Genomic DNA, 444,552 nt, shown 5'->3' on the forward strand with positions numbered 1-444,552 from the left:
AATATATTTATGTGGCATAGAAGTATAAAAGGGGAAAGATAATATGTATGGACCTTGTAAATGCAGGCTAAACAAAATCTGGTAGAAATTTGTTGTTACATGTATGAGTAAGTATGGTAAGAGCAAGCTTTAAGGACAGGTTTGATACAAATCAGAATAATGTATATTACCTAGTGCTCCATATGATGTCTTTTAGTGAGATTTTACATGTACCTTGTGAGCTTGCAAGTTGCAGAAGGTAGAACTGATTTTAATTGTGTGGAATCAAGTATTGTTTACTTGTGGCTGCTAAAATGGCTAAGATAAAAATGTGGCACATCATATCAGTCTTGTTCTATACAAGCATTTATAGTATCACTATATGGGTAGTACCAGGACAACTACTTAATATTCTGGTTGATAATTTTGACATGATTATCTATTTTCATCAAGTTGTATGAACAATAATTTACGTTATCTTTTTTTATAACACATATTAATTTTATTGCACCTTTAATCAGTTAATATAAAAATAAGGAGATGTGGTATGATTGCCAATGAGACAACTATCCGTCAAAGTTTAAATGAAGTGAATGTAAGCATTAACAAGTTTGAGCTTTTTAAAAAGCTGTGGACTGCTTCGCTTGATACGGTGCTTTTTGTCCGCAATTTGCTTTTTGTCCGCTTTTGCTTTTTGTCCGATAATTTTGCTTTTTGTCCGACACTTTTGCTTTTTGTCCGTTGCTTTTTGTCCGTTTTGCTTTTTCTCCGATAATTTTGCTTTTTGTCCGACACTTTTGCTTTTTGTCCGTTGCTTTTTGTCCGTTTTGCCTTTTTGTCCGATAATTTTGCTTTTTGTCCGACACTTTTGCTTTTTGTCCGTTGCTTTTGGTCCGTTTTGCTTTTTGTCCGCTGATTTTGAATTATGTCCGATATAAAAATTTGTATAAGTTTTGCAGGTTTCACTTTGAACTTCGAAACACCATGTCCTTTTTGGAGTTAAATACAGACCGTACTAACATTATAAATGATTTGTACATGAAATATTCGTTTCTTTGACTAGATATAAGAAGATGTGGTATGAGTGCCAATGAAACAACTCTCCATCTAGTATGATCAATATGTTCTGAATTTACCGCTCACTTACTTTTAAAATGATTCATTGGAAAAGTTTTATCTTTTGGTATATATTTCTTTTATTTCAGATGTGAAGAAGATCCGAATGCTTCAAATTTTGTATACTAAAGCTTTATGTTTCAATGACATAATTTTCAATTGTCCTTGATTTAATTTTCGTTGTTTCTTTTGTGTATAGGCTGATTGTAGGGTGCACATGTCCGACCGGTAGGTTTCAACTAACTTTTTGTCAATGTTCTATTTTTATGGTTCGGTTTTTTTTCTGATGCTTTTTAAGCAATGGGTCAATTACAATTAGCGTATGCAGGGCTTGTTATTTTTACTAGAATTTTGAACGGGGTTCATCTAACATTGACCTTATTTTCATGTGCTATTGGTCGATGCTTATTTTTCATGAGACTTTGGTGGTTTTTTTTTAATAATCTTATAGTAGACCAAGTATATTTTCTGAAATGATTGTAATGTGAACATACTATTCGCAAATAGTATGTCTAAAATTTAATACATTTTTATGGTTTATTTGTTTGTCTTAATGAGTGTGGTATCTTAGATAATAAATACAATAGGTGGACAATATTGGTTGTATTGGATGATTGCAATATATAGATGCCTTATTGCATGTAAACTGACACTGCCATTACTTTCGTCATTCATCGATCAATCATGAGTTCTCGACATAAGCTAGATTTAATTTATGTATGATTTACACATCCGACAAGAAGTGGCAATCTGACTTTGACCTCAGTTTCATAGTTCATTGGTCAATTTTAAGTATTGGTGGTTATAGGTATGTATCTCGGATAATAATTAAAACATTCATGAAAGATACCATGCAGATGTATAACTGTATTCTCCAAACTCGCGTTTCCCTACAAAGGATTCAACAGTGACGGTCGATTAAAAAAAAATATGGAACTTAGAATAATTGGTAAGATTGCCAATGAAACCACTCTCTACAAGAGACCAAATGTCTTTGATAATAGAGACTACATGACACCGTATGACACTCAACGCGGAGCAGAAATCTTCACCTCATAGACAATCAAAAACGTGAAAATCATCGGCATCATTTATAATGCATAAACCTAAAAACCGAAAAGATAGCGTTAGAATAGATATAAGAAGATGTGGTATGAGTGCTAATGAGACGACTCTCTCATCCAAGTCACAGTTTGTAAAAGTAAACCATTATAGGTCAAAGTACAGTCTTCAACACGGAGACTTGGCTCACACCGAACAGCAAGCTATAATTAAAGGGCCCCAAAAATAACATGTGTAAAACCATTCAAAGGAGAAAACGAACAGTCTTATCTAAATAAAAAACGAGAAACGAGAAACACATATGAACCACATCAACAAACGACTGAACATCAGACGTCTGTTTGACCTTGATCAATATTGTGATAGTCAAGTTTTTCAGATAATTTTACTAATCGGTCAACTTGACATATTTTGTTGACCCATTTTCTTCAAGAAATTTTGCCGAAAATATTACCAATTTTCAAATCATGATTTCTTTGATAGAGGGTTGCTGCTCACAAAGAAGCTGTTAAACCAAGAGTTCCAAGTGGTGAAGTTGAAATCACCCCCTCGTAAGTTTTACGGACGCCTTCAAGAGTTGGTTGACCGTTATGGAATATCTGTTTCACAGATGATAGCGGATATGTTTCAAATGTCTTAACTACAATCCCGTCCCCTTTTCCCTGAATGTGGCCTACCGAATTAGACTTGTTACCGGGTTTGTACTAACATGAGCAACACGATGAGTGCCACGTGTGTAGCAGGAACTGCTTTTAAAAAAGAAGATGTGGTATGATTGCCAATGAGACAACTCTCCACAAGAGACCAAATGACACAGAAATTAACAGCTATAGGTCATCGTGCGGCCTTCAACAATGAATAAAGCCCATACCGCATAGTCAGCTATAAAAGGCCCCGAAATCACAAATGTAAAACAATTCAAACGAAAAACTAACGGCCTAATTATTGTACAAAAAAATTAACGAAAAACAACAGCAACAAACACCAACCACTGAATTACAGGCTCCTGACTTGGGACAGAAAACATACATACAGAATGTGGCGGGGTTATATATGTTACTCTTTCTGAGCACCTGAGATCACCCCCAGTTTTGCTCAGTATGTTATGTTTTTTGTACTTTAATTGTGTGTGTGTTTGTGTGTTTATCTTTTTCTTTTTTAGCCATGGCGTTGTCAGTTCATTTTCGACTTCTGAGTTTCAATGCCCCCTTGGTATCCTTCGCCTCCCTCTTTAGATGGAACATTTCTGCTTGAAACCTTAGATTTTCCATTTTCCTTATCTATCTGTAAGCTTGAAACATTATGTATGGTTTTATCCTGAGAAAATGCATAGCATCCTTCAATTTCGTTCAGATTAAGAAATTTTTGCCAAAGTTGAAGGACTTGAAATAAATAATTGCTTTGTAATGTCAATTTTACATCTTTTTTGTATCGAGGCATAATTATTATCAATTAATTTGAGTTGTTTAATTTATTTTTGAATTTGTTTCAGACTAGTGATTTGTTGCCTTAGTTATGGCCCTTGAAAAAAGAAACTTTGAAAATATGTAGATACAAGTATTGTTACGATTTGCATGCATAAACTAACGAACTCGTGGTTGCAAATTCAGAAAATGCCATTAGCGTTATAAATATCGATCGATCCAGAGCTTGAGCGAGCTTTTTTCTGTGGTATGGGGTTTACTCACTGTTAAAAGCCGAGCGAAAACTGGTTTATAATGATCACACTTTTGATTATTGGCTTTACTGGATAGTCATCTAATGTACAAATATACCACACAAGTTTTACACGAAACCATTGGATTGGCATGAAATTTCTGATGTCTTCTGATTTTTTAGTCAATAAGAAGTCAAACTTTCCGCTATACGGTATTTGCATGACTGTATAGATTAAAATACAAAACAAAAGAAATTAAAAAATCTGATAAAAAGTGTTAATGGAAGAAAAATACATCTTCCTGATGTGTAAAATCACGTTAAATACATTTAGAAAAGTGTCTTTTGTACCATTTTCAGAGGTATCTTTCCTTAAAAGTCAAAACGTATAGTCAAATTGGTAAGAAAAGAATTGTGAAAATTATATTACATTAATATTTGTTCTTAAACATACAAATCCCACTTATTGTTTTAAATGTTATAAACGTTTGAATGAATTGTACAAGTAATCCATACTTTCACGACTACCCTCTGTCATTAAGGGCATACAATACAATTACAGGGGAGGTAATGGCGTTGCTAACGTAAAATGTTATTTTCGCGAGGTCAAACTGTGACATATCGGGAAATACTGGTTTTTTGTGTGATTTAAACTGATTTAACTTGAAAACGAGTACACGGACCCCTCTTTTTTAAAATTGCATTATGTTTGATTATGTATGAAGTTTATTGGTACCAATTTTAATGAAAAAGTCAACATGGATTTTTTTTAAATTTGATAAATATACCGCAAAAATGCCGTTTTTCCTCAGATCCCGAAACTTTGTTACACATTAACTATTTTCAAAGATTTGTTGAACATACTAAGAGATGAGTAAAGACGATTTTCATAATTTTTGTACAAAAAACCGCTTGTGTTTATCTGTTGAAATAAAAAAGTTAGGTGTGTCTATCAAAAGGATAGAAATGTCAAAAAAAAAACGAAACTTTGACCCCTTTTATCTCTTAAAGTAGCACATGAAGGTATATTTTAATTACATAATTGAATTGCGCAAAATGGATCTTTTATTGATAGGCCAGGGAGACACAAAGCATCAAACGCCCAGCAGGACCGATGCATTTGTCTTAAACATCTCCGATATTGATTCCGCGTGGCTTTCTAATTGACACGAGTATCCATTGGTGTTAATGGTAAAACCTTTGGAGCTATATCAGTTTGCGTGGAAATTAATAAAGAGCACGGCAACCTTTCCTTGGTGATATTTTAATGGCCGTCCGGCGTAAAAAAATATCTGTTAACCAACAACCATCTTATGTGTACCAAAAGCCGTCAGCGATGGTCACACAGACAATTTGCTACCTTCGTGGACCAAAGTCTGGCTTTTCGCGGGATCCTATTAAACATTTAGTGTTGTCACTATCATGTGCTGTAGAGATTTCGTTGCACAACATGACAGAAACATTCTTTATTAGGACTCTATGTTGATAATTCGACATTAGATGTTTCATATACCCATTGTAGCCGAAAAATGGTAATGAAACATTTTTGTTTGATATCGATCTATTGTTTGAATTGTAAATTTTCATATTCAATTTTTTTTTTTAAAGATTATCATTTTGAATATAGATTTTATTTTTGAAAAAGCAAGTGTTGGACTTTTATTGGCACTCAGTTCATGTAAGCTATCATTTTTTAAATGTGCTTATCCGAGTCCTGGACTGCATTCCAGAGGTTTCATTCGTTTACTTTTGTGTACATTTTATACAGACCAGTATTTTTTTCAATTGTTTTTACCAATATTTTAGCTGCATCTTGAACGCTCAGAACAGCGAAACAAAATTTAGATTTCAGAAATAAATAGTCTTTAGCCATTAACGAATAGCCGATGACTTTTCAAGAGTTGTTTTCGTTAAAGGACGATTCCTTTATTTTTGTTCAATTTTTGCTCTTAACGACAAAAAAAAAAGATAAAAAGAACATTACGTAAAGCATTAAGTATCACCTATAGTATTTTACAACCTTCATTGGTGGTAGTTCATATATATTTCTGCTGTTTTTTTGTATATACGTTATTGTCCTGAATAAACATCTTCATGCAATTGTGCGTTTTTGCGTTTCAGTTTTTTTATTGTGAAATTTCTTCTATCAGCCAAGACAAACTTTAAATTCGACCGTTATAAATGTTTTCGCCAGAAATCCATGTATAATCATTTAATAGCTACAAATTTAATCATTATCTAGTGCCCTAAGTTGAGGTTTTCCGAGACGCTGGGTTTGAAATGGGGTATCCCATTCAATTTATACAATATTCGGAATCTTTAAAAGATGCAGATGGGAATTTTCGGTCCTTATGAATGTGTTCGCAAGGAATTAAATTATAACTCCTTGTAGGGTCATCAAAAAGCAACTATTTAGGACCCCCTTGGATTAAAGTCAACGGGTTCGAAAATTCAGTTAAACATATGTCTTTTTTAAACATAATATTAATGGATTTGGCACACTCAAGTCTTGTCCAAAATATGATTATAATACGACACAAAGGGAGCAGGATTTGATTACCCTTCCTGAAAATCATAAATCATCACGGTTTTTTACAGGGTTCTTGTTGCTCAGATTTTATCTTTCAATGTTGTGTTTTGTGGACTGTTGTGTGTCTTGTTGTTTTTCATTTCAGTTGTGGCTTTGTTGGTATGTTTCGACCTTTTTTTAGTGTGATTGCCCCTTTGGTATCTTTCGCCTCTCTCTTATATATGATATCTTAATAATTATATATGTGTAAGCGTTCATATGCATTTATATGGATACAATGTTGAATAAAAATAGACATAATAATTAGATGAGTGAAAAAAAAGAAAGTGAAGAAATAGAAAAAAAGGGGACATAAACAGTCGAAGTAGAAGGCTAGATATAAGGACATTTGTACGTGTGAGGAGTTGGCATTCTGAGTGTTTTACACAACAAGGAATATTTTAGATCGTGTAATATAGACAAACGCTTATTCAGTCTGGTCGTAAGTTAGTCTGTCATCCTCAAACGTTTTGCAATGGTGTACCTTCTCAAATTTGTAGAATACATGGGATATTCAAAGATTTAGACGAACATGTTCGAAACTTTATAATACATGTAGTTTAGAAATTGATCAAATCAAATAGTCCATGTGTGATGGTTTCGTTATTGAAATTCTAAATATGTTTAACCGCGCTAAATATTATATATGACAATCATACAAATATAAGTCAGGAACGGGGGTTCAACCTGTTATTTAGTAGTTGTTGTTTTTGTTTCTGTATATCATATTTGTTTGTCGTATACAGTTTTGTAAAGCAATCAAGCCGTTGGTTTTTCTTGTTTGAATTGTTTAACCATTATGGTAAATGGTGTCGGCGTTTGCTGCATGTGGAAGTGCATACATTTACGACATTTTATAGCTTATACGCACAGTTTCTTCTTTCCGCTAGTGATATATAGTCACCATTTGCACTGATATACGAACGGCCGTCTGTCCGTTTTGCAACATTTTAGTGTAAAAATTTCTTTTAAGTCTGGTAATAATTTCGTCATATTTCAAACAACTTTGTTTTTTTTAAACATTACAAACATTACAAATATAACAAACAATGCTTTAATTTTTGGAACACTATCGTAAAGTTTAAGGAAAACATGTGTAGTTATTTATTGAGATAAACTGTATTAATCTTTAAATTTCGGAATTGTCTAGCAACTATTTCCAAATGGCGTACCGTTAAGACGTTCGAGGCTATTCAAGTAATAAGGAAACTTTGGTTAACACAACAGCATTGTCAGCCAAGGTGTTCATTGTTGTTTGACAAACTCGAAAAGAGGGGGGAAGTAATTAAAAGGCTACTTAGCATTTAGTAATACTTAATTTTTATAACGAAATAGATGTGCACAATATTTTAGATACAGATAGTGCATTTCTAAATATAAAACACTTTTTTAATAGAAACATTTGAAATAAATACATCAACAGTGTTTATTTTAAAATTGGTCAAGTCTGTAGTGCGGCAAAAGTAGAAGTTATTGGTTTTTTATTCTCCTCACTGAAATGCGATACTTTAAATACTAATCTGTTAATGTAATTAAGTTTTCGGTATATTTCTTATCAATAGAGTATGCATGTACCAACCAAAGAAATATGACTGTATCCCTGGTTATAACTCTTGAAAAGAGAAATAAAATCTAATCTGGAACAAGTCTCAGTTACCCAGACGGTTGGATTTTACAAATCAATATGTGATACAAGTGGAAAATATCAATGAATTAAAAAAAATATTATAATCAAACATAACTCTGTTAAAAAAATGTGTATTTACAATAAGTAGTTTTTAAGTAAACAAGTTAGTTAAGTTGTTTAAACGAGCTAGTTAATTCGTTAAAACAAGTTAGCTAAGTTGTTAGCTAAGTCGTTATAACAAGTAAGCTAAGTCGTTATAACAAGTAGGCTTAGTCGTTATAACGACTCAAAAATAAAACTCCAATCAAATAAAAACCAAAAACTGCTAATTTTCCTTAAAATTACCAATTCAGGGGCAGCAACCCCAAAACGCGTTGTCTGATTTGTCTGAAAAATTTTGGGCAGATAGATCTTGAACTGATGAACATTTTCACCCCTTGTCAGATTGGCTCTAAATGCTTTAGTTTCAGAGATATAAGCCAAAATCTACATTTTACCCCAATGTTCTATTTTTAGACATGGCGGCCATCTTGATTATTTGGGGGGTCATCGGATACTTTTTTAAAACAAGATACCCTAAGGATAATTTTGGCCATATTTGCTTAAATTTTGCCAGTAGTTTCAGAGGAGAAGATTTTTGTAAAAATCAACAACGACGGATGCCAAGTAATGAGAAAAGCTCACTTAGCCCTCTGGGCCAGGTGAGCTAAAAAAGCAAAACGGACAAAAAGCAACGGTCAAAAAGCAAAAGTGTTGGACAAAAAGAAAAATTATCGGACATAAAGCAAAACGGACAAAAAGCAACGGACAAAAAGCAAAAGTGTCGGACATAAAGCAAAATTATCGGACAAAAAGCAAAACGGACAAAAAGCAACGGACAAAAAGCAAAAATGTCGGACAAAAAGCAAAATTATCGGACAAAAAGCAAAAGCGGACAAAAAGCAAATTGAGGACAAAAAGCACCGTATCATCCGGCCTATTAGTTGAAATGACCCGAGGTAACCAACGTCAATATATGTGTTAGGTGACCAGAGTTAACCAAATTGAATACGTGTGTAATGTGACCAGGACATGATGTAAGGTGACCAGATGTAAAGATAGTCAAGAGATGTTCAAGGTGACCGGAGGTAACTAAAAAGCATACAGATGTAAGGTGACCAGGGTAACCAACGTCAATGTGAATGTAAGGTGATTAGAGGTAACAAAAATAAATATATTTAGTAGGAAATCAGAGGTAAACAAAATAAACATATTTGTTAATAAGGTGGCTAGACAAAACCGACGTTGATATCTGTGAAAGGTGACCAGAGGAAATTTTAGTCAATATCTGTGTAAGATGACCCAAGGTAACTAACATCAATATATGTGTTTGGTGACCAGAAGTAACCAAAGTGAATGATTGTGTTATGTGAGCATTATTGTAAGGTGACCAGAGGTCAACATAATGAATATATGTACAAGGTGACCAGAGGTAACCAAATTAAATGAGTATGTAATGTGACCAGAGCATCATTGTAACTGGACAAGAGGTAAACATAGTCAATATGAGAACAAGGTAACCAGAGGTTACCTAAGTCAATAAATGAACAGCGGTGTAAGGTGACCAGAGGTAACCATAGTCAATATTGGTCAGGGAACACAGTTATCGTCCCTTGATTTTCGTTGTCTACGAATATAGTCCCTAGTGTGGACAGTGTGTTACTTGCTATTTTTTTTAATACCCTTTTCCAAATTTATTTCTCCATGTTTTATGCCTCAAATAGTAAGTAGGGGGATGAAACTACACTGCCAAAAAAATTGGGTCATGAATTTTAAAGTGAAGTAGTAATTTGGTTGAACCAAAAAAGGTTACAAATTAGTATATCGGAAGCTGTCAAAAGAATTCAAGACCCCTTTAACATAAAATTGTCCATATTTTGTGTTTTCTGTAATTTTGCTATAAATTGTCCCAAAAGTAGTACACCACACTGTAAAAATATTATTGAGAAAGCGCAGGTGGGATTTTTTAAATTTCCATTTATTGTCTAAAAGAAATGCACTACAAAATAACTGTGTTCTCCGGCCTATTAGTTGAAATGACCCGAGGTAACCAACGTCAATATATGTGTTAGGTGACCAGAGTTAACCAAATTGAATACGTGTGTAATGTGACAAGGACATGATTGTAAGGTGACCAGATGTAAACATAGTCAAGAGATGTTCAAAGTGACCGGAGGTAACTAAAAAGCATACAGATGTAAGGTGACCAGGGTTACCAACGTCAATGTGAATGTAAGGTGATTAGAGGTAACAAAAATAAATATATTTAGTAGGAAATCAGAGGTAAACAAAATAAACATATTTGTTAATAAGGTGGCTAGACAAAACCGACGTTGATATCTGTGAAAGGTGACCAGAGGAAATTTTAGTCAATATCTGTGTAAGATGACCCAAGGTAACTAATATCAATATATGTGTTTGGTGATCAGAAGTAACCAAAGTGAATGATTGTGTTATGTGAGCATTATTGTAAGGTGACCAGAGGTCAACATAATGAATATATGTACAAGGTGACCAGATGTAACCAAATTAAATGAGTATGTAATGTGACCAGAGCATCATTGTAACTGGACAAGAGGTAAACATAGTCAATATGAGAACAAGGTAACCAGAGTTAACCTAAGTCAATAAATGAACAGCGGTGTAAGGTGACCAGAGGTAACCATAGTCAATATTGGTCAGGGAACACAGTTATCGTCCCTTGATTTTCGTTGTCTACGAATATAGTCCCTAGTGTGGACAGTGTGTTACTTGCTATTTTTTTTAATACCCTTTTCCAAATTTATTTCTCCATGTTTTATGCCTCAAATAGTAAGTAGGAGGATAAAACTACACTGCAAAAAAAATTGGGTCATCAATTTTAAAGTAAAGTACTAATTTGGTTCAACCAAAAAAGGTGAAAAATTAGTATATCGGAAGCTGTCAAAAGAATTCAAGACCCCTTTAACATAAAATTGTCCATATTTTGAGTTTTCTATAATTTTGCTTTAATTTGTCCCAAAAGTAGTACACCACACTGTAAAAATATTATTGAGAAAGCGCAGGTGGGATTTTTTTAATTTCCATTTATTGTCTTAAAGAAATGCACTACGAAAAAACTCTGTTCTCCGGTCTATCAGTTGAAATGACCCGAGGTAACCAACGTCAAAAATGTGTTAGGTGACCAGAGTTAACCAAATTGAATACGTGTGTAATGTGACAAGGACATGATTGTAAGGTGACCAGATGTAAACTTAGTCAAGAGATGTCCAAGGTGACCGGAGGTAACTAAAAAGCACACAGATGTAAGGTGACCAGGGTTACCAACGTCAATGTGAATGTAAGGCGATTAGAGGTAACAAAAATAAATATATTTAGTAGGAAATCAGAGGTAAACAAAATAAACATATGTGTTAATAAGGTGGCTAGACAAAACCGACGTTGAAAAAGAGAAAAGATTTTTTCTTAAAATTTCCTTTGCCAACAAAGGTCTCGATGGCGTCAACTTAGGCAATATCCTTCATCATAAATTAGTTCAGTCGAAAATACCTCCTTATTTTAAAGATCAGTCTGTACCAATTATTTCTTATACCTATACCAACCCAATTGCAACTAAAATTTTCAGTTACAAACACGTTTTGCAGGATCTCAACATTGACGACTTCAAGTCTAAACCTCCTGATTGCACCTGTGCTAGTTCCCAATTCACATATAATCCGGCTGGCCACGTTATTACCGGAGACCTCAACATTGTCGATAACACTTCCCTGCGAAATTTGTTATCCAAAGGTCCGAAATATCGTGAGCCTAAATCCATCAATTGGAAATACAACTTCAAAATACTGATGGATTCAGTCGAGGATTATGCCAGGCAATGGGCTAAACGCGAGAAAGAAGACGTAGATACTCTTTCCGAATGGATTAAGGCTGTGAGGTCGTTGATACAAATCCGAATTAAGAAACTAAATGGGCATATCAATACCCACGCTACATCAATTTTTAAAGACCCAAATGTTGCAAAACACTTGTCCTACCTCCATGACAAATATGTTGTTGTCCCCGCAGATAAAGCCCCAAACAACATCGTTTTTGTGTGTAAATATCATTACATAAACTGCTTGATAAATGAATTAGGTATTGACAATTCACTTGGAAACTCAACATATACCCTCACGACACTTACCAAAGAGGAAATCCTAGATAATCATAGGTCTGTTCTATGTTCCTTTGGAATTTCAACCAAAGACGAAGAACTGGATCTTCCATCACTGTATTGGATACCTAAACTACATAAGTGTCCTTACAAACAACGGTATATTGCTGGGTCTTCCAAGTGCTCCACGAAACCTCTTTCTAAATTATTAACATCTATTTTATCAGCAATCAAAGCCGGGCTCCAAAGTTATTGTGAAACTGCCTATTCTAGAGGTGGCGTGAATCAGATGTGGATACTAAAAAATTCCAAAGATCTTTTAGAGTACATACAATCTAAGACTCTCTCATCTTGCAATAATATTAAAACATTTGACTTTTCTACACTTTACACAAGTAATCCCCATTCCAAACTAAAAGACAAATTGAAAGAGTTGGTATTACTTTGTTTCATTAAAAAGAATGGCGAACGTAGATACAAGTATCTTGTCTTGGGGAGGGATAAGTCCTACTTTGTAAAGAATCACTCTGATTCAAACAAAAAATTCTCTGAAACTGACATTATCAAGATGCTTGATTTCTTGATTGACAACATATTTGTTACGTTTGGAGGACGTGTTTTTCAACAGACTGTCGGAATTCCAATGGGAACCAATTGTGCCCCTCTTCTTGCCGACTTGTTTCTTTATTCTTATGAGGCTGACTTCATACAGGAGCTTCTTAGGAAGAGAGATAAGAAGTTAGCAATATCCTTTAACTCTACGTTCCGCTATATAGATGATGTTCTCTCACTAAATAATACAAAATTTGGTGACTATGTTGAACGAATCTATCCCATCGAACTAGAGATAAAGGATACTACAGATACAGTTAAGTCTGCCTCATATCTTGACTTACATCTAGAAATTGACAATGAGGGTCGGTTGAAAACAAAACTTTACGACAAAAGAGATGATTTCAGCTTCCCAATTGTGAACTTTCCATTTCTATATAGCAACATTCCAGCAGCGCCTGCATACGGAGTATATATCTCCCAATTGATACGATATTCCCGGGCTTGTGTTTCCTATCATGATTTCCTTGATAGAGGATTGCTGCTCACAAGGAAGCTATTAAACCAAGAGTTCCAAATGGTGAAGTTGAAGTCATCCCTTCGTAAATTTTACGGACGCCATCACGAGTTGGTTGACCGTTATGGAATAACCGTTTCACAGATGATATCGGATATGTTCCTTATGTCGTAACTACAATACCCTTCCCTTTTCACGAATGAGACTTACCGAATTAGACTATTTACCGGATTTGTAATAACATAAGCAACTCGACGGGTGCCACATGTGGAGCAGGATCTGCTTACCCTTCCGGAGCACCTATGATCACCCCCAGTTTTTGGTGGGGTTCGTGTCGCTTAGTCTTTAGTTTTCTATGTTGTGTCATCTGTACTATTATTTGTCTGTTTGTCTTTTTATTTTTGGCCATGACGTTGTCAGTTTGTTTTCGATCTATGAGTTTGACTGTCCCTCTGGTATCTTTCGTCCCTCTTTTATATCTGTGTAAGGTGACCAGAGGAAATTTTAGTCAATACCTGTGTAAAATGACCCAAAGTAACTAACATCAATATATGTGTTTGGTGACCAGAAGTAACCAAAGTGAATGATTGTGTTATGTGAGCATTATTGTAAGGTGACCAGAGGTCAACATAATGAATATATGTACAAGGTGACCAGAGGTAACCAAATTAAATGAGTGTGTAATTTGACCAGAGCATCATTGTAACTGGACAAGAGGTAACATAGTCAATATGAGACCAAGGTGACCAGAGGTAACCTAAGTCAATATATGAACAGCGGTGTAAGGTGACCATAGGTAACCATAGTCAATATTGGTCAGGAAACACAGTTATCGTCCTTTGATTTTTGTTGTCTACGAATATAGTCCCTAGTGTGGACAGTGTGTTACTTGCTATTTTTTTTAATACCCTTTTCCAAATTTATTTCTTCATGTTTTATGCCTCAAGGTGACCAGAGGTAAACATAATCAACAGATGTCCAAGGTGACCGGAGGTAACCAAAATACATATAGATGTAAGGTGACCAGGGTAACCAACGTCAATATGTGTGTAAGGTGATTAGAGGTAACAAAAATAAATACATTTATTAGAAAATTAGAGGTAAACAAAAAAAAACAGATTTGTTGATAAGGTGTTTAGACAAAACCGACGTTTATATCTGTGTAAGGTGACCAGAGGACATTTTAGTCAATATCTGTGTAAGATGACCCAAGGTAACTAACATCAATATATGTGTTTGGTGACCAGAAGTAACCAAAGTGAATGATTGTGTTATGTGAGTATTATTGTTAGGTGACCAGAGGTCAACACAGTGAATATATGTACAAGGTGACCAGATGTAACCAAATTAAATGAGTGTGTAATGTGACCAGAACATCATTGTAACTGGACCAGAGGTAAACATAGTCAATGTGTGTCCAAGGTGACCAGAGGTAACCTAAGTCAATACATGAATAGCGGTGTAAAGTGACCAGAGGTAACCATAGTCAATGTTGTTCCGGGAACACAGTTATCTTCCCTTGATTTTCGTTGTCTACGAATAAAGTACCTAGTGTGGACAGTGTGTTACTTGCTATTTTTTTTATACCCTTTCCAAATTAATTTTTTCATGTTTTATGCCTCAAATAGCAAGTAGGGGGATGAAACTACACTGTAAAAATATTTAAGTAATGAATTTTAAAGTAAGGTAGTGATTTGGTCTAACTAAAAAAAGGTTAAAAATTAGTATATCGGAAGCTGTCAAAAGAATTCAAGACCCCTTTAACATAAAATTGTCCGTATTTTGAGTTTTCTATAATTTTGCTATAATTTGTCCCAAAAGTAGTACACCACACTGTAAAAATATTATTGAGAAAACGCAGTTTCGATTTTTTTAATTTCCATTTATTGTCTAAAGGAAATGCACTACGAAATAACTGTGTTCTCTGGCCTATTGGTTGAAATGACCCGAGGTAACCAACGTCAATATATGTGTTAGGTGACCAGAGGTAACCAAATTGAATACGTGTGTAATGTGACCCCAGGACATGATTGTAAGGTGACCAGAGGTAAACATAGTCAACAGATGTCAAAGGTGACCGGAGGTAACCAAAATACATATAGATGTAAGGTAACTAGGGTTACCAACGTCAATATGTGTGTAAGGTGATTAGAGGTAACAAAAATAAATACATTTATTAGGAAATCAGAGGTAAACAAAAAAACATATTTGTTGATAAGGTGGCTAGACAAAACCGACGTTTATATCTGTGTTAGGTGACCAGAGGACATTTTAGGCAATATCTGTGTAAGATGACCCAAGGTAACAAACATCAATATATGTGTTTGGTGACCAGAAGTAACCAAAGTGAATGATTGTGTTATGTGAGCATTATTGTAAGGTGACCAGAGGTCAACACAGTGAATATATGTACAAGGTGACCAGATGTAACCAAATTAAATGAGTGTGCAATATGACCAGAACATCATTGTAACTGGACATGAGGTAAACATAGTCAATATGTGTCCAAGGTGACCAGAGGTAACCTAAGTCAATACATGAATAGCGGTGTAAGGTGGCCAGAGGTAACCATAGTCAATGTTGGTCCGGGAACACAGTTATCTTCCCTTGATTTTCGTTGTCTACGAATAAAGTACCTAGTGTGGACAGTGTGTTACTTGCTATTTTTTTTATACCCTTTCCAAATTAATTTTTTCATGTTTTATGCCTCAAATAGCAAGTAGGGGGATGAAACTACACTGTAAAAATATTTAAGAAATGAATTTTAAAGTAAGGTAGTGATTTGGTCTAACTAAAAAAAGGTTAAAAATTAGTATCTCGGAAGCTGTCAAAAGAATTCAAGACCCCTTTAACATAAGATTGTCCATATTTTGAGTTTTCTATAATTTTGCTATAATTTGTCCCAAAAGTAGTACACCACACTGCAAAAATATTATTGAGAAAGCGCAGTTGCGATTTTTTTTATTTCCATTTATTGTCTAAAGGAAATGCACTACGAAATAACTGTGTTCTCTGGCCTATTGGTTGAAATGACACGAGGTAACCAACGTCAATATATGTGTTAGGTGACCAGAGGTAACCAAATTGAATACGTGTGTAATGTGACCCCAGGACATGATTGTAAGGTGACCAGAGGTAAACATAGTCAACAGATGTCCAAGGTGACCGGAGGTAACCAAAATACATATAGATGTAAGGTAACTAGGGTTACCAACGTCAATATGTGTGTAAGGTGATTAGAGGTAACAAAAATAAATACATTTATTAGGAAATCAGAGGTAAACAAAAAAACATATTTGTTGATAAGGTGGCTAGACAAAACCGACGTTTATATCTGTGTTAGGTGACCAGATGACATTTTAGTCAATATCTGTGTAAGATGACCCAAGGTAACAAACATCAATATATGTGTTTGGTGACCAGAAGTAACCAAAGTGAATGATTGTGTTATGTGAGCATTATTGTAAGGTGACCAGAGGTCAACACAGTGAATATATGTACAAGGTGACCAGATGTAACCAAATTAAATGAGTGTGTAATGTGACCAGAACATCATTGTAACTGGACATGAGGTAAACATAGTCAATATGTGTCCAAGGTGACCAATGGTAACCTAAGTCAATACATGAATAGCGGTGTAAGGTGGCCAGAGGTAACCATAGTCAATGTTGGTCCGGGAACACAGTTATCTTCCCTTGATTTTCGTTGTCTACGAATAAAGTACCTAGTGTGGACAGTGTGTTACTTGCTATTTTTTTTATACCCTTTCCAAATTAATTTTTTCATGTTTTATGCCTCAAATAGCAAGTAGGGGGATGAAACTACACTGTAAAAATATTTAAGAAATGAATTTTAAAGTAAGGTAGTGATTTGGTCTAACTAAAAAAAGGTTAAAAATTAGTATCTCGGAAGCTGTCAAAAGAATTCAAGACCCCTTTAACATAAGATTGTCCATATTTTGAGTTTTCTATAATTTTGCTATAATTTGTCCCAAAAGTAGTACACCACACTGCAAAAATATTATTGAGAAAGCGCAGTTGCGATTTTTTTTATTTCCATTTATTGTCTAAAGGAAATGCACTACGAAATAACTGTGTTCTCTGGCCTATTGGTTGAAATGACCCGAGGTAACCAACGTCAATATATGTGTTAGGTGACCAGAGTTAACCAAATTGAATACGTGTGTGATGTGACCCCAGGACATGATTGTAAGGTGACCAGAGGTAAACATAGTCAACAGATGTCCAAGGTGACCGGAGGTAACCAAAATACATATAGATGTAAGGTGACCAGGGTAACCAACGTCAATATGTGTGTAAGGTGATTAGAGGTAACAAAAATAAATACATTTATTAGGAAATCAGAGGTAAACAAAAAAAAAAACATATTTGTTGATAAGGTGGCTAGACAAAACCGACGTTTATATCTGTGTAAGGTGACCAGAGGACATTTTAGTCAATATCTGTGTAAGATGACCCAAGGTGACTAACATCAATATATGTGTTTGGTGACCAGAAGTAACCAAAGTGAATGATTGTGTTATGTGAGCATTATTGTAAGGTGACCAGAGGTCAACACAGTGAATATATGTACAAGGTGACCAGATGTAACCAAATTAAATGAGTGTGTAATGTGACCAGAACATCATTGTAACTGGACCAGAGGTAAACATAGTCAATATGTGTCCAAGGTGACCAGAGGTAACCTAAGTCAATACATGAATAGCGGTGTAAGGTGACCAGAGGTAACCATAGTCAATGTTGGTCCGGGAACACAGTTATCTTCCCTTGATTTTCGTTGTCTACGAATAAAGTACCTAGTGTGGACAGTGTGTTACTTGCTAATTTTTTTTATACCCTTTCCAAATTAATTTTTTCATGTTTTATGCCTCAAATAGCAAATAGGGGGATGAAACTACACTGTAAAAATATTTAAGTAATAAATTTTAAAGTAAGGTAGTGATTTGGTCTAACTAAAAAAAGGTTAAAAATTAGTATCTCGGAAGCTGTCAAAAGAATTCAAGACCCCTTTAACATAAAATTGTCCATATTTTTGAGTTTTCTATAATTTTGCTATAATCTGTCCCAAAAGTAGTACACCACACTGTAAAAATATTATTGAGAAAGCGCAGGTGCGGTTTTTTTAATTTCCATTTATTGTCTAAAGGAAATGCACTACGAAATAACTGTGTTCTCTGGCCTATTGGTTGAAATGACCCGAGGTAATCAACGTCAATATATGTGTTAGGTGACCAGAGTTAACCAAATTGAATACGTGTGTAATGTGACCCCAAGACATGATTGTAAGGTGACCAGAGGTAAACATAGTCAACAGATGTCCCAGGTGACCGGAGGTAACCAAAGTACATATAGATGTAAGGTGACCAGGGTTACCAACGTCAATATGTGTGTAAGGTGATTAGAGGTAACAAAAACAAATACATTTATAAGAAATCAGAGGTAAACAAAATAAACATATTTGTTGATAAGGTGGCTAGACAAAACCGACGTTTATATCTGTGTAAGGTGACCAGAGGACATTTTAGTCAATATCTGTGTAAGATGACCCAAGGTAACTAACATCAATATATGTGTTTGGTGACCAGAAGTAACCAAAGTGAATGATTGTGTTATGTGAGCATTATTGTAAGGTGACCAGAGGTCAACACAGTGAATATATGTGTAAGGTGACCAGATGTAACCAAATTAAATGAGTGTGTAATGTGACCAGAACATCATTGTAACTGGACCAGAGGTAAACATAGTCAATGTGTGTCCAAGATGACCAGAGGTAACCTAAGTCAATACATGAATAGCAGTGTAAGGTGACCAGAGGTAACCATAGTCAATGTTGGTCCGGGAACACAGTTATCTTCCCTTGATTTTCGTTGTCTACGAATAAAGTACCTAGTGTGGACAGTGTGTTACTTGCTAATTTTTTTTATACCCTTTCCAAATTAATTTTTTCATGTTTTATGCCTCAAATAGCAAATAGGGGGATGAAACTACACTGTAAAAATATTTAAGTAATGAATTTTAAAGTAAGGTAGTGATTTGGTCTAACTAAAAAAAGGTTAAAAATTAGTATCTCGGAAGCTGTCAAAAGAATTCAAGACCCCTTTAACATAAAATTGTCCATATTTTGAGTTTTCTATAATTTTGCTATAATCTGTCCCAAAAGTAGTACACCACACTGTAAAAATATTATTGAGAAAGCGCAGGTGCGGTTTTTTTAATTTCCATTTATTGTCTTAAGGAAATGCACTACGAAATAACTGTGTTCTCTGGCCTATTGGTTGAAATGACCCGAGGTAATCAACGTCAATATATGTGTTAGGTGACCAGAGTTAACCAAATTGAATACGTGTGTAATGTGACCCCAAGACATGATTGTAAGGTGACCAGAGGTAAACATAGTCAACAGATGTCCAAGGTGACCGGAGGTAACCAAAGTACATATAGATGTAAGGTGACCAGGGTTACCAACGTCAATATGTGTGTAAAGTGATTAGAGGTAACAAAAATAAATACATTTATAAGAAATCAGAGGTAAACAAAATAAACATATTTGTTGATAAGGTGGCTAGACAAAACCGACGTTTATATCTGTGTAAGGTGACCAGAGGAAATTTTAGCCAATATCTGTGTAAGATGACCCAAGGTTACTAACATCAATATATGTGTTTGGTGACCAGAAGTAACCAAAGTGAATGATTGTGTTATGTGAGCATTATTGTAAGGTGACCAGAGGTCAACATAGTGAATATATGTACAAGGTGACCAGATGTAACCAAATTAAATGAGTGTGTAATGTGACCAGAACATCATTGTAACTGGACTAGAGGTAACATAGTCAATATGAGACCAAGGTGACCAGAGGTAACCTAAGTCAATATACGAACAGCGGTGTAAGGTGACCATAGGTAACCATAGTCAATATTGGTCAGGAAACACAGTTATCGTCCTTTGATTTTTGTTGTCTACGAATATAGTCCCTAGTGTGGACAGTGTGTTACTTGCTAATTTTTTTTATACCCTTTCCAAATTAATTTTTTCATGTTTTATGCCTCAAATAGCAAATAGGGGGATGAAACTACACTGTAAAAATATTTAAGTAATAAATTTTAAAGTAAGGTAGTGATTTGGTCTAACTAAAAAAAGGTTAAAAATTAGTATCTCGGAAGCTGTCAAAAGAATTCAAGACCCCTTTAACATAAAATTGTCCATATTTTTGAGTTTTCTATAATTTTGCTATAATCTGTCCCAAAAGTAGTACACCACACTGTAAAAATATTATTGAGAAAGCGCAGGTGCGGTTTTTTTAATTTCCATTTATTGTCTAAAGGAAATGCACTACGAAATAACTGTGTTCTCTGGCCTATTGGTTGAAATGACCCGAGGTAATCAACGTCAATATATGTGTTAGGTGACCAGAGTTAACCAAATTGAATACGTGTGTAATGTGACCCCAAGACATGATTGTAAGGTGACCAGAGGTAAACATAGTCAACAGATGTCCCAGGTGACCGGAGGTAACCAAAGTACATATAGATGTAAGGTGACCAGGGTTACCAACGTCAATATGTGTGTAAGGTGATTAGAGGTAACAAAAACAAATACATTTATAAGAAATCAGAGGTAAACAAAATAAACATATTTGTTGATAAGGTGGCTAGACAAAACCGACGTTTATATCTGTGTAAGGTGACCAGAGGACATTTTAGTCAATATCTGTGTAAGATGACCCAAGGTAACTAACATCAATATATGTGTTTGGTGACCAGAAGTAACCAAAGTGAATGATTGTGTTATGTGAGCATTATTGTAAGGTGACCAGAGGTCAACACAGTGAATATATGTGTAAGGTGACCAGATGTAACCAAATTAAATGAGTGTGTAATGTGACCAGAACATCATTGTAACTGGACCAGAGGTAAACATAGTCAATGTGTGTCCAAGATGACCAGAGGTAACCTAAGTCAATACATGAATAGCGGTGTAAGGTGACCAGAGGTAACCATAGTCAATGTTGGTCCGGGAACACAGTTATCTTCCCTTGATTTTCGTTGTCTACGAATAAAGTACCTAGTGTGGACAGTGTGTTACTTGCTAATTTTTTTTATACCCTTTCCAAATTAATTTTTTCATGTTTTATGCCTCAAATAGCAAATAGGGGGATGAAACTACACTGTAAAAATATTTAAGTAATGAATTTTAAAGTAAGGTAGTGATTTGGTCTAACTAAAAAAAGGTTAAAAATTAGTATCTCGGAAGCTGTCAAAAGAATTCAAGACCCCTTTAACATAAAATTGTCCATATTTTGAGTTTTCTATAATTTTGCTATAATCTGTCCCAAAAGTAGTACACCACACTGTAAAAATATTATTGAGAAAGCGCAGGTGCGGTTTTTTTAATTTCCATTTATTGTCTTAAGGAAATGCACTACGAAATAACTGTGTTCTCTGGCCTATTGGTTGAAATGACCCGAGGTAATCAACGTCAATATATGTGTTAGGTGACCAGAGTTAACCAAATTGAATACGTGTGTAATGTGACCCCAAGACATGATTGTAAGGTGACCAGAGGTAAACATAGTCAACAGATGTCCCAGGTGACCGGAGGTAACCAAAGTACATATAGATGTAAGGTGACCAGGGTTACCAACGTCAATATGTGTGTAAGGTGATTAGAGGTAACAAAAATAAATACATTTATAAGAAATCAGAGGTAAACAAAATAAACATATTTGTTGATAAGGTGGCTAGACAAAACCGACGTTTATATCTGTGTAAGGTGACCAGAGGAAATTTTAGCCAATATCTGTGTAAGATGACCCAAGGTTACTAACATCAATATATGTGTTTGGTGACCAGAAGTAACCAAAGTGAATGATTGTGTTATGTGAGCATTATTGTAAGGTGACCAGAGGTCAACATAGTGAATATATGTACAAGGTGACCAGATGTAACCAAATTAAATGAGTGTGTAATGTGACCAGAACATCATTGTAACTGGACTAGAGGTAACATAGTCAATATGAGACCAAGGTGACCAGAGGTAACCTAAGTCAATATACGAACAGCGGTGTAAGGTGACCATAGGTAACCATAGTCAATATTGGTCAGGAAACACAGTTATCGTCCTTTGATTTTTGTTGTCTACGAATATAGTCCCTAGTGTGGACAGTGTGTTACTTGCTATTTTTTTTAATACCCTTTTCCAAATTTATTTCTTCATGTTTTATGCCTCAAGGTGACCAGAGGTAAACATAATCAACAGATGTCCAAGGTGACCGGAGGTAACCAAAATACATATAAATGTAAGGTGACCAGGGTAACCAACGTCAATATGTGTGTAAGGTGATTAGAGGTAACAAAAATAAATACATTTATTAGAAAATGAGAGGTAAACAAAAAAAACATATTTGTTGATAAGGTGTTTAGACAAAACCGACGTTTATATCTGTGTAAGGTGACCAGAGGACATTTTAGTCAATATCTGTGTAAGATGACCCAAGGTAACTAACATCAATATATGTGTTTGGTGACCAGAAGTAACCAAAGTGAATGATTGTGTTATGTGAGTATTATTGTTAGGTGACCAGAGGTCAACACAGTGAATATATGTACAAGGTGACCAGATGTAACCAAATTAAATGAGTGTGTAATGTGACCAGAACATCATTGTAACTGGACCAGAGGTAAACATAGTCAATGTGTGTCCAAGGTGACCAGAGGTAACCTAAGTCAATACATGAATAGCGGTGTAAAGTGACCAGAGGTAACCATAGTCAATGTTGGTCCGGGAACACAGTTATCTTCCCTTGATTTTCGTTGTCTACGAATAAAGTACCTAGTGTGGACAGTGTGTTACTTGCTATTTTTTTTATACCCTTTCCAAATTAATTTTTTCATGTTTTATGCCTCAAATAGCAAGTAGGGGGATGAAACTACACTGTAAAAATATTTAAGTAATGAATTTTAAAGTAAGGTAGTGATTTGGTCTAACTAAAAAAAGGTTAAAAATTAGTATATCGGAAGCTGTCAAAAGAATTCAAGACCCCTTTAACATAAAATTGTCCGTATTTTGAGTTTTCTATAATTTTGCTATAATTTGTCCCAAAAGTAGTACACCGCACTGAAAAAATATTATTGAGAAAACGCAGTTTCGATTTTTTTAATTTCCATTTATTGTCTAAAGGAAATGCACTACGAAATAACTGTGTTCTCTGGCCTATTGGTTGAAATGACCCGAGGTAACCAACGTCAATATATGTGTTAGGTGACCAGAGGTAACCAAATTGAATACGTGTGTAATGTGACCCCAGGACATGATTGTAAGGTGACCAGAGGTAAACATAGTCAACAGATGTCAAAGGTGACCGGAGGTAACCAAAATACATATAGATGTAAGGTAACTAGGGTTACCAACGTCAATATGTGTGTAAGGTGATTAGAGGTAACAAAAATAAATACATTTATTAGGAAATCAGAGGTAAACAAAAAAACATATTTGTTGATAAGGTGGCTAGACAAAACCGACGTTTATATCTGTGTTAGGTGACCAGAGGACATTTTAGGCAATATCTGTGTAAGATGACCCAAGGTAACAAACATCAATATATGTGTTTGGTGACCAGAAGTAACCAAAGTGAATGATTGTGTTATGTGAGCATTATTGTAAGGTGACCAGAGGTCAACACAGTGAATATATGTACAAGGTGACCAGATGTAACCAAATTAAATGAGTGTGCAATATGACCAGAACATCATTGTAACTGGACATGAGGTAAACATAGTCAATATGTGTCCAAGGTGACCAGAGGTAACCTAAGTCAATACATGAATAGCGGTGTAAGGTGGCCAGAGGTAACCATAGTCAATGTTGGTCCGGGAACACAGTTATCTTCCCTTGATTTTCGTTGTCTACGAATAAAGTACCTAGTGTGGACAGTGTGTTACTTGCTATTTTTTTTATACCCTTTCCAAATTAATTTTTTCATGTTTTATGCCTCAAATAGCAAGTAGGGGGATGAAACTACACTGTAAAAATATTTAAGTAATGAATTTTAAAGTAAGGTAGTGATTTGGTCTAACTAAAAAAAGGTTAAAAATTAGTATATCGGAAGCTGTCAAAAGAATTCAAGACCCCTTTAACATAAAATTGTCCGTATTTTGAGTTTTCTATAATTTTGCTATAATTTGTCCCAAAAGTAGTACACCGCACTGAAAAAATATTATTGAGAAAACGCAGTTTCGATTTTTTTAATTTCCATTTATTGTCTAAAGGAAATGCACTACGAAATAACTGTGTTCTCTGGCCTATTGGTTGAAATGACCCGAGGTAACCAACGTCAATATATGTGTTAGGTGACCAGAAGTAACCAAATTGAATACGTGTGTAATGTGACCCCAGGACATGATTGTAAGGTGACCAGAGGTAAACATAGTCAACAGATGTCAAAGGTGACCGGAGGTAACCAAAATACATATAGATGTAAGGTAACTAGGGTTACCAACGTCAATATGTGTGTAAGGTGATTAGAGGTAACAAAAATAAATACATTTATTAGGAAATCAGAGGTAAACAAAAAAACATATTTGTTGATAAGGTGGCTAGACAAAACCGACGTTTATATCTGTGTTAGGCGACCAGAGGACATTTTAGGCAATATCTGTGTAAGATGACCCAAGGTAACAAACATCAATATATGTGTTTGGTGACCAGAAGTAACCAAAGTGAATGATTGTGTTATGTGAGCATTATTGTAAGGTGACCAGAGGTCAACACAGTGAATATATGTACAAGGTGACCAGATGTAACCAAATTAAATGAGTGTGCAATATGACCAGAACATCATTGTAACTGGACATGAGGTAAACATAGTCAATATGTGTCCAAGGTGACCAGAGGTAACCTAAGTCAATACATGAATAGCGGTGTAAGGTGGCCAGAGGTAACCATAGTCAATGTTGGTCCGGGAACACAGTTATCTTCCCTTGATTTTCGTTGTCTACGAATAAAGTACCTAGTGTGGACAGTGTGTTACTTGCTATTTTTTTTATACCCTTTCCAAATTAATTTTTTCATGTTTTATGCCTCAAATAGCAATTAGGGGGATGAAACTACACTGTAAAAATATTTAAGAAATGAATTTTAAAGTAAGGTAGTGATTTGGTCTAACTAAAAAAAGGTTAAAAATTAGTATCTCGGAAGCTGTCAAAAGAATTCAAGACCCCTTTAACATAAGATTGTCCATATTTTGAGTTTTCTATAATTTTGCTATAATTTGTCCCAAAAGTAGTACACCACACTGCAAAAATATTATTGAGAAAGCGCAGTTGCGATTTTTTTTATTTCCATTTATTGTCTAAAGGAAATGCACTACGAAATAACTGTGTTCTCTGGCCTATTGGTTGAAATGACCCGAGGTAACCAACGTCAATATATGTGTTAGGTGACCAGAGTTAACCAAATTGAATACGTGTGTGATGTGACCCCAGGACATGATTGTAAGGTGACCAGAGGTAAACATAGTCAACAGATGTCCAAGGTGACCGGAGGTAACCAAAATACATATAGATGTAAGGTGACCAGGGTAACCAACGTCAATATGTGTGTAAGGTGATTAGAGGTAACAAAAATAAATACATTTATAAGGAAATCAGAGGTAAACAAAAAAAAAACATATTTGTTGATAAGGTGGCTAGACAAAACCGACGTTTATATCTGTGTAAGGTGACCAGAGGACATTTTAGTCAATATCTGTGTAAGATGACCCAAGGTGACTAACATTAATATATGTGTTTGGTGACCAGAAGTAACCAAAGTGAATGATTGTGTTATGTGAGCATTATTGTAAGGTGACCAGAGGTCAACACAGTGAATATATGTACAAGGTGACCAGATGTAACCAAATTAAATGAGTGTGTAATGTGACCAGAACATCATTGTAACTGGACCAGAGGTAAACATAGTCAATATGTGTCCAAGGTGACCAGAGGTAACCTAAGTCAATACATGAATAGCGGTGTAAGGTGACCAGAGGTAACCATAATCAATGTTGGTCCGGGAACACAGTTATCTTCCCTTGATTTTCGTTGTCTACGAATAAAGTACCTAGTGTGGACAGTGTGTTACTTGCTAATTTTTTTTATACCCTTTCCAAATTAATTTTTTCATGTTTTATGCCTCAAATAGCAAATAGGGGGATGAAACTACACTGTAAAAATATTTAAGTAATGAATTTTAAAGTAAGGTAGTGATTTGGTCTAACTAAAAAAAGGTTAAAAATTAGTATCTCGGAAGCTGTCAAAAGAATTCAAGACCCCTTTAACATAAAATTGTCCATATTTTGAGTTTTCTATAATTTTGCTATAATTTGTCCCAAAAGTAGTACACCACACTGCAAAAATATTATTGAGAAAGCGCAGTTGCGATTTTTTTTATTTCCATTTATTGTCTAAAGGAAATGCACTACGAAATAACTGTGTTCTCTGGCCTATTGGTTGAAATGACCCGAGGTAACCAAGTCAATATATGTGTTAGGTGACCAGAGTTAACCAAATTGAATACGTGTGTGATGTGACCCCAGGACATGATTGTAAGGTGACCAGAGGTAAACATAGTCAACAGATGTCCAAGGTGACCGGAGGTAACCAAAATACATATAGATGTAAGGTGACCAGGGTAACCAACGTCAATATGTGTGTAAGGTGATTAGAGGTAACAAAAATAAATACATTTATTAGGAAATCAGAGGTAAACAAAAAAAAAACATATTTGTTGATAAGGTGGCTAGACAAAACCGACGTTTATATCTGTGTAAGGTGACCAGAGGACATTTTAGTCAATATCTGTGTAAGATGACCCAAGGTGACTAACATCAATATATGTGTTTGGTGACCAGAAGTAACCAAAGTGAATGATTGTGTTATGTGAGCATTATTGTAAGGTGACCAGAGGTCAACACAGTGAATATATGTACAAGGTGACCAGATGTAACCAAATTAAATGAGTGTGTAATGTGACCAGAACATCATTGTAACTGGACCAGAGGTAAACATAGTCAATATGTGTCCAAGGTGACCAGAGGTAACCTAAGTTAATACATGAATAGCGGTGTAAGGTGACCAGAGGTAACCATAGTCAATGTTGGTCCGGGAACACAGTTATCTTCCCTTGATTTTCGTTGTCTACGAATAAAGTACCTAGTGTGGACAGTGTGTTACTTGCTAATTTTTTTTATACCCTTTCCAAATTAATTTTTTCATGTTTTATGCCTCAAATAGCAAATAGGGGGATGAAACTACACTGTAAAAATATTTAAGTAATGAATTTTAAAGTAAGGTAGTGATTTGGTCTAACTAAAAAAAGGTTAAAAATTAGTATCTCGGAAGCTGTCAAAAGAATTCAAGACCCCTTTAACATAAAATTGTCCATATTTTGAGTTTTCTATAATTTTGCTATAATTTGTCCCAAAAGTAGTACACCACACTGCAAAAATATTATTGAGAAAGCGCAGTTGCGATTTTTTTTATTTCCATTTATTGTCTAAAGGAAATGCACTACGAAATAACTGTGTTCTCTGGCCTATTGGTTGAAATGACCCGAGGTAACCAACGTCAATATATGTGTTAGGTGACCAGAGTTAACCAAATTGAATACGTGTGTGATGTGACCCCAGGACATGATTGTAAGGTGACCAGAGGTAAACATAGTCAACAGATGTCCAAGGTGACCGGAGGTAACCAAAATACATATAGATGTAAGGTGACCAGGGTAACCAACGTCAATATGTGTGTAAGGTGATTAGAGGTAACAAAAATAAATACATTTATTAGGAAATCAGAGGTAAACAAAAAAAAAACATATTTGTTGATAAGGTGGCTAGACAAAACCGACGTTTATATCTGTGTAAGGTGACCAGAGGACATTTTAGTCAATATCTGTGTAAGATGACCCAAGGTGACTAACATCAATATATGTGTTTGGTGACCAGAAGTAACCAAAGTGAATGATTGTGTTATGTGAGCATTATTGTAAGGTGACCAGAGGTCAACACAGTGAATATATGTACAAGGTGACCAGATGTAACCAAATTAAATGAGTGTGTAATGTGACCAGAACATCATTGTAACTGGACCAGAGGTAAACATAGTCAATATGTGTCCAAGGTGACCAGAGGTAACCTAAGTTAATACATGAATAGCGGTGTAAGGTGACCAGAGGTAACCATAGTCAATGTTGGTCCGGGAACACAGTTATCTTCCCTTGATTTTCGTTGTCTACGAATAAAGTACCTAGTGTGGACAGTGTGTTACTTGCTAATTTTTTTTATACCCTTTCCAAATTAATTTTTTCATGTTTTATGCCTCAAATAGCAAATAGGGGGATGAAACTACACTGTAAAAATATTTAAGTAATGAATTTTAAAGTAAGGTAGTGATTTGGTCTAACTAAAAAAAGGTTAAAAATTAGTATCTCGGAAGCTGTCAAAAGAATTCAAGACCCCTTTAACATAAAATTGTCCATATTTTGAGTTTTCTATAATTTTGCTATAATCTGTCCCAAAAGTAGTACACCACACTGTAAAAATATTATTGAGAAAGCGCAGGTGCGGTTTTTTTAATTTCCATTTATTGTCTTAAGGAAATGCACTACGAAATAACTGTGTTCTCTGGCCTATTGGTTGAAATGACCCGAGGTAATCAACGTCAATATATGTGTTAGGTGACCAGAGTTAACCAAATTGAATACGTGTGTAATGTGACCCCAAGACATGATTGTAAGGTGACCAGAGGTAAACATAGTCAACAGATGTCCCAGGTGACCGGAGGTAACCAAAGTACATATAGATGTAAGGTGACCAGGGTTACCAACGTCAATATGTGTGTAAGGTGATTAGAGGTAACAAAAATAAATACATTTATAAGAAATCAGAGGTAAACAAAATAAACATATTTGTTGATAAGGTGGCTAGACGAAACCGACGTTTATATCTGTGTAAGGTGACCAGAGGAAATTTTAGCCAATATCTGTGTAAGATGACCCAAGGTTACTAACATCAATATATGTGTTTGGTGACCAGAAGTAACCAAAGTGAATGATTGTGTTATGTGAGCATTATTGTAAGGTGCCCAGAGGTCAACATAGTGAATATATGTACAAGGTGACCAGATGTAACCAAATTAAATGAGTGTGTAATGTGACCAGAACATCATTGTAACTGGACTAGAGGTAAACATAGTCAAATTGTGTCCAAGGTGACCAGAGGTAACCTAAGTCAATACATGAATAGCGGTGTAAGGTGACCAGAGGTAACCATAGTCAATGTTGGTCCGGGAACACAGTTATCTTCCCTTGATTTTCGTTGTCTACGAATATAGTACCTAGTGTGGACAGTGTGTTACTTGCTATTTTTTTTATACCTTTTCCAAATTAATTTTTTCATGTTTTAAGCCTCAAATAGCATGTAGGGGGATGAAACTACACTGTAAAAATATTTAAGTAATGAATTTTAAAGTAAGGTAGTGATTTGGTCCAACTAAAAAAGGTTAAAAATTAGTATCTCGGAAGCTGTCAAAAGAATGCAAGACCCCTTTATTGTAAAATTGTCCATATTTTGAGTTTTCTATAATTTTGCTATAATTTGTCCCAAAAGTAGTACACCACACTGTAAAAATATTATTGAGAAAGCGCAGGTTCTCTGTCCTATTGGTTGAAATGACCCGAGGTAACCAACGTCAATATATGTGTTAGGTGACCAGAGTTAACCAAATTGAATACGTGTGTAATGTGACCCCAGGACATGATTGTAAGGTGACCAGAGGTAAACATAGTCAACGGATGTCCAAGGTGACCGGAGGTAACCAAAGTACATATAGATGTAAGGTGACCAGGGTTACCAACGTCAATATGTGTGTAAGGTGATTAGAGGTAACAAAAATAAATACATTTATTAGAAAATCAGAGGTAAACAAAATAAACATATTTGTTGATAAGGTGGCTAGACAAAACCGACGTTTATATCTGTGTAAGGTGACCAGAGGAAATTTTAGTCAATATCTGTGTAAGATGACCGAAGGTAACTAACATCAATATATGTGTTTGATGACCAGAAGTAACCAAAGTGAATGATTGTGTTATGTGAGCATTATTGTAAGGTGACCAGAGGTCAACATAGTGAATATATGTACTATAAGGTGACCAGATGTAACCATATTAAATGAGTGTGTAATGTGACCAGAACATCATTGTATCTGGACCAGAGGTAAACATATTCAATATGTGTCCAAGGTGACCAGAGGTAACCTAAGTCAATACATGAATAGCGGTGTAAGGTGACCAGAGGTAACCATAGTCAATGTTGGTCCGGGAACACAGTTATCTTCCCTTGATTTTCGTTGTCTACGAAAAAAGTAAAATCACAAAAATACTGAACTCCGAGGAAAATTCAATATAGTACCTAGTGTGGACAGTGTGTTACTTGCTATTTTTTTTATACCCTTTCCAAATTAATTTTTTCATGTTTTATGCCTCAAATAGCATGTAGGGGGATGAAACTACACTGTAAAAATATTTAAGTAATGAATTTTAAAGTAAGGTAGTGATTTGGTCCAACTAAAAAAGGTTAAAAATTAGTATCTCGAAAGCTGACAAAAAAATTCAAGACCCCTTTAACATAAAATTGTCCATATTTTGAGTTTTCTATAATTTTGCTATAATTTGTCCCAAAAGTAGTACACCACACTGTAAAAATATTATTGAGAAAGCGCAGGTGCGATTTTTTTAATTTCCATTTATTGTCTAAAAGAAATGCACTACGAAATAACTGTGTTCTCTGTCCTATTGGTTGAAATGACCCGAGGTAACCAACGTCAATATATGTGTTAGGTGACCAGAGTTAACCAAATTGAATACGTGTGTAATGTGACCCCAGGACATGATTGTAAGGTGACCAGAGGTAAACATAGTCAACAGATGTCCAAGGTGACCGGAGGTAACCAAAGTACATATAGATGTAAGGTGACCAGGGTCACCAACGTCAATATGTGTGTAAGGTGATTAGAGGTAACAAAAATAAATACATTTATTAGAAAATCAGAGGTAAACAAAATAAACATATTTGTTGATAAGGTGGCTAGACAAAACCGACGTTTATATCTGTGTAAGGTGACCAGAGGAAATTTTAGTCAATATCTGTGTAAGATGACCGAAGGTAACTAACATCAATATATGTGTTTGGTGACCAGAAGTAACCAAAGTGAATGATTGTGTTATGTGAGCATTATTGTAAGGTGACCAGAGGTCAACATAGTGAATATATGTACTATTAGTGACCAGATGTAACCAAATTAAATGAGTGTGTAATGTGACCAGAACATCATTGTAACTGGACCAGAGGTAAACATAGTCAATATGTGTCCAAGGTGACCAGAGGTAACCTAAGTCAATACATGAATAGCGGTGTAAGGTGACCAGAGGTAACCATAGTCAATGTTGGTCCGGGAACACAGTTATCTTCCCTTGATTTTCGTTGTCTACGAATATAGTACCTAGTGTGGACAGTGTGTTACTTGCTATTTTTTTTATACCTTTTCCAAATTAATTTTTTCATGTTTTAAGCCTCAAATAGCATGTAGGGGGATGAAACTACACTGTAAAAATATTTAAGTAATGAATTTTAAAGTAAGGTAGTGATTTGGTCCAACTAAAAAAGGTTAAAAATTAGTATCTCGGAAGCTGTCAAAAGAATGCAAGACCCCTTTATTGTAAAATTGTCCATATTTTGAGTTTTCTATAATTTTGCTATAATTTGTCCCAAAAGTAGTACACCACACTGTAAAAATATTATTGAGAAAGCGCAGGTTCTCTGTCCTGTTGGTTGAAATGACCCGAGGTAACCAACGTCAATATATGTGTTAGGTGACCAGAGTTAACCAAATTGAATACGTGTGTAATGTGACCCCAGGACATGATTGTAAGGTGACCAGAGGTAAACATAGTCAACAGATGTCCAAGGTGACCGGAGGTAACCAAAGTACATATATATGTAAGGTGACCAGGGTTACCAACGTCAATATGTGTGTAAGGTGATTAGAGGTAACAAAAATAAATACATTTATTAGAAAATCAGAGGTAAACAAAATAAACATATTTGTTGATAAGGTGGCTAGACAAAACCGACGTTTATATCTGTGTAAGGTGACCAGAGGAAATTTTAGTCAATATCTGTGTAAGATGACCGAAGGTAACTAACATCAATATATGTGTTTGGTGACCAGAAGTAACCAAAGTGAATGATTGTGTTATGTGAGCATTATTGTAAGGTGACCAGAGGTCAACATAGTGAATATATGTACTATAAGGTGACCAGATGTAACCATATTAAATGAGTGTGTAATGTGACCAGAACATCATTGTAACTGGACCAGAGGTAAACATATTCAATATGTGTCCAAGGTGACCAGAGGTAACCTAAGTCAATACATGAATAGCGGTGTAAGGTGACCAGAGGTAACCATAGTCAATGTTGGTCCGGGAACACAGTTATCTTCCCTTGATTTTCGTTGTCTACGAATATAGTACCTAGTGTGGACAGTGTGTTACTTGCTATTTTTTTTATACCTTTTCCAAATTAATTTTTTCATGTTTTAAGCCTCAAATAGCATGTAGGGGGATGAAACTACACTGTAAAAATATTTAAGTAATGAATTTTAAAGTAAGGTAGTGATTTGGTCCAACTAAAAAAGGTTAAAAATTAGTATCTCGGAAGCTGTCAAAAGAATGCAAGACCCCTTTATTGTAAAATTGTCCATATTTTGAGTTTTCTATAATTTTGCTATAATTTGTCCCAAAAGTAGTACACCACACTGTAAAAATATTATTGAGAAAGCGCAGGTTCTCTGTCCTATTGGTTGAAATGACCCGAGGTAACCAACGTCAATATATGTGTTAGGTGACCAGAGTTAACCAAATTGAATACGTGTGTAATGTGACCCCAGGACATGATTGTAAGGTGACCAGAGGTAAACATAGTCAACAGATGTCCAAGGTGACCGGAGGTAACCAAAGTACATATATATGTAAGGTGACCAGGGTTACCAACGTCAATATGTGTGTAAGGTGATTAGAGGTAACAAAAATAAATACATTTATTAGAAAATCAGAGGTAAACAAAATAAACATATTTGTTGATAAGGTGGCTAGACAAAACCGACGTTTATATCTGTGTAAGGTGACCAGAGGAAATTTTAGTCAATATCTGTGTAAGATGACCGAAGGTAACTAACATCAATATATGTGTTTGGTGACCAGAAGTAACCAAAGTGAATGATTGTGTTATGTGAGCATTATTGTAAGGTGACCAGAGGTCAACATAGTGAATATATGTACTATAAGGTGACCAGATGTAACCATATTAAATGAGTGTGTAATGTGACCAGAACATCATTGTAACTGGACCAGAGGTAAACATATTCAATATGTGTCCAAGGTGACCAGAGGTAACCTAAGTCAATACATGAATAGCGGTGTAAGGTGACCAGAGGTAACCATAGTCAATGTTGGTCCGGGAACACAGTTATCTTCCCTTGATTTTCGTTGTCTACGAATATAGTACCTAGTGTGGACAGTGTGTTACTTGCTATTTTTTTTATACCTTTTCCAAATTAATTTTTTCATGTTTTAAGCCTCAAATAGCATGTAGGGGGATGAAACTACACTGTAAAAATATTTAAGTAATGAATTTTAAAGTAAGGTAGTGATTTGGTCCAACTAAAAAAGGTTAAAAATTAGTATCTCGGAAGCTGTCAAAAGAATGCAAGACCCCTTTATTGTAAAATTGTCCATATTTTGAGTTTTCTATAATTTTGCTATAATTTGTCCCAAAAGTAGTACACCACACTGTAAAAATATTATTGAGAAAGCGCAGGTTCTCTGTCCTATTGGTTGAAATGACCCGAGGTAACCAACGTCAATATATGTGTTAGGTGACCAGAGTTAACCAAATTGAATACGTGTGTAATGTGACCCCAGGACATGATTGTAAGGTGACCAGAGGTAAACATAGTCAACAGATGTCCAAGGTGACCGGAGGTAACCAAAGTACATATAGATGTAAGGTGACCAGGGTTACCAACGTCAATATGTGTGTAAGGTGATTAGAGGTAACAAAAATAAATACATTTATTAGAAAATCAGAGGTAAACAAAATAAACATATTTGTTGATAAGGTGGCTAGACAAAACCGACGTTTATATCTGTGTAAGGTGACCAGAGGAAATTTTAGTCAATATCTGTGTAAGATGACCGAAGGTAACTAACATCAATATATGTGTTTGGTGACCAGAAGTAACCAAAGTGAATGATTGTGTTATGTGAGCATTATTGTAAGGTGACCAGAGGTCAACATAGTGAATATATGTACTATAAGGTGACCAGATGTAACCATATTAAATGAGTGTGTAATGTGACCAGAACATCATTGTAACTGGACCAGAGGTAAACATATTCAATATGTGTCCAAGGTGACCAGAGGTAACCTAAGTCAATACATGAATAGCGGTGTAAGGTGACCAGAGGTAACCATAGTCAATGTTGGTCCGGGAACACAGTTATCTTCCCTTGATTTTCGTTGTCTACGAATATAGTACCTAGTGTGGACAGTGTGTTACTTGCTATTTTTTTTATAACTTTTCCAAATTAATTTTTTCATGTTTTAAGCCTCAAATAGCATGTAGGGGGATGAAACTACACTGTAAAAATATTTAAGTAATGAATTTTAAAGTAAGGTAGTGATTTGGTCCAACTAAAAAAGGTTAAAAATTAGTATCTCGGAAGCTGTCAAAAGAATGCAAGACCCCTTCATTGTAAAATTGGCCATATTTTGAGTTTTCTATAATTTTGCTATAATTTGTCCCAAAAGTAGTACACCACACTGTAAAAATATTATTGAGAAAGCGCAGGTGCGATTTTTTTAATTTCCATTTATTGTCTAAAAGAAATGCACTACGAAATAACTGTGTTCTCTGTCCTATTGGTTGAAATGACCCGAGGTAACCAACGTCAATATATGTGTTAGGTGACCAGAGTTAACCAAATTGAATATGTGTGTAATGTGACCCCAGGACATGATTGTAAGGTGACCAGAGGTAAACATAGTCAACAGATGTCCAAGGTGACCGGAGGTAACCAAAGTACATATAGATGTAAGGTGACCAGGGTTACCAACGTCAATATGTGTGTAAGGTGATTAGAGGTAACAAAAATAAATACATTTATTAGAAAATCAGAGGTAAACAAAATAAACATATTTGTTGATGAGGTGAATCGACAAAACCGACGTTTATATCTGTGTAAGGTGACCAGAGGAAATTATAGTCAATATCTGTGTAAGATGACCGAAGGTAACTAACATCAATATATGTGTTTGGTGACCAGAAGTAACCAAAGTGAATGATTGTGTTATGTGAGCATTATTGTAAGGTGACCAGAGGTCAAACTAGTGAATATATGTACTATAAGGTGACCAGATGTAACCAAATTAAATGAGTGTGTAATGTGACCAGAGCATCATTGTAACTGGACCAGAGGTAAACATAGTCAATAGGTGTCCAAGGTGACCAGAGGTAACCTAAGTCAATACATGAATAGCGGTGTAAGGTGACCAGAGGTAACCATAGTCAATGTTGGTCCGGGAACACAGTTATCTTCCCTTGATTTTCGTTGTCTACGAATATAGTACCTAGTGTGGACAGTGTGTTACTTGCTATTTTTTTATACCCTTTCCAAATTAATTTTTTCATGTTTTATGCCTCAAATAGCATGTAGGGGGATGAAACTACACTGTAAAAATATTTAAGTAATGAATTTTAAAGTAAGGTAGTGATTTGGTCCAACTAAAAAAGGTTAAAAATTAGTATCTCGAAAGCTGACAAAAAAATTCAAGACCCCTTTAACATAAAATTGTCCATATTTTGAGTTTTCTATAATTTTGCTATAATTTGTCCCAAAAGTAGTACACCACACTGTAAAAATATTATTGAGAAAGCGCAGGTGCGATTTTTTTAATTTCCATTTATTGTCTAAAAGAAATGCACTACGAAATAACTGTGTTCTCTGTCCTATTGGTTGAAATGACCCGAGGTAACCAACGTCAATATATGTGTTAGGTGACCAGAGTTAACCAAATTGAATACGTGTGTAATGTGACCCCAGGCCATGATTGTAAGGTGACCAGAGGTAAACATAGTCAACAGATGTCCAAGGTGACCGGAGGTAACCAAAGTACATATAGATGTAAGGTGACCAGGGTCACCAACGTCAATATGTGTGTAAGGTGATTAGAGGTAACAAAAATAAATACATTTATTAGAAAATCAGAGGTAAACAAAATAAACATATTTGTTGATAAGGTGGCCAGACAAAACCGACGTTTATATCTGTGTAAGGTGACCAGAGGAAATTTTAGTCAATATCTGTGTAAGATGACCGAAGGTAACTAACATCAATATATGTGTTTGGTGACCAGAAGTAACCAAAGTGAATGATTGTGTTATGTGAGCATTATTGTAAGGTGACCAGAGGTCAACATAGTGAATATATGTACTATTAGTGACCAGATGTAACCAAATTAAATGAGTGTGTAATGTGACCAGAACATCATTGTAACTGGACCAGAGGTAAACATAGTCAATATGTGTCCAAGGTGACCAGAGGTAACCTAAGTCAATACATGAATAGCGGTGTAAGGTGACCAGAGGTAACCATAGTCAATGTTGGTCCGGGAACACAGTTATCTTCCCTTGATTTTCGTTGTCTACGAATATAGTACCTAGTGTGGACAGTGTGTTACTTGCTATTTTTTTTATACCCTTTCCAAATTAATTTTTTCATGTTTTATGCCTCAAATAGCATGTAGGGGGATGAAATTACACTGTAAAAATATTACGTAATGAATTTTAAAGTTAGGTAGTGATTTGGTCCAACTAAAAAAGGTTAAAAATTAGTATCTCGGAAGCTGTCAAAAGAATTCAAGACCCCTTTAACGTAAAATTCCTTAATATTAGTTAAATATTTTATTAGCAGCAGGTTTCAGTAATTTGTTTGCAATAATATTAAGCCTTTGGGTTGCATCACAGGTTAATTTGCGTGGGAAGGTGGCATTTCTTAATATGTTTCATTTGAAGGTTTATAAACTTGTTATTTACGTTTAATTATCAAAAAAAGAAATTAAAGGAAAAGAAAAGAAAAGATAAATAAAATATAAATATAAAAAAAAAAAAAAAATACATGGTAGTACATACACTAATGTACGTATGCATGTTTCTTTAATTTAAATCACTGCCTCAATACTAATTAACAGGCATGTGCAGTTTCAAGTTTAGATGTGTGTGATGTCACCACAAATACTAGTAAGGTGTTTAAGATTTTAAATTCTAAGCAAGACCATTGCGTGTTTTATTACAAGTCATGTCAATGGACGTGAAGCAAAGGGATCTGATGATCAATTAAGCTAATTGAAAATTATTTCTTGATAAATATGTGATTTATTTGTGTAAATTAGTTCATTTAAGTGGAGTGGTGTATATATGATCATAAATCTATATAAAAAAAAGCATGCCTAAAGGAAACGGTTATGAGAAACTCGATATGTTGCTCTCTTGATCTGATATGACGTTTATCGGAATCATTTTTTCCTTCTCATTTCAATAACAGGGCAAAATTTCCCTTTTTTTTCCTGCTATTTTGCACAAATTATTGTTAAACGAGAAAAAAAATGTTTTTCGTAAACATGTCGGTTTTTCTTTTTGTAAGTCTCAGATAACTAGACCTAAATAGCATCATCCGCCAAACACCTGATATGACAGAATGTCTCCATTAACGACCAAATGTTACCCATTTATATATTCATGTCGGACTTGTCAGCATATATACGCATATGATGTCATTACCACAATGACGTCATTATGGTTTTCGCCTATGATATTTTCGCTAACACGAATTATTAGTGTTACGTCTTTAATTTTAAAGAATCACGAAATAATGATAATATTCTTTTAATTTTTCTGTCCAAGCACTTGTTTGGTTAATTCGAATTACAATATAGAAAGTGTCCACTACAGTTTAATTCGAATTGAAGCGAATTAACTAATTTGCATTAACGAAAACGCATTTCTAATGCGAATTGGATAATGCGAATTAGCCAATTCGAATTCGATTCGAATTGAAAAAAGATGAGTGTGTGAACGGGATTAGCGAATTCGATTCGAATTTGATTCGATTCGAATTTGATTCGAATTTAATGTACGTGTGAACGAGGCATTAAATTCACTACATGGATCAATTACTGCATATGCTAGAATCTTTTGTGACTTCATGTTGTTTTTCAAAATATATTTGATTTTTCTATTCACTTGATGATAAAATTTACAAATGTAATGTGTAATTCAATGCATTACTTTGAAAAAGTAATTGTAATTTAATGCATTACTTTGATAAATGCATGTAATTGTAATTTAATGCATGGTTTTATCAAAGTAATTGTAATATAATGCATTACATTGCAATGTAATTCGCCCCATGCCTGCTAAATACACCATAAAAACCAATTATACCAAACATGTTTCTATAGCTACACCATCTAACATTATAGTTTGATCTTACTCTACCATAAAAACCAATTTCACCAAGCATGTTTCAATAGATAGACCATCTTACATCATAGTTCCATCTAAATACACCATAAAAACCAATTATACCAAACATGTTTTTTATAGATACACCATCTAACATCATAGTATTATCTTACTACACCATACAAACCAATCATACCAAGGATGTTTCAATAAATACACAATCTAACATCATAGTACTATCTTACTACACCATAAAAACCAATTATACCAAACATGTTTCTATAGATACACTATCTAACATCATAGTTTTATCTTACTCCACCATACAAAATAATTATACCAAGCATGTTTCAATAGATAGACCATCTTACATCATTGTTCCATCTAAATACAAAATAAAACCAATTATACCAAACATGTTTCTATAGATACACCATCTAACATCATAGTTTTAACTTACTCTACCATAAAAACCAATTATACCAAACATGTTTCAATAATAGACAATCTAACATCATAGTATTATCTTACTCCACCATAAAAACCAATTATACCAAACATGTTTCTATGGATACACCATCTAACATCATAGATAAAATTCATTTTTGGATAGCTGAAGATTAATATAGCCTTCAAAAGGGTTTATAGGAACATCTAGTTTGTGTAATGCATGTATTATGGGCTGTTTTCTGTATGACAGTCCGTATTTTCATATCCATACCAGACATCAATCCGGCAATTATTGCATTGTTTTTTTCTAACTTTTTGTCGCACGAACTTTGTGATTAAATTTGACGAAAAAATGAGGCGAAAGACACCCAATTTTTATTTGATCATTTGGTAGTCCAAATAATTATGACGTCTTGCAAGGCTATTTGAATTTTTTTCTGTGACGCCTTCCTACGACATTTGGTAGATCAACAGTTTCCGAAAAGGTATTACTCATTGGCATTGAAATTGTAGTTTAAACCAAATTTTGGGGGAATATGTGACATTTTCATGTCGTAGGAAGGCGTCAGAGAAAAAAATTAAAATAGCCTTGCAAGACGTCATAATTATTTGGACTAATCATTTGGTAGATTAATGTCAACAGTTTCAGAAAAGGTATTACTCATAGGCATTGAAATTCTAGTTTAAACCAAATTTTTGGGGAATATGTGACATTTCCATGCCCCTTTTTGCAATATTTTTTGATAAATAAATGCAGAATGATGCCATGGATACACAAAAAAAGGAATTATTTTTCACCATTTTAACTTTTGAAAATCAAGTTTATGGAAGATACTGATTACATACATATGCACATGTATGACACAAACAGTTTGGCTTAATGTATTAGGGAGCTACCATTTGATTTTTTGGGGGGGGGATGCTAGGATGAAATTTGAAAAAAGGCAGGACAGGAGTTTTGAGTTAAAAAAAAAGGCAGGATGAGCAACTTGGCAAAAAAAGGCTGGATGACAATTTATGTAAAAAAAAATCAGGATAAACTAATAAAAAAAAAAGCAGGACCGGATAGAGTGAAAAATAATAAGGAAGGACAGAGATTATACAACTAAAAAAAATGGTGTACCAATCTGGGTTTCTTTTTTGATGTTTTGACTTTCATAACTATATTTGCTATGACTACTTAATTAGTGGTCACTCATTCCAGGATGTACTTCGATTTCACTAACAAGTCCTGGATTGATTGTCATGAGTAGGTCTAGTGTATTTTGTCCTCTAGTTGGTTCATTTACCATTTGGTTCATGTCGTTATTTGAGATTTCAATTAGCTTTTCATTTAATGCTTTTCCATACTGTGTGTTAGGGTTTACAGTGGTTATTTGCCAGTTGATATGTGGCAGATTAAATTTAATCTCCTCCAAGTATGACATTTGGTAGGTTTTGGTTTGGTCCATGATGCAGTTAATAGATTTTTCAAGTTCTTCAAGTTTTTCTATGTCACTGCATGGCTGCCTATAGAAGGTACCTATGTATAGGTTAGTCACGGCAAAGACATTAGTCAAGGCAAAGTCGATGTTGGTCAGGTCAAGTTTTTTTTATCCTTTATATAATATTATTTTTCCAATTTTTGTTAATAATTATTAAATATATGTCATTATCTTGCTTGGTTTCAAATTTGAAATTCAATCCTTTCAATAATTAAAAAAAAAAGTATGTAGCCGTTTCATATCGGTCAGGACATTAGTCAGCAAAAGAAAGAAATTGGCCGGTCAGGTCAAGTTTTCGGACTCTTAAAAATATTTTTTTTTTAAATTTTGTTCTTGTATTTATTAAATTAATGTTGTCATCTTGCTTTTTTCCAAATTCAAAGTCAATCCTTTTGAAAATTAAAATAATATTTAGCAGTTTCATTTCGGTCAGGACATTAATCAGTACAAAGTCGAAGTTGGTCAGGTCAAGTTTTCTAACTCTTTAAATATCTTTGTTTAAATTTTGTTCTTGTATTTAGGGAGCTACCATTTGATTTTTAGTGGGGGGGGGGGGGGGGGGGGGGGGGGCTAGGATAAAAAATTTTGTCCTGCCTATTTATTTTTACCTCTATATTCGGTCCTGCCTTTTTATTTTTCACTCTATTCGGTCCTGCCTTTTTTTTTTTTAGTTTATCCTGACTTTTTTTTACATTGATTGTCATCCTGCCTATTTTTTTTGCAAATACATGTAATCTCATCCTGCCTTTTTTTTACTCAAAACTCCTGTCCTGGCTTTTTTTTTCAAATTTCATCCTAGCTCCCCCCCCCTCCCCAAATAAAAATCAAATGGTAGCTCCCTTATTAGAAAAATGTTGTCATCTTGCTTGGTCCCAAATTTAAAGTAAATCAAATCCTTTCAATAATAAAAAAAGTAATAAGAATATCGGTCAGGACAATCGTAAGGACATAGTCAGGGCATTAGCTATATATACAACTTCCAAGCAATAGTCATCCGCAGCGCACGCATACATTTTTTCATAAATTGCATAAAACGCTGTTTAAAACGAGCTGTTGTATTAACTTTAACGATTCAATTTTAATCTAACGACAATTTGTAGCCATTTGACCATTCTGCTGAAAGTGCATACATGCGAACTACTTTGTTCACGTTTTCCAAGTTGACGACCGCCAGCGTACAAACCATACAGGTATGATTATTACTTATTTTAAACGAAATAACTGTTTTAAATCATTGCATATGACTGAATTCAATTGCATAGATGTTAGGTCTGATTGCCAGTGGACTATTATACAAAATTCCCGTTTCTTGATAGCAAAATGTACCAGAAATTTAAAAAAGGCATTTCAAACAAGTATCATACTTTATTCTAGCTGCGGTACCATACATAACTTTATTCATGGACAGAGAATAGAGTTTGATGGATATTAAAAATTGTACCCCTCAACCGATGGTCACGCTAATGTGCGATGGTCTACGCTAAAGTACGATGGTGTCTTACGCTAAAGTGCGATGGTTGTTTGTTTGCTAAAGTACGATGGTATTTCACGCTAAAGTGCGATGGAACAATAGGGTAAGGTTCGAGGGCTTAAAACATTCAGTAAAGTGCATGAATGTTAAAAATAAGTCTTTTTGTAAAAGCTAGTATGCTAAGGTATAGCATATGTAATAGGCTTTATGATTGACCGGTAGGCTTTAAAGTGATTGTTTCTAAATTTAGAAGACCGACCACGTAATCATTGCTAAAAAAGTAATTTATGTGTCACAAAATACTGTATTTCTTGTTAAATGATTTTTTAACAATTTCTTTCGTATAAAATATTTGGATAATTGGTGTAGCTTGTCGCTGAATGATGCATTTATGAATCTTTTATTAGGTAGTTCTACATTGTAAGTCATTGTAAATTACAAATACAAAATGCGTTCATTGTCGGAATAAGTAAGTTAGCATTTATTGATACAAGACTTCAAGCTTAAATGCGAGAAAAATGAGATATTCGCCGAGCTTTCTCCTTTTTTTCACAAATACATGTCATATTATCCTACACTGAACAAGCTATGTTTTAGCCGACAATTTACAATTTACGCTAAAAAAACATGTACCTTTATTTTACCGACGTTACTTTTCAATAAAATCGACTGACAATATTTTAATGGGGACAGCAAAGTAAACTGCAACGTAAACAAATCATATGATTTAAATGTATCCGTTCGCTTCCAATAGAAGCAGGATACAGGATACCTATGCGTATACTATTTTGTATCTATATAGTAAAATGGTCGACTGCAGGACACAAGTCCTTCTTCCAGCACCCCAAAAAACATACTTGCTTCAGCCGACAAAGCACGGTTAGGTCTGAAATTAAGTCATGGACATATGATTTAAAAGTTGATAATCAAATATTCTTAATTTATCTTCCGGCATATTCATTTTTGGTTTGTGTAAACGACTGTTAACGTCATAATCCAACTACGTTTCTTACGTCTATACTTTCGCGGACCATCGGACTTTAGCGTATGGAGGCATCGCACTTTAGCGCACACCATCGCACTTTAGCGTGACCATTGCACTTTAGCGTCCCCATCGCACTTTAGAGTCCTACATATAGAATAAGAATATAAGAATAAGAATATTTTATTTCCAATTAAAGGGCCCCATAAAGAGCTTTCATCACATTACATACAAGTACATAAGATTAGATATAAATTAGAGACATATAAGAAAACAACATCGTTTAATACTATTAAAAAATGCTATAAAAGGCCAGGACAAAACCAGATAATATAGTATACAATCTTTGAAATATACCATTCAAAATCATATACCACTCAAAATATGTGTATTTGTGGCTAATTTGCATTTATTATCTTTGAACTTCTTCTTCTCTCAAGATTTTTAGATAAATACTTTCCCAAACATTTATACATATTTAAATTTTCTTTTGTAAATAGCCATGAAAACTTTGAAAAATTGTCTAAAGATTGAAAATTATTACAAGTTAGAGAAATTTCAGTAAAAAACTCATTTCTGTTATCAACATATAGTGGACATTCAGTCACAAAGTGTATCTCATCTTCAACTTTTTTTAATGTACAGTATAAACATTTTCTAAGTGTTCTATTCACATAAATTTTGGCATATCTATCAGTCTCAATCCTTAATGGATGAGCGCTTCTTCTAATCTTACAGATTGATTGCCTTAATCTAAAATCTTTTAGATCCAAATATTTTTCAAAACAAAATAGAGTTTTAAAGGAAAAATAGGCATTAAGTTAACCTTGATCTGATTGTAAAATTTTATTTCTATTTATATATATTTACAAAAATGTATAATCACCCATTTTCTTACAATGTACATGTACATGTAGGAAGTTCATAAGAAAAAGCACAGATATCATAATGAATGAATTTATTTGTAATTTGCATATATGCATATATATATATAATTCAATTTAAAAGTAAGCCTAGTTTAAACTCCACATTAGTTATTAATCAAATGAATGTACTAATCTAATGATATTTCTTAGAATATTGAATACCAATCATGCACAGTGTTCTGCATGTAGGTAATTTAAGCATAGAACTTAAGAGAGGCACAGTTTTAGGATGATCATGAAGGACACCTAAGACTGGTATTTTGTCTGAAAGGGAACATGTTTATATATTAAAAATTAATATTGTAACAAATGAATAAATTATTGTGTTTTTGCTGAATTTATGCTATTTTGGTCTCACCGTCTGTAAAAAACTTTTTCCAGTGGTTAAAATAATTCTTTTCCCTTTGATACATGCAGTATACATGTAGGCTGAAGTTAGACACAGAAAAATGCAGAGGGGAACTGCACCCCTCTTTTGTTGGCCAGCTCCATATAGAGCTGATTCTGATGATAGATAATTATTTTTTACGGTTTCGTGTTACTGATTATCATTACACTGTCACAACATGAGGTGCCAGGAGATAAGAAGTTAACAATTAAATTTCTAACAGATAGGATATGTAGTATTTTACCTTTTGGTGAGTTTAGTCATTTAGTTTTGATGAAATGCCTTGAAGATAATTATATATATATATATGCATTTGTTTGCACCTGTCCTAAGTCAGGAATCTGATGTTCAGTAGTTGTCGTTTGTTGATGTGGTTCATAAGTGTTTCTCGTTTCTCGTTTTTTATATAGATTAGACCGTTGGTTTTCCCGTTTGAATGGTTTTACACTAGTATTTTTTTGGGCCCTTTATAGCTTACTGTTCGGTGTGAGCCAAGGCTCCGTGTTGAAGACCGTACTGTGACCTATAATGGTTTACTTTTATAAATTTTGACTTGGATGGAGAGTTGTCTCATTGGCACTCATACCACATCTTCTTATATCTATAGAACATCAGTTTTTTTTTCAAAAATAAGACTTGTGAATTTATTTTTATAGTGTATATTAAGTAGTTTAAAAAATATGACATGTGCAGGGATCTGACAGCCTAGCTAGGTTTTATGAAAAAAAGAAGGTTATCTCTTACAGGTTAAGAAACTGCATTCTTTGAAATATGTCCAGTTAATATCTTTATAGGACCATGCAGGACCAGCTTTAACCCATGTCAAAATTCCCATAATTTTATGTAATAGCCCACGAGGGCCATGATCTATGGCTGGGTCCTTATTAACATGTAATATATTTATACTCAAAACAGTATTGCTGTTAAATGCTGGTCTTGACCCTTCAAAAATTCTTCAAGAAACCATAAAGGGGGCTACTAAAATGAAAAAGCAATTTAAATTTTCCAATTATAAATAAATGAGAAAGTAATTGAAATTTTCACGTCTAATATAGGGAATAACAAATCTGTCCCTCAATTACCGGTATGATAAAATTTAAAGTAATGGGGGAAAGAATTGGGTCCACATTCCTGTCAAGGGTAAGGTACATGTACACCTGAAGAAATTGAGCTACAAAAATCTTCAAATTGTGGTTTGATTGATAGACATTGACAAAATATAGGAGAATTATAATTTTATATGTATCATGTTACAGGCTATTATGTAATTATATTTAAGAAATAGATGATTTTCCTTTAATAGTTTGAGCAGATATTTAGTTTAAACTTCATAATATTGACTGCAAAGATGTTTCATATGTCAGACAGCAATATACTGGCAGTCTTATTCCATTTTTTTTTCATTAAAAGTACAGTTTACCTTCATTTATTATCATTTTAACTGTACAAAGTGTGCTTAATTTGATACCGAACAAACAAAATGATGCAGTTTTGGACCATGAAATATAGTCATCAATAAAACTGATTATTTCTGTACTAAGCTAGATATATAGTCTTAGTTTTGTACCTGAAAGTCAGTTTGATTGTAATGTGCAATTTTATATGAGACTGTCAATGAGAAATCAGCTAATTTTGATATTTTTTGTCAATATTTAGAGAGTGTGTTTCATATTCTAAATATGAAAATAAGCTGTTTTTTGCAAGACATGCTGATCTGACTCTTTTATTCATAATATATTCAATTTTGTCTATAGCATATTTATTGTTTCTATAGCAACGCACCAAAATTTTATCATATTGTAAAAGTCTAATACACTGTTCCATAAGGTTTTCGTGCAAATATTGAATTCTGTCACTGATCATGTGTATGCATTTTACTAGTTCATTTGTATTCTTCACATATATCTATTTGTGATTTTCCTTTCCTTGAGTTGAAGTTGAAGAGAAATGGAGATTTGAGCCACTGTAAACATACATCGAAAATATCTCTGCATATCTCGGAAGCTAAAATTAAGTTTTTGGTGCCTATAATACATAGAAAATGCTTTTATATATATAACATTTCCTTTATCAAAAAGTTATTTTAGAGCTGAAAAATTGAATGGGTTGAAGAAAAATTATTTTGAGACTTCATTGGTCAAAATTAAATACTAGCTGAAAATATGCTCTTTTTGGTGGCCTCCTGTTTCTGGCTATAAAATGCACATAACAAATCTTAGACAGACATGACAGACACATGTTTGATTTTATTGAACATATATCAAATCTCAGATATGGTATTTTGAATTTGTATGCATAGTAAGTAAGTAAATAAGTAAATTTTATTTAAAGTCAGCTTATATATATATATACAAAATAACAGACAAAACATGAGCTCTGGTGAGCTCTTTAACCGACTACATTTGTATCACATAAAAAATCATGCAGCTTCATGCAAATACTAATAAATAAAAATAAAAAAGCATGCAAATATAACGAAAGCATATTAATTTTGATTTCTGAGCCTCCAGAGTCAATACTCATGCGGCAAACACCTCTATGTGCATTGAATAGGGGAACCATCAATTCACTTGAATACCATAAAATACTAACAAACTAAAAAGCATAAAATCAATGAATAAAATAAATTAAGCACTGGCATTTAATTATGATAGCAGATATATATAATAACACATAAAAAGCAGAGCAAAAGGCCATCAATAAAAAGAAAGAAAGAAATTTCAGCTATGAGACAGCACTGGATGGAAACAGCACGAGCTGCATATCGCTATTGTAATTGTCATGTGAAAGGTGATGATAGGTATCATTTCTTGAATAGCTAAGAAAATGTCCAAATTTAAGTTTTTGAATTATTTCTTCTAGAATGGTGTTTCTTCTATGCATGCTACAAATTAATTTTCTTTGAATGAATCTCTAAAATACTTTGTGAAATATACTTTAAGCTTTTAAAATATATTCTATTGAAGTTGTAAAGGGAGATAAGATCATTCTTATTTTTGGATGAACTATTATCATTCATAAAGTCATGCAGTATAATAAATTTATTAATTAATTAATTTTTTCTTCTAGAATGGACATATTATATGGAACTGTAACACAGAGAAGCTGACTTAAAAGAAATATACTTTGTATGTTGTGTACTGATAGAGACTGCCAGAGTGAAGGACCTTTATACATGTTGTAATTCAAACAATTATCATAGACACAGGAAGTAAAAATACATATCTTTTATTGTTTTTTTTTATGTCAATCTTAAAAGTCAATCTATGGACAAAGGTCCTAGTCAAAATCTAGACAGGAGGCCTGGTCCCTTTTACAGAGCTACATTTATGGTTAATTCAGACTCAACTCCAAATTTTGTCTTATTTTGGGCCCTCTATCCCCCAATTTTTCATATTCCTTGATCCACATCTGGTCAGCCTGATTAAAAATATGAAAATAAGGAGATGTGGTATGATTGCCAATGAGCCAACTATCTACCAAAATTCAAATGAAGTGGATGTAAGCAATTATAGACAACTGTGTGGCCTTCAACAATGAGAAATAATCCCACATCATATAGTCTGCTATAAAAGGCCTAAAATGAAAAATATGAAACAATGCAATTGAGAGTTCAGTTCAAAGCCTAGCATATGTTATTGAACCAGAATACATTTTAAAAATACATGGAAATCTCTACTGAGTTTTAGGTGTTTAGGTCAAACGTAAACAACGTGAAATGGCATGGACAATCTTCTTTTAATAATGTGCCATTAATTTGTTAATACGCTAATAAAGAATAGACTCAGTTTGTCAGATGCTATAAGCAACTGGCTAACTATATTTGGCGTATTGTATGGTATGATTGTTAGGTGTACATGTCTGTCTGGCAGGGTTCATCAGACCTTGACTTTATGTATACGTATATTTGATATTGTTAGGTTTATGCGATACTTGTAGTACAACATTCATATTACAGACTTTTAACAAAAGTCCAGTCATGATAAGTAAAGCAGACAAAAAAAATCAGCATGTGCGCTCTTCTTTTTTATATTTAACATTTAATGATATGATGGTTGGGCATCACTCGAAATAAAAAAAAACACATGGTGTGTATACTGTAAAGGCCTTGTCATAGTATATTAGAATGGTTGGGATATGAACAGTTTCCAATATATTTATTAACGATTTACAATATAGAGGATGGACAAATACCTATGGTGCTCTAGAAAGGTCTGTTCATTGCAATTGAGAACATAATTATATGGTTTAGATGTCGGAATTCGAACCATTTTAGAGATATCTAACAATTTATAATGCGAGGGGACGGTGCATGAACCTTCTACCTGGAATCAAACTGTTATGGCTGCATTGGCATACAGAAAAAACATGGCTTTGAGATGAACATGAAAAGTTCATAAAATCAATCATAAGACAAAATGAGCAAAACAAATCGGTGAATAGTAATGAAATTGGCCAAATGTTTCACACATTTTTGTAACACAATTCTTTTTGACTAGCTTGTTGGAACCAAAACACATCAACATTGACCACCACCATACCTAATACATAAAAACGTCTGAACATTGTGATGTTAAAAAGCTAAATTTCATCTTCCTTGTGACAAGTCCGCAATAATTGGTAAATAGATTCATTACAAAAATAATCAGATACGGTATGATTGCCAACTCGACATTTAGACCAAATTGGGATGTGAGCAACTCAGATTCGGACCCAGGATTTTGAAAAATAGTGGGCCCACAGGACCCAAAACTAGACAAAATTTGTAGTTGAACCAGTATAAAGTCTGGATTAACCATAAATAAAGTTCTATAAAGGGCGTGCACCCCGGTCCACCCTAAATCCGCCCCTCCAACTGCATGTAAGATCATTACATAGTGTATGATGGTAACTGTATGACATTTTAACTATACCAGATTCATAATTTGATTCATCTCGATTTACAGTAGAAACAAGTAAAATGTGCATACCGGAAAATGATACCTTTTTATATATCATTACACGATAAACCCCAACCTACATTAAAATCAATATGTGTGTAATTTAATTACGCATCCAGTGGTCATATTGCCGGCTAACATGTTTAACCCCGCCACATTATGTATGTGTCTGTCCCGAGTCAGGAGCCTGTAATTCAGTGGTTGTCGTTTGTTGCTGTATATCATATTTGTTTTTCGTTCATTATTTTGTACATAAATCAGGCCGTTTTCGGCTGGTTTGAAGAGTTTTACATTTGTCATTTCGGGGCCTTTTTATGCTGATTAAACGATATGGGTTTTGCTCATTGTTGATTGCCGTACGGTGACCAATAGTTGTTAATTTCTGTGTCATTTGGTCTCTTATGGAGAGTTGTCTTATTGGCAATCATATCACATCTTCATAAGCAATATTGCCGTTAGATATATGTGGACAAGCATCTTTGCCATATATACATGTATCACTTCAAACTAAAAATTTCCCCATATAAATATTTAGTAATGCATGCATGCAGATTGTCTATACATTCACCATATGAAGAGACTTATTTCATGATAATGGAAAACCGCATCGGTGGTCTCTTGGTAGCGTGTCCACCTCGGGGTCGTGTGTTCAAATCCCGTCTGGGTCAAACAAAAGACTTAAACATTGGTATTTGCTGCTTCTCCGCTAAGCACGCGGTAAGAGCAAAGACTGATCTGGTCGGAGTCAGAATAATGTGTCCGGGTAAGGTGACATTGTCTTCCTGATGACTTTTGCTTTGTGTACTAGCACGTTAAAAATCCGGCTCAGTGTGTCGGTCAAGTACAAAGCAAGGTAAATATTCATATCACATTATTATGTTCTCGTCTTGAATAACTAAGCACATTAATTTGCGGCGGACATTCAGCAGCCATCCATCATCATCATCTTGATAATTAACAAAACAAAGGGGACAAGATCTGTCATTTGAGACAGATGCTTAACGATTTTTTGGTTGAACTAGTTTTGATTGATTGATAATTAGTGTTTAACGTCCAGCGATGAATAGTACATATAGTTGTTCACTTCTGTATCATTTGGTCTCCGGTAGATAGTTGTCTCAATGGCAATCATATCACATCTTTTTATTTTTATATTAAGGAAGACCACATGTTAATTCCATATGAAAATTTCCTGCTATTGTATTTGACTCATAAGATGTATATATATGAAAAACACTGTCCAACTTTTTGGACTAACGAAGCCATGCTTTATTTCTAAATCATAAATAGTTAGTTTGCTGAGATATTGTCAAACATGCAGTAAACTGTACATAATCATAGGGCAGTATAGTTAGACAGTACTGACACTTCCCTCCCGTACGGCAAATCATATCCCAAGTTAGAATATTTTAGCAGTGGTTATAGTAAGTAAATCTACTAACGTTTTTAGCCTGCATATTTATTATCTATACGGTGAGTTTTACAGAAACACTATAAGCTCTGGAAAGATGTTAACGGTGTGTTGACATGAAAAAGTGGCATCTAATCGTAGGAAAAGTTTTCGCAATATTCACCTGCATCGAGGCAACAACACACACATATATGATATATATATATATATATATATATAACCCATGAAAGGGGCATTAGATTTCAAAGACATGTTCACGGATAAGACTCTTAGTTATTTCTCAAATTTAATTAAGACAGTGGCTATTTTGCCGGCTCTGATTAAAATATCTTAATTAAAGCTGACAAAAGAGCATATTTCTTTAGGAATAGCTATTTTGCCGGCGCCGACAACATAGCGAATTTATTTTTTTGCCGGTTCTTTGAATGAACTTTATTATATATTTTTGTAAAGTATTACGAAAATGTGCATTGTCAAACATAAAAGAATTAGATTATTATACTCATATATGTAGTCAAATAAGATAACAGTAACAATATTTGAGAAACATATAATCGTTTAAAAAACGTTATCAGTCAAAGTAAGCATCCAATTCTAGCAAGAAGTTATATCAAAACATGTAGTTGAAACTACTTCTAAAATCAATCACAGTCTAATGCTACATGTATGCATAAGAGTAAAATCTCAGATCTTTTAAGGATGTATTCTTCTGACGTTTCAGTCTCGTTGAAATCTCGTTCTGGAATTAATTCCAAAACTTGTGATACAAGAAGAAAATATCAATGAATTTAAAAAATATTATAATCAAACTTAATTCTGTGAAAAAATTGTGTATTTACAATACGTAGTTTTTGAGTAATAAAATTTTCAAATTTTATAACCAATCAAGTCAGTCTCATTAGCCAAAATTTTGACAAAATGGGTGAGGGGTACAAGAAATGATTTTACCAGATGCATGTACATCCGATTTCAATTTTTTTCTTTTCAAATTTCTTAGATATGTATTTTTTCAATCATTTATAACAAAGAAGTTGAAATAATATGCTTTTGTTCAAAAGGGAAAAATCCCAAATTTACAAAATTGACAACATGGTAAATTTGACACGAAAAAGCAACAAAATTTTATAAAACTTTCTTATATTAACACCTACCCATAGTTTTTTTAAGTAAAATTTATTCGGATTGGTCCACTTCATCTTTAGTGAAAGTATGAAAAAAAGTTTAATTGTGAAACTGAGATTTTTTTCATGATAATAGCCCCAAAATGGCTAAAAACTGATGAAAAATGATTGGGTACTTTCAAATGGCTGTAGCCAAAAAAGAAATGCACCACCATATGATTTTTTCTTCACCAATTATTTTTTTACAGTCATATAAACCCAAAAATCAGGTTAAGAAAAAAGTTTAATTCTAGAAATGTTTGGCTCCTCAGAGGTGTACATCCTTAACTGTATGGTGTAATAAAAAAAAAAACAGTTACAAATCTCATTGTATATAAATTTGATAAAACATTATACAGTCTACCTTGGCAAAATCAGAGACATATAATACAATATGTCTCTGGCAAAATAAATCACAATTATAGCTATAAAATAAATAAATAAATGATTAAATTGAATTTGCCTTTGAAATAATAGGCAGTTCTCTGAATGGCATATCTGTAAACAAGTTTTATTTTTTTCTGGTTAATTTTGATAAAAAATTATAATGTTTATTTTTCAAAATATTAACTAGGGGGAAATCCAGTCGTATGGTAGATTTTTTCAGGTCTTTTCGTTTCCACTTGCAGGTTCGATTTTTGACATAAAGAAAATGGTTTTTTTTCTTTTCATTTTAATAATACATTTAACTCTACATTTGATAAAATGCAAACTTGAAGAAAATATATTGAAAAGTAAAAAAAGGTAATTGAAATTTGAATAAATCGAATCGTATATTTTCAGCGTCAATTCATTTCTTTTTGCTTTTTGGGTCTTTGACTACGTTCTGCAAGATCTTGCACATGTGAGTTCAACTGTACGGCTGATGGCAAGGGTGTTAACCGCAGGACTTCGGGAAAGTCCGGAGAGCCGACAACCTTGCTTCGGAAGTTGTAGCTATATAGTGTAACCCATATTTGGTCACGTGATAAAAATGGCAGGGTGTTTACACGAAGTGGCGTTGCAGTTTCTTTTAAAAACAGACGACAGTGTGCCCTCCAGGAAATTTTCCAATGTGAAGATATTAGACTGCAATGCCAAAGGGAAAAGCAGTTTTTCAAAGGCATATGTTACATATAGTTCGGGATTTGGCACTCCACTGTTCGTATTTTGGCAAGATTCCATTTGCAGAATAATGGAAATGAAAATAATAGAGGATGCAAAGATCAGAGACGACAGGATCTTCGAGGATCTTATCAATTTTCTTGGAGATGGTAACCATTTACATTTGCACACTTGTTTTTAAATTCTTTAACATGTTTGGGACTACCCAAATCGGAAGCTCAAATAATTATGATCATGACGTCTACAGCCTGACCATCATTACAGCTGTACAGTAGAACAGGTCAGGAATAACCATTAATTGGTGGATGATACCTCAATTCAGGTATAATCCACCATTTTGTATATAGTGAGATAGACCAATTGAGGTATAATGCAGTTTTTGGAAAGTTTGCTTTAGCTTGCAATATACTTTCCTAGGCCAGGGATATGTCTCTGCCTAGGCTAAGGCATCGGCCTCAAACCGGAAGTTGGACAGACTATCGCAAGTGTTCTACTCCTAGATAATGTAGTACTAAGTGTTTGAATTCGCGGGGAGTACAATAATCTGGGTTTCAGGGGTTTCCTCCTGTCCTCCGGTTGAAGAGAAAATAAATACAGTGTTTAAAATATTTCATGAATGAACATTTTTCGACGCTATTTTACGTAGGGTATTTATATTGGTAAATAATAATTTTTAACGTTTCAAAACAAATTAATAAAATTATATTTAAACTTGAAGTTCTTTAATAAACCAGTAATAAAAACTGAAAACTATTGAATTTATAAATTTGGCAATTATTCAAAATTAAAACAAATAACTTTACGTAAATATAAAATTATGAACCTGTTAAAGGGAGACAATACACACACAGATTCAATAAACTTTTTATACACCCGTTTACGGGACGTATTATGGTATACCGTTGTACGTCCGTCTGTCCGTCGTCAACATGTCGGACATTAACTCAAAAACCCCTTAACCAATTTGCTTAAAACTTTGGTGAATTGTTTATATCTATTGACGTGAGCTCCCTTTGGTTTTTTTATAAATTTTAGATTTTACGTTTCCGAGTAAGGCCAAAATAAATAAATGGTGTGTTTCCGGTTTCCCGACCCTACCTCCGTTTCCGACGCCGACTCTAAACATTTTATTGACAAAAATAAAATAAAAATTCAAAATCCGGATTTGTCAGTCTGTCCGGATCCGATTATTCGTTTAGAATACTATAGATCTTCAAAGCTTTTGATAATAACGACCAATATTGATAAGTAAAGCGTTTCAAGGACCAAGATTTTAAATAAACAAGCATGGCTTTTTGGCAACCGTGTAGCGTATTAGCTGTCAAATATGCGAAATGTGATCACATGCACGCAAAATATAATGACATCGAATCCGGATAATTACGATATGATGAATCTTTTTGAAGAACATCAAGCGGACCTATAGACGAAAAAAATACGAAGTTGACGCACTTTGTTCAACTTCTTTGAACAGCCTTTACAAGCGAGATTTTTTAAATATTTGTATATATAATGAAGTGTATTCAGTGTATATACATATATTAACTAAATCTCGTCTTGTACCTGTGCTTCTTTGGACCCGCGGCAACAGTCAGAATCGTTTCAGGTTGGACAGACTGTAACTGTCGGTAAATTGACTAACAATTTTATAGTAAAAACTGCTAAAATCAATCCAGCTTTTGTTGTAAAACATGCTCTTACGAATGTTGTACAGAATTGTGCCCAGGACGCAACATAAACGGCTGTTAATGCTTTTTAGTTTATGATGGCAAGGGAACAGACAATGTGGAACGAGAAAGATGAAACTTCAGAAGCTTTCCCCAGTAGGCAGACATGGTGTATGATTCATATTCATTTATAAATGAATCTGCCCCAGCACCATGTCTACTTTTATTCTTTTTTATTTCTCTGGCTGGTCCCATAACAATTTATACAAGAAAAGGGAAAAAATCCTGTCATATTTACATCTGCAATTTATTTGACCAGTAGATTAATGAGGTACCTTCACGACGAATTGTCACGAAATAGAAGTTCCAAATGGAAAAAGTGTTCTGGAATATTATTTCCACTGGAATAAATATTACAGTATATGTTCCTAACGGAATTAATGGTATAGAATATTTGTTCCAACAGGAACAGATATTATGACATTGGTTATAACAAAGTTTCCAGTGGAACTTCTGTTAGGCAGAACAATCATATGTACACAGAATAACGCTAAAAAATCTTGCCAAACGACGTTAACGGTAATTTTTGGTGCATGACGATTAAATGTACACTTTCTTTTAGACGGTAAAAAAATTGACTGATTTTGACGAATCACGTAAATTTTTTTCCAAAAAAACGGTAACGATAATTATCTGAGACCTATAGTATACAAATCCTTGCTCTGAAAAATCAGGATAAGGATATTTTGATGAATTAAGGTAAAATTTTAACCAATTTGACGCTAACGGTAGCCAAAAATGACCATTTGACGCCTGACGGTAACAGGCATTACTACCATCATTAATAAGACAAAGATTTCACATGCTCACTCTTCTCAAAACCTGGAATTTTAATATTGTCAGAACCACCCAATCTTCAATCACCATCACATTTTGTCCAACATCAAAACACCAATGTATATTAAATAAAGAGGGTGCAAGGGCAGATTATTAACCCTAAAAAAATCATAATTATCTGCTGCTTAGCATCGGTTCACAGTTTTTTCAAGGGGTACGAATCTGCTTCCATATGTATACCCTGTGTGACATTTACATTTTTAGGTTCAACGAGGATCAACATAATAACATACCATGCCAGATTTTTCACTGCCATTTTTGGTTTAAGATAATTAATCGTGAAGAACATACACTTTTCTTTTTACGACCAATGAAATGCATAAAATTTTCATTAAAGTTTATTTTCATATTTCTGACGCAGAATTAAAACAGAAAATTAAAAAAGCTGTAGATTTAATTACTTTTCTAAATATCAGAGAAGCCCGCACACCAAACTATTTGATTTGGAACTTTTTTCTGCTGTCGACCCATCAATAAAAAAAAAAAAAATGTTTTCATAAAATAAAATGTTTTACCTACCTACCCTACCTAATTTTTTTGAAGATGAAATAGGAAACACACTATTAATTTATTTTGGCCTAATGGGGTTTTATTCATTAAAAAAAAGGTGATTTTCCAGTTTTAGGACAATAACTCAAGAATGCTTTCACCAACTTGCAAGAAATTTTGGTTAATTGTTTATATCTTATGACATGAGCTCCCTTTGGATTTTTATAAATTTTAGATTTTACATTTCTGAGTTATGGGGTTTTATTCATAAAAAAAAGGGTGATTTTCCAGGTTTCGGACAATAACTCAAAAATGCTTTCAGCAGTTTTCATGAAACTTTGATGAATTGTTTATATCTATTGATGTAAGCTCCCTTTAGAATTTTATAAATTTTAGATTTTACATTTCCGAATTATGGGGTTTATTCTTTAAAAAAGGGGGGATTTTTCAGTTTTCAGACAAAAACTCAAAAATGCTTTCAGCAATTCGTATGAAACTTTGGTGAATTGTTTATATCTATTGATGTAAGCTCCCTTTAGAATTTTATAATTTTTATTTGTTTATAGTCAATAGATTTACTAAATATTGCGCAACAGCACAGTGTATTGCACAACAGCAAGAAATCTTTAATTGAATATAAATTCAATTCATATAACCAACTTCAAGTTCTTTGACTACATTTATTCAGAAACCTATAATAGATGTATGTCAAATATTTAATTACAATCCAAATTCAGACCTGTGTCAAGCTTGAATATTGTGTCCATTTTTGCCCCAACTGTTCAGGGTTAGACCTCTGCGGGCGTATCCAGCTGCGCTCAGCGAAGCAGTTTATTCGAATTGGAACACAATACAAAGGAATGTCACTCTTGCATATATATACAAATGACACAACAAAAGAATTAATTAACACAGCATTTGTGCTCCACCTTCAATGAAGATTCTAAATTATCAATATAACCAAAAGATGTTAATCTATAGGATAGTCACAGCTAACGAATGCTAATGCAGTGAAGTATATTTGTTTGAAATTTTTGCAGGGTTTCACGCTTATATATTGCCGAGTTTTGGAAGCTTCTATGGGCCATTTGATATCATCGGAAACAATATTCTTGGAACGTCTCGAAAAGTTTCGATCATTTATAGGTAGACTAGTTGTTTATGTCATTGATACGGTCCCTCTATGGAAAGGCTACCAAGTGACATTGTATAGTTCAACAATCGAAGTTCATCTGTAGATTGTAATATTAAAAAAAAATAAAAACTACATTTAGATTGAGTTAAAAAGTCATTTAAATATTTAACACCTATTTGCCTTTTGGCAGGACATATGCGTTTGTAATAATGCGAAATAATCAGAATGTTTATTAAATATCAAGTATAATGATAACGCAATTATATAATTCATGCTTTGAGACGGCCCCTTGGCGCGGCGCGTTGTGTATCAGACCAAGAAAATATTCATTAACATTATTAACAATGATTAAGTATAAACTAAGACCTAATTCGTCATTAATAGAATATAATGTATAATGTTATATATAGAAAAACAAAACAAAAATAAAACATAAAGAGACAACAATTGTGACACTTATAACAAACAATAGACAAAACAACCACTTCAATATTATGCAATTATTCCCACTGATGAATTTCTAATCAAAATACATTTGTCTATATATAAAAGAAATCTGTTGAGAACATCAGCCTCTGAACAGTTCATTAAATATCTAAATTTATGAAAATTATCTAAATTACAAAAACACGGTATAATATTAACAATGCCATCATTAAACTTTTTCCTCTCGTCTTGTTAGAGGTTACATTCACATATAAAATGAAACTCATCTTCAATTTTGTTATCAATACAATAAAATTGAGAATGGAAATGGGGAATGTGTCAAAGAGACAACTACCTGACCATAGAGCAGACAACAGCATGTTTACACATTATTTGATCCAAAGGCATATTATTATATCTGCCTTTTTCAATGTGTAAATTGTGGTTAGAAATTCTTAATTTACATAACTGTCTAATATATTGTTTTGAGATATTCAACTTAGTATAAGTCTCAGGTTTATATTCCTTTTTTAACTTGTAATATGTGCATAATTTGTTTTGGTTTTCGCCTGACAAACATGAGAAAAAATATTTTCCATATCTTTATTGTAATATCTTTTTCACTGCAGATATGAGTTTTCCTTCTGACAGTGTTCCTTTATTATTCCAGACATGGTCAAAACCAATGAATTTTAGAAACTGAAAAATGTGTTTATTGAAGGTACATGGAAAGGTACAATCAACATCTTCGATTGACTTATATGCTAATTTTGAAAAATTCAAAAGAGGGTCTTTATACAGATATATCCAGTATATAAGAGATTGCAAAATAACAAATATAGAGATTGGATAACGACCAAGTTCTGCCATACTGGCAATATTAGAAGCATATTTAGTTGCACCAAGTACAAATTTACAATATCGAATGTGAACCTTTTCAGGTGCAAAATTTAAAAAAGTTTTTTCTAAATCATCATTTGAACCTGGTGTTAATCTTAATGTACGAACCCCACAATTCACTTCCATAAAGAAGGACTGGTTTTACCGTTTAACACAGGAGTCAAAAAGTTTTAAGAGCAAAGGTGTATTATTATGTGTACAATGAAATTTACGTTTAATCATGAAAATTGCTTTAAGGGCTTTCTTACTGAGATTTTCAACTGCAGTACTGAAAGTATCCTTTTCAATAGTCGTCTGGCGCGAAAAGGACGATAACTCAATTTTAGAATTTAATATTTTCGGAGACGGTCAATTTCCGGAATTCCATGCTTTATCATCACATTTTTTTTCTTTGGCCGTCGATGACGACATTATTGCTGCATTCCTTGACAATAAGGTATATTTAACAAGACAATATTATCAATGTATTATCGTGGTATCAATATATGTAAGCAATGTTAGATACCTGAATTTATTGTTATTTTGGCAAGGACAATTCATCACTTCCCCTGAAAACATGATTTTGTACAGGTTCACTTATCGGTATCTCCGGGCGGCAAAGCAGATCAATTTCCTGATGATTTTTACTACAGCATTCTGATTTTTATTAATCATGTTAATTGCTACATATTACCGCTTTTTTTAAATCAATTTTTGTTTATATTATCAACAAATAAGAGTAACATACTAGGTCGAGTTTCGTAGTGTATAGTTTGTTCCAAACCAGTGTTTGTTTCTCGTACAGGTTTGCAGTTGTTTATTAACAATAAAGTTGTTGCAACTAATACACATGTTATCTTCAGTGTGTTTTTTTTCTAATTAGTAGTTGTTTATAAAAACAAATTGTTTCTAAATACATTTAGCAGATATAATTATCATGTAATTGTTATTTCCCTTGTTTAAAAATAGAAATTGCGTGTTTCTATATTAAACGATTTACATGGCACTTATTCAATACATATTTGTTAAATTGAATAGATATTGCTATTTTGAATTCATTTGTTAAAGATATTTATTTAGCAATAGGTTCTAAAGTTTAGTATTTGCATCCTTGCTAATCATTTCTAACCTTTGTTGAAAGACTTACTTATTTTATATAACTTGTTTTGGAATAATACTATCGAATTAAATTTTTAAATCACTAAAAGGCGCTATGTAGGGCTGACTAGGCGAAGGATATTTAGCCAGTCATGGTGGTTCTAAATTTCCATCATCATCAATGAATTGTGAATGTCTGTGGACTGATGTTCAGTCCAACCATGGGAAGCTGTGCTCTTCCAAAATCTCCGTAGGAGGTTAGTGCATCTGCCATATGCGTTCTTAAAACGGATAATTATTGCAGTCATTCAATGCTCCATTTCTCTACTTTTGGTCTACATGATACAAATTGTACTTAATTGAATAAATTTTATATTGTTTTCATTGTTTATTTTTTGTTTTTTTTCTATTATTTAGATAGCGGTATTACATTAGGCAGCAATCGTCTTCTTATTTATCAGTTCACAAACTAGAACAAGCTGTGGTCCGCATCCCCTGCAGAATTGCTCCTTCTACATACATGACCCCAACCCTTTTTCTTTTATGGCTTTTTGATTTTTACATAGTATGTTGTTCTCAGTTACAAATAAATCTAATCTGTTGCATAAGATCTTTACAAACAACTTACTTAGACAACTAGATATTGCTTTACCTCTGTAGTTACTTTGATCTCTAACGTCTCCTGTTTTAAAAAGAGGTTCAATCATACTTTCTGTCCAACTACTAGGAAATAAAGTTGATTTCAAAATGATATTGAAAAGTTTGCAAATACAATTCAACATATTCACACTAGAATGTTTAGATCAGATAATGTGTAGTCAGATCTCATACACATTCTGTGTATGAGATCTGACTGTCCAAGTCTTAATAGACACAAAATCTTGTTTTAAACACTGACTAATAATACTACACATATGTATGTTTGCATCTTAAGAAATTTTGTCAGATATACATTTAAAGCAAAACTTATTTGCATTTACATGATTAATTAGTATTTCTGGTTTATGGATCAAATACTATTTTGCCTATCCTGTACTGCATTTACTTTGAAAGTTTATATTACAGGGACCAATAGAAGACATCTTATGAAAGTCAGTAGTGCAGGGTCAGAGTCTGAACTTCAGTCTATTTTGGCACATCACTTATTTGCACCCTTAGCATCATCTACCAGATACATATTAGATGAAGCTAAAACATATTCGGAACAATGCCCGGCATGCAAGAAGAAATTAAACTTAGGTGACACTTCACTTGGTTAGTACATTCTTAATTATTTTATCATTGTTTATATCAAGGTTTCATACAGTCACATGACAGTCATAACAGTAGGGATCAATCATTTCTATTTTAAAATTTGTCAAGAACAGCTTGTACAACAAATCTGCTGACAGAAGCAGTTCTACCCAGGAACACTTTTTGGAAGATCTAACTTAGGACAGTTTTGGACAATGGACAATTCTAAGCTAGAACAGATTCTTACAGTTCAATATTTGCAGGTGAAATTTATGAGGGCTAAGTTGTATGATATTGAAGAAAGTACCAATCTCCACAACCATAAGAGAATTTAAAAACTATTTAAATATACCGTAAATTGGGTTATTTTGGTTGTAGTTTTATTTTGGTTTATTTGGTGCCTCCAATGAAAGTGCCAAAATTAAACACACGAAAATAAAGCAAACATTAAAAATTGAAACGCCAAAATCGCGTACCGGTACGACAATGTGTAATGCTAATTGTTTGGGAAAATATTTTATGTTATTTTATCTTCCTACAATTCTATACATAGCCAAATCTGCAAATAAATACCTGGAATACTTTGACAACAACACTATATAATTTTTACTTTATTGTCAATTTTCTAAAATTGTTAAGAAAACACAATATGAATTTTTATTCACACATGTCATAAATATGCCAGGCTATTGGTGATTAGACGCCGTTATGTATAGGTAATTAGAATATCAAACTCCTTGTAATCCTTTATCTTCAATTAATTAACATGTACTGCCAGAGGCATAAGGATTAAAATTTAAATCCTTGATCGTCAATAGATTAACATGTACTGCAATAGAGATGATTAAAATTTATTTCATATGATATTTGTAAAAAATAAATAATCTATTTAAAAAGTGATTTTAATGTTTAAGATTTTATTTCATATTTTCTTTCAGCTTTGAACCACGATATAAGGAATTATTTGCAATTGCATCCGTATCCGATGCATTCCTTAAATTAACTTTGTCGTGTTTCTAGTTTGAGAAATTCAATGATATGTTGTCAATAAACAGGTAAATAAAGGCAAATATGAATGAGCTTGCTCACTACTGTTGTTCTAAAATTAAACATATCAATTGGACGAAGCACCAAAATTACACACACCAAAATAAAACACATGCCTTTTGAGAGAAAACCGCCAAAATATCTCGACGCCAACATTTCCCAATTTACGGTAGCTCTTATGCAGGGAAGGCCAGAGCTCCAGATAAGAATTCACAAATTGGGGTTTTTACCCATCATTTTTTATGTAATTGGGTGATAAAGTTTTTTAATTGCATTATCAATTCCGATTCACCCCTCAAGCAAATATCAAATTGGGTTTTTCACCACCAAGCTCCTTAATGTATTGGGTTTTTTCATCAACACAATATTGAATATTTAGGCATGTTATAATCACATTATATCAACCCAAGATGTTTTTCCATCTTTATATGTTTCTTTCTTTGTATATGTGCTAGCTGTTTTGTTTGGTTTATTCACTTGACGAGCAATTGTACGTTTGATTTGTGTCCCGTTTATAACGTTCTGCCAGTTTTGTATTTTCTTGCAACTTATATAAACTGCAGCTGGTATCAATAGTTGGACAGTAACTAATTACCTTTCTAGATCCCATATGATATCCTACAGTTTATTTGGGGTAGGTGTGGCTTAGTGTTAAGATTTTTAGGTGCTGTAAGAATGTTTTGCCAGTCCTTCCACCTATTTGCCAGATCTACTTTTTAATAAAAATAATAAGTAGGTCCCAGATTTATGATATACCCCAAAACCTTGACCAGGTTTAAAGGGTGGTTTAATTACGGACACCACATTCAACTTCAATATACAAATAATTCTGCAACATTAAATAAATAAATAACACTTGCCAATAAGACAGCTATCTTAAGCATACAGAACAATTAGACCAAAATAAAGAAAGTGTCAAGCTGCATTGACGTAAAAAAAGGATATGTGTATTCACTCATCAACTAAAAATGAAAAAAATAATATATAAACTAAAATTATACCTGAATGTTTTTGTTTAATTTAATTAACATAAATCTGGGTTAAGTTGTCCCTTATTAGAACTTTTGGTTTCCGATGCTTTCCAACTACATATCATGTCATAATTAATTTGGCCTTTCACTTTTTATACGCCCGTTTACGGGACGTATTATGGTATACCGTTGTCCGTCTGTCCGTCCGTCGGTCTGTCTGTCCGTCTGTCGTCAACATGTCGGACATAAACTCAAAAACGCTTTATCTAATTTGCATAAAACTTTGGTGAATTGTTCATATCTATTGACATGAGCTCCGTTTCGTTTTTCATAAATTTTAGATTTTACGTTTCCGAGTTATGGGGTTTTATTCATTAAAAAAAGGGGGATTTTCCAGTTTTCGGACAATAAATCAAGAATGCTCTCAGCAGTTCTTATGAAACTTTGGTGAATTGTTTATATCTATTGACATGAGCTCCCTTTCGATTTTTATATAGTTTAGATTTTACGTTTCCGAGTTACAGGGTTTTATTCATAAAAAAAGGGGGATTTTCCAGTTTTCAGACAAAAAATCAAAAATGCTTTCAGCAGTTCTCATGAAACTTTGGTGAATTGTTTATATCTGTTGATGTAAGCTCCCTTTAGATTTTTATAAATTTTACATTTTACATTTCTGAGTTGTGGGGTTTTATTCATTAAAAAAGGGGGGATTTTCCAGTTTTCGGACAATAACTCAAAAATGCTGTCAGCAATTCTCATGAAACTTTGGTGATTTGTTTATATCTATTGATGTAAGCTCCCTTTACATTTTCATAAATTTCTAATATGAAATTGAGAATAAATTGAACTTTATTTGTTTATAGTCTGACAACAGATTTACTAAGTATTGCGCAACAGCACAGTGTATTGCACAACAGCAAGAAATCTTTCATTGAATATAAATTCAATTCATATAACCAATTTCAAGTTCTTTGACTACATTTATTCAGAAACTTATATTATGTCAAATATTTAATTACAATCCAAATTCAGACCTGTATCAAGCTTGAATATTATGTCCATTTTTGCTCCAACTGTTCAGGGTTGGACCTCTGCGGGCGTATCCAGCTGCGCTCAGTGAAGCAGTTTATTCCAACTGATTTTGTTCTTGAAGAAACCCCGTGTTTATCGTTCTAGCAATGTTCTCGTTAAGGTACGCAAACATGCCCGTGCGTTCGACGGACGCTTCAGAAAACACTAGATGAGTCTTGTTATCATCATAACTTGTCCTCAGCTATCAAAAAGAAGCTGAAAACATGCTTCTATTCAATATTTTTACCGGACATTTACTTTCGTTTTAATTCATTGTATGTTATGATAAGTCCAGAGCAATTCGAAAAAAATATGAAAACATGACAAATGCTAATTGGATAAACGCAGAGAAGATCGAAATGTTTTCATTAACACGTGTACCTTTTGAGCAACGGAAAATTCCAACAGGGACCCATTTCAGCTACTTGATGCAGGCTCTATGTTTAGAACGAAAGGAAATTTCCAATTATAAATATTATAAAAATAGATTTACGCGAAGATTGTAATTAGATAAGGGTAAATAACGCAAACGATAGCAAATAAAAGCGTTAAGAACTCATGGTTTTGGCATATAATTTGGTTTTCCTTTGAATTAATTGGGTTATTGAACCCTGCAATGGGCAATTGCATTGGGTTTTTAATCATTTGTATTGCGTGATCACGCAAATACGCAGCTTATCTGGATCTCTGGAAGGCATTTTGTGTATTCTTTCTTACTTGGAATATGACTAATATTAAGTTATGGTATACATGATCTTTTAGCCTCTAATTAATTTTTAGGACATGCAGACTATTGGCATGGGCACAGTGACATTCTTATTGGTAAAAGTGCTGTGAAAGTTGGAAAGGATTTGGAGGATGCTGATGCCACAGAAAAAAGTGCTGATGAAAGTATGGGTGAACCATCACATAAATATATGAGAAGAAGTAATAGACTGCAGAGACTTGGATCATCTGGAGATGCTGCTGATTCAGATGGAGATTCAGATTGCAGTTCTTTATCAGTTGAAGTAAAGTTACATTTGAACGAACAAGGGACTCATTTACCCCAAGTCTTTTCTCAAACTATAACAAATGCATTTTTTGAAGCTTCAGAAAACCCACAACTGTCAGATATGTTTATTCCTTCGTTTTTTGCAACACCAGAAGTTGTTAGTATTCATATGTATAATTGCGAGAGAGATAGGTTGTACACATCTGAAAATATGAAAATCTGGTCTGGAGAAAATTATAATATTGGCACAATAGTTTGCATATGGTTAGCCCTGCACTTTGAGAGATTTCAGAACAAAGTTCCTGAAGAAGAATTCACTATGAGAAATGTTCCAAAGGCAAATTTTCAGACGTTTGTTGGGGATTTATTGCCCATATATGAGAAAAATCTGACAAAACCTTTGAAGAATCCTAAAAAAAGAAATTCAACTAAGGTTGACTTTGATATGAAATTTTTATTGGTTGTATCAGAGTATTCACAAAAAATGTCTGAGAAATTGCAAAAGATGGAAAGTCTGTATGAAAAGAAGCTACAAGAGTCGGATGATTCTCAAGAAATTCCTTTTTAAGATAAAGATACATGTTAGTTACAACGTAACTGTGACTAAATACAGAATTTTTCATATTATATATTTTGTATAGTCATGATAGTTGTAAACTCACCAGATTCTTGAGTGACATCATTGGATCAGCCAAAAGGTCAAGTTTGATATTGACAACTATCATTCCTGCCTTTCAGGTGTTAAGGCTTTAAAATTAATTTCTATAACAATGACACTTATATGATTAATATAAATATAAACCAGGTTTTTGTCGAGCCTGCGACTTTTGTCGCAGAAAGCTCTACATAGGGATAGTGATCCGGCGGCAGCGTTAGCTAACTTCTTAAAAGCTTAATATTTTAGAAGGTGGAAGACCTGGATGCTCCATACTTTGTATATAGATGCCTTATGTTACGAAGTTTCCGTCTGTCACATGTCCATTGTCCTTGACCTCATTTTCATGGTTCAGTGACTACTTGAAAAAAAAGTTGTGATTTTTTGTAATGTTAATTTCTCTCTTATTATGAATAATAGGATAACTATATTTGGTATGTGCGTACCTATCAAGGTCCTTATGCTCTTCAGACAGTTTTCACTTGACCTCGACCTCATTTCATGGATCAGTGAACAAGGTTAAGTTTTGGTGGTCAAGTCCATATCTCAGATACTATAAGCAATAGGTCTAGTATATTTGGTTTATGGAAGGATTGTAAGGTGTACATGTTCAACTGGCAAGTGTCATCTGACTTTGACCTCATTTTCATGGTTCAGTGGTCAAAGTTAAGTTTTTGAGTTTTGGTCTTTTTTCTTATATACTATATGCAATAAGTCAACTATATTTTGTGTATGGAAATATTCTATGATGTACATGTCAGTCTCGCAGGTTTTATTTGACCTTGACCTCATTTTCATGGTTCATTGCTCAGTGTTAAGTTTATGTGGATCAGTCTGTTTTTATTCTTAAACTATAAGCAATAGGTCAGCTATATTTGTTGTATGGAAGGATTGTAAGCTGTTCATGTCTGCCTGGCATGGTTCATCTGACCTTGACCTCATTTTCACGATTACTGTGGATTCATTTATTTTCGTGGGTATTAATTTTCATGGATTGAGGAAAACTTGTGTTTTTGTGGATATTTGATTTCGTGGTTTTGCCAATCTCATCATACAAAGCCTATAGAAAATTTGTTATTCGTTGATCATTTGAATTTGTTGTTCACCTGTACCCACGAAACCCACGAAAAATTACTATCCAACAAATAATAATGAATCCACAGTAATTGGTCAATGTTTAGTTTTCTTGGTTAAGCCTGTTTCTTAGAAACTATAAGCAATAGGTCAACTATATTTAGTGTATTGAATGATTGTAAGGTGTACAAGTATTTCTCGTTTGGTGTATATGACCTTGACTTCATTTTCTTGGATCATGTTAAGTTTATGTTATAGTTGTAGTAAAGCTTTCATTTAGGACTGTCCACATAATATCAATGGTTATAAGTAAAGAAGGCCAGACATTTCAGCGTGTGCACTCTTGTCTGTCAATTTGACGGCCTCATGTTTCCAATTTTGTCAGTGCTACTGGCAGTTATTAAACTGATTTTTGTTGAGCCTGCGACTTTTGTTGCAAAAGCGAGACATAACTTTTTTTAGTAACAAACAGTGTTTCACTAGTTTTGTGATTTATTTTTCTAAATAATACCTTATACAATGAAAAAGTCAAAATATTCACAGTGAATTTTGTCTGAAAAGTTGAAAAATGGGTAATTTTTGGAAAAGTTGACCTTAGCCGAATTCAATAATTATTTCTATGTCCCTTTTGGTCACATAAATGTACCACCTAACATTTCTACATATTTAGCTCACCTGGTCCATTGAGCCAAGTGAGCTTTTCTCATCACTTGAAGTCTGTTGTCCTTGTCCATTGTTGTCGTCTGTTAACTTTTACAAAAATCTTCTCCTCTGAAACTACTGGGCCAAATTTAACCAAACTTGGCCACAATCATTATTGGGGTATTAAGTTTAAAAAATGTGTCTGATGACCCTGCCTGCCAACCAACATGGCTGCCATGGCTAAAAATAGAATAATGGATAAAAATGCAAGTTTTGTATATTATTTTGAAAACCGTTATGAATAGAGAAAATCTGACAGAGCTAAAATGATCAGATGTTGAGCTCTATCAGTTGTCCTTAAACGTCAAATCTTATAGGAGTTATTGCCCTTTGATGACAAATTTTACCATTTTCTTAATAGATACAGAGGAACATTAATTTACAAAAATGATCAGCAATAGAAGTTCTACAAATAAGTTCACACATTGTCGAAATCGTCAGCCGACTCCTTATTAGACTTATTGCCCTTTGATGATGAATTTTACCATTTTTTTTTTGCGTTTTTGTCTAATATCTTAAAAATTATTATAGATAGATAGAAACTTAAATATTCAAAAATGATCAGCAAGACAAGATCTACAATTAAGACAATATAGAGGAAATTGTCCAATGCCTCCTTGGATTTATTGCCCTCTATAATTAATGACGATTTTTATCATTTTTACTTTTAGGGGTTTTTGCCTTACATGATAAAAATTATAATAGATTAATAGACATTTTAAATCCCAAAATGATCAGCAAATCAAGATCTACATACAAGACACATTTCGCTGTGCATATATAGGTTGTAGGCTGTCACTCTTTATAGGAGTGATTGCCCAGCCCCTTAAATAAGGATTTGTTTACCCTCTTTTGTCACATGTTTGTGTTTTGAGCAAAAACTAAAGAAGATATAGAAAAACTAATCAAGAGAAACTAAACAGACTAAATGATCAGCAATACAAGATTAGCAATACAAGATCAACAAAACAGATTTTCATCATGAATTCTATTCTTGTCTACTATGTTGGAGAGTGTCCTTTGTTGAATATGCACATAGACCAAGGTGAGTGACACAGGCTCTTTAGAGGCTCTGGTTATACATGTGTACATCCCTGGGTTTCAAATGAGCAATCTTCATGAAGGTTAATGAAGTTGTGAGGTACAGTGGGCAACTGAAAATCGTTTGCATGCAATAACTAATGAGCGATTCAATCAATGTTTTTCAAATCCTAAAAATATTGTTACTGATGACAAAATGTAGGTCAAGTTTTAAAATTATTGACAATTTTCATTTTTCTATTTAGGAGTTATTTTCCATGTTGTAATTATGGGAAAACTGGAATGAATGTTGATTCTGTGCAATAACTTACATGTATGAACATTTTGATTAATGTTTTTCCAATTTTTAATATATTGTTACTGATGACAAAATGAATGTCAAGTTTGATATTGATGAACTTCAATCTTGCCTTTCAGTATGTTCAAGAGTTAAAATTCTTTGATATATTTTTGCATGTCAAAAGAGCCTGAAAGAGCCTTCAAAATACTCTCTTTTTCCGGGATTTTTTTCATGTTTGTTGTTCAAGAGTTGCAAGACTTTAACCGTCAGATTTAGCATTCTTAGCTCTCCGGGGCCCGAAGGGCCCCATGTGAGCTTATGCCATCACTTGGCGTCCGTCGTCGTAAACTATTTCAAAAATCTTCTTCTCTGAAACTACTGGGCCAAATACCTTCAAACTTAAACTAAATGTTCCTTAGGGTATCTAGTTTATAAATTGTATCCGAAGTTTTGATCCATCGACAAACATGGCCACCATGGCTAAAAATAGAACATAGGGGTCAAATGCAGTTTTTGGCTTATATCTTAAAAACTAAAGCTTTTAGAGCAAATCTGACATGAGGTAAAATTGTTCAATTGGTCAAGATCTATCAGCCCTGAAATTTTCAGACGAATCGAACAACCCATTGTTGGGTTGCTGCCACTAAATTGGTAGTTTTAGGTAAATTTTGCAGTTTTTTGTTATCTTGAATATTATTATAGGTAAACAGCAATAATGTTCAGCAAAGTAAGATCTACAAAAAAGTTAATGAGACCATAATTGTCAATTGACCCTTTAAGGAGTTATTGCCCTTTAAAGACAATTTTACACAATTTGTTCATCAAGTTTGCCAACATTTAAAAATCTTCTCCTCTGAAATACAGGTGAGCGATTCAGGCTCTTGAGAGCCTCTTGTTAAGATAAGTTTTCACATGTTGTACACTAACTTTAGTATGCTTTCAAAGACATGGCTTCCATGCACAATATTTACATATTACTTTACACTAATCTTTTCCTCCAATGGTATAACTTAAAATTGTGAATATTTAATCTCACTTTTGTGAACCTGTTATTCACATTTAATACATGAATATTGTATACAGTTATCATTTGTTCATTTTATACTTAGATTGACACTTACTTTTGCTTGCTTTTGTACATAAATCATATTTTCTTCAACATTTACTCTTTAAATTTTTAGCATATCATCTAGGTTTAAAAAGGGTTTTGTACACCATATCCAGATTTCGACAATTACTGTCTCTTCTGTGATGTTAGGAATCGAAATGGTATTTGGAAAGCCATACAATTTACCTCAATTTAGGATAAGTGAAGAGACATTAATTGTCGAAATCCGGATATGGTATACAAAACCCTTTGCATATTTTGTTTGCCGTATATCATCTTTTCCGCAAGTTTATTGTTTTCTGTGTAGCATTAAATTTATAATTAAGATCCATTTATTACATTGGTGATCTGTTTATTTGGCAATCGCCAATGGCAGTCAGCAGGGTTTAAGAACATTTGTTGTTCGACCTGTTAGTTAAATGCGTTTTGTTTAAATATACTTTTTCACTTTTTTGGTCTTTTGGAAAATGTTGTTTGTGCTGTATTTAGACCCTTCCAACAAGAAATTTGTTTTGCATGCACACGTATAAAAATTGCGGTTTTAATCCAACGCAAACATAGGTTTGAACGTTGTTTTCAATTTAGACTTGTTTATATTTTTCGTTTGGGCTTGTATTATATTTGCCTTCGGGTTTATATGATCTGTTCATCCTATTTTGACTCCTCAAAATTCAAGAGTCTATCCTAAATTGAGGTAAGTTGTATGGCTTTCCAAATACCGTTTTGATTCCTAACATCACTGAAGAGACATTAATTGTCGAAATCCAGATATGGTGTACAAAACCCTTTGCAGTGTTCCAGCTAGGTAGTTTTCACAGGGCGGTCCGCCCGCCCTTTCCCGAGTGCCGCCCTGTGCCCTTTTTCTGATGCCCTGTGCCCTTTTTAAGAAGCCCTGCCCTTTTTCGTAAGTCCATGCCTTTATTGCCGTAATATTTTGATGAAAATACAATTATTCTACCTGTATTCATATTTATGACAAGTTTATGACCCTCAGCTAATTAACATTTACAGCAGGTGTAATAAGTTGTGATTACAGATAATCCGCTTATCGACATCGGATGGGTCATTAATCCGTTAATTAAGTCTCCAAACGAAGTTTGGGAAGACTTATTGTTTTTGCTCAGTTCTTATTAGGTCTTTCCACTTTTCTGTGGAAAGACCTATTGTATTTGTTCTGATTATTAGGTCTTTCCACTTTTTTGTGGAAAGACCTATTGTATTTGTTCTGATTATCATTATTTTTTTATTTTTTTTCTTCCGCCTAATTTTGTTCTTGCGATAAATATTTGTTTCACAATATGTTGCTTAGATATTTCTCATATTGTATGGTATAGTTTATGCGCTTTTAAATTTCACCCTGCTAAGACGAACAATTTTCTTTGTAAGAGTTATCTCCTTATTCACTGTTTATCAAGTGTGTGCATCTCCTTCGTAGCAAAAAAAGATATCGACAAAATTCTTTTTCTAAATTGTTCGTTACATCCTCAGGAATTTTTGACTAATTTGGATCGAAGCGATTCGATGAAATTTTATAGGAGTTATCTACCTTTATGAAATAAATTTGTCGTTATGTTTTTGTAACTCATAAACCGTAAGCCGTATAAACCTATAGTATTTTTATTTGAGGTCCTTGGGGCCTAACTTAGAAAATGAGGTCAAGGTCAAAGGTCAAGGTCATGTTTTCAATTTTGTCTTTTGCTTGTTTTTGCATTTTATCTGATATTTTTAACGTTAAATATAAAAGAACTAGTGCAAAATGTTTGTTGTATTGTGATGAAGATATGATACATTCTTCTGAAACAATCCAGTGACATCTTATAGGAGTTATTGCCCCTGAAATGTTTTATTTTAAGGTAAATTGATTATTACTTCAGATAGGTACATGATATTTAAAGCAATACGGTCTTTTAGAAAATGTTAAGTGACATGTGACCTTGGAAAATATCAACCGGAAGTGACCTGGAGTCAACCGGAAGTAGTCATTTTTGCACTTATTTTATGTAAAAATACATAGAAAATATATATTTTTTGAATGGTCATACATTAACCTATCATTTGAGACAGGAAGTGACATTTTAAAACCGGAAGTAGCATATTATCTCCCTTATTACAGGCTTAAGTTTATACAAACTATATATTTTTGGAATCAGTGTGAATAAAGCTATCGAATGAGACTGGAAGTGACATTTACTAAAACGGAAGTAGCCAATTATCTCCCTTTTTACGGGCAAAAGTATATATAAACCATTTATTTTTGGAATCAGTGTAAATAAATCTATCATATGAGATTGGAAGTGACATTTTCTAAACCGGATGTTGACAATTATCTCCCTTATTTCAGGCAAAAGTATATAGAAACCATATGTTTATTGAATCAGTATGAAGAAACCTATGATTGGACGCCAATACTAGCTTTGAGTAAACCGGAATTACCTTCTCATCAATTATTTAGAAAATTGATGTGGAAAGACCTTCAATTGTTCTTTGAACAATTGGTTTTTATACGACCGCAAAAATTGAAAATTTTTTGGTCGTATATTGGTATGACGTTGGCGTCGTCGTCGTCGTCGTCCGGCGTCGTCCGAAGACACATTGGTTTTCGCACTCTAACTTTAGTTTAAGTGAATGGATCTCCATGAAATTTTACCATAAGGTTCAATACCATGAAAGGAAGGTTGGGATTGATTTTGGGGGTTATGGTACCAACAGTTAAGGAATTAGGGGCCAAAAAGGGGCCAACAATAAGCATTTTTGTAACTTCCAGACAATAACTTGTGTGTAAGTGTATGGATCTCTCTGACATTGTACCACAACGTTCCAAATCACAAAGGGAAGGCTGTAATTGATTTTGGGGGTAATTGCCTCAAAATGTTAGGAATTAGGGGCCAAAAAAGGGGCAAAAAACAAGCATTTTTCTAGTTTCATGACAATAACTTGTGTGTAAGTGTTTGGATATTTCTGAAATTGTACTACAAGGTTCCATATCACAAAGGGAAAGCTGGAATTGAGTTTGGGGGTAATTGCCCGAAACGTTTAGGAATTGGGGGCCAAAAAGGGGCCAAAAATAAGCATTTTTCTAGTTTCCAGACAATAACTTGTGTTCAAGTGTATGGATCTCTCTGAAATTGTACTGCAAGGTACCATACCACAAAGGGAAGGCTGAGATTGAGTTTGGGGGTGATGAATCATAAGGGGGTTCAAAAAATTTGGGGGGGGGATTTTTTTTTTTCTTTTTTTTTTCTTTTTTTCCTTTTTTTTTTCTTTTAAAATTTTCCATTTTAAGTTGGTTATTTCTGATTTATATTTAAAAGCAAATAATAATGATATGGTAGGAGATACACACCAAACAGGATGTGTAAATTATTATATAATAAGTATTGTGCAATAGCAAGAAATTTTCAATTGCACAGTATTGCACAATAGCAAGAAATCTTCAATTGCACAGTATTGCGCAATAGCAAGAAATCTTCAATTGCACAGTATTGCGCAATAGCAAGAAATATCCAATAGCACAATATTGCGCAATAGCAAGAAATTGTCAATTGTACAGTATTGCACAATAGCAAGAAATAATCAATTGCACAGTATTGTGCAAAAGAAGATACTTCGTATAAATTGCTTTCTTGAATTCTTGGGGTTCTTTAATATGCTGAATCTAACCGTGTATTAAGTTTTTGGATTTTGGGCCCCGTTTTTAAATTGGTCCACATTGAGGTCCAAAGGGTCCAAAATTTAACTTTGTTTGATTTCATCAAAAATTGAATTATTGGGGTTCTTTGATATGCCGAATCTAACCGTGTATTTAGATTCTTAATTTTTGGATCTGTTTTCAAATTGGTCTACATAAAGGTCCAAAGGGTCCAAAATTAAACTTAGTTTGATTTCAACAAAAATTGAATATAAGGGGTTCTTTGATATGCTGAATCTAACCATGTATTTAGATTTTTGATTATGGGCCCAGTTTTCAAGTTGGTCCAAATCGGGGTCCAAAATTAAACTTTGTTTGATTTCAACAAAAATTGAATATATGGGGTTCTTTGATATGCTGAATCTAACCATGTATTTAGATTTTTGATTATGGGCCCAGTTTTCAAGTTGGTCCAAATCGGGGTCCAAAATTAAACTTTGTTTGATTTCAACAAAAATTGAATATATGGGGTTCTTTGATATGCTGAATCTAACCATGTATTTAGATTTTTGATTGTTGGGCCCCGTTATCAACTTTGTCCACATTGAGATCAAAAGGGTCCAAAATTAAACTTTGTTTGATTTCATCAAAAATTGAATATATGGGGTTCTTTGATATGCTGAATCTAACCATGTATTTAGATTTTTGATTATGGGCCCAGTTTTCAAGTTGGTCCAAATCGGGGTCCAAAATTAAACTTTGTTTGATTTAAACAAAAATTGAATATATGGGGTTGTTTGATATGCTGAATCTAACCATGTATTTAGATTTTTGATTATGGGCCCAGTTTTCAAGTTGGTCCAAATCGGGGTCCAAAATTAAACTTTGTTTGATTTAAACAAAAATTGAATATATGGGGTTCTGTAATATGCTGAATCTAACCGTGTATTAAGTTTTTGGATTTTGGGCCCCGTTTTTAAATTGGTCCACATTGAAGTCCAAAGGGTCCAAAATTTAACTTTGTTTGATTTCATCAAAAATTGAATTATTGGGGTTCTTTGATATGCCGAATCTAACCGTGTATTTAGATTCTTAATTTTTGGTTCCGTTTTCAAATTGGTCTACATAAAGGTCCAAAGGGTCCAAAATTAAACTTAGTTTGATTTTAACAAAAATTGAATTTTTAGGGTTCTTTGATATGCTGAATCTAAACATGTATTTAGATTTTTGATTATGGGCCCAGTTTTCAAGTTGGTCCAAATCGGGGTCCAAAATTAAACTTTGTTTGATTTCAACAAAAATTGAATATATGGGGTTCTTTGATATGCTGAATCTTACCATGTATTTAGATTTTTGATTATGGGCCCTGTTATCATTTTTGTCCACATTGAGATCAAAAGGGTCCAAAATTAAACTTTGTTTGATTTCATCAAAAATTGAATTCTTGGGGTTCTTTGATATGCTGAATCTAACCATGTATTTAGATTTTGGATATTAGACCATAATAGGTGAATGTCCAATTTAAAATTTTTAAGTTCTTAGACCACATTCATTCTGTGTCAGAAACCTATGCTGTGTCAAATATTTAATCACAATCCAAATTCAGAGCTGTATCAAGCTTGAATGTTGTGTCCATACTTGCCCCAACTGTTCAGGGTTCGACCTCTGCGGTCGTATCAAGCTGCGCCCTGTGGAGCATTTTATTAATTATTATTATTATTTTCTTCCACCAAATTTTGTTCTCACGTAAAATTTTTGTTTCGCAAGATGTCGCTTAGATATTTCTTATATAGTATCATACAGTTTATGCGCATTTTATTTCACCCATTCTAAGCTGAACAATTTTCTTTGTAGGAGTTATCTCCCCGAACACTGTTTTCTTTGTGACTGCGTCTCCTCCGTAACCGTAAAAGAAAGCGACAAATTTATTTTATAAAATTGCTCGTTATATCCTTTGCATGATTTGTCTTATTTGACCGAAGCGATATGAATATTCCATATGAGAGTTATTTCCCCTTATGCATTTGATATAAGTGATATGCATTTCTATCTTGTAAACCGTAAGTGATAGAGACCTAGGATCTTTTGATTTGAGGTCCTTGATCCAAAAATAAGAAAATTAGGTCAAGGTCAGAGGTCAAGGTCATATTTTAAATTTTGATTTTGACTTATTTTCAATTCTTTTCAAAAACCGTATAAGATATCGACAACATATTTTTACTAAATTGTAAGTTGCGACATGTCGTAACACATAAATTTTGATTAAAAGGGTAAGCTAACATTAAATTGGAGTTTTCTCCCCTCTTTTATTAAAAGTTAAGCATATAGTGATATAACTCATTAACCATATATAATTAAGACCTATAGTCTTTTGATTTCAAGCCCTTGGTTTATGACCTTGAAATTGAGCTCAAGGTCATAGGTAAAATTGACGTTCTAGATTTTGACCTTTGCTTTTACCTCATGTGTATACAAGATAAAGCCATGGTACTTTTTGCATTACGTGGCAAGCCACTTGACTATGGAAAAGCCAACCGGAAGTGACCTGGTGTAAACCGGAAGTAGCTATTTTTTGTACTTATTTAATGTAAAAGTATATTTTTGAAATCAGTATCAAGTAAACTATCAAATAAAACCGGAAGTGACATTTTTCAAACCGGAAGTAACAATTTATCTCCCTTATTTAGAAACAAATGTATAGAAACCATATATTTTTGGAATCAGTGTCAATAAGCTATCATTTGACGCTGGATATGATATATCTAACTGAGTTTTAATATTTCAATATCAAAATTGATCTTTATGGGTGGAAAGACCTTCAATTTTTTTTTTTAATTATTATTATTATTATTCTTCTTCTTCCTCATCCGCCGCTTTTAAATTTGAACTTGTCTGCACCCGTTCTCCAAAACTACTTGTCAGATTAACTTAGGGTTTCACAATATGTGAGACTAATATGTCTAGTGGTGCAATCAGGGTTTTGTTTGTGCAATGGGGTTTATAAAGGGGTACTTTGAGGGGCAAAAAGAAAAGAGGCTTTTACTATAGAACCCTATGGGATTTTATTTTTAAAAATTTTCAAATGATTATAAATTGAAAACCGTTTGTGATAGACACAATCTTTTTAATTGAAAATGTTCTAAATGATAAAGCCCATTAAATGAAATACAGGGTTAGTCCCCAGGGGTCATCCCGACCCCCTGCCATTTGAGAAAGTTCTAATATTTTGTAAATGGTCAAGATCCCCACCCCTAAACCATATATATTCTGTTTTGTCATGATAAAGCACATCAAATGTAATACAGGGTTAGTCCCCAGGGGTCACCCCAACCCCATGCCATTTAAGAAAGATCTAATATCTTGTAAGTGGTCAAGATCCCCACCCCTAAACCATATATATTCTGGTTTGTCATGCTAAGATAGTTTGAATGATATACAGGGTTAGTCCAAGGGGTCATCCCAACCCCCTGCCATTTGAGAAAGTTCTAATATCTTGTAAATGGTCGAGATCCCCACCCCTAAACCATATATATTCTGGTTTGTCATGATAAAGCACATCAAATGAAATCCAGGGGTCACCCCCACCCCATGCCATTTAAAAAAGTTCTAATATCTTGTAAGTGGTCAAGATCCCCACCCCTAAACCATATATATTCTGGTTTGTCATGCTAAGATTGTTTGAGTGATATACAGGGTTAGTCCCCAGGGGTCATCCCGACCCCCTGCCATTTGAGAAAGTTCTAATATTTTGTAAATGGTCGAGATCCCCACCCCTAAACCATATATATTCTGGTTTGTCATGATAAAGCACATCAAATGAAATACAGGGTTAGTCCCCAGGGGTCACCCCCACCCCCTGCCATTTAAGAAAGTTCTAATATCTTGTAAGTGGTCCAGATCCCCACCCCTAAACCATATATATTCTGGTTTGTCATGCTAAGATGGTTTGAATGATATACAGGGTTAGTCCCCAGGGACATCCCGACCCCCTGCCATTTGAGAAAGTTCTAATATCTTGTAAATAGTTGAGATCCCCACCCCTAAACCATATATATTCCTATTCGTCATGTCTCGAACATTTGAATGACGTATACAGTCAGTCCCCAGGGGTTCTCCCCACCCCCAATGTTCTAATATCTTGTAAATGGTCGAGATCCCCACCCGTAAACCATATATATTCCTGTTTGTCATGTCTCGAACATTTGAATGATGTATAGGGTCAGTCCCCCCACCCCTAAACCATATATATTTCTGTTCGTCATGTCTCAAACATTTGAATGACGTATAGGGTCAGTCCCCAGGGGTTCCCCCCACCCCCAATGTTCTAGTATCTTGTAAATGGTCAAGATCCCCACCCCTAAACCATATACATTCCTGTTCGTCATGTCTCGAACATTTGAATGATGTATAGGGTCAGTCCCCAGGGGTTCCCCCCACCCCCAATGTTCTAGTATCTTGTAAATGGTCGAGATCCCCACCCCTAAACCATATATATTCTGGTTTGTCATGCCAAGATGATTTGAATGATATACAGGGTTAGTCCCCAGGCATCACTAATGCATATAACTTTACTGGACCAAACCAATTTTCACTGGACTTTGCCCAATGTCAGGCGACCCTGGGAATTACGAATTATGGGAGCCTCGTTTGGGAGACTTCGTAACAGCATCCTGTTACAATCATTTCTTGTTAAACTTTATAATTGACCATTGTAATCATGGTAATAATTTTTCTCATTAAATTCGGTCAGTCAGCATTTCAATTTCAATATTTCTCAAAAGATGACAATTTGCGTTTGATGTATCCATAGACCGTCTGTTGTTTATGTGTCAAAGATCTTTTTTTTTAAATTGATCTTTTAAACTAGTTTTAATCCAGAAGAAAGTAAAAACAATGCTTGACTGTACCTTTCATTGAATATCTATATCCAAATTAAATTAATTAAAGTTGTAATCCATGATCACAAATTGACTACTTTGTTTACATTTGTTGAAAGCCATGTGCTTTTTTGGCGGGAAAATTTGGAAAAAACCTTTAAGAAGATAAAGTTACATTTCATTGTTATTTATAGACAGTAAGATTTTCATTTTGATTAACTGCTAAGATTATTTCAATAAAAATGAATACTTTCTTGGGGTGAAACTGATAATACTTTAATACTCTACATCTAGGGGTGTGTAAAATGGAAAAAAAAGGGGGGATTTTTTATATATATTACAAATATAAGTTTAACAGTCTGAAAAGACATGGTAAAATGGATTTTAATTCTGAAAAACTCAATGTGGTTTATTATAATTCATTTATTATTTCTATCATAATCAGAAACACTGGGCTACATTTTTTTTGTACATGTATTAGGCATTTCAAACATATATAATTGCCTTTATAAGAACATTCAAGACTATTAATAAGTATGTACCTGTAGTAAAAATACCCTGGTAGAGCATTAAAATTTCTACTGCGCCCTTGGAAAAAAGTTTTGGGATCCAGGTTGGCCCCTGGAGAAAATTTAAGGTATTGTTCCTGACTGTATTGCAGATCTAGTGTAGTATTTTAACTGACATGCACAATTCATTTAAATAATCTTTTGTAAAAATAATTCTACAAAACGTCTCTGCGCTCTGCATTGCAACTTAACCTTAGACCTACCATGCATCAAAAATGTTCTAGGGAAGACTGAGCTAGTAATATACGTCCTTGCATGGTCCCTTTAATACTGTTACCCAAAATAAGGTTGATTTTCATTTAGCGTAAAAGTGACTTAACCCCCTCAAAACTCCTAGCTGAAACCCCTGCAGTTAACATTATGTATATATATACAAGTCTAAATTGAAAACAACGTTCAAACCTATGATTGCGTTGGATAAAAACCGCAATTTTTATACGTGTGCATGCAAAACAAATTTCTTTGTAGAGGGGTCTAAATACAGCACAAACAACATTTTCCAAAAGACCAAATGAGTGAAAAAGTATATTTTAACAAAACGCATTTGACTAGCAGGTCGAACAACTGATGTTCTTAAATCCTGCTGACTGCCATTGGCGATTGCCAAATAAACGGATCACAAGATATTACCAAACCAGAAAACAATAAACTTGTATATATATACCGGTATATGTAATTTTCCTGGGGTCTATTTTCAATACTGAATATCTCCTTTGTCATAAACATAATTTTCATTGTTTAACAAATGATTTGATATAAGCTTTAACCTTTAATTTTCCCAAAATATTGAATAAGTTTTAATGGCCATTTACACACTGTATCACAGTAAAAACTGACTAGATAGAGAAAATGTCTTTTGGAGTAACGTCAGGTATTTGCACTCTTTTTACACATTGTACATTTTTAGAATCTGTATATCATTCTGTAAATATTGAAAAAAAAACATTTCTCAATGTAATGCTTGTTCTATATGTTAAGGCTTCAGGAATGTGATCAATTTAAATTATTTTTAAAACTTTGTACAAATACTTTATTTATGAACTTTACTTATCAGATTATGTGATTGAAGTATGAAATTTTTAAGTTTTTATCTTGTTTACATTCACCCATTTATTCATTTATACATGTGTATATGACATCAGCTTATTTTACAGCATTCGTGTTCTTACCAATAGAATTTTTCCATATTGCTGACTTCATTCTGGAGTATATATATTTTGCACATCCTGGTACTCAGTCAAGTAAGAGCAACTTTAAAAAGTAAGATCAAGCTTACTATCTGTACAATTGAGGGGAAAAGTTTCCTGTGTTGTTTTCTATACAAGACAAAATCATCGGAAAACAGTAAACTTTCTCCCCAAATTGCACCGATTATATATTTGATTTTACTTCTTTTTGTTGATCTTACTCGACGGAGTACTAGGATGTCTAACCATTGGTTAGGTTACCTGTCAAAACATTATATAATCTTGAGTCAAAAGTCAGTACTATCATGACTATGAAAAAAGTCTATTGAATCTAAATCAATTAATAATGAAATTTTATTCAATTTTTTTGTATATACATTAAATAATCATAAATGAGTTTAAAGGTTATTTTTTTACATTTATTTATCTTGCCTTATTATTATTTTGATCAGTTCTATCACTATTGTACATATGTATTAGCTTAATGTATGCGTACAATTTAAAGTTAATTACTATTATTAAAATTGTGTGGGAAATTGCTGTCTCTTTGCTTCTCTTGGATGTCCCTGTTAAACATACACGAGAATAATGTGCTTACAATTTGTAAACATATAATGAGATTGTTGAAAATTGTAGTTTGAATACCTCAATTCTGTTCATGGTGGTAAATATCAGAATTTCTATAAAATGTGCCTGTTCTGTTAGATTGAAAAATAAGCTTTGAATTACTAAGAAAAATGTTCAACAAGTAGAACAAGTGCGTGCTTTTTTTGACTTGCACAATTTACATCTCCCTTTTAAACCAATTATTGATCATCTTGAATCACTTTAATAGTGTAAAAGTACAAACGCAAATACTATCTGCAAGAAAATTTTAAGAAATTTTATATCGTCATTCCGAAATCATTTCCTAGTTTACAATCAAATTAATACATCAAGTTTCCATTCAGAATCAAAAGTTGCATGGTGCATGGTCTATTACTATGGCATTTGCAATATTAGTTCATTTAAATCATTTCAGTTTTAAACTATTGCCTTCCACAAATCTTTATTCAACATTTTACAAACGCGGATACAAAACGACTTGTTATTGATGCCGAAAATCATAGATCTGTGTTGTGAGTTCTGAATTGAATTTCACTGAGAAAAACTAACACCATTTTTTAACAAAATTACCAAAATAGCAAGAAACCAACTTAGGAACCTTCTGACCGAAAATACTTTGACGTTATTAGGACAGCTGAATTTAATCATCCTTGACTAAGACGAGCCAAAGTTGACATTGGAATTGATGAATATGTTGTTACATTAATAAATATTAGTCATTCAATAACAAAACCTGGTGGGTGTCCCAGAATCTGAAACTATTCTAAGGTACAGCCACATCAAATTTTGCGGTTGTATAATGGTATGACGTCATCGTTTTGTCCAAAGACACTTGGTTTCTTGACAATAACTTGAGTGTAAGTGTATGGATATCTATGGAATTGTACCACAAGGTTCCATACCACAAAAGGAAGGTTTGGGATTGATTATAGGGGTTATGACCTAAACCGTTCAGTAATTAGGGGCCAAAAAACTTAGATTTTCTGTTTTCCAGACAATAATTTGAGTATAAGTCAATGGATCTCTATGAAATTGTATTGATAGGTTTAGGAAAATGGGACCAAAAACAATACTTTTCTAATACTTATAAGAATTAATTATTTCTCGAACAATTTCAATGTGGTTTACTTCAAAGTGTTGAATTCTTAGGGTTCTTTAATATGTTGAATCTAACCGTGTATTTAGATTTTGGATTGAAGGCCCCATATTTAAATTGGTCCACATTGAGGTCCAAAGGGTCCAAATTTAAACTCTTTGATTTCATCAAAAAATTGAATTATTGGGGTTCTTTGATATGAAATGAATAATCAAACCAAGAATTTAGATTTTTAACTTTGGTCCTGTTTTAAAATTGGTTTATACGTTTATTTTGTTTACCTCTGATTTCCTATTAAATATATTTATTTTTGTCACCTATAATCAGCTTACACTCATATTGACGTTGGTAACCCTAGTCACCTTACATCTATATGTACCTTGGTTACCTCCGGTCACCTAGGACATCTTTTGACCATGTTTACCTCTGTTCACCTTACGATCATGTCCTGGTCACAATACACACGTATTCAATTTGGTTAACTCTGGTCACCTAACACATATATTGACGTTGATTACCTCGGGTCATTTCAACTAGTAGACCGGAGAATACAGTTATTTCTTAGTGCTTCTTTTAGACATTAAATGGAAATTAAAAAAATCCCACCTGCGCTTTCTCAATAATATTTTTACAGTGTGGTGTACTACTTTTGGGACAAATTATAGCAAAATTATAGAAAACTCAAAATATGGACAATTTTATGTTAAAGGGGTCTTGAATTCTTTGAACAGCCTCCGAGATACTAATTTTTAACCTTTTTTAGTTGGACCAAATCACTACTTTACTTAAAAATTCAAGTGGAGTTTCATCCCCCTAATTGCTATTTGAGGCATTAAACATGAAGAAATAATTTTGGAAAGGGTATAAAAAAAATAGCAAGTAACACACTGTCAACACTAGAAACTATATTCGTAGACAACGAAAATAAAGGGACGATAACTGTGTTCCCGGACCAATATTTACTATGGTTACCTCTGGTCACCTTTCACCGCTGTTCATATATTGACTTAGGTTACCTCTGGTCACCTTGGACACATATTGACTATGTTTACCTCTGGTCCAGTAACAATGATGCTCTGGTCACATTACACTCATTTAATTTGGTTACCTCTGGTTACTTGGACATATATTCACTATGTATAACATTATACCATGCATCTTTCAATAGATAGACAATTAAACAACAAAGTACTATCTTACCACACCATAAAAAAAGCCAATTGTACCAAACATGTTTCTATAGATACAGCATCTAACATCATAGTTCTATCTTACTACACCATAAAAACCAATTATACCAAATATGTTTTCATAGTTATAAAAAAGAAGATGTGGTATGATTGCAAATGAGACAACTCTCCACAAGAGACCAAATGACACAGAAATTAACAACTATAGGTCACCGTATGGCCTTCAACGATGAGCAAATCTCATATCGCACAGTCAGCTATAAAAGGCCCTAAAAGGACAATGTAATACATTTCAAACGAGAAAACTAACGGCCTAATTTATGTACAAAAAAATGAACGAAAAACAAATATGTAACACATAAACAAACGACAACCACTGAATTACAGGCCTATGACTTGGGACAGGCACATACATAAAGTTAGACCATTAAACATCATAGCACTATTTTACTACACCTTAAAAAACAATTATACCAAGCATGTTTCTATAGATACACCATCTTACATCATAGTTTTATCTTACTACACCATAAAAACAATTATACCAAGCATGTTTCAATAGATAGACAATTAATCAACAGAGTACTATCTTACTATACCATAAAAACCAATTATACCAAGCATGTTTCAATATATAGACAATATAACATCATAGTACTATCTTACTACATCATAAAAACAAATTATACCAAACATGTTTCTATAGATGCACCATCTAACAACATATTACTATCTTAGTACACCATTAAATAAAGGCAACAGTAGTATACCGCTGTTTGAAACTCATAAATCGATAGAGATAAAAACAAATCCGGGTTACAAACTAAAACTGAGGGAAACGCATCAAATATAAGAGAAGAACAACGACACAACATTAAAATGTACCACACACAGAAACGAACTATAATATAACAATGGCCATTTTCCTGACTTGGTACAGGACATTTTAAGAAAAAAATGGTGGGTTGAACCTGGTTTTGTGGGATGCCAAATCTCCCGCTTTTATGGCAACGTCAAACACAACACCAATACGACAACATCACATGACAGGACCACAATAAAAATAAATGGGATAACATATAGCTAGGACAAAGAAACACACGAATAATAGCTAACGAAAGGTACTAGGCTTAAAATTCAATACGCCAGACGTGCATCTCGTCCACACAAGACCAACCAGTGACATTTACACCAAGCATGTTTCTATAGATACACCATCTAGCATCATAGTTCTATCTCACTACACCATAAAAACCAAGTATACCAAGCATGTTTCAATATATAGATCAATTAACAACATAGTACTATTTTACTACACCATAAAAACCAATTATACCAAATATGTTTCTATAGATACACCATCTTACATCATAGTTTTATCTTATTACACCATAAAAATCAATTATACCAAGCATGTTTCAATAGATAGACAATATAACATCAAAGTACTATCTTACTATATCATAAAAACCATTCATACCAAACATGCTTCTATAGATACACCATCTAACAACATAATACTATTTTACTACACCATTAAAAACAATTACACCAATCATGTTTCTATAGATACACCATTTAACATCATAGCACTATTTTACTACACCATAAAAACAAATTTTATCAAGCATGTTTCTATAGATACACCATCTTACATCATAGTTTTATCTTACTACACCATAAAAACCAACTATACCAAGCATGTTTCAATAGATAGACAATTAAACAACATAGTACTATCTTACTACACTATAAAAAAAAATTATACAAAACCTGTTTCAATAGATAGACAAATAAACAACATAGTATTATGTTACTACACCATAAAAACCATTTATACCAAGCATATTTCAATAGATAGACCATTTAACATCATAGTACTATTTTACTACACCATAAAAACCAATTATAACAAGCAAGTTAAAATAGATAGACAATATAACAGCATAGTACTATCTTACTATACCATAAAAACCAATTAAAACAAGCAAGTTAAAATAGATAGACAATATAACATCATAGTACTATCTTACTACACTATAAAAACCAATTATACCAAGCTTGTTTCAATAGTTAGACAATTTAAAATCATAGTACTATTTTATTACACCATAAAAACCAATTATACCAAGCATGTTTCTATAGATACACCATCTTACAACCTAGTGTTATCTTACTACACCATAATAACAATTGGTACAGGACATTTTAAGAAAAAAAATGGTGGGTTGAACCTGGTTTTGTGGCATGCCAAACCTCCCGCTTTTATGGCAACGTATAACACAACACCAAAACGACAACATCACATGACAGGACCACAATACAAACAAATGGGAGAACATATAGGACAAAGAAACACACGAATAATAGCTAACAAAAGGTACTAGGCTTAAAATTCAATACGCCAGACGTGCGTCTCGTCCACACAAGACCATGTTGTCAGTTTGTTTTCGATCTATGAGATTGACTGTCCCTCTGGTATCTGACGTCCCTCTTTTATACCAAGCATGTTTTAATATATAGACAATATAACATCATAGTACTATCTTACTACATAAAAAAAACCAATTATACCAAACATATTTCTATAGATACTCCATCTAACAACATAGTACTATCTTAATACACCATTAAAAATAATTACACTAATCATGTTTCTATAAATAAACCAACAAACATCATAGTCGTCTCTTACTACACCTTAAACACCAAGGATGTTTCAATAAAAAGACAATCTAACATCATAGTACTATCTTACTACACCATAAAAACCAATTATACCAAGCATGTTTAAATAGATAAAGAATATAACATCACAGAACTATCTAACTACACCATAAAAACAACTTATACCAAGGATGTTTCAAAAGATAGACAATATAACATCATAGTATTATCTTACTACAACATAAAAACCAATTATACCAAACATGTTTCTATAGAAACACCATCTAACAACATAGTACTATCTTACTACACCATTAAAAATAATTACACCAAGCATGTTTCTATAGATACACCATCTAACATCACAGTACTATCTTACTACACCATAAAAACCAATTATACCAAGCATTTTTCAATAGATAGGCCATTCAACATCATAGTACTATTTTACTACACAATAAAAACCAATCATATTAAGCATGCTTAAATAGATAGACAATTAAACAACATAATACTATCTTCCTACATCATAAAAACCAATTATAACAAGTATGTTTCTATAGATACACCGCCTAACATCATAGTATTATCTTACTGCACCTTACAAACCAATTATACCAAGGATGTTTCAAGATAAAGGCAATCTCACATCATAGTACTATCTTACTACACCATAAAAACCAACTATACCCAGCATAGTTCATTAGATAAGACAATTTAACATCATGGTACTATCTTACTACACCATAAAAACCAATAATACCAAACATGTTTCAATAGAAAGACCATCTTTTATCATAGAACTATCTTATTCCACCAGAAAAAAAAAACATTATTCCAAACAAGTTTCAATAGATAGACCATCTAACAACATAGTACTATCTTACTACACAATAAAATAAAATAATTATACCAAGCATGTTTCTATAGATACACCATCTAACATCATAGTATTATCTTACTACACCATAAAAACGAATTATAACAAGCACGTTTCTATAGATACACCGCCTAACATCATAGTATTATCTTACTGCACCTTACAAACCAATTATTTCAATCATGTTTCAATAGATAGACAATATAACATCATAGTACTATCTTACTACACCATAAAAACCAATTATAGCGAGCTCGTTTCAATAGTTAGACCATTTAACATCATAGTACTATTTTACTACACCATAAAAACCAACATGAGAATAAACAATTATACCAAACATGTTTCTATAGATATACCATCTAACAACATAGTACTATTTTACTACACCATTAAAAACGATTACACCAAGCATATTTCAATGCACAACATAGTACAATCTTACTACACCATAAAAACCAATTTTACCAGACATGTTTCTATAGATACACCATCTAACAACATAGTACTATCTGACTACACAAAACCAAATACACCAAGCATGTTTCTATAGTTACACCATCTAACATCATAGTATTATCTTACTACACCATAAAAACCAATTATACCATGGATGTTTCAATAAAAAGACAATCTAACATAGTAGTTCTATTTTACTATATCATAAAAACCAATTATACCATACATGTTTAAATAGATAGACAATATAATATCATAGTACTATCTTACTACACCATAAAAACCAATTATACCATGGATGTTTCAATAAAAAGAAAATCTAACATATTAGTTCTATCTTACTATATCATAAAAACCAATTATACCATACATGTTTAAATAGATAGACAATATAATATCATAGTACTATCTTACTACACCATAAAAACCAATTATACCAAGGATGTTTCAATCAAAAGACAATCTAACATCATAGTACTATCTTACTACACCATAAAAACCAATTATACCAAGCAAGTTAAAATAGATAGACCATATAGCATCATAGAACTATCTTACTACACCGTAAAAACCAATTATACCATGCATGTTTCAGATAAACCATTTAACATCATAGTACTATCTTACTACACCATAGAAACCAATAATACAAAGCATGTATACACCATCTAACTTCATAGTACTATCTTACTACACCATAAACACCAATTATAACAAGCATGTTTCAATAGTTAGACCATTTAACATCATAGTACTATTTTACTACACCATAAAAACCAACATGAGAATAAACAATTATAACAAACATGTTTCTATAGATAGACCATATAACATCATTGCATTATCTTACTTCATTATAAAAGCCAATCATACCAAACATGTTTCTATAGATACACCATCTAACAACATAGTACTATTTTACTACACCATTAAAAACGATTACACCAAGCATATTTCAATGCATAGACAATTAAACAACATAGTACAATCTTACTACACCATAAAAACCAATTTTACCAAATATGTTTCTATAGATACACCATCTAACAACATAGTACTATCTGACTACACAAAACCAAATACACCAAGCATGTTTCTATAGTTACACCATCTAACATCATAGTATTATCTTACTACACCATAAAAACCAATTAAACCATGGATGTTTCAATAAAAAGACAATCTAACATAGTAGTTCTATCTTACTATATCATAAAAACCAATTATACCATACATGTTTAAATAGATAGACAATATAATATCATAGTACTATCTTACTACACCATAAAAACCAATTATACCAAGGATGTTTCAATAAAAAGACAATCTAACATCATAGTACTATCTTACTACACCTTAAAAACCAATTATACCAAGCAAGTTAAAATAGATAGACCATATAACATCATAGAACTATCTTACTACACCGTAAAAACCAATTATACCATGCATGTTTCAGATAAACCATTTAACATCATAGTACTATCTTACTACACCATAGAAACCAATAATACCAAGCATGTATACACCATCTAACTTCATAGTACTATCTTACTACACCATAAACACCAATTATGCCAAGCATGTTTCAATAGTTAGATCATTTAACATCATAGTATTATTTTACTACACCATAAAAACCAACATAAAAAAAAAAAATTATACCAAACATGTTTCTATAGATAAACAATATCACATCATTGCACTATCTTACTACATCATAAAAGCCAATCATACCAAAAATGTTTCTACAGATACACCATCTAACAACATAGTACTATTTTACTACATCATTAAAAACAATTACACCAATCATGTTTCAATAAACAATTAAACAACAAAGGACCAATCTTACTACACCATTAAAAAACCAATTATATCAAGCATGATTCAATAGATAGACAATGAAACAACATAGTACTATCTTTCTACACTATATTAAACCAATTATACCAAGGATATTTCAATAGATACACAATTAAACAACATAGTACAATCTTATTACACCATAAAAACCACGTTTACCAGACATGTTTCTATAGACACACCATCTAACAACATAGTACTATCTTACTACACAAAACCAAATACACCAAGCATGTTTCTATAGTTACACCATTTAACATCATAGTATAATCTTACTACACTTTAAATATCAATTATACCAAGGATGTTTCAATAAAAAGACAATCTAACATCATAGTACTATCTTACTAAATCATAAAAACCAATTATACCAAGCATGTTTAAATAGATAGACATTATAACATCATAGTGCTATCTTACTACACCATAAAAACCAATAATACCAAGGATGTTTCAATAAAAAGACAATCTAACATATTAGTTCTATCTTACTATATCATAAAAACCAATTATACCATACATGTTTAAATAGATAGACAATATAATATCATAGTACTATCTTACTACACCATAAAAACCAATAATACCAAGGATGTTTCAATAAAAAGACAATCTAACATCATAGTACTATCTTACTACACCATAAAACCCAATTATACCAAGCAAGTTAAAATAGATAGGCGATATAACATCATAGAACTATCTTACTACACCATAAAAACCAATTATACCATGCATGTTTCAGATAAACCATTTAACATCATAGTACTATCTTACTACACCATAGAAACCAATAATACCAAGCATGTTTTTATAGATACACCATCTAACTTCATAGTACTATCTTACTACACCATAAACACCAATTATACCAAGCATGTTTCAATAGTTAGACCATTTAACATCATACTACTATTTTACTACACCATAAAAACAAACATAAAAAAAACCAATTATACCAAACATGTTTCTATAGATAAACAATATCACATCATTGCACTATCTTACTTCATCATAAAAGCCAATCATACCAAAAATGTTTCTATAGATACACCATCTAACAACATAGTACTATTTTACTACATCATTAAAAACAATTACACCAATCGTGTTTCAATAGACAATTAAACAACAAAGTACTATCTTACTTCACCATTAAAAAACCAATTATATCAACCATGATTCAATAGGTAGACAAAATAAACAACATAGTACTATCTTACTACACCTTATTAAACCAATTATACCAAGCATATTTCAATAGATACACAATTAAACAACATAGTGCAATTTTACTACACCATAAAAACCAATTTTACCAAACATGTTTCTATAGACACACCATCTAACAACATAGTACTATCTTACTACACAAAACCAAATACACCAAGCATGTTTCTATAGATACACCATCTTACATCATAGTTTTATCCTACTACACCTTTAAAACCAATCATACCAAGCATGTGTCAATATATAGACAATAAACAGCATAGTACTATCTTACTACACCATTAAAACCAATTATACCAAGCATGTTTCAATAGATAGACAATGAAACAACACAGTAAAATCTTACTACACCATAAAAACCAATTTTACCAAACATGATTCTATAGATACACCATCTAACAACATAGTACTATCTGACTACACAAAACCAAATACACCAAGCATGTTTCTATAGTTACACCATCTAACATCATAGTATTATCTTACTACACCATAAAAATCAATTATACCAAGGATGTTTCAATAAAAAGACAATCTAACATCATAGTACTATCTTACTTTATCATAAAAACCAATTATACCAAGCATGTTTAAATAGATAGACAATATAACATCATAGTACTATCTTACTACACCATAAAAACCAATTATACCATGTATGTTTAAATAGATAGACATTATAACATCATAGTTCTATCTTACTACACCATAAAAACCAATTATAGCAAGCATGTTTAAATATATAAACAATATAACATTATAGTACTATCTCACTTCACCATAAAAACCAATTTTACCAAGCATGTTTAAATAGATAGACAATATAACATCATAGTACTATCTTACTACACCATAAAAACCAATTATACCAAGCATGTTTAAATCGATAGACAATATAAACATCATAGTACTATCTTACTACACCATAAAAACCAACTATACCAAGCATGTTTAAATAGATAGACAATATAACATCATAGTACTATCTTACAACACCATAAAACCAATTATACCAAGCAAATTAAAATAGATAGACAATATAATATCATAGTACTATCTTACTACACCATAAAAACCAATTATACCAAGGATGTTTCAATAAAAAGACAATCTAACATCATAGTACTATCTTACTACACCATAAACACCAATTTTACCAAGCAGGTTAAAATAGATAGACAATATAACATCATAGAACTATCTTAATACACCATAAAAACCAATTATACCAAACATGTTTCTATAGATAAACAATATAACATCATTGCACTATCTTACTACATCATAAAAGCCAATCATACCAACAATGTTTCTATAGATACACCATCTAACAACATAGTACTATTTTACTACATCATTAAAAACAATTACACCAATCATGTTTCAATAAACAATTAAACAACATAGTACTATCTTACTACACCATTAAAAAACCAATTATATCAAGCATGATTCAATAGATAGAAAATTAAACAACAAAGTACTATCTTTCTACACCATATTAAACCAATTATACCAAGCATATTTCAATAGATACACAATTAAACAACATAGTACAATCTTACTACACCATAAAAACCAATTTTACCAAACATGTTTCTATAGACACACCATCTAACAACATAGTACTATCTTACTACACAAAACCAAATACACCAAGCATGTTTCTATAGATACACCATCTTACATCATAGTTTTATCCTACTACACCTTTAAAACCAATCATACCAAGCATGTGTCAATATATAGACAATAAAACAACATAGTACTATCTTTCTACACCATATTAAACCAATAATACCAATCATATTTCACTAGATAGACAATGAAACAACACAGTAAAATCTTACTACACCATAAAAACCAATTTTACCAACACGATTCTATAGATACACCATCTAACAACATAGTACTATCTTACTACACAAAACCAAATACACCAAGCATGATTCTATAGTTACACCATCTAACATCATAGTATTATCTTACTACACCATAAAAATCAATTATACCAAGGATGTTTCAATAAAAAGACAATCTAACATCATAGTACTATCTTACTTTATCATAAAATCCAATTATACCAAGCATGTTTAAATAGATAGACAATATAACATCATAGTACTCTCTTACTACACCATAAAAACCAATTATACCATGTATGTTTAAATAGATAGACAATATAACATCATAGTACTATCTTACTACACCATAAAAACCAATTATACCATGTATGTTTAAATAGATAGACATTATAACATCATAGTACTATCTTACTACACCATAAAAACCAATTATACCAAGCATGTTTAAATAGATAGACAATATAACATCATAGTACTATCTTACTACACCATAAAAACCAATTTTACCAAGCATGTTTAAATAGATAGACAATATAACATCATAGTACTATCTTACTACACCATAAAACCAATTATACCAAGCAAATTAAAATAGATAGACAATATAATATCATAGTACTATCTTACTACACCATAAAAACCAATTATACCAAGCATGTTTCAATAGATAAACCATCTTACATCATAGTGTTATCTTACTACACCATAATAACAATTATACCAAGCCAGGGATGGGCACGATTACTGACAAATGTAATCGATTACTTGGGGGATTTTTGTGTATTCGATTAATAATCGATTACTCTGATTTTTGTATAAAATCGATTGCAATCGATTACATAATCAAAAGTAATTACATTACTTTTCGATTACTGTCAATTACATGCTTCAAAATTACAAAAGAATAATAAAGAAAGTTAAACACAAATATGTTGTTCAACGTATGTATAGGGGAAATTTGGAACTTTATAAAAACAGCATTTAAAGCATTGTTTTCAAATTTTAAGTTGAGAGTTGTTTTCTAGATGGAAGCTCTCACTGAGGATCCGAAATATTAAAAAATTCTTGAAATTTTGGTTTTCAACAGGAGTGAGTGGTGATAAAGTTCTTGCAATGACATCACATGGATTCAGTCACTTGTTATTTTCTCCATATTTTGCAATTTTTTGCTGCAATACTGACTTAAGTTAGGTATTTTGTATTTACTCATTTTTAACTATATTTGAATATAGCTCATTACAATGTTGGAAGTTTCCTCTGAAAAAATATAAAAAAAAGTAGAATAATTAATTGTTCAGCTAATTTCAAAGATGTAAATTTATAATTAATACATGCATGCATTAATCCTGTTGTTTGGATAACCTCCCTAATTACAGGTTATAAAACTGCCAATGGAGAACATTTTATAACCTGGGGCAATATAATGTAAATCTGTTCTTAATAAGACATAATTGAAATCAAAACAAAGTTGGCATCTCATTGATTAGAAGTCCTTGATCATCTGATTAGTAAAGACAAGAAGTTTGTTGAGAATTTTTTATGCTCTATTAAAAATTATAAACAATATGTATTTTTAGTGTCAAAATGGGATACATGTATCTATTTCTGAACAAGAATTTCAATGCATAGCCATTGGTACATTGTCAAAAGGATTTTGTATACTTTCTAATTTTTTATATCATAATATTATGAAGAATCAACTGTTTATCTATTCTAGCTAAAATTCCAACTCTTATTGATAAATACGCTTTAATGTCAATGTAGTACAGAACTTAACATAAGACTCATTTATTATTTTAATCTATTTTCTTTTTTCAAAATAAAAGGTCTTTAAATTATTGAAAAGCAATGAAGACAGTAAAGTCAATTGTTTCAAAAGCTGGATATACAGTAAAATTTGGTGGGAGATCTGGTTGATCATAATCCAGCTTGAGACAATAGATACAAATTAGGCATTTGATAGACTCTGAAGTCTTATTAATACATTCTATTTTATATGTACTATAAAGTGAATACATACATATTTTCATTTGAAATAGGTTATATTTCATCAAACTATTTTACTAAAGTAATCAAAATGTAATCGAAAAGTAATCGATGATTACATCATCAGTTTTGCTGTAATCGATTAAATTACGATTACATGTAATCGAAAATGTCTTCGATTACAGATTACTGTCCATTACTGGAAAAAATGTAATCAATTGCAATCGATTACGATTACAGATTACGATTACCCCATCCCTGTACCAAGCATGTTTCAACAGATAGACAATATAACATCATAGTACTATCTTACTACATAAAAGAAACAATTATACCAAACATGTTTCTATAGATACACCATCTAACAACATAGTACTTTCTTACTACACCATTATAAACAATTACACCAAACATGTTTCTAAAGATAAGTTTCAATAGTTAAACCATTTAACATCATAGTACTATTTTACTACACCATAAAATCCAATTATACCATACATGTTTCAATAGATAGACCATTTAACATCATAGTACTATTTTACTACACCATAAAAAACAATTATACCAAGCATGTTTCTATAGATACACCATCTTACATCATAGTTTTATCTTACTACACCATAATAACAATTATACCAAGCATGTTTTAATATATAGACAATATAACATCATAGTATAGCTAACTACATAAACCAAAAAATAAAATATACCAAACATGTTTCTATAGATACACCATCTAAAACTGCAAACTTTGAATAAAATAAAAAAATCATTCTTTGAAAATTATTTTCAATTTGAAACAAATTTCCTCACTAGTTCCAATGTAATAAGGTACTGTCCTGGCAGATTTGTTTTACTTAGAGAAATGATTAAAAAATAAATTTATAGATTTTTTTTAATGATTTAGTCCTATTAATATAAAAAAAGTATGCCAGACAATGGTAATAAAGATACTATTTCATTTATAATTGAAAAATTACGTTGATTTCCGCCATTTATACACTAACATAGTTGGCTACTGTCCTGGCAGATTTTTTTTTATGTTTACAAAATAAAAGTTCATAAAATTTTATATTTTCATAGAGCCGATAATTCAAATTTTCGAATGAACACAAATTTTCTTGCCAGACATGCATTTTGAAGAAAATATTACAATTTATCCATTGATTTGGAGCGAATTTCAACAAAATTTCTGACGCAAAAGGCTACTGTCCTGGCAGATTTTTTTTGTGTTAATGAAATAAAAGTTCATATAATTTTATATTTTCATAAAGCTTATATTTTAAACTTTCCAATGAACCAAAATTTGCTTACCAGACATTCATTTCGAAGAAGATATTCAACTTTATTTATAGATTTTTGGAATGATTATTCCTTAAACTTTATAATCGCATAAAAATATTATGCCAGACAGTTGTTTTGGAGAAATTATTTCAATTATAAGTAAATTTTTCTCAGCAATTTCAGCCATTTTTTTTCTTCAAATTTAACTGTCCTGGCAGATTTTTTTTATATTATTAATTTTTTATTTTATTTTTTTTTACAAATAATGTAAGTAAAGGTTATTTATTATACAAATTAAATTTTAACAATATGTTGAGTAAAACAAAAGTTACAGATGAAAACGTATCAAAAATAACTGTCCTGGTTTTATCTGTCCTGTATGTATGTATGTACTTCGAGATTCCGTCAGTGTAGACGCACCCCTTGATTGACTGCAAGGGTACAGCGGATCCATGTACACTCCCTAAGGATTAATGGAGATGTGTCCTTTACAATATTAACCCACCACCAGAACAATCCCAACCCCAACACCACCCAAGGGAGCGTGAAGGACACCGGGAAGTCTGTTATTATGGTGGAGGTAGCGGGGGCTTCTCGGCGGGAACAGACAACCCGAAGAGATTTCAGAAGATTGATCTCCAGGTCAAGCTGGGAACAACTTTGACCTACCTAGGCCCCCGAAGTATCCAATCTAGTTTAAACTCCGGTCTGGATACCAGAGATGTGTGTGGGAGGGTGAAAATCACCCTACTGATGTACTGAAAATTCGACGTCTCGAGTGAGAATCGAACTCGGGACCTTCAGCACTGTAGCCATCGGTCTTAACCATTAGACCACGAACCCTCACGACCTTCCCCCCTTGTTGTGGTAATTAGTTAGACCGCGACCTCTAGCTATAACGTGTAAACTGAATGTTAATGGTGATAGTTTAAACTGGTGACAGAGAAAACTTTTTTAGATTTTACTAGTGGTTTTTAGTGGAAACGAAGTGAAAATCTTATTGGTGGTGGTGCAACATCGTCTTCTTCTATTTGGTGACCTGTCAAACAAACTGTACATTGTGTTATTGAAATATAAACAATCAAGTTAGTTCACTGCCCTATCTACATGTAAAGGAAAATGGCCGACTTTTAGATCTGGTTTTAACTTTTACAGAATTCTATATTTTAATCACAAGTTCCGACAAACTTTTATTACGTTTTATCAAGAACCGTTTTTAGTGTTTTAAAGATCATAAAATTTTTAGCTGCATTTTATCCAAATTTGTTCTTAGCCGAATCAAGTGAATTTATATTAGACAACACATACTTTTAAATATTGACAATATAGTTTTAACGTGATAAAATATATTACATCTACCAGAGAAGCAGGAAGTGCATAGTATTTAAAATTGAGCAAACAACAACAAACAGTGCATGAGATAGAGATAGTGAAAGACAATTGATCCACATATAATATCCTCTATAATACATATAGCACCTTATATTCATCAGGGCATTGGCAAATTGTTAACACCATACATATATAATATATATAAAGCCTGCTTACGCAAAATCACAGAAATAGAATCAACTTAGTATTAATTCAATATAGTCATAGTAGCTTATGCATCAGGACCCCTCTACTAATATCATCACTCATCATTAAAATTCACAGAGGTATTTTAAAGAACAAGTGAAGCATAGTAGTCAATACATCATAGTGCAAACACTTCAAAATATCAGAGAAACTGAACAATTAGAATACTATACATCAATTAATCATAGTGTATAATCAGTGAAATTGAACTGTAAAGAATATTATAATTAACAAGATGGATACAAACATGCAGGTAGATCGAACACGACGTAGTCTACGAATTGCAGACAGAAATGAGCCGAATACAACTCAGACTCGCATTGAAACAAAACAATATGAACTGAAACAGAGAAGGGCAATTAGAAAACAGCTAGACTTATGTAACCTTACGTCTAATATAATGCACATAAATAAACTGGGAAATCATATTTATACCATGAATACAAGTACATACAAACTAGTTATATTCAGTCAAAATTATAAAGTACTTTGAAGAGCTACAAAATGAGCCAAATCACCAATATAGAGCTACAGTAACAAACAGGACTGATAAAAAAGGGGTCACCGTGGAACATAAGATCCAAATCCACACTAAAACCGCAACCCAAAGAAAAGGTACACTCAGATACTGTATCATGCTTTACCACACAACAGCAAAATTCATGGTAAATGGGCGACACCCTCATCTGTTCTTGGAAGACCATAACAGAATTACTCAAGAAATACAGAATGATCCAACATACCGATCACTTGCATATAGAACAAGACAACAGCTTGAAGCAGAACTCAGCAACATAACAGAAAATATGCAATCAAGAATTGAAACAAATAATGGTTCAACTGATATTGACGAACAAAGACAGCAATGTCAGCCAATTTTAAACCTAAACCTGAATCAGTCAAACAACCAAGGGTGGGTACAAGATAACCTGTTAGATAGTTCAATAGAATTAGAACAAACCATGGATTGCCTGGATAACAGTTTAACCATCGCAAAAGAGACAAACAATCAAGATGTACCAACAATGCAACATATCTGCACAAAAGATGATGAAGTATGGACTTGTCCAATCTGCACTATGGAGGCAAACAGGAACACCATTGAATGCATATCATGTCTTAACTGGTTTCATTTTGCATGTGAGAAACTCAAAGAAAAAGAAATAAAGCAATTTACAGAGAATGACCAACTGGAATTTATTTGCAGCAGCTGCAAACAACTGTATGATAACATGATAGATGGATTTTTCCTACCAAGATCTGATGAATGTACAGATTTGGAAGAAAATACAAGAGACATAGACACAAATGTAATACCTAGGGAATGTCATGAACTCAACTCAACGAATGAAGACTCAGATGCAAACCCAACAAGTAAATCTAACACAGAGATACCCAACAGCCCAACGACATAGGAACTGCATAAGAAATGTAACCAAAGAACACAACACAGAAGCTCAGAGGCAAACATAGTTGAAAACATTGAAATAGACGAAGATGAAACAATTCTAAAAGTCGTCGCAAAACAAAAGACAGCCAAGATCTATGACAAAAGTCCGCAACGGGAGAGTACAGAGTCTAAAATAGATGAAAACATGGTAATAAATGAAGATGAAACAACTCTCAAAGCGGTTGCAAGTAAACAAACAGTAGTGAAAAAGAAGGCTAAGAAAACAAATAACATACAAGATACTACGCAAATCAACATCATAGATGGAACCAACACAACAGGAATTCAAGAAGAAAACAGAGCGAATAGTAGTTTTAACCAATCAAATCCAGCTGTGGGTAACCAAGCTATCTCTCAACAAACCCAGAAACCAAAGAAGCAGAAAAAACCCTTCAAGCTCAATGACACAGAACAGCAATTAGCAGCATGTCGAGCTGAAATAGCTAGATTAGAAGATCTAAACAATGAAAAGGATAAAACCCTTGCAACAATGCGAATACGACTAATGGCTGCAGACGATATACCACAACAGAAATCCAACCAACAAAGCCCTGAGCTGAACAACTTGATCATGCAAAACCAACTCAAGATTGAACGAGTACTTCTTGCAGTGGAACAACTAAGACTTGACTTCAGAAACATGGAAGATAAACAAAACAAAATATCTGAAGATCCCACAGACATACAAAGCTGTTACGAATGCCAAACAAATGCTAGAAACTCTAACACCCACATAGAAAATCAAGTCAATGTTGTAAAAACAGCCATAGACAGAGTGGACCAGGATGTAGCACAAAACAAACGAAATGAAGATATACGTGTAATTAATGAAACTCGTAAAGGGGAACCAGAGACACAACTTGAAGTGAACATAGGAACTAAAGAAAGGGTAAAAACAAGAAAGAGAAATACTCCAAATAAGGAAATTAAGTCGAAGGAGAAACAAAAACCCTCACAGCCAACCATCAACACAATCCAGCCAATTTGTAATGTATCTGGGAACAACACTTCAGAAACAGTATACAACGAGGATATAGATCAAATTAAAAACCAGCAAGACCCTTATGAAAATATGTTGGCTGCATCCATACAGACAAAGGCCAATAATCAACAAGCAAACAATGAGCAAAATAACCACCAGCAACCAGACTCAAAAACAAATAAGGAAGCAGAAGGTAGAATAACTCCGGTCTCTTTTTTAGGACATGGCCGAGCCAAAATCACCCTGGGGATACTGGTAGACCTACTGACAGGAACACCACTGATAATGAACCATCAGAACCGAGCAATAAAGATCCAGCAGAGGTACAACTATGTATACCAACACCAAACGACAAGGAAATAATAAAATCGGCAGTCTGAATACACAGAATGTAAGAGGCAATGTTATTTACATACAGAACACACTGAAAAGGGTGAAGATCCTCTTCATTCAAGAACATTGGCTATTTAAATTCGAAAAGGAGGAATTTAAAACACTTTTCCCAAATCATGACACATATGCAAGATTTTCAGATGAAGAAGACGAAATTTCCCATGCATCAAGAATAAGAGGTTTCGGCGGTGTTGCTATCCTATGGGACAACAGCATAAGCACATTTATAAAGCGCCTACCAGATGGTAACCAAAGAATAGTAGCGATACAAATCGAAGCCAAACCTAAGCCAATATGCTTAATAAATGTATATCTACCAAGCAGAGGAAAAGATCAAGCCAAAACAAAATACATGGAAGTACTAGATAGTCTAAGAGAAATGATCATAAAATATAGAGACACCCACCTTCTGATAATCGGTGGTGATATGAACGGCTCTCTCTTTCGGAAACCTGAAAACGATCACGACAAAGCACTAAAATCCTTCATGGCTGAACAGGATCTGATCATTCCAAAGCAAAATCCAGAAACAGCAACTTTCTTTCACCATGACGGCAAGACCTCCGCAACAATTGATTACTTCATTACACCAAGAAATCAAACAGCAGAGTCAATTGGAGATATACAAAATATGGGACTACAACCTCTTAACACATCTGACCACAGCCGAATCATGGGTAAAATCAAAGTAGAGAAGTTGGCAAAAACACCCAAAACCATACCCAACCAAATAACATTCAAAAAGCCAAAATGGGATAAATGTGACAAGCAAGTATACAACCAAACAATTGAAGAGCTGCTTGAAACGAACAAGGCACCTGTACATTGTAAATTTGACATTGCACTAGATGTAATGCACCTGACAAATGTTCTACATGAAGCAGGAACTGCATCCATTCCAAAATACAATGCTCAAAAACAGAATGTCACAAGAACAAAAGGTGGTGGGGCATGGAACTACGAAATAGAGGAAGCATCAAAGGCGGCAAAAATTGCATACCACAAGTGGAAAACAACTGGTTCACAAAGAAACCCCAACAACCAACTATATCAAGATATGAAAAGTAAGAAAAAGAAATTTAGACAACTCCAGCGACAAGCACAATCCAGAATAAGAAAACCAAATACAATAATATTATGGAATCTCAAGAATTCAACCAAAAACTTTTTTACAAACTCATCAAAGAACAAAGAACAACAAGACATGGAGAAACAGACGTAATCATTGTAGATGACGAAATACTGGATGATGATGACAAAATTCTAAATGGCTTGAAAAACACTTTGAAACTTTGGCAACACCCATGGACAACGATGAATATGACAAAGATGTACAACATTTGATAAATATTGATTGCCTACTCATTGAGGAACTTATCAAAGGCCAACAATCCAAACAACTTATCCTAAAAGTAAATGATAATGTGACCAGAAAAGCCGTACAGAAACTGTCCAACGGAAAAGCTCCAGACCACCTTGGCTTAACTGCAGAACATCTAAAGTATGGGGGTGAAACCGCGATCACATATATAACATCTATCATCTTGAACATCATCACATACTGCTATATCCCAGAAATCTACAGACAGGCTTGTTAACTCCAGTATTAAAGAAGGACAAAGACTCTAAACTGCTTGGTAACTACAGAGGTATTGCAGTTACTCCAGTACTGAGTAAGATACTTGAAACTGTTCTCCAAGATGACATAAATGATGAACTCAAAGCCACACAAAGTAGATTACAGCGGGAGTTTACAGAAGAGACTTCACCTGTTAATGCTGGGCTGGTAGTAACAGAAGGTATTAATGAAGCCTGTGACCAAAACATCTCTGCTGAAGTGGTAACCCTTGACGCAGAAAAGGCATTCGATAAACTCGACCACCAAATACTCCTCAGAAAAGTATTCCACTCTGGAATTAAGGATACAAGATGGTTACTCATTAAGCTGCTACAAACAGAAGCTAATACCAAGGTCAAATGGAAAGGCAACCTGAGCAAAATATTCCAGTCCAGACAAGGCATTAGACAGGGAGCAAAACTTTCCCCATCCCTGTATAAAAGATACAACAATCAACTTCTTCAAACCTTACAACTACATGATGCTGGGGCAAAAATTGGAACAACATTTATTGGGGCACCTACAGTAGCTGATGACATTGCTCTGATTGCTTTCAACCCTATAGATCTACAGTGTGCTCTGAATATAGTGAACGACTCAACCAAAATAGACAAAGTCACAATAAACTCCTCCAAAAGCGATGCAGTGATCTTTAACACCAAAAGAGGAAGGGAGCCACAGGAATGGAAAATTGGAAACGAAACAATAGCAGAAGTCCAGGAAACAACTCATATTGGGATAGTGAGAAATGCCAACAAGAAAAATGATATCGAAAGCAGAATAGAGAAAGGACGACGTACAATGTATGCCTTACTAGGAGCTGGCTTACACGGGGAAAATGGTATCAATCCTGTAGTAACGAATAAAATATTTACAACATTTAGCAGGCCCAGAATAACATATGGACTTGAAGTAGTAAAATTACAGCAGAAAGAACTCAACGCTTTGGAAATCTACGAGCGGAAACTACTGAAACAGATCCAAGGGCTCCCTGACAGATGCGCTAACGTTGCAGTGTATGCTTTACTAGGGACAACTCCAATTACAGTCCATATAGAGCGAAACTCCTTGACCACCTTTTTCAACATTGCTTCACACCCAGAGTTTATAGAACATGAGATTGCCAGACGTCAGTTAGCAATGAAGGATGAAACAAGTAACAGCTGGTTTACACATATAAGGATCATCCTACAGAAATATAGCCTTCCAACAGCATTCGAAATTATGAACAATCCACCAAGTAAAACCCTATGGAAGAAGCAAATCGATTCAGTTATCAACAAATACTGGGAATAGTCCTGGAGAGATGAGATTGAACAGAAAAAATTATTAAAATATCTGAACCTACAAGAACTGGCTACCAAACATCCGCACAAAATCTGGAAAACAACTCAGAACAACATCAGGGACATCTCAAAAACCACAATCAAAGCTCGCCTTCTCACAGGTACCTATACTCTCCAAGCTGATCGCAAAAGATTCAATCAACATGCAGTGTCTGAAACCTGCCTTCTTTGTAAAACACACACTGAGGACAGATGCCATTTCATCCTTAAATGCACAGTACTAGAGTCACCACGTTCAAAGCATTTAGCTCTACTAAAGCAGCTTTTGGCTAGGAAAATCAGCACTGACACAGCAGAATAGATATTTAACGACGAAGAGCTTCTCATGCACTGTATACTGGACTGCTCAATGTTAACCAGAATGGGTTATATACATGTAGAAATACAAAGTGACATTATCAGAGACATTGAAGAAATCAGCAGAAATTTAATTTATGAATTGTACAATCTTAGGGCAGTGAACCTTAATAAATTATAATAACAATCTGTGTGAGACAATAGTTTAGACAAAGGAACTTTTAGTGATATATTTAATTTTTTTTTTTCGAACACCACCACCAATCTTTTCAATTGGTAACCTTATACCTGTTTACAACAGGGTGCTCCGAAGTCAACGGAGGAATTTACCAGCACAACAACAACAACAGGTGGCGTTGTAACACAAAGACTAACGATGTCGAAAGATTTGATAATTCAATTTAAGGAGGAATTTACAAAAGGTTTTCGCAGATTTCTCTATGATTATATTAAACAAGAGTTTGATCACCTTATTATACGAAATTGCAACGGCACTGGGCCGTGGTCTTTCAGCGACGCAACGGTTGAATATGTTAAAGGAAAAACATTTCCTGTACATGTGTGGTTTAGAAGTGTTTATTTGGAACTTGCCCGCAAATTGTTGATTCCAGAGAGCATATTTACAATAGAGGAGAAGCGAATGTTCAAGTGTTTCATCGAAGCCAGTGAGTATTATTATATATAACACGGGCCGTCATTTCGGACATAAAAATGGCGGACAAAAAACAGCTGTGATAACGTCTTTGATTATCTTATATAAATAATGATGTACATATGGAGATCTATATAACAGTATACATGCTATAGTTCTGACAAAAACTCATAGTGTTGAAATCTCGTTGTATAGTTGTATAGGTAGATAGACCGTTGCACTTCGATAGCAAATATTTAATATCTCAAATGTTGTCTCACCTTGTCTGAGTCAAAGCAAGACATACATGTCATGTACATTATAGGTATGTGGCCACGTCAACAATGACCAATGTATTAGTTTGTGATAAGGTCTAGTTTATGTTGAACCACTAGTGGTAGGTCAGTGATATTTGGTATATACAGTAATTATTAGCTTTCCATGGAGATTATTTGGCTTGTCCCCTTAGTCATGGTCTATTGACTTTAAAACTTTTGCTTAGTTTAAATGGATTATTTTGTGATTAGATATAGTTAATGGTGAACCACTGGTGGTAGATCAATGATACTTAGTATAGTTGTATTAGCATTTACAGCACATCTCATTTCAATGGAGATTATTTGGCCCTGCCCCTCAGTCAGGGATCTCCATGGATGAAAATTTAACGATGGAGGAACTTTCACCATGACAAAACCCCGTCTATGGCGTGGCGTGATCTTAAGTGTTACATTCCTCCATTTCTATGTAAGGAATGGTGAACAGACTGATCTATTGCGTATTATATTTATTTCATTATAGAATAACCAATATTTTCATTAATTGTCATTTGTAATGTTCAATTCCAGTGCCAAGTTTCCTTGGCTCCCCCTTAGTCAAGAATGACCACAAGCTGTCTTTATTAAGGTTCCCAAGTCGTTTTCTTACTATTTTGGTATTTGTTTGGGACTTAAAAATTCGGGGGGATCTTATTTTCACTGTCAAATTCAGAAGTCATGAACTGGTATCAACGATTTGCAGCATCAACAACAAGAAGTTTCATACCCGTTTTGTAAAAAGTGAAAGATTTGGAGGGCAAACGTTTAAAACTTTTTTAGTGGTTTTGAATTGCAAAATTCATAGTAATATACCGGATGTATCAATTTGATTGTTAACTGCAAAATGAATTCAGAATTACGATATGAAATTGCTTCAGATTATCAAGTTGCAGTTAATGTTCATGTATTTACTTTTCAACTTGTAAAGTGATTCAATATTATCGATAATTGCTGTACTCGTGTTATTTGGCATTAAATTATGTTCTGTTTTATGTCTTATTTTGTACTCGTTTAAAAAGGGGATGCTGATTTCGTAAGTCAATATAAAAGCATGTGTTCAACTTGTTTAACTAATTTCTTTGTCACTGGTTTAAAATTTATTTTTTAATCAATTTATATATGGCCGCCAAAAAAATTTTGCGGTCGTATATTGGTATGACGTTGGCGTCGGCATCGTCGTCGTCCGAAGACACACATTGGTTTTCCCACTCTAACTTTAGTTTAAGTGAATGGATCTCTATGAAATTTTACCTTAAGGTTCAATACCACAAAAGGAAGGTTGGGATTGATTTTGGGGGTTACGGTACCAACAGTTAAGGAATAAGAGGCCAAAAATAAGCATTTTTGTAACTTCCAGACATAACTTGTGTGTTAGTGTATGGATCTCTCTGACATTGTACCACAAGGGATTAATTTAGGGGGTAATTGCCTCAAAATTTTAGGAATTGGGGGCCAAAAAAAGGGCAAAAAACAAGCATTTTTCTAGTTTCATGACAATAATTTGTGTGTAAGTGTATGGATCTTTCTGAAATTGTACTACCAGGTTCCATATCACAAAGGAAAAGCTGGAAATGAGTTTGGGGGTAATTGCCCAAAACAGTTAGGAATAAGGAGCCAAAAATAAGCATTTTTCTAGTTTCCAGATAATAAATTGTGTTCAAGTGTATGGATCTCTCTGAAATTGTATGAAAGGTACCATACCACAAAGGGAAGGCTGGGATGGATTTTGGGGGGTAATTCCCTCAAAATTTTAGGAATTAGGGGCCATAAAAGGGCAAAAAAACAAGCATTTTTCTAGTTTCAGGACAATAACTTGTGTGTAAGTGTATGGATCTTTATGAAATTGTACTGCAAGGTTCCATATCACAAAGGGAAAGCTGGGTTTGAGTTTGGGGGTAATTGCCCTTAACGTTTAGGAATTTGGGGCCAAAAAGGGGCCAAAAAACAAGGATTTTTTTAGTTTCCAGACAAAAACTTGTGTTCAAGTGTATGGATCTCTCTGAAATTGTACTGCAAGGTACCATACCACAAAGGGAAGGCTGGGATTGAGTTTGGGGGTGATGAATCATAAGGGGGTTCAAAAAATTTGGGGGGGGGATTTTACTTTCCTTTTTTTCCTTTAAAATTTTCCATTTTAAATTGGTTATTTCTGATTTATATATAAAAGCAAATAATAATGATATGGTTTGAATAGGTAAATTAAATTTTTTTAAGTTCTTAGACCACATTCATCATGTTCATTCTGTGTCAGAAACCTATGCTGTGTCAAATATTTAATTACAATCCAAATTCAGTACTGTATCAAGCTTGAATGTTGTGTCCATACTTGCCCCAACTGTTCAGGGTTCGACCTCTGCCGTCGTATCAAGCTGCGCCCCAGAGGAGCATTTGATTTAAACTTAATTTTAATTTTTAACCACAAAACACAGATCAAGTTTGAATTTTGGTGGCGTCACTTTTACCGGTCTAGAGTAATGCCCCTTTACAAGTGGAAAATTGCTTAATTTTTATACGACCACAAAAAAATTTTGTGGTCGTATATTGGTGACGCTGGCGTCGTCCGAAGACACATTGGTTTTCGCACTTTAACTTTAGTTTAAGTAAATGGATCTTTATGGAATTTTACCATAAGGTTCAATACCACAAAAGGAAGGCTGGGATTGATTTTGGGGGTTATGGTACCAACAGTTAAGGAATAAGGGGCCAAAAAGGGACCAAAAAGAAGCATTTTGTAACTTCAAGACATAATTTGTGTGTTAGTGTATGGATCTCTCTGACATTGTACCACAAGGTTCCATATCACAAAGGGAATGCTGGAATTGATTTTGGGGGTAATTGCCGCAAAATTTTAGGAATAAAGGGCCAAAACAGGGGCAAAAAACAAGCATTTGTCTAGTTTCATGACAATAACTTGTGTGTTAGTGTATGGATCTTTCTAAAATTGTACTACAAGGTTCCGTATCACAAAGGGAAAGCTGGAATTGTGTTTGGGGGTAATTCCCAAAAACGTTTAGGAATAAGGGGCCAAAAAAGGGGCAAAAATATGCATTTTTCTAGTTTCCAGACAATAAATTGTGTTCAAGTGTATGGATCTCTCTGAAATTGTATGAAAGGTACCATACCACAAAGGGAAGGCTGGGATGGATTTTGGGGGGTAATTCCCTCAAAATTTTAGGAATTAGGGGCCATAAAAGGGCAAAAAAACAAGCATTTTTCTAGTTTCAGGACAATAACTTGTGTGTAAGTGTATGGATCTTTATGAAATTGTACTGCAAGGTTCCACATCACAAATGGAAAGCTGGGTTTGAGTTTGGGGGTAATTGCGCTTAACGTTTAGGAATTTGGGGCCAAAAAGGGGCCAAAAAACAAGGATTTTTTTAGTTTCCAGACAATAACTTGTGTTCAAGTGTATGGATCTCTCTGAAATTGTACTGCAAGGTACCATACCACAAAGGGAAGGCTGGGATTGAGTTTGGGGGTGATGAATCATAAGGGGGTTCAAAAAATTTGGGGGGGGGGGTTTTTACTTTCCATTTTTTTCTTTAAAATTTTCCATTTTAAATTGGTTATTTCTGATTTATATATAAAAGCAAATAATAATGATATGGTTTGAATAGGTAAATTAAAATTTTTTAAGTTCTTAGACCACATTCATTCTGTGTCAGAAACCTATGCTGTGTCAAATATTTAATTACAATCCAAATTCAGTACTGTATCAAGCTTGAATGTTGTGTCCATACTTGCCCCAACTGTTCAGGGTTCGACCTCTGCTGTCGTATCAAGCTGCGCCCCAGAGGAGCATTTGATTTAAACTTAATTTTAATTTTTAACCACAAAACACAGATCAAGTTTGAATTTTGGTGGCGTCACTTTTACCGTTCTAGAGTAATGCCCCTTTACAAGTGGAAAATTGCTTAATTATTATACGACCACAAAAAAATTTTGTGGTCGTATATTGGTATGACGCTGGCGTCGTCCGAAGACACATTGGTTTTCGCACTTTAACTTTAGTTTAAGTAAATGGATCTTTATGGAATTTTACCATAAGGTTCAATACCACAAAAGGAAGGCTGGGATTGATTTTGGGGGTTATGGTACCAACAGTTAAGGAATTAGGGGCCAAAAAGGGACCAAAAATAAGCATTTTTGTAACTTCAAGACATAACTTGTGTGTTAGTGTATGGATCTCTCTGACATTGTACCAAAAGGTTCCATATCACAAAGGGAATGCTGGAATTGATTTTGGGGGTAATTGCCGCAAAATTTTAGGAATAAAGGGCCAAAACAGGGGCAAAAAAACAAGCATTTGTCTAGTTTCATGACAATAACATGTGTGTTAATGTATGGATCTTTCTAAAATTGTACTACAAGGTTACGTATCACAAAGGGAAAGCTGGAATTGTGTTTGGGGGTAATTGCCCAAAACGTTTCGGAATAAGGGGCCAAAAAAGGGGCAAAAATAAGCATTTTTCTAGTTTCCAGACAATAAATTGTGTTCAAGTGTATGGATCTCTCTGAAATTGTATGAAAGGTAACATACTACAAAGGGAAGGCTGGGATGGATTTTGGGGGTAATTGCCTCAAAATTTTAGGAATAAGGGACCAAAAAAGGGGCAAAAACAAGCATTTTTCTAGTTTGAAGACAATAACTTGTGTGTTAGTGTATGGATCTTTCTGAAATTGTACTACAAGGTTCCATATTACAAAGGGAAAGCTGGAATTGAGTTTGGGGGTAATTGCCCAAAACGTTGAGGAAAAAGGGGCCAAAAATAAGCATTTTTTTCTAGTTTCCAGAGAATAACTTGTGTTCAAGTTTATGGATCTCTCTTAAATTGTACTGCAAGGTACCATACCACAAAGGGAAGGCTGGGATTGATTTTGGGGGTAATTGCCTCAAAATTTCAGGAATTAAGGGCAAAAAACAAGCATTTTTCTAGTTTAAGGACCATTACTTGTGTGTAAGTGTATGGATCTTTATGAAATTGTACTACAAGGTTCCATATCACATAGGGAAAGCTGGGTTAGAGTTTGGGGGTAATTGCCCTAAATGTTTAGGAATTTGAGGCCAAAAAGGGTCCAAAAAACAAGCATTTTTTTATTTTCCAGACAATAACTTGTGTTCAAGTGTATGGATCACTCTGAAATTGTACTGCAAGGTAGCATACAACAAAGGGAAGGCTGGGATTGAGTTTGGGGGTGATTAATCATAAGGGGGTTCCCCTTTTTTTTTCTTTATAATTTTCCATTTTTAATTGGTTATTTCTGATTTATATATAAAAGCAAAATAACAAGGCCACACCAATTTGATTTTTAGTTCTTCGGACAAAAGCTCCAAAAAATATGGGAAGAGCGAGCGAAATTTTTTTGATTGTATTTATTTCTTGAAAATGAGTTTTGTTGAGGCGGGTGCTCTACAAGCACTACAAAAGTCTAAAAGTCTGAAAAGACCAGTTTTTGTCTTAATTTGCATGAACTTTTACTCGACATTCTCCAAAAGTATGACTTGTGTCTTAATTTTTCTTGACAAATTCTCATTTATATTAAATTTGTATGAAATTTACTCGACATATTCTCGACATTCTGAATATGGTCTTAAAATTTCTTGACAAATTCTTGACATTTGAATACTGTCTTGAAATTTCTCGACATATTCTCGACATTCTAATTTTTTCTCAGTATGGCTTGATATATTCTGAACATTTTGAATCGTGTCTTAAATTTACTTGACAGTTCTGAGTTTTACAAATCATGACCAATATTCATGATATAACTTTAATCTTTATTTCTCTTTATTAATATACTGTTGTTTCAAGTTACACTTCTTTACAACAAAAATAAAAGTTGGGCATGTAAAATAATTGAAAATTTGGGTATATAAATATTTTAACAAATGCAAATATGGCTATAATCTAAAGTATAAAATAATTCAAATGTGGGTGTGTTGATATAAAACAATTTCAATGTGGGTTTTTAAATCATTACAAATTTTGATTCCTAAATCTTATAAATTAAATGATTCAAACCAATCATACTGTAGACATATTTCATTCTACATTCATAATATTCAATGTTGATATGGTAAATAATTATTATACCAAAATGTGGTTTTTATATAAATAGCAAATTATGATATACAAATCATTCATTTAACAGAAGAAAAATTTGTGTAATGTCATCTGTTGGAATATATTAAGTATTACACATGGACAGGATGTTCCCCATAAAATTAAGGTATTCCACACCCCAGAGTACACGCAACTGTCAAATAGAAGTTATTGCTTTACCTGTAATCAGCCATACAACTTATCAGTTGACCGACCATGCCACTACACTTTAAAAAGTTTGTTGATAGGTGAAAATGAAAATCATCTTTTTGATGAAAAAAAATTGAATTGAAATGGATTTTCTTCATCAAAATTATGAAGTTAATTATTTTAATATAAAAACAAATTGATAAACCCAAAGATTAAAAGAAAATTATTATCTACTCCAGGAATAATAAAAAAAATGTATTTATAATGGGTCCCATCAATGATTTCTATAGAAATCATCGGTCTTATGAAATGGTTCTCAAACAGAAATGCATAATATAGATCTAAACATTTTTTTCTTTTCAGGAAGGAGTTATCACAAATATTTATTTTTGATAAAAAATTATAAAATTCAACACTCAAATTTGAATAAAAAATGTTTTTGGGTTGTTCTAAAAAATGAATAAGGTTTTTGAATCAAGATGGGAACAAATTCTTTGACCTAAACGAAAGCCCCCCCCTCTTTTTTTAGCCACACAAACCCAAAAGATGAATTGTGGGGTCCAAAAGAAATACAAGACACCTATTTTAGTAAAGCAAATTTGACTGGCAGTTTTGCGAACGGCAAAAATCTAAATGCTGTTTGTCAATACCTTCGACTTATATTCCAAGTGAAAACAATTACTTAAATGTTTAATAAAAATAAATCAAAATTAAACTACATGGGGGATTATTCAGGGTATTCCAACTTAGTTGCACCAAAAGGGTATCTTACTTTACCAAATTAATCCTTGATTCTACAAAGTTTAGTTTAGCCATAATAAAAAGGAGTATATAACAGCAATACAATGTCATAAACAGTGCAGAATAAGTCTGTTCACATTACAGGCGAAATTTATACTGTTGAGATAGTGTCAAGACATATTTAAGACTGTCAAGAATGTGTCGAGACATATTCAGACATTATTTAGAATGTCAAGAATATGTCGAGACATACTCAGACATTATTAAGAATGTCAAGAATATGTCAAGACAGATCGAGACAAATTTAAGACAGTCAAGAATTGGTCGAGACTAATCCAGACTCTTATCAGATGATACAGGAAGTGTCGAGAAATTTTAAGACAATGTTCATACTGTCAAGACACTTGTCAAGAAAAATCAAGAACCTTATTAGACAAATTCATACTATGTCAAGAATTTTTAAAAATTATTCAGACAAATTAAGAATGTCGAGTAAAAATTCATGCAAATTCAGACAAAAACTGGTCTTTTCAGACTTTTTGACTTTTGTAGTGAAGTGGAGCGAGCGGTATAATTTTTTTTTTAAATTGTGCGATTTAGAATATTTGTACATGTTAAAACTGGGTTACTTCAAAGAAAAAGGAGGATAAACATGCTCTTATGCATATAAGTTGATGTATTTGTGCCTGTAGTACAGTCTGTACCATACCCAACTTTTTGGTTCGCTTTGGTTTAGTATAATTTTGATTATTTTCGTCAAATAAGCTTTGACTGCGTGAATTTTCATTTAAATTCATACATGTGTATATATTAAGGAAGCATATCAGATGCAGTTTAGCAAGAGGAATTATGTTAGTTAGGTAAATGAAATGTGTTGAATACAATTCAAATATGTGTATGTATTCCAAAAAAATGCCCTTGAAAAATATTAAATATCTTTTGGTATAGTTTATTGGCTGCTTGACATCCAGTTGGAACTATTTATCCATAATAGGATCAACATAATGAGTGAGGTGAATATTTCAACAACATCCTGAGTAAGATAATTATATTGCTATGCATGTTGATCTCAATGTATTAAAACATTTAATCCCGCTGCAAATGTTTGCACCTGTCCTAAGTCAGGAATCTGATGTACAGTAGTGTCTGTTTATGTAGTTCATACGTGTTTCTCGTTTCTCGTTTTTATATAGATTAGACAGCTGGTTTTCCCGTTTGCATGGTTTTACACTAGTAATTTTTGGGGCCCTTTATAGCTTGCTGTTCGGTGTGAGCCAAGGCTCCGTGTTGAAGGCCGTACCTTGACCTATAATGGTTTACTTTTATAAATTGTTACTTGGATGGAGAGTTGTCTCATTGGCACTCATACCACATCTTCCTATATCTATTCCCTTAAAATACATTTAACCACATTCACATGCATTATTCTGACTTAGAAAAATACTTTTTCCTTTTGCCCCTGAAACCCGTAATGTATTTCAAACTGGAAGTGGTTGCACCAATAACACATCCCTAATTATTATTAGCATGCTAATCCCAATACCACCACTTTGGTCTCGAATGTTGGAACTCTTAAATTTTTCCTTACAAAAGAGTTTGATTGCATGTCAATAGACTAACAAGGGGATATGGGGTTTTCATTAAAATAAGATAAATCTGTCATTTTTCAAAAATTCATGTGAATTTAATATTAATTTCATCCAAGACAAATAGCTCTAGATATCTATGCCTGTTGTAGTCCGAGATTACTCTGATGTCCAACGGCTGTTTTGCCAGACAAGCTGGGGCCGTGGGACAACAGCCCCCCATCTTGTCTGGCAAACAGATGTTGGACGTCGGAGTAATCTCGGACTATGTTTGTTGAAACAATGATCGGGGATGACAATGGTTCTAACAAGAACTGATGTGATCATGGTCATCTAAACGAACGATTTTTATACGACCGCAAAAATTAAAAATTTTTTGGTCGTATATTGGTATGACGTTGGCGTCGTCGTCGTCGTCGTCGTCTGGCGTCGTCCGGCGTCGTCCGAAGACACATTGGTTTTCGCACTCTAACTTTAGTTTAAGTGAATGGATCTCCATGAAATTTTACCATAAGGTTCAATACCACGAAAGGAAGGTTGGGATTGATTTTGGGGGTTATGGTACCAACAGTTAAGGAATTAGGGGCCAAAAAGGGGCCAAAAATAAGCATTTTTGTAACTTCCAGACAATAACTTGTGTGTAAGTGTATGGATCTCTCTGACATTGTACCACAAGATTCCATATCACAAAGGGAAGGCTGTAATTGATTTTGGGGGTAATTGCCTCCAAATTTTAGGAATTAGGGGCCAAAAAAGGTGCAAAAAACAAGCATTTTTCTAGTTTCATGACAATAACTTGTGTGTAAGTGTTTAGATATTTCTGAAATTGTACTACAAGGTTCCATATCACAAAGGGAAAGCTGGAATTGAGTTTGGGGGTAATTGCCCCAAACGTTTAGGAATTGGGGGCCAAAAAGGGGCCAAAAATAAGCATTTTTCTAGTTTCCAGACAATAACTTGTGTTTAAGTGTATAGATCTCTCTGAAATTGTACTGCAAGGTACCATACCACAAAGGGAAGGCTGGAATTGAGTTTGGGGGTGATGAATCATAGGGGGGTTCATAAAATTTGGGGGGGGGGATTTTTTTTTTCTTTTTTTCCTTTTTTTTTTCTTTTAAAATTTTCCATTTTAAGTTGGTTATTTCTGATTAATATTTAAAAGCAAATAATAATGATATGGTAGGAGATACACACCAAACAGGATGTGTAAATTATTATATAATAAGTATTGTGCAATAGCAAGAAATCTTCAATTGCACAGTATTGCGCAATAGCAAGAAATCTTCAATTGCACAGTATTGCGCAATAGCAAGAAATATCCAATAGCACAATATTGCGCAATAGCAAGAAATTGTCAATTGCACAGTATTGTGCAAAAGAAGATACTTCGTATAAATAGCTTATTTCTTGATCAATTTCAATGGGGTTTTATTCTTGAATTCTTGGGGTTCTTTAATATGCTGAATCTAATCGTGTATTAAGTTTTTGGATTTTGGGCCCCGTTTTTAAATTGGTCCACATTGAGGTCCAAAGGGTCCAAAATTTAACTTTGTTTGATTTCATCAAAAATTGAATTATTGGGGTTCTTTGATATGCCGAATCTAACCGTGTATTTAGATTCTTAATTTTTGGTTCCGTTTTCAAATTGGTCTACATTAAGGTCCAAAGGGTCCAAAATTAAACTTAGTTTGATTTTAACAAAAATTGAATTTTTAGTGTTCTTTGATATGCTGAATCTAAACATGTATTTAGATTTTTGATTATGGGCCCAGTTTTCAAGTTGGTCCAAATCGGGGTCCAAAATTAAACTTTGTTTGATTTCAACAAAAATTGAATATATGGGATTCTTTGATATGCTGAATCTAACCATGTATTTAGATTTTTGATTTTTGGGCCCCGTTATCAACTTTGTCCACATTGAGGTCAAAAGGGTCCAAAATTAAACTTTGTTTGATTTCATCAAAAATTGAATTCTTGGGGTTCTTTGATATGCTGAATCTAACCATGTATTTAGATTTTGGATATTGGACCATAATAGGTGAATGTCCAATTTAAAATTTTTAAGTTCTTAGACCACATTCATTCTGTGTCAGAAACCTATGCTGTGTCAAATATTTAATCACAATCCAAATTCAGAGCTGTATCAAGCTTGAATGTTGTGTCCATACTTGCCCCAACTGTTCAGGGTTCGACCTCTGCGGTCGTATCAAGCTGCGCCCTGCGGAGCATTTTATTTATTTTTGTCTCCTAGAACAGGTAAGACGAAATGCATTTCAAATAACTGTGTGTTTAATAACTACGTGTCCTCGGCAATGATCTGACACAACTTCATGTTGGCATCCCGATTTTTGACCTTTTATTTACAAATCGATTTATCACACGAGCGTTTGAATCGCTCGGAGCAATATATGCACGAGAAAAACGTCTAAGAGAAAAAAAAATGTCAAGGATAAACTAATTTTGGAGCGGCATGCGGCCCAAAAATTGGCGGAAGCGGTAATTATTTTTTTTTCTTGAAAAGTCAATTTCTCCAAAACAGGAGCGGGAAAATCCAAAGAACTATTAATCAAATTGGTGTGGCCTTAAATGATATGGTTTGAATAGGTAAATTAAAATTTTTTAAGTTCTTGGACCACATTCATTCTGAGTAGAGAACCACTGAATGGATTAAACCAAACATTGCATGAATGTTCCTTATGAGATGCTGACCAAATGTTGTTACTTTGAAGCCGATCCATCGTCCAAGATGGCCGCCAGCGGGGGACTTGTTTAACATAGGACCCTATGGACAATACATACAAATGTCTTCTTTTAGAGAACCACTGAATGGAATGAAACCAAACATGGCATGAATGTTCATTATGAGGTGCTGACCAAGTTTTGTTACTTTGAAGCCAATCCATTATCCAAGATGGTCGCCAGAGTTTAACAAAGGACCCTACGGACAATACATACAGATGTCTTCTTTTAGAGAACCACTGAATGGAATGAAACCAAACATGGCATGAATGTTCCTTATGAGGTGCTGACCAAGTGTTGTAACTTTGTAGCCGATCCATCATCCAAGATGGCCGCCAGAGAGGGACTTAGTTTAACATAGGACCTTATGGGAAATACATACAAATGTCTTCTTTTAGGGAACCACTTAATGGAATGAAATAAAATAAAGCATGAATGTTTCTTATGAGGTGCTGACCAAGTGTTGTAACTTTGTAGCCGATCCATTATCCAAGATGGCTGCCAGCAGGGGACTTCATTTAACATAGGACCCTATGGTCAATACATACAAATGTCTTCTTTTAGAGAACCACAGAATGGAATGAAACCAAATATGGCATGAATGTTTCTTATGAGGTGCTGACCAAGTGTTGCTACTTTGTTGCCGATCCATAATCCAAGATGGCCGCCAGGGGGGGGGGGCTTAGTTTAACATAGGACCCTATGGACAATACATACAAATGTCTTCTTTTAGAGAACCACTGAATGGAATGAAATAATACATGACAAGAATGTTCCTTATGAGGTGCTTACCAAATGTTGTAACTTTGTAGGCGATCCATAATCCAAGATGGCCACCAGCGGGGACTTACATGTTGTTTAACATAGGACCCTATGGACAATACATACAAATGTCTTCTTTTAGAGAACCACTGAATGGAATGAAACCAAACATGGCATGAATGTTCCTTATGAGGTGCTGACCAAGTGTTGTTACTTTGAAGCCAATCCATCATCCAAGATGGTCGCCAGTGGGGGACTTAGTTTAACACAGGACCCTATGGGAAATACATACAAGTGTCTTCTTTTAGAGAACCACTAAATGGAATGAAATAAAACATGACATGAATGTTCCTAATGAGGTGCTGGCCAAGTGTTATTACTTTGTAGCCAATCAAATTCAACCAAGATGGCTGCCAACGATAGAATAAGTTTAACAAAGGACCCTACGGGAAATATATACAAATGGCTTCTTCTAGAAAACCGCTTAATGGATTGAAATGAAACATGGTACGAATGTTTCTTTTGAGGTGCTGACCAAGTGTTGTTACTTTGTAGCTGATTTGTCATCCAAGATAGCTGCCAGCAGGGGGAGTAAGTTTAACATAAGACCCTATGGAAAATACATACAAATGCTTCTTCTAGAGGAGCACTGAATGGAATGAAACTAAACATGGCATAAATGTTCCTTATGAGGTGCTGATGAACATGTGAAGAACTTAATACATTTATCTTTATAGATTGAGATCTACTGTAAACTGCAAAAATATCAAGAAAAGAAGATCCACACATAAGTCAACATGAGCAATATTGTCTATTGACATCTTGTTGAAGATATTGTCCTTAAAAAGTCATTTCTACAGTTTCAATGAATTTATTGGTAATTTCTGTAAACTTTACAAAAGTCTTCTGCTTTTGATTTAATTACGGGGCCAAAATTAAACAAAATTTGGTCTCAATCATTATTAGGGTATCTGTTATGTTTTAATCTATTTTTACGTGATTTCCAAAACCAAAGTAGAATCAGGTGAGAGACACGGGCTCTTGAGAGCCTCTAGTTTATTTTTTTTATCCTTTAACAATGAAGTTGAGCCTGATATATTTCAATCACAGAAAAATCAAAGTGTCAGTGAGTTGTCCTAACCTCTGCAGATTAGAATAGACATGTGGAATCTCTTTGTGCATCTTTAACCTCTAGACTTTTGTCTCCTCAAATTCAATTACCTCTACCATGTCTAATGTATGTGACTTTTTTTTTACATTACACTATATTGCTACATGTACATGTATATAATACAGTATTAAAGAAAATTTATACTTTCGTTCTGGAGGAAAATGACAGCTTAAGTAATATTGATAGACGAATGCCAAGTGATGACTTGAGACCTACATGACATGTAAGCACATAGGAGACGATGAATGCCAAGTGACGCCCCTAACACATTGTATGTGATCCTGGATACTACTGTGCTTTATGATTACCTCAAGACCTGTAACTTAAATTTGGAGATCCTCTTATATAATAGTTTCTTCAAGTGTTGCTCTTTAACCCTGGAACAGCTGGTGCCAAATTATACTCAACATAAACATGTACATGTATATACAACATGGGACCAAACGCTACAGTCTCTCAACTTGTCTTTAAGATGAAGAACCACAATTACTGACCATATAAAAACCAGAACCAGACAAATGACTAAACCTGACGCAAGTACTTCGACAAATTGATAAGGCTGTTGATAACAAAGGCTTGATAAAGTTTCACTTTTATTATATAATATAAGTTTGCCCTTTGGGAGTCAGTATCTCAGCTGGGAAAATTTTGCTCCAGGCCCTGTCGACGACTCTTGGTATAGTGGGTAGCCAAGCCCCGTGGACATGGACACTCCGCCAATCAACTGGAACGCAGAGGGTTCCAAAAGGGGATGAAGCGATGCTTCATCTCCTAGCAGGGTGCTACGAAAAGGGGTTGAATTGACGGTGGAGAGATGAAAAGTAGTTAATTACTTGGGGATAAGAAGAGAAATTAACCAGTGGTGAATTTCGTAATGGTCATTTATTTATAAAACACCACTGGGTTGCTGAGAACTGTTCCCACATTCAGTGCAATATTGAAAGTGGTAGTTTGGGGTGGATGGTGGGTGAAATTGAAAACTTATTCCTATAGAGTAATCGTCCTTTGTATTCAACAGCAAAATCAAAAGTGAGAAGCTGGCAGCCTGCAATTGTAATCTGAGAACCTAATCCCTGATATCAGACAGACCAAATTAGGCATGACCTTTGACCTTATAATGGAATCGACTGCCCCATCTCATGGAAGAAACCATCCCGTCTGAATAAACAACACTTATACTCTGCATAAGTTACAACAAAAAAATTATCAGAGAATGTCAATTCACTAGTTTTATGTATCCATGACTAAACACATATTAGCTGATTTGAAGAAAATTCCAATTTTTTTTTCTTCAGATAAACATCAACAGTGTCTTGCACAGTTACTTGAAACAGAGGTCAAAATCAAAGAAGAAAAGATCAAGTGCCTTCTGGCCATGCACTACTTCAAACCATTGGCTCTGAATGGTGAATATGTTGTCGATAGTTGCCATGGATATAAAAAATGTGAATTGTGTAATGAGCCAGTCAATGCTGATCAAAAACTGACCTCCTTAGGTAAGTGTAGAAAATTTGTCTACATGTAGTATGTGTATTGTATAATTCCAAATGTCAAAGGGAGCTTTTTGCTGATTACCCTACTGAAAATGAGTACGGGATTCCACTGGATTTCCAGTGAAATTACACTGGTATTCAGTGGAAAAAAATATTCCGATGGAATCCCATTAGAATTTCATCCAAAACATCTGGAATATTTTTCACACTGTAATTCCAATGGAAAATCAGTGAAATTTCCAATGAAACTTCCAAAGATTTTCCAATTAATTTCCAGTGGAATATTATTGTTTATATTTCAGTGGAGTTTTGATTTAATGCAAATATTCCAGTGGAATTTTGGACTTAGAAATTTAAAGGAATATATACTTCTAATTTAAATTTTTCAAATAATTAAGAGCATGATTATTATATAAAGGATTTAAGTTGTAACATATAATTTGCTGGCCTGATAAGAAATTAGATATTATAATCATGATAATATATGGGATGTAATGAATATTTCATAAACCTACATATATACATGTATATGAAACATTTGTTCAAAAAATGTTACATGGTTAAATGTAATATGAAATCACTTGCCTAGTAACAAATGAAAATAATCATTTGGTCTGAAAGACCCCCCCCCCCCCCCCCCATATAAAATAAGTAAAATTGTAGCTCCTCAGATGTAGGGTGAATATAATGCATCACCATATAGCCTATGAGTATGACACATTGAAAGGATACATTTTAACTATTAAGAAATAAAATTAAATGTGCAATAATCAGATAATATAAATAAAGAAATGAATATTTTATATCAAATTGGGTTGAGAATAAGATTCTGTTTGATTTTACGAACAAAAACAATTAAGATTCTTTTTGAAAAATGTGCATGGCTCTTAAAAGGGCCGTTTTAAACAGATCTGTAGCAGAAATTATCTTCAGACTGTACGAATTGTTAGGATAACTCCGTTTTTTTCTTCAAGTGACCGTACTGGCAACTGCCCTGCACTACAGTCTACATGTATACAATAATATAATTATTTCTCCTTTGACTTCATCATGTTCATTAACTGTTACTGGTCTACTGTTCTTTTGAGAAAAGTAAAGTGAACGGCTTTCATTTTCCACATTGTTCTATAAACTGTTTCGGTATCTTAACTTTGTCGGTGTGATGAATTTTTCATCATTTTCATGTCCTGAACTCGGCACTGGAACTCGGGTCATATAAGTTAATCTATAGAAACATTTCACATATAATCCGCTCCAATCAATTGTTCGCTATATGTCAGTGTTTTGGCATAATTTGAGCAGAAAATTCGTGAAACTGTAGTCTTTAATGTTGTTTTTCAACACACATGTTTACATTCATGGAAGCTGCCATTTTTTTCTACCAGACTATATATATAACCGCTGATTTGATTGGATAACTCTATTTCCGGGATTTCCGATCGGCCAATCAGATAGTCGTTATCATTAATACACGGAATGTGTTCAAATTTGAAACTAAAAATATTGTACGAGTATGTATCCTGTCCAGCATTGTCCAGCTGTGGTTACATTAATCATGTTAATAATAATTAATACTCAACAACCTTCGATAAATAAAGAAATAGACATTAAAGGCAGAACATTTAGGTATGACATTAGCTGTTGAACCAAGAATTTACGATGAGACGATGTGCTGATGTAGGGCAGACGTACAGCAGATACAGGTAATTTTTAAGAGATTTTACATTTGATTTTTACATCATGAATATTTTTAATTAAAATTTAAAAAAAAGATATACACCCCCTTTAGTTTCATTCATGGGCTCTGTTAGTTCACACTTTGAGAATGACCATTTGGTGTTCTGAAAAGGGGGAGGTGGGAATGTAATAATAATTTTATTATTCAATATTGATTTACATTGTGTGCCTTCACAATCAAGGAAAGATGTTTACAGTTTACTACACAATGTCAGGCACATTCAACTTAATTTTGTCATGTTCTGATTTGGATGGACATGCAACACAAAAAATCCCTAAAGGTTATAATATTGTGTTTTAGAGTCTTTATACTTAACTGAAAGAAGCTTCTTAATTATATATGTACATTGTATGATAAATATCAGTAATATATGATGCATACAGGTCGTGACCAGAATTAAAAATTATTAATAAAATGTTTTTACATTTTTTTTTAGGTTGTCCATATATTAAAAGGGATTGATCATGGTGAAGGTACAAAGCTGCAAAAATGATGACTGTGCATCGATCAATATCCACTCAATAATATGAAAACACGATGAAAACAAACGAACCAGCAGCAGAAAAGAAATTTGAGTATAAGATTATTGAAAGGTACTTATTGAATTATTTTTTCATCCTTCCCACACTTGAAATAAAAATACATTAATCATGTTAATCATTCACATCTATAAGCTGTAAACACATCTCAAAAACATTGATCTGATCATCATGCACAATGGTTAATCATGGCTATTATGTGAACAAAATGAGGTGTCTGGTATGCTTCAACCAGATAGTAAACCAACAACAAACACAACACAAAGGGAAAGATAATATGAGGCTAAATAAAAATATATGCATGGTTCCAATTACCTAACCAACCTTTTTTTTTAGTCTTAACAATAGCCTACCCTAAAGATTTTTTTGTCATTTTTCAGTAAGTACTGTTTAAGTCAGAATGTTGCTCCCATAGACATGATAGACTCAATGTAAAAAGAAACCATAAAATAAAAAAATTCTTACCTACCCTAATTTTTTTTTAAATGTAACTGGAACCACACATACTATTTTATTTGGCTTTGAGAGACACCTGATCCATGAACAATAAAAGTCTATTTTGATAAAAAGAGATGTGTGTTATAAGTCTGAGAGACAGCAACCCAACAACTATAGCCAAAGATATCTAGAGAACACATAGTCTTCAACAATAGACATACATGTGTCAGTCTTCAACAATAGACATACATGTGTCTAAATTGCTCTAAGTGTATAAATGTTGTGAATAAATTACACACAAACACAAATAAAATATGCCAGTAACATATATTTTTGAATAATTGCAGACTGGAGCATGGTATTGTAATGTTATTTTAATTCAAAATTCTATGCATGTTATGATGTATGATTTTTTTTCTTTCACATTAATCAATGAAGACTTAATGGAACAGGATTGGAATGCAGAAACTTTGGACTTAATTCATGAATAATATCAATGGATGATGAAGAAAACTGACCAAACTGACAAAGTATTTCGTATGCATGTAAACTGGACATTTTTGTTTGTTTAATGCACAATAAACAAATTTGTAAAATTGAAAATTAAAACCATTTGTGAAAGATTTCAAGAGGACCAAAAGTTACCATGGATTTATGAATGATTTAACCAGAAAAATGATTTACATGTACAATTAAGTAAATACATCTTTGACTAAAAAATGATAATTTGTCAACGTTAATATTTTAAAGAGGTTGATCTTTTCGTTTAAAAGGTCTTAAATGTGGATGATGTATAAACTGTTGTAATTTCTTTAATTGTTGACTTGCATTAAAATGGTTATTGTCTTATTTCAAGTTTTCTTATTAATTCATTCAAAAATAAGCAGTGCATGCAAAATGATATCTAACATTTCAGTGGAATTGTCAATTTCCATTGAAATATCACTGGTTTTCTTTGGTTGATTGTTACAATTTCCAATGGAATTACCACTGGTATCCCAGTTGAAATCAATAAATGTCCAGTGGGAAAACAATGGTATTCCAACAAAGTTTTCACTGGTATTCCAATGGAATTTCCACTGTATCCCACTCGAGTATTCACCGGAATCCCACTGGATATTCCACTGGATATTCCACTGATATCCCAATGGAAAACAATGAATGTCCAATGAAAATCCCGACCAAATTTCCCAGTGGTAATACAGTGGTATTCCAATGGAACTCTGATGGAACTCCACTGGTATTTTCAGTGAAATCCCACTTTACATTTTCAGTAGGGTAGTTTGTAGAAAGAAATAGTTTCCTTCTGATGGGGACAAAAATAGTAAATGTCAAGATATTTTGGGTTGTAAGATTTTTTTGGGTGAAATTATAGTTTGTTGTGATAAATCATAAATCCCACAGTTTTCAAGCAGGAATGTTTTTTTTTTTTATTGTTTGCGGTGATATTACATGTATTATGGCAGTCAGGGGTACTACTTGTACCATTTATTTTAATTCACTTAAAGAAGTAAATAATAATATACTTATATAAGTAAATTTGTTATATTCATATTTTCTTATAAGGTTTGAAAAATCTCCCCTTAATTTTCTCAAAAAATTTCCTTGTATAAATAATTTATTTTTCTATGGTTAGCTCATAATTTTTTATTAGAGTTCAATGTTTCATCTCATTAATTCAACAGAGAAACTAATTGCACTCAGCACATACTTACAACTTCTCGTCCAATCAGATTTCTTGAATTTGCCTTCTTATTTTCTTAGTACATACTTTTTCCGTGTACTAAGTAACTATGCATGAATGACCACAAGGGTAAGATTTCATTGTATCTTAATCAAGGTATTAAAACAAAAATTGCCCCTGGCCATTTTGAAGTAAAATACTGTGTTCCAAATTAAATAAAATAGTTTTTTATTAGTTTTCCCATTGATTTTTAAATACCCTAGCCTGCTATTAAAATCTTTAGATCCAAAAAATGTTTTTGACAATTGCAAGTTTCTTTCATTTAAATAAAGAGTAACAATTATGGTTCTTTATATTGGTATAAGAAGATGTGGTATTTTATACCTTGATTAACATGATTAAAGTACAATGCTATCTTAAAATTGTGATAATTTATCATCCATGCAATTACTTTGTACACAAAATAAAGTGTGTACTATGAAACCTTGAGAAGAATTAAGGTAACTTGGTGATGGTTTTTAGCTCACCTGGCCCAAAGGGCCAAGTGAGCTTTTCTCATCAGTTGGCGTCCGTCGTCGTCCATCGTCCGTTAACTTTTACAAAAATCTTCTCCTCTGAAACTACTTGGCCAAATTTAACCAAACTTGGCCACAATCATCATTGGGGTATCTGGTTTAAAAAGGTGTCTGGTGACCTGGCCAACCAACCAAGATGGCCGCCATGGCTAAAAATAGAACATAGGGGAAAAATGTAGATTTTGGCTTATATCTCTGAAACCAAAGCATTTAGATCAAATCTGACATGGGGGCAAAATTGTTTATCAGGTCAAGATCTATCTGCCCTGAAATTTTCAGATGAATCGGACAATCCGTTGTTGGGTTGCTGCCCCTGAATTGGTAATTTTAAGGAAATTTTGCCGTTTTTTGGTTATTATCTTGAATATTATTATAGATAGAGATAAACTGTAAACAGCAATAATGTTCAGCAAAGTAAGATCTACAAATAAGTCAACATGACCAAAATGGTCAGTTGACCCCTTAAGGAGTTATTGCCCTTTATAGTCAATTTTTAACCATTTTTCGTAAATTTTTGTAATCTTTTACAAAAATCTTCTCCTCTGAAACTACTAAGACAAATTTAACCAAACTTGTCCACAATCATGATTAGGGTATCTAGTTTAAAAAATGTGTTCGATGACCCTGCCCACGAACCAAGATGGCTGACATGGCTAAAAAATAGTACATAGGGTAAAATGCAGTTTTTATACGACCGCAAAAAGCGGTCGTATATTGGTATGACGTCGTCGTCCGAAGACACATTGGTTTTCGCACTTTAACTTTAGTTTAAGTGAATGGATCTCTTTGAAATTCTACCATAAGGTTCAATACCACAAAAGGAAGGTGGGGATTTTGGGGGTTATGGTACCAACAGTTAAGGAATTAGGGGCCAAAAAGGGGCCAAAAATAAGCATTTTCTAGTTTCCAGACAATAACTATGGAACGGTGTATGGATCTCTGAAATTATACTACAAGTTTCCATACCACAAAGAGATTGTTAGGATTTGCTTTGGGGGGTTATGGCTCAAACCGTGTAGGAATTAGGGGCAAAAAAGGGGGAAAAACAAGGTTGTCCTGGTTAATGGACAAATACTTTAGTACAAAACATAATTTAAAGCAGTGTAAGGGAGATAAATCAAATACATCATTGAAATTATCTCCCTTACACTATTTTAAAATTATGTATAAAGTAATGGTTAATGAACAATTAAGATAATTTAAAACAGTGTAAGGGAGGTAATCCAAATACAACGTTTTGGTTACTTCCCTTACACTGCTTTTAAATTATGTTTAAAGAAATGCATATTTATAAAGGAAGACCAGTAAAAATATCTGCAAATGTTGCATCTTTTTTTTTTACAAATAATCCATATGAAAGATTTGACACTATATTTTAAATACACCAGTTTCACATTTAACTGCGCATGTCTAATCTAATTAGCCAAACTATGAAATCACGCGATAATTACCGAGAGTTCATCAACTGGGGGCGTACGGTTGATGAGCAGTGACCATGCAGATTTGGAAAAAATATTCATCTGATTAAGTGTTTGTGTTTACAGTCCAAGCAACATGAGCATCATTTGAATCAAAGTATAAAAAATTATATCGACGAGACAACTTTATTAACAATGACACATTAAAAGATTTAAAACGGACTACTGCTGTGTTGTTGGTTGCAGTAATATACAATCTGATATGCCGCCCGGCTTTAATTGTACATTTAATTGTCACGAATTCACGCTGAGGTTAATCACTTAACGGAAAGAATAAATTAGATAAATAAGCGGGGCTCACTTCATATACATAGTATTAGGTCATAAATTAATTAAAACCTTAGCCATGTGGAATCCTCGTTTTACCTTGTACAATCTCACCAGGTGACAATTGATAAAAATGTACCCTTTTCTATAGATATATAGATAGATAGTTTATTAACGTCTCACCACTAATATACACATACAATATTTACATATATCATAAAAACATAAATAGATAGTAATGCCATTCTTAAAAGAAAATATGAGAGACCAAAGGTAAAATTTCATCAAACAATAAAGGACTTTATAAAACTATGTACTTATCATGCTTATTAAAATTTCTAAAACAAATTACGAAAACTAGTCTTACAATTATCGATATAAAAAACGTCTCCTTCTGTCTGAAATAGATTTGCAGGTTTTGGCACATTTGTAAATAACATTAACGTTTTGGCATCCCAGCACAAAAGACATACAGTTACTGCAAAAGGGCGACCATTTGATTAGTTTATTCAACTTTTGTACACAATTTATTTCCTTCATTTTGTGTTGCAGATTATTCTTTTCCTTCCTGCCTTGGTCATAATTATTAGTAATTAACTCCTACTAGAATATTAGTTTTCTAAAATCATCCCGACCCCCTCAAAATCAAATGGTCATCCCCCTAATACAGATGTTTAAAATGTTAACCCTGGTACCTAATCTACACTGAGATATCATGGCCAGTACGGTTAATGCCACTGGGAATATTTTAATAATTTAGTGGAGGGTCATTCAGCAGTTTGATCTTATTTTATGTCAAAGCGTGTTAAATACAGGATATTCAATTACTTTTAATGGCATGAAAACTGATAAAGTTGAAAATATGTAGAACATTACTCTGGCCGCTCGCACTGACCTCTGCATAAACGAGGTCGATCGTGAACATAGCTTAGAAATTAAAATGACATTGAATAGATATAAGAAGATGTGGTACAAAAATGTTTGAGTGCCAATGAGACAACTCTCCATCCAAGTCACAATTTGTAAAAGTAAACCATTATAGGTCAAATTACGGTCTTCAACACCGAATCAAAAAATAAATGCAATTGAATGCATTGTATTATAGTGTGATGATTGAAAATTGAAAATAAACCGGTATTTCTGATACGTTTTTATACGACCGCAAAAATTAAAAATTTTTTGGTCGTATATTGGTATGATGTTGGCGTCGTCGTCGTCCGGCGTCAATCCGAAGACACATTGGTTTTCGCACTCTAACTTTAGTTTTAAGTGAATGGATCTCCATGAAATTTTACCATCAGGTTCAATACCACGAAAGGAAGGTTGGGATTGATTTTGGGGGTTATGGTACCAACATTTAAGGAATTAGGGGCCAAAAAGGGGCCAAAAATAAGCATTTTTGTAACTTCCAGACAATAACTTGTGTGTAAGTGTATGGATCTCTCTGACATTGTACCACAAGGTTCCATATCACAAAGGAAAGGCTGTAATTGATTTTCGGTGTAATTGCCTCAAAATTTTAGGAATTACGGGCCAAAAAAGGGGCAAAAAACAAGCATTTTTCTAGTTTCATGACAATAACTTGTGTGTAAGTGTTTGGATATTTCTGAAATTGTACTACAAGGTTCCATATCACAGGGGAAAGCTGGAATTGAGTTTGGGGGTAATTGCCCGAAACGTTTAGGAATTGGGGGCCAAAAAGGGGCCAAAAATAAGCATTATTCTAGTTTCCAGACAATAACTTGTGTTCAAGTGTATGGATCTCTCTGAAATTGTACTGCAAGGTACCATACCACAAAGGGAAGGCTGGGATTGAGTTTGGGGGTGATGAATCATAAGGGGGTTCAAAAAATTTGTGGGGGGGGATTTTTTTTTACTTTTTTTTTCTTTTTTTCCTTTTTTTTTTCTTTTTAAATTTTCCATTTTAAGTTGGTTATTTCTGATTAATATTTAAAAGCAAATAATAATGATATGGTAGGAGATAAACACCAAACAGGATGTGTAAATTATTATATAATAAGTATTGTGCAATAGCAAGAAATTTTCAATTGCACAGTATTGCACAATAGCAAGAAATCTTCAATTGCACAGTATTGCGCAATAGCAAGAAATCTTCAATTGCACAGTATTGCGCAATAGCAAGAAATATCCAATAGCACAATATTGCGCAATAGCAAGAAATTGTCAATTGTACAGTATTGCGCAATAGCAAGAAATATTCAATTGCACAGTATTGTGCAAAAGAAGATACTTCGTATAAATTGCTTATTTCTTGATCAATTTCAATGGGGTTTTATTCTTGAATTCTTGGGGTTCTTTAATATGCTGAATCTAACCGTGTATTAAGTTTTTGGATTTTGGGCCCCGTTTTTAAATTGGTCCACATTGAGGTCCAAAGGGTCCAAAATTTAACTTTGTTTGATTTCATCAAAAATTGAATTATTGGGGTTCTTTGATATGCCGAATCTAACCGTGTATTTAGATTCTTAATTTTTGGTTCCGTTTTCAAATTGGTCTACATTAAGGTCCAAAGGGTCCAAAATTAAACTTAGTTTGATTTTAACAAAAATTGAATTTTTAGGGTTCTTTGATATGCTGAATCTAAACATGTATTTAGATTTTTGATTATGGGCCCAGTTTTCAAGTTGGTCCAATCGGGGTCCAAAATTAAACTTTGTTTGATTTCAACAAAAATTGAATATATGGGGTTCTTTGCTGTGTCAGAAACCTATGCTGTGTCAAATATTTAATCACAATCCAAATTCAGAGCTGTATCAAGCTTGAATGTTGTGTCCATACTTACCCCAACTGTTCAGGGTTCGACCTCTGCGGTCGTATCAAGCTGCGCCCTGCGGAGCATTTTATTTAAAACTGCCTTATATCACACTTCATTATCATGACCGTCTAAAGCATCACTGACGCAGAAATATTTGAAACAAATGTACATACAAATAAGAAGATGTGGTATGAGTGCCAATGAGACAACTCTCAATCCAAGTCACAATGTATAAAAAGTAAACAGTTATAGGTCAAAGTACGGTCTTCAACACGGAGCCAGGACCCTGTCTACTACATAATATATATTACAGTTAACAGGAAAGTGTTCTATTTTATGTTATATGGGGATTGTCATCGATGTTAAACAGGATAACACGCATAGTGACTCATTTTTATACGACCGCAAAAAAATTTTGTGGTCGTATATTGGTATGACGTTGGCGTCGTCGTCGTCGTCGTCGTCGTCCGGCGTCGTCGTCCGAATACACAATGGTTTTCGCACTCTAACTTTTGTTTAAGTGAATGGATCTCTATGAAATTTTACCATAAGGTTCAATACCACAATAGGAAGGTGGGGATTGATTTTGGGGGTTATGGTACCAACAGTTAAATAATTAGGGGCCAAAAAGGGGCCGAAAATAAGCATTTTTGTAACTTCCAGACATAACTTGTGTGTTATTGTATGGATCTCTTTGACATTGTACTACAAGATTCCATATCACAAAGGGTCGATGATGGGATTGATTTTGGGGTTAATTTCCTCGAAATTTTAGGAATAAGGGGCCAAAAGGGGGCAAAAAACAAGCATTTTTCTAGTTTCATGACAATAACTTGTGTGTAAGTGTATGGATCTTTCTGAAATTTTACTACAAGGTTCCATTTTGCAAAGGGAAAGCTGGAATTGAGTTTTGTGGTAATTGCCCAAAACGTTTAGTAATAAGGGGCCTAAAAAGGGGTGAAAAATAAGCATTTTTTAGTTTCTAGACAATAACTTGTGTTCAAGTGTATGGATCTCTCTAAAATTGTATTACAAGGTACCATACCACAAAGGCAAGGCTGTTATTGAGCTTGGTTTGGGGGGGAAGGGGGGGGGGTCAAAAAAGGGGTAATTATTTTTTTTCGTTTAAGGAATAAGGGGAAAAAAGGTTAAAAAACTAGGGTTTCCATTTTAATAGACAAATAATTGAGTAAAGAACATTATTTAAAAGCAGTGTAAGGTTGGTAATTCAAACTCATTTAAATATCTCACCTGCACTATGTTTGAATTATGTAAATTGGAAATTTGCCAATTATTTTAGTATAATAAACTTCATTGGAAATTTGCCAATATAAAATTTTGCTGATGAAGGTTTTTTGTTTACCTTTAGTCTGACTATGATGTCATTTTCTATTTTAATAGCCTTATGATGTAGTTAAATTTTTTTTAATACTTTTATGATGTATTTTAATGCGCTTTTATGGTTGCAAATTTATTGTTTTAATATAACAAACTCCATTGGAAATTTACCAATAGTTTGTTTATTTTTAGCTATGACTATGATGTCATTTTCTATTTAATTTTAAGGTTACAAATTAATTTCAGTTTTAAATATTATTGTAAAATGTTTGCCCAAAACATTTATTAATAAGTGGCCAAAAAAGGGGGCAAAAATAAGCATTTTTTTAGTTTCCAGACATTAACTTGTGTTCAAGTGTATGGATTTCTCTGAAATTGTACTTAAAGGTACCATACCACAAAGGGAAGTGGGTCAAAAAATTTTGGGGGGGGGGGGGGGGGATTTTTTTTCCTTTTTTTTTTCTTTAAAATTTTCCATTTTAAGTTGGTTAATTCTGATCACAAAGAGAAAGTTGGAATTGAGTTTGGGGGATAATTGCTCAAATGTTTAGGAATAAAGGGCTAAAAAAGGGGTTAAAAATAAGCATTTTTTTTTAGTTTCCAACAATTAATTGTGTTTAAGTAATTGGATCTCTGTGAAATTGTACTGCAAGGTACCATACCACAAACTGAAGGCTGGGATTGAGTTTGGGGGGGGCGTGATGTGTGAAAATTTTCCACTTAAAGTTGGTTAATTATTTCTGATTTAGATATAAAAGCAAATAATAATGATGTGGTTTGATTTTATCAAAAACTTAAATTGAAGTTATGTATATTGTAAATTTAGGTTACATTGGAATTTAAGAATTGGCTTTGGGGTAGGGTTATGGCTCAAACCTTTAAATAATAAGGGAAAAAAAGGTGAAAAACAAGGGTTTCCAGGTTAATAGACAAATAAGTACAAAACATTATTTAAAAGCAGTGTAAGGTTGGTAATTCAAACTCATTTAAATATCTCACTTACACTGCTTTTAAATTATGTAAATTGGAAATTTGCCAATAACTTTATTGTTAATAAATGCATTGGAAATTTGCCAACAATTTTAGTATAATAAACTTCATTGGAAATTTGCCAATATAAAATTTTGCTGATGAAGGTTTTTTGTTTACCTTTAGCCTTGACTATGAAGTCATTTTCTTTTTTTATAGCCTTATGATGTAGTTGAATTATTTAATACTTTTATGGTGTTTAAATGGGGTTTTATGGTTGCAAATTTATTGTTTTAGTTTAATAAACTCCATTTAAAATTTGGTAATAAAAAAAATTTTTGTTTATTTTTAGCTATGATTATGATGTCATTTTCTATTTTACTTTTATGGTTGCAAAGAAATTTTTATTTTTAGATATTACTGTTAAATGATGCTGATTAAGGTTTTTGCTATGTTTAGCCATGACTATGATGTCATTTTCTATTTTAATATCTGTCATGATGTATTTAAATGGGCTTTTATGGTTACAAAGGAATTTTATTTTTAGATATTACTGTAAAATGTTGCTGATTAAGGATTTTGTTTATTTTTAGCCATGACTATGATGTCATTTTCTATTTTAATACCTTTATTATGTAATTTCCATTTTTAGATATTACTGTTAAATGATGCTGATTGAGGGTTTGAATGCTGGGATTGATTTTGGGGGTAATTGCCTCCAAATTTTAGGAATTAGGGGGCAAAAAACAAGCATTTTTCTAGTTTCATGACAATAACTTGTGTGTAAGTGTATGGATATTTATGAAATTGTACTACAAGTTTCCATATCACAAAGGGAAAGCTGGAATTGAGTTTGGGGGTACTTGCCCAAAACGTTTAGGAATACGGGGCCAAAAATAAGCATTTTTCTAGTTTCCAGACAATAACTTGTGTTCAAGTGTATGGATCTCTCTGAAATTGTACTGCAAGGTACCATACCACAAAGGGAAGGCTGGGATTGTTTTTGGGGGTAATTGTCTCAAAATGTTAGGAATTAGGGGCCATAAAGGGGCAAAAAAACAAGCATTTTTCTAGTTTCAGGACAATAACTTGTGTGTAAGTGTATGGATCTTTATGACATTGTACTGCAAGGTTCCATATCACAAAGGGAAAGCTTGGTTTGAGTTTGGGGGTAATTGCCCTAAACTTTTAGGAATTTGGGGCCAAAAAGGTGCAAAAAACCCAAGCATTTTTCTAGTTTCCAGACAATAATTTGTGTTCAAGTGTATGGATCTCTCTGAAATTGTACTGCAAGGTACCATACCACAAAGGGAAGACTGGGATTGAGTTTGGGGGTGATGAATCATAAGGGGGTTTCAAAAAATTTGGGGGGGGGATTTTTTTTTCCTTTTTTTTCTTTAAAATTTTCCATTTTAAATTGGTTATTTCTGATTTATATATAAAAGCAAATAATAATGATATGGTTTGAATAGGTAAATTAAAAAAATTTAAGTTCTTAGACTACTTTCATTCTGTGTGAGAAACCTATGCTGTGTCAAATATTTAATTACAATCCAAATTCAGTGCTGTATCAAGCTTGAATGTTGTGTCCATACTTGCCCCAACTGTTCAGGGTTCGACCTCTGCGGTCGTATCAAGCTGCGCCCCAGCGGAGCATTTTATTTTCTGTTGTTATTCTGAAAGCATTTTATAAGAGCTATCTTCTCACATTTTATTTTTAAATTCCATCATTCATTTTATCTTTAGATATTCATACAATGATACCTTAAAGATTTTCTCTGTATAATCCATACAATATTTTGCGCTGGTGGATAGTTGTCACGTTTGCAATCATACCACATTTTTATACGACGCAAAAAAAATTTTTGTGGTCGTATATTGGTATGACGTTGGCGTCGTCGTCGTCTGGCGTCGTCCGAAGACACATTGGTTTTCGCACTCTAACTTTAGTTTAAGGGAATGGATCTCTATGAAATTTTACCATAAGGTTCAATACCACAAAAGGAAGGTTGGGATTGATTTTGGGGGTTATGGTACCAACAGTAAAGGAATTAGGGGCCAAAAAGGGGCCAAAAATAAGCATTTTTGTAACTTCCAGACATAACTTGTGTGTAAGTGTATGGATCTTTCTGAAATTGTACTACAAGGTTCCATATCACAAATGAAAAGCTGGAATTGAATTTGGGGGTAATTGCCGAAACTCTTAGGAATTGGGGGCCAAAAAGGGGCCAAAAATAAGCATTTTTCTAGTTTCCAGACAATAACTTGTGTTCAAGTGTATGGATCTCTCTGAAATTGTACTGCAAGGTACCATACCACAAAGGGAAGGCTGGGATTGATGATGGGGGTTATTGCCTCAATATTTTAGGAATTAGGGGCCAAAAAGGGGCAAAAACCAAGCATTTTTATAGTTTCAGGACAATAACTTGTGTGTAAGTGTATGGATCTTTCTGAAATTGTAGTACAAGGTTCCATATCACAAAAGGAAAGCTAGAATTGAGTTTGGGGGTAATTGCCCAAAACGTTTAGGAAAAAGGGGCCAAAAAGGGGCCAAAAAAACACATTTTTCTAGTTTCCAGACAATAACTTGTGTTCAAGTGTATGGATCTCTCTGAAATTGTACTGCAAGGTACCATACCACAAAGGGAAGGCTGGTATTGAGTTTGGGGGTGATGAATCATAAGGGGGTTCAAAAAATTTGGGGGGGGGGGTTTCTTTTAAAATTTTCCATTTTAAGTTGGTTATTTTTGATTTATATTTAAAAGCAAATAATAATGATATGGTAGGAGATACACACCAAACAGGATGTGTAAATTATTATATAATAAGTATTGTGCAATAGCAAGAAATTTTCAATTGCACAGTATTGCACAATAGCAAGAAATCTTCAATTGCACGGTATTGCGCAATAGCAAGAAATCTTCAATTGCACAGTATTGCGCAATAGCAAGAAATATCCAATAGCACAATATTGCGCCATAGCAAGAAATTGTCAATTGTACAGTATTGCGCAATAGCAAGAAATATTTAATTGTACAGTATTGTGCAAAAGAAGATACTTCGTATAAATTGCTTATTTCTTGACCAATTTCAATGGGGTTTTATTCTTGAATTCTTGGGGTTCTTTAATATGCTGAATCTAACCGTGTATTTAGTTTTTGGATTTTGGGCCCCGTTTTTAAATTGGTCCACATTGAGGTCCAAAGGGTCCAAAATTAAACTTTGTTTGATTTCATCAAAAATTGAATTATTGGGGTTCTTTGATATGCCGAATCTAACCGTGTATTTAGATTCTTAATTTTTGGTTCAGTTTTCAAATTGGTCTACATTAAGGTCCAAAGGGTCCAAAATAAAACTTAGTTTGATTTTAACAAAAATTGAATTCTTAGGGTTCTTTGATATGTTGAATCTAAACATATATTTAGATTTTTGATTATGGGCCCAGTTTTCAAGTTGGTCCAAATAGGGGTCCAAAATTAAACTTTGTTTGATTTCAACAAAAATTGAATACATAGGGTTCTTTGATATGCTGAATCTAACCATGTATTTAGATTTTTGATTTTTGGGCCCCGTTATCAACTTTGTCCACATTGAGGTCAAAAGGGTCCAAAATTAAACTTTGTTTGATTTCATCAAAAATTGAATTCTTGGGGTTCTTTGATATGCTGAATCTAACCATGTATTTAGATTTTGGATATTGGACCATAATAGGTGAATGTCCAATTTAAAATTTTTAAGTTCTTAGACCACATTCATTCTGTGTCAGAAACCTATGCTGTGTCAAATATTTAATCACAATCCAAAGTCAAAGCTGTATCAAGCTTGAATGTTGTGTCCATACTTGCCCCAACTGTGCAGGGTTCGACCTCTGCGGTCGTATCAAGCTGCGCCCTGCGGAGCATTTTATTTTATTTTAAATTTATGTTATTCTCTGTATAAAAGGTCAAACTATTTATTCTGAATATATAAAATAAACGATTATTGATATATCGTAAAATTTTAAAAATAATCTCCAGCATACACCACGAGAGAGAGAGAGATGTGTATAATTGGTTTATTTATTATTATGTTGCATATATCAGAGTCAATTTAATGTAGCCCCCTGTCACGTATGATATCGTTAATTATCGCGGGATTTAAACGCAAACGCGCATAAGATTTCGAGATCAGCTTTGATTAGTCGCTTATGTGAAACTGGTCTATTCTATTATAAAATAGATTAAGTTAGCACTATGGTAAATTTAAATGGGTAATTATGGTTGCAAATTCCATTGGAAATTTGAATTGAGATTATGACCATATCTTGGGGGAAAGAATTTTTTGGAGGAAAAAAGGGGGGGGGGTAAAAAGAAATTGTGGGGGGGGGGGTCAATTTTTTCTCATTTCAGATTTCAGAAAATTTCAAATATTGAAAAATTTCAAGAAGTTATCTTTAATTACACAGTATGGCGCATTAGATTTCTAAAATCTTTGACCGCATTTATTTATTTGTTATGCCGAATCTAACCGTGTATTTAGATTTTTAATTTTGGGTCCAGTTTTCAAATTGGTCTACATTAAGGTCCAAAGGGTCCAAAATTAAACCTTGTTTGATTTTAACAAAAATTGAATATATGGGGTTCTTTGATATGCTGAATCTAAACATGTATTTAGATTTTTATACGACCGCAAAAAATTTTTTGTGATTGTATATTGGAATGACGTTGGCGTCGTCGTCGTCATCCGAAGACACATTGGTTTTCGCACTCTAACTTTAGTTTAAGTGAATGGATCTCTATGAAATTTTATGGGGGTTATGGTACCAACAGTAAAGGAATTAGGGGACAAAAATAAGCATTTTTGTAACTTCCAGACATAACTTGTGTGTTAGTGTATGGATTTCTCTGACATTGTACCACAAGGTTCCATATCACAAAGGGAATGCTGGGATTGATTTTGGGGGTAATTGCCTCAAAATTTAAGGAAAAAGGGGCAAAAAACAAGCATTTTTCTAGTTTCATGACAATAACTTGTGTGTAAGTGTATGGATCTTTCTGAAATTGTACTACAAGGTTCCATATCACAAAGGGAAAGCTGGAATTAAGTTTGGGGGTAATTGTCGAAACGTTAAGGAATTGGGGGCCAAAAATAAGCATTTTTCTAGTTTCCAGACAATAACTTGTGTTCAAGTGTATGGATCTCTCTGAAATTGTACTGCAAGGTACCATACCACAAATTGAAGGCTGGGATTGAGTTTGGGGGTGATGAATCATAAGGGAGTTCAAAAAATTTTGGGGGGGGGGGGGGCGGGTTTTTTTTTTCTTTTTTTTTCTTTTTTTCCTTTTTTTTTTCTTTAAAATTTTCCATTTTAAGTTGGTTATTTCTGATTAATATTTAAAAGCAAATAATAATGATATGGTAGGAGATACACACCAAACAGGATGTGTAAATTATTATATAATAAGTATTGTGCAATAGCAAGAAATCTTCAATTGCACAGTATTGCGCAATAGCAAGAAATCTTCAATTGCACAGTTTTGCGCAATAGCAAGAAATATCCAATAGCACAATATTGGGCAATAGCAAGAAATTGTCAATTGTACAGTATTGCGTAATAGCAAGAAATATTTAATTGCACAGTATTGTGCAAAATCTTGACCAATTTCAATGGGGTTTATTCTTGAATTCTTGGGGTTCTTTAATATGCTGAATCTAACCGTGTATTTAGTTTTTGGATTTTGGGCCCCGTTTTTAAATTGGTCCACATTGAGGTCCAAAGGGTCCAAAATTAAACTTTGTTTGATTTCATCAAGAATTGAATTATTGGGGTTCTTTGATATGCCAAATCTAACCGTGTAGTTAGATTCTTAATTTTTGATTCCGTTTTCAAATTGGTCTACATTAAGGTCCAAAGGGTCCAAAATTAAACTTAGTTTGATTTTAACAAAAATTGAATACTTAGGGTTCTTTGATATGCTGAATCTAAACATGTATTTAGATTTTTGATTATGGGCCCAGTTTTCAAGTTGGTCCAAATCGAAAATTGAATTCTTGGGGTTCTTTGATATGCTGAATCTAACCATGTATTTAGATTTTGGATATTGGACCAAGCTTGAATGTTGTGTCCATACTTGCCCCAACTGTTCAGGGTTCGACCTCTGCGGTCGTATCAAGCTGCGCCCTGCAGAGCATTTTATTGATTTTTGGCCCAGTTTTCAAGTTGGTCCAAATTGGGGTCCAAAATTAAACTTTGTTTGATTTCAACAAAAATTGAATATATGGGGTTCTTTGATATGCTGAATCTTACAATGTATTTAGATTTTTTATTTGTGACCCCACTATCAAATTGGTTCATATTGAGGTCAAAAGGGTCCAAAATTAAACTTCGTTTGATTTCATCAAAAATTGAATTATTGGGGTTCTTTGATATGCCAAATCTAACAGTGTATTTAGATTTTAAATTTTGGGTCCTGTTTTTGAAATTGGTCTACATTAAGGTCCAAAGGGTCCAAAATTAAACTTAGTTTGATTTTAACAAAAATTGAATTATTGGGGTTCTTTGATATGCTGAATCTAAACATGTGTTTAGATCCATGTTTAGATTTTTGATTATGGGCCCAGTTTTCAAGCTGGTCCAAGTTGGGGTCCAAAATTAAACTTTGTTTGATTTCAACAAAAATTGAATATATGGGGTTCTTTGATATGCTGAATCTAACCATGTATTTTGATTTTTGAGATTGGACCATAATAGGTAAATTAAAAAAAATCAAGTTCTTAGACCACATTCTTTCTGTGTCAGAAACCTATGCTGTGTCAAATATTTAATCACAATCCAAATTCAGAGCTGTATCAAGCTTGAATGTTGTGTTCATACTTGCCCCAACTGTTCAGGGTTCAACCTCTATGGTTGTATCAAGCTGTGCCCAGCGTAGCATTTTATTGTTCTTTATTTGAATCACATGTATGTACAGTTTTTGTTTTTTGATTGAATATGAAACGTATAGAAAGTGACTCTAAAATGAAGGTATTTTTAATATATAATTATATATATTTCCATATTTGAAATTAAGACACATTTATCTTTCAACTGTTTTGTACCAGGCAATTTTTTTGTTAAATTGGTTTCTGTTCTCTAACTTTAGTTTGCCTCAACCAAATGTTATGAAACTTATACACAATGCTTAATACCACAGACACAGGTCAAGTTTGAATTTTGGTGGTGTCACTTTTACTGTTCCAGAGTTATGCCCCTTTACAAATGGAAAAATTGCTGAAATATTCGTTTCTGTTCTCTAACTTTAGTTTGCCTCAGCCAAATGTTATGAAACTTATGCACACTGCTAATTACCACAAAACACAGATCAAGTTCAAATTTTGGTGGCGTCACATTTACCGTTCTAGAGTTATGCCCCTTTACAAATGGAAAAATTGCTGAATTTTTTGTTTCCGTTCTCTAACTGAAGTTTGCCTCAACTAAATGTTATGAAACGTATACACAATGCTTATTACCACAGAACTCAGATCAAGTACAACTTTGGGTAGCGTCACTTTTACAGTTCTTGAGTTTTGTTCCTTTATAATGTTATATGCAAGCGGGGGCATCATCTGTGTCCCATGGACACATTTCCCATTTATTTAAAACATGGTTCTGTAAGAAATACACTAGTATAGGGAATATCTGAATTTTTCAGAATACTTATAAAGTTTAATGTATTTGTCACTTAACTTATTAAGCTAAAGTTTACTCATTGGTGTCTCTTCTTTCTTAAAGGAAATAGTTTGGTATGGCATGGACGAGCTGATATATTTGTTACAAAAAGTGTTGTTAAAATTGAGCTAGAAGAAGCACTTGATAGCCTGAGCCTGAGAGAAGATGAAGACGAGAAAGGTGTTGAAGATAGTAAATATTCAAGCATGGTCGAGGTTAAAACTGAGGAATCCAAAGTTGAAGTCAAAACACTATCACAAGCAATTGCAGAAGCAATCGTAAATGCCTTTTGTGAATCAAGGAGAGATGAGACATTGTTTGACAAATTTATTCCCTCATTCTTGGCAACAGAAAAAAATATTAGAATAATTCTGTATAACTGTAAGTTTGATAAACTTCTTCTAAGTACTGAATTTCCAATTTGGGAAGGTAAGCAACTGAATACCAAAACAATGATGCAAGTGTGGCTAACAATTAATTTTGTGGAGAAGATGAATAATCTGCCCTATGCTTTGGATAAAACACAAGAATCTAAGTTCAGAGAGGTTGTTGGAGAAGCTTATGAAATATACTTGAAAAGCGTGACAAGACCAACCTCAAAATTAGAGCCTAGAGATGCAGTACATATGGAGTTAGAAAAAGCAGACCTTGAATTAATATTGGACACTAATTTGGAATTTTTTAAGGTGTATGAAAGCCTGTCTGAATCTAGATCCTGATCTACATCTTTGTGTGTATATTTGAAATAGCATGATGGTCTCCTATTTGGAACATTGTTTTAAACAGATATATAACAGATATATCAGCAATTAGTGTATTACTATAAATAAGGAATTATTTGAATCTGGAATAATTTTGGAAAATTGATTAGAAATGAATAATGAAAACTAACCCGGCTAAGGTTTTTTTATACGACGCAAACAAATTTGTGTTCGTATATATATTGGTATGACGTTGGCGTCATCGTCGTCATCCGAAGACACATTGGTTTTCGCACTCTAACTTTAGTTTAAGTAAATGGATCTCTATGAAATTTTACCATAAGGTTCAATACCACTAAAGGAAGGTTGGGATTGATTTTGGGAGTTAGGGTACCAACAGTTAAGGAATTAGGGGCCAAAAATAAGCATTTTTGTAACTTCCAGACATAACTTGTGTGTTAGTGTATGGATCTCTCTGACATTGTACCACAAGGTTCCATATCACAAAGGGAATGCTGGGATTGATTTTGGGGGTAATATTGCCTCAAAATTTTAGGAATTAGGGGGCAAAAAACAAGCATTTTTCTAGTTTCATGACAATAACTTGTGTGTAAGTGTATGGATCTTTCTGAAATTGTACTACAAGGTTTCATATCACAAAGGGAAAGCTGGGATTGATTTTGGGGGTAATTGCCTCAAAATTTTAGGAATTAGGGGCCAAAAATAAGCATTTTTCTAGTTTCCAGAAAATAACTTGTGTTCAAGTGTATGGATCTCTCTGAAATTGTACTGCAAGGTACCATACAACAAAGGGAAGGCTGGGATTGATTTTGGGGGTAATTGCCTCAAAATTTTAGGAATTAGGGGCCAAAAAGGGGCAAAAAACAAGCATTTTTCTAGTTTCAGGACAATAACTTGTGTGTAAGTGTATGGATCTTTATGAAATTGTACTACAAGGTTCCATATCACTAAGGGAAAGCTGGGTTTGAGTTTGGGGGTAGTTTCCCTAAACGTTTAGGAATTTGGGGCCAAAAAGGGGCCAAAAAACAAGCATTTTTCTAGTTTCCAGACAATAACTTGTGTTCAAGTGTATGGATCTCTCTGAAATTGTACTGCAAGGTACCGTACCACAAAGGGAAGGCTGGGATTGAGTTTGGGGGTGATGAATCATAAGGTGGTTCAAAAAATTTGGGGGGGATTATTTATTTTTTTAGCTCACCTAGCCGAAGGGCCAAGTGAGCTTTTCTCATCACTTGGTATCTGTCGTCCGTCGTCGTTAGCTTTTTACAAAAATCTTCTCCTCTGAAACCACTGGGCTAAATTTAACCAAACTTGGCCACAATTATCATTAGGGTATCTTGTTTAAAAAATGTGTCCAATGACCCCCGCCAACCAACCAAGATGGCCACCATGGCTAAAAATAGAACTTAGGGGTAAAATGTAGATTTTGGCTTGTATCTCTGAAACCAAAGCATTTAGAGTAAATCTGACATAGGATAAAACTAATTATCAGGTCAAGATCTATCTGCCCTGAAATTTTCAGACAAATCTGACAACCTGTTGTTGGGTTGCTGCCCCTGAATTGGTAATTTTAAGGAAATTTTGCAGTTTTTGGTTATTATCTTGAATATTATTATAGATAAGAGATAGACTGTAAACAGCAATAATGTTCAGCAAAGTAAGATCTACAAATAAGTTGTCATGACCAAAATTGTCAGTTGACCCCTTTAGGAGTTATTGCCCTTAATAGTCAATTTTTAACAATTTTTTGTAATCTTTTACAAAAATCTTCTTCTCTGAAACTACTGAGACAAATTTAACCATACTTGGCCATAATCATTATTAGGGTATCTAGTTTAAAAAATTTGTCCAATGACCCTGCCTTCCAACCATCATGGCCGACTTGGTTAAAAATAGAACATAGGGGTAAAATGCAGTTTTTGGTTTATATCTCTTAAACTAAAGCATTTAGAGCAAATCTGACAGGTGGCAAAAATGTTCATCAGATTTAGATTTATCTGCCCTGAAAATTTTTAGACGAATCCCACAACCCGTTGTTGGGTTGCTGCCCCTGAGTTAGTAATTTTACAAAAATTTTGCAGTTTTTATACGACCGCAAAAAAATTTTTGTGGTCGTATATTGGTATGACGTTGGCGTCGTCGTCCGGCGTCGTCATCCGAAGACACAATAGTTTTCGCACTCTAACTTTAGTTTAAGTGAATGGATCTCAATGAAATTTTACCATAAGGTTCAATCCCACAAAAGGAAGGTGGGGATTGATTTTGGGGGTTATGGTACCAACAGTTAAGGAATTAGGGTCCAAAAAGGGGCCAAAAATAAGTATTTTTGTAACTTCCAGACATAACTTGTGTGTAAGTGTATGGATCTCTCTGACATTGTACCACAAGGTTCCATATCATGAAGGGAATGCTGGGATTGATTTTGGGGGTAATTGCCTCCAAATTTTAGGAATTAGGGGCCAACAAGGGGCAAAAAACAAGCATTTTTCTAGTTTCATGACAATAACGTGTGTGTAAGTGAATGGATCTCTCTGACCTTGTTTCACAAGGTTCCATATCACAAAGGGAATGCTGGGATTGATTTTGGGGGTAATTGCCTTCAAATGTTAGGAATTAGGGGCCAAAAAGGGGAAAAAAACAAGCATTTTTCTAGTTTCATGACTATAACTTGTGTGTAAGTGTATGGATCTTTATGAAATTTTACTACAAGGTTCCATATCACAAAGGGAAAGCTGGAATTGAGTTTGGGGGTAATTGCCCAAAAAGTTTAGGAATAAGGGGCCAAAAATAAGCATTTTTATACGCCCGTTTACGGGACGTATTATGGTATACCTCTGTCCGTCTGTCTGTCCGTCCGTCTGTCCGTCCTTCGTCAACATGTCGGACATTAACTCAAAAACGCTTTAACCAATTTGCATAAAACTTTGGTGAATTGTTTGTATCTATTGACGTGAGCTCCCTTTCGTTTTTTATAAATTTTAGATTTTACGTTTCCGAGTTATGGGGTTTTGTTCATTAAAAAAAGGGGGATTTTCCAGTTTTCGGACAATAACTCAAGAATGCTTTCACCAACTTGCAAGAAATTGTGGTGAATTGTTTATATCTATTGACATGAGCTCCCTTTCAATTTTTATGTATTTTAGATTTTACGTTTCCGAGTTACAGGGTTTTATTCATAGAAAAAGGGGGATTTTCCAGTTTTCGAACAAAAAATCAAAAATGCTTTCAGCAGTTAGTATGAAACTTTGGTGAATTGTTTATATCTATTGATGTAAGCTCCGTTTAGAATTTTATAAATTTTACATTTTACATTTCTGAGTTATGGGGTTTTATTCATTAAAAAAGGGGGGATTTTTCAGTTTTCAGACAATAACTCAAAAATGCTGACAGCAATTCTCATGAAACTTTGGTGAATTGTTTATATCTATTGATGTAAGCTCCCTTTACATTTTCATAAATTTCTAAATTGACATTGAGAATTAATTGAACTTTATTTGTTTATAGTCTGACAACAGATTTACTAAGTATTGCACAACAGCACAGTGTATTGCACAACAGCAAGAAATCTTTAATTGAATATAAATTCAATTCATATAACCAATTTCAAGTTCTTAGACTACATTTATTCAGAAACCTATAATATGTCAAATATTTAATACAATCCAAATTCAGACCTGTATCAAGCTTGAATATTGTGTCCATTTTTGCCCCAACTGTTCAGGGTTGGACCTTAGGGCGTATCCATCTGCGCTCAGCGAAGCAGTTTATTCTAGTTTCCAGACAATAACTTGTGTTCAAGTGTATGGATCTCTCTGAAATTTTACTGCAAAGTACCATACCACAAAGGGAAGGCTGGGATTGATTTTTGGGGTAATTCCCTCAAAATGTTAGGAATTAGGGGCCATAAAAGGGCAAAAAAAACAAGCATTTTTCTAGTTTCAGGACAATAACTTGTGTGTAAGTGTATGGATCTTTATGAAATTGTACTGCAAGGTTCCATATCACAAAGGGAAAGCTGGAATTGAGTTCGGGGGTAATTGCCTTAAGCGTTTAGGAATTTGGGGCCAAAAAGGGGCCAAAAAACAAGCATTTTTCTAGTTTCCAGACAATAACTTGTGTTCAAGTGTATGGATCTCTCTGAAATTGTACTGCAAGGTACCATACCACAAAGGGAAGGCTGAGATTGAGTTTGGGGGTGATGAATCATAAGGGGGTTCAAAAAATTTGGGGGGGTGATTTTTTTTCCCTTTTTAGCTCACCTGACCTGAAAGGTCAAGTGAGCTTTTCTCATCACTTGGCGTCTGTCGTCCGTCGTCCGTCGTCCGTAAACTTTTACAAAAATCTTCTCCTCTGTAACTACTGGGCCAAATTTGACCAAACTTGGCCACAATCATCATTGGGGTATCTAGTTTAAAAAATGTGTCCGGTGACCCCCGCCAACCAACCAAGATGGCCGCCATGGCTAAAAATAGAACATAGGGGTAAAATGTAGATTTTGGCTTATATCTCTGAAACCAAAGCATTTAGAGCAAATCTGACAAGGTGGTAAAATTGTTTATCAGGTCAAGATCTATCTGCCCTGAAATTTTCAGATGAATCGGACAACCCGTTGTTGGGTTGCTGCCCCTGAATTGGTAATTTTAAGGAAATTTTGCCGTTTTTGGTTATTATCTTGAACATTATTATAGATAGAGATAAACTGTAAACAGCAATAATGTTCAGCAAAGTAAGATCTACAAATAAGTCAACTTGACCAAAATGGTCATTTGACCCCTTAAGGAGTTATTGCCCTTTATAGTCAATTTTTAACCATTTTTCATAAATTTTTGTAATCTTTTACAAAAATCTTCTCCTCTGAAACTACTAAGACAAATTTAACCAAACTTGTCCACAATCATCATTAGGGTATCTAGTTTAAAAAATGTGTCCGATGACCCCGCCCGCGAACCAAGATGGCAGACATGGCTAAAAAATTGTACATAGGGTAAAATGCAGTTTTTGGCTCATATCTCTGAAACCAAAGCATTAAGAGCAAATCTGATGAGGATAAAATTGTTCATTAGGTCAAGATCTATCTGCTCTGAAATTCTGAAATTTTCAGACCAATCAGGCAACCCCTTGTTGGGTTGCTGCCCCTGAATTGGTAATTTTAAGGAAATTTTGCAGTTTTTGGTTATTATCTTGAACATTATTATAGATAGAGATAAACTGTAAACAGCAATAATGTTCAGTAAAGTAAGATCTACAAATAAGTCAACTTGACCAAAATGGTCAGTTGACCCCTTAAGGAGTTATTGCCCTTTATAGTCAATTTTTAACCATTTTTCGTAATTTTTTGTAATTTTTTACAAAAATCTTCTCCTCTGAAACCACTAAGACAAATTTAACCAAAGTTGTCCACAATCATCATTAGGGTATCTAGTTTAAAAAATGTGTCCGATGACCCCGCCCGCGAACCAAGATGGACGACATGGCTAAAAAATAGTACATAGGGTAAAATGCAGTTTTTGGCTCATATCTCTGAAACCAAAGCATTTAGAGCAAATCTGATGAGGAAAAAATTGTTCATTAGGTCAAGATCTATCTGTCCTGAAATTTTCAGACCAATCAGGCAACCCGTTGTTGGGTTGCTGCCCCTGAATTGGTAATTTTAAGAAAATTTTGCAGGTTTTGGTTATTATCTTGAATATTGTTATAGATAGAGATAAACTGTTAACAGCAATAATGTACAGCAAAGTTAGATCTACAAATAAGGCAACATGACCAAAATTGTCAATTGACCCCTTAAGGAGTTATTGCCCTTTATAGTCAATTTTTTACAATTTTCATAAATTTTGTAAATTTTTGTAAATTTTTACAAAGTATTTTCCACTGTAACTACCGGGCCAAGTTCATTATAGATAGAGATCTACAAATAAGGCAACATGACCAAAATTGTCAATTGACCCCTTAAGGAGTTATTGCCCTTTATAGTCAATTTTTTACAATTTTCATAAATTTTGTAAATTTTTGTAAATTTTTACAAAGTATTTTCCACTGTAACTACCGGGCCAAGTTCATTATAGATAGAGATAATAAGTAAGGAGCAAGAATGTTCAGTAAAGTAAGATCTACAAACACATCACCATCACCAAAACACAATTTTGTCATGAATCCATCTGTGTCCTTTGTTTAATCTGCACATAGACCAAGGTGAGCGACACAGGCTCTTTAGAGCCTCTAGTTTTTCTTTAAAATTTACCATTTTAAATTGGTTATTTCTGATTTATAAATAAAAGCAAATAATAATGATATGGTTTGAATAGGTAAATTAAAAAATTTTAAGTTCTTAGACCACTTTCATTCTGTGTCAGAAACCTATGCTGTGTCAAATATTTAATTACAATCCAAATTCAGAGCTGTATCAAGCTTGAATGTAGTGTCCATACTTGCCCCAACTGTTCAGGTATCGACCTCTGCGGTCGTATCAAGCTGCGCCCCAGCGGAGCATTTTATTTGTTATTATCTTAAATATCATTTTAATATCTAATATCTAATACTATTAATTATGATTTTAACCTTATTTTACATGATTTCCAAAGCATCAGTAAATACAGGTGAGTGACACAGGCTCTTGAGAGCCTCTAGTTTTTTTCTTTAAAATTTTCCATTTAAATTGGTTATTTCTGATTTACAATGTATATATAAAAGCAAATAATAATGATATGGTTTGAATAGGTAAATTAAATTTTTTTTGAGTTCATGGACCACATTCATTCTGTGTCAGAAACTTGTGCTGTGTCAAATATTTAATCACAATCCAAATTCAGTGCTGTATCAAGGTTGAATGTTGTGTCCATACTTGCCCCAACTGTTCAGGGTTCGACCTCTGCGGTCGTATCAAGCTGCCCCCAGCAGAGCATTTTATTTTAGTTCATACTATAAATATCAGTGAAAGTTGGGTTAGTTTTCATCATACATTTCTCATCAATTCTCTAGAATTCAAAATTATTCAAGATTCAATAAATTCCTTGTTTATAAGCATGATTAGGGAGCTACTATTTGATTTTTATGGTAGGGGAGAGGGTGGTAGGAAGAAATTTGAAAAAAAGGCAGGACGTGAGTTTTGAATTAAAAAAAAAGGTAGGTTGACAATTTATGTAAAAAAAGTCAGGATAAACTAATAAAAAAAAAAGGAAGGACTGAATAGAGTGAACAATAAAAAGGATTACAACTAAAAAATGTAGCCCCCCCCCCCACCCCCATAAAAATCCAATGGTGACTCCCTTAGTGAATTAAGCCCCAATACAAATTTTGGTTGCATCCTAGGTACATATGATTGCTTTTATCTAGAAGTTTGACCTTAAAGGTCACCTATTCATAATATAGATATGTTAATCTTGAAAAGGTGCCATTTTACCTGATTTTGATTTCAGCATGCTTGGAATGGTGTAATTCTTTGATAAAGAATTATATAATCTTTACACTGCATAAATCCTAAACTCAGTAATGGAATATTATAGTTGAAGGACATGAAGGAAAAGAACTAATTTGGAATATTATAGTTAAAGGAAATGAACTGTCTAATTACATATATATTCTGAGTTTCTTCATATGTAAGACCAGGACTTCCAAAAAATATTCGAGCCAGCCAGACATTTTTTATACGCCCGTTTACGGGACGTATTATGGTATACCGTTGTCCGTCCGTCTGTCCGTCCGTCGTCAACATGTCGGACATTAACTCAAAAATGCTTTAACCACTTTGCATAAAACTTTGGTGAATTGTTTATATCTATTGACGTGAGCTCCCTTTCATTTTTTATAAAATTTAGATTTTACGTTTCCAAGTTATGGGGTTTTATTCATTAAAAAAAGGGGGATTTTCCAGTTTTCGGACAATAAGTCAAGAATGCTTTCACCGACTTGCTAGAAATTGTGGTGAATTGTTTATATCTATTGACATGAGCTCCCTTTCGATTTTTATAAATTTTAGATTTTACATTTCCGAGTTACAGGGTTTTATTCATAAAAAAAGGGGGGATTTTCCAGTCTTCAGACAAAAACTCTAAAATGCTTTCAGCAATTCTTATGAAACTTTGGTGAATTGTTTGTTTGTATTGATGTAAGCTCCCTTTAGAATTTTATAAATTTTACATTTTACATTTCTGAGTTATGGGGTTTTATTCATTAAAAAAAGGGGTGATTTTCCAGTTTTCGAACAATAACTCAAAAATGCTGTCACCAATTCTCATGAAACTTTGGTGAATTGTTTATATCTATTGTTGTAAGCTCCCTTTTTATTTTCATAAATTTCTAATATGACATTGAGAATTAATTGAACTTTATTAGTTTATAGTCTGACAACAGGTTTACTAAGTATTGCACAACAGCAAGAAATCTTTAATTGCATATTCAATTCATATAACCAATTTCAAGATCTTTGACTACATTTATTCAGAAACCTATAATATGTCAAATATATAATTACAATCCAAATTCAGACCTGAATCAAGCTTGAATATTGTGTCCATTTTTGCCCCAACTGTTCAGGGTTGGACCTCTGCGGGCGTATCTAGCTGCGCTCAGCGAAGCAGTTTATTGTCAATTTCAATCCCTTGAGACTTAGTAACAAAAGGCAAGCATTTTAAGCAGTTGGACATCATAGAAAGAATGACTGACACAAAAACGATTTTAAACTTGACTTTTGATATAAGTTAGATAATCTGACGTAAACTGTTCAATTGACGGTGCATCATTCGAACTGTGCAAACCTCAGCGTACTAATATCTGCCATAGACACTTTATTTGTGGAAAATTATGCTGGCAACAACTTTGCTTTCGATTTTAAAAAACACATTTTTCTAATACCTGATGTGGCCAATGGTAAAACATGGACCAAAGACGGATATACGTATACAAATCCATGTATGTTTACAAAGCACAATTGAGTTTAACTAGCTCTTTCCACATTATTTCTTCAGGAATATGCTCAAAATGAATGTTAGATAAAGGTATCAAAAATAATTTTAGCATTTTTGAAAAATTCGGATATGTAATTAAACCCCACACCTGTGCACATGCGCACATGTGTACTAGTTCAAACAATGTGGTTCTGAAGTTTTTTTGCTTACAACCTTTACAACCTTTTTAATTTTTCCTAAAATTATGTTCATATACTTATTTCTGATAATTTAAATCTTTTTGACTAAATTAACTAGATTCAAATCACTGAAATTTAAAAAAAAAAACTTTTATTAAATAAATAGACTGATCAATGTCCGGTACAAAATAGTTTACCTGTTGCATGTAAATTATGACCTTATCGATTTAAATATGTTTTTCTGATAGTCTCAATCTGTTTTACTAAAGATTAGTTCAATTTCAAACAGGAATGTTTTTCGTTTAAATAAATAGTAACCTCCAAAAAGATCCATTGATGTCCATCACAAATAAGTTTACCTCACACATGTGATCACAGGTAAATCTCACCTGTTAGATACTTAATTAACCTTGATTGTAATGAGAGGGGATTATAGTAGGGCTTGTTTATACAGTACTGTCACTTTAATGACCGGAAATGTGTGGCTGTTTAAGGCACAAGGTCAATTCAAAATGGTTGATTTTTCTAAAATGGCAAACCTACATAGGATGTCCGTATCATGCTTGGCCCAGTCGGACAATGTCAGATAAATTTACATTTGTCCGGCAAATAGGACCGTTTTCAAGGCCTTGAGTAAGACTCAGATCAACATCCAGTCTCTAATCTTTGTATGTTTCTTAAATCTATGTCCAAATCTGATGTCATAATAAGATAAGATTCCAAATCAACTGCCAATTGTATGCCCCGCTAATCCACTTCTCTTTTGTTGTTCTCAAATCAACTTCCATATTTCACTATAATCAACCCTGTTCAAGACTTACTGGATGTTAGATGATGTATATATAGAAACATGCTTGGTGTAATTGTTTTTAATGGTGTAGTAAGATAGTACTATGTTGTTAGATGGTGTATCTATAGAAATATGTTTGGTATGATTGGTTTTTATGATGTAGTAAGATAGTACTATAATGTTATATTGTCTATCTATTGAAACATGCTTGTTATAATTGGTTTTTGTCTCGCCTTGACGGAGTCAAAAAGCGGGACATAGGTATGCTGTTTCCGGCGTCGGCGTCAACAATGTATAAGTTTGTGATTAGGTCTAGTTTATGGTGAACCACTAGTGGTAGGTCAATGATATTTGGTATGCAGTTGTATAAGCATTGGCACATCTCATTACCATGGAGATTATTTGGCCACGCCCCCTCACTCATGGTTTATTGACTTTGAAACTTTGCTTAGTTTACATGTATTAGTTTGTGATTAGGTCAGTTTCCGGTGAACCACTAGTGGTAGGTCAATGATATTTGGTATGCAGTTGTATAAGCATTGGCATATCTTATTTCCATGGAGATTATTTGGCCACACCCCCTCTGTCATGGTCTATTGACTTTGACATTTTTGCTTAGTTTTCATGTATTAGTTTGTGATTAGGTCAGTTTCTGGTGAACCACTAGTGGTAGGTCAATGATATTTTGTATACAGTTGTATAAGCATTATCTCATTTCCATGGAGATTATTTGGCCATGCCCCCTCTGTCATGGTCTATTGACTTTTAATTTTTTGCTTGGTTTTCATGTATTAGTTTGTGATTAGATCAGTTTAAGGGGAACTGTTAGTGTTAGGTCAATGATAATTGGTATGCAGTTGTATAATCATTAGCAGATCTCATTTCCATGGAGTATATTTGGTCCTTACCCCCTCAGTCACGGTCTATTGACTTTTAAACTTTTTCTTAGTTTACATGTATTAGTTTGTGATTAGGTCAGTTTAAGATGAACCATTAATCTTAAGTCATTGATATTTGGTATGCAAAAGTATTGGTATCTGCAAGTTTCGTTTCCACTGAGATTATATAACCCCACCTCCTCATTATGGTTTATTGACTTTGAAACTTTTGCATAGTTTACAAGTTAATGTTTGTGTTTAGGTTTGTTTAAAGAGAACGACACATGAAAAGTCAATGGTATTTGGTATGCAGTTGTATTAGCATTGGCACATCTGATTTCCATGGATATTGTTTTGCCCTGTACCTTCAGTCATGGTTCATTAACTTTAAATATTTGCATAACTTACATGTTAAAGTATTGCTATTTTAATTTCAACATATATGCATTATCAAAATAACAAATAGGCGAGACATATCTTTGTGTTAACAGTTTATTATGGTGTAGTAAGATAGTACTATGGTGTTATATTGTCTATCTATTTAAACATGCTTGGTATAATTGGTTTTTATGGTGTAGTAAGATAGTACTAATATCCCCCTCCCCCTTTTTCCATTTTACACACCCCTAGATGTAGAGTATTAAAGTATTATCAGTTTCACCCCAAGAAAGTATTCATTTTTAATGAAATAATCTTAGCAGTTAATCAAAATGAAAATCTTACTGTTTATAAATAACAATGAAATGTTCACTGTTTCTTGTTAAAGGGGTTTTCCGAATTTTCCCGCCTAAAAAGCACATGGCCTTCAACAAATGTAAACAAAGCAGTCAATTTGTGATCATGGATTACAGCTTTAAGTAATTATACCCCACGCAATGAGTTGCGGAGGGTATAATGTTTTTGACCCGTCTGTCTGTCTGTCTGTCCATCTGTCCGTCCATCAGTCCGTCAGTCCTGTTTCTTGAACTTAAGCAAAAAAGGGGAAATGAAAAAAGGGGGAGGGTAATAATGCAGAGATGGATTGGTACACCACTTAAAACTTGTTTTGTATTCACATCAAATAAGTGTGTAAATAAATTAAATATATATAAATTGAACACATCTTTCAATATTTAAACTTTGACAGTTTCACAGGATCATATTTTTGTGTCACTTTCAGCTATTCATTTCTGTAACTAATAAATTGGGTATCTGAATCCCAAATATATTTCAAACATACATGGTGGTATTCCTGACACAAATTTCATTCTATAAGGATCTAAAATAGTGTTCTGCAATTCTGAATAAGACACGAATCTGTTTTAGATTATTTTTATCTATGGTCAAGGGAACTTAATTACCATGGTTACAGATACAATAAGTTTCATACCCAGTCACTACACTTGTTTAATCTCTAACAGCAGGGATGCTTACAAGAGGTGGTAATATATTAAATGGATTAATTAACAAAATTAGAAGTGCAATCTGATATCTCCTAAATTTAATGATGAAGTCTGGGGTTTATCCTACAACTGTATTTATATTATGCTGAGTAATAGGTCAGAATTTGTTGTGCTAAACTTAATGCAAGTACATCATTGACTCTCACCCTTCAAACAGTTTTGTATTTTCCATCTGTGCACTAATATAATGAGGAGTTGCAAATAAACATTTCATATAGCGTTTTATGCCAGTAAATGATATATACATGTAATATTTGAGGTATTTATTCCTTTAATAAATGAATTATACATATTTTTATAGATTGATCATTTTGCTCAATTATCAATGGCACAATTGTATATATTTCAAAATATTAAAATGATATTTTTATATAGCACCACAAATTATTTATATGTATCACTTATTTTTTTTAAATATATTTTGTACAGTTTGATTTTTTTTAAATATATTTTGTACAGTTTGATTTATTTGAAATAAATTTTATTCAGAGGCATCATTATGTTGTTAAAAAAGAAATTATATACATGTAGGTTGGCTCTCCTAATCGCTGATAAAAAAGATATCAAAGTGGCAATATAAAACCATGACTACAGGAAAGCCAGATAATACTATGGCCAAAGAATAAAATACAACGAACAGACAAACAAGAGTCTAAAAATCTGCCTGATATTCAGTGATTGTCTTTTTGCATAAATACCAAAGGATGTTTTGAAAGATGTCTTATGTATATTAAAAAAGAAATATGTATGATTTCCAAAGAGACAACACTCTCCCAGAGAGCAAAAGAAATGTAAGTTAGGAACAATAGTTCAACACATGGCCTTCAACAATGAGCAAAACCCATACTGCAAAGCAAGCTATAAACGGCTTGACGTATTACTGTGATATTCATTTCTCTTGTCTATAATTCATTGGTATGATTGGGTTTTATAAATGTGTAGTGAAGTTGAAAAGAAAGGACATGATGTATAAATTCATAACACAAAATCACTACACCTAAATACACAAACCAAAAGCGATGATGTTATATGGTGTATCTATCTACCGTGCCACCTTAACTGGTATATATATGATGTACACTAAATTGATTAAGATATTTTTTTTACCTATTCAATTTGTAAGTTTGTCAATAAAAAGTTGATTAAGGGCAACTAGAATAAGAACAGCCCTTAAATTCCACCCCTGGGAGTGAAAATTGCTGATTCAGAAAATTTTGCCTGATCTGTAGGTAATAATGTCAAAATTTACCTAGAAAGTACAGCTTTATAATTTTAATGTAACTGGCAATAGATTTTTAATCATAAATGCACGCTTTAACTTTTCGCAGTGTCTGGAATTTGAGACGTGACATATTTTAATTGCCTGTACATCCTATAATTTTCACCAAATAAATAAAGCGCATAATTTTTAATTTTTTTCCACACAAGTACAGCTATACTAGTTTTCTTCAGGTCTAATTTGTAGTTCTGTGGTAACACGACACCAGTATGAGCTTTTTGGGGACCAGTTAGTGGTTAAGGGGTCCTTACTTATTCAATTAGCTCTCATATTTAGCTGAAATAGAGTTAGCATTAGGGGTTTCTTTACATTGATAAGACATTTTTTTTATGCACAAAGAATGTCATTATCATTGTATGTCAGATAGATTAGAGAGTTTATTCATTTTCTATGCAAATGTCATTAATTGTTTTGATTTTCTGACCCTGAAAAGCACAAAAAAGGTAAATTGATTATGTAAGGGGACATAATTTAACTTAATGAATACATGAGAAAGAGACAAACAGCCAACATAGAGATATATTCTAGTACATGTATTGTCAAAAAGATTTTAGAATAATAGTTTACTGCCATCTAAAGAGTCTTGTGATGAATCTAAGGCATGCTGTAAAATGTGGAATGGACTTTACTATCTTTTTTCATGATTTTGTAATTGTACTGTTTCTTTCAGTCAGATTAACTAGAAATAGAGTTAGCAATCCAATAATTCCTCCTGAATCACCATGTTTTACTTCTGTGCTGATTTGAAACATTATATACAGTATTTGGTTTTTGTTCACTCCTAAGTAAAAGTGGTAAGATGAAAAAAAAGTGAAAATCTGCCAGCTGGGGTAGGGGTATAATCTTTTATTTTTTTTGGTAAGAAATAGGTGCAGACTAGTATTCTTTATTGTAATATGTTTCCTAGTAAGAAGTCTATGCATCATAGGTGTCATGACTGGTTTCAAGTTTGTGATGTCTTTGTTAACTGGTATATATATGATGTACACTAAATTAATTAAGATATTTATTTACCTATTCAATTTGTAATAAATTGAGAATGGAAATGGGGAATATGTCAAAGAGACAACAACCGACCAAAGAGCAGATAACAGCCGAAGGCCACTGATGGGTCTTAACGCAGCGAGAAAATCCCACACCTGGAGGGGGTCCACAGCTGGCCTTTAAAATTATGTACTGGTTCAGTGAAAATGGACGTCACACTAAACTCCAAAACATATAAAGGAACTAAAATTTAAAAAAAATACAAGACTTACAAAGGCCAGATGCTCCTGAATTGGGACAGGCGCAACAATGCGGCGGGGTTAAACATGACCTCTAGCCAATGTAGAATAAAGAAACAAATAGCAATACGCACAGTAAAACTCAGTTCAAAAGAAGTCCGAGTCCGATGTCAGAATAGGTAACAAAAGAAACTAAGCAAAATGACAATGATACATAAATTAACAAAGGACTACTAGCAGTTACTGTCATGCCAGCTTCAGACCTCAATTTAACTGATCGAAAGATTATGTCTTCATCATATGAAAATCAGGTACAATCTCTTCCGTTAGGGTTTTAGCATCATACCATCATAAAATATATGAGAAGAACATAACCCATATCATGCCATCAACTGGTTTTAGAATAAATGTGTTTATTACCGATGCAAAGACCCTATGAGTGAATCAATATTAATACCAAAATATGAAATCCTCTATGACCTGACAACAGTATCGTAACTATATCCCTTCCGAATAAGTCTGTTTAAAGGTTTGGTTAGCTTTTGAGGTGAATGTCGACATTTTTGTGCTTTGTAAAGAATATTACCATGTAAGTAGTACAACAATCATATATCTATCAGTAGACAGGTAGCCATTCAGGTTAAACAAACACACATCATCATCTAAAATCATACATAAATAAATCAGATCATATACACGCAAAAAACAAAAAAACATTACTAAGAAAAAATAGGAAGTCATTTTCAATTCTGAGAACGGGAAAATTTAGTTATAATTTTACTCGCAAAACTGACATGTACTTTTATACTGGTATATATTCATTAAGAAAAAACAAAAAGTTTAAACAAGATTGTCAGTTGAAAAAGTACCGAATCAAGTGATATAATAGAAATATATACATTTAAAATTTAAAATGTAGATTAGTTTATTATTTGTAATATAATAAAGTGTGGGATCATTTAACGGGATTTTGTGTTAATTTGTTTACATTACCCATGTATAGGTCGGATTTAATAATGAGGATAAGATCTTCAATTAATCCATTACTAAGCTTTTGTTTTATAGAGACGGCCCTAAGAGTATTTTAGATATTTTCGAAATGATCGGAAATCGACAATTTTGTTATGTTATTTTTTTGTTTTTTTTTTGTTAGCATACTTTAATACAAGGATACCAAATGAATAGTCTAGAAGTTTTAAGCATACTTTCAAGGAAAGTTTTTATATACATAAGAGACATTTAAAAAGGAAAAAAAAACATTAACAACCGTTGAAGACATATAAAGTCAAGTTTTTTTATTGTCATTGGTTACTTTACAATATTGTCTTGGTCTTCAGCATGGCTGCGGCTGTTGTCATTGTTGGAACAATCTGGACTTTGTTCTTGATTCTGACGATCTGTGCTTCTTTCAAGATTTTTGATATCATCATAGTTTGTGATAAGCTTTTTGCTGCTGTTCTCATTTTTTTTGGCAAAGATACGACCGTCGGATGTCCAATACGTATAAATTGTGCGGTCATACTTGAGATTTGCAAGATGTTGTGTGAGACCAGTCCTATATTGAGTTAAGTTTTCGGTGATAAAAATACCATCTGCATCACCTTTCAAAGCTTTCTTGTTGAAGTATACACTGCTTCTATTGCGATAAGACAAAAATCTCACTATAACCTGTGATTTACCCTTTTTTGCCTTCCCAATAACATGACTTCTACTAATGTCGTCCAGAGTTAGATGCAAGCCTAATTTGGTATTGCAGATATCTAAAATGATATCGTCAGTGTTGACTGGATGGATGATTTTTCCTTCAGCATCGACGGGCACGCGGATGTTATGGAAACGCAAACTTGTAAGACGTGAATATTGTTCTTGGTTTTCCAGTCTGGTTTCCAAGTCGGCTATTTTTTTGTAGAGAGCGTCAATATCTGAATCAAGTTCTTTCATTGTGTTTGCGTGTTGTTTAACTTGACCATCTACTTTGTCGATCAACTGTTTGCATACTTTTTGTTTAGTTATATCCATTATTTGACTATGATTTTCAATTGTCTCGGCTATTGGTTTTACTTGTTTATCGACACATTTTTTCACTTCATCTTCAATCATGGAGGAAAAAGTTTCTCCTATTTTTTCAGCAAGAAAAGGAACTATTTTATTTATAACATCTGAACTAGATAAGGCCTCTAAAACTTTGTCTGCCATCGTTTTTCTTGATGCAGGTTCTTTTTTTGTCACGGTCCTGGAAATCACCAATTGAATTTCGACGTCTTATTTGTCGTGTTGTCTGTTTTTGTGTTCCGGGAAGGAATTCAGGACTTAGAAGTTCTTTTCTTTTATTTGAAGTTTTTGTGTTTGTAGGACTCAGAGAAATGGCAGGTTGCGAACTTGTAATCATAAATTCTGAACTGAGTTCAATGTTTTGATCCATGGGGGCAGCCATATTGTTGTGATTTATTTGTTTGTTGACAATGGAACTGTCTCAATTAATGTCTACAAATACTATTTTTTGTCACTAAGCTTATCTGAAGTCATGCAATAGTCTTTCTATAGTTAGTGCATACAATTTTTGCAGTTTTAGTTTTAGTTATCCATTGCATTTTTCCCATTCGACAAGAGATATCTTTTACACGTCCATCTGTCTTAGCGCATGCTCATAAGTCTCATTCTGTAGGTGCTGTCTCAAGTCAGGAGCCTGCATGTAATTCAGTGGTTGTCGTTTGTTACTTATATTATATTTGTTTTTCGTTCTGATGGAGAGATGTCTCATTGACAATCATACTTCATCTTCTATTATTTTCATATTACCAGAGTAGTACTCGCTTTGAAATCCCAGTAAAAAATCTCTAAACTGTAACTTACTGGGTCTGCTCGAACTCCAAACATACACGAGACATTTCCTCTCTCTGGAGTATGCTCATTTTCCTGGGTATTTTGCTCCGACTACAGAACTACTGCAAGTCATACCCTCATTTTCTATTATATTACTTAAGTCAGATTTGTTGTTTGTTTTACAATTGATAGTTTTCTAAAACATTTGATTACAGTTAAGATTTTACATTATCGATAATGATTTGCCTATGCTAGAATACATTATATTTGCTACAATTAAGGTTTTACATGATGACTAGCTAGGTCAGCATATTTAGCACTAATTTAATTACTATTATTAACCGGATTTTCGAAGGAAAAATCGGTTATTAAAATGGTGACATACGGCGGGCGGCTGGGCGGATCTACGGCGGCTGCCAAACAGCTTGTCAGCAGAATAACAAGAAAACGTTTTAACATTTTTTTTTCAAATTTAAATATGTTGTTTCCTGGGACTTAATGAAGGTCTGTATAAAATTTTAAGATTTAAGTGTATCTCCTTTGTGAGTAATCGCCATTTTTAATATCCAAAAGTAGAATTTTTTAAATATTTTACTCTTGTTATCATGTTATGATTTGTCTTATCTCAGAATAAAAATTGGAATGACAGATTTATTTGAAAATTATCTATTTCCTAAGTGGTAATGATTATAAGCTATATCATTAGACATTTTGAATATTATTACATTGTTAATTATGTTAGAGTACTATGTTGAACAACCATAGTTCTGTTCAATTAGATATTAGAAATATTTTAGCATATGATAATTATAATGATTTATTTTCATTATTAATTAGATCTTGGAAATATTTTAGCATATGATAATCATTGGAGTGACAGATTTATTTGAAATATAGGGGAAGTCCATGGGGGTCACCCCGCCCCCCTTCTTTTTGATAACTTGTAAATGGTCTAGATCCCCACCCATAAACCACATATATTCTTGAATGGGACAATAAAACAAATCAAATGAAATACAGGGGAAGTACATTGGGGTAACCCCCCAACCCCTTCTGCTTAAGAAATTGTAAACGGTTGAGATCCCCACCCCTAAACCATATATATTCCTGTATGGGACAATTAAACAAATCAAATGAAATTTAGGGGAAGTCCACGAGGGTAAACCCCACCCCCTTCTTTTTGAAAACTTGTAAACGGTTGAGATCCCCACCCCTAAACCATATATAATCTTTTATGGGACAATAAAACAAATCAAATGAAATGAAAGGTGAGTCCCCTGGGGTAACCCCCACCCCCTATTTTTTTAAAACTTGTAAACAAAGATCTCCACCCTGAAACAATTTTTCTTCTTGTATATTACAATAAAACAAATCAATGAAATAAAAGTCGAGTCCCCTGGGGTCTTTTTTGTGATTGAGTTATTTTCCTTTGAACAGAAATTGTTAATTATATGCATTAAGTTTGATTGCACTAAGCCTTTATAGATAATTTTCACCTGTTTATAAATCCTGTAATCAGTTTACTAAACATATGGTTATGTCTTATCTTGAGTGACAGATTTATTTGAAAATTTTCTGTTTTCTAATTGTTGATGATTAAAAGCTATATAGTAGAAAAATATAGTTAGAAATTTACTGTTCATTATTAGACATTTTGAAGATAATTACAGATAATTTTTATAGATTTTTAAAAGACATTGTATTAATGATAAATAGATTTTTTTTTTCTTTACTTTGGTAAATTGTAAATTGTTTTTTTATTCTGTAAAAACTAATTTTCTGAATGCTATATATATTTTTTGGATCAGGTGAACTCCTTTTAAAACTTAGCTTAGATTGTCTTTTAATAAACATATATTTAGATTTCTGATTTTGGGCCTAGTTTTCAAGTTGGTCCAAATTAGGGTTCAAAATTAAACTGTGTTAGATTTCAACATAAATTGAATATATATAGGGTTCTTTGAAATGCTGAATCTAAACCTGTATTTATTTTCCTCTTTAGTTAGATAATACCACATCGAGGTACTAAGGGTCCTAAATTAAACTTTGGTTAATCAACAATTGAATTCTTGGGTTCTTTGATATGCTGATTTTAACAATGTTTGAGTGTTAAATCATATCTAATTTAAGAGAACTTAGTCATCACTGGTTGTTGTTATTATACTATTGATTATAATTTGAAAAATTACATCATATCTAATTTTATAGAACTTAGTCATCACTTTATTCATTATAATCATATCTATTTATCAAGTTTGAGTTATTTCCTTTTGCACAGAAAATATATGGATAAAATTAAATTGTGTTTCATTTCAACTTAAATTAAATATATATAGGGTTCTTTCAAATGCTGATGCTGTGTCAAATATTCAACCACAATCCAAATTCAGAGCAGTTTTAAGCTTAAATGAAGTGTCCATACTTGCTCAACTGTTCAGGGTTTGACCTCTGCAGGAAAATCCGGTTTGCTGTCACTCTGACAGCCTCTTGTATTAAATTTTTATGATTAAACTAACATTAAATTCTTACATATCACTCTAATTATTAAATTCTTACATATTACTCTAATTATTAAATTCCTACATATCACTCTAATTATATCTTGTTATAAAATGTATGTCTTTAAATATTTTACCTCAATTTACCATCATTATATATGTATCAAAGGATGATGTAGGACACATTATATACTGTAGGTACCCTGGTAGATGTCTCATAGGAGAGTGTAGGACACATTATATACTGTAGGTACCCGGGTAGATTATTGAAGAGTGAAGAACACATTATATACTGTAGGTACCCTGGTAGATATATCATAGGAGGGTGTAGGACACCTTATATACTATAGGTACCCTGGTAGATGTATCATAGGTGTAGTACACATTATATACTATAGGTACCCGGGTAGATTATCATACGAGGGTGTAGGACACATAATATACTATAGGTATCTGGGTAGATGTGTCCTAGGGGGATGTAGGACACATACTATACTGTGGTCACCCTGGTAGATGTATCATAGGTGTAATTACCGGGTAGAAGTATCATACGAGAGTGTAGGACAAATAATATATTGTGGGTACCCTGATAGGTGTATCATAAGTATAGGACACCTTATACACTGGAGGTACCCTGATAATTGTATCATGGATGTTGGACACATTATATAATGTAGGTACTATGATGGATGTGTCAAAAGAGGGTGAAGAAAACATTATATATTGTAGGTACCCTAATGAATGTATCATATGTGTAAGGCAAAGGCGGATTTAGGGTGGGGGGGCGGTGGCCCGGGCCCCCTCTTTTGCGGGAAAAATTTGGTTGATTATATAGGGAATCACTGAAGCGTGATTGAGCGGGGCCCCTCTTAGGCAGTCAGTGAGCCCCCTCTTCTGAAAATTTCTGGACCCGCCACTGTAAGGCACATTATATACTGTAGGTACAATGATGGGTGTTAGACAAATTATATACGGTAGATACCCTGATAGATGTGTCATAGGTGTAAGACACTTTATATACTGTAGGTAGCCTAATGAATGTATCATATGTGTAAAGCAAATTATATACTGTAGGTACAATGATGGGTACATCATAGGTGTATGGCACATTATATACTGTAGGTACAATGATGGGTACATCATAGGTGTAGGGCACATTATATACTGTAGGTACCAGGATAGGTGTAGGACACATTGTACACTTTAGGTACCTTGGTAGATGTATCGTTGGTGTAAGACACATTTTATACTGTAGCTCCCCTGGTAGATGTATCATAGGTGAAGGACACTTTATATATTGTAGGTACCCTAATGAATGTATCATATGTGTAGGGCACATTATATACTGTAGGTACCCTGATGGATGTATCATATGTGAAGGGCACATTATATACTGTAGGAACCATAGGTTTAGGGCACATTATATGCTGTAGGTACCATGATAGATGTATCATAGGTTAAGGACACATTATATATTGAAGGTACCCTAATGAATGTATCATACGTGTAGGGCACATTATATACTGTGGGTACAATGATGAGTACATCATAGGTGTAGGGCAAATTATAAACTGTAGGTACCTTGGTAGATGTATCATAGGTGAAGGACACATTATATATTGTAGGTACCATGATAGATGTATCATAGGTGTAGGACACATTATATACTGTAGGTACTCTGATAGATGTATCTTAGGAGGTTGTAGGACACACTATATACTGTAAGTACCCTGGTAGATGTATCATAGGTTAAGGACAAATTATTTACTGTAGGTACCCTGATGGGTATCACAGTAAGGTGTAGGGCACATTATATATTATAGGTACCCCGATGGGTGTATCATAGGTGTAGGGCACGTTTTACCCGGGTAGATGTATCATAGGGTGTAGGACACATTATATACTGTAGTTACCCTGGTGGATGTATCATAGGTGTATGACACATTATATGCTGTAGGTATCCTGATGGATGTATCATAGGTGTAGGACACATAATGTACTGTACTTTCCCGATGGATGTATCATAGGTGTAGGACACATTATATACTGTAGATACCCTGATAGATGCATCATAGTAGAGTGTATGAAATATTATGATGGGTGTATCATAGGAAGGTTATGGCACATTATATACTGTAGCTACCCTGATTGGTGAATTACAAGTGTAGGACACATTATATATTGTAGGTAACCTCATGGATGTATCATGGGTGTAGGACACATTATATATTGTAGGTACCCTATTGTTGAGAACACCAAATAAGAGGCTAAGTTGTCTTTTGTGAATTTCTGCATTAAGCGGAAGAGCTCCAAGAAGTAGGTATACTGATGCACATGCTGTCCCTTTAGGAAGTGACTGTATTTTTCTTGCATTTCTTCTCTATTAAGTGATAAAAGTACGATGTCATCAGCACAAGTAGGACATCCGACATAATTGTTGCCTATATGAGTACCTAAATTTCGTTTTTGCAGATCGAGAAGCAGTTCATTTATGTAGATCTTATATAGGTGAGAAGATAGCACACCTCCTTGTCGCCCTGGTGTATATCAAAACTTGTACTAGTTTCTCCTTTCCATGTTACTGTTGATGTTACACCACTGTATAGCTCCTCAATAATGTTCCACAAATTCAGATTTATTCCGTAATGATATAGCCTGTCCATCAGTATTTCGTGACATGCCTCCGAAAGTATAAGGGCTGCCATGTTTGGAGATAATCCTTGTGTAAAACCAAATCGTATAATTTTCAGGTCTACTCAGGTCTTATCATGTCAACGTTTAGGTCTTTAGGTGGCACGGTAGTATTTCCTGGCCCATAGGGATGATGATAGCCTGTTTAGAATTTTCAACACTTTTTAACACTGCCCAAAATTCTACATACACAGTTAACTGAAGTACTTTCATTTTAACATTTAGAAATGAATTTGAATATGTATCATGACCGTTTACTTTTTTTTTGCCATCTTTATAAACCTAAGGCCACTAGTGCTTTTAGGTCTTTTATCATGCAGTGAATACAAAATTAAAAAAAAATCTCAAAAACTCAATTTCCCCTGTATGTAAAATTATTTCATATTTTTTCTACACCTGATTCATCGCTTAGTTTGGGAAAGTATGTTCAGTAGATACTGTATTTTTTGTCCAATCACACTGTTCAGATACATTGACTTAAGTACACAAAAGAGCAACCTAAATTCCGGAATGCAAATACTACCGTGCCACCTTTACAAACACATCACAAACTTGAAACCAGTCATGCCACCTATGATGCACAGACTTCTTACTAGGAAACATATTACAATAAAGAATACTAGTCTTTAAAAATATTTAAGTAATGAATTTTAAAGTAAGGTAGTGATTTGGTCCAACTAAAAAAGGTTAAAAATTAGTATCTCGGAAGCTGTCAAAAGAATTCAAGACCCCTTTAACATAAAATTGTCCATATTTTGAGTTTTCTATAATTTTGCTATAATTTGTCCCAAAAGTAGTACACCACACTGTAAAAATATTATTGAGAAAGCGCAGGTGCGATTTTTTTAATTTCCATTTATTGTCTAAAAGAAATGCACTACGAAATAACTGTGTTCTCTGTCCTATTGGTTGAAATGACCCGAGGTAACCAACGTCAATATATGTGTTAGGTGACCAGAGTTAACCAAATTGAATATGTGTGTAATGTGACCCCAGGACATGATTGTAAGGTGACCAGAGGTAAACATAGTCAACAGATGTCCAAGGTGACCGGAAGTAACCAAAGTACATATAGATGTAAGGTGACCAGGGTTACCAACGTCAATATGTGTGTAAGGTGATTAGAGGTAAAAAAAGTAAATACATTTATTAGAAAATCAGAGGTAAACAAAATAAACATATTTGTTGATAAGGTGGCTAGACAAAACCGACGTTTATATCTGTGTAAGGTGACCAGAGGAAATTATAGTCAATATCTGTGTAAGATGACCGAAGGTAACTAACATCAATATATGTGTTTGGTGACCAGAAGTAACCAAAGTGAATGATTGTGTTATGTGAGCATTATTGTAAGGTGACCAGAGGTCAACATAGTGAATATATGTACTATAAGGTGACCAGATGTAACCAAATTGAATGAGTGTGTAATGTGACCAGAACATCATTGTAACTGGACCATAGGTAAACATAGTCAATATGTGTCCAAGGTGACCAAAGGTAATCTAAGTCAATACATGAATAGCGGTGTAAGGTGACCAGAGGTAACCATAGTAAATGTTGGTCCGGGAACACAGTTATCTTCCCTTGATTTTCGTTCTCTACGAATATAGTACCTAGTGTGGACAGTGTGTTACTTGCTATTTTTTTTAAACCCTTTCCAAAATAATTTTTTCATATTTTATGCCTCAAATAGCATGTAGGGGGATGAAACTACACTGTGAAAATATTTAAGTAATGAATTTTAAAGTAAGGTAGTGATTTGGTCCAACTAAAAAAGGTTAAAAATTAGTATCTCTGAAGCTGTCAAAAGAATTCAAGACCCCTTTAACATAAAATTGTCCATATTTTGAGTTTTCTATAATTTTGCTATAATTTGTCCCAAAAGTAGTACACCACACTGTAAAAATATTATTGAGAAAGCGCAGGTGCGATTTTTTTAATTTCCATTTATTGTCTAAAAGAAATGCACTACGAAATAACTGTGTTCTCTGTCCTATTGGTTGAAATGACCCGAGGTAACCAACGTCAATATATGTGTTAGGTGACCAGAGTTAACCAAATTGAATATGTGTGTAATGTGACCCCAGGACATGATTGTAAGGTGACCAGAGGTAAACATAGTCAACAGATGTCCAAGGTGACCGGAAGTAACCAAAGTACATATAGATGTAAGGTGACCAGGGTTACCAACGTCAATATGTGTGTAAGGTGATAAGAGGTAAAAAAAGTAAATACATTTATTAGAAAATCAGAGGTAAACAAAATAAACATATTTGTTGATAAGGTGGCTAGACAAAACCGACGTTTATATCTGTGTAAGGTGACCAGAGGAAATTATAGTCAATATCTGTGTAAGATGACCGAAGGTAACTAACATCAATATATGTGTTTGGTGACCAGAAGTAACCAAAGTGAATGATTGTGTTATGTGAGCATTATTGTAAGGTGACCAGAGGTCAACATAGTGAATATATGTACTATAAGGTGACCAGATGTAACCAAATTGAATGAGTGTGTAATGTGACCAGAACATCATTGTAACTGGACTAAGAGGTAAACATAGTCAATATGTGTCCAAGGTGACCAAAGGTAATCTAAGTCAATACATGAATAGCGGTGTAAGGTGACCAGAGGTAACCATAGTAAATGTTGGTCCGGGAACACAGTTATCTTCCCTTGATTTTCGTTGTCTACGAATATAGTACCTAGTGTGGACAGTGTGTTACTTGCTATTTTTTTTATACCCTTTCCAAAATAATTTTTTCATGTTTTATGCCTCAAATAGCATGTAGGGGGATGAAATTACACTGTAAAAATATTTAAGTAATGAATTTTAAAGTAAGGTAGTGATTTGGTCCAACTAAAAAAGGTTAAAAATTAGTATCTCTGAAGCTGTCAAAAGAATTCAAGACCCCTTTAACATAAAATTGTCCATATTTTGAGTTTTCTATAATTTTGCTATAATTTGTCCCAAAAGTAGTACACCACACTGTAAAAATATTATTGAGAAAGCGCAGGTGCGATTTTTTTAATTTCCATTTATTGTCTAAAAGAAATGCACTACGAAATAACTGTGTTCTCTGTCCTATTGGTTGAAATGACCCGAGGTAACCAACGTCAATATATGTGTTAGGTGACCAGAGTTAACCAAATTGAATATGTGTGTAATGTGACCCCAGGACATGATTGTAAGGTGACCAGAGGTAAACATAGTCAACAGATGTCCAAGGTGACTGGAGGTAACCAAAGTACATATAGATGTAAGGTGACCAGGGTTACCAACGTCAATATGTGTGTAAGGTGATTAGAGGTAACAAAAATAAATACATTTATTAGAAAATCAGAGGTAAACAAAATAAACATATTTGTTGATAAGGTGGCTAGACAAAACCGACGTTTATATCTGTGTAAGGTGACCAGAGGAAATTATAGTCAATATCTGTGTTAGATGACCCAAGGTAACTAACATCAATATATGTGTTTGGTGACCAGAAGTAACCAAAGTGAATGATTGTGTTATGTGAGCATTATTGTAAGGTGACCAGAGGTCAACATAGTGAATATATGTACTATAAGGTGACCAGATGTAACCAAATTAAATGAGTGTGTAATGTGACCAGAACATCATTGTAACTGGACTAAGAGGTAAACATAGTCAATATGTGTCCAAGGTGACCAGAGGTAACCTAAGTCAATACATGAATAGCGGTGTAAGGTGACCAGAGGTAACCATAGTCAATGTTGGTCCGGGAACACAGTTATCTTCCCTTGATTTTCGTTGTCTACGAATATAGTACCTAGTGTGGACAGTGTGTTACTTGCTATTTTTTTTAAACCCTTTCCAAAATAATTTTTTCATGTTTTATGCCTCAAATAGCATGTAGGGGGATGAAACTACACTGTAAAAATATTTAAGTAATGAAATTTAAAGTAAGGTAGTGATTTGGTCCAACTAAAAAAGGTTAAAAATTAGTATCTCGGAAGCTGTCAAAAGAATTCAAGACCCCTTTAACATAAAATTTTCCATATTTTGAGTTTTCTATAATTTTGCTATAATTTGTCCCAAAAGTAGTACACCACACTGTAAAAATATTATTGAGAAAGCGCAGGTGCGATTTTTTTAATTTCCATTTATTGTCTAAAAGAAATGCACTACGAAATAACTGTGTTCTGTGTCCTATTGGTTGAAAAGACCCGAGGTAACCAACGTCAATATATGTGTTAGGTGACCAGAGTTAACCAAATTGAATATGTGTGTAATGTGACCCCAGGACATGATTGTAAGGTGACCAGAGGTAAACATAGTCAACAGATGTCCAAGGTGGCCGGAGGTAACCAAAGTACATATAGATGTAAGGTGACCAGGGTTACCAACGTCAATATGTGTGTAAGGTGATTAGAGGTAACAAAAATAAATACATTTATTAATAAATTAGAGGTAAACAAAATAAACATATTTGTTGATAAGGTGGCTAGACAAAACCGACGTTGATATCTGTGTAAGGTGACCAGAGGAAATTATAGTCAATATCTGTGTAGGATGACCGAAGGTAACTAACATCAATATATGTGTTTGGTGACCAGAAGTTACCAAAGTGAATGATTGTGTTATGTAAGCATTATTGTAAGGTGACCAGAGGTCAACATAGTGAATATATGTACTATAAAGTGACCAGATGTAACCAAATTAAATGAGTGTGTAATGTGACCAGAACATCATTGTAACTGGACCAGAGGTAAACATAGTCAATATGTGTCCAAGGTGACCAGAGGTAACCTAAGTCAATACATGAATAGCGGTGTAAGGTGACCAGAGGTAACCATAGTCAATGTTGGTCCGGGAACACAGTTATCTTCCCTTGATTTTCGTTGTCTACGAATATAGTACCTAGTGTGGACAGTTTGTTACTTGCTATTTTTTTATACCCTTTCCAAAATAATTTTTTCATATTTTATGCCTCAAATAGCATGTAGGGGGATGAAACTACACTGTGAAAATATTTAAGTAATGAATTTTAAAGTAAGGTAGTGATTTGGTCCAACTAAAAAAGGTTAAAAATTAGTATCTCGGAAGCTGTCAAAAGAATTCAAGACCCCTGTAACATAAAATTGTCCATATTTTGAGTTTTCTATAATTTTGCTATAATTTGTCCCAAAAGTAGTACACCACACTGTAAAAATATTATTGAGAAAGCGCAGGTGCGATTTTTTTAATTTCCATTTATTGTCTAAAAGAAATGCACTACGAAATAACTGTGTTCTCTGTCCTATTGGTTGAAATGACCCGAGGTAACCAACGTCAATATATGTGTTAGGTGACCAGAGTTAACCAAATTGAATATGTGTGTAATGTGACCCCAGGACATGATTGTAAGGTGACCAGAGGTAAACATAGTCAACAGATGTCCAAGGTGACCGGAAGTAACCAAAGTACATATAGATGTAAGGTGACCAGGGTTACCAACGTCAATATGTGTGTAAGGTGATTAGAGGTAACAAAAATAAATACATTTATTAGAAAATCAGAGGTAAACAAAATAAACATATTTGTTGATAAGGTGGCTAGACAAAACCGACGTTTATATCTGTGTAAGGTGACCAGAGGAAATTATAGTCAATATCTGTGTAAGATGACCCAAGGTAACTAACATCAATATATGTGTTTGCTGACCAGAAGTAACCAAAGTGAATGATTGTGTTATGTGAGCATTATTGTAAGGTGACCAGAGGTCAACATAGTGAATATATGTACTATAAGGTGACCAGATGTAACCAAATTAAATGAGTGTGTAATGTGACCAGAACATCATTGTAACTGGACTAAGAGGTAAACATAGTCAATATGTGTCCAAGGTGACCAGAGGTAACCTAAGTCAATACATGAATAGCGGTGTAAGGTGACCAGAGGTAACCATAGTCAATGTTGGTCCGGGAACACAGTTATCTTCCCTTGATTTTCGTTCTCTACGAATATAGTACCTAGTGTGGACAGTGTGTTACTTGCTATTTTTTTTAAACCCTTTCCAAAATAATTTTTTCATGTTTTATGCCTCAAATAGCATGTAGGGGGATGAAACTACACTGTAAAAATATTTAAGTAATGAAATTTAAAGTAAGGTAGTGATTTGGTCCAACTAAAAAAGGTTAAAAATTAGTATCTCGGAAGCTGTCAAAAGAATTCAAGACCCCTTTAACATAAAATTGTCCATATTTTGAGTTTTCTATAATTTTGCTATAATTTGTCCCAAAAGTAGTACACCACACTGCAAAAATATTATTGAGAAAGCGCAGGTGCGATTTTTTTAATTTCCATTTATTGTCTAAAAGAAATGCACTACGAAATAACTGTGTTCTCTGTCCTATTGGTTGAAAAGACCCGAGGTAACCAACGTCAATATATGTGTTAGGTGACCAGAGTTAACCAAATTGAATATGTGTGTAATGTGACCCCAGGACATGATTGTAAGGTGACCAGAGGTAAACATAGTCAACAGATGTCCAAGGTGACCGGAGGTAACCAAAGTACATATAGATGTAAGGTGACCAGGGTTACCAACGTCAATATGTGTGTAAGGTGATTAGAGGTAACAAAAATAAATACATTTATTAATAAATCAGAGGTAAACAAAATAAACATATTTGTTGATAAGGTGGCTAGACAAAACCGACGTTGATATCTGTGTAAGGTGACCAGAGGAAATTATAGTCAATATCTGTGTAGGATGACCGAAGGTAACTAACATCAATATATGTGTTTGGTGACCAGAAGTTACCAAAGTGAATGATTGTGTTATGTGAGCATTATTGTAAGGTGACCAGAGGTCAACATAGTGAATATATGTACTATAAAGTGACCAGATGTAACCAAATTAAATGAGTGTGTAATGTGACCAGAACATCATTGTAACTGGACCAGAGGTAAACATAGTCAATATGTGTCCAAGGTGACCAAAGGTAACCTAAGTCAATACATGAATAGCGGTGTAAGGTGACCAGAGGTAACCATAGTCAATGTTGGTCCGGGAACACAGTTATCTTCCCTTGATTTTCGTTGTCTACGAATATAGTACCTAGTGTGGACAGTGTGTTACTTGCATTTTTTTTAAACCCTTTCCAAAATAATTTTTTCATATTTTATGCCTCAAATAGCATGTAGGGGGATGAAACTACACTGTAAAAATATTTAAGTAATGAATTTTAAAGTAAGGTAGTGATTTGGTCCAATTAAAAAAGGTTAAAAATTAGTATCTCTGAAGCTGTCAAAAGAATTCAAGACCCCTTTAACATAAAATTGTCCATATTTTGAGTTTTCTATAATTTTGCTATAATTTGTCCCAAAAGTAGTACACCACACTGTAAAAATATTATTGAGAAAGCGCAGGTGCGATTTTTTTAATTTCCATTTATTGTCTAAAAGAAATGCACTACGAAATAACTGTGTTCTCTGTCCTATTGGTTGAAATGACCCGAGGTAACCAACGTCAATATATGTGTTAGGTGACCAGAGTTAACCAAATTGAATATGTGTGTAATGTGACCCCAGGACATGATTGTAAGGTGACCAGAGGTAAACATAGTCAACAGATGTCCAAGGTGACCGGAAGTAACCAAAGTACATATAGATGTAAGGTGACCAGGGTTACCAACGTCAATATGTGTGTAAGGTGATTAGAGGTAAAAAAAGTAAATACATTTATTAGAAAATCATAGGTAAACAAAATAAACATATTTGTTGATAAGGTGGCTAGACAAAACCGACGTTTATATCTGTGTAAGGTGACCAGAGGAAATTATAGTCAATATCTGTGTAAGATGACCCAAGGTAACTAACATCAATATATGTGTTTGGTGACCAGAAGTAACCAAAGTGAATGATTGTGTTATGTGAGCATTATTGTAAGGTGACCAGAGGTCAACATAGTGAATATATGTACTATAAGGTGACCAGATGTAACCAAATTAAATGAGTGTGTAATGTGACCAGAACATCATTGTAACTGGACTTAGAGGTAAACATAGTCAATATGTGTCCAAGGTGACCAGAGGTAACCTAAGTCAATACATGAATAGCGGTGTAAGGTGACCAGAGGTAACCATAGTCAATGTTGGTCCGGGAACACAGTTATCTTCCCTTGATTTTCGTTGTCTACGAATATAGTACCTAGTGTGGACAGTGTGTTACTTGCTATTTTTTTTAAACCCTTTCCAAAATAATTTTTTCATGTTTTATGCCTCAAATAGCATGTAGGGGGATGAAACTACACTGTAAAAATATTTAAGTAATGAAATTTAAAGTAAGGTAGTGATTTGGTCCAACTAAAAAAGGTTAAAAATTAGTATCTCGGAAGCTGTCAAAAGAATTCAAGACCCCTTTAACATAAAATTGTCCATATTTTGAGTTTTCTATAATTTTGCTATAATTTGTCCCAAAAGTAGTACACCACACTGTAAAAATATTATTGAGAAAGCGCAGGTGCGATTTTTTTAATTTCCATTTATTGTCTAAAAGAAATGCACTACGAAATAACTGTGTTCTCTGTCCTATTGGTTGAAAAGACCCGAGGTAACCAACGTCAATATATGTGTTAGGTGACCAGAGTTAACCAAATTGAATATGTGTGTAATGTGACCCCAGGACATGATTGTAAGGTGACCAGAGGTAAACATAGTCAACAGATGTCCAAGGTGGCCGGAGGTAACCAAAGTACATATAGATGTAAGGTGACCAGGGTTACCAACGTCAATATGTGTGTAAGGTGATTAGAGGTAACAAAAATAAATACATTTATTAATAAATCAGAGGTAAACAAAATAAACATATTTGTTGATAAGGTGGCTAGACAAAACCGACGTTGATATCTGTGTAAGGTGACCAGAGGAAATTATAGTCAATATCTGTGTAGGATGACCGAAGGTAACTAACATCAATATATGTGTTTGGTGACCAAAAGTTACCAAAGTGAATGATTGTGTTATGTAAGCATTATTGTAAGGTGACCAGAGGTCAACATAGTGAATATATGTACTATAAAGTGACCAGATGTAACCAAATTAAATGAGTGTGTAATGTGACCAGAACATCATTGTAACTGGACCAGAGGTAAACATAGTCAATATGTGTCCAAGGTGACCAGAGGTAACCTAAGTCAATACATGAATAGCGGTGTAAGGTGACCAGAGGTAACCATAGTCAATGTTGGTCCGGGAACACAGTTATCTTCCCTTGATTTTCGTTGTCTACGAATATAGTACCTAGTGTGGACAGTTTGTTACTTGCTATTTTTTTATACCCTTTCCAAAATAATTTTTTCATATTTTATGCCTCAAATAGCATGTAGGGGGATGAAATTACACTGTGAAAATATTTAAGTAATGAATTTTAAAGTAAGGTAGTGATTTGGTCCAACTAAAAAAGGTTAAAAATTAGTATCTCGGAAGCTGTCAAAAGAATTCAAGACCCCTGTAACATAAAATTGTCCATATTTTGAGTTTTCTATAATTTTGCTATAATTAGTCCCAAAAGTAGTACACCACACTGTAAAAATATTATTGAGAAAGCGCAGGTGCGATTTTTTTAATTTCCATTTATTGTCTAAAAGAAATGCACTACGAAATAACTGTGTTCTCTGTCCTATTGGTTGAAATGACCCGAGGTAACCAACGTCAATATATGTGTTAGGTGACCAGAGTTAACCAAATTGAATATGTGTGTAATGTGACCCCAGGACATGATTGTAAGGTGACCAGAGGTAAACATAGTCAACAGATGTCCAAGGTGACCGGAAGTAACCAAAGTACATATAGATGTAAGGTGACCAGGGTTACCAACGTCAATATGTGTGTAAGGTGATTAGAGGTAAAAAAAGAAAATACATTTATTAGAAAATCATAGGTAAACAAAATAAACATATTTGTTGATTAGGTGGCTAGACAAAACCGACGTTTATATCTGTGTAAGGTGACCAGAGGAAATTATAGTCAATATCTGTGTAAGATGACCGAAGGTAACTAACATCAATATATGTGTTTGGTGACCAGAAGTTACCAAAGTGAATGATTGTGTTATGTGAGCATTATTGTAAGGTGACCAGAGGTCAACATAGTGAATAAATGTACTATAAAGTGACCAGATGTAACCAAATTAAATGAGTGTGTAATGTGACCAGAACATCATTGTAACTGGACTAAGAGGTAAACATAGTCAATATGTGTCCAAGGTGACCAGAGGTAACCTAAGTCAATACATGAATAGCGGTGTAAGGTGACCAGAGGTAACCATAGTCAATGTTGGTCCGGGAACACAGTTATCTTCCCTTGATTTTCGTTGTCTACGAATATAGTACCTAGTGTGGACAGTGTGTTACTTGCTATTTTTTTTATACCCTTTCCAAAATAATTTTTTCATATTTTATGCCTCAAATAGCATGTAGGGGGATGAAACTACACTGTAAAAATATTTAAGTAATGAATTTTAAAGTAAGGTAGTGATTTGGTCCAACTAAAAAAGGTTAAAAATTAGTATCTCTGAAGCTGTCAAAAGAATTCAAGACCCCTTTAACATAAAATTGTCCATATTTTGAGTTTTCTATAATTTTGCTATAATTTGTCCCAAAAGTAGTACACCACACTGTAAAAATATTATTGAGAAAGCGCAGGTGCGATTTTTTTAATTTCCATTTATTGTCTAAAAGAAATGCACTACGAAATAACTGTGTTCTCTGTCCTATTGGTTGAAATGACCCGAGGTAACCAACGTCAATATATGTGTTAGGTGACCAGAGTTAACCAAATTGAATATGTGTGTAATGTGACCCCAGGACATGATTGTAAGGTGACCAGAGGTAAACATAGTCAACAGATGTCCAAGGTGACCGGAAGTAACCAAAGTACATATAGATGTAAGGTGACCAGGGTTACCAACGTCAATATGTGTGTAAGGTGATTAGAGGTAAAAAAAGAAAATACATTTATTAGAAAATCATAGGTAAACAAAATAAACATATTTGTTGATTAGGTGGCTAGACAAAACCGACGTTTATATCTGTGTAAGGTGACCAGAGGAAATTATAGTCAATATCTGTGTAAGATGACCCAAGGTAACTAACATCAATATATGTGTTTGGTGACCAGAAGTAACCAAAGTGAATGATTGTGTTATGTGAACATTATTGTAAGGTGACCAGAGGTCAACATAGTGAATATATGTACTATAAGGTGACCAGATGTAACCAAATTAAATGAGTGTGTAATGTGACCAGAACATCATTGTAACTGGACCAGAGGTAAACATAGTCAATATGTGTCCAAGGTGACCAGAGGTAACCTAAGTCAATACATGAATAGCGGTGTAAGGTGACCAGAGGTAACCATAGTCAATGTTGGTCCGGGAACACAGTTATCTTCCCTTGATTTTCGTTGTCTACGAATATAGTAACTAGTGTGGACAGTGTGTTACTTGCTATTTTTTTTATACCCTTTCCAAATTAATTTTTTCATATTTTATGCCTCAAATAGCATGTAGGGGGATGAAATTACACTGTAAAAATATTTAAGTAATGAATTTTAAAGTAAGGTAGTGATTTGGTCCAACTAAAAAAGGTTAAAAATTAGTATCTCGGAAGCTGTCAAAAGAATTCAAGACCCCTTTAACATAAAATTGTCCATATTTTGAGTTTTCTATAATTTTGCTATAATTTGTCCCAAAAGTAGTTCACCACACTGTAAAAATATTATTGAGAAAGCGCAGGTGCGATTTTTTTAATTTCCATTTATTGTCTAAAAGAAATGCACTACGAAATAACTGTGTTCTCTGTCCTATTGGTTGAAATGACCCGAGGTAACCAACGTCAATATATGTGTTAGGTGACCAGAGTTAACCAAATTGAATATGTGTGTAATGTGACCCCAGGACATGATTGTAAGGTGACCAGAGGTAAACATAGTCAACAGATGTCCAAGGTGACCGGAAGTAACCAAAGTACATATAGATGTAAGGTGACCAGGGTTACCAACGTCAATATGTGTGTAAGGTGATTAGAGGTAAAAAAAGTAAATACATTTATTAGAAAATCAGAGGTAAACAAAATAAACATATTTGTTGATAAGGTGGCTAGACAAAACCGACGTTTATATCTGTGTAAGGTGACCAGAGGAAATTATAGTCAATATCTGTGTAAGATGACCCAAGGTAACTAACATCAATATATGTGTTTGGTGACCAGAAGTAACCAAAGTGAATGATTGTGTTATGTGAGCATTATTGTAAGGTGACCAGAGGTCAACATAGTGAATATATGTACTATAAGGTGACCAGATGTAACCAAATTAAATGAGTGTGTAATGTGACCAGAACATCATTGTAACTGGACTTAGAGGTAAACATAGTCAATATGTGTCCAAGGTGACCAGAGGTAACCTAAGTCAATACATGAATAGCGGTGTAAGGTGACCAGAGGTAACCATAGTCAATGTTGGTCCGGGAACACAGTTATCTTCCCTTGATTTTCGTTGTCTACGAATATAGTACCTAGTGTGGACAGTGTGTTACTTGCTATTTTTTTTAAACCCTTTCCAAAATAATTTTTTCATGTTTTATGCCTCAAATAGCATGTAGGGGGATGAAACTACACTGTAAAAATATTTAAGTAATGAAATTTAAAGTAAGGTAGTGATTTGGTCCAACTAAAAAAGGTTAAAAATTAGTATCTCGGAAGCTGTCAAAAGAATTCAAGACCCCTTTAACATAAAATTTTCCATATTTTGAGTTTTCTATAATTTTGCTATAATTTGTCCCAAAAGTAGTACACCACACTGTAAAAATATTATTGAGAAAGCGCAGGTGCGATTTTTTTAATTTCCATTTATTGTGTAAAAGAAATGCACTACGAAATAACTGTGTTCTCTGTCCTATTGGTTGAAAAGACCCGAGGTAACCAACGTCAATATATGTGTTAGGTGACCAGAGTTAACCAAATTGAATATGTGTGTAATGTGACCCCAGGACATGATTGTAAGGTGACCAGAGGTAAACATAGTCAACAGATGTCCAAGGTGGCCGGAGGTAACCAAAGTACATATAGATGTAAGGTGACCAGGGTTACCAACGTCAATATGTCTGTAAGGTGATTAGAGGTAACAAAAATAAATACATTTATTAATAAATTAGAGGTAAACAAAATAAACATATTTGTTGATAAGGTGGCTAGACAAAACCGACGTTGATATCTGTGTAAGGTGACCAGAGGAAATTATAGTCAATATCTGTGTAGGATGACCGAAGGTAACTAACATCAATATATGTGTTTGGTGACCAGAAGTTACCAAAGTGAATGATTGTGTTATGTAAGCATTATTGTAAGGTGACCAGAGGTCAACATAGTGAATATATGTACTATAAAGTGACCAGATGTAACCAAATTAAATGAGTGTGTAATGTGACCAGAACATCATTGTAACTGGACCAGAGGTAAACATAGTCAATATGTGTCCAAGGTGACCAGAGGTAACCTAAGTCAATACATGAATAGCGGTGTAAGGTGACCAGAGGTAACCATAGTCAATGTTGGTCCGGGAACACAGTTATCTTCCCTTGATTTTCGTTGTCTACGAATATAGTACCTAGTGTGGACAGTTTGTTACTTGCTATTTTTTTATACCCTTTCCAAAATAATTTTTTCATATTTTATGCCTCAAATAGCATGTAGGGGGATGAAACTACACTGTGAAAATATTTAAGTAATGAATTTTAAAGTAAGGTAGTGATTTGGTCCAACTAAAAAAGGTTAAAAATTAGTATCTCGGAAGCTGTCAAAAGAATTCAAGACCCCTGTAACATAAAATTGTCCATATTTTGAGTTTTCTATAATTTTGCTATAATTAGTCCCAAAAGGTGACCAGGGTTACCAACGTCAATATGTGTGTAAGGTGATTAGAGGTAACAAAAATAAATACATTTATTAGAAAATCAGAGGTAAACAAAATAAACATATTTGTTGATAAGGTGGCTAGACAAAACCGACGTTTATATCTGTGTAAGGTGACCAGAGGAAATTATAGTCAATATCTGTGTAAGATGACCCAAGGTAACTAACATCAATATATGTGTTTGGTGACCAGAAGTAACCAAAGTGAATGATTGTGTTATATGAGCATTATTGTAAGGTGACCAGAGGTCAACATAGTGAATATATGTACTATAAGGTGACCAGATGTAACCAAATTAAATGAGTGTGTAATGTGACCAGAACATCATTGTAACTGGACCAGAGGTAAACATAGTCAATATGTGTCCAAGGTGACCAGAGGTAACCTAAGTCAATACATGAATAGCGGTGTAAGGTGACCAGAGGTAACCATAGTCAATGTTGGTCCGGGAACACAGTTATCTTCCCTTGATTTTCGTTGTCTACGAATATAGTACCTAGTGTGGACAGTGTGTTACTTGCTATTTTTTTATACCCTTTCCAAAATAATTTTTTCATGTTTTATGCCTCAAATAGCATGTAGGGGGATGAAACTACACTGTAAAAATATTTAAGTAATGAAATTTAAAGTAAGGTAGTGATTTGGTCCAACTAAAAAAGGTTAAAAATTAGTATCTCTGAAGCTGTCAAAAGAATTCAAGACCCCTTTAACATAAAATTTTCCATATTTTGAGTTTTCTATAATTTTGCTATAATTTGTCCCAAAAGTAGTACACCACACTGTAAAAATATTATTGAGAAAGCGCAGGTGCGATTTTTTTAATTTCCATTTATTGTCTAAAAGAAATGCACTACGAAATAACTGTGTTCTCTGTCCTATTGGTTGAAAAGACCCGAGGTAACCAACGTCAATATATGTGTTAGGTGACCAGAGTTAACCAAATTGAATATGTGTGTAATGTGACCCCAGGACATGATTGTAAGGTGACCAGAGGTAAACATAGTCAACAGATGTCCAAGGTGGCCGGAGGTAACCAAAGTACATATAGATGTAAGGTGACCAGGGTTACCAACGTCAATATGTGTGTAAGGTGATTAGAGGTAACAAAAATAAATACATTTATTAGAAAATCAGAGGTAAACAAAATAAACATATTTGTTGATAAGGTGGCTAGACAAAACCGACGTTTATATCTGTGTAAGGTGACCAGAGGAAATTATAGTCAATATCTGTGTAAGATGACCCAAGGTAACTAACATCAATATATGTGTTTGGTGACCAGAAGTAACCAAAGTGAATGATTGTGTTATATGAGCATTATTGTAAGGTGACCAGAGGTCAACATAGTGAATATATGTACTATAAGGTGACCAGATGTAACCAAATTAAATGAGTGTGTAATGTGACCAGAACATCATTGTAACTGGACCAGAGGTAAACATAGTCAATATGTGTCCAAGGTGACCAGAGGTAACCTAAGTCAATACATGAATAGCGGTGTAAGGTGACCAGAGGTAACCATAGTCAATGTTGGTCCGGGAACACAGTTATCTTCCCTTGATTTTCGTTCTCTACGAATATAGTACCTAGTGTGGACAGTGTGTTACTTGCTATTTTTTTTAAACCCTTTCCAAAATAATTTTTTCATGTTTTATGCCTCAAATAGCATGTAGGGGGATGAAACTACACTGTAAAAATATTTAAGTAATGAAATTTAAAGTAAGGTAGTGATTTGGTCCAACTAAAAAAGGTTAAAAATTAGTATCTCGGAAGCTGTCAAAAGAATTCAAGACCCCTTTAACATAAAATTTTCCATATTTTGAGTTTTCTATAATTTTGCTATAATTTGTCCCAAAAGTAGTACACCACACTGTAAAAATATTATTGAGAAAGCGCAGGTGCGATTTTTTTAATTTCCATTTATTGTCTAAAAGAAATGCACTACGAAATAACTGTGTTCTCTGTCCTATTGGTTGAAAAGACCCGAGGTAACCAACGTCAATATATGTGTTAGGTGACCAGAGTTAACCAAATTGAATATGTGTGTAATGTGACCCCAGGACATGATTGTAAGGTGACCAGAGGTAAACATAGTCAACAGATGTCCAAGGTGGCCGGAGGTAACCAAAGTACATATAGATGTAAGGTGACCAGGGTTACCAACGTCAATATGTCTGTAAGGTGATTAGAGGTAACAAAAATAAATACATTTATTAATAAATTAGAGGTAAACAAAATAAACATATTTGTTGATAAGGTGGCTAGACAAAACCGACGTTGATATCTGTGTAAGGTGACCAGAGGAAATTATAGTCAATATCTGTGTAGGATGACCGAAGGTAACTAACATCAATATATGTGTTTGGTGACCAGAAGTTACCAAAGTGAATGATTGTGTTATGTAAGCATTATTGTAAGGTGACCAGAGGTCAACATAGTGAATATATGTACTATAAAGTGACCAGATGTAACCAAATTAAATGAGTGTGTAATGTGACCAGAACATCATTGTAACTGGACCAGAGGTAAACATAGTCAATATGTGTCCAAGGTGACCAGAGGTAACCTAAGTCAATACATGAATAGCGGTGTAAGGTGACCAGAGGTAACCATAGTCAATGTTGGTCCGGGAACACAGTTATCTTCCCTTGATTTTCGTTGTCTACGAATATAGTACCTAGTGTGGACAGTTTGTTACTTGCTATTTTTTTATACCCTTTCCAAAATAATTTTTTCATATTTTATGCCTCAAATAGCATGTAGGGGGATGAAACTACACTGTGAAAACATTTAAGTAATGAATTTTAAAGTAAGGTAGTGATTTGGTCCAACTAAAAAAGGTTAAAAATTAGTATCTCGGAAGCTGTCAAAAGAATTCAAGACCCCTGTAACATAAAATTTTCCATATTTTGAGTTTTCTATAATTTTGCTATAATTAGTCCCAAAAGGTGACCAGGGTTACCAACGTCAATATGTGTGTAAGGTGATTAGAGGTAACAAAAATAAATACATTTATTAGAAAATCAGAGGTAAACAAAATAAACATATTTGTTGATAAGGTGGCTAGACAAAACCGACGTTTATATCTGTGTAAGGTGACCAGAGGAAATTATAGTCAATATCTGTGTAAGATGACCCAAGGTAACTAACATCAATATATGTGTTTGGTGACCAGAAGTAACCAAAGTGAATGATTGTGTTATATGAGCATTATTGTAAGGTGACCAGAGGTCAACATAGTGAATATATGTACTATAAGGTGACCAGATGTAACCAAATTAAATGAGTGTGTAATGTGACCAGAACATCATTGTAACTGGACCAGAGGTAAACATAGTCAATATGTGTCCAAGGTGACCAGAGGTAACCTAAGTCAATACATGAATAGCGGTGTAAGGTGACCAGAGGTAACCATAGTCAATGTTGGTCCGGGAACACAGTTATCTTCCCTTGATTTTCGTTGTCTACGAATATAGTACCTAGTGTGGACAGTGTGTTACTTGCTATTTTTTTATACCCTTTCCAAAATAATTTTTTCATGTTTTATGCCTCAAATAGCATGTAGGGGGATGAAACTACACTGTAAAAATATTTAAGTAATGAAATTTAAAGTAAGGTAGTGATTTGGTCCAACTAAAAAAGGTTAAAAATTAGTATCTCTGAAGCTGTCAAAAGAATTCAAGACCCCTTTAACATAAAATTTTCCATATTTTGAGTTTTCTATAATTTTGCTATAATTTGTCCCAAAAGTAGTACACCACACTGTAAAAATATTATTGAGAAAGCGCAGGTGCGATTTTTTTAATTTCCATTTATTGTCTAAAAGAAATGCACTACGAAATAACTGTGTTCTCTGTCCTATTGGTTGAAAAGACCCGAGGTAACCAACGTCAATATATGTGTTAGGTGACCAGAGTTAACCAAATTGAATATGTGTGTAATGTGACCCCAGGACATGATTGTAAGGTGACCAGAGGTAAACATAGTCAACAGATGTCCAAGGTGGCCGGAGGTAACCAAAGTACATATAGATGTAAGGTGACCAGGGTTACCAACGTCAATATGTGTGTAAGGTGATTAGAGGTAACAAAAATAAATACATTTATTAGAAAATCAGAGGTAAACAAAATAAACATATTTGTTGATAAGGTGGCTAGACAAAACCGACGTTTATATCTGTGTAAGGTGACCAGAGGAAATTATAGTCAATATCTGTGTAAGATGACCCAAGGTAACTAACATCAATATATGTGTTTGGTGACCAGAAGTAACCAAAGTGAATGATTGTGTTATATGAGCATTATTGTAAGGTGACCAGAGGTCAACATAGTGAATATATGTACTATAAGGTGACCAGATGTAACCAAATTAAATGAGTGTGTAATGTGACCAGAACATCATTGTAACTGGACCAGAGGTAAACATAGTCAATATGTGTCCAAGGTGACCAGAGGTAACCTAAGTCAATACATGAATAGCGGTGTAAGGTGACCAGAGGTAACCATAGTCAATGTTGGTCCGGGAACACAGTTATCTTCCCTTGATTTTCGTTCTCTACGAATATAGTACCTAGTGTGGACAGTGTGTTACTTGCTATTTTTTTTAAACCCTTTCCAAAATAATTTTTTCATGTTTTATGCCTCAAATAGCATGTAGGGGGATGAAACTACACTGTAAAAATATTTAAGTAATGAAATTTAAAGTAAGGTAGTGATTTGGTCCAACTAAAAAAGGTTAAAAATTAGTATCTCGGAAGCTGTCAAAAGAATTCAAGACCCCTTTAACATAAAATTTTCCATATTTTGAGTTTTCTATAATTTTGCTATAATTTGTCCCAAAAGTAGTACACCACACTGTAAAAATATTATTGAGAAAGCGCAGGTGCGATTTTTTTAATTTCCATTTATTGTCTAAAAGAAATGCACTACGAAATAACTGTGTTCTCTGTCCTATTGGTTGAAAAGACCCGAGGTAACCAACGTCAATATATGTGTTAGGTGACCAGAGTTAACCAAATTGAATATGTGTGTAATGTGACCCCAGGACATGATTGTAAGGTGACCAGAGGTAAACATAGTCAACAGATGTCCAAGGTGGCCGGAGGTAACCAAAGTACATATAGATGTAAGGTGACCAGGGTTACCAACGTCAATATGTCTGTAAGGTGATTAGAGGTAACAAAAATAAATACATTTATTAATAAATTAGAGGTAAACAAAATAAACATATTTGTTGATAAGGTGGCTAGACAAAACCGACGTTGATATCTGTGTAAGGTGACCAGAGGAAATTATAGTCAATATCTGTGTAGGATGACCGAAGGTAACTAACATCAATATATGTGTTTGGTGACCAGAAGTTACCAAAGTGAATGATTGTGTTATGTAAGCATTATTGTAAGGTGACCAGAGGTCAACATAGTGAATATATGTACTATAAAGTGACCAGATGTAACCAAATTAAATGAGTGTGTAATGTGACCAGAACATCATTGTAACTGGACCAGAGGTAAACATAGTCAATATGTGTCCAAGGTGACCAGAGGTAACCTAAGTCAATACATGAATAGCGGTGTAAGGTGACCAGAGGTAACCATAGTCAATGTTGGTCCGGGAACACAGTTATCTTCCCTTGATTTTCGTTGTCTACGAATATAGTACCTAGTGTGGACAGTTTGTTACTTGCTATTTTTTTATACCCTTTCCAAAATATTTTTTTCATATTTTATGCCTCAAATAGCATGTAGGGGGATGAAACTACACTGTGAAAATATTTAAGTAATGAATTTTAAAGTAAGGTAGTGATTTGGTCCAACTAAAAAAGGTTAAAAATTAGTATCTCGGAAGCTGTCAAAAGAATTCAAGACCCCTGTAACATAAAATTGTCCATATTTTGAGTTTTCTATAATTTTGCTATAATTAGTCCCAAAAGGTGACCAGGGTTACCAACGTCAATATGTGTGTAAGGTGATTAGAGGTAACAAAAATAAATACATTTATTAGAAAATCAGAGGTAAACAAAATAAACATATTTGTTGATAAGGTGGCTAGACAAAACCGACGTTTATATCTGTGTAAGGTGACCAGAGGAAATTATAGTCAATATCTGTGTAAGATGACCCAAGGTAACTAACATCAATATATGTGTTTGGTGACCAGAAGTAACCAAAGTGAATGATTGTGTTATATGAGCATTATTGTAAGGTGACCAGAGGTCAACATAGTGAATATATGTACTATAAGGTGACCAGATGTAACCAAATTAAATGAGTGTGTAATGTGACCAGAACATCATTGTAACTGGACCAGAGGTAAACATAGTCAATATGTGTCCAAGGTGACCAGAGGTAACCTAAGTCAATACATGAATAGCGGTGTAAGGTGACCAGAGGTAACCATAGTCAATGTTGGTCCGGGAACACAGTTATCTTCCCTTGATTTTCGTTCTCTACGAATATAGTACCTAGTGTGGACAGTGTGTTACTTGCTATTTTTTTTAAACCCTTTCCAAAATAATTTTTTCATGTTTTATGCCTCAAATAGCATGTAGGGGGATGAAACTACACTGTAAAAATATTTAAGTAATGAAATTTAAAGTAAGGTAGTGATTTGGTCCAACTAAAAAAGGTTAAAAATTAGTATCTCGGAAGCTGTCAAAAGAATTCAAGACCCCTTTAACATAAAATTGTCCATATTTTGAGTTTTCTATAATTTTGCTATAATTTGTCCCAAAAGTAGTACACCACACTGTAAAAATATTATTGAGAAAGCGCAGGTGCGATTTTTTTAATTTCCATTTATTGTCTAAAAGAAATGCACTACGAAATAACTGTGTTCTCTGTCCTATTGGTTGAAAAGACCCGAGGTAACCAACGTCAATATATGTGTTAGGTGACCAGAGTTAACCAAATTGAATATGTGTGTAATGTGACCCCAGGACATGATTGTAAGGTGACCAGAGGTAAACATAGTCAACAGATGTCCAAGGTGGCCGGAGGTAACCAAAGTACATATAGATGTAAGGTGACCAGGGTTACCAACGTCAATATGTGTGTAAGGTGATTAGAGGTAACAAAAATAAATACATTTATTAGAAAATCAGAGGTAAACAAAATAAACATATTTGTTGATAAGGTGGCTAGACAAAACCGACGTTTATATCTGTGTAAGGTGACCAGAGGAAATTATAGTCAATATCTGTGTAAGATGACCCAAGGTAACTAACATCAATATATGTGTTTGGTGACCAGAAGTAACCAAAGTGAATGATTGTGTTATATGAGCATTATTGTAAGGTGACCAGAGGTCAACATAGTGAATATATGTACTATAAGGTGACCAGATGTAACCAAATTAAATGAGTGTGTAATGTGACCAGAACATCATTGTAACTGGACCAGAGGTAAACATAGTCAATATGTGTCCAAGGTGACCAGAGGTAACCTAAGTCAATACATGAATAGCGGTGTAAGGTGACCAGAGGTAACCATAGTCAATGTTGGTCCGGGAACACAGTTATCTTCCCTTGATTTTCGTTCTCTACGAATATAGTACCTAGTGTGGACAGTGTGTTACTTGCTATTTTTTTTAAACCCTTTCCAAAATAATTTTTTCATGTTTTATGCCTCAAATAGCATGTAGGGGGATGAAACTACACTGTAAAAATATTTAAGTAATGAAATTTAAAGTAAGGTAGTGATTTGGTCCAACTAAAAAAGGTTAAAAATTAGTATCTCGGAAGCTGTCAAAAGAATTCAAGACCCCTTTAACATAAAATTGTCCATATTTTGAGTTTTCTATAATTTTGCTATAATCTGTCCCAAAAGTAGTACACCACACTGTAAAAATATTATTGAGAAAGCGCAGGTGCGATTTTTTTAATTTCCATTTATTGTCTAAAAGAAATGCACTACGAAATAACTGTGTTCTCTGTCCTATTGGTTGAAAAGACCCGAGGTAACCAACGTCAATATATGTGTTAGGTGACCAGAGTTAACCAAATTGAATATGTGTGTAATGTGACCCCAGGACATGATTGTAAGGTGACCAGAGGTAAACATAGTCAACAGATGTCCAAGGTGACCGGAAGTAACCAAAGTACATATAGATGTAAGGTGATCAGGGTTACCAACGTCAATATGTGTGTAAGGTGATTAGAGGTAAAAAAAGTAAATACATTTATTAGAAAATCAGAGGTAAACAAAATAAACATATTTGTTGATAAGGTGGCTAGACAAAACCGACGTTTATATCTGTGTAAGGTGACCAGAGGAAATTATAGTCAATATCTGTGTAAGATGACCCAAGGTAACTAACATCAATATATGTGTTTGGTGACCAGAAGTAACCAAAGTGAATGATTGTGTTATGTGAGCATTATTGTAAGGTGACCAGAGGTCAACATAGTGAATATATGTACTATAAGGTGACCAGATGTAACCAAATTAAATGAGTGTGTAATGTGACCAGAACATCATTGTAACTGGACTTAGAGGTAAACATAGTCAATATGTGTCCAAGGTGACCAGAGGTAACCTAAGTCAATACATGAATAGCGGTATAAGGTGACCAGAGGTAACCATAGTCAATGTTGGTCCGGGAACACAGTTATCTTCCCTTGATTTTCATTGTCTACGAATATAGTACCTAGTGTGGACAGTGTGTTACTTGCTATTTTTTTTATACCCTTTCCAAATTAATTTTTTCATATTTTATGCCTCAAATAGCATGTAGGGGGATGAAATTACACTGTAAAAATATTTAAGTAATGAATTTTAAAGTAAGGTAGTGATTTGGTCCAACTAAAAAAGGTTAAAAATTAGTATCTCGGAAGCTGTCAAAAGAATTCAAGACCCCTTTAACATAAAATTGTCCATATTTTGAGTTTTCTATAATTTTGCTATAATTTGTCCCAAAAGTAGTTCACCACACTGTAAAAATATTATTGAGAAAGCGCAGGTGCGATTTTTTTAATTTCCATTTATTGTCTAAAAGAAATGCACTACGAAATAACTGTGTTCTCTGTCCTATTGGTTGAAATGACCCGAGGTAACCAACGTCAATATATGTGTTAGGTGACCAGAGTTAACCAAATTGAATATGTGTGTAATGTGACCCCAGGACATGATTGTAAGGTGACCAGAGGTAAACATAGTCAACAGATGTCCAAGGTGACCGGAAGTAACCAAAGTACATATAGATGTAAGGTGACCAGGGTTACCAACGTCAATATGTGTGTAAGGTGATTAGAGGTAAAAAAAGTAAATACATTTATTAGAAAATCAGAGGTAAACAAAATAAACATATTTGTTGATAAGGTGGCTAGACAAAACCGACGTTTATATCTGTGTAAGGTGACCAGAGGAAATTATAGTCAATATCTGTGTAAGATGACCCAAGGTAACTAACATCAATATATGTGTTTGGTGACCAGAAGTAACCAAAGTGAATGATTGTGTTATGTGAGCATTATTGTAAGGTGACCAGAGGTCAACATAGTGAATATATGTACTATAAGGTGACCAGATGTAACCAAATTAAATGAGTGTGTAATGTGACCAGAACATCATTGTAACTGGACTAAGAGGTAAACATAGTCAATATGTGTCCAAGGTGACCAGAGGTAACCTAAGTCAATACATGAATAGCGGTGTAAGGTGACCAGAGGTAACCATAGTCAATGTTGGTCCGGGAACACAGTTATCTTCCCTTGATTTTCGTTGTCTACGAATATAGTACCTAGTGTGGACAGTGTGTTACTTGCTATTTTTTTTATACCCTTTCCAAATTAATTTTTTCATATTTTATGCATCAAATAGCATGTAGGGGGATGAAATTACACTGTAAAAATATTTAAGTAATGAATTTTAAAGTAAGGGAGTGATTTGGTCCAACTAAAAAAGGTTAAAAATTAGTATCTCGGAAGCTGTCAAAAGAATTCAAGACCCCTTTAACATAAAATTGTCCATATTTTGAGTTTTCTATAATTTTGCTATAATTTGTCTCAAAAGTAGTTCACCACACTGTAAAAATATTATTGAGAAAGCGCAGGTGCGATTTTTTTAATTTCCATTTATTGTCTAAAAGAAATGCACTACGAAATAACTGTGTTCTCTGTCCTATTGGTTGAAATGACCCGAGGTAACCAACGTCAATATATGTGTTAGGTGACCAGAGTTAACCAAATTGAATATGTGTGTAATGTGACCCCAGGACATGATTGTAAGGTGACCAGAGGTAAACATAGTCAACAGATGTCCAAGGTGACCGGAAGTAACCAAAGTACATATAGATGTAAGGTGACCAGGGTTACCAACGTCAATATGTGTGTAAGGTGATTAGAGGTAAAAAAAGTAAATACATTTATTAGAAAATCAGAGGTAAACAAAATAAACATATTTGTTGATAAGGTGGCTAGACAAAACCGACGTTTATATCTGTGTAAGGTGACCAGAGGAAATTATAGTCAATATCTGTGTAAGATGACCCAAGGTAACTAACATCAATATATGTGTTTGGTGACCAGAAGTAACCAAAGTGAATGATTGTGTTATGTGAGCATTATTGTAAGGTGACCAGAGGTCAACATAGTGAATATATGTACTATAAGGTGACCAGATGTAACCAAATTAAATGAGTGTGTAATGTGACCAGAACATCATTGTAACTGGACTTAGAGGTAAACATAGTCAATATGTGTCCAAGGTGACCAGAGGTAACCTAAGTCAATACATGAATAGCGGTGTAAGGTGACCAGAGGTAACCATAGTCAATGTTGGTCCGGGAACACAGTTATCTTCCCTTGATTTTCGTTGTCTACGAATATAGTACCTAGTGTGGACAGTGTGTTACTTGCTATTTTTTTTATACCCTTTCCAAATTAATTTTTTCATATTTTATGCCTCAAATAGCATGTAGGGGGATGAAATTACACTGTAAAAATATTTAAGTAATGAATTTTAAAGTAAGGTAGTGATTTGGTCTAACTAAAAAAAGGTTAAAAATTAGTATCTCGGAAGCTGTCAAAAGAATTCAAGACCCCTTTAACATAAAATTGTCCATATTTTGAGTTTTCTATAATTTTGCTATAATTTGTCCCAAAAGTAGTACACCACACTGCAAAAATATTATTGAGAAAGCGCAGTTGCGATTTTTTTTATTTCCATTTATTGTCTAAAGGAAATGCACTACGAAATAACTGTGTTCTCTGGCCTATTGGTTGAAATGACCCGAGGTAACCAACGTCAATATATGTGTTAGGTGACCAGAGTTAACCAAATTGAATACGTGTGTGATGTGACCCCAGGACATGATTGTAAGGTGACCAGAGGTAAACATAGTCAACAGATGTCCAAGGTGACCGGAGGTAACCAAAATACATATAGATGTAAGGTGACCAGGGTAACCAACGTCAATATGTGTGTAAGGTGATTAGAGGTAACAAAAATAAATACATTTATTAGGAAATCAGAGGTAAACAAAAAAAAAACATATTTGTTGATAAGGTGGCTAGACAAAACCGACGTTTATATCTGTGTAAGGTGACCAGAGGACATTTTAGTCAATATCTGTGTAAGATGACCCAAGGTGACTAACATCAATATATGTGTTTGGTGACCAGAAGTAACCAAAGTGAATGATTGTGTTATGTGAGCATTATTGTAAGGTGACCAGAGGTCAACACAGTGAATATATGTACAAGGTGACCAGATGTAACCAAATTAAATGAGTGTGTAATGTGACCAGAACATCATTGTAACTGGACCAGAGGTAAACATAGTCAATATGTGTCCAAGGTGACCAGAGGTAACCTAAGTTAATACATGAATAGCGGTGTAAGGTGACCAGAGGTAACCATAGTCAATGTTGGTCCGGGAACACAGTTATCTTCCCTTGATTTTCGTTGTCTACGAATAAAGTACCTAGTGTGGACAGTGTGTTACTTGCTAATTTTTTTTATACCCTTTCCAAATTAATTTTTTCATGTTTTATGCCTCAAATAGCAAATAGGGGGATGAAACTACACTGTAAAAATATTTAAGTAATGAATTTTAAAGTAAGGTAGTGATTTGGTCTAACTAAAAAAAGGTTAAAAATTAGTATCTCGGAAGCTGTCAAAAGAATTCAAGACCCCTTTAACATAAAATTGTCCATATTTTGAGTTTTCTATAATTTTGCTATAATCTGTCCCAAAAGTAGTACACCACACTGTAAAAATATTATTGAGAAAGCGCAGGTGCGGTTTTTTTAATTTCCATTTATTGTCTTAAGGAAATGCACTACGAAATAACTGTGTTCTCTGGCCTATTGGTTGAAATGACCCGAGGTAATCAACGTCAATATATGTGTTAGGTGACCAGAGTTAACCAAATTGAATACGTGTGTAATGTGACCCCAAGACATGATTGTAAGGTGACCAGAGGTAAACATAGTCAACAGATGTCCCAGGTGACCGGAGGTAACCAAAGTACATATAGATGTAAGGTGACCAGGGTTACCAACGTCAATATGTGTGTAAGGTGATTAGAGGTAACAAAAATAAATACATTTATAAGAAATCAGAGGTAAACAAAATAAACATATTTGTTGATAAGGTGGCTAGACAAAACCGACGTTTATATCTGTGTAAGGTGACCAGAGGAAATTTTAGCCAATATCTGTGTAAGATGACCCAAGGTTACTAACATCAATATATGTGTTTGGTGACCAGAAGTAACCAAAGTGAATGATTGTGTTATGTGAGCATTATTGTAAGGTGCCCAGAGGTCAACATAGTGAATATATGTACAAGGTGACCAGATGTAACCAAATTAAATGAGTGTGTAATGTGACCAGAACATCATTGTAACTGGACTAGAGGTAAACATAGTCAAATTGTGTCCAAGGTGACCAGAGGTAACCTAAGTCAATACATGAATAGCGGTGTAAGGTGACCAGAGGTAACCATAGTCAATGTTGGTCCGGGAACACAGTTATCTTCCCTTGATTTTCGTTGTCTACGAATAAAGTACCTAGTGTGGACAGTGTGTTACTTGCTATTTTTTTTATATCCTTTCCAAATTAATTTTTTCATGTTTTATGCCTCAAATAGCAAGTAGGGGGATGAAACTACACTGTAAAAATATTTAAGTAATGAATTTTAAAGTAAGGTAGTAATTTGGTCTAACTAAAAAAAGGTTAAAAAATAGTATCTCGGAAGCTGTCAAAAGAATTCAAGACCCCTTTAACATAAGATTGTCCATATTTTGAGTTTTCTATAATTTTGCTATAATTTGCGATTTTTTTTATTTCCATTTATTGTCCAAAGGAAATGCACTCCGAAATAACTGTGTTCTCTGGCCTATTGGTTGAAATGACCCGAGGTAACCAACGTCAATATATGTGTTAGGTGACCAGAGTTAACCAAATTGAATACGTGTGTGATGTGACCCCAGGACATGATTGTAAGGTGACCAGAGGTAAACATAATCAACAGATGCCCAAGGTGACCGGAGGTAACCAAAATACATATAGATGTAAGGTGACCAGGGTAACCAACGTCAATATGTGTGTAAGGTGATTAGAGGTAACAAAAATAAATACATATATTAGAAAATTAGAGGTAAACAAAAAAAACATATTTGTTGATAAGGTGTTTAGACAAAACCGACGTTTATATCTGTGTAAGGTGACCAGAGGACATTTTAGTCAATATCTGTGTAAGATGACCCAAGGTAACTAACATCAATATATGTGTTTGGTGACCAGAAGTAACCAAAGTGAATGATTGTGTTATGTGAGCATTATTGTTAGGTGACCAGAGGTCAACACAGTGAATATATGTACAAGGTGACCAGATGTAACCAAATTAAATGAGTGTGTAATGTGACCAGAACATCATTGTAACTGGACCAGAGGTAAACATAGTCAATGTGTGTCCAAGGTGACCAGAGGTAACCTAAGTCAATACATGAATAGCGGTGTAAGGTGACCAGAGGTAACCATAGTCAATGTTGGTCCGGGAACACAGTTATCTTCCCTTGATTTTCGTTGTCTACGAATAAAGTACCTAGTGTGGACAGTGTGTTACTTGCTATTTTTTTTTAACCCTTTCCAAATTTATTTTTTCATGTTTTATGCCTCAAATAGCAAATAGGGGGATGAAACTACACTGTAAAAATATTTAAGTAATGAATTTTAAAGTAAGGTAGTGATTTGGTCTAACTAAAAAAAGGTTAAAAATTAGTATCTCGGAAGCTGTCAAAAGAATTCAAGACCCCTTTAACATAAAATTGTCCATATTTTGAGTTTTCTATAATTTTGCTATAATCTGTCCCAAAAGTAGTACACCACACTGTAAAAATATTATTGAGAAAGCGCAGGTGCGGTTTTTTTAATTTCCATTTATTGTCTTAAGGAAATGCACTACGAAATAACTGTGTTCTCTGGCCTATTGGTTGAAATGACCCGAGGTAATCAACGTCAATATATGTGTTAGGTGACCAGAGTTAACCAAATTGAATACGTGTGTAATGTGACCCCAAGACATGATTGTAAGGTGACCAGAGGTAAACATAGTCAACAGATGTCCCAGGTGACCGGAGGTAACCAAAGTACATATAGATGTAAGGTGACCAGGGTTACCAACGTCAATATGTGTGTAAGGTGATTAGAGGTAACAAAAATAAATACATTTATAAGAAATCAGAGGTAAACAAAATAAACATATTTGTTGATAAGGTGGCTAGACAAAACCGACGTTTATATCTGTGTAAGGTGACCAGAGGAAATTTTAGCCAATATCTGTGTAAGATGACCCAAGGTTACTAACATCAATATATGTGTTTGGTGACCAGAAGTAACCAAAGTGAATGATTGTGTTATGTGAGCATTATTGTAAGGTGCCCAGAGGTCAACATAGTGAATATATGTACAAGGTGACCAGATGTAACCAAATTAAATGAGTGTGTAATGTGACCAGAACATCATTGTAACTGGACTAGAGGTAAACATAGTCAAATTGTGTCCAAGGTGACCAGAGGTAACCTAAGTCAATACATGAATAGCGGTGTAAGGTGACCAGAGGTAACCATAGTCAATGTTGGTCCGGGAACACAGTTATCTTCCCTTGATTTTCGTTGTCTACGAATAAAGTACCTAGTGTGGACAGTGTGTTACTTGCTATTTTTTTTATATCCTTTCCAAATTAATTTTTTCATGTTTTATGCCTCAAATAGCAAGTAGGGGGATGAAACTACACTGTAAAAATATTTAAGTAATGAATTTTAAAGTAAGGTAGTAATTTGGTCTAACTAAAAAAAGGTTAAAAATTAGTATCTCGGAAGCTGTCAAAAGAATTCAAGACCCCTTTAACATAAGATTGTCCATATTTTGAGTTTTCTATAATTTTGCTATAATTTGCGATTTTTTTTATTTCCATTTATTGTCCAAAGGAAATGCACTCCGAAATAACTGTGTTCTCTGGCCTATTGGTTGAAATGACCCGAGGTAACCAACGTCAATATATGTGTTAGGTGACCAGAGTTAACCAAATTGAATACGTGTGTGATGTGACCCCAGGACATGATTGTAAGGTGACCAGAGGTAAACATAATCAACAGATGTCCAAGGTGACCGGAGGTAACCAAAATACATATAGATGTAAGGTGACCAGGGTAACCAACGTCAATATGTGTGTAAGGTGATTAGAGGTAACAAAAATAAATACATTTATTAGAAAATTAGAGGTAAACAAAAAAAACATATTTGTTGATAAGGTGTTTAGACAAAACCGACGTTTATATCTGTGTAAGGTGACCAGAGGACATTTTAGTCAATATCTGTGTAAGATGACCCAAGGTAACTAACATCAATATATGTGTTTGGTGACCAGAAGTAACCAAAGTGAATGATTGTGTTATGTGAGCATTATTGTAAGGTGCCCAGAGGTCAACATAGTGAATATATGTACAAGGTGACCAGATGTAACCAAATTAAATGAGTGTGTAATGTGACCAGAACATCATTGTAACTGGACTAGAGGTAAACATAGTCAAATTGTGTCCAAGGTGACCAGAGGTAACCTAAGTCAATACATGAATAGCGGTGTAAGGTGACCAGAGGTAACCATAGTCAATGTTGGTCCGGGAACACAGTTATCTTCCCTTGATTTTCGTTGTCTACGAATAAAGTACCTAGTGTGGACAGTGTGTTACTTGCTATTTTTTTTATATCCTTTCCAAATTAATTTTTTCATGTTTTATGCCTCAAATAGCAAGTAGGGGGATGAAACTACACTGTAAAAATATTTAAGTAATGAATTTTAAAGTAAGGTAGTAATTTGGTCTAACTAAAAAAAGGTTAAAAATTAGTATCTCGGAAGCTGTCAAAAGAATTCAAGACCCCTTTAACATAAGATTGTCCATATTTTGAGTTTTCTATAATTTTGCTATAATTTGTCCCAAAAGTAGTACACCACACTGTAAAAATATTATTGAGAAAACACAGTTGCGATTTTTTTTATTTCCATTTATTGTCTAAAGGAAATGCACTACGAAATAACTGTGTTCTCTGGCCTATTGGTTGAAATGACCCGAGGTAACCAACGTCAATATATGTGTTAGGTGACCAGTGTTAACCAAATTGAATACGTGTGTGATGTGACCCCAGGTCATGATTGTAAGGTGACCAGAGGTGAACATAGTCAACAGATGTCCAAGGTGACCGGAGGTAACCAAAATACATATAGATGTAAGGTGACTAGGGTTACCAAAGTCAATATGTGTGTAAGGTGATTAGAGGTAACAAAAATAAATACATTTATTAGGAAATCAGAGGTAAACAAAAAAAAACATATTTGTTGATAAGGTGGCTAGACAAAACCGACGTTTATATCTGTGTAAGGTGACCAGAGGACTTTTTAGTCAATATCTGTGTAAGATGACCCAAGGTAACTAACATCAATATATGTGTTTGGTGACCAGAAGTAACCAAAGTGAATGATTGTGTTATGTGAGCATTATTGTAAGATGACCAGAGGTCAACATAGTGAATATATGTACAAGGTGACCAGATGTAACCAAATTAAATGAGTGTGTAATGTGACCAGAACATCATTGTAACTGGACCAGAGGTAAACATAGTCAATATGTGTCCAAGGTGACCAGAGGTAACCTAAGTCAATACATGAATAGCGGTGTAAGGTGACCAGAGGTAACCATAGTCAATGTTGGTCCGGGAACACAGTTATCTTCCCTTGATTTTCGTTGTCTACGAATAAAGTACCTAGTGTGGACAGTGTGTTACTTGCTATTTTTTTTATACCCTTTCCAAATTAATTTTTTCATGTTTTATGCCTCAAATAGCAAGTAGGGGGATCAAACTACACTGTAAAAATATTTAAGTAATGAATTTTAAAGTAAGGTAGTGATTTGGTCTAACTAAAAAAAGGTTAAAAATTAGTATATCGGAAGCTGTCAAAAGAATTCAAGACCCCTTTAACATAAAATTGTCCATATTTTGAGTTTTCTATAATTTTGCTATAATTTGTCCCAAAAGTAGTACACCACACTGTAAAAATATTATTGAGAAAACACAGTTGCGATTTTTTTTATTTCCATTTATTGTCTAAAGAAAATGCACTACGAAATAACTGTGTTCTCTGGCCTATTGGTTGAAATGACCCGAGGTAACCAACGTCAATATATGTGTTAGGTGACCAGTGTTAACCAAAGTGAATGATTGTGTTATGTGAGCATTATTGTAAGGTGACCAGAGGTCAACATATTGAATATATGTACAAGGTGACCAGATGTAACCAAATTAAATGAGTGTGTAATGTGACCAGAACATCATTGTAACTGGACTAGAGGTAAACATAGTCAAATTGTGTCCAAGGTGACCAGAGGTAACCTAAGTCAATACATGAATAGCGGTGTAAGGTGACCAGAGGTAACCATAGTCAATGTTGGTCCGGGAACACAGTTATCTTCCCTTGATTTTCGTTGTCTACGAATAAAGTACCTAGTGTGGACAGTGTGTTACTTGCTATTTTTTTTATATCCTTTCCAAATTAATTTTTTCATGTTTTATGCCTCAAATAGCAAGTAGGGGGATGAAACTACACTGTAAAAATATTTAAGTAATGAATTTTAAAGTAAGGTAGTAATTTGGTCTAACTAAAAAAAGGTTAAAAATTAGTATCTCGGAAGCTGTCAAAAGAATTCAAGACCCCTTTAACATAAGATTGTCCATATTTTGAGTTTTCTATAATTTTGCTATAATTTGCGATTTTTTTTATTTCCATTTATTGTCCAAAGGAAATGCACTCCGAAATAACTGTGTTCTCTGGCCTATTGGTTGAAATGACCCGAGGTAACCAACGTCAATATATGTGTTAGGTGACCAGAGTTAACCAAATTGAATACGTGTGTGATGTGACCCCAGGACATGATTGTAAGGTGACCAGAGGTGAACATAATCAACAGATGTCCAAGGTGACCGGAGGTAACCAAAATACATATAGATGTAAGGTGACCAGGGTAACCAACGTCAATATGTGTGTAAGGTGATTAGAGGTAACAAAAATAAATACATTTATTAGAAAATTAGAGGTAAACAAAAAAAACATATTTGTTGATAAGGTGTTTAGACAAAACCGACGTTTATATCTGTGTAAGGTGACCAGAGGACATTTTAGTCAATATCTGTGTAAGATGACCCAAGGTAACTAACATCAATATATGTGTTTGGTGACCAGAAGTAACCAAAGTGAATGATTGTGTTATGTGAGCATTATTGTTAGGTGACCAGAGGTCAACACAGTGAATATATGTACAAGGTGACCAGATTTAACCAAATTAAATGAGTGTGTAATGTGACCAGAACATCATTGTAACTGGACCAGAGGTAAACATAGTCAATGTGTGTCCAAGGTGACCAGAGGTAACCTAAGTCAATACATGAATAGCGGTGTAAGGTGACCAGAGGTAACCATAGTCAATGTTGGTCCGGGAACACAGTTATCTTCCCTTGATTTTCGTTGTCTACGAATAAAGTACCTAGTGTGGACAGTGTGTTACTTGCTATTTTTTTTTAACCCTTTCCAAATTTATTTTTTCATGTTTTATGCCTCAAATAGCAAGTAGGGGGATGAAACTACACTGTAAAAATATTTAAGTAATGAATTTTAAAGTAAGGTAGTGATTTGGTCTAACTAAAAAAAGGTTAAAAATTAGTATATCGGAAGCTGTCAAAAGAATTCAAGACCCCTTTAACATAAAATTGTCCATATTTTGAGTTTTCTATAATTTTGCTATAATTTGTCCCAAAAGTAGTACACCACACTGTAAAAATATTATTGAGAAAACACAGTTGCGATTTTTTTTATTTCCATTTATTGTCTAAAGGAAATGCACTACGAAATAACTGTGTTCTCTGGCCTATTGGTTGAAATGACCCGAGGTAACCAACGTCAATATATGTGTTAGGTGACCAGTGTTAACCAAATTGAATACGTGTGTGATGTGACCCCAGGTCATGATTGTAAGGTGACCAGAGGTAAACATAGTCAACAGATGTCCAAGGTGACCGGAGGTAACCAAAATACATATAGATGTAAGGTGACTAGGGTTACCAACGTCAATATGTGTGTAAGGTGATTAGAGGTAACAAAAATAAATACATTTATTAGGAAATCAGAGGTAAACAAAAAAAAACATATTTGTTGATAAGGTGGCTAGACAAAACCGACGTTTATATCTGTGTAAGGTGACCAGAGGACTTTTTAGTCAATATCTGTGTAAGATGACCCAAGGTAACTAACATCAATATATGTGTTTGGTGACCAGAAGTAACCAAAGTGAATGATTGTGTTATGTGAGCATTATTGTAAGATGACCAGAGGTCAACATAGTGAATATATGTACAAGGTGACCAGATGTAACCAAATTAAATGAGTGTGTAATGTGACCAGAACATCATTGTAACTGGACCAGAGGTAAACATAGTCAATATGTGTCCAAGGTGACCAGAGGTAACCTAAGTCAATACATGAATAGCGGTGTAAGGTGACCAGAGGTAACCATAGTCAATGTTGGTCCGGGAACACAGTTATCTTCCCTTGATTTTCGTTGTCTACGAATAAAGTACCTAGTGTGGACAGTGTGTTACTTGCTATTTTTTTATACCCTTTCCAAATTAATTTTTTCATGTTTTATGCCTCAAATAGCAAGTAGGGGGATCAAACTACACTGTAAAAATATTTAAGTAATGAATTTTAAAGTAAGGTAGTGATTTGGTCTAACTAAAAAAAGGTTAAAAATTAGTATCTCGGAAGCTGTCAAAAGAATTCAAGACCCCTTTAACATAAAATTGTCCATATTTTGAGTTTTCTATAATTTTGCTATAATTTGTCCCAAAAGTAGTACACCACACTGTAAAAATATTATTGAGAAAACACAGTTGCGATTTTTTTTATTTCCATTTATTGTCTAAAGGAAATGCACTACGAAATAACTGTGTTCTCTGGCCTATTGGTTGAAATGACCCGAGGTAACCAACGTCAATATATGTGTTAGGTGACCAGTGTTAACCAAAGTGAATGATTGTGTTATGTGAGCATTATTGTAAGGTGACCAGAGGTCAACATATTGAATATATGTACAAGGTGACCAGATGTAACCAAATTAAATGAGTGTGTAATGTGACCAGAACATCATTGTAACTGGACTACAGGTAAACATAGTCAAATTGTGTCCAAGGTGACCAGAGGTAACCTAAGTCAATACATGAATAGCGGTGTAAGGTGACCAGAGGTAACCATAGTCAATGTTGGTCCGGGAACACAGTTATCTTCCCTTGATTTTCGTTGTCTACGAATAAAGTACCTAGTGTGGACAGTGTGTTACTTGCTATTTTTTTTATATCCTTTCCAAATTAATTTTTTCATGTTTTATGCCTCAAATAGCAAGTAGGGGGATGAAACTACACTGTAAAAATATTTGAGTAATGAATTTTAAAGTAAGGTAGTAATTTGGTCTAACTAAAAAAAGGTTAAAAATTAGTATCTCGGAAGCTGTCAAAAGAATTCAAGACCCCTTTAACATAAGATTGTCCATATTTTGAGTTTTCTATAATTTTGCTATAATTTGCGATTTTTTTTATTTCCATTTATTGTCCAAAGGAAATGCACTCCGAAATAACTGTGTTCTCTGGCCTATTGGTTGAAATGACCCGAGGTAACCAACGTCAATATATGTGTTAGGTGACCAGAGTTAACCAAATTGAATACGTGTGTGATGTGACCCTAGGACTTGATTGTAAGGTGACCAGAGGTAAACATAATCAACAGATGTCCAAGGTGACCGGAGGTAACCAAAATACATATAGATGTAAGGTGACCAGGGTAACCAACGTCAATATGTGTGTAAGGTGATTAGAGGTAACAAAAATAAATACATTTATTAGAAAATTAGAGGTAAACAAAAAAAACATATTTGTTGATAAGGTGTTTAGACAAAACCGACGTTTATATCTGTGTAAGGTGACCAGAGGACATTTTAGTCAATATCTGTGTAAGATGACCCAAGGTAACTAACATCAATATATGTGTTTGGTGACCAGAAGTAACCAAAGTGAATGATTGTGTTATGTGAGCATTATTGTTAGGTGACCAGAGGTCAACACAGTGAATATATGTACAAGGTGACCAGATGTAACCAAATTAAATGAGTGTGTAATGTGACCAGAACATCATTGTAACTGGACCAGAGGTAAACATAGTCAATATGTGTCCAAGGTGACCAGAGGTAACCTAAGTCAATACATGAATAGCGGTGTAAGGTGACCAGAGGTAACCATAGTCAATGTTGGTCCGGGAACACAGTTATCTTCCCTTGATTTTCGTTGTCTACGAATAAAGTACCTAGTGTGGACAGTGTGTTACTTGCTATTTTTTTTATACCCTTTCCAAATTAATTTTTTCATGTTTTATGCCTCAAATAGCAAGTAGGGGGATGAAACTACACTGTAAAAATATTTAAGTAATGAATTTTAAAGTAAGGTAGTGATTTGGTCTAACTAAAAAAAGGTTAAAAATTAGTATATCGGAAGCTGTCAAAAGAATTCAAGACCCCTTTAACATAAAATTGTCCATATTTTGAGTTTTCTATAATTTTGCTATAATTTGTCCCAAAAGTAGTACACCACACTGTAAAAATATTATTGAGAAAACACAGTTGCGATTTTTTTTATTTCCATTTATTGTCTAAAGGAAATGCACTACGAAATAACTGTGTTCTCTGGCCTATTGGTTGAAATGACCCGAGGTAACCAACGTCAATATATGTGTTAGGTGACCAGTGTTAACCAAAGTGAATGATTGTGTTATGTGAGCATTATTGTAAGGTGACCAGAGGTCAACATATTGAATATATGTACAAGGTGACCAGATGTAACCAAATTAAATGAGTGTGTAATGTGACCAGAACATCATTGTAACTGGACTAGAGGTAAACATAGTCAAATTGTGTCCAAGGTGACCAGAGGTAACCTAAGTCAATACATGAATAGCGGTGTAAGGTGACCAGAGGTAACCATAGTCAATGTTGGTCCGGGAACACAGTTATCTTCCCTTGATTTTCGTTGTCTACGAATAAAGTACCTAGTGTGGACAGTGTGTTACTTGCTATTTTTTTTATATCCTTTCCAAATTAATTTTTTCATGTTTTATGCCTCAAATAGCAAGTAGGGGGATGAAACTACACTGTAAAAATATTTGAGTAATGAATTTTAAAGTAAGGTAGTAATTTGGTCTAACTAAAAAAAGGTTAAAAATTAGTATCTCGGAAGCTGTCAAAAGAATTCAAGACCCCTTTAACATAAGATTGTCCATATTTTGAGTTTTCTATAAGTTTGCTATAATTTGCGATTTTTTTTATTTCCATTTATTGTCCAAAGGAAATGCACTCCGAAATAACTGTGTTCTCTGGCCTATTGGTTGAAATGACCCGAGGTAACCAACGTCAATATATGTGTTAGGTGACCAGAGTTAACCAAATTGAATACGTGTGTGATGTGACCCTAGGACTTGATTGTAAGGTGACCAGAGGTAAACATAATCAACAGATGTCCAAGGTGACCGGAGGTAACCAAAATACATATAGATGTAAGGTGACCAGGGTAACCAACGTCAATATGTGTGTAAGGTGATTAGAGGTAACAAAAATAAATACATTTATTAGAAAATTAGAGGTAAACAAAAAAAACATATTTGTTGATAAGGTGTTTAGACAAAACCGACGTTTATATCTGTGTAAGGTGACCAGAGGACATTTTAGTCAATATCTGTGTAAGATGACCCAAGGTAACTAACATCAATATATGTGTTTGGTGACCAGAAGTAACCAAAGTGAATGATTGTGTTATGTGAGCATTATTGTTAGGTGACCAGAGGTCAACACAGTGAATATATGTACAAGGTGACCAGATGTAACCAAATTAAATGAGTGTGTAATGTGACCAGAACATCATTGTAACTGGACCAGAGGTAAACATAGTCAATATGTGTCCAAGGTGACCAGAGGTAACCTAAGTCAATACATGAATAGCGGTGTAAGGTGACCAGAGGTAACCATAGTCAATGTTGGTCCGGGAACACAGTTATCTTCCCTTGATTTTCGTTGTCTACGAATAAAGTACCTAGTGTGGACAGTGTGTTACTTGCTATTTTTTTTATACCCTTTCCAAATTAATTTTTTCATGTTTTATGCCTCAAATAGCAAGAAGGGGGATGAAACTACACTGTAAAAATATTTAAGTAATGAATTTTAAAGTAAGGTAGTGATTTGGTCTAACTAAAAAAAGGTTAAAAATTAGTATATCGGAAGCTGTCAAAAGAATTCAAGACCCCTTTAACATAAAATTGTCCATATTTTGAGTTTTCTATAATTTTGCTATAATTTGTCCCAAAAGTAGTACACCACACTGTAAAAATATTATTGAGAAAACACAGTTGCGATTTTTTTTATTTCCATTTATTGTCTAAAGGAAATGCACTACGAAATAACTGTGTTCTCTGGCCTATTGGTTGAAATGACCCGAGGTAACCAACGTCAATATATGTGTTAGGTGACTAGTGTTAACCAAATTGAATACGTTTGTGATGTGACCCCAGGTCATGATTGTAAGGTGACCAGAGGTAAACATAGTCAACAGATGTCCAAGGTGACCGGAGGTAACCAAAATACATATAGATGTAAGGTGACTAGGGTTACCAACGTCAATATGTGTGTAAGGTGATTAGAGGTAACAAAAATAAATACATTTATTAGGAAATCAGAGGTAAACAAAAAAAACATATTTGTTGATAAGGTGGCTAGACAAAACCGACGTTTATATCTGTGTAAGGTGACCAGAGGACTTTTTAGTCAATATCTGTGTAAGATGACCCAAGGTAACTAACATCAATATATGTGTTTGGTGACCAGAAGTAACCAAAGTGAATGATTGTGTTATGTGAGCATTATTGTAAGGTGACCAGAGGTCAACACAGTGAATATATGTACAAGGTGACCAGATGTAACCAAATTAAATGAGTGTGTAATGTGACCAGAACATCATTGTAACTGGACCAGAGGTAAACATAGTCAATATGTGTCCAAGGTGACCAGAGGTAACCTAAGTCAATACATGAATAGCGGTGTAAGGTGACCAGAGGTAACCATAGTCAATGTTGGTCCGGGAACACAGTTATCTTCCCTTGATTTTCGTTGTCTATGAATAAAGTACCTAGTGTGGACAGTGTGTTACTTGCTATTTTTTTTATACCCTTTCCAAATTAATTTTTTCATGTTTTATGCCTCAAATAGCAAGTAGGGGGATGAAACTACACTGTAAAAATATTTAAGTAATGAATTTTAAAGTAAGGTAGTGATTTGGTCTAACTAAAAAAAGGTTAAAAATTAGTATCTCGGAAGCTGTCAAAAGAATTCAAGACCCCTTTAACATAAAATTGTCCATATTTTGAGTTTTCTATAATTTTGCTATAATTTGTCCCAAAAGTAGTACACCACACTGTAAAAATATTATTGAGAAAACACAGTTGCGATTTTTTTTATTTCCATTTATTGTCTAAAGGAAATGCACTACGAAATAACTGTGTTCTCTGGCCTATTGGTTGAAATGACCCGAGGTAACCAACGTCAAAATATGTGTTAGGTGACCAGAGGTAACCAAATTGAATACGTGTGTAATGTGACCCCAGGACATGATTGTAAGGTGACCAGAGGTAAACATAGTCAACAGATGTCCAAGGTGACCGGAGGTAACCAAAATACATATAGATGTAAAGTAACTAGGGTTACCAACGTCAATATGTGTGTAAGGTGATTAGAGGTAACAAAAATAAATACATTTATTAGGAAATCAGAGGTAAACAAAAAAACATATTTGTTGATAAGGTGGCTAGACAAAACCGACGTTTATATCTGTGTAAGGTGACCAGAGGACATTTAAGTCAATATCTGTGTAAGATGACCCAAGGTAACAAACATCAATATATGTGTTTCGTGACCAGAAGTAACCAAAGTGAATGATTGTGTTATGTGAGCATTATTGTAAGGTGACCAGGAGTCAACACAGTGAATATATGTACAAGGTGACCAGATGTAACCAAATTAAATGAGTGTGTAATATGACCAGAACATCATTGTAACTGGACATGAGGTAAACATAGTCAATATGTGTCCAAGGTGACCAGAGGTAACCTAAGTCAATACATGAATAGCGGTGTAAGGTGGCCAGAGGTAACCATAGTCAATGTTGGTCCGGGAACACAGTTATCTTCCCTTGATTTTCGTTGTCTACGAATATAGTACCTAGTGTGGACAGTGTGTTACTTGCTATTTTTTTTTATACCCTTTCCAAATTAATTTTTTCATGTTTTATGCCTCAAATAGCATGTAGGGGGATGAAACTACACTGTAAAAATATTTAAGTAATGAATTTTAAAGTAAGGTAGTGATTTGGTCTAACTAAAAAAAGGTTAAAAATTAGTATATCGGAAGCTGTCAAAAGAATTCAAGACCCCTTTAACATAAAATTGTCCATATTTTGAGTTTTCTATAATTTTGCTATAATTTGTCCCAAAAGTAGTACACCACACTGTAAAAATATTATTGAGAAAACACAGTTGCGATTTTTTTTATTTCCATTTATTGTCTAAAGGAAATGCACTACGAAATAACTGTGTTCTCTGGCCTATTGGTTGAAATGACCCGAGGTAACCAACGTCAATATATGTGTTAGGTGACCAGTGTTAACCAAATTGAATACGTGTGTGATGTGACCCCAGGACATGATTGTAAGGTGACCAGAGGTAAACATAGTCAACAGATGTCCAAGGTGACCGGAGGTAACCAAAATACATATAGATGTAAGGTGACTAGGGTTACCAACGTCAATATGTGTGTAAGGTGATTAGAGGTAACAAAAATAAATACATTTATTAGGAAATCAGAGGTAAACAAAAAAAAACATATTTGTTGATAAGGTGGCTAGACAAAACCGACGTTTATATCTGTGTAAGGTGACCAGAGGACATTTTAGTCAATATCTGTGTAAGATGACCCAAGGTAACTAACATCAATATATGTGTTTGGTGACCAGAAGTAACCAAAGTGAATGATTGTGTTATGTGAGCATTATTGTAAGGTGACCAGAGGTCAACACAGTGAATATATGTACAAGGTGACCAGATGTAACCAAATTAAATGAGTGTGTAATGTGACCAGAACATCATTGTAACTGGACCAGAGGATTAAAAATTATTTACTAGAAGTTGATTCCCTGAAATTAACATTTTTATGTTAAAATTACCTGATTGACCAAATAAATATAATTTTGGTCTCTCAACTGCTGATTGGATATTAATGTGTTTCTTGTATGGATACTTTTCCATATATTCCTTGTCGGTTAAAAAATTGGCTGGATCGTGTAGCCACGAGACCATAAAACAAATATACGAGTGATTTAAGATGTCACTGTGGTCATGACAAATTTTAACATATCTTGTTCTCTCTATGCTTCTTAATTTATGTATTGCATCTTCTTTTATTTCAGGTTGACATTCTCCGACTCTTTCATAGCGATGTTTCAAGTCTTCTGTGGACAGATTGTCGTAATCCTGGTCAGTGTGGTAGTTTAAAATTCCCATTTGAAGATGATCCTGAAGAGCAGACTTTCTGATGTGTGCCAGTGGAACTCTCCGTCCATAGATATCCTGCTCAACCTCAACTAAAGAGCCACTACTGCTGATTTTTGTTGTTGTAATATGTTTTGGAGCAACTTCCTCTCCAATGTAAATATCTCCAGATTGTAACTTTTTCTTGATTTCATCTTTCAGTTGTTTTGCTGGTCTTGGAGTTGGTATCGTGATTTTTGTTGTTTTCATGTTTATAATTTTCTTGGCTCTTCGGACTCGTCTGTGGTACATGTTTAAATGTCCAGTGAATATAGTAGTGTCAATATTGTTGACCTTTGCGAACTCTTGAAGAATTTGTCCTGCATTTGATGGAAATTTGTCATTAATTTTGATGTTGTACTGACGAGCCAACTGGGTCCAGTTAACATAAGACCCTTTTGGCTTTGAGTTTAGGAGTTGTAGAAATCCTTGTTTGTCAAAAATGTAGTTTTCAAATTTGCCATGATGTTTTTTTGGTTTTCGTTGGTTTTTTGCTGTGTTTGTCTTGTGAACACGCTGGTTTGCCATCTGTTTTGTTTCAAAACAACTTGACATTCTGTCTCTGTTATATTGTTTGTATGATTTTCCAGAAGCTAAAAAACTATACACATCATTACCACCATCAGTGATTGATTCAGTGAATTTATTTCTGGACTCTACAATGCTTTTATTGATCTCTTTTTTTCTGTCTTGAGGTGTTGGAACATCAGACATTGAAACCGATATTGATTTGTTAAATGAAATATTCATTTCTTTTTCTACTACTGGCTGAATCATATTGACAAATTTTTTAACTATGTTAAGCCCTTTTGTTTTATTCTCCTTGACAGCCTTTGGTGAAGTTATGTTTATAAGGGTTTTGGTAGCATTGCTGCATAATGCACTCAATTCAATGGTTTTAAGTGGAGCAGACTTGTGCAGTTTGGATATGTGTCCATGGACGGTATTGCAGGGATTGCAATCCTCAAGTGTATGCTCTTTCTTTTCCTTTCCTGATAGTTTATTCCACTTTTTGAAAGAGAAGTACTCTACAATTTTCTTTTGTTCTCCTGTTTTGTTTTTTTCGATCCAGTATTTTTTGTTGGTTATGTACTCCTGTAGTCGAGGTATTTTGATTTGAAAAGATTCAAAGTTAATTTGCATTTTTGGATAATTTTCCATAAAATGATGATAGTTTTCATATCTCTCCCTAAGACTTAAATTGCTGCTTATTCTTGGAGGATTTTTGCATTCAACATTTTTTCTCCATGCCTCGATAGTTGACAAGTCTTTTGTGTCTCTTGAAATTATGATTTTTCCAAAATTGCAGAAATTCATTTTGTCATGTCATTATTACTGTTTATGGTCCAATATTATTTCACTGAAATAATTGCAATATGTGTATACTTGAGATATTTTTCCAAATAAGATAACTGTTTTGCATTTAGATTATTTTCTTAAGCTCCGATGGCATCAATTAGTGATTTGATGGTTGCAAATTAAGTTAAATTGCGACGCATTAGCAGAGCCAGTTAACGGGTATTTGCGACCATCAAATCACCAATTGATGCTGTCAAGAGCTTAAAATACAATATTGTTATCTCCTTTCTTGTGAAACAGACAGAAAACAACGTCAAATCATACATTTAAAATCTGTCGTACGTTTTCATAGCATATATTGCGAATTGATGCCATGAAAATTGGTGACGTTATCCAATCAAAATGAACGTTACAAATGATGTTGCAAATTTTTTTTTGTCTAGCTCAATGAGGGGCTGGGTGAAAGGATTAGGTAACCGTGAAACCAACTTTGGAAAAAACCTAAAATGCAATTTAGTTATCTAAATTCTAATGCAATTACTGTATAAGCTTAATATTTGATTAAAAATTACTTAAACTACTGTAAAAAGAATGTGACATCTTGCATTTAGGCTTTTAAAAAATCATGAAGATATATGTTCAAGTTGAGCTTTTTTTTTATATTTTACCTTTTTTTTGTATGCATGTATATATTTATAATTAAATTAGATTTTACCTTTTTAATACGGCAACTTATTCAGTTACACTTATGTAACATAATTTGAATTGAGTGCTATATTGCATTGAAATTGCATTAGAATTTGATAGCATTGTATTCTTTACTGAAACTTGAAAGGAATTTTTCAGGGCAATGAACAAACCAAAGGCAAGGGAAGTCTTGATTATAAATTTGAGTGATTTGTCTTCTCAAAATACTTTGAGCAACCCAACATGGATTTCCTTTGGTAAACAATTTTGTACGGGCATGTTCTTTTGTTACAAGATGATTGTATAGTTTTAAAAATGGTACTTTTTATAAGAGAATATTATTTTTAGGTTTTTATAGAAATGGAAGTATTTTTTTACTGTACATGCATGATACTTTGGACAAATGTATTCCATGTTGCAAAGACTACGGAACTTGTATTTTTTTTTCACCTTAGTTAATTATTAATATATATATATATATATATACTGTTCAAATTATACATTGAATTGAATTTTAGATTGGTACACACTATGAATAACTCTTATGTTCTTTGTTTACAGGGTTATTATTGCAATTTTGAAGATCGAAATATATTAAGTGATTCCATATTATTTGTTTTGGGGATACCAATTTTCCTGGTTAAAGTTTAAAACATGAAATAAATTGTTTAACGATGAACAAAATTTTTAGTAAACTTGTGTAGTTATGCCCCCCTTGTAGCGGAGGGGGCATTAAGTTTTACCCTTGTCCATACGTATGTCCCATAATTGGTTTCCGTTCTCTAACTTTAGTTTGCCTCAACCAAATTTTATGAAACTTGTACACAATGCTTATTACCACAAAACACAGATCATGTTTGGATTTGGGTAGGGTCACTTTTACCATTCTAGAGTTATGCCCCTTTACAAAAGGAAATTGCTGAATTTTCGTTCCCATTCTCTAACTTTAGTTTTCCTCAACCAAATGTTATTTTGGGAAATGCCACTTTTACCATTCTTGAGTTATGCCCCTTTATAAATGGAAAAATTGCCGAATTTTAAGTTTCTGTTCTCTAACTTTGAATTGTCTGAACCAAATGTTATGAAACTTATACACAATACTTTATATTACCACAAAACATAGATCGAGTTTGTATTTTGGTAGCCTCACTTTTACTGTTCTAAATTATGCCCCTTTACAAATGAAAAAATTGCCAAATTGTCACTTTTACTGTTGTTGAGTTATGTCATATAATATTATATTGGTGAGGGCATCATCCGTGTCCCATGCACATTCCCCGTTTATTTTTAATAGGCCTTTTGTCAGAAATATTAAAGAATTGAATACCGGTAACTAAGGTATTTTTTTTCAAATCTGACAGCCAAAAAACTTAATTGCATTATATAGGATATTTGTTCTCGTATATTGTGTTTATAAAAAAAATTTATTATCCACTTGTATTTCGTATTATATTTTATTTCATATACAACTTTATTTTATATACTGTCGAGAATATTTTGTAAAAATTCTGATCATTGATGCATATAAAATGATAATTACTACGTTTGTGTGTATCCTTTAAAGCTGTATTTACACTTTATTTTACTTGGTATTGAATTTATATATTGATGTACTTGCACCATTGAGTTTTTGTCTGTAAATATTCTGTTATGGGTTTCATTTATTAATTTTCTTGATTTCATTTAATAAAGTTCAAGCTATTTGCTTCTGGTATTGTTAGATTTCTTGTTGCAGACTTTGGATGGGTTGCAAAAAATGTGTATGGACAGCAAATGAGCAATACAATGAATGAAATCAACATTGACCAAAAAAATATATGCATGAAATCTAAAATTTGTCTGCTCACGTGTTTCTACCAAGAGTTCAAAAGGAACTAGGATCAATTTGTATATATAAACGGTTTTCTAAAAAATCATATTTTGGTGAAAAGAAGATGCTGTAGTTGAAGTGTTTTCTAGAAATCTGGTTTCATATATTTATAGTACTTATTTGTACTTGGACATCCTTCGCTTTGATTTTTTGGCTAGAGTTTTCCTGATGAAGATAAAACCAGAAAAGCGTTTTGGATAAATCAAATTTATATTTCAATTTTTGGTTTATATGGTATTATCAGACTTGTATACTTATTTATTCAATATGTCTCGGATAGTATTAATCCCAAAAACAAACATGTGGTGTGAAACATGATCTACAGATTTTCAGAGTAGGTGTGGATTCCAAATTGTTGGCTGCCAGTTTACCCAATATGACATTCCCTTCGCCTTATTAACTATTGGAGAATTTGATAGTTGAATCACCAGAACTAGTCCGTCTTATTTACTGTTGTGAATTTGACAAAAAGAAAATAAGTGGAATAGATTTATTTTTCCTGTTGGTACAGTCTGGGGTACAGTCCTACCTTTACAAATTTATGCATTAATTACATTACTTAATTAGTATTTCATTAGATTTTAACAAGACGCGTGACATTTTTTTTTGGGGGGGGGGGGGGGGGAGGGGTAATTTTGACAAATGCTTTGCGACTCAACAGGTGGCTTAAATTTGAGTTGCTGATTGTAAAATTTGCACTAATTTGTCGGCTTGATATTCGAATTGCAAGGAATTAAAGCCTTGGTTTTTTGTTGGAAAAAAAAGGTTGAGATACAAGGAGTTTAACTTGTTGTAAGATGTCATTACCATGGTTAAATCATACAATAAATTTTAGAAAAATAACTCCAGTATACACATTGATTCAATTCATATTTAGATAGGCGGGGTATTTGATGATGATGGATTTTTTTCCAACTTGAATTGAAATATGAACGTCATCATCTTCATTATATTCTTCTGGTAATGGCTCATTTTCAACCAGGGGTGACTTGAGAAAATAATCACTGAGCTTGATGGATATATGGGTTTGAAGCAGTATAAATGTTCATATATATTTATTACAGAAAAGCAGACTGTCACTATTAAAGTAAGTAAACAAGAAAAATTAAAAAACGGAACACTTTTTCTATTTATTTAATCCTGTCTCCCCTTTTTGGATTGTGGCACGTTCCATTTATAATTCTAGTATAATTTGTAAAAAAATATAATTTGTTTAAAATGTTGCCCCGTTATTTCTTTACATTTTTATTAAGATTTTACTCTTTCAAATCAAATAAAAAAATTAGTGTTATACATTGAATTTGCCGCCCATTAAAGTTTTATTTTCACAACATCGGAAATGGAACGTACACAGGATCCGCAATTATCTTCTTGGTCATCTCCGTGCTTTATTTGAATCATCTGAAAAGATAAACAAAACGAGCATACAAATATTGAAAAGTGCAGGTGCTTAACCTCACAGTAGCTATTACTTTTAAAAGTGTATCGATTTAGAATAGGATAGGGATTAATAAAAGTTCTGCCACTTAATTTTAAAAGATATAACAATGTGTTTAAAACCCCCCAAACTAGTGCCGTAGCGTATAGAATGATACATTTTCAAGTTAAAATTAGAAATTTAAGGCTAATGATATAAAAACAAAGTAAGTGGCAGTATTTTTCTTCGATTATAGTTCATTGTCTTTGCATCGGTTGTGCATTTGTTTACAGAAAGTGCTCTCTTGCACCTGCACTTTGAGGTTTGAGAAATTGTTGGAGATATTTATAGACCTGGGTGTCACGTGACTACTTTCACTTTAGGAAATTAAAAATGGCATTCTATGACATATTCGGGATATGTTAGATCGCAAAAATTACGTATAAGCAATATTGTTAAAGTCATTATGAGGTTTTTTTATACTGGGATAAATTTGCTAGATTAAGTATAAAATGCAAGGTATATTTCAAAAAAATGCCTTAACACCGCTGCGTGATGGTAATGCTCGTCAATATTCATCAAAGTTGAGTGTATGTAGATTGAATTGGTCTGCATTTAAGATGCAGTCGATGTGTACCTCAAGTACAAAATGCCTGTCAAAAGTATTGATGGTTATACACATCAATATTCATCAGAGTTGGGTGTATCTAGATTGAATTGGTCTGTACTTGAGGTACAGTTGATGTGTACCTCAAGTAGACAGAGCCTGTCGAATGTTTTGATGGTTATACACATCAATATTCTTCAGAGTTGGATGTTTCTAGACTGAATAGGTCTGTACTTGAGGTACAGTTCATATATACCTCAAGTAGACAAAGCCTATCAAAAGATTAACTGGTAACACACATTAGTATTCATCAGTGTTGGTTGTTTGTAGATTGAATTGGTCTGTACTTGAGGCACATTTGATGTATACCTCAAGTAGACAAAGCCTCTTAAAACTTTTAATGGTAAGAGGCATTCGTATTCATCAGGGTTAGTTGTATTTAGATCCAATCGGTCTGTTTGAGAGATACAAATGATGTGCACTTTATGTAGACAAAGCCTTTACAAAGTTTTAATGGTAATATAATTAGTATTTATTATATTTGGTTGTATGTAGATTGTATAATTTGTACCTGAGGAAGAGTTGATGTTTACCTCAAGCAGACAAAGCTAGTCTAAAGTTTTGATGGTAATACATATCAATATTCATTATATTTGAATGTGAGTAGATTGAATTGGTCTTAACTTGGGGTACAGTTGATGTGTACCTCAAATAGACAAAGCCTGTCGAAAGTTTTGATGGTAATACACATCAATATTCATCAGTATTGGTTACATGTAGGATGATTTTTTCTGTACTTGATGTGCAGCTGATATGTAGCAAGTAGACAATTCTAAAGATTAAAACGTAACACTCATAAGTATTCATTAGGATTGGTTGTATGTAGATTCAATCGGTCTGTACTTGAGGGAAGTTGATGTGCACCTCAAGTAGACAAAGCCTTTCGAACATTTTGATGGTAACACACATTAGTATTCATGAGGGTTGGTTGTACGTATATTGAATTGATCTGTACTTGAGGAATAGTTGATGTGGACGTCGAGTAGACAAAGCCTGTCAAAAGTTTGAATGGTAATACACGTCAATATTCATCAAAGTTGGGTGTATGTAGATTTAATTGGCCTGCATTTGAGGTGCAGTTGATGTGTACCTCAAGTACACAATGCCTGTCGAAAGTTTTGATGGTTATACACATCAATATTCATCAGAAGTGGGTGTATCTAGATTGAATTGGTCTGTACTTGAGGTACAGTAGATATGTACCGCAAGTAGACAATTCTCAAGATTAAATGGTAACACACATAAGTATTCATTAGGGTTGGTTGTATGTAGATTTAATCGTTCTGTACTTGAGGTACAGTTGATGTATACCTCAAATAGACAAGTTTTTCGAACATTTTGATTTTAACACACATTAGTTTTCATCAGGGTTGGTTGTTTGTATACTGAATTGGTCTGTACTTGAGGAACAGTTGATGTGTACGTCGAGTAGACAAAGCTTGTGGAATGTTTTGATGGTTATACACATTAATATTCATTAGAGTTGGGTGTATCGAGGTTGAATTGGTCTGTACTTGAGGTACAGTTGATGTGTACCTCAAGTAGACAGAGCCTGTTGAAAGCTTTGATGGTTATACACATCAATATTCTTCAGAGTTGTTTGTATCTAGACTGAATTGGTCTATACTTGAGGTACAGTTGATGTATACCTCAAGTAAACAAAGCCTGTCAAAAGATTTAATGGTAACAGACATAAGTATTCATCAGGGTTAGTTGTATTCAGATCCAATCGGTCTGTACAAGAGATACAAATGATATGCACTTCATTTAGACAAAGCCTCTACAAAGTTTTGATGGTAATATAATTAGCTTTTATTATATTTGGTTGTATGTAGATTGAAAAGTCTGTAATTGAGGTACAATTGATGTTTACCTCAAGGAGACAAAGCCGTTCCAAAGTTTTGATGGCAATACATATCAATATTCATTATATTTGAATATATGTAGATTGAATTGGTCTTAACTTGAGGTTCAATTGATTGATCAGTTGGTGCAGTTGATATGTACTGCTAATACAAAATTCTAAAGATTAAAAGGTAACACTCATAAGTTTGCATTAGGATCGGTTGTGTGTAGGTCATTTGGTCTGTACTTGAGGTGCAGTTGATGTGTACCTCAAGTAGACAATGCCTGTCGAAAGTTTTAATGGTTATACACATCAATATTCTTCAGAGTTGGGTGTATCTAGACTAAATTGGTCTGTACTTGAGGCACAGTTGATGTATTCCTCAAGAAGACAAAGCCTCTCAAAAGTTTTGATGGTAATACACATCAATATTCATTATATTTGAAGGTGTGTAGATTGCATTGGTCTTAACTTGAGGTACAATTGATGTGTATCTCAAGTAGACAAAGCCCGTCGTAAGGTTTGATGGTAATACACATCAATATTCATCAGTATTGGGGACGTCGAGTAGACAAAGCCTGTTGAAAGTTTGGATGGTAATACACGACAATATTCATCAGTATTGGTTACATGTAGGATGAATTTATCTGTACTTGATGTGCAGTTGATATGTAGCAAGTAGACAATTCTAAAGATTAAAAGGTAACACTCATAAGTATTCATTAGGGTTGGTTGCATGTTGATTCAATCGGTCTGCACTTGAGGCACAGTTGATGTTCACCTCAAGTAGAAAAAGCCTTTCGAACATTTTGATGATAACACACATTAGTATTCATCAGGGTTGGTTGTACGTATATTGAAGTTGTCTGTACTTGAGGTACAGTTGATGTGGGCCTCGAGTAGACAAAGCCTGTAGAAAGTTTGGATGGTAATACACGACAATATTCACCAAAGTGGGGTGTATATAGATTGAATTGGTCTGCATTTCAGGTGCAGTTGATGTGTACCTCAAGTACACAATACCTGTCGAAAGTTTTGATGGTAATACACATCAATATTCATTATATTTGAATGCATGTAGATTCAATTGTTTTCAACTTGAGGTACAATTGATGTGTACCTCAATTAGACAAAGCCAGTAGAAAGTGTTGATTGTAATACACATCAATATTCATCAGAGTTGGATGTGTATAGATTGAATTGATCTGTACTTGATGTACAGTTCATTTATACCTCAAGTAGACAAAGCCTAACGAAAGATTAAATGGTAACACACAGTTGTGATGGTTATACACATCAATATTCATCAGAGTTTGGTGTATGTAGGTTGAATTGATCTGTACTTGAGGTACAGTTGATGTGTACCTGAAGTAGACAAAGCCTTTCGAACATTTTGATAGTTACACACATTAGTATTCATCAGGGTTCGTTGTATGTAGATTCAATCGTTCTGTACTTGAGTTACAGTTGATGTATACCTCAAGTAGACACAGCCGGTCGAAAGTTTTGATGGTAATACACATCAATATTCATTATATTTGAATGCATGTAGATTGAATTGGTCTTAACTCGAGGTGCAATTGATGTGCAGCTCAATTAGACAAAGCCTGTCGAAAGTGTTGATGGTAATACACATCAAGATGCATCAAGAGTTGGGTGTATGTAGATTGTATTGGTCTGTACTTGAGGTACAGTTCATTTATACCTCAAGTAGACAAAGCCTAACGAAAGATTAAATGGTAACACACATTAGTATTCATCAGTGTTGGTTGTATGAAGATTCAATCGGTCTGTACTTGAGGTACAGTTGATGTATACCAAAAAGAGACAAAGCTTTTCGAACATTTTGATTTGAACACACATAAGAATTCATCAGGGTTGGTTTTATGTATACTGAATTGGTCTGTACTTGAAATACAGCTGATGTGTACGTCGAGTAGACAAAGTTTGTGATGTAAATACACATTAATATTCATTAGAGTTGGGGGTCTAGATTGCATTGGTCTGTACTTGAGGACCAGTTGATGTGAACCTCAAGTAGACAGAGCCTGTCGAATTTTTTTTATTGTTATACACATCACTATTCTTCCGATTTGGATGTACCTAGACTGAATTGGTCTGTATTTAAGGCACAGTTGATGTATACCTCAAGTAAACAAAGCCTCTCAAAAGTTTTGATGGTAATAGACATTAGTGTTCATTAGGCTTGGTTGTATGTAGATCCAGTCAGTCTGTACTTGAGATACAAATGATGTGCACTTCATGTAGACAAAGACTCTACAAAGTTTTGATGGTAATATTATTACTTTTCATTATATTTGGTTGTATGTAGATTGAATAATCTGTACTTGAGGTACAATTGATGTTTACCTCAAGTAGACAAAGCCGGTTGAAAGTTTTGATGGTAATACACATCAATATTCTTTTTATTTGAATGCATGTAGATTCAATTGGTCTTAACTTGAGGTACAATTGATGTGTACCTCAATTAGACTAAGCCTGTCGAAAGTGTTGATGGTAATACACATCAATATTCATCAGAGTTGGGTGTATGTAGATTGAATTGTTCTGTACTTGAAGTACATTTCATTTATACCTCAAGTAGACAAAGCCTTACGAAAGATTAAATTGTAACACACATTAGTATTCATCAGTGTTGGTTGTATGAAGATTCAATCGGTCTGTACTTGAGGTACAGTTGATGTGTACCTCAAGTAGACAAAGCCTTTTAAACATTTTGATGGTAACACACATTTGTATTCATCAGGGTTCGTTGTATGTACGTTGATTTGGTCTGTATTTGAGGTACAGTTGATGATTACCTCAAGTAGACAAATCTTTTCGAACATTTTGATGGTAACACACATTAGTATTTATCAGGGTTGGTTGTATGTATACTGAATTGGTCTGTATTTGAGGTACAGCTGATGTGTACGTCGAGTAGACAAAGCTTGTGGAAAGTTAGGATGGTAATACACGTCAATATTCATCAAATAAGGTGTATGTAGATTGAATTGGTCTGCATTTCAGGTGCAGTCGATGTTTACCTCAAGTACACAATGGCTGTCGAAAGTATTGATGGTTATACACATCAATATTCATCAGAGTTGGGTGTATCTAGATTGAATTGGTCTGTACTTGCCATACAGTTGATGTGTACCTCAAATAGACAAAGCCTGACGAACGTTTTGATGGTAGTACACATAAATATTCACCAGTATTGGTTACATGTAGAATGAATTGGTCAGTACTTGAGGTACAGTTGATATGTACGTCGAGCAGACAAAGCCTGTGGAAAGTTAGGATGGTAATACACGTCAATATTCTTCAAATAAGGTGTATGTAGATTGAATTGGTCTGCATTTCAGGTGCAGTCGATGTTTACCTCAAGTACACAATGCCTATCGAAAGTATTGATTGATATACACATCAATATTCATCAGAGTTGGGTGTATCTAGATTGAATTGGTCTGTTCTTGCGATACAGTTGATGTGTACCTCAAGTAGACAGAGCCTGTCGAAAGTTTGATGGTTATACACATCAATATTCTTCAGAGTTTGATGTATCTAGACTAAATCGGTCTGTACGTGAGGTACAGTTCATGTATACCTCAAGTAGACAAAGCCTATCGAAAGATTAAATGGTAACACACATTAGTATTCATCAGTTTTGGTTGCTTGTAGATTGAATTGGTCTGTACTTTAGGCACAGTTGATGTGTACGTCGAGTAGACAAAGCCTGTCGAAGATTTGGATGTTATTACAAGTTAATATTTATTAAAGTTTGGTGTATGTTGATTGAATTGGTCTGAACTTGAGGTACAGTTGATTTGTACCTCAAGTAGTCAAAGCCTGTCGAAAGTTTTTATTGTAATACACATCAATATTCATCAGTATTTGTTGCATGAAGGTTGAATTTGTCTGTACTTGATATGCAGTAGATATGTACAGCAAGTAGACAATTCCAAAGACTAAAAGGTAACACTCATAAGTTAGCATTAGCGTCGGTTGTATGTAGATTCAATCGGTCAGTACTTGAGGTACAGTTGATGTGTACCTCAAGTAGACAATGCCTGTCTAAAGTTTTGATGGTTATACACATCAATATTCATCAGAGTTGGGTGTATCTAGATTGAATTGGTCTGTTCTTGAGGTACAGTTGATGTGTACCACCTCAAGATAACAAAGCCTGTCGAATGTTTTTCTGGATAAAAACATCAATATCTTTAAGAGATGGCTGTATCTAGACTAAATTGGTCTGTACTTGAGGCACAATTGATGTATACCTCAAGTAGACAAAGCCTCTCAAAAGTTTTAATGGTAAAAGACATTAGTATTCATCAGGCTTGGTTGTATGTAGATCCAATCGGTCTGTACTTGAGATACAAATGATGTGCACTTCATGTAGACAAAGATTCTACAAAGTTTTGATGGTAATATTATCACTTTTCATTATATTTGGTTGTATGTAGATTGAATAATCTGTACTACAGGTACAATTGATGTTTACCTCAAGTAGACGAAGCCGGTCGAAAGTTTTGATGGTAATACACATCAATATTCATTATATTTAAATGCATGTAGATTGAATTGGTCTTAATTTGAGGTACAATTGATTTGTACCTCAATTAGACAAAGGCTGTCGAAAGTGTTGATGGAAATACACATCAATATTTATCAGAGTTGGGTGTATGTAGATTGAATTGGTCTGTACTTGATGTACAGTTCATTTTTACCTCAAGTAGACAAAACCTAATGAAAGATTAAATGGTAACACACATTAGTATTCATCAGGGTTCGTTGTATGTACATTGAATTGATCTGTACATGATGTATACCGCAAGTAGACAATTCTCAAGATTAAATGGTAACACACATTAGTTTTCATTAGGGTTGGATGTATGTAGATTCAATCGCTCTACTCTTGAGGTACAGTTGATGTATACCTGAAGTAGACAAAGTCTTTCCAACATTTTGATTTTATCACACATTAGTATTCATCAGGGTTGGTTGTAGGTATATTAAATTGGTCTGTACTGGAGGTACAGTTGATGTGTACGTCGATTAGATAAAGCCTGTGGAAAGTGTTGATGGTAATTCTCCTCCATATTCATCAAAGTTGGGTGTATGTAGATTGAATAGGTCTGCATTTAAGATGCAGTCGATGTGTACCTCAAGTACAAAATGCCTGTCAAAAGTATTGATGGTTATACACATCAATATTCATCAGAGTTGGGTGTATCTAGATTGAATTGGTCTGTTCTTGAGGTACAGTTGATGTGTACCTCAAGTAGACAGAGCCTGTCGAATGTTTTGATGGTTATACACATCAATATTCTTCAGAGTTGGATGTCTCTAGGATGAATAGGTCTGTACTTGAGGTACAGTTCATGTATACCTCAAGTATACAAAGTCTATCAAAAGATTAACTGGTAACACACAATAGTATTCATCAGTGTTGGTTGTTTGTAGATTGAATTGGTCTGTACTTGAGACACAGTTGATGTATACCTCAAGTAGACAAAGCCTCTCTAAACTTTTAATGGTAACAGGCATTAGTAATCATCAGGCTTAGTTGTATTTAGATCCAATCGGTCTGTACAAGAGATACAAATGATGTGCACTTTATGTAGACAAAGCCTCTGCAAAGTTTGATGGTATTATAATCAGTTTTTATTATATTTGGTTGTATGTATATTGAATAACCTGTACTTGAGGTACAAGTGATGTTTACCTCAAGTACACAATGCCTGTTGAAAGTTTTGAGGGTTATACACATCAATATTCATCAAAGTTGGGTGTATCTAAATTGAATTGGTCTGTACTTGAGGTACAGTTGATGTGTACCTCAAGTAGACAATGCCTGTCGAAATTTTTGATGGTTATACACATTAATATTTATCAGAGTTTGGTGTATGTGGGTTGAATTGATCTGTACTTGAGGTACAGTTGATATGTACCGCCAGTAGACAATTCTCAAGATTAAATGGTAACAAACATAAGTATCATTAGGTTAGTTGTATTTAGACCCAACCGGTCTGTACAAGAGATACAAATGATGTGCACTTTATGTAGACAAAGCCTCTACAAAGTTTTAATGGTAATATAATTAGTATTTATTATATTTGGTTGTATGTAGATTGAATAATCTGTACTTGAGGTAGAGTTGATGTTTACCTCAAGTAGACAAAGCCGGTCTTAAGTTTTGATGGTAATACATATCAATATTCATTATATTTGAATGTGTGTAGATTGAATTGGTCTTAACTTGAGGTACAGTTGATGTGTACCTCAAATAGACAAAGCCTGTCGAAAGTTTTGATGGTAATACACATCAATATTCATCAGTATTGGTTACATGTAGGATGATTTTTTCTGTACTTGATGTACAGCAAGTAGACAATTCTAAAGATTAAAACGTAGCACTCATAAGTATTAATTAGGATTAGTTGTATGTATATTCAGTCATTCTGCACTTGAGGCACAGTTATTGTGCACCTCAAGTAGAGAAAGCCTTTCTAACATTTTTATGGTAACACACATAAGTATTCATCAGGGTTGGTTGTACGTATATTGAATTGATCTGTACTTGAGGTATAGTTGATGTGGACATCGAGTAGACAAAGCCTATCGAAAGTTTGGATAGTAAAACACGTCAATATTCATCAAAGTTGAGTGTATGTAGATTTAATTGGTCTGCATTTGAGGTGCAGTTGATGTGTACCTCAAGTACACAATGCCTGTCCAAAGTTTTGATGGTTATACACATCAATATTCATTAGAATTTGGTGTATCTAGATTTAATTGGTCTGTACTTGAGATACAGTAGATATGTACAGCAAGTAGACAATTCTCAAGAATAAATGGTAACACACATAAGTATTCATTAGGATTGGTTGTGTGTAGATTTAATCGTTCTGTTCTTGAGGTACAGTTGATGTATACCTCAAATAGACAAAGTTTTTCGAACATTTTGATTTTAACACACATTAGTTTTCATCAGGGTTGGTTGTATGTATACTGAATTGCTCTGTTCTTGAGGTACAGTTGATGTGTACGTCGAGTAGACAAAGCTTGTGGAATGTTTTGATGGTTATACACATTAATATTCATTAGAGTTGGGTGTATCGAGGTTGAATTGGTCTGTACTTGAGGTACAGTTGATGTGTACCTCAAGTAGATAGAGCCTGTTGAAAGTTTTGGTGGTGATACACATCAATATTCTTCAGAGTTGTTTGTACCTAGACTGAATTGGTCTATACTTGAGGTACAGTTGATGTATACCTCAAGTAAACAAAGCCTGTCAAAAGATTTAATGGTAACAGACATAAGAATTAATCAGGGTTAGTTTTATTTAGATCCAATCGGTATGTACAAGAGATACAAATGATGTGCACTTCATTTAGACAAAGCCTCTACAAAGTTTTGATGGTAATATAATTAGCTTTTATCATATTTGGTTGTATGTAGATTGAATAGTCTGTAATGGAGGTACAATTGATGTTTACCTCAAGGATACAAAGCCGTTCCAAAGTTTTGATGGCAATACATATCAATATTCATTATATTTGAATATATGTAGATTGAATTGGTCTTAATTTGAGGTACAATTGATGTGTCCATCAAGTAGAGAAGGCCTGTCGAACTTTTTGATGGTAATACACATCAATATTCATCATAGTTGGTTGTATGTAGGTTGAATTGATCTGTACATGAGGTACAGTTGATATGTACTGCAAGTAGACAATTCTCAAGATTCAATGGTAACACACATAAGTATTCATTAGGGTTGGTTGTATGTAGATTCAATCGCTCTGTACTTGAGGTACAGTTGATGTTTTACTCAATTAGACAAAGACTTTCGAACTTTTTGATTTTAACACTCATTAATTAGTATTCATCAGGGTTGGTTGTATATTAATATTGAATTGGTCTGTACTTGAGGTACAGTTGATGTGTACGTCGAGTAGAAAAAGCCTGTGGAGAGTTTAGATGGTAATACACGTCAATATTCATCAAAGTTGGGTGTATATAGACTGAATTGGTCTGCATTTCAGGTGCAGTCGATGTGTACCTCAAGTACACAATGCCTGCCGAAAGTATTGATGGTTATACACATCAATATTCATTAGAGTTGGGTGTATCTAGATTGAATTGGTCTGTACTTGAGGTACAGTTGATGTGTACCTCAAGTAGACAGAGCCTGTCGAATGTTTTGATGGTTATACACATCAATATTCTTCAGAGTTGGATGTATCTAGCCTGAATAGTTCTGTACTTGAGGTACCTTTCATGTATACCTCAAGTACACAAAGCCTATCGAAAGATTAAATGGTAACACACATTAATATTCATCAGTGTTGGTTTTTTGTAGATTGAATTGGTCTGCTGAATGTTTTGATGGTTATACACATCAATATTCTTCGGAGTTGTTTGTATCTAGACTGAATTGGCCTATACTTGAGGTACAATTGATGTGTACCTCAATTTGACAAGGCCTGTCGAAAGTTTTGATGGTAAGACACATCAATATTCATCAGTATTTGTTGTATGTAAATTGAATTTGTCTGTACTTGATGTGCAGTTGATATGTACAGCAAGTAGACAATGCTAAAGATTAAAAGGTAACACTCATAAGTATTCATTAGGGTTGGGTGTATGTAGATTGAATTGGTCTGTACTTGAGGTACAGTTCATGTATACGTAAAGTACACTAAGCTTATCGAAAGATTAAATTGTAACACACATTAGTATTCATCAGTGTTGGTTGTTTGTAGATTGAATTGGTGTCTACTTGAGGCACTTTTGATGAATACCTCAAGTTGACAAAGCCTCTTAAAATTTTAATGGTAACAGACATTAGTATTCATCAGGGTTAGTTGTATTTAGATCCAATCGGTCTGTACTTGAGATACAAATGATGTGTATTTCATGTAGACAAAGCTTTTACAAAGTTTTGATGGTAATATAATTAAGTTGTTTAAAATATTTGGTTGTATGTTGATTGAATAATCTGTACTTGAGGTACAATTGATGTTACCTCAAGTTGACAAAGCCGGTTGAAAGTTTTGATGGTAATACACATCAATATTCATTATATTTAAAAATATGTAGATTGATATGGTCTGTACTTGAGGTACAGTTCATCTATTCCTCAAGTAGATACAGCCTATAGAAAGATTAAATGGTAACACACATTAGTATTCATCGAGTTGGTTGTATGTAGATTCAATTGATCTGTACTTGAGGTGCAGTTGATGTGTACCTCAAGTAGACAAAGCTTTTCGAACATTTTGATGGTAACACACATTAGTATTCATCAGGGTTGGTTGTATGTACATTGAATTGGTCTGTACTTGAGGTACAGTTGATATGTTCCTTATGTCGTTACTACAATACCCTCCCTTTTCACGAATGTGACTTACCGAATTAGACTATTTACCGGATTTGTAATAACATAAGCAACACGACGGGGACAACATGTGGAGCAGGATCTGCTTACCCTTCCAGAGAACCTGAGATCACCCCAAGTTTTTGGTAGGGTTCGTGTTGCTTAGTCTTTGGTTTTCTATGTTGTGTCATCTGTACTATTATTTTTCTGGTTGTCTTCTTATTTTTGGCCATGGCGTTGTCAGTTTGTTTTCGATGTATTTGTTTGACTGTCCCGCTGGTATCTGTCGTCCCTCTTTCAAGTAGACAATACCTGTCGAAAGTTTTTATGGTTATACACATCAATATTGATCAGAGTTAGGTGTATGTAGATTGAATTGCTCTGCACTTGAGGTACAGTTCATGTATACCTCAAGGAGACAAAGCCTATCGATAGATTAAATGGTAGCACACATTAGTATTCATCAGGGTTGGTTGTATTAAATTGAGAATGGAAATGGGGAATGTGTCAAAGAGACAACAACCCGACCATAGAACAGACAACAGCAGAAGGTCACCAACAGGTCTTCAATGCAGCGAGAAATTCCCGCACCCGGAGGCGTCCTTCAGCTGGCCCCTTAACAAATATGTACATTGTAGCGGTGTGTACTTGAGGTACAGTTGATGTGTACCTCAAGTAGACAATGCCTGTCGAAAGTTTTCATGGTTATACACATCAATATTCATCAGAGAGTTGGGTGTATATAGGTTGAATTTATCTGTACATGAGGTACAGTTGATATGTACCGCAAGAAGGCAATTCTCAAGATTAAATGGTAACACACATACGTATTCATTAGCGTTGGTTGTATGTAGATTCAATCGTTCTGTACTTGAGGTACAGTTGATGTATACCTCTAGTAGACACATCCGGTCGAAAGTTTTGATGGTAATACACATCAATATTCATTATATTTGAATGCGTGTAGACTGAATTGGTCTTAACTCGAGGTACAATTGATGTGTACCTCAATTAGACAAAGCCTGTCGACAGTGTTGATGGTAATACACATCAAGATTCATCAGAGTTGGGTGTATGTAGATTGAATTGGTCTGTACTTAAGGTACAGTTCATTTATACCTCAAGTAGACAAAGCCTAACAAAAGATTATATGGTAACACACATAAGTATTCATCAGTGTTGGTTGTATGAAGATTCAATCGGTCTGTACTTGAGGTACAGTTGATGTATACTTCAAATAGACAAAGCTTTTGAACATTTTGATTTGAAAACATATTACTAATCATCAGGGTTGGTTGTATGTATACTGAATTGGTCTGTACTTAAGGTACAGCTGATGTGTACGTCGAATAGACAAAGCTTGTGGAAAGTTTTGATGTTAATACACATTAATATTCATTAGAGTAGGGTGTATCTAGATTGAATTGGTCTGTACTTGAGGTACAGTTGATGTATACCTCAAGTAGACAAAGCCTCTCAAAACTTTAAATGGTAACAGACATAAGTATTCATCAGGGTTAGTTGTTTTTAGATCCTATCGGTCTGTACAAGAGATAAAAATTATGTGCACTTCATATAGACAAAGACTACAAAGTGTTGATGGTAATATAATTAGTTTTTATCATATTTGGTTGTATGTAGATTGAATAATCTGTACTTGAGGTACAAATGATGTTTACTTCAAGTAGTCAAATCCTGTCGAAATTTTTGATTGTAATACACATCAATATTCATCAGTATCGGTTGCATGTAGGTTGAATTTGTCTGTACTTGAAGTGCAGTTGATATGTACAGCAAGTACAAAATTCTAAAGATTAAAAGTTAACACTCATAAGTTTGCATTAGGGTCGGTTGTGTGTAGATATTGGTCTGTACTTGAGGTACAGTTGATGTGTACCTCAAGTAGACAAAGCCTTTCAAACATTTTGATGGTAACACACATTAGTATTCATCAGGGTTCGTTGTATGTACATTGAATTGGTCTGTATTTGAGGTACATTTGATGTGTACCTCAAGTAGACAATGCTTGTCGAAAGTTTTGATGGTTATACACATCAATATTCATCAGAATTGGGTGAATGTAGGTTGAAATGATCAGTACATGAGGTACATTTGATATGTACCGCAAGTAGGCAATTCTCAAGATTAAATGGTAACACACATAAGTATTCATTTGCGTTGGTTGTATGTAGATTCAATCGTTCTTTACTTGAGGTACAGTTGATGTTTATCTCAAATAGACAAAGCATTTCGAACATTTTGATTTTAACACACATTAATATTCATCAGGGTTGGTTGTATGTATACTGAATTGGTCTGTATTTGAGGTAAAGATGATGTGTACCTCAAGTAGACAGAGCATGTTGAATGTTTTGATGGTTATACACATCAATATTCTTCAGAGTTCTTTGTATCTGGACTGAATTGGTCTGCGCTTGAGGTACAGTCCATGTGTACCTCAATTTGACAAGGCCTGTCGAAAGTTTTGATGGTAAGACACATCAATATTCATCAGTATTTGTTGTATGTAAATTGAATTTGTCTGTACTTGATGTGCAGTTGATATGTACAGCAAGTAGACAATGCTAAAGATTAAAAGGTAACACTCATAAGTATTCATTAGGGTTGGGTGTATGTAGATTGAATTGGTCTGTACTTGAGGTACAGTTCATGTATACGTAAAGTACACTAAGCTTATCGAAAGATTAAATTGTAACACACATTAGTATTCATCAGTGTTGGTTGTTTGTAGATTGAATTGGTGTCTACTTGAGGCACTTTTGATGAATACCTCAAGTTGACAAAGCCTCTTAAAATTTTAATGGTAACAGACATTAGTATTCATCAGGGTTAGTTGTATTTAGATCCAATCGGTCTGTACTTGAGATACAAATGATGTGTATTTCATGTAGACAAAGCTTTTACAAAGTTTTGATGGTAATATAATTAAGTTGTTTAAAATATTTGGTTGTATGTTGATTGAATAATCTGTACTTGAGGTACAATTGATGTTACCTCAAGTTGACAAAGCCGGTTGAAAGTTTTGATGGTAATACACATCAATATTCATTATATTTAAAAATATGTAGATTGATTAGGTCTGTACTTGAGGTACAGTTCATCTATTCCTCAAGTAGATACAGCCTATAGAAAGATTAAATGGTAACACACATTAGTATTCATCGAGTTGGTTGTATGTAGATTCAATTGATCTGTACTTGAGGTGCAGTTGATGTGTACCTCAAGTAGACAAAGCTTTTCGAACATTTTGATGGTAACACACATTAGTATTCATCAGGGTTGGTTGTATGTACATTGAATTGGTCTGTACTTGAGGTACAGTTGATATGTTCCTTATGTCGTTACTACAATACCCTCCCTTTTCACGAATGTGACTTACCGAATTAGACTATTTACCGGATTTGTAATAACATAAGCAACACGACGGGGACAACATGTGGAGCAGGATCTGCTTACCCTTCCAGAGAACCTGAGATCACCCCAAGTTTTTGGTAGGGTTCGTGTTGCTTAGTCTTTGGTTTTCTATGTTGTGTCATCTGTACTATTATTTTTCTGGTTGTCTTCTTATTTTTGGCCATGGCGTTGTCAGTTTGTTTTCGATGTATTTGTTTGACTGTCCCGCTGGTATCTGTCGTCCCTCTTTCAAGTAGACAATACCTGTCGAAAGTTTTTATGGTTATACACATCAATATTGATCAGAGTTAGGTGTATGTAGATTGAATTGCTCTGCACTTGAGGTACAGTTCATGTATACCTCAAGGAGACAAAGCCTATCGATAGATTAAATGGTAGCACACATTAGTATTCATCAGGGTTGGTTGTATTAAATTGAGAATGGAAATGGGGAATGTGTCAAAGAGACAACAACCCGACCATAGAACAGACAACAGCAGAAGGTCACCAACAGGTCTTCAATGCAGCGAGAAATTCCCGCACCCGGAGGCGTCCTTCAGCTGGCCCCTTAACAAATATGTACATTGTAGCGGTGTGTACTTGAGGTACAGTTGATGTGTACCTCAAGTAGACAATGCCTGTCGAAAGTTTTCATGGTTATACACATCAATATTCATCAGAGAGTTGGGTGTATATAGGTTGAATTTATCTGTACATGAGGTACAGTTGATATGTACCGCAAGAAGGCAATTCTCAAGATTAAATGGTAACACACATACGTATTCATTAGCGTTGGTTGTATGTAGATTCAATCGTTCTGTACTTGAGGTACAGTTGATGTATACCTCTAGTAGACACATCCGGTCGAAAGTTTTGATGGTAATACACATCAATATTCATTATATTTGAATGCGTGTAGACTGAATTGGTCTTAACTCGAGGTACAATTGATGTGTACCTCAATTAGACAAAGCCTGTCGACAGTGTTGATGGTAATACACATCAAGATTCATCAGAGTTGGGTGTATGTAGATTGAATTGGTCTGTACTTAAGGTACAGTTCATTTATACCTCAAGTAGACAAAGCCTAACAAAAGATTATATGGTAACACACATAAGTATTCATCAGTGTTGGTTGTATGAAGATTCAATCGGTCTGTACTTGAGGTACAGTTGATGTATACTTCAAATAGACAAAGCTTTTGAACATTTTGATTTGAAAACATATTACTAATCATCAGGGTTGGTTGTATGTATACTGAATTGGTCTGTACTTAAGGTACAGCTGATGTGTACGTCGAATAGACAAAGCTTGTGGAAAGTTTTGATGTTAATACACATTAATATTCATTAGAGTAGGGTGTATCTAGATTGAATTGGTCTGTACTTGAGGTACAGTTGATGTATACCTCAAGTAGACAAAGCCTCTCAAAACTTTAAATGGTAACAGACATAAGTATTCATCAGGGTTAGTTGTTTTTAGATCCTATCGGTCTGTACAAGAGATAAAAATTATGTGCACTTCATATAGACAAAGACTACAAAGTGTTGATGGTAATATAATTAGTTTTTATCATATTTGGTTGTATGTAGATTGAATAATCTGTACTTGAGGTACAAATGATGTTTACTTCAAGTAGTCAAATCCTGTCGAAATTTTTGATTGTAATACACATCAATATTCATCAGTATCGGTTGCATGTAGGTTGAATTTGTCTGTACTTGAAGTGCAGTTGATATGTACAGCAAGTACAAAATTCTAAAGATTAAAAGTTAACACTCATAAGTTTGCATTAGGGTCGGTTGTGTGTAGATATTGGTCTGTACTTGAGGTACAGTTGATGTGTACCTCAAGTAGACAAAGCCTTTCAAACATTTTGATGGTAACACACATTAGTATTCATCAGGGTTCGTTGTATGTACATTGAATTGGTCTGTATTTGAGGTACATTTGATGTGTACCTCAAGTAGACAATGCTTGTCGAAAGTTTTGATGGTTATACACATCAATATTCATCAGAATTGGGTGAATGTAGGTTGAAATGATCAGTACATGAGGTACATTTGATATGTACCGCAAGTAGGCAATTCTCAAGATTAAATGGTAACACACATAAGTATTCATTTGCGTTGGTTGTATGTAGATTCAATCGTTCTTTACTTGAGGTACAGTTGATGTTTATCTCAAATAGACAAAGCATTTCGAACATTTTGATTTTAACACACATTAATATTCATCAGGGTTGGTTGTATGTATACTGAATTGGTCTGTATTTGAGGTAAAGATGATGTGTACCTCAAGTAGACAGAGCATGTTGAATGTTTTGATGGTTATACACATCAATATTCTTCAGAGTTCTTTGTATCTGGACTGAATTGGTCTGCGCTTGAGGTACAGTCCATGTATACCTCAAGTAGACAAAGCCTATCAAAAGATTAACTGGTAACACATATTAAGATTCATCAGTGTTAGTTGTTTGTAGATTGAATTGGTCTGGACTTGAGGCACAGTTGATGTATACCTCAAGTAGACAAAGCCTCTCAAATCTTTTAATGGTAACAGACATTAGTATTCATCAGGGTTAGTTGTATTTAGATCCAATCGGTCTGTTTAAGAGATAAAATTTATGTGCACTTCATGCAGACAAAGCCTCTACAAAATTTTGATTTTAATATAATTAGTTTTTATCATATTTGGTTGTATGTAGATTGAATAATCTGTACTTGAGGTACAGTTGATATGTACCTCAAGTAGTCAAATCCTGTCAAAAGTTTTGATTGTAATACACATCAATATTCATCAGTATCGGTTGCATGTAGGTTGAATTTGTCTGTACTTGAAGGGCAGTTGAAATGTAAAGCAAGTACAAAATTCTAAAGATTAAAAAGTAACACTCATAAGTTTGCATTAGGGTCGGTTGTGTGTTGATCCATTGGTCTTTACTTGAGGTATAGTTGATGTGTACCTCAAGTAGACAATGCCTGTCGAAAGTTTTAATGGTTATGCACATCAATATTCTTCAGAGTTGGGTGTATCTAGACTAAATTGGTCTGTACTTGAGGCACAGTTGATGTATTCCTCAAGTAGACAAAGCCTCTCAAAAGCTTTAATGATAACAGACATAAGTATTCATTAGACTTGGTTGTATGTAGATTGAATAATCTGTACTTGAGGTACAATTGATGTTTACCTTAAGTAGACAAAGCCGGGCGAAAGTTTTGATGGTAATACACATCAATATTCATTATATTTGAATTCATGTAGATTCAATTGGTCTTAACTTGAGGTACAATTGATGTGTACCTCAATAAGACAAAGCCTGTCGAAAGTGTTGATGGTAATACACATCAATATTCATCAGAGTTGGGTGTATGTAGATTGAATTGGTCTGTACTTGAGGTACAGTTCATTTATACCTCAAGTAGACAAAGCCTAACGAAAGATTAAATGGTAACACACATAAGTATTTATCAGTGTTGGTTGTATGAAGATTCAATCGGTCTGTACTTGAGGTACAGTTGATGTGTACCTCAAGTAGACAAACCTTATCGAACATTTTGATGGTAACACACATTAGTATTCATCAGGGTTCGTTGTATGTATATTGAATTGGTCTGTATTTGAGGTACAGTTGATGTGTACCTCAAGTAGACAATGCTTGTCGAAAGTTTTGATGGTTATACACATCAATATTCATCATAGCTGGGTGAATGTAGGTTGAATTGATCTGTACATGAGGTACAGTTGATATGTACCGCAAGTAGGCAATTCTCAAGATTAAATGGTAACACACATAAGTATTCATTAGCGTTGGTTGTATGTAGATTCAATCGTTCTGTACTTGAGGTACAGTTGATGTATACCTCAAATAGACAAAGCTTTTCTAACATTTTGATTTTAACACAAATTAGTATTCATCAGGGTTGGTTGTATGTATACTGAATTGGTCTGTACTTGAGGTACAGCTGATGTGTGAGGCATAGTTGATGTTCACCTCAAGTAGACAAAGCCTTTCGAACATTTTGATGGTAACACACATTAGTATTCATCAGGGTTGGTTGTACGTATATTGAAGTTGTCTGTACTTGAGGTACAGTTGATGTGGACGTCGAGTAGACAAAGCCTGTAGAAAGTTTAGATGGTAATACACGACAATATTCACCAAAGTTGGGTGTATCTAGATTGAATTGGTCTGTACTTGAGATACAGTTAATGTATACCTCAAGTAAACAAAGCCTCTCAAAAGTTTTAATGGTTACAAACATTAGTATTCATTAGGCTTGGTTGTTTGTAGATCCGATCGGTCTGTACTTGAGATACAAATGATGTGCACTTCATGTAGACAAAGACTCTACAAATATTTGATGGTAATATTATTACTTTTCATAATATTCGGTTGTATGTAGATTGAATAATCTGTACTTGAGGTACAATTGATGTTTACCTTAAGTAGACAAAGCCGGTCGAAAGTTTTGATGGTAATACACATCAATATTCATTATATTTGAATTCATGTAGATTCAATTGGTCTTAACTTGAGGTACAATTGATGTGTACCTCAATAAGACAAAGCCTGTCGAAAGTGTTGATGGTAATACACATCAATATTCATCAGAGTTGGGTGTATGTAGATTGAATTGGTCTGTACTTGAGGTACAGTTCATTTATACCTCAAGTAGACAAAGCCTAACGAAAGATTAAATGGTAACACACATTAGTATTTATCAGTGTTGGTTGTATGAAGATTCAATCGGTCTGTACTTGAGGTACAGTTGATGTGTACCTCAAGTAGACAAACCTTATCGAACATTTTGATGGTAATACACATTAATATTCATTAGAGTTTGGTGTATCTAGATTGAATTGGTCTGTACTTGAGGTACACTTGATATGTACTGCAAGTAGACAATTCTCAAGATTAAATGGTAACACACATAAGTATTCATTAGGGTTGGTTGTATATTGATTCAATCGCTCTGTACAAGAGATACAAATGATGTGCACTTCATTTACACAAAGCCTCTACAAAGTTTTGATGGTAATATAATTAGCTTTTATCATATTTGGTTGTATGTAGATTGAATAGTCTGTAATTGAGGTACAATTGATGTGTCCCTCAATTAGACAAGGCCTGTCGAAAGTTTTGATGGTAATACAAATCAATATTCATCATAGTTGAGTGTATGTAGGTTGAATTAATCTGTACATGAGGTACAGTTGATATGTACTGCAAGTAGACAATTCTCAAGATTGAATGGTAACACACATAAGTATTCGTTAGGGTTGGTTGTATATTGATTCAATCGCTCTGTACTTGAGGTACAGTTGATGTATAACTCAATTAGACAAAGCCTTTAGAACATTTTGATTTTAACACACATAAGTATTCATCAGGGTTGGTTGTATGTATATTGAATTGGTCTGTACTTGAGGTACAGTTGATAAGTACGTCGAGTAGAAAAAGCCTGTAGAAAGTTTGGATGGTAATACACGTCAATATTCATCAAAGTTGGGTGTATGAAGACTGAATTGGTCTGCATTTCAGGTGCAGTCGATGTGTACCTCAAGTACACAATGCCTGTCGAAAGTATTGATGGTTATACACATAAATATAAATCAGAGTTGTGTGTATCTAGATTGAATTGGTCTGTACTTGAGGTACAGTTGATGTATAGCTCAATTAGACAAAGCCTTTCGAACATTTTGATTTTAACACACATTAGTATTCATCAGGGTTGGTTGTATGTATATTGAATAGGTCTGTACTTGAGGTACAGTTCATGTATACCTCAAGTAGACAAAGCCTATCGAAAGATTAAATGGTAACGCACATTAGTATTCATCAGTGTAGGTTGTATGTAGATTGAATTGGTTTGTACTTGAGGCACAGTTCATGTATACGTCAAGTACACAAAGCCTATCGAAAGATCAAATGGTAACACACATAAGTATTCATCAGTGTTGGTTGTTTGTAGATTGAATTATACTGCTGAATGTTTTAATGGTTATACACATCAATATTCTTCAGAGTTGTTTGTATCTAGACTGAATTGGTCTATACTTGAGGTACAGTTAATGTATACCTCAAGAAGACAAAGCCTCTCAAAAGTTTTGATGGTAATACACATCAATATTCATTATATTTGAATGTATGTAGATTGAATTGTCTTAACTTGATTTACAATTGATGTGTCCCTCAATTAGACAAGGCCTGTCGAAAGTTTTGATGGTAATACACATCAATATTCATCAGTATTGGTTGTATGTAAGTTGAATTTGTCTGTACTTGATGTGCAGTTGATATGTACAGCAAGTAGACAATTCCAAAGATTAAAAGGTAACACTCATAAGTATTCATTAGGGTTAGGTGTATGTAGATTGAATTGGTCCGTACTTGAGATACACTTCATGTATACGTCAAGTACACAAAGCCTATCGAAAGATTAAATGGTAACACACATTAGTATTCATCAGTGTTGGTTGTTTGTAGATTGAATTGGTCTCTACTTGAGGCACAGTTGATGTATACCTCAAGTAGACAAAGCCTCTTAAAATTTTAATGGTAACAGGCATTAATATTCATCAGGGTTTGTTGTATTTAGATCCAATCGGTCTGTACTTGAGATACAAATGATGTGTACTTCATGTAGACAAAGCCTTGATGAAGTTTTAATGGTAATATAATTGATTTGTTTAACATATTTGGTTGTATGCTGATTGAATAATCTGTACTTGAGGTACAATTGATGTTACCTCAAGTTGACAAAGCCGGTCGAAAGTTTTGATGGTAATACACATCAATATTCATTATATTTTAATGTATGTAGATTGAATTGGTCTGTTCTTGAGGTACAGTTCATCTATTCCTCAAGTAGACACAGCCTATAGAAAGATTAAATAGTAACACACATTAGTATTCATCAGGGTTGGTTGTATGTAGATTCAATCGATCTGTACTTGAGGTGCAGTTGATTTGTACCTCAAGTAGACAAAACTTTTCGAACATTTTGATGGTAACACACATTAGTATTCATCAGGGTTGGTTGTATGTACATTGAATTGGTCTGTACTTGAGGTACAGTTCATGTATACCTCAAGGAGACAAAGCCTATCGATAGATTAAATGGTAACACACATTAGTATTCATCAGGGTTGCTTGTATGTACATTGTAGCGGTGTGTACTTGAGGTACAGTTGATGTGTACCTCAAGTAGACAATGCCTGTCGAAAGTTTTGATGGTTATACACATCAATATTCATCAGAGAGTTGGGTGTATGTAGGTTGAATTGATCTGTACATGAGGTAAAGTTGATATGTATCGCAAGTAGACAATTCTTAAGATTAAATGTTAACTCACATAAGTATGTATAAGGGTTGGTTGTATGTAGATTCAATCACTCTGCACTTGAGGTACAGTTGATGTGTACCTCCAGTAGACAAAGCCTTTCGAACATTTTGATGGTAACACACATTAGTATTTATCAGGATTGGTTGTATGTAGATTGAATTGGTCTGTACTTGAGGTACAGTTGATGTGTACGTCGAGTTGAAAAAGCCTGTGGAATGTTTTGATTGTAATACACATTAATGTTCCATTGGTTTTGGTTTATGTACACGTAGTTGGTCTGTACTTGAGATTCAGTCGATTTGTACGTCAAGTAGAACAAACCTGTCAAAATTGTTGTTGGTAATAGACATTCCTGTTCATTAGGTTCGAGTGTATGAAAATTGAAGTGGTCTGTACTTGACGTACAAATGATGTGTGCTGCATTGAGCCAAAGCCTGTCCAAAGTTTTGATTGTAATATACATTAATATCTATTATATTAGGGTGTATTCAGATTGAATTGGTCCGTACTTGAGGTTCAGTTGATGTGTATCTCAAGTAGACAAATCCTTTCGAATGTTTCAATGCTAACATCCATTAGTATTTATCAGTATTAGTTGTATGTAGATGCAAACGGTCTGTACTTAAGATGGAGTTGATGTGTACCTCCAGTAGACAAAGCCTTTTAAAAGTTTTAGTGGTAACGCACATTAGTATTGATCGGGGTTGGTTGTATGTAGATTCAATCGGTCTGTACTCGAGGTCCAGTAGATGTGTACGTCGAGCAGAAAGAACAAGAATATCATTGTAAGACGACCAGGGTGAAGCCTAGTCAATCTCTGTGAAAGATAATCAGAGGTAATAAAAGTCAATATATGTGTAAGGTGTCCAGAGGTCACCAACGTCATAATATCTGTTAGGTGACCAGATGTAATCAAATTAAATATATGTGTAATGTGACAAGAACATCATTGTAAGGTTTCCACAAGATACCATAGTCAATATCTGTGCAAGATGACCAGAGGTAACCATATCAAATATCTGTGTAATGTGACAAGAACATCATTGTAAGGTAACCACAAGATACCATAGTTAATATCTGTGCAAGGTGACCAGAGGTAACCAAAGTCAATATGACTACAGGTAACCAACGTCAAAATATGTGTTAGGTGACCAGAGGTAACCAAATCAAATATCTGTGTAATGTGGCAAGAACATCATTGTAAGGTAACCACAAGATACCATAGTCAATATCTGTGCAAGGTAACCAGGGGTAACCAAAGTCAATATGACTAGAAGTAACCAACGTCAATATATGTGTAAGGTGACTAGAGGTAACCAAAATAAAAAATTGTGTAATCTGACCAGAGTATAATTGTAAGGTGACCAGAGGTAAACATAGTCTGTATTCTTGCAAGGTCACCAGAGATAATCAAATTAGTCTTATGCGTAAGGTGACCAGAACATCAGTGTAAGGTAACCAGAAGTTACCGAAGTCAGTATATGGCACGGTGACCAGAGTTATCCAAAGTGAATTTCTGTGTTGGGTGACCAGAGGTTACCAAAGTTAATATATTGTTAGGTGACCAGAGGTAACCAAATTAAAGATTTGTGTAATGTGAACAGAATATCAGGATACGTTGAATAGAGATAACCAAAGTCAAAATATATGTATTGTGATCAGAGGTAAAGAAATCGATATCTGTGATAGGTGATCTTGTGTAACTAAAGTAAACATCCGTGTAAGTCAGGTGACCAGAGATTACCACAGTCATATCTTTCTAAAAAAAAGATTATCAATGTAAGGTGACCACGGGGAAGCATAGCCAATATCTGTCCAATGTGACTTGAGGTGCAGTTGATGTGTACGTTGAGTAGACAATGCCTGTAGAAACTTTTGATGGTAATACATATCAATATTCATCAGAGTTGGGTATATGCAGATTTATTTAGTCTGTACTTGAGGGACAATTGATGTGTATCTCAAGTAGACAAGGCCTTTCGAAAGTTTAAATCGTAAAACACATTAGTATTCATCAAGGTTTGGTTGTTCGAAGATACAATCGGTCTGTACTTGAGGTACAGTTGATGTGTACGTCGAGTAGACAAAGCCTGTCGAATGTTTTGATTGTTATACACATTAATGTTCCTTAGGTTTTGGTTAATGTAAACGTAGTTGGTCTGTTCTTGAGATTCAGCTGATTTGTACGTCAAATAGTTAAAACCTGAAAAAATTGTTGTTGGTAATAGACATTCCTGTTCATTAGTTTTTATGGTATGAAGATTTAATTGGTCTGTACTTGAGGTACAATTGATGTGTACTTCATGTAGACAAAACCTGTCAAAAGTTTTGATAGTAATATACATTAATAATTATTATATTTGGGTGTATGCAGATTCAATTGGTCTGTACTTGAGGGTCAGTTGATGTGTATCTCAAGTAGACAAAGCCTTTCGAAAGTTATAATGGTAATACACATCAATATTCATCAGAGGTGGGTGTTTGTAGATTGAATTGGCCTGTACTTGAGGTACAGTTGATGTATACGTCGAATAGAGAAAGCCGGTCGAATACTTTGATTGTAATACACATTATTGTTCTTTTGATTTTGATTCATGTATCCGTAGTAGGTCTGTACTTAAGATTCAGTTGAGTTGTCGTCAAGTAGAAAAAAAACTGTCAAAAGTGTTTTCGGTAATAGACATGCATGTTCATTAGGTTCGAGTGTATGAAAATTGAATTGGTCCGACTTGAGGTACAAATGATGTGTACTTCACGTAGACAAAGCCTGTCTTAAGTTTTGATGGTAATATACATTAATATTCATTATATTTGGGTGTATGTAGATTGAATTGTTCTGTACTTGAGGTGCATTTGATGTGTACCTCAGGTAGACAAAGCCTGCCGAAAGTTTTGATGATAATACACATCAATATTCATCAGAGGTGGTTGTATGTAGATTGAATTGGTCTGTACTTGAGGTACAGTTCAAGTGTACCTCAAGAAGACAAATCCTTTCGAGAGTTGTAATGGTAACACACATTAGTATTCATTGTGTTGGTCTGTACTTGAGGTACAGTTGATGTGTACCTCAAGTAGATAAAGCCTGTCGAAAAAATTGATGCTAATACACATCAATATTCATAAGAGTTGAGTGTATGTAGAGTGAATTGGCCTGTACTTGAGGTACAGTTGATGTCTACGTCGAATAGAGAAAGCCTGTCGAATGTTTTGATTGTAATACACATTATTGTTTCTTGGATTTTGGTTCATGTAAAACATAGTAGGTCTGTACTTCAGATTCAGTTGATTTGACGTCAAGTAGAAAAAAAACTGTCAAAATTGTTATTGGTTATAGACATACCTGTTCATTAGGTTCGAGTGTATGAAAATTGAGTTGGTCTGTACTTGAGGAACAAATGATGTTTACTTCATGTAGACAAAGCCTGTCCAAAGTTTTGATGGTAATATACATTAATATTCATTATATTTGGGTGTATGTAGAATGCATTGTTCTTTAGTTGAGGTGCAGTAGATGTGCACCTCAAGTAGACAAAACTTCTCGAAAATTTTGACAATAAAACACATCAATATTCATCAGAAGTGGGTGTATGTAGATTGAATTGGTTTGTACTTGAGGTACAGTTGATGTGTACCTCAGGTAGACAAAGCCTATCGTAAGTTTTGATGGTAATACACATCAATATTCATCAGAGTTGAGTGTATGTAAGTTGCATTGGTCTGTACTTGAGGTGCAAATGATGTGTACTTCATGTAGACAATGCCTGTCCAAAGTTTTGATGATAATATTCATTAATATTCATTATATCTGGGTGTATGTAGATTGAATTTGTCTGCACTTGAAGTACTGTTGATGTGTACAACAAGTGGACAAATCCATTCGAAAGTTGCAATGGTAACACACATTAGTATGCATTTGGGTTGGTTGTATGTAGATTCAATCGGTCTGTACTTGAGTTATAGTTGATGTGTATCTCGTGTAGACAAAACCTGTCGAAAGTTTTGATGCTAATACACATCAATATTCATCAAAGTTGGGTGTATGTAGATTGAATTGGTCTGTACTTGAGGTACAGTTGATGTGTACGTCGAAGCCGTTCGAATGCTTTGATTGTAATACACATTATTGTTCCTTGGATTTTGTTTCATGTAAACATAGTACGTCTGTACTTGCGATTCAGTTGATTTCACGTCAAGTAGAAAAAAACTGTCAAAATTGTTGTTAATAATAGACATGCTTGTTCATTAGGTTCGAGTGTAAGAACATTGATTTGGTCCGTACTTGAGGTACAAATGATGTGTATCTCAAGTAGACAAAGCCTTTTTAAAGTTTAAATCGTAACACACATTAGTATTCATCAAGGTTTGGTTGTTCGAAGATACAATCGGTCTGTACTTGAGGTACAGTTGATGTGTACGTCGAGTAGACAAAGCCTGTTTTGATTGTTATACACATTAATGTTCCTTAGGTTTTGGTTAATGTAAACGTAGTTGGTCTGTTCTTGAGATTCAGCTGATTTGTACGTCAAATAGTTAAAACCTGAAAAAATTGTTGTTGGTAATAGACATTCCTGTTCATTAGTTTTTATGGTATGAAGATTTAATTGGTCTGTACTTGACGTACAAATGATGTGAACTTCATGTAGACAAAACCTGTCCAAAGTTTTGATGGTAATATACATTAATAATTATTATATTTGGGTGTATGCAGATTCAATTGGTCTGTACTTGAGGGGCAGTTGATGTGTATCTCAAGAAGACAAAGCCTTTCGAAAGTTTAATGGTACTTGAGGTACAAATGATGTGTACTTCACGTAGACAAAGCCTGTCCAAATTTTTGATGTTAATAAACATTAATATTCATTATATTTGGGTGTATGTAGATTGAATTGTCCTGTACTTGAGGTGCAGTTGATGTGTACTTCATGTAGAAAAAGCATTTTTAAAGTTTTGATGGTAAAATACATTACTATTCATTATATTTAGGTGTATCTAGATTGAATTGTTCTGTACTAGAGGTCAATATTTATTAGAGTTTGGTTTATTTAAGTTGCATTGGTCTGTACTAGAGGTACATTTGATGTGTACCTCAAGTAGCCAAAGCCTGTCGAAAGTTTTGATGGTAATACACATCAATATTCATCAGCGTTGGCTGTATGTAAATTGATTTGGTCTGTACTAGAGGTACAGTTGATGTGTACCTCAAATAAACAAAGTCTGTCGAAAGTTTTGATGGTAATAGACATCAATATTCATCAGAGTTGGATGTATGTAAGTTGCATTAATCTGTACCTGAAGTGCAGTTGATGTGTACCTGAAGTAGACAAAGTTTGTCGAAAGTTTTGATGGGAATACATATCAATATTCATCAGAGTTGGGTGTATGTAAGATGCATTTTTGTCTGTACTAGAGGTACATTTGATGTGTACCTCAAGTAGACAAAGCCTATCGAAAGTCTTGAAAGTATTACACATCAATATTCATCGGAGTTGGGTGTATGTAGATTGAAATGATCTGTACTACAGGTACAGTTGATGTGAACTGCAAATTGACAAAGCCTGTCGAAAATTTGGATGGGAATACACATGAATATTCATCAGAGTTGGGTGTATGTAAGTTGCATTGATCCGTACCTGAGGTACAGTTAATGTGTACCTCAAGTAGACATAGTTTGTCCAGAGGTTTGATGGGAATACATATCAATATTCATCAGTGTTGGTTGTATTTAAGTTGCATTGGTCTGTACTAGAGGTACATTTGATGTGTACCTCAAGTAGACAAAGCCTGTCGAAAGTTTTGAAAGTAATACATATCAATATTCATCAGAGTTTGGTGTATGTAAGTTGCATTGGTCTGTACGTGAGGTGCAGTTGATGTGTACCTCAAGTAGACACATCAATATTCATCAGAGGTGGCTGTATGTAAATATGTGGTCTGTACTAGAGGTACAGTTGATGTGTACCTCAAGTAAACAAAGCCTATCAAAAGTCTTGATGGTATTACACATCAATATTCATCGGAGTTGGGTGTATGTAGATTGAAATGGTCTGTACTATAGGTAAAGTTGATGTGTACCACAAATAGACAAAGCCTGTCTAAAATTTGGATGGGAATACATATCAATATTCATCAGCGTTGGCTGTATTTAAGTTGCATTGGTCTGTACTAAAGGTACATTTGATGTGTACCTCAAGTAGACAAAGCCTGTCGAAAGTTTTGATGGTAATACATATCAATATTCATCACAGTTTGGTGTATGTAAGTTTCATTGGTGTGTACGTGAGGTGCAGTTGATGTGTACCTCAAGTAGACAAAGCCTGTCGAAAGTTTGGATGGGAATACACATCAATATTCATCAGAGTTGGGTGTATGTAAGTTGCATTGGTATGTACCTGAAGTAGACCAAGACTTAAGAAAGTTTAAATGGTAACGCACATTAGTAATCACCAGTGTTGGTTATATGTAGATTCAATCGGTCTGTACTTGAGTTAAAGTTGATGAGTACGTCGAGTAAACAAAGCCTGTCGAAATTTTTGATTGTAATACTAGTACACATTAATGTTTCTTATGTTTTTGTTTATGTAATTATTGTTGGTCTGTACCTGATACTCAGTTGATTTGTTCGTCAAGTAGAAAAAGCATCTCCGAAGTTTTGTTGGTAATATACATTAATATTCATTATATTTTGGTGTATGTAGATTGAATTGTTCTGTACTTGAGGTGCAGTAGATGTACTACTCAAGTAGACAAAGCCTGTCCAAAGTTTTGATGATAAAACACATCAATATTCATCAGAAGTGGGAGTATGTAGATTGAATTTGTCTGTACTTTTGGTACAGTTGATGTGTACCTCAAGTAGACAACTCCTTTCGAGAGTTGTAATGATAACACACATTAGTATTCATTAGGGTTGGTTGTAAGTAGATTAAATAGCTCTGTACTTAAGGTAAAGTTGATGTGTACCTCAAGTAGACAAAGCCTGTCGAAAATTTTCATGGTAATACACATCAATATTTATCAGAGTTGGGTGTTTGTAGATTGAATTGGTCTGTACTTGATGTGCAGTTGATGTGTACTTCATGTAGACAAAGCCTGTCCAAAGTTTTGATGGTAAAATACATTAATATTTATTATATTTGGGTGTGTCTATATTGAATTGTTCTGTACTTGATGTCAATATTTGTCAGACTTGGGTGTATGTAAGTTGCATTGGTCTGTACTAGAGGTACATTTGATGTGTACCTCAAGTAGACAAAGCCTGTCGAAAGTTTTGATGGTAATACACATCAATATTCATAAGAGTTGGGTGTATGTAAATTGCATTGGTCTGTACATGAGGTGCAGTTGATGTGTACCTCAAGTAGACAAAGCTTGCCGAAAGTTTTGATGGTAATACAAATCAATATTTATCAGAGTTGGGTGTTTGTAAGTTGCATTGGTGTGTACATGACTCTTGAACTCATATAATATAAAAACCATTGTCCAGGAAAACATAGCGAGGATAGGTTCAAATGAAATATTCCAGACAATGTACACCTGATAATGATTCCATGCACCAAAAATAGTGCCTTGTTGCTTTTAATATCCAAGAGAGACACTTACCCAAGAAAACTAAGTATTGACCAATGCACAATGAAAATGAGGTCAAGGTCAAATGAAACCTGCCAGACAGACATGTTAATTTTACAATTATTCCATACAACTAATAGAGTTGATCTAGTGTGTACAGCATTTGAAAAACAGACCAAAACAAAAACAATTAACATTGACCACTGAATCATGAGGTCAAGGTCAGAGGAAACCTGCCAGACTAACATGTACACCTTTCAATCATTCCATAAATCGCATATAGTTGACCTACAGCTTATGGTATCTGTATCTGAGAAATAGACTTAATAACATAACTTTAACATTAATCACTGAATCATGAAAAGAGGTAGAGGTCAGGTAAACTGTCTGTCAGAACCCATATACCAAATATATAGAGAATTAAACTAGGAGCCAAAGAGTCTGTGTCACTAACCTTGGTCTATGTGCATATCCAAAATTGTACAGGAAGTTCAGAGATTAAAGCTAAAAGCACAAAAAAATGGTGAAAATCGTCATAAAGAGCAATAATTCGAATAAGGAGTTTTGGACAATTTCCTCCATTCCATATTTAATTGTAGATCTTGTCTTCCTGATCATTTTTTTCTAATTTAAGTTTCTATCTATCTATCATAATTTATAGGATATAAGACAAACATATATACTAAATATATAGAGAATTAAACTAGAGGCTCCAAAGAGCCTGTGTCACTAACCTTGGTCTATGTGCATATCCAAAATTCTACAGGAAAATAGACTTCATGAAAAACAATCTGTTTTGTTATCTTGTATAGCTGATCATTAAGTCTGTTCACTTTCTCTCTATCTTGTTAAGTTTTTACTCAAAACACATAAGACGGTTAAAAAAAAATCCTTATTTAAGGGCAATCACTCCTTAAAAGAGTGACAGCCTACTAACTATATCGGCAAAATTTGACTTGTTAGTATATCTTGACTTGTTGATCATTTTTGTGATTTAAAGTGTCTATTTATCTATTATAAGTTCGGAGATTAAAGCCAAAAGCACAAAAACAATGGTGAAAATCGTCATAAAGAGCAATAATTCGAATAAGGAGTTTTGGACAATTTCCTCCATTCCTGATTTAATTGAAGATCTTGTCTTCCTGATAATTTTTGCTAATTTAAGTTTCTATCTATCTATCATAACTTATAGGATATAAGACAAAAATACAAAAAATTGGTAAAAATCATCATCAAAGGCAACAACTCTATGAAGGAATTGATTTGAACGTTTCAACCATTAGACTTATTATAGAACTTGTCTTGTTGATCATTTTTGCATTCTAAAGTCTATCTTTATCTATTATAGATTACAAGATAATAGGCAAAAATGAAAAAAAATGGTAAAATTAGTCTGACAGTTTTGACATATCAGGACAATTGGTAAAGCTCAATGTTCTGAACATTTTAGCGGCTGTCAAATTTTCTCTTTTTATAGCAGTTTCAAAATAACAGACAAAACTTGCATTTTACCCCTATGTTCTATGTTTAGCCATGTTGTCCATCTTGTTCGGCAGTGGGTTCACAAGACACATTTTTAATCAGATACCCTAATGATCATTGTGGCCAAGTTTGGTTAAATTTGGCCTAGATGTTTCAGAGAGAATTTTTGAAAAGGTTAGCAGACAATGTACAAATCGTTATTAAAGGGCAATAACTTGAATAAGGAGATAGATGTAGGAGGATTACCTCCATTCCATCTTAATTAAAGATCTTGTCTAGCTGATTATTTTTGTTATTTAAGTTTCTATCTATCTATTATAATTTTTAGGATAAAAGGTTTAAAGGCAAAAAAATTGGTAAAAATCATCATCAAAGGGCAATTACTCTAAGAAGTAGTTGACTGACTATTTTCACCATTTGACTTATTTGTAGAACTTGTCTTGCTGATCATTTTTTCTGATTTTATGTTTCTCTATATCATGTAAATCTATCATAGTTTTTCAAGACAGTAGGCAAAAATGAAAAAAAAAGATAAAAATTGTCATTTAAGGGCAATAACTCCTATTAAAAGTCGTCTTACAGTTTTGACATATATGGACAATTGGTAGAGTTTAACAATTTTGTAAGTTTTGCTACTGACATATTTCTCTATTGATAATAGTTTTCAAAATAATAGACAAAACTCACATTTTACCATTATGTTCTATTTTTAGCCATGTCGACCATCTTGCTTGGTAGGCGGGGTCATAGGACACATTTTTTACTAGATACTCCAATGATGATTGTGGCAAAGTTTGGATAAATTTGGCACAGTAGTTTCAGAGGAGAAGATGTTTGTAAAAGTTAATGGATGACGACAACGATGGACGGCGGACGCCAAGTGATGAGAAAAGCTTGAGCGGCCCATTTTTTTTATCAAGCAGTTGCTGAAACATGAAAATTAGGTCCAGAAAAATGGACATATGACCATAGTGACAGACAAGTACTTTGTAACATAAAACACCTACATTCAAGGTATGAAGCATCCATGTCTTCTTACCTTCTAAAGTATAAAGCTTTATACAAATAGTTTATGCCACTGCTGCCGGATAGCAATCCTTAAGTCTTGCATGTCACAGGCATAGGGGAGACAAACTAGAGGCTCTTAAGACCCTGTGTTGCTCACATGTATCTACTGTGGTTTTGGAGATCATGTAAAATCAGTGAATATAGGTGTTAGGTGACCAGAGGTAACCAAATTAAATATTTGTGTAATTTGAACAGAAAATCAGGATACGGTGATCAGAGATAACCAAAGTCAAAATTTGTGTATTGTGATCAAAGGTGAAGAAATCGATATCTGTGATAAGTGAAATTGTGTAACTAGAGATTACCACAGCCATATCTGTCTAAAAAAACAGATTATCATTATAAGATGATCAGGGGGATACATAGCCAATATCTGTGCAAGGTACTTGAGGTACCGTTGATGTGTACGTCGAGTAGACAATGCCTGTAGAAACTTTTGAAGATAATACACATCAATATTCATCAGAGTTGGGTGTATGCAGAGTGCAATGGTCTGTACTTGAGGGGCAGTTGATGAGTATTTCAAGTAGTTAAGGCCTTTCGAAAGTTTTAATGGTAACACACATTAGTATTCATCAAGGTTTGGTTGTACGAAGATCCAATCTGTCTGTACTTGAGGTACAGTTGATGTGTACGTCGAGTACACAAAGCTTATCGAATGTTTTCATTGTAATACACATAACTGATCCTTAGGTTTTGGTTTATGTAAACGTAGTTGGTCTGTACTTAAGATTCAGTTTATTTGTACTTGTAGAAAAACCTGTCTAAATTGTTATTGGTAATAGACATTCCTGTTCATTAGGTTCGAGTGTCTGTACTTGAGGTACAAATGATGTGTACTGCATGTAGACAAAGCCTGTCCAAAGTTTTGATGGTAATATACATTAATGTTTATTATATTTGGATGTATGTAGATTGAATTGGTCTGTACTTGAGGTTCAGTTGATGTGTATCTCAAGTAGACAAATCCTTTCGAATGTTTCAATGCTAAAACACATTTGTATTCATCAGGGTTTGTTGTATGTAGATTGAATCGGTCTGTACTTGAGGTGCAGTTGATGTGTACCTCAAGTAGACAAAACCTTTCGAAAGTTTTAATGGTAACACACATTAGTAAGCATCAAGGTTTGGTTTTACGAAGATACAATCGGTCTGTACTTGAGGTACAGTTGATGTGTACGTCGAGTAAACAAAGCCTTTCAAAAGTTTTAATGGTAACACACATTAGTATTCATCGGGGTTGGTTGTATGTAGATTCATTCGGTCTGTACTCGAGGTCCAGTTGATGTGTACGTCGAGCAGAAAGAACAAGAATATCATTGTAAGATGACCAGCGTGGAGGCTAGTCAATCTCTGTGAAGGGTAATCAGAGGTAACCATAGTCAATATATGTGTAAGGTGTCCAGAAGTAACCAACGTCAAAATATGTGTTAGGTGACCAGAGGTAACCAAATCAAATATATGTGTAATGTGACAAGAACATCATTGTTAGGTAACCACAAGATACCATAGTCAATATCTGTGCAAGGTGACCAGAGGTAACCAAATCAAATATCTGTGTAATGTGACAAGAACATCATTGTAAGTTAACCACGAGATACCATAGTCAATATCTGTGCAAGGTGACCAGAGGTCACCAAAGTCAATATGACTAGAGGTAACCAACGTCAATATATGTGTAAGGTGACCAGAGGTAATCAAATTGAAAAATTGTGTAATCTGCCCACATTATAATTGTAACGTTACCAGAGGTAAACATATTCAATATCCTTGCAAAATTACCAGAGATAACCAAATAATCATATGCGTAAGGTGACCAAAACATCAGTGTAGGGTAACTAGAGGTTTCCAAAGTGAATGTATGTGTAAGGTGACCAGAGGTAACCAAATTGAATAATTGTATAATCTGACCTTATTATAATTGTAACGTGACCAGAGGTAAACATAGTCAATATCCTTGCAAGGTTACCAGAGGTAACCAAATTAATCATATGCGTAAGGTGACCAAAACATCAGTTTAAGGTAACCAGAGGTTACCAAAGTGAATGTATGTGTAAGGTGACCAGTGTCATCCAAAGTGAATTCTGTGTAGGGTGACCAGAGGTAACCAAAGTAAATATATGTGTTAGGTGACCAGAGGTAACCAAATTAGATATTTGTGTAATGTCAACAAAACATCAGGATACGGTGATCAGAGATAACTAAAGTCAAAATTTGTGTATTATGATCAGAGGTAAAGAAATCGATATCTGTGATAGGTGATATTGTGTAACTAAAGTTAACATCTGTGTAAGTAAGGTGACCAGAGATTACAACAGTCATATCTGTCTAAAAAGAACCAGATTATCATTGTAAGATGACCAGGGGGAAGCATAGCCAATATCTGTACAAGGTGACTTGAGGTACAGTTGATGTGTACGTCGAATATACAATGCCTGTAGAAACTTTTGATGGTAATACATATCAATATTCATCAGAGTTGGGTGTATGCAGATTGAACTGGTCTGTACTTGAGGGGCAGTTAATGTGTATCTCAAGTAGACAAATCCTTTGGAAAGTTTTAATGGAAACACACATTAGTTTTCATCAAAGTTTAGTTTTACGAAGATTCAATCGGTCTGTACTTGAGGTACAGTTGATGTGTACGTCGAGTAGACAAAGCCTGTCGAATGTTTTGATTGTAATACACATTAATGTTCCTTGGGTTTTGGTTTATGTAAACGTAGTTGGTCTATACTTGAGATTCAGTTGATTTGTACGTCAAGTAGAAAAAACCTGTCAAAATTGTTGTTGGTAATACACATTCCTGTTCATTAGGGTTCGAGTGTATGAAAATTAAATTGGTCTGTACCTGAGGTACAAATGATGTGTACTGCATGTAGACAAAGCCTGTCCAAAGTTTTGATGGTAATTTACATTAATATTTATCATATTTGGGTGTACGGAGATTGAATTGGTCTGTACTTGAGTTTCAGTTGATGTGTATCTCAAGTAGACAAATCCTTTCGAATGTTTCAATGCTAAAACACGTTTGTATTCATCAGGGTTAGTTGTATGTAGATTCAATCGGTCTGTACTTGAGGTGCAGTTGATGTGTACCTCAAGTAGACAAAGCCTTTCAAAAGTTTAAATGGTAACGCACATTAGTATTCATCGGGGTTGGTTGTATGTAGATTCATTCGGTCTGTACTCGAGGTCCAGATGATGTTTACGTCGAGCAGAAAGAACAAGAATATCATTGTAAGATGACCAGGGTGAAGCCTAGTCAATCTCTGTGAAAGGTAATTAGAGGTAACCAAAGTCAATATATGTGTAAGGTGTCCAGAGGTAACCAACGTCAAAATATGTGTTAGGTGACCAGAGGTAACCAAATCAAATATCTGTGTAATGTGACAAGAACATCATTGTTAGGTAACCACAAGATGCCATAGTCAATATCTGTGCAAGGTGACCAGAGGTAACTAAATCAAATATCTGTGTAATGTGACAAGAACATCATTGAAAGGTAACCACGAGATACCATTGTCAATATCTGTGCAAGGTGACCAGAGGTAACCAAAGTCAATATGACTAGAGGTAACCAACGTCAAAATATGTGTTAGGTGACCAGAGGTAACCAAATCAAATATATGTGTAATGTGACAAGAACATCATTGTTAGGTAACCACAAGATACCATAGTCAATATCTGTGCAAGGTGACCAGAGGTAACCAAATCAAATATCTGTGTAATGTGACAAGAACATCATTGTAAGTTAACCACGAGATACCATAGTCAATATCTGTGCAAGGTGACCAGAGGTCACCAAAGTCAATATCACTAGAGGTAACCAACGTCAATATATGTGTAAGGTGACCAGAGGTAATCAAATTGAAAAATTGTGTAATCTGCCCACATTATAATTGTAACGTTACCAGAGGTAAACATATTCAATATCCTTGCAAAATTACCAGAGATAACCAAATGATCATATGCGTAAGGTGACCAAAACATCAGTGTAGGGTAACTAGAGGTTTCCAAAGTGAATGTATGTGTAAGGTGACCAGAGGTAACCAAATTGAATAATTGTATAATCTGACCTTATTATAATTGTAACGTGACCAGAGGTAAACATAGTCAATAACCTTGCAAGGTTACCAGAGGTAACCAAATTAATCATATGCGTAAGGTGACCAAAACATCAGTTTAAGGTAACCAGAGGTTACCAAAGTGAATGTATGTGTAAGGTGACCAGTGTCATCCAAAGATAATTCTGTGTAGGGTGACCAGAGGTAACCAAAGTAAATATATGTGTTAGGTGACCAGAGGTAACCAAATTAGATATTTGTGTAATGTCAACAAAACATCAGGATACGGTGATCAGAGATAACCAAAGTCAAAATTTGTGTATTATGATCAGAGGTAAAGAAATCGATATCTGTGATAGGTGATATTGTGTAACTAAAGTTAACATCTGTGTAAGTAAGGTGACCAGAGATTACAACAGTCATATCTGTCTAAGAAGAACCAGATTATCATTGTAAGATGACCAGGGGGAAGCATAGCCAATATCTGTACAAGGTGACTTGAGGTACAGTTGATGTGTACGTCGAATATACAATGCCTGTAGAAACTTTTGATGGTAATACATATCAATATTCATCAGAGTTGGGTGTATGCAGATTGAACTGGTCTGTACTTGAGGGGCAGTTAATGTGTATCTCAAGTAGACAAATCCTTTGGAAAGTTTTAATGGAAACACACATTAGTTTTCATCAAAGTTTAGTTTTACGAAGATTCAATCGGTCTGTACTTGAGGTACAGTTGATGTGTACGTCGAGTAGACAAAGCCTGTCGAATGTTTTGATTGTAATACACATTAATGTTCCTTGGGTTTTGGTTTATGTAAACGTAGTTGGTCTATACTTGAGATTCAGTTGATTTGTACGTCAAGTAGAAAAAACCTGTCAAAATTGTTGTTGGTAATACACATTCCTGTTCATTAGGGTTCGAGTGTATGAAAATTGAATTGGTCTGTACTTGAGGTACAAATGATGTGTACTGCATGTAGACAAAGCCTGTCCAAAGTTTTGATGGTAATTTACATTAATATTTATCATATTTGGGTGTACGGAGATTGAACTGGTCTGTACTTGAGTTTCAGTTGATGTGTATCTCAAGTAGACAAATCCTTTCGAATGTTTCAATGCTAAAACACGTTTGTATTCATCAGGGTTAGTTGTATGTAGATTCAATCGGTCTGTACTTGAGGTGTAGTTGATGTGTACCTCAAGTAGACAAAGCCTTTCAAAAGTTTAAATGGTAACGCACATTAGTATTCATCGGGGTTGGTTGTATGTAGATTCATTCGGTCTGTACTCGAGGTCCAGTTGATGTTTACGTCGAGCAGAAAGAACAAGAATATCATTGTAAGATGACCAGGGTGAAGCCTAGTCAATCTCTGTGAAAGGTAATTAGAGGTAACCAAAGTCAATATATGTGTAAGGTGTCCAGAGGTAACCAACGTCAAAATATGTGTTAGGTGACCAGAGGTAACCAAATCAAATATCTGTGTAATGTGACAAGAACATCATTGTTAGGTAACCACAAGATGCCATAGTCAATATCTGTGCAAGGTGACCAGAGGTAACTAAATCAAATATCTGTGTAATGTGACAAGAACATCATTGAAAGGTAACCACGAGATACCATTGTCAATATCTGTGCAAGGTGACCAGAGGTAACCAAAGTCAATATGACTAGAGGTAACCAACGTCAATATATGTGTAAGGTGACCAGAGGTAACCAAATTGAACAATTGTGTAATCTGACAACATTATAATTGTAACGTGACCAGAGGTAAACATAGTCAATATCCTTGCAAAATGAAAGAACCTTAGTGAGCACGCTCACATACCTCACGTCCCCACATTGTCATTGGAGAAATAAAATAAGTGTAAGAAAAAAAAATTGTATCAGAAAAAAAAAATTGAATCATAATTTTATGTCAATATGCACATCTTCATAGTTTGTCCTTATTATCTACACAGTTTCATGAAATTCTGTTGTGTGGTTTGAGAGGAATTGCGATGACAAAAGGTTGCAGTAGTATATTGGGCAAATAAGTTCAAAGAGGCGTAACTCCTGGAAAAAAAATTGAATCGTAATTTCCTGTCGATATGCACATCTACGTAGTATGTCCTTATTATCTGAAAAGGTTTCATGAAATTCTGTTGTGTGGTTTGAGTGGAGTTGCGATGACTAAGGTTTGCAGTAGTATATTGGGCAAATAAGTTCAAAGGGGCGTAACTCATGGACAAAAAATTGAATCGTATTTTCCTGTGGATATGCACATGTACGTAGTATGTCTTTATTATCTGAAAAGGTTTCATGAAATTCTGTTGTGTGGTTTTAGAGGAGTTGCGATGACAAACTGTTGCAGTAGTACGTTAAAAAAAATAAGTTCAAAGGGGCGTAACTCCTAGAAAAAGCATTAAATCGTAATTTCCCGTCCATATGCACAACTACATAGTATGTCCTTGTTATCTAAGAAGGTTTCGTGAAATTCTGTTGTGTGGTTTGAGAGGAGTTGCGATGACAAGAAACAGGACTGACGGACTGACGGACGGACAGATGGACGGACAGACGGACAGACGGACGGACGCACGGGTCAAAAACATTATACCCTCCGCAACTCGTTGAGTGGGGTATAATTACCAGAGATAACTAAATAATCATATGCGTAAGGTGACCAAAACATCAGTGTAGGGTAACCAGAGGTTACCAAAGTCAATGTATGTGTAAGGTGACCAGAGGTAACCAAATTGAATAATTGTGTAATCTAACCACATTAAAATTGTAACGTGACCAGAGGCAAACATAGTCAATATCCTTGCAAGGTTACCAGAGGTAACCTAATTAATAATATGCGTAAGGTGACCAAAACATCAGTGTAAGGTAACCAGAGGTTACCAAAGTCAATGTATGCGTAAGGTGACCAGAGTCATCCAAAGTGAATTTTTGTGTAGGGTGACCAGAGGTAACCAAAGTAAATATATGTGTTAAGTGACCAGAGGTAACCAAATTAGATATTTGTGTAATGTGAACAAAACATCAGGATACGGTGATCAGAGATAACTAAAGTCAAAATTTGTGTATTATGTTCAGAGGTAAAGAAATCGATATCTGTGATAGGTGATATTGTGTAACTAAAGTTAACCTCTGTGTAAGTAAGGTGATCAGAGATTACCATAGTCATATCTGTTTAAAAAGAACCAGATTAACATTGTAAGATGACCAAGGGGAAGCATAGCCAATATCTATGCAAGGTGACTTGAGGTACAGTTGATGTGTACGTCGAGTATACAATGTCTGTAGAAACTTTTGACGGTAATACACATCAATATTCATCAGAGTTGGGCGTATGCAGATTGAATTGGTTTGTACTTGAGGGGCAGTTGATGTGTATCTCAAGTAGGCAAAGCCTTTCGAAAGTGTTAATGGTAACACACATTAGTATTCATCAAAGTTTGGTTGTACGAAGATACAATCTGTCTGTACTTGAGGTACAGTTGATGTGTACGTCGAGTAGACAAAGCCTGTCGAATGTGTTCATTGAAATACACATTAATATTCCTTAGGTTTTGGTTTATGTAAACGTAGTTGGTCTGTAGTTGAGATTCAGTTGATTTGTACGTCAAGAAGAAAAAACCTGTCAAAATTGTTGTTGGTAATAGACATTCCTTTTCATTAGGTTTCGAGTGTATGAAAATTGAATTGGTTGTACTTGAGGTACAAATAATGTGTACTGCATGTAGACAAAGCCTGTCCAAAGTTTTGATGGTAATATACATTAATATTAATTATATTTGGGTCTATGTAGATTGAATTGGTCTGTACTTGAGGTTCAGTTGATGTGTATCTCAAGTAGACAAATCCTTTCGAATGTTTCTATGCTAAAACACATTAATATTCATCAGGGTTAGTTGTATGTAGATTCAATCGGTCTGTACTTGAGGTGCAGTTGATGTGTACCGCAAGTAGACAAAGCTTTTCAAAAGTTTTAATGGTAACGCACATTAGTATTCATCTGGGTTGGTTATATGTAGATTCATTCGGTCTGTACTCGAGGTGCAGTTGATGTGTACGTCGAACAAAAATAACAAGAATATCATTGTAAGATAAACAGGGTGAAGGCTAGTCAATCTCTGTGAAAGGTAATCAAAGGTAACCAAAGTCAATATATGTGTAAGGTGTCACAGAGGTAACCAACGTCAAAATATGTGTTAGGTGACCAGAGGTAACCAAATCAAAAATCTGTGTAATGTGACAAGAACATCATTGTAAGGTAACCACAAGATACCATAGTCAATATCTGTGCAAGGTGACCAGAGGTAACCAAATCAAATATCTGTGTAATGTGACAAGAACATCATTGTAAGGGTACCACAAGATACCATATTCAAAATCTGTGCGAGGTGACCAGATGTAACCTAATCAAATATCTGTGTAATGTGACAAGAACAGCATTGTAAGGTAACCACAAGATACCATAGTCAATATCTGTGCAAGGTGACCAGAGGTAACCAAAGTCAATATAACTAGAGGTAACCAACGTCAATATATGTGTAAGGTGACCAGAGGTTACCAAATTGAATAATTGTGTGATCTGACCAGATTATAATTGTAACGTGACCAGAGGTAAACATAGTCAATATAAAGTAACCAGAGGTTACCAAAGTCAATGTATGTGTAAGGTGACCAGAGTTATCCAAAGTGAATTTCTGTGTACGGTGAATAGAGGTAACCAACGTCAATATATGTGTAAAGTGACCAGAGGTAACCAAATTGAATAATTGTGTAATCTGACCAAATTATAATTGTAACGTGACCAGAGGTAAACATAGTCAATATCCTTACAAGGTTACCAGAGATAACCAAATTAAGCATATGCGTAAGGTGACCAAAACATCAGTGTAAGGTAACCAGAGGTTACCAAAGTCAATGTATGTGTAAGGTGACCAGAGTCATCCAACGTGAATTTCTGTGTAGGGTGACCAGAGGTAACCAAAGTGAATATATGTGTTAGGTGACCAGAGGTAACCAAATTAAATATTTGTGTAATGTGACAAGAACATCATTGTAAGGTAACCACAAGATACCATAGTCAATATCTGTGCAAGGTGACCAGAGGTAACCAAATCAAATATCTGTGTAATGTGACAAGAACATCATTGTAAGGTAACCACAAGATACCATAGTCAATATCTGTGCAAGGTGACCAGAGGTAACCAAGGTCAATATGACTAGAGGTAACCAACGTCAATATATGTGTAAGGTGACCAGAGGTAACCAAATAAAATAATTGTGTAATCTGACCAGATTATAATTGTAACGTGACCAAAGGTAAACATAGTCAATATCCTTGCAAGGTTACCAGAGATAACCAAATAAATATTTGTGTAATTTGAACAAAACATCAGGATACGGTGATCAGAGATAACCAAAGTCAAAATTTGTGTATTGTGATCAAAGGTAAAGAAATCGATATCTGTGATAGGTGATATTGTGTAACTAAAAATATCATCTTTGTAAGTAAGGTGACCAGAGATTACCACAGTCATATCTGTCTAAAAAGAACCAGATTATTATTGTAAGATGACCAGGAGGAAACATAGCCAATATCTGTGCAAGGTACTTGAGGTACACTTGATGTGTACGTCGAGTAGACAATGCCTGTAGAAACTTTTGACGATAAAACACATCAATATTCATCAGAGTTGGGTGTATGCAGAGTGAATTGGTCTGTACTTGAGGGGCAGTTGATGAGTATCTCAAGTAGACAAAGCCTTTCGAAAGTTTTAATGGTAACACACATTAGTATTCATCAAGGTTTGGTTGTACGAAGATCCAAACTGTCTGTACTTGAGGTACAGTTGATGTGTACGTCGAGTAGACAAAGCATGTCGAATGTTTTTATTGTAATACACATTACTGATCCTTAGGTTTTGGTTTATGTAAACGTAGTTGGTCTGTATTTGAGAAACAATTGATTTGTATTTGTAGAAAAAACCTGTCAAAATTGTTGTTGGTAATAAACATTCCTGTTCATTAGGTTCGAGTGTATGAAAATTGAATTGGTCTGTACTTGAGGTACAAATAATGTGTACTGCATGTAGACAAAGCCTGTCCATTGTTTTGATGGTAATATACATTAATATTTATTATATTTGGGTGTATGTAGATTGAATTGGTCTGAACTTGAGGTTCAGTTGATGTGTATCTCAAGTAGACGGATCCTTTCGAATGTTTCAATGCTAAAACACATTAGTATTTATCAGGGTTAGTTGTATGTAGATTGAATCGGTCTGTACTTGAGGTGCAGTTGATGTGTACCTCAAGTAGACAAAGCCTTTCAAAAGTTTTAATGGTAACGCACATTAGTATTCATCGTGGTTGGTTGTATGTAGATTTATTCGGTCTGTACTCGAGAACATCATTGTACGGTAACCACAAGATACCATAGTCAATATCTGGGCAAAGCGACCAGAGGTAACCAAATCAAATATCCGTGTAATGTGACAAGAACATCATTGTAAGGTAACCACGAGATACCATAGTCAATATCTGTGCAAGGTGACCAGAGGTAACCAAAGTCAATATCACTAGAAGTAACCAACGTCAATATTGAATAATTGTGTAATCTGACCACATTATAATTGTAACGTGATCAGAGGTAAACATAGTCAATATCCTTGCAAAATTACCAGAGATAACCAAATAATCATATGCGTAAGGTGATCAAAACATCAGTGTAGGGTAACCAGAGGTAACGAAAGTCAATATGACTAGAGGTTTCCAACGTCAATATATGTGTAAGGTGACCAGAAGAAACCAAATTCAATAATTGTGTAATCTGACCAGATTATATTTGTAACGTGACCAGAGGTAAACATAGTCAATATCCTTGCAAGGTGACCAGAGGTAACCAAATTAAATATTTGTGTAATGTGAACAGAACATCGGGATACGATGATCAGAGATAACCAAAGTCAAAATTAGTGTAAGGTGACCAGAGTCATCCAAAGTGAATTTCTGTGTCAGGTGAACAGAGTTATCCAAAGTGAATTTCTGTGTACAGTGACCAGAGGTAACCAACGTCAATATATGTGTTAGGTGACCAGAGGTAACCAAATTGAATAATTGTGTTATCTGACCACATTATAATTGTAACGTGATCAGAGGTAAACATAGTCAGTATCCTTACAAGGTTACCAGAGATAACCAAATTAATAATATGCGTAAGGTGACCAAAACATCAGTGTAAGGTAACCAGAGGTTACAAAAGTCAATGTATGTGTAAGGTGACCAGAGTCATCCAAAGTGAATTTCTGTGTAGGGTGACCAGAGGTAACCAAAATGAATATATGTGTTAGGTGACCAGAGGTAACAAAATTAAATATGTGTGTAATGTGAACAAAACATCAGGATACGGTGATCAGAGATAACCAAAGTCAAAATTTGTGTATTGTGATCAGAGGTAAAGAAATCGATATCTGTGATAGGTGATATTGTGTAACTAAAGTTAACATCTGTGTAAGTAAGGTGACCAGAGATTACCACAGTCATATCTGTCTAAAAAGAACCAGATTATCATTGTAAGATGACCAGGGGGAAACATAGCCAATATCTGTGCAAGGTACTTGAGGTACCGTTGATGTGTACGTCGAGTAGACAATGCCTGTAGAAACTTTTGACGGTAATACTCATCAATATTCATCAGAGTTGGGTGTATGCAGAGTGAATTGGTCTGTACTTGAGGGGCAGTTGATTAGTATCTCAAGAAGACAAAGCCTTTAGCAAGTTTTAATGGTAACACACATTAGTATTCATCAAGGTTTGGTTGTACGAAGATCCAATCTGTCTGTACTTGAGGTACAGTTGATGTGTACGTCGAGTAGACAAAGCCTGTCGAATGTTTTCATTGTAATACACATTAATGATCCTTAGGTTTTGGTTTATGTAAACGTAGTTGGTCTGTACTTGAGAATCAGTTGATTTGTACGTCAAGAAGAAAAAACCTGTCAAAATTGTTGTTGGTAATAGACATTCCTGTTCATTAGGTTTCGAGTGTATGAAAATTGAATTGGTTGTAATTGAGGTACAAATGATGTGTAATGCATGTAGACAAAGCCTGTCCAAAGATTTGATGGTAATATACATTAATATTTATTATATTTGGGTGTATGTGGGTTGAATTAGTTTGTACTTGAGGTTCAGTTGATGCGTATCTCAAGTAGACAAATCCTTTCGAATGTTTCAATGCTAAAACACATTACTATTCATCAAGGTTAGTTGCATGTAGATTCAATCGGTCAGTACTCGAGGTCCAGTTGATGTGTACGTCGAGCAGAAAGAAAAAGAATATCATTGTAAGATGACCAGGGTGAAGCCTAGTCAATCTCTGTAAATTGGTCTGTACTTGAGATTCAGTTGATGTGTACGTCGAAAAGAAAGAACAAGAATATCATTGTAAGATGAACAGGGTGAAAGCTAGTCAATCTCTGTGAAAGGTAATCAGAGGTAATCAAAGCCAATATATGTGTAAGATGTCCAGAGGTTACCAACGTCAAAATATGTGTTAGGTGACCAGAGGTAACCAAATCAAATATCTGTGTAATGTGACAAGAACATCATTGTAAGGTAACCACAAGATACCATAGTCAATAAATGTGCAAGGTGACCAGAGGTAACCAAAGTCAATAAAACTAGTAGTAGCCAACGTCAATATATGTGTAAGGTGACCAGAGGTAACCAAATTGAATAATTGTGTAATCTGACCAGATTATAATTGTTACGTGACCAGAGGTAAACATAGTCAACATCATAGCACGGTGACCAGAGGTAACCAAATCAAATATTTGTGTAATGTGACAAGAACATCATTGTAAGGTAACGACAAGATACCATAGTCCATAAAAGTGCAAGGTGACCAGAGGTAACCAAAGTCAATAAGACTATAAGTAACCAACGTCAATATATGTGTGAGGTGACCAGAGGTAACCAAATTGAATAAATGTGTAATCTGACCAAATTATAATTGTAATGTGACCAGAGGTAAACATAGTCAATATCATTGCAAGGTTACCAGAGATAATCAAATTAATCATATGCGTAAGGTGACTAAAACATCAGTGTAAGGTAACCAGAGGTTACCAAAGTCAATGTATTTGCAAGGTGACCAGAGTTATCCAAAGTGAATTTCTGTGTAGGGTGACCAGAGGTAACCAAAGTGAATATATGTGTTAGGTGACCAGAGGTAACCAAATTAAATATTTGTGTAATGTGAACAGACCATCAGGATACGGTGATAAGAGATATCCAAAGTCAAAATTTGTGTATTGTGATCAGAGGTAAAGAAATCGATATCTGTGTTAGGTGATATTGTGTAACTAAAGTTAACATCTGTGTAAGTAAGGTGACCATAGATTACCACAGTCATATCTGTCTAAAAAGAACCAGATTATCATTGTAAGATGACCAGGGGGAAGCATAGCCAATATCTTTGCAAGGTGACTTGAGGTACAGTTGATGTGTACGTCGAGTATACAATGCCTGTAGAAACTTTTGATGGTAATAGACATTAGTATTCATCAAGGTTTGGTTGTACGAAGATACAATCTGTCTGTACTTGAGGTACAGTTGATGTTTACGTCGAGTAGACAAAGCCTGTCGACTGTTTTCATTGTAATATACATTAATGATCCTTAGGTTTTGGTTTATGTAAACGTAGTTGGTCTGTACTTAAGATTCAGTTGATTTGTACTTGTAGAAAAAAACTGTTAAAATTGTTGTTGGTAATAAACATTCCTGTTCATTAGGTTCGAGTGTATGAAAATTGAATTGGTCTGTACTTGAGGTACAAATGATGTGTACTGCATGTAGACAAAGCCTGTCCAAAGTTTTGATGGTAAAACACATTAGTATTTATCAGGGTTAGTTCTATGTAGATTCAATCGGTCTGTACTTGAGGTACAGTTGATGTGTACGTCGAGCAGAAAGAACAAGAATATCATTGTAAGATGACCAGGTTGAAGCCTAGTCAATCTCTTTCAAAGGTAATCAGAGATAACCAAAGTCAATAAATGAGTAAGGTGACCAGAGGTAACCAAATCAAATATCTGTGTAATGTGACAAGAATATCATTGTAAGGTAACCACAAGATACCATAGTCAATATATGTGCAAGGTGACCAGATGTAACCAAAGTCAATATGACTAGAGGTAACCAACGTCAATATATGTGTAAGGTGACCAGAGGTTACCAAATTGAATAATTGTGTAATCTGACCATATTATAATTGTAAGGTGACCAGAGGTAAACATAGTCAATATCCGTGCAAGTTTACCAGAGATAACCAAATTAATCATATGTTTAAGGTGACCAGAGTTATCCAAAGTCATTTATGTGTAGGGTGACAAGAGGTAACCAAAGTGAATATATGTGTTAAGTGACCAGAGGTAACCAAATTAAATATTTATGTAAGGTGAACTGAACATCAGGATACGGTGACCAGAGATAACCAAAGTCAAAATTTGTGTATTGTGATCAGAGGTTAAGAAATCGATATCTGTGAAAGGTGATATTGTGTAACTAAAGTTAACATCTGTGTAAGTAAGGTGACCAGAGATTACCACAGTCATATTTGTCTAAAAAAAAACAGATTATCATTGTAAGATGACCAGGGGGAAGCATAGCCAATATCTGTGCAAGGTGACTTGAGGTTCAGCTGATGTGTACGTCGAGTAGACAATGCCTGTAGAAACTTTTGATGGTAATACACATCAATATTCATCAGAGTTGGGTGTATGCAGATTGAATTGGTCTGTACTTGAGGGGCAGTTGATGTGTATCTCAAGTAGACAAAACCTTTCGAAAGTTTTAATGGTAACACACATTAGTATGCATCAAGGTTTGGTTGTACGAAGATACAATCGGTCTGTACTAATCTTGAGGTACAGTTGATGTGTACGTCGAGTAGACACAGCCTGTCGAATGTTTTGATTGTAATACACATTAATGTCCCTAAGTTTCGGATTATGTAAACGTAGTTGGTCTGTACTTGAGATTCGGTTAATTTGTACGTCAAGTAGAAAAAACCTGTCAGAATTGTAATTGGTAATAGACATTCCAGTTCATTAGGTTCGAGTGTATGAAAATTGAATTGGTTTGTACTTGAGGTACAAATGAAGGGTACTGCATGTAGACAAAGCATGTCCAAAGTTTTGATGGTAATATACATTAATATTTATTATATTTGGGTGTATGTAGATTGAATTGGTCTGTACTTGAGGTTCAGTTGATGTGTATCTCAAGTAGACAAATCCTTTCGAATGTTTCAATGCTATTACACATTAGTATTCATCAGGGTGAGTTGTATGAAGATTCAATCGGTCTGTACTTGAGGTGCAGTTGATGTGTACCTCAAGCAGACAAAGCCTTTCGAAAGTTTTAATGGTAACGCACATTAGTATTCATCGGGGTTGCTTGTATATTGTTTCCTTCGATCTGTACTCGAGGCCAGTTGATGTGTACGTCGAGCAGAAAGAACAATAATATCATTGTAAGATGACCAGGGTGAAGCCTAGTCAATTTCTGTCAGAGGTAACCAAAGTCAATATATGTGTAAGGTGTCCAGAGGTAACAAAAGTCAATATATGTGTAAGGTGTCCAGAGGTAACCAACGTCAAAATATGTGTAAAGGTGACAAGAGGTAACCAAATTAAATATTTGTGTAATGTGACAAGAACATCATTGTAAGGTAACCACAAGATACCATAGTCAAGATCTGTGCAAGGTGACCAGATGTAACCAAATCAAATGTCTGTGTAATGCAAAGAGAACATCATTGTAAGGTAACTACAAGATACCATAGTCAATATCTGTGCAAGGTGACCAGAGGTAACCAAAGTCAATATGATTAGAGTTAACCAACGTCAATATATGTGTAAGGTGACCAGAAGTAACTAAATTGAATAATTGTGTAATCTGACCACATTATAATTGTAACGTGACCAGACGTAAACATAGTCAATATCTTTGCAAGGTTACCAGAGATAACCAAATTAATCATATGCGTAAGGTGACTAAAACATCAGTGTAAGGTAACCAGAGGTTACCAAAGTCAATGTATGTGTAAGGTGACCAGAGTTATCCAAAGTGAATTTCTGTGTAGGGTGACCAGAGGTAATCAAAGTGAATATATGTGTAAGGTGACCAGAGGTAACCAAATTAGATATTTGTGTAATGTGAACAAAACATCAGGATACGGTGATCAGAGATAACTAAAGTCAAAATTTGTGTATTGTGATCAGAGGTAAAGAAATCGATATCTGTGATAGGTGATATTGTGTAACTAAACTTAACATCGGTGTAAGTAAGGTGACGAGAGATTACCACAGTCATATCTGTCTAAAAAGAACCAGATTATCATTGTAAGATGACCAGGGGGAAACATAGCCAATATCTGTGCAAGTTCTTGAGTGCAGTTGATGTGTACGTCGAGTAGACAATGCCTGTAGAAACTTTTGACGATAATACACATCAATATTCATCACAGTTGGGTGTATGCAGATTGAATTGGTCGAATGTTTTGATTGTAATACACATCAATGTTCCTTAGGTTTTGGTTTATGTAAACGTAGTTGGTCTATAATTGAGATTCAGTTGATTTGTACGTCAAGTAGAAAAAAACTGTCAAAATTGTTGTTGGTAATAGACATTCCTGTTCATTAGGGTTCGCGTGTATGAAAATTAAATTGGCCTGTACTTGAGGTACAAATGATATGTACTGCATGTAGACAAAGCTTGTCCAAAGTTTTGATGGTAATATACATTAATAATTTTTATATTTGGGTGTATGTAGATTGAATTGGTCTGTGCTTGAGGTTCAGTTGATGTGTATCTCAAGTAGACAAATCCTTTCGAATGTTTCAATGCTAAAACACATTAGTATTCATCAGGGTTAGTTGTATGTAGATTCAATCGGTCTGTACTTGAGGTGCAGTTGATGTGTACCTCAAGTAGAAAAAGCCTTTCAAAAGTTTTAATGGTAACACACATTAGTATTCATCGGGGTTGGTTGTATGTAGATTCATTCGGTCTGTACTCGAGGTCCATTTGATGTGTACGTCGAGCAGAAAGAACAAGAATATCATTATAAGATGACCAGGGTGAAGCCTAGTCAATCTCTGTGAAAGGTAATCAGAAGTAACTAAAGTCAATATATGTGTAAGGTGTCCAGAGGTAACCAACGTCAAAATATGTGTTAGGCGACCAGAGGTAACCAAATCAAATATCTGTGAAATGTGACAAGAACATCATTGTAAGGTAACCACAAGATACCGTAGTCAATAAGTGTGCAAGGTGACCAGAGGTAACCAAATCAAATATCTATGTAATGTGACAATAACATCATTGTAAGGTAACTACAAGATACCATAGTCAATATCTGTGCAAGGTGACCAGAGGTGACCAAAGTCAATATGACCAGAGGTGACCAACGTCAATATATATGTTAGGTGACCAGAGGTTACTAAATTGAATAGTTGTGTAATCTGACCAGATTATAATTGTCACGTGACCAGAGGTAAACATAGTCAATATCCTTGCAATGTTACCAGATATAACCAAATTAATCATATGCGTAAGGTGACCAAAACATCAGTGGAAGGAAACCAGAGGTTACAAAAGTCAATGTATGTGTAAGGTGACCAGAGGTAACCAAATTGAATAATTGTGTAATCTGACCACATTATAATTGTAACGTGACCAGAGGTAACCAAAGTCAATGTATGTGTAAGGTGAGCAGAGTCATCCAAAGTGAATTTCTGAGTAGGGTGACCAGAGGTAACCAAAGTAAATATATATGTTAGGTGACCAGAGGTAACCTAATTAGATGTTTGTTTAATGTGAACAAAACATCAGGATACGGTGATCAGAGATAACTAAAGTCAACATTTGTGTATTATGATCAGAGGTAAAGAAATCGATATTTGTGATAGGTGATATTATGTAGCTAAGTTAACATCTGTGTAAGTAAGGTGCCCAGAGATTACCACAGTCATATCTGTCTAACAAGAACCAGATTATCATTGTGAGATGACCAGGGGGAAGCATAGCCAATATCTGTGCAAGGTGACTTGAGGTACAGTTGACGTGTACGTCGAGTAAACAATGCCTGTAGAAACTTTTAATGGTATTACACATCACTGTTCATCAGATATGGGTGTATTCAGATTGAATTGGTCTGTACTTGAGGGGCAGTTGATGTATATCTCAAGTAGACATAACCTTTCGAAAGTTTAATTGGTAACACACATTAGTATTCATCAAGGTTTGGTTTTACGAAGATACAATCGGTCTGTACTTGAGGTACAGTTGATGTGTATGTCGAGTAGACAAAGCCTGTCGAATGTTTTGATTGTAATACACATTAATGTTTCTTAGGTTTTGGTTTATGTAAACGTAGTTGGTCTATAATTGAGATTCAGTTGATTTGTACGTCAAGTAGAAAAAAACTGTCAAAATTGTTGTTGGTAATAGACATTCCTGTTCATTAGGGTTCGCGTGTATGAAAATTAAATTGGCCTGTACTTGAGGTACAAATGATGTGTACTGCATGTAGACAAAGCTTGTCCAAAGTTTTGATGGTAATATACATTAATATTTATTATATTTGGGTGTATGTAGATTGAATTGGTCTGTGCTTGAGGTTTAGTTGATGTGTATCTCAAGTAGACAAATCCTTTCGAATGTTTCAATGCTAAAACACATTAGTATTCATCAGGGTTAGTTGTATGTAGATTAAATCGGTCTGTACTTGAGGTGCAGTTGATGTGTACCTCAAGTAGAAAAAGCCTTTCAAAAGTTTTAATGGTAACGCACATTAGTATTCATCGGGGTTGGTTGTATGTAGATTCATTCGGTCTGTACTCGAGGTCCATTTGATGTGTACGTCGAGCAGAAAGAACAAGAATATCATTGTAAAATGACCAGGGTGATGCCTAGTCAATCTCTGTGAAAGGTAATCAGAAGTAACTAAAGTCAATTTATGTGTAAGGTGTCCAGAGGTAACCAACGTCAAAATATGTGTTAGGCGACCAGAGGTAACCAAATCAAATATCTGTGTAATGTGACAAGAACATCATTGTAAGGTAACCACAAGATACCGTAGTCAATAATTTTGCAATGTGACCAGAGGTAACCAAATCAAATATCTGTGTAATGTGACAATAACATCATTGTAAGGTAACTACAAGATACCATAGTCAATATTTGTGCAAGGTGACCAGAGGTGACCAAAGTCAATATGACTAGAGGTGACCAACGTCCATATATGTGTTAGGTGACCAGAGGTTACCAAATTGAATAGTTGTGTAATCTGACCAGATAATAATTGTCACGTGACCAGAGGTAAACATAGTCAATATCCTTGCAAGGTTACCAGAGATAACCAAATTAATCATATGCGTAAGGTGACCAAAACATCAGTGTAAGGTATTCAGAGGTTACCAAATTCAATGTATGTGTAAGGTGACCAGAGTTATCCAAAGTGAATTTCTGTGTAGGGTAAACAGAGGTAACCAAAGTGAATATATGTGTTAAGTGACCAGAGGTAACCAAATTAAATATTTGTGTAATGTGAACAGAACATCAGGATACGGTGATCAGAGATAACCAAAGTCAAAATTTGTGTATTGTGATTAGAGGTAAAGAAATCGATATCTGTGATAGGTGTTATTGTGTAACTAAAGTTAACATCTGTGTAAGTAAGGTGACCAGAGATTACCACAGTCATATCTGTCTAAAAAGAACCAGATAATTATTGTAAAATGATCAGGGGAAGCATAGCCAATATCTATGCAAAGTGACTTGAGGTACAGTTGATGTGTACGTCGAGTAGACAATGCCTGTAGAAACTTTTGACAGTAATACACATCAATATTCATCAGAGTTGGGTGTATGCAGATTGAATTGGTCTGTACTTGAGGGGCAGTTGATGAGTATCTCATGTAGGCAAAGCCTCTCCAAAGTTTTAATGGTAACAAACATAAGTATTCATCAAGGTTTGGTTGTACGAAAATACAATCTGTCTGTACTTGAGGTACAGTTGATGTTTACGTCGAGTAGACAAAGCCTGTCGAATGTTTTCATTGTAATACACATTAATGATCCTTAGGTTTTGGTTTATGTAAACGTAGTTGGTCTGTACTTAAGATGAAGTTGATTTGTACTTGTAGAAAAAATCTGTGAGAATTGTTATTGGTAATAGACATTCCTGTTCATTAGGTTCGAGTGTATGAAAATTGAATTGGTCTGTACTTGAGGTACAAATGATGTGTACTGCATGTAGACAAAGACTGTCCTAAGTTTTAATTGTAATATACATTAATATTTATTATATTTGGGTGTATGTAGATTGAATTGGTCTGTACTTGAGATTCAGTTGATGTGTATCTCAAGTACACAAATCTTTTCGAATGTTTCAATGCTAAATCACTTTAGTATATATCAGGGTTAGTTGTATGTAGATTCAATCGGTCTGTACTTGAGGTACAGTTGATGTGTACGTCGAGCAGAAAGAACAAGAATATCATTGTAAAATGACCAGGGTGAAGCCTAGTCAATCTCTTTGAAAGGTAACCAGAGGTAACCAAAGTCAATGAATGAGTAAGGTGTCCAGAGGTAACCAACGTCAAAATATGTGTTAGGTGACCAGAGGTAACCAAATCAAATATCTGTGTAATGTGACAAGAACATCATTGTAAGGTAACCACAAGATACCATAGTCAATATATGTGCAAGGTGACCAGAAGTAACCAAAGTCAATATGATTAGAGGTAACCAACGTCAATATATGCGTAAGGTGACCAGAGGTAACCAAATTGAATAATTGTGTAATCTGACCATATTATAATTGTAAGGTGACCAGAGGTAAACATAGCCAATATCCTTGCAAGTTTACCAGAGATAACCAAATTAATCATATGTTTAAGGTGACCAGAGTTATCCAAAGTCAATTTATGTGTAGGGTAACCAGAGGTAACCAAAGTGAATATATGTGTTAGGTGACCAGAGGTCACCAAATTAAATGTTTGTGTAATGTGAACAAAACATCAGGATACGGTGACCAGAGTTACCAAAGTCAAAATTTGTGTATTGTGATCAAAGGTAAAGAAATCGATATCTGTCATAGGTGATATTGTGTTACTAAAGTTAACATCTGTGTAAGTAAGGTGACCAGAGATTACCACAGTCATATATGTCTAAAAAGAACCAGATTATCATTGTGAGATGACCAAGAAGAAGCCTAGCCAATATCTGTGCAATGTGACTTGAGGTACAGTTGATTTGTACTTCGAGTAGACACTGCCTGTAGAAACTTTTGATGGTAATACACATCAATATTCATCAGAGTTGGGTGTATGCAGATTGAATTGGTCTGTACTTGAGGGGCAGTTGATGTGTATCTCAAGTAGACAAAGCCTTTTGAAAGTTTTAATGGTAACACACATTAGTATTCATCAAGGTTTGGTTGTACGAAGATACAATCTGTCTGTACTTGAGATACAGTTGATGTGTACGTCGAGTAGACAAAGCCTGTCGAATGTTTTGATTGTAATACACATAAATGTTCCTAAGGTTTTGGTTTATATAAACGTAGTTGGTCTGTATTTGAGATTCAGTTGATTTGTATGTCAAGAAGAAAAAACCTGTCGAAATTGTTGTTGGTAATAGACATTCCTGTTCATTAGTTTTCGAGTGTATGCACATTGAATTGGTTTGTACTTGAGGTACAAATGATGCGTACTGCATGTAGACAAAGACTGTCCAAAGTTTTGATGGTAATATACATTAATATATATTATATTTGGGTGTATGTAGATTGAATTGGTCTCTACTTGAGGTTCAGTTGATGTGTATCTCAAGTAGACAAATTCTTTCGAATGTTTCAATGCTAAAACACATTAGTATTCATCAGGGTTAGTGGTATGTAGATTCAATCGGTCTGTACTTGAGGTGCAGTTGATGTGTACCTCAAGTAGACAAAGCCTTTCAAAAGTTTTAATGGTAACGCACATTAGTATTCATCGGGGTTGGTTGTATGTAGATTCATTCGGTCTGTACTCGAGGTCTAGTTGATGTGTACGTCGAGCAGAAAGAACAAGAATATTATTGTAAGATGACCAGGGTGAAGCCTAGTCAATCTCTTTGAAAGGTAATCAGAGGTAACCAAAGTCAATATATGTGTTAGGTGTCCAGAGGTAAACAATGTCAAAATATGTGTTAGGTGACCGGAGCTAACCAAATCAAATATCTGTGTAATGTGACAAGAACATCATTGTTAGGTAACCACAAGATACCATAGTCAATATCTGTGCAAGGTGACCAGAGGTAACCAAATCAAATATCTGTGTATTGTGACAAGAACATCATTGTAAGGTAACCATAAGATACCATAGTCAATATATGTGCAAGGTGACCAGAAGTAACCAAAGTCAATATGATTAGAGGTAACCAACGTCAATATATGCGTAAGGTGACCAGAGCTAACCAAATTGAATAATTGTGTAATCTGACCATATTATAATTGTAAGGTGACCAGAGGTAAACATAGTCGATATCGTTGCAAGTTTTCCAGAGATAACCAAATTAATCATATGTTTAAGGTGACCAGAGTTATCCAAAGTCAATTTATGTGTAGGGTGACCAGAGGTAACCAAATTAAATATTTGTGTAATGTGAACAAAACATCAGGATACGGTGACCAGAGTTACCAAAGTCAAAATTTGTGTATTGTGATCAGAGGTAAAGAAATCGATATCTGTGATAGGTGATATTGTGTTTCTAAAGTTAACATCTGTGTAAGTAAGGTGACCAGAGATTACCACAGTCATATATGTCTAAAAAGAAGCAGATTATCATTGAAAGATTACCAAGAAGAAGCCTAGCCAATATCTGTGCAATGTGACTTGAGGTACAGTTGATTTGTACTTCGAGTAGACACTGCCTGTAGAAACTTTTGATGGTAATACACATCAATATTCATCAGAGTTGGGTGTATGCAGATTGAATTGGTCTGTACTTGAGGGGCAGTTGATGTGTATCTCAAGTAGACAAAGCCTTTCGAAAGTTTTAATGGTAACACACATTAGTATTCATCAAGGTTTGGTTGTACGAAGATACAATCTGTCTGTACTTGAGATACAGTTGATGTGTACGTCGAGTAGACAAACCTGTCGAATGTTTTGATTGTAATACACATTAATGTTCCTTAGGTTTTGGTTTATATAAACGTAGTTGGTCTGTATTTGAGATTCAGTTGATTTGTATGTCAAGAAGAAAAAAACCTGTCAAAATTGTTGTTGGTAATAGACATTCCTGTTCATTAGTTTTCGAGTGTATGAACATTTATTTGGTTTGTACTTGAGGTACAAATGATGTGTACTGCATGTAGACAAAGACTGTCCAAAGTTTTGATGGTAATATACATTAATATATATTATATTTGGGTGTATGTAGATTGAATTGGTCTCTACTTGAGGTTCAGTTGATGTGTATTTTAAGTAGACAAATTCTTTCGAATGTTTCAATGCTAAAACACATTAGTATTCATCAGGGTTAGTGGTATGTAGATTCAATCGGTCTGTACTTGAGGTGCAGTTGATGTGTACCTCAAGTAGACAAAGCCTTTCAAAAGTTTTAATGGTAACGCACATTAGTATTCATCGGGGTTGGTTGTATGTAGATTCATTCGGTCTGTACTCGAGGTCTAGTTGATGTGTACGTCGAGCAGAAAGAACAAGAGTATCATTGTAAGATGACCAGGGTGAAGCCTAGTCAATCTCTGTAAAAGGTAATCAGAGATAACCAAAGTCAATATATGTGTACGGTGTCCAGAGGTAACCAAATCAAATATCTGTGTAATGTGACAAGAACATCATTGTAAGGTAACCACAAGATACCAACGTCAATATCTGTGCAAGGTGACCAGAGTGTAATGTGACAAGAACATCATTGTAAGGTAACCACAAGATACCATAGTCAAATATCTGTGCAAGGTGACCAGAGGTAACCATATCAAATATCTGTGTAATGTTACAAGAACATCATTGTAAGGTAACCACGAGATACCATAGTCAATATCTGTGCAAGGTGACCAGAGGTAACCAAAGTCAATATGACAAGAGGTAACCAACGTCAATATATGTGTAAGGTGACGAGAGGTAACCAAATTGAAAAATTGTGTAATCTGACTAGATTATAATTGTAACGTGACCAGAGATAAACATAATCAATATCCTTGCAAGGTTACCAGAGATAACCAAATTAATCATAAGCGTAAGGTGACCAAAACATCAGTGTAAGGTACCCAGAGGTTACCAAAGTCAATGTATGTGTTAGGTGACCACAGTTATCCAAAGTGAATATCTGTGTAGAGTGACGAGAGGTAACCAAAGTGAATATATGTGTTAGGTGACCAGAGGTAACCAAATTAAATATTTGTGTAATGTGAACAGAACATCAGGATACGGTGATCAGAGATAATCAAAGTCAAAATTTGTGTATTGTGATCAGAGGTAAAGAAATCGATATCTGGGATAGATGATATTGTGTAACTAAAGTTAACATCTGTGTAAGTAAGGGGACCAGATATTACCACAGTCATATCTGTCTAAAAAGAACCAGATTATCATTGTAAGATGACCAGGGGGAAGCATAGCCAATATCTGTGCAAGGTGACTTGAGGTACAGTTGATGTGTACGTCAAGTAGACACTGCCTGTAGAAACTTTTGACGGTAATACACATCAATATTCATCAGAGTTGGATGTATGCAGATTGAATTGGTCTGTACTTGAGGGGCAGTTGATGTGTATCTCAAGTAGGCAAAGCCTTTCGAAAGTTTTAATGGTAACACACATTAGTATTCATCACGGTTTGGTTGTACGAAGATACAATCTGTCTGTACTTGGGGTACAGTTGATGTGTACGTCGAGTAGACAAAGCCTGTCGAATGTTTTCATTGTAATACGCATTAATGTTCCTTAGGTTTTGGTTTATGTAAACGGAGTTGGTCTGTACTTGAGATGCAGTTGATTTGTACGTCAGTTGCCATGGAAACATGGGAATGTTTAACATTGAACCTTTTGGGAAAGTCATTGGTACCCATTGTATATAACACTATGTCTATTTTTTTTGAGAACATAATAAAGTAAATTAGATAATGACACAAAATATTAATCAATTGGTGCAAAACTTTATTGCTGTCATCATCATGATCTGAATCTGGTGGCAATGTCATGCCTATCAGTGTCCTTAGAAAAAAATATGTTTCTGGTATCTGCATATCAAAATCAAGCACTTCCTTTGTATGCAAAACTACCCTTTGCGAGGTCTAGAAATATTCTACTTTTCACCTCAGTCAAAGTCTGCAGCAAAACTGGCATGAAGACATTAACGATAAAATAACATTTTTCGTCCCTAAGAAGGCCAATGAAAACACATAAAATGTGTTTAGGAAGATCATGGATATGAATGTTTGTAAGCTCTGTTATCTCAAAAGATTTCAGAATTTGCATCAAACGGTTAGACTAATTTTGGTTTCCACCGTATTGCCTTTCAATAATCCAATGAAAATTACTAGACATTTTTCTACAATAGAAATAACAGAAAACGTTTAAATATGACCGCTATAAATTTTTTTACATTTTACAAATAGACTTCTATAGTAAACCCCTATGTTCTATTTTTAGCCATGGGGACCATGTTGGTTGTAGGGCAGGGTCATCGGATACATTTTGCAATCAATATACTCTAATAATTATCGTGGCTAGGTTTAATTCCATTTGGCCAAGTAGATTTAGAGGAGAAGATTTTTGTAAAAGATTACAAAAATTTACAAATAATTTAGAAAAACTGCCTGTAAAGGGCAATAATTCCTTATGGGGTCAATTGACAATTTTGGTCATGTTGACTTATTTGTAGATCTTACTTTGCTGAACAATTTTGCTATTTACAGTTTATCTCTATCTATTACAATATTCAAGATAATAACCAAAAACGGCAAAATTTCCTTAAAATTACCAATTCAGGGGCAGCAACGAAACATCAGGTTGTCTAATTTGTCTGAAAATTTCAGGGCAGTTTTAGAGGAGAAGATTTTTGTAAAAGTTAACAACAACGACGACGATAGACGCCAAGTGATGAGGCCAGGTGAGCTAAAAATTGATGCCAAGTAATGAGAAAAGCTCACACTCTCCCTTCTGGCCAGTTGAGCTAAAAAATATGTAAAAATCATCATTTGGAACCAAAAACTCCTCGAAAGGCTGAACTCATTATTTCTGCAATGTGATTATTTTTTGTGTAGATCTTGTCTCTATCTTTTGTTTTGTTTTCATGATTGTAGGCAAAAAATTAAAATCAAAAAGTAAGAATCGTCATTTAAGAACAATAACTGCTTTTAGGAGTTTTTCTGACCGTTTTGTTGTGAATGGACAGTGGATACATCTCAACATTTTGAACATTTCTGATTTTGTGATCAATAGGGGTTTTCCAGTTATTGACAAAACTTAAATTTTTACCTCTCTGTTCAAATTTTAGCCATGTTTAACTTATTGGTTGGCAAGCAGGATCATAGGATACGGCATAAATGACATACAAAACACTTTACAGGTTTATTGAATTTGTTCTATTAATAATTATGGTAGGTTATGTAAATGTAATATTACAATTATTTGCAAATGCAAAACTGATTTATTCAATGATTCGATGGTATATGAAGTAAAACATAAACATAAAAATTCATCCACAAATCTTAATTTCAATCAGATAAAAATTTATCATGATCATGTGGATAATAATTATAAAATATAATATATACAAAATATAATTCATTATCAGTACTATGGAATAACTTACAGATCATATAATAAATAAATGATGAACAAATATGGAGCATTACTGACCATTAAGAATCATATGTATAATAACAGAAACATGTGTAAAATTTAAAGTCATGAATAAGTGGATTTGTAAACTTTGATTTGTCTAAAAAATAAGTCTTTAGCATGTAGAGTATGACACAACTACAAGAATGAAAAATTTGTAATGCGTTCTGAAGTACCCTGAGTCTGGCCTTCCATTGCTGCTGTTGGTGTAAAAGTGTAATGTTGACTCAAAAAGTAAGTCTATTTATCAATAAAATACAATAAAATACAGAATTTAAAAAAAAAACTTTCTCTTTAGATGCTATTTCTTGGTCTTGAAGATTAGCTTCTGTCTAAGTTTCATAACAATCCATGAAGGTAAACAAACTTGTCATGTAAAATAAAAAAAAGAACTGTCTGTAAATGTAAACTGTAAAAAAAACTATCCATCTATCAGGAAAATACTAAAAATGAAAATATATTTTCAAAAGTTAGCATCAGATTGAGACATTATCTCTTAATCATAAAACAGTTTCATAAAATTCTATGAAGGTTTAACAAAGTATGTGAAGTGTAGCAAACTTTAACCCCGATTGTATTTACTTGTTTAATGTAAAAAAAACTAAGTCCATTTATCAGTAAAAACAGAAAAATGAAACTAAATATTTTTCAAAATATTGCTCCGGATACTGTATTTTGGTCATTAAACAAGCTTCTGTCCAAATTTCATAAAATTCCATGAAGGTTTGACAAAAATATTGATGACGGATAAACTTTAACCTCAGACTGAATCTGAATTATAAAATGTAAAAAACAAAACTAAGTCCATTTATCATTAAAATATGGAAAAATGGAAATGAATATTTTCTAAATTTTGCTAAGGATACTGTATTATGGTCATAACAAAGCTTCTGTCCAAAATTTCAAAAAATTAAATGAAGGTTTGACAATGTTATTGTTGTTTAAAAAAACTTTAACCACAGACTTAACCTTAAATATTAATGCCGCGGACATAATCTAGGTTAGCTATGTCTCGCTTGACATAAATGTTGCAAGCTCGACAATAAAGGGCTCAAGCTACTGTGGACCTCAAATCACAGTATTATTCAATACGGGAATAAAATATGAAATTTTAAAATTACCAGTCAAAACTAAATGATATTGTTCTATATATAATGTAATCCAAAAATTAAGATGAGACAAAGTGACTCAAGCTGAATTAGGGACCAGTGGTCATTAACAACATTTCTTTCTTTTTAAAAAAATGGTGTAGGTCTTCTGGATATCAGAAATTATCTGGTTTATCCAAAGAAGCTTACTTTGGAAAGACAAAATAGAAACCAGTCAATTCAAACTGGATCGGTGCTTAATTGTTCTCTTATATTTCAAAATTTGAATTAAAATAGTGGAGGCTTACCTAAGGTATCCTCTGTGAACAAATTTCAAAGCTAGTTTAAGAATAAATTGTATATCCCTATTGCATCTAGATTGAAGCATATTGCTCAATAATCCTTAAAAATTGTCAGTTGTTTCTGAGATATAAAATATGGTCAAGATATTAAAAAGTTTTATAGTGTCTTGCCTTTGATTGCTACTTAAAGTGTACAAGTGTGATTTTTCAGTAAAAAAATATGGAAAAATATTTTTTTTTTGTCTAGATGCAATTTCCAGATCCTTGATTCAAAGTTTTGTAACAGTCCATAAAGATTTAACAAAGTAATTGATGTGTGAAAAAATTTATCACAGACTGCAAAAAAATAAGTCCTTCCATCAGTAAAATACTGAAGAATTAAAATAAATTGCGCACAAATTTTGCTTAGATGTTCTTTTAATTATAAAAAAGCTACTGCCAAAGATTCTATGAAAGATGGACAATGATATTCACTCAGATGTTGAAAAAAGTTTTATCCCAGACTGTGGGGTATATAATGTTATGTCAATCAATCAATAAAATACAAAAAAAAAAGACGAATTGACAAAATTTTGCATTCGTCTTTTATCATTAAGAAGTACAGTATAGCGGGTAAAGTTCCACGATTAGGGGGCTTCAAAGTTTACAAAATATTTTGGTCATTTTTTTTATCGCAGATTCTTAATTCCCAAGTAAATATTGTGGCAGATATTGAAATGGTTGCAAAAAAAAAATGTTGTAAAAATTGACATTTATTTATTATGTCAGCATGTTCAGAATTCTCATCTGGTATAATTTTCTTATGCTTAAAAAAATTAAAATGTTCATCTTTAAATAATAACAAACAACTTATAATTTTACATGTGTTAAAAAGAAACTCAGTTTAATTAGAGCTCAAAACGTTATTTTATAAAATACATGAATGTACAAAAACCTTTTGCATTTATGTTGTTAGAACTAAAATCTTCTGTTATTGACCTATCAACCAGAAAAAGAATAGATCGTTCACATAGCACTTTAGCTATTAAAAACTACAAAAAATTTGAATAAATTTTTGCAGAAAATAGTTTAGCAATTTTCATTTATCCGCCAAAATAAGCAAAAGTTACCCACTATAAAATATCTGTCTAAATTTTTTTTTAAATGCCATGACCTTAAACTTTATCTTTACTTTATCTGCAAAAGAACTAAGTTTATTTATGTAATATTACAATTATTTACAAACGCAAAACTGATTCATACAATGAAAAGTTAAACATAATTAAAAGCAAATCAATTTATCACAAGAATTAAACATGTATAAAAGATGATTATTTCCTCTTTAACAAAATAAATATATATATATATATATATATATATATCAGCTAATGAATAATGTGTATAAATCCAAATATAAACATAATTATAAATTGATTAAGAAATAAAAAAATGTTGAAGCTGTAAAAACACAATAATTATATGTATAATTTACTAAAAATATATGCAGAATATGAAACATGAGGTATAAAGTAATATGGAAAATAAGCAGTCAGGGGAATTACTTAAATGAGTGATTTCTTAATCAGATTCAAGTGACATGTTGGAAGTAAGAGTTTGTTTTTCTTTAATAATCATCTATTTAACTTAGTACAATCACTAGACTAAGTGATTAAACTCAATTGTTGCTTTAGATATATAATACTAATGATCCAGGGACTAATAATGTTGCTAAAATTATCAGAAGCAACATTCATGTTTATAGGATGACCGGTCATGTTAGGTGATGGCCTTGGGCTGAATCTGGGATAATGACATGAAAATCACTTGTTTAAGTATTATACCTGTATTTTCTTCCAAAACGAAATCACTTCTTTTAAGTTTTATTATTTTAATTACCCCCATTAATTTCAACACTGCAGAACAGTACAATTTTGGTTGCGAACAGTAAAATTCTATTACATAATCTGTAAGCTGAAACCTTGAATTTTACAGGAAAATACTCCCACTGCTGGGAAAAATCTGTCAAGAAAGTATTAGTTCATTATTTAAAGCCTTCATTATAGCATCTTTTCCCACAAATATAGAATTTACAGATGAATAATTGCATCAAAGGCATAACCTTTGATACTTTAAAAAAAAAAAGAAGGTTCATTTCTTCTACTAACTATATCGGCAAAAATTGACTTGTTAGTAGGTCCTGCCTTGCTGGTCATTTTTGTGATTTAAAGTGTCTATTATAATTATACAAGGCAAACACAAAAAATAATATGGTAAAAATTGTCATTAAAGGACAATAACTACAATTAAGAGTTGTCAAACGATTTCCTTCATATGGTCGTAATTGTAGATCTTGTCTTGTTGATCATCTAATATAGTTTCAAGAAAATAGGCAACAAGAGGCTGTCAGAGTGACAGCACACCAGATTTTCCTACAGAGGTCTAACCCTGAACAGTTGAGCAAGAATGGACAATACATTTAAGCTTAAAACAGCTCTTAATTTGGATTGTGATTGAATATTTGACACAGCATAGGTTTGTGACACAAAATAAATGTGGTCAAAGAACTGAAATATTTGAAATTGGACATTTACCCATCATGGTCCAATATCCAAAATCAAAGTACATTGTTAGAATCAGCATGTCAAAGAACCCCAATAATTCAATTTTTTATGAATTCAAACAAAAGTTTAATTTAGGACCATTTGGACATCAATATGGACCAATTTGATAAGGAGCCCACAATCCAAAATCTCTCAATACATGGTAAGATTCAGCATTTCAAAGAACCCCATAAATTCAATTTTTGTTGAATCAAACAAAGTTTAATTTTTGACCCTGATTTGGACCAACTTGAAAACTGGGCCCAAAAATCTAATATTTAAATACAGGTTAAGATTCAGCATTTGAAAGAACCCTATATATATATTTAATTTATCCATATAATTTTCTGTTAAAAGGGATATAAATCAAACTGAATAAATAGGTCTCTAAAATTAGATATTATGTTATATACATCTATTTTCAAATTATAATCAACAATATAATAATGAAAGAACCTTAGTGAGCGCGCTCACATACCCCACATCCCCCCATTGTCATTGGAGAAATAAAATAAGTGTAAGAAAAAAAAATTGTATCAGAAAAAGAAATTGAATCATAATTTCATGTCAATATGCACATCTACATAGTATGTCCTGATTATCTACACAGTTTCATGAAATTCTGTTGTGTGGTTTGAGAGGAGTTGCGATGACAAAAAGTTGCAGTAGTATATTGGGCAAATAAGTTCAAAGGGACGTAACTCCTGGAAAAAAAATTGAATCATAATTTCCTGTCGATATGCACATCTACGTAGTATGTCCTGATTATCTGAAAAGGTTTCATGAAATTCTGTTGTGTGGTTTGAGAGGAGTTGCGATGACAAAAGATTGCAGTAGTATATTGGGCAAATAAGTTCAAAGGGGCGTAACTTTTGGAAAAAAAATTGAATCGTAATTTCCTGTCGATATGCACATCTACGTAGTATGTCCTGATTATCTGAAAAGGTTTCATGAAATTCTGTTGTGTGGTTTGAGAGGAGTTGCGATGACAAAAGATTGCAGTAGTATATTGGGCAAATAAGTTCAAAGGGGCGTAACTCCTGGAAAAAAAATTGAATCGTAATTTCCTGTCGATATGCACATCTCCTTATTATCTGAAAAGGTTTCATGAAATTCTGTTGTGTGATTTCAGAGGAGTTGCAATGACAAGAAATAGGACTGACGAACGGACAGACGGACGGACAGACGGACGAACGGACAGACGGACGGACAGACGGACGAACAGACGGACGGGTCAAAAACATTATACCCTCCGCAACTCGTTGCGTGGGGGTATAACAACAACCAATGATGACTAAATTCTCTAAAATTAGATATGATTTAATCATTAAAACATTGTTAGAATCAGCATATCAAAGAACCCCAAGAATTCAATTTTTGATGAAATTAAACAAAAGTTCAATTTAGGACCCTTTGGACCTCAATGTTGTATTATCTAATTAATAATGAAAATAAATACAGGTTTAGATTCAGCATTTCAAAGAACACTATATATATTCAATTTATGTTGAAATCAAACACAGTTTAATTTTGGACCCCGATTTGGACCAACTTGAAAACTGGGCCCAAAATCAGAAATCTAAATATATGTTTATCAAAAGACGATATAAGCTCAGTTTTAAAAGGAGTTCACTTCATCAAAAAAAATAATACATGTTGCATTCAGAAAATTAGCATTCAGAAAATTAGTTTTTACAGAAAAACAAACAAACCTACCACAAAATTCTTCAAACAATTAACCAAAGAAAAGAAAAAAATATCCAAAATTTTATCATTAATACAATGTCTTTTAAAAATCTATAAAACTTATCTGTAATTATCTTCAAAATGTCTAATAAAATGCTGCTGGGGGCAGCTTGATATGACCGCATAGGTCAAACCCTGAACAGTTAGGGCAAGTATGGACACAACATTCAAGCTTGATTAAATATTTGACACAGCATAGGTTTCTGACACAGAATGAATGTGGTCTAAGAACTTAAAAAATTTTAATTTACCTATTATGGTCCAATATCCAAAATCTAAATACATACAGGGTTAGATTCAGCATATCAAAGAACCTCAAGAATTCAATTTTTGTTAAAATCAAACTAAGTTTAATTTTGGACCCTTTGGAACTTAATGTAGACCAATTTGAAAATGGGACCAAAAATTAAGAATCTAAATACACAGTTAAATTCAGCATATCAAAGAACCCCAATATTTTTATTTTTGATGAAATCAAACCATAACATTATTATTTGCTTTTATATATAAATCAAAATAACCAACTTAAAATGGAAAATTTTAAAGAAAAAAAAAAGGAAAAAAAGGAAACCCCCCCCCCCCCCCCCCAATTTTTTGAACCCCCTAATGATTCATCAACCTGAAACTCAATCCCATGTCTGGAAACTGTAAAAATGCTTGTTTTTTGGCCCCAAATTCCGAAATGTTTCTGGCAATTACCCCAAAACTCAAACCCAGCTTTCCCTTTGTGATATGGAACCTTGTAGTACAATTTCATAAAGATCCATACACTAACACACTAGTTATTGTCCTGAAACTAGAAAAATGCTTGTTTTTTGCCCCTAATTCCGAAAATTTTGAGGCAATTACCCCCAAAATCAATCCCAGCCTTCCCTTTGTGGTATGGTACCTTGCAGTACAATTTCAGAGAGATGTCTGGAAACAAGAAAAATGCTTATTTTTGGCCCCTTTTTGGTCCCTAATTCCTAAACGTTTTGGGCAATTACCCCCAAACTCAATTCCAGCTTTCCCTTTGTGATATGGAACCTTGCAGTACAATTTCATAAAGATCCATACACTTACACACAAGTTATTGTCATGAAACTAGAAAAATGCGTTTTTTGCCCTTTTTTTGGCCCCTAATTCTTAAAAGTTTGAGGCAAGTACCCCCAAAATCAATCCCAGCATTCCCTTTGTGATATGGAACCTTGTGGTACAATGTCAGAGAGATCCATACACTAACACACAAGTTATTGTCTGGAAGTTACAAAAATGCTTATTTTTGGCCCCTAATTCCTTAACTGTTGATACCATAACCCCCAAAATCAATCCCAACCTTCCTATTGTGGTATTGAACCTTATGGTAAAATTTCATAGAGATCCATTCATTTAAACTAAAGTTATTGTGCGAAAACCAATGTGTCTTCAGACGACGACGCCAATGTCATACCAATATACGACCGCAAAAAATTTTATGCGGTAGTATAAAAAAGAACAGTAAATTTCTTACTATATTTATAGTCCTATATAGCTTATAATCATCAGCACTTAGGAAACAGAAAATTTTCAAATAAATCTGTCACTCCAATTATAATTAAGACATACAACATTTACCATATGCTTTGTAATCTGATAACAGGTGAAAATTATTTAAAAAACATTTATTATCATCAAACTTTATATATATAATTAACAATTTCTGTTCAAAGGGAAATAACTCAATCACATTAGAAGTACCACTTTTGGATATTAAAAACGTTGATAACTCAACAAGGAGAAAAGCTAAAAATGTGAAAATTGAACTTGACCTTCATTTAGTCACAGGAAACAACATATCTAAATTTGGAATAAACTGTTAACACAGAGATATGTCTCGCCTATTTGTTATTTTGATAATGCAAATGTTGAAATTAAAATAGCAATACTTTATCAATATGTAAGTTATGCAAATATTCAAAGTCAATGAACCATGACTGAAGGTACAGGGCTAAACAATCTCCATGGAAATGAGATGTGACAATACTAATACAACTGTATACCAAATACCACTGAAATCTCATAAGTCGTTCCCTTTAAACAAACACAAACATTAATTAACTTGTAAACTATGTAAAAGTTTCATAGATTTTAAGAACCATAATGAGGGTGTGGGGTTATATAATCTCCATGGAAATGAAACTTGCAAATACATTTGCATACCAAATATCATTGACTTAACATTAGTGGTTCATCTTAAACTGACCTAATCACAAACTAATACATGTAAACGAAGCAAAAGTTTCAAAGTCAATAGACCACGACTGAGGGGGCAGGGCCAAATAATCTCCATGGAAATGAGATATGCCAATGCTTATACAACTGCACACCAAATATCATTTACCTACCACTAGTGGTTCCCCATAAACTGACCTAATCACAAACTAATACATGTAAACTAAGCAAAAGTTTCAAAGTCAATAGACCATGACTGAGGAGGCAGGGCCAAATAATCTCCATGGAAATGAGATATGCCAATGCTTTTACAACTGCTTACCAAATATCATTGACCTACCACTAGTGGTTCCCCATAAACTGACCTAATCACAAACTAATACATGTAAACTAAGCAAAAGTTTGAAAGTCAATAGACCATGACTGAGGAGGCAGGGCCAAATAATCTCCATGGAAATGAGATATGCCAATGCTTATACAACTGCTTACCAAATATCATTGACCTACCACTAGTGGTTCCCCATAAACTGACCTAATCACAAACTAATACATGTAAACTAAGCAAAAGTTTGAAAGTCAATAGACCATGACTGAGGAGGCAGGGCCAAATAATCTCCATGGAAATGAGATATGCCAATGCTTATACAACTGCTTACCAAATATCATTGACCTACCACTAGTGGTTCCCCATAAACTGACCTAATCACAAACTAATACATGTAAACTAAGCAAAAGTTTCAAAGTCAATAGACCATGACTGAGGAGGCAGGGCCAAATAATCTCCATGGAAATGAGATATGCCAATGCTTATACAACTGCTAACCAAATATCATTGACCTACCACTAGTGGTTCCCCATAAACTGACCTAATCACAAACTAATACATGTAAACTAAGCAAAAGTTTCAAAGTCAATAGACCATGACTGAGGAGGCAGGGCCAAATAATCTCCATGGAAATGAGATATGCCAATGCTTATACAACTGCTTACCAAATATCATTGACCTACCACTAGTGGTTCCCCATAAACTGACCTAATCACAAACTAATACACGTAAACTAAGCAAAAGTTTCAAAGTCAATAGACCATGACTGAGGAGGCAGGGCCAAATAATCTCCATGGAAATGAGATATGCCAATGCTTATACAACTGCTTACCAAATATCATTGACCTACCACTAGTGGTTCCCCATAAACTGACCTAATCACAAACTAATACACGTAAACTAAGCAAAAGTTTCAAAGTCAATAGACCATGACTGAGGAGGCAGGGCCAAATTATCTCCATGGAAATGAGATATGCCAATGCTAATACAAGTGCATACCAAATATCATTGACCTGCCACTAGTGGTTCACCATAAATTAGACCTAATCACAAACTAATACATGTAAACTAAGCAAAAGTTTCAAAGTCAATAGACCATGACTGAGGAGGCAGGGCCAAATAATCTCCATGGAAATGAGATATGCCAATGCTAATACAAGTGCATACCAAATATCATTGACCTGCCACTAGTGGTTCACCATAAATTAGACCTAATCACAAACTAATACATTGTTGACGCCGCCGCCAGAAACAGCATACCTATGTCTTGCTTTTTGACTCCGTCAAAGTGAGACAATAATATGGTCATAGCGTTTTCATGTTATTGAACGGACACTGTTTGATAGACGCCCGCCGTACATCCCCAAATCAATAACCGATTTTTCCTATGAAAATCTGGTTAAAAATGTAAAAAAAAGAAATGGTAAAATTTGTCATTTTAGGGCAATAACTCCTATAAAAAGTCATCTGACAGTTTTTACGTATACCGACAACTGGTTGAGCTCAACATTCTGAACATTTTTGATCCTGTCGGTATTTCTTTATTTATAACAGTTTTCAAAATAAAAGACAAATCTTGCATTTTACCTGATGTTCTATTTTTAGCCATGTCGGCCATCTTAGTTAGGAGGCGAGTCATCGGACACATTTTTTAAACTAGATACCTAAATGATGATTGTGGCAAATTTGGTTAAATTTGGCCCAGTAGTTTCAGAGGAAATTTTTTTTGTAAAAGTTGATACGACAACAGACGGTGGACTCCAAGTGATGAGAAAAGCTCATTTGGCCCATTGGGCCAGGTGAGCTAAAAACAGTGAAAAGTTTGATAACTTCTTTAATAATTGTCAAATAAAACTGACTGTAAAGTATGGTTCAGAGAATATGATGAAAAATAGTTCTAATAATTATAAGTATGCAACAATATGGACAATATGATAAATCAATCATGTGCTTATTTCTTACAACACTCCAACTTTTACTTGCTCAACTTAGATACATAAAGAAAATAAAAACAAATGTTAGTAAAATTGATTCTAAATAGTTGCTGAATTCATAAATGATGATATCAAGGGACAATTTGACACCTTTTATCATTCTTGAGCACTAACCTTATAAATAAGCATTTATAATATTTTTCAAGACACATTTTTGCCATAAATTTAAAGATAGAAACTGCTAATATCAGTGTATATTAACTGAATACATATTAATTTTATTTTGATCCATGAATTAAATTTTCCAAAATCAAAGTCCAATCAAAAACTTAAATAAGACCTGAGAGATGTTGACAAACTGAAATGATGTAGCAGGTGATTGCTGTTTTAATTTGCCTAGAGTTTCAGAGAAAAGGGTTTTTGAAAAAATTATGCAAAACTTTTTTATAAAAGTTGGGATCTCAATTACTTTTAAGACACTTGAATATTCTCAAATGGCAGGAGTGAAAAAGACCCTATATCATATATACACCATTCAATTCAACTTGACAAGTAAAACTAAAAAAAATATGGATCTGAAATGGGTTTTCTACATATCTTAACATTTTCAAATGAAAAGGACAGAGAATGATTGGACTTCAGCAAAAACTACCTTGACCAAAAACTTTATCCTGACTTGACCAAAAACTTTAACCTGAAGTGGGACAGAAGGAGGAACGGACAGACGAATGAACAAACAGATGCACAGACCGAAAAACATAATTCCCCTTGGTGGGGCATAAAAACAATCACCACCAGAAGAAACTAGTATTTACCAATCCACTTTCATTACTTTTTTCCTATTTACAGTCTAAAGCAACCATGCCATCATCAAGTTTCCAAAATATTTTATTGGAACACCAATTACTAGAGGCTCTCAAGAGCCTATGTCGCTCACCTGTTTCTACTGTGATTTTGGAAATCATGTAAATAAGGTTAAAATCATATAGATACCATAATAATGATTGGGGCCAAAGTTGGTTTAATTTGGCACAGTAGTTAAATTAAAAGCAGAAGATTTCTGAAAAGATTTACAAAAATTACCAATAAATTGCAGAAAATAACTTTCAAGGACAATAACTCCAATAAGATGTCAATTGCCAATTGGTCATGTTAACTTATTTGTAGATGTTTCTTTGCTTGATATATTTGCTGTTTACAGTATATCTGGATCTATAATGATATTCAAGATAATTGACAAAAAATTAAAAATTTCCTTTCCTCCACTCCAAAATTTAATTCACCCAGGGCCTGTATAATGCTGAAAATGCCTTTATGTTTTTATGGAACACACTCCACAAAAAATTTGGGCAGGGGTTTCCCTGACCCCAACTAACCCGATGGGTCTGGGGGGCATTCAGATTCACCCAATACAAGTATGCTGAAAGAAAAGATACAATAAAAGTTTATAAAAAAAGTAACACTGAATAATTTTGAAAATGGAACATATCAAGGAGAAATTATTAGCACCCCCTGGAAAAAAAATCAAGTCATTTCATTGTAGTCTTACAATAGTTACTGAAGACCCCTTATCATTATTTAAATTAGTTTTCAAGTTGTGACCATTTGAAATTGTTTTTTTTACATTTCCCCATAGACTTCTATAGTAAACCCCTACATTCTATTTTTACCCATGGGGACCATGTTGGTTGTAGGGCAGGGTCATCAGATACCTTTTAATTCCATTTGGCCAAGTAGATTATGAAAGAGGAGAAGATTTTTGCAAAAGATGAAAAAATAGAGAAAAATTTACTTTAAAGGGAAATAACTCTTTAAGGGGGTCAATTGACAATTTTTGTCATGTTGACCTGATGAACATTTTGACCTCGTTAGATTTGCTCTAAATGATATAGTTTCAGAGATAAATGCCCAAGACTGCATTTTACCTCTATGTTCAATTGTTAGCCATGGCGGCCATCTTGGTAGGTAAGCGCAGTCATCGAAACATTTTTTAATTTAGATACCCTAAGGATGATTAAGCCAAGTATGGTTTAACTTGGCCCAGTAATTTCAGGAGAAGATTTTTGTAAAATTACCAATTCAGGGGCAGCAACCCAACAACAGGTTGTCTGATGTGTCTGAAAATGGAGGCAGATAGATCTTTATCTGATGAACATTTTAACTCCTCCTTAGATTTGCTTTAAATGCTTTAGTTTCAAAGATATAAGCCAAAAACTGAATTTTACCGCCATGTTCTATTTTTAGCCATGGTGGCCATATTGGTTGATGGGCAGGGTCATCGGATATATTTTTTAAACAACATACCCTAAGGATGATTTAGGCAAAGTTTGGTAAATTAAGCCCAGTAGTTTCAGAGAAGATTTTTGTAAAAGATTACAAAAATTTACAAAAATATTGTGAAAAATTTACTTTAAAGGGCAATAACTCTTTATGGGGTTTATTGACAATTTTGGTCATGTTAACTTATCTGTAGATCTTACTTTGCTGAACAATTTTGCTGTTTACATTTTATCTTTATTTATTATAATATTCAAGATAATAACCAAAATCTGCAAAATTTCCTTAAAATTACCAACTCAGGGGTAGCAACCCAACAACGGATTGTCTGATGCGTCAGAAACTTTCAGGGCAAATAGATCTTCACAGGATGCCAGTTTTAACCCCCATGTCAGATTTGCTCTAAATGCTTTAGTTTCAGAGATATAAGCCAAACACTGCATTTTACCCCATGTTCTATTTTAAGCCATTGTGACCATCTTGGTTGATGGGAGGGGTCATCGGATATATCTTTTAAACTAGATACCCTAAGTATTAAGACCAAGTTTGGTTTTATTTGGCCCATTAGTTTCAGAGGAGCAGATTTTTATAAAAGTTAATGGACGACGATGGGCCAGGTCAGCTAAATAAACAGCTGCGCCATGAGAGCATGATACGTCCATCGCTTTTTCAAAGGATACAGTTCAATTACTTCTCAATGTCATATAAGAAATTCATGAAAAACTAAAGGGAGGTTATCTTCATAGATATAAACCAGTCACTAAAGTTTCAAGATAACTGCTCAAAGCATTGTCTGAAAACTGGAATATCCCCCTTTTTTATGAATAAAATCACATAACTCTGAAACGTAAAATCTAAAATTTATAAAAATCGAAAGGGAGCTTACTTCAATAGATATAAACAATTCAAAAAAGTTTCATGAAAACTGCTGAAAGCATTTTTGAGTTAATTTGTCCAAAAACTGGAAAATCCCCCTTTTTTTAATGAATAAAACCCCACAACTCGGAAACATAAAATCTAAAATTTATAAAAATCGAAAGGGAGCTCATTTTAATAGATATAAACAATTCACGAAAGTTTCAAACAAATTTGTAAAAGTGTTTTTGAGTTATTATCAGAAAACTGGAAAATCTCTCTTTTTTAATGAAAAAAAACCCAAAACTCAGAAACTTTAAATCTAAAATTTATAAAAAAACGAAAGGGAGCTAACGTCAATAGATATAAACAATTCTCCGAAATTTCATGCAAATTGGTTAATGCGTTTTTGAGTTATTGTCCGACATGTTGATGACGGACGGACAACAGTATACCATAATACGTCCGGTAAACGGGCGTATAAAAACAAAGCGCCTTGAAACACCCAAGATACTTCTAATATTGCCCTAAATCAATAACCTAATTTTTCAATCAGAAAACCAAGTTAAAAAATTACATGATTACCTGTTTTCAAAATTTAAGAAAAAAAGGCTTTGAGACCTCTCCTCTTTTGTGCTAAGATTTCAATTGTTGATAGAGAAAATCTCAGAAAAACAAAAACACTAAGAACAATGGGCAATGAACACAATATGACAATGATAAAAAATAACAACACTAAAATGTTCTTATTTTTTTCAATTTTAGCTTTGGAAAAACAAAATCTACTTCCCGAAGAGATTGAACAAGGTCTATACGTGGTGCAGCTCCAAATGAGGAAACACCCATTTTTAACTGGTTCTTGTATATATTCCAGTGATCTTTATCTATTTGGTTTCTAAAGCCTGCTTTTACTTCATTGACATCCTCAAAAATTTCTTCAACTCCTTTACAAAACAATTTGTAATGCAAAACCATCCAAAGAGCAATAATAGACACACCTTGTAATTTTGAATCAGACTGAGGAATAAGAGGAAATTCAGTGGACCACACTAAAACATCATTAACAGGTTCATACATTACAATATAAAAGTGGCTCGGTGAAATAAGAATGTTGGGGATGAATGCTTTAGATAATGGATTTGCAAACTGGTATGCTAAGGCAAAGACAACAGTTTCTGCAGTTACTTGATCCTGAACCTTATTCAAAGATGATAATGATACTTTAACTTCTGAAATACTTTCAGCAAAATTGAAAACTTCTTCCTCTTCATCAGTTTCATCTGAAATTGATAATAAAAACATGTAAATACCTTCGTAAATGCAAATACTTACTCATAGACACAACTTTTTGGTAATAAAAGGAATTTTTTTTATCTCTGATTAAATAATTAATTGTTGTTTGCTTAATTTCCAGTGTTAAATATGTCATGTATGTTCAGGACAGGAACAAATAAACAATTGTGTTGGTCATGTAATAAGGGGCAGACTGGGTGGAAGTATATAGGATAGGGACAGAAATTTAGACTTGCAAAAGTCCATCTACAGTAACCCTATAAGAGAATAAAAATTTGCTGTGAATTAATACATCTTACAAAGCCACATGCATGCAAACTGAAGGATAACATTGCAAAGTAATAGATTAATATGAGTTTCCAACAAGGATTTCAGAAATAAAACTGCAAAAGATTGTACATATATATGTTCTAAACCAATAACTTTGATACAGCCTTTAACAATGAGAAAACTCATACAATATAGCACCCAATAAAAAGCCCTGTCATGACAAATCGTAAAATTTATGTAAAACAATTTAAACAAGAAAACTAACAGCCTGGTCAATATTGCTGAAAATGGCAACCTGTAAGTTTTAGAAATTTCCTAAATGTAAAGAAAATTTAAATACTTAAATGTCTTCACGGGCTCTACATATTCATGTGGGCATTTTCTTAAATGGTTGGAAACCAATTATTTTAGACTAGATCTGTTTATGGGAACAATTTTTAGAAAGCAAAAAATTATAATTACACAAATAATTGTTTTGTTAGGCCCTTTTTGGCCCCTAATTCCTAAACAGCTACTATATTACCCCCCCCCCCCCCAAAAAAAAAAAAACAAAACAAAACCCCAATCTTCCTATTGTCATATGGAACCTTGTGCTAAAATTGTATAGAGATCCATAAACTTATACTCAAGTTATTGCCTGCAAACCAGAAAAGTAGTTGTTTTTGGCCCCTAATTATTAAACGGTATGGGTCATGACCATCCAAAAATCATTCAAAACTTTTCTTTTGAAGTATGGGACCTTGTGTTAAAATTTCATAGAAACCTATTTTCTTATACACCAATAATTGTCCTGAAACATGAAAAATGCTTGTTTTTAGCCCCTAATTCCTATACAGCTATGACAATAACCCCCAAAATAAATCCCAACCTTCTTATTGTGGTATGCATATGGAACCTTATGCTAAAATTTATTATCGCATCACAGTTAAATTATGACGTTGTGATTGGTTTAACGCCGTCACGTGGTGACCACCTATGCATCCCTAGGGGGATTGTAAATTTCATACAGATGGGTGCGGTCCTAACCTGTACACAAGTTAACTTAAAGCAGTCCTTACGACTGCTCTATAGGTTAACTTTGGAAAATTTTAGCAGACCTGTAAGTTAACTTTATCCCTAGCAGACCAGACCTCATGTCTGCTTTTATAGGACTGCTGCAGACCAGACCTAAGGACAAGTTTGCTAGAGCAGACCTGTTCCCAGGACAGGTCAGCTCGACCAGACCAGAACTGTGGACAGGTCTGCTTGACCAGACCAGACCTGAGGACAGGACTGCTTGACCGGACCAGACCAGACCTGTAGACAGGTCTGCTTGACCAGACCAGACCTGTGGACAGGTCTGCTTGACCAGACCAGACCAGTGGACAGGTCTGCTTGACCAGACCAGTGGACAGGTCTGCTTGACCAGACCAGTGGACAGGTCTGCTTGACCAGACCAGTGGACAGGTCTGCTTGACCAGACCAGACCTGTGGACAGGTCTGCTTGACCGGACCAGACCAGACCTGTGGACAAGTTTGGTATTTAGCAGAGCAATCTTGTCAGTCATGGGGACAGGTCTGCTTTTTAATCGCTCCTATAGATATTCTTTACCACGTTGATACATACAATAAAAGCAGTCCTGTTTACAAGTTAACTTTGGGTCATGTTAACTTCATTTTGGAAGAGCAGACCAGACCAAAGCTAACTTGGGATCAAGTTAACTTTACTTAGAGGAGCAGACCAGACCAAAGTTAACTTTGGATCATGTTAACTTTATCATGGACCAAACCAAAGTTAACTTTTATAAGAACAGGTCTGGTTTGACTTTTGATAGCAGACCTGGTCACAAGTTAACTTGTGTGTAGGACTGCTTGTGGCAAAGTTAACTTTGTCCTGAAGTTAACTTTTCAGGCAATCATTAAACAGTCATAAGCCAAGTCTGCTTTTTAAGTTAACACAAATTCTGTCCTAGGACCGGTCACAGCAGTCATAAAACCGGCCCTAAGTTAACTTTAACCAGTCATAAAGTCTGCTTATTAAGTTAACTAGCTGTACAGGTTAGGACTGCACCCATCTGTAGGTGGTTCATGATGTCACGTCTACTGTTAATGGTGATGTCATCTATTAATGTTGTTGTGTTTCATTGTTTCTTTTTCTACAAACACAACAGGAAAAGTCCTGTGTGCGATAAATTCGTTATACGGTTAACTACTTATCCCCTGTGGATTTTACTAACCCTCTATGAATCCGTAAAGGGTCAGTAGCGAACCATATTACTTATAATAGAGATCCATACACTTATTCTCAAGTTTTTGTCTGTGAACCTGACAAAAAAATGCTTTTGTTAGACCCTATTTGGCCCCTAATTCCTATACAGCTATGACAATTACCCCCAAAATTAATCCCAACCTTCCCTATTGTGGTGTGGAACCTTGTGCTAAAATTTTGACCACAGAAATATCTCTTATACTCTTATAGTTATAGTCTTAAAACCAGACAAATAATTGTTTTGGCCCCTTTCTGGCTACCAATTAAGTAAATAAATAGGGATTTCCCTCCATGGTTATTTTCAGTCTGGGAATAACCCCTAGTTTTTTATTTTAAATATTTTAAATGGAAATGAAATGTGCTAATGCTTATACAACCGCATACCAAATATCATTGACCTACCACTAGTGGTTCCCCATAAACTGACCTAATCACCAACTAATACATGTATTTAAAACTAAGCAAAAGTTTCAAAGTCAATAGACCATTACTGAGAGTGCACAAGAGTGCACACGCTGAAATTTCTCGACTGCTTAACTGACAATTGATTTTATGTTGAAAGTCTTAAGGAGAAAGGTTTTACTAAAAGCATTAATATTACAGCTAGAAATTTAACATTTTTCAAGATCTGTGATAATGAGGATAAGGTCAGATAAATCGTTTCAGACAGATATATTCACCTTATAATTTATTTATACACCAAATATAGCTGACCTATTGCATATGCTAATTGAAAAACGGTCCAAAACAAAACAACTTAACATTGACAAATGAACAATGAAAATGAGGTCAATGTCAGATTACACTTGCCAGACATACATGTGGACCTTACAATTATTCCATATCACATACACCAAGTATAGCTGACCTATTGTTATTACTATTTGAAAATCAGACCAAAAAACAAAAACTTAAAATTGACCATTGAACAATAAAAATGAGGTCAAGGTCAGATGATACCTGCCAGACAGACATGTACACCTTACAATCATTTCATACACAAAATATAGATGACCAATTGCTTATAATAGTACTTGAAAAATAGACCAAAACACAAAAACTTAACATTGACCAATGAACCATGAAAATGAGGTCAAGGTCATATGAAACCTGCCAGAATGACAAGTACCCATTACAATCATTCCATTCACCAAAAATAGTTGACCTACTGCTTAAAGTATTTGAGAAACGGACCTAATCATGTAACTTTAACCTTGATCACTGATCCATGAAATGAGGTCAAGGTCAGGTGAACTCTGTCTGACGGACATGTAGACATTGCAAGGAACCCATACACCAAATATAGTTATCCTAATACTCATAATAAGGAAAAAATTCACATGACAAAAAAACTAAATTTTTTTTCAAGCAGTCCCTGAACTATGAAAATGAGGTCAAGGACAAGGGACATATGTTTGACGGAAACTTCCTAACATATAAGGTATCTGCATACAAGATATGAAGCATCCAGGTCTTCTACCTTCTGAAATATAAAGCTTTATATAATAGTTTATGCTGCCCCTGAATAGTAATACCTATGTCTCGAATACTGCTACTTTCATTGCAGGCAAGACAATAAAGTAGACTTTTCACAAACAAATACATTGTTGACGCCGCCATCGCTGACGCTGGAAACAGTATAGTACCTAAATGACCTATGTCTCACTTTTTGACTCCTTCAAGGCGAGACAAAAATGAGGTTAATGTAGTAAGATTTGACAAGTACTTTGGAATGGTAAGCATATTCTGTTTTTACAAATTGATTATCAATTAATTTGGACCGTATACAAGTAAAGGAGGACCAATTAGTATTTTTGGTTAAAGGTCCTGAACCTTCCATTGCCTAAAGTAAATTTCAACCCCTGAATACAAATGTTGATATATTATAATAAAATGTATAGCAATACTTTATAATTAACATGTAACCATGTAAGCTATAACATTCAAAGTCAATGGACAAATTATCTCTCTGGAAAAAAGATATCCTACTGCTAATAATAACTGAATACCAAATATCATTATTTTTGGAGTACCATTAATGGTCCATCTTCTACAGACATAACTAGATATCACTGAGATGGGAGCCATCTCTGCGGGCCCCACTGTGAATAATGTGTGGTAAAAAATTTGTATCTTTATCATTGGAACTGGGGTTGTCAACTGAAACCAAAGTTTTTGACCATGACCTTTGACCTAATAAGTTGTACATAAATTATGACACACCCTCTGGTGTTGGTTTATATACATGTCAAGTATAAACTTTGAAATCATAACGGTTCTCAAGATATAGAGCGGACACGATCTTTACCATAGGACATGGGGTTGTCAACTAAAACCAAAGTTTTTGACCTTGACCCTTGACCTAGGAATTTGTACATACATTATGACACACTCTCTGGTGTTAGTTAATATACATGTCAAGTATAAACTTTGAAATCATATATCTAGATATAGAGCGGACACAATTTGTTACGGACGGACGGACGGACTGATCACTATAGGGCGTCCACCATTTAGCGGGGCCCTAATTATCACAGATTTTTAACATGTTAATTACGCAAAAGACGGATAAGAACCAAATATCTTCTATTAAGAATATTAGATGTGCTCATACCGATACAATTATATTGCATACCAAATATATTGACTTATCCTTAATGATTCCCCTTGAATTGACCTAATAACAAACTTTAACAACTTGCTGAAGCTGCTGACCGTGGAAATCAAAGAAATACAATCTACTTGGAAACAGCACACCCTTTTAAGTTTGTCAGGTAGAACAAGGCTTATATTACTTTATGTACAACCTCAGGTAGTGTTCTAATTTATATCATTTAACAGTTAACTACTAACAAGGAGTTCTGCTTTCAAGAGAACATTACCATAGATTTCAATATTGAACATTGTTGAAGCAAGTAAATTCAAATATCTGCAAATTGAACATTTTCCCTATGATATTACTGCCTATTATTTTTTAAATCATGGACAGGACTTGATACTCATAATATTAGGCAATGACTTCATGTATCAGTGCAGCAATATCACATGCTCAAGTCCATCCGCATCAATTTATCAATATATTAATGAAATGCATGCAACTTCAATCATACAACGGAACAACTATCCCAATGTTTTGTACACGTAAAAGTAGTTTTACTAACTATTTCATTTTACTTCATATTCTCAAAAAAAATATATATACAATAAAGACAAATTATCGAAGATAGAAATAATAATGACACTTCATTTTTTGATACTGACTTCATCAGCTCAAACATCAGCCTTTGCTTGATATTCTTGCTGATCAGTCAGTATCAAAAACAAAAATGCCATTATTCTATATTTATCCCTCCTTTATCATGCTTGAAACGGATTATATTCCTTTTATGCTCAATCTAAGGTAGTGTTCTACAGCTGTATCAAGTTTCATCAACATTTATACTATCTAGCCATAAAGAAGTTTGGATTACATGTACAAAGCAGAGATAGACAGAAGTTCCAACAGAGAAAAATCTTTCCCCTCAAAAAAACTTTGTATGGGTCTAAATTTTACCTGAAGTCTTTATTTTTTTAGCTGGAGATGGTCCATCATCATCCAATGCTAAACATACACTAGCTACTGAATCTGGTTTACAGTAAGACAACATCATTATGTCTATAAATCCATGCCATACATCTGTATGCCCTTAAAAAAATGAATTTAAAGAATTCTATGATTTCTGTAAACACAAAACAAGATCATTGATATTCTTGGGAGGGTCCCGGATTGATAATTTATTTTCATTGGTTGCCACGCATGCTAGTTTCATTCCTTGGATTCTCTGCCCGAAAATTTATTTTCACTTTTGTACACATTTGTTCCTGCATTTTTTGCGAAATATTCAATTTCATTTTGTTTTGTGCAAAGTTATAAATTCTAGTTCTTACTAGGCCAAGTCAATTATTTTCAATCTTCCTGTGAATAATAGAGAATAAAAGAATGGAGTTCCAATGTCCCCCGCATTGCACATTTTTTATCTATCCAAGGTACAAGGGCAATAACTATATATAACTAGAGGCTCTCAAGAGCCTGTGTCGCTCACCTGTATTTACTGATGCTTTGGAAATCATGTAAAATAAGGTTAAAATCATAATTAATAGTATTAGATATTAGATATTATAATGATATCTAAGATAATAAACCCCAAGGGTGACTGGGGTATAGAAGTATGGTCACCATTGATCTTCCTCCGACCGGAGTAAAACCCGTGCTAAAGTGGGGCGTCCGTTTGGTTGTGCGGGATGTACAAATTTGCAGCCACGTCCGGTCAGAATGGGGACGATAAATCCGATGCCTCGTGTAAAGAGAGTGCCATGCTCTTTGCACGTTAAGAACCCTTGCAACAACTCTTTGAGGGGTCCGTAGGTGACCTGTTGCAAGGCTAAATTTCTGTTCCTATCCAATATACCCTCATTTCCCGTGGCAGTCTAAATTTCTCCGACCTTAATCCCTTAATCTATTACAGATCCTACCTATTGTATTTATTGTGAACTTGTTCTCGTCCTGAATATGCATGAAATATTTGCCACTGGACGTTAAGCAACCAACAATCAATCAATCAATCTAAGATAATAACAAAAAACTGCAAAATTTTTGTAAAATTACTAACTCAGGGGCAGCAACCCAACAACGGGTTGTCGGATTCGTCTGAAAATTTCAGGGCAGATAAATCTAAATCTGATGAACATTTTTGCCACCTGTCAGATTTGCTCTAAATGCTTTAGTTTCAGAGATATAAACCAAAAACTGCATTTTACCCTTATGTTCTATTTTTAACCAAGTCGGCCATGAAGGTTGGAAGGCGGGGTCATCGGACATATTTTTTTAACTAGATACCCTAATAATGATTATGGCCAAGTATGGTTATATTTGTCTCAGTAGTTTCAGAGAAGAAGATTTTTGTAAAAGATTACAAAAATTTACAAAAAATTGTTAAAAATTGACTATTAAGGGCAATAACTCCTAAAGGGGTCGACTGACAATTTTGGTCATGACAACTTATTTGTAGATCTTACTTTGCTGAACATTATTGCTATTTACAGTTTATCTCTATCTATAATAATATTCAAGATAATAACCAAAAACTGCAAAATTTCCTTAAAATTACCAATTCAGGGGCAGCAACCCAACAACCGATTGTTAGATTTGTCTGAAAATTTCAGGGCAGATAGATCTTGACCTGATAATCAGTTTTACCCTTTGTCAGATTTACTCTTAAAGGGAAAGTCCGTGATTTTTTACTTATCATCTAAATATGTTCATCTTAACATAAAAAACACATTCATAAAGTTTTAATTAAATTTTATTCTTTCTAATAACGGAGAAAATCAAGTATTTGTAACTTTTTTGGTTGACCTACGTCACTGGGTTGTGACGTTTTAACCCGATTTGTTGAATCATGGGAAAAAATTAAATCTGTCAAAGTCTTAATTGCTTATCAGAATTTTACGTAATTAAAAGCGCACAGATGACCGTTGGTCGTAGTTAATAACCACAATATAAGAATGAAAGAAAATGAATATGTGTGTACCGTTTTGTATTGATTGAATAAAACTTCCTATATGAAGTTATCTAAATATAAATATTTTCGAATTAATTTCATAAATTATTGTTGAGATTTTTTCATAAAATATCTGTTGAACACTTTGACTGATATTAAACTGAAAATATTTTACGTTTTATTTACCGTTATAACTTTGGTAACCATTTCAAGGCAAAATATTTGTGAACAGAGTGTGTAAATTATTTTGTAAAGTCAATGTTTATTTATCGATTTGAGGAGAATTCGTTTGAACTTTACCTTGCAGCAATTTAGCCTCAGGCGTACACAGGTGTAAATTCAAGCGTACACAGGTGTGAATGTTGTCATTTTGAATGTATTAACAGAAAGAGTATAGCGTGTTTAATACACCAAGCTGAAATACCCGATGACAACAGAGAAACAATAATTCAAATGTATAAATTAATTGAAAATAAACATTCAATTTTTTTAATTCCGGAAGTGTATTTTGAAATGGAACAATTTTCGATTACGCTCTATGCAATTAGCATAAAATTGAAATATGAAGTTAAAAGAAAATTAAGTTAACATTTCCCAATTAATAATTGCACATCTGTTTAATTTACTTTACCTGAATTCTTTAACTTGTATTTAAATCTGGCGATGTTTGTTTAAATGCTAATAATCGAAAAACTATCGCAATTTAAAAGTTTTTATTGAAAAAATACAATAGTACAACATGCATGTTTTTTATCTTCTTTTTAAAATTTCATTCCTACATAATGAATTCAACTAACAATCTCTTAGAATAATTATTTGAGAAAAGAATTCCAATTATCATTCATTATAAATCTAAGCTATTAAAATAATTGTTTATTCCGTCTGGAAATTTTTATTTTCTTAACGGTTTGAACATATGAAAATTAAATATAATCATTTTTATATTATATTATAATTTAGTGTAATACTCTACAGAGTAGCCGTTATTCATTAATCCAAAACTAGTAATTGTAAGAATTAATGGCATAGCTTAGTAATGTATTGCTGACAATGACGATTTTAGAACAGTTCGTCTCCTTGAAACAAGCTGTACTAGTATACTTTTCCTGAGGTATAAGCGCCGTTGAAGACGAGCTCCAGATGTTCTTTCTAAAGGACAAAGCAGACTAATAGCGTATCGTTCGTTTGTTTGTTGGGTCAGGGGAGGCCAACCACTTGCCCAGAAAAACAGAATCACCATACAAGCATTGTTGTCAACACTATCGGAAAAGAGTTCCTATCGTCGGATGGGGTACACGAATGCTTCTAAGAATGAATAAGTGACATGTCTGACTCTGAACAGTCAGTAAACGAACTGAACAATGATCTACAGACATCGACCTCTTATTCTTGATATCATAAACTGCATGCATGTACGTTTATGAGAGCGATTATTTATCTTGTACCTGACGAAAACTTAATGCCTGCATGGTTATGTATCTTACTATACGTTTTTATTGGTTTGGTGTGTGTTCACTCAAAATCGTAATTCAAAGATAATGTTTGTGAGATGTAATTTCACCTCTCAATACAGAATTTCGTCTATATATTTCACAAGTGTATACCACTGAGAAGCTCTGATTGTATATAATTCCTATTTTTTGTGTGGACCATCGTTGTTAACAGCAATATTTGATGAAGCAGATGATGATAGTAGAAAGCAATATGAGCGTATTATTTATCTTGTGTCTGACGAAAACTAGATGCCTGCATGGTTATATCTTACCATTTTGTATTGGTTTGGTGTGTGTTCACTCAAAATCGTAATTCAAAAATTGTGTTTGTGAGATGTAGATTCACTTCAATAACGAATTTCGTCTATATATTTGTGACAAGTGTATACCACGGAGAAGCTCTAAAGGTATATTACTCCCATTTGGTTTGGGTGTGAACCATCGATGTTTACAGCAATATTTAATGAATAAGATGATGATAGTAGAAAGAAATATGAGCGTCATGTGGCAAATGTTACATAAATGTCGGACTATGAGTTATCTATCTGTATGAAAAGATTTCCAATACAACCATATTGAGTAGGATTTTTACATGCTATACTCGAGTCGTACTAGTTACATGCAGGCTTCTCATGTCGCCGTTTGACTCAGACACACATCTTTTACTTTAAGATATATGAAAGATTTTATATATATATTAAATGTAACTAGAGGCTCTAAAGAGCCTGTGTTGCTCACCTTGGTCTATGTGCATATTAAACAAAGGACACAGATGGATTCATGACAAAATTGTGTTTTGGTGATGGTGATGTGTTTGTAGATCTTACTTTACTGAACATTCTTGCTCCTTACTATTATCTCTATCTATAATGAACTTGGCCCGGTAGTTACAGTGGAAAATACTTCGTAAAAATTTACAAAAATTTACAAAATTTATGAAAATTGTAAAAAATTGACTATAAAGGGCAATAACTCCTTAAGGGGTCAATTGACAATTTTGGTCATGTTGCCTTATTTGTAGATCTAACTTTGCTGTACATTATTGCTGTTAACAGTTTATCTCTATCTATAACAATATTCAAGATAATAACCAAAAGCTGCAAAATTTTCTTAAAATTACCAATTCAGGGGCAGCAACCCAACAACGGGTTGCCTGATTGGTCTGAAAATTTCAGGGCAGATAGATCTTGACCTAATGAACAATTTTATCCTCATCAGATTTGCTCTAAATGCTTTGGTTTCAGAGATATGAGCCAAAAACTGCATTTTACCCTATGTACTATTTTTTAGCCATGTCGGCCATCTTGGTTCGCGGGCGGGGTCATCAGACACATTTTTTAAACTAGATACCCTAATGATGATTGTGGACAAGTTTGGTTAAATTTGTCTTAGTAGTTTCAGAGGAGAAGATTTTTGTAAAAGATTACAAAAATTTACGAAAAATGGTTAAAAATTGACTATAAAGGGCAATAACTCCTTAAGGGGTCAAATGACCATTTTGGTCAAGTTAACTTATTTGTAGATCTTACTTTGCTGAACATTATTGCTGTTTACAGTTTATCTCTATCTATAATAATGTTCAAGATAATAACCAATAAACTGCTTCGCTGAGCGCAGCTGGATACGCCCGCAGAGGTCCAACCCTGAACAGTTGGGTCAAAAGTGGACACAATATTCAAGCTTGATACAGGTCTGAATTTGGATTGTAATTAAATATTTGACATATTATAGGTTTCTGAATAAATGTAGTCAAAGAACTTGAAATTAGTTATATGAATTGAATTTATATCCAATTAAAGATTTCTTGCTGTTGTGCAATACACTGTGCTGTTGCGCAATACTTAGTAAATCTCTTGTCAGACTAAAAACAAATAAAGTTCAATTAATTCTCAATGTCATATTAGAAATTTATGAAAATGTAAAGGGAGCCTACATCAATAGATATAAACAATTCACCAAAGTTTCATGAGAATTGCTGACAGTATTTTTGAGTTATTGTCTGAAAACTGGAAAATCCACCCTTTTTTAATGAATAAAACCCCATAACTCAGAAATGTAAAATGTAAAATTTATAAAATTCTAAATGGAGCTTACATCAATAGATATAAACAATTCACCAAAGTTTCATAAGAACTGCTGAAAGCATTTTCGATTTTTTTGTCTGAAAACTGGAAAATCCCCCTTTTTTTATGAAAAAACCCTCTAACTCGGAAACGTAAAATCTATAATATATAAAAATCGAAAGGGAATTCATGTCAATAGATATAAACAATTCACCACAATTTCTTGCAAGTTGGTGAAAGCATTCTTGAGTAATTGTCCGAAAACTGGAAAATCCCCCTTTTTTTAATGAATAAAACCCCATAACTCGCAAACGTAAAATCTAAAATTTATAAAAAACGAAAGGGAGCTCACGTCAATAGATATAAACAATTCCCCAAAGTTTTATGCAAATTGGTTAAAGCATTTTTGAGTTAATGTTCGACATGTTGATGACGGACGGACAGACGGACGGACGGACGGACGGACAACGGTATACCATAATACGTCCCGTAAACGGGCGTATAAAAACGGCAAAATTTCCTTAAAATTACCAATTCAGGGGCAGCAACCCAACAACGGGTAGTCCGATTCATCTGAAAATTTCAGGGCAGATAGATCTTGACCTGATAAACAATTTTACCTCATGTCAGATTTGCTCTAAATGCTTTGGTTTCAGAGATATAAGCCAAAATCTACATTTTACCCCTATGTTCTATTTTTAGCCATGGCGGCCATCTTGGTTGGTTGGCCGGGTCACCGGACACATTTTTTAAACTAGATACCCCAATGATGATTGTGGCCAAGTTTGGTCAAATTTGGCCCAGTAGTTTCAGAGGAGAAGATTTTTGTAAAAGTTTACGGACGACGGACGACGGAAGCCAAGTGATGAGAAAAGCTCACTTGACCTTTCAGGTCAGGTGAGCTAATAATAATGAAACGCCTACAGCTTCTTTGACCACGTTCATTCTGTGTCAGAAACCTACATGTATGCGCAGGCAATAACTAAACGGGTATGAAGTTTTATACAGATTTATTCTTATTTACATAATCATTAACAAACTAAATAAATTGAACAAAGAAACACAGTGACACTACGATATAACAAATGGGATACTTAATTATTTTTAACCATGCTATGCAGAAACTTAACACATCAAGTTAGCACACGTGAATACCAATTTGGAACACGATGCGTGATTTTGTATAAAAATATCAAAGCGAGCAGTAACTTTGTCTAGCAAACATTTTTTTACTATGCCTCTCTTTATCTCTTTTCCTTTACAATAACTATTACCCTTTTCGTCGATCATTCTCTATGTAGTATAATTTTCTCTAATCGGTTATTTTTTTTTTTCACTATGCCACTCTATCTCCGTTCCTTTACAGTGTCTGTTTCCCCTGTCGTTATAATCCGTATAAAGATAGGGACATTAGACATAGAAGGAGCTCTCTTATCGTCAATAAATAAATATTTGATACTGACTATAAGTGCTGCATTACTTTATACTGCATGTTTGCCAATCGTCAAAAGCTTGCATTTGCGTGAAGAACTTTTTTTTCAAAAGAAGGGTCCAGAATCATGACAAAACAGTATATGTATTTCACAAATTTTTTTAAAGATCATGTTTATAAAATTTTTAAACTTATTATCAGCAAAAATAGTGGATAATATTATTATCAGAACTACATTCATTAACAGGTGGAATTATAATTTCAAACACGCACAAGATAAATAACGTCGAACACAAATATATGTGGTTCAATAAATGTTACCTGTGCACGTCGGGTACCTCAATTAAGAAGCCATGCATGAACCTGTATAATATATTGTGTAATAGGAATTTTTAGTCGACAGGATGTCACTGGAATAACCAAGGACGTGTATCTAATATACATCCTTGGGATAACTAACTGAATGTGTCGCTTTAACACGACATCTATCAATAATTCTGACAAACCTATTATCAATTCGGGAGGAAGCCAATATATATATATATATATATATAAACAAGTCTAAATTGAAAACAACGTTCAAACCTATGATTGCGTTGGATAAAAACCGCAATTTTTATACGTGTGCATGCAAAACAAATTTCTTGTTAGAGGGGTCTAAATACAGCACAAACAACATTTTCCAAAAGACCAAAAAAGTGAAAAAGAATATTTTAACAAAACGCATTTGACTAACAGGTCGAACAACAAATGTTCTTAAACCCTGCTGACTGCCATTGGCGATTGCCAAATAAACGGATCACCGATGTAATAAATGGATCTTAATTATAAATTAAATACTAAACAGAAAACAATAAACTTGCGGAAAAGATGGTATACCGCAAACAAAAGGTGCAAAGGTTTTTGTACACCATATCCGGATTTCGACAATTAATGTCTCTTCAGTGATGTTAGGAATCGAAACGGTATTTGGAAAGCCATACAATTTACCTCAATTTAGGATAGAATCTTGAATTTTGAGGAGTCAAAATAGGATGAACGGATCATATAAACCCGAAGGCAAATATAATACAAGCCCAAACGAAAAAATATAAACAAGTCTAAATTGAAAACAACATTCAAACCTATGATTGCGTTGGATAAAAACCGCAATTTTTATACGTGTGCATGCAAAACAAATTTCTTGTTAGAGTGGTCTAAATACAGCACAAACAACATTTTCCAAAAGACCAAAAAAGTGAAAAAGTATATTTTAACAAAACGCATTTGACTAACAGGTCGAACAACAAATGTTCTTAAACCCTGCTGACTGCCATTGGCGATTGCCAAATAAACGGATCACCGATGTAATAAATGGATCTTAATTATAAATTAAATACTAAACAGAAAACAATAAACTTGCGGAAAAGATGGTATACCGCAAACAAAAGGTGCAAAGGTTTTTGTACACCATATCCGGATTTCGACAATTAATGTCTCTTCAGTGATGTTAGGAATCGAAACGGTATTTGGAAAGCTATACAATTTACCTCAATTTAGGATAGACTCTTGAATTTTGAGGAGTCAAAATAGGATGAACGGATCATATAAACCCGAAGGCAAATATAATACAAGCCCAAACGAAAAAATATAAACAAGTCTAAATTGAAAACAACGTTCAAACCTATGATTCGTTGGATAAAAACCGCAATTTTTATACGTGTGCATGCAAAACAAATTTCTTGTTAGAGGGGTCTAAATACAGCACAAACAACATTTTCCAAAAGACCAAAAAAGTGAAAAAGTATATTTTAACAAAACGCATTTGACTAACAGGTCGAACAACAAATGTTCTTAAACCCTGCTGACTGCCATTGGCGATTGCCAAATAAACGGATCACCGATGTAATAAATGGATCTTAATTATAAATTAAATACTAAACAGAAAACAATAAACTTGCGGAAAAGATGGTATACCGCAAACAAAAGGTGCAAAGGTTTTTGTACACCATATCCGGATTTCGACAATTAATGTCTCTTCAGTGATGTTAGGAATCGAAACGGTATTTGGAAAGCCATACAATTTACCTCAATTTAGGATAGACTCTTGAATTTTGAGGAGTCAAAATAGGATGAACGGATCATATAAACCCGAAGGCAAATATAATACAAGCCCAAACGAAAAAATATAAACAAGTCTAAATTGAAAACAACGTTCAAACCTATGATTCGTTGGATAAAAACCGCAATTTTTATACGTGTGCATGCAAAACAAATTTCTTGTTAGAGGGGTCTAAATACAGCACAAACAACATTTTCCAAAAGACCAAAAAAGTGAAAAAGTATATTTTAACAAAACGCATTTGACTAACAGGTCGAACAACAAATGTTCTTAAACCCTGCTGACTGCCATTGGCGATTGCCAAATAAACGGATCACCGATGTAATAAATGGATCTTAATTATAAATTAAATACTAAACAGAAAACAATAAACTTGCGGAAAAGATGGTATACCGCAAACAAAAGGTGCAAAGGTTTTTGTACACCATATCCGGATTTCGACAATTAATGTCTCTTCAGTGATGTTAGGAATCGAAACGGTATTTGGAAAGCCATACAATTTACCTCAATTTAGGATAGACTCTTGAATTTTGAGGAGTCAAAATAGGATATACGGATCATATAAACCCGAAGGCAAATATAATACAAGCCCAAACGAAAAAATTTAAACAAGTCTAAATTGAAAACAACGTTCAAACCTATGATTGCGTTGGATAAAAACCGCAATTTTTATACGTGTGCATGCAAAACAAATTTCTTGTTAGAGGGGTCTAAATACAGCACAAACAACATTTTCCAAAAGACCAAAAAAGTGAAAAAGTATATTTTAACAAAACGCATTTGACTAGCAGGTCGAACAACGGATGTTCTTAAACCCTGCTGACTGCCATGGCGATTGCCAAATAAACGGATCACCAGATGTAAAAATGGATCTTAATTTATAAATTAAATACAAAACAGAAAACAATAAACTTGCGGAAAAGATGGTATACCGCAAACATGAGGTGCAAAAATTTGTACACCATATCCGGATTTCGACAATTAATGTCTCTTCAGTGATGTTAGGAATCGAAACGGTATTTGGAAGGCCATATAATTTACCTCAATTTGGGATTGACTCTTCTATTTTGAAGAGTCAAAATAGGATGAACGGATCATATAAGCCCGAAGGCAAATATAATACAAGCCCAAACGAAAAAATATAAACAAGTCTAAATTGAAAACAACGTTCAAACCTATGATTGCGTTGGATAAAAACCGCAATTTTTATATGTGTGCATGCAAAACAAATTTCTTGTTAGAGTGGTCTAAATACAGCACAAACAACATTTTCCAAAAGACCAAAAAGTGAAGAAGTATCTTTTAACAAAACGCATTTGACTAGCAGGTCGAACAACGGATGTTCTTAAACCCTGCTGACTGCCATGGCGATTGCCAAATAAACGGATCACCAGATGTAAAAATGGATCTTAATTTATAAATTAAATACAAAACAGAAAACAATAAACTTGCAAAGATGGTATACCGCAAACATGAGGTGCAAAAATTTGTACACCATATCCGGATTTCGACAATTAATGTCTCTTCAGTGATGTTAGGAATCGAAACGGTATTTGGAAGGCCATATAATTTACCTCAATTTGGGATTGACTCTTGAATTTTGAAGAGTCAAAATAGGATGAACGGATCATATAAGCCCGAAGGCAAATATAATACAAGCCCAAACGAATTTTTATTTTTTTTTTATTTTTAAATTTTATTTACGTTATCTTATTATTATTATATATATATATATATATATATATATATATATATATAATAAGATAACGTAAATAAAATTTAAAAATAAAAATTTGTTTTCCAAACATACCAGACAGGGTCACACATTTAACTGTAAAGTGTCTTTATAAGTGACTGTTCCGAATTGATCCCGTATCAATTTGATATAGTTAACAGGTTAAAAGATTAGTTTAAAAACTTTTTTGATAAAAAATTGAGATGACCAATATTTCGATATTTACATTTCTATAACCTGGGAATATATCAACATATTTTGTCTTAGCTAAAGCCTCTTCCTAACATTGCTCCCCGTCAATATCCGTTAAATATCATAATTTAAAAATGTTATTTATCGTATAACTTTATTAATTTAAAAAATTATCTTGACTAAATACGGAACTATTCTTTATATAAACCAATGCACTTTATATAAAAGAGGCATACTAATGAATCTTTTGTAAATCAGTGATTGTTACAAGAACACTGCATTTGTCTTTCTTTTAATTGAAACTTTTCTTCCTCATCAAATCTATATTTTATTGAATCAACGAGATCTTATCATATAAGGATTTGATAACTATAGCTATCAGAACTGCTAGGTTATTTTGTTATTAAAAAAAGTATAATTACCATCAAATCTCCCTCGAAACAAGATTGTTCAAAATGGTCTTCACACATCAACTTGTGCTTGCTATAGATCATAACTATTTTCTTTTTTTTTGTGGGTTTGGGAAAACTATTTAGACTTTTGTCATAACCTTGTCGGACAGAACAACCGTACGCTTGATAAGACATTTTCACAATGGGTGATCATCTACGGTAATCCCCGATTGATGATGGGAGTTTTTAACGCACGGTCGGTAAATCCCCGATTCATTTTGGTCTTTGTGGTTTATAGATATCACGTGACTTTTTAGATCGAACATGCCGACAAGATGGCGATATGTCGAGAACTGATAGTGAATTTCAAAATTCGACTTTGATCTCTTTTCATAGAGAATAAAAGTTTTTTATTTATGAACATGTGGTTTTTTATGCTCAAAGAACAAAATATCAATTTTTCATTTTTTTGCGGAGTTTCCCTTTAATGCTTTGGTTTCAGAGATATAAGCCAAAATCTACATTTTACCCCTATGTTCTATTTTTAGCCATGGCGGCCATCTTGGTTGGTTGGCGGGGTCATCGGACACATTTTTTAAACTAGATACCCTAATAATGATTGTGGCCAAGTTTGGTTAAATTTGGCCCAGTGGTTTCAGAGGAGAAGATTTTTGTAAAAAGCTAACGACGACGACGACGAAGGACGACGGTCGCCAAGTGATTAGAAAAGCTCACTTGGCCCTTCGGGCCAGGTGAGCTAAAAATAGGACTTTTTTTTTTGTTTTTTATAATATCTTAGAGAAATGAATTCTTCAGAGCAAAAGCAATGTGATTTCCATTATAATTAATATTTCCAAGGGGAACAACTCTTTAAAAACATTTGATCCGCACTTATTTTTGAAAGTGTCAAAGACATTTCTGATAATATAAACCAATGATATAAGTTACATAAAATTTTGGCAATAATTGTACACATGAGAACACTGACAATGTAATTTTCAATATAATCAATCTTTCCAAGAGGCCTAACTCTTTCAAAAATAGTTGATCAGCACTGATTTTTTAATTTGTTAAAGACATTGATAATATAAACCTATAATATAAATTTCATAAAAATCTGGCAAGAATTGTACATATATACATGTAAGAGTGCTCATATCTTAAGGCAATTTTCCATATATATTTAATAATTCCAAGGGACATAACTCTTTCAAAAATAATTGATCTGCACTGATTTTCTAACTCGTCAAAGACATTGCTGATATAAACCTATGATATAAGTCTCATAAAAAACTGGCAAGAATTGTACAAATGAAAGCGCTAACAAAATTTCCTGTTATAATCAAAATATAAAAGTCGCTCATTGAAACTTAATTGCTGAGTAAACAAACTACTGACTGATTGACCAATTAAGCACCTGTTGACCAGTGATTAAAATTAATATTTCCAAGGGGCATAACTCTTTTAAAAAGAAATGATCGACACTAATTTTCTAACTCGTCCAAGACATTGCTAATATAAACCTATGATATAAGTTTCACAAAAATCTGGCAAGAATTGTACACATGAGAGTGCTAGAGGGCAGAAGCACAGACAGAGGGATGAACAGACAGCCAGATGGACACCTGTTTTTTTTTATGTCCCCCACAATGCGTTCGCAGGGAACAATAATGGGGTGCTAATAAATAAACAATGGAGAATAATGGGCAAAAATGGCTTAAATTAAAGCATCATGGATGTTGTGATTCAGCCAATTTTAATTACATTAAGATAAAAAGATAGTTTTTTTTTAACTATTTCTTATAAATAATAAATATTGATAGGAATATAAATTTATCTGAAAATTATTTTTTTCTACAGTATTTGACAAATTTGCTACAAATATAATTAATATCATAATTCGAGGTTTAAAAATATCACTTACAAATGTACATGTGCATTGTTGATGTGCAATGCTTGCTATAAACATGATAAAAGTAAGAATGTGTTTCAAATGGGTTAAGAATTTTATCAGGGAAATATTGGAAAATGGGCAAAGCTTAAATTAAGAATTGTATATCTGATGTACAGAGCCTAGTAGATACGCCAACTACAATAGCAACTCAGAGTAATACTCCACACAGACAATGTGGCAACATGACAACTACCCTAACAAGACAGCCAAGACAACTTATCCCAACATCACTATTTTCTCCGTCACCTACTAACACACCTGCAGCATTAACTCCTATACCATCACCTAACGTTAGCAGACTTCCAACATCATCTACTAGATAAGTGCCGTCAACCAGTATGTACAATGTAATAGACAGTAAATTTCAACACATACTATCACAGCACCAGATATCAGCATGTGACCTTGTTCGGGAGTTCAATTCATCTACAGGATCGGGTAATTTTGCAAAACATTTGTTGGAAATTATTTTACCAGAACTTTGTACACAAGATTGTCTGAGACGCTACTTTCCTACCATGGTGACTTTAAGAACAACAAAAATCCTTTGGACCCGGTTCTTGTTCAGTTCCTCATGCAGTATGTCTGCCACTTCTACTCTGAGGTAAAGCAGCCACAAGCATGGAAACACATGGTAGTGACAAAAATTCTTAAGGGTTCCACGGAACCCTGGGTGTCTCGCCTACTTTTGCTGTTAATCGCAGGCTCAACAAAAATGGGGAAAAAATTATTAAAAATTTTCTTCTAGATACTTTCTTTTGATTGTAAGAAGTTCTGTTCAAGTTTGGTAAAAATCCAAGAAGATTTATGAATCTAATAAATGTTTTAAAAACTTTAGACTGCAGACTGTACGTAATGTTAACTGGAATAAATATAAGTCCATGTATAAGTAATATACGGAAAAACAGGAAATAAATTTTTACAAAATTTCCTTCTAGATACTAGCTTTTGATCATAAACAAGCTTCTGTCCAAGTTTGGTACAAATCCAAAATAGTTTAAGAAAGTTATTAAAACTTTAACCACAGAGTGAATGTAATGTTAACTGGCAGAAAAACTAAGTCCATTTATAAGTAAAATACGGATAAACAGGATTTTTTTTTTAACAAAATTTACTTTTGAATACTATCTTATGATCACAAACAAGCTTCTGTTCAAGTGTGGTACAAATCCAGGATAGTTTAAGAAAGTTGTTAAAATTTGAAAAACTTTAACCACAGAGTGAATGTTATGTTAACTGGCAGAAAAACTAAGTCGCTGGCTTGACAAAAATTAACCAAGCCCTAAGACGTCCAGTTAACATGGTTAAACAGCCAAAGAAGATCATGTTATAGTTTATTTTTGATTTGACAATTGCATCTTTGTGTTAAATCACTTTATCTTGAATGAAAACTATTGTATTGTTAATGTGACAATTATTATGACAATGTTTAATGCATCAATATTCTGACTGTACTTATCATATGTACCATCAAACTTAATTTATATAGTTTAATGAATATTATCCATCATTAAATTATAACAAAAATCATTTCCTTTTTTTATGAACTGTTTCAGAAATTGCTGTTGCTTCAAAAAATAATTTCAAATATTACATTTATTATCCATGCTATGTTTAGAAAAACTTTGATGGCAAGTGTAATAAACGTAATTAGAATTTTATTATCTGATGACACATCAATAAAACTATAGAATCCTAAAATGAAAAATGACAACATCCTATTTATACATGTACTTAAAAATTAACATGCATATATATATGCATATATATTTTAAACCGCTGCATTTGTTTGCACCTGTCCTAAGTCAGGAACCTGATGTTCAGTGGTTGTCGTTTGTTGATGTGGTTCATAAGTGTTTCTCGTTTTATATAGATTAGACCATTGGTTTTCCCCGTTTAAATGGTTTTACGCTAGTCATTTTTGGGGCCCTTTATCATAAGCTTGCTGTTTGTTGTGATCCAAGGCTCCGTGTTGAAGACCGTACTTTGACCTATAATGGTTTACTTTTACAAATTGCGACTTGGATGGAGAGTTGTCTCATTGGCACTCATACCGCATCTTCTTATATCTATATATGTATATATACTGAAATAAAATGCTCAGCTAGGCGCAGCTTGATACGACCGCAGATGGTCAAACCCTGAACAGTTGGGGCAAGTATGGACACAACATTCAAGCTTGATACAGCACTGAATTTGGATTGTAATTGAATATTTGACACAGCATAGGTTTCTGACACAGAATGAATGTGGTCTAAGAACTTAAAATTTTTTAATTTACCTATTCAAACGAACCATATCATTATTATTTGCTTTATATAACCAATTTAAAATGGAAAATTTTAAGAAAAAAAAAGGAAAAAATGGAAAAAAAATCCCTCCCCCAAATTTTTTGAACCCCCTTATGATTCATCACCCCAAACTCAATCCCACCCTTCCCTTTGTGGTATGGTTCCTTGCAGTACAATTTCAGAGAGATCCATACACTTGAACATAAGTTATTGTCTGGAAACTAGAAAAATGCTTGTTTTTAGGCCCCTTTTTGGCCCCAAATTCCTAAACGTTTAGGGTAATTACCCCCAAACTCAAACCCAGCTTTCCTTTTGTGATATGGAACCTTGTAGTACAATTTCATAAAGATCCATACACTTACACACAAGTTATTGTCCTGAAACTAGAAAAATGCTTATTTTTTGCCCCTTTTTGGCCCCTAATTCCTAAAATTTTGAGGCAATTACCCCCCAAATCAATCCCAGCCTTCCCTTTGTGGTACGGTATGGTATCTTGCAGTACAATTTCAGAGAGATCCATACACTTGAACACAAGTTATTGTCTGGAAACTAGAAAAATGCTTGTTTTTAGGCCCTTTTTTGGCCCGAAATTCCTAAACGTTAAGGGCAATTACCCCCAAACTCAAACCCAGCTTTCCCTTTGTGATATGGAACCTTGTAGTACAATTTCAGAGAGATCCATACACTTACACGCAAGTTATTCTTATGAAACTAGAAAAAATGCTTGTTTTTTGCCCCTAATTTCTCAAATTTTGAGGCAATTACCCCCAAAATCAATCCCAGCCTTCCCTTTGTGGTATGGTATCTTGCAGTACAATTTCAGAGAGATCCATACACTTACAAGCAAGTTATTCTTATGAAACTAGAAAAATGCTGGTTTTTTGCCCCTTTTCTGGCCCCTTATTCCTAAAATTTTGAAGCAATTACCCCCAAACTCAATTCCAGCTTTCCCTTTGTGATATGGAACCTTGTAGTACAATTTCAGAGAGATCCATACACTTACACGCAAGTTATTCTTATGAAACTAGAAAAATACTTGTTTTTTGCCCCTTTTCTGGCCCCTAATTCCTAAAATTTTGAAGCAATTGCCCCCAAAATCAATCCCAGCATTCCCTTTGTGATATGGAACCTTGTGGTTCAATGTCAGAGAGATCCATACACTAACACACAAGTTATGTCTGGAAGTTAAAAAAATGCTTATTTTTGGCCCCTAATTCCTTAACTGTTGGTACCATAACCCCCAAAATCAATCCCAACCTTCCTTTTGTGGTATTGAACCTTATGGTAAAATTTCATAAAAGTCCATTCACTTAAACTGAAGTTAGAATGCGAAAACCAATGTGTCTTCGGACAACGACGACAACAACAACGAGGCCAATGTCATACCAATATACGACCGCAAAATTTTTTTGGGGTCATATAAAAAGAAAAAACAAATTATAACACGAACATGACAAAGAAACTAAAATTTATTGTAAAAAGTTACATCTATATTGCATCCGACAAGATAATAATCATGTATTAATCCATTTACTGGTCAACACAGGTAGATAAAAAGCGTTCAACCGTCGTAACAGACCGATAAATGCGTGCTGTCTTTCAGTGGCGGTTAAGGATGAAAGGGTTCATGTAGTAGCTGTACCTGTCAATCATTTAATTTATGACTGTCGGACATATGTCCGAGATGAGATGTCGGACATGTCAGATGTCCGACTATCGTCGTAGCAAGACTCAAAATGTGCTGTACGTACATACAGACGGACAAGGGTAAAACTTAATGTCCCCACCGCTACAGCGGGGGCATAAAAAAGCTAGAATTTTCAGTTCGGACTAAATTCAGACAGTCACCTTTAAATTTTTTTATAACTTTTCCAAATAAACTTGGATTTTTATAAAACTCTACAGCTATCTCAATTATACATTGATCTTACAGAATGCCCGGTTGTTTGGTCGTTTGGTGTATTGCTGTCAAATTTAAGGATTTAATTAATAGGTAAAAAAAAAGCTAAAATTTTCAGTTTTGACTAAATTCAGATAGATACCTAAAAATTGAATATTTAAATTTGGCAGTTATAAACCAAATAACCAATTAACCTGGTACACTGTATTTTGTAAGATTAATATATAATTGAGATAGCTGTAGATTTTGATGAAAATCCAAGTTGATTTGAAAAAGTTATAGAAATTGTTAAAGGTGACTATCTGAATTTAGTCTGAACTGAAAATTCCAGCTTTTTTTACCTACAAATTAAATCATAGAATTCGAAATTGAAAGAAATAAACCAAACTACCAAACAACTTAGCATTCTGTAAGATCAATATATAATTGAGATAGCCCTATAGTTTTATTAAAATCCAAGTTGATTTGGAATAGTTATAAAAAAATTTAAAGGTGACTTATCTGAATTTAGTCTGAACTAAAAATTCTAGCTTTTATTAACCTATTTATTAAATCCTTTAATTTGACAGCAATAAATGAAACTACCAAACAACCTGGCATTCTCTAAGCTCAATGTATAATTGAGATAGCTGTAGAGTTTTATGAAAATCCAAGTTGATTTGAAAAAGTTATAGAAATAATTAAAGGTGACTATTAACCTATCAATTAAATCCTTAAATTTGACAGCAATACACCAAACAACCTGGCATTGTGTAAGATCAATATATAATTGAGATAGCTGTAAAGTTTGATGAAAATCCGAGTTGATTTGAAAAAGTTATAAAAAAATTTAATGGTGACTCTGAATTTAGTCCGAACTGAAAATTCTAGCTTTTTTTACCTATTAATTAAATTCTTTAAGTTGACAGCAAAGAACCAAACTACCAAATAACCTGGAATTTTGTAAGATCAATATATAATTGAGTTAGATGGGCTGATTCAGACTAAATTTAAAGGTCAAGACTGGTCGAGACAGGTCAAAACACATCGAGACTGTTCAAAATAGGTCGAGACTGAGTCAAGACTGGTCGAGACAGGTGGAGGATGGTCAAGCATTTGTCGAGACCATTTCAGACTATACCAAGATTATCAAGTACTGAATCAGACTTATTAAGTGAAGTCGAGTACAGTTAAGTACTGTCGAGATTATGTCGAGTCTTATCAAGTAAAATGTGTGCTCGACCTTAATGGTAGAGCACAATATATATGGTCTTTTCAGACTCTGAGCAGTTTGTAATGATATTTATAGTGACTGTTTTGCTGCTTACATGGACAATATTTTGGTGTATGTCACTATAAAATTGGGTAAAAATAAAACTGTCCATGAATTGATGTTAAATTGTTTTAACACATTTACAGAACTATAATATTGATGCATCATACACATGACAATGAATCAATTTTACCCAGAGTAAATGTCTCAATTTTAAAACCATGATGAAAATAAAATGCTCCGCAGGGCGCAGCTTGATACGACCGCAGAGGTCGAACCCTGAACAGTTGGGGCAAGTATACGTATGGACACAACATTCAAGCTTGATACAGCTCTGAATTTGGATTGTGATTAAATATTTGACACAGCATAGGTTTCTGACACAGAATGACTGTGGTCTAAGAACTTAAAAATTTTAAATTGGACATTCACCTGTTATGGTCCAATATCCAAAATCTAAATACATGGTTAGATTCAGCATATCAAAGAACCCCAAGAATTCAATTTTTGATGAAATCAAACAAAGTTTAATTTTGGACCCTTTTGACCTCAATGTGGACAAAGTTGATAACGGGGCCCAAAAATCAAAAATCTAAATACATGGTTAGATTCAGCATATCAAAGAACCCCATATATTCAATTTTTGTTGAAATCAAACAAAGTTTAATTTTGGACCCCGATTTGGACCAACTTGAAAACTGGGCCCATAATCAAAAATCTAAATACATGTTTAGATTCAGCATATCAAAGAACCCTAAAAATTCAATTTTTGTTAAAATCAAACTAAGTTTAATTTTGGACCCTTTGGATCTTAATGTAGACCAATTTGAAAATGGAACCAAAAATTAAGAATCTAAATACACGGTTAGATTCGGCATATCAAAGAACCCCAATAATTCAATTTTTGATGAAATTAAACAAAGTTAAATTTTGGACCCTTTGGACCTCAATGTGGACCAATTTAAAAACGGGGCCCAAAATCCAAAAACTTAATACACGGTTAGATTCAGCATATTAAAGAACCCCAAGAATTCAAGAATAAAACCCCATTGAAATTGATCAAGAAATAAGCAATTTATATGAAGTATCTTCTTTTGCACAATACTGTGCAATTGAATATTTCTTGCTATTGCGCAATACTGTACAATTGACAATTTCTTGCTACTGCGCAATATTGTGCTATTGGATATTTCTTGCTATTGCACAATACTGTGCAATTGAAGATTTCTTGCTATTGCGCAATACTGTGCAATTGAAGATTTCTTGCTATTGTACAATACTGTGCAATTGAAAATTTCTTGCTATTGCACAATACTTATTATATAATAATTTACACATCCTGTTTGGTGTGTATCTCCTACCATATCATTATTATTTGCTTTTAAATATAAATCAGAAATAACCAACTTAAAATGGAAAATTTTAAAAGAAAAAAAAAGGAAATAAAATGCTTCGCTGGGCGCAGCTTGATACGACCGCAGAGGTCGAAACCCTGAACAGTTGGGGCAAGTATGGACACAACATTCAAGCTTGATACAGCTCTGAATTTGGATTGTGATTAAATATTTGACACAGCATAGGTTTCTGACACAGAAAGAATGAGGTCTAAGAACTTCAATTTTTTTAATTTACCTATTATGGTCCAATGTCCAAAATCAAAATACATGGTTAGATTCAGCATATCAAAGAACCCCATATATTCAATTTTTGTTGAAATCAAACAAAGTTTAATTTTGGACCCCAACTTGGACGAACTTGAAAACTGGTCCCATAATCAAAAATCTAAACACATGTTTAGATTCAGCATATCAAAGTACCCCAAGAATTCAATTTTTGTTAAAACCAAACTAAGTTTAATTTTGGACCCTTTGGACCTTAATGTAGACCAATTAAAAAATGGGACCCAAAATTAAAAATCTAAAAACACGGTTAGATTTGGCATATCAAAGAACCCCAATAATTCAATTTTTGATAAAATCAAACAAAGTTTAATTTTGGACCCTTTTGACCTCAATATGAACCAATTTGATAGCGGGCCCACAAATAAAAAATCTAAATACATGGTAAGATTCAGCATATCAAAGAACCCCATATATTCAATTTTTGTTGAAATCAAACAAAGTTTAATTTTGGACCCCAAATTGGACCAACTTGAAAACTGGGCCAAAAATCAAAAATCTAAATACATGTTTAGATTCAGCATATCAAAGAACCCCATATATTTATTTTTTGTTAAAATCAAACAAAGTTTAATTTTGGACCCTTTGGACCTTAATGTAGACCAATTTGAAAACTGGACCCAAAATTAAAAAATCTAAATACACGGAAAGATTCAGCATATCAAAGAACCCCATATATTCAATTTTTGTTGAAATCAAACAAAGTTTAATTTTGGACCCCAATTTGGACCAACTTGAAAACTGGGCCAAAAATCTAAATACATGTTTAGATTCAGCATATCAAAGAACCCCATATATTCCATTTTTGTTGAAATCAAACAAAGTTTAATTTTGGACCCCAACTTTGACCAACTTGAAAACTGGGCCCATTATCAAAAATCTAAACACATGTTTAGATTCAGCATATCAAAGAACCCCAAGAATTCAATTTTTGCTAAAATCAAACTAAGTTTAATTTTGGACCCTTTTGACCTCAATGTGAACAAAGTTGATAACGGGGCCCAAAAATCAAAAATCTAAATACATGGTTAGATTCAGCATATCAAAGAACCCCATATATTCAATTTTTGTTGAAATCAAACAAAGTTTAATTTTGGACCCTTTTGACCTCAATATGAACCAATTTGATAGTGGGGTCCACAAATAAAAAATCTAAATACATGGTTAGATTCAGCATATCAAAGAACCCCAAGAATTCAATTTTTGTCGAAATCAAACAAAGTTTAATTTTGGACCCCAATTTGGACCAACTTGAAAACTGGCCCAAAAATCAAAAATCTAAATACATGTTAAGATTCAGCATATCAAAGAACCCCATATATTTATTTTTTGTTAAAATCAAACAAAGTTTAATTTTGGACCATCTGGACCTTAATGTAGACCAATTTGAAAACTGGACCCAAAATTAAAATCTAAATACACGGTTAGATTCGGCATAACAAATAAATAAATATGGTCAAAGATTTTACAAATCTAATGCGCCATACTGTCCAATTAAAGATTACTTCTTGAAATTTTTCAATATTTGATATTTGAAAAAAAAATAATATTTGAAGAATAAATCTTTTTAATTTCTGAAATCTGAAATGAGAAAAAATTGACCCCCCCACAATTTCTTTAAACCCCCCCCCCCCCCCCCCCCCACCCCTTTTTTCCCCCAAAAAATTCTTTCCCTCAAGATATGGTCATAATCTCAATTCAAATTTCCAATGGAGTTTGCAACCATAATTACCCATTTAAATTTACCATAGTGCTAACTTAATCTATTTTATAATAGAATTTAAAATATAGTGTCAAATCTTTCATATGGATTTTGTTGTCAAAAAAAAAAGATGCAACATTTGCAGATATTTTTACTGGTCTTCCTTTATAAATATGCATTTCTTGAAACATAATTTAAAAGCAGTGTAAGGGAAGTAACCAAAACGTTGTATTTGGATTACCTCCCTTACACTGTTTTAAATTATCTTAATTGTTCATTAACCATTACTTTATACATAATTTAAAAGCAGTGTAAGGGAGATAATTTCAATGATGTATTTGATTTATCTCCCTTACACTGCTTTAAATTATGTTTTGTACTAAAGTATTTGTCCATTAACAAGGACAACCTTGTTTTTCCCCCTTTTTTGCCCCTAATTCTTAAACGGTTTGAGCCATAACCCCCCAAAGCAAATCCTAACCATCCCTTTGTGGTATGGAAACTTGTAGTATAATTTCAGAGAGATCCATACACCGTTCCACAGTTATTGTCTGGAAACTAGAAAATGCTTATTTTTGGCCCCTTTTTGGCCCCTAATTCCTTAACTGTTGGTACCATAACCCCCAAAATCAATCCCCACCTTCCTTTTGTGGTATTGAACCTTATGGTAAAATTTCATAGAGATCCATTCACTTAAACTAAAGTTAGAGTGCGAAAACTAATGCGTCTTCGGACGACGACGCCTGACGACGACGACAACGTCATACCAATATACGACCACAAAAATTTTTTTGCGGTCGTATAAAAAAGAAAAAAAAATTAAAAAAAATAACCCCCCCAAAAAATTTTTTGAACCCCCTTATGATTCATCACCCCCAAACTCAATCCCAGCCTTCGCTTTGTGGTATGGTACCTTGCAGTACAATTTCAGAGAGATCCATACACTTGAACACAAGTTATTTTCTGGAAACTAGAAAAATGCTTATTTTTGGCCCATTTTTGGCCCCCAATTCCTAAACATTTAGGGCAATTACCCCCAAACTCAATTCCAGCTTTCCCTTTGTGATATGGAACCTTGTAGTACAATTTCAGAAATATCCAAACACTTACACACAAGTTATTGTCATGAAACTAGAAAAATGCTTGTTTTTTGCCCCCTAATTCCTAAAATTTTGAGGCAATTACCCCCAAAATCAACAACAGCCTTCCCTTTGTGATATGGAACCTTGTGGTACAATGTCAGAGAGATCCATACACTTACACACAAGTTATTGTCTGGAAGTTACTAAAATGCTTATTTTTGACCCCTAATTCCTTAACTGTTGGTACCATAACCCCCAAAATCAATCCCAACCTTCCTTTTGTGGTATTGAACCTTATGGTAAAATTTCATGGAGATCCATTCACTTAAACTAAAGTTAGAGTGCGAAAACCAATGTGTCTTCAGACGACACAGGACGACGACGACAACGCCAACTTCATACCAATATACGACCAAAAAATTTTTAATTTTTGCGGTCGTATAAAAACCCAATACATTCAGGAATATTGGAGTGAAAACCCCAATTCAATCTTTGCCTTAGGGGTGAACTTGAACTGATGATGCAAAAGAAAAAAACTATTTCAATCAACTATCTAAAAATGAGGAGTAAAAACCCTAATTAGTAAATTCTTATCTGGAGCTCTGTCATTAGTATATATGCTATACATTTTTGTAACAATTCAAGGTTGGAAATTATTCATTTTTATCAAATTTTCATGATTTTAGAAAAAAGCACAATTTTTTTATAAAGCTTATTTTAAAATAAATTGAAAAAGTGGCACACCATGGGACACAGATGATGCCCCTGCTTGCATATAATGTTATAAAGGGAGATGACTCCAGAACGGTAAAAGTGACGCAACCAATATTCCAACTTGATCTGTGTTTTGTGGTAATAATCATTGTATATAAGTTTCATAACATTTTGTTAAAGCAAACTGAAGTTAGAGAACAACAACTAATTTTGGGAAGTACAGAAGTTTGGACAAGGGTAACACTTTTACAAGAACTGCAGTGTTCCAGCTTGATTGTTTTCACAGGGTGGTCCTTCTGCAATTTCCCGGCCGACACCCTGTGCCATTTTTACGTATACCCAAAATAAGGCTGATTTTATACTCACGCAAAAGTGATTAAAGCCCTCAAACTCCTAGCTGAAACCCCTGCTGTTTACAGAATAAAAGACAAAGTTTGACATGCCCTTTTTGAATTATCAATCAGCATGCTAAAGTGCCCTTTTCATGATTGGCTCCCAGCCCTTTTAAAACCCTAGCTGGAACACTGTAGTTCTACAAACCACACATGTAGTATTAGTTGACCTATGACTTTAAATTACTTTGAATACACATACCTATTCCAGTACCACCAATGTTGATTTCTTTGCCGCAACCACATGCACACTTGTTTTTTTCATTGAATTTTTCAAGAAACTTATTATCTTTTCCTTTTATCCTGGAGTCAACTAAGTATTCTTGTCCTGGAGAAAGCTTTCCAAACAAGTGTTCTGCTAAAGCCATTGTTAGAATTGTTTCTTTGTTTTCTGTATTTTTCATCTTTTCCAGAGCATTTTGTATATTCTTCTCATGTATATCTTTAAAGAAACAAATAATAATCTGAACAAACTGCATACTATCAATATGGATGAGCATGAAGTCACATTTTTTACAATTTTGGAGTATACATGTATCATGAAGGGGTCACCTCACTTCAGAATTATAGGGAAAAGTGACTTCTCCCTGGCAGACAAACAGAGATAAGTGAAGCCCCAAAAGGGAGACTTCAGGGAAAATTGAAGGATCACAATAATACTTTTTAAGAATTAAATTTACCAAGCATCTAAGCATTTTGCATGACAACTGTTATAAAGGTGGTGTTTCCTTGCCTAGCCATGCTTGTGGGCTGAATTACATTTGTACCTACGGACAGTCAGGGGTACCACTTGCACTAGTTATTTTTATTTACGTGAAGAAGTAAATTATATTATACTTATATTTATAAGTAAATTCGTTATATTTATTTTTTTTTATAAGGTTTGAATAATCTCCCCTTAATTTTCTCAAAATGATTACTTGAGTACGTTATTTTTATTTATAACAATCTCTAATTACGTTCTCAAGTTTTGGGATGTAAAGACATGTCTTAGACAATTTTACTCTGGTTAGCTCTTAGCATATACTTTCAACTTCTCGTCCAATCAAATTGCTAGAAATTGCCTTCTTATTTTCATATTATATACTTTTTCCGTGTATTAAGTAACTACGCATGAATGACCACAAGGGTAAGATTTCATTGTATCGTAATCAAGATATTAAAACAAAAATTCCCACTGGCTATTTTGAAATAAAATGCTGTGTTCCAAATTAAATTAAAAAGTTGGTAATATAGTTTTCACATTGATTTTTAAATATCCTGCTATTAAAATCTTTGGATCTAAATTTTTTTTTTGACGATTGCAGGTTTCTTTCATTTAAATGAAGAGTAACAAATATGGTTCTTCATACCTTGATCAGAGTACAGCGCAATCTTAAAATTGTGATAATTTATCATCCATGCAATTACTTTGTATACAAAAAAGTGTGTAAGTACTGTGAAACCTTGTGAAGGGAAATTAAGGCAACTTGATCTATTTCGTCATGAATTCATTGATTGATTGATTATTGGTTGCTTAATGTCCAGTGGCAAATATTTCATTCATTTTTAGGACGATGTCATGAATCGAAAAACCGTAATAATGTCTGGAGAGAATGTGCCACCTATATATATATTTATATACATGTTCTAATACATCTTTTAGTTTTTACTTTGAAATAAAAAAAAATAAATGTGGATAGTGTCCACATGTGGACACAGATGATGCCCCAACTTGCATATCATATAGTTATAAAGGGACATAACTGAAGAACGGTAAAAGTGACGCTACCCAAATTCGAACTTGATCTGAGTTTTGTGGTAATAAGCATTGTGTGTAAGTCTCATAACATTTGGTTAAAGGGAAACTCCGCAAAAAAATGAAAAATTGATATTTTGTTCTTTAAGCATAAAAAAACACATGTTCATAAATAAAAAACTTTTATTCTCTATGAAAAGAGATCAAAATCGATTTTTGAAATTCACTATCAGTTCTCGACATATCGCCATCTTGTCGGCATGTTCGATCTAAAAAGTCACGTGATATCTTTAAACCACAAAGAACAACAAGAATCGGGGATTTACCGACCGTGCGTTAAAAACTCCCATCATCAATTGGGGATTACCGAAGACGGTTATTCAGTGTCAAAATGTCTTGTCAAGCGTACGGTTCTGTCAGACAAGGTTATGACAAAAGTCTACATAGTTTTCCCAATCCCACAAAAAAAGAAAGAATTGTATCAGACATGGTTGTACAACCTTAAACTAACAGCAAATAGTTGCATCTATAGCAAGCACAAGTTGGTGTGTGAAGACCATTTCATTTTGAACAATATTGTATCGAGGGAGATTCGATGGTAATTATCCCTTTTTAATAACAAAATAACCTAGCAGTTCTGATAGCTATAGTTATCAAATCCTTATATGATAAGATCTCGTTGAATAAAAAAATATAGATTTGACGAGGAAGAACAGTTTCAATTATAAGAAAGACAAATGCAGTGTTCTTGTAACAATCACTGATTTACAGAAGATTCATTAGTATGCCTCTTTTATATAAAGTGCATTGATTTGTATAAAGAATAGTTTCGTATTTAGACAAGATAATTCTCAATTAATAAAGTTATACGATATAAAATAACATTTTTTTAATTATGATATTTAACGGCTATTGACAAGGAGCAATGTTAGGAAGAGGTTCTAGCTGGGACATAATATGTTGATATAGTATAATATTCCCAGGTTATAGATATGTAAATATCGAAATATCGGACATCTCAATTTTTTTTATTAAAAGTGGGTTTTTTAACTAATCTTTAAATTATATCAAATTGATACGGGATCATTTCGGAACGGTCACTTATAAAGACAATTAACGTTACAGTTAAATGTGTGACTCTATCTGGTATGTTCGGTGAAAAATTTATAGGTTTTTTTTCTTTTTAAATTTTATTTACTTTATCTTATTAAATATATATTTAGGCTTCCTCCCGAATTGGTAATAGCAGAGACATATAATATATGTATTATATGTCTCTGGTAATAGGTATGTCAGAATTATTGATAGATATCGTGTCAGAGCGACACATTCAGTTACGTATTCCAAGGACGTATATTAGATACACGTCCCTTGGTATTCCAGTGACATCCTGTCAACTAAAAATTCGTATTACACAATTATATAATACAGGTTCATGCATGGCCTCTTTATTGAGGTACCCGGTGTGCACAGGTAACATTTATTGAACCATATATTTGTGTCTAACGTTGTTTATCTTGTGTGTGTTTGAAATAATAATTCCATCTTTTAATGAATGATGTTCTGATAATAATATTATCCAGTATTTTTGCTGATAATAAGTTTTAAAAAAATTATACACATGACCTTTGAACATTTTTGTGAAATGAATATTGTTTTGTCATGATTCTGGACCTTATTTTTGAGAAAAAAAAATTCTTCACGCAAATAACAGCTTTTGTCGATTGGCAAACATGCAGATATATAAAGTAATGCAGCACTTATAGTCACTATCAATATTAATTCATTGAAGATAAGAGAGCCCCTTCTATGTCTAATGTCCCTATCTTTATAAGGATTAGGACGACAGTGGAAAAAGTAGCGGAGATAGAGTGGCATAGTGAAAAAAAATAACCGAATAGAGAACAATATAGAGAATGATCGACAAAAAGCGAAATAGTTATTGTAAAGGAGCGAAGATAAAGAGAGGCATAGAGAAAAAAATTTGTTATTGCTCGCTTTGATAATTTTAATTATACAAAATCAAACACCGTATACCTAATTGGTATTCACATGCACTAACTTGATGCTGGGAACAGTATATTAATATATATGTTCCTGCTTGATGTGTTAAGTTTCTGCATAGCATGGTTAAAGATAATTAGTATCCCATTTGTTATATCGTAGTGTCACGGTTTTACTTTGTTAAATTTATTTAGTTTGTTAATGATTGTGTAAATAAGAATAAATCTGTATAAAAACTTCATACCATTTAAGTGATTGCCTAAAGGCGTTTGATTATTGTTACATTTAAGATATATATATATATTTAGAACCTTTCATACATCTTAAAGTAAAAGATGTGTGTCCGAGTTAAACGACACAAGAACCCTGTAATACTAGTACAAGAGTATAGCATGTAAAAATTCCTACTCAATATGGTTGTATTGGATATCTTTTCATACAGATTGACAACTCATGGTCCGACATGCATGTAATATGTGCCACATGACGCTCATAGTTCTTTCTACCATCCCCATCTTATTAATTTAATATTGCTGTAAACATCGATGGTTCACACCGTAACAAAATGGGAGTAATATACCTTCAGATCTTCTCCGTGGTATACACTTGTGAAATATATAGACGAAATTCGGTATTGAAGTGAATCTACATGCATCTCACAAACACAATTTTTGAATTACGATTTTGAGTGAAACACCCACCAAACCAATACAAACGTATGGCAAGATATAACCATGCAGGCATTTAGTTTTCGTCAGACACAAGATAAATAATCACTCTCATAAACGTATATGTGCATGCAGTTTCAAATATCAAGAACAAGCGGTCGATGTCTATAGATCATTGTTAAGTCCGTTTACTAACTGTTCAGAGTCAGACATGTCAATAGTTCATTCTTGGAACCATCATATACCCCATCCGACGATGGGAACTCTTTCTGATAGTGTTGACAACATAAGCTTGTTTATCTGTACAAGTGGTTGCATGGCCTCTCCTGCCCCAACAAACAAATACGCTACTAGTCTGCTATCTCTGGAGCTCATCCTCAATGGTGCTTATACGTCAGGAAACTTACAAGTATACTAGTAAAGATTGTTTCAAGAACAACGAGGTTGGGACGAACTGTTCTAAAATCGTCAATGTCAGTAATACAGTACTAAGATATGCCTTTAATTACAACAACTGTATTACTAATTTGGATAATGACGGCTATCCTAAAAAAATTCCTCAAACAAATTAATGTATTAGCTTGGATTTATAATGTATGTATATTCATTAATGAAATAAACGATAATTGGTATTCTTTTCACAAATAATTTGTCTAAGTGATTGTCAAATGAATTTAATTATGTAAGAATGAAATGTTAATAAGAAAATTAAAAAAAATCATGCATGTTGCACTGTTGTATTTTTTCAATTAAAAACTTTAAAATTGCGATAGTTTTACGATTGTTTGCATTTAAACATCGCCAGATTTAAATACAAGTTAAAGAATTCCGGTAAAGTAAATTAAACAGATCTGCAATGATTATTAATTGGGAAATGTAACATTTAATTTTTAAGATTAAAAGTACTATTCTTTTAACTTCATATCTTAACTTCTTGCTAATTGCATAGAACGTAACCGAAAATTGTTCCATTTTAATATTGTAACACTTCCGGAATTCAAAAGTTGAATGTTAATTTTCAATTAATTTATACAATTTAATTATTGTTTCTCTATTGTCATCGGGTATTTCATCTGGGTATATTAAACACGCTATACTCTTTCTGTTAATCCATTCAAAATGACAATATTCACACCTGTGTACGCTTGAAATCACACCTGTGTACGCCTGAGGCTAAATTGCTGCAAGGTAAAGTTCAAACGAATTCTCCTCAAATCGAGAAATAAACAATGACTTTACAAAATAATATACACACTCTGTTCACAAATATTTTGCATTGAAATGGTTATCAAAGTTATAACGGTAAATAAAACTTAAAATATTTTCAGTTCAATATCAGTAAAAATGTTCTATAGATATTTTATGAAAAAATCTCAATTATTTATTAAATTAATTCGAAAATATTTATATTTAGATAACTTCATATAAGAAGTTTTATTCAATCAATACAAAACGGTACACACATATTCATTTTCTTTCATTCTTATATTGTGGTTATTAACTACGACCAACGGTCATCTGTGCGCTTTTAATTACGTAAAATTCTGATAAGCAATTAAGACTTTTACAGATTTTATTTTTTCCCATGATTCAACAAATCGGGTTAAAACGTCACAACCCAGTGACGTAGGTCAACCAAAAAAGTTACAAATACTTGATTTTCTCCGTTATTAGAAAGAATATAAATTTTAAACTTTGTGAATGTGTTTTTTATGTTAAGATGAACATATTTAGATGGTAAGTAAAAAATCGCGGACTTTCCCTTTAAGGCTAACTTAAGTAGAGAACAGAAACTAAAAAATCACCAATTTTTCTATTTGTAAACATGCATAACTCTAGAACTGTTGTGTATAAGTTTTATAACAGTTGGTTGAGACAAACTAAAGTTAGAGAACGGAAACAAAAAATTCAGCAATTTTTATGTTTATAAAGGGGCATAACTCAAGAATGGTAAAAGTGTTGCCACCAAATTATGTATTTAATCTGTATTTTGTAGTAATAAGCATTGTGTATAAGTTTCATAACATTTGGTTGAGGCAAACTAAAGTTAGAAAATGGAAACAAAAAATTTGAACTTGATCTTAGTTTTGTGGTAATGAATATTGTGTATAAGTTTCATAATGTTTGGTTGGGGCAAACTTAAATTACAGAATGGAAACTAAAAATTTTGCAATCTTTCGATTTATAAAGGGGCATAACTCAATAATGGTTAAAGTGACACTACCCAAATTCAAATTGATCTGTGTTATCAGTGGAAGTCAAAATTAAACATTGCATTGTATAAAGCATTGATTGTAGTTGATTCAACTATAATCATGGACAAAGGAAGATAACTCCAATTTTAATAAAATGCTCCACAGGGCGCAGCTTGATACGACTGCAGAGGTCGAACCCTGAACAGTTGGGGCAAGTATGGACACAACATTCAAGCTTGATACAGCTCTGAATTTGGATTGTGATTAAATATTTGACACAGCATAGGTTTCTGACACAGAATGAATGTGGTCTAAGAACTTAAAAATTTTAAATTGGACATTCACCTATTATGGTCCAATATCCAAAATCTAAATACATGGTTAGATTCAGCATATCAAAGAACCCCAAGAATTCAATTTTTGATGAAATCAAACAAAGTTTCATTTTGGACCCCTTTGACCTCAATGTGGACAAAGTTGATAATGGGGCCCAAAAATCAAAAATCTAAATACATGGTTAGATTCAGCATATCAAAGAACCCCATATATTCAATTTTTGTTGAAATCAAACAAAGTTTAATTTTGGACCCCGATTTGGACCAACTTGAAAACTGGGCCCATAATCAAAAATCTAAATACATGTTTAGATTCAGCATATCAAAGAACCCTAAGAATTCAATTTTTGTTAAAATCAAACTAAGTTTAATTTTGGACCCTTTGGACCTTAATGTAGACCAATTTGAAAACAGAACCATAAATTAGGAATCTAAATACACGGTAAGATTCGGCATATCAAAGAACCCCAATAATTCAATTTTTGATGAAATCAAACAAAGTTTAATTTTGGACCCTTAGGACCTCAATGTGGACCAATTTAAAAACGGGGCCCAAAATCCAAAAACTTAATACCAGTGATTTTGCTAGCGCTCGTCATTTTCGTCATTTACGAAACAGTTTTCAAAATAACGAAAGTATTACAAATCAATTTCGTCACTTAAATTTGGAAAGTGTAAAAATATTTTCGTATGAAAATACTATAATTCTACCTTTCTCCATGTTTCTGACAAGTTTATGACCACTTTTGTTTATGACCCTCTTCTAATTAACATTTAAAACAGGTGTTATAAGTTGTGATTACAGGTAATCCGCTTATCGCCATCGGATGGGTCACTAATCCGTTAATTATAAACCTCATAATTGACCATCATAATAATTTTTCTTAGTAATATTTGCAGTTTGTCAAAGTTTCGACAATATTGAACAGAATTGTTTCCCCCCGCAGCCACCCTGTTTGCATTTTAATTTCAATATTTCTCAAACGATTTGCAGTTCGTTTGTCGTAGATTCGTCATTTGAACGTATTTTCGTCATATTTGATATAACTTTTCATCAAAAACTTTCGACAATTTCGATTAAAAAGATAGAACTTTATTCAAAACGTGTCAGAAATGTTTTCACGAGTCAAACAGGTGCTTCGAATTCCTTTACTATGTCCTGCACATGCGTGAAAGTATTCCTGTGAATTTAAAGATACTAAATAAGTAAAATATGAAATCATTTAGTATCAAATTCAATGAGGGAGACAAATATATATCTCTTACTAAGCAAATTTGATTTAAAAAATGATAATGTCCTGCCTATTTTTAAACACGAACCAATCCGTAGTTGAATCTGGATTCATTCTGAATTTATTATCCATGTATGACTTCCCGTTTTCATTTCATTTGAAAATCGAAAGTAAACGAACGTGATGATCTATTCTTGATTGAGTTACTACCTCTTTACAAGTCATTAGAATTGTTCCAATAAATTCTTGTTTCCAACTTTATAGAAATGAATTCCAAATATCGATTTAAACGTATTTTTTTAAGGATAATGATTATGCAGTGAAAAAGTTGTTACAAGTTCATTTGTGCTGTGTCCCTAGCCTGTGATTTCTGATTTAAAAAAAAATTGAATTCATTTTTTGTTGGTCAGGAATGTCCACTGAAATAAACTGAAGTGAAAGTTGAGAACTAGATTTCCGGATCCTATATCATAATCTTTATACTTAAGTGCCACATCAGTCAAATCATGCAATAACTGCCTAGCATGCATAAGTCCTTCAAAGTCTGACAAAGATGTACAGCTAGTAGTATACATCCTTGGTCCCTTGCTATTACCCAAAATAAGATTGATTTTCATCTCATGCAAAAGTGACTAAAGCCCTCAAAATCCTAGCTTAAACCCTGCTTAATACATGGTTAGAATCAGCATATTAAAGAACCCCAAGAATTCAAGAATAAAACCCCATTGAAATTGGTCAAGAAATAAGCAATTTATACGAAGTATCTTCTTTTGCACAATATTGTGCAATTGAATATTTCTTGCTATTGCGCAATACTGTACAATTGACAATTTCTTGCTATTGCGCAATATTGTGCTATTGGATATTTCTTGCTATTGCACAATACTGTGCAATTGAAGATTTCTTGCTATTGAGCAATACTGTGCAATTGAAGATTTCTTGCTATTGTGCAATACTTTGCAATTGAAAATTTCTTGCTATTGCACAATACTTATTATATAATTATTAACACATCCTGTTTGGTGTGTATCTCCTACCATATCATTATTATTTGCTTTTAAATATAAAACAGAAATAACCAACTTAAAATGGAAAATTTTAAAAGAAAAAAAAAGGAAAAAAAGAAAAAAAAGGAAAAAAAAAAATCCCCCCCCCAAATTTTTTGAACCCTCTTATGATTCATCACCCCCAAACTCAATCCCAGCCTTCCCTTTGTGGTATGGTACCTTGCAGTACAATTTCAGAAAGATCCATACACTTGAACACAAGTTATTGTCTGGAAACTAGAAAATTGCTTATTTTTGGCCCCTTATTCCTAAACGTTTTGGGCAATTACCCCCAAACTCAATTCCAGCTTTCCCTTTGTGATATGGAACCTTGTAGTACAATTTCAGAAAGATCCATACACTAACACACAAGTTATTATCATGAAACTAGAAAAAATGCTTGTTTTTTGCCCCTTTTTTGGCCACTAATTCCTATTATTTTGAGACAATTACCCCCAAAATCAATCCCGGCATTCCCTGAGTGATATGGAACCTTGTGGTACAATTTCAGAGAGATCCATACACTTGAACACAAGTTATTGTCTGGAAAGTAGAAAAATGCTTATTTTTGGCCCCTTTTTGGCCCCTTATTCCTAAACGTTTTGGGCAATTACCCCCAAACTCAATTCCAGCTTTCCCTTTGTAATATGGAACCTTGTAGTACAATTTCAGAAAGATCCATACACTAACACACAAGTTATTGTCATGAAACTAGAAAAATGCTTGTTTTTTGCCCCTTTTTGGCCCCTAATTCCTTAACTGTGGGTACCATAACCCCCAAAATCAATCCCCACCTTCCTTTTGTGGTATTGAACCTTATGGTAAAATTTCATTGAGATCCATTCACTTAAACTAAAGTTAGAGTGCGAAAAACCAATGTGTCTTCGGACGACGCCGGACGATGACGACAACGTCATACCAATATACGACCGCAAAAATTTTTTGCGGTCGTATAAAAATTACTTGATATTTAGAAGAAAATAAAAATTTTGCAATTTTTTCCATTTATAAAGGGGCATAACTCTAGAACGGTTAAAGTGATGCCACCAAAATTCAAACTTGATCGGTGTTTTGTGGTAATAAGCATTTTGTATAAGTTTCATTATTTGGTTGAGGCAAACTTAAGTTACAGAACAGAAATGAAAATTTTTGCAATTTTTCAATATATAAAGGGGGATTACTCTAGAACGGTTAAAGTGACACCACCAAAATTCAGACTTGATCTGTGTTTTGTGGTAATTAGCATTGTGTATAAGTTTCATAACATTTAGTTGAGGCAAACTTAAGTTAGAGAACGGAAACTAAAAATTTTGCAATTTTTCATTTTATAAAGGGGCATATTAACTCTAGAACGGTTAAAGTCAAGCCACCAAAATTCAAATTTGATTTGTGTTTTGTAGTAATAAGCATCGTGTATAAGTTTCATAACATTTGGTTGAGGCAAACTAAAGTTAGAGTTAGAGAACAGAAACCAATTTTGGGACTGACGGACGGACAAGGGTGAAACTTAATGCCTCCTCTGCCATGGCGGGGGCATAAAAAACATAAACCCTAGTATCTTTGATCTATTGGTAGTTGCTTTTTAATGACTTTCCGCACAACTATCTATGGGGACATACCAGGGGCGGATTCAGCCACTTTTAAAAGGGGGGTTCCAACGCAGGATCAGGGGGGGGGGGTTCCAACCATATGTCCCCATTCAAAAGCATTGATCGTCCAAAAATGGGGGTTTTTCAACACCAGGATCCATCCCCCTCCCTGGATCCGCACTGCATACTATCTATATGTTTCAAATTCATTATAGCTTTAGTTTTACTGTGAAATTGAAAAATGTTTTTAAGACATGTAAAGCTTCCAATGCAATTTAATTATTGCCTGCTTTTGGTCAATTTATTTTGTCATCTTACCATGTAAGGAAGTACATTGTACATGTATAGTAAAAACACCACTTTATATCAATAACTATACTTACACCAGCAGCTACCATCTTTTCATTCTGGAGTCGAGGGCCTTTTGAAATCACATATTTTACAATGATACTAGTGAGTATCCCAATTTAGCAAATATATACAACTCGAATAATCTTTTAATTGTCTATTGACAGTGTTTTTTTGGCTGACTACTTGTATGACAGGTGTTTGTAAAATGGAGCTCATTAATGAAGTTTTGTAAATCTGCTCACTAGTATCATTGTAAAATATGTGACTCCAGAATGAAAAGATGATATACATAGCTGCTGGTGTAAGTATATTTATTGATATAAAGCCGTGTTTTTGCTATACATGTACTTCTTTACATGGTAAGATGACAAAATAAATTGACCAAAAGCAGGCTATTATCAAATTGCAGTGGAAGCTTTACATTCTAGAAAACATGAGGTGGCGCATTCTCTTCAGACATTATCACAGTTTTTCAATTTACATAGTCCTGAACATGCATGAAATATTTGCCACTGGACATTAAGCAACCAATAATCAATCAATGCGTTTTACTCTAATCAAGGTATAAAGAACCATATTTGTTACTCTTTATTTAAATGAAAGAAACTTGCAATCGTCAAAAAAAAAATTTAGATCCAAGTCTAGGTTAGTCTATAAAATGGTATATACTATGAAATTTAGAGCGAGGGGCTTTCCCCTTTTATCCTGGGTTGGAACTCCCTTTTTAAAATGGCTGGATCCGCCCCTGGTATGTCCCCATAGATATTCTAGCGAAAAGTCATTAAAAAGCAACTACCAAAAGATCAAAGATACTAGGGTTTATGTTTTTTTTTATTTCAAAGTAAAAACTAAAAGATTTATCAGAACATGTATATATATATATATAGGTGGCACATTCTCACGGTTTTTCTATTCATGACATCGTCCTGAAAATGCATGAAATATTTGCCACTGGACATTAAGCAACCAATAATCAATCAATCAATCAATTCAAGTTCAAGTTGCCTTAATTTCCCTTCACAAGGTTTCATAGTACACACTTTTTTGTGTGTACGAAGTTATTGCATGGATGATAAATTATTACAATGTTAAGATGGCGTTGTACTCTAATCAAGGTATAAAGAGCCATATTTGTTACTTTTTATCTAAATGAAAGAAACTTGCAATTGTCAAAAACATTTTTTTAGATCCAATGATTTTAATAGCAGGATATTTAAAAAATCAATGTGAAAACTAATTACAAACTTTTTAAGTCTAGGTTAGTCTATGGAAAGGTATATACTATGAAATTTAGAGCGAGGGGCTTGCCCCGAGCTCTTAATTTCATAGTATATACCTTTCCATAGACTATCCAATTTAGCACATATTTACAACTTGAGTAATCTTTTAATTGGTCTATTGGTTTATTTTGGCTGACTACTTGTATTACAGGTGTTTGTAAAACGGAGCTCATTAACGAATTTGTAAATCTACTCACTAGTATCATTGTAAAATATGTGATTTCAAAAGGCCCTTCACTCCAGAATGAAAAGATGGTAGCTGCTGGTGTAAGTATGTATACTGATATAAAGCGGTGTTTTACTATACTTGTTCTTCTTACAAGGTAAGATGACAAAATAAATTGACCAAAAGCAGGCAATAATTAAATTGCAGTGGAAGCTTTACATGTTTTGAAAACATTTTTTAATTTCACAGTAAAACTAAAGCTATAATAAATTTGAAACATATAGATAGTTTGTCCCCAAAGATATAGTCTAGCAGATAGGCATTAAAAAGCAACTACAAATAGATCAGAGATTATAGGTTTTGTGTTTTTTTTTTTTTTATTAGTTCAAAGTAAAAACTAAAAGATTTATCAGAATATGTTTATATATATATATATATAAATAGGTGGCACATTATCTTCAGACATAATCACAGTTTTTCAATTCATGACATCGTCCTGAACATGCATGAAATATTTGCCACTGGACATTAAGCAACCAATAATCAATTAATCAATCAATTCATGACGAAATAGATCACTTTCCTTAAGAAAGTTTAAAAAATTATCACCAAGTTGCTTTAATTTTCCTTCACAAGGTTTCATAGTACACACTTTTCTGTGTACAAAGTAATTGCATGGATGATACATTATCATAATTTTAAGATAACGTTGTACTCTAATCAAGGTATAAAGAACCATATGTATTACCCTTTATTTAAATGATAAAATTTGCAATTGTCAAAAACATTTTTTAGATCCAAAGATTTTAATAGCAGGATATTTAAAAATCAATGTGAAAACTAATTACAAACTATTTAATTTAATTTGGAACACAACATTTTATTTCAAAATAGCCAGTGGCAATTTTTGTTTTAAATATCTTGATTACGATACAATGAAATCTTACCCTTGTGGTCATTCATGCGTAGTAACTTAGTACACAGGAAAAGTATGTACTATGAAAATTAGAAGGCAAATATAAGCAATTTGATTGGACGAGAAGTTGTAAGTATGTGCTAATTTAATTTGGAACACAGCATTTTATTTCAAAATAGCCAGTGGCAATTTTTGTTTTAATATTTTGATTACGATACAATGAAATCTTACCCTTGTGGTCATTCATGCGTAGTTACTTAGTACACGGAAAAAGTATGTACTATGAAAATTAGAAGGCAAATTCAAGCAATTTGATTGGACGAGAAGTTGTAAGTTTGTGCTAACGATTTTAATAGCAGGATATTTAAAAATCAATGTGAAAACCAATTACAAACTATTTAATTTAATTTGGAACACAGCATTTTATTTCAAAATAGCCAGTGGCAATTTTTGTTTAATATCTTGATTACGATACAATGAAATCTTACCCCTGTGGTCATTCGTGCCTAGTTACTTAGTACATGGAAAAAGTATGTACTATGAAAATTAAAAGGCAAATTCAGGCAATTTGATTGTACGAAAAGTTGTAAGTATAATGTACTAATTTGAAGATAGATTCAATAGTTTATTTAAGTCTCACCAGATAACAGACATTTGTGATTTTCATTGTCCATGAAATTGCAATTAAATGATTAGTAAAGACATCTGCAAAGGACAGACAATTAAAAATTTAATTAGAGCAAAGAAGTCCTCAGAAATTCAAGAAAAGAAGATAGAATGACTTTTTTACATGTAAAAGTAAAAAAATCTGAATATGATTGGACATAACTAAGCCATTAAAATAATTTACCTATACAAATAAATAAACTACACTTCATCTTACAAATTTAGTACACCTGACTGACGGATGCAAATTGACAAAAAATATCATTAAGGACCATATCAGCCACGGTTCTGCAGCTTGGTCTGAATGAATTGAAGTATGACATTGGTTATTTGCTGCATCTCAAAGATATTTCAACAACATCTGTTTTGAATTGCTCACAATTGTGTTAAATAACATTAAATAAAGCAAGAACCCTTTAAAAAAATAACAAGAGTGCACACACTGAAATGTCTCGCCTTCTTTACTAATCATTGATATTATGTTGATAGTCCTAAATATAAAGCTTTATTACAACTGTCACATAAACTTAACATTAACCAAGTAAACTAAACATTGACCAATGAACCATGAAAATGAGGTCAAGGTCAGATGAACCATGCTAGGCAGGCATGTACAGCTAACAATTCTTCCATACAACAAATATAGTTGACCTATTGCTTATAGTTTAAGAAAAACAGACCAAAACACAAAAACTTAACACTGAGCAATGAACCTTGAAAATGAGGTCAAGGTCAAATAAAACCTGCGTGACTGCCAAATAGATCATAAAATATTTCCATACACCAAATATAGTTGAACTATTGCATATACTTATTAGAAAAAAAGACCAAAACTCAAAAAAATTAACTTTGACCACTGAACCATGAAAATGAGGTCAAGGTCAGATGACACCTGCCCGCTAGACATGTACACCTTACAATCATTCCATACACCAAATATAGTAGACCTATGGCATACAGTATAAGAAAACCAGACCAAAACACAAAAACTTAACTATAACCACTGAACCATGAAAATGAGGTCAAGGTCAGATGACACCTGCCAGTTGGACATGTACACCTTACAGTCCTTCCATACACCGAATATACTAGACCTATTGCTTATAGTATCTGAGATATGGACTTGACCACCAAAACTTAACCTTGTTCACTGATCCATGAAATGAGGTCGAGGTCAAGTGAAAACTGTCTGACGGGCATGAGGACCTTGCAAGGTACGCACATACCAAATATAGTTATCCTATTACTTATAATAAGAGAGAATTTAACATTACAAAAAATCTGAACTTTTTTTTCAAGTAGTCACTGAACCATGAAAATGAGGTCAAGGACATTGGACATGTGACTGACGGAAACTTCGTAACATGAGGCATCCATATACAAAGTATGAAGCATCCAGGTCTTCCATCTTCTAAAATATAAAGCTTTTAAGAAGTTAGCTAACGCCGCTGCCGCCGCTGCCGGATCGCTATCCCTATGTCGAGCTTTCTGCGACAAAAGTCGCAGGCTCGACAATAATAACCAATAAAATGCTCCGCTGGGGCGCAGCTTGATATGACCGCAGAGGTCGAACCCTGAACAGTTGGGGCAAGTATGGACACAACATTCAAGCTTGATACAGCACTGAATTTGGATTGTAATTAAATATTTGACACAGCATAGGTTTATCACACAGAATGAAAGTGGTCTAAGAACTTAAAAATTTTTAATTTACCTAGTCAAACCATAACATTATTATTTGCTTTTATATATAAATCAGAAATAACCAATTTAAAATGTAAAATTTTAAAGAAAAAAAAATCCCCCCCAATTTTTTTAACCCCCTTATGATTCATCACCCCCAAACTCAATCCCAGCTTTCCCTTTGTGGTATGGTACCTTGCAGTACAATTTCAGAGAGATCCATACACTTGAACACAAGTTATTGTCTGGAAACTAGAAAAATGCTTGTTTTTTGGCCCCTTTTTGACCCCAAATTCCTAAACGTTTTGGGCAATTACCCCCAAACTCAAACCCAGCTTTTCCTTTGTGATATGGAACCTTGCAGTACAATTTCATAAAGATCCATACACTTACACACAAGTAATTGTCCTGAAACTAGAAAAATGCTTGTTTTTTTGCCCTTTTATGGCCCCTAATGACTAAAATTTTGAGGGAATTACCCCCAAAATCAATCCCAGCCTTCCCTTTGTGTTATGGTACCTTGTAGTACAAATTCAGAGAGATCCATACATTTGAACACAAGTTATTGTCTGGAAACTAGAAAAATGCTTGTTTTTTTTACCCTTTTTGGCTCCTAATTCCTAAAATTTGGAGGCAATTACCCCCAAAATCAATCCCAGCATTCCCTTTGTGATATGGAACCTTGTGGTACAATGTCAGAGAGATCCATACAATAACACACAAGTTATGTCTGGAAGTTACAAAACTGCTTATTTTTGGCCCCTTTTTGGCCCCTAATTCCTTAACTGTGGGTACCATAACCCCCAAAATCAATCCCAACCTTTCTTTTGTGGTATTGAACCTTATGGTAAAATTTCATTGAGATCCATTCACTTAAACTAAAGTTAGAGTGCGAAAACTAATGTGTTTTCGGACGACGACGACGACGCCAACTTCATACCAATATACGACCACAAAATTTTTTTTGCGGTCGTTTAAAAACTGCAAAATTTCCATAAAATTACCAATTCAGGGGCAGCAACCCAACAAAGGGTTGTCAGATTTGTCTGAAAATTTCAGGGCAGATAGATCTTGACCTGATAATTAGTTGTACCCTATGTCAGATTTACTCTAAATGCTTTGGTTTCAGAGATATAAGTGAAAATCTACATTTTCCCCCTATATTCTATTTTTAGCCATGGGTTCCATCTTGGTTGGTTGGCGGGGTCATCGGACACATTTTTTAAACAAGATACCCTAATGATGATTGTGGCCAAGTTTGGTTAAATTTGGCCCAGTGGTTTCAGGAGAAGATTTTTGTAAAAGCTAATGACGACGGACGAGAACGGACGACGGACGAGAACGGACGCCAAGTGATGAGAAAAGCTCACTTGGCCCTTCGGGCCAGGTGAGCTAAAAAATTGAATCATAATTTCCTGTCAATATGCACATCTACATAGTATGTCCTTATTATCTACAAAGTTTCATGAAATTCTGTTGTGTGGTTTCAGAGGAGTTGTGATGACAAACTGTTGCAGAAGTACATTGAAGCAAATAAGTTCAAAGGGGCGTAACTCATAGAAAAAAAATTGAATCGTAATTTCCTGACGATATGCACATCTACATACATGTAGTATGTCCTAATTATCTAAAAAGGTTTCATGAAATTCTGTGATGTGGTTTCAGAGGAGTTGCGATGACAAACTGTAGCAGTAGTACATTAAAGCAAATAAGTTCAAAGGGGCGCAACTCCTAGAAAACTAGAGGCTCTAAAGAGCCTGTGTCGCTCACCTTGGTCTATGTGCATATTAAACAAAGGACACAGATGGATTCATGACAAAATTGTGTTTTGGTGATGGTGATGTGTTTGTAGATCTTACTTTTACTGAACATTCTTGCTGCTAACAATTATCTCTATCTACATGTATAATGAACTTGGCCCAGTAGTTACAGTGGAAAATATCTTGTAATAAACTGCTTCGCTGAGCGCAGCTGGATACGCCCCCAGAGGTCCAACCCTGAACAGTTGGGGCAAAAATGGACACAATATTCAAGCTTGATACAGGTCTGAATTTGGATTGTAATTAAATATTTGACATACATGTATTATAGGTTTCTGAATAAATGTAGTCAAAGAACTTGAAATTGGTTATATGAATTAAATTTATATTCAATTAAAGATTTCTTGCTGTTGTACAATACACTGTGTTGTTGTGCAATACACTGTGCTGTTGCGCAATACTTAGTAAATCTGTTGTCAGACTATAACATGTACATGTATAAACAAATAAAATCTTATAACTTGGAAACGTAAAATCGAAAATTTATAAAAATCAAAAGGGAGCTTACATCAATAGATATAAACAATTTACGAAAGTTTCATAAAAAAATGCTTCAGCTTTCAGCATTTTTGAGTTATTGTCCGAAAACTGGAAAATCCCCCTTTTTGTAATGAAAAAAAAACCATTAAATCGGAAACGTATAGTCTAAAATTTATAAAAATCAAAAGGGAGCTCATGTCGATAGAAATAAACAATTCACCAAATTTTCTTGCAAATTGGTGAAATTGTTTTTGAGTTATTGTCCTAAAACTGGAAAATCCCCCCTTTTTTAATGAATAAAACCCCAAAACTCGGAAACGGTAAATCCAAAATTTATAAAAAACGAAAGGGAGCTCACATCAATAGATTTTCATAGTAATAAACTGCTTCGCTGAGCTTTAGATCTACAAACACATCACAATCAATCATTTTTTAGTAGCAATAAACAAAAAAAACTATGTCAATTGGACATGCTTTGATACTATACAGTGTATATGCCCTTGAATTTTTACTAGATAACATTTTTGTTCGCTTTGGAGACTCCGTATATCGTCAGGTTATCGGAATTCCAATGGGGACTAACTGTGCACCACTTATTGCAGACCTTTTTTTGTATTGCTTTGAGTTACAATTTATGACAAAAATCAGCAAAGACCCATCGAAACAACATCTGATACACAAATTCAATAATACTTTTAGATATTTGGATGATATTTTGGCTCTCAATAATGACGACTTCAGTATGTATACTAAAGAAATTTATCCTGTTGAACTTACTTTAAATAAAGCTAATACTAACAATGACCACTGCCCTTTCCTCGATCTTGATATCTATATCATTAACGGAAAGCTTAATACTAAAATATATGATAAAAGAGATGATTTTTCATTTCCTTTTGTAAATTATCCATTTTTAGATGGTGATGTTCCCTTGTCACCATCTTACGGTGTTTATATATCTCAACTTGTTCGATTCACTCGTGTATGTAACAATGTTTTAGATTTTAACGAGAGAAATTTATGTATTACTGAAAAATTATTACACCAGGGTTTTCGATATCACAAACTAGTCAAAACATTTACTAAATTTTATCATCGGTATAAGGACATCATTCGTAAATATAGCTCAACATGCAGACTTCTTATACGTTCAGGTATTTCACATCCAATTTTTTATGGAAATATTCTTTATAAAGCACAAAAATGTCAGTATTCACCTCTGAAGCTAACAAAACCTTTAAATAGACTTATTAAGAAGGGATACAGTTACGATACTGTTGTCAGGTCATTAAAGATTGCATATTTTGGCGTTAATATTGATTCACTTATAGGGTCTTTGCATCGGAACTAAACACATTTATTTAAAAACGAGTTATTGGCATGACACGGGTTATGTTCTTCTCATAAATGTTATGATGGTATGATACTAAACCCCTAACGGGAAGGATTGTGCCTGATATTCATATGATGAAGACATAATCTTTCAATCAGTTTAATTGAAGTCTGGAGCTGGCATGTCAGTTAACTGCTAGTAGTCTATTGTTATTTATGTATCATTGTCATTTTGTTTATTTTCTTTGTTTACATCTTCTGACTTCAGACTGGGACTTCTCTTGAACTGAATTTTAATGTGCGTATTGTTATGCGTTTACTTTTCTACATTGGCTAGAGGTATAGGGGGAGGGTTGAGATCTCATAAACATGTTTTACCCCGCCGTATTTTTGCGCCTGTCCCAAGTCAGGAGCCTCTAGCCTTTGTTAGTCTTGTATTATTTTTAATTTTAGTTTCTTGTGTACAATTTGGAGTTTAGTATGGTGTTCATTATCATGATTATCACTGAACTAGTATATATATTTGTTTAGGGGCCAGCTGAAGGACGCCTCCAGGTGCGGGAATTTCTCGCTGCATTGAAGACCTGTTGGTGACCTTCTGCTGTTGTCTGTTCTATGGTCGGGTTGTTGTCTCTTTGACACATTCCCCATTTCCATTCTCAATTTTATATAAACAATTTACCAAAGTTTCATGCATATTGGTTAAAGCGTTTTTGAATTAATGTCCGACATGTTGACGACGGACAGACAGATGGACAGACTGCAGACTGTTACCTTGTGAACTAGCAAATTTAAAATCCAGCTCAGCATGTCGGTCTAGTACAAAGCAGGGATAATATTCATATATGTATTACATTAACATGTTCTCATACAGAATATGCATATCAATTTGCCGCTGGACGTTAAGCAGCCTTCTATCATCATCATCTTATAACTTATTTAATTTATACCCTCTACTGTTAAAAGGAAATATTCATACATGTGATGGACTGTGAAACTCAGATCAGGAGATTGGGAAATTTTGGTCAGGAGATAAGGACTCAGATCAGGAGGTTTTTAATCGACATAAATTTTGTCGTAAATGTAACTGTGTGCTGTAGAAATTGTCTTTTAAAGTGTTTTCAATTCAACTTTCTATCCGAATGTATTATGTTTATAGTACCCTTTTACTTATAAATTTTCTCTATCTTTATTCAACATGTTCAATCTAACATTATTATTTTCTTTTGGTATGTACTTTAAATTCTTTATTTTATATCTTTTATATCATTATTCTTTAGAACAAACACTGCAATCAGAACATTTGTTTATCTATCTGCAAATAGATTTTTTTGCATGATTTAGATCACAATTAGCTAGTAACAATTGTTATATAAATTTCAATTTAAGCCTTAAAAGGAAGTATAGAACCCTCAAATAATTTTCAAATTATTATTTTTTTATTTGTCCTAAGACATTTAAAATCATTTATTTACCATCCTTTTATGATTATTTGTTCAATTTATAATTCATTTATATTCTTTTAAAAATTTACATTATTTAAAGGAAAGTAACTTAAATCAGGATAAATCAAGGGAAGTAACCCAACATTCATTTCAATTATTTTTAAATATGCAAAGTTTTTATTACACAACGGCAGTTAGCCTGAGGTAAAAATCGTTGATTACCAGTATGTTTGACACCCAAGCTGACAAGTGAAGCCATATAATTATGCATGTTAATTGATTTACAGGTAAAATATAACTTGAGGTAATGCCAGTTACACCAGATATGTTGGGCTGAAATTTTTCATTCATGAAATATTTCATACACAGGATTTTTTTCTCTTCAACGGGAGGTCGGGAGGAGACCCCTGAAAACGGGATTATTGTACTCCCGTCAGGAGGTTCACATGTATGAATATTGAATACTGTAAATTCAGAAATTATTGTGTCTTTTAATAATGTGTCGTGAATATGCTTTCATCTCAATCCGTCTCTAGTCGATCCAGCCCCATATTTTAAGTCGATCCATCTCCAATATAAAAATATATATAAGGAATAAAGATACACATGTATATATGAATTCATTGTCATTCAGTGTGATCTTATTAAACAAGTCTTTCAACTGATGTACCAATTACACTCCTTTTCATATCGATTTAAAATAAATCATTTGAATGTTACTCAAATATAAGGCATACAATGTACCTCAATTGCCTGCTGTCATTAAGCATTGATACTTTTTACAAATTTCATTTATCCTGATTCAAATATGTCACCAGATCCTCCAAAGTTAATTAAAAATTATTAATAATTTTATTATGGGGCTGGATCGAAGTGGGATGGAGCAACTTGGATTGGATCTACTTTGGGCGGGATAGACTTGGGGTTATTTGTTTAGTTTGACGTAACGACCTGATACCAATAATATGACTTGTCACAATAATAAGAAATCGCATTTTGATGTCTGATGCATAAACATATGCAAATTTTTCTAAAATCGCAATACTTAAAGATCTATTAATTTTGTCCATTCTTCAAAAATCACAATAATTTCTGAATTGACAATAAGTAGGTATTGCAATTTACCTTTTTCTGCAAAAAAATTGTTCAGTATTTTCAAAGCTGCTAATTCTTCTGTTGAAAAATTGGATCTTTTGCCCTCAATCGTAGACTGGAGAAAATTATAACCAGATTCGAACAATTGGGCCATCAGAACGCCATACCACTGGTTTTCTTCATGGTCTTTCTTCTTTTTAAGATCACACGTTGAAGTCGAAAAGGAATGATGTGCGTTCCCATTACAATCACTACCAAAACTGAAAAATTTAAAGAGTGTGGATTTCAGCAGAAATTGTTTAACTGGGACTTTATCAAGAAGTGGTTTCTTTTGTTGATAGTCGTATCTATTCGATGTGCTGCATGACGGCTTTGCCATTTCATGCGCCATATCATATAGTCAGCTCTCCTCGCTTGGAATATGATGCCAGTCGTTCGAGATACCTCGGACATAATTTTCTATGTACACAACAGCACATACCCTTATCGGCTCGTATCTTTATCAACTCGTACCTTTATTTACTTTTCTTTTCTTCCATCACGTACCAGTTAACTGGTATATATATATATCTATTTAAAATAAGTCCTTGATTATACAAACAATATATAACGTCACAGTACCCAAATTGCACCTTTTTAGCAAAAATAGCAGCGGAAATCTTACAAGTTATCCTAGAGACTAAACAATTTGTATTTCTATGATTTGACACTATGCACGTCTTTTAACATAGGTAAATATATCGAAATATACACAAAACGTTCGCAGTATATATCAATAGATGAAGTGTTCACTGGAATAAGTGAAATGTATGGAAACGTCGCCATGCGACGTCCACAAAAATTCATCTTTTAAAAATTACCAAATAAAATATATATCTTACAAGCATTCATTTCTTAAAAAATGATAAGTAAGCATAGACTAATGTCAAATTGTTTTCAATATTTTAAGAAATAAAACAATGTTCAAATCCATTTTTATATGATTCAATATGGATTCAAAATTAAATTGTTGGAACCAGAGACATATAATACAAGAGATTCGCAACTCTAGTAGAGTCTATATAACAGCCAATGAAATGACGTGGCCACCGGAAAGCCGATTATTCCGATGGATTCATGGGTAAAAATCCGCTATTGTTGTGAAAAAGGTTCTACGCCTCACGATTTTTATACGACCGCAAAAAAATTTTTGTGGTCGTATATTGGTATGACGTTGGCGTCGTCGTCGTCGTCGTCCGGCGTCGTCTGTCGTCGTCCGGCGTCGTCGTCCGAAGACGCATTAGTTTTCGCACTCTAACTTTAGTTTAAGTGAATGGATCTCTATGAAATTTTACCATAAGGTTCAATACCACAAAAGGAAGGTGGCGATTGATTTTGGGGGTTATGGTACCAACAGTTAAGGAATTAGGGGCCAAAAATAAGCATTTTCTAGATTCCAGACAATAACTGTGGAACGGTGTATGGATCTCTCTGAAATTATACTACAAGTTTCCATACCACAAAGGGATGGTTAGGATTTGCTTTGGGGGGTTATTGCTCAAACCGTTTAAGAATTAGGGGCAAAAAGGGGGAAAAACAAGGTTGTCCTCATTAATGGACAAATACTTTAGTACTAAATACACGGTTAGATTCGGGAAAACAAATAAATAAATGTGGTCAAAGATTTTACAAATCTAATGCGCCATACTGGTCTTCCTTTATAAATATGCATTTCTTTAAACATAATTTAAAAGCAGTGTAAGGGAAGTAACCAAAGCGTTGTATTTGGATTACCTCCCTTACACTGTTTTAAATTATCTTAATTGTTCATTAACCATTACTTTATACATAATTTAAAAGCAGTGTAAGGGAGATAATTTCAATGATGTATTTGATTTATCTCCCTTACACTGCTTTAAATTATGTTTTTGGCCCAGTTTTCAAGTTGGTCCAAATTGGGGTCCAAAATTAAACTTTGCTTTATTTCAACAAAAATTGAATATATGGGGTTCTTTGATATGCTGCATCTAACCATGTATTTAGATTTTTTATTTGTGGACCCCGCTATCAAATTGGTTCATATTGAGGTCAAAAGGGTCCAAAATTAAACTTTGTTTGATTTCATCAAAAATTCAATTATTGGGGTTCTTTGATATGCCAAATCTAACCGTGTATTTAGATTTTTAATTTTGGGTCCCGTTTTTTAAATTGGTCTACATTAAGGTCCACAGGGTCCAAAATTAAACTTAGTTTGATTTAAAAAAAAATTGAATTCTTGGGGTTCTTTGATATACTGAATCTAAACATGTGTTTAGATTTTTGATTATGGGCCCAGTTTTCAAGTTGGTCCAAGTTGGGGTCCAAAATTAAACTTTGTTTGATTTCAACAAAAATTGAATATATGGGGTTCTTTGATATGCTGAATCTTACCATGTATTTAGATTTTTTATTTGTGGGCCCGCTATCAAATTGGTTCATATTGAGGTCAAAAAGGTCCAAAATTAAACTTTGTTTGATTTCATCAAGAATTTAATTATTGGGGTTCTTTGATATGCCAAATCTAACCGTGTATTTAGATTTTTAATTTTGGGTCCCGTTTTTTAAATTGGTCTACATTAAGGTCCAAAGGGTCCAAAATTAAACTTAGTTTGATTTTAACAAAAATTGAATTTTTGGGGTTCTTTGATATGCTGAATCTAAACATGTGTTTAGATTTTTTATTATGGGACCAGTTTTCAAGTTGGTCCAAGTTGGGGTCCAAATTTAAACTTTGTTTGATTTCAACAAAAATTGACTATATGGGGTTCTTTGATATGCTGAATCTAAACATGTATTTAGATTTTAGATTTTTGGCCTAGTTTTCAAGTTGATCCAAATTGGGGTCCAAAATTAAACTTTGTTTGATTTCAACAAAAATTGAATATATGGGGTTCTTTGATATGCTGAATCTAAACATGTATTTAGATTTTAGATGTTTGGCCCAGTTTTCAAGTTGGTCCAAATTGGGGTCCAAAATTAAACTTTGTTTGATTTCAACAAAAATTGAATATATGGGGTTCTTTGATATGCTGAATCTAAACATGTATTTAGATTTTAGATGTTTGGCCCAGTTTTCAAGTTGGTCCAAATTGGGGTCCAAAATTAAACTTTGTTTGATTTCAACAAAAATTGAATATATGGGGTTCTTTGATATGCTGAATCTAAACATGTATTTAGATTTGAGATGTTTGGCCCAGTTTTCAAGTTGGTCCAAATTGGGGTCCAAATTTAAACTTTGTTTGATTTCAACAAAAATTGAATATATGGGGTTCTTTGATATGCTGAATCTAAACATGTATTTAGATTTTAGATGTTTGGCCCAGTTTTCAAGTTGGTCCAAATTGGGGTCCAAAATTAAACTTTGTTTGATTTCAACAAAAATTGAATATATGGGGTTCTTTGATATGCTGAATCTTACCATGTATTTAGATTTTTTATTTGTGGGCCCGCTATCAAATTGGTTCATATTGAGGTCAAAAAGGTCCAAAATTAAACTTTGTTTGATTTCATCAAGAATTTAATTATTGGGGTTCTTTGATATGCCAAATCTAATTGTGTATTTAGATTTTTAATTTTGGGTCCCGTTTTTTAAATTGGTCTACATTAAGGTCCAAAGGGTCCAAAATTAAACTTAGTTTGATTTTAACAAAAATTGAATTTTTGGGGTTCTTTGATATGCTGAATCTAAACATGTGTTTAGATTTTTTATTATGGGACCAGTTTTCAAGTTGGTCCAAGTTGGGGTCCAAATTTAAACTTTGTTTGATTTCAACAAAAATTGAATATATGGGGTTCTTTGATATGCTGAATCTAAACATGTATTTAGATTTTAGATTTTTGGCCTAGTTTTCAAGTTGATCCAAATTGGGGTCCAAAATTAAACTTTGTTTGATTTCAACAAAAATTGAATATATGGGGTTCTTTGATATGCTGAATCTTACCATGTTTTTAGATTTTTTATTTGTGGGCCCGCTATCAGATTGGTTCATATTGAGGTCAAAAGGGTCCAAAATTAAACTTTGTTTGATTTCATCAAAAATTGAATTATTGGGGTTCTTTGATATGCCAAATCTAACCGTGTTTTTAGATTTTTATTTTGGGTCCCGTTTTTTTTAATTGGTCTACATTAAGGTCCAAAGGGTCCAAAATTAAACTTAGTTTGATTTTAACAAAAATTGATTTCTTGGGGTACTTTGATATGCTGAATCTAAACATGTGTTTAGATTTTTGATTATGGGACCAGTTTTCAAGTTTGTCCAAGTTGGGGTCCAAAATTAAACTTTGTTTGATTTCAACAAAAATTGAATATATGGGGTTCTTTGATATGCTGAATCTAACCATGTATTTTGATTTTGGACATTGGACCATAATAGGTAAATTAAAAAAATTGAAGTTCTTAGACCACATTCTTTCTGTGTCAGAAACCTATGCTGTGTCAAATAATTAATCACAATCCAAATTCAGAGCTGTATCAAGCTTGAATGTTGTGTCCATACTTGCCCCAACTGTTCAGGGTTCGACCTCTGCGGTCGTATCAAGCTGCGCCCAGCGAAGCATTTTATTCTAATTGATAATGCCGATACCTTTCACAGCTAAAGCATGCAAGTACATTTAAAAGTTACAAAAAACTAATTCTAATAATTTGTTATTGATAAAATGTGTTCTAATGATGAGATTAATCAAATACAGACAAAGTTAAAACTCTCCCAATTTTTTTCTTAAAACTTGGAAATATGCTAATAAAGATATAATTTTATTGGGCAATAATACTCCCAAATGTTGTTTCGTGAAAATAAGACTTCATTTTATCTCGTAAAACTTGGGAATGTGCGAATAAATATTCAATTTTATGGGGCTATATTACTCTCATAAGTTATGTCGTGAAAATAAGACCAGTTTCGTAAAATTTGATCCAACAGTTATTTCTAAAAATATCAACAATTTAAGGTGACTATTATTTTGTTATTTATACACAAAGCCAGCTAAGCTAATTTTATTAATCTGTTTCGTCAAAACTAGAAATTTACAAATAAATATGTCATATTATGGGGATATATATTACTCCCAATTTTTTTTTTTTTCTTTTTTTTTTTTATTAAACTGGCTAAATATTGAAATTCTGACTTTAACAAGTCATTTTATTCTGACTTGTTTATGTCAGAGCTCTGACTGTAATTGCTTCGCACAGTGCGGAGCTATTAGTTTCAGTCGATAAACAAGCCATCTTGAAATAATTACTAATCACATATAAATTCTGATTGGTTGCTTTATGATGCGGCTGAGATACAGCAATAGCTATTGGCTTAAATGAGATAAAGAATTACAGACTTTTCTTGTCTCAGGATAAGACATCAAATGCCAGAAAATTAACTATGTGTATTCCGATCAACTGTCATTAGTTCATGTTCGTTTTATTATGCATATATTGCACACTGAAATTCAATATTGAAATATCAATTATTAATACGTGTTTATTTGCCTTGTTAATCTGCAATATGCACGATTTGTTTTGCTAAACAATGTTCCTATACAATGTTTACAAAAATGCATTATCTGTATTTTATAACTTCTGCCAATATAGGCACACCTCCAGAATACTAATTCAACAACCACATGCACACATATTACCTTAAATTAGGGTAAAGCGAATGATACGGTGCTTTTTGTCCTCAATTTGCTTTTTGTCCGCTTTTGCTTTTTGTCCGATAATTTTGCTTTTTGTCCGACATTTTTGCTTTTTGTCCGTTGCTTTTTGTCCGTTTTGCTTTTTGTCCGATAATTTTGCTTTATGTCCGACACTTTTGCTTTTTGTCCGTTGCTTTTTGTCCGTTTTGCTTTATGTCCGATAATTTTGCTTTTTGTCCAACACTTTTGCTTTTTGACCGTTGCTTTTTGTCCGTTTTGCTTTTTTAGCTCACCTGGCCCAGAGGGCTAAGTGAGCTTTTCTCATTACTTGGCATCCGTCGTTGTTGATTTTTACAAAAATCTTCTCCTCTGAAACTACTGGCAAAATTTAAGCCAATATGGCCAAAATTATCCTTAGGGTATCTTGTTTTAAAAAAGTATCCGATGACCCCCCAAATAATCAAGATGGCCGCCATGTCTAAAAATAGAACATTGGGGTAAAATGTAGATTTTGGCTTATATCTCTGAAACTAAAGCATTTAGAGCCAATCTGACAAGGGGTGAAAATGTTCATCAGTATAAGATCTATCTGCCCATAAAATTTTTCAGACAAATCAGACAACGCGTTTTGGGGTTGCTGCCCCTGAATTGGTAATTTTAAGGAAAATTAGCAGTTTTTGGTTTTTATTTGATTGGAGTTTTATTTTTAAGTCGTTATAACGACTAAGCCTACTTGTTATAACGACTTAGCTTACTTGTTATAACGACTTAGCTAACAACTTAGCTAACTTGTTTTAACGAATTAACTAACTCGTTTAAACAACTTAACTAACTTGTTTACTTAAAAACTACTTATTGTAAATACACATTTTTTTAACAGAGTTATGTTTGATTATAATATTTTTTTTAATTCATTGATATTTTCCACTTGTACCACATATTGATTTGTAAAATCCAACCGTCTGGGTAACCGAGACTTGTTCCAGATTAGATTTTATTTCTCTTTTCAAGAGTTATAACCAGGGATACAGTCATATTTCTTTGGTTGGTACATGCATACTCTATTGATAAGAAATATACCGAAAACTTAATTACATTAACAGATTAGTATTAAAAGTATCGCATTTCAGTGAGGAGAAAAAAAAACCAATAACTTCTACTTTTGCCGCACTACAGACTTGACCAATTTTAAAATAAACACTGTTGATGTATTTATTTCAAATGTTTCTATTAAAAAAGTGTTTTATATTTAGAAATGCACTATCTGTATCTAAAATATTGTGCACATCTATTTCGTTATAAAAAATAAGTATTACTAAATGCTAAGTAGCCTTTTAATTACTTCCCCCCTCTTTTCGAGTTTGTCAAACAACAATGAACACCTTGGCTGACAATGCTGTTGTGTTAACCAAAGTTTCCTTATTACTTGAATAGCCTCGAACGTCTTAACGGTACGCCATTTGGAAATAGTTGCTAGACAATTCCGAAATTTAAAGATAATTCAGTTTATCTCAATAAATAACTACACATGTTTTCCTTAAACTTTACGATAGTGTTCCAAAAATTAAAGCATTGTTTGTTATATTTGTAATGTTTGTAATGTTTAAAAAAAACAAAGTTGTTTGAAATATGACGAAATTATTACCAGACTTAAAAGAAATTTTTACACTAAAATGTTGCAAAACGGACAGACGGCCGTTCGTATATCAGTGCAAATGGTGACTATATATCACTAGCGGAAAGAAGAAACTGTGCGTATAAGCTATAAAATGTCGTAAATGTATGCACTTCCACATGCAGCAAACGCCGACACCATTTACCATAATGGTAAAACAATTCAAACGAGAAAAACCAACGGCTTGATTGCTTTACAAAACTGTATACGACAAACAAATATGATATACAGAAACAAAAACAACAACTACTAAATAACAGGTTGAACCCCCGTTCCTGACTTATATTTGTATGATTGTCATATATAATATTTAGCGCGGTTAAACATATTTAGAATTTCAATAACGAAACCATCACACATGGACTATTTGATTTGATCAATTTCTAAACTACATGTATTATAAAGTTTCGAACATGTTCGTCTAAATCTTTGAATATCCCATGTATTCTACAAATTTGAGAAGGTACACCATTGCAAAATGTTTGAGGATGACAGACTAACTTACGACCAGACTGAATAAGCGTTTGTCTATATTACACGATCTAAAATATTCCTTGTTGTGTAAAACACTCAGAATGCCAACTCCTCACACGTACAAATGTCCTTATATCTAGCCTTCTACTTCGACTGTTTATGTCCCCTTTTTTTCTATTTCTTCATTTTCTTTTTTTTCACTCATCTAATTATTATGTCTATTTTTATTCAACATTGTATCCATATAAATGCATATGAATGCTTACATATATATAATTATTAAGATATCATATATAAGAGAGAGGCGATAGATACCAAAGGGGCAATCACACTAAAAAAAGGGCGAAACATACCAACAAAGCCACAACTAAAATGAAAAACAACAAGACACACAACAGTCCACAAAACACAACATTGAAAGATAAAATCTGAGCAACAAGAACCCTGTAAAAAACCGTGATGATTTATGATTTTCAGGAAGGGTAATCAAATCCTGCTCCCTTTGTGTCGTATTATAATCATATTTTGGACAAGACTTGAGTGTGCCAGATCCATTAATATTATGTTTAAAAAAGACATATGTTTAACTGAACTTTCGAACCCGTTGACTTTAATCCAAGGGGGTCCTAAATAGTTGCTTTTTGATGACCCTACAAGGAGTTATAATTTAATTCCTTGCGAACACATTCATAAGGACCGAAAATTCCCATCTGCATCTTTTAAAGATTCCGAATATTGTATAAATTGAATGGGATACCCCATTTCAAACCCAGCGTCTCGGAAAACCTCAACTTAGGGCACTAGATAATGATTAAATTTGTAGCTATTAAATGATTATACATGGATTTCTGGCGAAAACATTTATAACGGTCGAATTTAAAGTTTGTCTTGGCTGATAGAAGAAATTTCACAATAAAAAAACTGAAACGCAAAAACGCACAATTGCATGAAGATGTTTATTCAGGACAATAACGTATATACAAAAAAACAGCAGAAATATATATGAACTACCACCAATGAAGGTTGTAAAATACTATAGGTGATACTTAATGCTTTACGTAATGTTCTTTTTATCTTTTTTTTTGTCGTTAAGAGCAAAAATTGCACAAAAATAAAGGAATCGTCCTTTAACGAAAACAACTCTTGAAAAGTCATCGGCTATTCGTTAATGGCTAAAGGCTATTTATTTCTGAAATCTAAATTTTGTTTCGCTGTTCTGAGTGTTCAAGATGTTACATGCAGCTAAAATATTGGTAAAAACAATTGAAAAAAATACTGGTCTGTATAAAATGTACACAAAAGTAAACGAATGAAACCGCTGGAATGCAGTCCAGGACTCGGATAAGCACATTTAAAAAATGACAGCTTACATGAACTGAGTGCCAATAAAAGTCCAACACTTGCTTTTTCAAAAATAAAATCTATATTCAAAATGATAATCTTTAAAAAAAAAATTGAATATGAAAATTTACAATTCAAACAATAGATCGATATCAAACAAAAATGTTTCATTACCATTTTTCGGCTACAATGGGTATATGAAACATCTAATGTCGAATTATCAACATAGAGTCCTAATAAAGAATGTTTCTGTCATGTTGTGCAACGAAATCTCTACAGCACATGATAGTGACAACACTAAATGTTTAATAGGATCCCGCGAAAAGCCAGACTTTGGTCCACGAAGGTAGCAAATTGTCTGTGTGACCATCGCTGACGGCTTTTGGTACACATAAGATGGTTGTTGGTTAACAGATATTTTTTTACGCCGGACGGCCATTAAAATATCACCAAGGAAAGGTTGCCGTGTTCTTTATTAATTTCCACGCAAACTGATATAGCTCCAAAGGTTTTACCATGAACACCAATGGATACTCGTGTCAATTAGAAAGCCACGCGGAATCAATATCGGAGATGTTTAAGACAAATGCATCGGTCCTGCTGGGCGTTTGATGCTTTGTGTCTCCCTGGCCTATCATTAAAAGATCCCTTTTGCGCAATTCAATTATGTAATTAAAATATACCTTCATGTGCTACTTTAAGAGATAAAAGGGGTCAAAGTTTCGGTTTTTTTGGACATTTCTATCCTTTTGATAGACACACCTAACTTTTTTATTTCAACAGATAAACACAAGCGGTTTTTTTGTACAAAAATTATGAAAATCGTCTTTACTCATCTCTTAGTATGTTCAACAAATCTTTGAAAATAGTTAATGTGTAACAAAGTTTCGGGATCTGAGGAAAAACGGCATTTTTGCAGTATATTTATCAAATTTAAAAAAAATCAATGTTGACTTTTTCATTAAAATTGGTACCAATAAACTTCATACGTAATCAAACATAATGCAATTTTAAAAAAGAGGGGTCCGTGTACTCGTTTTCAAGTTAAATCAGTTTAAATCACACAAAAAACCAGTATTTCCCGATATGTCACAGTTTGACCTCGCGAAAATAACATTTTACGTTAGCAACGCCATTACCTCCCCTGTAATTGTATTGTATGCCCTTAATGACAGAGGGTAGTCGTGAAAGTATGGATTACTTGTACAATTCATTCAAACGTTTATAACATTTAAAACAATAAGTGGGATTTGTATGTTTAAGAACACATATTAATGTAATATAATTTTCACAATTCTTTTCTTACCAATTTGACTATACGTTTTGACTTTTAAGGAAAGATACCTCTGAAAGTGGTACAAAAGACACTTTTCTAAATGTATTTAACGTGATTTTACACATCAGGAAGATGTATTTTTCTTCCATTAACACTTTTTATCAGATTTTTTAATTTCTTTTGTTTTGTATTTTAATCTATACAGTCATGCAAATACCGTATAGCGGAAAGTTTGACCTCTTATTGACTAAAAAATCAGAAGACATCAGAAATTTCATGCCAATCCAATGGTTTCGTGTAAAACTTGTGTGGTATATTTGTACATTAGATGACTATCCAGTAAAGCCAATAATCAAAAGTGTGATCATTATAAACCAGTTTTCGCTCGGCTTTTAACAGTGAGTAAACCCCATACCACAGAAAAAAGCTCGCTCAAGCTCTGGATCGATCGATATTTATAACGCTAATGGCATTTTCTGAATTTGCAACCACGAGTTCGTTAGTTTATGCATGCAAATCGTAACAATACTTGTATCTACATATTTTCAAAGTTTCTTTTTTCAAGGGCCATAACTAAGGCAACAAATCACTAGTCTGAAACAAATTCAAAAATAAATTAAACAACTCAAATTAATTGATAATAATTATGCCTCGATACAAAAAAGATGTAAAATTGACATTACAAAGCAATTATTTATTTCAAGTCCTTCAACTTTGACAAAAATTTCTTAATCTGAACGAAATTGAAGGATGCTATGCATTTTCTCAGGATAAAACCATACATAATGTTTCAAGCTTACAGATAGATAAGGAAAATGGAAAATCTAAGGTTTCAAGCAGAAATGTTCCATCTAAAGAGGGAGGCGAAGGATACCAAGGGGGCATTGAAACTCAGAAGTCGAAAATGAACTGACAACGCCATGGCTAAAAAAGAAAAAGATAAACACACAAACACACACACAATTAAAGTACAAAAAACATAACATACTGAGCAAAACTGGGGGTGATCTCAGGTGCTCAGAAAGGGTAACATATATAACCCCGCCACATTCTGTATGTATGTTTTCTGTCCCAAGTCAGGAGCCTGTAATTCAGTGGTTGGTGTTTGTTGCTGTTGTTTTTCGTTAATTTTTTTGTACAATAATTAGGCCGTTAGTTTTTCGTTTGAATTGTTTTACATTTGTGATTTCGGGGCCTTTTATAGCTGACTATGCGGTATGGGCTTTATTCATTTTTGAAGGCCGCACGGTGACCTATAGCTGTTAATTTCTGTGTCATTTGGTCTCTTGTGGAGAGTTGTCTCATTGGCAATCATACCACATCTTCCTTTTTTAAAAGCAGTTCCTGCTACACACGTGGCACTCATCGTGTTGCTCATGTTAGTACATACCCGGTAACAAGTCTAATTCGGTAGGCCACATTCAGGGAAAAGGGGACGGGATTGTAGTTAAGACATTTGAAACATATCCGCTATCATCTGTGAAACAGATATTCCATAACGGTCAACCAACTCTTGAAGGCGTCCGTAAAACTTACGAGGGGGTGATTTCAACTTCACCACTTGGAACTCTTGGTTTAACAGCTTCTTTGTGAGCAGCAACCCTCTATCAAAGAAATCATGATTTGAAAATTGGTAATATTTTCGGCAAAATAGTCTTGAAATAGTCTTGAAGAAAATTGGTCAACAAAATATGTCAAGTTGACCGATTAGTAAAATTATCTGAAAAACACAATATTGATCAAGGTCAAACAGACGTCTGATGTTCAGTCGTTTGTTGATGTGGTTCATATGTGTTTCTCGTTTCTCGTTTTTTATTTAGATTAGACTGTTCGTTTTCTCCTTTGAATGGTTTTACACATGTTATTTTTGGGGCCCTTTAATTATAGCTTGCTGTTCGGTGTGAGCCAAGTCTCCGTGTTGAAGACTGTACTTTGACCTATAATGGTTTACTTTTACAAACTGTGACTTGGATGAGAGAGTCGTCTCAATAGCACTCATACCACATCTTCTTATATCTATTCTAACGCTATCTTTTCGGTTTTTAGGTTTATGCATTATAAATGATGCCGATGATTTTCACGTTTTTGATTGTCTATGAGGTGAAGATTTTTGCTCCGCGTTGAGTGTCATACGGTGTCATGTAGTCTCTATTATCAAAGACATTTGGTCTCTTGTAGAGAGTGGTTTCATTGGCAATCTTACCAATTATTCTAAGTTCCATATTTTTTTTAATCGACCGTCACTGTTGAATCCTTTGTAGGGAAACGCGAGTTTGGAGAATACAGTTATACATCTGCATGGTATCTTTCATGAATGTTTTAATTATTATCTGAGATACAGACCTATAACCACCAATACTTAAAATTGACCAATGAACTATGAAACTGAGGTCAAAGTCAGATTGCCACTTCTTGTCGGATATGTAAATCATACATAAATTAAATCTAGCTTATGTCGAGAACTCATGATTGATCGATGAATGACGAAAGTAATGGCAGTGTCAGTTTACATGCAATAAGGCATCTATATATTGCAATCATCCAATACAACCAATATTGTCCACCTATTGTATTTATTATCTAAGATACCACACTCATTAAGACAAACAAATAAACCATAAAAATGTATTAAATTTTAGACATACTATTTGCGAATAGTATGTTCACATTACAATCATTTCAGAAAATATACTTGGTCTACTATGAGATTATTAAAAAAAACCCACCAAAGTCTCATGAAAAATAAGCATCGACCAATAGCACATGAAAATAAGGTCAATGTTAGATGAACCCCGTTCAAACTTCTAGTAAAAATAACAAGCCCTGCATACGCTAATTGTATCTGACCAATTGCTTAAAAAGCATCAGAAAAAAAACCAAACCATAAAAATAGAACATTGACAAAAAGTTAGTTGAAACCTACTGGTCGGACATGTGCACCCTACAATCAGCCTATACACAAAAGAAACAACGAAAATTAAATCAAGGACAATTGAAAATTATGTCATTGAAACATAAAGCTTTAGTATACAAAATTTGAAGCATTCGGATTTTCTTCACATCTGAAATAAAAGAAATATATACCAAAAGATAAAACTTTTCCAATGAATCATTTTAAAAGTAAGTGAGCGGTAAATTCAGAACATATTGATCATACTAGATGGAGAGTTGTTTCATTGGCACTCATACCACATCTTCTAATATCTAGTGAAAGAAACGAATATTTCATGTACAAATCATTTATAATGTGAGTACGGTCTGTATTTAACTCCAAAAAGGACATGGTGTTTCGAAGTTCAAAGTGAAACCTGCAAAACTTATACAAATTTTTATATCGGACATAATTCAAAATCAGCGGACAAAAAGCAAAACGGACCAAAAACAACGGACAAAAAGCAAAAGTGTCGGACAAAAAGCAAAATTATCGGACAAAAAGCAAAACGGACAAAAAGCAACGGACAAAAAGCAAAAGTGTCGGACAAAAAGCAAAATTATCGGACAAAAAGCAAAACGGACAAAAAGCAACGGACAAAAAGCAAAAGTGTCGGACAAAAAGCAAAATTATCGGACAAAAAGCAAAAGCGGACAAAAAGCAAATTGCGGACAAAAAGCACCTCTGGTCACATTGTACATATATTCATTATGTTGACCTCTGGTCACCTTACAATAATGCTCACATAACACAATCATTCACTTTGGTTACTTCTGGTCACCAAACACATATATTGATGTTAGTTACCTTGGGTCATCTTACACAGGTATTGACTTAAATTTCCTCTGGTCACCTTACGCAGATATAAACGTCGGTTTTGTCTAGCCACCTTATTAACAAATATGTTTATTTTGTTTACCTCTGATTTCCTACTAAATATATTTATTTTTGTTACCTCTAATCACCTTACATTCACATTGACGTTGGTAACCCTGGTCACCTTACATCTGTATGCTTTTTAGTTACCTCCGGTCACCTTGAACATCTCTTGACTATGTTTACATCTGGTCACCTTACAATCATGTCCTGGTCACATTACACACGTATTCAATTTGGTTAACTCTGGTCACCTAACACATATATTGACGTTGATTACCTCGGGTCATTTCAACTAATAGGCCGGAGAACACAATTATTTCGTAGTGCATTTCTTTTAGACAATAAATGGAAATTAAAAAAATCCCACCTGCGCTTTCTCAATAATATTTTTACAGTGTGGTGTACTACTTTTGGGACAATTTATAGCAAAATTACAGAAAACTCAAAATATGGACAATTTTATGTTAAAGGGGTCTTGAATTCTTTTGACAGCTTCCGATATACTAATTTGTAACCTTTTTTGGTTGAACCAAATTACTACTTTACTTTAAAATTCATGACCCAATTTTTTTGGCAGTGTAGTTTCATCCCCCTACTTACTATTTGAGGCATAAAACATGGAGAAATAAATTTGGAAAAGGGTATTAAAAAAAATAGCAAGTAACACACTGTCCACACTAGGGACTATATTCGTAGACAACGAAAATCAAGAGACTATAACTGTGTTTCCTGACCAATATTGACTATGGTTACCTCTGGTCACCTTACACCGCTGTTCATATATTGACTTAGGTTACCTCTGGTCACCTTGGTCTCATATTGACTATGTTTACCTCTTGTCCAGCTACAATGATGCTCTCGTCACATTACACACTCATTTAATTTGGTTACCTCTGGTCACATTGTACATATATTCATTATGTTGACCTCTGGTCACCTTACAATAATGCTCACATAACACAATCATTCACTTTGGTTACTTCTGGTCACCAAACACATATATTGATGTTAGTTACCTTGGGTCATCTTACACAGATATTGACTAAAATTTCCTCTGGTCACCATACGCAGATATAAACGTCGGTTTTGTCTAGCCACCTTATTAACAAATATGTTTATTTTGTTTACCTCTGATTTCCTACTAAATATATTTATTTTTGTTACCTCTAATCACCTTACATTCACATTAACGTTGGTAACCCTGGTCACCTTACATCTGTATGCTTTTTAGTTACCTCCGGTCACCTTGAACATCTCTTGACTATGTTTACATCTGGTCACCTTACAATCATGTCCTGGTCACATTACACACGTATTCAATTTGGAACGGACTGCAATAAATTTTGATACTCTGCAATTTTCATTCTCAAAATGAATTGTTTTGAATCTTTGCAAAATGGCTAAAAATCTAGGGTTTTTTGCCTGAAATCTAGGAGTTTTAACAACTTTATATCAATTTGCATCATGTCGGAAAATCAATTTCTTTTTGTTTAGAAAAAATGCATCAAGCTTTTAAATACTACAGCTTAATTCAATTTTTCTTAGAAAAAAAGGCAATTCTCAACATCCTTCAAATGCATCCTGCAATAAAAAAAGAAATGAATAATATACATACTAAAATTTTAGCATTCCTTTTTGTAAGTTATATTTTACATTTTAAATTATACAATAAACTAAATTTTTAGCCTACTGAAATTTTACATTCAAAACTCAGTGCTAAATTTTTAGCTTTCAAAGATTCTCATTTCAATGTTATTGGCTCGAGTTTTAACCGTTTGAGCAATTTGGACAAGAACAGTTAATACATGAACAAAAATGCTAAATTTTTAGAAAAAAAAATATCACATTTTGCTCGAAAATTGCAATTTTTTTTATTGTAATATACTTAATTGTAAATTATAAGCCTGGTACCTTTGAAAAGTATTTATATCCGATTTTGAGATGATATTTAGCGACTTTAGCGATCATATTTTGCTTTGATTAGGAAAATCACGCGTAAGAGTTTACATTTAAGGAAGCATTAGAACCGCATTTCCTAAAACATTCATAAATTGGCCTCAACATACGGACTAGTTTATCATTAAAGTATACTAATCGACATTTGATGGGATTGTATTGCTCAATCTGTAGTAGGTTTGCGGTATGGGCTTTACTCATTGTTGAAGGCAGTGCGATAACCTATAGTTGTTAATTTCTGTGTCATTTGGTCTCTTGTGAAGAGTTGCCTCATTGGCAGTTACACCACATCTTCTTTTTTATATTGATATTTTTTCGACATTTCACACTTGTTGACCCTTATGGAACTGAATTGTTTGCCGCAAACTTGCAGCAGACTTGCTGCAAGCTTGCGGCAAACAAAAAGTTTGCAGGAACACAGAAAATAGTGTTTGCAGATGTTTGCCGCTAGCTGCAAACTTCCGGCAAACATTGCAGCTTTTTGCTGCAAGCTTGCGGCAAGTTTGCAGAAACATCAATGTTTGCCGTAAGATTGCCAGAAAGTTTAAAATTATAAAGAATGTTTGCCGCAAGATTGCAGAAAACTTTGACCATTCTATATGTTTGCCGCAAGATTGCAGAAAACTTTGACCATTCTGTATGTTTGCCAGAACATTGCAAGAATTACACAATATTGACTGGGCATGCCTAGTTGGCACTTCCTGGAAGATATCAATTTGAAATTGTGGCTAGGTCATGTTGGTTGTGTTTGGAAAATGCATTTCACAAATAAGAGATCAAGGAGGCATTTTGGTTCAATAGATAAAGATATTCAGTATGTAATTTTGTAAGTACAAATAATTCATAGAATGTTTTAATAAAATAATTAATGTTATCATCATACATAATAAAGTAAGCAACTATATATACATGTATGTGTGTAATGAAAAACTTTAGCTATTACAAGTTTGAATTTTGTAACTGATGTACTGTACCATGTTTATTAAAACTAAGTTCAATTCTGTTATGCAATTGTTACCTAGCTTTATACTCAATACACATTTGAGATTTATCCTTTTTCATTTCTTAATACAGGTATATGATGTCATTTGAGAATGACCCCTGCCCCCTTTTTCAAAACGCAAATGCATGTATGTATTTCCTTAAATCTAGTAAGTTTGCAAGAACTCTTTCAATGACTGTTTGCATACAGACATGAATTGATTTTTTAAAAATATTGCTGTGTAATTTGAAAGAGATAAATTGAATATGTCTACACACATGACATTGGTATAATGTGTAGTTCCTGCAAGTTTGCCGCAAGTTTGCAACAAACAATTGCCGCAAGCTTGCAGCAAACAATTGCCGCAAGCTTGCGGCAAATCTAATTTGCATAATTATGTTTGCAGCAAGCTTGCCGCAACCTTCATTTGCATGGTAAAATGGTTGCGGCAAGTTTGCAGCAAATGTTTGCTGCAAGCTTGCGGCAATGTTTGCTGCAAACTTGCGGCAAATGTTTGCCGCAGAGCTTATTTTTCGGTAAGGGGACACGGTATTTTCGATCTTTTTCGCCAAATGAATTTTAAGTTTGCCTTAGACATCTGTTTTTCAGCAACCTCTTGTATACTATAAATCAATATTTTTTACCAATCAATGCCAGTATATATATACTGTATATGGTTTGTCTATAATTTTATATGTTGACACTTTAAAGTAAATTTTATGTCTTATGTTCTAAGGACTTTATATGAAGTCAAAAGACATGGAACATGATATTAGGAAATACGAGAGAATGTTTACATGAAAACCATACTTGAACTCTAGTTACAATAAATATTTACATATTGTCATACAAAATAAAACTAGCAAAACTAGTCATATATATAGAGATCAACTTACGTTTAAGTTACCTAGTTTCTCCTCCTCTTATGGTATGCTTAATTCCTTTAAATAAAATTATCATTTATATTAAAAGAACACAAACAGTTGATGTTTTGTCATATAACAATAGAGTCACAACAACTTGGCGCCATTTTGTTATCATAAACAGTCTTCGTCTTTCAAATGCTTTAATTATATTCGATGAATTTAGGAAATGTTAAACGTTTAAGTGATTTTTAGATTTTAAGCGCCTTTATGATTTACATTTTGTCTCTAAAGTGCTTGAATAATTGTATCACTTTTAGATTATTTTGTTCTTTAATAATTAATGTTTATTTACAGCTACAATAAAAAAATATGATATATTGATAATTTTATTTATACTACTTGGACAATTCCGGAGTCATATAGTACCTTTAAAAAATGTTTTTTTTTCGATCAAAAACGCTGCGGCACCATATGTGTTTCTTGGACTTATTCACACCCAAAGGTGTTGAACTTTAATAATTTGGCAATTTTGTGTACGTAATTGTTTTAATAAAAACGCAGGACCGAAAAAGGCTACCATTGTCGCCTACGTAAATAATTACTTCATTATAACCTATAGCAAAATGATGATTTTGGGATGTTTTTTCATGTGGACGATATATTTTATGAGGGGACTTTTTAAATCAATATGTGTCTGGTCAGTAAACTGTACAAGAAAAGATTTGGCATTCACAATATACCTATAGTTTATTTCAAATTTTTACTATTTTTATTATTTTTCCGAGGGGTGGGTATGTTTAACCCACAGTTAAACAATAATCCCTGTACAGATTGTTTATATCATTATGTTCTATCATTTCTCATTAGTTTACCTATATTTAGGCATATCAGAAAAAGGGGGCACGGTGTTCCTGATGTTCTGTGTGAATTTTTCCATTTTAATTGCTTGTTAGCCGTAAAAATACCTCCTAAAATATGAAAATTAATTTAAAAATCAGGGATAACACATTTTTCTACACTGTGTCGTCGATTTGAATATGCTATAGAATGTGCACAGAAAACTTACAAAGGCAAGTGTAGATATGCATTGTAGTCTTCTTATAGTCTGTTTCATGAAGTATGGTTTCGCCGTTTTAACTGTTTTATTATATACTTGACGAAAATATACTAAACTTGCCACGAAAAGCGTATCACCAGCTTCGATTCTAGCATTGGATCTGAATATACATTTTTCATAGCATATCCAATTGTAGATGCTGTCAAACTGAAATTAAGTGTTGGTAAAGGTACCCGAGTCTGCAAAAAAAAGGTTTTTTTGTGATTGGGGGTACCTGTAAAGAAAGTCAGTTTAAATTTTTCACGATCGTCTCTGTGTCGCCAAATTTTGCATAATAGCAGGAAATAGGCATAGCTATCGATAAATATGAAACATGTTTGATTTTAATTCAGTTTGTGTCCGTATAGGTTAAAAGGAAGTAAATACGGACTACGGCCGGGCGCCACCTAGATTTCACATCCAACATACTAGCTAGAAGTAAATTATTTTTTCTGCTGTCCTGTTAATTAGAAAAGAAAATTGAAACAGTAGGAAATGAACGTCAGCCACTCGTGTAAATATATCAAGAATTTTTTCGGACAATTCTATGTGATTAAGACAGTTATCGGCGTAAGATTAAGCAAAGGGTATGCTTCATTTATACTACTTGGACAATTCCGGAGTCATATAATACCTTTAAAAAATGGTTTTTTTCGATCAAAAACGCTGCGGCACCATATGTGTTTCTTGGACTTATTCACACCCAAAGGTGTTGAACTTTAATAATTTGGCAATTTTGTGTACGTAATTGTTTTAATAAAAACGCAGGACCGAAAAAGGCTACCATTGCCGCCTACGTAAATAATTACTTCATTATAACCCATATTGTGTGTTTAAAATATTCAAAGGATTTTATGTGTTTTAAAATGTACAGATAACTGTGTTATAAACTAATTATCGGTCTCATCCGAGTGCTCCTAGACTGGAGGGATTTACATAAGAAGAAGAAGAAGAAGAAGAAGAAGATGGCGTCGTCAAAGGACTTCAGGTCAGCGGCAGGGAAAAGACATAATATCGGTCTTACTGAATGTAAAGACTTAAACGAACTGGACTATGTAAGTTTTTACTTGAACATTTTGTATATGAATGTAAACATTTCGTATTTTTCTTCAAATCTCAACAGTATAATCACGGGTATAATCATAATTTTATGCTCATACGATGCAGTCCGACCACATAAGACTTTGCAGCTTATTAACATAGAACTTGCATCTAATTTGATATTTAACATTTTGATATATGAATCGATTGACTGACAAATCTATATTGTGTGTGTTTATCTCATTTCCCATAAAATGTCTCCGATTGATTTTAAAATCAACAAAGTGGGTCGTGAAAGATATTCAGTCATTTCGTACCATAACCATTTCGTACCATTGCCATTTTATACCCAAAATTACCATTTCGTACCATGCATTTGCCATTTCGTACCATGAACATAAACCATTTCGTACCATAAAAGGACCATTTCGTACCACATGGAAAAATGCTTTACCATTTCGTACCATATGGAAAAAATGCTTTTCCATATCGTACCATATTATGGAAATAATTCTTTACCATATCATTATGCTTTACCATTTCTTACCATGTTGGAAAAATGTTTTTTTTTGTACCATATGACTTGTTCATGAGAAATATATTAGAAATTACATGGGAATCTTGTTTTTATGTTAATATTGGTTTTTATATTTACTAAATAATTTCGTTTAAATAAATGTTTTATATACTATTTATTTTAGATATCAATTCCCATATTTATATGAATTCATAAAAAATTAATCATCTGTTATTTTTTTTTTTACGAATATGATAGGAATAATTAAGAATTAGATGGTAACTTCAAATGGTGCAATTAAGCTATGTGTTTGGACAGTGTTTATCGCTAATTATTTATTTTTACTCCAAAGTTTTGTTGTTAATTAAACAACAAAAAAATAATCATCAGCATATGCTTTTATAGTCATTAAACGTTGTTTTACCAGGAAATGCAGAGAAAGGGGCACAAGCTAACATTCAGTGTTCTCCCAAGGATTTTTGGATAGCACCATGGTAGCGCGTGACAAGTTGGATAAACGTGTTGACTTTTGTGACGCGTCGTGTCGTTTTTTTATGGTGTTTTTTTCATAATATGGTTATACCCATATTAAAGGTTTGTTTTTGCATCCTTTTTATTGTTTTCTTCTTAACCCTGTTCTAAGTTTGACATTTTCTGATTTAATAATTGAAAAGCAACAAAGATTTTACATTATTTATTCAAGTTGAAGAATAATAAAACAAGATTTAATACATAACATATGACAAGCACTAAGGAAAGTTACTGTTGTTTTCTAATTTCCAAGTGCTCACTGATTAAAGGCTAATTATTCTTTACTTTCTATATAAAACATTTAGGCATAATAACTAAAGTTAAATTAAGGCAATTTACAGCAAATAAATAACCAGTAAATAAAATTATTTCATTTCACAAGAAGTTTTATTCTTATTTAATTTCAATAAAAAAAATACTGGAAAGGTTTATATTAAAACTAAGAAAGGAAGGAAAGGATACCTTTTTTATCTTGTGTAATAATTTAAAAAATACTTGAAAAAATTATATTAAAACTAAGAAGGAAGGGATGATCACCTTTCTTATCTTGGGTAATTATTAACCAGGGATTGGTCTTCTGTCAATCACTGTCTATACAAAGTTAATAACAATTTTAAATAACAAGGGATGTTGGTGGGGGCTTATCTCGCCCTTTATTTTACAATGATCTAGTTGGTTTTTTCCGACTTTAAAAACTTGGCTCCGACATTGTGAGTTTGATTCCCCAATTTTCCGTATCTTATCAGATTTATGTCAAGTGAAGCTTGGATCACGTGCTCCATAAAGAATCAAAATATGTATGATCCTTAAAATTATTCTCAATCCAACAACGTGTGTACAACAGTCGGCACTGTTTGTGTACAAAGGTAAATTTGCCGGTGTCACTGGTCAACGCTTGGGTGGTGAGTGAAGCCATAAAATTATAATCTCCAGTCATAAATTAATCCAAAATCAATTAAAACATAAAGGAATTCTGTTACAAGTGATAATCAAGTGATTAATTCCAATCAACAAGTTTCATCAGGTAAACATCAAGGTGCAGCTCAAACAACGCCCGGAATTTATCATGAAACAAGCCACAAATTTGTCTGTTTGCATTAGAATTTGCACCTTGTTTTTGTTTTCTTATTTGATAAAAAAGCATGTGAAGTATATGCCGTTGAGACATCAATTACATGCACCCAATCATATAACAAAATAGCTATAAAATCTTTGATGTGGTATGAAATGGCATACACATAAATTTCCTATATATATGGTACAAAATGGCAAACACTTAAATTTCCTATATGGTACGAAATGGTAAACAAATAAATTTTTGGTATGGTACGATATGGCAATTTGATTTCCCATGTTGTACGAAAAGGTTACCATTATGGTAAAAAATGGCTTTCTTATAGATTTTGTGTATGGTACAAAATGACATACACATATGTCTTTTTTAATTAAGGTATGAAACTTAGTCTTTAAGGTTTATGTGCCCTTATTTAGGCCTGTGAGTTCATAAAACTTAAAGTGCGATAATATGGAAATAGAACAAAATACTAGTAAAAAGACGGTACCATTTTGCGCATATTAACTTAGGAAATTTCATTCACTGCAATACTTATCAATTTTTTCAGTTTATTTGATAGAAAATGAGCATTTTGTGTTCAATTTGGCCAAAATTTTATAAAAATTCCCCAGACTTTATTACAGGGATTTTTAAAAGGTAGTGCCTTTTAATGGTATTGGAATAATCCATTTTAGGTTAATGAATAATGCATGAATTAGGTCTAACCATGATTTAGGTAAATAACTCTACTCTCATTTAGTGAATGCTATAAAAATTTGTAATAAAACATTGATACTGAATATAATAAATTGAACTGTGTCGTGTTTATGGTTTTTAATCCTTTGATGAAGTTGTGTTTTTGTCGAGCCTGCGACTTTTGTCGCAGAAAGCTCGACATAGGGATAGCGATCCGGCGGCGGCGGCGTTAGCTAACTTCTTAAAAGCTTTATATTTTAGAAGATGGAAGACCTGGATGCTTCATACTTTGTATATGGATGCCTCATGTTACGAAGTTTCCGTCAGTCACATGTCCAATGTCCTTGACCTCATTTTCATGGTTCAGTGACTACTTGAAAAAAAAGTTAAGATTTTTTGTAATGTTAAATTCTCTCTTATTATAAGTAATAGGATAACTATATTTGGTATGTGCATACCTTGCAAGGTCCTCATGCCCGTCAGACAGTTTTCACTTGACCTCGACCTCATTTCATGGATCAGTGAACAAGGTTAAGTTTTCGTGGTCAAGTCCATATCTCAGATACTATAAGCAATAGGTCTAGTATATTCGGTGTATGGAAGGACTGTAAGGTGTACATGTCCAACTGGCAGGTGTCATCTGACCTTGAGCTCATTTTCATGGTTCAGTGGTTATAGTTAAGTTTTTGTGTTTTGGTCTGTTTTTCTTATACTGTATGCAATAGGTCTACTATATTTGGTGTATGGAATGATTGTAAGGTGTACATGTCTAGCTGGCAGGTGTCATCTGACCTTGACCTCATTTTCATGGTTCAGTGGTTATAGTTAAGTTTTTGAGTTTTGGTCTTTTTTTCTTATACTTTATGCAATAGGTCTACTATATTTGGTGTATGGAATGATTGTAAGGTGTACATGTCCAACTGGCAGGTGTCATCTGACTTTGACCTCATTTTCATGGTTCAGTGGTCAAAGTTAAGTTTTTGAGTTTTGGTCTTTTTTCTTATACTATATGCAATAAGTCAACTATATTTGGTGTATGGAAATATTCTATGATGTACATGTCAGTCTCGCAGGTTTTATTTGACCTTGACCTCATTCTCACGGTTCATTGCTCAGTGTTAAGTTTATGTGTTTCAGTCTGTTTTTCTTCAACTATAAGCAATAGGTCAGCTATATTTGTTGTATGGAAGGATTGTAAGCTGTTCATGTCTGCCTGGCATGGTTCATCTGACCTTGACCTCATTTTCACGATTCATTGGTCAATGTTTTAGTTTTCTTGGTTAAATCTGTTTCTTAGAAACTATAAGCAATAGGTCAACTGTATTTAGTGTATTGAATGATTGTAAGGTGTACATGTATTTCTCGTTTGGTTTATATGACCTTGACTTCATTTTCTTGGATCATGTTAAGTTTATGTAATAGTTGTAGTAAAGCTTTCATTTAGGACTATCAACATAATATCAATGGTTAGTAAAGAAGGCGAGACATTTCAGCGTGTGCACTCTTGTTAAAGTAAAGAGGTCAATTCCTCAACTGCCATAGTCTCGCAGAAGTCCGCATGAAATATTCCCCTTTTTTATTTGATATTTCAACCTTAAGTGGCTGTAAAAACCTTGTCAGTTGTTCATGATATGTTGAAAAAATGACTAAATAGATAAAACTGTCAAGATTTAGACCCATCGTTCATGGAAATTCAATTAGGTTTTATTTTATTCTTGACAAGTAATTTGCATTTATACATCAAAACACCAAAATCTTCCCGAATAAGAGGAACTGCTATATCGTATTGATTGTCACCTGATTTGTTCTTCGGGTATTCGACGAATCCTAAAGATCTGGTACTTCCCGCCAATTTCAAACCGACTCACCGCAATGAAAAATATAGTCAGAAGATTTTTGTAAAAATATGATGCAATGAATTGTATAGATTTAAGTAAGTACGAACAATTTGGTAATAATATTATTTTTGAAAGGATGCGAATTGGTAATTTTCTAATGAAGTAATTGATATCGCAAGATTTATGTAAATATTTTGGGTGTCGTGCGCAGTAATACGTATTTACGATCCAAAATGGAGATTGATCATTGAGAAAGAAGGAGACACTGTTTGCATCTGATATTTTTCCAAGCTCTTTTATATGCCTGATAGCGATTACAAAGGCACATTAACGATCTTGTAGAAAGAATCGGAATACACATCTTGTAAAGAAAGAAACGGCTTTGGACGAAGTTCACACGTGTAAATGTTGAGTAGATAATTCAGAGGGGGGAGGGTCCTGATCCAGTAATCCCGGGCTTAACATGAAATCCTGATGACCCGAATACAAAGAAATTTCAATCCCGTAACCTCGGCCTTGAAAATGGACAATCCCGGAGTCCCGATAAAGGTCCGACCCCCCTATTTATGAACTTAAGGTTCATCTTTACACTTTGTCAAAAATGGCTGTGTTTACATCTCATCATAAAATTTCCTCTGAGTACAGAAAAAACTGTACAATCTAAAAATTTTAAAGCCTGGCAGCACCTAGATCTATATTTCTTGCATCCATTTTGTCATTTAAAATGTTAAAATCTTTTATGAATTTTGCTGAACATTTTCTTTCCTTTCCACAGAAGATGGAAAAATAAAAAACCACCTGAGATTTAAATGATACAGTCCACTAATTTTGTTGAGTAGATTTCTATTGTCCTATCATTCATGCAAAAAGCATGCTACAATTTACAATCATTACCTGAGGGGACAGACCTTAAATAATTATCATTTAGGATCACCTGTGGTGGTATCGGGTCCGTTCGCGCCCATAACATGTTCGCACCCTACACGTTCGCGCCCCACACGTTCGCACCCTGGGTTCTTTCGCGCCCTATTTTTAATAAGTAGATTTTGTATAATGAAAATTGTAATTTTATATTTATCCTTTATATAAATAAAAAATAGTAATTCTATTTCATATTTTGTTTTTTTGTGGATAGCTGATTTATATTCAATGGTAAAATTATTTAAATGATTACTGTTAATTGGTATTTAAAAAGTTAATTTGTTATTATTATATGTTTGAAAATTAGGATTGTTGTTATAGCCAGCTTTGGTGTTAAGTAAAACAAGTAGTTAGCTTGGTATGAGTAAAATAATGAAAGATATTAAATGAAAAAAAAAGATGATTGTTTTAACAGCTTGGTTCCTTTGATCTCATTTGTTTTTAGACAATTAAGCATCATGATATAACATATGTTTGAAAGCTGTTCTGTAACTAGCTTCTGCCTTTCTTTTACAAGTCGAATTATTCATTTCTTCAAAATAATTCACAAGACTCCTTTTAGAATGACACTTTATTCTAAAACAATTATAACAAAATATTATCTATATTTTATAGCAATACACTGACTGAAATACGATTAGAATTATCTTTAAAAAGGGCGCGAACGTGTAGGGTGCGAACGTGTAGGGAGCGAACGCGGCTGAGCGCGAACGAACCCGGATTCACCTGTGGTAAGGAAAAAAAATGTTTAGCCAAATCCACAATAGTTTCATATTTTCTTAAACAAAAAATTTATACAACCTTTGTATATCTAGGTGCTGCCAGGCTTTAAAACTTTTTAAATTATACAGTTTTGTCTGTACTCAGATGTAATTTCATGGTGTAAACACAGTCATTTTTGACAAAGTGTAAAGATGAACCTTAACTTTTTTTCTCTTTTAATATCTTTATATTATTTTTTTTTCTTTTTAGCAATTGCAAGTTTTAATAATAATAGATGGAAAATGTTGGCATTCTGATACTTTAGTGGCCCAAACCCATAATTTCATAAAGAGCTCTACTAAACTATTCTTAACCCGTTACCCTAACCTAAAACATAGCCATACATGCTCCTTAACTCTAGTATAGGGACCCTTATTTGGCTTAAAGTAAAAGAAGGCTGAAATGTTTCTGTAACTTGTAAGCATGTCTGTATGGTACATTGTATACATGCTATCACAAAGTGGTTGGGCCAAGTAACAATTGTAACTACTTGGCCATTCTCGCTACACAGTACAATATAAGTTATTTCTTCGTGCAACCAGAAAGGCTGAGTTGTTCCAATTGGGCCAAGTAAGTTTTACAAGCCATTAGTAATTTTAGAATTTTGTAAAGCCTGTAGATATTGGGTAGTCCAAATAATTATCACGTTCACAACCATGTAATATGGACGTTGGGAAACTTAATTAGTTATTTTTCAGCAAACCTACGAAAAAAGGTAACAAGTCAGTGGCGGTTCCAGAAGTTTTCATAAGGGGGGGGGGGGGGGCTCGCTCCAGTCATGCTTCAGTGATTCCCTATATAATCAACCAAATTTTTCCCTTGAAAGGGGCAAGGGGCAAGTTTTGTGTAATTAATCAACCCAGATTCCTGAAACTTTTCATTTGTTGAAGTTGTGCAAAAGCTATTATGGAGTGGAATTATTTCTTTATTGTTTCCAGACTTGGAAACTATGTAAATTTTATTGTAATTATCTCCTCATACAGTTCAATTAAGATTCTAATACAAACATTACTATAACATACCGGCCATTTGAGACTTTGACCCATTTTTTGCTCACCTTTCTTTAAAGGAAATGTGAGCTATTGCCATCACTTGGCGTCCGTCGTCGTCATCGGTCTGTCTGGTGTAAAATATTTCAAAGATCTTCTCCTCTGAAACGTAACATGTAGAACCAATTCCAACCAAACTTAAGCTGAATGATCCTTGGGGTTTCTTGAATAATGTTTTGTGTTTTATTTTCTGTTATTTTCTTGAATATTATAATAGATAAAGATAAACCGTAAGCAGCAAAAATGATCAGCAAAGTAAGATCTACAAAATGTTAATGTGACCAAATTTGTCAATTGACCCCATAAGGAGTTATTGTCCTTTAATGACAATTTTACACATTTTGTTCATCATATTAGCTAACTTTTAGTCTTATAAAAAACCTTCTCCTCTGAAACTAGTGTACCAAATTCAACCAAACATAAACTGAATTATCATTAGGATGTCTTAAATAAACTAAAATAAGCTAAAAATGTTTATAGGTTATGGAATTCCTTTTCGCAATATTTGATGTTAAAATAATGGCTGGAAAGGCTTTCTCTGACTTTTACCTTATTTTTAGCATTAGTATTATTTGGGTCTGAAATCATAAGAAAGGAAATCTACAATCTGCTTAAATTTTGTTAATGACCTTTTATAAGCTATTTGAAGATTTCTATGAAAAGAAAAGTGGGTGTTATGGGGCAAAATATTTAACCCTGTATCTTAGGGAAAAACCCAAGGAGTCCAAACATTTGACAAAAATTTCCAAAACCTCACCTAAGTACATCCTTAATTGAAACGTGAATTTCTGTTTATTGAACATTTTTGGAGTTATCCGTTTGGAAAAATTGACCCTCAAAATATGAATAAAATTAGTTTTAAAATGCTAAACATCTTTTGCAGTCATGTTAGCTGCTCTGCATAATTTGGATCACTTCACAGACTTTGTATTGGGATACCCAGTGTATTTTCCTCCTGTTTTGCAGTTACATTGTATCTGCAAGATATTTTAAAAAGTTCTAAGGTATACATCATATAAATACTAATACATATTTTATTATCAGACATATTTTGCTTTCAGGCATGGAAGGCAAATTACAATCAAAGAGCCTTGCTGCTCAGGATATTATGCCATTCAAAAGACAAAAAATGTTCAATGTCACAGTCCAGTACAATTGAAAGTGTAAAATTTTTTTCCAAAGAAAAGGAACAGTCTGAGGCTTCATATCTGATGTATGATTGTTATAATTCCTTCCATCAACTATCCTTGGATAATTTTTATAAATATATAGACAGTTTTTTAAAATCGTTTGAGAATTCTGAAATAAGTGAGGATTATTGGAAGGAGATTGTTAACTGCTTGGAACTCTTTGACTATAAGTATGAAAAAATTGAGGGAGTAGAATTCTGGTCATCTGAAAAAAGTCCAAAGACTGATGAGGACTTGGTAGAAGCATTTGGAAAGATGTCTTTAGGTAACACATATTATTAATTTAGTTTTGTTTTCAAGATGGTTGGGGTTCTTAGGTCGGATGTCAACAATTGGTTTCCAGACAATAACTGAAAAAATATACATCCGATTCACATTATTCGAACAATATTCAATAATGATTCATTTTTTGGGAAAAGACGGAAGTCTATTTCCTTACACTGCAGCTCAGGTGGATTTTGCTTTTTCCACTTGCCCACTGTGGGCAGCCCACCTGTGCCCACTCTAGCTATATTCTCTTTGTTTTGAAAAATATTAAATACAAATGCTTATCTGCTTATTATACAGGAATAATATATAGGAATCACCCTGTCCGTCCGTCTGTCTGTCTGTCTGTCCATATGTCTTGTATGCGCAACTCCTCCTTAACGGATTGACCAATATTGACAAAACTTTATACAGTTGTAGTACACCACCTGAGGATGTGCATAAGGTAAAGATATTTCTGGTCTGAATTATTTCAAGGGAGACAATTGAATTTACTTAGTTTTAATATAGCAATAAATGGCAACAGGTCTTGTAAGCCCAACTACACTTTAATTGATCAATTAATATTGATGAAACTTTTACACAGACAGTTGTTGTACACAACATTAGGATGGGCAGGAAGGAGGATATATCTGGTCAGATTTTTTTTCAAGGGAGATAATTGAACTAAGTTTGTTTAAATATCACAATATGTGGCAATAGGTCTTATAAACACAACTCCTCCTAAAATGACTAGAAATATTAATGAAACTATGCACAATTGCAGTACATGACCAGAGAATGTGCATTACGTAAGATATTCTTGGTATGGAGTATTTAAAGTGAGATAATTAACTTATTTATCTAAATAAAGTTATTTTACTGTTTTTCACACACTAACTTAAAAAATGCAAAGAGAGATAACTCTTAATCATTATTATTTATTTTAAAGTATATTCCTTTTATTTAAAGTCATTAAGGCCATAGTTATTATAGTTTTAGTTTTACGAAATTTTTTGACAAAACCAATGGGTAGGAGGATGAAAAAACTAAAAAAAAAAACCTGCTGCTGCTGCTGATTTTTTTTAATACCAACCATCAATATCAAAATTTTTTTTTTATTTCACCAGGAGATTTTCTCCTAGTGTAACAACTATTTTTTTTATCTTGACAAGGTTTGAATTGAAAATCAATGAACAACTTACTAAATCACCAATAGCATAAATTTAGATTCTTTCATGCAGCTATGAACTAAAATTTATTTATTTTTTGCATGAAAAACACTGGGTCGGAGGAGAAAAAAAAATAAAAATCAACATTTTTAATTTTATTTTTTTTTCCTATTTTGCAAAAATTAGGGTAGGAGGGTTCGTAAAACTAAAAATAGAAAAACTACGTCCTAATAGTGGTGACATTTTCATTTTGTGTCAGAAACCTATGCTGTGTTAAATATTTAATCACAATCCAAATTCAGAGATGTCTCAAGCTTGCCTTAAATATGGAATTGGGGTATCCTTAGTGAGTTTACTCACAGTTTTACGCAAAACTCTCATATGCTAAATACTATCCACACTAATCTGTAACCACTCTTGTTTCAATTGAATGTATTTGCAAGTCTTTTGATAAAACAAAAGAAAGTTGGTCCAAATCAGGGTCCAAAATTAAACTTTGTTTGATTTCATCAAAAATTGAATAATTGGGGTCTTTGATATGCCAAATCTAACTGTGTATGTAGTTGTGTGGGTGTTGCACTGTTTGACGCATTACAAATTTTGGAATTTCCGTATGTGTTGCAATGTGGCTCATTGCCATATATGGCACCCGATAGATGGCACTCTCATTAGAATTTAAAATTTGGGAATTCCAATATCGGCACTTGTGCATAAGTTGTGGACGACAAAGCAAGTGTATGCTTAATTTTTGGTCCAGTTTGGTCCTGTTTTCAAATTGGTCTACATAAAGTCCAAAGAGTCCAACATTAAACTAAGTCAAGTTTGATTTTAACAAAAATTGAATTCTTGGAGTTGTTTGATATGCTAAATCTTAACATGTACTTAGATTTTTTATTGTGGGTTGTATTGCGCAACAGCATGAAATCTTCAATTGAAAATAAATTCAAATCATTTAACCAATTTCAAGTTCTTTAACTACATTTATTCTGTGACAGAAAACTATCATGTGTCAAATATTTAATTAAAATCCAAATTCAGCCTCTATCAAGCTTGAATATTGTGTCCTTATTTGCCCAAACTGATCAGGATTGGACCTCTGCGGTCGTATCCAGCTGGGTCTGTCCATTAAGCCATGACATAAAATGGGACATCATAGTTATATTTGAGAATGTGACACAGGTTGAAAAAAAAAATTGATTCAGAAAAAGGATATACCAAAGCATCCAGAAAAATATAACAGAAGATAGTTTGACTATTACAAAATTGATTTTGGACGCCTTCTTTTACCAATAAACATTTGTAACATATGTGACATGTCAAATATCCATTTTTAAAAGAAATATTTATGAAATCTTCTACACTTTGAAAGCTGAGTCAACAATGATGAGAAACAAAAGTAGATGTCATTTAAATTAAAACAATTAACCAAATGAAGATGGGCAATGATTTTTTTTTCACTTCTTCATCATAGCATATATATGTGACAGATATTTTGGCAGTTGCTTTATTATTTGTAAAAAAATCCTCTCAAAAGTATTGCCATAAAGGAACAATTTTTATTTTATAAATATAATGGAAATTATATTTGTAACACAGGTTTAATGAAATTATGAAGGAAAAAGAAAAAAAAAAGCCATTTTTCCCCAACATATGTGACTTGACATTTTGACATCTTGTATAACATATGTGACTTTTTACAACATTTATATTTATCTTTTGATTTTCTACTTCAAGTTAATTGAAAAAATAAGTAATTAAGTTTGGATATTTATCCTAAGATTTTTATGCCCCACCTACGATAGTAGAGGGGCATTATGTTTTCTGGTCTGTGCATCCGTCCGTCCGTCCGTTCGTTCGTCCGTTCGTCCGTCCGTTCGTTCGTCCGTCTGTCCCGTGTCAGGTTAAAGTTTTTGGTCAAGGTAGTTTTTGATGAAGTTGAAGTCCAATTAACTTGAAACTTAGTACACATGTGCCCTATGATATGATCTTTCTAATTTAAATGCCAAATTAGAGTTTTGACCCCAATTTCACGGTCCACTGAACATGTAAAATGATAATGCGAGTGGGGCATCCGTGTACTATGGACACATTGTTGTTAGTTTTGCAATTCAATATGATATGCATATTTATTATTTATAATCTAGTATTTAATATCACAATATTTATGATGTTCTACTTCCATTCTGTAATATTATAAGAGACCCCATTCTAAATCTAATAAATTATACACAAATAGGACATATCAATGCAAATGAAACACAATGTACATGATATAAGAATGTGGTAATCGGAGGAGCATTTTCCTGCTATGAACTAATGTACTTTCAATATTGTCAACAGTGTAAGAAACTTATTGAGAAACTAATCTTGTAGCAAACATTTTGATCTGTATATAAGAGAGTCAGAATATACGAAAGGGAGATTCAAACTCATAAGCCAAAAACAAACTGACAATGACATGTCAAAAAACTAAAGAAGTTAAAAAAACAAAACAAAAGTCTAAAAAACACAACATAAAAAAACTAAAGACATGACGAATTTTGGAATCTGAAATCATCTTTTTTGTCGTAAAGTTTAGTTCTCAACTGACCTTCAATGTCAATGTCCATATGTGTCTGTCCCTGTTGTCATTTGTTGCTGTTTATCATATTTTTTTTTTATACCCCCGCTTTGAAAAAGGGGGGTATACTGTTTTACCTCTGTCTGTCAGTCAGTCCGTCCATCCGTCCATCCGTTCGTCCTTCCGTCCCATAAATATTTTCGTTGCATTTTTCTCAGGAACTACATTTCAAGGATTTCTGAAATTTGGTTTCAAGGTTTATTTGAGTGAGCTATACCGTGTGATGCATTTTCAGATTCATCACTCAACAACTTCCTGTTTACCGAACACTTACATCATTTTACACATGATAGCCAAGTTGAAAATTTTTGTCACATTTTTCACAGGAACTATACATTACAAGGATTTCTGAAATTTGGTTTAAAGGTTTATATGAGTGAGCTATACCGTGTGATGCATTTTCAGATTCATCACTCAACAACTTCCTGTTTACCGAACACTTACATCATTTTACACATGATAGCCAAGTTGAAAATTTTTGTCACATTTTTCTCAGGAACTACAGTAACATTACAAGGATTTCTAAAAATTTGGTTTCAAGGTTTATATGAGTGAGCTATACAGTGTGATGCATTTTCAGATTCATCACTCAACAACTTCCTGTTTAACGAACACTTACATCATTTTACACATCAGTCAACAACTTCCTGTTTACCGAACACTTACATCATTTTACACATGATAGCCAAGTTGAAAATTTTCGTCACATTTTTCTCAGGAACTACAGTTACATTACAAGGATTTCTAAAAACTTATCATTTTGGGGTCCTTTGCAACTTGCCGTGTGGTGTTGGCTTTTGCTCCGTGTTGAAGCCAAAGGGTGAACTAAAATTGCTATTAACTTCAACATCAGTTGATCTCTGGTGGAGAGTTGTCATATCTGCAATTGTACCACATCTTATTTTTCTATGGCAACAAACGGTCTGTTCAAATAATTTTATTAGTCCCCTACTTAGTCCCCTACCAACAAAGTTGGAGGGGACTTTAGGTTTGCACTCTGTCCGTCTGTCCGTCCGTCTGTCTGTCCGTCTGTCCGTCCGTCCGTCAATCCATCCGTCCGGCAAATCAGCTTTCCACACTTTTTTTCGTCATGCTTTAAGATATTGGTTTGATATTTGGTATATAGTACAACCATGACAAGTTACAGATCAAGTTCTTATTTTGTTGCGGTCGGATGATTTTTTGCAGAGTTATGGCCCTTGGACTTAGAAAAATCACATAAGTAATCAGTTTTCCTTACTTTTTTTCATCATGCTTTAAGATATTGGTTTGATATTTGGTATATAGTACAACCATGACAAGTTACAGATCAAGTTCTAATTTTGTTCCGGTTGGATGATTTTTTGCAGAGTTATGGCCCTTGGACTTAGAAAAATCACATAAGTAATCAGTTTTCCGCACTTTTTTTAACCATGCTTCAAGATATTGACTTCATATTTGCCATATAGTTTAACCATGACAAGTTATAAATCAAGTTTGAATTTTGTTACGGTCTGATGATTTTTTGCAGAGTTATGGTCCTTGGAAAAATTCACTCAAATAATTGGTTTTCCACATTTTGTTTTTTAGCTCACCTTTCCTAAAAGGAAATGTGAGCTTTTGCCATCACTTGGCATCCGTCGTCGTCGTCGTCGTCCGTCGTAAACTATTTCAAAGATCTTCTCCTCTGAAACTACTGAACCAATTCCAACCAAACTTGAGCTGAATGATCCTTAGGGTATCTAGAATAAAGTTTGTGTTTTATTTTCCATTTCGTCAAAAAACATGGCCGCCATGGCTTAAAATAGAACATATGGGTAAAATGCAGTTTTTGGCTTATATCTCTTAAACTAAAGCATTAAGAGCAAATCTGACGGAGTAAAAATGTTCATTAGGTCAAGATCTATCAGCGCTGAAATTTTCAGATGAATTGAAAAACCAATTGTTGGGTTGCTGCCACTTAATGAAATTTTGCAGTTTTTGGTCATTATCTTGAATATTATTATAGATAAAGATAAACTGTAAACAGCAAAAATGATCAGCAAAGTAAGATCTACAAATAAGTTAATATAACCAAAATTGTCAATTGACCCCTTAAGGAGTTATTGTCCTTTAATGACAATTTTACATAATTTGTTCATCATATTTGCTAACTTAAAAAAATCTTCTCCTCTGAAACTACTGAACCAATTTCAACCAAACTTAAGGTGAATGATCAGTAGGGTGTCTTTAATAAAGTTTGTGTTTTAGTTTGCATTTCGTCAAAAAACATGGCTGCAATGGCTAAAAATAAAACATAGGGGTAAAATGCAGTTTTTCACTTATATCTCAAAAACTAAAGCATTTAGAGCAAATCTGACATGGGTAAAAATGTTCATTAGGTCAAGATCTAACAGTGCTGAAATTTTCAGATGAATTGAAAAACCCATTGTTGGGTTGCTTCCACTTAATTGGTAATTTTAAGGAAATTTTGCAGTTTTTGGTCATTATCTTGAATATTATTATAGATAAAGATAAACTGTAAACAGCAAAAATGATCAGCAAAGTAAGATCTACAAATAAGTTAATATGACCAAAATTGTCAATTGACCCCTTAAGGAGTTATTGCCCTTTAAAGACATTTTTCACAATTTATTTTTTTGTTGGCTTACTTTAAAAAATCTTCTCCTTTGAAACTGCTGAATAAATTTCAGCCAAACTCAGGCTGAATGAGTTTCAGAGTATCTAGTATAAATTTTATATTTATTTCCTTGTACGTCAAGAAACATAGCCTGTATGACTAAAATAGAACATAGGGGTAAAATGCATTTTTTTGCTTTTGAAGAAGATATGATCAGATTCAAGAATATTTATATATTAAATTGAAAAGCCAAAATAATCATTGATGAAAGATTTAAGCAAAAAATTTAAGGTGAGCGATTCAGGCTCTTGAGAGCCTCTTGTTTTGCAAAGTAATGGTCCTTGGAATTTGATTTTTGGGAACAATGAATTTTAACTGGTAGGGGACTATGTATTGCCATGCAATACTCTCAGAATGCTGGATACTATCCATGCTGGTCTGTGTCCACACTTGTTGTTTATCAATAACATGTGTGATTATTGACAACATCACATATGCCCATTGCTTCTAGTTTCATGAATAAAGTTTATAATAACGTCAAGATTCAATAACGTTTTTTAATTTAATTATAATGAACCAAAGAAATAAATATTTCTATTTGTAAGTACCATCGGGATATGATAAGCTTCAAATGTTCATACATGATTGTTGACAGCACCATCATCACATATGTTACTATTAAGTGATAACAATTTAAATACATGATTTTCGGTACTGATTGAAATTCCAAGTTACAGATGAGAAATCTTCACCAAGTTAAAAAAATAATTCTAAAAAGAATTTTCTGCATGTATCCCAAAGTGGCAGTAACATGCAATCTAAAACAATTGTGATGTTTGACTTTCAATATTATGGTCAAGAATCACAAAAGAAAAAATGTCAAACAGTCAAATCACAAATGTGCACATATCCTAATGAGGTCCTTGTGGTCTTATCATACTTTGGTCTTTGGCAACAGACGTATATTCTCTGTTTTCAAGAACTACATATTTTTAAAGGATATCAAAACAGGTATAAGACAATTTATTCTCGATTTCATGTTCATTTGTGATGAATTGTTCATATGTTATAATGCTGTGAAGTGTTGACGGGCAAAGTACAATTGGCAAATCTCGGCAGATTCCTCTACCCTACGTTATCATAATTGTATATAACAATGCAGTGATGATGACTTTCAATATAAGCAATTGTCCTTAATAATGACTCCTGTAAACAATGGATAACAATGAAAGTGAAATGCACATTTGTTATCCTTAATGTTGACGGACATTTGAAAGAAGTTTTTTTTCTTTCTTTTTTTCTCTCATAGAAGAATTAACAGGGGCAATATAATCCAAATATGAATAGGTCAACTATAAAGGTCCTTGTTTTCATATACATTAACTTTCAACTGACAGCTGTTATATGCATTACAAATATTTTTCTGTAAATATAAATTTGACGGACAGTAATCACAAATGAACTGCATATTAAAACATTAAAAATCACCCATTTTCACCAATTAAATTCACAAAACAAGTAGTTTACGACAAAAAACACACTATTAAGAACTAGCTGAAATGAATAAAAACCATTCACTTTATATTTTTTCGACATATTTTTAATCTTTTACTTGGTGATGTATAATTTGTCCCATTTTAAAAGGGCAAAAATGAGGCCTTTTTGAAATATAATCTTTATTTAAAAAAAAGTTGACAGCCTATCAAAATATAATTATTCATACTATCTCTTCATTATATAAGCAACATGTTTGCCCATTTTGCAGCATTCAATTGCTTCTTACAAAAAAATATTATATGTTTTCCCTGCTATACCACTAAAGCACTGTGTAAATGGACTGACCCAGCTGCGCTCGGCAAAGCACATTTTTATTTTTAAACAAGCAACTTGTTTTTCTCACCTATCCATATAAACTGACAGCATGTTTTTCCCCTACCTGTAAGGTCCATATTACCCCATGTACAAGTCAGGGAAGGAGGATATTTGGTCAGTGGATACATCTTAGGTATTAACCAACTGGATGATTATATCAGTACCAAAATAAGGTGACCTTGCCCTACATTTTTGTTATAACACGCTTTGCAAAGAAAGGGAGCAGTGGTGGGAGGGGATTAAAGCTGTTGTTTACTACTCCTCCATTTCATGCATTTCTTTATTATATATATTTTCAGAACAAACAGCATATGTATCAGCATTTGTGCAAGCATTACGGACTGATATGAAGAACGGCCATGCTAAAATGTGGATAGATGAATTGATAAAAATCCTTTTGAAATGTGTCGGTGCTGATGGGTCAGCTGACGTAAGTGGTTTTGCTCCAGTTCAGTATGACAACACCAACACTGTCATGGATATTGTTTTTGGTGATTTAGATAATTCAATTACTCAGATGGAGTATAATGCAGAACCCTATTTTAGCAGTTCATTCAGTAATTCTTCATCTTTAGTAAGCAGCCTTTCATCTTTAAATCTCGAATCAACAAGATTAACTGAAGCAGCTGATTTAGCACCAGAAGTACATCCTGTACATTTATCACAACCACACAAGAAAGTTGTGCCAGATTTTTGTGTTGCCCTTCCAGCCTTTCCTGGTATGTTCCCATTAGTATTTGAACTGAAACCTGCCTATCAGGAGTCACATGGACTTGTTCAAAACATTCAACAAATGTTGTCTAAACTGTTCTTCCAAGATATTGTTTTTGGCATTGTTGTCTCACCTAGATCATTTCAACTATCAGTTATTATAAAAAAGGATAAAGATCTTCATTTTGCAAGTACACCCAGTATGACATTTAGAGGTATTCAGAATCCACCAAAACTTGATTTGAAAGAGTTAAATACAATGTGTACCTTCATATTCAGAGTCTTAAAATGGGCCAGGAAATCAAAATGCATGATCAAAACCAAAGACAGCTGTGAGTTGGAGAAAAAATCTGAAAAGTCACTATGAAAACTTAAAGTCATATGAAACGAGTTGTAGAAAAAAAAGTTGAACATGATTTTTTTAACTAAATACCGTATAAACTCGCCTAATAGTCGATCCTACTATAAGTCGGGGGCCCTTTTCAGCTCCAAATTCTAAGGTTTAGTCTTGACCCTCGTATAAGTCGGACAAAATTTGGGCATTTTTTTTTCAGCTGACAGTAACTGAACGCCGGTAAAACCAATGCAAATCCAGGAATAATATTCATTTCTGCATTAATGTTTGTTTGGTTTGAATTTAGTTGATGCTCATCATGATAATTTATATTGCTGTTAATAATAAAGATGTATTCATTTCTCTTGTTTTGTTCACTGTTCAAATGTTAGATTAGCCATGTGTTGTTTACGTAATGCATCAATGATTTTGTAGGGTATGACTAATAACCTATTGTTTGAGAAAAGCGAATATAAACCAATATGAACCTGAAAAATTTAAAGTCAATCAACACTTGATGAAAATATTTTTCACAGCATACATAACTCGGTGTTAAATGAGCATGTACACTTCATAATTCTTATTATATTGTGATGATTAAAGGATTAAAAAAATTAAGTGAAGCTAATCAATATATTAAAATAACTAACTCCAACTCATTAGTGTCATCTGTTTACCTATCACTGATAGTTTTCACACCTTTAGTAAATACAACTCTTTGTCTCTTAATTGGGGTTATCAATGGATTATATTGGCTTGTCAATCAATTTTGTAATTTTTGTTTGCCTGAGACACTTTAATGAATAATGTTTTGATTTTGGGAATGAATCTTAAAATTATTTTTTGATTATTATATGATTTATAAGCATTGAATTGATATCATGATATCACAATAATGACACAATAACTCCGCTGAAAACATCCTTTCACATATTTGGTACATTGTTATCTCCTTTTCAATTTTGGTTCTTGGCTCTTCTTTTGGGTTTATAGGAAAACCATGTGACCATGAAAATCAATACACAAACCGGAAACAGTAGAATTTCAACACGAATTTGCAGAAAATGTTTACCAAAGAACAAATAAAACACAAAGACAGTATTGTAGTCATTTATTTTCAACAAAAACTTTTTATTTATTGATTTATGTAAGTTTGGCAATCAAAAACGTAGTTTTGAACAGGAAATTCACTCCTGACCACTTTTCTCAAGCTTGGATTTTTCCTCTGCCTCTGGTCGCTAGATCTCGTCTATTAGTCGGTCCCCCTCTCTGGATTATGAATTTTACTCCCAATTTTCCGACTAATAAGCGAGTAGGAACGGTAGTAAGTTTATAGTATAAAACTTTTATCCATACACTTGTTTTTGTGAAAACTCTTATATTTCAATGTAAAACTTCATGAAATGTACGGCTTCTGAATTATTTACTTCCAGTGAGTAATTGTTCCGAGATTCACCGAATGCTTTTCGGTATGCATGATTTCTCTCGTAAACAATGTGAAAGCCGTTACTGCGCAAGTAAAATTGAAAGTGAAAGTATATAAATCAACACAGCTTAATTGTCACACTAATAAAGCACGTGATTTTTTAGCACGCTTTTGTCAATTGTTTGTCAATATTAACGTGTCGGAGAACATCGGAAGGTTTTCTCGGACTTTAATAAGCAAAGATGGTTTCCATATAAAATCAACGAACACATTATTTTGTTTGTAAATTACACGTTACAGACTCAATATAAAAAGTGAAAATATATTACAAAGGTCTTAGTTTAGTGTATGTGCATGTATTGGACGAATAATTTAGTGAACATAATTTTTTCCACCAACTCGTTTCATATGACTTTAAGGTAGATGAGGTGTATAGATTTTTCTGAAACTTCTTTAAAAGACCTCTGGGTCAATTTCTTTCAACTTTAAAAATCTGGGGGTCACTGGTCTTTAATAATACATTGAAATTAACAGAAATAACAGTTTTTTATATGGGTTTATTCTATATATATATAGGGGAGAACTTATTTTTTCTAATTGAGAAATATTAGATGACAGAATTTGTTTAACTTCAAGGGGGGAATAATTTCAAAATATCAAATACAAATGGAGAGTTACAGGCCTTATTTTCTTGACAAATTAAAATAAATATGATTTTTCCTATCAAATTCAATTTAATTACGTGGGGTATTTTCCATTGATTTTAGAATTATTTTTTTTTTCGAAAGCTTAAAATATGCTAAACAACACTTATTTAAAAAAAGAAGAATCAATAAATTTCAAGAATAAAATATTCTGTTTCATTTTAATTATTATCATAAAATATTTCTAAACAAATTTTTTTTCAACATGCGCAGCAGAGATGCTCAGAAATAAACATCCCATCTACCTTAATTAATCACTGATGCCTTTCACAGATATTTGTTTTTCAGTTGTGACACAAGCAGTTGATAACAACATTCTGTTATCTACTTGTTGTGTGCAAGGTAAGGGGGGAACCCTTAGTTAGGTTCGATGGACTTTCACTAAGTTTAACATCTGAGGTCTGATTTCAGCTTTTAATTGATGAAGAATCATGTAAAATGGTACAGGGATGTATCTTGGGATGTCCTATCCTTCCTACATTAACCTAGTATATTTTGAAAATCATATCCTTCCTTGCATGATTGTCCATTGTAAACTTCTTTAAAAATCCACGCACTGGCAGGATTTTTAGGAATCTTGGTTCTGATGTTCCTAGGGGTACATGTATCTAGTTTGATTCTTCAAAAAGATGGCAGCCATGTCTAAGACTTACTGACACCTGTGTTTTATGCTCCCAGAACTGAAAGTTGGGGGGCATATTGTTTAACTCCTGTCCATCCGTCTTTCTGTCTGTCCGTCCCATTATAGGTATAGAGTCATTCCTGATAACTCCTCCTACAGTTTGTATGATAGGAAGTTTTCACTTTGCTGGCTGTTTATACATATTTTGAAGGTGTGCATGTGGTCAGGGTTTTGATTTTTATTAATATTTGCTCTTTTTGGAGATAGTTGAACCAAAGGGCCATGTGAGCTTATGCCATCACTGCGTCTGTTGTCATCGTAAACTATTTCAAAGATCTTCTCCTCTGAAAATATTGGGCCAAATACTTCCAAACTTTAACTGAATGGTCCTTAGGGTATCTAATTTGTAAATTGTATCCGAACTTTTGATCCTTCAACAAACATAGCCACGGTGGCAAAAAATAGAACATACAGTACAACCTGTGACTTCCTCTTAATTATGTCCACCCTCTTGTATGGTCAACATCAAATGGTGGCCATTTATTGGGGTATTCAATCTTGGGATGTTGGCCATTTATTGGGGTCATAAAACATAGGTTTATGTTTTATCTAATTATGTTGCCTGTTGAAATCAGTCAGGGTTGAAGTTTTCAGCTTGTATGTTTCATTAAAATTTACCTGTACAGGTAACTCAGATTCTAAAATTGACATTTCACCTTTTCTTGAAAAAATAGATTAGAATGTTGTTTTAGTCTTTGTTAATTCATATTATTTGTTGATTTTTTTAAATATTAATATATTTTCCTTCTCTAATGTTTCTATTTTTTTTAATTTTTATTTTTTTTATTTTTTTTTGCATTTTATTCTTTTAATTGCTTCTTGGTAAGAATCTTGAGTAGAAGTGACAAAAGTCAAGTTATTGACTAGCATGTGAAAACAAAACAGAGAATCCATAAATAATTATTTTTCAGTAAAAAAAAAGTTATTGTACATGATGTACATTATTATGGTCATAATTTAGAAATATAAATTAGTGGATAAAATGTCTAGAAAGGATAGAATATGTAAACTGTGCCTCTTGCTGGAAGATGAAGAACACTTCCTCCTTGATTGTAAAATTAACATAATAACTTAGAGACAATCTATTTGAAAATTGTTTACCTTCTCATGATAATGTCTCTTAACCAGGTTATGAATAAAATCTTACATCTTATAAAATCTTAACAAAGAACAAAAAGTAAAAGAAATGCTAAACCTCTATAACATGGAACATGTTTAAAATATTGGCTCCATTATCAAATAGTCATTAGAACTGAGGGCAGAAACATAATATTTTTTTCCATGTGTTTTGATTTCTTATAGAATTGTTATTTCTTTGCATTATATTGTTAAGTTTTGTATTATTTTGTCAAAAACAAATTATTATATGTTTATATGACAAAAATATTATCAAATTTTGCTGTAATGATTATTCTGAACATATTTATTAAATAGAGAAATAATGAATAACCTAAATTTTATTTAGAATAAGTCCTAAAGATAATCTTAAACATTTGTTAAACAATGTTGAATGCAGATCAGTCTCTCAAAGTATAAACAATTTTGATTTTAGAAAATTAATCTTAAGAAGCACCTTTTCAATAGAAAAAGGCAGATCTATGTTTGCATTATATCAAAAGATGATAGACTGATATTCATTTATTCTTCACTTGCCAAAAAAATACATGTAAAAAATTACTTACATTGATAGAATTATTTAAAAGGTATAACACCAAAAACAAACAGTCATGACAATTTTTTCAATATTTTTTTTTTATCAAGCAATATGTTCAACTAGTTTTATTATTTCATTTTATTTTTGAATTTTCATTTCATAATCACATTAACTAAATTTGACAAACACATATATTTTACCTGAGAGACTTTACCTGTAAGTTATATAATTTTAACACTTCAATGCAGTCATGATTTCCCTTTATCCTTGACTAGTTTTTATACGACCGCAAAAAAATTTTTGTGGTCGTATATTGGTATGATGTTGGCGTCGTCGTCGTCCGGCGTCGTCGTCGTCGTCGTCGTCGTCGTCCGGCGTCGTCCGAAGACACATTGGTTTTCGCACTCTAACTTTAGTTTAAGTGAATGGATCTTTATGAAATTTTACCACAAGGTTCAATACCACAAAAGGAAGGTTGGGATTGATTTTGGGGGTTATGGTAATAACAGTAAAGGAATTAGGGGCCAAAAATAAGCATTTTTGTAACTTCCAGACATAACTTGTGTGTTAGTGTATGGATCTCTCTGACATTGTACCACAAGGTTCCATATCACTAAAGGAATGCTGGGATTGATTTTGGGGGTAATTGCCTCCAAATTTTAGGAATTAGGGGCCAAAAAAGGGGCAAAAAACAAGCATTTTTCTAGTTTCATGACAATAACTTGTGTGTAAGTGTATGGATCTTTCTGAAATTGTACTACAAGGTTTCATATCATAAAGGGAAAGCTGGGTTTGAGTTTGGGGGTAATTGCCCTAAACGTTTAGGAATTTGGGGCCAAAAAACACATTTTTTTCTAGTTTCCAGACAATAACTTGTGTTCAAGTGTATGGATCTCTCTGAAATTGTACTGCAAGGTACCATACCACAAAGGGAAGGCTGGGATTGAGTTTGGGGGTGATGAATCATAATGGGGGTTCAAAAAATTTTGGGGGGGGATTTATTTTTTTTTCCTTTTTTTTTCTTTTTTTCCTTTTTTGTTTCTTTTAAAATTTTCCATTTTAAGTTGGTTATTTCTGATTTATATTTAAAATCAAATAATAATGATATGGTAGGAGATACACACCAAACAGGATGTGTAAATTATTATATAATAAGTATTGTGCAATAGCAAGAAATTTTCAATTGCACAGTATTGCACAATAGCAAGAAATCTTCAATTGCACAGTATTGCGCAATAGCAAGAAATCTTCAATTGCACAGTATTGCACAATAGCAAGAAATATCCAATAGCACAATATTGCGCAATAGCAAGAAATTGTCAATTGTACAGTATTGCGCAATAGCAAGAAATATTTAATAGCACAGGATTGTGCAAAAGATACTTCCTATAAATTGCTTATTTCTTGACCAATTTCAATGGGGTTTTATTCTTGATTTCATGGGGTTCTTTAATATGCTGAATATAACCGTGTATTTAGTTTTTGGATTTTGGGCCCCGTTTTTAAATTGGTCCACATTGAGGTCCAAAGGGTCCAAAATTAAACTTTGTTTGATTTCATCAAAAATTGAATTATTGGGGTTCTTTGATATGCCGAATCTAACTGTGTATTTAGATTCTTAAATTTTGGTTCCGTTTTCAAATTGGTCTACATTAAGGTCCAAAGGGTCCAAAATTAAACTTAGTTTGATTTTAACAAAAATTGAATTCTTAGGGTTCTTTGATATGCTGAATCTAAACATGTATTTAGATTTTTGATTATGGGCCCAGTTTTCAAGTTGGTCCAAATCGGGGTCCAAAATTAAACTTTGTTTGATTTCAACAAAAATTGAATATATGGGGTTCTTTGATATGCTGAATCTAACCATGTATTTAGATTTTTGATTTTTGGGCCCCGTTATCAACTTTGTCCACATTGAGGTCAAAAGGGTCCAAAATTAAACTTTGTTTGATTTCATCAAAAATTGAATTATTGGGGTTCTTTGATATGCCGAATCTAACCGTGTATTTAGATTCTTAATTTTTGGTTCCGTTTTCAAATTGGTCTACATTAAGGTCCAAAGGGTCCAAAATTAAACTTAGTTTGATTTTAACAAAAATTGAATTCTTAGGGTTCTTTGATATGCTGAATCTAAACATGTATTTAGATTTTTGATTATGGGCCCAGTTTTCAAGTTGGTCCAAATCGGGGTCCAAAATTAAACTTTGTTTGATTTCAACAAAAATTGAATATATGGGGTTCTTTGATATGCTGAATCTAACCATGTATTTAGATTTTTGATTTTTGGGCCCCGTTATCAACTTTGTCCACATTGAGGTCAAAAGGGTCCGAAATTAAACTTTGTTTGATTTCATCAAAAATTGAATTCTTGGGGTTCTTTGATATGCTGAATCTAACCATGTATATAGATTTTGGATATTGGACCATAATAGGTGAATGTCCGATTTAAAATTTTTAAGTTCTTAGACCACATTCAATCTGTGTTAGAAACCTATGCTGTGTCAAATATTTAATCACAATCCAAATCCAAAGCTGTATCAAGCTTGAATGTTGTGTCCATACTTCCCCCAACTGTTCAGGGTTCGACCTCTGCGGTCGTATCAAGCTGCGCCCTGCGGAGCATTTTATTGATTAATACCTTGTGTATTAATTAAGCAACAGGGGGTATAATGATGGACATATAGGGCCATCATGGTGAACATTATTTTTAGGGCCACCACCAATAAGATAATGTCACAGGTAGTACTGTAGGGGTCAAATGCAGTTTTTCGCTTATATCTCAAAAACTAAACCATTTAATGCAAATCTGACATGGGTAAAAATATCCAATACTGGTCAAGATCTATCAGCCCTGAAATTTTCAGATGAATCTAACAATTCATTGTTGGGTGGCTGCCACTAAATTGGTAATTTTAAGAAAATTTTGCAGTTTTTGGTTATCTTGAATATCATTGAAGATAAAGATAAACTGTAAACAACAAAAATGTTCAGCAAAATAAGATCTACAAAAAAAGTTTGTATGACCAAAATTGTCAATTAACATCTGAAGGAGTTATTATCTTTTAAAGACAATTTTACACTATTTATTCATCATACTTGCTTAAATTTTAAAATCTTCTCCTCTGAAACTACTGGGCCAAATACTCTCAAACTTTAACTGAATGTTCCTTAGGGTATCTTATTTGTAAATTATGTCTAAAGTTTTGATCCATCAACAAACATGGCTGCCATGGCTAAAAATAGAACATTGGGTCTAATGCAGTTTTTAGCTAATATCTCAAAAACTATAGCATTTAGAGCAAATTTAGCACAGATTAAATCTATCAGCCCTGAAATTTACTGATAAATTCAACAACCCAATGTTAAATTGTCAATTTTAAGAACATTTTGCAGTTTTTGGTTATTATCTTGAATATTATTGAAAATAAAAATAAACTGTTAACAGCAGAAATGTCCGGCAAAGTAAGATCTAAAAATAATCAATATGGCCAACATTTAAATGGTATTTTAAAGCAAAAATAATAATTGATGAAAGGTTTAAGCAAAAGAATACAGGTGAGCAACTCCTTATTTGGAGTATATACTTGCATAAGAGGTGCTGGCATTTCCAGATAACTCGATCCTCCTACAGTTTCAATGCTAGGAAGTTTTCACTTTGCTGGCTGTTCATACATATATTGAAGGTGTGCATGTTGTCAATTGACATTTAATTTATTCAGGGTTTTGATTTTTGTTAATATTTGCTCTTTTGGGAGATAGTTGATCTTTGTCATTTTTGGAGTATATACATGCATAACAGGTGTATAACATTTCCTAAATAAGACTACATCTGTGGGGACATCATCTGTTTCACTTGAACACAATAATATCTCAAAGAAAGTCCTACATTGACATCAGAGTGGAGTGTGGGGACATATCACTTTGTCTAGTCTGATATAGTGTTAAAATTGTTTTTCGTCCTGATCATGCATGACATATTTGTTGCTGGATGTTAAGCAAACATCATTTAATCAATTTTATTCACATATGTGTTAAATATGTTTTTCTTCCTTTTTAGGATGTTTATATGACTTCTATGATAAATATGAATGTTTGTATAGGAGAAGCCAATGAATTATATATAAATAGGCAGGTGTTGCATCAGATTAATTTGTTGTAAAACTTAATTTGAATAAGTTTATGTTACTATGTTGTTGATGTTTACTTTATTGATTATGTTGACTGATTTTTTATAATTTATATGTAATTATTATATAAATATGTTCATATACACACAAATAAATATATATTTTTATACTTAAACAAGTCAAAACAACCAGAACTTCAATCACAACAGATCTACTGGATCTATACAAAATTAAATAGATGCAGATTATTTTTCTGAGAACACTGTACTGTCAAAGTTATAGAATTTAATGAAATAACAATGTATACATGTTTTTTTTAACTTGAAACATACATTTGTACATGCATGACATTGTTAGTCATAATGAATTATATCACATTTTGAAATTCTTATATTTATGTAGAGTTTAAAAGCTATGTTATTATCATCACAGTGTACGTAACAAGCAGACAGTGACTCAAAACAGAAGTTGCTGAACTGTCCAACAGAGATCGGCTCGTTGCTTAACAAAAATAAATTAATTTTCAACTCAAATGAGCCCATTATGAAGCTTATGACAGCTCGAGATGTGAGAATTACAATATAGATGTATCATTTGACCATTTGAAGCTTATTTTGTCCTTTTAGCATATCATTATACCCCCAAAAAGAAAGTTTTAGGGGGTATATAGGAATCACCCTGTCGGTCCGTCCATCTGTCTGTCTGTCCATCATAATCTTGTATGCTCAACTCCCGATTTAGGTACCCCTGAAGCAGTGGGAAAACTAAACAAAAAGACATGTAAGGTCAAATTCTTATTATTTTCATTAATTTCTACGTTTTGCTGACAAGTAAAGTTCTGTGATACTGATTCCTAATAGATGTGGCTATATATAGCTATTATTTAAGGCTACTTGTTATCCTTAATTAATTTTCTTTCTCTTCAAATCGTCATAAGCGGAACGCGTGGTACCTGTTAAAAGGTGCATTTGACAAATTAAAGATGGTTAAAAACACATCTATCCATCAATTTTTCATTTTGCGTTTTGGTAGAACAAAGTTTTATCATATTCATACTTGCACAACACCTTAATTTGAAATAAACTTTTGTTTTGATTGAGAAATTCATGTAAATAAAGCGAATAAATTGTACGGCGAATAGCATATTATTGTACGGGGAATAGATACTTGTTGTCTTTCAATGTGTACGGCGAATAGATATTCACCGAATGTATGGATTTCTTATTTCAACCATTGTCAACTCACATATTTGTAAATAGTGAAATGATACTTTTGGCCCAGGCTACCTTAGAACATAAGCTATCATGTTCACCTAGTGTGGACAAAAGTTTTGCTGTAGGGAATTTTTAAGAATTAAAGTTGGAAGGGGGAGGGTCGATTCTTACCCAAATTCAGACCTCGGTTGTAGATGTTACGTGAATTTAAAAAATAACTTGTGTAAAAGTGTATGGATATCTAAAATTGTACCACATTTTACAAAAATAAAAGTTCTTCAAAAAGAAAAATTGGGGGGGGGGTGTGCAAGAATTTTTTTTTGAGGGGGGGGGCAATTTTTTTTTTCAAGATTTACGAAATAACCATTTTTTTAAGGGAGGGGGCAAATTTTTTTTGGTTTTTCTCACAATTTATTTTGCTATTTTTTTGTGTATAGTCTGAAAACAGATTTAATAAGTATTGTGCAACAGCACAGTGTATTGCACAACAACAAGAAATCTTCAATTAAAGATAAATTCAAATTATTTAACCAATTTCAAGTTCTTTGACTACATTTATTCTGTGACAGAAATCTATAAAGTGTCAAATATGTAATTAAAATCCCAATTCAGTCCTGTATCAAGCTTGAATATTGTGTCCATTTTTGTCCCAACTGTTCGGGATTGCACATCTGCGGTCGTATTCAGCTGCGCTCGGCGAAGCACATTTTTATTCCATGACAGATCAGTGTAATATTGAATTGTTTATAATGGTTAACTCTGGTCACCTAACACATATATTGACGTTGATTACCTCAGGTCATTTCAACTAATAGGCCGGAGAACACAATTATTTCGTAGTGCATTTCTTTTAGACAATAAATGAAAATTTAAAAAATCCCACCTGCGCTTTCTCGATGATATTTTTACAGTGTGGTGTACTACTTTTGGGACAATTTATAGCAAAATTACAGAAAACACAAAATATGGACAATTTTATGTTAAAGGGGTCTTGAATTCTTTTGACAGCTTCCGATATACTAATTTTTAACCTTTTTTGGTTGAACCAAATTACTACTTTACTTTAAAATTCATGACCCAATTTTTTTTGGCAGTGTAGTTTCATCCCCCTACTTACTATTAGAGGCATAAAACATGGAGAAATAAATTTGGAAAAGGGTATTAAAAAAAATAGCAAGTATCACACTGTCCACACTAGGGACTATATTCGTAGACAACGAAAATCAAGAGACTATAACTGTGTTTCCTGACCAATATTGACTATGGTTACCTCTGGTCACCTTACACCGCTGTTCATATATTGACTAGGTTACCTCTGGTCACCTTGGTCTCATATTGACTATGTTTACCTCTTGTCCAGCTACAATGATGCTCTGGTCACATTACACACTCATTTAATTTGGTTACCTCACATTGTACATATATTCATTATGTTGACCTCTGGTCACCTTACAATAATGCTCACATAACACAATCATTCACTTTGGTTACTTCTGGTCACCAAACACATATATTGATGTTAGTTACCTTGGATCATCATACACAGATATTGACTAAAATTTCCTCTGGTCACCTTACGCAAATATAAACGTCGGTTTTGTCTAGCCACCTTATTAACAAAATATGTTTATTTTGTTAACCTCTGATTTCCCACTAAATATATTTATTTTTGTTACCTCTAATCACCTTACATTCACATTGACGTTGGTAACCCTGGTCACCTTACATCTGTATGCTTTTTAGTTACCTCCGGTCACCTTGGACATCTCTTGACTATGTTTACATCTGGTCACCTTACAATCGTTGTCCTGGTCAAATTACACACGTATTCAATTTGGTTAACTCTGGTCACCTAACACATATATTGACGTTGGTTACCTCGGGTCATTTCAACTAATAGGCCAGAGAACACAGTTGTTTCGTAGTGCATTTCTTTTAGACAATAAATGGAAATTAAAAAAAATCCCACCTGCGCTTTCTCAATAATATTTTTACAGTGTGGTGTACTACTTTTGGGACAATTTATAGCAAAATTACAGAAAACTCAAAATATGGACAATTTTATGTTAAAGGGGTCTTGAATTCTTTTGACAGCTTCCGATATACTAATTTTTAACCTTTTTTGGTTGAACCAAATTACTACTTTACTTTAAAATTCATGACCCAATTTTTTTGGCAGTGTAGTTTCATCCCCCTACTTACTATTTTAGGCATAAAACATGGAGAAATAAATTTGGAAAAGGGTATTAAAAAAATAGCAAGTAACACACTGTCCACACTAGGGACTATATTCGTAGACAACGAAAATCAAGAGACTATAACTGTGTTTCCTGACCAATATTGACTATGGTTACCTCTGGTCACCTTACACCGCTGTTCATATATTGACTTAGGTTACCTCTTGTCACCTTGGTCTCATATTGACTATGTTTACCTCTTGTCCAGTTACAATGATGCTCTGGTCACATTACACACTCATTTAATTTGGTTACCTCTGGTCACCTTACAATAATGCTCACATAACACAATCATTCACTTTGGTTACTTCTGGTCACCAAACACATATATTGATGTTAGTTACCTTGGGTCATCTTACACAGATATTGACTAAAATTTCCTCTGGTCACCTTACGCAGATATAAACGTCGGTTTTGTCTAGCCACCTTATTAACAAATATGTTTATTTTGTTTACCTCTGATTTCCTACTAAATATATTTATTTTTGTTACCTCTAATTACCTTACATTCACATTGACGTTGGTAACCCTGGTCACCTTACATCTGTATGCGTTTTAGTGACCACCGGTCACCTTGGACATCTCTTGACTATGTTTACATCTGGTCACCTTACAATCATGTCCTGGTCACATTACACACGTATTCAATCTGGTTAACTCTGGTCACCTAACACATATATTGACGTTGGTTACCTCGGGTCATTTCAACTAATAGGCCGGAGAACACAGTTGTTTCGTAGTGCATTTCTTTTAGACAATAAATGGAAATTAAAAAAATCCCACCTGCGCTTTCTCAATAATATTTTTACAGTGTGGTGTACTACTTTTGGGACAATTTATAGCAAAATTACAGAAAACTCAAAATATGGACAATTTTATGTTAAAGGGGTCTTGAATTCTTTTGACAGCTTCCGATATACTAATTTTTAACCTTTTTTGGTTGAACCAAATTACTACTTTACTTTAAAATTCATGACCCAATTTTTTTGGCAGTGTAGTTTCATCCCCCTACTTACTATTTTAGGCATAAAACATGGAGATATAAATTTGGAAAAGGGTATTAAAAAAATAGCAAGTAACACACTGTCCACACTAGGGACTATATTCGTAGACAACGAAAATCAAGAGACTATAACTGTGTTTCCTGACCAATATTGACTATGGTTACCTCTGGTCACCTTACACCGCTGTTCATATATTGACTTAGGTTACCTCTTGTCACCTTGGTCTCATATTGACTATGTTTACCTCTTGTCCAGTTACAATGATGCTCTGGTCACATTACACACTCATTTAATTTGGTTACCTCTGGTCACATTGTACATATATTCATTATGTTGACCTCTGGTCACCTTACAATAATGCTCACATAACACAATCATTCACTTTGGTTACTTCTGGTCACCAAACACATATATTGATGTTAGTTACCTTGGGTCATCTTACACAGATATTGACTAAAATTTCCTCTGGTCACCTTACGCAGATATAAACGTCGGTTTTGTCTAGCCACCTTATTAACAAATATGTTTATTTTGTTTACCTCTGATTTCCTACTAAATATATTTATTTTTGTTATCTCTAATTACCTTACATTCACATTGACGTTGGTAACCCTGGTCACCTTACATCTGTATGCGTTTTAGTGACCACCGGTCACCTTGGACATCTCTTGACTATGTTTACATCTGGTCACCTTACAATCATGTCCTGGTCACATTACACACGTATTCAATTTGGTTAACTCTGGTCACCTAACACATATATTGACGTTGGTTACCTCGGGTCATTTCAACTAATAGGCCGGAGAACACAGTTGTTTCGTAGTGCATTTCTTTTAGACAATAAATGGAAATTAAAAAAATCCCACCTGCGCTTTCTCAATAATATTTTTACAGTGTGGTGTACTACTTTTGGGACAATTTATAGCAAAATTACAGAAAACTCAAAATATGGACAATTTTATGTTAAAGGGGTCTTGAATTCTTTTGACAGCTTCCGATATACTAATTTTTAACCTTTTTTGGTTGAACCAAATTACTACTTTACTTTAAAATTCATGACCCAATTTTTTTGGCAGTGTAGTTTCATCCCCCTACTTACTATTTGAGGCATAAAACATGGAGAAATAAATTTGGAAAAGGGTATTAAAAAAATAGCAAGTAACACACTGTCCACACTAGGGACTATATTCGTAGACAACGAAAATCAAGAGACTATAACTGTGTTTCCTGACCAATATTGACTATGGTTACCCCTGGTCACCTTACACCGCTGTTCATATATTGACTTAGGTTACCTCTTGTCACCTTGGTCTCATATTGACTATGTTTACCTCTTGTCCAGTTACAATGATGCTCTGGTCACATTACACACTCATTTAATTTGGTTACCTCTGGTCACATTGTACATATATTCATTATGTTGACCTCTGGTCACCTTACAATAATGCTCACATAACACAATCATTCACTTTGGTTACTTCTGGTCACCAAACACATATATTGATGTTAGTTACCTTGGGTCATCTTACACAGATATTGACTAAAATTTCCTCTGGTCACCTTACGCAGATATAAACGTCGGTTTTGTCTAGCCACCTTATTAACAAATATGTTTATTTTGTTTACCTCTGATTTCCTACTAAATATATTTATTTTTGTTATCTCTAATTACCTTACATTCACATTGACGTTGGTAACCCTGGTCACCTTACATCTGTATGCGTTTTAGTGACCACCGGTCACCTTGGACATCTCTTGACTATGTTTACATCTGGTCACCTTACAATCATGTCCTGGTCACATTACACACGTATTCAATTTGGTTAACTCTGGTCACCTAACACATATATTGACGTTGGTTACCTCGGGTCATTTCAACTAATAGGCCAGAGAACACAGTTGTTTCGTAGTGCATTTCTTTTAGACAATAAATGGAAATTAAAAAAATCCCACCTGCGCTTTCTCAATAATATTTTTACAGTGTGGTGTACTACTTTTGGGACAATTTATAGCAAAATTACAGAAAACTCAAAATATGGACAATTTTATGTTAAAGGGGTCTTGAATTCTTTTGACAGCTTCCGATATACTAATTTTTAACCTTTTTTGGTTGAACCAAATTACTACTTTACTTTAAAATTCATGACCCAATTTTTTTGGCAGTGTAGTTTCATCCCCCTACTTACTATTTGAGGCATAAAACATGGAGAAATAAATTTGGAAAAGGGTATTAAAAAAATAGCAAGTAACACACTGTCCACACTAGGGACTATATTCGTAGACAACGAAAATCAAGAGACTATAACTGTGTTTCCTGACCAATATTGACTATGGTTACCCCTGGTCACCTTACACCGCTGTTCATATATTGACTTAGGTTACCTCTTGTCACCTTGGTCTCATATTGACTATGTTTACCTCTTGTCCAGTTACAATGATGCTCTGGTCACATTACACACTCATTTAATTTGGTTACCTCTGGTCACATTGTACATATATTCATTATGTTGACCTCTGGTCACCTTACAATAATGCTCACATAACACAATCATTCACTTTGGTTACTTCTGGTCACCAAACACATATATTGATGTTAGTTACCTTGGGTCATCTTACACAGATATTGACTAAAATTTCCTCTGGTCACCTTACGCAGATATAAACGTCGGTTTTGTCTAGCCACCTTATTAACAAATATGTTTATTTTGTTTACCTCTGATTTCCTACTAAATATATTTATTTTTGTTATCTCTAATTACCTTACATTCACATTGACGTTGGTAACCCTGGTCACCTTACATCTGTATGCGTTTTAGTGACCACCGGTCACCTTGGACATCTCTTGACTATGTTTACATCTGGTCACCTTACAATCATGTCCTGGTCACATTACACACGTATTCAATTTGGTTAACTCTGGTCACCTAACACATATATTGACGTTGGTTACCTCGGGTCATTTCAACTAATAGGCCGGAGAACACAGTTGTTTCGTAGTGCATTTCTTTTAGACAATAAATGGAAATTAAAAAAATCCCACCTGCGCTTTCTCAATAATATTTTTACAGTGTGGTGTACTACTTTTGGGACAATTTATAGCAAAATTACAGAAAACTCAAAATATGGACAATTTTATGTTAAAGGGGTCTTGAATTCTTTTGACAGCTTCCGATATACTAATTTTTAACCTTTTTTGGTTGAACCAAATTACTACTTTACTTTAAAATTCATGACCCAATTTTTTTGGCAGTGTAGTTTCATCCCCCTACTTACTATTTGAGGCATAAAACATGGAGAAATAAATTTGGAAAAGGGTATTAAAAAAATAGCAAGTAACACACTGTCCACACTAGGGACTATATTCGTAGACAAAGAAAATCAAGAGACTATAACTGTGTTTCCTGACCAATATTGACTATGGTTACCTCTGGTCACCTTACACCGCTGTTCATATATTGACTTAGGTTACCTCTTGTCACCTTGGTCTCATATTGACTATGTTTACCTCTTGTCCAGTTACAATGATGCTCTGGTCACATTACACACTCATTTAATTTGGTTACCTCTGGTCACATTGTACATATATTCATTATGTTGACCTCTGGTCACCTTACAATAATGCTCACATAACACAATCATTCACTTTGGTTACTTCTGGTCACCAAACACATATATTGATGTTAGTTACCTTGGGTCATCTTACACAGATATTGACTAAAATTTCCTCTGGTCACCTTACGCAGATATAAACGTCGGTTTTGTATAGCCACCTTATTAACAAATATGTTTATTTTGTTTACCTCTGATTTCCTACTAAATATATTTATTTTTGTTATCTCTAATTACCTTACATTCACATTGACGTTGGTAACCCTGGTCACCTTACATCTGTATGCGTTTTAGTGACCACCGGTCACCTTGGACATCTCTTGACTATGTTTACATCTGGTCACCTTACAATCATGTCCTGGTCACATTACACACGTATTCAATTTGGTTAACTCTGGTCACCTAACACATATATTGACGTTGGTTACCTCGGGTCATTTCAACTAATAGGCCGGAGAACACAGTTGTTTCGTAGTGCATTTCTTTTAGACAATAAATGGAAATTAAAAAAATCCCACCTGCGCTTTCTCAATAATATTTTTACAGTGTGGTGTACTACTTTTGGGACAATTTATAGCAAAATTACAGAAAACTCAAAATATGGACAATTTTATGTTAAAGGGGTCTTGAATTCTTTTGACAGCTTCCGATATACTAATTTTTAACCTTTTTTGGTTGAACCAAATTACTACTTTACTTTAAAATTCATGACCCAATTTTTTTGGCAGTGTAGTTTCATCCCCCTACTTACTATTTGAGGCATAAAACATGGAGAAATAAATTTGGAAAAGGGTATTAAAAAAATAGCAAGTAACACACTGTCCACACTAGGGACTATATTCGTAGACAACGAAAATCAAGAGACTATAACTGTGTTTCCTGACCAATATTGACTATGGTTACCTCTGGTCACCTTACACCGCTGTTCATATATTGACTTAGGTTACCTCTGGTCACCTTGGTCTCATATTGACTATGTTTACCTCTTGTCCAGTTACAATGATGCTCTGGTCACATTACACACTCATTTAATTTGGTTACCTCTGGTCACATTGTACATATATTCATTATGTTGACCTCTGGTCACCTTACAATAATGCTCACATAACACAATCATTCACTTTGGTTACTTCTGGTCACCAAACACATATATTGATGTTAGTTACCTTGGGTCATCTTACACAGATATTGACTAAAATTTCCTCTGGTCACCTTACGCAGATATAAACGTCGGTTTTGTCTAGCCACCTTATTAACAAATATGTTTATTTTGTTTACCTCTGATTTCCTACTAAATATATTTATTTTTGTTACCTCTAATTACCTTACATTCACATTGACGTTGGTAACCCTGGTCACCTTACATCTGTATGCGTTTTAGTGACCACCGGTCACCTTGGACATCTCTTGACTATGTTTACATCTGGTCACCTTACAATCATGTCCTGGTCACATTACACACGTATTCAATTTGGTTAACTCTGGTCACCTAACACATATATTGACGTTGGTTACCTCGGGTCATTTCAACTAATAGGCCGGAGAACACAGTTGTTTCGTAGTGCATTTCTTTTAGACAATAAATGGAAATTAAAAAAAACCCACCTGCGCTTTCTCAATAATATTTTTACAGTGTGGTGTACTACTTTTGGGACAATTTATAGCAAAATTACAGAAAACTCAAAATATGGACAATTTTATGTTAAAGGGGTCTTGAATTCTTTTGACAGCTTCCGATATACTAATTTTTAACCTTTTTTGGTTGAACCAAATTACTACTTTACTTTAAAATTCATGACCCAATTTTTTTGGCAGTGTAGTTTCATCCCCCTACTTACTATTTGAGGCATAAAACATGGAGAAATAAATTTGGAAAAGGGTATTAAAAAAATAGCAAGTAACACACTGTCCACACTAGGGACTATATTCGTAGACAAAGAAAATCAAGAGACTATAACTGTGTTTCCTGACCAATATTGACTATGGTTACCTCTGGTCACTCTACACCGCTGTTCATATATTGACTTAGGTTACCTCTGGTCACCTTGGTCTCATATTGACTATGTTTACCTCTTGTCCAGTTACAATGATGCTCTGGTCACATTACACACTCATTTAATTTGGTTACCTCTGGTCACATTGTACATATATTCATTATGTTGACCTCTGGTCACCTTACAATAATGCTCGCATAACACAATCATTCACTTTGGTTACTTCTGGTCACCAAACACATATAATGATGTTAGTTACCTTGGGTCATCTTACACAGATATTGACTAAAATTTCCTCTGGTCACCTTACGCAGATATAAACGTCGGTTTTGTCTAGCCACCTTATCAACAAATATGATTATTTTCTTTACCTCTAATTTCCTACTAAATATATTTATTTTTGTTACCCCTTATCACCTTACATTCATATTGATGTTGGTAACCCTGGTCACCTTACATCTGTATGCTTTTTAGTTACCACCGGTCACCTTGGACATCTCTTGACTATGTTTACATCTGGTCACCTTACAATCATGTCCTGGTCACATTACACACGTATTCAATTTGGTTAACTCTGGTCACCTAACACATATATTGACGTTGGTTACCTCGGGTCATTTCAACTAATAGGCCGGAGAACAAAGTTGTTTCGTAGTGCATTTCTTTTAGACAATAAATGGAAATTAAGAAAATGTTACCCGCGCTTTCTCAATAATATTCTTACAGTGTGGTGTACTACTTTTGGGACAAATTAAAGCAAAATTATACTTTGGTTACCTGCGGTCACCTTGGACATCTCTTGACTATGTTTACCTCTAGTCACCTTACAATCATGTCCTGGTCGCATTACACACGTATTCAGTTTGGTTAACTCTGGTCACCTAACACATATATTGACGTTGGTTACCTCGGGTCATTTCAACTAATAGGCCGGAGAACACAGTTATTTCGTAGTGCATTTCTTTTAGACAACGAAAATCAAAGGACGATAACTGTGTTCCCGGACCAATATTGACTATGGTTACATCTGGTCACCTTACACCGCTGTTGATATATTGACTAAGGTTACCTCTGGTCACCTTGGACACATATTGACTATGTTTACCTCTGGTCCAGTTACAATGATGCTCTGGTCACATTACACACTCATTTAATTTGGTTACCACTGGTCACCTTGTACATATATTCACTATGTTGACCTCTGGTCACCTTACAATAATGCTCACATAACACAATCATTCACTTTGGTTACTTCTGGTCACCAAACACATATTTTACTGTTAGTTACCTTGGGTCATCTTACACAGATATTGAATAAAATTTCCTCCGGTCACCTTACACAGATATAAACGTCGGTTTTCTCTTGCCACCCTATTAACAAACATGTTTATTTTGTTTACCTCTGATTTCCTACTAAATATATTTATTTTTGTTACCTCTAATCACCTTACACTCATATTGACGTTGGTAACCCTGGTCACCTTACATCTGTATGTACTTTGGTTACCTGCGGTCACCTTGGACATATCTTGACTATGTTTACCTCTAGTCACCTTACAATCATGTCTTGGTCACATTACACACGTATTCAGTTTGGTTAACTCTGGTCACCTAACACATATATTGACGTTGGTTACCTCGGGTCATTTCAACTAATAGGCCGGAGAACACAGTTATTTCGTAGTGCATTTCTTTGAGACAATAAATGAAAATTCAAAAAATCCCACCTTCGCTTTCTCAATAATATTTTTACAGTGTGGTGTACTGCTTTTGGGACAAATTATAGCAAAATTACAGAAAACTCAAAATATGGGCAATTTTATGTTAAAGGGATCTTGATTTCTTTTAACAGCTTCCGAGATACTAAATTTTAACCTTTTTTTGGTTGGACCAAATCACTACTTTACTTTAAAATTCATGACCCAAATTTTTTGCAGTGTAGTTTCATTCCCCTACTTGCTATTTGAGGCATAAAACATGAAGAAATAAATTTTGAAAGGGTATAAAAAAAAATAGCAAGTAACACACTGTCCACACTAGGGACTATATTCGTAGACAACGAAAATCAAAGGACGATAACTGTGTTCCCGGACCAATATTGACTATGGTTACATCTGGTCACCTTACACCGCTGTTGATATATTGACTAAGGTTACCTCTGGTCACCTTGGACACATATTGACTATGTTTACCTCTGGTCCAGTTACAATGATGCTCTGGTCACATTACACACTCATTTAATTTGGTTACCACTGGTCACCTTGTACATATATTCACTATGTTGACCTCTGGTCACCTTACAATAATGCTCACATAACACAATCATTCACTTTGGTTACTTCTGGTCACCAAACACATATTTTACTGTTAGTTACCTTGGGTCATCTTACACAGATATTGAATAAAATTTCCTCCGGTCACCTTACACAGATATAAACGTCGGTTTTCTCTTGCCACCCTATTAACAAACATGTTTATTTTGTTTACCTCTGATTTCCTACTAAATATATTTATTTTTGTTACCTCTAATCACCTTACACTCATATTGACGTTGGTAACCCTGGTCACCTTACATCTGTATGTACTTTGGTTACCTGCGGTCACCTTGGACATATCTTGACTATGTTTACCTCTAGTCACCTTACAATCATGTCTTGGTCACATTACACACGTATTCAGTTTGGTTAACTCTGGTCACCTAACACATATATTGACGTTGGTTACCTCGGGTCATTTCAACTAATAGGCCGGAGAACACAGTTATTTCGTAGTGCATTTCTTTGAGACAATAAATGAAAATTCAAAAAATCCCACCTTCGCTTTCTCAATAATATTTTTACAGTGTGGTGTACTGCTTTTGGGACAAATTATAGCAAAATTACAGAAAACTCAAAATATGGGCAATTTTATGTTAAAGGGATCTTGATTTCTTTTAACAGCTTCCGAGATACTAAATTTTAACCTTTTTTTGGTTGGACCAAATCAACTTTACTTTAAAATTCATGACCCAAAATTTTTGCAGTGTAGTTTCATTCCCCTACTTGCTATTTGAGGCATAAAACATGAAGAAATAAATTTTGAAAGGGTATAAAAAAAATAGCAAGTAACACACTGTCCACACTAGGGACTATATTCGTAGACAACGAAAATCAAAGGACGATAACTGTGTTCCCGGACCAATATTGACTATGGTTACATCTGGTCACCTTACACCGCTGTTGATATATTGACTAAGGTTACCTCTGGTCACCTTGGACACATATTGACTATGTTTACCTCTGGTCCAGTTACAATGATGCTCTGGTCACATTACACACTCATTTAATTTGGTTACCACTGGTCACCTTGTACATATATTCACTATGTTGACCTCTGGTCACCTTACAATAATGCTCACATAACACAATCATTCACTTTGGTTACTTCTGGTCACCAAACACATATTTTACTGTTAGTTACCTTGGGTCATCTTACACAGATATTGAATAAAATTTCCTCCGGTCACCTTACACAGATATAAACGTCGGTTTTCTCTTGCCACCCTATTAACAAACATGTTTATTTTGTTTACCTCTGATTTCCTACTAAATATATTTATTTTTGTTACCTCTAATCACCTTACACTCATATTGACGTTGGTAACCCTGGTCACCTTACATCTGTATGTACTTTGGTTACCTGCGGTCACCTTGGACATATCTTGACTATGTTTACCTCTAGTCACCTTACAATCATGTCTTGGTCACATTACACACGTATTCAGTTTGGTTAACTCTGGTCACCTAACACATATATTGACGTTGGTTACCTCGGGTCATTTCAACTAATAGGCCGGAGAACACAGTTATTTCGTAGTGCATTTCTTTGAGACAATAAATGAAAATTCAAAAAATCCCACCTTCGCTTTCTCAATAATATTTTTACAGTGTGGTGTACTGCTTTTGGGACAAATTATAGCAAAATTACAGAAAACTCAAAATATGGGCAATTTTATGTTAAAGGGATCTTGATTTCTTTTAACAGCTTCCGAGATACTAAATTTTAACCTTTTTTTGGTTGGACCAAATCACTACTTTACTTTAAAATTCATGACCCAAAATTTTTGCAGTGTAGTTTCATTCCCCTACTTGCTATTTGAGGCATAAAACATGAAGAAATAAATTTTGAAAGGGTATAAAAAAAATAGCAAGTAACACACTGTCCACACTAGGGACTATATTCGTAGACAACGAAAATCAAAGGACGATAACTGTGTTCCCGGACCAATATTGACTATGGTTACATCTGGTCACCTTACACCGCTGTTGATATATTGACTAAGGTTACCTCTGGTCACCTTGGACACATATTGACTATGTTTACCTCTGGTCCAGTTACAATGATGCTCTGGTCACATTACACACTCATTTAATTTGGTTACCACTGGTCACCTTGTACATATATTCACTATGTTGACCTCTGGTCACCTTACAATAATGCTCACATAACACAATCATTCACTTTGGTTACTTCTGGTCACCAAACACATATTTTACTGTTAGTTACCTTGGGTCATCTTACACAGATATTGAATAAAATTTCCTCCGGTCACCTTTCACAGATATAAACGTCGGTTTTCTCTTGCCACCCTATTAACAAACATGTTTATTTTGTTTACCTCTGATTTCCTACTAAATATATTTATTTTTGTTACCTCTAATCACCTTACACTCATATTGACGTTGGTAACCCTGGTCACCTTACATCTGTATGTACTTTGGTTACCTGCGGTCACCTTGGACATATCTTGACTATGTTTACCTCTAGTCACCTTACAATCATGTCTTGGTCACATTACACACGTATTCAGTTTGGTTAACTCTGGTCACCTAACACATATATTGACGTTGGTTACCTCGGGTCATTTCAACTAATAGGCCGGAGAACACAGTTATTTCGTAGTGCATTTCTTTGAGACAATAAATGAAAATTCAAAAAATCCCACCTTCGCTTTCTCAATAATATTTTTACAGTGTGGTGTACTGCTTTTGGGACAAATTATAGCAAAATTACAGAAAACTCAAAATATGGGCAATTTTATGTTAAAGGGATCTTGAATTCTTTGAACAGCTTCCGAGATACTAAATTTTTATCTTTTTTTGGTTGGACCAAATCACTACTTTACTTTAAAATTCATGACCCAAATTTTTTTGCAGTGTAGTTTCATTCCCCTACTTGCTATTTGAGGCATAAAACATGAAGAAATAAATTTTGAAAGGGTATAAAAAAATAGCAAGTAACACACTGTCCACACTAGGGACTATATTCGTAGACAACGAAAATCAAAGAACGATAACTGTGTTCCCGGACCAATATTGACTATGGTTACATCTGGTCACCTTACACCGCTGTTGATATATTGACTTAGGTTACCTCTGGTCACCTTAGACACATATTGACTATGTTTACCTCTAGTTCAGTTACAATGATGCTCTGGTCATATTACACACTCATTTAATTTGGTTACCACTGGTCACCTTGTACATATATTCACTATGTTGACCTCTGGTCACCTTACAATAATGCTCACATAACACAATCATTCACTTTGGTTACTTCTGGTCACCAAACACATATTTTACTGTTAGTTACCTTGGGTCATCTTACACAGATATTGAATAAAATTTCCTCCGGTCACCTTACACAGATATAAACGTCGGTTTTCTCTTGCCACCCTATTAACAAACATGTTTATTTTGTTTACCTCTGATTTCCTACTAAATATATTTATTTTTGTTACCTCTAATCACCTTACACTCATATTGACGTTGGTAACCCTGGTCACCTTACATCTGTATGTACTTTGGTGACCTGCAGTCACATTGGAAATCTCTTGACTATGTTTACCTCTGGTCACCTTAAAATCATGTCCTGGTCACATTACACACGTATTCAGTTTGGTGAACTCTGGTCACCTAACACATATATTGACGTTGGTTACCTCGGGTCATTTCAACTAATAGGCCGGAGAACACAGTTATTTCGTAGTGCATTTCTTTTAGACAATAAATGGAAATTCAAAAAATCCCACCTGCGCTTTCTCAATAATATTTTTACAGTGTGGTGTACTACTTTTGGGACAATTTATAGCAAAATTACAGAAAACTCAAAATATGGACAATTTTATGTTAAAGGGGTCTTGAATTCTTTTGACAGCTTCCGATATACTAATTTGTAACCTTTTTTGGTTGAACCAAATTACTACTTTACTTTAAAATGCATGACCCAATTTTTTTGGCAGTGTAGTTTCATCCCCCTACTTACTATTTGAGGCATAAAACATGGAGAAATAAATTTGGAAAAGGGTATTAAAAAAAATAGCAAGTAACACACTGTCCACACTAGGGACTATATTCGTAGACAACGAAAATCAAGAGACTATAACTGTGTTTCCTGACCAATATTGACTACGGTTACCTCTGGTCACCTTACACCGCTGTTCATATATTGACTTAGGTTACCTCTGGTCACCTTGGTCTCATATTGACTATGTTTACCTCTTGTCCAGCTACAATGATGCTCTCGTCACATTACACACTCATTTAATTTGGTTACCTCTGGTCACATTGTACATATATTCTTTATGTTGACCTCTGGTCACCTTACAATAATGCTCACATAACACAATCATTCACTTTGGTTACTTCTGGTCACCAAACACATATATTGATGTTAGTTACCTTGGGTCATCTTACACAGATATTGACTTAAATTTCCTCTGGTCACCTTACGCAGATATAAACGTCGGTTTTGTCTAGCCACCTTATTAACAAATATGTTTATTTTGTTTACCTCTGATTTCCTACTAAATATATTTATTTTTGTTACCTCTAATCACCTTACATTCACATTAACCTTGGTAACCCTGGTCACCTTACATCTGTATGCTTTTTAGTTACCTCCGGTCACCTTCAACATCTCTTGACTATGTTTACATCTGGTCACCTTACAATCATGTCCTGGTCACATTACACACGTATTCAATTTGGTTAACTCTGGTCAACTAACACATATATTGACGTTGGTTACCTCGGGTCATTTCAACTAATAGGCCGGAGAACACAATTATTTCGTAGTGCATTTCTTTTAGACAATAAATGGAAATTAAAAAAACCCCACCTGCGCTTTCTCAATAATATTTTTACAGTGTGGTGTACTACTTTTGGGACAATTTATAGCAAAATTACAGAAAACTCAAAATATGGACAATTTTATGTTAAAGGGGTCTTGAATTCTTTTGACAGCTTCCGATATACTAATTTTTAACCTTTTTTGGTTGAACCAAATTACTACTTTACTTTAAAATTCATGACCCAATTTTTTTGGCAGTGTAGTTTCATCCCCCTACTTACTATTTGAGGCATAAAACATGGAGAAATAAATTTGGAAAAGGGTATTAAAAAAATAGCAAGTAACACACTGTCCACACTAGGGACTATATTCGTAGACAAAGAAAATCAAGAGACTATAACTGTGTTTCCTGACCAATATTGACTATGGTTACCTCTGGTCACTCTACACCGCTGTTCATATATTGACTTAGGTTACCTCTGGTCACCTTGGTCTCATATTGACTATGTTTACCTCTTGTCCAGTTACAATGATGCTCTGGTCACATTACACACTCATTTAATTTGGTTACCTCTGGTCACATTGTACATATATTCATTATGTTGACCTCTGGTCACCTTACAATAATGCTCGCATAACACAATCATTCACTTTGGTTACTTCTGGTCACCAAACACATATAATGATGTTAGTTACCTTGGGTCATCTTACACAGATATTGACTAAAATTTCCTCTGGTCACCTTACGCAGATATAAACGTCGGTTTTGTCTAGCCACCTTATCAACAAATATGATTATTTTCTTTACCTCTAATTTCCTACTAAATATATTTATTTTTGTTACCCCTTATCACCTTACATTCATATTGATGTTGGTAACCCTGGTCACCTTACATCTGTATGCTTTTTAGTTACCACCGGTCACCTTGGACATCTCTTGACTATGTTTACATCTGGTCACCTTACAATCATGTCCTGGTCACATTACACACGTATTCAATTTGGTTAACTCTGGTCACCTAACACATATATTGACGTTGGTTACCTCGGGTCATTTCAACTAATAGGCCGGAGAACAAAGTTGTTTCGTAGTGCATTTCTTTTAGACAATAAATGGAAATTAAGAAAATGTTACCCGCGCTTTCTCAATAATATTCTTACAGTGTGGTGTACTACTTTTGGGACAAATTAAAGCAAAATTATACTTTGGTTACCTGCGGTCACCTTGGACATCTCTTGACTATGTTTACCTCTAGTCACCTTACAATCATGTCCTGGTCGCATTACACACGTATTCAGTTTGGTTAACTCTGGTCACCTAACACATATATTGACGTTGGTTACCTCGGGTCATTTCAACTAATAGGCCGGAGAACACAGTTATTTCGTAGTGCATTTCTTTTAGACAACGAAAATCAAAGGACGATAACTGTGTTCCCGGACCAATATTGACTATGGTTACATCTGGTCACCTTACACCGCTGTTGATATATTGACTAAGGTTACCTCTGGTCACCTTGGACACATATTGACTATGTTTACCTCTGGTCCAGTTACAATGATGCTCTGGTCACATTACACACTCATTTAATTTGGTTACCACTGGTCACCTTGTACATATATTCACTATGTTGACCTCTGGTCACCTTACAATAATGCTCACATAACACAATCATTCACTTTGGTTACTTCTGGTCACCAAACACATATTTTACTGTTAGTTACCTTGGGTCATCTTACACAGATATTGAATAAAATTTCCTCCGGTCACCTTACACAGATATAAACGTCGGTTTTCTCTTGCCACCCTATTAACAAACATGTTTATTTTGTTTACCTCTGATTTCCTACTAAATATATTTATTTTTGTTACCTCTAATCACCTTACACTCATATTGACGTTGGTAACCCTGGTCACCTTACATCTGTATGTACTTTGGTTACCTGCGGTCACCTTGGACATATCTTGACTATGTTTACCTCTAGTCACCTTACAATCATGTCTTGGTCACATTACACACGTATTCAGTTTGGTTAACTCTGGTCACCTAACACATATATTGACGTTGGTTACCTCGGGTCATTTCAACTAATAGGCCGGAGAACACAGTTATTTCGTAGTGCATTTCTTTGAGACAATAAATGAAAATTCAAAAAATCCCACCTTCGCTTTCTCAATAATATTTTTACAGTGTGGTGTACTGCTTTTGGGACAAATTATAGCAAAATTACAGAAAACTCAAAATATGGGCAATTTTATGTTAAAGGGATCTTGATTTCTTTTAACAGCTTCCGAGATACTAAATTTTAACCTTTTTTTGGTTGGACCAAATCAACTTTACTTTAAAATTCATGACCCAAAATTTTTGCAGTGTAGTTTCATTCCCCTACTTGCTATTTGAGGCATAAAACATGAAGAAATAAATTTTGAAAGGGTATAAAAAAAATAGCAAGTAACACACTGTCCACACTAGGGACTATATTCGTAGACAACGAAAATCAAAGGACGATAACTGTGTTCCCGGACCAATATTGACTATGGTTACATCTGGTCACCTTACACCGCTGTTGATATATTGACTAAGGTTACCTCTGGTCACCTTGGACACATATTGACTATGTTTACCTCTGGTCCAGTTACAATGATGCTCTGGTCACATTACACACTCATTTAATTTGGTTACCACTGGTCACCTTGTACATATATTCACTATGTTGACCTCTGGTCACCTTACAATAATGCTCACATAACACAATCATTCACTTTGGTTACTTCTGGTCACCAAACACATATTTTACTGTTAGTTACCTTGGGTCATCTTACACAGATATTGAATAAAATTTCCTCCGGTCACCTTACACAGATATAAACGTCGGTTTTCTCTTGCCACCCTATTAACAAACATGTTTATTTTGTTTACCTCTGATTTCCTACTAAATATATTTATTTTTGTTACCTCTAATCACCTTACACTCATATTGACGTTGGTAACCCTGGTCACCTTACATCTGTATGTACTTTGGTTACCTGCGGTCACCTTGGACATATCTTGACTATGTTTACCTCTAGTCACCTTACAATCATGTCTTGGTCACATTACACACGTATTCAGTTTGGTTAACTCTGGTCACCTAACACATATATTGACGTTGGTTACCTCGGGTCATTTCAACTAATAGGCCGGAGAACACAGTTATTTCGTAGTGCATTTCTTTGAGACAATAAATGAAAATTCAAAAAATCCCACCTTCGCTTTCTCAATAATATTTTTACAGTGTGGTGTACTGCTTTTGGGACAAATTATAGCAAAATTACAGAAAACTCAAAATATGGGCAATTTTATGTTAAAGGGATCTTGATTTCTTTTAACAGCTTCCGAGATACTAAATTTTAACCTTTTTTTGGTTGGACCAAATCACTACTTTACTTTAAAATTCATGACCCAAAATTTTTGCAGTGTAGTTTCATTCCCCTACTTGCTATTTGAGGCATAAAACATGAAGAAATAAATTTTGAAAGGGTATAAAAAAAATAGCAAGTAACACACTGTCCACACTAGGGACTATATTCGTAGACAACGAAAATCAAAGGACGATAACTGTGTTCCCGGACCAATATTGACTATGGTTACATCTGGTCACCTTACACCGCTGTTGATATATTGACTAAGGTTACCTCTGGTCACCTTGGACACATATTGACTATGTTTACCTCTGGTCCAGTTACAATGATGCTCTGGTCACATTACACACTCATTTAATTTGGTTACCACTGGTCACCTTGTACATATATTCACTATGTTGACCTCTGGTCACCTTACAATAATGCTCACATAACACAATCATTCACTTTGGTTACTTCTGGTCACCAAACACATATTTTACTGTTAGTTACCTTGGGTCATCTTACACAGATATTGAATAAAATTTCCTCCGGTCACCTTTCACAGATATAAACGTCGGTTTTCTCTTGCCACCCTATTAACAAACATGTTTATTTTGTTTACCTCTGATTTCCTACTAAATATATTTATTTTTGTTACCTCTAATCACCTTACACTCATATTGACGTTGGTAACCCTGGTCACCTTACATCTGTATGTACTTTGGTTACCTGCGGTCACCTTGGACATATCTTGACTATGTTTACCTCTAGTCACCTTACAATCATGTCTTGGTCACATTACACACGTATTCAGTTTGGTTAACTCTGGTCACCTAACACATATATTGACGTTGGTTACCTCGGGTCATTTCAACTAATAGGCCGGAGAACACAGTTATTTCGTAGTGCATTTCTTTGAGACAATAAATGAAAATTCAAAAAATCCCACCTTCGCTTTCTCAATAATATTTTTACAGTGTGGTGTACTGCTTTTGGGACAAATTATAGCAAAATTACAGAAAACTCAAAATATGGGCAATTTTATGTTAAAGGGATCTTGAATTCTTTGAACAGCTTCCGAGATACTAAATTTTTATCTTTTTTTGGTTGGACCAAATCACTACTTTACTTTAAAATTCATGACCCAAATTTTTTTGCAGTGTAGTTTCATTCCCCTACTTGCTATTTGAGGCATAAAACATGAAGAAATAAATTTTGAAAGGGTATAAAAAAAATAGCAAGTAACACACTGTCCACACTAGGGACTATATTCGTAGACAACGAAAATCAAAGAACGATAACTGTGTTCCCGGACCAATATTGACTATGGTTACATCTGGTCACCTTACACCGCTGTTGATATATTGACTTAGGTTACCTCTGGTCACCTTAGACACATATTGACTATGTTTACCTCTAGTTCAGTTACAATGATGCTCTGGTCATATTACACACTCATTTAATTTGGTTACCACTGGTCACCTTGTACATATATTCACTATGTTGACCTCTGGTCACCTTACAATAATGCTCACATAACACAATCATTCACTTTGGTTACTTCTGGTCACCAAACACATATTTTACTGTTAGTTACCTTGGGTCATCTTACACAGATATTGAATAAAATTTCCTCCGGTCACCTTACACAGATATAAACGTCGGTTTTCTCTTGCCACCCTATTAACAAACATGTTTATTTTGTTTACCTCTGATTTCCTACTAAATATATTTATTTTTGTTACCTCTAATCACCTTACACTCATATTGACGTTGGTAACCCTGGTCACCTTACATCTGTATGTACTTTGGTGACCTGCAGTCACATTGGAAATCTCTTGACTATGTTTACCTCTGGTCACCTTAAAATCATGTCCTGGTCACATTACACACGTATTCAGTTTGGTGAACTCTGGTCACCTAACACATATATTGACGTTGGTTACCTCGGGTCATTTCAACTAATAGGCCGGAGAACACAGTTATTTCGTAGTGCATTTCTTTTAGACAATAAATGGAAATTCAAAAAATCCCACCTGCGCTTTCTCAATAATATTTTTACAGTGTGGTGTACTACTTTTGGGACAATTTATAGCAAAATTACAGAAAACTCAAAATATGGACAATTTTATGTTAAAGGGGTCTTGAATTCTTTTGACAGCTTCCGATATACTAATTTGTAACCTTTTTTGGTTGAACCAAATTACTACTTTACTTTAAAATGCATGACCCAATTTTTTTGGCAGTGTAGTTTCATCCCCCTACTTACTATTTGAGGCATAAAACATGGAGAAATAAATTTGGAAAAGGGTATTAAAAAAAATAGCAAGTAACACACTGTCCACACTAGGGACTATATTCGTAGACAACGAAAATCAAGAGACTATAACTGTGTTTCCTGACCAATATTGACTACGGTTACCTCTGGTCACCTTACACCGCTGTTCATATATTGACTTAGGTTACCTCTGGTCACCTTGGTCTCATATTGACTATGTTTACCTCTTGTCCAGCTACAATGATGCTCTCGTCACATTACACACTCATTTAATTTGGTTACCTCTGGTCACATTGTACATATATTCTTTATGTTGACCTCTGGTCACCTTACAATAATGCTCACATAACACAATCATTCACTTTGGTTACTTCTGGTCACCAAACACATATATTGATGTTAGTTACCTTGGGTCATCTTACACAGATATTGACTTAAATTTCCTCTGGTCACCTTACGCAGATATAAACGTCGGTTTTGTCTAGCCACCTTATTAACAAATATGTTTATTTTGTTTACCTCTGATTTCCTACTAAATATATTTATTTTTGTTACCTCTAATCACCTTACATTCACATTAACCTTGGTAACCCTGGTCACCTTACATCTGTATGCTTTTTAGTTACCTCCGGTCACCTTCAACATCTCTTGACTATGTTTACATCTGGTCACCTTACAATCATGTCCTGGTCACATTACACACGTATTCAATTTGGTTAACTCTGGTCAACTAACACATATATTGACGTTGGTTACCTCGGGTCATTTCAACTAATAGGCCGGAGAACACAATTATTTCGTAGTGCATTTCTTTTAGACAATAAATGGAAATTAAAAAAACCCCACCTGCGCTTTCTCAATAATATTTTTACAGTGTGGTGTACTACTTTTGGGACAATTTATAGCAAAATTACAGAAAACTCAAAATATGGACAATTTTATGTTAAAGGGGTCTTGAATTCTTTTGACAGCTTCCGATATACTAATTTTTAACCTTTTTTGGTTGAACCAAATTACTACTTTACTTTAAAATTCATGACCCAATTTTTTTGGCAGTGTAGTTTCATCCCCCTACTTACTATTTGAGGCATAAAACATGGAGAAATAAATTTGGAAAAGGGTATTAAAAAAATAGCAAGTAACACACTGTCCACACTAGGGACTATATTCGTAGACAAAGAAAATCAAGAGACTATAACTGTGTTTCCTGACCAATATTGACTATGGTTACCTCTGGTCACTCTACACCGCTGTTCATATATTGACTTAGGTTACCTCTGGTCACCTTGGTCTCATATTGACTATGTTTACCTCTTGTCCAGTTACAATGATGCTCTGGTCACATTACACACTCATTTAATTTGGTTACCTCTGGTCACATTGTACATATATTCATTATGTTGACCTCTGGTCACCTTACAATAATGCTCGCATAACACAATCATTCACTTTGGTTACTTCTGGTCACCAAACACATATAATGATGTTAGTTACCTTGGGTCATCTTACACAGATATTGACTAAAATTTCCTCTGGTCACCTTACGCAGATATAAACGTCGGTTTTGTCTAGCCACCTTATCAACAAATATGATTATTTTCTTTACCTCTAATTTCCTACTAAATATATTTATTTTTGTTACCCCTTATCACCTTACATTCATATTGATGTTGGTAACCCTGGTCACCTTACATCTGTATGCTTTTTAGTTACCACCGGTCACCTTGGACATCTCTTGACTATGTTTACATCTGGTCACCTTACAATCATGTCCTGGTCACATTACACACGTATTCAATTTGGTTAACTCTGGTCACCTAACACATATATTGACGTTGGTTACCTCGGGTCATTTCAACTAATAGGCCGGAGAACAAAGTTGTTTCGTAGTGCATTTCTTTTAGACAATAAATGGAAATTAAGAAAATGTTACCCGCGCTTTCTCAATAATATTCTTACAGTGTGGTGTACTACTTTTGGGACAAATTAAAGCAAAATTATACTTTGGTTACCTGCGGTCACCTTGGACATCTCTTGACTATGTTTACCTCTAGTCACCTTACAATCATGTCCTGGTCGCATTACACACGTATTCAGTTTGGTTAACTCTGGTCACCTAACACATATATTGACGTTGGTTACCTCGGGTCATTTCAACTAATAGGCCGGAGAACACAGTTATTTCGTAGTGCATTTCTTTTAGACAACGAAAATCAAAGGACGATAACTGTGTTCCCGGACCAATATTGACTATGGTTACATCTGGTCACCTTACACCGCTGTTGATATATTGACTAAGGTTACCTCTGGTCACCTTGGACACATATTGACTATGTTTACCTCTGGTCCAGTTACAATGATGCTCTGGTCACATTACACACTCATTTAATTTGGTTACCACTGGTCACCTTGTACATATATTCACTATGTTGACCTCTGGTCACCTTACAATAATGCTCACATAACACAATCATTCACTTTGGTTACTTCTGGTCACCAAACACATATTTTACTGTTAGTTACCTTGGGTCATCTTACACAGATATTGAATAAAATTTCCTCCGGTCACCTTACACAGATATAAACGTCGGTTTTCTCTTGCCACCCTATTAACAAACATGTTTATTTTGTTTACCTCTGATTTCCTACTAAATATATTTATTTTTGTTACCTCTAATCACCTTACACTCATATTGACGTTGGTAACCCTGGTCACCTTACATCTGTATGTACTTTGGTTACCTGCGGTCACCTTGGACATATCTTGACTATGTTTACCTCTAGTCACCTTACAATCATGTCTTGGTCACATTACACACGTATTCAGTTTGGTTAACTCTGGTCACCTAACACATATATTGACGTTGGTTACCTCGGGTCATTTCAACTAATAGGCCGGAGAACACAGTTATTTCGTAGTGCATTTCTTTGAGACAATAAATGAAAATTCAAAAAATCCCACCTTCGCTTTCTCAATAATATTTTTACAGTGTGGTGTACTGCTTTTGGGACAAATTATAGCAAAATTACAGAAAACTCAAAATATGGGCAATTTTATGTTAAAGGGATCTTGATTTCTTTTAACAGCTTCCGAGATACTAAATTTTAACCTTTTTTTGGTTGGACCAAATCACTACTTTACTTTAAAATTCATGACCCAAATTTTTTGCAGTGTAGTTTCATTCCCCTACTTGCTATTTGAGGCATAAAACATGAAGAAATAAATTTTGAAAGGGTATAAAAAAAAATAGCAAGTAACACACTGTCCACACTAGGGACTATATTCGTAGACAACGAAAATCAAAGGACGATAACTGTGTTCCCGGACCAATATTGACTATGGTTACATCTGGTCACCTTACACCGCTGTTGATATATTGACTAAGGTTACCTCTGGTCACCTTGGACACATATTGACTATGTTTACCTCTGGTCCAGTTACAATGATGCTCTGGTCACATTACACACTCATTTAATTTGGTTACCACTGGTCACCTTGTACATATATTCACTATGTTGACCTCTGGTCACCTTACAATAATGCTCACATAACACAATCATTCACTTTGGTTACTTCTGGTCACCAAACACATATTTTACTGTTAGTTACCTTGGGTCATCTTACACAGATATTGAATAAAATTTCCTCCGGTCACCTTACACAGATATAAACGTCGGTTTTCTCTTGCCACCCTATTAACAAACATGTTTATTTTGTTTACCTCTGATTTCCTACTAAATATATTTATTTTTGTTACCTCTAATCACCTTACACTCATATTGACGTTGGTAACCCTGGTCACCTTACATCTGTATGTACTTTGGTTACCTGCGGTCACCTTGGACATATCTTGACTATGTTTACCTCTAGTCACCTTACAATCATGTCTTGGTCACATTACACACGTATTCAGTTTGGTTAACTCTGGTCACCTAACACATATATTGACGTTGGTTACCTCGGGTCATTTCAACTAATAGGCCGGAGAACACAGTTATTTCGTAGTGCATTTCTTTGAGACAATAAATGAAAATTCAAAAAATCCCACCTTCGCTTTCTCAATAATATTTTTACAGTGTGGTGTACTGCTTTTGGGACAAATTATAGCAAAATTACAGAAAACTCAAAATATGGGCAATTTTATGTTAAAGGGATCTTGATTTCTTTTAACAGCTTCCGAGATACTAAATTTTAACCTTTTTTTGGTTGGACCAAATCAACTTTACTTTAAAATTCATGACCCAAAATTTTTGCAGTGTAGTTTCATTCCCCTACTTGCTATTTGAGGCATAAAACATGAAGAAATAAATTTTGAAAGGGTATAAAAAAAATAGCAAGTAACACACTGTCCACACTAGGGACTATATTCGTAGACAACGAAAATCAAAGGACGATAACTGTGTTCCCGGACCAATATTGACTATGGTTACATCTGGTCACCTTACACCGCTGTTGATATATTGACTAAGGTTACCTCTGGTCACCTTGGACACATATTGACTATGTTTACCTCTGGTCCAGTTACAATGATGCTCTGGTCACATTACACACTCATTTAATTTGGTTACCACTGGTCACCTTGTACATATATTCACTATGTTGACCTCTGGTCACCTTACAATAATGCTCACATAACACAATCATTCACTTTGGTTACTTCTGGTCACCAAACACATATTTTACTGTTAGTTACCTTGGGTCATCTTACACAGATATTGAATAAAATTTCCTCCGGTCACCTTACACAGATATAAACGTCGGTTTTCTCTTGCCACCCTATTAACAAACATGTTTATTTTGTTTACCTCTGATTTCCTACTAAATATATTTATTTTTGTTACCTCTAATCACCTTACACTCATATTGACGTTGGTAACCCTGGTCACCTTACATCTGTATGTACTTTGGTTACCTGCGGTCACCTTGGACATATCTTGACTATGTTTACCTCTAGTCACCTTACAATCATGTCTTGGTCACATTACACACGTATTCAGTTTGGTTAACTCTGGTCACCTAACACATATATTGACGTTGGTTACCTCGGGTCATTTCAACTAATAGGCCGGAGAACACAGTTATTTCGTAGTGCATTTCTTTGAGACAATAAATGAAAATTCAAAAAATCCCACCTTCGCTTTCTCAATAATATTTTTACAGTGTGGTGTACTGCTTTTGGGACAAATTATAGCAAAATTACAGAAAACTCAAAATATGGGCAATTTTATGTTAAAGGGATCTTGATTTCTTTTAACAGCTTCCGAGATACTAAATTTTAACCTTTTTTTGGTTGGACCAAATCACTACTTTACTTTAAAATTCATGACCCAAAATTTTTGCAGTGTAGTTTCATTCCCCTACTTGCTATTTGAGGCATAAAACATGAAGAAATAAATTTTGAAAGGGTATAAAAAAAATAGCAAGTAACACACTGTCCACACTAGGGACTATATTCGTAGACAACGAAAATCAAAGGACGATAACTGTGTTCCCGGACCAATATTGACTATGGTTACATCTGGTCACCTTACACCGCTGTTGATATATTGACTAAGGTTACCTCTGGTCACCTTGGACACATATTGACTATGTTTACCTCTGGTCCAGTTACAATGATGCTCTGGTCACATTACACACTCATTTAATTTGGTTACCACTGGTCACCTTGTACATATATTCACTATGTTGACCTCTGGTCACCTTACAATAATGCTCACATAACACAATCATTCACTTTGGTTACTTCTGGTCACCAAACACATATTTTACTGTTAGTTACCTTGGGTCATCTTACACAGATATTGAATAAAATTTCCTCCGGTCACCTTTCACAGATATAAACGTCGGTTTTCTCTTGCCACCCTATTAACAAACATGTTTATTTTGTTTACCTCTGATTTCCTACTAAATATATTTATTTTTGTTACCTCTAATCACCTTACACTCATATTGACGTTGGTAACCCTGGTCACCTTACATCTGTATGTACTTTGGTTACCTGCGGTCACCTTGGACATATCTTGACTATGTTTACCTCTAGTCACCTTACAATCATGTCTTGGTCACATTACACACGTATTCAGTTTGGTTAACTCTGGTCACCTAACACATATATTGACGTTGGTTACCTCGGGTCATTTCAACTAATAGGCCGGAGAACACAGTTATTTCGTAGTGCATTTCTTTGAGACAATAAATGAAAATTCAAAAAATCCCACCTTCGCTTTCTCAATAATATTTTTACAGTGTGGTGTACTGCTTTTGGGACAAATTATAGCAAAATTACAGAAAACTCAAAATATGGGCAATTTTATGTTAAAGGGATCTTGAATTCTTTGAACAGCTTCCGAGATACTAAATTTTTATCTTTTTTTGGTTGGACCAAATCACTACTTTACTTTAAAATTCATGACCCAAATTTTTTTGCAGTGTAGTTTCATTCCCCTACTTGCTATTTGAGGCATAAAACATGAAGAAATAAATTTTGAAAGGGTATAAAAAAAATAGCAAGTAACACACTGTCCACACTAGGGACTATATTCGTAGACAACGAAAATCAAAGAACGATAACTGTGTTCCCGGACCAATATTGACTATGGTTACATCTGGTCACCTTACACCGCTGTTGATATATTGACTTAGGTTACCTCTGGTCACCTTAGACACATATTGACTATGTTTACCTCTAGTTCAGTTACAATGATGCTCTGGTCATATTACACACTCATTTAATTTGGTTACCACTGGTCACCTTGTACATATATTCACTATGTTGACCTCTGGTCACCTTACAATAATGCTCACATAACACAATCATTCACTTTGGTTACTTCTGGTCACCAAACACATATTTTACTGTTAGTTACCTTGGGTCATCTTACACAGATATTGAATAAAATTTCCTCCGGTCACCTTACACAGATATAAACGTCGGTTTTCTCTTGCCACCCTATTAACAAACATGTTTATTTTGTTTACCTCTGATTTCCTACTAAATATATTTATTTTTGTTACCTCTAATCACCTTACACTCATATTGACGTTGGTAACCCTGGTCACCTTACATCTGTATGTACTTTGGTGACCTGCAGTCACATTGGAAATCTCTTGACTATGTTTACCTCTGGTCACCTTAAAATCATGTCCTGGTCACATTACACACGTATTCAGTTTGGTGAACTCTGGTCACCTAACACATATATTGACGTTGGTTACCTCGGGTCATTTCAACTAATAGGCCGGAGAACACAGTTATTTCGTAGTGCATTTCTTTTAGACAATAAATGGAAATTCAAAAAATCCCACCTGCGCTTTCTCAATAATATTTTTACAGTGTGGTGTACTACTTTTGGGACAATTTATAGCAAAATTACAGAAAACTCAAAATATGGACAATTTTATGTTAAAGGGGTCTTGAATTCTTTTGACAGCTTCCGATATACTAATTTGTAACCTTTTTTGGTTGAACCAAATTACTACTTTACTTTAAAATGCATGACCCAATTTTTTTGGCAGTGTAGTTTCATCCCCCTACTTACTATTTGAGGCATAAAACATGGAGAAATAAATTTGGAAAAGGGTATTAAAAAAAATAGCAAGTAACACACTGTCCACACTAGGGACTATATTCGTAGACAACGAAAATCAAGAGACTATAACTGTGTTTCCTGACCAATATTGACTACGGTTACCTCTGGTCACCTTACACCGCTGTTCATATATTGACTTAGGTTACCTCTGGTCACCTTGGTCTCATATTGACTATGTTTACCTCTTGTCCAGCTACAATGATGCTCTCGTCACATTACACACTCATTTAATTTGGTTACCTCTGGTCACATTGTACATATATTCTTTATGTTGACCTCTGGTCACCTTACAATAATGCTCACATAACACAATCATTCACTTTGGTTACTTCTGGTCACCAAACACATATATTGATGTTAGTTACCTTGGGTCATCTTACACAGATATTGACTTAAATTTCCTCTGGTCACCTTACGCAGATATAAACGTCGGTTTTGTCTAGCCACCTTATTAACAAATATGTTTATTTTGTTTACCTCTGATTTCCTACTAAATATATTTATTTTTGTTACCTCTAATCACCTTACATTCACATTAACCTTGGTAACCCTGGTCACCTTACATCTGTATGCTTTTTAGTTACCTCCGGTCACCTTCAACATCTCTTGACTATGTTTACATCTGGTCACCTTACAATCATGTCCTGGTCACATTACACACGTATTCAATTTGGTTAACTCTGGTCACCTAACACATATATTGACGTTGGTTACCTCGGGTCATTTCAACTAATAGGCCGGAGAACACAATTATTTCGTAGTGCATTTCTTTTAGACAATAAATGAAAATTAAAAAAATCCCACCTGCGCTTTCTCAATAATATTTTTACAGTGTGGTGTACTACTTTTGGGACAATTTATAGCAAAATTACAGAAAACTCAAAATATGGACAATTTTATGTTAAAGGGGTCTTGAATTCTTTTGACAGCTTCCGATATACTAATTTGTAACCTTTTTTGGTTGAACCAAATTACTTCTTTACTTTAAAATTCATGACCCAATTTTTTTGGCAGTGTAGTTTCATCCCCCTACTTACTATTTGAGGCATAAAACATGGAGAAATAAATTTGAAAAAGGGTATTAAAAAAAATAGCAAGTAACACACTGTCCACACTAGGGACTATATTCGTAGACAACGAAAATAAAGAGACTATAATTGTGTTTCCTGACCAATATTGACTATAGTTACCTCTGGTCACCTTACACCGCTGTTCATATATTGACTTAGGTTACCTCTGGTCACCTTGGTCTGATATTGACTATGTTTACCTCTTGTCCAGTTAAAATGATGCTCTGGTCACATTACACACTCATTTAATTTGGTTACCTCTGGTCACATTGTATATATATTCATTATGTTGACCCATGGTCACCTTACAATAATGCTCACATAACACAATCATTTACTTTGGTTACTTCTGGTCACCAAACACATATATTACTGTTAGTTACCTTGGGTCATCTTACACAGATATTGACTAAAATTTCCTCCGGTCACCTTACACAGATATAAACGTCGGTTTTCTCTTGCCACCTTATTAACAAACATGTTTATTTTGTTTACCTCTGATTTCCTACTAAATATATTTATTTTTGTTACCTCTAATCAACTTACACTCATATTGACGTTGGTTACCCTGGTCACCTTACATCTGTATGTACTTTGGTTACCTGATGTCACCTTGGACATCTCTTGACTATGTTTACCTCTGGTCACCTTAAAATCATGTCCTGGTCACATTACACACGTATTCAGTTTTGTTAACTCTGGTCACCTAACACATATATTGACGTTGGTTACCTCGGGTCATTTCAACTAATAGGCCGGAGAACACAATTATTTCGTAGTGCATTTCTTTTAGACAATAAATGGAAATTCAAAAAATCCCACCTGCGCTTTCTCAATAATATTTTTACAGTGTGGTGTACTGCTTTTGGGACAAATTATAGCAAAATTACAGAAAACTCAAAATATGGGCAATTTTATGTTAAAGGGATCTTGAATTCTTTTAACAGCTTCCGAGATACTAAATTTTTACCTTTTTTTAGTTGGACCAAATCACCACTTTACTTTAAAATTGATGACCCTAATTGTTTGCAGTGTAGTTTCATTCCCCTACTTGCTATTTGAGGCATAAAACATGAAGAAATAAATTTTGAAAGGGTATAAAAAAAATAGCAAGTAACACACTGTCCACACTAGGGACTATATTCGTAGACAACGAAAATCAAAGGACGATAACTGTGTTCCCGGACCAATATTGACTATGGTTACATCTGGTCACCTTACATCGCTGTTGATATATTGACTTAGGTTACCTCTGGTCACCTTAGACACATATTGACTATGTTTACCTCTGGTTCAGTTACAATGATGCTCTGGTCACATTACACACTCATTTAATTTGGTTACCACTGGTCACCTTGTACATATATTCACTATGTTGACCCCTGGTCACCTTACAATAATCCTCACATAACACAATCATTTACTTTGGTTACTTCTGGTCACCAAACACATATATTACTGTTAGTTACCTTGGGTCATCTTACACAGATATTGACTAAAATTTCCTCCGGTCACCTTACACAGATATAAACGTCGGTTTTCTCTTGCCACCTTATTAACAAACATGTTTATTTTGTTTACCTCTGATTTCCTACTAAATATATTTATTTTTGTTACCTCTAATCACCTTACACTCATATTGACGTTGGTAACCCTGGTCACCTTACATCTGTATGTACTTTGGTTACCTGCGGTCACCTTGGACATCTCTTGACTATGTTTACCTCTGGTCACCTTAAAATCATGTCCTGGTCACATTACACACGTATTCAGTTTGGTTAACTCTGGTCACCTAACACATATATTGACGTTGGTTACCTCGGGTCATTCCAACTAATAGGCGGGAGAACACAGTTATTTCGTAGTGCATTTCTTTTAGACAATAAATGGAAATTCAAAAAATCCCACCTGCGCTTTCTCAATAATATTTTTACAGTGTGGTGTACTGCTTTTGGGACAAATTATAGCAAAATTACAGAAATCTCAAAATATGGGCAATTTTATGTTAAAGGGATCTTGAATTCTTTTAACAGCTTCCGAGATACTAAATTTTTACCTTTTTTTAGTTGGACCAAATCACCACTTTACTTTAAAATTGATGACCCAAATTTTTTGCAGTGTAGTTTCATTCCCCTACTTGCTATTTGAGGCATAAAACATGAAGAAATAAATTTTGAAAGGGTATAAAAAAAATAGCAAGTAACACACTGTCCACACTAGGGACTATATTCGTAGACAACGAAAATCAAAGGACGATAACTGTGTTCCCGGACCAATATTGACTATGGTTACATCTGGTCACCTTACATCGCTGTTGATATATTGACTTAGGTTACCTCTGGTCACCTTAGACACATATTGACTATGTTTACCTCTGGTTCAGTTACAATGATGCTCTGGTCACATTACACACTCATTTAATTTGGTTACCACTGGTCACCTTGTACATATATTCACTATGTTGACCCCTGGTCACCTTACAATAATCCTCACATAACACAATCATTTACTTTGGTTACTTCTGGTCACCAAACACATATATTACTGTTAGTTACCTTGGGTCATCTTACACAGATATTGACTAAAATTTCCTCCGGTCACCTTACACAGATATAAACGTCGGTTTTCTCTTGCCACCTTATTAACAAACATGTTTATTTTGTTTACCTCTGATTTCCTACTAAATATATTTATTTTTGTTACCTCTAATCACCTTACACTCATATTGACGTTGGTAACCCTGGTCACCTTACATCTGTATGTACTTTGGTTACCTGCGGTCACCTTGGACATCTCTTGACTATGTTTACCTCTGGTCACCTTAAAATCATGTCCTGGTCACATTACACACGTATTCAGTTTGGTTAACTCTGGTCACCTAACACATATATTGACGTTGGTTACCTCGGGTCATTCCAACTAATAGGCGGGAGAACACAGTTATTTCGTAGTGCATTTCTTTTAGACAATAAATGGAAATTCAAAAAATCCCACCTGCGCTTTCTCAATAATATTTTTACAGTGTGGTGTACTGCTTTTGGGACAAATTATAGCAAAATTACAGAAATCTCAAAATATGGGCAATTTTATGTTAAAGGGATCTTGAATTCTTTTAACAGCTTCCGAGATACTAAATTTTTACCTTTTTTTAGTTGGACCAAATCACCACTTTACTTTAAAATTCATGACCCAAATTTTTTGCAGTGTAGTTTCATTCCCCTACTTGCTATTTGAGGCATAAAACATGAAGAAATAAATTTTGAAAGGGTATAAAAAAAATAGCAAGTAACACACTGTCCACACTAGGGACTATATTCGTAGACAACGAAAATCAAAGGACGATAACTGTGTTTCCTGACCTATATTGACTATGGTTACCTCTGGTCACCTTACACCGCTGTTGATATATTGACTTAGGTTACCTCTGGTCACCTTGGACACATATTGACTATGTTTACCTCTGGTCCAGTTACAATGATGCTCTGGTCACATTACACACTCATTTAATTTGGTTACCACTGGTCACCTTGTACATATATTCACTATGTTGACCTCTGGTCACCTTACAATAATGCTCACATAACACAATCATTCACTTTGGTTACTTCTGGTCAATAAACACATATATTACTGTTAGTTACCTTGGGTCATCTTACACAGATATTGACTAAAATTTCCTCCGGTCACCTTACACAGATATAAACGTCGGTTTTCTCTTGCCACCTTATTAACAAACATGTTTATTTTGTTTACCTCTGATTTCCTACTAAATATATTTATTTTTGTTACCTCTAATCACCTTACACTCATATTGACGTTGGTAACCCTGGTCACCTTACATCTGTATGTACTTTGGTTACCTGCGGTCACCTTGGACATCTCTTGACTATGTTTACCTCTGGTCACCTTACAATCATGTCCTGGTCACATTACACACGTATTCAGTTTGGTTAACTCTGGTCACCTAACACATATATTGACGTTGGTTACCTCGGGTCATTTCAACTAATAGGCCGGAGAACACAGTTATTTCGTACTGCATTTCTTTTAGACAATAAATGAAAATTCAAAAAATCCCACCTTCGCTTTCTCAATAATATTTTTACAGTGTGGTGTACTACTTTTGGGACAAATTATAGCAAAATTACAGAAAACTCAAAATATGGACAATTTTATGTTAAAGGGATCTTGAATTCTTTTAACAGCTTCCGAGATACTAATTTTTAACCTTTTTTTGGTTGGACCAAATCACTACTTTACTTTAAAATTCATAACCCTAATTTTTTGCAGTGTAGTTTCATTCCCCTACTTGCTATTTGAGGCATAAAACATGAAGAAATAAATTTGTAAAGGGTTTTAAAAAAAATAGCAAGTAACACATTGTCCACACTAGGGACTATATTCGTAGACAATGAAAATGAAAGGACGATAACTGTGTTCCCGGACCAATATTGACTATGGTTACATCTGGTCACCTTACACCGCTGTTGATATATTGACTTAGGTTACCTCTGGTCACCTTGGACACATATTGACTATGTTCACCTCTGGTCCAGTTACAATGATGCTCTGGTCACATTACACACTCATTTAATTTGGTTACCACTGGTCACCTTGTACATATATTCACTATGTTGACCTCTGGTCACCTTACAATAATGCTCACATAACACAATCATTCACTTTGGTTACTTCTGGTCACCAAACACATATATTACTGTTAGTTACCTTGGGTCATCTTACACAGATATTGACTAAAATTTCCTCCGGTCACCTTACACAGATATAGACGTCGGTTTTCTCTTGCCACCTTATTAACAAACATGTTTATTTTGTTTACCTCTGATTTCCTACTAAATATATTTATTTTTGTTACCTCTAATCACCTTACACTCATATTGACGTTGGTAACCCTGGTCACCTTACATCTGTATGTACTTTGGTTACCTGCGGTCACCTTGGACATCTCTTGACTATGTTTACCCTTTGGTCACCTTACAATTATGTCCTGGTCGCATTACACACGTATTCAGTTTGGTTAACTCTGGTCACCTAACACATATATTGACGTTGGTTACCTCGGGTCATTTCAACTAATAGGCCGGAGAACACAGTTATTTCGTACTGCATTTCTTTTAGACAATAAATGAAAATTCAAAAAATCCCACCTTCGCTTTCTCAATAATATTTTTACAGTGTGGTGTACTACTTTTGGGACAAATTATAGCAAAATTACAGAAAACTCAAAATATGGACAATTTTATGTTAAAGGGATCTTGAATTCTTTTAACAGCTTCCGAGATACTAATTTTTAACCTTTTTTTGGTTGGACCAAATCACTACTTTACTTTAAAATTCATAACCCTAATTTTTTGCAGTGTAGTTTCATTCCCCTACTTGCTATTTGAGGCATAAAACATGAAGAAATAAATTTGTAAAGGGTTTTAAAAAAAATAGCAAGTAACACATTGTCCACACTAGGGACTATATTCGTAGACAATGAAAATGAAAGGACGATAACTGTGTTCCCGGACCAATATTGACTATGGTTACATCTGGTCACCTTACACCACTGTTGATATATTGACTTAGGTTACCTCTGGTCACCTTGGACACATATTGACTATGTTCACCTCTGGTCCAGTTACAATGATGCTCTGGTCACATTACACACTCATTTAATTTGGTTACCACTGGTCACCTTGTACATATATTCACTATGTTGACCTCTGGTCACCTTACAATAATGCTCACATAACACAATCATTCACTTTGGTTACTTCTGGTCACCAAACACATATATTACTGTTAGTTACCTTGGGTCATCTTACACAGATATTGACTAAAATTTCCTCCGGTCACCTTACACAGATATAGACGTCGGTTTTCTCTTGCCACCTTATTAACAAACATGTTTATTTTGTTTACCTCTGATTTCCTACTAAATATATTTATTTTTGTTACCTCTAATCACCTTACACTCATATTGACGTTGGTAACCCTGGTCACCTTACATCTGTATGTACTTTGGTTACCTGCGGTCACCTTGGACATCTCTTGACTATGTTTACCCTTTGGTCACCTTACAATTATGTCCTGGTCGCATTACACACGTATTCAGTTTGGTTAACTCTGGTCACCTAACACATATATTGACGTTGGTTACCTCGGGTCATTTCAACTAATAGGCCGGAGAACACAGTTATTTCGTACTGCATTTCTTTTAGACAATAAATGAAAATTCAAAAAATCCCACCTTCGCTTTCTCAATAATATTTTTACAGTGTGGTGTACTACTTTTGGGACAAATTATAGCAAAATTACAGAAAACTCAAAATATGGACAATTTTATGTTAAAGGGATCTTGAATTCTTTGAACAGCTTCCGAGATACTAATTTTTAACCTTTTTTTGGTTGGACCAAATCACTACTTTACTTTAAAATTCATAACCCTAATTTTTTGCAGTGTAGTTTCATTCCCCTACTTGCTATTTGAGGCATAAAACATGAAGAAATAAATTTGTAAAGGGTTTTAAAAAAAATAGCAAGTAACACATTGTCCACACTAGGGACTATATTCGTAGACAATGAAAATCAAAGGACGATAACTGTGTTCCCGGACCAATATTGACTATGGTTACATCTGGTCACCTTACACCGCTGTTGATATATTGACTTAGGTTACCTCTGGTCACCTTGGACACATATTGACTATGTTCACCTCTGGTCCAGTTACAATGATGCTCTGGTCACATTACACACTCATTTAATTTGGTTACCACTGGTCACCTTGTACATATATTCACTATGTTGACCTCTGGTCACCTTACAATAATGCTCACATAACACAATCATTCACTTTGGTTACTTCTGGTCACCAAACACATATATTACTGTTAGTTACCTTGGGTCATCTTACACAGATATTGACTAAAATTTCCTCCGGTCACCTTACACAGATATAGACGTCGGTTTTCTCTTGCCACCTTATTAACAAACATGTTTATTTTGTTTACCTCTGATTTCCTACTAAATATATTTATTTTTGTTACCTCTAATCACCTTACACTCATATTGACGTTGGTAACCCTGGTCAACTTACATCTGTATGTACTTTGGTTACCTGCGGTCACCTTGGACATCTCTTGACTATGTTTACCCTTTGGTCACCTTACAATTATGTCCTGGTCGCATTACACACGTATTCAGTTTGGTTAACTCTGGTCACCTAACACATATATTGACGTTGGTTACCTCGGGTCATTTCAACTAATAGGCCGGAGAACACAGTTATTTCGTACTGCATTTCTTTTAGACAATAAATGAAAATTCAAAAAATCCCACCTTCGCTTTCTCAATAATATTTTTACAGTGTGGTGTACTACTTTTGGGACAAATTATAGCAAAATTACAGAAAACTCAAAATATGGACAATTTTATGTTAAAGGGATCTTGAATTCTTTGAACAGCTTCCGAGATACTAATTTTTAACCTTTTTTTGGTTGGACCAAATCACTACTTTACTTTAAAATTCATAACCCTAATTTTATGCAGTGTAGTTTCATCCCCCTACATGCTATTTGAGGCATAAAACATGAAGAAATAAATTTGAAAAGGGTATTAAAAAATATAGCAAGTAACACACTGTCCACACTAGGGACTATATTCGTAGACAACGAAAATGAAAGGACGATAACTGTGTTCCCGGACCAATATTGACTATGGTTACATCTGGTCACCTTACACCGCTGTTGATATATTGACTTAGGTTACCTCTGGTCACCTTGGACACATATTGACTATGTTCACCTCTGGTCCAGTTACAATGATGCTCTGGTCACATTACACACTCATTTAATTTGGTTACCACTGGTCACCTTGTACATATATTCACTATGTTGACCTCTGGTCACCTTACAATAATGCTCACATAACACAATCATTCACTTTGGTTACTTCTGGTCACCAAACACATATATTACTGTTAGTTACCTTGGGTCATCTTACACAGATATTGACTAAAATTTCCTCCGGTCACCTTACACAGATATAAACGTCGGTTTTCTCTTGCCACCTTATTAACAAACATGTTTATTTTGTTTACCTCTGATTTCCTACTAAATATATTTATTTTTGTTACCTCTAATCACCTTACACTCATATTGACGTTGGTAACCCTGGTCACCTTACATCTGTATGTACTTTGGTTACCTGCGGTCACCTTGGACATCTCTTGACTATGTTTACCTCTGGTCACCTTACAATCATGTCCTGGTCACATTACACACGTATTCAGTTTGGTTAACTCTGGTCACCTAACACATATATTGACGTTGGTTACCTCGGGTCATTTCAACTAATAGGCCGGAGAACACAGTTATTTCGTACTGCATTTCTTTTAGACAATAAATGAAAATTCAAAAAATCCCACCTTCGCTTTCTCAATAATATTTTTACAGTGTGGTGTACTACTTTTGGGACAAATTATAGCAAAATTACAGAAAACTCAAAATATGGACAATTTTATGTTAAAGGGATCTTGAATTCTTTTAACAGCTTCCGAGATACTAATTTTTAACCTTTTTTTGGTTGGACCAAATCACTACTTTACTTTAAAATTCATAACCCTAATTTTTTGCAGTGTAGTTTCATTCCCCTACTTGCTATTTGAGGCATAAAACATGAAGAAATAAATTTGTAAAGGGTTTTAAAAAAAATAGCAAGTAACACATTGTCCACACTAGGGACTATATTCGTAGACAATGAAAATCAAAGGACGATAACTGTGTTCCCGGACCAATATTGACTATGGTTACATCTGGTCACCTTACACCGCTGTTGATATATTGACTTAGGTTACCTCTGGTCACCTTGGACACATATTGACTATGTTCACCTCTGGTCCAGTTACAATGATGCTCTGGTCACATTACACACTCATTTAATTTGGTTACCACTGGTCACCTTGTACATATATTCACTATGTTGACCTCTGGTCACCTTACAATAATGCTCACATAACACAATCATTCACTTTGGTTACTTCTGGTCACCAAACACATATATTACTGTTAGTTACCTTGGGTCATCTTACACAGATATTGACTAAAATTTCCTCCGGTCACCTTACACAGATATAGACGTCGGTTTTCTCTTGCCACCTTATTAACAAACATGTTTATTTTGTTTACCTCTGATTTCCTACTAAATATATTTATTTTTGTTACCTCTAATCACCTTACACTCATATTGACGTTGGTAACCCTGGTCACCTTACATCTGTATGTACTTTGGTTACCTGCGGTCACCTTGGACATCTCTTGACTATGTTTACCCTTTGGTCACCTTACAATTATGTCCTGGTCGCATTACACACGTATTCAGTTTGGTTAACTCTGGTCACCTAACACATATATTGACGTTGGTTACCTCGGGTCATTTCAACTAATAGGCCGGAGAACACAGTTATTTCGTACTGCATTTCTTTTAGACAATAAATGAAAATTCAAAAAATCCCACCTTCGCTTTCTCAATAATATTTTTACAGTGTGGTGTACTACTTTTGGGACAAATTATAGCAAAATTACAGAAAACTCAAAATATGGACAATTTTATGTTAAAGGGATCTTGAATTCTTTGAACAGCTTCCGAGATACTAATTTTTAACCTTTTTTTGGTTGGACCAAATCACTACTTTACTTTAAAATTCATAACCCTAATTTTTTGCAGTGTAGTTTCATCCCCCTACATGCTATTTGAGGCATAAAACATGAAGAAATAAATTTGAAAAGGGTATTAAAAAATATAGCAAGTAACACACTGTCCACACTAGGGACTATATTCGTAGACAACGAAAATGAAAGGACGATAACTGTGTTCCCGGACCAATATTGACTATGGTTACATCTGGTCACCTTACACCGCTGTTGATATATTGACTTAGGTTACCTCTGGTCACCTTGGACACATATTGACTATGTTCACCTCTGGTCCAGTTACAATGATGCTCTGGTCACATTACACACTCATTTAATTTGGTTACCACTGGTCACCTTGTACATATATTCACTATGTTGACCTCTGGTCACCTTACAATAATGCTCACATAACACAATCATTTACTTTGGTTACTTCTGGTCACCAAACACATATATTACTGTTAGTTACCTTGGGTCATCTTACACAGATATTGACTAAAATTTCCTCCGGTCACCTTACACAGATATAAACGTCGGTTTTCTCTTGCCACCTTATTAACAAACATGTTTATTTTGTTTACCTCTGATTTCCTACTAAATATATTTATTTTTGTTACCTCTAATCACCTTACACTCATATTGACGTTGGTAACCCTGGTCACCTTACATCTGTATGTACTTTGGTTACCTGCGGTCACCTTGGACATCTCTTGACTATGTTTACCTCTGGTCACCTTACAATCATGTCCTGGTCACATTACACACGTATTCAGTTTGGTTAACTCTGGTCACCTAACACATATATTGACGTTGGTTACCTCGGGTCATTTCAACTAATAGGCCGGAGAACACAGTTATTTCGTACTGCATTTCTTTTAGACAATAAATGAAAATTCAAAAAATCCCACCTTCGCTTTCTCAATAATATTTTTACAGTGTGGTGTACTACTTTTGGGACAAATTATAGCAAAATTACAGAAAACTCAAAATATGGACAATTTTATGTTAAAGGGATCTTGAATTCTTTTAACAGCTTCCGAGATACTAATTTTTAACCTTTTTTTGGTTGGACCAAATCACTACTTTACTTTAAAATTCATAACCCTAATTTTTTGCAGTGTAGTTTCATTCCCCTACTTGCTATTTGAGGCATAAAACATGAAGAAATAGATTTGTAAAGGGTTTTAAAAAAAATAGCAAGTAACACATTGTCCACACTAGGGACTATATTCGTAGACAATGAAAATCAAAGGACGATAACTGTGTTCCCGGACCAATATTGACTATGGTTACATCTGGTCACCTTACACCGCTGTTGATATATTGACTTAGGTTACCTCTGGTCACCTTGGACACATATTGACTATGTTCACCTCTGGTCCAGTTACAATGATGCTCTGGTCACATTACACACTCATTTAATTTGGTTACCACTGGTCACCTTGTACATATATTCACTATGTTGACCTCTGGTCACCTTACAATAATGCTCACATAACACAATCATTCACTTTGGTTACTTCTGGTCACCAAACACATATATTACTGTTAGTTACCTTGGGTCATCTTACACAGATATTGACTAAAATTTCCTCCGGTCACCTTACACAGATATAGACGTCGGTTTTCTCTTGCCACCTTATTAACAAACATGTTTATTTTGTTTACCTCTGATTTCCTACTAAATATATTTATTTTTGTTACCTCTAATCACCTTACACTCATATTGACGTTGGTAACCCTGGTCACCTTACATCTGTATGTACTTTGGTTACCTGCGGTCACCTTGGACATCTCTTGACTATGTTTACCCTTTGGTCACCTTACAATTATGTCCTGGTCGCATTACACACGTATTCAGTTTGGTTAACTCTGGTCACCTAACACATATATTGACGTTGGTTACCTCGGGTCATTTCAACTAATAGGCCGGAGAACACAGTTATTTCGTACTGCATTTCTTTTAGACAATAAATGAAAATTCAAACAATCCCACCTTCGCTTTCTCAATAATATTTTTACAGTGTGGTGTACTACTTTTGGGACAAATTATAGCAAAATTACAGAAAACTCAAAATATGGACAATTTTATGTTAAAGGGATCTTGAATTCTTTGAACAGCTTCCGAGATACTAATTTTTAACCTTTTTTTGGTTGGACCAAATCACTACTTTACTTTAAAATTCATAACCCTAATTTTTTGCAGTGTAGTTTCATCCCCCTACATGCTATTTGAGGCATAAAACATGAAGAAATAAATTTGAAAAGGGTATTAAAAAATATAGCAAGTAACACACTGTCCACACTAGGGACTATATTCGTAGACAACGAAAATGAAAGGACGATAACTGTGTTCCCGGACCAATATTGACTATGGTTACATCTGGTCACCTTACACCGCTGTTGATATATTGACTTAGGTTACCTCTGGTCACCTTGGACACATATTGACTATGTTCACCTCTGGTCCAGTTACAATTATGCTCTGGTCACATTACACACTCATTTAATTTGGTTACCACTGGTCACCTTGTACATATATTCACTATGTTGACCTCTGGTCACCTTACAATAATGCTCACATAACACAATCATTCACTTTGGTTACTTCTGGTCACCAAACACATATATTACTGTTAGTTACCTTGGGTCATCTTACACAGATATTGACTAAAATTTCCTCCGGTCACCTTACACAGATATAAACGTCGGTTTTCTCTTGCCACCTTATTAACAAACATGTTTATTTTGTTTACCTCTGATTTCCTACTAAATATATTTATTTTTGTTACCTCTAATCACCTTACACTCATATTGACGTTGGTAACCCTGGTCACCTTACATCTGTATGTACTTTGGTTACCTGCGGTCACCTTGGACATCTCTTGACTATGTTTACCTCTGGTCACCTTACAATCATGTCCTGGTCACATTACACACGTATTCAGTTTGGTTAACTCTGGTCACCTAACACATATATTGACGTTGGTTACCTCGGGTCATTTCAACTAATAGGCCGGAGAACACAGTTATTTCGTACTGCATTTCTTTAAGACAATAAATGAAAATTCAAAAAATCCCACCTTCGCTTTCTCAATAATATTTTTACAGTGTGGTGTACTACTTTTGGGACAAATTATAGCAAAATTACAGAAAACTCAAAATATGGACAATTTTATGTTAAAGGGATCTTGAATTCTTTTAACAGCTTCCGAGATACTAATTTTTAACCTTTTTTTGGTTGGACCAAATCACTACTTTACTTTAAAATTCATAACCCTAATTTTTTGCAGTGTAGTTTCATTCCCCTACTTGCTATTTGAGGCATAAAACATGAAGAAATAAATGTGTAAAGGGTTTTAAAAAAAATAGCAAGTAACACATTGTCCACACTAGGGACTATATTCGTAGACAATGAAAATCAAAGGACGATAACTGTGTTCCCGGACCAATATTGACTATGGTTACATCTGGTCACCTTACACCGCTGTTGATATATTGACTTAGGTTACCTCTGGTCACCTTGGACACATATTGACTATGTTCACCTCTGGTCCAGTTACAATGATGCTCTGGTCACATTACACACTCATTTAATTTGGTTACCACTGGTCACCTTGTACATATATTCACTATGTTGACCTCTGGTCACCTTACAATAATGCTCACATAACACAATCATTCACTTTGGTTACTTCTGGTCACCAAACACATATATTACTGTTAGTTACCTTGGGTCATCTTACACAGATATTGACTAAAATTTCCTCCGGTCACCTTACACAGATATAGACGTCGGTTTTCTCTTGCCACCTTATTAACAAACATGTTTATTTTGTTTACCTCTGATTTCCTACTAAATATATTTATTTTTGTTACCTCTAATCACCTTACACTCATATTGACGTTGGTAACCCTGGTCACCTTACATCTGTATGTACTTTGGTTACCTGCGGTCACCTTGGACATCTCTTGACTATGTTTACCCTTTGGTCACCTTACAATTATGTCCTGGTCGCATTACACACGTATTCAGTTTGGTTAACTCTGGTCACCTAACACATATATTGACGTTGGTTACCTCGGGTCATTTCAACTAATAGGCCGGAGAACACAGTTATTTCGTACTGCATTTCTTTTAGACAATAAATGAAAATTCAAAAAATCCCACCTTCGCTTTCTCAATAATATTTTTACAGTGTGGTGTACTACTTTTGGGACAAATTATAGCAAAATTACAGAAAACTCAAAATATGGACAATTTTATGTTAAAGGGATCTTGAATTCTTTGAACAGCTTCCGAGATACTAATTTTTAACCTTTTTTTGGTTGGACCAAATCACTACTTTACTTTAAAATTCATAACCCTAATTTTTTGCAGTGTAGTTTCATCCCCCTACATGCTATTTGAGGCATAAAACATGAAGAAATAAATTTGAAAAGGGTATTAAAAAATATAGCAAGTAACACACTGTCCACACTAGGGACTATATTCGTAGACAACGAAAATGAAAGGACGATAACTGTGTTCCCGGACCAATATTGACTATGGTTACATCTGGTCACCTTACACCGCTGTTGATATATTGACTTAGGTTACCTCTGGTCACCTTGGACACATATTGACTATGTTCACCTCTGGTCCAGTTACAATGATGCTCTGGTCACATTACACACTCATTTAATTTGGTTACCACTGGTCACCTTGTACATATATTCACTATGTTGACCTCTGGTCACCTTACAATAATGCTCACATAACACAATCATTCACTTTGGTTACTTCTGGTCACCAAACACATATATTACTGTTAGTTACCTTGGGTCATCTTACACAGATATTGACTAAAATTTCCTCCGGTCACCTTACACAGATATAGACGTCGGTTTTCTCTTGCCACCTTATTAACAAACATGTTTATTTTGTTTACCTCTGATTTCCTACTAAATATATTTATTTTTGTTACCTCTAATCACCTTACACTCATATTGACGTTGGTAACCCTGGTCACCTTACATCTGTATGTACTTTGGTTACCTGCGGTCACCTTGGACATCTCTTGACTATGTTTACCCTTTGGTCACCTTACAATTATGTCCTGGTCGCATTACACACGTATTCAGTTTGGTTAACTCTGGTCACCTAACACATATATTGACGTTGGTTACCTCGGGTCATTTCAACTAATAGGCCGGAGAACACAGTTATTTCGTACTGCATTTCTTTTAGACAATAAATGAAAATTCAAACAATCCCACCTTCGCTTTCTCAATAATATTTTTACAGTGTGGTGTACTACTTTTGGGACAAATTATAGCAAAATTACAGAAAACTCAAAATATGGACAATTTTATGTTAAAGGGATCTTGAATTCTTTGAACAGCTTCCGAGATACTAATTTTTAACCTTTTTTTGGTTGGACCAAATCACTACTTTACTTTAAAATTCATAACCCTAATTTTTTGCAGTGTAGTTTCATCCCCCTACATGCTATTTGAGGCATAAAACATGAAGAAATAAATTTGAAAAGGGTATTAAAAAATATAGCAAGTAACACACTGTCCACACTAGGGACTATATTCGTAGACAACGAAAATGAAAGGACGATAACTGTGTTCCCGGACCAATATTGACTATGGTTACATCTGGTCACCTTACACCGCTGTTGATATATTGACTTAGGTTACCTCTGGTCACCTTGGACACATATTGACTATGTTCACCTCTGGTCCAGTTACAATGATGCTCTGGTCACATTACACACTCATTTAATTTGGTTACCACTGGTCACCTTGTACATATATTCACTATGTTGACCTCTGGTCACCTTACAATAATGCTCACATAACACAATCATTCACTTTGGTTACTTCTGGTCACCAAACACATATATTACTGTTAGTTACCTTGGGTCATCTTACACAGATATTGACTAAAATTTCCTCCGGTCACCTTACACAGATATAGACGTCGGTTTTCTCTTGCCACCTTATTAACAAACATGTTTATTTTGTTTACCTCTGATTTCCTACTAAATATATTTATTTTTGTTACCTCTAATCACCTTACACTCATATTGACGTTGGTAACCCTGGTCACCTTACATCTGTATGTACTTTGGTTACCTGCGGTCACCTTGGACATCTCTTGACTATGTTTACCCTTTGGTCACCTTACAATTATGTCCTGGTCGCATTACACACGTATTCAGTTTGGTTAACTCTGGTCACCTAACACATATATTGACGTTGGTTACCTCGGGTCATTTCAACTAATAGGCCGGAGAACACAGTTATTTCGTACTGCATTTCTTTTAGACAATAAATGAAAATTCAAACAATCCCACCTTCGCTTTCTCAATAATATTTTTACAGTGTGGTGTACTACTTTTGGGACAAATTATAGCAAAATTACAGAAAACTCAAAATATGGACAATTTTATGTTAAAGGGATCTTGAATTCTTTGAACAGCTTCCGAGATACTAATTTTTAACCTTTTTTTGGTTGGACCAAATCACTACTTTACTTTAAAATTCATAACCCTAATTTTTTGCAGTGTAGTTTCATCCCCCTACATGCTATTTGAGGCATAAAACATGAAGAAATAAATTTGAAAAGGGTATTAAAAAATATAGCAAGTAACACACTGTCCACACTAGGGACTATATTCGTAGACAACGAAAATGAAAGGACGATAACTGTGTTCCCGGACCAATATTGACTATGGTTACATCTGGTCACCTTACACCGCTGTTGATATATTGACTTAGGTTACCTCTGGTCACCTTGGACACATATTGACTATGTTCACCTCTGGTCCAGTTACAATGATGCTCTGGTCACATTACACACTCATTTAATTTGGTTACCACTGGTCACCTTGTACATATATTCACTATGTTGACCTCTGGTCACCTTACAATAATGCTCACATAACACAATCATTCACTTTGGTTACTTCTGGTCACCAAACACATATATTACTGTTAGTTACCTTGGGTCATCTTACACAGATATTGACTAAAATTTCCTCCGGTCACCTTACACAGATATAAACGTCGGTTTTCTCTTGCCACCTTATTAACAAACATGTTTATTTTGTTTACCTCTGATTTCCTACTAAATATATTTATTTTTGTTACCTCTAATCACCTTACACTCATATTGACGTTGGTAACCCTGGTCACCTTACATCTGTATGTACTTTGGTTACCTGCGGTCACCTTGGACATCTCTTGACTATGTTTACCTCTGGTCACCTTACAATCATGTCCTGGTCACATTACACACGTATTCAGTTTGGTTAACTCTGGTCACCTAACACATATATTGACGTTGGTTACCTCGGGTCATTTCAACTAATAGGCCGGAGAACACAGTTATTTCGTACTGCATTTCTTTAAGACAATAAATGAAAATTCAAAAAATCCCACCTTCGCTTTCTCAATAATATTTTTACAGTGTGGTGTACTACTTTTGGGACAAATTATAGCAAAATTACAGAAAACTCAAAATATGGACAATTTTATGTTAAAGGGATCTTGAATTCTTTTAACAGCTTCCGAGATACTAATTTTTAACCTTTTTTTGGTTGGACCAAATCACTACTTTACTTTAAAATTCATAACCCTAATTTTTTGCAGTGTAGTTTCATTCCCCTACTTGCTATTTGAGGCATAAAACATGAAGAAATAAATGTGTAAAGGGTTTTAAAAAAAATAGCAAGTAACACACTGTCCACACTAGGGACTATATTCGTAGACAATGAAAATCAAAGGACGATAACTGTGTTCCCGGACCAATATTGACTATGGTTACATCTGGTCACCTTACACCGCTGTTGATATATTGACTTAGGTTACCTCTGGTCACCTTGGACACATATTGACTATGTTCACCTCTGGTCCAGTTACAATGATGCTCTGGTCACATTACACACTCATTTAATTTGGTTACCACTGGTCACCTTGTACATATATTCACTATGTTGACCTCTGGTCACCTTACAATAATGCTCACATAACACAATCATTCACTTTGGTTACTTCTGGTCACCAAACACATATATTACTGTTAGTTACCTTGGGTCATCTTACACAGATATTGACTAAAATTTCCTCCGGTCACCTTACACAGATATAAACGTCGGTTTTCTCTTGCCACCTTATTAACAAACATGTTTATTTTGTTTACCTCTGATTTCCTACTAAATATATTTATTTTTGTTACCTCTAATCACCTTACACTCATATTGACGTTGGTAACCCTGGTCACCTTACATCTGTATGTACTTTGGTTACCTGCGGTCACCTTGGACATCTCTTGACTATGTTTACCTCTGGTCACCTTACAATCATGTCCTGGTCACATTACACACGTATTCAGTTTGGTTAACTCTGGTCACCTAACACATATATTGACGTTGGTTACCTCGGGTCATTTCAACTAATAGGCCGGAGAACACAGTTATTTCGTACTGCATTTCTTTAAGACAATAAATGAAAATTCAAAAAATCCCACCTTCGCTTTCTCAATAATATTTTTACAGTGTGGTGTACTACTTTTGGGACAAATTATAGCAAAATTACAGAAAACTCAAAATATGGACAATTTTATGTTAAAGGGATCTTGAATTCTTTGAACAGCTTCCGAGATACTAATTTTTAACCTTTTTTTGGTTGGACCAAATCACTACTTTACTTTAAAATTCATAACCCTAATTTTTTGCAGTGTAGTTTCATCCCCCTACATGCTATTTGAGGCATAAAACATGAAGAAATAAATTTGAAAAGGGTATTAAAAAATATAGCAAGTAACACACTGTCCACACTAGGGACTATATTCGTAGACAACGAAAATGAAAGGACGATAACTGTGTTCCCGGACCAATATTGACTATGGTTACATCTGGTCACCTTACACCGCTGTTGATATATTGACTTAGGTTACCTCTGGTCACCTTGGACACATATTGACTATGTTCACCTCTGGTCCAGTTACAATGATGCTCTGGTCACATTACACACTCATTTAATTTGGTTACCACTGGTCACCTTGTACATATATTCACTATGTTGACCTCTGGTCACCTTACAATAATGCTCACATAACACAATCATTCACTTTGGTTACTTCTGGTCACCAAACACATATATTACTGTTAGTTACCTTGGGTCATCTTACACAGATATTGACTAAAATTTCCTCCGGTCACCTTACACAGATATAGACGTCGGTTTTCTCTTGCCACCTTATTAACAAACATGTTTATTTTGTTTACCTCTGATTTCCTACTAAATATATTTATTTTTGTTACCTCTAATCACCTTACACTCATATTGACGTTGGTAACCCTGGTCACCTTACATCTGTATGTACTTTGGTTACCTGCGGTCACCTTGGACATCTCTTGACTATGTTTACCTCTGGTCACCTTACAATCATGTCCTGGTCACATTACACACGTATTCAGTTTGGTTAACTCTGGTCACCTAACACATATATTGACGTTGGTTACCTCGGGTCATTTCAACTAATAGGCCGGAGAACACAGTTATTTCGTACTGCATTTCTTTTAGACAATAAATGAAAATTCAAAAAATCCCACCTTCGCTTTCTCAATAATATTTTTACAGTGTGGTGTACTACTTTTGGGACAAATTATAGCAAAATTACAGAAAACTCAAAATATGGACAATTTTATGTTAAAGGGATCTTGAATTCTTTTAACAGCTTACGAGATACTAATTTTTAACCTTTTTTTGGTTGGACCAAATCACTACTTTACTTTAAAATTCATAACCCTAATTTTTTGCAGTGTAGTTTCATTCCCCTACTTGCTATTTGAGGCATAAAACATGAAGAAATAAATTTGTAAAGGGTTTTAAAAAAAATAGCAAGTAACACATTGTCCACACTAGGGACTATATTCGTAGACAATGAAAATCAAAGGACGATAACTGTGTTCCCGGACCAATATTGACTATGGTTACATCTGGTCACCTTACACCGCTGTTGATATATTGACTTAGGTTACCTCTGGTCACCTTGGACACATATTGACTATGTTCACCTCTGGTCCAGTTACAATGATGCTCTGGTCACATTACACACTCATTTAATTTGGTTACCACTGGTCACCTTGTACATATATTCACTATGTTGACCTCTGGTCACCTTACAATAATGCTCACATAACACAATCATTCACTTTGGTTACTTCTGGTCACCAAACACATATATTACTGTTAGTTACCTTGGGTCATCTTACACAGATATTGACTAAAATTTCCTCCGGTCACCTTACACAGATATAGACGTCGGTTTTCTCTTGCCACCTTATTAACAAACATGTTTATTTTGTTTACCTCTGATTTCCTACTAAATATATTTATTTTTGTTACCTCTAATCACCTTACACTCATATTGACGTTGGTAACCCTGGTCACCTTACATCTGTATGTACTTTGGTTACCTGCGGTCACCTTGGACATCTCTTGACTATGTTTACCTCTGGTCACCTTACAATCATGTCCTGGTCACATTACACACGTATTCAGTTTGGTTAACTCTGGTCACCTAACACATATATTGACGTTGGTTACCTCGGGTCATTTCAACTAATAGGCCGGAGAACACAGTTATTTCGTACTGCATTTCTTTTAGACAATAAATGAAAATTCAAAAAATCCCACCTTCGCTTTCTCAATAATATTTTTACAGTGTGGTGTACTACTTTTGGGACAAATTATAGCAAAATTACAGAAAACTCAAAATATGGACAATTTTATGTTAAAGGGATCTTGAATTCTTTTAACAGCTTCCGAGATACTAATTTTTAACCTTTTTTTGGTTGGACCAAATCACTACTTTACTTTAAAATTCATAACCCTAATTTTTTGCAGTGTAGTTTCATTCCCCTACTTGCTATTTGAGGCATAAAACATGAAGAAATAAATTTGTAAAGGGTTTTAAAAAAAATAGCAAGTAACACATTGTCCACACTAGGGACTATATTCGTAGACAATGAAAATCAAAGGACGATAACTGTGTTCCCGGACCAATATTGACTATGGTTACATCTGGTCACCTTACACCGCTGTTGATATATTGACTTAGGTTACCTCTGGTCACCTTGGACACATATTGACTATGTTCACCTCTGGTCCAGTTACAATGATGCTCTGGTCACATTACACACTCATTTAATTTGGTTACCACTGGTCACCTTGTACATATATTCACTATGTTGACCTCTGGTCACCTTACAATAATGCTCACATAACACAACATTCACTTTGGTTACTTCTGGTCACCAAACACATATATTACTGTTAGTTACCTTGGGTCATCTTACACAGATATTGACTAAAATTTCCTCCGGTCACCTTACACAGATATAGACGTCGGTTTTCTCTTGCCACCTTATTAACAAACATGTTTATTTTGTTTACCTCTGATTTCCTACTAAATATATTTATTTTTGTTACCTCTAATCACCTTACACTCATATTGACGTTGGTAACCCTGGTCACCTTACATCTGTATGTACTTTGGTTACCTGCGGTCACCTTGGACATCTCTTGACTATGTTTACCCTTTGGTCACCTTACAATTATGTCCTGGTCGCATTACACACGTATTCAGTTTGGTTAACTCTGGTCACCTAACACATATATTGACGTTGGTTACCTCGGGTCATTTCAACTAATAGGCCGGAGAACACAGTTATTTCGTACTGCATTTCTTTTAGACAATAAATGAAAATTCAAAAAATCCCACCTTCGCTTTCTCAATAATATTTTTACAGTGTGGTGTACTACTTTTGGGACAAATTATAGCAAAATTACAGAAAACTCAAAATATGGACAATTTTATGTTAAAGGGATCTTGAATTCTTTGAACAGCTTCCGAGATACTAATTTTTAACCTTTTTTTGGTTGGACCAAATCACTACTTTACTTTAAAATTCATAACCCTAATTTTTTGCAGTGTAGTTTCATCCCCCTACATGCTATTTGAGGCATAAAACATGAAGAAATAAATTTGAAAAGGGTATTAAAAAATATAGCAAGTAACACACTGTCCACACTAGGGACTATATTCGTAGACAACGAAAATGAAAGGACGATAACTGTGTTCCCGGACCAATATTGACTATGGTTACATCTGGTCACCTTACACCGCTGTTGATATATTGACTTAGGTTACCTCTGGTCACCTTGGACACATATTGACTATGTTCACCTCTGGTCCAGTTACAATGATGCTCTGGTCACATTACACACTCATTTAATTTGGTTACCACTGGTCACCTTGTACATATATTCACTATGTTGACCTCTGGTCACCTTACAATAATGCTCACATAACACAATCATTCACTTTGGTTACTTCTGGTCACCAAACACATATATTACTGTTAGTTACCTTGGGTCATCTTACACAGATATTGACTAAAATTTCCTCCGGTCACCTTACACAGATATAAACGTCGGTTTTCTCTTGCCACCTTATTAACAAACATGTTTATTTTGTTTACCTCTGATTTCCTACTAAATATATTTATTTTTGTTACCTCTAATCACCTTACACTCATATTGACGTTGGTAACCCTGGTCACCTTACATCTGTATGTACTTTGGTTACCTGCGGTCACCTTGGACATCTCTTGACTATGTTTACCTCTGGTCACCTTACAATCATGTCCTGGTCACATTACACACGTATTCAGTTTGGTTAACTCTGGTCACCTAACACATATATTGACGTTGGTTACCTCGGGTCATTTCAACTAATAGGCCGGAGAACACAGTTATTTCGTACTGCATTTCTTTAAGACAATAAATGAAAATTCAAAAAATCCCACCTTCGCTTTCTCAATAATATTTTTACAGTGTGGTGTACTACTTTTGGGACAAATTATAGCAAAATTACAGAAAACTCAAAATATGGACAATTTTATGTTAAAGGGATCTTGAATTCTTTTAACAGCTTCCGAGATACTAATTTTTAACCTTTTTTTGGTTGGACCAAATCACTACTTTACTTTAAAATTCATAACCCTAATTTTTTGCAGTGTAGTTTCATTCCCCTACTTGCTATTTGAGGCATAAAACATGAAGAAATAAATGTGTAAAGGGTTTTAAAAAAAATAGCAAGTAACACATTGTCCACACTAGGGACTATATTCGTAGACAATGAAAATCAAAGGACGATAACTGTGTTCCCGGACCAATATTGACTATGGTTACATCTGGTCACCTTACACCGCTGTTGATATATTGACTAAGGTTACCTCTGGTCACCTTGGACACATATTGACTATGTTCACCTCTGGTCCAGTTACAATGATGCTCTGGTCACATTACACACTCATTTAATTTGGTTACCACTGGTCACCTTGTACATATATTCACTATGTTGACCTCTGGTCACCTTACAATAATGCTCACATAACACAATCATTCACTTTGGTTACTTCTGGTCACCAAACACATATATTACTGTTAGTTACCTTGGGTCATCTTACACAGATATTGACTAAAATTTCCTCCGGTCACCTTACACAGATATAGACGTCGGTTTTCTCTTGCCACCTTATTAACAAACATGTTTATTTTGTTTACCTCTGATTTCCTACTAAATATATTTATTTTTGTTACCTCTAATCACCTTACACTCATATTGACGTTGGTAACCCTGGTCACCTTACATCTGTATGTACTTTGGTTACCTGCGGTCACCTTGGACATCTCTTGACTATGTTTACCCTTTGGTCACCTTACAATTATGTCCTGGTCGCATTACACACGTATTCAGTTTGGTTAACTCTGGTCACCTAACACATATATTGACGTTGGTTACCTCGGGTCATTTCAACTAATAGGCCGGAGAACACAGTTATTTCGTACTGCATTTCTTTTAGACAATAAATGAAAATTCAAAAAATCCCACCTTCGCTTTCTCAATAATATTTTTACAGTGTGGTGTACTACTTTTGGGACAAATTATAGCAAAATTACAGAAAACTCAAAATATGGACAATTTTATGTTAAAGGGATCTTGAATTCTTTGAACAGCTTCCGAGATACTAATTTTTAACCTTTTTTTGGTTGGACCAAATCACTACTTTACTTTAAAATTCATAACCCTAATTTTTTGCAGTGTAGTTTCATCCCCCTACATGCTATTTGAGGCATAAAACATGAAGAAATAAATTTGAAAAGGGTATTAAAAAATATAGCAAGTAACACACTGTCCACACTAGGGACTATATTCGTAGACAACGAAAATGAAAGGACGATAACTGTGTTCCCGGACCAATATTGACTATGGTTACATCTGGTCACCTTACACCGCTGTTGATATATTGACTTAGGTTACCTCTGGTCACCTTGGACACATATTGACTATGTTCACCTCTGGTCCAGTTACAATGATGCTCTGGTCACATTACACACTCATTTAATTTGGTTACCACTGGTCACCTTGTACATATATTCACTATGTTGACCTCTGGTCACCTTACAATAATGCTCACATAACACAATCATTCACTTTGGTTACTTCTGGTCACCAAACACATATATTACTGTTAGTTACCTTGGGTCATCTTACACAGATATTGACTAAAATTTCCTCCGGTCACCTTACACAGATATAGACGTCGGTTTTCTCTTGCCACCTTATTAACAAACATGTTTATTTTGTTTACCTCTGATTTCCTACTAAATATATTTATTTTTGTTACCTCTAATCACCTTACACTCATATTGACGTTGGTAACCCTGGTCACCTTACATCTGTATGTACTTTGGTTACCTGCGGTCACCTTGGACATCTCTTGACTATGTTTACCTCTGGTCACCTTACAATCATGTCCTGGTCACATTACACACGTATTCAGTTTGGTTAACTCTGGTCACCTAACACATATATTGACGTTGGTTACCTCGGGTCATTTCAACTAATAGGCCGGAGAACACAGTTATTTCGTACTGCATTTCTTTTAGACAATAAATGAAAATTCAAAAAATCCCACCTTCGCTTTCTCAATAATATTTTTACAGTGTGGTGTACTACTTTTGGGACAAATTATAGCAAAATTACAGAAAACTCAAAATATGGACAATTTTATGTTAAAGGGATCTTGAATTCTTTTAACAGCTTACGAGATACTAATTTTTAACCTTTTTTTGGTTGGACCAAATCACTACTTTACTTTAAAATTCATAACCCTAATTTTTTGCAGTGTAGTTTCATTCCCCTACTTGCTATTTGAGGCATAAAACATGAAGAAATAAATTTGTAAAGGGTTTTAAAAAAAATAGCAAGTAACACATTGTCCACACTAGGGACTATATTCGTAGACAATGAAAATCAAAGGACGATAACTGTGTTCCCGGACCAATATTGACTATGGTTACATCTGGTCACCTTACACCGCTGTTGATATATTGACTTAGGTTACCTCTGGTCACCTTGGACACATATTGACTATGTTCACCTCTGGTCCAGTTACAATGATGCTCTGGTCACATTACACACTCATTTAATTTGGTTACCACTGGTCACCTTGTACATATATTCACTATGTTGACCTCTGGTCACCTTACAATAATGCTCACATAACACAATCATTCACTTTGGTTACTTCTGGTCACCAAACACATATATTACTGTTAGTTACCTTGGGTCATCTTACACAGATATTGACTAAAATTTCCTCCGGTCACCTTACACAGATATAGACGTCGGTTTTCTCTTGCCACCTTATTAACAAACATGTTTATTTTGTTTACCTCTGATTTCCTACTAAATATATTTATTTTTGTTACCTCTAATCACCTTACACTCATATTGACGTTGGTAACCCTGGTCACCTTACATCTGTATGTACTTTGGTTACCTGCGGTCACCTTGGACATCTCTTGACTATGTTTACCCTTTGGTCACCTTACAATTATGTCCTGGTCGCATTACACACGTATTCAGTTTGGTTAACTCTGGTCACCTAACACATATATTGACGTTGGTTACCTCGGGTCATTTCAACTAATAGGCCGGAGAACACAGTTATTTCGTACTGCATTTCTTTTAGACAATAAATGAAAATTCAAAAAATCCCACCTTCGCTTTCTCAATAATATTTTTACAGTGTGGTGTACTACTTTTGGGACAAATTATAGCAAAATTACAGAAAACTCAAAATATGGACAATTTTATGTTAAAGGGATCTTGAATTCTTTGAACAGCTTCCGAGATACTAATTTTTAACCTTTTTTTGGTTGGACCAAATCACTACTTTACTTTAAAATTCATAACCCTAATTTTTTGCAGTGTAGTTTCATCCCCCTACATGCTATTTGAGGCATAAAACATGAAGAAATAAATTTGTAAAGGGTATTAAAAAATATAGCAAGTAACACACTGTCCACACTAGGGACTATATTCGTAGACAACGAAAATGAAAGGACGATAACTGTGTTCCCGGACCAATATTGACTATGGTTACATCTGGTCACCTTACACCGCTGTTGATATATTGACTTAGGTTACCTCTGGTCACCTTGGACACATATTGACTATGTTCACCTCTGGTCCAGTTACAATGATGCTCTGGTCACATTACACACTCATTTAATTTGGTTACCACTGGTCACCTTGTACATATATTCACTATGTTGACCTCTGGTCACCTTACAATAATGCTCACATAACACAATCATTCACTTTGGTTACTTCTGGTCACCAAACACATATATTACTGTTAGTTACCTTGGGTCATCTTACACAGATATTGACTAAAATTTCCTCCGGTCACCTTACACAGATATAGACGTCGGTTTTCTCTTGCCACCTTATTAACAAACATGTTTATTTTGTTTACCTCTGATTTCCTACTAAATATATTTATTTTTGTTACCTCTAATCACCTTACACTCATACTGACGTTGGTAACCCTGGTCACCTTACATCTGTATGTACTTTGGTTACCTGCGGTCACCTTGGACATCTCTTGACTATGTTTACCTCTGGTCACCTTACAATCATGTCCTGGTCACATTACACACGTATTCAGTTTGGTTAACTCTGGTCACCTAACACATATATTGACGTTGGTTACCTCGGGTCATTTCAACTAATAGGCCGGAGAACACAGTTATTTCGTACTGCATTTCTTTTAGACAATAAATGAAAATTCAAAAAATCCCACCTTCGCTTTCTCAATAATATTTTTACAGTGTGGTGTACTACTTTTGGGACAAATTATAGCAAAATTACAGAAAACTCAAAATATGGACAATTTTATGTTAAAGGGATCTTGAATTCTTTTAACAGCTTCCGAGATACTAATTTTTAACCTTTTTTTGGTTGGACCAAATCACTACTTTACTTTAAAATTCATAACCCTAATTTTTTGCAGTGTAGTTTCATTCCCCTACTTGCTATTTGAGGCATAAAACATGAAGAAATAAATTTGTAAAGGGTTTTAAAAAAAATAGCAAGTAACACATTGTCCACACTAGGGACTATATTCGTAGACAATGAAAATCAAAGGACGATAACTGTGTTCCCGGACCAATATTGACTATGGTTACATCTGGTCACCTTACACCGCTGTTGATATATTGACTTAGGTTACCTCTGGTCACCTTGGACACATATTGACTATGTTCACCTCTGGTCCAGTTACAATGATGCTCTGGTCACATTACACACTCATTTAATTTGGTTACCACTGGTCACCTTGTACATATATTCACTATGTTGACCTCTGGTCACCTTACAATAATGCTCACATAACACAACATTAACTTTGGTAACTTCTGGTCACCAAACACATATATTACTGTTAGTTACCTTGGGTCATCTTACACAGATATTGACTAAAATTTCCTCCGGTCACCTTACACAGATATAGACGTCGGTTTTCTCTTGCCACCTTATTAACAAACATGTTTATTTTGTTTACCTCTGATTTCCTACTAAATATATTTATTTTTGTTACCTCTAATCACCTTACACTCATATTGACGTTGGTAACCCTGGTCACCTTACATCTGTATGTACTTTGGTTACCTGCGGTCACCTTGGACATCTCTTGACTATGTTTACCCTTTGGTCACCTTACAATTATGTCCTGGTCGCATTACACACGTATTCAGTTTGGTTAACTCTGGTCACCTAACACATATATTGACGTTGGTTACCTCGGGTCATTTCAACTAATAGGCCGGAGAACACAGTTATTTCGTACTGCATTTCTTTTAGACAATAAATGAAAATTCAAAAAATCCCACCTTCGCTTTCTCAATAATATTTTTACAGTGTGGTGTACTACTTTTGGGACAAATTATAGCAAAATTACAGAAAACTCAAAATATGGACAATTTTATGTTAAAGGGATCTTGAATTCTTTGAACAGCTTCCGAGATACTAATTTTTAACCTTTTTTTGGTTGGACCAAATCACTACTTTACTTTAAAATTCATAACCCTAATTTTTTGCAGTGTAGTTTCATCCCCCTACATGCTATTTGAGGCATAAAACATGAAGAAATAAATTTGAAAAGGGTATCAAAAAATATAGCAAGTAACACACTGTCCACACTAGGGACTATATTCGTAGACAACGAAAATGAAAGGACGATAACTGTGTTCCCGGACCAATATTGACTATGGTTACATCTGGTCACCTTACACCGCTGTTGATATATTGACTTAGGTTACCTCTGGTCACCTTGGACACATATTGACTATGTTCACCTCTGGTCCAGTTACAATGATGCTCTGGTCACATTACACACTCATTTAATTTGGTTACCACTGGTCACCTTGTACATATATTCACTATGTTGACCTCTGGTCACCTTACAATAATGCTCACATAACACAATCATTCACTTTGGTTACTTCTGGTCACCAAACACATATATTACTGTTAGTTACCTTGGGTCATCTTACACAGATATTGACTAAAATTTCCTCCGGTCACCTTACACAGATATAAACGTCGGTTTTCTCTTGCCACCTTATTAACAAACATGTTTATTTTGTTTATCTCTGATTTCCTACTAAATATATTTATTTTTGTTACCTCTAATCACCTTACACTCATATTGACGTTGGTAACCCTGGTCACCTTACATCTGTATGTACTTTGGTTACCTGCGGTCACCTTGGACATCTCTTGACTATGTTTACCTCTGGTCACCTTACAATCATGTCCTGGTCACATTACACACGTATTCAGTTTGGTTAACTCTGGTCACCTAACACATATATTGACGTTGGTTACCTCGGGTCATTTCAACTAATAGGCCGGAGAACACAGTTATTTCGTACTGCATTTCTTTTAGACAATAAATGAAAATTCAAAAAATCCCACCTTCGCTTTCTCAATAATATTTTTACAGTGTGGTGTACTACTTTTGGGACAAATTATAGCAAAATTACAGAAAACTCAAAATATGGACAATTTTATGTTAAAGGGATCTTGAATTCTTTTAACAGCTTCCGAGATACTAATTTTTAACCTTTTTTTGGTTGGACCAAATCACTACTTTACTTTAAAATTCATAACCCTAATTTTTTGCAGTGTAGTTTCATTCCCCTACTTGCTATTTGAGGCATAAAACATGAAGAAATAAATTTGTAAAGGGTTTTAAAAAAAATAGCAAGTAACACATTGTCCACACTAGGGACTATATTCGTAGACAATGAAAATCAAAGGACGATAACTGTGTTCCCGGACCAATATTGACTATGGTTACATCTGGTCACCTTACACCGCTGTTGATATATTGACTTAGGTTACCTCTGGTCACCTTGGACACATATTGACTATGTTCACCTCTGGTCCAGTTACAATGATGCTCTGGTCACATTACACACTCATTTAATTTGGTTACCACTGGTCACCTTGTACATATATTCACTATGTTGACCTCTGGTCACCTTACAATAATGCTCACATAACACAATCATTCACTTTGGTTACTTCTGGTCACCAAACACATATATTACTGTTAGTTACCTTGGGTCATCTTACACAGATATTGACTAAAATTTCCTCCGGTCACCTTACACAGATATAGACGTCGGTTTTCTCTTGCCACCTTATTAACAAACATGTTTATTTTGTTTACCTCTGATTTCCTACTAAATATATTTATTTTTGTTACCTCTAATCACCTTACACTCATATTGACGTTGGTAACCCTGGTCACCTTACATCTGTATGTACTTTGGTTACCTGCGGTCACCTTGGACATCTCTTGACTATGTTTACCCTTTGGTCACCTTACAATTATGTCCTGGTCGCATTACACACGTATTCAGTTTGGTTAACTCTGGTCACCTAACACATATATTGACGTTGGTTACCTCGGGTCATTTCAACTAATAGGCCGGAGAACACAGTTATTTCGTACTGCATTTCTTTTAGACAATAAATGAAAATTCAAAAAATCCCACCTTCGCTTTCTCAATAATATTTTTACAGTGTGGTGTACTACTTTTGGTACAAATTATAGCAAAATTACAGAAAACTCAAAATATGGACAATTTTATGTTAAAGGGATCTTGAATTCTTTTAACAGCTTCCGAGATACTAATTTTTAACCTTTTTTTGGTTGGACCAAATCACTACTTTACTTTAAAATTCATAACCCTAATTTTTTGCAGTGTAGTTTCATCCCCCTACATGCTATTTGAGGCATAAAACATGAAGAAATAAATTTGAAAAGGGTATTAAAAAATATAGCAAGTAACACACTGTCCACACTAGGGACTATATTCGTAGACAACGAAAATGAAAGGACGATAACTGTGTTCCCGGACCAATATTGACTATGGTTACATCTGGTCACCTTACACCGCTGTTGATATATTGACTTAGGTTACCTCTGGTCACCTTGGACACATATTGACTATGTTCACCTCTGGTCCAGTTACAATGATGCTCTGGTCACATTACACACTCATTTAATTTGGTTACCACTGGTCACCTTGTACATATATTCACTATGTTGACCTCTGGTCACCTTACAATAATGCTCACATAACACAATCATTCACTTTGGTTACTTCTGGTCACCAAACACATATATTACTGTTAGTTACCTTGGGTCATCTTACACAGATATTGACTAAAATTTCCTCCGGTCACCTTACACAGATATAGACGTCGGTTTTCTCTTGCCACCTTATTAACAAACATGTTTATTTTGTTTACCTCTGATTTCCTACTAAATATATTTATTTTTGTTACCTCTAATCACCTTACACTCATATTGACGTTGGTAACCCTGGTCACCTTACATCTGTATGTACTTTGGTTACCTGCGGTCACCTTGGACATCTCTTGACTATGTTTACCTCTGGTCACCTTACAATCATGTCCTGGTCACATTACACACGTATTCAGTTTGGTTAACTCTGGTCACCTAACACATATATTGACGTTGGTTACCTCGGGTCATTTCAACTAATAGGCCGGAGAACACAGTTATTTCGTACTGCATTTCTTTTAGACAATAAATGAAAATTCAAAAAATCCCACCTTCGCTTTCTCAATAATATTTTTACAGTGTGGTGTACTACTT

The 444,552-nt window shown here is 34.0% G+C and overlaps 1 protein-coding gene and 2 long non-coding RNA genes across 4 annotated transcripts; all 3 read left to right on the plus strand.

Moving 5' to 3' along the window:
- The first annotated feature begins 112,901 nt into the window (after nucleotides 1–112,901).
- LOC127710364 (uncharacterized) lies at nucleotides 112,902–382,196 on the plus strand. Of its 2 annotated transcripts, none has more exons than XR_007986155.1 (2): nucleotides 112,902–113,069; nucleotides 378,079–382,196. It is a non-coding gene; the product is annotated as an uncharacterized LOC127710364 (long non-coding RNA). The 2 variants fall into 2 exon arrangements; XR_007986154.1 differs by lacking the exon at nucleotides 112,902–113,069 and adding an exon at nucleotides 336,140–336,226.
- On the plus strand, nucleotides 126,722–140,100 carry LOC127710362 (uncharacterized). The gene is made up of 3 exons (XR_007986152.1): nucleotides 126,722–126,739; nucleotides 132,509–132,989; nucleotides 139,556–140,100. It is a non-coding gene; the product is annotated as an uncharacterized LOC127710362 (long non-coding RNA).
- On the plus strand, nucleotides 354,956–373,522 carry LOC127710359 (uncharacterized). The gene is made up of 3 exons (XM_052216151.1): nucleotides 354,956–355,061; nucleotides 363,477–363,870; nucleotides 372,414–373,522. Exons 1-3 carry the CDS (start codon nucleotides 354,972–354,974, stop codon nucleotides 373,190–373,192), a joined length of 1,263 nt encoding a protein of 420 aa, XP_052072111.1. The 5' UTR covers nucleotides 354,956–354,971; the 3' UTR covers nucleotides 373,193–373,522.
- Nucleotides 382,197–444,552: the final 62,356 nt, after the last annotated feature.

The sequence above is a fragment of the Mytilus californianus genome, unplaced genomic scaffold (genome assembly GCF_021869535.1).
Source record: "Mytilus californianus isolate M0D057914Y unplaced genomic scaffold, xbMytCali1.0.p SCAF_74, whole genome shotgun sequence".
NCBI lineage: Eukaryota > Metazoa > Mollusca > Bivalvia > Mytilida > Mytilidae > Mytilus > Mytilus californianus.

What these genes read in the sequence shown, in the direction of transcription:
- LOC127710359 (XM_052216151.1), top strand. Translation starts at nt 354,972, where the DNA reads ATGGCGTCGTCAAAGGACTTCAGGTCAGCGGCAGGGAAAAGACATAAT. An exon ending in ACTTAAACGAACTGGACTAT is followed by an intron (nt 355,062 to 363,476) that starts GTAAGTTTTTAC and finishes TTTTGCTTTCAG; the next exon opens with GCATGGAAGGCAAATTACAA. An exon ending in ATTTGGAAAGATGTCTTTAG is followed by an intron (nt 363,871 to 372,413) that starts GTAACACATATT and finishes ATATATTTTCAG; the next exon opens with AACAAACAGCATATGTATCA.